This window comes from Syngnathus floridae, chromosome 5 (assembly GCF_059516105.1).
Source record: "Syngnathus floridae isolate MCC-2025c chromosome 5, RoL_Sflo_1.0, whole genome shotgun sequence".
In the NCBI taxonomy this organism is placed as follows: domain Eukaryota; kingdom Metazoa; phylum Chordata; class Actinopteri; order Syngnathiformes; family Syngnathidae; genus Syngnathus; species Syngnathus floridae.
The window spans coordinates 1,523,765-2,100,480 of NC_142417.1; the positions used below are offsets into that span (position 1 = coordinate 1,523,765).

The following is a 576,716-nucleotide window of genomic DNA, read 5'->3' on the forward strand; positions in this document are numbered from 1 at the left end:
GAGAGTTTGTGTGTGTGAGACAATGTGTGTGTCAATGTTTTGAGTATTCCATGCAGCAGTGCTTTTTTTTAAATAGAATTACGCATTGTGTTTTCTGTGTATATTTTCAAAAAGGCAACTATTGCTGTTGATTGCAAAACATCAGCATATCAACACATTTTGGAATGTTGCATTAGCATTAAGCTAGATATACTTTCCTAAGTCTTGTGCTTGTTTTAAATCCACGTGCCATTCTCTGTTTTATGTTTACTCAGAACACTTCAACTGGGAGGGGCATTAAATAGCTTGAAGCCTCTTTTTAATCATGAACTGATCAATATTTGCTCAATGTTAAGTGAGTTGAATTGAGATCACTGCCACTGTAAAGCCCACGTACATTTCAAATATAATCAATGGGCGTGAGCGTGTGAAACATTATCTATTGTTGCACTCAATTGTATACTTGAGTCAAAGCTCTTGTAATGAGAGCCAGACTGACCCAGTTCTACATTCTTTGAATCAATACACCATTGAATAATAGTCTTTTAGAGTCTTCCTGTTTGGTCGCTTTTGGCATCTCTGACGTGACCTTCTGCAGAGAACATTGTGTGCAGCAGCAAACTCAATAACAGAATGGTCAGGTCGGAGCCGTATTGAATCACTCAATCGGCTCATTGTGACGTCCGTTAACGAGTTGAAAACTTGCATAAAGCAGATTTGACTCGCATCCAAATTTCTAAGACAAGCATTACCTAAGCTTTTTCTTTTTTTTTAAGAATAGAGAAGATCTTGGAAATAATTTCCCAGACAGCCTTTTACATTTCTCAAAAAGTGCTGAGTTGTACGGAGGTTTTGTCAATCTGTATTACGCACATGGCGCTTGTACTCCAACTACATTCCCCATGCCGCTGACACTTTTGTCTAAAGGGCGAAAAGAAAAAAAAAAGACTGGATGCTTCATTCAGCGACCACGTTTGAATTTAATCCACATTTGCTTTTGCGCTAGGCGGCGGTAACCGGAGCCAAAAGCACACATGCACTGCCAGGTTGTCGAGCAGGGCTATCACTTTGTTTTATTCGAGGTTGCTGAAAGATGACGTGGCCTCTCGGCTCTTTAGCGTGCACTCGATCCGAAGGCCGGCGGGCCCTTTGCTGCAGCCAACGTTGCGTGACGACAATAAAAAATATATGCACCTATAAAACCAGACGTCAAGATACAATAGGAATGATTGCTTTTTATAAAATCATGCTTCGTTTAATCACTTGTGTTTAGTGGAGTTTAGAAACAACTTTGACAACATGAGAGCGAGGTGACCTTGTTGCTCCGACTGTACTGAGCACTAAAATGTGTGATGCCCGGTTGCTATGGCAAAGATAGCAACACAACATTGGTTCATTCCAGTTCAATTGTTTACAATGCAGTTGCATCTTTTGTTAACTTATGGAAAAGAAAGAAATCTCCTGGTATAGATATTTTGGCAAGGCCTGCTTGAGAAGCACGCAGACGCTGCATGTTGTCGCCTCTTTCACCTCTCACTCAACTCTGAGCTGAAACACGAGTCTGCAAAGTGAAAGGCAATGCTCTCGACCTAAGCAAACACACGCACGCACACACGGCTATATAGACGGCAGCAGCACTATACGTAGTGAGTCACGTGTGTGTTCTGTGCAAGCTCATGTGTATGTCCAAGCATATCCCGGGATGTTCTTGCTTTTCACTACGTACACATCCTAAATGCATAGCATGCGTGCATGCATGAATGCCGCCGCGTACATTGTGGACCCACAGTTACCACGGCTCGTTCCTTGCTGGTATTTTTAACCCCCTATGCAGCCTGAAATAGTTGCATTTGTGCAGATAAGCTGTTGGACCAACAACTTTTTATTTTTACCCTGCGACACAGCCTGGCTTTTTCCCGATAGACGTGCCCTTGAGCAAGGAAGGGCCGGCGTGAAGCTCATCGTCACGGTCGTTAGCGACAGACGTCACTGCGGTCTCATTTGATTTGCGTCGATCCGTGATTCTGTCTTTACAAATCGAATTAGGTCCTTACATAAGCTGTTGTTATCACACATCCAAATAACGGACAACAGCGCGTTGGAACGACGATGCGAAAGAGGGCGTCGGTTCGCCGCTGTGGCGATAAAGAGAGAGCGCCGGTGTTGAGCTCAGTGGGATGTCATGTGACCTTTCCAAAATGATGCCACGGGTGACCCCATCAGAGACGGAAAGTCACGACAGCACACAGGCTGTTTGTGTGTGAGCGCAACCACACAAAACCAGTTTCATCCTGCAGCTCTAGACGAGCTAATTATGTCAAACGATACACTAGTGGTCATTGTTTGCTAGTTTATGTTGAGAGGAACATGCGCACGACAAAGACAAAGTATTCGTGCGAGAAATTCTGAGTCACTTTTACACAATGAGGACTCGTTTTTGTAGAAGTGGAGCAGGCCGGCCTGGGTCAGAGTTAAGGTCAGCTTTGGTGGCAGTGACATTTACGAGTAAACACAAGAGAAGTGTTATGCGGCGTGCCTTTGATTTTGATTTTGCATCCTGACATCATCAAAGTCCCATCAGTGTTTGAGCATGGCTGCTTTTAACTTATTTGTGGCTTTCATTGAATTGTCACTACAAGTGATACAACAAAGACTGTTGCTAGGCAACAAGTTGTACGCAGCAACAAGCTTTGAATGCGTGCATGGATGCACTTCGTGCCTTGACACGCTTTTTGTGAGTGTTTGTTAGCCAGCTGGTCACGTCTTTGCTTTCAGCATAGCGGACAGCAGCTGTGCGGACGGAGCAGGCTCGGTGTCGGTCCGGCCCAGAGTTGCTCCTCCGAGGATGCGGCCGGCCGGCGGGGGGGGGGAATTACCCACCGGTCCAGTCCGGTTTGGACTGGTGGAAAATTGGGAAACACGAGATGCGAGCGTCTGAGCTTATCTGGCAATGAAAAGAGAAATTTGTCATCCAGTTAAGTCAGCAGTGAGGAATTATGTGGGGCTACGCTAGCAGCTAAGCTCTCATTAAAAAGACACGTATAGAATGATGTGCAGTGGATATGTGTTGATCTTCCACATGGAGAATTATTTTAGCGACATAGCTTCAACTTAACTGTTGCAGGTCTGTGTCCAATCCTGTTTCCAATTAACTTAAGATCCCAACTATGCACGGTGACTTAAAATGAATCTGCCATGAGGGCAAAACGGCGACGGTTGAACCTGCATTTTGTCACATTTGATGAGGTATGCCCAAGGCCATCATGTTATTTTGGAAGCGGGTTATCACCTTGAGGCAGTTACAGGAAATTGGGTCAGTGAGTGCCGGTCCACGTGAGGTGCTTTGGAATGTGGTGTGATGCGTTCAAAAGCCCACAGGCCTGGCATAAATATTGACGTCTTCATCTCCAGTGCACAAGTGGCTGCATGTTTGAACATCATCAGCAGGAGTAAGTCAGTGTCGTAGTCTAGGTGGAAGGAATTTGAATGGAGCAACAGTATTAAATGTGCAGACATCTGAAGGTTGGCGAGGTTTGCCCGGAGATCAGGCTTTCTGCAGACTGTTTGAAGTAGACGGCTAATGTATCAGTGAGACGTGACTGGAAAGTGCAGACCACCACAGACAGCCCAGCCTAGTCACACCTGTTGTTTTTCAGCCACACTGGGGTGAGCGTGAGGTGGGGGTTGGGGTGGTCTTTGCAGCCTGTGACTCAGTAGAATGAGGTGAGGAGGGGGGGGGAGGGCGTCGGCGAAAGGGCTGTGAGTCAGCCCGAGCTATAAAAAGGAAGCTGAGGGTAAAATAAGTTGAGTAGTGAAACAGCAACCCCCCGCCTGGCAAGCGGAGCCCTTGGAACACGACGTAAGGTGACCGAGGACTTTTGGCGACAGGACGGGATGAAGGGAGCTTGCATAAATGCTCATCAAGTGTCAACTTTCATAACCTTCCACCATTTGCCATAATTTTGCCCTTTGGTGTGCCATCCAATTCCTGTGTGACATAACCCAAAAGAATGCGGCGCTCCATTCCCGCCCTTTAGCTCCACGAATAGAATTGACATGCACTATTTGTGGTGCATGTCCATGCAGTCAAATGGTTATCACACGCCAATGCTAAATTATCATATTCGGTGGGAAGTATTTGTGATATTCAAAAAGTTCTCAGCGTTACACAAGTATGAAGTCGGAGCCGCAGAGTTATTGCACGTACAGTATGAGTCAATATCATCGTAAGTGTCTTCGAGACATGCCCGTTTTACCCTCAAAAAGTTGATATTTTCCTTTAAACTTCATTGCATTAAATAAATGTTAAATGGTTAAAAAAATAGTCAATCCCTCACTTTTTTAGATTAACTGCCAGCATACATGCATGTAGCACAATATGCTTGCTAAGTGGATGGACATTTTTGCTAATGTTAGTATTTAATGAGCACGTCGGTGGACCTTCACCTAGCAACAGGATTTAGATAACTGCATACTGATAAACGAATGGTATCAATTTAGAAACGAATGGTATCGATTGATGTTTCACTATGACAGAGTACACAACTTATGCTTCACTATATCCATTTACACTCATATGATGACAATTATGCAAGTGTAAAAGTTTACTTGGTTACTAATTACTGTTTCCGAAAACATCACAGGGTTTCTTCAAAAGACAAATATCCCATAATGACAGGGAGGACGTAAACATATATGTTAACCAGTAGAACACACAATTATTATCTTAACTTTTTTTTTTTCTTTCTATAAAATGTGCATGAAACACGATGTGCCTTTGAGGCCCTCACTTGACACACATAGTGAAAGCTCCGTTAGAGCAGAGTTTGAAGGTTGAGGTGAGACTTCAGGCCTGACGGATTGGGTTCGGTGCAATTGCGAAAGCACACTCGTGTGTGTATGTGTGCACTTATACTTCAGAGCGGCATTCTAAGCATACATGAATGCTGGTAGAATGGTGATGAGGGTCTTGGGCGATCAGCTGTCCCTCCTTACTAAAGTCAACAACCTCCAAAGCCCAACTGAGGAAATTTTCAAAGCTCTCCAATTGGCACAAATATATCAAAATATTTGACACTGATTCTGAAAAGATTGGGAAAGACGCTGGCTGAGATTCAAAGGAGGAATTTGACTTCCCTCAAAAATGAGTCAGTACTGCTTAGTCATGTCCCATTCGTGTCGAAGCCCGCTGACCATAAAAGAAGAAAAGTCCATTTGCTTATTCGTAGGAATTTTTTAAAGTCGATTTTGACCGTCAACAACTTGTGCCCGCTGGCAAGGTCAAAAAACAGCATCGCTTTCAGAAGCAGGCGTAGAAGTGCCTAGAACTGGAATGAAGCAGCTGCTTGGAGAGAGAGAGAGAGAGAGAGAGAGAGGAGGGGGGGGGAGCACCCCGCACTCCTCTGCCTCTTCTCCATCCATCTGCAGCCCCTTTTTTTTTTCTTTGTGTCCGTTAAAGAATGCTGGCTTTGTAACACAGTACTGAAGCTGCTGTGTGTGCGTGTAGTACTTCATGTGTACGTGTTGGGTACTTTCATGAGACACGACGAGGACAATTCAAGTGAGTTGAAGATTGAAAATGTATGCAGCAAAAATTGTGTAATTCAAGTCATGCGTGTTCATGATTATTGTAATAATAGTATCATGAAATTAAAATGAAATGTGTTGCTGTGATGTCACAACGATGACACGCTGCACGGCAACGGATTGTGGTTCGTGGGATTATCCCATGTGAGGAAACAGCTGAGGCCTGTGCAGCGTCAGCATTTATGAGCAACGCTCGTATCTACGTGCTGGACGCTGACAATGATGCCCTCCTCCTTTTCTTTTTGCCCTGCAGGGGTCAGACACCCACAAAGGCTTTCCACCTCCCACCCCACTAAAAAGTCAAAGACAGACCAAACTGCCGAGTCACCGCTAATGCAGTGAAGCTCACATCCCTCTCCAAAAATGTGTTTCTGTTCAGTCACGTAGCACGCAAGGGATCAAACATCCTGTTCCGGTTATGCAACAGCTAATATTTTTCCTTCTCTCACTTCTTTTTTTCCCCCTCTCTCCGCTCAACCTGCAAGTCGTACGGCAATCCTAAACCTGTCGGGAATGATCGAATATCATCTGAAGTAAAGTCTAGCATTGCTTGTGAAACTAAGTGTAGATGAATGGAGGCCTTTTACAACTTTTACAGTTTCACGCAAAGTTAGTCACTTGCACATGATCCAATACAAGAGAAGTATTATAGTTTTGGAACTGTATCTGCATTTGAATTTGTTAGTTTTGTTGTGATTGCTGGTCATATATGGTTTCACTGAGCACATTCGAGAGATTCTTTTTGAAGAATCTTAAGTGGTTGGCATGTTTGTCTTGGCGGAAGGGTTCTGGGTTCAAATCCCAGCTGGTGTCTGCAGGCGCTCCCGCCCACATTTCAAAAAATGTTAGCTTTATTACCTTCAGCTAACTTTTAAACATATGCAAAAACAATGAAATTCAATTTCATGTGAATGGATCATGAAAAGATTTCAAAATGGTATCATTTCAAAAGACTCATCCTGTTGATACACGTTGTTATACTCCAGACTGCCGCTAGAGGCGCTGTCACACTGATATCAGGAATGCAGTCCTGCAACATGTGCTTTCTCGACAGACACGTGGAAGCATATATAATGTGTCTGCGTGAGAAATGTGATTTGTTTCAACAAGTCTGTGCTTTGTTTATTCAAATCAGACACGTAGAATGGTCATTTAGAAGAAAATGTTTATTCAAATCAAAAAAAAGGAAGAACTAGACAAAAGATGAAATCATTCAGAACATAGCATATTCATAGAATATCCATACATCGTCACGATTAACGGAAGAAATCACAAAACATAGAAACGGAGAATGAAGAAAATTCAGTGAGTGATATTGCACTTTGTTTCTAAAATGTTTCAGACGTCATCTCCCCGATTCGGTTTTGTTTTCTGAACATTTCAGTTCCTGCCTTTTTTTTTATCAGCTTAATCTTACTTCTGGACTTACTCAAGCCGGCCCGACTCGTGCGGAATCGACCGGGCGTGGAGCAAATATGTCAGCTTATTCATCATTGTTAAACATAAAAGCGTCAAACAAATACAACAACAAAAAAAAGTGGAGAAGGCAGTTTACATCTCCCTCAGAGGAGGAGGGCTGATCAACAGCCTGAGAGACCGACCGACCGACCGACCGCGTGGGTTGTCTGCTAAACTACACCAATGCCCTCGTATAGGTGGGGGGGAAAAAAAATTAGGAGGCCTCTCTGGGCTGTCTTGTCTTGCTTCTAAAAAGGACTTGCTTTTCCCTTTTTGTCCTTTTGAATGGAATCGAAAACATACAAGCGAAAGAAAGGGTGACAAGAATTACCAAGAGGGAGGGGCGGGGGCCGGGGTCTTTACTGTGTCAAGGCCACAAAGATAAGATCACTTGAATGATCTGCAACTTGTCACTTGGTCGTCAGAAGCGTTGCGGTTGTCGACGGGATCTCCACACGTGCACACAAACACACACGCCACAGAATGTAAACTCATCATTCAAGATTAAATAATGCATCCGACGTCCTACACAACACTGCTTAGCTGAAACGTGATTAGTACCATTTTATTTATCTTTTTAAATCCAGACCTTCACCACGTAATGCTTTTTTTTGTTTGTTTAAATACAAAAGTGCTGCGCATCTTATTTCCTGACAAACCCAAAATTGCTGCAGCTGGCCGATTGTGTTGAATGAGTGAGAAAACCAATGTAGTACTCATGTCAACCTACGACTACTTGTTCCGACCAGACTGAGCAATTGGGTTTGCTTCTTCAAACTCGAAGCGGCGTCAGTGCTCGACTTTTTTTTTTTTTTTTTTTTTTGGGAAATAAAGCATTCTGGCTTCACAGGTCTGATTAAAAATGAGCAAGTGCAGCAGGACAAAAAGGGAATGTGTCTACAAAAGCTGCCTAGCTCATCTGCATGTCATTTGTCTAAATAGTTTTGCTAGCATGACACAAACAGAACTTTTCATTATTCTAAACAGTGCAATTATTTTTTTTTCTTTTCTGCTATGGTCGCACTGTTTCACACATGAAACAGTGCTGTTCGGGCAGTAAGAGAGATAAGGAAAAGAAGGGCGGCAGGCATACGTTGAGGAAGAAAAAGTCTCCCCGTTTTAGTAGCAAAATGAGGCCTGCAAAACTCCAAACTCCCCCAAAACATACACACACACAAATAATTCTATGATCGGCTCGAACAAAAGGAGGAAAGCCATACTGGATCCAAACAGAGGAGGCAACGTCTTCAAAGAGCTTCTAGGTAGACAAAAGTGTGCTGCAGTTGGTTTTGTTGGTGTTTAAAAAAAAAAAAAAAAGTCCAGTTGTCAGAAGTCATTTGGGAAATGTCAAAGAAAATAAAAACTAACAGTTTTGAAAGAAACACAAAATCAGTGCATTGTTCTTGTCTTTTTTTTTTTTCAGTCTTGCATCTCCCACAGTCTGGAAAAACAAGCGCTTAAACAGGGGCCACTCCAGTCAAGATGTGCAAAAACAAAATCCCAAAATGAGGCAGGAGGACTTCTCCCTCTCGTCGGTGGCGTCCACATCTTGGGTGATGGCCTTGTTTTTTTTTTTCTCTCTCTCTAATGCAGTCCGGACGTGACTGGTGAAGCCTGGTGTCCTTATGTGCCACGACTTTGCACTCTTCCTCGCTACAAAAGGCTCGCCATAATGTCCCTACTCTGCCCCCCCTCCCCCTCCCACCCAGCGAGGAAGCGAGCCACCAAAACGGCGACTCTCCTTTTGTGTCACTGAAGGAACACATTTGCCCAACCCCAACTCAGTCTTTTGTTGGTTGGTTGGTTGGTTGGTTGGTTGGATCCTTCGCATTTCTCTCGCTGGTCGTCGACGACGCCGTTTTAAGAGAAGAATGGACAACGTGGAGTCTTGTGCGGGTTTCTTTGGGTTCCCAAGTCAGCCAAGGGAATTTTTAGGACGACAACTCAGCGTGACGGACAGGCGTCGGGCCTGCGCACTTCTGGACGGTCGGCTTGGTCGGGGTTTGGATCCACCTGGGGAGCAGGAACAACACAATTTTTCATTTGTTTTCGTTTATTTTAATAATCTCGGTACCATCTCAAAAAATATTTAGCTTGCCAAGTATAATCAGTGTTTTATTCTCCCTAAAATGTTTGTACAAGTTATATTTGAGCTTTTGATTGGTTCAGGGTGCTCCTCCTTGGAGTTAAGGCCACTATTTGAGCAAGTCCAATATGTCATGCTTACCTCTGAGTAGAGAGGGGGCGGCTGGAATCGGAACTCGTGGATGTAGGCAAACAGAGGTCCATCCAGATCCTCGCGAGCTGCCGGCACATCCAAACTGCTCTGGCGCTGCTCTTCTGTCACAATTTCTGCATAGCTTGGAGGAGCTACGGGAGAGGAGACGCCAAATTAGCACTTGAGGAAGCTTGACTCTAACACAAACATTCTCCAAAGGAGCCGGCCGATCCGCCCTACCTTCAGGCCTCTCGGGTAGACCCATCCCCAGCCAGCTCATGCTGCACTGGCTGCTCACGCTGGATGTGCGGGAGCCAAAGGGATGCAGGGGGATGGTTCCGATGACCAGCGGCAGGTTCAGGGAAAGGTTTATAGCGCCTGGTATGTCAACATACACCTAAAGAAACACACGAGAAGACCGCATGAGATGAGTGAAAGGCCACGAGTTCTTGAAGTGAATGTGGGTCAATGTCTTCGGGTCTTATAGTAAATACGGGGAAGATCCTCGCGGCTGTTTACAGGGTAAAGAGGTAAGAAGCGTCATCGGGGCAGGTGTTGCCGCAGATTCGCTAGGCTAATGCTCTTAGCGCCTAACACCTGCTCGTTTTTTACGTTGAAATTTCAGGTCTTCTAATTCACAGATGCTTACCATGAGCGAGTATTCCACTCTGATGATGCTGCAGTCCAGGATGGAGGGCGACACGGGCGGGATCTTGAGCATTTTGCCGCTCCAGGTTTCCGTCTTGCCCGAGGACAGCGACTCGCCCCTCAGGTTGGCCACCAGTTGCTTGACCTCCTTCATCTTCCCTTTGGCATAGAAAGTCTGCGTCTGGTAAATGGCCGCCTTGGGCACCACCATGCGGGACGAGCAGTTCTCGATCTCGGCGAAGATCTGGATCGACTCTCCTGCGATGAAGAAGCGGAGCGATGTTGTCACTTAAGGTTCGTAGTAGGAATGGGCGAAGTGCATCGGCTGCATTCTTACCTGGGGTGTACCCCTTCCGCTCAATTTTGGCACTTAGGGAAATTGGACCTGAGGTGCAGAACCAACAGCAAAGTGTCTTGTCCTTTGTGCCGGCCTGTGGTGACTGAAAAAGAAAAAAAAAAATGGGTAGATTAGACATAGATTGCAAAAACTGGTCCAAGGTCAGATTATTTTATTCGTTTGGAAAGTTATTTTCTTTGAAAAGGGCATTTTGAATCATAATAAGAAATTAATTCTACTTATTTTCTATCGTGCTTGTCATGGGTGACTTCTGAGGATGAGCACTCTTAAATTGACCTGAGTTTGAGTCCCAGCAAGGAACTAAATTTATAACCTGACTTCCATCCAAAATTCTGATATTATACAACAGCACTAGGGCGGTAACTGTAAACCCCGGCCGCGGAATTGCATAAGAAGCCCAGCTGTAAAAAGTTTTGCGGTTGCGACACACTAAAGGAAAATTTGGGTTTCGGATGAGTCATTGCGGTTTTGTCACGTTTCCTCCTTACCAGCAGTAACGGAGTGTTGATGTCAATGTGCTCAAAGACCGTGAATTCCTTCTTGGTCTTGATGGGCAGCAGCCACGGCCTGTGGAGCTCAGCCTTCACCCAATAGCGCACACTGCCGTGCTTCCCTTCGAAAGAGGTAGCCAGAGGTCTGTAAAGGACACGCAAAAAAATTACCCACCAGAAGCTAAAAATGATTCCTAATTGTCTTGCAGGGTGAAAAGACTCACGTCTGTGGAAGCTCCAGGCTGAATGCATACTCGTGTCTTCCTGAATGGATAGTGGTGAGTCCTTCCTCAGAGTTGTCATCATCTGAAAAACAAGGCGGACGCTATTCCAAACACATGTATACCATACCTGGATACATTGTTCTACGAGGGCATCTGAAAGTCATACCACAGAAAAAAGTAAAAGAAAAAAACAGAGGGTAGGGGAGGAGACAAAAGAGAATAAAAATGGATTTTACTATGATATCTGTCTGTGAATGTGGAAATGCATTGCAGGGGGTGAAAGCGTATTTGACCCAGCCCACCATGCAAATGGTAAAATCATTCAGACAAAAAGAGTTAACCCACTAATGATAGTTATTCTTTTTTTTTTTTTTTTTATAAAGCTAGAGTGAGGACTTCATTAAGACTAAAATGCTCCCTCCTGAATGAAACCACCATTCCTCATAAAAGTTGGGAGTACAAGAAAAAATAAAAAAATACCAGAGTCTGCTTAGCAACAACCACACCATAATGTGCAGCTTTCGCGACTCTGGTGTGGAATAAATCTACATTTGCCATTGACGCCATAAGGAGGCAAGTCAAAAGCTGCTTCTGCCAGCTCAGCACTCCCCCCCCTCCCCTCCTGCAAGCAGCAGACGTGTGGTAAACAAGTGCAGAGCTGTCAGTCAAAGGCAGCAGCAGGAGGAGACCGGCCTAAACCGGTGCAAGCAGCTCCTCCACCCCGCTCCCCCTCCCCGACCCACTCCACCCCCACCAGCATGCACACACATACGCATGCATTCATTACACATTCACTGCAGGCTTCACAGCTCCACTCAGCTCTGGAAAATCTACTACGGCAATTTTATCCTCCGCTGTGGAACGGAAAGCCCTCTGCTACAACATTGTCTATCAATTTGTTTCGTTTAAGCATTTATTATATGCTGATGAATACAAGACAGTTTATAATAGGACTAAAGAGGGAAGACATCAGAGCAAACTAATGAGTTTTAACGATGCTATGACATCATAGCCTTTGTTTTCATGATCTCACCTATAGTTGGACCTTTGGACACATAGCTCTCGAATGTTTTTTTTCTTTCTTTCTTTAAACGCATACATTTGTATTGCTCACTGCATTGCATCTTTTACAGCACTCATCTGTGTTTAAGTCTTGTTAGACATTACACTTAAATGACTTGTTTGTATAAAGTATTTGCAACTCCTATTCGGAACAAGCTTTAGTTCCTTGTTTGAATCCAAGAAGTTAAATTCTGCATGTTTTTGTTGCAGCATAACTTTACCTGTCACATTCTTGCAGAAAAATATAATTGCAAATGATTGATGTTTGCACTGAAGTTACAGTGGGTGGTTACTGTAACAGTGCAAATACCATATATTTGCTCAATTCATATTCTAAACTGTTAACGGTAGAGCAGTTCAATTACATTATATTTACTTACATCATTTTAATAACTGATTCACATTTTCTTACATTAAAATCTCTTGAATTTGGAAATTGCATACTGACAATTAAAAACGTGCTTTCCAGTCACTATCCGCAATGGTGACGTAATTGGGCCACACATGAGCACCTCAGCCAATTACAGCAAGGCGAGGGCGGGGCTATAGCGTTAAACCCGCCCACTCTCAATCCAGTTTTCTGAACAGGATTGAACCGCTTTGAACAATGGGTGGAAACTTCAGAAAAGCCACAAAGAAACGTATTTTACCGCATGAATGTGAAATAAATATCACCAACTAAGCTGTGGAGACATTTATGCATGTTCTAACCCTCTCAGCCTGCTTTGAAATGGGCTATTATTATCGTTTTTTTTTGCACCAAATGAAGTGAAAAATACAGGTCGACTCCGGCTGTCATTCATTCGCATCCATCAGGTAACCAAGTATGCGGCTGTCATTCGAACATGACAACTATTAATTCCCCCAAAACTTGAGTCATGAAGTTTTAATGTGAATGGATGCAACAGCGAACCTGCATCATCCTGCCCCCCCATCCTCCAAAAACTTAAGGACAATCAAAAGCCAGTCTTACCTCTCTCGTGTCCAATAAGAACATCTTTATGGTTGAGATATTCCACTTCCTCCGTGTAATTCTGCGTGTAGGCGGTGTTGGAGCCGGCGTTCCGAGACTCGGTCCAGCGAACTTTGGCGAAGCCTTTGGCGTGGATCTTGAGGGACTTGACGCGGATCTCGCCCGTCACCTCGACGACCACCCTCCCTGAGACGCAGTCCCCGCTGGAGAACACGGCCACGTTGCTGTCATTGAGACAGTCGTAGCTGACCGTGAAGCTCTTTACCTTCCCGAGCACCATGGTTGGAGGCTTACAAAAAAAGTAGGCTACGCACACCTTGAAATGTTTAAGAAAAGGTGTGTCTGGTAAAGGGGGGATGAGTAAAAAAAGATTGCCTCCCTGCGAGAAGCAGTAGGCACGATCAGTGGTGTGGATGTGTGCGGTTCATTGAAATGCGTGAAGGCTGAATAACAGCAACGGATGCTGTTATCGTCCGCCTCTCAGCCGCTTGGTCGGTCTCCGGTTAAAGACGAGGCAGCTTGGCTGCTCAGCTCACTTTAAGCGACGAGAGATGTGAAAAACAAGTCCGTGCGCATGCGCAGCCTTCACTCACTGCCCCCTCCTTCCGTCTTGTGCAAAGGAGGAGAGGGCCAGATGACAAGTTTGCTCAAACATTAAAATTGAAAAAAGTTTGCTCAAACAGCTGAAAGATGGGAAACATTTCTGCTCTGGCACGAAATGCAATAGCTATGCATTTTTAAGAAAGAAAGAAAGTAAAAATGGACATTTTAGTGCATTTACCAAGTTGAGCATTATCCCGACCCTAGATATTCCTTTGTTGATCAGCTTCCAACAATGTGTGGCCATATGGGTTGCCATGTGTGTGTGCATATTGATACATCAATATGCTCAACACTCAACACACGCAGCACACTGCATCTTGCACCGATGAATCAGGCGAAAAGCTTGAGATGTTGGAAGAAATGGGTCATGAGCATTTGAATAAAAAAATATGGCCTCTTCAAAATCATACGATGTTTTTGCATCAATATGTAAAAAAAGGATCAATTCACTAATGGGGGCAGGGATCCCATTGTGTTATAACAGAAAAACAACTCTGACAAGCTCAAAACGCCATCTGCAGGCCACTGAGGTCATTGCAGTCTGATACGACGCCACCTGTTGAGTTGGACTGCAACTCCTCATTACAAAGTCATGCAAAATACGTTTAAAGCAAAATCAGATACGTTTGGAGCGTAGAAAAATGACAAGTGGTTTCATAATATAGCCTCTAACCAATGGTCCTCGGTTTGTATCCCTTCTTTGTGCTTGAGCTATGCAAAAATCTCCTGCTTCAGTCTATCACCACCAGTGCTGTGAAGGATTGGTTAAAATAAATTATTATTATTATTATTATTATTATTATTATTATTATTATTATTATTATTATTATTATTAATAAGTCTCAATGATTCAACTAGTACTGTGCATCGTATGTACTGTGCTGTCATTCTATATTGAGTTAAGATGGTTCAATGCTCCCATCTAGCGGTTTTAAGGTGTCATTACATTTACGGCGGAGTTTCGTTCCTATGGTGACAATTCAAGTCTGAATATTTATACGGCATAATAGTAGTAGTGGTAATTACAATAAATATTTGTGTAAAAAATTGTAGGCTTTAATTATAAAACTATGACTTGAAAATCAGCAAGTAAGTTGGGAAACGAAATGTAAATTGTATAAACTCAGGACAAAAAAGTTAAATCTTAAATAACTAGCATTGCTAAAACCTTTTGTGTTTTATGAGTTTAGATATTTTATCCTGTCTCATATTTTGTTTTTCTTCTCAAAGTTGCTCGTACGCATGCTCTTATTTTGTTAACTCAACCCGGATGTTGTAAATGCCAAAGACTCACTGGAAATGTATTGACGTACTTTTCTGACGCACTTTATAGCAATAGTGTTTAAATATTACCATGATCGTGATATTCGTTTTGGTGTGTCTATTTCAAATGTATACCGAAAATTTGTGTCATGACGGAACAAGACCTAACATCGTGATGGTGATGACTGATGCGTTTGTGAGTAGTCATGAAAACACGCTTAATCAACACCTGTCAGAGTCAAAACAACCTTTTTTGTCCTTTGTTGTGGTTACTTGATCTTGTTTGTGCAGGATGGGCGTTTGACATTTGACCCTGGCAGCGAAGTTGTGCAGCTTCCATATATCAACTACCTCAGAGAATTGGGGAGCACCTTCGTTAATGCTTACACCAACTCCCCAATATGCTGCCCTTCCCGTGCAGGCACGTCATCAATCTTAATTGATGTTCATAATCCAATTGTGACTTTTGAAATGATTGAAACTTGTTGCATGTGCAGCCATGTGGAGCGGCCAGTTTGTTCACCTCACCCAGGCTTGGAACAATTACAAGTGCCTTGATGCAAATGCCACCACATGGATGGATCTGCTGGAGAAGAATGGCTACCTTACAAAGATGCTCGGAAAGCTGGACTACACCTCAGGGGGACATTCTCTCAGGTGAAGTTTGTAAGGATTGGCTTTCTACGCCATAGCAGATTTCAAAAAGATAAAATTGTGATTGATGTTCATATTACAGTAATCGTGTTGAGGCCTGGACGCGGGACGTTCACTTCCTGCTCCGCCAAGAGGGTCGGCCTGTCACTCAACTGGTTGGTAACGCGTCAACAGTGAGAGTCAATACTGTGGACTGGGAGAAAACGGATTTGGCCTCAGAATGGATCCATCAGAAGGCTGCGTCCTCACACCAGCCTTTCGCCCTTTACCTCGGCCTCAATCTACCTCATACCTACAAGACTGATTCCCTTGGGCCCACTGCAGGAGGATCTACCTTTCGCTCGTCCCCCTACTGGCTGAAAAAGGTATGATTCGTCCTTCCTGTTCTTCTCTTCTTCCCCTAAGTCGCTCAATTCTGTACGCAGGTTCATTCTGAGTTTGTCTCCGTTCCAACGTGGCTCCCTTTGAATGCCACTCACCCGGTTGACTACTACTCCATTTTTACCAAAAACTGCAGTGGGGATTTTACAAAAGAGGAAGTCAAGAGAATCCGGGCCTTCTACTACGCCATGTGTGCTGAAGCAGATGCAATGTTGGGTTGGTTGACAGCATAATTCTACATTTGTCCATTTCTAGTGACTGAATAATATTTGGATAATGCTTTCTGTCCACAGGACAGATCATTTCTGCATTAAGAGACTCGGATTTGCTCAACAACACCGTGGTGATCTTTACGGCCGACCACGGAGAGTTAGCTATGGAGCACCGTCAGTTCTACAAAATGTCCATGTTTGAGGGAAGCTCACACGTTCCCTTGCTCATCATGGGGCCTGGGCTCACGTCCAGCCGGCAGGTCAACCAGCTTGTGTCGTTGGTTGATCTCTACCCTACTTTGCTGGGTGAGGAAAATGATTGAAAGCATTAAAACATCTTAAAAATGACACTTCCAAATTTTCTTGTAGATATTGCTGCAATCTCTGGAATCGGGAACCTCAGTGGTTACTCGTTGCTTCCTCTTCTATCCAAGTACAGCGTGTTTTCCAAGAAGGAACATCCAAATTGGGTTCTGAGCGAATATCATGGCTGCAATGTAAATGCCTCAACCTATATGCTGAGAAGTGACAAGTGGAAATACATCGCCTATTCTGATGGACTTAGTGTGCCTCCTCAGCTTTTTGGTAAGCACGTAACTATTTTGACCTCTTTTAAAAGTGACCTCTGGAATCACAGACAATTTTCTTTGCTCTACTGTAGACCTAACAATTGACAAGGAAGAACTTCACAACGTGGCTGTCAAATTCCCTGCTGTGCTGGCTCAGCTAGACAAACAGTTACGGCGCATCGTAGACTATCCGAAGGTTTCTGCAACTGTCCATGTCTACAACAAAAAAGAATTTGCTGCCTGGCGTAAAAGTGTAGGTAGCAACTACAGTCAGGTCATTGCTAATCTCAGGTGGCATGTTGATTGGCAAAAAGATGCCGTGACCAATGAAAGACTTATTGACAGGTGGCTTGACAATTCCTTATGATAATACCTAACAGTCATATTGTAAACAAATATTTTTACACTGTCGTGTTTAAATGTAATGAATGCTGCTCTGAACTGAATTTTTGGTTGCATGAAAATATACTACAAATATTTTTTCACAAATTTGTAGTCTCAGTCGTCATCAATTCAGCTATTCTTGGATGTTGGACGTGCAATGTTTTGTATTGCAGTTTTATATATATTTTTATATATTTTTATTCATTTGATACCTGTTGTTTTGGTCTGCTTTCTTTTTTATTAGTATCTATTATGTGTACATCTCTGCTCTTTGGTCCAGGAATGTATTTCCTCCTTGTTTACTGATGGACAGTACTGTTTTCTGATTTTGATAATAAATAAAGCAAACCAACCCGAGCACTATTAGAATTTCCAATTTGTTGTAACTGACAATATATATATATATATATATATTTTTATCAAGAAGTAAAATATGGTGAATTATGTTTACTTGCATTTATTGTACATTTTATTGTGAAGAGTTAAGCGATTGGGTTTCAGGCACTTCCGGGTCACTGGCAGTAGTTGTGCAAGTTGTCGACGTAAACAGTGGGTGTCTCGAATTTTTTATTCATTTATTCGGTCTTCATCTGCACAATAAATGAATGATTTAAAACACTTGCAGTTGACGCAAACAATCGGTGTCTAAGAGTGTCACAAAAAGCTAACTAAATGAAAATAATGCCTTTACTATGCTAGTCCACTGTTGACATTCTGACATCTCAGCTATTCGGTGCTAATTGTTGACATTTTGAACTCAAGTGCTAATAACCTCTCTAGTACGTATTAATGACTTTCTGTCAAACAAGGTAAACCAACTATTATGTCGAGCAAAGAAGTGAAAGCCGCCCTGAAGAGTGCTAAGGAGGCTATAAAAAGCAAGGAGTTCAAAGAGGCGTTGAAACATTGCAAGGTATGGTCTTCTAATTCCATGTCAAAGTTTTAGATATGATCATGTCTGACTCTACTTTCTCATGCACTGACAGACTGTTTTGAAGCTTGAAAAAAACAACTACAATGCCTGGGTGTTCATCGGCCTGGCTGCCAGCGAGCTGGATCAACCTGATCAGGCACAGACGGCCTACAAGAAGGCTGTGGAGCTGGAGCCGGAGCAGCTTTTGGCATGGCAGGTAATATGGGATCAATTCCACTGATCACATTCCACACAATCATGCTTTCTGTTTTGTTATAGGGCTTGAGCAATTTATACGAGAAGACGGATCAGTGGGATTTCAAAATTGAGCTACCTCATGTCTATCAGAAGCTCGTCGACCTGTATGCAAGGTAAAATACAAGAATGTGTTGAAGACAACATCATTGGGTGACACTTTTAATGTTTTTTGTTTTTTTTTGTTACCAGCTCAGACAAAAACAAGTGTTACGAGATGATCGGAAAGCTACAAGAAATACATCAGTCTGACAAAGAGTATTCCAAGGTTTGTTGTTTACATTTGGCACCGCTTGTAGTCACTGCTCAAATTTTATTTATTTCTGTAGATGATTTTTAAACTAATGGCTAAACACATTGAAAATCGTGTGGTTGACCATTTGTGTTTGCACGCTGACACAGTTAGCAAAGGTTTGGCTGCAATTGATTCAACTCAAAGAGGATGACGGCGCAGACAAGCAATCTTTACTACAGCTATGGCAACAGATGGCCCAGCTCCTGTCAAACTGTCTCGCTGACAATGAGCAGGACGGCGAAACTCGGAAGCATGTAAGACTCGCACTTGGACATAAAAATGACTTTGCGTATTTAATATGCTGTGCTGTGTATCAGTTAAGCACAGCTTTGGAGAAGGCCTTGCTTCTGGTTGAGCCGACGCCTGGAGAAGAACACCGTAAGCTCTCTGTGGACTTCATCAAATGTCTCTCCAAGGTAAAAATTGACATCTCGCTTGACGGGTACAATATTTAAATCTCATCTTGAATGCCTTTGCCGCAGCTGCCTGAAGAAGAGGAGAAAATGAAACACGCCTGCGAGTCAATGCTGTCTCTCTACCCAGCCCAAAGTTATCCTCTTGAAGTTCTTTGTTCCCACCACCTCGAAAAAGGTTCACAAAGTCTACATGATGACTTGTTTAAAGATATTTACAGATAAAATATGCAGAAAAGTTGTGTCATCATCGCAGGTGTCTCGAGCGAGGAGGCGGACAGCTGCTTTTCGCGGCTTCGTAATTTGGCGCCGGGTAACGCTTGGTGTGATTTGGGATTTGGCATGAAAGCTCTGCAAGAGGGCAGGTATAAAGACGCCATTAAAGACCTTGCGCAAGGTTTGTATGCACACAAGCTGGCCATTTTTTTAGGTATTTAAAAGAAATTCCAAGTAATGCACTTGTCAAAATTGACTTTTTTTCCATTTTGCTAGGATTAAAGAAAAGGAATTTTAACCCAGCGTGGTGCAGTTTGGCGGAGGCTCAGCTCAAAGTGCACAAATACTCAGATTGCTCTAAATCGTGCGCCCAAGGTAATATACACAACACGAGTGGATATTTTTGAAGTAACTACTAAGACCAGCGTCAGGATTATGTGTACGCTTGTGTTTCAATAGGTTTGACAGCGTGTGTGCCCGGAGACAAGGAACTGAGGATCCGATTGCTGAAGCTAAGGCTTGAAGCTTTGGTCAGGAGTGGAGAGGAGAAGGCTGCAGAACAAGCCTTGGAGACGTTTTCCTTGGTAAAACAAAAACCCTTGTTTTGTCATGCTGGTGAAATTGACCTGTATTTTTTTTAATGTCTAAACATGCAACAGATGACAATGACCAGTGAAAGTTTTTGGTGTACAAAATAAACATAACAGGAGGGTTCATTAACATGTGTTTTAACTGCCATCACACATTTGGAGAAACCTTTATGATTAAAAGGAAGATATTTTGATTGTATTTAAAATGAAATGATTGCGCAAAATAAAAATGTCCTTTTAAATCTTTCAACTTTAGGTCCCTGATGCTGACAAGGATCCATCACTAGTTGCTCTTAAGGGTCGTGCATACCTTAACAGAGGAAAAGTATCGGAGGCAAAAAAGGTCCGTTTGAGCACACACAAATATCAGCATCAACTTTAAAAAAAAAAAGTTCCATGCACAGTAAAAAAAAAAAAAAATCTATGTTCCACAGGTGTCATCACAGCTGGCAGCCTCGAACCCTAACCTGGCCCAGGCATCGGCGCTGACGGGACTGGCCCACTTAGCTGAGGACAACCAGCAGCTTGCAGAGCAAAGGTAAAAGTCCACAACCAGAAATATCAGTCGATACATTTATTTTTTCCCCCCCACCTCCGCTCTCCAGTTTCCTCAAGGCAGCGGCACAAAGCCCCGACTGCGCCGAGTATTTTTTCTTGCTGGGCCGACTCTACTGGACCATGGGAGAAGAGACCCGAAAAGACAGAAGCAAAGCGCAGTCACATTTTCTCAAGGTTAGTAAGAATTTTTTTTCTTTTTTAAACTTTTGCCTACTAAGCTTTACCTTGTGTGTGTCTCTCAGGCTGCAAAGTTAGACCCGCACCTCGGTTGCGCGTTCCGCTACCTTGGCCATTACTATCGGGAGGTGGCCAACGACTCCGGCCGGGCACGCGGCTGCTATAAGAAGGCCTTTGACTTGGACGAAGATGATGCAGAATCTGGCGCGGCTGCAGTTGATCTCAGCATGGCGCAAGAAGATATGGTAATGTCTGTCTTCATTTTTCTACAGTGTCATTGTTATTATTTATTAAGAAAAAATATTTGTAATGTTTTCCACCACTACAGGACACCGCCTTGGCAATGCTCCAGTCAGTCATCGAGAAGGCCACTCCAGGTTCTGCTAAATGGGCCTGGATGAGGCGAGGCCTTTATTACTTAAAAGACGGCCAGCATCAACTGGCCATTGCAGAGTAAGGACGAAATAATTTTCATTTTGTCCTAGCAATTGAAGTGTGTGATTTATTTATTTTTATTAACCGTGTATTATTCGTTTGCAGTCTCCAAGCGGCTCTGAGAGCCGATCCGGAGGACTGGGTGTGTTGGGAGTGTTTGGGTGAGGCATACCTAAACCGCCAGAGTTTCACGGCAGCGCTGAAGGCCTTCGGGAAGGCCCACCTTCTTCAGCCTACCTCCATCTACAGCGTCTACCAGGTAGCTGCTATCAAGCAGACCCTAGGCAAGTTCCAAGAGGCCGTGGCGGAGTATTTGCACATCACAACCCAGCACGACTACGTCCCGGCTCTTAAAGGTACGGCGTTGTGTGTGAGATTGATGGATTTTTTTCCCCTCACTCGCCAAGTTAAATTGGACTTGCATGGTGTGTTATTGAGGTCTTGGTGAATGCCAACTGTCCCTGGCAAAAAGTTTAATGGAGGACTGCAGAGATGGTGGAGCCATTGACATGATTGAGCAAGCCATACAAAACCTTTTCAGGTAAGTTGAAATGTGCCATTTGAAAGTTTTTCCCCCATCTCACCCCAGATGAAAATGAAACTTGTGTGCTCCTCAGAGCTGCGAAGCTACGATCTCACTTGTCCTGCTTGTGGAAGCTGCTGGGAGATGCCTGCACGGCTGTCAGCACAGTGTCCCTAAAGAGGGCTCGGGTTCAGATGCCGGCAGAGCTTTCTGGCTCCGATCCACAAGCTGAGGTCCACACGCTGAATCAGGCCCAGACGCTTAGAGTCGGCGAAAGGTTCGGACAGCTGACACTTTGACCCACGTGGTGGGATGCGTTCATATCAGTCTTTTGCATTTTTTGTATCTACAGGTGTTACACTCGTGCCTTGAAGCTCATGCCAGAAGTTGCCAGTCTGTGGTATGATCTGGGCCTTAATTTTTATCATCAGGCTCGCCTGAGCTGTGATGCAGAGGAGGAGCAATCGTCATTACTAGAGAAAGCACAACAAGTATGAAAACAGTTATTCTTGTTTTTTTTCCCTCCACCTCACCTTGTTGGCTCTTTTTTTTTAGTGTTTACGGAAGGCAATTATGATGGAGAGCGGCAACCATAATTATTGGAACGCTTTGGGCGTGATCAACACAAGCAAAGGTAAATAACAGCCATGTGTTTTGGTCGCCATTCACAATGGCTTACATGAGGGAGGAATGCATCTTCACCTTTTTTCCATGACGCCAGGTGTGGAGAATTTGGCCTTGTCTCAGCATTGCTTCATCAAGTCCATTCAAGTGGAAGCAAACGTACGTATGATGGGCTCGATCGTGATCCATGGGCTTCAAATATTTTGATATGTCTTTGCAGAATGTCGTTGCCTGGACCAACCTCGGCACCTTGTATCTGAAAAAGGACAATATCGAGGTGCGTGGTTCATATTCCACTTTGAACATCTTGATGATGTTTCATCATTGGAGATTGATCGGTGAATGTTAATTCCTCGCCTAGCTCGCACATGAGGCCTTCAAGGTTGCGCAATCATTGGAGCCGATGTATGTCAACTGCTGGATTGGACAGGTATTATGATTTTTTTCGTCGCTTTAGAATAAAGACTTGAATGTGACATTTTCCTAACCATCCAGGCCCTGATCGCAGAAAGAGTGGGAAGCTACGACACCATGGATCTTTTCCGACACACCACCGAGCTTAGCACACACGTACGTAACCGCCACACTTTTAGAATTTTAACCTGATTCACGCACAAACGCTTTGCATTGCATCTTTCTCGATCACCTTCATCCAGACGGAGGGGGTGAAAGGTTACGCCCACTGGGTGTGTTCTACCTTGTTGGATAAAAGCAATAGAGACTCTGAACTGTACCGCTACAACATCATCCAGATGAACGCCATCTCTGCGGCCCAGGTGGCACTCAGCAAGTACACCGGTACGTCATTAAAATCCACTGTTGTTGTTCGTGGCTCGTGTGAAATATGAACTTTTCTTTCCAGAAAGAATCCAGTCGGATGCGGACGCTTTCATCATGCTGGGCTTCCTGGCCGAACATCTGCAGCTGAAGAGACAAGCTGTCCAAGCTTATCACAGGTATAACTGAAAGTACATTCAAGAGGGAAGGTCTCCCTCCACAAAACAAAATGAGTACAAAAGTAGTACTAATAATATCAAATTGTGTGTGTTTTTGATTCGTCAGAGCTGTTGAGCTGCTTCAGTCCACGTCCCTCACAGAACAACTCTCATTTGCTCGGAGCAACTATGCTCGTGCTTTGTGGTGAGCGATTCCTCTCCATCCCAGATTGTTTTACAGAAAGTACCACTATTCAAAAAATCAAGTGTACCGTGTCCCTCTCAGTGCTTGTGGCCAGTGGCAGGAGGCAGTCCATGTTTTTAACTCCACTCCGCTAGAGGAGCTCAGTGATCTGTCAGGGCTGGCTCTGGCCTATTGCAAGGCGGGACTCATACCAGAGAGCATCAGCAGTAAGTACGCAACCCCCAAGCCTTTTGAGACCTGAGTAACTGTGAAATGTTTTCCGTCTAGCATACGAGCGCGCCCTGGCTGTGGCCTCCAGTGAAAAGCAGACCGCGTACGTCTTGACAGCTCTCGCTTTGCTGCAGCACCAGCAAAGCAATATAGACTCGGCTAAGGCCTTGCTGTTCAAATGGTAAGCGGCGTGTAGCGCCACTAGGTGGCACTAGGCACAGTACATCGGCTGCTCGAGTGACTGACCCCCTGTCCTCCGCAGCTCCATGTTGAAGGAACCAGTACCAGAGTCCCTTCTATGTTTATGTGCCCTCGGATTGGTCCACAACGATACAACGCTAGCCGCCGCCGCCCGAACCGAGCTGCTCAAGCAAGGCTCGTCCTGTGCAAGTGTTATCGAGCAACGCTGTCTTCTCACCTGCACTTTACTGGCGCTGCAGGGCGACTACAGTGCGGTGCAACGAGAGGCCTCCAGAGCTGTGCACAGGTGAGCTGGACTTCTTTCTCAAAAAAGTAGCACGTTGGGATTTCAATTAAATTCTCCTGGGCCCTTTGCTTCTTTCAGCTATCCAGGGAATGCATCGTTGTGGTCGCTTTTGTCCAAACTGGTACCCAAATATTACCCCAGGAAAGCAAATGTAAGCCACATGCAATCAGAAAAACACAAGTAGCCAAATTCTGTTGAAAGGTAACATAAAATTCCATGTCTTCCAGGGTGGAGCGATTGCCGGACACGTTGCTTGTCTCTCCAGTATGACCCAGGGAAAGGTAGTATTACCCTTTCTATATTTACAATGTCTCATCATAGCTGTAGGGACTAATAGGTGCAGAATTTACATGGAGGAACATTTTCAGATTACTAATTCAAACAATTTTAATGTGTAGAGAGCACTGCTGTACAGCGGCATCAACCAGTTGGCCTGTGGAAGACACTCCGGAGAGGATGCTCACAGGAACGCTCTGAAGACCATGCAGAGAGCCGTGCTGCTCTGTCCTGGTAGATTCACACACGTCTCATTCGGCATATGCTTCATTTGATCGGTCGAGTCTGTAAGATTTGTAGCCGACAAACTTTTTTTTATAACGCTGCCCTATACATTACAGTTAAGTGCTGAGTTGACTTTTTTTTTTTTGTAAGGTGCCATTTTTTGAGCAGTGATGCCTTTACTTCCAGATGATCCAGCGGCATGGGCAGGATTAATGGCTGCCTGTCACACAGAAAACACTTGCCGTTATCTCTCTGGCTCAGATGTACGTAGGCAAGGACTAGAGCAAACCCTCTTGTCGGTGGTTTCTGAAAAAGGTAGGTGTTTTATTTGTTAGCTGCGGTAAATTACACGGGGGATAAACTGGAAGCTTCCGCTCCCGGCGCAGACATTTTATTGATTTGAGGTCTGTAAAGTGACTAATCCACTATTGAGTCACTCCTTTGTTGCCCTCGTAAAATGTTTTGGGTCATTGTTGCGCAGCGATGATGTCACGGGTGCACACTCGCCAACAACATTGTGTATCGGATGTCCTATAAGTGCGAGCTTACTATCGCCACATCTAAATAAAGATTTGTGTATCCCAGTGCGTTGCATGGAGGAGATAGAGCGCCCCCTAGCCCAGTCTCTGGAAACATGGGTACTACAACAGGCAGTGAGTGGTCTCATGCTGAGCGGACAACTTGAGCAAGCAGAAGCACTCTGCTCACAGGTGATATTCTCACACAAATCTTATTTTATAATGTATTATTATTATTATATTTTTATACATTTTCTTTGCTATGCTTCATTGTAGGTGCTCAAAGTGTCTCCAGAACATCCCGCAGTGATTTTATCCCTGACACAAGTCCAGTGCCAGCGCCTCCTTCAGGCCGGCGGTGGTACTTTGCTTTCAGAATCCGCCTTGGCCCAGCTCAACAGTGCAGTGATGTTGAACCCCAACAATATTGCGGCGTGGCATGTGAGAATGAAGCTATGGCAGTCATTTTAAGCACCACTGGTCCGTCGGGCAATTCACTGGTCTCATTCATAGAGTGTAACAATCTGAGAGAAATTTCATACTTTTTGCTTGACTTGTTTTATACTGTAGTAATTGTTTGTTGAAGATGACTGATTATTCTTTGCACCAAGACCTCCATATTGTGTCCACTGAACAAATATGTAGTCCACAGCTTCTTGTGGTTTCTCCTCTCCCAGTGGTTGGCCGGCGTGTACATTAGCCAGGGTCTGCTCGTGCAGGCAGTCGTGGCTCTCAGACAGAGCTTGCAGCTCGCCTCCCAACTCGGCCTGCACAGCAGTCAAGTCGCCAGCCTGCTGCGTCTCGGCCTACTAGCCCTGAGGCCAACTATGGTGAGTTTGTGTTTGTTTTTTTAACCGGAGCAACATGACTTACACGAAGAGATGAAAGACATCCGGCTGTCGGATCAACCAAGGTCAAATGGAGAGTTAAATGAGATGAGAGGATAAGCACAGAGCAGATTTTTAGGGATGAGCAGAATAATAATAAAAAACATGTTCATCCTCACCTGTGTGCGTGCTTGGTATGTTTTTTTCAGGCAGATGTCCCCGGAAACGACTGGAAAGATCTGGTCCTACAAGCTACGACAGAAGCCTTGAAGCTGAGCTCCTCCCCTGCGGCTCTCCTCTTCCAGGCATTGCTTCAGTTTGTTACCAAGATGGCTGCCAGGTAGGCACTACTACTACTTGGAGAGAGGCCTAGAAGAACTGTAATGCGTTATTTAAGTCTCTCTGGATATTTTAAGAGCTATCAAACACCCTTTGCCCCCCTCTTCAATTCCCAAGAGACCCTTTTAACTGTACCACTCTCCCATTCGATAATAAGCATAAGTACCGTCCGTCGGGCAGTATTGCTTACCTCAGCTGTGAGTCTCCTCCAGGGAAACCCGGCGACTGTTGGAAAAGCTGGTCTACGGACCCGTTCAAGAATTCTCTGCGACTGTGCCGCAAGTGGCCAGCTGGTACCTGCTCAGACACCTGCATTTCAAAAACGACGACCAACTAATTAATGTAAAGAAAACTATCAACGCTTCACATGCTTATCTGTTAATATTTCTCACACATTTAGCCACTTTCTGCACATGAGTTAATATGTACGTATTTTCGTTTTCACCCAGGTACTTTTGGAGCGCGCCAAAATGAACGGGGATCATCGATTGCTGGACTTTCATTCACAGCTTATTTCTTTGTCTTGAGTGTCTCGAGTGTGTCTTTAAAAATGAGCTAAGGTTGCATTCAGCATGGTAGGATTTAATACCTCAAGCAACTCAGTATCATCAGTATAGTTCACTGGCGTCCACATTAAGATGAAATAAAGATGGTCAACCTCGACTTCGTATCGATTACTGTTTATGAACGAAAACTAATTAATATAACTAATAAATAGTGACTTGAAATTTGAGATTTAAAAAAGTCTACCAATAGTATACCAATAAAAACCATTAATGTAATAGTAGCGACTGCTAACTGCAGCGTTTCCTTTTGCCTCGGCAGTGGGATTTAAATATATATTATGTGTCAATCTGACGCCCCCTTGTGGCCGGTTAGCTCAGTTGGTTAGAGCGTGGTGCTAATAACGCCAAGGTCGCGGGTTCGATCCCCGTACGGGCCATTACTGTTTTACACTTTCTCCGTGCCACAGACAGGTCTATCAATATGTAATAACCCTATTTCGTCGTCACAACGTGGCCGGTTAGCTCAGTTGGTTAGAGCGTGGTGCTAATAACGCCAAGGTCGCGGGTTCGATCCCCGTACGGGCCATTAATATTTTACATCAAGTAACTTTACTGTAACACATACAGGTTTATCTATATGTAATGACGCTATTTCGGCAACCTCACGTGGCCGGTTAGCTCAGTTGGTTAGAGCGTGGTGCTAATAACGCCAAGGTCGCGGGTTCGATCCCCGTACGGGCCATGTCCAATTTTTAATTCATCCAGAAATTTTCTGCAAAGTGACTTCCTGTCATTTGAATCAGGTGTGTTGCAGCAGCGTGACCTATAAAACCTGCAGGACGCTGGCCCTCGAGAACTGGATTTGCCCACCTCTGAAGCCAGAAGAGCATTTTGTTGCACTATCGGCTGAGACAGAAGAATAAAGACAACATTTGTGGGATAAATCAATTTTCAGTGACCGAGGAAAATTGCATAATTTCCTGCTGCAAACATGAGGAAATGGATCTCCCATATCACACTAACTATCCAAGTAAAGCCTACGAACTTGACGTGAGTTGAATCCATTTGTCATTTTTAGTCTTGTTATTTACAACTGGGCAATGCAAAAGAGAGTATTATGCTTGCTAATACTTAGCAAGCACAATGCTTCCCTCTGCTTAATGAATTATGTTTCACCAACTTGTGCAAATATCTGTACTGCTCGATAGTGCATCCACTTTGAAGTAAACAGTGCCTGAATATGTGTTTCCCTCCAAACGCCCACATATTGGAGTATTTACAACCAATATCAATTATGCATCAGCAGCGCTCTTCATCTCATCCCTTACATTTAAAACACAATGATGGGTGGGTGCTCTGTGCTGTAACTTTTGGAGCAATTAAGCAATGGAGGCTTTTGTGTCTTTTCCAGCTGTCTGCACTTTTATATGAGCTGCAGACAGGAAATGGCGAGGAGGTGGGGGGGGGGGGCATGCAGACAGGGCCTCATGGGAAATGCGCTGGCCGTGGCTGCGGTGGCGATGTGCTCACGCGTCGACGACACGTATCCAGGTTTATTCTCCGATGACAGGGTGTCAGCGTCACTTGTCAGCCACCTTTTGAGGTGGATTCGTTTAACCAGCTGCTCCTCCTAATGAAGGCTCCTCTTCATTTGTGTATCCAATTTGCGGTTTTGTCTGACTTTTTGACTGCTCGTTTGGCTTTCTACCTTGAGCTAAGCAAAATGTATTATCTGCTCCACCAGCAGCCTCAACTTGTGTTTGGTTCCGTCATTTCACAGCTGTGCTACTACGTGTGAAGAATACTACTCCTTTGCTAAGATATTTTTCTGATATTCTCCCAGTCCATGCAGCTTGGGCGTCATTCTGCTTAGTACGATTTTGTGAAGATTGCCAAGCATGTGAGAAGTGAAGCATGAAAGACCAGATGTTGAGCAGTGTTATGTATTTATGAGCAGAGCTTTACAACCCCCTCGTGATTTCATTTCACAACTCCTCCAGCCATTGTATTTAATAAGGTGCCGTTCACTCAGACGCTGTAAATTAAATATCACCTTCCGCCACGGAAACCTTCAGCTAGATTTTGCGTTTACGCATCTAAGCATTTGATTTAAAAAAAAATAATACACTTGATACACAGTAGTCTACTAGCGGGTTAGTAATTTTTCTCATGCTAAATTACTGAAACCCAACCAATGCCTATGAGAAAATGCCATCCCAAAAATGTGATGACGGAGGATTGGACTGTCTAAAATCTACGTACAACTAAAAATGTCATCACTGGCAGTTTACTTTGAGGTCTCCCCTACTGTGTCAGCACTCACGCGGCGGCAATCACGCTCTCGAAGCGTCATATTTACAGCCGAGCTGTGTCATTTTCTGCTGTCTCTCACGTCCTCGCTCTCCTCGCCGCTGCTGCCATCGCACCTGAGATGAGGTTAGAGGAAAGGAGGGATTGATGGTGACAGGATAGAATGAAAGTCTTCCAGTGGGAAAGCCTGGAAGGAGAGGTGTGAGACCATGCAGAGGAACAAATAAGTGTACGGCCATATGAGATACCAAAAAGAATTTTCCAAAAATTGTCACAACGCGTCTTCTTTAATATTCTCCTTGGATGGTTTGTTCTACTCCATTTCAAGCTCTGCAGTAGTGCTGAGTGGACTGTTTGGACTGAGGCTTGCGTGTCAGTGAGGTGTTAGACAACGTGACATAGTGGATTGGAAGACGGTGCAGAGCCGCCAGGCAACATGCTGAATGTGCAGCTTGATCGTCACTCGCCATATTTGTCAACCGGTTTTTGCAGCCATTCTGTTATCGGAGCCCAGAAAGGAAAAGCTTCAGAAAATGACACTGAATATGTAATAAAAGGTCAAAATGGAATCCATTGCGAGTAAAGCAAATGTTTTCTCACTGTCTGACACAAAATTCATGACAGTGTGTTAATCTGCTTTACCGTGGCGTTGTGAATTTGAGCTGAGGAAGCAGAGGATAATTCACATCATGACCAAGCTTTGCGCTTTCAACGCAAGCAGAACTAATTAGCGGTGAGGGATTTATTTCAATGGATGACAGCCTTCAATTACACTAATTGGACAGTTAGTGTGCTGTACTGAGACCTGCTTGCTCTGATATGGAAATATGGAAATGTTTTTGAACACGCTTTTGTAGGCTTCTGTATTTTGAAGATGATGTGTCCTTTTGACAAAGCCTGACAAAATTCAGTATGGTGGCGAAATCTATGGTCGAACAAAAATCATTTTTTTCGGGTTGCTAAATGACACAACATTGATTTATGATTGTATGTGTCCCAGAAGATACAATGCAAGTTGAGGCCATGACATTATGTCCGCTGACAGACGAGCTTATCGGTTTGGGATCACCGGCAAATCTTTTTTGTCCTTCCAAAAAGATTTGGCTTTTCCATCACTCACAGCATTTATCCGAAATGCTTGAGTCTTGTCGCTATATGCTAACATCAAATTATGATACCTTCAGCTCTTGAAGTTTTTTTCTGACGCCTGATCTGGTTTGATTTTCCTAATTGCTTGTTTTTCACCCATAGACATTTTAGGACATTTTGTAACTTTATATTTAATTCTCATGGGTGTCGCCACAAACGCTTTATCATTTATAAGAAGTTACATAACTTGGTGATCTCTGGCTAAAACAAAATCTAGCAGTCTTTTTTTTTTTTGTGTGTATCAGAGAATGAAAGGAGTCAGAAAGGCTTGGCCCAGGCCTCTGCATCATCCTATCAGCTGTAATCAAATCAACTTTGAGTGTGTGGCCTTTTGAATGGGATGTGCCAGCGACTGCAGATTAAAGAAGATTAAAGTTTTAAAAGGCAAGCTGAGTATGTCGGTTAGAACTGCGAGTACTGCCTCGGTTTACTTATGAAGGTGCGTTTGGTCATGTGACTTATGCTCTTTAGTAAAGTCACATTCAATTCAGCGAGAGATGTTTTTCCAGGACATGTTAAAAGAACGTGTTATTGATGTGAACATTTATTTGTCAGCTTGTACTGCAGCAGGTCATATTTGAGCGTATCTATTCAACCAACTTGTATTTTAGTCAGCCTGAATAGATCGGCGCCATTCCATTTCATTTCAGCAAAGCTAAGCCTTCTATTTATCCTAGCCTGCGCGTCAAGTTGTCCTAGTGGAGTAAAATTGAATTAGAAGCAATTGCGGTCACTAGATGAGAACCTTTAGCGTGTGTGCTCATTTCGACACTGTCAGCGGCTGCAGCGGGATCATTAAAAAAAGCAAGCGCGCTGCAGATTCATCAGTTATTCTCATCCAATTGAACAAAAATAGTCAACAAGGAGTTGTTTGGCTCACATGTTCTACTTAACTCAAGGTGGACTTGCCTCTGGCTATCATTAAGAGGGATTTTCATTTGGTCAGGGGACCCATATAACAAAGTTTAGACGGATTATTGCCGATTGATCAGCCGTTTCAAGCAGATTATTTACATTACAAAACCCTGCACTTAAATGGAATTGCTGCTTTTGGATTGCAGAGTCTTTATGAGATTCGTTTCTTTTAACGATCCTAACTAGCTGCATCATGAGGTACACCTGCATTATTGAGATTAAATACTGTAAACGTTGTTGCTGCCTTATACTGAGGGTTAGCGCTTAATTTAGTTCAATGACAATTACTGAAAAAAAAATACAATCACAATAAAGCATTGTTCAATTATTACCCCACTGAATTGAGCACAGCTAGCTTTGAAAAGGCCCTCCAAAAATATATATCTATATATACGTACATGCATATATTGGATGCCATTGTATTATGCTGCAGTACTTTATGTTCCAAAGTTAATGGCGTTCATTCCATTTCCATCACCCCTCAGCAATGCCAAGGCCAGGGTAACGTAACCCATCATGAAAATGTGAATAGATTGCAAAACGAGTCCTTGAACGCGTTGGTCATCTCAAGACGTGCTTCAATTATTGTGCGTTTGATTGCGTAATCGCCACACTTATAAAAGCGGCTGAATTTGAACATGCAGGCGGAGCGTTAAAAGAAAAGGCCAAGTCGAAGGTCGTGATGTTTTATCGAGCACGTTGCAGCAGCGCAGCATCCAAAAAGAGAAAGCGCTGCTGCTCTTACGTGCTGCTTGCTGCGTGTGGGTGAGAATGTTCACCAAAGCTTGGCCTATTTCAAGACAATCCAGAACTGTGCAAGGAAACGTGAAACTAGAGTGTGCACTTGCAGAAAAGATGTCTCCCAAAAATCACTCTGGTAGAAAATGTGTGAAGCACCTTTTTGTTGACCCCCTGTTAAATTTACATTGCCTCTAATCATAAAACTGGATTGAATCCAGATTGGATCCACGGTAGAGCTTCTCACCCAAAAGCAAAAATTCATTCAAATGAGAGAATTTTTGGAGGATAGATTAAGTGACAGTCACATATTACGAAAAAGATTCTAGTTTCCATTTGACTTTAAAAATGGAATTTATCATAGTTTGACCAGGCATTTTTTTTTCCAAGACAGCAAAACAACTCCCAACTTACATAACAGCAACGCTCTAATAAATCTGCTGCGTTTTCTACAAAGTGCTGCTTGCAGCATGTGCAATCTACTCCAAGCCAACTTTCATCATCACCATCACCATCCTCATCCTCATCCTCATCTTCATCATCGTCCTCCTCCTCCTCGTACGTTGGTCCTAACCGGATCGCATTGAAGTGCACACACACACACAAACGCACCCACACACACACGCTTCAGGCTGGGTGGATGCTGCTCAGGCACCATGGAGCAAAAAGCATCCAAGGATGAAGGCACGTCCAGGGGACAAGAGTCCTACCAGCGGCGAATGTGGAAGACTTTCCAGGAGAAAACCAAACCGTGGCTCAGTCCCAAACTGGGCTCGGAGCGCCGCGCTAGCGGCGGAGCAGAGGGCACGAAGAAGGAGTCTGGACTGTGGATGTTTAAGAGGAAAAAGAAACACTTGGACCGAGTGTTCTCGTCCTCGCAGCCCAATCTTCGCTGCTCCTCTCCGCCGGACAAGCGCGGTGGAGGCGGACGCAGTGACGCGGCGGCCGGGACCAGCCGAGGATCAGGAGGCGACAGGCAACATCTCGGTGCGGCTTCCGGGAGCACGGGGAGCAAACCCGAGCTGACGGTTCACGGAAGCCCGAAGATCCACGTCTCGCAGCTCATCGCGTCCCAGCAGAAGAGCTCCTCGCTAGGCTCGGCGTGTTTCGAGAAGCTGGTGGTGGATCCGGCCGTGGTCCTGCAGGAGAAAGAGCAGCTGCGGGAGAAGACAAGTGATTTTGTGAGTACAACTCCATTACGGTACTTGCGCATGGTGTTTTCTGCTATCATTCATTTTGCATTTGACCTGAATATGAAATTGCATTTGATGGGGATGCGGGGTGCATAATTTACATTGCTCGTGTAGGCATGGGCCTCATGACTGCACCGTCAATGACATACCCACGTAATAGTGTTCACTATAGTATGCCATATTATTAGGGACACCTCTGCGCATCTTTCCTTTTATACCAGGAAATACATGTCAATTCTGGCGGATGCGGTAGCTGAGCTCAAAAATAATATGGTGTTGATTCATAAATCTTAAGTGCATATCATAGCAAATCCTGAGATGGAACAGATAGAATATAACCTGTTATTTTAAAAGACTACTGTCAAGTCGGGGGTGGAGTTAAGATTTGGCTAACAGGAAATTGCTTGGGGCAAAATTTCTTCTATTCCCTAATCGTGTTGATGAAACTTCTGCTTCTAACTCTTAGACTAGCTGGGGCTCCTCAGATTGCTTACTAGTTCAGCATACATCAAGAATTTCCTGTTTACAGCACCGGAATTAAGTCACAATAACAAATCAGAGTTTTTCTCTTCGCCCACAATGTGATGTTGGATTCTTGAGGTAAGCCGTTTTAAACTCAAAAGAAAATTGCTACTGTAATTAGAAACAGAAACTGGTTCGTCAGCGCCATTCCAGATTCATGATGCATTTGTTTGACCTGTACCCCCATAATCAAGTCTTCCTGTATCAAGCAAGAACCACGGCCTGTTTTATTTTAGCAAACGTCCAGAAGCCCTAGTAACATGCGGAAGAAGCATAAACAGCCACAACAGCCTGGCACCTTCTCATGTTGGTCACCAGCCTGGTCACACGTTGCTGTGGGGAAGGCGTTCCACGTTCTTACTTCGGTTACATCATCACAGAAATAGAAATCTGATCCTTCAAGTCTTAAGCTTGAAAAGTAAAAATAGTGAAAAATATTGCATGGTCACAAGTATTCTAACCTGAGTTCCCCCGATTAACTCCACATTTCAATTTTTGCCTTAAGCTCATGAAAAATGTGAGGAAACAAAATTGTCGCGTTGGTATTTTTTGCTGCCTTTTTTATTTGCACCTTTTTGGCGCCACTCAAAGTGTCTAGCATCATCCAGACAGCTGTCCAAAAGTGATTTAACAATTAAGTACACTAGCTGCTAGCCATTAAATCTCTCTTAGCCGCATGCACTCAACTGAAGAGGGCTTCACTCGCATTGATCTCGTGCCGTCATTGCTGCGCATGTCGGTTGAGTTAAATAATACATAATGCTCACACTGGCCCGTGTCTTTCTTTTTAATGATATTGCATTAATATTGAAGAAGTTAGCAACGTGTAGAGTGATGTGTTTGTGGTCAACGGTAAAAAAAGTTTTCCCATTTTATCCTCCAGTTATTTGCGGGGGGTAATTTCATCACAATATAACTTTCAAAGCAAAATAGTGGCAGCAACGGAAAAAAAGAGGAACAAATGTATGTCGTAATGGAGTCAAAGTATTTTGAGCTCTGAGATTTGTTTTGGGTCCACCCGTTACGATTAAATCGGAAATATTCAGCTCGCACTGTATGAAGCAGCAAAGTGGGTTTTTGTGTCAAGATTTTTCTTTTTTTCTGAGTAGCTATTGCCTCATGATGAAGTACTGCGATGCCTGGCAAACAGAAATGAGGGTTCAGGACTTCCTAATTGATTTTCCTTTTGATCGATATAATCAATTCACCCCCGCCCCCACCCAGATTAAATAATGCAGGACAAACCGTGTCCATGAAGTTTGTACCGACATAAAATATGCATGGAAAGTATCCATTGGAAAATGTTTGTCTGACATGCATGGATGGCATTTTGGCATGTGTGGCTTGAGGAAAGTGAGCAGCTTGTGTAAATCCTCTAAACTTGAACGGCTGCCAGAAGCATGCGGCCTCCTTCTAGAAATGTCACCGTGGTGTTTCTAGAATTAAGATTCAATGCAGCACTGACACGTACATGCCGTTATATTGTTTTTTTCACCTTAAATTCTAATTGACCTAAACTTTGCTGTCAGACATACAAACAAAAACTTTTTTCCACCCTCCGCTTGTCTGACTTTGATTCAACTTGTCTCCTCGAGTCAAAGCTGTTTGTCTTCATTCCGTGAGGGACATTTAGGAGATCTCGTCCTTGCCCTCGGCTAGCCTAAGAATATATTACCCCTTTGTCCACCAATTACCTTGAGAGATAATCTTCATTTTATTGTCTTCATGATTGACCTCCTGTGATCTGATAGAGACACTCAAACATCCTGAGGAGAAATATAAAATTCACCTCAATGTATACACGCACTAAAACGTGAACTTCTGTTTGACCTATTTTATCGTCGTTCGTATCACAAACAATCCGATTTTCAATAAATGATTGCCCGCAAGGGTATTATTGAACCTTCCTTATCACGCAACTGTCAAAGGGAGACAATACACCGCTGGGTAGGCTGAAACCTTGGGCAGACATGCCAGTCGGAGTAATGAGAGAACAGATAGAGATCAATGAGAGACGAGGAGAAGCCGCCCTTCTACGGGGAGCCATTATTTTAGATCATAGCAGATATTGAAAGATTTGCTCAAATAAAAGAAAAACAGTGACAAAACAAAAACAGAGAGCCCGAGAGCATGCGAAGCTCACCATTCTCACTACCCAAGCTACACGCCACAATTGCAATACAGAAGTAACTCGCATTTTATTTATCGTTGAATTTATGAGTTGATTTCTGGTTGACCACTCAATCAATTTTTTGGAGAAAAGAAAAGAATAATAAAGAAATATCATCAAGCAGTGAGTGAATAGTGAAAAGCAGCCATATGCTATAAAATCAAGAGAATAAACTATTGGGAATTAATATTTAGGTCGAAAAAGAAGGTCAATGCTTCTCATAGAGGGTTAGGCCAGCAAAAGGCCTTGGAGACCCTCACCATCAAAAATATACAAGTGCTCTGTAACTTGCCAAACAGAATTTGTCTTTTTGAATTGCGCCCTCTGCTGGCTAGCCCTCATTCCCCCTCCTGTGCTTCCAAGATGTAATGAAACCTGCTTGATCAAATTCCTCATTGATTTGCCCGGCCTCCGCCCTCAACCCGATTGAAAGTGAGCTCCGCATGGAAGCTTTTCCAGTTGCGAGTTGAAAGGCAGAGCAGGTCCATGCAGACCATAATGTGGAGTTGAAGGCTAGTGACCAAAGGCTGCATGCTAATCTGGTGTCATTTGCAACTCAATGTGGACCTCTCCTGTGCGGTGACTGGATATTGAATATTTGCAAATGAGCTTTGCTGCAGCCTCCATGAAGCAACAATAAAGCTGAGCCCATAAAATCCATTCTTTGTTAGCTTTACACAACTAATGAATGCATCTTTTCCTTTTCTCCTAGTAGACTACTTATAATAACATCTGTTCATTTTCAGTGGCATTAGGATGGTGCATATCCCAGCTCATTTAGGTGGAAGCTCTGAATTGGTTGCCAGCCAAGCGGCTATAATAATAATAAATTAATTTTTTAAATATTATTTTTACATGAAATTATTTGAATAATTAAAAAACTAATAGAAATAACATAATATAAAAAATATTATTTATTATTGATAATAATAACAATTATAATAATAATGCACACATTTCATGTTTGATTACATCGAAAAAATGCTAATAGGATAGAAACCCAAAAGGTTTTCTCTCTGAGGTCATTTGGGGGCGCCCAGAGCTCAAAGCAAACATGCTGAAGCAGCATTTAAAAGTTGTGCAGCACGCAAAACGACTAAGTTGCCAGCAGAAATTAAATCGGCCAAGTGTAAGTCCAGTATTATCTTTTCCCCCTATAATTATGTGAATCACGCTATCTTGAGAACTAAATAATCATATCAATAAAGCTGCCTTGCCATCACTTGTTCTTAATAATGTGACTGGTGAGAGTATATTGGAGCCATACGGGTCATATAGTAATCCATCTCAAACTCGGCACTCGCTTGAAGTGAAACCGAGCCAACAGTAATGAATGAATTGGCTTTTGATGTGTGCTATTTTATCTCATGCGGGTGAGTCAGTAAGTGATGGTTGCAATTCTGTCACATTACAAAGGGGCACATTTTCAAGCCCCCTGAGAGATAAACTTGCTGCTCCCTTTTTCCCCCAGTGTGTCCTTTCACAACAGGTGGTAGCTATTTCTAAATCATCATTATCACTTGTTGCGGGCCAATCTATAAAAAGATTGAGGATATGTTCAACTTTTAATTTGACTCATGATTTTGTTTTTGTTTTTGTGTGACATCCTTGGTGTTCACTTCCTGTCTTGTCTTAATCTCAAGGCCACTTGGAGGAGTTGATATATGTGACTTGACAAATTCTCCACGAAGGGGAAGTGTTATTCCTGTCCGTGGCTTGATGATTGGCCGACCCGGCGTGGGTGTGTGCATGACCATTATGGACAGACATCGTGACTTTAGATGAAGGACTCCTGCTCCGTTAGTTTAAATGTCATCACGCTATCTGGCTGCAAAGATACTCGGAGGCGCCGAGACTCTGTTAATATGCTGGCGTGGCTCAAAATAATTTTCTATTATTCTCAGCAGAAAGATCCATGGATTCAGTGGTGAGCTTCGCCTGCATCTCATTTCTGGTATTTTCATTGAAAAATATTCAGAGGAAGTTTTTTTCTAGACATGCTGTATAATGTATGAATTCCATTTCACTTCAGTTTTTGCTTCATTACTGAAATACAAGCGTTTTGTTTTGATTGACAGACCCCTTGAGACTTTGTTTTTATTATCGTGGCTGAAGATAATGTCAAGTTTTCAGGAGCCAATTATCTTCACGAGTGTTGACGTGGGCGCAACTACAAAATAATGAATGATGACTCATGGGCTTTGTCACTACTACGTTGATGTTTAGAGCTTCCACGTCTGGAGTGTGGGATGCTGAGGTGACGCATTGTGTGTGTGTGTGTGCAGACTAGAGAGAGTTTTCCTTTGAAAAGTTGCCTTTTTCCATCTCTCCGAAAATGATCTACCTGTGCTTAGTATGGAAATGTCTGTCTGACGATGAATGGCAAGTTCCACGTATTGCCGCTCGTGTCGTCAATTTACCAGTAAATGAGAAATATTTGAAGTTGTGTCATTTATGTAGATTTATTCAGATGTGAATTGGGGAAATGAAGAGATTAAGCTATTCCGGTGTAAACAATCAAATGGAAGACGCCAGAGCGGAATTGGATGAGAGGCGAGAGCAAAGAAGAGGAATAATCAGACAAAGTGGTGCGACTATTTAATGCGCGGCACTTTTTGCCAATCTCCAAATGTAAAGTTGCTCCATTCATCACGCTCAATATATATTGAGCCTTTTTCCCCGTGGCCTCTTTACATTTGCTTGATTGAATAATTGATTGGAAGTGTAGAATATATTATGCAAGTTATTGGTGGGGAAAAAAAAAACAGATCTTGTCATTAATGCTGAAGTTCACCTTGTCCTTTGAGGTCCCATTTGTCCATCTGTTTTGTTGCCCTGCTTCCTCTCATGCTGATGAATCCTGCGTCCTCCTTCAGTCCGCTGCAGTGACAACGCTGTACTAGAAAAATGATGGCAGGCTTGCAAAGCCTTTATGAGCTCCGCTTTTGAATTGCGAATGTTATTGTGCACTGATTTGATGTTAACCTGTGCAAGCAAATGTGTGCATGCAGCACGTGTAATGTGGAACACGTCACGACCAAGCAGATGTAGTGAGCTGACACTTGCAGCATTTCTGTTAACCACTAGGGGCAGCATTTCAAATAATGCTCAATATCATTGCAACAGTCGAGACAAAGATTTTTTTTAAACAGGAGAAAATTTATTGTCAATACCAACATTTATTTCCCCTCCATGTGTACAAATGTACACAAGATTTATGGAAAGTAAAGCGTGAATAAATCTGTGCCACATATAAATCCAGTCCAGGAGAATTCTGCAGACAGCTGCATAAATCAGTTAACTGCTATTTGAACTTTCAGACAAACAAAATAATCAACATCTTTGGAGTTCTGGTTTGCCAAAATATATTCTACCCGCAGTTGGCTGGCAACCACTCCACCTCTCACCCAAAGTGAATTAGGATGTTCTCCAGCTCACAAGTGCCATAGAAAATGGATGAAGAACAAAAATTATGAATGGTTTTCTTACTGCCAACCTGTCAATTTATCCATCAGATTTGTGAGTTGAAAGTGAGCATGTCTTTTACATTGTGGAATGTCAGGGGGAGAGAAAGAGAGCGACAGAGCGGCAGCAAGAGAGAGAGAAAGAGAGAGAGAAAGAAAGAGCAACCGAGTGCCGGTGGTGCTTTCAAGAACGTCGCATCTGGTTGGCCTTTGCTGTGTTGGTGAGCGAGGGAAAGGCAAGCGGCAGGTTAGGAGCGTGTTCAGAGTGTCTGGATGTTAACATGGCCCCTTTCAACTGTAGGACAAAGCCACACGGTAGGTGTTTGCATTTTTGGCATCAGAGAATATCAATTGTTTCAGGGCGGGGGGATGTCTGGGATCAAAATGTTTCCAGCACTTTAGCACGTTCTCATATTTGCATGCAGAAATGATTTTCATACAAACTGAATTTTCCATACACCCAGATAGCTGCTTTGCTTATGCGGTCAGTTGCACTCATAGAAAACAGTGACTGGCGAGATGTGTACTTTTGTTTACAATGACAGGTGGGGTGGGGGGGGGGGGGGGGGGGGGGGGGGAATGGGCGTGTTGTATCCGATTTCTAATAGCGTGCAACCAAAGCAGGGTGCTAGTGTGACAGGGCTTGAGAAAGAATTAAATCAGCTTGAAGAGACTTGATCAAGTCCGACAGAGCAATTCATGATTGTGTTTACTCCGCCGCCTCGGCCAGACGCTTTTGGGAAGATGGAGTTAATTTATGAGAGAACATCCGTCCAAGTCCTGCTGGATGCGGAACGTGATAGGAATGAGAGCACCGTAGCAAGCAAAAAAGCATGTAGATCACAGATGTCAAACTTAAGGCCCGGGGGCCTGATAGGGCCCACCACATAATTTTTTGTGGCCCGCCAAGACAAATTCATGTCATTACTAAAATTGCAAATTCTCTTCACTTTTTAAAAATCTTTTTTTTCAATTTTTACTTATCTGATTTGAAAATGAGTTATTTGTCAGTTTGATTTGTAGCTTATACTGTATATAATATGAGGCGTTCATACATTTATTTGGGTTGACAGTCATAATGGCTCTCTGAAGGAAACTACAAAAATTTTGTTTGACACCCTTGATGTAGATGTTCCAAGGGAGAAGATAAGCTCAAGACCAAAAAGGACGGTGTAGAAAAATCAAATGAGCCTTTTATTGTGCAGAATAAACTCTACATTAATAAACACTTTCTGCTATCTCATTTCAATTTCATCCTTCAGTTCACAGTTGCAAAACATTGCTTTTCATGGCACTCAGCTAATTTCGAGTTGTCATTGTTTTCGCCGAGTGCATAATTAATAAGCACTCCAGCTGTTTTGCAACCGCTGAGGGCTTCTGCGGCCGGATTGAAACATTCATTCCATCCCTCTGGGTTGTCAACACAATCAAACAAATCACTTGTTCACCATGAGGTTACGTAAAGGTTGATTTTTTTTTTTTTTTTTTTTCCCCCTACTCTAGAGTCTTTTCATGCCGATCGGTGGTAACTGGACGATGTTAAAGCGCATTATTGCAAATTGGACTTCATTGTGATGCACTGGCCAGGATGCAAAGTCAATGAGTGCCCCTGAGAGTGCTGGAGAGATTCCCACTCCCATAAAAAAAAAAAAAAAAAAAAAATCAGTTAGCTTTCTGTACGTTCTTTTATTTGTATTTTTTTTTTTTATGAATGAACGAGCCGGACCATTTATGTGTCTCCTCCCATTCCATTAACATAACACTCCACTCTTTACTGCTTGGACTTTGCTATCTTTAGCAAAGGTGCCAGCATGAGACATATGCACTGCTGTCATCCTGTGTAGGCTGGTGTCTTGGGAGTGCAGAGGCGGTGCCACTTTCATCTGTGTAGGAAGAACGCGCAAGGCTCACTGCTGCATGACTATTTAGTGTTCCCCCACTATGTGAAGGTAGCTACACTAGACCAAGCTTTGTTGCAAATAGCAAAATACAGAAGTCTCCAAAATGACAGCAAAGCACTACTTTTATCTACGGCCTCTTTGTGTGTTTACCACCATTTTCTAATTGCTGTTAGCTTTTGATACAATTGGGAGGGAAATTGGGTTGTAATATGATATGGAGGTCAAAGGTCAGACTTGAAAGCCCCCACAAAATAAAGATATAGCATAGGGTCAATCAGCTGTGATGTCACTGAGCTGTTTTTGAAATAATAATACGCCGATTTTCTGCGGCACTATTTTCTAAGCAATGTTACAGGGTTGCTCACACTTCAGATTTGCAGCTTGTACTTTTTTTTTTTCCCTCCAGAGATTTACTCTGCCAATTTGGACGTTTTGGTCCCTTGCATCCCGAGCCTCCTTTCTGGCAGTTCTGAGAAGTCTGCTCCCTAACATGTCTCAATAGGGACCAATTCCTGTCTCTTATTGGTCTCCTGGTGCTTCTCAGAGATTTTATTCAATCTTTTTTGTCTTGTATTGCTATTTTTAACTTTAGCGCTACACATGATAGCCCACATGCTGTCTGATGAATAGGAAGAAAAGACATAAGGAGAATAGCTTGACTCATCTTGCGGCTTGTTAAAAGCTCCAAGGGGAACCGTGTTGAGAGTCGGCTGGGGGTTCCCCCACAAAGTTAAAGCGAGAAGATCCTCCAAAGGACAATTATCTACCTCTAATGTTCTGTGAAGAGAATTAAAAATGCAAAGGAAGTTTGACAAACTATACAGTATGTGACTTTAAACTTCATCTTGTCTCCACAGGGCACCAGTATCGTGGATCCTTGTAATGCAGAGCCTGCGCCTCCCAGTCCAGCCATGTACCAGCTGGATATTGTCTTAAAAAAAGGCAACAACCTGGCCATCCGAGATCGAACAGGTGGGGAGATTAGAAGTTTATTTCTACCATTTGTCTTTATTTAAATCGTTCTGCCAATCAATATGGTGTTGTGTACAAAGTGAGATATGTGGCATGGTTTTATAGATGTAAACAATCTTCTGCATGTTGTCCATTTCTACTTCCCAATTGTCAAAGAAGTTGCAGCTCTCACACCCTTATTTTAAAGGGAACGAGAGTAGCGGCTTCTATTAGCCGGGAAGCTAACCGGGTGTGTTCACACTCACAACGGCGCAAACGCCCCTTTCCAAGTTTGCTCAATTGCAAAAATACCAAAACAAAGAAAAATCCACCCATGTGGACAATTCGATGAACTGTGCACTGGGCCTGAAAATGTTTTCACTCTATAGGCGTCACCATGACAACAGGCACAAATGAACTCCCCTGTATGAAGTTTGCCGGACCACCTTTGAGGTCCAGTGCTCCTGAGTCCTTTGGGGCAGTCAATATTATTTTAATAGAGCTGACCACAACAAATGTATGTTGCACACTAATGAACGTTAATGATCCGGCATTTTTTTAAACTAAGCCAAGCGCGTGACTGACTGTACCTTAATCGTATTGGATCTGTCGGTACTGGACCATGGAATGACTTGTATTTCAGCCCTGACCAATATGTCCTACTGCACCTCTTGCATTGTGGGTAATAAGATACCCCGAGTGCTGCAGCCATCTGTCAGGCCTGACATGGCGCACACGCGCACACACACCACAATAGACGAGTGACACGTTTGCAATGCAAGATGCAAAGATGTATGCAAGAGAAATAGATTGTTCGAGTCATTCTTTGGCGTATTTACATCTTCTACAAAAATTCAAATCTCATTCTCGTAAATTTAACTTATGATATATTCATTTCCCCTCAGGAAGGAATGAAGCTTATTTTAGTCCATGATGATTACATCTTTATATCTCGTCTGTTAATATTTTAAGACTGCTTGTCTGCCTTGTGCTGGCAAAGAGAGCTATTGATCACGAGAATGTAATTGGAATTACAGATTGATGATGAAAATGAAAAAGATGAATAATTAATCCACGGAATCATGGTCATAGACTCGCTTTGCAGGACTTTTTCTGTAATTTCGGTTTTGTCGTCGTCTCAGAGGTAATGAGCTGAACTCTCTCCCGGCTGCTGGTCTTAAAGTATTTCGGGAGCAATAAATAGTTTAGCTTTATGTGTGTTTTCAACAGCTGTCAAGAAGAAGAATCCCACGGGACTTTGGCCACAAGTCAAGCAAATGTAACTGCTCAGTAAAGTTCCAAGCTAGCTCCCATTTATTTTATTTCCTCACGTTTATTTCCCTTGTCAGCTGTTTTGATGGCGGGTTTAAATAGCATGTCCTTGTGACATTCAAAGTGTGAAAATAATTCATTATTTTTTTTAAATTGTATCCAAACCGAGGTAGACTTTTAGATCCACTGTACTTCTCGGAATACACTGGGCAATCTTTTTCCTTCTCTGTGATTCTCAATCTGTTGCGCTGAACCAACCAACAGCTTCCACATCAGACTTTTCCATTTCAAGCACCTCAGCCAGCATCGCAACTTCCACTCATACTCTCGAAACTGCAATCTCGCAGGACCCGAAGAGGGAAAGGACGTGACAATAACTAAATCTTCAGAAAAGCCCAGCAGAGGATGTACTTTCTGTGCCAAATCACACCGTTGAGACACTTTTGTGTGCAGCGACTTTATCACTGTCTGCTATAATGCATTCTGTCTGCCACAAAAAAAGGATGAAAGCCATGGGCAATATGGACTGCAGAGAAAATCATCCCTATTTAGGACACTGTTTGAGAACTTTTTTTAAATACATGTACTTAAGTGACTGCTATGTGAAAAGAATGACTCAACTCACGAAACAAAACTATATTGTTAGCTGTTTTTATATAAATCAGCCATTCTTAATTTAGTCCATGCTGGGTCAGATCCTGAGGTTTCCGTACTCACGAGAGGCTGTCGATACCAGCCACCGATACTTATGGCAAAAAAAAAAAATAAAATCCTCGGCAGCAGTTGATTTTGCATTTGTATATCAAAAGTACTCATGGTATTGGTACTCAGTGAATATTACTCATATCAGTCTGGGGAAAAAGTGTTATATAGAAATTCATTCATTCATTCATTCATTCATTCATTCGTTTATTCCTGCATGTATTTACTTATCTATTTATTTTTGTTTATTTGTTCACTATCGCCCCCTATTGGCCAGCCCGCACTGAAGCAAGCCTGGCATGTGTACGTGCCTAAAATACTCGAGCAGCAATAACATGCCACTAAAATATGACCCAGTCATAAAATGGCTTGCCCATTTGAAGGGATTTTACAAGTGTGTGCCTTTTGGGTGTTTGAGATAAACAGGAGCATCATGTTTTGCATCTTGTTCTCTTTGTGGTGCCCATCAAGTCAATCGAGCAAAATAAAAGGGATTTTGTTAATTGCTTCTATTTAATTCGATCCCCCCCCTATTATGAAAATGCTGTCGTTTTATTTAATTGCCTACTCGTGCCAAATTGAATAGCACTCCAGGAATGTACGGTTTTGGTGACTCAATCCACTTTAATGTTGTGGAAAAAAAAAAAGACTCGCGCTCCATTTTTACACAGCATATGATTTTATGACTTTTAAGATGTAACCAAGTAGCTCTCCAGCCACACAGCAGATGGGCATGAATATAAGGAGTCATGTTTTTCTATTTGCTGCTGCTTTTGCCTTGAAGAAGCTGAGTGCAAGGAAAACACCAGAGTGGGAATGCTTCGATAATAGGATTCATTTCCTCCCCTCACTATTTCTCTGGTAATCACTTTTGTCACAGCGGATAATGGCAGTGAAAACAAACGGCATGCTTCTTTCCCACTTAACTTACTGCTTAGTATTCTAAAACACAACCAAAGGGAGCATTTATATCTGCCGGATAGATTCAATCTGTCTGTCAATCATCTGGGGAATCGTTTTTTTGTTATTTGAATAAGATTAGTGCAACTGTGCATATTGCAACCGGGCTGGTCCTTCAAAAATGCGCTTACGAAACCTTACAAACTACCTTGACGCAATTATTTGTATTTCCTGTGAAACAGTTTTTCTGATCCTGTGCAAATTTTCTCTCCCAGGTACCAGTGACCCATATGTCAAGTTCAAGATTCAAGGGAAGGAGGTGTTCAGGAGTAAAACCATCCATAAGAACCTCAATCCCGTGTGGGATGAAAGAGCAAGTCTCCTGGTGGAAAGCCTGAGGGACCCGCTGTACGTCAAGGTACCGCTTATTTGTCAAGCATCAAATGTACATGACAGGCTTCGCTAGAAAAATGTCGCTTGAGCTTTCCTTTGCTTACTGTTGCACTTTGTGTAGGTTTTCGACTATGACTTTGGACTCCAGGATGACTTCATGGGCTCGGCGTATCTCTACTTGGAGTCTCTGGAACATCAGAGGTCTGCTTTTTTTGGTTTTCAAATTTAAGCTACATTCTATAATTTGAATTTGGGGCCACAATTTTTGCATGTGCTGTCACGTTCACCGATGAAACGTGACCGTTGTGATGTTTGGTTCCATTTATATACTCAAATTTGCATATTCTTATCTTTGGAAATATAACCGGAAGTCACTTACTTATTCTCCATATTGTTGTTTACGTGCATGTATCATTTCCTTTAATTAAAAGGCCTCCATGTACACAGAGGTCCACTTAACTCGACTGTGGTTAAAAACAATCCTTTGCTTCCCTCTTGTGGTAACATTTGGAACCACATGCTCCGACCGTTTATTTATTTCTTCTTTACATAACATTACGCTTCGTGGAAACACTGCTATAAATAATTCATATTGTCTTGCCAAATTTTAGAAAATGTTTTTTATTTTATTTATGAATTGTGTATTTTATACACTGACAATATTACTTGAATCAATATGAAGAAGACAGTATGAACCTTCACAAATGATGTTTTGTCTGTGCATGCATATGTTAATCATTATTTGCACTGTTAATCATACAAATTATATAAAAAAATATAAATCAAAAATATTTCTATGCTCCCTTGTAGGACGCTGGAAGTTACCCTGGACCTAAAGGACCCGCATTATCCAGACCACAATCTAGGCAGCTTGGACCTTTCCGTCACTTTATCACCGCGTGAGGGCGACATGAGAGATGCGGTAAGAATGCCGTGATTGTTCCTCGCTCTGGTTCTTGACCTGAAAGTTTTCGCTTGATTCGAGCTCAATTACTGGAAACGACTCAAATCTGCAAGCGCATATGCCAGTGTAATTAAGGCGTGGGTGTAAAAGTTTCTCGTTCAAAGAGGACCGGATGTTTGCTCATGCGCTAGATGCTTCCGACTTGCATTTATTTCTGTTCAATTATTTGTCTGCCTAATTGGACCCCCGCATGGTCGACCCAGAACAAGGCGGGATTCATGGGGGAAATACTTTATTCTGTTTGATCTGATGTCTTGATTTTGCTGCTTATTTAGTTCTGCAGTTCAGAGAGTCCACACTTGACAGAACAAATAAACTCGATTTAGGTTAAGCACCATTTTGGATCCTTCCGACTGCGAAGAAAATGAGTACAAGGGTTTACCCGCCTGCGCTATCTGTTGTTATGGATGAGGCTTCATGGCCGAGCCAGAGATGACTCAAATTAAATTTTATTTGGATAAATATCACTAAATATAATAGATTTTATTTTTTTGTATGACATAATTATCGCTATAAAAACCTGACGTGCTAGAGAAAACACATTTGGAATCGGCACAATAAAAGTAATTCATGTGATTAAAAAATGTAGTAAGAATGTGTTGACCATAATAATCAAATTAAAATAAACATTTCTGTGTGTGCATGTTTGTGTTTGACAACACAAGGCAAATGGCTCCTGCCTTATTCCCATGCATGATTGACAAATGCCTCACTCTGCTAATCTACCCCCCACGCCCTCACCACCTCCCACGCTGTCACTCAGACCACGACTAGCATCACAACACCTCACAGCAGCTAACCTGTGCCCCTGCAGCTTCAATTTGGAAACAGTGGGGGGTGCTGTAACGGCTTTGTCTCATTCACAGACCATGCTTTTGAGAAGGAACTGGAAACGATCTAGTAAGGTAAACTAAAAACGCATGCCACCCCTTCTAACCTGTGCACTTTTCACTGGTCTCCTCCTGGTACATGGATGGATTGTCTCCTTTCCTCTATCTTCTCATCCCTCTGTGCTCTTGTCATTTTTTCTTCCATGGTTGCACCGTCATCACTTTATTTTCCACAAGCTGCAATATACTAACACAATCACACAAAAGATATTGTACTTCTGAAATGATTAGTAAGTTATAAAATACATTTTGATGGCTTTTAAACCCCCTTGGTTTGTTTATTGCAGCTGCTGTGCCAGAAAATAAAGCCGTTTTACTTTCAGGGAGCTTAGGGAAATCATTTTATAAGCATGCTGATTGACGATGCAGGATCGTCATTTACGTCTCCTTCCTTGTGGTCGTGAGGTGAACATCGAGAAGCACGTTTTTCCTTTTCTGCTTCTGCATATCGACTCACGCATGCCATAAATCTTGTTTTGCATCGTATACACAAAGTCCAGTTTCTCACTTGTTGTTATCGGGCGGATTTGGTTTAAAATGGCCGTGTCAAGATGGTAAAAGTGATTTCCTGCAAGATTTCAGAAAAGCTTCACTCCTTTTGGTCTTGACTCCTAATTTTGAGACCCATTTGGAGCGTGCCTGGTTGAAGCCGGGCCGACGTCCTGCTGTATTGCTCCTTTGAAGTCTGCAAAATGGGCCACCCCGCCTGCGAGCCGGGAATACGCGCAAACACTAACGAACTTGCAACCCCTCCCGGAAAAGGCGATGCTCTTGACTCCCCCCTTCGCCTCCCTCTTGCCTCCTCTGCATGGCTGCACACGGTTTTATTTTTACACCAACACTTTTTTAATGAAGCCATGAACATACATTAGAAGATGCAAACTCGTCAAGAAATAGTTTGCAATAATAATTATGAGTCAGAGGCAAGATTAAATCCAGGTCTCTATGTTCACCACTAGGCAATTTCTTTTTTTGGCACTTCAAACATAGTTCTCCTCCGAAGGGCTTCGAAAAGTTGAACTGTGTACGGATATTATAAAAGTAGATTTGTTTTCGACAATTCCAGCCCCCTGAACATCATCGGGCGTCCTGCTGTGCTCTGGCGCAGACATTCCCAAAGTAAACAGCACTTTTTTGTTTTTTCTCCTCCAGCAACCAGAAGTATGTAGTTACAAAACAATAAAGCGATGAGATGATTGCTCGAGTACACCATCACGGCGACCTCCAATCATTAGCATACACGGCCACATAGCATAAATTCACTTGTAGAAATCGGCAGACGTGGAAGTCGCTGCACGGGAGGTTAGATGAACGGCGAGGAGCCATTCGCCGCGTTTAATGTCTGGAGAATAGAAATTAAGAAGCTCCGTCTCCAGATCAAAGGGCTGCGCTTGTGCGGCAGGGTTTGTTGGGAGTTTAATGAAATTCATCTGCAAAACAAAAGCTATGCTAATAAATTCGCCCTAACAAGGAAAGAAGATGGATGAAAAGAGGGGGGAGGGAGGAATTTGTTGCGGTGAAGGATATTGTAATGATTCAAAGAGAGGTTAAATAGGCCTGTAAGTGGTGAGAAAACTGATTTAAATAGGCTGGCTCGTCATTTTAGAAAAGCTAAAATTAGAAACGTCTTTGTGCTATTCTGGATTAGACGAGCCAAATGAATGATTTTTATTTTTCATAGCTATTTGAAATTTGATTTCGTCCCTTTGTGTTTTCATGTGTTTCATGTTCATTATTATTTGCAGTTTCCCTGTCAATAAAATGCCTTAAGTCTGTGTTAATTAGGGGAGGGGTGAGTACTCATGCCAGATTTCGGTATCGGGCCAATAGCGGCCTTATTTTAAAGTATCGAGTACTCAGGAAGCTGCCGATACCAGCCACCGATACCGAAGGCAAAAGAAAAAATCAGATTTTTCACAAGTCCTTGGTGGTACCGAATATCAATGTCAAGTTAAGTCAATTTTATTTCATTAAATTCGATTTCTTTCTAATATATGTGTGGATGTATTTGCCCACGACAGTGTCAGAGTATGCGGCTGTCGGATGTACACAGAAAAGCTCAACTGTGGCGGGGCATCGTCAGCATCAGTCTGATCGAAGGTCGCGGCCTCCAGCCCATGGACGACAACGGCCGAAGTGACCCTTATGTTAAATTCAGGATGGGCCACCAAAAGTACAAGAGCAAGGTAAGCAAACAGCTCGCTAACTTTGATTGCAATTGACACAATTGATTGCATTGCGCTTTTGTTTGCGGACCCCCAGACGATTCCCAAAACGCTGAATCCTCAATGGAGAGAGCAGTTTGACTTCCACATGTATGAGGAGCAAGGAGGCTACGTGGACATTACTGTCTGGGACAAAGATGCTGGCAAGAAAGACGACTTCATGGGAAAGTACAAGGATCTCTTATGTTCTTTGAGACAGTACAGATAAAAAGTGCTGTCCAAGCACTGGCGGAGCTAAAGGGGGGCTCGCATGGGCACTGGCCACCCCTGAAATATGCAAGATGCCAGATAATTGACTTTCTGGAATTTTCTTTCACATTTCCCTCTGTCCCCCGAAGGGATAATATGGTGAATGTTTATGAAAAATTTCCAAATAATGCATTGTTAGAGCTACAATACATTTTGATCATATGTAATTCATAAACGACTCAGTTTGCCGAGATGATTTCACCACGACTTTCATGTGTGCCCTTCAGGTGTACAATCGACTTGTCCCTCCTCAGTAAAGAACACACACACAAGCTGGAGTTGCTACTTGAGGAAGGCGAAGGCGTGCTGGTAATGCTGGTGACGCTCACGGCCTCCGCTGCCGTCTCCATCTCCGACATGTCGGTCAACGTGCTGGACGACCCGCATGAGCGACTGCAGATCAAGCAGAGATATGTAAGTTGTTCTAAAAATACTTTATTTGGTATAAGTCAATCATTTTTTCCAGACCACTAACATGGAATTGAAAAATTTCATTCATTCCACTTTTTTTTTTTTTTTTTTGTGTGTTTGTGTTCTGAATGTTCCTCAACCTTCTTAATTGTGTATTATTGGCCGCGGGAAGCAGACCACTGGCCTCCTAAGTGCAGTGATGGCATGTGGTCAGAGGGGGGAGCTCTATGACCGAGAAAGCCACTGCGTCCCTCCACGCTCACAAAAAAAGAGGGTGTGGAATGTGTGTGTAATAGGGGGCGAGAGGTAAAGGCTGAGGGTGGCACTGGAAGGGAAGGCGTGTAAAATGAAAAGAAAAAGCTATTTCACCTCTCTCACAACTCGTAGCGCCGCCGCTTTTCTGCTCGGCTGAAGGCCCAATTTTCTTGCCTTGGTCCCCCCCCCCCCCTTTCACCATCACCTGCTTTCTACCATCCTTCCCATCACAGTGGCTCACTCAGCATCATCATCTCTTTGTCCAATGTGACCCTCCTGTTACATGACCAAAAAGGGACTGAAAGCTATCCACCTGTTAAAATAATAATAATTCTTTTTCCCCACAAAAAAAAAAACCAAAAACGTCAAATTGAGCAATTGAAGTACCACCGCTAATATCAAATAATTCTGTCCAAAAAAATGCTAATCTGCTTTGTCCAAATCTGTCTTTCGGATAAAACACACGCATTCATAATGTGTTTTTTACTTATTTTGTGTAGATAATTCAATTTTGACAAAAAAAAAAAAGGCATTGATCTAATATGATTGTTCCGATGAACTTTTTTAAATGGTGCTGAACTTCATCATACAGTACCTACAGTGAGTGTAAGTAAGAAGCGGCAACTACTTAAAATGCAGCCGCATGTTTCTATGCAATCCAGCCACTTGGTGACAATTGCCTTGGATGTGCTATTGCTCAGCGTAACCTTTCCTTCATCGCTAATTACTGCTTCCCAGACGTGCAGCGAGACAGCCCCGACGAGAGAGCGAGAGATTTATGTATTATGATGGCAAAGGAGCACACACACTAATGGCTCTTAATGGGCCTGGGGTGGCCACGAGAAGAGTGGATGGGGGGGAGAGGAGGACGCGGTGACCTCCGCTGAAGAGCGCCGCCACCTCTGCACACGCACACCAGCAGACAGACGGTCAGATAACAAGCTGAAAGACGGACGTAGATTAAGTGAAAACCTCTCAGCGTGTATCCAACTCCATGATGGGTATTACGTAATTTGCCCGATATCAATGAAATGACGACGAATACGGGGCGTAGAACTGCTAATATATACAGGGCAACATTTTAGGATATTAACATTCACATATTTGAGGTAAATCATGAGGCAGGGTCAGCCAATCACAAGGCTCATATGGACAACCATGAATTGACACTTGAATGAGGCTGAAATGAAATGCAGCAATGCAAAAAAAAATTAATTTATTTTCGTTAAATGCCAAAGCATTCCTTTTGTCTTAAAGGCAGCATTTTAAATAGAGTTTTTGCATGAGATTGACCATTGGTTTACATGAGTAGTTTTCAAGGGTCAACATTTCAAACCTTTAATAACGTGTTAGAAAAAGATATGGCAGAAACAAGTCGGAGTGAAAGTGTGTTACTATGTGAAGTCAAATCCGATTGGAAGAATTTATTATTATTATTTTTTTTTTTTACGCCAATCAATGATCATTATCGAACCCAAATTATCCCTGCCGGGTTGCCCATATGGTGCAACAAAGGGTTGATTTTGCTAGTGTGGTTTGCAAACTAAAAATACCTCGGCGGGCTCACAGATTGGATCGGTTCTTTTTTTTTTCCACATTGTGTTGTTTACTTTTTGTGTGGATAGGTGTCAATTCTCCCAGAGTTTTGGTACCAAATCAAAACACGTTTTTCATCCGTTACTAATTTTGTTAACTGTTAAAAAAAAATCTTTACCTCGAATTATTATTATTTTTTTAATAATTACCGTTGCTGCCTTAGTTAACTTTCTCAGTCAATGCTTTCTTCATTCTCTTGTGATCCACATGACCCAGGTTGTGTACTAACAGTATCCAGGTCACGGCACCAAATGAAAGTTTCCGGGGGGAACCTTCTCTCGGTCCTATTATCGTTAATGCTCGTCAGCCCTAAGTTTTCCTCCTCCATGGCCTCCCTTTGACTTGTTTTCTCTTTATCTCCTCTCCCAACAAGCATTTGTATATTTGCGTGCCCTAAAACAAAGAGTTACCCCTGCCTGTTTAAACACTCTCTACTTCTCCCTCGCTCTCTCCTTCCCCACCTCCCTGCCTCCCTCCTTTCCTCCCTACTCCCTCCTCATTCTCTCCCCTCTCATCTCCTTTACAGAGCTTTTGGACAATGATATCGCCAGAAACAGGCAGAGTCTGACAGAGTTGGTAATAATGAATTAAGTCTGTAGCCTGGCCTGACTCTGAGATTTAAATTATAATTACTCCTGTGGGGATGGACAGGGTTATTGCCAGCGAGAGAGAGAAATAAATTGAAGTGAAGTGCATTTCCACTTGCTTTTAAGACGCGCCGACATGCTCCTCAATTTGGCCTCGGTGTACCTGAGTGTTTGGGCATGAACAAAAGCACCTGTGTGTGTGTGTACTTTTGAATTAAACCGGATTTGAACAAATATCTCTTTCCTGTTCAATCTGCTTCTTACATGCCCCTTTCATTTACATACGGTGAATAGAAAAAGTTTACACACCCCTGTTCAAATGCCAGCTTTATATGGCCTGAATAGTTGTGTTATAAATACAAGAAAACTTTTTCACCATTAATGTGATATAACTTAACCCCATTGATTTCTTTCAAAATTTTGAGCGGGGAACTGAAATAAAATGTTTCTAACCCATCACATTCAAACTTCATGCGGTTCACTTTTACTGGGCCTCTCAGACAGGAAAAAAAAACAATTAAATAGTACGTGTTTTTATAAACAATAATATAAAAATATTTTTAAATGATTCACATTTTTTCAAATCCTAAATTTTTTCCCCAGGGGTGTGTAAACTTTTTTTTTATATCAACAACACTCTTATATTGTGCTGAAGCCAGTTGTCAGATGTCCGCCTAATTGGAAGCAACTTCAAATGACCGTTTCAAAGTGTTCATTTTTCATAGTAATTAAAAAAAAAAAAAAACTCAATCTTAAAGCTGTGGTGCACAGACAGATGCTTGTGATATAATAGCAACCTATCAGGAAAGACTTTGCACTGAACGTGTGAGTAAACTTTTGAGTCCTCCTGTTCGAGAGTGTCACTTGTTTCTTTTCTCCACTGGAGTGCTTCTGGCGTCAAGCCAGACTAAAGTGCTGGTGTGTTTCTATGTGTAAATATCCAAACCTTGCTATTCACGCCTTAGCGAATGTGTGTCCTCACGTGAATCTCACTATTATTAGTGTTCCTGCCTGAGCTTCTTCCGGTTATTGTCAGGCTAACTCACAAGTTAACCCGGTGAAAGCAATTTATTTGCATGACCCTTTTCACATATATCAAATAAATTCTACTTAAAAGTACAAAACTAAAAAAGTGTATCAAACGAGATGGCCTAGCTACTGCTGGAACGGAATCTGCTCATTTGTCCTCCCTTTTGAGCGAGCTATAAATGCCAGCTCTATATTTTCAAATAAGGGCTGCTAAAGGACATTTTCTACCCTTTTCCTCCCTTAATGAAATGTCAGGCTATTGACCCATCTTTCTCTTAAATGCTAATTTGCTGGCCTCTCTGACCTTTCACCCCTTGTCCTCGTGCCGTTTCAGAGCTTGTGGAGGTCGTTGCGCAACCTGAAAGACGTCGGTGTGGTGCAAGTAAAAGTCATCCGGGCTGAGGGCTTGATGGCTGCAGATGTCACAGGTAGGAAGGCAATGTTGCAACCCAGCAGCGGGATTTGGGAGGAAATGATTTGCACTTTAGCCAAAATGTCAAAATTAATCGAAGTTATCGATTATCAAATCAGTCATATTTATTTCTTATCTTGGAATTGTCTAAATCCTGTAATATCAGATACTTCGAAGTAACTATTCATTATTTATTTAAATCATTTATGAAAACCAAACAGATTATTAGTGTTGACTCAAAACATTTGTAAACATTTTCTTTTACTTTGCAAAATAATAACCGCAGCAGTAACACATTAGCAGTACATTAATCCCTCTTGTCTGTTATTGTTTAATTGTTATTTAGTTATTTTTAATCACTTAATAATACCAAATAAAATATTTTGTAATACACGTTCATGCAAAATTTTAATTATTTTTTTATTTCAAAATTTATTTAGTTAATGGATAGATTAATCAATCGTAAAAATACTCGATAAAGACAGCCCTGCTTCATTTTTGTTTATTACTTCCTGAATACTTTCTGGGTGCACAACATCTTTATTTTCATTTTCCTATCCTCTCTTAGACTGCCAGTAAATTCAGCATTTGACTGATTGCATTTAATCATGTGCACAATGTTTGTGGCACATAATGCAGCAGCATGAATTCCGCCAGAGATAAAGTGTAATTTGGGGTTTGAGGGATTACGCTATGTTCACAGAGTGAGTTTAAGTCTTCTTTATAGTGGATTTATGCCGGACGCTAAATTTGTCTCTGTGTTTTTCGGGGGGGAAAAAGATGCAGGGTGCTCATTTGAATAATAGAGAAAAAGTGTGCATTTGAACCAACAAACGCGCCCCTCCTCCCTTTTTTTTCCTCCACTTGCTCCCTCCGAATTCTCCATTCTCCATTAATTCTTACTTTTAATTAGGTCTGCAGTGGACAGGCCTAGTTTTTCACTTGGTATTATCTAGTTGAGAGTAGGGAAAGTGTGTATGTGTGTGTGTGTGTGTGTTTCTCAATTGGAAGCAGCCACAGTCTGTTCGCCAATACAAAGTGGAACTACTTGATTTGGGTTATTGAGACCGGGGCAGCCAGAGAGCAGCGGCTAATGGCTCTTGTATTTCACTTGGAACTTAAATTTACTCCGTGACCTTGTTTCACAGCTCATCATTCAGTCTGCGCTTCATGGCTAACTTTCCGAAAAATGAACGCTGTTGCAAAGTTGTTTATTTATTTACTTTTTACTCTCCAGCCTTGTTTTTATCTCGGACTCTCCAAAATAAAACAAGAAGTTTAAGCGCGTGTTTGTATGCAGGTGAATGTGTCATATTGATGGTTTCGTGTTTTTCCTCATTTTTCATTTCACATGCTGGACTAAAATTATGGAAGTGATAATCATCTCTTCTAGTTGCTCCATGAAAAAATGTAATGAAAAAATAACCTTCTATAATATTGCTCTTCACGTGTACATGTGTTGCTCCACCGTTTGTGTTCCAAATTTATGGTTGATTAAAGGGTTATAAAACGAATACCAATGCTATTGTTAGCTTGCCAAGGTGTTTTTTTCAGTCTGCGTTAGCTTGAAGGCTCTTTTCTGAAGAATTACTGCTAATTATGAAGCGAGTTGAGTTTGCTGTCACCATACAACGCTTGTACTGTATCTAAAATTTCCGCTTGCAAGTCAAAGCAAAAAATGGATTTGATTCAAGCGCCAGCGCCAGTGCGTGTGTGACGGGCAGATCCAACAGCTCTGTAAGAGCGCCATGAGAGCCCTCAGCGCATGAACACCCTATTTTATCAGTTGAGCCCAGGAGAGGGTCAGGAGCGAGGCGAGAGACAAACAGACGGACAGACAGAGAGTGAGAGGGGAGGTCACGCGGAGAAAAATAGTTCACTCGCTCTTCTCTCGTCCCCATTCATGCTGCCTGTCCGTCTCCTCTCTTGTCTCCGCTCTCCTTTTCTTTCTCACATCACACTCGCGCCATCTCTTACTCTAATTGAAGTGCTTTTGTGGCGTGGAATGAGAAGGATATCTGAAAACAGTCTGCAAAGCCAACAGTGTCCCTGGTCTTGCTCCTTGAGTAGATGCTTTACTTTGAGACATTTCAATAGTCTTGCATTATCCGCATTTTCACATCCCGCTGGAGTACCACGGCATTCTTCTTTTGCATATGAGTGATTTTTTTTTTTCTTTTTTGTAGTCCTTTTTAAGTAGCTTTCATATATTATGGTCGGATCCATTCGATAAATAATAAAATAATGTTATTGATATTGTTGTTTCTAATCTGATTATACGTAGTTGTAATCAAGGCCGTCGTACAATTTGAGTAGTAAATATATTTATTTAGCTTATTTTATACATTATAAGCATTAAGACTAGCTTGAAAAACATACACAAAACATTTTCTGGTGGCTTATTTTACAAATGGTTCATTCACAAACTTTCTTCAATTCCACTGAGTGACGATATTAAAAATTTTGTAAAAGCCTTGGCGCCCGCCGTCGCACAAAAATGTTCAGGTCAAGAGCACAGCCTGTCAAAAGTGATGAAATGCACGAAAAATGCAAATTGGGAAACTCTTGAATTATAATTAATTGTGATGAGCACCTCAAACTCCCAAGCAACTTTAAGCTTTCCTGCGAGGCAATTACAGCCGCTTCCTCATCCGTGCCGCATTCATCCTCCACACTTATCTTAGGGCGCCCAGAAATGAGTTTGCACCCGCTCCCCTCCGGAGGCACCGTGGAGACGTGACCCGATGTGGGAGGAGCTTTACCTGGACGCTCGCTCAAATGTGAGCGTGTAATGGTTAAGACAGCTGCCTCTGGCGCTAGCGGCCAATAGGGTGAAAGTTCATCGCCGGTGACGTCTGAATCTGCAGCGCCGCAACCTGTCAATCCATTAAAAAACGGAATATCAGGCCGAAAAAGCGGGGCTCGGACTTCTGTAATTTTCCATCCCTTCATTTCATTGATTGCAGTTAATTTGAATCGGTCTTGATTTTTTTTTTTTTTCAATGCTTTTATAAGTTCCAGGATGATTTCATATCTATTTATGACTCAAACCCTTTATGGGCAGTGATTACCAAAATAAATTCAAATGTTCGCTGACGTGAAATAGATTTATTTTTAGTTATGTGGCTTTTTGCGTTATTGTTAATATCATGAATAATATGACTTGATTTTAAATTTGTTATGACCATGATCTGTCTTTGTTGGTTGAATGGATTTAGTTGCCAAATATGGTTCCTTGCCAAACAGGATTGACACTTTTAACATTAATGGCATAAGAACAGACAGTAATAATCACCAATCACCCAAAATGACTAAAATTCAGAAAATGATTCATCCTGAAAGATGTGCGGCCTGTAATCTTTTTAAAAAATGTTTTAATTTTTTTTTTAAAGAGGGTGTATTTATTTTTGGAGCTGACCGTATTAAGAATAACAACCCAGCAAAACAAATCCAATCCCACACAAATGCACGGAGAAGTCTATCCCGCTATTTGAACGGATCATGTTTTCTATTGTCTGAGTCATAGCTGTCGATATCCCCTTCAAACATGCTCACATCAATAAGCCCCCCAACAAGTGATATGAGAGGCAACACCTACAGCACCCACCGCATTGATCAGGGTGACATTTGCTTTGCACACCTACTAAATGTCCCGCCCTTGTCACAACGTTTGGAGAAAATCACACAGATCGATGACACTCGCACGCTGACAAATCCGTGCGCACATGCAAGCGCACAAACATAACACACAAATGCCACCGGGGGATTGAACTCAATTCCAACTTCATTGAGTGTTCTTGGTCATAGCTAATGAGATGATTTGGAGTTCTTTTAATATTTTTCCCGAGACACGTGACATATTTTGTTTAAATGTTTTTGGCCCAGCCTTTTCACATTTTAACATTTACTTTTATATTTATTTTATTTATACTTTATATTTATATTTTATTTATATATATATATATGTTTTTCTTGTCCTGTCTAGGTAAGAGTGACCCATTCTGTGTCGTGGAGCTGAGTAACGATCGACTGCAGACTCACACCGTTTACAAAAACCTTAACCCGGAGTGGAACAAGGTCTTCACTTTGTGAGTATAGTTGTTTAAAACTGCTCTAATATTAAAACCAATATATGCTTTAAACTATAATGTTTGTATATACTGGAGAAGAGTGACTCTATCGAAGTTTTTTCAGCTCCATCAGTATTGAGTCCAAAGTTGTGGAATTCCCAGTGATGGGACATTTAATCATTCTTTGAGTGCACATAGCCTCTTTTCTATACATAACATGGGCCAACTTGCTAGCCTACTTTTACAAATATGACACCACTCTACTTATACTTGGACTTGATACAAATGTAGTACACTGACACATAATGGGCTTTGATATATTCCAAAATGTATGCAAAGCAATTGTAAAGGCTTCAACTTGTCTTCCCAAAGAATGAAAGCGAGCTTTTGTGCTGAGGCCTGGCTTTTTCAACTGTTTGTTGTTGTCATCCAGTAACGTGAAGGACATCCACACAGTGCTTGAGGTCACCGTCTACGACGAGGACCGAGACAGAAGCGCAGACTTCCTGGGGAAAGTGGCCATTCCTTTACTCAATGTGAGTCCAACTTTTCTTTTTTTTCTTAAATCATTGAAGTTATAAAAAGCATAGGTTATTTTTGCACACGCACCGACGAGTCTGTTTGCTTTTGAGATGACAGACAGGAAGGTGATGCGACGAGATAGACTGATGGGTCCAAAAAAAAAAAAAAAAAGACTGATGTGTGAGAAGAAAGGAAGCACGTTATGAAAATGACACTGATCAAGGGATGAAATGACACCATTCGCCGTCTCTTGTAGGAAATATTTCTATACGCGTGTCGTGTGACTGAAGCGTGTCGTATATATCCGAGCCGGGCCGAGCCGGGCCGGGCCGTGTGATTCCCCAGGATAGCTAATTTCTGTTTGACAGAGGCGAGCTGCTGTGGGTAATGAACAGGTACTTGTCAGAGTTGCCACAGTTGTTTTGGGTTCCCTGTCAACGCCGGCAGCCGGGGTTCAAAGGTGGCCCGGGGAGCCGATTCAGTCGGGTATTGCCAGACAGACGCCTGTCATGTCCCTCTCCCACAGATCCAAAATGGAGAACGCAAAGCCTACGCCTTGAAAAGCAAGGAGCTGACAGGGCCAACCAAAGGGGTCATCTTTCTTGAAATAGACGTCATTTTTAACGCTGTAAGTTTTTTTTTTCTTTCGTCCCTCTTTAGATTCTTCTCCCGTATTTAAAAAAAAAAAAATGTTTGTCTCCCATCCTCTTGCTCACCCCATTCTGTCCCCCGCCTTCCCTCGTTCACATCTCATTCTTCGTCCGGTGTGCCCTCATCCTCGTTTTGGCTCTAATTATGGAAGGCTCCTTCTCAGCATCCTTTGTTCCCTCTCACTGTGTGTGTGTGTTCTGTAGCCGCCATCTTATTACTCACCCCCCCCTCACCCGCTTGCTCCAACCTCACGCGAGTGTGTGTGGGCTATGCATGTGTTGCAATCTGGGGAGATATTTAGCGGTCATCACTTTAATTTGGGTAAATAATTCACTTGGTTGTTCTCTGTTGTCTTCCAGGTGAAGGCTGGTCTCAGGACGTTGATCCCCATTGAGCAGAAGTATATTGAGGAGGAGCCCAGAGTGTCCAAACAGGTCAATAGCTCTCTAAATTCTTTATACAGAAAATATTAGAAAAATGTGTGAATTTTTGTTGGTGCACTTTGATTGAACTGCTTGAAATGTTCACTTATTTTACAACAAAGTAGATGTTTGACTACTTGTTGGAAGAAATTTTCATGGTCACTCAAAATCAAAAATCGTGTCTCCCAAAATCAAACGAAAATAAAATGTGTTACAGACACACATTTAAATATTCACCAAATTTTAAAATACGTTTTTGCTGGATAATGCATCACATGTACATGAAGTAAAAATAAAAATTTTCATGAAAGTATTTTTAAATATACTAAATTTATTGTAAAATCTACATATAATATATATTTTTTTGATAAAAATAAAAATGCAACCATAGGAAATTAAATATATAAATGTGCAATAAAATAATTACAAAATATATTTTGGTGATCCAAGAGCTATTGGAAGAAATCCTGGATTCCAAATATTTTTTTTACAGTCATTTGTTTATCTTTAAAATTATATTTTGGTTGAATCATTGTAATGTGTCAGGATTCCATCATCATAAATACCATGTGGCTATATTTCATGTGTTTGCTAATCTTATGCTAAAGATTTCCCCCATTTCAATACAATAAAACAATGGCATAAAAAAAAAAGTTACCTGAAATGAGCCAGCACACATTTCTATGATCACAAATACACCACGTCTACCCCGGCCGGGCGTGTCGCCTGTCGTAAGCGCTAACCGGCGAGCCGGGCATCGAGCGGCATCTCGTCAAGCCCAACGACTGTGCGGGCAAGATAAAACAAGGTGATTGAAGAGGGAAAACAGCGTTTCATTTTTGTTTCTTCTCTCCTCTCTCCCTTCTCTCATCTGTCAGCCGCCTCGCATCCACCCCGGCTGGGTGAATAGAAATGTCAAGCTGTCAACTGCGGGGTGCATAAGTAGATTGGCCGTCCTTATAGATGGCCCTTTTTTTGCCACTGCTGCTTTGCACTTCATTGTCACGCCGCTCAGTGTGGCAGCAGCACAAAGGGCTGAATGGCTGGGGCCGGCCCACATCACACATGTCATATGAGGGACCGTTTGGGCGCACTAGTCAATGCTGCGCCATGCCCTGCCACACACATCACTAGCCAACACAGCGCGACACACACAAACATCTCCCATACTGCCCTCGTTTCAAACCTCGACCCCCCCCAAGTGGCAGAATCTCAATCTCACCTCTGACTCATAGAGATGACCCATGTCAGCGTCTCACAATGATGTCGTCACTGGCTGCTTTGGAAGGCTGGCCCCTGGAGGCCGCGAGGGCTGTTGTGTGCTATCACCCCCCCCCTACTGTTGCTTGCTGATTAGTTGGAAGAAAAGTATCTGCCAAAGACGTTCTACTTGAAGACCTGACCACTTAGGAAGGTCTTTTTCTACAAACGACTAAGGCACTTGTGAAGGAAATACAATAATGTTCCACCCTTCATCAACTGGTACAGCACAATTTTTCCTTTGGTCAACTATGGAAATAAATAAATAAATCCATCCATCCATCCATCCATCCATCCATCCATCCATCCATCCATCCATCCATCCATCCATCCATCCATCCATCCATCCATCCATCCATCCATCCATCCATCCATCCATCCATCCATCCATCCATCCATCCATCCATCCATCCATCCATCCATCCATCCATCCATCCATCCATCCATCCATCCATCCATCCATCCATCCATCCATCCATCCATCCATCCATCCATCCATCCATCCATCCATCCATCCATCCATCCATCCATCCATCCATCCATCCATCCATCCATCCATCCATCCATCCATCCATCCATCCATCCATCCATCCCAACTGAAGTCGTATGATCTAAATCTTTTAATGACTTTTTCTGGTCTTTTTGCTTCTCCTCCATACCGAGCTCAGTCCTTATTAGGCTGTCCAAACAAGCGCAGTTATGATATTCCCATGGAGCCCCCAGAGCTTTATTTTTGAAGTGAGGTCAAAGCTACAAATCTTCAGCTAAAGTGACGCGATACTTAATTTTGCAAAGTGACAGCAAAATGAGATACGGCGAGGTTTAAATTTCTCTTATTAGGAGATGAGGAGACTTTATCACGCCGACTCCAACTGATGCATAAAAACAAAAAAGTCTCGGAGCTGCACGTCTTGACAACGTCAACATTTTCACATGGTCGCTGACGTCAATGATATGGCGCATAATAAGCCCTTCGTTTATCCTCAGTTCCTAATGGCGTCTTAAATCCTTCTTCTCTCCTGTCTACTTTGCAGCTGCTGTTGCGCAACTTCAACAGAGTGCGGCGCTGCATCATGTTCATCATCAACACCGGTTATTACATCAACAGCTGCTTCGAATGGGAATCTCCCCAGAGGAGCATCTGTGCCTTTGTGGTGAGTAGACGTTGCCTCGCATGCTATTCGTCGCAGAAGTTGGGCCTTCTGGCTCAATACAGCACTGTATTTTATTTTATTTTTATCTATAAGTTCGAAGGTGCACATTAAGGGAAACAAACCAGTGCCGCAAGTAAGTCAAACTTAATTTAATTTGACATCCATACATAAGGCGCGTTGTCTGTTTTGAAAAATTCAAAATGAAAGCACTTTAAGTGTGCCTTATAGTATGAAAAAATTCAGCATTAATTGAATGAATACAATAAAATATAATATATATAAATAATAAAATAAATTAAATAAATTAAATGCCTCATTTGATAACTGCTGGGAAGTAGCCAGTCTTGATCAAGCTATTTAGAAAAAAATCTGGGAAGCAATCCCACTTCATCTGCACCTGGAATTAAGAGGTGAATTGTGATTGGACGGCAGATTACATGCAGGACAAAATGTTTCAAAGAGCAAGCGGACTCGTCTTGCTCAGGGTTGAACGATCGGCGTCGTTTGGCTGACCTAGTTTGGTGCGGACTTGCGTGCGTTTATTTGTGTGCAGGCAGTGCGGCTCAAGCTGCCATCACACAGGTCGGACATATTGATCAGTTAACATTTTCCCAACTGTGTGTGCGTGCCTTCAAGTGGCACATTTTCGCTCCGGTAGCGCCGCACTTGCCATTAAGGAATTGAAAGGGAAGTGCCAAAAATGGGACTGACACAAAGTATCCATCGAGTTCATCCGGTTCTGAGTAACTGTGTATTATTGTACGTACTTAAATCGAGTATTTCAAGGCAGTAAAACGGGAATGTAGGCCAAGGACGACGTGTTTTATAGTTTATTGAAAGGCTGAAATTCAAGCATCATTTTTGCTTTTCCTCACGAGCCCCTCCCACTCGTGCGAGTGTGTTGGCGTAGGAGTGTGCACTTAGCTAAAAGCATCAGTGTTCAGGACCTCTCCTTTACACAGGTACCCCCACCCCCCATTTCTTCATCACTCTCTCTCACTTCCAGAGGCCTCTTAATCACTTTGCTCATCTCTTTAAGTGGCTTTTTATGGGTGGGGGGGCATCTGGCCAAGGTGGTGCGTTTCTGAAGGTGTGTGTGATTATGGGCACGTGTGTGTGTGTGTTATCCGTCTTCCCGGACAGATGTTGCACTTAACTTTTCAGAATGGCCCTCTCTGGCTTGCAGAGGTGGCGTAGCGGCGACTTTTAAATGTTCTAAGTGTGCGCTATCATTCTGCAAAGCGGGCTTTGCTTTGGTTTATTTTCAGTTTTGGAAATAGTGAAAATGCTGCAGCATGGCATTCACGTCTTGCCCGCCAGATTTGGCATTTCCATTGGCATGTGCACAGCTGCGATGGCGTGGTCTCACATGCAGCGTTGCTCACTCACGCCCACGCTTGCGTCTCCCACCCATCCCGATGGTGGAAAAAGAGCCACGGCGAGGAATTGGCGCCGCAGAGCGGTCCGCCGTCACCTCCTGTCCCGCACGATGGCAGGTGGCGCTATGACTCTCCTTCTTTTCCACTTTCCGCACCTGCAAGGTGTGTCTTCCTATCGAGTACCTCTTTATCTGGCGTCCCTGGAAAGCCGGGTTGGGTTCACGTGCCGGGTTCACGTGCCGCCTCCAACCAGACGAGGCCGTTATTGCCCCGGAGACCACCGGCCTCACGGCTTTTCCTCCAAACAAATTCGCTGTAACTTTATCTGCAATTGGGCCTGGGATCGGAGGCAAATAGAGGCGGCTTTGTGAGGCTCGGGGAAGGGCGAGGGCAGCCAGCCGGGGGTTGTCGGTGGGGAGGCAGGGGAAATGATACTGGGCGCTTTTATGTCAGGCAAAGTAGGACTCTTATCAGGAAGAGAGCCCAGACAAGGGAGCTACTTCGAGAGGAAACTGGAGCACCTATCACCTGCTTTGCATTTAGATAAAAATTCAGCCTGGTGAAATAAAAAAAAAAAAAAGGCAAAAAGCAAAGACAGGTACAGAAGCATCTTTTGGTGTGTGTGTATTCACATGTCGTGTAGTGTCACACACACACACACTCGAGGAGTCAGTGGTATACGGCACACCACTCCAGGTCTCTTTAAATTGCTCCTTTGACTCCTCTTCAAAGAGACTGTCTTAACTTTAAAAACTTCTCCAGTCGTGGCTTCGTCTTTGCCCACAGCAAGGGACAACTTTGAACAATTTACTTGAACATTTTACCGCTTTTTTTGTTGAAATGTAGCGTCAAGACTAACACAGAATACCAAGTCGCAGTTTAATCACCAGAGATAACGACTCGTGAATGAGAAAAATGTCGCAGAATTATGCCAGTTAAGCTGTACAAATGTCATCGGAGTTCACTTAAACGCCATCAAACTAAATCATAAGCAGTTCACAGCTTCTACTTTGCTTTTTGGATGACGAGCGCAGCAAAGGCTGCTGTGTTCTGCAGGCGTCCAGCAGGGGACAGTCTAGTACCACTGAATGATGCTTTGAGGGAGGCCCGGTCCAAAGCAGGACCGCAGTCTCTTCCCATCTCTCTTTCTCTCTCGCTCTCTCTCTCGAGTTACATCAAACTTAACAGGACTTCTGCTTCGCTATCTGGCAACACTTAGTGCCAGCATGGAAAATGATGTAAGCGAGATAAAGGCGACCTCTGAAATCCAAACTTCGCTTTCACTCCACTGAGACAGAACAGGGGAAAAGTTTGCCTGGTGTGCGGTTAATGTAAGCCAAAGTACTGAATATTACCCTCCCACAGTGGCGCGGCGAGGACGCGGGCTGTGTTTTGAAACAAATAACGCCGGCTCCAGCTCTCCATGAGCGCTGACTGCTTGAATAAAACATTTGGACTTTTGCGTGTTGTTGACATCCTTTTTTGTTCAGGGGATTTCTTAATATTGAACCAGGCATCAAAGAATTACGCAATCCAACTGCAGGGATTGTCAAAAACAATTAGGTTATTGATTTTGGCTACTTGTTATTCCAGCTAAAAGGATCGCCGTAATGATTTGGCTTTTATGTTTGGTCCATTTTGGTCTTATTCCAAAGACACCTCAGTAAATTCATTAATTGTAACCCACAGTTTATTTGAAATGGCTTCCCATTTAACTAATATTGTCTTAAGTGCGTCTTTAAAAAAAAAAGTCAGGATGGACCTCAGTGGGCTGAATTATTAATCAGATAAAGTGCAATTTGTCATTATTCTCACTTTATTATATTTTCTTTATTTACAATACTGATAGTCCAGGTAATGCCTTTTATTATTAAAATATAATTGAATTAAAAATGTAAGATGCTTTTTTTTTTTGGTGAGCACCAGGAAATTCTGCATTATGTTCATCAATTAAATATTTTGTGTAAAGAGTACGTAGGCTCAAACAGACAAGCTACAGTCAATTTATATTCACTGTACAGTTGAATACAAAATGATTTCTCACGATAAACCATCACAGATGGCTCCAAAATGTCCACGGCCACAAAGTATGATCGGAAGCTAGATATGGACAGCTTCACTACCTTTTCTGCTATGAGCGTTCCGTTTGTTCTGTTGTTGTTTTCCCTCTGCCTTTTTGTGGTCACTGACATCCACAGCGGGCTCCTTCCCACTCCCTCATCCCCAGGCGAAGAGCTTGCAATGTAGCGTCGGGAACGATGGGGGGTGGCCGCCGTGATGGACCGGTCTTGCTGGATCCGTCCAGGCACCGCGGGGCCATTGCTAACCAGCCTGGGGGGAGGTGGGGGGCACGAAGATGGGGCAGGGCCGTCCGCTTCTGAGCTGGTGGTTGTTCCAGCTGCCTGTCACAACGTGGCCCTCAGCTACCGCAGCCCAATGGAAGAGAAATGAAAGGGCGAGCACAGGTTAACGGCCTTAAGGGAACTTTTTTTTTTGTTTTGTTTTTTTTAATATATGAAAGCTTTCAAGATTTGAAGCAAACATCAGGGCAGTAAGGTGCAGCTTGTGTGATTTCAACATGCACAGAATGTAATTCTGTTCATGCAATGTTGTGCCCATACTAATATTTATGATTGTGTATTTAGAACACAAACAGAGAAATGGCTGTAATTGTTTATTTATAACTTCAAGAGCCCCTTTGTACATTTTAGTACAGTCGCGTGTCGGCACCTCATTTGCACAGCGTTTGATTAGACGTGTTTTAATTAACGTTACTGATCTTGCACGTTTGGAGTCTTGATGGTTTGGAGGAGGTTGGATATTTTTAGAATGTTAGAATTTGGCGGTGCATTGCTGTTAGTGAGGAGTGATGGGAAGTGGTCTTTTTAGCTTTAAATGATATTCAAAATGATTTTTTAGTTTTGTTTTTTGGAATGATCCGATCCCATGGTTTTTGGTACGCACTCTCAAAGTCGGTTCCTTTTGGGACACTATTTATTTATTGGTTTTATTTATTTACATGAAAAATACATTCCTCATTGTGACCATTATCTTTAATTCATGCTTGGTTTGTTTGTGCTTAATTTCAAATTCAGTTTAAGGTCTTTTTTTTTTTCTTTATCAAAAACTTATTATGAGTTTCCAAACTTTTCTGTGATAAAGGAGACAAAACAAGTATTTTTTTTGTTTCGATGCCGAGTTGCATGTGTTCATGTGTGGGTGGGTGTAAAGAAATTTCTATACTGATGGCTGAGCGATGAATGTGCCCACTCTTATGTTTCAACAGAAGTACATGCGCACGCTCTCCTTTTGAGAAGAGAATACGCCTTTATTAGGCCAACAATGGAGAAACTTTTTTTTTTCAGCAGCAAAGTGGTAAAGTACTATTAAAAAAAAAAAAAAGTACGAGTGGCATCTCTGCCAACTGTACGATTAATATCTAACATTCCATTATTGGCATATTGATCATCTGCTGTTCACTGAAAATATCCTAATCTAGTACTTTAAAAATACATGAATAATATTTTCACATTTTCAGCGTTTGTATTTATTTAAATCTTTATTAATTTCACAAAATATCTCTAACATGATCCGAAATGATGAATACAATGCCAGCAGCCTGCATCATTAGCAATTTCTCACAGAGACTAAAAAGGCTTGTCAAGGGCCGAATGCTGTTTTTTTTTTTTTTCTTTCATCAAAGGTTAATTTTCAGACGGTGCCTTACTTGTTTGCTGATGAGAGGGGAAGCGCAGAGGTTATGGTTTTGGCAGCTGGGTGCAGAGGCGAGCCATACGAGTCTTCGAAGGGGTATTGCGGCTTGGAGTGACAGGGTTAGGGACTCGGGGTGTGGTCGGTGTGAGCTAGGTCAGATGCTGGGCTTGAGTGGCGAAGGGTCAGAAAGCATCAATGACCTCAGCCCCCGCCCGGGATGATTGGCATGAGGGACGGCATGTGCTCATCCTTCCTCTCCTCTACTCAAGGCCCGACGGAGCCTCGAGGGTCAAGGTGTTGAACCTGGGCCGGGGTGCTGGAAGGCCCGCACTTTTGTTAACAACACCGTCATATTTTCACGCCGAGGTTATGATTCCGCATACGAATGCATTCTCACCAGGATAGAACATAAACAATCCTCGCCATAGTCATGGAGTAATACTTTTCCCTTTTTCCCCTTTCTAGCTCTTTGTCGTCCTGGTGTGGAACTTTGAACTCTATATGATTCCGCTGGCTTTGTTGCTGCCCTTGGCCTGGAACTACATTCTCATCACGTCGGGCAAGGATACGAGGCAAGATGTGGTGAGTGCGGCCTCTGTAAGCTGGCCGATATCCCTCCGCCTTTCTTTCATTCCACTGTAAAAGCCTCTTTGCAGGGGCACACAATGCGCCGTTAAAACTGTGGCGCCATTATTTGATGGGGACGTGGCGCTCTTGTCTCTTCCACAATATTAGCACATTTAAGTATAATTCCACAAGATGAGACGTACTTTAACATACTTAGGCGTTGCGCAACTGACTAGAACCAGTCTCGACCCAAAAGGCGGCATTTGAATAGAAACAATGGCAAGGAACATGCTACATAGGCTTTTAAAACCTAATTTTTGGGATTAGAATGCAGCTATAAAATATATGCAAATGTAGCGATAAACCTGCGTATTATTTTTGGCTGTGAAAAAAAATCCATCTGTGCAATCTCAGATTTTGCCATCTTGGAGGAAAAGAAAGGGAAGAAATAATAGGCGGTCACATTCAGCTACGGTTACCTGGTGCTTTACTTATTTCATTATTTATTTCATTTTTTTAAAATCTCTTCTATCTATTATATCATGTCAAAGCAATGTCATGTTTTAATCTTGGTCAGGCACATTTCGGGAGAGCAGAGAGTGAAAGCGAGAGCAGCACGGCGGAGTGAGCGTGAACAATCAAGTGATTAATTTTAATAAGTGTCTTCTCGAAGTCCAACTTGGAAATAAGCAGCTAACAGAGCGGACATTCTGTCTCGCCTGGTTTCACAGGTGTATATTTATTTCCTTTTAAAGATGGTTTTGGGTGGACGGGATTCAAAACTAATTTTACTCATTTTGTGATGAACAAACTCTCGTCGCATGACTCCATCGTAATAAAGCCAGTTATGATAAATATACAAAACACACACACCATGTTGTTTCAGCACTAATCTCATATTCTTATTTATATTTTGTATTCTATATATGAAAAGAAAAACCGAATGAATATACAAACGAATATTTTATGCTACAAAAATAAGTGTGCAACCTCCAGCTTGTTTAACAAAACTAGCTTTTGAAATTGAGACACTTTTATTTTACAACATAATTTCTACTTGCCTGTAGATGGCGACATTGCTTGACAAAAAACAACATTCCCCTCACATACCTCAAGCCAAAAAAAACCTGCATGATGATTTGTCCTCTCTTACCTGCTAGCCATTCGTGCCACTCTAACGATAGTCCTCTTCCTAATTAAAAGAGGTTATACATTCTTGTGCCTTTCCACTTACTCGACGTACGAGTACGTGCACGCAACTCGCACTTGATGCCGAATGGCTTTTCTCTCCTCTTTGAAAAGGGGACTATTAAGTGTCACAGCAATTGGTTGGAAAATTAAAACATGTTGATACTGTTGTAGTGACGCGAGCGGCTGCAATTAATTGCTGTGCACTTTTAAAATGATTTGGAATGTCTTTTATTTTTTTTAAGCTTTCATTGAACTCACCGATTGGTATATTAAAAGTATGTTATAATACAGCCAGAGTAGATGACATGCAGGCATGCTTTCCCTTCCAGAGAAAGGATGCAAATAGAAAAGAAAACAAGGGGAAGAAGCTTTTTTTTTTTTAATGACTTGAAACAACAAACGCGAGTGATTGTGCTCGGGTCAGCATCCGGAGCGTTGTGGTTTTCCACAAGTCCGGGGTGAAGGTAATGTGTGTTAAACTCGCAGAGAGCGAGAGCACACCAAAAAAAATACACACTTGTGTCCAGACTTCCTAATCAGCCGAAAGGCCTTGATTCATCCAACGGGTTCAATGTGAGCGCCCCTCTCCTCTCCTATTTTACACCACAACAGATAAACAAACGCGGCGGCGTTCACTCAGGGTCAGCGCCTGATGTGTGCTTACACGCTGCCTCGCAAACAGATCTGGGATCAGCGCTCTTTCCCCTCGCCCCAACCTTGACCAGTAGCTGCTAAGCAGTTGCAGCGCCCTCCGAACAGCCATTAAAAAAGCGGTGACGCACCAGCAAGGTCGTTGACCTCTTCTCTTATCATGTAGCACTCTGACCTTAAAATCCAGACTCTTCAACAGCGTTACCTGACTTGCATGTCTTACCTCTCAAACAAACATTTTTTGCCTCTCTATGCGCATGACCCCCTGTAGCTGGAAAATGGAATAGCCTCTTAATTAATGACCTACTCCTCCCATCCATTTCAGAATTGATATTCCGTCCCTGTTATTTATGTAATACCACAAACTGCCAGTAGGCTGGGCTTGCGCAACAAAAAGAGTCTGAGTATCACACTATATTATAGCATTATAGTGGATAGTAGCAGCAAACAAGAATAATAAAATCCCAAATAATTTTTGGAAATATTTACAACTTTAGACAAATGAAGCTTCAAATTTGCTTCATGAACCACTTGTGCTTTTTGACTCCTCCTGATGCCACAAGCTGTGGACTGGAAGCACAGCAACTTGCCATTTCTTAAATCCTTTCCTTCAAACAAAAAGTGCCATCTGGAAGAGTCAAAAAACATAACTGGTTCATGAAGCACATTCGAAGCTTCGCTAGCACTAGCTGAACCCATACTTGATCATGCCGTATTTACGCCCGACCATTCAGCCGACACTCTTCCCAGCAGAACTCCCTCTTAGACCTCCCATTAACCGAGAGAAGCCCGTCGCAGATGTTGTAAATGTGTTAATTGCTGTGCAGACATTCATGGAGGGCCCATACCCAACACACTGATGTCTCTTTCCACCGCAAGATGACGGGCAATTAGGTCTCGTCACACCAGAGGACCTTCCGCTTTATCCCAGGTTACAGACCATTGCTTGGATTCAACCATTGAATCTGGCAACCCATTACAGAAGAGAAGATCTAAATGACCTAAATTGAAACTCAGCTCCAATAATCCTAATTAAAAGTGCATAACAGATTGTGTTGAACTTTCCACTGAAACTGCAGCCTTGCTTGCAAAAGTTTAGCATTCGCTTTTTTTTTGACTGTGAAGAAGTCAGTGTGACAGCACCGTATCGCTCATTTGGAAGTCAGTAATAATGTATAGCTTTGTATCATTCGAGAACAAGACTTCATAGCCATTTTTATCTCGTCTATTTTCACCCCGAGCTATCATCTCTGGGAAAAAAAGAAAAAAAAAATCTGCGTCTTTAAACACACTCTGCCGTGACATCTGCCCTCATTAAGAGCCCCGCACAACACAGGTACAGAAAGTAAATATTATAAGAAAGCTGGGAGGGGAAAAAGAGGAAACAGCCTATTAGACCGCCAAAAAGTCACATCGCCACTTTTCCCGGATAGAAACGGCAACTCTGGAAAGTAAATGATTGTCGAAAACGAGGATGGAGTGGGAGCGGGAGACAGCAAAAGAAGCATTGGGAGCGATGGGGGAAGAGGAGGAGGATGGCAGGCGCTCCTCAGCGCAGAGTCAGACATGGCATTTGGTGACAGGTGACAAAATCAAAAGGTCATGTCACTTTTAACTGGGAGCGCCTGCGCCCCACTGATTTCCCTGGTGCCAGCCCGGCACGGCACGGCACGGCACCGCTCATCCGGCTGCCTCGCTCTCGCTCGCCTCAACTGGCAGAGAGGATGGCAGGCAGAAAGACAGGCGACGAGCCGAGTTTGAAGCGGGACGGGAGCACCGGGAGCGTGGGGAACGCCGCTGCCGAATCCTCCCAGCCTGCCGTTTCATCACGCCTGCGTGTTGCTTTCTCTTCATTTCCACCCATTTGTCTGACTCCCTTCATCACCTTTGTGACGATCTGTGCTCTTCCCGGTGTCTGCCTCGCTTCTCGTTGTTGTTTTGACGATGGCGGCGGGCCTGTTGTAGACTTTCTCCTTTAGACGTTGGGCTGAAAGCCGACAAAAAGTTGTTGCAGGCTGTTTAGTTTGCCCTTGATTCCACCATTGACAAAACGTATCTAGAGAGACTCGTCAAGAAAAGCCAAGCTTTATTGCATACATGAGGAAATGATGATTTGCTCGTGATGGGAAAATGAAGTTTCAAATTTCCTTCATGAACCAGTTGTTTTTTTTTTTTACTTCTCTAGATAGCACATTTGGCTGAAAACACCCCAACTTGCTATTATACAAAGTATCAATACTTGATCAAATCATCGACTGTCTTGCAATTGTGATAGTTAATTAATCAATTAATCAAATATTGTGCTCTCCCACTTTTTGGGTAACAAATTGTCATTGCTGACGTCGCAACATCAATAGGCATGATGAAATGTGGTTGGCAGTTAAAAATAGTTTGGCGCAAAAGTAGTCATTCTTAAGATAAACATTTTACCTTGTCAATCGGAAAAAAATGATCAACTGTTCTGACACCAGGCGATGAGGTTCTATAATACTCATTACGTTGTCAGCAATGATAAGCAAATATGTCAGCAAATAAGCAATGAGGAAAGATGCCTTACATTGTGATTCTTCATTGGAATAATAAAGGCGGATCTTCATTAATATGGAAGCATCCTTCACACCCCGCCCCCCATCTTCCAGTCCCAGCGGTACAGGGGCCTCACCCCAATCTCGCTCCCCGCTGGGTAACCCTGGCTGGGGCAGCGCAGATGGAAGGGGGCCCCCCTCCGAGGGCCGTGCCTCTGACAGCTTGTGAAGGGCCCGCGTGGGTCAGCCAAGCTCAGCTAGCAGCCCCTTATCACACTCACAGCCCTCCAAAGTGTGGCGTAGGCATTACGCACACACAGACACACGCACATGCCCGTACGCTCGTGAACGGTGCATACCAAGTAGGGCCTTGAGATCCCCCAGCCAGCAAGTCGGACCAACCTCGGCAGCTGCAGAGGTTAAAACCCCCCTCCCCTATCAAAGAAAAAGATGGAGGGAGAGAGGGAGGCATTGGAGGAAAAAGAGGAGAAAGTATATCTTCATGTTCACTGGAATGTCTGCCCAGGCATCAATTCCCCCCGCGGCTGTCATTGGCAAGGTTAGGCTGGCAGATAGTGGAACTCTGCCTGCTTAGACTTGGGAGGTTTTTTTTTTTTTCTTTCCCAAGCAAGAGAGGAAATTCACTTGCCAGTCATCACATCCAGATAAAGTTTACAATATATATATTTTTGCATTTAATTTTCATTTTTATCAAATCATGTAATTTATTTTATTTTAACTCGTTTTCAAATTAGACTCGTAAAAGCTTTTAAAATATTTTAAAAAGATGATTTTTAAAGACGATTTGCAATTTTGGTAATTTGATGCGCAATATGTTTCACGGGCCACATAAAATGATGTGGCGGGCCGTATCTGACTCCCGGGCCTTGGGTTTGACACCTGTGCATTCGAGGCTCTATTGAATGGTCTAATGAAAAGCTAAGAATATACTTTTTATTTTAGCGCCAACGCTGATAGGACCCATTTAATGTCTTACTATTTTTCTGACCACTCGTAGTTTATGCTACTTCATATGTCAATGTGTTCAATTTGTACGATACGGAGCACTCGCTTGATGGCTAACTGCTCGCCACTTGCCGCTCCCGCCGCATTCAACAAAATCAGCATCTATTTTTTTTCCATCTACTGCACACTAAATAAAGGGGTTCAAAATCCTCAGGGATCAATCATTGTTTTTAGACATATTCCAATACTTCTCCAGCCATTTTCAACTCTCAATGTCATTGTGCTTGTTTGTACTCTTCCTTGCGCTATATTATCACCGTGTTTGTATGAATTTATGGGCGACGGTGTAATCTGTGTGAGCACCCTGCATCATCTCTGTATTATTTGAACGGCTTTGAATATGTTAATCTCCAACTCTGTCTATATTGAATTCACCGGAGCGGCTCCGCAGGCGATGTTCGCTCCGTCGACGGCTTTGGCTTTGAGGCCTCCGCTGTTGTAATGATAGTAATTCAAACAACATGATAATGGCGGCATAGGAAACCAAAACACATCATATGGCATACAGGTTTGAGAAGACAGAGGAAGATGTTTGGAATTCAAAGGTAATTTATATCCCCCCCTTTTAGTGAGACAGTAGCTTCAGCGTGTGCGTTTAGCCGTGGCAATCTTCAGGGCAGATGACATGTTGGCGAGCTTTTTATTTATTAATTTTACAGCAGGAAACACGACGTCTCTGTGTAACCGGAGGCGATGGAAGAGCGAGCGCCGGAGCGGAGAGCGGGAGGAGACAAACGACTCTATCATTCCCGGCTGTCTCTCTAGGTCATGCTTCTCCAGCTCGCTCATGCTCAGTCGCTTTGTTTAAAGTTCCGAGTGTGTGCCAGGCGTGCCCCTTCTAAAGCCTCCGTGCGGAGGAATCCATTCTGTTTGTGTTTTGGCACGGATCAAAAGATTTGGGTGGAACCGTGATGACTTTATAAACAGTTATAGCTCATTTGTTTGAGCAGCCGGAAGGCTTTCATATTACAATAACTCTTCGACAAATTTTGCCGAGAACAAGACCCCCCCCCCCCTCTCTTCCCGCCCTCCTCTCCGCTACTTATATAACATAGTCGTGAATTTATTCTGCGAGCAGTCAAGCTCATTTGTCGCGAGGGTGACGGCATCTCTGTGAAGTGGGAATTACCCGCCGCTATACGGTTTCAATGAGCGCCATTCATACACACGGCTCACTTGCCCCGCTGACTGCGAGTTATTGATAGAGCACGCACACACACACACACACACACACACACACACACACACACACACACACACGCGTACGGCAATACACGGCGCACTATTGACTCTACCCGCTGCTGTTCTGAACTCCTCTTTGTTTGTGTGGGAAGCCGCATTTACATAAGAGGCTTATGACAGCCGCCACATAGTTTTGCTCACTTAGTTTCAGTGAGAAACAAAAAAGGACAAAAGCTATTGTCCCTTTAAGTCATGATTTTTGGATGTCTCCAAGCTGGTGGGGGGGGGGGCGACGAGGCCAGTCACAAGGTTTGATGGCTTTTGCAACACTGAAAACAGAACAATGAGGTGAGAGGGGGTGGCAGCTCATGTGCTTGTTTGTTTACTAAATTGGGGGCAATTATACAAGTTTGGATTCGGGATGTGTGATTGATGAATTGTTGACAGCAGGGGTGGAGAACAAATGGAACGCTCATTCATCCTGAGGGATTGTTTGGAATATTTCGATTTTATGTTGGGCGCAAGTTTTGTGGTTGCTCTGGTAACTTGGAGATCATTCTCTTGAGGCACACTCAAATTATATTTTTAAATAAATTAGTTGGCATCTTAACCCTTATCCTACGTCTTGCCTATGTGACAAAACGCAAACCTTAATCACGATTAGCTAACATTACGTAACGTGAAAAACACATTGCATCGTATCTTCTCCAGCTCAGCAGCAACGTGAATTCGAATACCCCCGAATCGAATCGTTCCTCGATTAGTATCGCACCCCATGTATCGGATCTTTTTTATTGAAGAGATACACAACTAGAGATAAACATTTACTGAAAATTGACTTGTCGGTTACCACGTCTGCCCGACTGATGTTTCTACACATTTAAATCACACATCAAAATAAGGAGGTGGAGTTTACCGATTGAAATGCATACTGCTGAAAGGTTGTGGCTGCTATTGTGCAATGCCATTTAAATGGATTAAGAAATAAGTTAATCCTCACCACATTGAAATTCTAGAGCATTCACACAAGTGTTGACATATCTCAACAATAGAGTGTTTCTAAAATGAAATATTAACTGTAACACACGACGTCCATTTGCTCTTCATATTCATTAAAGACAAAAGCAACGCCGCTTTATCCCTCCGCTATTTAATGTTCATCTCTCGCTGCAATGTAAATGTTTCATCCCTCTGATTTTGTTTTGTTTTATTCCCTCCTAGCAAGCAATGGAGGATCTGATGGAGGACGAGGATGAGGATTTTGACAAAGATGACAGGGTAATTATCCCGTGTCAAGGATACACACGCACGCACACACAAACAACACACACAAGCTGCCTGAGGGTGGCTTCGGGTTGCCTTGTAGTCAGGGAATCCAGAACGATGTGAGAAATCCTCCCCGCCCCTTCCGTTCCTCTGCTCGGGGCTCCAACATATCCAAACATTGTAGCGCCTTTTAACCTTTTTGACAGTACATTTCTCAACTTTTATCCGCATGTGGTGTTTTCTGCTTCACTCTCACAACACATCATGCTTGGGCTCTGTTTCCTGAGAACACGCACCCCGTATAAAGTGCTTAGTTGGCTATTTAGATTCATTCGCCGGCTCTTTATGTCGCAATAAAACAGCATCTGGCCTTGTCCAGACACTATCAGGTAACAACAGGTGGTTGCTTTACTGCCTCCGCTCGTTTGCACTGTCGGACCGGCTACCGAAACAAACGCCACCGGATAGATTTTGCCACTTGGTAATTGGAAATTGAAATGTTGGAGCAGCTGGGTTTTCACCTATCGTGTTGTGCTGGAGATACCATTTGGGTGATACCGCAGGGGTGACTAAATTGGGAAGTCCAACCCTGGCGGAAATGTATTGTTAGAGTGACCAAAAGCTGGGAAGTGAAATTGGACGAGCTGTTAGTTGATACCTTGAAGGCACACTCCAGCAATATGAAGATGTGCTTGGTCTGATTTGGTCGTCTATTTGAACAGAAGGGGGGGAAACTCCGGAGGTATTTTGTGGTAATTGTAAATTGATATCTGGAAATTATTTCACCCCGAGTATAGTCTGTATTGACTTTGTTAGATTTCCATCCTTATACTCAGCTTATTTGGGGTTGTAAGTTCATAATGTCAGCAAAATGTTGAAAAAAAAAGGAGAAGAAGAAGATGCTCGCGCTCACGGCGGGCAGATGGTCAAATCGTCATCCCGGCAATAAGTCAGGCAATCAGTCAGCCAGCATGCCAGTTGGCTGACAAGGATACGTGAGCGTCACATCCCCGCCACGCTTGTGAACTGCAAAGGTGGCGGGCGCTGATTGAAGAAAAGCAACCTTCCATCTTTCTTCCCTCACCGAATTTTCTTCCTGTCTGTGTACCATCACTACATTCCCTCTCCCTTTAAGGAAAAAAAAAATACAAATATAAAGCAGACGATTCTACATTCTGAAATATATTGGATACTTTCATATTGAAATGAGGTCCGGCAGAAGCTCGTCCGGCCTCGTTCATGTTTTGCTGCCAAACTGATTATCCATCCCACTGGCCGTGCGTTCTTTGCTCTCTCTCGCTCTCTCTCTCTCTCTGGGATGGCTGGATAGCGCAGCGGCCACAAAGGCTACAATTTACCAACTCTGGCTTCATCCATTTTGATCCATCGCTCCCTTCAACTGTTAGCATTTCATTTGAGCCGTAAGGAAGTTTCAAGGAGGGGAGGGGCCTTTTCCTCCTTCCTCCTACCACTCTCCATCGATTGATGCTTCTCCTGCATGTTTTTGCCTTCATCGTGACAAATAGTCACTCTTGCCGCTTCACTATCAGCTGGTTAAGTGCAGAACAAATTCCTAGCCCAAACAAATTTGTCATTTTTTTTTCTTCTCCTCCCCATTGTGCACTGGATCCAGCTTCAGACTGAGTGACGAGCTTTGAGAAACATGTCAATGAGGCCTCCTTATTATGTGCGCACAGACGAGGGAAAGGAAGAGAGTGAAAAAAGATTGATAAATGTGCCAGAGTCTCTCTTTTAATTGAACTTGAAGCACATGTTGCAAGTATTCCAAATCCATCCCAGATGTTGACGCTAGCCATGTGCGCCACAAGGCAGCTATTAGCTGGATAACCTTTGCTCCAAAGGCTAAATAGGGTATTACGTGGGTAAAAACTGGAGCACCTGTTTTTCATTGTGCTGAAGACCCCTTGCAGGCTTTTTTTTTTTTTTTCCCCTAAATCCCCAGATGTGTTTTGACTGAACAGAATCATGTAAAGTGACTTTTGTGAGCGAGGACTGATATTGGTCACACCATCAAATTTATGAAGGACACTCATTTATTAGGCTACTAAACTGGATCTAAAAAGTCTACACACCCCTTGTTATTGAATCTATATCCACATTGTCCAAAATGAGTTATTCTTTTTACTGAGAAGTCCAGCACTGTGCGGAAAAAGATCCATTTCTGCAAACACCGTCACCATGAATAATGGAAACGGTAACATCCTGACATGACACCCAATGTCAAAGGGCCGATCTTTATCTGTTAGCGCTTCCTTTGGGGGACACCAAAAAATCTTCCTCCCTCAGCATCTCGAATGTCAAGGATGGTCAGGATGCCTTTTGAGTTGACCCTCACTCAATTCATCCTTGTTTCTTTGCATATTTCCGAGTATGACTCGACCATGTACCGGATAGCAGAAACATGCAGCTGGTTGCTCCAAAACATTTGTCTGCAGGCCCTACAGAGTGCAGGAATGTTTCTACCTGAGGGCTCTGTCACCTGCAGCTTCGGCACAGGCTGGGGCATTTGTGTTCATGTGCTCAAGAGCGATGTACATGCGTGTGTGGTGAAACAGTTGTCTCCCAGATGAGGTGGGGGGTGGAGATTATGCTCGCACGGTTGACTGGTCACTGAAGCGCCTCAGCTAGGCTCCACTAGCCTCAGGAGGACTAGACACAGATAAGATACACACCGCAATCATGTCCTGCTCACGGGCTTACTGCTCGCTGCTCTCCATGGCTGGCACACACCACATTTTGGAGAAAATGAATCACTCTGTTCGGACAGACTGATGCATCTTGATCTAAATGGGGATTGATTGTTTTATTTTTTTGTTTTGGGTGTTTTGCAGCGCTCAGTCACGCCACTACGCGATGGTTCAGATAGCAACACGACATAATGTAGTCGCACTAAAGGGAGCATTGGGAATTATATTGCACTTGTTTGAGAGAGAGAAAAAAAAGTCAAATGTTCTTGGGAGGCTATTGAGCTCGCAGGGTTGTCCTTGGGTATCTCGGGGGTCTCTGCCGGCATAATGGCAGCCTGCGTTCTTTTCTTCTCACCGCCAGCCAAGGATGAAAAGCATTCCGCTGTAAAAGATGCTATTGACTTTTCCGCTTCGTTTTTCCCGTCACATCTCTGGTTTTTTTTCTTTGACGTTCTACAGAGAGGCTGGTTGGAACGGCATTTTAATCATGTTTGGCTAATGGAGGAAGAAGGAGGGGAAGGAGGGAGGAAGGCGAAAGGTGTGAAGGCGCATTGTCTTTCTATGCAAACTCTTGGGCTTTGTTTGTTTGCTTGTTTCTTTGCTTTGCCACACACAAACATGAAGTGGATCATCTCGATTCCCTCCAGACGCAGATGCGGCTTTGTCTTTTTTCTCTCATTTTCATAATCTGTTAACTATTAGTTTGTCGACTTGGTAAACTATGAACATTTTATATTTCACTTTTTGCGTTTATGATTCATGCTTCCACCTGTAATGTGCAGCACCGCATCTCCAATGAAATGCTTTTCATTTCATATTCATAAAAGTAGATGCATGCTTTTCCATTTTTTTTTTTTTTTTTTAATTAACTGCAACTCGACGACATAGTGGACATTTTCTTTTTTACTAATATTAACATTAGCAACATGATTCAGTTATCAAGTTGACTGTTTACTGTTTATTTCTCTAGTGTAAAAAGCAAAGAAACGACAGACCAGATTTTTTTTTTTTTTTGGAATAGTAAAGACAAATGTGACTGTAATCTATCCACAAGGAAACTAAAGCAGAGGCCGGGGACGACAGCCATGATAAATACCGTACCCTCGAGGATTTGTTGTCTTCCTGGCACTTTGAGTGGATGCTAGTAATGGTGGTAAGTGAGCATGGTGTGTGTCGCTGTCTTCTTCGTTGCTTCCTTTAATCTCGTCTTCCTGTCTTGTCGGGTGTACCTGTCTCCTGTCCGCGTCATGGTTGACCACACTTGCACGTTCTGCACTTAACCCAGTCCTACCTCGGGGGGCTCTTCTTTAGTCTGATGGAAGGAGGGCACTAATGGGGCCTGGAGCATGGCGGTCTGTTCCTGTCTTTTTATATTACTTCCCTGTAGTGCTGCAAGGTGACAGCTGTAGATTGAAGTGTGACAGTGTGTTAACTATCCTCTGCCAGTGGGAATGTGTGCTGTGAGGTATTTAAGAGTGACTTTGGGAGTAACTCAAGCTAACATCTGTAATTTCTGCCTTTGTAGAGGACACAGCGCACCATTTATTGATTCACGCCAGTCGCGTCAAGTTCCATGGATGAAAATCGGTTATGGTTTTGCATTTTTGAAACTTCAGAATAGATTTCTGTACTGAACCAAATGAACAGTGGAACCAATTCCTGTTTTCCAATCAGCTTAACACAAATCAATGCACTGAACTAAAAAAAATGGTGATTTTTCCTATTAGCAAAAAGTATAACTTCAATTTATGCTGTGTATATTTTTGAAAAAAGTCTGACAAACGGGAACAGGTGGCTGAAAGTTAATTAAGAACCCACAAGCTAAACTTTTATACTCCCCTTAGTACCCGAAGCAGATGTAGACAGGTGTTGAGGCATTTTGGTGATTTAATCGTGCTCATGAGCAATTTTTCGTTTAAAAAAAAAAAAAAGTTGCTGAAAATTCATACACATATTGCGCGGAAAATCCCAACGCTCGTTCAGTCTTGTGTTTTACTCCGCAGCTGTTATTGTTCTCAATCACATCCGAGCGCGGCTGCACCAACTGCGCTTTTTCACTGATGAACTATGCATCAAAGCGCCAGAAAAGACATTTGCTGCACTGTAGGTGAGGAGTTCCCGTGTGCTCGCATGCACCCAAAGTAACTTCTGGAGAGCGGCGCCACCGAAGAGAATGTTGCCGCCGCCGCCGCCACACGTTCACTCTCGGCCGTCTCTCATTGGACAGAATGTGGAGCACAACACTTGACAGCGGTGTCGTCTGGATTTGAAAGTCAGACAGGGTAGAAGGCAGCCGCCACCTTTTCTTTTAACAAGAGTCATAAATCTGTAATGAGCACAGAAGATGCATATTTTATTTACTTTTTTGAAGATGTGATCCCTTCACTTCACACCAGTGCACTTTCACTGCACCTTTTTTTTTTTACCCAAACGAAATGTAAAAAAAAAAAGCAAATGTTAAAAGTTTTTTTTGTTGTTGATTTAGAAGAAAACTAAAATCTGCCACTTGACAAAAGACTGATAATATCGACTTCGAATATATTTGGTTTTGCTGGTTTGTTTGCTAGTGTTTTAAAATAATCATCCATTGTAATTTTAACATTTGTTCTATGGCAACAAATGACTGTAGTGACTCATCAAATATTTATATTCTGACATTATAGAGCTATAAAGTACCTTGATACAGATTCTGAAGTGAAACAAAATCCTGAAAAAAACAGAATCATAAATAGCAAAATAGGGATTCTCATATTCTTTCTATTCCTACTAATTAAATAAAATATTTGGCAACATTAGCTAACCTTATATGTATGACTTCATCTTAAAATAAGAAAAAAAAATTACCCAACACTTCATCCAGTTAAAGTAAAATAATAATTTTTATGTGTCAGCTTACAGTAAAATTCAACTGCACAAATAATGTTACCGAACAAAAAAGTGGTATCACGTTTGACAGACAAATGTCGTAGTCAGTACCGAGACATTGTTTAATGCTACAACAGATTCATTCCAACTTTTGATTTAATGTATTAAAGCCCTGGCAGAGATCTAAAGATGGCTCCGCAGTTGTGGATGGACAAAGAAGGATGGTGTGGAACAGCAAAACCAGGCCAACAGAGGACAAGAGTAATGTTGTCCCATCCATCACACTCAGCCAGGCTGCATGCGGGGAAGGACAGGCAAAGGAGACCACAGTAGCAAGGGAGCAGAGGTGAGGCGGGGGGGGCGGGGGTAATATCGGGCAAGGTGGCTCGCACTTTAGGTTGGGGTCTGTGGGAGGTGAGAAAAGGGGAACACGCAAGGAGGTCGTGGGGTGTTTGTCATGAGGTGCGGGTGTGCCGACCTTGAAAATGATGGAGTGCTTGCAGTGCTGGTGGTGATGAGACTCATTTAAAAAATATTCGTTTTTGTGGGGTAGGAGGCTACAATCACATGCCACTGTTTTGATGATTCCGTGACGTTTTGCACAATTCCTTGTTTGTGTTCCTTTTCCCAAAGCGCTTCCTGATTGGCTAAAATAGCTGCTCGAGGTTACAGCGCCTCTTGTTGCTTTGGCATGCACTTGACAGCCATGTCACATGTCCTGATCTATTTTTTTCCGAGATTTGGGACTCTTGAGAAGGGGAAATTGTTTCTAAAAATACATATATGTGAGGACGTAACCCTGAAAAAAAAAATGTCTTTAGGAGAGGTCAGACTCTAAATAAGTTGCCACTCTCCCTTGGCTCCTGACTTTAACTTTGGTGTATATTTTATCCCTGCTGTGGGCAGCAAGGAGGTGAAGAGACTAATTACTTGGCCTGCCCGGTCCACCTCCAGCAGGCCGTCCTAACTGTAGTTTGACTTTGACTCTTTTGGATTAACCATTGAGCATATTAGTAGGCAGCTTTCTTTTTAATTAATTTAATTTAAAAGAATTTTTTAATTTTAATTTTTTTAATTAACATCATCTTTGTCTTCCCGTGTGTATGATGTCCTTTGTGACAGCCAGAAAGCATTTTACACTAAGTTTAAAAATCTGCATATAAGTAGGGAAACAGAGATGTCTTTAAAATTGTTTAAAACAAAATCAAAGGCTGAGGAAAAAAAAATTAACATCTGTTCCATTCATGCAATGCTGGCCCGGTGCCAGCTTGCATGGTGGTAGAGCTGAGCCCGGCCGAAGGGCTTTTGTCTTGACTTGTCATTTCCTGACAGAGGTGTGATATTATTGAAGCGAGTAGGCCAGTTGGGAGGATCACTATTTAGAACACGTGTTCATATATCGTGTTTATGTAGCTGTTGAAAAAGTCCAACAATGTAAATGACCTTTATATCATCACAGATGTAAAGTTTGGTGCAAAGCCAAAACAGAAACTTAAGTTCTTTATTTAAAAAAAAAAACAGTCTAACTCATATTTGTCCATGTGAATACGTCCTAGAAATAATGAAAACATCATGATAGAAAATGTGTTCACCAATACTGTAGAAATATGCAAAATCACTGTTATTATTCATGGACTAAATTTGGAAATCACTTGCTTCACTCACCAAACGCACATGCAAAAAGTCCTTTTTTTTTTTTCTTTCTTTACCCCACGGTGGAAATCATGTCTGCGCTCTCTACAAAATCAACAAGGATGCCTTGCGTTGCCCTGTGGGAGCCCCGTATTAGCATTCTGTCACGTCTCATTTGACATTTCAATTTTTACAGTACGAGTGGAAAGAGAAACAATAAGAAACAGGTGCAATTTTAGCACAGCAGTCACGTTTGATTCCAACTAGGCCACTGGCGGAGCTAGAAGAGGGCTGCGGGGGCACTGCCTCCCCCCTCCCGAAATATGACCTTTGGGTATTTTCTGTTATTTACAGCATTTCTTTTCTCATATTCACCTCTTTTCCTGTAGGGAACACATAATCGGCGTTTTATGCAGAATTGTTGGGGTTTGTAAATTTAAAAATATGTTTTGGAAAACCCCCTTGTTTCGCAGCCTCCATAGAAAAAATGCTAGTGCAATTCTAGTGTCAATGGGCAATATATGGCGTTACATTACAGAAGATCTCCGCCTTGTCATATTTATTAAGTAAGGCAAAGAGAGAAGGATGTGATTTTAGGTTAAAGCAACTCTCAAAATGGCTCTGTGCTTTCAGCAATAGATATAGGACAGATATTTGAGTCCATTGTAATTGACTTTGTCCTCAGTGTCCGCTCTTGGTTGGCTCCAGGCTTTAGGTCAGGGAAGAACAAAATGTCCTTGCAAAGTTTTTTTCTATGGACGCGCCATCATGGAAGAGAGGCATGTGACGGCATTGCACATGTTTTTTTTCCATTGGTAAATATTTAATCGGGCATTTGAGCGAGTTTCCCACAAGTTAGCGCGGAGCTGGTTAGCCTGTTTGTGCGTACGCCTTAATGCATCGGCATCACTTTTAACAAGCGCTGCCTCCCCTGTCCTCCTTGATGAGAGCACTCCCGCGGTGAACTTAGAACAACACACTTGGAAAGCAAACGGCTTCAGTCTTAAAGTAATTCCTTCGAATTCATGTCACACTTTCAAACATATGACGCAAACCTCGGACACAAACGAGATCCCTTGATTTTTCTCTCGCTTGCCCGATGAGAGTTAATTGATGTCAAGGAGTTGGAGATGCCCAAAGGAAATCATGTCAGTTTAACTTAGAGTCGTTTAGTATCTTAATATTTTAGAGATTCTCCATCGACCTTTGATATACACTGCACAACATTATATTATATTTTTAGCATGTGCCAAAATATGAGTGAGGTGCTTGCGAGTAACATTTGATTTAATACACTGAAGAAAAATATTTAAAAAAAAAAAAATATATATATATATATATGTGTGTGTCTAGAGTATATCTGTTAGAACTGAACTTATTTCGACCTCTGATAATATTAAAGTCAGTGGTTTGTTTGCTATTATTATTCAGAATCTGTATAAATTTTAAATGTAAAAAAAAAAAAAGCCTACAGTTGCTTTTATTATGAACATCAGTACTCTACTGTACTATTATATAGCGTCTGCCCATAGCAGCCATACTTTAGCACATCTTACTTCCAATAGAGCAAATAACTAAGATTGAATGTCCTTTTATTTGACTGCAGTCACAAATCTGGAGCTCCCCCGACTGAGCGGGTAGTTACTATAACATATCGCCACAACACATTGCGCACTTGCAGTCCATTAAAATGCACGATGCCTCACTCGTTAGGCGGGCTTATTACACGATCTGTCGGAATGATTCAAGTCGTGCGCTCTCGTCTCAGGTGCTGGGATTTGTCATACCCGTCGAGCAGGGGCTGCTGCACCTTTACCAAGCGGAGTTCATTTGATTAGCTTTGGAAAAATAAAACAGGATGAGACAGATGGACTGACAGGTCTTTTTTGTTTTTTGAGTGGGCCTCTTTGGAGAGTCATCTCAGCGACACGAGTTTGGGCTACGATGTCAAACTGGCTTGCATCAATATCCGGCGAGAAGGGACGCAAACCGAGTCAAAGAGGAGCCCATAGTTTTGCTTTGTGTCGGCGTATACGTAATCATGTTTTGAGAATTACTCAGCAAGACCAGGTGTGCAAATCAAGCTTATCTAATAGCTGTGGGGCTTGCGAGTGCGTGTGTGTATTGGGTTCCATTATAGGAACAGGTTGCCGGTCTCCATATGTGCACGGCGAGTGGGGAAGCTGGGAAAACAAGGATCTCCGTGGCTCTTTGTGTTATTACTACCTCCCGCCTCAGCCATTCTCGTTTGAAGACAGGAAATAGGAGTCCGAGGGGCATGTGGCAGCGGTTTATACTTCACTGACCTCTGACCTATCCTATCCACCCCGCTCGCTCTCTCACACCTCTCCCCCGTGTACCTCGGAGGTAAAAAAAAACGTCCCGGTCCGGGATGGGATGGGCCCGGCCAGGGCAACCGCAACAGACTGGATGCGCTGAGATTTTTGTTTGAGCGAGCAATGAAAAGCAGATGGAATGATGGGAAGCTGGGAAAGAAAAATAACTCCTTTGCTTTGGACCAATTATATCTGTTTGTCTTGGGTGGTCTGTCCCACGGTTCATTATTATTATTATTATTTTTACATTATCAGGTCATAGAGAGCAGAATTGCGTCGTCAATGATCATGATGTCACCGTGACATCATCACAGCGTGCCGGGCAGTTGCACAATCGGGCTCACCCCGATTTTGGCAGCACCGAGAGAGAGGGAGCCGTGAAGAAAAAAAAAAAAAAGCTCAAAGATTGATGTTTCCATTTGGCTTTCTGCTCAATTCTGCCATTCTATTAACATATTCAAATTGTCTGCCGGAGCTTTTGAAAGCATTTTGATTTGTTCTGCCGACTTTGTATCTCTATTACGGCCTGGAAGGAACACAGTCAATCGGAGCAGGATATCCGGCGATTTGGCTCGCTATTCACCGCGTATTGTTTGCACTAAAGATGCCTTTGCCCAGCCTCTCTCCTTTTCTCTTTGCTCCCTGCTCCCTTCCATCTCTTCCCCGCCGCACACTGCCCGCTTCTTCCTCCCTTGCCCACAAGCCTATCTGTGCCTTTGCAGGACTCGGAGAGAAAGGGCTTCATGAACAAGATTTATGCCATTCAGGACGTGTGTATCAGCGTGCAGAATGCGCTGGATGAAGTGGCCTCCTATGGCGAGAGGATAAAGAAGTGAGTCGTAAGCCTGCTCCTCGGCGCCCGGCCCGCTGCGCTTTGTGCTGCGCTCCACACGTCCCGGTGTTTTCCGCCAGTGCCAGGTCGCCCCACTTTGCCTTGCCAGCCCGATTAGAACGTACGCCTCGGAAACGGCGCCAGCGTGAAAAAACAGATGATCCTCCGTACTCTTGAATCATATACTGCTTGAACACACCAACCTCCCCCCCCGTCAATATTTTCTCACGACCCTTTTCCTCTCTTTCCAGCACTTTTAATTGGACTGTGCCTTTCCTAAGCTGGCTGGCCATCGTCGCTCTTGGAATGGCCACCGTTATTGTTTACTTCATCCCGCTCAGATACATTGTGCTAGCCTGGGGTAAGCTACATTCACAAGCGGCCTTCGTATGCAAGGAATGTATAAATGTCTCTGAGAACACAAACGGTGAAGCAACACATGTAGAGCGATCATATCGATATCTTCTGTGTAGAACTATGAATAAAATGTGTCTCTTCCCATACAGGAGTGAATAAATTCACCAAGAAACTGCGAGACCCTTACACCATTGACAACAACGAGATCTTGGACTTTTTGTCCCGAGTGCCCTCTGATGTCCAAGTGGTGGGTCAATCTTTGCTCTCTTATTGAACGTTAGCTGCCATTTTTTTTAAATTCACTTTTTTTTTTTTGTAAGGGTGTAATCAAATAGGATTTAGTTTCAGTACCATAACAAGGCTGATTGGTTTAAAATGATACACTCACAAAGCTTGTTAGTGAGTTGCTGTTTGTAATTTTTTTTTTTTTTTAGTCTTTTGGTCTCTGAAGTATAAATCAACATGTTTTTTCCACATAAACTTAGAGCTCAGATTTCCTTGTCGCTAAAAACTACAAATGTGTTTTAGGGACGTCACAAAATGCAGTTTAAAGTGCAATTAAGCAGCAGCTTGTGAAAGTGCAACAGAATGCGTCGTATCCGCTGTGCCCCGCTGTGCCCCGCTGTGCCCTGCTGTGCCCGCGTGCACAAACACACACATTTTGTGACCTCAGGTCTGATGACCAATCAATCCCCTTGCCACATCAGCACGGCCAACTTCCTCTTTGATCGCTTGCCGTCTTTCATCTTTACAAGGTCATATTCCTCGCTCCTCTGCAAGACCCCCTGCGCTTTCCGCAATTCGTCCCTTGCGCGACTTTACGGTGCTGCGTGTAAACTTTTTTTTTTTTGGTCACGGGGAGCTGTTGCAGTTATTTGCACGAGGCAGGTAGCCGTCACATTAAATTAGCCCAAGCTGTCCCCTCTGGTGAAGTGCAACCACCTGACACACCTGGAGCCTAAAGGGAGAGGGATGTAAAGGGGCACAAGCCCAGCAGGTACCAGGCCTTTACAAGGACCCTAATGAGGGCCTGCTGGATGGGGGCTCTGGGGGCCATTTGGTCTGCTTGGTGCACATGGCGTTATAGTTGTGTCAGCTGTTATCATTTCAGTGTCACAGAAATTCCTTATTTGGAATGTGTTATGTGAAAAAAAACACTGCCGACTACTGATGAGGAAATGAAGCTTCAAATTTGCTTCATGAACCATTTTTTTTTTACTCTACGAGGTTTGCTCTTTTCTGGCGTCACAAATGACTGACTCCAGCAAACACTCATATCAGTGGAGATCTCTTATGAGAGCAACAGACGGGCTGACATTCTTTTATCACCTTTCCCTAAAGTTTCTCTGTGGCTAGCAAGACCGGCTTATGTCGCTAATACATTTTAGAGCCGCCGCGTCTACCGAAGAAATTGATTTAGATACGGTACGAGCATATGCCGTCTTTACGGACATGATCCGGGAGTTCGTGTCCTCTCAAACGTGGCCGAAGCGAGCACCTTTATGGACTTCCGTCTTCTCTACCTGACGTTTGGGAGGTGTCGGTGCAGTATTATGCTTTACGACGCCATTAGCCGCGTGAGCTGGGGAGTGCCCAATGCAATTAGCATGCCAAGTGGCCATTTATGATTGGTGTAAAGGTGCTCCATCAGGCCCCAGTACAAAAATAAGCACGGGTTCCAATTTAGCGCCTAATGAACAGCAGGGAGTTAGGTTAATATTTTTAGACAACATTTATAGACGGGATTAAACCCTCAGCGTGTATAAACGGGTCAAAGGCGGGATAGTTAACGTGGATGACGTGTTGCCAGATGCTAGGTGCTAAGTCCACGAGGGGGGCTCGTTCACCTTTGCTTTGTCCTTATTTGATCATTTCAAACTTTTTTTTGTGTGGCGTGAAGCTAATTGTACTGTCTTGAATCTGAATTATTTTTATTATTATTATTTCATTTAGCTTTATTTGAGTGTAGACCGAAACCCATAAAACTCTTAATATAGATCAATAAATTGCTTATGTTTTTTAAAAAATATATGAGAAAAAAATTGATATAATAAATTAAATTTAATTAATTAATAATATAGATCAATATATTGCTTATGTTTGTTAAAAAATATATGAGAAATTTTTTTGATACAGAGTCATTCAAATGTGTTTCCCAACATCACTTCATTCACCCACTTGCATTTGAGTTTTGGTATTTTCGTTCTCTCACCGCCAAGCACCTACCTGACTTTTTACCTCGTCCTGCCCACACTGGCATCATGAAAACACTGGCAAAGGTTCAACGTGAGAGACAATGGGTGAGGTTGCGGGACGCTTTGCGGGTAACACCGTTAAGCGCGGCGGGCGGCACAGTACACGGCGCCCCTTCAGCCGAGCGCACTTGAAAGACTGTTTTGCACTTGTACTGTCAACATCGGGGAGAGAGAGGAGCGAGGGTGGGGCGGCCTTTGAGCACTGCTGGCTCTTTACTCTTGTTGTCTGTGTTCCCCTTCAAGCTTCCCTCTCACGCTACCAAATTGCTCGTATGTGCTCGCCGCATTTTACTTTCACCCAATTGCGATTTGCTTTTGTTTTGCTAACGCCCCACTTTCTGCCTTTTCTTCAGTTTTTCCACTTTAACTAGCGCTTGTTGTCGGCATTATTTTGCCGTTTGTGTTGTCGTAGGTGAGGCTGAGCCCAGGGTATATAGCGTCAGGCAGGCCTGTCACCTCACAGGTGGAATTCAACCTGTGACGCACCAGCGTTGTTCTTTTCTTTCCCGGCTGGCAGCTCTTCACAGAGAGGAAAAGATTGTTTGATTGAGATATTGTTTTGTTTTTTTTCTTTTCTCCCCGCCTCACCTTTTTTTTTTGTTTTTGTCAATCCCCTTCGCTTCTTTTTACCGACAAGGAAACTTTTCTTTGTTTGTATGTGCACGCAAAGTTTTTGTGTTTGGACAGGAATGTCAGCGTGTGGATTTAAATTGCCACTTTTTTTGTTTTTTTGCTGTTGTAGGCGTTTGGCCGTATAATGGGGCCGCTAACAGCCTGCGATTCTGTACAATAGCTGTCCCAGTTTTGTAGCTTTCCTGAAGCATGTTAACAAATGTGGAAATTAGCTGTAAACTATTGGAGTGGTTTGATTTGGATTTTTTTTTTTGGTCAATATGCTGCAATACAGAAAATAATTTTTTGGGCAGCTCAGGCATGTCACACACCAAACTCTCTGCCGCAAGTTTTGCTGCAATTTTAATCAACTAGATCTTAATGGTAAATCGGCCCCAGATTATCTCAGTGACATATAGGGTGAAAAATAAATCAAAATGTGCCACTGGCACTTTGCCAGGATTGTTATAGCCCAACAACACATCCACATCACACTCATCCACAGGGTCATATACTCAGTCCTCTGGGTTTTTGCTCCGTCGTCTGCTTGAGTTGGCAGCGCTATAAAAGGATCCACACCCACATGAGGACAGTATCAGCCGGGTGTCCATACCTCTGTCCGTTTCTTCTATTCTTTGCTTCCCGCCCATCCATTGTTGCTCACTCAGTTGTCTGCCCCTCCCTCCTCCTATCTTTCTGTCCATCACACTTCTCTTGTTTCTTCCACCTGAGTGTCATTGTGGACGATCCATCGATTTTATGGCCGTCTTCATATTCGGGCGCACACACTTGTGTATCCTTGTGCAATGGAGAGCGATAGAGCTTCCCTCAACCAGCAGAAGAAGATGAAGGCTTGTTCAGCCATCACTCACTGGCGATGACGCTCGCTTGTCCACCACAAGCGAGAACACAGCGAGCATCCAGATGTAAACTTGTTGTCTGTGCGGAGAATCAGAGAGGACGTCAGTCAGTCAGTCAGTCAGTCCGTCAGTGAGACAGACAAGCGGAGTAGCCGACAGTACATCCGCCTCACAGGAATCTCACAGACGGGCTGTGCTGATGTGCTTGTTCACTGGGTGGCGAGCTCTGATCAGTGATCTGCCGGGATTGTCATGTATGCGTCCGCCGTGAGCCGCTGCGTGGAAGTGCCAAGTACTGTCGAAATGTCCATCACTTAAGACAGCCGTGGCCAAACTTTTTGTATATCCGAGAACAGCATTCAGGAAAAAAATGAAGGATGTGCTTTAATTTGGGAGTGTATGTAAAGATATATTTTTGGGTGCACTGTGCTGTAATTTCACTTTAAACCACTAGATGGTGGCGCACTTAGTTTTCTACAACCAGATTTTCTGTATTAGCACAGACTAGTTTTTTTTTTTTTCTTAGGGGGGGGTCCAAATGCAATCCTGCTTTGTAAGCCTGCACAAATTGCCAGCATGATTATTGATGTAGCATTTTTCTCTTTTAGATTTCACCCCCCCCACAATGGAGGACGGTTTACTGTACATAAATGACATTCTAATGCTTTTTACATGTGCAACATTGCTAATGAATTCGGCAAAGTTAGTCAGCGTGCACTTAGCAGCAAAAGTGAAAGAAAATCCAAACGGTCATTCAAAGGCTTCCAATATGTTTTTGTGCTTTCCCCGTTCATGATGAGTCTGTTGTCTCTTTCAGGCTTTCTCATGAGCCCTTGCCCTGTCCTCTGTTTGATTGTGTGATCGCTTCCCTTAGGCCACTGTTTCACATCTGTGGAAGCATGTGTTTATGGATATTCCGAGGCCCGAGTGTGTGTGTGTGTGTGTTGTAATCAGTGTGTAATCCCTTCCTTGAGGCCACTGTTCCACACAGCTGGAGTCAGAGAGCCTCTGGAGGCTTTGTGTGCTATTCAAGCATCCTTTGCTCGCTTCACCTGACCGGGTGGCGTGCACGTGTGTGTGTCTTGTGTACTTAGGCGTGTGTGTTTTAACAGGTGCAGTACCGAGAGCTGAAACTAGATCCCAATCCCAGTCCAAATAAGAGGAAGAAAAACAACCCAGGGTAGAAGTCTTGCCTTGCGTCCATTTCCTGTGTGCTGCTCCATGACTGGACTCTAAGAAGAGCGAGGTGGGAGCCGCTCGGAACCCAACGTGGCCATTACAGGCGCCTAATGTTTAATTTTTGAAACAAAAAAGAAATTCTTATCCCTATTTGGCTAAAAACAAAAGATGGTAGAGGATGGATCTGTAAGTACATCATTTCCAGGTCCTCCTCCTATCACACTAATTCTACATTTCATGCACCGAAAAAAAAAAAAAACTTGCATTGTTGAAGTGCCACTCAAATAATTCATGTTGTCTTCCTGCGATACCGATGGCAGCCATTTGGATCGAACGATCCAGAACGCTACCACGTTGTTTTTCTACACAAACGCACACAGAACGTGTTTTTAAATGCTTTTAAATGCAGTTTGACTTCAAAACGCAGCAATGTCGCAAATGTTTTCGTGATGTATTTATTTATTTATTTTTATTGATGACACATTACTGAGGGGTCCTGGCTCACAATCTTTTTATCAAATTCATCCAAGCACTGGGCAGCAGAAGAAAGGACATTCACCAAAGTTGGAAGCAGATAGTTGCCTGAAATGTCTTGAATGGTTATGATTGAAGGATTGTAAGCTGGTTCACAAAAACAGTCACGCAGAGAAAGACAGACTGTGCGTGATGCCGTGCCCCAGGCCGCCCTCGCCATCCGCCCCGTCTCAAACGCTGATCTGAGAAGCGTGTGTGAGCCAGGGTTTTGTGTGTTTACGGAATCAAAGCCAAGGTGGCTTTTTCACCGCTCTTGTCGTGTTTCCATTTGATGTCCCCCCTGCAGCTGCGTAGCTGTTGCTGTCTCCATCATGATTCCATGGTGCCGTTTGGAGGAATTAAAAAAAAAAACAAAAAAAAACAAAAGAAGGAATTGTGAGCCGGGCCCTTTCGTAAATATGTTCCGAATGCGCGTGCCCACTCATTTCTGGATTTAGTTTACGACGGTTTTTGAACATTTGCAAGCAAACCAAAGTGTTTGTCATTAGCATTTCGAAGCTATAAATCAGGGGTGTCCTAACTTTGACGCGGGGGCCATTTGTGTCCCGCTAAAAAAATGTGCAGTTTTGGAAGAGATTGCTTGTGAATACTGAAAATTTTAACGCAAATGAAATGAAGAGGGAGAATTCAATTGAATTTTTTTTTTTTTTTTTTTTAAAAGAACACAAGAATACATCATATCGATAACTTGTTCATGGAGATATTAAAAACATACAAATTCAAATTAGCAATTCAAACTAGGGTCATCCCCACATCTTTCCATGTTTGCAGCTTTTGGAAGGAAATGCTTGGACACCCCTGCTATAAATGAATGTATCAGACTGTAAAGAGGAAAAGTTGTTTGCACCCACTTGAATTGAGACTATTTATTTTTTAACTCTGTGTACATAGCTTAGTCCTTAATAAATGATGGTTGTATTTTATACCGTATGCTTGTTGATGGTTTGCCGTTGGCGCTGTAAAGTATCTGTATGCCTGCCTCATTTTCTAAGATGTCTTTTCTCGTGTGCGTCTGCCTGCAATGTTTGTGCCTGCCTGCGACATCACTGTCATGTGTTCAACCTGTGACATCATGTGACCAACTGCAGAAGCTCAGGTAGATTGGCTCACATCCTGTCGCGCCCAAATGAAATGCAACTGATGTATGTTGAAGAAAACAAAAATACGACAATAAAATGGTTTATATCTTTACGAGGCTGAAATGTCTTTCCCGGGAATTGCATCAGGCTAGAAAGCAACTGTGTAATCTAATGAGATCCAGTAGAGGAAGTGAATGAAAAGACAAATTCAGACAAATAAGAGCACAATAATACTGTAAAATGAAGCATTTTTTTCAAAACTGAACAATTTTATATTTATTTGTATTGAGATTCAACAAAACATCTCAATGCAAAGGTCACAAAAGTAGCTTGAGCACTCAGAATATTTTTTAAACTGAATGTTTATGGGATAAAAAAAACATATTCTGGGCTGCTGCCAAATATATATTTCTTATAAATTCATAATAAATTGCACAAGAGTATTAAATGTATGCAAAAAAAAAAAAGCACCTCAATATACCAGAACAGGATCACGTGTTGGTACGTTTTCACTTTTCTGCCCCTTAATGGCTTTTTACTTCAGCCAGGAGGATTTCTCCTTCAGACTGCAGAATCTCCAGCATCTGCAAGAGGAGCACCGTATTCTCCCCTTTGCACGACTTGACCGCTTCGCACACTTTTCCCCGGTGCTTCCCTCTGGCCATCTCCAGCAGAGTGTTGGTGTCGCCCGCGAGCCTTATCGCTCGCTGATCCTTCCAGCCTTGTGTCACTCTTTGAAACGAGTGCGCCTCCAGGGCACGTGCCAGCGCGGGAGGCGCGCAGCCGCTCGGCCTTTTCTCTCGCTTGTAGCATACGATGAGGTGTGCCAGCAAACAGGAGCCCGCCTCCAGGAGGTCGTGGTTCAACACCTTCGAGGAGTTCAGGCTAGCGTCGCCCACTTCTGCGCTGTGGATAAGCTCCGCCTTCCAATGTGGGTCGGTGACCATGTCCAACGGGGTGCGGCCTTTATCGTCCGTCTGCTGGAGGAGCTCGGAACCTGGAAGAGATGATTTTCTTCCTCGTTATTGCTATTTGCGATTTAATATGCAGTCTTTTAAATGGACTTGTTTCTTCACTTATCTGGAAGACACAATTGTAAAAAGGCTAAAATGCATCCGATTAATTGAATCAGACAGACGATTAATCGGGTGCATTTTGGGAATGTGCGACAAAACCGGAGTACTTGCACGCATGGAGAAAACATACACAGCAATGCTGGAGCTGTCAATTCTAACCCAGAACCTCAGAAGTGAGCGGCAGACATGCTAACCACTAGACCTCTTTGCTGGATTCTGGATTGCTCGACTTTAAAACGATTCCACCAGCTGATTAGTCCATTCTCGTGGAGTCAAGTGCGGGCCGGGCCCTTTTGTTTGCGTTTGGATTGAAGCTTTTTAGCAGCCACCTGCTCTCAAGGCCACTTGACCGCTCAGCCTCGTCGCTCGAGAGCCAACGAGCGGCTCCGTGTGTGACACACAAACAGGTGAAGAGCTGTCAAAAGCCATTTTGGGAGTCGTTGGCGATGGACGCGGACGCATTTGCGGTGGGAAACGTACAAGGCTGCAAAAGTCACTTGCTTCGAAAATGACACTTGAAAAACTGGACAGGGACTAATGGCGTGTGAGGTGGCTGCGGGCCGCCAAGGTCAGTGCTCATCGAGCTTTTAGGGATAGAAAAAATGCCATCGTGCAAAATTGGAATTCATCTACATAAACCTTTTGCAGAAGTGGGCACGTTGTTAAATGCACCGGTCAAACAACAGGGGTGGCTACAAGGGACATTTGTCCACTTGATTTCAGTATGTTACCACCAAAACAGTCCAATAGTACAGGGGTCCCCAACCCCCGGTCCGCGGACTGGTACCGGTCCGTGGGTCACTTGGTACCGAGCTACCAAAAATGGGTAAGAATTTATTCTTAAAAATGTAAAAAAATGTGACGATTCTCTCCCAATTACATCTGTCGGTGCAGCTGTGTCTCTTGACAGGTCAAAGAAGCTCGTCCCCCCCAGTTGAGCCCGCGAAGCTAGCAAAAATGAGCAAGAAACAGAGATGTTTGGAAAAAAGCCCAATGAGGAGACGGAAGGAGAAGAGGCTACGACTTCTAAGAAAAGGCAAGCTGCATTTAAAAGAAAGTCCTACTTCAAATATGGATTTATCGCCACAGGTGACTGACGCGCCAAGCAAGCCCACTCTGCATAATATGTGGCGGCGACAGGCTAGCTAACGAGGCAATGAAGCCTTCAAAAGTGCTTGGGCACGTGGAGCCCAAGTCTCCGATTACGCCGGCTGGTTTCTGAGAAACAAGCTCAGTGCTCCCATTAATTCAACGGAATGGTGAGTTTTATTTTCACGTCGTTTATACTTGTTTTTATGCCAGTCGTATCATTTCATTCCATTGTATTTAGATATATTTATGATAAATGTATTATTTATTTATATAAAGGCCGGTCCGCATAAAATAGCCATGTAGGAACAACTTATCTTTTAGCTGGGTGTTTAAATATGGCAGATGTGAATGCTTGTCCAGGCCATGTAACCAATTTTGAATCAGAAATGGCTTCGTGTCGCCTAACAAAATTTCGACAGTCTTTAGTTTTTCGTGGGATTGTCCCCATAATGTGAATCCAGCAACGGATGCCTCTCTCACTGCGGCCCATCATGAACGGCAAATCACTTGGCCGAAATGATGCTACAAATGTCTAACCGTATAAAGATGTCATTACTCACGCTAACTCGTGTCAAATGACTTCGATATTGACAGGCATCACACGCACAGCAACACAATACACAAAGTTCTGAGATGGCAGCTTCAGGTACTGTGGTGGGGGATAAATGCAGCACCTGGGGGATTACACCGGTGCACAGGGTAATTGCACCATCCGGTGTGTGTGAGTCATCTCCAGCTATGGCTGCGGTATTTACATGCCGCGCCAAGGCCAAGCAGCCAGATGCAATCCACTCGTGCACACATCGAGTGCAAAGCCCTTTGGCCTTTAGAGGGCAGGCGAAGACAAGGAATATAAAAGCAGGAGTGGAGGAGGGGGTAAAAGTGGCGTTAAAAAAAAAAAAAGAAGGCAGAGAGAGAGAGGCAAAGAAGATGCAATGCCGCCTCTTTGTGTGTCTGCTGAGGAGACGTTGCATCCGCTTCTCTTCTCTCCTCACTGCCTGCAAACAGAGGCGGGATGAGTGAGTCAAGCTCAGCCAGGGGCATGACATCACTGTCCACTGGCAGATGCTAGTTAGCATTGAGCGTGCTACATACAGCATGCGAGAAGGAACATCTCCTTTAAGACCTGCTAGATATTTATTTGCATCTCGCTTCAGGACAAAATGCCACAGCTAGCTTTAACTACGTTTACATTTAACAGGAACTTGCATCCTATTTATCAGAATACTCTTTGCTGATGAAAATATATATTTCTATTTTGAAATATAAGCACGTAAACTCCACAGACACGAGGTCATGTGGCGTGGCTTTGGGCGATTGAATAACGAAGGGAGTGTGAGACTTAGCCTTGCCCTCAATCGCGGCATCCTTTCCCTGCCAGCTCGACGAGCCTGGAGGGACCCACCCCACCCCGCCGCAAAGGCACACACACAGGCCAAGGCCTCCGAGCAGACAAGCTTACAAAAGGGTGAGATCACTCGGAAAAAAAAAGTCTTTGTTGGCGTGCCAGTGTCAGTGTTGCCCTCTCTGGCCCAAGCTAAACCTTGCCAGTTTGGCTCAGCCTGTCTGCTGGAAACAAGGACGACAGAACGAACGATGTGCCGGTGAAAACAACAACTACAGTAATTCCAGGAGGCACCCGGAAGAAGAAGGAGAACATAGACAAGTCTCGTTTTTATCAGTGTGTGTCTCCATGGCAAATTGTTCAAAAGGAGTCTTTGTGAAACAAAACAACGGTTATGTTACGTGGGGCCCCTCAAGCCAAAACTTAAAGATCAAAGATGGCCATGCAAACAAGAAGGAGTTTAGCAAAAAAGCCCACTGGAGACGTTAGAGCCCGGAGTCGAGAGCCGCCGCCGCCTCAAAAGCCGCGAGACAAGAAGGCCATCAAGTGTGAGGGAAGCGTAGACAGTCGGGAGACCAGTTGAATGGAGAAGCCTGCAGCTCGTTTTCCAATTGAAGCTCTTCTCCTCATCGCTTCTTTTTCATCGCTTTTTAAGGCTGCGTTGGTCCCTGCGAGGAGACCTGACCTACAACAGGCCAGACACGTCTGCTGCACAAGTGCGCACACACATCCACTTCATCTGTAGCTCTAATTTTACACATAGCAGCCGCTGCTTCTTCCTCTGACCTCTTTTAATTCTCTCAACCTCGGCGTTTCGCAGGAAGCGTGTGAAAACAAAGTAAGAGAGAGGCCTCTGTTTCCCCTCCGGGAGCAAATAATCCCAGTCTAATTTATTTTTGGAGGACAGAATATGTACTTCTGTGGATGGGGGAAAGTCACATTAAATTAAGTGTAATTAGTCAATAATGAAGATCCTGAGGTGAGTGTCATCCGAAATGAAAGCACAGTTCAATCTTTCAATTCAAATTAAATCGATCAATCCTTGGTTGGCTTTTCCCCAAAAAAGTCAATATTGGCTTACAAAATAATTATTTCGCAATGTTGGTTAGGTCGGATAATGTTAAAACTCTTGAAAGGCAGATTTCAAAATTTTTGTATGCTTAATTAGGGACTTTTTTTTTTTTTTTTTTAAACTGAAAGACATTTTAGGTGCATGTTAGTAAGTCTTTAAAACATGTCATGCTGCCTGACTTGATTTCCCATGTGAGGAATTTATATCTTTGAAAGAAAAAGTGTGGTGGAATCCAAAATCCAGGTTATAAAAGTGAACATCACCGATGCCAAATTCATTACCTCGCTCCCCTTTTTGCCAGTGCTAGTTGAGTCGAGGTTTTCTCGCCATTGTCCGCTTTGGCTTAGCCACTTTCAATTTGGCTTAAGAAGGGCAGCTAGCCATTTACGATCGAATCGGCCTCACCGATAACTTCAGCATTTCATCCGCCAACAAGCTCAGCTGTGTTTGTTGGCCACAACACTCGAAAGGCTTCTTTTACTTACAGCGGCCAACTGCCGCAGTAAATCATTAACAAAATGGCCAATTCCAAACCTTTGGCAGTTGATCTCAACATGATACGATTCCATTCGATTTGATGAAATTCATGTTTAGACCGCATGTGCTTTGGGATATTTAAAGCTGCTGCAAGGAGCTTTTTGTGACCCACCTGCAGCCTCCAGAAGCATTTTGGCGATGTTCAAGTGTCCGTTGAACAGGGCGTCGAGCAGAGGGCTGACCCCCTCCACCACGCATTTCATGTCAGGGGCGGGCCGGTGACGCAGCAAAGCCTCCACGCACGCCGCGCTGCCGTTGCAACATGCTTCGTGCAGAGGTGTCCAACCCACGTAGTCTAAAAAATAGATAGATAAAAACGGTTGAATTTTTACTCCTTAACTCATATTCCACAAACGTAATATTAATCGTAACACTGTGTTTAGACACATGTAAAGAAAATTGGCTTGACTTCCCCTTTAAAAATACGAGTTCCATAATATCTGTTTGTTGCCATGGCGCCAACTCAAAAAAGGCTTTGCGAATGATGTGTAAAATGTGTTTGCAGGGGAACACATAGGTTGAAAAGCATTTTCCGCAAATTTGAACCATTTTGCTATAAATGCATTAATGGCCTTCAATTGTGAAGTAAGCGCTAAAGCAAAACCTATCCCTTGGTTGCGATGGGCCTCTTTTGGGCAGATGTTGGAAAATGGAGCTTACTTCTTCCATAATTTCCCCCCCTACTGAGAGCCAAGTTCAATTTTACTGTTAAGTGTGATTACATCAAAATAGCAGAAACCTTTCAAAACAGCGCAACATTTCCATAAATGGGGATGAAAAGTAATTATGTTTGACTTACCCACACAGAAAGAAAGTCATTACTAAATGTGGTAATAGAAGACAGCAGAATCTGTGAACGTGACACACCCTTTACATTTCAGCAAAAGGTTAACTTCAGCGATGACACGTTTGTACGTTTAATTCCGAATATTTTTGCATCCCCTACTGTGTTAATACGTCTCGGTGTGGTGCTGAGACCGAGGTGGATGCCAGAAAGCAACTCTTACCTTTCGCATTGACGTCGGTGCCAGGGCACGCCAGAATGTAAAGCACAGTTTCCACTTGGTTGGTCTTGCACGCTCTGTGGAGGCGGGTCTCGCCTTCCATCAAGACGAACGCACCCAAAAAGACAAAAATCCAAAATTATCACATGCCCATATGATAAATTAAATGTTCCTGACCCTAAAAAAACCCACGATGCTTTACCCACTGAAGTGAAAGCTGCCAATGAGGGTGCAAATTGAGAAGCATGATTAGGGAAAAAAAGAAGATCGCTTCCAAGGCGGAAAAAAAGAAAATAACAATTTCAAACAGGGCTGGACAGACTCCCACTGTGCTTTTTTTTTTTAACGAATTTCGAGTAACAACGTTATTAACGGATCGGAATGCGTGCAAATAGTTATTTATATATATACTTATATATGTGTGTGTATATACACACACACACACATATATATATTATATATACATATAGTATGTCCCCTCTTTGCATGTATGGCTGAACTTCAAAGGAAAGTTGGAGGCCAAGCATGAGTGGTTTTGTGCTTGGCAGTTTAATATAGCGCAGCAAAGACTCGAGTAAATGCTTTACTTGCGCTCCCCAGGACGCCACGCCTGTACAGGGGCTCCACTCCAGTGCGCACGGGGAAAAAGACAAGAAGGTTCCGGATGGGTGGGAGTTGGGGGGGGAAACAGGTGGAAAGTACATGCTTCTCAAAGAAAGAGGCTTGGAAAAGTTGGATCACTTTATGCGGACGTACTGCTTGAACTCCGGACTGTATCTAAAACTCCAAACACACATTTGCTCATTACGTAGAGCTGCAAAAAATATAGTAAATTCTTGTCTATGATTTTAAAAAATCGATTTCCAACGTACTACAACTATTGCTGTAGAAGTTAGAAACTCTGGAGAAGTTGGACCAGCTCTCCCTCACCCAACTCCATTTGATGGGGTTTGAAGTCCAATTTTTTTTCCTCTCCGTTTACAAGACTGTTTAAATCTTTAACAACGTTCCATTTTTTTTTTTTCTACATGGACGAATCCAAACGTTTGTCGCTTATCAGCTCTGACAATGATGTACATTGTAAGACATTTCCAAAGCCAGACGGGTTGTGGAACCCGGCCGGCCCAAACCTGCAGGCTTTTTAATGAGTAAGCGAGCCAAGCGGCAGTGCGAGTTCTATGGCGAGTCGTGCGCCATTACTGAGCTCTAAAACGCTGTGATTAAACACCCATTCCACTACACCGCATGTGTACACATTCCCGCAAATGCCAGGGCCAATCCACGCTCTGTTAAATCACTTTAATGGCTCCAATTTGGACACAACGCTTCTATTATTGGGGTAATTGCATACTCAGCATTTACAAGCACGGAAAGGATAAATTCGCCTGTCCTTTCTATAAATTCCCCGTTTCGCACTTTAATAGAAATGTTCAAAGGGTGTGTTGCTCTTTACATCCCACAGCCTGAAATACTGCACTGCTGTTTCACTTGGCCCAGCAATCCTTAAACCATTTTTTTTTTTTTTTTATTATCAAGTGTTATTGGCCAGGTACTGTATTTAAATGAGAAAACCGGGATGAGAAACTCTTCAACGGGCGGTCCTGATGACTAGTTATGTCGGGAGACTCGGGAACTTTCTTCTCCATCAAGTTGAATGAATATTGATTTTTTTTTTTTGCATGCCACTGAATACACTCATCAAACGATCCCGACTATGTGTGTCAAGCGTGCCGCAGCACAGCATAGAGTTTCTTGTGTGAGCGCACCTTGAATGTAATCACTATGTACTTTTGCAAACTCAACTGATGGCATATCATTGAGTAAAGCGTTTTATATGAAATAAAATGTTTTATCCGCTGCGCCAATTTCAACTCATGTTTTGCTTGCGGTACAACTTGAAGCTATTCGGCGAAACATTTTGCAGCTCAAATCTCTGTTGAGCATCCAGAAGCAGAGAACTTCCTGGCGCCAAAAAAAAATAAATCCAACTACCCTTATGTGCTCCTTTGACAAAGATACAGGGGTTCCAACGTGGTAGATACGTACAAGCCAAGCAAGTTTATACATGTGGCTGTAAGCAGCTAGGAGAGAAAAGAGGCAAAAGGCGCAAAGGGTGGGGTGGGGGGGGATGAGAGGCCGAGAGGGGAGAATGCTGCGCCGATGGTTCATCAAAAATTAATGCCCGCCGCATTGGTATAGACATCACGTAGCGGAAAAACAACACACGGCAAAAGCCTCGGTGCTCCCTCCCTGCCCCGCCCCCCCACTGCTCTCCTTCACCTCCTCCCCTCCAGCATGGGGCCTTTCTGATCAGGTGAAGCAGGGGAGATATGAGCTCTGACACCTTGGAGAGTTCACGCCGAGTGCCACGGCTTTAATTGCAGGAAGTTGCACTGCCGCAGCCGCTGTATATCTGCGGCGCTGCCCTAATTGCTGCATTTAATGTCCCAATAAAGGAGATGTGAGGGGAAACAGTAAACGCTAATATGCAGTATTGTTTCCTGCGTGAAACATATTCCCCGCCTTTGCCATTTATTTGCTCATCTATTAATGCAATCTTAAAGTCGGAACGTCGTCGGCCCTTTTCAAACATGAGGCCCGGGGGCAAAATCCGGCCCACGTCAATTTACGCGGCCAACAAAAAGAAATCACGTGGCTAGTTTCCTGCAACACTTTTGATACCATTGCAATATTGTGAGCAATCGATGAACTTGGTTAATTTGTTGGCTACGTGTATTAGGCCCTTTAATACAATGTGGCCAGCAACAACAACAAAATAACATAAGTGAGTTTTAAAGTATTTTGTTGTTTTGTAATGCCACCGCAAAAGAGGCCAAATTGTACATCACAGCCGTCCTTGAAATCGACTCGAAGCGAGCAATGTCTATTTCCAAACGTTATGTGCTCTTCATTAAATGATGACACCACCGTCATGGCTCTCACTATATCGATGACCCAGTGGCAGTGCACCAGTCCATTAAAAGCTCGCTTCTTGCAAATGTGTAGCTACATTGGCAACTGTGTGTGTGCAAGAGCTCTACCTGCTGCATTAACTTTGTCGAGGCCTCTTGGGATGTAGTTTCCGCCCGATTCATTGTCCACCGGAGTTCTGGACAGGGCACAAAGGACACCGTCGAATGTTTTTTTTATGGAAATAGACGTGAACACAGCAGGAGTAATTCAATGAGAACTTCTCCATGAGTCACATTAACAAGTCGAAAAGTTTCAATGGCCGGCCGTTTCACGTCATCGAGGAACATCCATCAATTGCCATTAGCAAATGAATTCCTCGTAGCGCTGTAGAAAATCTTTCGCACCTTTCCTGTTGGAGACACACATGCGCACAAACGCACACAAAAACACGGGCATTTTTCTTTTCCAAAGCACTTTTCCTCCTACTTAACGCCTCAAACTCAGACACGGAGAATTCTCGCGGAGCGGGCACATTAAGAGGAATAACTCATGAAAGAAAGTGAAGCCTCTTCAAAGTCGTGGCGTGCTAATAGCTGTGGGCTGTCACTAGTCCTGCGAGCAGGTACGTGGGATCTGCCCGCATGGAGTCTGACAGGTGTGCGCGTGTGTATTGCGCCCCAGCCAAATGCTATCAGTATTACAGGGAGGCGGCTTGTTCGCTGGTAATTGGCTTGTTTCAGAAGGCGGGAAGGAGCTCCCGGCAGCCAGGAGGAAAGGAAACACACGCCCTGTCACGTTGCTCGTTATTAGCGGGGACAGGGCTGAGGAGACACCGGCGGGCTCGGTGTGTGCGGGGCCGCTTATGTCTTTGAGAAAGAGTCCAAGAGTGAGCGAGTGTCACCCGGACTAGCTGATGAGGAGGCTGACACGATGCGGGTTCCTGGTGTACTTTTTCGTTCCATTGGAAAGCGGCGTGCATCGTTGCCGTTCGTCTGCTTGATTATATTTCGACTAAATCAAATGAATTGTCCCAGTCAGCATTTCACTATTTCGATGCATTTTTGATGTGGGTCCAGTTCACCGAGGTCAGACCCTTGAGCTCGTTTGAAGCATCTAACATGTCTCCAGAGTTTCATCTTCTGCTCTAAAGATAGTTTGAGAAGAACATCAAATCGACGGCGTTTAGCGTGACAAGCTGCAGTCACATTTGGCCTATTTATATTCTGACGTTTGCTAAATGCCTTTTGTGACGATCGCTCCAACAATAGAAAGAGGATCATTTACATAACAGGTTCCTAAAATACACCGAGTCATAGTAGCGAGTGCGATTGAGTCATGTGTCGAGATTTCTAGACAAAAGATGTGTTCATTGATTAGGAGAGTCGATGTTCTTGAAATTTGTATAGCCAAGCTTCAGCCATGAAATGGAGGAAACAAGATTTCCTTTTGCTTTCTGTTCTCCATTCATCACACACTTTGTCATTTTAATTTCCTTCTTTCTTTCAGGGTCAAATGATTGCGCGTGGCCCTGGGCACTTCTTTATCTCCAGCGCGCACATTGCCTTTGCTCGTTTGTGCGAACGAATCAAACGCAAGCTTTGGATTGGCAGCAGAGCGGCGGCGGCGGCGGCAAGCGATGATGTAAAGCAAAGAGGAAGGGAGGGACGGAGGGAGGTAGAACGTGGCCAAAGCATGAACTGCTAGCCTTTACGTGAACCGGCTCCCCGATGACTCCTGCCCTTCTCCGGGCCAACTACCTGCTGGTGGAACAGCAGATGTCTGCTATGGGGCATAAAGACAAAGTGCGCGCGTAATTATATTCAAGATGGCCGAGAAAGATTCAGTATGCGAGGGAGGATTACGAGAGGTGGGGATGGGGCTGAAAGCTGAGTCGGCGGTCGTACCAGAGGACCCTTGGAGAATTTTTGTGTGTGTGTGCGTAACCTCTCTTTGTAGCGCTCCTGTCAGCAAGCATGCGCAGATAAGATCAGACCCGGGCATGACCCATCACATGGCAACCCCTCACGCTCTGCCTGACCTCCATTTGCTTCTCTGGCTCTGCCCTTCCATGCATCCCTGCTCTTCACCCCCCACCTGCAAACGCACAACTCTCTCCAGGTGTTCTTTTGTTCCATCACACTCTCGTTGCCGCCTGCACTTTTTCATTTTCCCGTATTTACCGTGAGCCCGCTGAAAGGCAAAACCGCCGACGGGGGCAAATATTGAAAGTTGCTTTGTTAGTTTTGCATCCCACGGTGTTATGATTTGATGTCATCTTTTTTTTTTTTAAATCCGCTGGTTGACTTGTGCCGTTATCTTCTTCTTTTTTTTTTCCCCCCCCAATCAGAGTGTGAGTGATGCAGACAGGTAGCCTACCTGCTGTTGGTGGTGTGTGGTGTCCAGCTGTGACTCTGGGATAAACGTTCCAACGCAGGCAGGTAGGACAGCACCTGTCAAACGACATACAGGCAGGGGCGTAGTCAGTCGTGTATATATATTTATATATAAAAAATAGTGTCTGGACAATATTTCCTGTCAAAAGACTCCCAACAAATTCAATGTGAAGTGTCAAAGAAAAAACATCCAAACAAGCACATACCAGTTTCTTGAGAGACAAAGCTTCACTGCCCACTGTGATTTCAGTATTGCAGCAGATATTCCGGAATATTGCGTCCGCCAACGCTAGCTTAAACCTGGTTGAGGAAATACTGGCCACCATCTCAGTGAGGACGACTGTCGAAAGATCTGCATGATAAAAAAAAAACCCATCAGATTCCCGTGCCCACACAATTACGCAACAGTATGTGAATTTAGTTTTATGCATTTAAAAAAATGGACTTTTAACCCAATTTTACTAAATATATGCAATAGCTTTTGCTATCATGTCTATCTCCCCTCTTACATTGGCTCTGGATGGCAAAGTGCTCTGCAAGGTCTTGTAGTCCACGTTCCACAAGCGCCGGGTTCAGTTTGAAATGCTTTGTGCACCAAAACTCCACCAACAGTGACAGGAGGTCCAGCAGGACAGCCAGTAGATTTGATTTGTGCTTCTCGTCGCGGTCCATGTTGTCCTTCGGGGGAAATGAACCGCACCTCAGGTTGGCAAACGAGCAGTAAATGGTCACGGCCAATCTGACCCACACTCTAAAATGTTTACCCCAGAGGCAGCCTGAACCGTGAGCTGGACCAGTTTTTTTACAGCATGTGACAAAAGACGCGAGCGTTCCCACACGGTCCAGAAGGTTTGGTACATCAAAGAACCGGATGAACCGGAGACCTGGCAGACTCGCGGTTCTCGAAGCTGCCTAAAACCAAAAAGACAAGTGAGTGAACTTTAATTCTATTTTTTCCAGACAAAACAAGATCTTAATTGGAAGGACTTTGAATGCATTTAAGGAAGACAGAAGCCTTGTGGACAGATTTGATGCAATAGATGGGTTCTGTACCCCGTGGTGATGGAGTAGAGTTCCCCTTGAAATAGCTGGAGAAAAAATGCCAGGATGTCACTGTAGAAGTGTAAGAGAGTTGGCAGTCCAGGATGAGGGAGCTGGTGACAAGTGGCCTCACTTGACAGGCAGTAACTAGAGGGACAGACACAAATGGGAAACAACAAAGTTGGATCTGGGGCACTTGTACAAGATCCGTTTTCTACACCAAGTTAGAATCTGTTTTCAGTAAAAACAACGTTATTAAAGGATGGCATTCGCGTGTAGACGGAATTGTCAAAAAGCAAGTGTACCTGATGGCTGACTCTAGAAAAGACCACTGGCCCATCTTGCAGCGAGGGCACTGCAACACCTGACTGTAAAAATTTACGTTGGTGGGAGCCAGCCAAGGAGGGTTGCTAACTAGCAACCGATGCATTATTTGTTGGAAGCTCCTCAGGAAGACAGTTGTGGCCATACCCTGTGATGGAAAGTACTGCCATGACTTCAGCAAAATTGCAATAATGATAAATCACTATTGTGAACCAACTCCAGAACTTGGAGTTCTGGAACAGGCCGGGGAATGTTTTCTACCCTGAGGCTACTGCAGCAGCTTGGAATGTACACTGTCTGGTTGTCCTGGCCCTACCTGCTGTGCGTAGTCCACCAGAGACACCAGGTACGGTGCCGGCGGCAGAATCCCCGGGCACATTTCACTTCGGATGGCCGCCATGGCTTCGATGAAGAGGCCGGAATCGATCATGGCGCCGATGTAGCTCAAGTCTGTTTCGTTTCCCTGAAAGAACATGAAGAACAGTGATATCATGAAGAGTCAAATGTAAAAGAACAGGGAAAATGGTTGAGGGCAGAAGGGTAATGGAAATTGGATGCGATGGGCCATCTTAAGTTCCTGGGGTTCATCCCCAACTGTCAGGTCTTTTCAAACAGCATATGGACTGAGGGTAGAGAATGGAAATACACAAGTACTAATAATAGCAATGTGATAGCTATCGGCTTGGGATGGCTTCAGACGGAACAGTCATGTTAATAGGTATGCCAATCAAAAGGTCCAGATCAGCTGACGGGTGACCTGAGGACAAGGCGCCCTTGCTCTCCGTGGCATTTGAGATGTATGACATGAAGGAAATAGAATGACCTGATCTTCTTAATGAAACACGTGGTTATGTCAGAACCCGTATAGCATCATGGAGATTCCAAAGACAGCTGGTGCAAATGTGTACCTCGGACAGAGGACGATGGGGGTCGTGGTTATCAAGGAAATCGAGGAAGAGCAGTCGTGGATGGCCCTGAAGAATAGATTGTAAGATCAGGCATGCTGAAAGGCTATTTGTAATAAAAATGCGCTTCGCTTCTCTTCAGCAGCCACACCTCGTGTTTGATGGCCAGGTCCCTGAGGTCAGCTTCAAGTTGAGAAAAGTCCACTTCCGCAGGATTGGCTTCCATTGCGTCATTATCATCTGTTATGTTAAACTTCATGTCAACTAAGTTGCTCTGCCAAAGGGGGAAAAAAAAAAAACACATTTTCAAATAATCACATGGGTAAATCCACTTCAAAATGTGTAGTACAATGAATGACTTAATAAAATAGCTCAGTTCCAAACAATCTTACTTTATCCCACATTTTGGGATTAGAATCAATAATTCAGAAAGTACAACAATAATATGAAAAAAGAACTCTTGGCTTTGGCTATTCTGATTGCCACGATTTGCCTTCAAATTTGAATGTACCTGCAGTGTCTCGGGACTGGCAGCGCGGGATGAGGGCAGTGACGCAAAGTCAAACTCCATCTTTGTCTAATCAACTGCTTGCTCTCACTTACTTTATTCACAGCAGAAGTGGTCTGCTATACTAGCACACACAAATGTGGCAAAACTTAAAAGAAAAAAACGCTGCTTTATGATACGTGCTTTCAGAGCGGGATGCTTATCCACAAAAAGACATGAAAGTGCGAGAGTCCATCATTGCATTGTGTTCAAGGCAGGGAGGGCTTTTATGGAGCTCATGTGACTTACCCCAAAGAGGTACTGGATGATGTGGTTTACAGGGAAGCAAGGTGCATTGTGGGAATTGGCGTCCTGCGTGACGGGCTTGGCTATGACATGAGTGATGGAGGCGTGAGCAGGAGGAGGATAGCTGTAGACTGTGGCGGTACCAGCTTCCAGGAGCCTTGTGAATCGATTCAAAATGGAACTTGATGACTAGATTCGATTCATTAATGATTTTAATGAAATAGTATTTGGATGGCGTCCAACCAACCGTTTGAACATGACTGAACGGGAAGAATCTTGGACCATGAGAAGAACCCTCCAACCTTGGAAGGCCCCTGTTATTGCTCCACTGGTCACCTTCTCCCTCCATCGTCTAATAGGATGGAAGGCCGCAGATGAGGTATCTGCGGAAGTGCCCACCTCATAGGGCCCCTCCGGGAGCCAGGAACCATTCTGAACACTGTCCAGAACGTACTTTGGAGTCACAGCCCACTTTCCTGGTACGAGAGAAGCAGAAACAATAGAGAATACAAATAAAAAAAAAGAATACAGTTCTGTCAATTACCACACTTTACAATTCATCAGAATGAATTCAATAAGTGAATAATCATATTTATCTATAGTGAGTTCAATATCAATCAAAATGATTGCCCAGCTCAAATGAATGTTTACAAAAGTATGTGTGCAGCATGTTTACACAGGTCCGAGGGGGAGAAGAGGCCTAGCAAAATAAATTTGTTACATTCATCTTCAATTCTTGGATGGATGAAACAATTTATTCTTATGCTCGCCACAAGAATCAACATTGTTGTTTTCTGTGATCATCATGTAATGCATGACTTGCTTACATCAATTTATTTACAATCATGTTGACCAACCTGCAGCACAAGAAGCCAAACATTTCTCACTGGCCAAAACTTTTGGGATTATTAGATGGGTACAATCGCTCTGGTAAACCTGGGGAAAAAGTGTAGCATTAATGTCCAACTTGTTTTATAAGGATGTGGATCTGTTTATTGCTACTTACGGAACCACCAAGATATTTTCCATTCAGCTGCTTGATTCCCTGGAGCAAAACTCTCTTCTTGTCACAATTTTTGATCCCAGAAATTTGGAACACGGGAGGGCAGCTCTCCATCACCAATAACAAAACTTAGATTTGATCTGTCAACATCAACATTGTCACTTTGCAAGCATCTTCCTCGGTAACTACTGCATAACAACAGTTTTGCAATACAAATGCATGCAGAACAAGTTACATTTTTGGTAGCTCTCATTTGACACTTGTCTCATACATGCATGATCTCAATAAAATAAACAATATTTAACTTGGCTTGATTAGTTTAAACAAATGAACTCAGTCATTCACAACTGATAATTGACAGTTCATTCCGACTTTTTTTTTTTACATGCTCAGACATTTACTGACATTGAAGTAGTCATCTTACGTGTATCGTTCTCCTTTTTCGATGAAAGTTTATGAATGTAAACATATCGTTATACCGTCAAAAAACAGAAGAATGGGTTTTGATTACGCTCGAGTTTGCCTCTTCTTATGTTATTGGTGTGACCAAGTAGATCCACTGTGCATGGATTTGCAGGGATGTTTATCTAAAATTAATATCGGTTATCATCAATTTCTGAATGCATTGGAAATTTTGTTTCCCTCCCTAAATATATAATATTATCAGTTTATAAATTTGAACACTATACATTTGATTCCACAGTTTAATATTAAAATTCTGTCGTAATGGGGAATCCGTTCTCCCCTTTCATTCAAAATGAGCGGTTCCATTGAGCGGAAGTGTTCAAATAAGTATTTCCGGGTTGTTGTCATGGACGCTTAAGATGTCTGAAATAACAAAAACAAATGGACGGAACCGAATACTCTGATAAACAAGGGTCCTGCATCTAGCGACTTATTTGTAATGTATTTTTCGGGTGCAATTCACGAAGCGATCAGGTTTTTGTTTCAATCTATGATTTGGAGTCGTTGTTGTCTGGGCGGATTTTTGCAAAACACAATCGCGTAACGGTGTCAGCCTTTCTTATTATTATGTCAATTCGACAATGTACAGCGATTCTCACAAATGCGTGTCATTAAAATAGTCTTCTTGCGTTGACGATGAAGTTTTTTGCTTGTCGCTGTGGTGCTGCATATTTCATCAGGAGGAGACCTTAAAATAGGTTTGAATTTGGAAGGTAAGAATTAACTTGATTATAAGTTATTATTATTGACATAAGCAGTGACATCCAGGAGTTGTCAAACTTTACAAATCAATGAATCTCAGGTGTATTGCTCAATATACAGTCAATACTAATATGTGTCAGACATATATCTTCAAATAATATTTGTCAGAAATATACTGAAATACTATTTCACACTCATTGTTTTGTTAACAGTATGATGATCAGTTACAATCTATTCATGTAATATTGACATGAATTAACCCTAAATCGTCTAGTGTCATAATTTATTTTATTAAAATTGGGCAATTGGTGTACTGTTGGCTTTTTTAGGGGGGGGGCTTGACTGTCATCCTCATGTAGAGAGAAAAGTGTCAAATTATGCATGTGGTGATGGAAAATCAATACAACAGCTTTTGTGGATACCTTGCCTGGGTGAAACAATGACAGTGAAACCATAATCCCCTCTGAGCAAGCATAATAGGTTCAAATATTGTATACAGCACACCTGTTTAATTTACACTTTCCTTATAGCTCTTTTAGGGACAACAATGTTGACATTGGCTTGCCATATTCTAACGGCTTTAAAGTGGCAGCCTGGGGGATGTGCTGACTACAAACTCATTGCTACAAATGTGTTAGCCTATTTGTGCTGCAGAAAAGAGTGATGGCATTGTGTACGTGCGTGTGTTTGTGTGCATGGCACATACTGGCATACTCTAATCGCTGTTGAGTGTCAAGCAGGCAAGTGTCTGCTCCAGCAGTCCCAGTAGCAGCATTGGGAAGCACACTGGGGTGCCTTCAGCATCTGCCTTTAAAGAGCTAATGACACCTAGGAAGACGGCTGCATGTTTTCAAGTGCTCTACTAATAAGACCATGTGTGTTGTCTTCGCCAACAGGTCACTCCATTAGGTACGTTTTGTGCATAATGTAAGAAATAGGCTGCTTGCAGATGTCGTCTCAGGCGCCGGCGTGATGATGACAGAGGGAGGCAAGAGAAGGCAAAACAATAAAGGACAAGCTTAACTGCTGGTGCTGTCAGTATGGGGGGGGAATAATATTTGTCCACTTGGACAGGCCTCCCTTTGTGCAGGCTAAATGAATGTTGAGCTTCCTGTCCGCCCTGTCAAGGAGAGTGGCATCAAGTGTGTGCAGCAGCGAGGAAGCGACGAGCAGTACGGCGAGCTGTTTGCCGTTTGACAGAGATTATTAAAATCAGAGCACATGACGACGGACCGAGCGGCAGGCGGAGTGCGAGGAAGCCAAATTGACACAGACACTCTCCATTACCTTCCACTTGACTCTGCTTAATGACAATGTTGATGTGAGACCCAGTGATGCCACACAGGTGGGGGATTGGCTTTTAGCGGGAACGTTAAGCACCGCGGGGATGAGGAGGCTCTTGGCCCCTCAGCTCTGGCACAGCCATAAGGAGACGGGCTGTTTATTTAAAGGTTCAACTGAAGAGCGTCTCATTATTTTGGGTGGTGGATTTTTTTTCTTTCTTTGCGCTTAACTCGCTGTGATGTCAGGAGGTGTGATTGGTTAGAGGGAATGAATTCTACTCAGGGGTCATCACGGCGGAAATGATCTTGAGAGCGCGGAGGCCGCCGAGTGTCTTTGTCAGCGCTAACCTCGTATTTGTTTCAGTTGCCATTGATTTTGCAAGCCCTAATAAGACAGGTGTCTGCGGATGGGTGGGATGATTGGCGACCACTCGAGCGAGTGTTTGCTTCTCGACAGGCGGCCACGACGATACCGCACTCCAGGGCTCGTCAATCTGCATAGTTGATTTAATCCTGACAATCCCTCGCACCTGTCTGACCACATTTTGTGCCTTGAGATGGAGCATGTCATGCGTTTGATGATTTATTGTCTCTCTCCGTAGAACGGCATGGAGTGGCCCGAAGATTTTCCCGAAGACCAAGCCTTTGTTGAGCTGGTGGGCTCTTCGCTCTCCTGCGACCTCGACTTTGAGCAGCTCGTCAAAGACACAGAAGAGAAACTCAAGCTCAATGCCAACAGGTCGGTTAGAAAATGTTACACTGTTGCCTTGAGATATGAGTATAATTATTTCCATGAACATGCCTATGCTCAGAGTTCGTATCTCAAATCACATTCCCTCTTTGAAATGGATGGGAATGCCATTAATCTGTTTCGTGTTTTTTTTTTTAAGGAGTAACAAATGCAACTTGTGGAGTTGATCCTCACTTAACTTAGTAGTTGCAAAATAAGATTTTGCCTGAAGAGATGCATATCAGATTGGATAGTGGATTTCAGATGACATTATCTATTTCTCTACAAACAGTTCCAATTTTAGAGCTTCCATTGTACTACATTTATTTTGATCAATGCTTAAATTCGTGTAAAACTCATCCTAGCTATTACGGTGTTATCTGCTCCTGTTTTACAAAAGTCCCGGATAATTTGCAGACAAGTAGGTGTCAAAAGATGTTAAAATGATTACAATGCTAAAGCATCGTACGTGTTGGCCTTGTTAGATTTGTTGAATACCTCCCCGTATTGGTGTTCCAGAAGGCCGAAAACAAAAATAGTCTTTTGTGGTTAATGTTTATTATTATCTCACGCTCACAAGACAGAAAATATCTCTCTGGGACCAAAATACTGGGCTGTTTAACATTGAAATGGTTCTCGCTGACACAATGACACCATTGTATTGAATTGTTCACAATAAGGGCACATAGAAACAGCTATTCATCACCGCAAATATGGAAAACAGTTAGCGGTATGTATAAATCCATACAGTACATTGTTTTATTGCTATATTTGGAATTTTGTATGTACAGTCATAATGCAGACTGGAAAAAAAAAATACTTCTCAAACATACCATTCAATCCTACTTCAAAAACAGTTTGTGTTCTTAACTCATGCATTCAATGACTGAACTCGTATTAAGTAGAAAAAAAAAACTTTGAACAATTAAGCTCGAATTGAATGTCAGAGACTGGAAAGAAAGAAATCTCGGTCAGCGATTGCACAAATGGATTGATCAAAAGCAAGAAGAAAAAGAGAAATCTATATTCCCGCTCTTTTATCGTTTGAGGCGTTGTGCGCGTGAGGGCAGATGATGAAGGACAGGCTAAATGTAGCAAGTGAACAAAGGCTCACTCTTGCACCGTTAATGTCCGCGACTCTCTCTGTCTCTCTTTTTCTCACCCGCCCTCCCTCTTTCTTTCCTTCCTCCTTCTAAATGGGAACATAATAATTGAAGATTCCACATCTTGAAACGAAAACCCTTGGGTAGGTAATTCAAGGCTTATTACTGAAGGCCGGGCCATTTTTCTGCTTTCTAAGCATTAAAGGGTTATTTTGTGTTCCTGCAGATGGGAGAGGGATAACCATTATGAGAACAAAGCGTCTAGATAATGGAGAATGGGCCTAAAAATAAGGCAATCCTTGGCTCACTATGGGGGTTCACCGGTCAGCATCTCTGCTGCCTCCCCGCTTCACGCTGGACCCTTTCACGGAAAAACCTAGCAAAAATTTTTTTTTCCTTCTTCAACTCGGGTGGGCTTCACATCTACCGCCACCTAATTGACTTATCGGTACTTGGGTTGAATTACGGAAGCGTAGGAGAGGAAAAGGATATCTGAAAGGAAGCGGAAACGGTGCGAGCTTGTCAACGTGAAGGCCTCCAACCTGATTGCTAGTGACCGTCTTGCTCCCACTTCTCGAATAACCCAAATCTGGCCCGGAGTTGCTCCCTAATTGAAGGAGATTAAGATAGGCTGACAACAGAGCTGCTCTCCTCAAATTGAAATGCTGTAATCCATTAGTTTTCATCAGATGGGACTCAGCGTGGCCTCGGGTGGCTCGTGGCTGCGCGTGACCCACCGGGGACAGAACCCCCCTAATGAAGTCTCCGCGTCGACTCGGAGGATTCCTGACCCCGTCTGGTCGCCTCCAATTACAAGAGCGTGTCGGCAGGTATCAGGTACTGGTGATAAGCGGTATTTTGCCAAGAATTTGGTTTCAGCCTTATGGGTTCCTCTGGTAGCAGGTGAGGGCACTAAGTGGGCCCAAGCCGGGTCAGCTTTCAGTGTGTTCGTTCAACCTGGGTTGCTCCCATTCCCGTGACAGAATGGGCTACTTTGATGAAGGCCATATTTTTGGGCTTGATTTGAAAAGGGTCTTTCTCTTTCCCCTACTCCTCTCCCCTCTTGTAGGCAAGCAGTGGGGAGCGGAGCGCGACAGACAGCCCCCCCACAGCAGCCCACCCACACTAAATTAATTCCGACAAGGAACTTAAGATAACGTCAAAGCGCTGACTAATCGTGGGATTGGGTTTCTGTAAGTCAGGGAGCTGTGAAATGTGCCATCATATCTAATAAAAGACCTCCTGGCTGCCTTTCTATTGCAGTGATGTTGAAGGTTGGGGTGGGGGAAGGTGACAGGGGGAGGTGGAGGGGGATGACTGTCTAGCTAGGCCGATGTGAAAAACAATTAGATGGCTCTTAAACAGCGCCAGTGCGACCGACGTGTTCGTCAAGGGGGCCAAAAGAATCAATTTTCCCTTTGCTCGTGGGCTCTTTTGTTACCCTGGGCTTCCACTTCTTTGCCATCACGTGTTATTGTCATCCTTACCGGAACAGTTGAATGGTTTTATTTACTGTTGTTACTTTTTTTTTTCCCCCTTCTCCCTCCAACACATTTTCCCTTCCTCTTTCTCACTCACATTCCCTTTTATGTGTCTTTGGCCAGTGTCTGAGCTGCCGCCAGGGGAAGTTGCGGGATGAGAGCTAATCCCGCCAAGTTGATTAGGCCGCGGCTAGCTTTTACGCCAGCGAGCCAAAGGTCACAACATTGTGGGGAGAGCGATGGAGCTTCCTGACACAGGCCATCCAACGTTGACTCGATCACTTTCAGCACATGTCTGTTAGGAGGGCTAATCGAAAGGTGCGAGTGGAGAGAGGAAATGAGGAAAGTGCTAGTCAAGAAAAGAGTCGCTCTAAAATGCAGTCAAACTTTTCCGCGCTTTATCACCCCAATTGCAAACTATTATACCCGTAAACATACAAAAATGTACAACAGGCACGTTGGCCTTTAGATATTTCCTTTGACTTTCATTGGTCTATAGTTTGCGCAATGACAAGACTTTATTCATAGCGTATAATATAAGTCTGTGACTCATTTCATCATCTAACTTCTCCCCGAATCCCCGACTAACAAGCTCGACGTCCGGCAGTTAAAAGTGACCTCGGTTCTGTTGTAAAACGCCGATCGGAATTGTGCTTCATTTATGCGTTGTGCTTTTAATGAACTTGAGCGAGCGAGTGAAAAGTACGCTACAGATGGAGGCCCATTTCAAACCTGCTGTCTGTTTCAAGCGCTGGTGTGGAGCCCAGAACCCGGATGATAAACAGACATTATCTTCTTTTCTTTGAGACATCTGACAACGACATAGCCACTTGCTTCGCTAACATGGGAATTTATTATTTTAATTAAAAAAAATCATTTGTTTTTTCAATATTAGTTGAAATAAAAGAAATAAAACCTGGGCGTTTGAACATGCAGCAGCATTTGTTTGTGTTCCAATAAAACAAAATACACTTTCACAAACTGAAACGTGCTCGGCAATAAATAGGATAGCGATAAAAAACAAAACAAAAACATAACACCGAGTCCGCTCCAAACAGCTATTTACACGGGACACACAATCAGGCCTGTTTTGAAGATGGCACAGGAGGGGAGGACAAAGCGGGTTGTTAAAATCAGCAGTGTTGATTCTAGAGCACAGACGTTTGGACCAGTCTATAACATTTTATCCCCTTGCGATTTTTCCCCTCTGAAATGAAAGTATGTCAGATTGAACGCTTATTTAATGTGTTGCCATTGTAAGACATCTGGATGTGTTAATGGCTCAGGAGCAGGCAGGAGGCAGTTTATGGAGTTGGGGGATGAGCGGCTGGTCTGATCGAGGGGGGGGGAGCCCGTACCGTCATGCACACACATGCATACGCATCGCTACATTAAAAGGATTGATGTTTTTACGCAAACGCATTATCACCATATACACTCCTTATTTATTAGACTTTTAGTGTTAATTATTCTGCATATAAAAGAAAAAAAAAATGAAAAAAACTCTCCTTGGTCATGACAAAGACAAATATTATGATTGTATTGTGATTGTATAAATCTTTCCCTAAATGTTTTGAGTCACAACTGTGTGTTGTTAGCCATGGGAAATAGCTGTGCACACACACACACTGATATATCACTGTGCGGCCTACATCTGCCTTCTATCTTCTCAAGATAGACAAACCATGTGAGGAGCAACTGTGATGCGGATTCTTGGTCCTCCAATTGCATGTTTAAGATGGTGGCCATGTGTTTGGGTTACTTTCAAGTATGCGTGTGTGTGTGTATGTACAGTCTTGCGGCAAAAAATCTCCCAGTAGTTGTTTTACGGATACCCAGCCGTAAATCTTTGCACACACTTGCTGGCAAGTTGAGTGTTACAAAGATTTATTGGCAATATAAAAGCAACGTGCATCAAATGCATAGCTAGCTTATCGCTAAAGTTTAGTAGAATATGTGCTCTTTTTACCACATTGGATGGATTTATTGTCTGTAATAGCTGTCTCGGCTTTTCCACTTATGCAATGTACTTGTGTCCCTTCAGTATTGAACAGCATCTGGCGGAGCTGCAGGCCAAAATGGGAGACTCGCGTAGCGCCGAACGTCCGCCCAGCCCGACCGAATGCCTGCAGTGGTTCGATGTTAAAACGCTCAGCAACGTCAGCACGGGACATCGGGAACTCATGGATTTCTTCACTTGCTTGGTGATCATAACACTGGCCAAGTTTAGAGCATGTCCATGTTGTGCTTTTATGACAACCCGTTTATCGTTTGTCTTTTAAAGCAAGACTACCTGAGGTCAAAAGAGGAAGGAAGAGAAGACGCCACGCTGCAGCTCTTACTCAACCTCTCATCCCAGAGAGGTGTCTGCTTCCCTTGCATCCCATCTTCATCCTTGTCTTTCGCTCATCAACTCCTCGCCCCTCCCTTTCCCTCGATACATACAATCAAAGATGACTCGCCGTCCGAGGTAGTACATTTTCTCGCCACCATGAGTTGATTTGTAAATTGATTTCAATATTTTCTTTGTTCGGCTAAGATCCAAGTAGCGTGGGAAGATGTCCGCCTTCAGCTCCGCTGCTATCTGTTGGAGCGGCTGTCTACGGAAAGCGCAGCGACTCGCCGAGTACCTTCCTTGTCCATCGCGCAACGAGTCCACCGCCTGGAGCAGTTGTGCTTTCTGTACCCCGAGTGTGAAGTTCTCACTCATTACCAGGTATCGGCTATTTCTGACCTTTGCTTTGGAATCCTTATCACGTGATTATTTGCCCGCCAGGAGTCTTTAAATAATAATGAAATTAAAATTAACTCGGTGTAAATGTATCTCGAGCAGCGTATTGTAGTTTGTTTTGTCTTTATCCATCCAGGGACTAAGAGGCCAAGCCATGCTGGCTCTTCTCCACTCCGCCATGTCCTCCAGTCCAGCCGGTGTAACCGGCTTCGACCGAGTGACCGCGGCCTTCCGCTCGGTGGTCCCGGCTCTCACGCAGGCCCTCACCGAAGACCTCCATGTCCTTCCGAGAATCGTGGCGCCGCAAGCCATCTTGGGCTTCCTAAATGCATCCTATCTCCGGCCCGTGGCGAGTGAATTGTCCTCCCTGCTTGAGAGAGAGTGCGATACAGCGTTGAGGGACAACACAATGCTCGGCAGCAAGATCAAAAGATCCAAGTCTCGAGCAACGGTTGGTAAGTCCTGTCTCTTGATTAATGAATTTGTTTCTATCTCCATTGTTTGCTTCCTGTTTTGAGATATTTATTTGAATGTGCTGCTGCACATTTTTTTACCGCCATTGTTAAGGTTTCGAAATGTATTTTCTTCATCTTCACTTTTCCATTACATTCCAGCCAAGAACCTTGAAGGTGATTGTCAGTAACTATTCCCATTGTAATTGATTTCCTCCTTCCTATTTGACTCAGTCTGCTCTCTTCGCCAAGAAAGAGTGGTGCAGCACCTCTCGGGGTCAAGGCTCCGGTAGTACACAAATGAGAAAATAACCCCGAACCATTTTCCCCCCTTTCCGAGTAGTGTTACAGGACAGAAAGAGCGGGAACAAAGAGTTGCTGCGTTAGTTCTCGTCACCGATTTTTGCGCGGGAGAAAAATCAGACTGTCACTGTGACATTGACACTGATGTCGTAGCCCGAGACGAAAGAAAAGTGTACTTTTAATAGTTAATCCCCCCCTGCATATTCCTTTTGTTTGTTTCATATTGACTTATTTAGGACTTGCTGACGCTACGGCTACGCCACGAAAAAAAAAAGAAAAAAACGTGAGCCATTGTTTACTTTTTCAAAAATTGTGCACATGTCAGTTTCCCTGTGGAACAGCGCGAAAAGCGTCTTTACATCTGCCATTCTTGGATAAACACGCCGGCAGCCTCGCCTCGCCTTTTCCCTCTCTCTTTGGTTCTCGCCTTCTCCTCTGCTTAAACGTGAGATGAGAGGAGGCAGCCGAGATAATTGGCCATGCGTCAGTCGGCCCGTTTGATCACGTAACGTAGCCCAGGCTACACACCTACGTGCCGCTCAACAAACCGTCAAATGTAGCACCGGAGGCAGAACACGGCTCCAAAGGGAACCAGAGACCTGTGTTGTGCAGTTTTGCTTGTGCTCAGTTGAGGTGTTTGTCTGCGACATAGCTTTGAGGGCTACAGCTGGGATTACATTTTGTGTAATCACCCCCCCTCCCAAAAAAAAAAATCCTGATAACCCCCCCGTGTCACCACCCAAACGCCCGTGGCTCTTATTGAGCCCCAGTTTAGAACAGCAATGCGTAATCTGCTTTCACACTTTACTGTTTATACTGTATGCTACGCCCATAATTGTCAAGACAATTACGGTGAGGGTAACACAAAATGATTCTATTTTCATAAGCATCCGGTGACTCTTTAGATCTCATTGTCCTCCCCCTGCTGCGTTATTGTCGGTTCCTGCCGGGGAGGCAGGCGGTAGGTATATTTTGATAAGAGCCATGCCTGGGAGACTCTTGCGCTTCCCGGGGGAGCGGCGTTGTCTGTAGCATCAGCCACTGTCAAACCACCCAACCATTTAATAGCATTCAACAGCAAGATCTGCCATCTCTTTTTAACCCGACTGCCTCAAAGGCAGACGCTGACATTGTACCGAGACAGATGTGAAGACGGGCTGCTCGGGCTTTAAGTTTTACTTGCACACTTCCCCGAGTCTGCCTATGCCCTTTCATGAGTAGAAAAATGAAAATCGTCCATATTCTGGAGTGATATTTATGATAAATATGTCCGGAGTTAGTCTATTTTGTCACAGGTGTGCATCTGAATCCGAAACTCTTTGTTTGTGTGTTAAATTTTCAGTTTTGTTTCAACAAAATGTGTGCAAGGTTAATATTTTACTGAATTTTTTAATCAGAGATGCAAAGAAAATGTTCCTGATGTTTTTTTGCTCTGATTCTGAATCTACTCTATTTTTTTCTCTAGCACATCAGTTTTAAAAAAATAAAATAATAATAATACATTGTAATTTATTATATCAGTTTAAAGAATGAAGTATAGAAAATAATTCTTAAAAATGGTATTCATACTGTAGATATAAGAATGAGGACTTAAATGACACTATACAAAATAAATAAAATTTAAAAAAATATTGTGATCATAGATTTTCCTGTACAAAGGGATAAATAAAATGACTTTATTTGTCCATCCCTGAGAGCAGTGGCATGCTCAAAAGCTATTTATGGTGTCTCTGGACAAAATTTGATTATATAGGTGGACAAGTATAAGTGCAGGTAGGCATCCGGTCACCAAATGCAGCTTCTTGCTGTGTTGGCTTATTTAGAAAATTGCCCAATTGAAAACCATTTTATATCTTTAAAAAATATATACAGTCATTCAATTCCCAATTGGCATTCCACTATGCATGAACATCAAACATTTTCTGTGCAACTTCTCCTCATGCACACATCTCATTTATTCCTTAACAATGGTCCACCGGGGGAGAGGAGCAACTTTTAAAATTCTGTTCAAACGCTTTCCAACCCCATTTTGATAGCACTGATTTAAATTCCACTTTCACTAATTTCCCTCTATGACGATGTTAGCAGCTCCCTATAGAAAAAAAACGAATCGAGTTTGAACCTGTACAACGAGCGCATTCATCCCCAGCATATAGTCCCCCACCTGCCTTGCCCTTTGTCGCTCTTTGAACTCTTTCTCAGCAGCCTATTCAGTGGGGAAAGAGGTTGCGTCGTGACGTGAGGAAGCTCGGCGGAGCCGCTGCCTGGTGCTTGTGGGGATTGAGGCTACTTGGGAATGGCGTTTGTTAATATTTAATAAGAGCAGCTCCTCACTAGATCATATCTCCGCCTGAGTTTATACACACTGTCAGCCGGGGGGGACGTGCAACCGCATCCTGCCATGTAATTACGGGCGAGGAAAAAGGTGGCGGTTGTGTTGACGGAGGGCAATTTCTAGGCGCACCTGAGCATGTGTGTGCGCGTTATAGATGTTTGTCTATCCTGGTAGGCCGGTTTTGCAAAGTTGAGTGAAATCAAAGAAAATGATCTTTCTCAACCTGTATTATGTCTGCCATTTATTTTTTGCACTCCATGTGGTCACAATGGGCTTTTATGCATTACTTTTGAAAACCCTCAAGGATATGAGCACTTTCCTCGGTACCCTCTATTGAGAGAGCAATGACAAAAATGACTAGCTTATCAAGAGCGGCCCACACGTTGTGATAAAGAGTCTATCTGGTGCACAGAAGACTTGAAAATAATAATGCAAGCAAGGGCACAAAGCAACTACTTTTAAATAAAATGCTCCTCTAGCGGAAAAGTGCAAATCCTCCGCGTGCTGCTTGCTTAAGTCGAGTAGGAGTCATTGACGATCCCATCTCACCACAAAGAGAAACAAGGGCAGGAAAAAAAAGCCGATACCATTCACAAATATTCCCCTGTCGCTCTAAACCATTATAACAATTTCTCCCCCACACACAAGGCGACTTAATATAAATATCAAATATTGTACCCTTCTTTGAAGGACAGGTAGCTCCCTGCTGCGGCCTCGGTGGCCAGAGCCCCAAGGACGGACCACCAGGGCTTGGGATGCTGTGTTTACGTGCCAGCATCCTTATTTGGGAATCACAGTAGGACGCCTCCCATAATAAGGCTGTCTGAGAGAGCAGTGGGCCGAAACTGACAGAGAGGAGCGCGGCTGTCACAGGGCCTAGCGGGCCGCATCGTACTCAAACACCTCCGCTTGGGACCTTGTAATATGATTGCGCAAGGTTGGCTACTCAGCAGGACACCACAAAGGTGCCAAAAGCCAAACATGGATTTTGTAGCCACTTTTAGTCTTCCAATATGCCTATCCAACCAAACTCAGCCATAACACGCATGTGCGCCGTTGTGGGAGTGAGCACAACCAGCTTCAATTTGGAAGGTTGGACTTTATTGTAGTGTATTCATCAAATATACACCAAAACTTTGTGTTATCAATTTATTTACGTACCCTCTGCAGTACAGCTTGCATCTGTGAAGAAATTTATGTTATACGTAATGCACCTTGACCTTTTATTGTGCATGATGGGATAAAATTCACTGGCCTTTTGAGGTTCTTCTGCCTCATTGAATTAAACCTGCCCTAGAAATCACCTGTAAAGTGTTTGCGTCACACGCCCATTTGCCCAATGTGCTGGATATATAAAAGCTAGCGGATAAGAGCAGGGCTTCACACCAAAGTCCCGGTGGTCCGATTTACGCATCCAAAAGGCAGAATGGGAGGAAGCAAAAAAAAAAAAAAAATGGGGAAGCGATAGTGAGACGCTATAGCTGGAGAGAAATTAAATCAGTGGCCAAATTATTGCACGATTGCCCATTCCCCAAAGACTTGGGTATCATTTGGTTGAAAGTGTCTCATAATTGGTTTTCGGCCATGTCAGACACTCGCAATTCCCTTACTAATGGCTGTGTTAGGAACAACTGGGCCTCCTGGGTCAGAGCAGGACAGAAAAGAAGCAGACGGCAAAAAAGCATACCCGCCTCCTTTCTCCCCCTCGGATAAATGGGAGCGAAAAGAGGGATGCGGGGATGGAGAGCGACGCCAAGAAGGAGAGTGTGTTGTGAGCTAAGAGGAAATGAAGTGGCAATAAGTGCAGCCAAAGGGGAAATGCTCTTCATCGTGAGTTTAATACATCAGTCTGGGGATTTGGCAGCCCGCCACACAGCAATTGTTTACCTTTTTGCTCACTGGTTGCATCTGCTCTGTTTTGTAAACGGCATTAAACTATTCGCCCGTAAACACCGGAATCAATAACAACTGCTAAGGGAATTCCCTTTTTCCCTGCTTCTCTCCTTCCTTCTCTTTCCGTCTTTCCACCACCTGCCCCACACTCTCTCTCTCTCTCTCTCTCCATTCCGTCTGTGCTCGCTGCCAGTCAAGAGCAGTTTGTGTGTTTGTGTGATCGTGTGTGTGCCCGTGGTGCACGCTATGGAGCTACCCACAGGAGAGGCAGACGGGAGGAAGACTGATGGCTGGCCAAAAATACCTGCTCTGTTTGTTTGTTTGTTCCGTTTGCGTTACATCGTTGTCATTGTTAAAAGCTACAAACCGAGACCGGACGCGCACAAACGCACACACGCTCTCACCTCAGCACATACTGACTATTATACGTCAGCTTCTCTTGTGATATATCGGATAATACGAGCTAACATTGATTTTTGTCTGGAAGAACATCATCGCATGGTACGGATGATCTGTTTTATTTCAAAATATTTTTTTTTTTGCCGGCTTTCAGCACCGGCCGTCCCTCATTGATTGTTGCCGCCCTGACCTTTAGCTGAACCCTTCAACCCGCTCGTGCCCCGAGTCATTCGGCGACTCGCCGTGTCGTATGACACACCTGGGTGCTTTTAAGCACACCCTCTCCATCAAGCCGCTTTGAGAGCTTCCATTTGCCCTCACTGTTGTGACAAAGGTATAATGAGCTTTAGATGGCGGTGTACTAGACGGCTATGGCTGTAGGGCTATTTGGCTGGCAAGACAACAATAAATACTGATACAGCTGGAGGAGAGGAGGGGAAAGGGGCCCTGTTAAACATCAAGGTCATGGCCAAGTGGAGTATTATGTGAGGATGCTAAATGGACTCCGATGCTGGCAACCAAAATGATGCCCTAGAAAAGGTGATGACCAGCATAAGGATGAAGTGCTGGTTGAAAAAGACGCTACGCTCTGATTAGCGGTCGGGCTTGGGAAGTCATTTCGGAGAATCCGACCACTCCATCCGCAACGTGTCCCTGCCTCATCCATTTTGGAGTGTTTACACCGAAGCTCCGAGGTGGCGTGTCGGTGTCTTCGCAAATAGACACGGTCGGTGTTGCGTGCATGATTGTGCGAGATGGAACCGTGAGTGTCAGCCGGGTCACGCGGCATTGTCCCACCGGACCCCATTACGGAAGAGTTGCCGAGCGGCATGCAGTTTAATTGCACGTACACACCAATGCGACCGCGCACCAAATAATCATTCCGGTATTCACGCACCATTTCGTACATGCCTGCACACACACGTGCACATAAATAGATATGTACGCTAACAATTTGCAGAAACAGCAACAAACTCGAGGTCAGGCTATATTCCATGGCGGCCACAGTCTGGTTCCAGTATGGCAATTATAATCCAAGAGTGACATGTGCAAATGTGTGCCAAAGTGTCCTCTCTAAATTAAGTTATTCAAAATGACCAGCTTTACACAGTGTGCCCACAAACCCTCACAAACATAATCTCATAATCACCCAGACATCGAGAGCGGGTCAAACCTCAAACGTGATTAAGAGACGATTCCCTGCGGACACTGTGTTGTCAGATTTTGTTTAACAATATGGCAAAATGACATTAAAATCCAGGGGCTATGATGTCACAATTATCACCCCCCCTCCCTTCCTCTCAATCATCACAGCATGTTTACGAGTCAAGGCTAACGCTGAGCTCCTCCATTCCCAGATGCCTTTGCAATGGAGCTCATTTAGGCAAACACAAAGTATTTGTGCATGTGTCGGGAGTATGGCAACACATTTCCCCGCCACCCATTCTCCCCGCTTAATGCGGAACATCCCCCGGGTGATGTGTTTGGCAGCCTCCAAAATGGGAAATCCATATTTGCCAAAAGGGGTCATTTTCGGGTTAGGGAGAAAAAAAGTTTTGTACCAAGAGAGATGGATGCGCACGTGTGACTTGTAGGGGGTGCCGAGTTTTGCATATTCTCACTGTCTCTTTGTTTATGCGGTGCATTGGGAAAACATGAATGGGTCGATATTTATAAGAGGTGTCGTGCTAGGCGAGGCTGCGGGTTGTGGGTGTTTTCTGATGAGCGCATGTCAGAAACCTACTTTCATGAAATTGTTTATTCTTGACTGAACTGTAAACTTTAGCGCGGCTCTCAACTTCGCCGTATCTGTGTCACTCAAACATCCACAAACATTTCATTCTCTCCACAGCGCCGATGGAAGTTCCGGTGAAAAGTCGGAGCTTCAGTTTGACCGCCCACCAGTTGAAGGCCTTAACCCGGCTGGCCTGCACGCTGCTGGCCTACGAGAGCAACGTCAAAGAGATGGTCAACAACGTGATTTTCGTGAATTGCACAGGGGAGGCTCCCTGTGTCAAAGGTAATGTTACATATCATTTATGATAAGAGGAAAAGTTTGCATAATTCCAAAGGAAATGTGTTCAATGTTAGCCACTGATCACAAGTGTAGAAATGCCGCCATTTTATAAAAACATTTCTGTTGCACGCCGCCATGACGGTAAAGACCCCCACCTGCCCCCATTTTCAGACTAGCAGTTTTGGCTCATTAGTGGTCCTCAAAACATTTGAAATGTAATTTAAAGGGCCAACACAATAGGACCATATCCACCTTCCAATGAAAAACAAAATTAAATAACTCAACCTTTGCATGTAATGTTTCGATTCAAATTATTGGCATTTAATGAGTTGATATCGATACCAAAAATATATTTTCAATTCAAAAGTTAACCCTACAATTTGAAAAAGAAGTCAGTCATAAAAAAAAAACATACTTTTTTTCCCCTCCAAATAATATCTTTCTCATTTGTCTGGCTCATGACAACTAGCATGAATGAACATTATCGGACCCCTACAGAATCGGAGTAGAACATTATCGACCACAATAAGACTCTTTTTATTTATAGCCGTAGAATTGTAAAATGACTCTCCCTATTATTGACATTAAAGCTGGAGCAAGTTCATTCATCAGCCTTGGCAGAGGTCCGTCCGGGCTCTACCGAGTGCCATTCTAGCTGTCGAGAAAGAATTTACTTTAGCTTCAAGTTTCCCCTTTATTATCCTTTCTCCGTTGAACTCTCCGATCATAGAAATAACGGAGAGCTTTTTGGTGCGTGTCATAATTTCCATAAAGGTTACATTTATAAAAACAAGACTTGCAGAAAGGCTCAATTTACTGAGAGGTAAACAGCCTTTAAAGGCCAGTTATCCAAGTCATTAATTCCAGGCAATCAAATGGCTTAATTACCAGAAATTCATTAAACGGGCTTAAAGGTCAAAAAGTGATGTGCTGGCTGCTTCCTCCTTCTTCCGTTCCGTGCACTCGTGTTCGCTTAAATTGCCTCGCCTGGGGTCTCACTCTTTGCCTACTGATTAGGATCCTCTGGCCTTGATGTGCATGCTTTTTAATTGCAAGCCAACCCAACCCAACCCAGCATCTTGTACTCTTGTCTCACGTCACCCCCCCCCATAATATCCCCTCCCGGAATTACCCCTTCCAGACTGCAGTTTATGCCATCTGGGTTGAATCGGTTTCTAAACCCTGAAAATTAGACTTGTAACGGCATCACCATTAGCCTTTACCACCTGTTCCCCCCCCCACTCCTCCCCACCTCCTCCTATTCACTGATACTCTCATCTTATTTTGACTAGTAGGTCAACAGCAGAGAATTGTGAAATTACAGAATTACAGTTGCTTTCATGTTCCACCATGGGAATAAGTCATAACGATCATGCAGTAGATCATTAGTAGAGCACAGACTTCTTTAAATGGGTCATCCGATGATGGCATCATATGGACTCTGACTTTTTTTTCATTTTTATTCCATATAGGCATCTTGAAAAAAGCTAAAGAGGAGTCAGATGTGACAGGATTAAGCAGGACATTCACAACACCAACAATTCACACATCAGAGGTGAGCTCCGTTCTCCTTAGAACCTAAAAGGACTCATCACTAAAACCACTCGGAAGCGGGAAGATGACAGATTTGCTCTTTTGAAGGTTCTGGAGTTTGATTGGAGGTCAGCCTTTAGCGGACTGGTCCCTCATATGGCTCACTGTGTCAAAGTGGTGCTGGATGATGTTTGTAGCAAGAGTCTTCAGCAGGAGGAAGCCCTTCATTCCTTGCCTCACTACTCAGTCTCGCTGGAAAGTTTAAGTGGACGCAGGAGCATCCACGACAGCAACATAAATGTCACTGATGACGACTACTCACCGAGAGACACTCCGTGCATGGTAGCTAAGGTATGCCAGAAAAATTGGAACAGCTCTCATTGTGAGTGTCAAAATTTGTCCGGGCAACTTCATTACATGTAGGTCAACGTTTTATAGATTAGAGATGTTCAGGACAAAGGTTATACATGCATGCATTTGCATTCAAAAACACAGACGGACAGGCAGCTGAGACCACTCTGGTTGCGATGGTATACTGGCTCATAAATAATGAATTTATAATTAATAAACATTTCAAGGCTCAAACCATGCAAATCACCTTCAGTTTTGGAATAATTATAACATTCATTTTGATAAAGGACTCCCCCAAAAAAATCTCACTTTTTTTTTTAGTTTGGGCCTCTTTAGAACAAATTCATAATCTTGACTTCTTTTCTTTGTGGCTCCTTGGAATTTGCCTGCTAATGGCAAAAGGAAGCACATTAGATAGTATTTAATTCCCTGCAATAAAAGAGAGGATTGCGTAATAGTTAAAAAAAAAAGGAAGATATGTCTTCATTTGGCAAATAGTTGGCGCCGCAGGACTGCAACATTCAAAATAATGATAGTTGAATTGTTTCATTCTAATCCTGCCGATAAAAGCAGCTTTGTATCAAGTGTATTAACTTTGTTCCAAACGTTTCTTTTTTTCTCAGTGAATGGCATGATTTTTTTTATTTTTTTTTATTGAGGATCCCTTGATCCATTTCAATAATGTATCATAAACCTGAATTAAAAAAGACCCGACTAATCCGTTCTACCTCGATTGTTAGCATGCACTTAATTGTTTTTGTAACGCAAGGCTGAAAAGTAGACGGTCACATTCTTTAATTTGTGAGTTTGACGTTCAATCTCTTCAACTCAAGTGTCCTCGCACTGAGTGCAATTGTGTGACTCGCATCATTGTAAAAGTGCTTTTAAGTACACCCGAAGATAGCAATCTCCTCAAAATGCAGCTTTTATTTATTTTTTTTGCTTCCCCAAATGTTTGTGGTTTAACCGTCATTGCCTTCACTTTCCCTTCAGTTTTGTATTCCAGTGGTGGACGAGCTGGATGCCTTGCTACCGCTAGCAACCGCCTGCAAGGACAGCTCTCTCCTGGAGGTTCCATCAAGCTTCGTGGAGGCATGCAGCCGGGCAGCGTTAGCCGTGCTGGAACGTTTAGAGCAGAGAGCCCTGGAAGTCCCGTCTTCTCTCCCACTCAAGAACCTGCCTGCTCTGTTAGCCACTTGTATTTACGTACTCCATCGATTGGAAGGCTACCACGCGCGGCTGAAGGACTCAACTTCTACTTTAGCCAAAGTGTAAGTCGGCGTGCATCTACCGCGGGGTTTGAAAGAAAATGAGTGACAAGTGGTAATGACGCCCATATTGCGTCTACATCTGGTGACTTTTTATGCCTCATAATAGCTCCTTAACCTCCGCCCTCCATATATCCCCTCCAAAGGCATCATGCTTGCCCTCCACGCTCTTGTTTTTCCACCTCTGGCCCCATACACCCCTCCTCCGACACTTGGCCTGTTCCCCTTCTGGGTCGTAAAATACTTTTCCTCTCCTCACCAGTCGTTCCCTTTTTCCAAGCTTCCTGCACCCCCCGCCGTTAAACTCTCACCTCTTTCTGGAAAGTATCAAGGCAGGCAGATTTAAAGGAGACAATATGTCAGAGTGAACTTTAAGAATAAATCACGTTTTTCATGATTGTTCAAGTGCCGCAGTTTACACGAGTGTTTTTGTCGTCTTTTCCTTTCTACCCCAGCCACTTGAGTTTGCTGCCTGTCCAGAAGTACCAGCAAAGCGTCGAGGCCTTGAAGGACCAACTGAGCAGCTATTGTATCCAAGTTTGTTCCACCTGTGTGCTTCAGGATGCCGAGAGCCACCACTGGGCTGACCCCAAACCGTTTTATGAGGTAAACTCAACACAGGAAAAATACACGATGCAAAAATTAGAGAAGCTGTGATTGAATAAATGTTTGAAGATAAAAACAAATGTTTGTAAAGTGTGCAAAATAAATAGAGTTAACAATTCTTAAAAAAGTACGTTCAAATAGATCTGCGAGTAGTATCCTAATTATTTATTATTTACTTATTGTTTGGCCTCATTCAGAATCTGGCAAGTTTCAATTTAAAGGATGCCGCAAAAAAAAAGTGAAATAAAATTGCTAAATATTTGAAGCTGAATTTATATTTACTCGTCTTGCATTAAAACAGAAAAAAATGAATTTTCATTTTTTTTTGTAACTTTATGTTCCACTCTTTCTTTTATTCATATCAATGTTAAAAGTAAAGTCGTCTGTACGTTGCCGTGCGACTCGTAGGATTTTCGGAACCCTCTGGAGCTTTCCCGCGTCTTCTTTTCATTTTCCCGTTCATTCCCGGCTCCCCTTTCTGAGCGAACCTCCTACTATGAACTTCCTGAGAACATCTGTGGCTTCCATGCTACCCCAGGGGCTCCGGGGGCTCAGCTGTCTGAAGTCTGCAGTCTACAGTGGGACTGTCTGGAAAGTAGCAAAAGGGCCCCTGTGACTTGGCCTCCTACCTTCATGCCCTCAAACCAATGGAGAGCTGGCTCGCCTCTTTGCTTCTATCCGCTGCTTTTGCCTCTTTGTTCCCGCCCGCCTCTCCGGGTCAACGGTGTCGGGCAGACCTGCTGTGCGCAGGTGTGCGTTTTTGTTCAAGCACCCCTGCGCCTATTTGTGCAGATGAGGCCATATGTGTGTGTGCGAAGATGGATGCATCAAATTTCTCTCTCCGTGCCTTGGCTCTTTCTCCAACTCCCACACTTTTTCTTGTCCTAGAGAAACTTATCGACATGTGGATGAATAATCGGCGAGAAAATATTTCATGTGATATATTAACAGCATGTGTACAGAAAAATACCGGGGGGGGGTTAAGTGGAGCCAGAATGCAAAACTTCTACATCTACATTCACATATGCTTCTCGATCCTGGCGTCTGGATTTGTTCTCTCAAGTCCACAGGCATAGGATGGCCGCTTAATCCCGGACGTTGAGTCCGGTCACGCTCCCATCAAACGCAGATCCCTAAATGACTCGCTCCTGGGAGGAAAAAGAGAGAGAAGACGTAAAATATGAGATCGATGAAGTGAAGTGGGAAGAAAATGAGCAAGGTACTAACCTGAGGAAGTGGAGCGCTTTTGACAGTTTGTCAGTATGGTGAGCCATGTGTCATACAATGGCTTATTGTTGGACCATAAAGATGAGGAGGCTCCTCTTTGGCCTTGCTCTCAGAGAAGGTTTCAATCCCCCCCCCCTCCTTCCAACACATGAGTGTAATGTGTTCTCCAGTTCTGGACTAAAGCCCCAATGGGACAAGAAACCAGGTGGCCCGACCACTAAGACGTTCACCTTTCTTCTGCTTTCCCTCACTCTTACTTCACCTTTTTGTTTTTTTTTGTGGGTGTCACTCACTGTCCGTGAACATTTTGACAAAATAGCTTCATCTCGTAACCTCCTTTTACCTCCCACAGGGTGAACGCTGCTCCTTCTCAGTGCAGATGTGGTTCTACTTCCTGTGTGGTCTCCGTAGTGATCTGTGGGCCGTCCTCCCGCCACGGTTAGCCAAAGAGTTGCTGGGACAGGTTCTGTCGGAAACACTACGGGTGCTGGTGCAGAGATACGCCAGGGCCCGACCTTCATATAAGAGACACCTGCAGATAAGGTACTTCTAGACAGAATGATATATCTGGACCGTCCTTTACACATTCCTTTCCTACAAGATGTGACATCACAGCAGTGCTGCTGTTTGTGGAGCATCTATTGTGGAGCGTGTGCGAAGGTCCCGAGTCCTTGCTTCGCCGCGACCCGTCATCGGCAGTCACCATAATAGCGGGTGGATCCGACTGGCCCTACCAGATCCATAGCTTGTGCGAACAACTCCTGACGGTCCTCGTCATCGGCACGGCGCCGCTAACGTTGTTGTACAGGTTTGCGCGTCGCTTAACGTTAGCTGTCGAAACGATGTTGTTCACAGTTAATGTTCGAACTTTGTCTTTTTCAGAACATTTATGGATAACGATGAGTCGCAGCAGTTGAACAAGCCTGTGCTCCATTGGCTAAATGCTCTGGAACCAAACATCTACACAGAACAAGTCATACAGTATGTATTGAATGCAACGCCGTAATCAATCGTAATCCGACAAGAACAATTCACAACCCCGTTTCTTGTATGTGTACATGTGATCATCCCTACACGTGTGTCTGGTTACTTGTGTGACCTCCAAGGTGCAGTCAATCACTCACCCTTGACTCCCCCCCTCCTCCCCTGTAATCTCCCTCACAGCCAGAGGTGATGTCACTGCTCGCTGATGGCGCACAAATCAAACGAACCCCCGCACTTGTGCTCCAATGTACTGGCGAGCGGGAATTAGTTTACTTTTATGACCTCTTTATTTTTTTGCTCCCACCTCTTTGCTTTGCATGCAACGGCGCCAGTGGGGCCTGGTGGTGGCTTGAAGCCAGACCTACAACATACTGGATCGGGGCTTGGAGGCCAAATATTACCTTAGCCCATAAAATAGAATAAAGAAAAACACTGTAATGATTATTAAATGAAACGATCATAAAATCACAAAGCACACGAACAAACCATCCAGACCGACATGCTTTAAACAAATCGCAGTAGTGAAAGTTTAATTCTTTTGTTGACCACACTCGAAACTCAAAACACAAATTATTTCCAGCCCCATCAAAACAACCTAACAAAAGGTTTAGTTAAAACGCACTCTAAAATACTGTTCTGTAAAAATAAAAAAAGCATCACAACAATATGATTAAATACAAAATAGTAAACATTTTTGTATTACAATTAATTTGTTGTGATGCCGTTCAGAAATGTGTGACCTGGCCACTTAGGGCAGTATGATAGGGTCATGCAGACACAAGTAAAAAGAACTTCACAAATAATTTTAAGTGACTCAACACTTTCAGTAATCCAAGGTGTTTTTTCATCAAGGATAAAAAAAAAAATATTGATTGGTGTCTGTCTACTTGTTTTCCTGCACAGCTTGTGTTCCAATGTCTTGCTAACTTTGGCAACATCTCCTGTCCATCTGTCCGTCTCTCTCATTCACTCTAAGCGTGTGCGCGTGTGCATGTGTGTGAGATTCCACAATCCGACCAGATTTATCAGTGCAGTTAAAAGAGGATTTCTTCTGGATTTGCGGCCGCACTGACATCATAAATTGCTCTGTCAGACGGAGGCATAGTTTGCCTCCGTCAAGCAGCGGGGTGCACCGCGCCGTAGCTTTCCCCCTCTCAAATAGAATGCTTAATTTCTGTGTAGACGTCCCCCGTGAAGCCTCCCGCCTCCTTGCGCCTCAGACAAACTCCGTCCATGCCTTCCATTAGGTTTTATTGAGATGTATAAAGTAGCATGGCGGCGCACGCACATTCACACACGTCCTCGCACTAGCGCGCATACACACTGAGTGGTGTACACACACACACACATGCACGTTTGCACACGCCGAGGATACGGCTCATTACCCACAGCTGGCTGCAGCCTCTTGGTTATACAAAAGATGTAGGAGGGGGGTGTATATTCATGTATTTGGCTGTCTCCCAAATGTTAATTTGCTTTTAGCCGGCCACGATTAGAGCTAATTCCTTCCCGGTGCACATTGTGAATACAAGCGAGAGTGAAGACATTTGCTGAGTCGACAGAGGGACACTGAAGGATCTTAACCTTGTTGCGGGGATTTAAATCACGGCCGTACCTTGAAAGTTGAAAGCAATTGGGTTCAGAACTTTGGGTGTTTGGGTTCTGAAGCAACTTTTTATCACGTATTATAAAACAAAAATAGTTTATTATTTAAAGTTATTGATATATTCTTGAGATATATATATATATATATATATATATATATATATATATATATATATATATATATATATATATATATATATATATAAAAATAATGAATTTATTTACTTTAAAATATCATTGAGTAAACAGTCCTCCAGTCAATTACTTAAGGTAGTAGAAAAAAAAAATCTAATAATTGAGTGACATATAAATTGGTCATTCAAGCACGTCTTCTATTGTAACTCGGAGGAATTTAATTTCACATACAATGGCCGCCTGGTCTATATGAAGCTATGAAACTACTTTCTTCCATTCAAGCACATATTTGATTTCTGTCTGTCTCATCCACCATATTGAAGCATATTCCCTCCTTTGTTGTTTCTTACCTGACACTGCAGAACTGTCAACTTGTTTTTCCATCCCTCCCCTCTCAGAGACGGCCTTGTGGGCCAGGAAGCCTCTGAATGTCAGCTCCGGCTGCTGACCTCTGACCCTGGAAGCAATCCCAGGTTGCTACTGCGAATGCTACTTCACAGAGACTGCCACCTGCCCCGTACGCTCCTGCAAAACTCTTGTAAGTCATGTCCACGTGACCTTTTACAGACATTGCTATGCACACACACAACTTTGAAACAATATGTTTTAAGATTTAAGATTCTTTCATCTCCCCCTCGCCTCCAAATTCATTTTTCTCAACAGAATCTAAATCATTTGGTGCATGTTACCTAACTCCGTAACGAAGCTCTTAACTTTTACAGACATTAAACGATCTCCCTCTCATTTTATTAGGTCATCATTATCATCATCCTTGCCATCATCATCATCATCCTCACCTCGGTCATCAGCGCCACTAAATCAATAGAGTGCAGTAATAAACACTCAACAGACCCAAGCAGTGCACATATGCTGACCTTTAAAGATTTTGCATTCCTCCTCCTCTCCCTTTGTACCGGCAACAGTCTAACCTTTAAAGACTGTTGTGCGCTCGCACATTAATTCCCATTATCGTGACCTCATTAATAACAACTCTCGCCGCGCCGTTCTCCGGGCCGACCCGGCGAGTCTGGCTCCGAGGCGCTGGGATGCCTCGGCGCCGTATATCAACGCTAGAAGCGCTGACTCTTGCATGTTATCGCAGTGACGGCCTAATTAAGCGAGAAGCGGGAAGACGGCGCCTTGACTGAAAGCTTGCACTCTCGTAAGCATCTGCGGTAGCTTTGCGCGGGGATACAAATTGGAGACAAATGAGGAGAAAAATCAGCAGAAGGTGTCATCCAAGTGTTAGGTCAACACACCCTGTCAGCGTCTTCATTGTGTGCTCTCTTGACACTTGTATTCAGTTTGTTTCTTTAAAAGTCTTACTTATCTTTTTGTATGGGGACACAGGGGATCATGTTTGAGTAATTGGTTGTATTCATGCTATTTATTTTTTCCGTTACTGCAGTTTGCAATGAGCACTGCTTTTACCTGCTTCAAGACGGAATAGGAAAGTCCTCGGTGACAAGTCGAATAAATAAAATAAAATGAAATAACTTTTTTTTTAAATAATTTAAAATGTAATTAGATAAATATAATAAAATGAAACAACTTTTTTATTTAAACAATAATTTAAAGTGTAATTAAATAAAATAAATATAATACAATACAATTAAATTAAAACTTTCCCCCTAAAATTATCTGCTGTGCCCCGCTTTGTTCTCAATCCCGTTTCCTCGGACCGTCACGGTCACAAGACTGATACCCGGAACGTTTTCTCCTTGAGGCCCAATTACCAGACAGGCAGAGAACAAGATAGTGGCACAAACCACCTAATAGACTGATTATAGGTCGGCTCGGTTCAACACTTAAGAAGTGTGTTAGATGTATGATTGTGGAAGAGAGGGGAACAAGTGAGTGACATCGCAGAGAAGAAATCATTTCTCATTTAGATCTTCCGTGGTGATGTTAATGTTACATTTTCGTTCAAAATCATTTCAAATTCATCCAAAGTAAGCCACATTACAGCACACTTGTTCACCGTAACCATGGCAACATTGTTTGGCGTCAACCGCCACACACTCCAGCTCACCTTTGACCCTAATAAGGACCAGTGTGATAGAAATGAATGGCCGCCTATCATTTGAAATCAAAAAGTTCACCGGTATTCAACTAATTGCAGCGCTTTACTTTTTTATGCGCGATCTCCCGAGGCTCCCGACGGCAGTGTTTCACACCCTATTCAAATAGCTGTCAACTCTGACAGACCGCTGGATATCTGCCACCTCTGGAGCAACGGGCCTCTGCTCAGCAACCCCTGTCAACTTAGCACACACACACACGATATCGGCAGCGCGTATAGACATGGATAGTCGTTGGACACACACCTCCGTCAGCCTCGTGCTTCGACAGCTAGCCCAGAAGGACACCCTGTCAAAACCTCTTCCCTTTCACTTCCCGTCTCCATGTGCTGTATATCCCACAGCCGGGGGGCTTTGAAATCTGCTTCTCTTTTTTTTTTTTTTTGTACCCTCACAACCATCGAACACAGATGTGAGTTTTTCCCTTCCCTTTCTAATCCACAATACCTTTTGTTCGTCCATTCTGTTAACACATGTCAGAGTGAGCCTTGAAATTTTGCAATGTTTTTATTTTCTCGTGGAAGGAAAACAAAATTGAAATGATCTGAATGATGTGTAGCATACACTGCCTGCTACAATGAGCTGTTTTTGTCTGGATATTTTTCCTTTCAAAATATGAATAGAATAAAACAAACCGTCGTCCTTGTATCAGTTGTTGTCATTTTTAATAGCTGTCGTCTATGCTATGTTTACATTGTGTATGAACTACAAAATTAAGCAATAATATTATATTTTCTATGGCTGGCTGTTAATTACCATCAGTATAAAACAATTTCATTTGTATTTTATATTGTATCTTAGAGTCTTCATATAGTCGTTCCAGAATTTAAAAAAAAAAAGAGAATAATCTCTTTGAGTCAATTGATTTTCAATGGATTATAAATCTCCCCTTATTCTCTCCTCTCCTGATTTACTATCATTTCTTTTCTTTCCAGATTTTTGCCAAGAAAGTCAACCAGACATACCCGCACAGGAACGCAAAGCCGGCGATGCCTTTGTCGTTGCGCTTTTCAACATTTGTACCTGGCTGAGTGACACCCCCAAGGCCTTAACTCAGATCCTTCAACCATACCTGGAGAGTTTGCATGTATGGCAACATCTCTACACTCTGGCAGGTAAAGTAGCCTCCAGCCATTGAATAAAATGAATGACTTTCTTCCACAAGGTCTTGTCTTTATTATCGCCATGTGAATGCTTCTATATGTCATTTCTAAAGGCTCCCGCTGTAGTTCTGCGCTCTCCGTCAAAGCTGCATTTCACTCTCCAGCCCGTATAAAAAGACACCGAAGGCCGAGACTTGACCGCATCATTTTAAATGTCAAACACTTTAAAGCTTTGCTGTCTGTTAGGAATATTTAGATATTATATATAAGTGCGATTGTCAAGATAGAAAATGATTTTTAATCTGAACTATATTTTATATAATAAATACATTTTTTTAAGTGCGATTGTCAAGGTAGAAAATGCTTTTTATTATGAAACCAAAATGAGTGATTTGTTTCTTTTTGGAGATTTTTGGTCTGACAGTGGGAATAAATTAAAACCAGATTTGCTCAATGTCCTCATTTATTCCCACAGGCTGGTTAGTTTAATTGTTGGATTGTACCAAATCTTTCATATACCAGCTAGTCAGGAAGGGAAGGTTCGTAAATCAGACAGAGAAGTTTCACTACTTCTCCACTTATATCACACATCACGCGTCGTAGTAGCGAGCGGTTTCAAATCGATACCCGAGTCGATACAATAACGCTGGGTGCAAAGTGGCAAAACCAAGTGACTTTGAAAAATAGGTCTAGGTCTCACCTGCCTGGGCGTAGTGCCTCGTCAAACAGCTATATCATTTTGTGTTCCGCTCCAGTCTTTTTCTGTGGGTCTGAGGTCGCACATTTGTTAGACGTCCCATAAGATTTCACAGCGCTTCCAATACCGCCAGCATACTTTATCTGTCCCGTAGCCTTTGCTTCTACGGCGGCAGCTACGGGAAATTTATGGCCGCCATACAACTTCATGCGGTGGCTTCGCAAGCCATCAATACGAGCCGGATATGAAAGGGCAGAGCGACGGAAGACGGACTGTACGGCACCTTGAGAGGGTACTAAGACTTTCACCGTCGGCCCAATGAAATTGATTGAAAACATCTGAATGGGGCCGGTTATTACTTGCTTTATTACAGACATTTTAGCTGAATATATCAGCAATCTAATCCCTATATTTGACATTTATGTCAAAAGTAAAGTTGTGACATGATAAGAAAGTGGACTGTCCCAATGGACTCACAAGACTTGTCTGTAATGTCAGCATAGCATGAGTCCAAGGTGGAATTCACCCCGGGCGTCAAATTTTGGGTGGGGGTGCTAAATTTCAAGAGAGGAAAGAAGAAAGCTATCGTTATAGAAGTTGTAGTGGTCGTAAATATTCCAAATCTGCAGCAGCATTTCATTTTTTATGCATGTTTTTGAAATGCGGGAGGAAGCCGGAGTACCCGGAGAAAACCCACCCAGGCACCTTCATATTCTGTATTTTTAAAATTTTATTTATTTACCGGCCACATGTACCTTTAAATAATGTCATTTTCTTCTTTTGCCAGACACAACTCAGAAAGTGCCGGTCGTGGTGGATCGTATCAGACTAATAGTCACCAAGTCTACCAACACCATTCTGACTCACCTGGTTACCATGGTAACAGACTGGCATGCCACAGAGGAGAGAAGTGAAGCCTCGAAAATTGTTCCGGAAAGTGTCTTGGCTAAAGTGCCCAAAAGCTGGAACTATGTACCAGTGGAAGTACGAGCAAAGGAGACTGGGAAGGGAGACGCTTCGTCGAAGAGTAAGCAAATCAAACGGTTTTATTTCCGCATTTGTGCATTTATGAGTGCCACACATGTATGATTAACACCATGCTTATAATATATATATATTTCTTGCAGCTGTCACATCCCTCATCATTCAAGCCATGTCCTTCATCTTCACCAACCTGCCGCTGGCTGTAGCGTCCTTGCCCCTCCCCATCCGCTATCTCTTCCAAACGGCAGAGAAACATCTTTCCGAGCATGCCCGGCAACTACGCTCAGTGGGCCTGTTGCTCTGGTCCTTGTTGAACTGCCTGATTCACAATCTCTGGGACTCGCACACACTTGAGGAAATCAGTGGGCTAGCCTTGAACTGTCAGGTCAAGGATCGCCTGGGCCTGTTGGCTGAGTGTCTGCAAGCTTCAATCGGGATTCAACAGAAGGTAAAGAATAAGATCAGAATAGACATAATGAAGGTCCAGAGTGGATAAATATATTATGACTTTGCTGAGGTTGTTCAGGGCAACCTGACCTCCGTTGAGATTGAGCCACGTGTACTTTGTGTGTGTTCCGTCCGTACGGCAGGGTGTACCCAAAAGCACGGTGCATAAGGTGCTGCAGGCTCTGGAGGAAAAAAGACCAAAGTGGATCAACGTGCAGCTGCAGAAGGCCCGCAAACTCTGCATAAACAGGTGAGGGGTCAACTTGGAGGTATTTAAACAGAGGTCAAGGTCAAAATGGCGTTAGCGTTCTCTAATGCGAACGTGTTCATACATCCCAGACAGTGCAATCCATCACTCGGCTTGGAGATGTTGAATATTCAATGGGGGTTGCATTGTATTCATATAATTTGATTGAATACATGATTTTTCTACAAGATGTTGGATGTCTGATGTATTAAAACTAAAATTGTTGTTGAGGCCTGGTAGTCAATGAAAGGGGCGGGCCAACAGACATATTTGACATTTAGGGAATTCAGCGGGAACTTCAAGGTCGGTCGTAATCCTGACTGCTGTTCATTCTAAAGCGCAGTCAATGTTAGCACAAAAAAAAAATTATGTTCCCGCTAGAAAGCATTTGAAAGGTCAGAAAAAGCCTACAAAAACATCTGAACTTTCTTTGGGTTAAAAAGTGGCTGGTTTATTTTGAACACAGCCACCTTAAGTTTGAAAAACCTTTTGTGTCGGTTTTTTATTTTGACTTCCACTCTTTGTTTTCAATTGATTTGTACAGGTTAGAGATGGAATGGTGGAAAACGTTTTGAAATGATTTGGGTTGATCAAATTTGTTCATACTACCAAAACCTTGCATTTGAACTTTTTATACTCACCACTGTCCTTTTAGAACAAGCCTCGTGTGGTTCTTGGGGGCACCAAATTGGTGCACCTTAACTTTTTACCTCTACACATTCTAGCCAAAATGATTTTATTTATGTTCATTTTGTTTGTTTTGGTTTGGTTTGGTTCATTCTGAACTAACAAATTATATCCACCACATGCAAAAAAAATAAAAATAATGTGTGCACGCATGTGTGCATTATGTGCCATAATTAATATGAATTAATTACACATTATTATTATTATTGCATTAACAAAAAAAGAGGAACAAATAAATAAAAATAATATGTGCACACGTGTGTGTGCGTACATGCATGTGTTGCTGTGTGAAGAGGAAGAGTGATTATGCGTCACTTGGCCTGTCTGAGGCATTCAGTAAGATCATTACTATTCATTAAACTAACCTTCACAGGGAAGTGACGCCCGCCTTGTAAACACTTGCAATACAATGTCCGAATAAGAGACATCCTGTGCGTGTGGCGACTTGACTCCTCACGTCGGAAACCGCACTCACACATAAACACACTCGTTTAAAACGGCCTTTCAAAAAAACTGATGCCCTCCCAACCCTTTGCCCGCGTTTCCTTTACTGTCTTAACCCCGCCCCCTCCCGTAGACATCCACCTTGTCTTTGCAAAGTAATTTGTAGAGGAGAAGATTATTGTTCTCCATCATGGTGACCCTGGCTGGGCTGACGGGATGCATACACAGATGAAGATGAATGCAGTTATTCCTTGGCGGAGGTCTGCCTCTTTCAGGGCACATTGGCCCTAATGACATGATTGATAGGCTGTCCCAAATCCGGAGGGGCCCTCATTAATCACCCCGCTGACTGAATCCAATCATCTGCTTCACCTGCACAGTGATGGACAGGAAAGGATACACAGCGCAGGTGCTGACACGGATGCACGGCCACCGTCCCAGACAACGCCACCGCCGAAAGAAAGAATGAGGAGGCGTACGGACGGGACGACCCCCCCCCCCCCATCCCCTCCCGCCCGTTTCCTCCGCCGCCCTCAATGTCAAGTAGCCAATGACTGGCTGACAGGCTGCACTATTCCTGCCTCCTTATAATTACAAAGCGGGGAGAGAACAATGACAGCAAGTGTATGCGAAGGAGAAGGTGTGATGGACGGTAGCGGGACATCCATCTGTATAAGAAGGCTAGGAAAATGATGGGGGCATTTGTCAGGGCTGGAGGACTGTACATGCGTGAGGACCTTGACACACATGCACACACAGGCAGGACATGCTGAAGACGCACAAATCACTTTTAGTGCGCCAACATCCTTCTCGCAAAATTCCTGGCAGGGCTTTGACAAAAAGTTGGGAAGGGAGTGCAAGGCGATCTGTTATCAAGTTTGGTTGGATTCAATATTTTTGCATTGGGGACGATTTGATTTTGCATTAGTATTTGGGGGGGTTACATAAGTTTTATGTACAATACATTTTAAATGAATCATTTCATTTCATCAGTTCATTTTCCTGTGTTATAGTTTAAACTTTGCATAAATTGACAGTGGATTATAATAATCCTTCAATTCACACAACCCTATCCCAGCTATAAAGTATAATTTGGTGATATTTTGTGTAAACTTTGAGAACCACTATTAGTCATGCTAACATCTCAACTATTGCCCTTATTTAGCAAAAACGTTGAGCCAAAATATTAGCTACAGAGTACATTTGTACGATTAAAGTAAAACCACACAAATAAACTTTAAAAACTGCAAAATAATCACATTAATTTTCCTGTGTATGAGCAGATGACCACAATTTTCCTGTTGCTCTTCCTCCCAGACTATTCATCCCACTCAAGTTTTTGCTTATTCGTCACTTTACCCACGCAACTTGTTTTCCCTCTCCCAGCGTCCATGAGCGAGGAGGCAAGGAAAGTGCAATGGCTGCGGCCGAACTGACCGAGCAGAAAATGGACCTGATGCTGCTGGAGGTCTGCCACAAAGCAGGGGGCAGCCACTACCTGAGGCACATCCATCACATCATCCAAGGCAATGAGGTAGGGAAGCACTCCCTCTCGCCAGCACGTTAGGTGGCCGCTGGCCCGAGGCCGCCGTCTGGGGAGAAGTTTTAGGCCAGGAGGATAAATTAAGTAACTTATATAAGTACATGGCAGAAACAAACAATTAAATTTTGCGAATTTTTGCAAACCTAGTGAATGTTGATTATTATTTTTTTAATATGGATAACCTGGATTTTCATCTTTATTGGTGACATTTGTAAACTACAATTTTTGTGACGTTTGTGTGTGTGCTTTATTATTTATTTTTTATTTATATTTCATTATTATTAATTTGATTTTTTGGGTGTATTTTGTGTGAACCATTCGTTTCAAACTTGAATTAGAAATTAGTTTTGAATACAAAATCTGCTTTGTTATTTGTTATTGTGGCAGCCTCAGAAGAAACTATGAATAACTTTTGTTGCTGGTGAGCTCCATCACCTAGCTCATATATTTTTTATATGTTTGTCCACAGATATAGTCTAACAACATGTGACATTCCATTGACTTGGTCTGTTCTATTCCCCGACTTTTTATTTTGGTCAACTCATAACTAAAGTGACTTACGGCAAAGACAAATATCAATTTAGTCCTTGGACAGTTATATGAAGTCAGCGGCCTTCAATGACCGCCAGGCGCATAGTTACACTTCCCATCTATTTTACAATAGATTGTCTATAAGGATGCAGCTTGGAATAGCAACAACATGTGCGGCATGTTTATTATTTGATGGATTCCATAAACAGCAATGACTCTGATGGAATGCGAATAGGTTACCTAAGCAGGCTGGAGCTTTGGAGCTCCACCCCTGCCAAGGCTGAGACAAGAGCATTCAGGTCAGGGACACTTTGAGCTGGCGGTGAGATGGAGGGAGAGGAGGTTCGCGAGCCATGTCCGAGTGACGGATGGCCGTGCCGAGTTTGCAACAGGACGTTCACAACACGCAAAATGACTTTCACATTTTTCTTTGTGTTCTTGTACACCACTGAAGCTGCCAAATGATAACCTACTGCCAAAATGCTTTCAGTGGAATTGATTTTTCCATAACACTGTTTCTCATCGGGTTTACTTCTGTCTGGTTCGCAGGATTTGCTGATGTCCAAATTGAGCGGTAACGCGGACTTGCCATGTGATCCACCTCGTCTGGTGAGCTTTGACGTCAGTGATCGTTCAGGCATCACCAAATTCAACCCCCTTCAACAGTTTGACCGAATCGGCAAAAAGAAGCTGGATCAGGTTAGTCAGCTTTTTAAAATTTCTTGCTAGTGACCTCTTATCTATTTATTAATTTAATTTGCCAAGTCGTTTTCAGAATTGGCTGTCTAATCTTAGTTTGTAGCATTTTTAGAATTTCTGTTTTTTTTCCTTTCAGCACTTTCATGCTGTAACTTGCACACACTCGATACCTCACGCAGTGCACACTTATAACTATTTCTTCCCGATTGTAGTTTTTCCAATTTCCGCACAGCTGTTTGTATTTCGCAACACATTGTCCTGTTTTCAACCTATTACAGGAAGCTGAATAGCTTTGCATAGAAACACCTTATTAGGAGAATGATTAACACGACTTCTCCACTTTCGACGCCTATGCAGTTTGTCAAATAGAGTGGAGCCAGGAGGAGGCGAAGTTCCATCCATCAATCTCCTGTGAAGAATGATCAGAGAGAGGATGGATGGATGAATGGAGGGAGTTCTCCTCCTTTTGTCAATAAAGCTCAGTCTGCAGTTAGGAGTGACATTTTGGCAATCGAAACACTCCGATTTTTTTTATCTGCTTCGCCAATCTGGCGCCGGTGCCAAGTGTGTTAATGTTGTGTTGAGGAGAAGAAGCAAGAGAGACACTAAAGACCCCCTCCCCAAAATGGATTTATCCTTCTATAAATAATCAAAACATCCCCTCAAATGGATTTATAAATTAATTGCTGTCTGATTGGAATAAAAAAAAAAAAAATCTTTTGCAGAGATGATAAATGGCCTAGTGTTGGTGGCCAGCACTTCTTTTTTGTACGTGAATCCCAATTGTAGCAGTAATGCCCTTTAACCCTGATTTATATCTAACAGCATTTATCTACAGGTTGCTATGGTTGAATGGGCGTGGGAGTGGACAAGGCTGCTGCCAGCGTATAAGGACATGTGCCAAATCACCTTCAAAAATCTGCTGGCCAACAGGTAAAACGCTGATTTTGTATTTTGCATCAACACCAAGACTCAAAGTGTATGGAATGTCCTTAGATACTAAGTCATGTGTGTGATGGCCAAATAGTAAATTATTGGTAGGTGTGTTGCCCCCAAAAGACGTGAATAAGATTGAATAAGCACATATAGTGTGTTATTTCTTGCATATCTTCACTTATTTTCATATTGCACCATATTTTCAGCAATTAAAATTAGAAATACAAAATATAGATATAACAATTTAGAACGGATGAATTAAATGTCCATTCATTTTAATGACAGATGTTATGTCCATTTTACGTTACAAATGGTGTCATCAAACAAACGTAACTTTCCGTCCCACTCTGTGTTTGATGGCGATCCAATTTCCCCTTGACATTTGCGACACCAGGTAACATTTCTAATACCTGGTCAGGCGGGGTTCTAAGGATGTCGGGTCAATCCCGCAAATTTGTCGAGAGGATGTTAACAAAGCTCGACTCTCGGCATCGTCTGATGGACTTCACCCAAAGTCCACTCGTGATGTCCCATCTTCCTCACCCGGCTTGTCCTCTCCCGTTCTCGCTCTGAAACGGGCATAAATATTTATGCAGGTATATGTGACACATATTAGATGGCAATACTTCAGGTTGTTCCCCGCGCTCCATTCCCAGCTGTCACGCTGCCAGCGATCAGGGAGCCATGGGGCGACTGCACCTTGTCTCCACGCCTACGCTCAATCCATTCTAAATCACCGCCATTGTAAAACACACGCACACACCTTGCTAACAAAGGGCAAGCCCTGCATCTGCCAAGGACGAAGGTCTAATAAGGGTGAAGTGTGCAGCTCTGTGCTGTGTTGTGATGAGCTTTGTCTTCTCGAGGCCCTTTTTCACACACACCATGACATTCTACCTTGCCACGCAGTCACGCCATTTGTTCACCTGAACCAAATAGCATTCATAAACACAGGCTCTCATTTATAGTGGATCGACGTGGATGAAGCAATATGATGAGGCGTAGGTGGAGGAGGGGTTAAAGGTTATATAACTCACCCTAATCTCACTGTGTCAAAAGTGTCTGCATTGCTGTCATTTGCCTCATTAGTCTGCCTTTGTTGGGCCAGAGGAGCAGATTTCATGGAGGATTAGAAGTTTGTTTTCATGGCTGCTGGCATCATGTCAGCGGTCCAAGAGTGCTCGAAAGGAAAAGGACATTTGTGGGTTGATGCGTTGATGAGTCACAGTTTATTGCCACAGATAATAATAACGCTTACTAATAACACTTCACAGCAAATGCTATTTTATCCAACCGGTTCGACCTCACGTCCAAAAAGTTTTTATATCGACGTTATACTTTTGAAAAGGGCTATTTTACCAACCTTTACCAAGTCTGACATTATTATCTAAAGTTGTCCTTCCTGGAAAAATAATATGCGTTTCAAGTTGTACTCTTAGGAATTCAGCGGAAATATTCAGAGGCGGAATATCCGCTGCGTATAACATCATAACATTGTCTTTGTATCCCACGAGAGGTCAGCTCAATGAGCATCGAATATAAATATATATATATATCATAAAATAGAAGTAAAATATAAAAAAAAAAACTATATATATATATAGACACATATACACACACACACATATATATAGATATAGATATACATTGAGTTCCTGTGAGAAGAGACCTCCTCCTGCTGCTTGATATAATCCATTTTCCAAGTTTTATTCACCTTGAATGACTTCCCTTTCTTATCCAGAGCTAATAATTTGCTCCCCAGACTGTGTAAGTTAGCAGTGCGGCCCATTGGCCGGTGGCCTTCTATATATTGTTACAGTGGCAGGACAGTTATTGTGCCCAGGGTTTATATCACATTCTAATAGAGCAAGGCTATGAGTTAAGGGCGCTGGGCTTTTACACCGGGGCCGTTAAATCACTGTTCAGATGACTTCATTAGCAGAGCAGGACACATGCTGAGACACTTATCCCTCCACGTACACACACAGACACACACATGCTTTCACCCTGCTACCTTGACGGTGTAGCGTTGGGGTTAGACAGGATGGAGGAGTGGATTTATTCAGGTGTGTGTGTCCTTCTTTGTCACCCGTCACTTCAGTTCCCTCAGCATGATGGCTCATCCATCATCTGCAGATTGAGCTTTTCAGCAGAAACCAGACTGATTAATACCACCCCAGGACCCCCGGGGTTGCCCGGCTGACTGGGCTGACCTGGCTTCCTGCTACAACGCTGCAGTGCAGTGCGGTGCGGTGCGTGAGTGTGTAGACAGATAGCTTGTGGGTGGGTGGACTAACTTTCTTAGATGACTTGTTCCCCGACAAAATGGTTGACTGCCTTTAGCTGGGTGGCTTCGTGAGTAACGCTGAATATAATTAAATATGATTGGAGTAAAGCCCTGAGAACCCTTCACTTAGCATGGAATGAATAGCAGCGAGATTGTAAGTTTAGCCAAAAGCATCTGCTCTGGACATTCCACAAAATATTGATTTTAAATTAAATCAACTTTGTATTGAAGAATGATATTTGGGAGAAAAACGTATATCATTTTGGAAGCCGCTAACACAAAGATGTTAGAAGGCCGTCATCTTTGATTGCATGCCAAATATTCACTTTGGCTGGGTACAAGAGGCTTTCAAAATGACAAGGTGACTTTAACTACTTGGCTGTGTGTGTTAAAGGGTTAAGGTTGTGGTTGGTTGAAAAGAATTAGCCAACAATGAGAGATGAAGCGACGTGTGTCAAAGGGCAGCTCTTCCACTCCATCATAAGCACTTCATATTATCCAAGGACATTCGTGCTTAACCTTTCCAACACCTCTCTGCAACTAAATCCCATGCATGCTTGAACCGTTTTTTTGTCATTATAATGTTTACAGTACAGGGAATGATTTTTATCGGCATCATTTTACTCTGTACCTTGACAGCTGTATCCAGCGAACATTAAGTCGGCATTGTTTTAACCTCAGCGTTGTCGCAGCTCCATAACAATAGCCGTTTTGTGGAAAAATGCCAATCTGCGGCGTTCTTGTGTTTCAGCAAGCTCCTTAAATTGCCACGATAGACGCTCGTGCTTTGAGGAAGTGGGCAACCGCCATCTGTTCCGGGGCGCTGCCATATGGCAAGGCCTTTTTCTCAGGGAACAAAATAAAAACAAATATGTCAAAGTGTTTGTCTTTCTCGGCGGATGCTGATCAACCTGGGGAGACGCTGCGTGTCTGCTTTAACGGGCTTGCTTTACGCTTCACAGGATGGGAGCGAGAGAGAGAGAGTGCGTGCGCTAGCTAATTTGCATCTTGGCATCATTTGTAAAATGCAGCTTTTAAATCCGCAGTTACTGTATTTTCCTGAAAATGATTAAATTTTCTGAAAATTAAATAATTGCATGTTTAATTGTATAGAATTATTTAATTTTCAGAAAAAAATCTGACTGTGCACATAATCTAGTGCGCCTTATATTTGGATGTGGTACGTGATCGTCAATTCATATTTACTATTTGGCATTTATGCCAATAAGGCCACATTGCAGAATTTTTTTTTTTTTTAGATATTGTCCCTGGGCTAACTCATCACATGTGATGCACAACTTAGCATTCGTAACAGTTGGTTAGCTACATGTTAAATGCAAAGAGCTTCAAGGTTAGCCAGAGACATTTTCTGACTGCCAAAGAAACAAGGAGCCACGATCTGCCTCTCAATCTTGCTAGGGCAGAAATTCAATAGACGTTTCACTTTAGAAAATCAGAAGATGTGTCATTGAGGATTCTGAAGAAGGCCTTCTTTTTTTGTCTCGTCCGTCCCCGTCATTGAGTGACGCTTCGGGATGGGACTTTTTCTTGACAAAGACAGAATACACTTTTCGCCCGCTTGCTTATACATGGCGTGTTTTGTATTCACCCGCCCCGGACAACGCTGTCACATTGAGGTATTCATTAGAAGTAAGCAGTTACTGGCGAGCTCGACAAGCGCGTACACGTCGCCGACTCGTGTTCACGTCACGGCGAGCGTACAATGTGTCTGTGGAGGTTCACTCTTATATTTGGAGGTTTGCTTCAAAGGCGAATAAATCAAGCATGTCTGGGATAAGGCCATGGCCTGCTTCAGACTGCACAGACAGTCTGAGAGGCTCATTAATCATACGGCCAGTCACAGATGTGATGGCTTCCACACAAACCACCAGCAGGCTGTGAAAGTCACATCGAGCAGGCAGGCAGGCAGGTAGAGGCCACACTTTGTCGCCCTCCACACCCAACTCCCTCATATTTCTTTCACAACCTCCTTTGCCCCTCTCACCTCTGGCAGCAGGCCTCAGTTGGATACTTTTTTTTGAAATATTTGCGTTGACCTTCGAAAAACGAGCTGGCGGGTCAGAGCAAATCTGTCTTCTCGCAGAAGTGATCATGATCAGACCGTTACGGAGACGGGAAGTTATTTGTCACGAGTGCTCACCGTTTAGTTGACTTTGCTCACAATTTTGTTTTTCACGTAACATTCTCGCCTTTCAAAAGATCCTTGTAAGTGTCGTGGGATTATCATACAAGTTTCCCCGACCATGTATACGTCGTCCTTTGCTGTAAATTTTTTTTTTTTCGGAGTTTTCGCAGCATGAACGGCCACCTCTGGGGCAGTTCCACTTCCTGGATGAATTGCTGGGGAGAGACTGTGTACTATCAGAGCTAAATGAAAATGCCATTTAATCTACTGCAAAGCCCTCAAAGGATGAATAGAAGTGGCGGATGGAACAGGGACAAGACAAAGGCACCCGTTTTTTGATTAAAAATGGCAAGTCCCAAGGCGCCGCCGAATACACTGTGGGGGGTTTGAATTACAAAGATAAAGAAAGTGTTCTGCACAGTAGAACAAACTATAACCTCTCGCAAGTATTTGACTGTGGTGGAGGGAAAGGATCTTTGTTAGCAGGATGGTGAAGTTCATATGAAAAGCGGAGAGCTTGAGGAACCTTATGTTCCTTATGTACCTTATGTTCATTTTTCTGTCTTTTTGCCATGAGATTCTGGAAAAAACAAAGTTCTCGTTTGCTTCTTTCCAGCAGTTATTTGAGATGAATAATTCCATATTTTGCTTTTACAGCCAGTTGGCAGTTTTGACTGATTCTACATAGACTGGGAGGTGATTCAAGAGAGACATGGTCTGATTTTGTTGCCATCTTTCCGGTTGATTTACTGAGTTGACTTTTTAGCTGACTGCAGCACACTATTGTCAAGAGCAAGTCTTCTACCTTCTGTTCCAATCCATCATTGTTTTTTTTTCTATTACACCTTATTCACTGTAGCTCAAGTTGAGCTCTTGCCATTCAGAATATTTTTATTTTATTTGTTTTGCGAGCGAAATCTTTAGGTACGGTTGCTGTGAACTCACGTCACAACAAGCGATTATTTGACAATTCTTCAAAAAAGACGCCTAATGCCGTTTAATGCCACTCCGAGGTGAAATTTGCTGTCAAACTAAAAACAAATTACACGAAGAGTATTAAAAAAAAAAAAAAGTTCACACGCTTAATACTAACAAACAACTTCTCGTCAGTTGTCTGCCCCTGGTGGTCTTACTCACCCAAAGGAGATGCAATTAATTAATGTCTTTAATTTTTTTCGATTCACCAATACGTTTGAACGTACTTGTAGACTAGATGCTAAAAACGTAGCATTTTTTTTTTCCATGTTTGTGTGTGTGTGTGAGGCCATATGATGGCGAAGCTCTGTTTTGGTGGTACATCATGAGGTTGTATCCTGCCGTCACGCTCATTAGAGTGTCTGCGGTGCCCAGTCCAATCACACGGCTCTATTCGTCTTTCCCATTTGCATGTGGTCCAGGAAGAGATAATTAGAGGGATCTCTGCCTGTCACTGTTAATCTGGGACTTAGTGAAGAGCTGTGACGCCGACATGCTGATGGACTGACACGCTTGTCTGCACACTCGCACACATTTGATACAAACACTCTGGCTAAGTCATTTACCATTTTGACCTAAGACCAGTGCAATTATGATGTGAAAATTCCTTTGTCTCTAATGCCACATGATACAACAGAGACTCTCTGCAGTCATATATGAACTAAAGCATGTTGACTCTGGCTGTTTACATCCTTTGTAGGATGCTGTTGACACAGGTTTTTGATTCCCAAACAGGCAGAATGCTCAGTAAGCCTCTTGAACAAGCCCAGCTGTCAGCCCAATAGTCAGACACACGCATTTGGGTTTGTGTGCTCATGCACTGGCACAAACCAAAAGCACACGCTCGCACAATGCTGATTGGCAGCTCTCCTGTTTTCCCATAATTCTGGCTGATTTATCCAATCAATCTCACTTGTGGGGGCTGGCAGGGTAATATTAAGAACAAAACTGTGGCTATCAATTAAAATTCACTTTAAACAGTCAAACATTTGAAATAGCTATTGCCAATATGTGCATCCCTTATGTTTGAAGGTTATTGCTTAAAATGTGTCCAAAGATTTAGAACTATATATATTTATCAAATGTACCAGCAGTCTTACTCTATTTTCACTAATTCCGTTTTCAAATTTTTTTTTCCCTTCATGTGGCTAACATGGCACAGCTTGACATTTTTCTGAATCAGACTCGAGTCACTTCCCGCGACTTATATCATAAAACGAGCCCCCTCGTTTGCATCAGTGGTTACCCGGTGCAGCTCCTGATTTGTAGCTAGCTAGCTAACTCTCCTCTGTGACATCACAAATCATATTTACAAGATATTTATATTCAATTCACAGAGTCTTAAATTCCTTTGCATGACAACATTGACTGTTTAAGCATAAAGTAACATATGTGGACAATGGCAAGTGCTCTGTAAAGAGCCTTGTACAAGCGCTTGTCTCCAAATGACAGCCATTCCTTTTTGCACCATGTGGGACTGTTTAATGGTGCATGTAGAGACAGAGGGTGACCTCGGCTGTCTTGCTCTGTGACCCCGTGTCGCCGCTGATGGCACATAATAGTTGACACTTGACTTAAGGGGCTTTTTAAGTGCCCGGAGTGCCCGAGGTCCTGGATTCGTATTCTAATGTGGTCATCTTTATACTGGAAGACATTTCTTTTGTTCGCAAGCTCCCGCTACACTTGTTTTCCCCCTTTTTCCCCTTCCACCTTCCTTCATCATCTTTTTTTTTTTTTCCCCTCTCACACATGCAATCACTTGTGACACTCAGACCTACTCAGAGCTTCCCCACCTTAAAGTGAAATAGCTTGTGCCGCTGTACGGCCCCCTCGTGCCATTACAGGTAAGCGCAGGGGTGCACTTGTCTTGGCACTTGTCTTGACAAATACAGAAAGTCGGAAACTGCAGCTTCTCACTGCAGCTTTTGAATGGAAAAAAAACCCACTGCAATCCTCTTTCACTCCTTTCTTTTATAGATGTTCCTTTTTGCCTATTTGAAATATTTGCGCCATCTCCAAATCTGTTTTTCCCATTAACTGGCAACCCGATTAATATCTTTGACGTCTATAAGCATCACTGGCACTGAACGAGTTAATATATTGCGATTGAATTTCCTCAAAAATTCATATTGCATGTGAATTTGGCTGTTGGGATATAATAAACTGAATGTGTGTTGAAAAATGGTCCAGTTTTGATGTCACATGGCAGTTTGAACTATCACTTCTAAGCTAGCAAGATGTTGTCTTGCACTGACAGGTAAGTATGTGGCAAGTGTGCATTTGCACTCTGCTCTTCTCCTTCTCTGCCTCCCTTACCGTTGCACTTGTCTATTTCTGCTCTTACTCGTATTATTTATCTGCTCTTGCCACTCTTGTGTCTCCCTCGGAAAAAAAACCCCATCATGCTTTGGTCATATTTTTTCCGAGTCTTTGATCACAGGCTTTACTTTGTTGACTATAAGGCCTCTCACCTCCTCAGTGCTTGTTTCAAAAGTGGGAATGTCCTTAGCAGGCTCACCTGTGTGATGTTGATGGCTAAGAGCATTTGAGAGTGTGTTTTTGTCTCCACTCTGAAGGAACATCAACGTATGTCGAGGTTAAGGTTACAATTGCCATAAAGTTCACTTTTTAAAATTCTGTAGCTAAATTGTAGACTAATGGAAATCAGTATTTGTAAAGATTTCAAAGATGGTCAAGGCAATTCTGAGTAGTACAGTCAATTTGATTTTGCAGGAATACATTTGTTTTCTTCATCTTTTGTGTCTTCTCTTTGCATGGACGGCTAAGAATTTTTTTTTCTGATTCAATTTGCCACTATTCCACTTTTTGATATATTTCTTTCTATTTTTAATGCATAGGCCGGTTTGACTGGAAACATCTTTTGAAGTTGTTGTCTGTCTTTTGTGCCGTTACGGAAACTGCTCTACCCTTCACATTGTTTGACTTGCATTACTGCCCATCTTTATGAACGCCACGGACAATCAGAAGTAAGGACATTGACAAGACTGTTGACACTGCCTTTTACTGTCTCTTCCTATTTGGACTCGTGACACTCGCTTGGATCTTCTTGACTTTCAATTGCAAAAATGGAATGTGGTCACTCCTCATTTCCGCTATCCTTCACATCCATCTCGCTGGTGACTATCCAGTCACGTCTATAACTCTGACTCATAGAAGAGGTTGCAAGATGCTCGTTTCGCCCTCCCTCTAGCTCTTGGTCTCAAGGTCGGCGTTTGTCAGTGCTCTTGATATTCATCCTGTTGGCTCTCTCTCCTCGATACAATCCACACTTGTACACAGATGGCCAAACAGTGGAAGTGTTGAACGGCCATCATACCTTTTAAAGTGATTCTCTTCCTGCTCGCTTATCTTGTTGACACACTCTCGTAAATGTCCCTATTTGGGCATGTACGGAGAAAAAATGTTGGCTCTATAAAAAGTGTATTTTTTCTTGAAGGGGTTACAAACCTCCTTGAAGGGCATTGTTGGGGTCTGCTGTTTGATGGTTTGTTCCAAAAGCCTGAAGCAATCAGAAAACGAACCCAGCGTGGTTTACAATGCAGGCTAACGCATGTCGCGGCTTCCATTTTCTATTACCTGGTCAGACTGATAACAAATGGTTCAGACTTGTCGTTTCTTTAACGAACTGTAAATACCTTCGAGGTGAACGCGTTTACACCTCATTCACCCGATGATTAATGGAATACCGTGTTGATCCAACAGCTCTGTCACACGTTGACACGGCACCGGGAGCAGTTAGGAAAAAACGGGAAGAAAAAAAAATACATTTGACGCTTGGAATATTCAATGAAAATGAATCTCAACATTCAATCTGCATTGTGAACTAGCTGTTTTGTTATATTGTTTCAAACGTCACTAAAGAAACATGCAAAAGATGTTGTGTGTGTATAAATATTCCGTGTAGGGCCCAGTGTGGGCTGATATCTGTCCGCGTGGATCTGTGTCACCCGACGCAGATCCGGCTGATATCGCTGTCATCTCAGCATTCACATCTGACAGAAGCGATCATAATCAGCCTCCCTCTGGCTTTCCTTTCCTTCCCCGCTATCTGTTTTCACAACCTAGCATGCTAGTTGAAATTTCCACCTCTGCCTTCATGTCTTCTTTTCCATACAGCAATGTGGCACTTTGGGAATAGAACAGTATGGATAGTTACTGTTTGTTGCTGTTCCTGTTATTTCTGTTTGCAGGTTATGAGTTGTGTTTATTTGTGTGTGGGTAGGTGGTTGTGTGTGTCATAGAACATTTTACAAAGGGATCAAGCCCGGGGGTGTTGATGCATCACTGCAGTGAAGCAGGGGGAGAGGGTGGAGGCGAACAAGTTCAGAGCAGATGTAGCAAACAGCCTCGCTCGGCTGTACATATTTATTTGAATTTTTTCTGAGGGAGGGCCAAATCTGCGCTCGGTGGCGTTTGGTATCAGTGACGGGGAAAGATCAAGTCGCGACACCACAAATGAAGCTGTCAAAGTGGCTCGACAGCTGGGTCCCGAGGCGAACATCCCTCGTGCGCGCATTTTATTATCATCGCAGTGAAACCTCACAGCAAGAAGGAAAGACATCAGGTTTCTCTCAGCTGGAGAGAAGAAGGCAAGGGAGACAAAATGAGCGGTGATCCACCACGGAATGAATTAAGAATGTGTAGAACGGGTCACTGGGATCTTTGCAGCAACTAATTGGTATGTGAAGTGGGAAGTTTTCTTTCTTGTTATGTCTTGTTCGCTCAATCTGTTTTTGGATCTACCTGCTGCCCACTTCCTTATCTCTCTCTACCAATCAGCTCTCTCAGCCACTCGTGTCTTGTCCGGGTGTGCCTCGTTGTCTCCTCGGATTGCTTTCTGTTTTCTGTTGGTCCGTGTCGGTTCATTATTTGTTTCTGTCTTCGTCAGTCACGTCTCGCTGAGTCTTACCTTATATCCAAGTGTGATAAGTTTATTCCCATATATATTACTTTCAGTCTCGTTTGGGGACAGGTTAAGTTGAGCATACATCCAGTGCTTGTATCTCAAATATTTTGCTCTGCAGTCAAAGCAAAAAGAAAAGTGAACTCAATTTTTAATTTAGTATTGACACATGAAGTCGATGCACAATTTGTCTTCGCGGGCCACGTTAAATGATGTGGCGGGCCGTATCTGGGCCCCCGAGTCTTAGGTTTGATAGTAATTCCTTAGACGATGGACTGTATTTAATAACTCGGTCTTGTCGCTCATATCTGAAGGCACCACTGTACATGAAAAAATGCTTTCCTAATATCCAGTATAATAATTGCTCCGCTTTGTCATCAGAGGTCATCCTATGCATTTTTGTGGTGTTGCGCTAGCATCTTTTTGATCTGACACCGGTATATAATTGTGTCATGTTGAAAAGGTAGTCATATCATTTTTCTCCACATAATTGTCCAATCTATTTTGTATAGGAGATACAATTCACATCAGCTAATTAGTATCCACACACAGAGAGACATGGGGGAAGGGAAACAGGGACAAGCAGACGGGGGAAAGAAAAAAAAAAGAGGGTGAGAAGAAGCAGAGGAGAGGGTAAGGGAGGATAATTAGACAGAATTAAGCCATCTCTCTAATCTAGCCCCTGAAAGAAAAGAGAGGGAGATGGAATGAGGATGGGGGGTGCTCGGGGGTGAGGTCTTCACATTCACCCCTCTCTGCCTTCCCTCTCTCTCCCGGTTTGGCAGAGGGTGTGAATGTGTGGGAAAAGTGGGGCCTGGTGCCTGAGACCGGGCAGAATGGATCAGCTTGGGATTCGGAGGCAAGAGAAGTGTCCCATTGTCATGATGTCAACGCAACTCAAGAAGGTTGACCTCTGACTCCTATGGATTCATGCTAGCCCAATGCAAAGCCCCACCCCGCAGCACCCTTCCGATGCCAGAGGTACCAGATCGCCGCCGGGCGCCCACTAGGGGGTACCCGAGCCTTTTGCTGCGGGAAATCCACGCGCTTTCGCCTTTTACGCCGCATTACTCTCTGATGCATATACCGACGATTCCTGGCCGTTTTTTTTTTTTCTTCCTTCCACGCCTCCCTTCAGTCACTCTCTCGTCTCACGTTTTGTTCCCCCTCTTGCTCTCGTCCCGCTTGGCATCGGCGTGAATATAGCGAATGCCGCCAGATGTCGCAAATACATCATCTGAGGGATGCGGTGCTGATGGGGGGGGGGGAAAGTCAAGGCACGTACACACAGGGGGGAGGGGGGGAGCAGACTGTGCGTGTACGCCTGCATTCATCTGTGCATGTCTCTGTTTTCCATTCGGTGTGTGTGTGTGTGTGCGTGGGTCGGTCTCTTGTGTGCAGACGCTTGCGTGGAGGTCACCGCAGGTCAGCATATTGTCCCTCAGATGTTTGATATTTTATGTATAAGAGGCCGGCCGGCCGGCCAGAGCGAGAGGATGAGCACGTTCCTGACAGAGGCATCGCTCCGCCGACAATTCGCCACCTCAGCAATGTCGAGCCGGGCGTCACATCATCAACAATGGAGAGCAGCGGCGTTTTTACCCGCGCAAGGATGATAGGAGCGAGAGATAAAACCCAGAGATAACCAGGACTGTCGGGGCACGGCATCGTTGCAATAAAATGATTACCATCGTGCAGAATATGGAACCTCCAAGGTTGAACACGACCGGCCCCCATCATTCATTTGTTTCAGTTCAGCTAAGCTTCTCTGGGAACTCGTATCGCAAATGTCTGGCCAAACTTAATCGTGGAGATGGACTTTGATTCCTTTTTTGAATATGCGTTGTCGGATCAAATGAGAAGTCACAAAGTTCTAAATTGGTCCTCAGGAAATATTTCTTTAGTAACGTTATGAGCTCATGCCATTATGGAACAGTGTTAGCAGTGATGTTGCTACACTGGCAAGACGAGTGGCTCAACTTTCATTTGCTGAATGGTGTCGTTGAGGTTAAGGGCCCAGCTATTCATTTAGTTGACTAGCTAATGATAAAAAAAGAAATATAAATAGAGAATTATAAAAAAAGATCTCATTGGAAAAATGTAACTGCTATAAAGAACTTAACAAAAATACAACATATATTTGCAGTCTACTTGGAGGCGAAGGAAACTTGCATTAAAGTGGAAATCCAGTCAAATTTTATTTTCTAATAATTTGTTCTAATCTGCCCCACTGGTCTAGCCACGGCATTATGATCCATGTTACGTTTGCGGAGTATGAATGAATCAGCAAAATCCACCATTTTTAGCCACCTCAGCGGGTCCCACACTGACACTTTTGCAGTTGCAGGTGTTCTTGGGAGTTAGTCCTGGGCCAAAGAAGGGAGGGAGGGAGGCAGGGAGGGAGGGGGAGAGGCCGTAGCGGGCAGGGATGGCGTTGGCTTCCTCAGATCACACAGTGTCGTGGAGGAGATTCCCCCAGAGAAACGTAATCCCAACCCATGCTCCTCTTTCCCTCCTCCAGGGGGAAGTTTACCGCCAGCTTGCTTTTGTAGTCGGCCTCAAAAGATTTGCAGCAGTCAGCATTAAAAGGTGCAGATCTAAGAAGACGCCTCCAACTGAAATACCGACAGAAGAAGGAGGCGAGCGGGAATAAAAATAAAGCAGGAATGAGCGGGAGGCAAGATGATAGAAGCGTTAAAGAGACGCTAAATACTGCTCTTTATATTTTCTTTATGCCCCAACAACGCTTCCAGACATTATCGTTGAAAGGTTCTATTCTGTAGTCTCTCGGATAGCAGACAAATGGCCACTCGTGAAAACTACTCGCCAGAGGTTTGCACGACTGAGAAAACATTCCGACTAGCACGGCCAGAAGCAAAGCGGCGCAACGAGACGCGACGAACCATTCACCACCCGCGTGGTTCTTCAATATCAACCAACCCCCCCCTCCTCCCCCAATTTCCTTTCTCCCCCCTTTTCGCTCTTCCTCCATCAGAAGAGGTGGCGCTTTTGTCACCGAGGAGCACGGAGACCTCACGAAGCGAGGCAAAATGTCATAACAAACAAAAACAACATAGTCAACCCCCGAAATCTAATCAGGAGCCATTGATTCATGCTCTGAATGGAGACTTATCCAATACGGCCGTAGACGACATGACGGACGGACGGACGGACAGACGGGGGCCTTAACAATTCAGACGTGTAGTTCCCATCGTCACCTCGTTCTCACCTTTCCACTCTGAAAAGATGATCCAATCATCACTCCCAGTGCGTTATTTGATGTCTTCATTTGTGTAACTCAATTATTGATTTTATTTTTCTCACTAAATTGCTGTGCAGTGCAGGTTTGCTTTTTCTTTAGGCTTGCATTTTGAATACTGCAAAATACGATTCTTTGTACCTCATTTTGTAGGATGCTATGATCTAAAATCTAATTTTAATTCCCCCGTGTTATTTGAGATTTTTGTTAATACATTTATAACGTTTGGAAATGATAGGGACGAAGCTTATATATGCATATATATATTTTAATTTATATATATATATATATTAGAGTTGTCAAAACATTGCAACTGCTCTGTTTAATACACTACTACACTTTTAATACACTTTTACATGGATAATAATGTCCAACCTATTTCAAACTAAGGACGACATTCAGACAATACAGCAGTCAATAATCAGAATGCAATCATGTTCAAATCATTTCATTCCCCGTGATCATTGTTGCTTTGTTGACCCATGGCCACGGCAACCAACACGTAGAAGCAATACATAAAGCAGACACATTAACAACGTAACACTATTAACCCTCATGGGAATTTGTGACATTTGAAACACGCTTATTTAATCCATGATATGTGCATCTTGCTGTTGTTTTTATGACTAAAACAATCTAATAGCCAATATAATGCAACAACTTTGCACTTATGATTGGTAATAATACTTTGGCATTGTAGGGTAGTGCTATTGATTTTTGTACGGCAATGCATTTATTGTGAAGGTAAATGTTATTATTTTAATATTGGAATTCATGCTAATTTAATAGAGCGTAACATAAACATCAGGGTGAGAGCCTGGGGGGTTCTTCTCTCCATCTTTCGTCCCACATCGACACCTTTAAACGATATACACTCTTCTTTCGTTACTATGTTGCATTAATAAATACAGCGGATATGGTTGTATGTGAAATAGTTTTAATTTTAAGTTTTTAAATAGCACGTTGGGCTATTGATTTGCTCGTCTTGATTTTTTAGTTCGAATGATGAGTTTGAATGGCAACAGGTGGATACACATTTTTATTATAACTTCTTCCATGTCAATATAATGTGTTTATGTAAAATGTGAGCTGCATCCATTTTTTTTTTGTGCTACTCTACTGTACTATTATGATTCAAGGAATTTTATTTCCAAACCAGTTATATAACGTGAAATTTGACACCCAGATTAGCCTAAAAACCAAAATTCTGCTGAGCTTGCATTTCATTCCATATCATATTTAGTTGGTGAACACCTTCCCATGATGCCACTCTTGTTTTTCATTTCTCATACAGCACTGTCGCTCCAGCCTCGTCCCCTGCTTCCTGTTCTCATCATCTCGCTGCTACGTATTAATATTTAATCCAATATTGAAAAATTGAAGCGGGTGCACCATCAGCAGGGCTACCTTGGCTGTTCAGCATATACCATCCACCTTAACCCCCACACTTGGACCTACAGTGAGGATGTTGGGGCTAGCTGTCAAATAGAGCAACGGTAGTGAGGAGTAAAAAAATTCCTTGAAACAAATGCTAATCACGGGGTTGTTGCAAACCGTTTGGATTTGTTTTCCGAATCACTTGATTCGTGGCATTCCTATTGAACCGTCGTTTTCATATACTCCCCGTTTTTTTTTTTTTAGCATTGTGTTTCTCTAAACTTCCCTTTTCGTATGACAAAAATTCTTCTCGCCGTGGAGCATTTTTCAGTCCATCTCAGTCTTTTAGCCCTCACTACTGTTCAGTTCAATGCGCCTCACTTTTCTTAATAGACCGGGAGACCCTGGCCTCTCGGTTGTTACCATGGCAACTGACCTATTTGCTTGCTGCATGTGAAAGTGAGAGTGAAAGAGCTCAAGAGAAACATAGATCGGGTCACGCGGACGGATAGACGGGTCTCGTCGTTACACTTTTTTGCTCGCTTCAATTGGACCAGTAAGAACTGAGAAACTTAAAATAAAATCGACCGCATTATTGCAGTGGCAGGTATGTGAGGTGTCTCCAAACTGGCATTTTCATGTGCCACGGACTTCGGTCCTTGTTTTCTTTAATCAGTTGACGTCAAGTTTTTCTGAATCAAACTTATCCAACCATTCCTTTATGGCTCTAAATCAGATTGGAGCTGTCCCCAAATTGTTTCCACCATTTTGGAGGTGTGTTTACAATTCAGTGTACTCACACCCACACACACGCATGAAAAAAAAAAAAAAGAAATCTAATGAGAGCGGGAAGCCATGTATACAGACTAAATGGCAATTAGTTCCTAAATTGCGTGATTAAAAATGCACCAAGTGACATTTCAGGTGTATGTTCTTGACAGCAAAGTATTTGCAAGAGAAGCCTCCTTATGCAAAATGGTGAACTCTTAGTCGGTACTGCTTCCTCACACGGTCCAGTTTTGAATCTCCACCCGTGTGTTAAGTGTGAACATGTGAGCCATTTTCATATTTTAATCGGCACCAAATTGCACCAGGAGACAATTTTGCCCTGTATAAACCTTGACATTGGAACACATTAAGAAAGCTTTTCACATTGAAATGTCAAGACAAGCGGCAGATAAGGATGAAAGCACTTTGCCATTCAAAGGAGGAGAATTGTTCAAGTAAGAAATAAAACGGCACGACTCCCTGGCTTCTTGTTCTTATTATCCTGTTTTGATGCGTTTGGGGAGACAAATGAAGTTCAGGTGCCTTGAAATCTCTTAATGAACTCTTTCTTACCCCTCAGCCCATCGTGCCCACATGAAACTGGCACAGCGGTGCTCGCTTTACTTCTCTTTGACTGACTGCAGGGAACCAAGCGCTCGCTTCCAACTGCACAGCGAGTGGGTAGTATTGTTAGAGGTTACAATTGTTTTGGGGATTGAAATATGATTTGATATACTTGGTCATATTCATAGTCTGATTGAGCCATTGTTGGTCTGGTACACACTTGCAGTGAGGTTCAAGGTACAGCATGGGTTTGGGGGCAGGGAGAAGATCAGCAAGGCGAGGTCCTTCTGTCTGGCTGTCATCTCACAGGGCCATCGGGGGTTGAGGGTGCCAGAGTTTTCTCGCATTGCGCCCGTGTGAGTGATGCGGGTGGGCGCGCAGCCGAACGAGCACTTGACTGGCGCTGTGCACTTAGCTAGCGAGGAGCGGCTGCTCTGGCGCCGCTCCAGGCTAACTCCGCGCGCTGAGTTTTTTTTTTTGTAGCCGTGAGCGTCGGGCGATGTGGCACCAGATGCCACTCCATGTGCCCAAATCTGGTTGACATTTGGAGCGTGGGCAAACGGGCGCATGGGAAGAGGAGGGAAATTTGATTAGGGTACAACAGCAGCCTCACACGTTGTCGTGAAGTTGCGGAAACCGCTCCGTCGCTGCCGGAGGGTGGACTTCAGCCCGACGGGCCAATTGATGATTGAGAAATCCACGGCTGAGCGGAGTAATTCGATTAAGCAGGCTGGCAGGAAGAGGAAGCGGGAACGGTCGGGTGACGGGTTCATGCCAACTCCCGCTGGCACAGCCTTCACCCTCACGCCTGACTGAGAGAAGATGGAGTTTGGTGGGGGTGGGGTGGAGTGGTTGAGAGCGGGCTGTATTTGGCGGGAAAACGTGGTGATGAGCAGAATGAGAAAGGTGGTGAGTAGGTGGTGACGTGTGGAGGGTGGCAGGAAGTGGAAGTGTAGGAGGTGTCATGCGAAGGGCATATTGATGCCACTCTGTCTGAGAAGCGCTCTCACATTTGAATACCGAGGCCTCCATTCGCTAAATTTCCCCGTTCTTATGATGGGAAACGGACTTTTCCGGTCCTTGCTTGTTGAGTCATGATGGTTTACAAATGAAGGCATACTCATATTTATTGGATTAATAAACCCCATGTTTTGATTCATCAGCTTGAGGGTTTTTTTATTTACATGATTAAAATTACAAAACAAACACATTCATCAGCAGCATAACAGCCAAACTCTGCTCCACCATGTTTGCTTAGGAATCTACTCCACTAATTGAGCTGAGTCTAAAAACCTGGCTGCCCTACTGAGTCTATATTCATCTTACATTGAAGGTTTTCAAGTCCCAATATAATCGCTCACGAGTCCCGCAGCAATCCACGCAAGCTAACAGACGGTCTCATTTACAGGCATTAGGTTGAGACTGACATCTAACATCAGCTCTCTCACAATAATTATTTCAAACATGGAGTACTGCTCCTGGCAGGTATTTATTATTTCTCATCTCACCACAGATTATTATTAAAATTCACCCTCACATGCATAACCTTTTAGATATTTAAACACTGCAGGATTGGGCTTGCTATATGTATGCATACATGTAAAAAAAAATCATCAAGCGCTTTCTTTCCTTCAAAAGAAATGTATATATTTCAACACCCCCCCCCCTAATCTTTAGCGAGGTCATATTTCTGCTGCTTAAATATGCATTTATGTGCATGTGTAGACTGCCACTGCCTATCTATATACAATACACAAGTAGTTATTTACATCGGATATTCCCCGCAGATACAATCACAACACTACGTGCCCCATTCGTCACATATAAAATGTTGCCGGTCACTAAAAACAATCCTTTTGTTTATTTTTTATCAAATCTCTGTGAACATTTGTCTATTCATAATCCAAATGACTCCTGTCATTGATTTTATATATAGCATGTTAGCTCGGGCGTCAACAAGTGTTTCGGTTTCTCACGAGGCCCGTTTAGTTATTGCTCATTCCTGGTCTGTAAATTCATTACCGTCCCATCCTGAGCCTGACTATTCCTCTCTCCAATCCATCCCTCGATTTCTCTCCCCTCTTTAACCCACATGTGAACCTGTCAGCCCTGTGTTGCGCTGAATTTTCCAGCAGCATCTCATTCTCAAGCAGCCTGTCAAAGACCGCTGAGGGCAGAGAGTGAAAGGAAATAGCGGTGGGCTGGGGGTTGTGCTGAGGAATCCTCTCACTGAGCTGAGTTCACCTCTCAGGTAATCCTATAAAAAAGTCAAGGTGAGATGCTCCTGTGGTTCTCCCTCATTATGGCATCTTTACCCTGCACAACGGCAAGCTGTTGTTGGTGCTGAGGGTGTGTGCGAGCTGGTCAGGTGGGCCCAGATGAGGGAAAAAAAAAAAAGCAATGAAGACCTTCTGGACGTGCGCACCAACCACATCTGTTAGACTTTTTATCCTTCGCCTTCAACTTCACTCTCTCCCTTTTTTCCCCCTCTCAATGTCCCTCCCCTCCCCTCTCAGTTCCTTTTTTAATCTTTTATTCATAGCTTAGCAGGTGATGAAAAATGTATGCCCCGAGTCTAGCATTGAAATAAATGCAAAACGAAAACAGAAGCAGTTTATACTGACAGTCTGAATATCTCTATCTAGAACAAGGCGGCTCTCCACCAATCGGGGGAGCTGGTATGCTCTCTTGTTAGCGGTGCTGTGTAAGTGACGCTTTTGGGCTTCTTGTGATACTTAGCAGATTAGTGTGGCTTTTTTTTTCTCTCTCCTCCTGTCATCTTCACAAAAGGGGAGGAACGTGAACATTATTTTGTATCCTAATTGCCCTTTCAAAAAAACTCACCTGCCCGATCACCTGCTCAGTTTCCTTGACACATTCAATAAATGCGGTAACGGTGATGGGAAAATGAAGCTTCAAATTTGCTCCATGAAGCACTCTCTGTTCCACATTGGGCCGGAAGTACACTGGCATTTCTTAAACCCCGTTATTGAACCCAACAGTACCATCTAAAGGAGTGCGACAATACAACTGCTTCATGAAGCAATTTCGAAGCTTCATTTTCCTATCGCTTCTAACAATGTCGAAAAATAATATAAAAGTCACACTCCATTACAATTGTACCTTTTTATGTTCTATTAAAAAAAAAAGACTAATTACTTTCCATTTTAATCATTCATTTGCATCCTTATTGTTTTTCAAAGGACAGCTTCATTTATTCACACTGTATTCGTCTGAAGGTTGTACGAGTCTTTTTATAGCAATATTGTCACTACATATACACCGACCTCAGTCGTTTTTTTTTTTTTTTTTTACACTGTATGTGTGTGGGTTCTGTCAACTTTAATGATGTGTTATGTTAGGTTACTGAGAGGAAGGAGGCCAGCTTGGCCCGGGCCATGGATCTAACTACTGATCTTATGCACTCTGACAGAGAGCGGGAGGGAGGGAGGGAGGGAGGGAGGGCGGTAGACAGAGAAGAGAAGAGAGCGAGGTGTTAGATGAGAGAATTGGGACCGAGGTGGGAAAGTGGGAAGTTTGGCCCACAAGAGAGGAAAAACAGTCAATGAAGATGAAGTCGGATTGAAAAGTGGCAGTCCTACGCGCAGATCAGTGCCGATTTATTAGGTACTCGCTGATAAAGCGTGACGACCTTTCATTGGAGTTAACTTTGGAAGCTTTTATTGATGAGCTGTTTGAATGGATGAACATTAAGTATTCTTTCCTGGTACAGTCCACGATGACTTCATTAGGTACATCTGCACAATGAGCTCCATTTCAATGTTATTTATTTGATTATGATGCGCAGTTCCCCGCAAACTGTATCCACCGTTCTATAAGGGCCATACGTCGTTCCTAATAAAGCGAAAAGTACACACTTCACTGCACTCATTGTTATTTTGGGTGACGATATCAAAGCGGCAAATAAATAAATAAAAATGTAACGCTCCCCTACTGTTGGGTTTAAAATAGTGCGGCTCCAGCAAGGCATCTTTCTTTGGGAATTATCATCAAGGCACCTCTTGCTGTAGTGTGTCTTTTGCTATATGTGTGTGAATGTGACTGCGTGTGCGCACGTGTCCCCAGACCATCTCCAGTGCCGCCGTGTGTGCGTGTTCACCCTGCAATTAAATAAAGATCTCTAATTGGCTAACTCGTATTAGGGTCAGCAGCTGGAAGGAGAAGACACGTTTGTCGCTTACACTTTCACACACTTATGATGAATGTATGTGTGCGTGCACACGCGCGCACGCTCGCGCCCGTACGCTCACGAACACGCGCACCGGCGCGGCTCCTGAACAAAAATTCAATTATTAATGGACTGATTGCTCAAGTGGAGCTTCTCTGGGAATCTGAACCTGCCACACTGAATAAAATAAAACCACTGCTTTACATTTTCATTATACCAAACCGTGTTTTAAATTGCAAATGCGCCTCAAAACCCACCGTTGCCCCCCCCCCTTCATCCTCGCTCCTCCCTTCCCTCTATTCCCCCTTCTCCTTGCTGTCTCACCACAGCAGCCCTTCTCCTTGTCCCCATCCGTGCACACGCACGCATTCAAATTCTACCGTTGTGGCGTGTACAGTCACCATTAAGCAGTCTTATTAAAGAGAGAGGTTGCATGTGTGTGTGTTGGCGAGACTTGTGTGCACAGGGAAGTGCTTCTGGGCCGCAGTGGAGCGCCTTCGCTTATTTGCAATCAGGTCAGACAGGCAGCACAGCCACATACACTACTGTCACCTCCCTGCAGACCTCGTCTTCTCCATTTCGCTCGCTCTCTCTCCTCCCTTTCGCTGCTTGGTCGGTGAAATAGCGGCGGATATCTCAATTATCTCCTTCATTGTTTCAACAACGCTCACGCTCTTTTCTCGTTTTATTCGTTCCTCTGCAAGTTTAAAAATGGATGTCCTCCTGAGCACTAGTGTGATCCTGTCATGGAAGTTGAACTTGGCAACAAGGGGCCCTATTTACATAGACAGGAGCACGAAACGTAAAATGCGAAAAATGCTGCGTCTTCATTTTCGTGCCTGGGCAAGTCGAGTTTATCTTGTTTGGACATTTGGCAGACTGGAGACTGCGCTACGCCCGCAGCCCACTTGACAATTTGGTGACAGAAAGTAGATTCGACTTTTTAGACCAGCTGAAACTAGGTCTAAGTTGTGGCGGAGGTGATTTTGGCAGACTGATTATTTGTTGGATTTTATTCATAAACATGACATCAGCGTGTATTGAACCCACCTTAGAACTCAATTCATTATTCATATTACCTGTTTACATTTGTTTCATAAAACACTTCAAATCATCGCTTCATGAAACAATTTTTTTTGCAGCCTGCGATGTCGATTCGAATTAATTGTTCAGTCCTAGCACGGACTAGCATTAGGGGTATATTATTAATCTCACAGCAAGAGATGACCAAGCTTATTGTTCTATTTGTGAGCTATCTATGCCACATTTCTATGCATATATTTGCCCTGCATCCTTCTTTTTCATGTGTGTGTGTGTATGAGAGAGAGAATGTAATGATGGAGGGGGCAGAGAGGCCCGTGGGAGTTGCGCTAAGGGCCATAGTATAACTCTTGTGTATCTCAGGGCACATTGTTTATGCATGGGGCCACATTTGCAGCAAGCATCCACACTGACACTGGGTGAGGACACAGGAGGTGTTTTCAAGTGCTCGCGTGCGGGCTATTTTTTTTTTTCTTGGGAGGTGTGTGTGTGCTTGTAAGAAAGGCTTTTGTCGCCTCGCCCACAGGCGATATCATGTAGTCTCTGCCGTCCGTGTCAAGCCCCCCCCCCCCTTCTCACGCCCGCCAGGTTGTTCACCTTCACAATGTTTCTGCAGTCAGCTTGCCGGAAACCTGTTAGCGCACAAATTGGCAACATTTTTGCATATGTATGTGCTTGTACATGTGCATGTGTTCTGGGTTGATTTAGTGTGTGTGTGCGTGCCAGTCAGAAGTGGAAGGTCAAGTGCTTCCCTCCCTCCTTGCTGCATTTTGTCAAGGAAGGTGCACCTCGGTGTCCTGCTAACAATGGTCCTTGCCGTGTTGTCCTCTGTTAATTAAGTTCTCTCGCTAGTGAAACTGGGACAAGGATCCTGCTGCTGCCTTATACACTACCTTTATCCTCACAAGTTGGTTTTATAGTCGTATTTTTTTTGGGGGGATAAGTGGATAATTATATTCTCTGCTATTGCGGTGGTTTTTCTAATGATATTGTCTATTCGTGATTTTATATAGAATGAAAATATTATTTTCTAGCTCCATTCATGCCTTCTTAATCCAAATAAAAACCCGTCAGGTGAAGAAGCCATGACACAGTCTGTCTGAGCTTCGACACACGCTCGACATCATGTCATAATGTGCCTGCCCTCTAGCCAATCCGCCGCCTCCCTTTTCATCTTAATACGTATCCCAGACACCATCTTTGTATGCTCTGCATTGATGTCGCGACGCATCACCCCAGTGATGTCTCTCCTCTCCGAGCATCTGTCAGAGGCACCTTTGAAAGAAATCTGTCATTGCCGTCTTGACAACAAGGTGGCACTCTGCGCTAAGGAAAATCCCCCCCCCCCCCCCCCCCCCCCCCCAGGCCTTGCTGTAATACCCCAGAGGACACCTTTACCTAGTGGGGAAGGTGAGCTCGGAGAGATGGAGCTCCAGGGGGAAAGAGAGACGACTCACCTCTGCTCCTCTGGTGTTGATTAGCATTTGTGTCCTACTGCACTTCTTAAAATACTATTTAAATACAAATAATAATGTTTCATTTAACATTACTTTTGCTGCAGTTTGCAGTGATGATAATTGCCATCAAAAAGTATAAATTATATTTTAAATTACCATAAATTAATTATAAATGAAGTATGAGCAGGTGTTCACAATGTTATTGGCTCTGCAAATAAAATAAATATATAACTCAATAAATACAGAAATGCTATTTTCATACTGAGTTGAAAATGATACTTTGTTGCACACCAAACTAATTTTAGATATGAGAGGCAATACGGTATGTGTTTGAGATTAAAAAAAAATATTAAAGGGTTAGTTTGAGTGTTGTGTTCCATGCATGTGTGTGTGTGCGTGCGCAAATCTCGAGTGACCTTGCCCATGAGCGAATATCCAGCAGACTACTTTCCTTCTTGTAAACACAGTTTTGCAAACTTTTTCGAACTGGAACGAGATCACTGGCAAGTCCAGCCAAAGCCATCTGCAGCACAACTCAGATTGCAACATCTGTGACACAAACAAACACAAAGACCGTGACGTTGTTGTCATATGCCAAACATATGGCGCCAATGCTCCCCCCCCCTCAAGAAAAAAAATTGTAATGCTCACAACGTCACAGATGACAAGCGATGTAGAATTAGCCGCAATGTTTTCAAATGACAAAGGGCACTTATTCACATTATGCTGAGGTCACTCGCATAGCAACTGTCAAATTAGGCCCGCGTTTTCATTTGATTGGCCAACTACGTGCGGGGAGAGACAATGATGAGGGAATGTTCATCGTGCGCTTTGAACGAAGCCTGATTTCTAACGGCTTTGCGTCATAGTCTCGGTTTTATCATGCGGAGACGTTCTTGATGTACTTTGTGGTCGTGTGGAATAGCACTGAATCATACTAAAAGATGATTCTCATTTTATTCGAGTCTCTTAACTACATGACAGATGCCATAAAGCACAAACAGTTAATACTAGTCAATTAAATTCAATTTAATCCCTAATCCAGTCTGGCATCGTATTTGTCAGACAAATCGCAAAATCCCAGTTTTCCCGTCTGAGACTTTGCCGTTCCCCACCTTGTGAGTTTGATGCTCCAATCTTTTCTCTGTGTTTGCCACTTCATCTCCCCCTTTTTCTCCGCCTCCTCCTCTCCACCCTTCTTTTTTTCACCCCCACCCCCAATCCCGTAAAAGTGTAAGTGCTGATTGCTTTAAAAGACCATACAGACACGTTGGCAGCCATTATGTATGGTTAGAGTGGACCAAGTAGAGAGCCAGGTCCTTTTATCCTCCCAACTTTACTCCATCCCTCCCTCCAACCCTCCTGCTGGTTTGTGTATGTCAGAGCTGCGTAATTTGGCCCAATGTATGGCCCAGCGTGCCACAGTTAATGAGGGGCTGTTTGGGAGTTAAACGCACATGAATAATCATCGGGGAGCTGCAGTGACACAGCACAAGAAAGAGATTTGGAGATCAGCACATGTAGAGCGCCACCACAAGCTCTGTGATCAGAGCTAGCGTTTTTGCCGTCGCTGGGCGACAAGCCACTTCATAATATAACACGTCAATAAGATGTACAGTTTGCCCTGTAAGGTCCCTTCAAATGGACGCTAATGACTCTTTTCTTAAACTGTGAAAATTAGAATCATTGGGAAGTTGTTGCAGCATCGAATTCAGAGTGCTCGCTCGCTGAATACGCGTCGCGTCCGACCATGCTAATTAGACCACAGAGCAAGGGATGTTTAAACATGCATGATACACAAAGAGCCTCACTAGCCGGCACCAGCTTTTCAGGGAGAAGGAGCCTAATGGTAGAAGTCAAAACAGGGCCATTCATTTGCTCCGCTGAGCCCAAGTGTGTTCTTGGCTCACAGTCGGGGGGCCATGGCGAAAGCCAGAAGGGTCCATTTGTGGAGGCAAAATGTCACTGTGTCACTTTGCAAGCATCCCTCTCGGGTGACTTCCATTTTTCAGTTTCTTCCTTCACTATGTTTTAAAGCCACGTTGCACTTGTCCATTATAGAATCGCACACTGGTTTATCCATTTTAAGACTTTTTTTTAGCCTCTTGTCTGGCCATGGCTGTTTGCTGGTATGTTCATAAAACAACCCGGGTCAGCCCAAATGATCTCGGCCAGCTTCTTTAAGCGTAGATGAATTGCAATTAATAATCAAGCACATCGTACTGCAATTTGAGCTATAGACTAGAAACAACCTTAATCCTGTGACTTCCTCATTTGTGTCTCATGTATATGCCTGTTTACGTTGCAACCGGAGCGTGCTCGGTGGCTGGCGTGTCAGCGCTCCATCACGAAACCAAACATTGTGAGTGTGCTCTCGGCCCGGCAAAACGGTTTATAAGGCGGTAAACACGTGTGTGGACCTGCCAAGATAATGAATAGGCGAAGCAGCTCATGCATACTAATGTTATGTTGCAAGCAGTTTTGTTGACAAGTGCTAATACTTCTTTCATACCGCCATCAAAAGCAGCTAACACAACAGCCATTACTCGGCAGCAATCCAAGCAAGACATGATGGATTGTGACCTTAATATAGGTTAGCCGAGTTTTGAAAGTTAAACAACCTGCAATAAATCATGGAATTATTACAATGTGCTCTAATTGGTTAAGGACTGTTTATTTCCTAAAGAGGTAGGAAAAATGGAGTTTCTCCACTTTTTAATTTGCAAAGTGCATTTTCATTACAAATGGCAGTTTAATGTTAGCCTCCTTTGTCATGCAAAATGCTCAACACACTGGCAATCTATTAATTGGACACAAAACGCAGCGCCAGCGTAAATCCTCCATTCCTCTCTCTCACGGCGTTGGTTGTACCCCTCGAGCTCCACCCTTCGCCCCTCAGGTGGTAAGTGGCGCTAACATCTATCAGGCCCAGAAATCAGCGAGACAACTCAAACATTGGATCCCGCTCGGTGCCAGTCCTTGTACGCTGATGAAAGCGCAACCAAATAAGCTCAAAATAAACATGTCGGCCTATTGTGCGCTCCATGCCAGCAGCCTATTAAAAATAGTAAATATGAGGGACATGCTCGGCAATTATGCCGGCCCCCCTGTTGAGTTTGGATTTGAGCTCATCTTCGTTGCATCCTGCATCATTTATCGAGAGGACCGTGTCGCTAAGGCTACTCCACCCCCCCCTCATTTTAAAGACAATGCGCCTTACTTTACATTCCATGTAAAAATGTCCTGCCCACCTGTATTTTCTGCAGCCAAACATTGCGCAATCATTTCTCATTATTTGATAGCCAACATCTAAAGACACGCTGCCCTATTTTCACTTGTTTAACATGCTTACACACATTGAAAGCTTCATAGCCCACAAATGATGTTTCTGTCCCACTTAGTGTACCCAAAAATGTCATCATTGAATATTCAAATATGCATATTACATCTTTTTTTGACCCACCGACGACGGGACAGCGACCTACTACTTAAGAAGAACGACACTGCATAATAACATCCGTGGTAAAACAAATGATTGCGTAGAAAATGACCGTACGGTGTCATATTAAAAATCGACATCTGCTTTAAAAAGATGCCAATGTTGAAAAGGGACACCGGAGTGGCGTCCGCCTCCCTTGTGGCAACATCACAAGACATTGCCAGCTGCCTCTGACAGGGTGCCATGCAGACAAGTCACCGTGCTGTCCTGTGTTCCCAAGACCAGTCAACACACACACACAGAGTGTAACCCCTCGAGGCCGTCACTCACCAGTCACTCTTGGATGCTTCCTAGACCAATCAAGCGCCGTCTCCCGAGACACCGTGTCACACATTTAAGGATGCATGACAAAGTGCTGTTTAATTTCCCAGTGGCCGCTGTCTGCAGCCTGCTCTTAAACGTATGTATGTACACACGTAAAATAAAACAAAAGTGTCCATATGCCAAGAGATATGTCAAAGCGCGTCAGGTGAGCTGCAAATGTCTCGAGGCCATTTACAGCTGGTCATGGTAATTAGGGAAAAGCTCAATCGTTTTATGAGGAATATGTTGATTTTATTTTGGGTCGTAACCACTCTGTCCGAAATCTATGAAGGAGAGAAGCCAAGAAAAATATTCTGCCTGTACCTGCAGCAGGCCAGGCTAAATCTCGTTGAGCTAGTTTTAAAATAGACAAATTATTAATGGCAGGAGTTTGTTTTTTAAAACAGCAATAAAATACAAAGTGATGCTGTTTTAAGAAATTGTGATGCATAAAGTTTTGTAAAATACCAAATACTTCATATAGATAGATGAAATACGTGCGCGCTGCTAAGAGGGTCGTGTTTACGTAATACGTCGTTGACAATTGGATCGGGGGAGGAGGGATGTTAAAGCTTGGAGCTTTGGAGTGCACAACACACTTAAAATGTGACAATGAAGACGGGATAATGTTCACAAAGCGGCGTACGTTCATGAATTATGCACCTTCCGTCACGTTTGTGTTGGGTATAGCGCAGACACACAACGTGTTGGGGGAAACAAATCTCTTTCTTGCCCGTGATCTTTATTGTTACTTTGGATTTTGACAAAGCCTTCGCTTAGGAAATACATAAATACCTCTGTCTATTTAATTTATGTGAGCTGAGTTGGCAAATATTCAATTTAGCCGAATTTATAATCTCAGTTTGCTATTCAATTTGGATTTATTGTGGTAATGGAGTAATCCTTATTGATAGAAGAGACTCTTTTGATTTGTCGAGGATTTCCCAAATTCCATGGATGACATCCTGAAGTGGAAATGCAGGTTTGGAGGTCTTTTATTTCCACAAGAAGCAGAAAATTGCAAACCTTGTTGAACCTTGTCACTCTAGAGTCGATGTGATGAGCTCCTAAATAATATTTCAATTTTTATCCATGCTCCTTTTACTCTTCTCCCTTAATAGCCTGTATAAGCCTGTACACTCCATCAAGTACAATGAGATACTTCCTGCCACTCTTAACGTGATTGATCCTCAATATTCCTAATTAGACCGAAGGGTGAAAAGTTGAAATGCTTCACAGCTATGTCTTCCCACAACAGGAGTCATCACCTCTTAGTGATCCCAGTTACTTGTCTTTATCTTCCCTCATTTCTCCCTCTGTGCATGGCTTGACCTTGCCACATCATCCCTTCAGCGCTGGATCCACATCCAAGGGTGGGGGGGAGGAGGTGGCGGTAGGGGGGGTCAGTCGTAGCTCAGGTATGCGACAGACAAAGGCGAGCTAGTGTGTGAGTGAAGCCTCTGTGACGACATCTTTTCATCGCCAGACACCCGTGGATAAAACACTGGTGGTTTGAAAGTGAAATTACCTGCAGCCTCAAGCCCTGGCTTGAGATAGGCCTGTCATCAAGTGTCACTCGCTTAGGAAAAACAATTGGCTAAAATCAGGATAGCGAAGAAAATAGGGGTAGTTGAACTCTTCGAGTGGGTTCATCTTTCTGTTTGCCATCTCAAAGCTACCTTTACAACCCTGCACTATTTTCCAAGTGGTAACTTTGTTGCCCCTTTCATGTGGAGTACCCCAAGGGTCAATTCTTGCTCCTTTACTTTTTTTCCCCACGTCCGCTCCAGCCCGCCGATTACCCCGAACAGAATAAGCGGTCGAAAATAGATGAGGGCGCCGGTAGACATATGCAAAAGAAGAATTTTCCAAAATGTGCGGAGGAGCGAATTCAGTTTGACAGCAGAGTCGGTCTTTTGACACGCTTCACACCCGGCCAAAATCCTTACCCTGAGGATTTATACATCTTAATAGGCGTCCCTTCCAGTGCCCTGGATGAGATGTCAGAATTGATGGCATGCACACTTTTATTACCTGGTGTGGTGTGTGTAATTAGGTTAAATAGATGGGGTTGGACACGCATGGTAAAGGCTACATTTCTCACCCCGGCTGGATTTATTGGCCACGCTCCACTCTTCTTGCTCCGCTCTAATGCACTCATTTGCATGGGGACACATGTAGCTGATGTGTGTGTTACCGTTACGTCGAGCGCTGAGCACAATGACCGGGGCCCGGCTTATGAATAGCTCGGTTCAGTGGCTGGCGACGGCCCGGCCCGAGCCGAGCCGCCAACTGCCTATTAGCTATGATATGAAAGCTGCCTGGCAAGTGTTGGATTGATACTTGACATGTCGAACAAAGCTCATTGTCATTGTAATTGCCATACGTTTAGTGGTAATTTCACGGCCGTCCATATTGCAAACGTGATAGGGCTGCCTGTTCCTTACATCTTCAGTAACAGCTGTCTGTTCAACCCGGGTATCCAGCCGCCTTTTCTCGAGTTCAACCTTCTTAGAAATAACGACTTCATAATGACTGTAATCACTTCAAATGTCATTACCACGCGTTATACCATCGCTACAATTAAACGGCATTTTCTGGCCAACCGTAACACAGTTTTTTTATCCTCCAGATGTCCAATCGTGCGTAAATGACAGATGATATAATAGCGGAGGACGATATGTGTTGACCTATTCACTGAGGAGCCTTTCCAAAGAATCACTTCATACCGGCTACTCTGTCATTTTGCTGGAGGGTCCATCCCATCTGTCTAAAGACACGCTGATAATGAAGTGTATGTGATGAAGCAAGTTGTGATAATGAGGCTACCAATAATAGCAGCCCAAGAGCTGCTATAGCCAATGTTCAGACCCTCCCTGACCTTCACTGATTGTCAACAGAGTACACGGTACTCTCTTCTCTGTGATGTACATTTGTATGTGTACATCTTCCGATTATTTTTTCCATAGCTCCCATTTGAAGACAACAGCACATGTTCACTTTCTCTCTGTGAAGTAACCCCACCCACCCAACATCCTCCCTCTGCTCTGGGTTGGGAGACACCATGGAGGGTGTCTGCAGAAGACAAGGCCCATTGACAGGCTCGAGTGGCAGTAACTTATTGTCCATTGATGGAGTGTGACAAATCATGTGGGAACGCAGGGATGCGTGGCAGCCAGAGCCTGGCTCCTTAGTGTGTGAGCGTGCCTGCATCCCAGAGTAGAAACGTGTGAGTATGCCCGCATGTGCTTGTGCCTATTTTTTTTTTTGGGTTCTATGTATGTGTGTGTTTGTGCGTGACGTCTCAGTGTGGGGCAGGCGGGCATAGCCGGGACCCTTCACAGCTCATTTAGCCCCAATGGGGCCACCTGGGTGGTGAGGGAGCTCAGCGGGTCGGCCCCGGCTCTGTGGAGCCCCCGCTGACAGCCTCCTAATATAGGGGCGCCATCTACCTATTAATCAACACAGCCTCGCTGACAAATCACCACAACTATGACCTAATGAGAGTGGGGAGAGAGGAGTGAAGGAAGGGAAGGAGGCAGGCACATAATGGAGGAGGCGTTGATGGAAGTGGAAGGTCCGTTAGTGCGGAGGTTACCAATGGACACGGAGAGCACAGGATTCATGAAAAGGAAATGAAAGAAATGGGACTGCATCACTGCGACTGGTGGGAAGGGCCAAAGAGGAATGCTCGCAAAAGTTGTCAACACTGGCTGGTCACTCGGGTCCTTTAAAACAATGGCTGTCTGATTGTGTAGCTCACCTTAATGCAAAAGTCACACTGAGCTGATCAGGTCATCGCTAATAATATACCAGAATAGCTCACGGTTAAGTCTAGTCTTACAATCCTAATTTGCCTAATTGCCTGGTCAAGCTGGGACATAAGAAGGTCACAATAATAATATAATATAATATAATATAATATAATATAATATAATATAATATAATATAATATAATATAATATAATATAATATAATATAAAATAATATAATAAATATAACATAATAGAATTAATATAATAAAATATAAGACCACAGAATCTTGTGTAAAATGCAAAGGCATCTTCACAAACTGATAATTTGATATATTGAAAAGAAGCGCAATGCAATGTTGCTAACAGACAGCCGCGCAAACATAATTATTCTGTCGGCAGCAATTAGCCAGCAAGTGTGTTCAAGAGTACACCCAAGCTTTTTTTTTTTGCGGACGCTCTGGAGCAAATGAGATGTTAGAGAACGATGAGTTTAAAAGCAAGCAACAGTGATGTATGTCTGCTTGTCTGGTTCCCACCCTGAGGTGAGCCAGCATCTAATCTCTCCACTACTAGTTTCAGGTCCAAATCACATTAGCTGGGATCAGAGGTGAAACTGGAGCTTTTCAACAGCAGCCTGTTCTCACTAATGAACCCCCATGGCCATCCACTGCATATTACAGCCACACTGAGTGACGGCAAGAAAGTTTTGCAATAATCATTATGTAACTGGGCAACGCCTGGCTTTCCTGTGCCCTGACATTTCAAACATTCGATCGTAATATCTTGATGTTTCTCTATTGGGAATATGTTTTGAATTGCCCTACTGTGTATGATTGATGGTTTTCTGAGGCCAAGCAATCTACTTTCTAGTAATTATGGACTATACAATGTGATATTACAGTCACGGGCCCCACTTTATTATGAACATGAAACAGCTTGTAATTTATCAAGCAATCTTATTGCAAAAGAAAATCCTATTTCAACAAGTCAAAAGGAGCTTGTGAAGCCCAATTATGACAAAAAATGAGATTTTTCTTTTTTAAATCGTGTTGTTGATGTTGCAAGACTGAGATTTTAAGGTTCAACGGCATCTTGGGGGCTTACCCGCAAAACAATTTGTTTCTGAAAAAAATATCTTCAATCAACCTTTATTAAAGCTAGCTCATAGTCACCCACTTAAACCCCAGTCAACAAGTACATGCAAACTTTGCCGAGTGTTTCCGTTTTAATTAATCAAGTCTTTGAGTTCAAAGAATGATTTTTCCACATTCAATTAATATGCAGCCGGCCACCAAACACTGGAGTGAATATTCAAAAGCACCCTCTTCCTATTGACGCATATCCTCCCGTGAGATCTATGTGATAAACTAAGCCCAGGCCTGTCCGTGCCATCGACCAGCGCAGGATGGAAGGCCCAAAGAGAAGATGCACAACTGCATGTTCCTCCCATCCATTACCTTCTTAAGGTAACAGCGGCGTTTGTGTCACAGAAAATCGCACACCTTCATAAGTCATCCTAATCCTAACTGTCCGAGATGTCTTCCCTCACATTTAATGACCCAAAATGTGAAAACTTAAGTCACCGGCAACCTCATTCAAATTTTGTCACATTTGTCTCTGAGCTTGCTGAGAACGACAGAGTGGACATGTTTGGTTAATGTTAATTAACATTTTTTTGAGCTCATGGTGGACCTTCACTTAACATGTTCATTCAACCGAAATGTTATCACAACAATGATGCAATCACAGTATCAATCGAAACAATCTGATTAGTTTTGTAACTCTTCTCGTGTATTATATCGTATTAGATTTTATTGGGATATGAAATCCCTTGTCGGCAGGTGAGCATTTTCTGCAGACATACGTTTCTAATATATTCACACACGTTTGACAAAACTGCAACAGTTTGGCCACCAAAACTAGCTCATTACTTGTTCCCGGTTGATATAAATGTTAATGAGTCCGAATCAACAGATTATACAAAATTACAGCCGATCTGTCGTCTGATACAGTGTAATGGCAGACAATTACGTTATCAGCCCTCTCGGGAGCTGCAGCTGCGTGCTACGTGATGCTGTCTGAATGTAAAGAGATCGCAAGGGTGAATTTGTGACAATGACACGAGCGCTCTGTTGCGTTGCCTTTGTGTGTAGTCGATTATCCCGTGTGCTTTTATTTACTCCGAGTTAATATGTGCCACAAAACTAATTGCCATAAAATAGAGTTGAAACCTTGAAGGTGAAGCTAAACTAATTGTTAGCTTATTTGAAAAGTCTCGGCCTTGTCATTTCTATTGACAACAAGCCACTCAAATGCTAATATCACTTCACCGCTCAACCTTTTGACAATGTGTAACTATCGAGAGAAGACGACCGATGTGCTTTGACATTTAATGTTGCCGATCGCAGGCCCGGCATGTAAAGCAGTCAGCCTTTCCCTGCCTTCTTTACGACCCACACCTCGCCGCGACATTAATGTCACTGATGTGCCGAGTTCTCTCCGACACTTCAGTGTGCAAATTCAAATCCGCTATGAAAAGCTCTTGACACGCCGTGTACTTTGCACACAGCGCACCTTATGGACCCACTTTATGCCTCGTTTTCTCGCTGCGTGCTCATCAATGGTGATGTCACGTTGCTCAAAGAGCTACACAATGCTTGTACGCAGCATCGCCCGAGGTTTGTTGCGAGCGTGTTTTCCTGAGCTGACAACACGCCATCAAATCCTTACAAGGTGAAGCTCAACTTAAAATGTCTTTTCACCGCCTCGCTTATCTCTGTCACACTGCTGTTGGCGGCAAAGAAAGGGAACGAAAGAATGCGCGAGAGGGAGCGTTGTGACTTTGTTATTATAAGCAAAGCGCGGCGAAAGTCGAGATGTGATAGAATCTGCAGATTAGGATGGAGCAGAACAATAAATTATGCAAAGTGTTTGAAAACACGTACAGCTATAATTAAGTGGCATTTGATATTAAATAAGGTGACAGCGAGGTTTTATTTATCTCCTTAACCCTTTAAAACCGCCATTAGCTTGGCGGAAAATTAACCGTTTGAAATATTGTGAGAATGAGGCCCTGATCTGATACACAATAGCATTGACACACACACACACGCACACAACAAGGTGAGATCAATGTCTGAATGGACTAATCAGTACAGTGCAGGCCCACACAAACCACAGGAGCCCACTGCTAATAATGTCATTATGAAAGGAGGCTAACTACAGCCACATATACAATAGATGCTTCACCCAATTATTGACCCTCGTTTCACATCAATATTTGACCACTTAGAGCTATTTTCAACCAACATACTGAGAACAGCATTGCAGTCATGCATTGGCGCCACTAAGATGATTTTTTCCTTGGGTTGGGCAAAGATATCTCTTGGGGGCTACAAACATTTATTTTAACAAACCCCCCAAACTCATCAAGCTGATAAACATTTAGTCTTCGAGGGGACTAAATGCATAAAAAAATACCCCAAAGTGAATTATCTGGCTCTTAACGATGATTCGATAATTAAAACAAAAGCCAGATTCATTCGCTAATTGATTAGTTGTCAATGAATCAATTCAGACACCTCTATGCCCGAGTACACTCCGAAAGTAAAGTTCAACATTGTGCAATATGCAATATATTCATAGTGGCTATGGAAATATGTGGCGAGCTTTGAACAGAAGTTTTGCCGGATCAATGTTCGAGAGCGAGGCCTTTGTCTGAGAGCAAGTCGCAGTTTCTCAGCCCTCAGCGCTCCTTAGTAGATTTGACACTTCATATATGCACAAATAACAAAGGCAAGGTGCTGAATAAGTAATATGCTATTTCCTGGTAGAACACTGGGGTGAAATCACAATGAACATTTTTTCTCCCCTCTGTACACGGTTCAGTGGGGAGATTGTACGAGTGCTTGTTCTCACTGTTTGTGCTTGTATAGTGTGCGCGGAGGGCAAAAATCTCAAAAGTTAGACTGTTTATCTGTATCATCTTTGTTCATTAATTCATGCCTGATATTTTATGCATTTGGTGACAAAGTTTAAAGGAGTAGACCCAAATGCAGACACGCGCGACACGGGGGGAGATAAGATGTTAAAGGGAGCTCTAATTAACTGTCTCCAAAATAGTTTGGGGACCTGCAGATCTTGTGCAAACACAAGATTGTTGGACTGGAGGGTTGAAGGCACGTGTTGAGTGCATGGAAAGGCAACAACCACAAAAAGTTTTCATTTGAGAAACTTTGAAATGTTTTTATTCTTGTCTAGTTTTGAATTCTACGGGGGAGGTTGCGTTTATATTACGTTCGGGCCGCTGTGGATTAAACGGGACGGTCAAATAAATGGATCCTGAAAAATCTGAGTCATCATGCAGATAAGAAACCTTAGAGGCAAACGTATATAAAAAAAAAAATGTCTATAAATTAACTCATTCACTACCATTGACGGCTAGAGATGTCAAATAGCCATTTGAGTGAAATAACTGTCTGACTATTTACACACACACAGTATGTGGAAAGCAAGGGGCCAAGGTGTTTTCACTTCCTCCTTTTCGACGACAACAAGCGCCCTCCCCCATTTTTCCCCCCCTCCCCTCCCCTCCCAGAGCTATATTTGATAGAGCTCATCCACAGAGCCATAGCCAGCCCATTCGAGGAGCATATCAAAGTGTGTCCAATCGCCGAGCGCTCACAGTCACACAGGGGTGGACAAGCAACCTAATGATGTCTGAAATACCGCCGCAACTGCCTTGATGCGCTGCGATAATTGCTACCCTCCCGTCCGCAGCACAAACACATGTGGAATGGGTCGACAAACACATTAATATGGAAATGTCTACATTAATTTGCAGCATGGTCTAAATTATTCAGTAATTAAGCCCCTGCAAATTTACACAAACTTCCCTCTGGATGACTGGGGAGAATAGACAAGGAGCTGCAAGCATGCAGACCGAGCGAGCGAGCGAGGGCTTTGAATTGTGTGCTCATAATACACATGACACTAAATAATAGACTGGAATCTCGCATGTGAAATTTGGAGGCGCCGTACACGCGCAGCAATTCAAATATGCACTAATTTCCCTCCGAATTAGGAATTTGTTACATTATTTATAATTGTTAGCTGCCTGTGTTGAGGCGTCTAGCTTCTTAACAATCCTCCACATCACCATCGGATACCAAAATCCATTCATGTCATCCGTCGGGTTACAGGGATGTTGGAGAATGAACAAAACCTCATAGATGCAAGTGCTTTTACATTTGAAAACAAATTCCATCCAGGTGTAATAACTCTAAAGCAAATATAGAATAACTGGAAATTATACTTAAAAAAATGTCCAATCTTTTACCACTTGGTTGACAATAAAGATGCAATTTGAAAAAAAAACGGCCAACTGGAATTTGGTTTCCCAATGAATGTCATTGCTAATGTTCTTATGTCAAAATGACTGATGTCATTAAGACGAGAAAATGAATTCCTATTTTAATGTAAATACCTATCCAAGTCCTATTCCTCTAGATTTCCACAAACCCAAACTTTCCAATATTATTTACATCTCATCTCATTTCATCCGGTTTGATATTTGAAATGATCTTTGACAAGTCAATACTGTCTGTCACCAAAGGTTTACAGTCACGACAACAGAAAAGTCCAAATCTGACTTAGTTCAGATGATCAAACCCAAGAATATTTCTTTTTCTTTTAACCCTCCTTGGAAATAGATTTGCCGGTGAAGCCGCAGACTGTTGTCCATGTCGATTGGCTCCGTGTCTCGTCGCTTTTGAGCGGCCATCAGTTTGCATTGGAGAAGGATCCCAGGTGGGCTCTAATGCTGAGTGGCATCGGTGCATGGATATACTGTAGACCTGACAGTGACTTGATCTGACAATACAATGGATCAGTGCACTGGCTACTAAGTCAGAAGGTAGAGCATAATCCCTTCTGTCAAGTCTCTGTCTCGTCAATATTCAAATCCAGCCGGCTGTCCAATGGCTGTCACTTACAATCTGCCTCCGTCTCATAGCTTGGCACAGGCGCAGATCTAAATTGAATTAGATGTTTGCTCTCCAATAGAAATCCAGTCAAAGAGGTGTTCCTTTACCCTTTATTGTGAACTTGTCGTTGAGTCCAAAGTGAACTGGAATCCGGTTTACAGAATCCATTTACAAACAAAAGCTAATTGTTTTACTTGATGGCGTTTCATCCTTCTGCTCGTTTTTTGGTGAATTGATATCTGAGAAAATCAGGAGCTTTCTCTTTGAATTCTTTTATTGTAAGGTCGCGCAGATATAGATATCAAAACAACCTTGCATAAATTATAGGACTAATGCCAAATAAGCAATTAAAGGTGAGGCGAGGCGGTTGTATTTATTTCATACACAACTCAATGTGCTTCACAAAACCAAAAGCGCAACACCTAAACACATTCACTAATCAAATTTAAAAACATTCAAAGGCAAAGCATAGACAACAAAAGTAGCTTACTAAAAAAAATACCAAAAGAACATACATTGACAGCATTTCAATGCATTTACTAATAAAATATTTAAAGTAGAGAAAAGTGGCTTTAATATTTTCCTCCGGGTCGTCGTGGCGCTTTCCATGTCATAGCTAGTTTGCTAACTTTTGTTGTAGTGCTAGAAATGGGCCAAGTAGTTAAGCCAAAAATCGGAAAAACTGCTAGACAAAACAAACGTGACCAAACTGCATCATAACTAAGTATGATTCGGTTCGACACGTCACGCAACTTTCTATCCCGCCCAAGTGGATGCATGTAAAAGACTATCGAGGTCCCAACCTTTGGGACCTCACGGTTGGCTATTCTGTCAACTCCAACTCGTCCCCAGCCATGATTTATTCCCATGCGCTCCACTTTTGGACACCTGGGTGCAAAAGTGCACAGCGGGCCGCGACTACTCTTCAATGTTGCCTGTGGAAGTGTTACACCAAAGGCCAAGTGCAAGAGCGTGAAATGAGATAGTATGGACTTAACACGGTCACGCTCAGCCTGAAGAAGATGCACACACGCGGGCTCAACTGCACAAGTCATTGTAACACCTACTCTGTGAACTTTCCACTAAAATTAGTTGCTCGTATTTGTCACGCTCCCGTTGGGTTGTTAAAATTCATTAATGGTGGATTAAGCTTTGCCTGACCAGACTGGAACTACGAGTAGGAAAATTCTATATACATGCTGGGAGTGACTGAAAGACACGCCATACCTTTTAAGACCCAGATTACAAGTTCCATTAAGGACGAATTTGTTTCTATATATGAAGTGTGTCAGGGAAAAGACTTGTATCACGATTCGATTTCAGAAGAAGTAATTTTGTTGTCCAAAAAGGACTCTACCACTAATTGGCATAATTGTCCGGCCTTGGTTTGTCTTCTTCTGAGTATCATTTTCGTTTTTAAATAGAAATACTTGTCAAATTAATCCGTCACGCTCATCCCAAACTGTAACCCTAAATGAGATGTTTAACGTCGTGACCACCAGTTAAAATATCCATTTGCTAAAAGTAACCCAAGGCAAGGGTTAAAAATGTGAGAAAAAGGACATTTAATCATATTGTGTCTCGCTCTCAGTGGCTTGCTTTCGCCTCGTCCTACCGCCGTGACACATGCCGCCCTGGCATGCGTGGAAAAGCCTGTGACCTTTGGAAAGTTTAGCACTTTAAATATTTAGGCTTGGGTTATGATGGATCTTCCAGGCCCTGTGGCAATGTGCGAAGCCTCTGATTAGGGCTGCTGTCAGAGTCATTTAGCCCCGTGTCTGGCTGTCGCTAGCGCTCTCTGTTTGACAGGCCAGCCTTTTATACAAACAGCCACCCCGGTGGCAGTCGGGCAGGGCATCCAGCTCAGCGCAAACATATCCAAGTCACATTGGTCGAAATGGAGAAGTCCCTCCGAGGCTTGTGACAGCTGCAGGGGGAAACCGCTGGCTGCCGCCTCTCTTGATCGTTCAAGCGCTTTGTCTTCTCGCTCGCTCAGTTTACCGACATACTTTTTTGTCTGTTCTGTTTTTAGACTGCTTTCGTTTTGAAGCATTGTCTCTTGGAGTTGCTGGATTTCAACGTTGACCATAATTTATCGTAGGACATTTCCAATGATTCTTTGGCACAAAACTTGTTAGCACAAAGACGTCCTGGGAAGTAAAAATGGTCTCATTTCTTTCATAGCACTTTCTTTTCTGCTTCTATGTTGTGAAATGATTAAAGTTGTGCATTATTTTCTGTTTATTCTCATTTTATCTCAGTTAAGGACATCACGTCCAATGATTAGCTCAAATCAACCTCAGTGTGGCGTGATGGCATTGTCATGGTGACACACTGCAGGACGTGTGTGTGGCAGCATATTCCTCACACTCAATCTCCCATGACATCAATTCCGTAAAAAAATCGAGACTTAATATGTGTGTCCTATTCTGTATTCAGAGGAATCGCCAAGTCAGCAGCTCTGGTATTAATGCATGAAAAATGAGGAGAGCCCCTAAGAATTAGAGAGTGAGACTCTCCTTATTAAGATGTAAATTCCAGCGGGAAACTTTGGCAAATGAAGTCAACTTTAGTCTGTTTATGCATTTCTAACAGCCTCCGTTGTGTTGTACTTGTTGAAATTCGATACACTGGTCAATGTACCTATTTTCTGATTATTTTTCTCTCCGTTTCAGTCCACAAGCCATACTTAAGGGAACAATTTACACTTTGGGCAACATTATCTTGCGACAGTGTACATGGCAACTATCATGGTAATTCACTCTGTATCTGTGGGTGCCGTTTCTTTTTTCTCGCTCCCCACCTTTGCCTCTCGCTCATTTCAAATTTGCACTTAACACCCTCCTGGGGAAAGGCTTCTCATTCATCAACAGTGTTTGTCCCGGTGACAAGCAGGGCGCCTCCTGCATATCAATATCAGCTAAGACAATGCTGAGCCTGTAACCTTCAGCTAAATGTCATTCTGCTTAATCCTATTTGAAAATTAAACATTGAAAAAGCTATAGCCTACCTTCTTGTCTTCCTTCCACTCCAGCTCACTCCTTTCTGTGCTCCAACGAACCTCTGCTATCTTTCTACTTTTTGTTCTTTTATTTGTGAATATATTTTTTAACCACATTTTTCCAGCCTGTCATGCCTTTCCTCCCCTTAGCATCCTTTCAGTTTTGTCTCCATTTGTTTCCTCTGAAAAAAAAAAAAAAAAAACAGAAGAGGAATTAGAGCCACTTGTTCAGGGAGGAGACGAAACATATCGTAAATTTACATAAACAGACCCTCCCCCTTTACAGGTGGCAATTACAACCGTGACAGTGGCAAGGAGAATGCCTCTTATGGCGGCAGAGGCTGAGTCTACCGCTCAAGTGTTTTGCATGTGCGTGATGTCGTCGCGTACGGGGTCACCCCTTCCTCCCTCGCGCACGATATCAAACATGTTTGAAGACGCAATGAGGAATGGGAGAAGGAGGCAGGGCGGGATAAAAGGAGACGGTGAGATTGCAATGAAAATGCAATCATTTGCAGACAGCCCAGCATAATTCCGCCGCTGTGGATGGAGCGCCGTGCGGAAGCTCAAAGGCACCCAATATGGATTTGATTGACCGCACTCACCAGTCAAGTGACTCCATTGAACTACAACGAGTAGATTACCAGCAACATGACTAGTTGAAGCCCCTCCACCCTTTATGGATATGGAAATGTGTTGGAGAAGCTGTACAGGCACTTACAGGACTAAACAGCAAAGCAAGAACACACACCAATGACAAGCCAACTTTAGCTCCTCCCCTTTCAGAGATCTTCAAACCCCGTCGTACTTCCACGATATCCATCACTGCTCACTTTCAACAGCAAAATTCTTGAAGAGCCCTTCTCATGTCTCTGCAAGGAAGTGCAAATACTAATAGAAATGAATCCTCTGTTTCTTTTGATCATGAACACTTAGACCTACTAGTCTACTGTACCTTAATGTTAACATGTCATGTTGATATTAGAAGAGCTAAAAATAGCTGTCATAAAAACTGCAGCCTCCCTTTCTAATATATAGGAATGCTCATTTGTGGAGTCCTTCAAACCTGGAGGTCATAAGATGTCCCGGCTGGCCATAACCCTTCGCACCCCCTCATCTTTATGATTCCAGGTGGGAGATGCGGGAAGGTGCTGAGCTGGAAGACGAGGAGAAAATGATGGTTGAGGAACTCCAAAGAGCCTATTTTGTTTGCCACTGCGACGCGGGACTGCAGGAGTCTCGTGAAGCAGATGAAACGACGGCTGAGGGGACCCAAGGGGGACCGCAAGCATCCGATAAAAGCGCTGCCCAATAACAGTCCGAGCAGTTGGAATTTTTATCGTGTTGTAAATGTTTAGTTGTAATACGCACTTGCGGCTCTCAAGGTATTAGAGTGTGTGTTGTGTCATGCTGGTGTCGGCTCGTACAGTACATTTTGCTTCAGACTAAATGTGTCGCTTCTTCTTCTCACATTTCATCTTTTTGGAGCACATCCGTTCTGGGAAATGGAGAAGGCACATTTGTTTGCCCGGGACAAGATGGGACTGTGTGATCATTGGAGATTTTTATTATTTTAGGCAACTTGTGTAAAGATGTTGGCGTCAGCATACTTTTTTCTTGCTTTCTGTAAAAAAAATAACAGCGATGATGTTTGTTTTGATTGCAGCCCGTTCCAAAATCTACCTCACGCTATAATGTCTGTCAGTATTGTGCAACCCTAGAAGTATTTTTCATGTAATGAGATTGCTAAATGTAAAACACATTTGACATATTTTTCATACATGGGTGCCAGTGAGAAAGAAAGTAATAGAAATAAAGTGTAATTTCATTAGAAAACCTATTTTTGTCACTTGTAGTCATTAAGCCGACGTCAGCAATAATTTGCAATGTTTTTTGGCTATGTACTCTCTTTTTTTTATTTTTCTAAAAGGTTTTAACGAATGGTTAAAACCCAAATCATGAAAAAAAATGCAATTCCACTGTCTTGTATGTTCAAATTAGCAGATTCGTGTTTTTTTTTAATTTTTTTTTTAAAGGGTTCTGTTCAATTCCCATGTCAGAAAGCCAGCATTCTCTTCCAAAGATGAATGCATGGCTTCTCATGCAAATGAAGCAACACTACAAATACCAAACCACTTAAACGATACAAAAGACAATAAAATGTTCAGCAAGTCAATTCTGTCTCTTGCAGCACACGAGCAAAAACGCCAACAACAGCAGCATTAATCTTTGCAAATGTACGGTTATTAACATAAAAAAAACCTTTTAGCTTGGTGATGCAATGTTTGAGTTGCTTAACTGTTCTTTTAAGATAACTGCTTCCTCCTATGTACTTCTTCTTTATCACTTGCCCTGGAATAAACCCAGTCTTTGTTCCCCACTGTTTCATTTGCAGACAGATGCTTGGTTCAGCTGACACCTGTCAATATGATCCACAACAATTTGTTACAAAGAATGGCGAATACATTGAATATTCTATTATACCAGACTCATCTGGGGATTATTAGGCCTGTGTAAACATTTCATATTATCATAAACCACCACAGATTATTGAGGCTGGTCCCCATTTCTGTTTGTGTAGAATATTCACAAAAATGCACACTTATCACATAGAGAGAATAGATTAGAAGTTGAAAAATAATAATGAAAGAGATTTTTTTTATTATTTGGTTTAATCAGTACTTCTTGACTGAATAAAGTTGAGGAAACTCAACAGCCGCAGTTTGAGCATCTGTGCCGCTGTCCCTTTAAGAATCATTCGGCTTCCACTCCGTTGCCCCGGTAACCCGGAAGCCTCCACGCGCATCTGTTTGGGAGTACTTCCTGTTTGGGAGACTGTCCAGGAAGCAGCAGTGTCGTGTCGCATGTTTTCAACGCGTGAGTCAAAACATCAGCAATATGCTTGTTTTTTTTCTGTCCCACTAGTTTACTTTTCAAAGCATATAGAGCGAAAAGCAAGACTTAGTCGTGACTCGCCTCCTTTGCAGTGGCTCCACATGAAGGCGGGGTACACTCTCAACTGGCTTCTTTTAAATGGGGGTGATCATGGGGTCAAAGAATAAACAAACATTTGCAGCCTTTTGTTAATTTTTGCAGCATTAACGTTGTGCAAAGTGGAGCTAGCACAAGTGGAAATAGTAGTCATGAACAAAAACGTGTATTTTCCGTTTTATTTATTACCAATCATCTTTGGAAGCCACTGAGAGTGTGGTGTTGTATTATTAGCACTGTCACATCTGTTTTATCAAATAGAAGCGTGCATTGCAACAAAGAGATCCTTATTATTCTTATTTGTAATCTGTCACAGGGGACACCTGGGTGATTTTCCAGACCTGATCCGATGCTGAGTGCTGCTAAACCAGCGGTGTGCATCTTGTTGATCACCATGGCCCAGGTGGCCGGCCAGGAGGATGGAGAGAAAACCACAGCGCTCAAAGGTGATCGTGCACAAACATCGGTTGCTGTAGCTCGGTGACAAGGCGTGCATTTGGCCGCCGGGTCTGCAATTGGGATTATAGTCAATTTAACCCACCTCTTAATACTTCAACTATCACATTCCTAATACTGAAACTATGACAATATTCCAAAATACGACAACACAGCACACAACTGTGCCACATACGTGTGGAGAATTTCACAATAAGTATATTGAATAACAAAGTATTTCAATAAAAGTCCTGTTGATTAATCTGTCTTTAAGAATCTGACACGACCTTCTGTTCCTTCTCAGACTTGCTGTCAAGAATTGATTTAGATGAACTGATGAAGAAAGATGAGCCCCCTTTCGCATTCCCCAAAACCCTGGAGGACTTTGAATATGCCTTCAATGAACGTAAGTCGTCCACATTTAAAGTCATATTTACAGTGAAACAGCAGTCTGATGATGTCATCAACCACTATGGTATTTTATTTGTTATATATTTTGTGAAATCAACAAGAAAGCATTCTATAAATGAGCTTAATTTTTGAGTCTTTTTAGAATTCACTCGGTTGCTCTTAGCATTCCGCTCCTGCATCTTGGTCCCGCTGTTCTCTGTCAGTATCTCTGTTTGCTGTCTGTCTGGCTGGCTGGCTGGCGGAGTGCGGGACATGTTATATACTCACCGGCCCGTCAGAAACCTACTCAGCCTTGCCTTCCGCCTGCCAGATCATTTGCATAATCTCACTGTGCCTAAGAACAGAGATGGAGAGGAACATCGCCATCCGCCACGCCCCCTTTAGCGCCGTTCCCCTCTCTCAGTTCCCGGCTTGCTGTCCCATGAAGAGATGAACACTATTTCCTCACCTTTATGCCTTCACTGGCCTTTTCTTGATTGTTCTTTTTCCTCATATCCGCTCCCATCCATCCATGCACACACAAACTCTTTTTTTTTTTTTTTCTTTTTTGAAGGAGGTCCTCCACAGTTACCGCCGGACTACCTCGACCCCAGACAGGTGGAACAAAAATGTTAATTTGACCACGTAATGACGCGAATGCCGACAATAGTTTGCAGGTGTCTTAATCACTGAAGATGATGGCTTCATTTCACGAGCCCTCCGGTTTTTCCATTACTGGAAATCCAAGGTTATGTACACCTAATTAAGCGGCCAAATTGAGAACAGAATGCTAATTATGACAGAAAAAGAGGAGAAAAGTTGAGAAAATCGTATTCCTCTGAGACGATGGGTTGGGGGAGGCGGCGGTGGTGCTGCACATGCCCTCACGTAGGCACACACACACACACACACACACACACACACACACACACACACACACACACACACACACACACACACACACACACACACATTTTTTCTATTGTAGGATTTCATTACAGCTCCTTGTGCTTCTCTTAGGCGGTGCTGTTTAGATCCTCTCTTCTCCATGAATGCATAATTGATTTTCTTCAAGGTACTTTATCCTAACTTCGCAACCCTCGTCTCTTCTTCCTCACAGGCACAAGTCTGTTTTTAATGCAACAACGAGATGACAAACCACGATTAGGATTAGGCGGCGTTGTTGAACAACTAACTGCTGGTGCGACTCGCTCTGCATTTGCTCCGTAATGTTTATCCCGGCGAAAATGGTGGCAATTTAGCAGCCGATGAGAGGGAGCTTATATATTTGTTTTCCGCAATAAAGTACGAGGGCCCTCTGGCTATTTGGGTTACATATGCATACTTTTTTAGTGGTTCAGCTTGTACAACTTTTGCACTCATAAAGGTCAAAATTAAATTTAGCAATGCTTACTCTTTTATTGCGTTGCTGTGGCAGGCAAGGAGACTCTCAAGCGATATAAAAGCAAAAGAGTGAATTTGTACGGGGGGGCTGTCTGTCTTGTTCATATTAAATAAATGTGTATGTTTTACTTAAATGAATGATTAGCGATAACCATTGTGTTCCAAACCCCTGACTGTCATTCACCTCTGGCTCTCATAGACGGTCAACTCCGACACACCAAGACAGGAGAAGCGTTTATCTTCAACGCGAGAGAGGATCTCCACCGCTGGAACCAAAAACGTTACGAAGCTCTCGGAGAGGTAAGCAGTCATTTGTGGATTTTTTAAGGTCGTTTACAAGCTAGCCCTGGTCATGTCACCATGTTTTATAAAGTAGCCATTTCAAAGGACTTTTGCTGCGGTCAGACCGAAACTGAGCATCACGGTTTGCGCATGATTCGATTATATACTAACATTACATTCAGTTATGCTATTTAATGTATACTTCAACTTCATTCAAAATGGCTTGCATGCCTAAAGTACCCCAACTAATGTACAGTGAGTTTAATATTGCATTACAATAATGAGACATCTATATTTATATATATATTTTTTTTCCAATTGAGTCTTCCCACACATCTTTAATTGTTTTGTGCATTCTTTGAAGTTCAAAGCGAAAGGATGGAGGCGTTTGTGGAATTACGTTTTTTTTTTTTTTTAAACCATTCACAGGTTATAAAGCGGCTCCTTTGAGAGTCAGCCTTCTGTGAAGGATTCTCTACCTCCCCTTTTGTCTGCTCATCTCGGAGTATCTATAAGGGAGCTTGATACGAATACGTGCTTGCAGACTAGCAGAGGCTCTGAGAACAGCTACATGCGTTTGAATGTAAACTCTGACACGGGTGGGTGGCCAAACATCCGAGCATTACATTTGCAAATGTTTATTCATCACATGATTTCAAACATTGTCTGGTGAATGAGGTGCAGATTTTAGGTGCACTGCAGGAGACTGAAAATATAGGAACACCGCTTGAATGAATAAGTAGTAGTATCCATCAAGGCCATGTGTTCATGCTATTTTTACTGAAATGAATTAAAACACAGCTTTGGGAAACGTCTTTGGAGCCTATGTTGAAACCAAGTGAACAGTGGTAGGCTTCTCAATCGCTGGACAATGGCGAGCACGTTGGGATGAGAAGCCTTTGGTTCACATGGCCGTCCTTCCCTTCCTCCATGCTTTTCTTTGGCTGTTTTTAAATCTTCACGGTGGTGTGCGTGGCAGCCCGACCGTATTGTCGGACACATCACAGCACCAGATGTCCAATTTGCACTTCAACCTTGTCTGAATGGAGGCATCCAAAGCAAGCGTGTGGCTCAAGATGCAATTTCCTAAAAAAAAAAACAAAATGCATCTGGATTTTATTTCACTTCTGTTTTTATTAGTAGATGCGATATTTGTATTTCTAATACTTGATAGACAACAGCTCCGCGACTGCTCGGTGCGACGGGGTCACCTCCGCCCGTGTCGGTGTCGGTCGGAGTCTAATTCTTGCAATTCGGTGATGAATGTCTGTGATGGAACACGAGCATAGGGCCCGGCCCAGATGGAGCTCTATTAAGCTGTTAATAAACGGGGATTCTTCTCTGCTCTGCCGGCATCTGTGACATGGAAGGCACTTACGAATTTGCAAACACACACACACATACGCACACTCGCAGAGCCAAAATATTATAATGAAGTAAAGCAAGCCAGATGGCTGAATTAGAAAGCAGTCTCGTTTTCGCTTTATCTCTTCCTCGCTCTGGTTTTCTTTCTGCCCGACTCTTCTACCCTCTGCTTCCTCTCTCTCATCCTTTGCATCTGTCCCACACTGTCGCCACACGAAGGCTAATATAGGTGTGACCACCATACTTGGTTTTAGGACAATGCTAAAGTTTTGCAAAAGTTTTGACAATGCTAAATTAAAATGTTTTAACCGTATATTTCAGTATTTGCACATTTTTAGCAATCATCAAAGATATTGCAAAAACTAATTCTGAATTCACTTTAGCAGGTCTTTAATCAAAACACAGATTGACTCATACTTTGTAGAAAAATGGATGTCGAAAAATAAAAACTTCACCCGATTTATTTTTTTTAAATACGCATAGATACCTCCATCCTAAACTTTAATCACCAAAAGACCCTAGACTAGTCCTGGAACAGGAAAAGCTACCAAAATCCTCCAGAAGAAGAACTATAAATGGCATCTGTCTGCACTTCCTGACTCGCCATCATCACCATGATCATCATCTTCCAGCTGCACTTTGAAAAAACTGGCAAAGGGAAGCAGCCACCAAAATGGTTGCAGGGCGAGGTGAATTAGATTGGAAAGAGAAGGGAATCCTACAAAGGCTGTGTGGAATCGAGGTGTCAGCGCCCATCGCGGCGGCGCTGGCATCTGCCGCCGCCGTCGCCCACGGTGCTATTCTCTACTTTACTTTGAATTAGCCCGCTGCTGGCTTCTCAGTTAACACCTGAGGAGGACATTACGAGACTATTAGGGGAAGAGGAGTGGGAGCCAGAAAGAGGAATATCTTATCCCACCTAGTGTAAACAGTCTGTCAGTCGGAGAACTTTTACTCTCCCTGGAGATTCCTCAGAGTGACAGAAACGTCATGGGAATCATGCCTGGGCTTTTGGAGCTCCCTTTTTCTTTGTTTGCCCGCCTGGACTGACAGATCACAAATTCACAAGCCCCATTTTAATACGGCTTTCTGTTGGTACACAAGGCTGACTTAAAATAAACAACCTTTTTGGATTGCCTAATGCTCGCTCGCGTTCTTCCCGCGAGTTTGCTTTGTTGTGTTGCGTGCATTGTTTGGAGGGATTTTTTTCCTCTCCTCTAGTACAAATGCTTTTCTGGGTGTAGACATTGATACAGCGTAGAGCACCTCTGCGGATTCCATTATATAAATGGCTCCTTTTGCCTTTTCTTGCTCACCAGTTTGTTTGGCTAAGTGGCATTTTAAGAGCGCTGGACAAACGAGACAAGATTTGTTCCTGCTGCCAAGTTTCAACGGTCGATGTTCTGTTTTTGTCGCTGGCTTGCAACTTCTCTGTCGATCCCATCGAAAGCTCTTTTTTTTTGTTAAACAGATATTTTCCTCTGAACATCATCATACCACAAAAACAAAGGAACCGACCTTGCCGTTCCAATACTTTTGCAGCGTGCTGCATGTGTAACCGCATTTCACTCGTGTGTGTAAGACATAATCCTGAATTATGTCCCAGACGGCTCCTTGGAAGACTCACCTCGTTTTCGCCCGAGGTGCAGTCAGACAAGCCAGGCGTGACTGTTGTAATCACTTGGAAGATACACACATTGTCGGACACACAATAAGTGACACGAAGTCTTTTCTCCATCTCTGGTGTGGAGTTTAACAATGTAACCACTTGCAGTCTCCATCAGCATTCCTCATTAAGCCTTCAGCCTGGTGTTTTATGGAGGGATTGTTACGTGGATGAAGAGTTTATATCGCCGCCTGCCCGCCCGCCCGGCCACTTCAAGGACTTTTATCAAGGCCTTGAACTGTACAATGGCCACCCCCCCTCCTCTTCTTCATCTGCTCCTCCTGTCAGCTGGCACCAGATTCTTCCTTCTGGGGATTCCCGCCACATCGCTCCTCTTTTGTCTTCTCCTGTTCCTTTCACTGAGCTCTCCCTTCCTTCTTGATCCCTCTGTTTTTGTTTTCGTTGCCCCGATGCTTCCCTTACACAAATAAGCCGCAGACACGGAGATGACCTCAGCCGCTAGCTAACCACGAGATCCGAAATAACGTGATAATGTGTACCATTGGGAAGTTTGTCTCTTGACTAAGATCATGTTTGACGGCATTTATATCAGTGATGGATTGCGATGTACATATTATTGATCGTGCCTCTAAATTTCATCGTTTTTCCGATTATAAAATGCACAAACTAAACATATATCATTGCAAACAGCCTTTATTTCATCTTAAACTTTGGATCATGTTTGTTCTACATCTATAGGCTCGCATATGTTTGTACTGATTTTTTTTTCTTCTCAATCTATTTCTTCTCTATGAGAGGGTGCTCAGCCACCTGAGGCACTGAACAAATAATGTAACGTATAGTGCAGATGAAATTTCCTGCCATGCTTATTGATGTTATTATAAAATAGCATACCAAAGCCTGGAATCATTTAAGTCTTCATCAGTCCAGCTGACATTTTAGTGAATTAGCTGATGGAGACTGGGTGGGTTGGGGCTATGAGGTGCGCTTGTTTTGCTTCTGCTAGCTGCTTTTTCCACGATAGGGTCAAATAGTAGATCGATCGGCTCATTCGGTCCGACGGGTGGCCTTTGATTGGCTATCATGAGGCTAATATGTGTCTGGAGCAGATATTATTTGTGCATGCGCTTCATAAGCGGTAAATCAAGTTAGCATTGAGCATGAACGAGAACAGCGCTTTTGGGATTCGGAAGCATAATCAAAGCTATTATTTCTACCCTCCCCATTTAATGTCATTATTAATTATGCTTGCATTTTAGAACATAGTATTGGGTCAAAAGTGACCCAAATCACAACAATCGAGAGGCTGGGGAATATTAGAGTATGCAGAATGAAGAGTTAAAGCACAGCAGCAGAAGTTAACATTAGCATGTGTTTGTTTATATTTCAAGCCGTGTATTCTTCAACGTTACAGTAAAACTTCAATTTCAAATCGGATTGACCAGAGCAGTTTATGACACCCGTAAGGATTAGAGGTGTAACAATTAATCGTATCATCGACAACTAATCGATTATAAATTCTTATAAAAACTGTTATAAATCTGTATTTTTTTTACACTTGAACTTAAAATGGTCAATTTCTGGTTGAGTATCAATTTATTGAAAAAAAATCATTAGATTAATTTATAATTAATTGACAAAATGTTAGTTGCAGCCCCACATTGGATTCACTTGGAAAGTCGATTGACCAGAAATAGTTCCTGATAAGACCTGCTTTGCCAAATAACACACAATGACAAAATGTCATCATAGTTTGGAAAATTGAATCCAAAGATCTTTGTGTTCTCTTGTAAGACAAACATCTGATTCATCTTTTTTTTTTTTTTGGCTCCGTTGCTAGTCGCTAGCAAGCGTGACTTAAAATCGGACACGCTTTGTACCTGCCGCACCAGGTTGCTACAAAACCAAGCAAAGCAAGATGGGAAAAAAACCCCTAGACAAATTGAATAGAAAGTTGTTAACGTCACCGAAGCATGAAAGCCTTGTCCCGGGGTCGGAATGACTCGTATACAAGGTTCTTTAGTGCTGTGGCTGCAGGGATAAACATAACTTACGTCAGCCCATTCTCCTGTACTGGAGATTTCCTCTCCCGGCACTTACATCCTCGACACTTTCCAGCACATAAACGATATTGGAAACATGGCTTTTCAGTTTAGCATTTTTACCCTTTTATTATTTTCGATGGAATGATACCGTCAAACTAATGTCACATCCTTTTGTGCATTTTCCCTCCCTCTCTAGATTGTCACTCAGTATGTTTATGAGCTGTTGGAGAAAAAGTGCAACATGACAAAAGCAATCCTACCAGTAAGTACTCTTAAGTGAAACTAATCTTTTATATATGGCCTTGAAGAGCAAATATTAAAAAAATGACATGAATGCATCTGCGTCGTTGTGCGATGATGATACTGAGTGCCTCGTTTAAATCGAATGTTAGGAACAATGGAGGAAATAGGAGATCTTTTTTATCTTGCTTCCTCACCCCCTCCCCTCCAGTATGCCCAAAATCCTTTGTGTAAAAGTGTCTCCTCAACAAATGAACTGTTTTGTGACGCGTCATTTCAAAGGCTTGGCGCCGCCGCATGTTGATGCTTAATCTGTTTTGCATTCATGTTCTCTAAAGGGGGACTTCCTACTGCTGCCGCGGTGGAGATATTCTTTGACCAGATCATCCGGGCTCAGCGCACTCGCTTGATCCCTTTTATTTCTTGTCGAAAGCATGTTTGCCTCTTTTTGCCCCCATATCTGGCCCTCCCCTATCTCTCGCCTTCTTTTCTCTGTCTATAAAAGTTGCGATCATTTTTCAGGCAGCATTTATAGGAATGTTAGCCCGAGCAGAGTTAGCAGCAGCACTAACAGGGTCCATAAATCAAGGGATTCAGCGGCGACCCCCCCATCCCCCCATTACACATTTACTAGTTTATCTGCTCGGACTATTTATATCATTATTCTCTTGCAAAATGGCTCTGTTCTGCTTTTTTTTTGGTGTGGCCCACCAGCCTGAGTGAATACGGCGTATGCATTTGTATGTTAGCGGTGGGTCCGTCCACCTGCGTTGCATTGAACTTGTGACCACCGATTTTAAGAAGATTAACTGAAGCCAAGTATAGTGAGAGGGAATGAGGGAGTAGCAGAGAATGAAAGGGCAAGATTTTCTCCCCCACTCAGTTGTCTTTGTCTGCTTGGATTAAGTTCTTGCAGCTGCCACCCATGGCTTTTATGGATAGTGTTTGTCTCCTTGTCTCCTAGGGAGTGCATGCACACAGTCACTTATCCCCTTTTTTTGTCTGTATCACTTTCCGTCGGAGTTTTAATCACTCGGAGGCGGTGAGCGCGATGACGCACGTTTTAATGCGTAAAATCCGTCAAGGTGAAGGCTGTTGCTTTGTAAACTTATGTGATCAACGAGATTGCGCAACCAAGTCTCTTAAAGCATCTATTGAAGCTTTGAATGTAAAATCTCAACTTGACCTTCTTAAATGGAGTGAAACGCTATAATATTTGAAAGAGTGGTACAGCTCAAAAATAAAAGCAATATCGGTAAATGGAGAAGTCGAGATGTTTCCTGACATGAGAGCTTTTTTGGCTGCGATTCAAACAGCAATGTTACTCATAATGTTTTCATGTTTTCAGGTAGACGCCACTGTGGATGAGGCCACTAGTTTTATCTACCTAAGCCCCAACGCCTTGTCTAATCCGTCCAAGCTACTGGTGCTGATCCAGGGCAGCGGCGTGGTGCGGGCCGGTCAGTGGGCCCGCAGACTCATCATCAACCAGGACTTGGATTCTGGGACTCAAATACCTTTCATCACCAGAGCAATGGAGGTAGGGGATTTTTCTATTATTATTATTATTACTGCTGTGTATTGTATTGTATTGTATACTTTGTATATTATTATTATTATATTATAATTATAATTATTGCTATGTATTTTATTGTAAATTTTTTATTATTGTATATTATTTCATATTTATTATTATTATTATTATTATTATTTTTACTGCTATGTATTGTGTATTTATTTTCTGCAATGTCAGCATTGCACATACCCGGAGTGCTGTCAAGGTAAGGCCACCTTAAATAGTTAGAAATTAGAAACCCTGTCGAAATGAGAAACCAAGCCATTCTCAGGTCCAATGGTGGGGTGTCCCAATACTTTTTTCTGTCTACTGTATCTAGGATGTTATCATTTCAGCATCGTGCTCATTTTCTTCGGTGTAAAAGCAAGCAAAAGGGGGACTTTTTCCCTCTCGTATTATTTTCATCTCAACCCCCGTGCTCATTTGTCAAGCCCGGCGGTCACCTCTACCTGTTTAATTTCATCGGCCTGCTGTTCAAATTGACTTAGGTGGGGCGATCCCGTTCCCCCGCTCCCCCTCCGAAGAGTCCATCTGAATGACTGCTGTGAAAAGCCCTTTTTCCCGCTGTGTACAACTCGACGAGATGTTTGTATTACACGTTATGCTAAGCGATGATTCAGCGATCCGGAGACCGTCTTTGAAACGTATTTACCCGAGCCGGGATTGCGACGCGGCGCTGCCGAGAGCCAAAGTGACAGGCTAGATATAGAGAACACGGTAGCGCGAGTCTCGCTCGTTCATCATAGCAAACAAGGAACGGTGTTGCTACTCTGACAAATCATCGTCATCCTCAACTGAGCCACACCGGCGTACATTTGTAGTCAATTCGTGCTGTCTGCATCTATTAGGGGCCATGTTTGTGGCTCAGTCTGTCACAGCGTGAAATTTGTGCCATTTGAAGCCAGCGTGCGAGAAGCGCTGACATTCCGTAGCACTCGAGGAAAATATCCAGCGTTGTGGATTTTCGAGGGGAGTAGGAGGCTGAGACTGATGCCTGTTGACATTAGGCGGGAGACACGGGAGGATATAATTGGGACAGCCGTCCAGTCTGTCACCGGCTGACGTGTGGTGACAGCCAATCACACTTAAGACCATCTAAGAGTCACCAATTGACCTGAGCTGTGTGTGTGTTTTTTTTCTCTTCCTGTTTCAACTGCTAAACTTGATTAGACTTTTACAGTCTGTTCAGGGTTGCTATGGCAACCCTGTTTGGCAAAAATGGTTAGGTTTTGGCCACATATTACGATATATTGTCAACAAATAATTGGCTTGTTGGCTAATTTTATGTATTTTGTAATCAGACCTGCTTTGCATTTGTTGCTTTTGCTGTGTCTTTTCTTCGATGCAAAGCATTTTGTGACAAATTCAGCAAATACTCGTAAAGTCTTCAATAATTGAACAGTTAAAGAAACTTAACTTTGTACTTCGTTAAATCGAACATCATGTTATTAGGGTCGGTAAGCAGCGATTATCATCGCACATGATTTTTTTAAGCAACCTTTTTTTTTTATATTTAGATTATGTTGGTTTTCCAAACATTTGGCACCCAGAAAATATTGCCGCCGGTGCAGCTTTTTGCCAACTTACTCCTGGGAAGTTGATTGGAAATTCAAAGCCTGCAGCAAAGGGGTCACTGGGAGTGCACAGAGTGGGCTACGTGGGGAATGCTTTTTTTATTTTATTTTTCCCCAAAATGCACATACACGGAATTAAGAGCCCTGCTTTGCATGCGCAGATTTAGATGGCTTGTGTCCGTTTAAAAAATCGTAACTGCGTTTCTGGAGAGAGCCAACCAACCGTTCTTCTCCTGATGAGCTGGTCGGCATGCATATGGGAAGAAAACGCTGATCGTGCAAATTAGCAGAGCCTCTCCCACTACACACATGCACTGTAAAATAAGCTGATTTGGAGCTTGATTGATCCATGATCACTTGTGTTATGTCAAGTCAGGTTCCATGCATTTTGTCTTCTTGCCCTGGTGTGAACATGGAAGTGATGCTACTTTTTTAAATGACAGCTAAGAGTAGCTTACTCCACTGAGTGTCAGGAAAGAGGTAGAAAAAGAGAAATCTGATATGAGGGGGAAGGAACTTGGTGAGGATGCAGCTTTTATGATTGGTTTGAAGACAGCAGTGAAGGGGAAAAAGTGAGGTGCGCCGAGATTGAAGCAAGAAGAGGAAGGCGGGACAGGCAGAGGCTAGATGCTAGTTTTTAGAGAGAGAGCGAGTAAGCAGAAGGTGAGCTTGTGACAGCTCCACGACTGGGAGAAGGGCCTTTTAATGACAGCTTATTCCTTCATGATTTCAATTCTAGACAGTCGACAGGTTGGCTTGTTGCACCCTGGCAGCTGTATCATTACCTTCTGGCCCTGACGCTGCTCTGCATCCTGAGATGCTGGAGGCTGGGCGCTGCAAAGAAAAGCAGTCAGATAGAAGAAGTATGGAGAGATGGGTTGTTAGTTAAATTCTTCGTAGGTTGGAATTCCAGCCAAATTTACTTTTGATGGCTTACTTAGAATAATTCAATGGTGATTCTGACAACTAGACATTTGCTCATGATGTTCATGATGGAGATAATACTCTCTGACCAAAGCCACGCCCCTTTTTCTGACAATGTAAATAAGCTAATTTTGGTCACGGCTGCTACGTTTGTATGAGGGATGTTCGCCGCCACCTTTTTTTGAGACCGACACTAGTACTCAACTCTTGAGTAGTTATCGATACTAAAACCCGATACCACTTGTAATTGTTTTTCTTCAAATTGCATGGAATTTCAATTTTCATATACAGAAATTGCATCTTTATGGGCATCTGTCATTCACTTACTGTCAGGTCATGTTGACAATTTTAACAATGTTAACGAAAAGTATACGCAACAGTGTAATTGGTTCACTTCTGTTTTTAAGGGTGCAAAAACACCACAAACGACCCAAAAAGTCCAGCTGTCCTCAATTCAACCTTTTTTTCGACTACATTGTGAATCCGATGTGTGGCATTGCTGTGCCTGCAACCATCTCAGCCCACTCACTCCCTCTCTCACTGGAGACCCCTTTGCAAAGTGAGAGGGGGTGTGGTGTTTTCAGAAGGGTGTCAAAAGCCTTTGGATTTCTATCTGCTCTTTTTCAATTGAAGTCTGAATGGGGGCAGTGAGGCAGACCAACTCAAACACTCATGAAAAAAAAAAACTCTGTCATGTGACCTCCCTCCCACCACCCACCTCTGATGTCTTTTTCATCACCGCACCTTTCTCTCGGACCTGCATCGTATCACGGCCTTTTGCTCACCTCTCCATCCGATCGCTATTCCTCCCTCCCTCTTCTTCGACTCTCATTAGTTGCTCCATTTCCCCCCGAGCTGCGCTTTTGTGCGTGTGAGGCCATGTGATAACATTGAGTGTACGCTGGATGGGTGGGTGCGACCTATCTCGGGGCATCAGGTGGCTACGCAGGCCAGCGGCTATCATTCTATCCAATCGGCTAGCTTTAGCCAGAGGACAATTTCACTGTTTGTATGTGCGTGTGGAGGTCAAAAGCTGTTCTGACTCGCTCTGGCCTTGTAACACACCTACACACACACGCACGCAAACGTCCAGGTTGAGAGGTCCCAGCACATCCTGCAGCTCAGATCAATGCACTTGACACCTTCAAAGGCGGGTGCGAGGCCCGGACTTGCTCTGGGGTTAAAACCTCTTTTAAATAGCCTCCCGCGGGAAGGCAGCTGTCAATAACTCGCCATAATTACCGGGGCCAGGCCCGCCAAGGGCTCGGCTGCACGGGCCAAATTAAAAATTGATCAGTGGGAGAGAAAACATTATTTTGTGCTGGTGCTCCCTGTCCTAACAGCGCCACGGCTTGGTATGTGAAATCTCATCAGCTGGGATCCGAGCTGTACATCTAGAGACCCATTTATCTATCTTCCAACCCGCCCCCTCCCCTCCTCATGTCCAAATGAATACAACACAATGCTGTCTCAGTTGTAAAAAAAAAATATTTGCATATTAAGTGTTTTTCAGATGTGTTGCTGTGCAAAACGGCATGAGCATGCAAGCTGATTGCGTGCTTTAGTTTTTACACGTCGTCCCCCTGTTTATGTGTGGGTGTGCGTTTATATGTACACATCGTAGCGCTTTATTGATCGTGTGAGTTTTTCTTGGCACAGAGCCTTTGTTTGACAGTCAGAGGACGATATTAAGAAAGGTACATCCTCAGGCGAGCTTCCTCGTGCACGCTAATGTTTCACACAGCGCGGATGAAAGAGAGCATCATAGCAATTTTAGCTAGATGTATTTTTTGTGTTTTATAAGCAGTAGTAGTTGTTTCTGTGTGTCTTGATTGGCCTCACCGGGAATAGTTTACTCTTGGATTTTTCTCAAATATCTGGATTTTTTTCATTTTTTAATTAATTTATTTTTATTTTTTTGTATTTATTTTTGAAAATTTATTTTTGTGTGAAAAGCTCCTTTAGAGTCTAAGATTTAAAACTATTGTTTATTTTCAAGATAATTTTGACAGATTTTAGTGGCACCTTATATTCCAGTAAATACACTGCGAGGTAAGCCGTATGGAAATATTACAACACGCCTTTTAAGCGATTCCCTCAAGTTAGCTCAGTGTAGGAGCGATTTAAGAAGCTTCAGAATGACCAAGTGGAAATGCAACAAAAGCTTCAGAGTTTGTGCTGTTCAGGCTGCTCAAGTATGTAGCCCAAGGGAGGAGGATGCAGCTAACCAGCACTCAAAGAGAAGATAATTTGATCTAATCGTGGAACATAATAAGAGGACTACATGTTGATTAACCCACATGATACTTTTTTTCCCTCTTGAAATGAAAATAAAATGTATCATGATGTGTGAGGTGGGTACTAGTAGGTCATTTGCAGCTGCAGGCAGTGTGTGTGTGTCCCAATGGGAAGGTCTTGTTTAGTCTTTTCTCCAGAGAGCCCCGGGCTGTGTGTGCTGGATGCCTCTTCACTCTCTCCTTGGGAACGCTTGTCTACGGCCAACATGCTAAAAAAAAAAAGTCCTGGCACATGAAAAATCCACCGCAATCTTTCCCCCAATTTGTCAGCTTGTGCAGCGACATGCTGGATTCCCTTGTAAAGTTGACACGTACCTTCCATCACGCCAGCTTGGTGGAGGTTAAAAGTGCTTAGCTGTGGATGTTCCGGGGGGAAATTGAGTTTTGTGAGGAGCTCGTAGTGAGCAGATAGGTTACCCCCCTTGTGCATTTACACTCCAGCACACACACATAGGCAAGCTTACACAATCAGCGCCGAGCATCTCTGGGGTCAAAGTTGAGCCCCGCCGTACACTGGTGCTCTCGGACCGTGCGTGGCACACTTTGATCGATGAGCGGAAACTCTGTGCTTAAATAGGGGTTAGCCAGGTCCTGCAGGGGCATGCGGGCTTTAGAGGCAAACAACACAACAAATCTTTCTCTTAATAGTTTTAGTGTCAGCTCTTTGGTCAGAAATGGAAACGAAAGCTTCAAGCGGTCTTTGCATTTCCCAGGAAATTTGAAGAACTGCGTTAAGGCAGGTTTCAATGCTGGAAGCAATTGCCAGTCATTTTGCACTCTGGATTTTTTTTGTTACCTATCGCAAAAAAATATCTAAATGGTTGTCACAGTCGGACACCAATGTTACTATTCGTTAGCCTGTTTATGGGCTTTTACATTGTTTGTATTGTTTATATTTTTTATAATAATTATAATTTTAGTGATTATATTTATATTCAATTATATTACTCTATTTTTAAGGAGGATGAGGTTACCCATCGTGAAATACAAAATGCATATTTCGCCTTTTTAAAAAAAAAGTCTACTTTTATTTATTGTTTATTTTGCGGAGTGAAATACAGACAAGAGTTTGACAATCTTCTGGTTGCCAACACGTTTCTCGTGTCATCTCATCATTACCTGATTCAGCAGCACCAAGCTCCGTCTCCTTCCCCCTTTTATCAGGTATTATGATGCCGGCGATAGGTGTTATTTTCCTGCCGTATGCTGACAGCCGATGCCTTAACCCTCTCAGGAGCACACTACGCCATGCTTGGCTGACTTGTTTGCGCTGATGTCAAGTTTTAGCAGTTAGCAGGCAGTTACCATATGCCACTGTGCTGCCGTCGCCCCCGATGTCAGTCAAACGAATGTCATCGGGAGCTCTCGACACACACGAGACACAAGTACAGTGGCAAAACACACACATTCGCACACTACCTTGCAAAAAACATACCCTACATAATAAAACACACAAACCAAAGTATGAATACAGCATTTAGATTGATATATTTATATATATTTATACATCTTTATTTAGGGATTTCATTTTGGTCAACATTGTTTTCTTCCATCCTTTTTTTCTTCTCCCATAAGTTACACATTTCCCGTATAGTAGGATAAGAAATGAGACACGGTTCAAGCGAGAAGAGGAGGGAGGGGGGGGGTGAAGGAGTGAAGAGCAATGTCTCAGACCCAATGCTGTGCTCTGGATGACTGCAGTGGCTTGTGGTGACCTACTTGCAACCTCTTTGAAGTCCACAAGCTGATCTATCTCTCTCTCTACAGGCTGCAGAGAAGATCTGCTGCATGCAGCTTTATAATAGCAGCAATGGGGGGGGGGAGAAAAAAAAAAAGAGAACAGATGAATCAAATTCTGGGGTCTTGAACGTGCCCTAAGCCTCCTTGGCCACCGCTGCATCGGAGTGTTTTGTGCCAGTGTTCACATGCTGCCAAGCATATTATTATGAGATATAAGATACTCTGTGTTTAGTATTGTGTGTGTGTGTGTGTGTGTCTGGAACACGTAACCGTAATGTCAGGCCAAAACACAGCCTTTATCCTTTAGCCCGCCACACGAGACAGTGGTGCATTGTCAGGAGACCTGGCCTAGAAAAACCCGATCACTCCACATCCAGCCCCCCGTTTGCCCTCAGCGTGCTGCCAATGCCGCAGTTTTGACGTGTGTGTGTGTGTACGCGTGACCCATTTCAGTCACTGGTGTCGCCAGCGTGCCCCTGGAGAGGGCATGCGTGTTAGGGCATAAAACCCTCACGTGTGTCCTCTGTTTGCTAACACGAGTGGCTGTGAACTGTTAAAAAATGCTCCAATAGTCATTTTGGTGAGAAATATTTCCCGCAATCAGACATGGCCGCTTTGTGCATCTTCCCACCTGCTCCCTATTGACAAGGTGTGTGTGTGTGTGTGCAGAGACACTCAGCTGGGGGCCAGCTTGACCTTTTCCCTCACCGCGCCTAGCGCACGCCGACGCACGCGCTCCTCTCCAAATTTGTCTTCAATTAAATAGAAAATCCACTTGACTATTTTCCTTGCCGATTCACCTTTTTGCCTCTTTTCATTTGCTTCTTTTTGAAGTTAGCCCGAGGCCTGGTGGAGCCTCATCAACCTTTTTGCCTCGGTGAGATTGCATACAGGTACCCTCTGTGGCTATTTCAAATGACTTAATTAGCTTCTGAAGACAAGCCTCCCCTCCTCCCCTCCTTCCCCCTCACTTCCATCCTCTCCTTGTCTCCTTTTCTTTTTCTTCACAGAGAGGGAGAGGAAATGATTGAGCCCATGTGACGCATTTAGTCCCTTGACGTGTGGTTTCACTTTCTAGGTCGTGCTCTGGCTGTGAAGCTGACTGCCTATTACCTCATAGAATACGATAACACACACACACACACACACACACATGGAGTGACAGGGAGGAAGACCCTCTGCCCCCCCCCCTCCGTGCAAACACACACGCCTCATTGTGTTAACTTTGATTGTCACATGTGCAATCTTTCGCTTCAGGCTACTTACGCCACCCGTCATTCATAATTGATCCCCTTGTCATTGATGCAATATTTATTAATTACACAGCCAAACAGATTGTTAGCAGACGAGCGGATATTTGCTAGCTTGTTTTGCTTGCTCGGTGCCGTGTTTTCTTCTTTTGGATCCCGAGGTGTGTATTCCCATATTAAGCGGCGATCAAGGCTTTTTTTTTTTTTTTTTTGCTAGTTCTGAGATTTTATCAGCGATGACAAAAAGTTGTAAGCGCAGATGCCACGGATTTACCACATGGGGATGCACTGGGTACATCTTCAGAAATATGTCGAGCAGTCACTTCCAAAAAGCGTTTCGTCAGTGACAGCCCAACGACGGCCCGCCCGTACCTGTGTTTTGACGGTCGTCATTTGTCAAGGTCTTGAAAGTTGAGCGGAAAAAGTTTTGGGCTCCATAAAGCTTTACTGTAATGAAGTGCCTGAAGGAGTGATATGACCACACGGATGTGATCAGCGGTGGTCATCAATGACTAAATGAGTTCTTGTGCCCTTCAGGGTGAGCAAGAAGATCTCAGGGGGATTTGGAGACCAATGAGCCTGTAAATTTCCGTCCCTTTGGTCCAGTTGGAAGTCGCCGACTGGCTTCAGGCTTGTGTTAAAAAGCCGGACCTGCTAAATTAAGTTTGTCTGCCTGTGGCTTGACACACACACACATACACACGCACACGATGAAGCGCAATTACAGCCTCTTGAAGTCGGGAATTCAGCTTTCTGACTTTCACTCTGCCAATATTCAGTCCTAATTGGCTTTACCTTGACCCTTTTCTCTCCTATCTCTTGCGTCAGCCTGCAGGCCTGTTGGTATGCTACTTGTATTGGAAATTGAGGAAAGGGAAGGGAGGGGCAGATAAAGCCCATGTTTGTCCCCTTTGTAATTCTTTAAACGTAAAGTTTTTATACTTTAGCTCCAACAACAAATATTTCTTGATTATTATTTATTAAATTGATTTATAAATTACATTTATCATGCAATATTTTTTTGGGTATAGATTCTATACAGTAAATATTTTGATAAAGTTCCTATCCGCATGAATCCAGGTCTTTTTTTTTAAGGGTTTCAAACAAGGATCCAAGAAGTTGTCAATCAGCTTGACCTACGTGTACCTGTTCCTGCTGTATCTAGACTCTTATGGATCCAAACATCCTACCAATCGATCAGCGAAGTGTGTGTGTGTGTGTGTGTTTTTGCATTTTGTTGATTCAGCTCGGCAGTGACACATTTAAGTAGGTTTTGGTGGGAGTCCCTGGTTTCCCTTACGCCATCTGTTTGCTAATCTACCAGTTTGTGTTTGCACTCGAACTATTTATTGACTGATTTTCTTTTCTTTACACACCAGCAAACACATTGCTGAAACGATCTTCATTCCTGCAATGACGCAAAAACGGAAGAAATTATTTGCCGTTTCTGCATGTAACACCCAAAGAAGACAATCAGCAATTGCTCGGTTGCATAAAATAACGGGAAGGACGAGAATATGGAAGCATAGATTGACTTTCTGGGATCAAATTATTTTGAAGCAGAATAACAGATATTGATTTTTTCCACCATCTCCAAAGGTTCTAACTTTAACAACATACAGCCAACTCCATTTCAATCTACTTGGAATATAATATACCTCTGCGTTGTTAAATAATAATTATCTTTTCCACACAGCGTCACCTCTCCAATAACTTCTTGAAACTGTGTGCTCATTATGCAGACGGGGTTATGGTTTTATAATGCCAATCCCGATCGGGTCTGTGTGTGATGGTATGAATTGATAGTTTACATACCCAATGCCAAGGGCACCACCAAGGGCTCATGAATGAGAGATGAAAAGAAATAGAAGTGGAGCAGAGGAGGAAGAGAGAGAGAGAGCGGGAGAGAGAGGGAGAGAGGGAGAACCCCCCCCCCCCCCTCCACTTCCATGCAACCGGCTAATTAGTCCTCGGCACTAGCATGTCTTAGCTGCAGGGACAGAGTTCAATAGTTCAGGCACCTACCACTGTGCTATGACCACGGTAAAGCGGGATTACCTGCCATACTGCCTAGCAAAGCCTACTTTTACAAGCATGGCTCTTGTTCAGCACCCTGGAAATAAGAGTCAGTCCAAAGAGCTGGCAGAGAAAGTTTCCGGCTTTCCATTTAAGTTTGTTTAACATATGTTAAGACCATGTGCAGAAAGAAATATCTTATTTTTATCCATAGGTCAATTACATGTCATTTTCTGTTCCTAGATCTGAGAAAAGTTGTTGCTCCACGCCGTACTTGTTTTCCTTTATTATCTTCACGTCCACACCATAACTTTTCGGCAGCCACCACGTTACGACAACTCAGAAGTAGAATGTGGCCCAAATACTTCAATACAAAATAATATAGGCCAAAATTAAAATCATTGAAATGGAGCACGAATAAATGGATGTTAATATTTATTTACATGATGTAATCATAGAGAAAAACCTTCATTTCTTCTTACAACATGGCTACAGATTGCGTTTCCCGTCTGCTTGTGTCGTCTCCCGCTCATCCTCGCACTCCAGCGTGCGCGCCGTTGCGCCGGCGCTAGCCTTCTGCGACTAGCGGAGGCGCGCAGCATCGCTTGATAATGAAGTTGTCAGAGGCGTGTTGCGGCGAGGCTGATGGGAGGGCCTGCCAGGCAGCCAATAGTGAAGCCTCGTCTGTGATCAGCCGAGCATGATGGGAGACCACCCTGCGCAGCGAGTGCCGAGGCCCGGCGCAACCCCCAGATCAAAGACCTGGCCCTCGAATGCACCAGCAATTAGACAGATGCGCCGTCCTAACACGTTTGTGCACGCTCATAATATCATCTAAAGCATCATTCAAAAATGGCATACACCCGGAAGTCAAGCTAAAGAGAAAATTGGGGGGTTAAAAATTTATGAATACTTTGTTGCTCTACTTTAGTTGCGTATCTCATTAGAACAGCCTCGCTTACATGGCTTCTCTAAAGTGTTCCAAGAGGACAAGTTTGTATTTCTTGATATCAAATCGTGGTCTCAATTTCATTGGTCCATTTGGAATGATTTATCCTACCTCCAGCGTGCCATGTTTCTTATTCTGCAACATCCCACTCCCCGTTCCCCTGTAGATTTGTGCGTACAAGTGCGCGATGCCTGAGGCACAACTCTTCTATACCCCGCTGACTTCCTGGTGAACTCCTCTGCTGCAGATTAGAATAAAGACAAGTGGAGGAGGCCAGTGGAGATCTTTTTTTTTTTGTTCGTGTAAAAATAGGCTTTGTTTCCTAGAAAGTCTAATAACAGATGCATGAAGGCGTGCGTCGCTTGCTCATGCTTTTACTGCCGTCCCAAGTCTGTGGCGGTCACTGCATTTGGAGGATGTAGAAGAATTTCCACCAAATAGTTTAGGTCACACTTTTTACTATGTATTTTTTTTTTTTATAAATATACATTATTATAATTATATAAATACATATAAAAATACACCTATATATTATATTTATTATTTTTTCATTTATTATATATCGAAACACAAGCCAAGCCATTGTGGGCCGGTCTCTTAGGGTCACATGTAGGAAAATATTTCAAATAGCACCATATCGACCCGTAAAGATGACGGTCCATCGGGCATCCGTATGCCAGATGGCAAGTCCAGCTCACTTTCTCACTTTTAGTTGAGAGTCTTCACTGAACTGAGGAGGGCAAAGTCAATAATTAACCATTTTGTATATGTTATGTCTAATTAGTGAGATGGCGTAAAGTGAAAGGCGGTATGCTTTTTGTTCACCTGAGAACGCGTATTTGCTTGGGATGGATCGACAGACGAGGTCAAGACATAGATTTAAATGCGGGGGCTTTTACTCGGAGGGAGTTTTAGTTGCATGTAAAAAAGAGACACAGTGAAGGAGAAGGCAGATGTTGTATTGATGGCACACGGTGCTCCTCTTCCCGGTCCTGAATAATCATGATCCTGAGCTGATGGGATGCTGCTTCAAACAGATGAGGTTAAGCTTGAACTGCAGATGAACTGGAACCTGCATATGAACCAAGGCTGCCGCCGGTTGCCCAGCCCAGGAGCCATCCCGTTTCCCCTAGCCGGGGAATTCCGAAAGCGGATTGATGCAGAAATAAAAGCGGGGGGTGGGTTAGCATTTTTGCATCTCCTCACGCGTGCACATGTTACCAAATTGTTCGGTTTGATGTTGAGAATAATTTGCTTATGTGTGTCTTTAGCTGTTTTCATGTGTGTGTGAGATGGAAGACAAGAGAATGGCTTTGGCTGGACTGGCAGGCTTGTGGGGCTGACACACTACCTTTTCATCCCCCCATCCCCTCCACATCTCTAAAACTGTCAACTGTCTTCATGTAATCTCTTTGGGGCTTTTATCGTCATTTTCCCCCGTCTCTGATCTCAACTCCTCTAAACTTGGGCAACAGATTCTGGGACAGATGTGTAAGCAGCAGGGACTGTCGTGCCACATAACAGAGATAGGTGGCAGTATACGGTCAGGATACGGCTCCTTATCCAAACTCTCTCCTTAGGTTTTCTATCTATCTATCTATCTATCTATCTATCTATCTATCTATCTATCTATCTATCTATCTATCTATCTATCTATCTATCTATCTATCTATCTATCTATCTATCTATCTATCTATCTATCTATCTATCTATCTATCTATCTATCTATCTATCTATCTATCTATCTATCTATCTATCTATCTATCTATCTATCTATCTATCTATCTATCTATCTATCTATCTATCTATCTATCTATCTATCTATCTATCTATCTATCTATCTATCTATCTATCTATCTATCTCTATCTATCTATCTAAATGGTTTTCTCTTTCTCTTTCCCTCTCTTTTTCTCTCTCTTTCTTTCTCTTTCTCTCTCTCTCTCCATCTCTCTCTCTATCCCTTCATCCCTCCATCGTATACTATATATTTGATCCAACCCTTGAATCTTCATGGTCAATGTTCTCATCATGTCTCCCACCTCCTAATCTTCTTCCAGGCTACCCCCCCTATCTCCCTTGGAACACATGCCCACTTAAATGGTAAAATTCAGCAAGGTTAGCGATCATTAGAGTTAGACGGCGTTCTTCATTCTCCCGTGCGGTATTCGGGCTCCACGGCAAAACGAGCGGACGGGTAAGAAATTGTTGCACCGCATACCAGCTGGGACTCGGCAGCATCAACTCGCAAACCACGTGAAGAGATAAATGCAAAAACGCGCACACATACACACGCTATTTGCCCAGATCAAGGCCGTGGCTCCGAGGGAGCAGAAGAGATCAGGCCTATGGAAATAGAAGGCTTTGTCATCGAAACACCCACCTTTCCTTAGATAGTATCCTCTCCGAGCGATTTTTCCCCTCCTTCTTTCATCCCCCTGTTTCTTAACTGGCATCTTGCACACACAGCTTGTGTCCACGTTTTCTTTGTGGAATTCATCGTGCTGAGCTGAATTTGTCAACACTTTCAAGCGGCGCTTTTTGTCACAACTGAATTGAGTTTACGTTCGAAAGTCATGCTAACCTCCTTAGCTACCAAGTATGAATCAAAAAAAATTGGTATGAACCGAACCACCTGATGATAATCTAACCTCTTAAAAAAATGGAGTTGGGCCAACCTCCGTGTCCTATCCCGTTTCATCTTTCTCCATCCACCGCTTCCCAGCCCACACCTGACAGTTGGCCACGTGTTTTACTGAGGTCAGCCAGAGTTGCTGGGTGAGATCCAGCCCGCCGAGTGCCAGTGACGGGTCAGCCCGGAGTCGGTGTGACCAGCAACACGACCCGCAGTGTCGGTCCATGTCAGATGGTTGGAGATGCGGCGCGGCGCTGGTATCCTGCAGATTAGAACGTTGTGGCGTCTCCTTACACAGGATGGGCTTTTCAACATGCCACTGGCCTGTCCGTGACTTTGTGACCTCGGGAAGTCTGTCTGTGCTGTGTGTGCATGTGTGTGTGTCTAAAAACACGTGAAAAAAGGTGGGTTTTTTTCTCTTGGGTAATTGCGGCGTAAACTTTTCACCCCACTTTCTCATGTGATGTGATTAACACAGAGTTCCACGGGAAACGCATGCGCCTTTCACCTGCACTCTGTGTGTGTGTTTGTACGTGTGTGTGTGTCTTTCTCAGCTAATAGCCATAAAAGCGGTGGGCTGTGGATTACATCTTGTTCAGATAATTATCTTTCCACCAGTCACTTCAAGGTCAGTCTTACAAAACCATTTACTGGGCAGCAAATAACATTTCTGTCACGTGAGTTTCAAACAGTTCATTTAAAAGTGTAATTGTTTTTTTTTTTTTTTTGTGGGAATCGTAATTTTTTTTTCTGCTCTAGTTCTTCTAACGGCTTTCATAATATTGATACACTCACGCGGCAGCGACAGGTGTGTTTCTCTTTTTAATTTTCTCTCTTCTCCTTCAGTCAAGCGAAACCTTTGAATGAATTTTTCTCAAATTTGACACATAAAACTAATTGCAAAACGTCTGCAGATTCGAGATTAACTGTGGAGGAATACAAAATGTCTGTATCATATTTATTATATTTATTATATTTATTATATTATATATTCTATACTACTACAATTATATACTATATATTCACAAATCCATAAACAAAATAAAGTTGTATGGAAAAGTCACCATTTCATTATTTGAATGCACTGTTAAGGAATTAACTTGTTTTCTGCACCACAAGTGGATCAAACCTCAAGCTCCAGATTTAGTGTGAGTTCTTTCTTTTTAACAGCTGCAGCGTGCACCTCCTGTTGTTGTTTCATTCTTTTATGGCTCCATCTGAAGACTGGCAAGATAATGATGTCTGATGTTTGGAACTTTACTGAACAAGGCGGTTATGCGTGCGTCTTTCTGCACTTGGGTTCTCAGTCTTTAGCGGTGTGCCACATCTCAAGCCCTTCATTCTTAGATAATTGTGCAACTAGTCCTCAGCCTTCCCTTTAACCTGAAAACCAAGCTCATTGCGGACCCTGGAGAAAGACATCCACCCCCTCCCCCTGCCTGCCCCAAAGGTAGAAAAAAAAAAAAAAGCCCAAGTTGTCCTTGTGCATAAAAGTGGATTCTACTCTCTAACACCTTTTCAAATTAATATTTGTTATGTGCGCCATTCTGCCAAGCCCAGTTTCTGTTCCCCGCTTTTGTTCCTGCGTTTGATGTAACGGAGGCAAGGACAAAGAGGAGAGCGAGCAGAGTGTGTGAAAATGGTAGTTAAGTGGGCTTAAGGGCTCCTTCAGTAGCTTCTGAAAGGCCCGGACCTTGAATGGGACCCTCGCACGGCTAAGCTGTAGTGCAGTAAACAAGACAGGTCCAGCACAAAGGTGCGTCTTAAATGAGCACAGACACCCTCCTCCTCTTTTTTTTTTTTTTTGACTCACCGCAGTCTCCCACCCAACGTTGACATCTGTCCAATCCCAAGATCTTCATCCAACTCAACTCCCTTTTGTTTTCCCCTCGCCTTGGTTCTCGGGCGACCCCTCCGGTGCGTGTTTGTGTTGGTAGCGATGGGCCGGGTGGAGACGGCGGGGAAGCTCTGGCCTAGCCCGCCCGCCTTGTCCCCCCAGTGCCTGGGCGGTTCGGATCTTTTGTTGAGTTAATTGCAATGAGTATAATGTACTAGTCTCTCTTAGGTCCACAAAAGACAATTAGACAATCCCAAGAATTTAATGAGACACCAGCAGGCCCAATCAATCCCCTGCACTGGCCTGTTCTCTGTGGGCACCCACTCTGAGGACGGGGAGGGGGGGGGGTTCATGTCTGTATCTGTTCTGGTGTGTTGACCAGATTGTTGCTTTGCCCATCAGAGGAATCACCAAACAATATCGTAATGACACACACACACACACACGTAAATTAAAAATGTTCTCTAGACGTTTGTATTGGTCTGGCTGGTTTCCAACATTGGGATTCTCCTCGGAGGAGACGCTCTTCCAGGATAGGACAGGACTTCCTGGGAATATCCATGTAATTATGAAGAGTGATTATCCTGCCCTCTTCGTGAAAGGACAGAGTACTTGACGGTGTCATCTCTAAAAAAGAAGAAGGATGGCGAGAGGGGCCCGGCTGATAGACCAAACCCTGGGTGGCCCTTTTAAGGATTTCACCCCGCTCTTTTCTTCTGCTTTTTATCCCCCCCCCACCCCAATTTCTATTATGTCCACCTCGGTGTTGCCTCGTTCTGTCCTATTTTCCGCCATCATTTCCGTCCTCACCTCGCTGCGAGACCTCTCGCAGGATCACGTCAAGATAAAGCAGCTTTTAAACGCGAGGAATTATTCATAAATGATTCATTATGTCTTACTTAACCTTTCAGGGAGATTAATTAATAACCATATCAATATGCCATTGTTAAGTGACTGTAATTCACAGCCTTAAACAATCGTAAAAGCCATATTCATCTTATTCTCCTCCCCCACGATCTCGTCTCTCCACTTTTGCCTCCCCCCCCTTCCAACCTGACGTTCCTTTACCGTTTTCTTCCCCGGCTAATCACGGCGTTACAACAAAAGCCAGCGCTCCATTATTGCATGTGCGCGGCGGCGTCCCACAAGAAAGGAAATGAGAACGGGACAGAGGGTGGCCGTGGCCTGACACCGCACTATTAATCTTCCAGTAAAGCCTTGTCAGGCAGAAACGGACACAAATGGATCACTCCCATTAACTGGGGGAGTGTAGGTAAGGGCTTTAACAAGCGTTTACCAGAGTCCATTTTCTCGCTAATGAAGAGGGGGAATACGCAAGCGCCCAGCCAAACCTGCCAGACCTCACTTTAGGTTTAGATGGAAGGGGTGGGGGGATATGTGGGGGCATGCCGAAGAAGCCTTTGCTTGCACCGCAGATATATTTTATCTGACAATGTAAAAAAGGCTTTCAGGGTTTCTCACTGGGCAAGCCCAAAGTCTATTGTGGTCCTGCGGACGAAAAAAGAAAAAAGAAGGACAAGATGGTTAGCGCCGGTTCTTAGTATGTTTTAAAGCAGGGGCAACAAATTCATTTTCGTCGCGGGCCGCATCGTAGTTATAGTTTCCTTGCTACGCAACAAATTGATGAATAACGAGTTTTGGAATCAAACTGTTGATGAATGGGTATAGAAATTGCCAGCAATATCGTTATTTTTTTAAAGTACAGATAATATGTAATTTTAGTATTGACACAAGTTGATGCACTGTTTGTCTTTGCGGGCTACATAAAATGATGTGGCGGGCCGTATCTGGGCCCCCGGGCCTTGTGTTTGACACCTATGATTTAAAGGAAAATAAAAATCTGCTGCTAGTGTGCTACAGATTTCTCACACCTGAGTTGCCAGAGTTCTTCATTAGTTGGGTTTTATGTTCCTCACATAACCCTGATGCAGTTGGGTTGGTCCTTTAAAAATAAAAATGTCTGATGTTGGTCAGATGGCACTGACCACATTTCAGCAAAGAGGGTGTTTACTTGAAGTGAAGAATTCTGTTATGACTCTTTGTAGACTCCCAAAGGAAGCTAAGCGAGGAGAGGAAGATTTCACCTTCCTCACCACTCACACATACATCTCCACACAGAAAACATTTTTAATTATATCTCCTCCCAAGTAGTGCGTCTCAGTAACCAAGGAGCTGACAGTGATGCATGTGCTGATAAATCCGCAAACACTGGAAACAAGATTAACAAAGATTTTGAGGAGAGGGTGACAGCTAATTTTGCGCAATGGTCGGCGCTGCGTTCAAGAGTGATGTTTTTGATAGAGCCAGCCACGCCTGAGAATTCAAGGCAGGAAGACGGGTGGGGTGGGGGGGCGATGAAGGTAGCGCCAGCACTTTAGCGCATTTGCACTTTTTAAATTGTTCTCGTCTTTTTTTCCCCCACTCAGTCTTTTTCTCCTATCGGCTAATTTGTCTGTCGACTCCACCGCTCGTTTCCTTTTTTTCCAGAAAGTATTGGCCCTAGTAGAAAAACACCTTGTATGATATGAAGTGGCTAATATGATAGTCGGTTTAAAAAATCTATTTTGAACTTTACAGAAAAATATTGAATATTGACTACTCTTTACGTACCGTATTTTCCAGACTATAAAGTGCACTGAGGATCCTTTCATTTTCCCAAAATTGACAATGCACCTAAACTTTGACTTATTTTCTGTACTGGTTTGTTTCCCAATATCTTAACATATACGGAAATTTCCCAAACATCAACCTGTTTATTGAGACTCCGCCTTATAATCAATCGGGTGTACCTTACGAAAAATCCGCTAGTTGTACCTCATGTTGTGGCTCTAAACTCCCTCTACCTACCTGTGGGAATTTTTTCCCGCCACGTCTTTGTATTCAGGCCCAATCGCTGTGATCTAATCAGCAATATGTACGGTGGAGTCTGTGACATGCCACTCTCGACCCGTGGCCCTGGTGTCTCTGAACCGGTTGTCTACCCACTGAGACACAGATACCCACTCATGAGAGAAAGTTATCAGTCTGCCTCATCGCACACACTCGCTCGCACACACACATACGCCAGGACAGAAGAAGAAGATAACAATCATCCTTCCACAGCTGATTTCCTATTTTCTCCTCAAAGTATCCTCCTGCCTTCTTTTCTCCTCACTGCTGCCAATTTCAGGTCCATACAGTAGAAACAGCTTGTAGATTTCTTTTGTTCTCCCCCCCCCACCTGCTTACAGTGACGTCTCACTAGTCGGAATTGATTGCACCCCCCGTTTCTTTATTTGCCGGCGTCTTGACAGCTTCTTTCACGTTTCCCTTTGTCCATTCCTCCCTTCTCCTTCTCCTTCACTCTGTGTGTGTCTCTTTTGGCCCCCATCTGCTTTCGCTTGGGTTTGCTCCTATCCCAACTTGATAATGAGGAATGCGGTGTGACCCTGACCTCCGTTGGCCCCGCAACCACCTCCGACCCCTCGCAGGTGACCCCCGGGTCCCTGTTTTGACAGCTTGATTAATTACCTACGGTTATGATTTATGGGAAAAGCCGTATGTAAAAATAATAGACAACAGGTGGTCTTTTAAAAAAAAAAAAAAGTGGATTTGAAAGAACCGTCTAGTGAGGAGTGTGGTAATGGCGAGGTTGAAGGGACCGTGTGTGTAAGAGAAAGCGACAATGTGTTTTACAGCTGCTGTTCATGCTTAATTGCTTTCAACTGTTTTTGAAGCCCCAGTTGGGTTAATAGGAAAATGTCTTTTGGTCCAAGCTTTTTTTTTTCCCCCTAACTTACCATAGCATGGATTTGTCCATTTGGCCGTGTGTGTGGGGAAAGGATGAAGGGGATTCCAGCATACATGCGTAGCTCCATGTGTGTGCTGTGAAGCGTAAACCCAGGCATGTGGTAATGACACTTTTGAAAATGTGCTTCACCACACACACACGTGCTCAGATATTCTGCAGTACTCTTTTTGTAGGTTGCATCCTGTGAAAATAAGCAGAGTAAATGACAGGATAGAGCAGCCTGGGTGTTTACCCTTCACACTTCAAACACAGCTTGTGATTGGCTGTGGCAACCTCAAGGACCTGTGGTGCAGCTCCACTTAGAAAGAGGTCACTCTCTCTTGGACTTTGTGTGTGGGTAGTGGGGGGGGCGGAGGCAGTGGACTCGCACTCAATGTAAAATTTCCCCTCAAACATGAATCCATGTTTACAGTGATCAAAGCAATTGCCTAAGGATGAAGTTGATATTCGACGGTGGTGGTTGTGAGCAGGACCACCGGTTTCCTCTGTCTTAGGTTACAATAACAGGGCAAGGGTGAAGGGATTCCTTCTGGACCTTTGCCCCGTGGAGGTCAAAGCGTTCCTGTGATGTTCACCGAGATTAATGCAGAGGACACGACAGCATCATTCGACATGAAAACTATTTGGATGACCGGCGCTTTATTTCTTGTGAATATAATTGCATACTTGCTCAATATGATTTTTCAAGAGCTCATGGAGTCAGCAATTTTTTCATCATTCAGAAAACTGCCTTGGTGTAATTTGGCTATATATAATAATATAAAATAAAATGATAATAATAATTAATAATAATATAATGTGCTTGATGCCTTTGTCATATTTTACACTGTAAATTATAGTTGATATTGAAAATGCAACAATCTAACAAAAATTGACATTTCATGAGAAGCGTCTCTCTTTTAACATCCCCTCATATATGTTTAATCAGTGGTAGCCTTTAGCTGGGTTATTCCTATTTTGCTCCATTGTTCCCCCCTTTTTTGTAGCCTTTTTGCCTCCCCTTTTCTTCTGCCCTCTTTTCTTGATTTATACATGAAATAGTTAGGCAGGAGGGCTGGGACACACCTATCACTCCATGATCTATATCTCGCTGTGCCCTCATTAAAAATACATGTGTATGCTTAGGGGAGACAATATAGAATTTATAAATCAAAATGCTAACGGCGTTAGAATAAGCCTCCTGTCTTTATTTCCCCACAGCTTTCCAGCGTTGGGCTCGCTCGTCTTTCTGCGTAGCATATTGTGGCAATCATATGTTTTATACTCTTTTATTGGACTCTTCTGGAAATGTGTGTTAACTTTGCCTTCCATAATTAATGTCATCGTTTTTGCTCAAGAAGCAGGACAGTTGTCAGAAGCTTTTGAATGCTTTTGGTTTAGCGGACAACTTTTGAAAAAAAACATCTGTTGACAGGACTTTTTATTTGCTACAACTATGATGAAAAGTTCCAAAATATTATTAGCCTGGTTTGTGTCGTGTAAGACAACTGCAGTCTTGTTTTGTTGAATTTGCTGCTGTTTTCACTAAAATAATGACAAATGACTCCGGCTAACGATTCAATAAAGTGACCGAGGTGACTATTTTCCTTGGTGAAAAACGTACCTCTAAATTTCTGTGTAGTGAGTTTACATTCAGTGTCGTGTCTTTGCTGAAGCCGAGCAAAAAAAAAAAAAAAGAAAGGTTGACAAATGACTCTGGTAACATTTACTTGCACAATCGATAGCTCTGACAATTTCCACCTGGACGGTGATTAATGCTACATCCAGCCCCACAGGCCTCGCAAGCACCCCCCCAACCCCCACCTTGCACCTCCCCAATGCATGGTGCTGAGAGCAGATGAAGCAGCCACCACAACTTACTAGCGTCCCGAAATGACAAACCCAAACCGGGCCGGGCGCTCGTAAGTCGTGATCTACTCAAGCACTTTTCCGCGTGTCATTTCTACTTCTGTTTCCTTTCACCGAGGTGCTGAAAATAGAAAGGTCGGGAGGAGCGAGACAGGAAAGCGCAAGAAAGAAATGTAAATGCGTGCATGAAAAGAAGCTGATGCATCAGGGATCAGAAGCTGTGCTATTCTCTTCACTTCCTCCACCCCACTGCTCCACTTTGAACTCATTTATAAATATTCAACTCCACATATAAACACATTTCTAAATGAGCCCAGGCATCCGTGCCAAGGTTAAAAACCCCGCTTCTTATTACCGACACCACGACTCGACGCTTAGCGTCTCATTCTAACCTAAACTATTTGCGCTCATTAAGATCAAGGGAAAGTTTTCTTATTAAGTTCCACGTGAGAGCAAACAATGCCTGTAGCCCTTTGAACTAGAATTTAAAGATAATTCAATTGGAGTTAAATGTAGGAGATGCAAAAATTGGAGGACGGATGACTAATGAGGATAAGCAGCAGTACAGAAAATGGATGTTGAGAAGGCGCCTTTTTTTTTTTTTTAATTTTTCATGTACTGGAGATCTCAACATCTATTTTGGAGCTGATTTGTAAAAATAAATAAATACAATTTTATTTAAAATTATATATATATATGTATGTATATAATATACATATATTTATAATATAAAAACTTAATAAATACAATTTAATTTTAAATAGTATATGTAGTATCAGCTCCTTGTGTTTTCTCCTGTCAGCTTTTTTGCTTTGCCTTTTTATATAAAACTGTGAGATAATAATATTGAGTGGAGTTTAGGTGCCCTTTGACAGTCCCCCTCCGGGCATTCATATTTATCAAGAGGATGATGGATTTTGTCCTGACAGGCTGATGACAGTCCCAGCTCATATCCTCTCACATCACCCCTAAGATCCACACGTCTTTTCTTTGCCCCTGTGGTACAGTAAAGTACTCTGGTGCCCCTCCTTTCTTTGAGAAACATAGAAGGGTCTTGGGTTAGTGGGGTGCTGCGTTGTGGGGCACCATGACTAAATGTGGCAGTACTGTGCGATCTGTGTGGTATGTCAGTTCAAAAAAGAAGAGCGGTGGAAAAGAGGGGGATTGACTTGATGGGGGAAAAAAGAAAAAAAAAACTTGTAGACAGTCAAGGTCACACAAAGCAGGGTGGCCCTGTTGCAGAGCAAAAGCTTATACACTACTTATTGCTTCTTAGCTTCTTCGCTGCTATTTAACTGTCCTTCCTATTTAAGTTTCAGCTGTCATATAATATGACAATCCGGGCCCCCCCATCCCCAATTGTCTTTTTGTCATTCATTGTGTCTCGTTCAGGTCTCAATCCCTCCCCTCCGCCTTATCCTATTGGGTATGCCATGCTGAGTGACCCCTTCGCTATTGTCAGTCAAGTCTCAGCAGCCAATCAGGACCTTGCATATTGCCGAATCGAGGAAGTGAAAGCTGCCCCAGAAAAGGGAGTGCCCCCTTGCCCTGATCCAAACACAACCGCCTTTTGACAAAACATAGAATAGTGCACGCCTTCAATTTCAATCCCGCCGTGTTAGATGTTGCCTTGCATTTCTCGCCTCAATATTCACACGACCGCACCGTCCACCGTCGTCGTCCGTGACACCTATCAGCCGTGCTTTGTACCTGTCAAGCGCTGTCCTTCCACCACCCCCCCTCGCCCCCCCTAGCTCACTGCATGAGAGCCCTCACATCAAAGCGGCGCTAAGCTCCGCTCGCACAGATGAAACACCCTCTCGCTCCGGCCGCCTCGCTCGCTCGCTCGCCACTCCTGCATATTAGGCACATTTTGTTTTCAGCGCCGTTGGTAAAACTAGGTGCTGCTGTCTTAAAAGAGGGTGTGGGGGGGGTGTCTTATTTTCTCGCCATTGTGTAGGCGGTATCACGCACATACAGACTCTCTCACACACAGCTAATAATTCAACAAGAGGAGAAAATAATGATGTGTGGCCATCATGGCAGTAGTGGGCGAAAAGCATCCAATTGAACCATAAAGGGAGCTCGTAAGGGTCTCCATATTGTACTTAAAACAGCCTTGTCTTATTTATAATCCCAAACAGTGCTATTTTCTGCCATATTTTTGAGCAAGAATTCCAATATGGTGTTTTTGTAATATTTTCAACACCTCTTTTAGTTCTTTTTGAAGACTACCAATGAGATAAGACGGCACGATGACGGAAAGGAACGGCCTCTCCCCGATGATGATAGAAGCCGGTTTCCGTAGCAGCGGCAGCCTTTGTTTTGCTCTCTGATGCGGGACAGGCCGACAAAAGAGCGCTAAGGAGCGTCCAGGGCAGGGTGATGGAGGTCGGGTTCCCTCCCATAGCGGGGTCGGGCTAACCTTCTTGACCGCTGGCCCCGGCCGGGGCAGGGACTCAGTGTGGCGGTGGCATCGGGGCACTCGCAGGGCATGGGAAGAGGATCAGCCGGCGCAGAAAAGACAAGACCCAGCCAACGCTCGAGGACTCTGTGTGTGTTTTCTTTAGGACAGTGCCCGTGTGTGTTTAGCACAAAGGCGACGCGACCTCAAACGTTCAAAACGTGCGAGGGAGGTTCAGCGCGAGAAGAATCGGGGGTGACCCGAGGTTTGCGTCGCGCGTTTGTTTGAGATTCAGACGTTGACAGCACAAAGATCAGATTTAGACGCAAGACTTAACAGTTTGCACAAAAACACAAAAGGACCGACTGACCTCGCTTTAGAACAGTTTCAGAGGATTTAACTGTCACCAAGCAAGGATTGAACTCTTAGTTAGCCTTGTGGGAGAAATCGTGTGGGATGTGCGCCATGTTTTTATTCCCAGTTCCATGCAATCATCGTATCGTTTAAGATTTAGACTCAATTTGTTGGCGAGATGCTAAGCGGCTAGCAAACCCGACACCAACGTAAACATCCCTGTGTGGTTTGATAATAGTCTCTGACAGAAGCAAACACGATCCTCCAGGCGCCGACGACACCGGCTGCCTTTACAGCGATGTCCTTCTGGGTGATTGCACCACTGAAAGGGTGACTATTAGCTCACTTAGGTGCGTTAGTCCGTCCAAAGCAAAGGCTAGAGGCCGAGACCGACTGTCGGCATTAAGCGGAAGTTACAAGCTCCTCGGCCCACTTGAGGTTAGCATCAGAATGCTGAAGGGCGGAAAGGGTTATTGATGAGTGACGGGCGCTTGTAGGCCACTGGGGGTTAGCCGGAGAACATGTGGACCTGTGTGCTTGGACCATTAACTTTTGCCCTGGGAAAAGCAGGATTAGTGAAAAACAGGAACACAGACATGTGATGGTGTTTGATGTCTGTCCCTCGCTCAATACGGACATTTCTGGTGTCCTCTTTTTTATTCGCTTTCGGCCTGATCGAATGGAACACATCGGCAGATATTTTGCTTTTCTTTTTTTGCAAGGTCGATGAATGATGCCCCCATTTGTGTTTGGAGGGAGAATTTTTAGGATTGAATTTGTGTTTTTCCCAATGCATTCCACTTCCACTCAAGCTATCAAAAGAATTATTTCAGCACGGCATACTGTAAAAACCGGGCAGTGTCACCTTGCGTGTATGAGTACAAATACACTAACCCGCACATCTGCGACACAGTCGGAAAACATACTTCATTTATCTTCATGACTTCCTATTATACATTTTACAAAATAAATAATTTGCACGTGTCCATTTAAAGCATACTAAGTGTCCCAACTCTGTCTTATTTCTTTCTATTGTGCGTGTGTTAAGTCCCGAAGTGATCCCTTCGGCTATGTTATCATGCTGCCACCAGTGGGCAGTGCCACAGAGCTGCTGTGGCTCCCCTTCAGCTGCATGCATGTCTCTGTCTCTCCTTCTCTCGCTCAAGCCGGATCCCATTTTCATCTGGTCATCCATCTGTCGGCATGCACGCTCGGGTCTCTTCGACGCCGTCTGTGTGAAAATATCTCGGTAATATCGCTGGCCCAAATTTAATCCACCCTAATAGATCCTCCGCTATTATCACTTACTTGACTCGGCTCTAATCAGTTTATCGGTGGAAGTATGACTGCTAAAAATGATCATTCTATTTGTTTTCAAGTCAAATGTATTTTAGCATCATGTCGATAAACGCTCAAATCATTTGTTGCATTTCAAATCACAATAATGTCAAAATTCCAATATTAAAAAGCTGAATATGAAGATGTCTTATTGAAAATGTATGTCCAGTAAATGGATTTGCCAAAAGAGTGCGAATCAGTCTAATTTCATAATCCGCCTAAGTGGGAACGTGTCATTGTGCGCTTGTCAACAGACGGCAGGTGCTAAGGGAGAGGGAGGGAGGGATGGAGGGATGGAGGGTGTGTGGCAGGTTTGACGGCGCCGGGCACAGAAGGGACACACGGGGAGGACACGCACATTGCGTTGACACTTATTAAGGGAGAGAAGATGTGTGTGATGCCTTGAGAAGGCAGTGAGGAAGCGATGCCACCTCTCTTAATTCCCTCGCACATCCCCCCCCAAAGGTATTTTGTGTCTCCCATACTGCTCGGAATGTGCTATTAGCGTGTGTGTGTTGTGTGTGTGTATTCACAATCGCAGTTGTGTGTGAACGTCCAATGTGAAACAAGATCTATTTCCTGCTGTAATCTCAGAGTGCTCGGAACAATAAACACAGTTAATTAAAAATGTTAGCAAAGTTGAAGAAGTCACGCAGGAGGAAAAAAAAAAAAAAAAAAGACCCCCCTCTTCCTCCACTTATTTAATTTCCCATTTCCGTGTTTTTATATGTGGTTTATTTTGGACGAGTCGTCACCCGTTAGTGTGTATGCGGTTGTAGCGGCACAAAGTGTCGGGCTGCTGAATGATGCTGGGATGGATTGAGTTTGATTTGAAGTGGCCTTTGGAGCCACTAAGTGCTGTCCACTGACTCAAAGCGCTCTTGTGGAATTCCAATGGTGCGCTTCCTCACTAGAAATTTCCGTCTGTTCTTGGGTATTTATGTCTGAGAGAAATGTGTTGTTTTATTCACATGCCTTTTTTCTATTGCATAAAGACTTATCATTTAACAGTGAAAAAATAATTTTGTCGAGTAAAATGTGGCAAGGAAAATACTATTAATACAATTATATTGTTTCTTTACACTCTAATACTAATCCATATTTGTTTTGTTCTTAACATTAAATATAGTGATTTCATTATTTAAAATTTTATATTTATTGCCTCTCCATTTATTTTATATTAGTATATTATTATTTATTTTATTATTATAAGTACATGAATGAAAACACAATTTTACTTTTCAAAGAAAATGTATATCATCGTGTGTCCAAGATGAATTTAAAAAAAATTCAAGATGAGAAAAGTAAAATATGTCCGCCATGATGTGTATTTAATAAAACAAAAAAATCCTCTCTGTTTTAGGAGGGCTACAGCGTGATGGTACTCAACCCAAATGAGAACTACCTGGAGGTGGAGAAATCGTCTTCCGCTCCGACCGAACCGTCGGGCGAACCCGTGGAAAAAAAGGAGCGCAAAGATGACCAGGAGGGCAAGAAAAGGAGAGAATTTTACGAAAAGTACCGCAACCCACAGAAGGAGACGGAGACGGACCGGATCCCCGTACGGGTATGTCGTTTGGGAGGAGAGACGAGTGAGTGTTTAGAGTGACACAGTGGCAGGAAGAGAGGGATAGATGCGCATCACGCGCTGAGATGATAGGTGATGCTTTGAGGTCGCGCACGAAGGTGGGAAAACCGTCCCCCGACAAAACACAGTGGGGGAGTGGGAGGTGTCCATCAAAAGAGACAAGGGAGGAAATGTGAAGTAAGTCGGGAGGATGAGAAGCAGGAGGAGAAAGAGAGGCTCTTGTGTGGTCAGCCTGTGTGTGAAGAGCTTGGCCGGGCTCCAGTCGCCTCTCAGTGAGCAAGTGTTAACCACATGGCTACCTCCCTCTCGCCCTCTTTTGCCTCCCTCCTTCCCTCTCGCGCTCTTCCTCTCCACCACCACGGCGGGCCCGGTCAGTCTTTGCTGACCGCTGGGATTATTATCTCCACAACACACACGCACGGACGGCCAAGCCGCAACAACATTCTTCTTATCGTGTCGCAGCGACTGCACGCGGACACACATTCACCGATGTGCACACACACGCGTGTGTGGAGCACTTAATGAGTGTATTTCCATTGTGCGGAATAACTAAGGCCAGACTGGAGGGAAAATAAAGCAATAATGTTCCACTCCGTAGCCAAAATTATTATTTGATGGCTCGTAAAGACCAGGGCAAACTTGTTTTTATTCTGGGTATGATTTAGTGGCAAGGTCAATAAAGTAAGTAAATAAGTCAAGTAAATAATTGATATTTTTCTGCATTGTTTGTATTTAATTCTTGGATGAAAATGCCGTAAATCCAATTAAGAATTTGACAGATTTTGTTGAGTAACTTTTTTTATAAAAATTTGTTACCTTCAAATCTTACGTTCACCCATTTTTTTTTTACACAGTGTATTGTGTCCCATAAGAATCGAATCTAATTAAAACATTTTTTTTTTACTTCGTGGAAATCAAATCACCAGGCCATTTTAAAAGCTAAAAAAAAAAACCGGAGTAAATGAGAAATGTAGAACAAAACAATGAAATGACAGAGCATGTCAATTATCGAGTTAAAATAACATGAACAGTTTTCTGTCCAGATTTAATTTCAGCGTTGGTTTGAGCAGATTTTAGGCGTTCATGATGTGTGGTTCGCAGATGAGGAGAATACAAATAGAATGCTGCTTCACTTTTTTTGGTTCTGGTTCTGGAAAGACTGAGTCCAATAATTGAGAGTATCTGAAATTCTTATTAAGGTCCAAGAAGACGAAGATTTTAACTTTCTTGCAAAGATCAACAGGAGTTTTGTCAAACTTGCCAAACTAAAATGTCCATCGCCCCGGATAAAGATAAATGACCGAACAGGTTGGCTCTTTGTTGGTGACCCTTGAATTATGACCTTTGACCCAAAAGTCAGCGAGATGTGAGTTTGTTTGACCTTGCCTCCTCCGAGCACGCCCCCTCCCGCACCGCTTCGCTCGCCACTGCTCTGCCTCACTCCGCCCTGGAGTAAGCTGTCACACATAGGCACTTATACACACAACACACACACACACACTCATCAAAAATCTTAGTTCTTTTCCTTCCTTCAATCTTTTGTTTGCATGTGTGTGTGTGCCTCTTTTTACCTCTGTTAGTCAGGGTGGGTGGTGGATCAAATCAAACCTCTTTAGCCGGCCTGTTTTCATCTTTTTGAACAGAACCCACCCGAGGCACGTGCATTCACACGCATACAAACCTTTTTGTTCTCCACACCTCACACTCTTAACTCCCGCTGAGCTCCAAGACCACCTGCACACAGCCATTCAACAGTGCACTCACTCTAATTTATATATATATATATATATATATATATATATATATATATATATATATATATATATATATATATATATAGCACCGAGTTTATAAAAGAGTATGATCAGAAAATGGCTTTCTAGTTTCTACAATGAGCACGGCTAATAACGCTGAAGTGATTCATATGCTTCCTTACACCCATTAATAAGTTCTTTACTGCTTTTAAGGTTCCTACTCTTTAGCCTTAGGGTCCATAGTTTGCAACCCCTCAACCTTATCTAATCCCTCTTCTCTCCTCCTGCGTCAGATCACACACTAGCAGCCCATGTTTAGGGGGCACGTTTGATGGCGTAAGGAGGGATGGGAGGATATAGAAAGTGGGATGCTGATGAGGAGAGGGAGGGGCAGGCGGGCAAGGGAGGGAGGGAGGGAGGTGGCTGGCGCTTTCTTAGCACATATAGAAGTTTGGGAGTTCACTTTACTCTGAATTTTAGCAGTAATCCAGTTAGCTATTTTCTGTCAGCCAAGCGGAGGAATGGCAGGAACAAAAGGCACATTCATAGGCTTAAGAAGCTTCCAAAGAGTTCACCCAAGGCTGGCTGGCTGGGATTAGGCCAATAGGCCCTGGAAAAGTAGAAGGGGCGGGGGGAAAGAGCAAAGGGGACCCAAAAAAACAGCCTCATCTGTCTTACCACTTATATACATTTTTTATATACATATACATATGAAAGAAAAAAGATATATCATGTATTTATATGTGGATTCTGTTGAGTTAAATTCTATTTTGCTCAACATTTTGGCCCCTCCCATCTTGTACGACCCCCTCTCGCTTCCACAAAATCTTTCTTCTTTTAAAATACCTCTCCAGACTTCCACCTAACCCAGGTTAGACCTCTGTCTTGTCCCTGGTTTAGCATCTGAACTCTAATTTCTTCACTACACACTTGACAATTCCCTAATGCATTCACACAAAGACGTGAACACACTTGTCACAACATCATGTGAGCACTACAGGATTTTTTTTTTTTTGTAGTATATAGATTTTTGACCCAGTTCTCTCTCATCAGCAAACACCAACCCGTTGCCCCAAAGTCATTAAACCGACGGGATTTATTTGAGCTTTGACCTGTGATCATGCCAAGAGGTAAGGCCGAGCACACCCAAGGACAGGTAGGGACTTGATTAACCTCTGGAAGGGGTCAAAGGAAAGGTCAACGGCCAAAGCTGGAGGGCAGCCTACCCGCTCGCTCGGAGGAACAAATTGGCTGTATGCCATGCGTGTAGCCGCTGTGTGTTTTTCTGTGATTATCGAGTCACAGCTTTGACCTTTGTTTGTCTGCATCGGGCTCTTTGTGGTGCCAGTGTTGTTGCGAGGGAGCCGTTTTTTTTTTTAACCACACTTTAATTATCCACTGTTGGAGCTCTTTTAGCTTGTACAAAAGCACATCTAAAGGCATTTTTCTACCAAGTGGTTCATTCAGTCCCGACCCACTTGAATACAGGTAAAACTCTTCCCCCCCCCCCCCCCCCTCTTTGTCTGTGGCGTTACCCTTCAGAACTTTTGCAGATGGGAATGTGAAAAATGGCTACTTTACTGAGCTAAGACAAATTATACTGCTTGGTGGAAATGAGGCTTAAGTATTTGTGTTAGTACCTGTGTGTGTGTGTGTGCGTGTGTTTGCTCAAGGCAGAAACAGTCTAGCTGGTCTCACTTGCCTGCTCCCAATCTTCTAGTTAGGTCAACCATCAAACACATCCATCCTGCCCTCCCTGGCTGCCCCCCTCCCTCCCTCCCTCTTTCCCCCCCACCCACTGAGCTCTCTCTGTCTCGACACACACTCACGTTGTGGATACGGGCTGACCTGGAAAAGAGAAAGGAAAAAAAAAACACACATACACTGCACACCTCAGGGTCATCCTGGAACAAACAGCGCCATGTCTGCCTGCCCTCTCTCCTTTTGCCTGATGTCAATTAATGGCTGGCGGTAATTTCACCTGACAAGCCGAGCGGCGGCGCGAAGCTCGCCGAGATGTCACGGCGATGACCTTTCTGGCCCGCAGCCCCTCTTTTCTAATAAAGAATCCCACAAACCCGCAGCAACTTCCTTTGTACTTTGTTAATGAGTTATTGATTTGAAACAATGTGCTGGCAAATATTGTCAGAGCACAATGACCCCGTCAAGGTCATGTTGTTTTATTGTATAGTCCGAGCACGCTAATCTGCTCGTTGTAGTTTTTACCCTTCCTTCACCTCCTCGCTCATTCTTCCTCCTCTTATACTGATCCATATATGATGTCAAGTATAGAATAATAGCCCACCTACAGACACACTTTTCCCTTTTCTTATTAGTCCACCGCATTACCCAACACACACACATACACCGTTCTATTCCCAATTGGCCACAGCTACAATACATGTTAATTACCCACAATGCCGCCATCATTTTCACATCTCTACCGCTAATTTGCTTCTACCTTTCTTCCTCTCTTGCAAAGCCCTGCCATCCACTCGCAACGTGTAAAGTAAATAAGAACAAAACAGAGACCAGAAGAAAGTTAAAACAGGCTAGACGTCAACGATTTTCCTTTTTCCTTCACGGATAACATCTTTGCTCTTAGCCAATCGCAATTATGCACTTTACTCATTTATAATCATGTGCTGATGTCTTCAAGACGGATAAAAAGATTGAAGGCCAGGTGCTTCTGATAGACTTTCTCTGTAGGTGGCCTGATGGAGGCAGAACCTTGGATGGATCCACGGAACTTCCATCAATCCTGAAGGAATTCCCACCTCCTGCTATTTTCTTAGTCAAATGTCTTTCCTGACTACAAAGTTTCTGAACGCAACAAATTTGAGCAAGTCTGATCCTTCTGGAACACAAGGCAAGATGTGTGCCTCCTCAGTTTGGGTTTTGCTGGCGGAAGAGGAGGAGGTGGAAAGAGTAGCACGGAGGTCTGAAGTGTTTGTTTGTGAGTGTGTTGCGTGTTGTTGTTAGACTCATTGTTTCCTGTGTTGCTTCGACTCCGGGTTTGTGTTGGCGTTTGGGGGGCTGTTAGTCCGGCGGCGGTACCTTCCTCTTTCTTATTGTCCCTGCTTCTCATTACAGAGAGTAAACACGGCACATTTACCGGACCGGGTTAGCTTGCGAGAAACTGTGTTCGTGAGCTCATCTGCCGGATGGGATTGGCTAAGAACTGGAAAGAGATTCTTTCATTTCATGACATGTTTATTTGAGTGAGGACAGATGCCGCAGCATAGTTGAATCAAAAACAATATTAGAAGATATGATCGAGGCACATGCAGTGCTGATCTTTTAATAACAAACTGAAATCAAAAACCTCCATAGACGACCACAGACGATTTTTTGTTGACAGATGATGATTTACAGTCACCAGCTTTTATTTTGAAAACAACTTTATCTCGATCATGTCGTGGTTTGTAACAGTGCTGGAAAACTCAACATGGGCTGCAAAACTATTTCTTAAATGTGTGTTATCGTTGCAGCCTGATTGTTTTGTCAAACAACAATTTGCAGATTTCCACTACGTAGGGTGGAATTGAAAACTTGGATCCTAGTTGTCCGCTCCTACCTAATATTGTGACTAGTCAGTTTAGAACTTCACTTTGAAACACATATAGAGTTGTTTTTATCTCCATCTAGTAGTTCTTAATACCATCTCTGTTCATATTACTGCAGTAGAGGCTATCTTGGGAGCAGAATTGTATTTTTATATCATGGGAGGGGACAGTATGGATGACTGTGCGCTCTGTAAACACACAAGCAGCACACTTCCTTCTTCACTCTCCCTTGACAGTCATGGCTGAAGGATGCTGCCAACAGGTGTGCAGTTGGGACACTTTTCTGACAGCCCTGGCACACACACACAATTTTAACTTATTTATGTGTGCATAAGCGAGTCGATGACAGGAGGCCGGTCTCGCAGGGCGGTGCGCTCCACTGCAGCTAATTAACCCCAGGAAATAATTGCAATATGCAAATGTTGTTTAGATCATTCACTATACGCTTCCATGCCAGGTAGTCGTCAGTCACTCTGTTGCGTGCCGCTGAGGGTGAAGAGAAAAAAATGCGTCGGGCGATGGAAACGGAAGCATTCCAGCTGCTATTACGAAGCTTTTATATGATTTACGTATGAATAAAATAAACACACAATGCCTCCATCTTTCCGAATGAGGATGAATTTGCCGTGCGACCGGCTTGGCTGGTGTCAGGCGCAATTACAAAGGAGGTGGTGAAGAACAAGAGGTAGCAGAAGCTAGAAGGAGTTCATAAAACGGTCTGATGAAGGGCGACGTGGCGGAGGGGAAAGTGGCGAGGCTTCAAAAGACTTTGATGTCACAGCCTTTCAGACAGATATCTCTGTCGCCGCCTGCACATATCAACACACACTCACAGCCCTGATGGCAGAAGGGCAGGCCGGAGCATTCGTTGCCTGCTCTTGCATCACACCCGCCGAGTCGAGGCGGGTGTTGACACGATGGCCTCCCTCGTGCTAATCTAGTGGCAAACGCAAACACACTGACAGGTTCATTTACCTCCAGACAATCGCAGTAGCAAAAACACATCTAATGGTGTGCACAAAGTTTTGCACAAAGAGAAATTACACTGAGGGAAAAGGGCTTTTTCCTCGTAGAGAAATTAATGGGATTTTGTGATGAGCCGTAATTAGTAGAAAATGTACACTTGGGTGTTTCGCTTTTGATGTGAATATTGTATGCCCTTTACAGCAAAGAAGTCCACTTGGTTGACTTGGACTACTTTCCTAATGTACGCTTGTGTGAAAATGGAATTTAATTGCATGGAACTAAATTTAAAATAAATATATAAAAATAAATATTTTAAAAAATTTAAATAAAATATAAAAATAAAATAATATGACAGTTGGACATCCTTGAATTTTCCTCAAGGCAGTTTGACCTCTGACATTTCCCTTACTGAGAAATAACGCAACGTTAACTCAATCCTAGGTAAAATGAATCTTTGCCGTCCATATCCAATGGCAGTGAATGAGTTAGTGTCTTCTGCTATAAGCTCATAATAAAATCATTGCTTTAGGTCTCTGGGTCAAATTGCTCCCAAAAATTACAAAGTTGCTCCTCAAATGAAGTCATTGATTAGCAAAATTGCTTCTCAAAGAAATAGTTATTTTCAAGCCTTGAGCTCTGTAACTAATTAAAGGAAATATATGTTCGCTCATATTCAGTCCATTCCAGCGGCCGTCCAGGTTACTCCCGTGATTTAAGCATACATATTTTCCCTTGTGTGTGTTGTGCAGGAATGTGTGGTTTACTTTTATTGCCAGGCAGACACTTTGATAGGAAATCAAAGTCTCGAATCAATGTCCCAAGTTCATTAATGGATGCCCTTTTCACTCGTCTCCTTTTACTATTATTCGTCGCTTGCGGCCCCCCGGATAAGTGTTTACATCTCTTTTTAATTAAACATACCCACTTGCTCGCAATATACGTGCTGGCCAAGGTAAAATGTGCGCGGCCATTTTGAGTGTGATGACTCATGTTTTATTTCTTGACATGTATGTGGCGTCCATTGTTTTTCGTTTGACCTTCCCAAGCGTCTTCCCGTGTGGTCGCCACTGGCGTCGAGATAGGCCATTGATTGAGCAACCCGTTACAAATTAAGATTTAAACGTTACCTCTCTAAGCTTATTGAGTTTTACATTTAGGGCATTTGCAATATGCAAGACTTATTGATTGACTAAAGAGTGGCTCTTTATAGATATCTCCTCAGGCTAGCACCACTTTTCTATTGCTCTTCTGTTGTCTTTTACTGTAGCATAACATTTGGATTGCTGTTCGGCTCACGAGTCACCCGCTTTGTCAAAGCTTGTAAAAAGTCTGTTTGCGTTTTTGCAGGAGAACGCTTCCTCCGAGGAACACGTGCTGTACGTGTGGGATCACTTTGTGGCCAAAGCTGCAGCCAAGCATGTCTTCATCGTGGCCCACAGCTATGGAGGGCTGTCTTTTGTAGAGCTGGTCAGTGGTTTTTTTTATTTATTTTGTGCTCCTGCTTCACATTCTTAATCGCTCACTAAAAAGTTATTTCAACATATGAATATCTACACAACATGATCATCACATTTTACAGCACACGACAACTTTAATTGTACGATGGTGTTTAAGTGACGGGACTCAAAACGTCTGGATAAAAAATAACCTTGGAGGGGAAAAAAACCTGCAAATTAAGTAGCGACAGTAATCGCATAATATAACCATTAATAGCCATACCAACTGCAGACACTTGAGGCAGTCACGTAGTGGAGCACTTGTTCAATTAGTAATTTGTTTTGTCCTGTCCTTGGGCTCCATTCAACCACTAGATCAAGAATTGATCGCCTCCAATAAATTCTGTCAGGATGGCAAAAGACTGCTACTGTTACTGACATCCTGATTCCTCAGCCTTGAGGTGTATTGAAAAATGTTAGGAGAAGACGTGATCGAGTCATTTACATGGCTGACATGTTTCACTAGTCAGCCGTGACGGGCTCCATCTCCCGACATGGAGTAGGAATAATATGCTGAATGTTTCTGCTAAGTTCTTGATCAACTCACTGGTCTATGTGGTGTGTCGGAAAAGTTCCTGGAATGAAGTTCTTGATGAACTCACTGGTCTATGTTGGCTTAGGTGTGTCAAAAAAGTTCCAGGATTGGTGTCACCAAAGATAGATGTATTTTGAACCAAAACTATGAACTGCATGTTCTTCTCTGCAATGTGAGCCAGATAATCAGTCGGGGACTGAAGGTGGTTACTTGTCCCACTGGTGATTTCAGAAATATTTCATCCCTTATCTTTTTACCTGGCCTATTCTTTTCTCCCTAGTATTTTGTCATTTTAATTTGGCTGCTAAATATTCATGCCTTGTTTTGTCGGCGACAATCTCTTGGGCTTTTTGGACTGTGCGGCGACCAATCGCTGTTCTTTCCCTTTGTATCCCTTCCCACATTCAGCATCTCGGGGTGTTTAAAGGATTTTGCGAGGTTCTTGCTGGATTCTTTTAAGTAATGTCCTTGTCAAGCGAGAACCCTGTTAAATCAGCCACACGCAGGCCGGCCGGCCGGCACACGCGTGTATATAAATACATTACATACAGCTCCTGCGGTATGGGGATGATAACATCAAGACAAAGAGCTGAAAGATATCCTTTGTTCATTTTAAGTGACAGTGTTGGTAAATGCCAGCGCCAGGTTTCCCTGGAGCCCTTACCACCTTCTGTTGTCTATTATTGTTGCCATTCCTTCCAACCTGAAACTAATTGGGAAAGCGGATACACGGTGGCAGCTCTCCCCGATCTCTTTGACATTTTTAGCCAAATGCGCTCCAGCCTTGCTGGGCGGAAAGATCACATGCACGAAATACGCAAGATTTCAAGCAACTCGTTTTCTACATCATGCACTTATAAGCGCACACTAGCACACATACACCAGCTACTTAATTGAGGAGAAATTGGTCCAGCGGGATGGGATGGGAAGAGTGTGTGTATGTGTGTGTGAGTGCAGAGCCTTGCGGGATGAACCGTTCGACACATGAGAAGACCCAGAGAAAACAAGCTGTCTTCGGGTTAATTACTGCTCCCCTTTGCAGTTAATAAATACATTTCTGATCAAGCCTATCAAAAGGGCCCGCTGTTAATTTCTCCCGCTCGCCCCCTCCCCCCCATGCTCCGGAGCATGTTAACCCCTGTGTGGCGCGCTCAAGTGTTTCATTGCAATTTGATTTTGTTTTAAAAACACTGCGTACGGACTAATTATGGAAACATCAAAGAGGAGCTAACTGCCTTTGACTGCTAGTGCAGGAAGAGAAGCTACGGGGCAAAAGGCTGCTTGCTCTTTCTGCGAACCCCCCCCTCACCACCACCCGCCATCGTTCATTCACCCTTTTACCCTTGCGCGTTTTCCTTCTTTCCATTTCGGTTAGCTGTTGCAGCTCTTCTTTTTTCCTTTCATGATTGTCATGAGGATTTAGTACAAAATCTCACACAAAAATATAATTAATAATATTTATTATTAAAAATATAAAAATCTATTTCATTAATACTATTTTTTATGGAATATACGCAAAGCGTTAGCCGTGTTTCGTGTTAATGTGAGATTCTGTAACGTGTGATTGGTTTTCTGGTTCTATATTTGATTGACTGGCGGCTATTCCAGAGAAGCCAGAGTTGGCTTCACCTAAAAATGTGTTTGTTTAGCTCCATTTTCTGATGAGTTTCACATAAAAAAATAAATAAATAGCGATCTCGGCGACAGAACCACAGAAACCGAGGAGTCCGCCATCTGTATCTTGTCTTTTCATCCATCCTCATCGCCAGGAGTGAGCTTAGACGTGTTGGCGGCGGTCGTGTTCCGGAAGAGTTGCCTGTCCCACTCTAACCTATGTGCTCTGCTCAAAAAAAAAAAAAAAGCGAGCAGTCTTATTGGAAAGGATGTGGTAGCCTTATATAAGATGTTATATAAGAAGGCATCTGTCTCTTTGCACACAAGTGTGTGGGTGCCAACTAGTCAGCAGCTGCAAGTATTGAAATGAGCGTACCTCGTACAAGTCCGACAAAACCGGCCAAATCTCTTGGTGCCACCATCCATCCATTTTTTTTAAATGATTCATCCGCACTTGATGCGTACAAAGTGAACAAGTGTCGATGTTTTGTAGAGAACGCCGTTAGCAAAACAGTTAGACAACTTGGTTGTACTTAGCAACACTGTTTTCTTTCCTCTTGTCGCCCTCTCCCCTTTTTTTTTTTTCTTTTTTGTTTGCATTTCTTTTGTCCTTCCGGAGCCTCCTTCACCCAGTCGGGGTGACCCTCGGGGCAGCAGCCGGGCCAACTCTGCCCTCCGTGCAGGACTCTCGCTTCATGACCGGCATGGTAACAGCGGGCAGTGAAAACACTCGCGCTTCTATTCCCCTTCCTGCCTTTGTTTAATTGCGACAGGGATTTCATTTGTAATCATTTATTGATTACGATTTTTGGACTTTTTGGACCCCTACAACATCTTCATTTCCTTACGTAATTATCAAAGTATGTCTTTATCTAATCAGGACATCGAAAATTAATTGAGTCATGGAAGACACAAAGCTTAACAATGAAGTCTTTCAACAAAGTCCAGATTAATGAACTTGTCGTGAAAATTTCCGGGAAACACTCAAAATATTAAATTAAGCCTTTTTTTCCCCTCCTGAATGTCTTTTTGTCGGAAGTTGCCCATTTCCAAGCTTCTTCCTGTGTTTTTTGCACCACCTGGTACTAAGCTGGCCACTCAATGCACAGTCATGAAAGTGATGTTTTATTTTTTTAAAACACGATACAGATCCCAGTCAGACTGCAAATAGGTTTATTCCTCACAAGGTGAATGTACCGAACGAAAGAAAACACAGAATAATTCCCAATGTCTAAAGGTAGCTTTTCCTTTTAAATCTCGACCGCAATAGGCCGTCAATAAACTTTTTCATTCCATTTTTTTCCTCTCTTACTGCTAATAAAAATATATTTTTGTACCATTTTGTTTCCTTAAGTATACATATCAGAACTACTGTATACGTTTCTAAACAATTTAACACATTGTTAAATCCAGCCAAAATTGAATATTGGTTGTATGAAAATCTTTTAATTCCATTTTAAAGAACCATGTTATGCCACTGAAAAAAAAAAAAGCAAACTGAAATAAGATACAGTACTTGGACTAATAGAAAATCTCTTCATTTTGTGTTTATATGCACATCTCAACCACCCTCTAAACTCTAGAGTGCTATCATGTCCATTGCTTCAGGAAAGGGCTAAAGAGATGTCTTGTTCCTTTTTTTTTTTTTTTGAATCTCAATAGCTTGTGGCATTGTGTCGTTTCCGTGTGTTCTGATGCGTCTGTGTGTCCGTCTTGTTCTAGTCTGCGGGCTTACGTACGTGCGCCCGTGTTTGCATTTCCACGCATGTAAATGGTCGCCCGGAGAAGCCTGAATCATCCTAAACACAACAGCTTGGTGGTTAGCAGCTCTCACAACCACATTAGGGAAGGAAGAAAAAGAGGAGGAGAGGGTGAGAGGCGATGATAAATGACTGGGGCGCACTAGCAGAAATTAGTGGAGCCATATGCAAAGCTGTGGCGTTTTGTTTGATGTGAAACAAAAGGACCACCATGACAAAAGTGGCTGCCGGCCCTCGCAGCGGGACAGCAGCCCTCAGGACAGACACCGAGAACAACTGTGTGTGTCGCCCGAGCCTGAATACGTTCCAGTCTCGTCTATATTATGTATATTCTCCCCTCAGTTTTTTTTTTTTTTTTTGTGCGTCGCTCATAATGACATACACGCCGAGCCCTTTGTACGCCGCGAAAAAAGACGCGGTTTCTTCCTCGCCGCCGCCACCGCCGCCGCTCCGGCATATTTGCTCTATTAACCGCGTGAAATATAGACGTCTAATTTCCCGGCGAATGAATAGGCATCTTGGAGAGCGGCTCTCCTCTTAACATAAGGATGTAAATTGAACTGTTTAAATGTCACGGCTTGCAAGCTGATTTGATTTGAATTGATTTGCTTGTTTCTGGAGAAAAGAGCTCCCTCGCCAAAGCTCGCCAATGCCGCCTGCCACAGATAGACCAAGGTCTTTCTTTTTACCTCAACAACACATTGTAGGGCTTGTGAATTCTTCTATCTGCTGTGATTATGTACAAATGGCCTTCATTTGCCATCCATTTCAAAGCTGTAGTGCTGCATTGTGACTAGAGGCAGATGACGCAGAGCAAATTACAGCGGGTTTGCCGCCTGAAAAGGATACTCGCACAATAGGCTTTGTGAAGTATTCCCTTCAATACAACGCCATTATGCTCACCTTTGTTGGTGTTTCTCTCTATGTTTTGGGAGCTTCCTTGCTTTCTAGATTACATTTGGAGCGCCGAGCCCGGGCGAGAAATGTGTGGAGAGGGGGGTTGCGCTCATTTCTTTCAATATTGTCGCCGATTGCGCATTGGGTGTTTTGTGTTGAATTTGTTTTTTTAATTGAGCCTATTTTGTGACATGTGTGCTTACAAGAAAATCAAGGTTCATTAAAAAGTATCAATGCGCGTCGTTAGCGTGCACGTGATTTTGAATGCTGTCCATATTTGAATTATTTGAGTCAATAATAACATAGATGTTGGTCCTTTCTTTTCTTTTACTCTGTATGTATTTCCTGAAGTAGTGGCTGGGAGCATTTGTTTGTTTAGAATCCATTCTGTCAACTTTTCCGCAGAAACTAGAAGTCTTACAAATTGTTTGTACGTATTTATATTCATCGTTGTTGTTATTTTACATTGAGTTTAGTTTTCTTCATTTTGGCTTTCATAGATCGTCTGACACTTCCAACCATCAAGGGCAATTCCAAACTCAATGCCATCTCTTTAATTGCATTCACAGTGTTTATAAACTCGCCAACTTGATGCCAGTTCACAGTTTGTTGTGTTTTGATGCAGCTTTTTGACTTGGGTTCATTTCCTAGAGGCAGACATGGCCTCGCTGCTCTTCACTAGAAGCTAGCAACGGTCAATACGCCTCGGGAATCACTTCCATGTTTTGTTTCCATTGTCTCTATCTGTTTTTTAAAATGTATTTATATGTCTCCAACTTCTTGGATAGCACTGAATTTATGACCTAGTGTCTCTTTTTGGACTTAGTTTGTGTTACCAAAAGTCTCATGCACAGTTCCTACTCGAAGGGAAACTAACTGAAATCATTGGCACCGCCATTATTAATCAAATATATGCAATGTGCTTTATTATGGAGGAAAAAGATCATTTGTAATATCTGAGCATCTTGGCTATGTAGTCCAAGCACTCTCCTTAGTTTGTTTGTCAAAACACACTCTTGTTACCATGGCGATGTAATAGAAACTCATCCCGACAAGTATTATTGAGAGGACCATTCATAAGCCTCTCTCTTGTTGTCGTCTTATTTTTCTTTGTCGACAAGAGGAAGTGAAATAGCAATCTCTTCTCAAGGCTCAAAGGATTGTTCTTGACCGTCCCAATCCCTGTCATATCTAATTCTTTTCAGCATTAGTAATCTTTTTTTTTTTTTTTTGGCACCACTTTGTAATGTAAGAAGCTATGCTCGTTCGTACGAGTTCATTGAAATCTTAAGGGATTCATCATTACATATTTACTGGCTTGGACCAATCTCGCTGTAAGGTCCTACCCTCGTCCCATTGATCTAGTGCGCATGTTCACTCCCGAGGTTACGGGACGTGCTTCCATTTGCATAAGGCTCTGGGCAAGGTTCTTTCCACCATTGATTGGCCTGTCCATGAGCGCCTCGTGCCTTCTCACATTGATCACTTTTTTTTTTTGTTGTTTTCCTGGAGACAGTGCTACCCAGAGTTCAGCTGCAGCTCTAGTTCAGCAAACCTGGCGGAAGAAGAGAGAGGGATGCGGAAAGAGGAAGGGATGATAAAAAAGAATGTCATGTCAAAGAGGATGGATGGAAAAATTTACCTTAAACATTTTTCGTACATTTCCTGCGGACAGTTCTCCAAAATAATCAGCATAATTTCTGATTATCCGATTTTTAATCTTTATAAAAGTCTTTAAAAAGATAAATATATGTATTTTTTATATATATATATTTTATTTTTATATTTATATTTTTTTTGGGCGGGTGTTAATGGTTAATTGTGTTACTATATATATGATCAAATAGTGTTTCAATGTACGTTGTTTGCTACTCCGCCATGGCAGCACAGGGCTCAAAGCCCCACAATGCACCTCTTCTCTTTGTTCCAGCGTGCCGCTTTGTCTGCCGCTCTCCAGCTTCCCCTCGGCTCGTAGCCTCCGAGGCAAGGTCCCGCTCTCTTCCCTCTTCTCTCCTTCTGACCTCCTTCACGCCGTCATTCATTTCAAACAAGCCTTCGACGCCGCCGTTGATTTCGGCGACATGTCTCTGTGGCGTCAGTTTGCGTTTTCAGTGAGGTCGCAATTGAGCTTCTGGTCGACGCTCTTGGTTTTTGATCACCTCTTTGTCCCATAAATATTTTTAATAGTTCGTATTAGTCTCCCCCCTTCGTTATCCAAACATCAGTTAGTTCAGCTTCAGCCAATATATTAGCCTGTTGTCCAATTGCGATACTTTTTTGCAAACTCTCAACAAGATCTTTGCGTATTATATGACAGCTTATTTGAATTCAACTCGGAAAATGCAAATGACATATTGTGCCGTAAAAAAAGAAAAAAGTATTGTTGCTTTTTTACCCTCCCCTCTGTTGTGTTATTTGCATTTTCATCCTTTTTTTTCTGGAGCCGGCTTTCCATTCTTCTCATTGTGGCATTTCCAGGCGTTCACCTGCTGTGTCTGGGTGAGTCAGATGGTTATGACCCAGGTCACCTTCACCAGCGAGGGAATACGCTCGCTTGACGCCAGCTTTGAATGTGCCACAGATGACATGTTGACAGCTCCAATGAATCGCTTGTCACTTGTCATTTTTCCCTCCCCCTCCTTGCTAATTTTTCCTTAAGAACACTTTGGATACACAAGAGGAATGCTTTGGGCACATGCATTTGCAAATTGCCGCGTGGGCAAGGCTTGAATTCCTCACGTTCGAGCTCCCTTACGATTGTGACCGGTTTCACTCTGAGCTGAAAGTAGAAGACGTCTTAAGACTTTTTGTGAAAGGCTGTGAGGAACAGCGAGGTGCAAATGTCAATGAACTCGGTGACTTCAGGGTTGAAGTTGAAACCGTCTTAGTGCTCTTTTGCTATTCCGCTTACATCTGCTTTGTCATATTCAGCGCTTGCCTGAACTCTGATCCCTCGGCATCAATGCGCGACCTCAATTTGCGTGCGCTCATGGATTTGTTTGTATATACGTTTCAGTGGCGTTCTTTTTTTGTTTAATTTGAAAAGTGATTGACAGCAAAGGAAAAAAAAAGGTCCCTCAATCACTTTTGGCTGCTTGCAATTCCCGACTTTGTCTCTGAGCTGATCTATATCCTCCATTACTTATGGCAAGCCTTTGTTTAAATTCTTTATGGCACTTTTCCCCCCCTCTTCCGTAGGGCGTTTTAGTTATGTACTTGCGGTAAAACATATTTAATTTTTTAAGCCCAGAAAGCTGAGAGTGAAAGGAGATGAACTGTTTTATGCGCCATTTTAGGGCTTTATGTGGTGTGAAATACGATGAGGGTTGTAAAAGAGTCAAAAGGAAGGTAGAGAGAGGGAGGATCGTACAGATCGAGCCACGGAGAAGCTAAATATGCTCCAAATTTGCTGGAATTGAAGAAACAAATAATAATCACGTCTATTTTTCATATTAAAATAGTAGTAATGATAATATTCACTAATTTTATACTTTAGTATTTGTTGAACTAACAATACTGAACTTTAATTATAACTTAAAAGAACAACCAGAAATGTAATTTGTTTCAAGTAAATTAAAAATGTGTTAGGTTTAATAAAAGTAAACCTGCTGTTGCGTCTGTGGCCTCTTCGGGGTAGAAATAGAGGTACACGTACTCATTTTTCACAGGCTAGGAAGAATATATGCCTGTGAGCATTGTGTTTGCTTTCTAATGCTAGTTTATTCGAGCCGCTCAATAGGGTTTTCCATTCATTGTTAGCATTAAGCTCACGGTGTCAATGTGTCCACTTGTTTTTGTCGGGTGTTTAATTGTGCAAAAACTCCAATTAGGGTGTCATAAATGCACATCCAGGGAAGGCAAAGGAACACGTCCTGAGCTTGCAGTACCTTTGAAGAACATGCTTGGAGAACATATTGGATACACCAACTCCTGAACTTATGTCCCTCCCTTCCCAATTCCCCGGCGCTTCCGCTATCGCTCATGCGATGCCACTTGTGTTCTGACCTCCTCGCCACTCGCTACCTTCCCTCCTTAAGTGTCGCTTTGCGTCCAGTGTCTTGACGCGTCGAGTTGCGGCCAGTTTGTTTGGTCTGGTTTCTGTCAAACACTAGGGGGCACTGCCTGTCCTTTGCTACCCGTCTCCTCTCCGGCATCCAAAACGAGTCTGTTTGTAAAAATGTGTGTCTTGCGTGTTGTTCGAAAAAAACAGTCCTCCAGTCTGTAATGGATGACACGGACTTGCTTTCAGACAGGCAGGCAGCACGTCTCCGGTGGCCACCGGGGCCTGCGCTCTGCTCCGAGCCCCCCCTCCCCGTCTCCCTTCCTCCCGCCTTCGCAGCCGCCATTTCTTCTAGCTGAACGCAGGTCCGCAGGCTAATGAAAAGGGCTGGAGAGGAGCGACAAGTCGTCTTCCAGACACTTGCGCTCACCCTTAACCCGCAGAGACCGACTGACTCTCTGTGACAGCCAAGTAGCCCCTCCTCGTCTCGCTGCCCAGGTTGGCCCTCGGTCCCTTGGGTCACGCGGCAGTGTCTGGCTTGCCCGCTTGACGCCAAACACTGCTCACCGAGCATGACGTTAAACAAAGGTAGGAAGGAACGAGTGGACGGGAGCGACTGCATTGTTTAGTCAAAAAAAAAAAGACTGATATAGAACTTGACACTTTGGGGATTTGCAAAGTAAGCATCCTTCCCTCTTCTAGTGCTTTTATACAACTTTTGTGACTCTGCACGCGTGCGCCGTTTCCTCATGGCCACTGCATAATGCGATTCCCCCCTATTATTATTATTTTTATTCTTGGTGAGCAGACAGATGATGTGGGGTGTTTTGATAGTGCTAATTGGCAGCTCCCATCCAGGCAGCGTGCGGATGGGGTTGGACGACTTGAAGTGGCGCTTTTGTTTTGAGGTGTCAAAGCCAACACAGAACAAAGACGACGGGAGAAATGTGCCATCGGCGTCGTGCACACACATTCGCACTAACGCGCATCCATACATATACAAATAAATACATTTATGCCGTATATATGTATGCATTCCCATTTGATCATATGCACAGAAAATATCAAGTTGCCGGGAATCGTCCATGGCTCTCACACACACACATGCTCACTCACACTTAGACAAACAACGATAAAATGACAAGATAATCACCGCATTCCTTCTGCCTAAATGCATTTGTGTGAGATAAACTAATAAATATACTGTTTTCCTTTCAAATGTCCTCCATCGGAAGCTGGAATTACCATACGCCGACAAAGACCTGACAGAGGTGTAATAGTTAAAAAGGTAATTTGACTACAAGTTGGAGTTTGGGTGAGGAAAGGGGTCAGCTTGCTTTCCTCCAACAGCCCCCCCCCCTCCTCCCCTGATGCGCCTCCCTCGCTTTAATGGTTTATTCACGCTTTTCGAGGACTTTTTGCATGATTGACTGACAAGGTCTTTTTCAGAAATAGCATCTTCAGTAATGAGAAATAATTGACTCCCTAATCAAAAAGGGGGTTGATGGAATCCACAAACCTAGCTGTAATCTTCTGTGGCATTTCCAGCAGAAATGACAGTCCTCATAGCTTCAGGCGCTATACCACTTTGATTTAATTGCTTTTTTTTAAGATTAATAATATACTTTATAGTGAAATATGTATGGCAGTAGATACTGTGTATGAGTGTCCCTCGCACTACTCTCAAGCAACTTTACTACTCACAAGCAAATTTTAATCAGCAATACACACATAAATTATATATATATATATATATATATATATCCAATATCAACAGAAATGGTAAAATAAAACTATAAAATGAAATTATTAGTAAAAAAAAAAGTTACATAATTAAAATCAAATCCACATATTATTTTTGTCCCCTTTGGGTTTCACTTGACAAATTCATTTTGAATACTTAACAGCATCCAAGTAATTTGCTCCATTTTATCTTTGAATCAGTCATCCGATTGTTTATAAAAGTAAATGCCTTTAGAACTGCAAAGTGTTCGCTTGATATGGCAAATTACCTTGGTAGCCTCTCAGTCGCTCCAATTTGTAACATGTCTTCAAGTCTCTTTCTTCCAGAAAGGCTGTTTAAAATCATGGCTAGTGGCAATGAAAAGTTAATTTCAGATGGTTATATATTTCCATTAATTTCCTTCAGCCTCCTGTATTTTTGCCTCTCTTATGTCCTTGTTCCCTTGAGTACATGTGGATGACACAACCTGTTTCTTTAATAATGTCTTCTCCCCCCCTGTGGCACAGTAGAAAGCAAATATTAAGGACCATTAAAAAAAAAAAAAACATAAAAGCAAAGAAGAACTTTTTTCCTCACTTTTACCCCGTAACTTTCTTCCATTCTGTTTTCCATCTTTGGCATGGTAGCTTCTCATTCAGGGACGGTTGGAGTGGCTCTAGAAGTTAATCCTTCAGATCCTCCTCCTGCAGCCTTGATGACCCCTCTCACACACACACGCACACACACCTAAACCTGTTTTGCCGTTAATGTGTGGCAGCAGGCACCTCCACATTTGTTATTTTCTCATTTGCTTCTTCCTCCCTCTTCATTCACAGCCAAGGTGAAAATTTATCCAACTTGAGATGTTGCTACCACTATTTTATCCGTTACACCTTTTTTTTTAACAATAGCTACTAATGAACTCAACTTTTACATGCTCACAATCTCTCAAATAGTTCCGGTCTAAGGATGTGAGTGAAACTTTTGCAAATATTCTCACAGCGCATCGCACTTGAGAAATGCCGAGCCGCATGCCAACTCTGGGTAGTTAGTGAAGAAAATCAGTGTGTTACTGTCTTGGATGTGTGTATGCTAGATATGGACAGCAACACCCAGACTGTAACACACATTGTTGCTGCTTTGGTGGAGTGTGAAAAAAAACACTGATTTCTTAAGTGGCAATTTCATCATCCTTGCCATTGGAAAAGCAGCGGAGAGTAAACATCTGTGCATGTGTGTGTGTGTGATGTGTGCGTAATTCTAAGCACCCAAGACTACCAGGGGCCCTAGAAAACAGTTTTCAAATTGACCAAGGATGAATATGCTTGTGGTTTGATAACAATTGACTACACTGTAAATAAAAATGATGGCAGCAGTTAGCACAACAAAGCAAACAAATTGTTTTCTCTGAAACAAGTTGTTGTTACTTTTTTTAAGTTGGACGAATGCAAGGAAGCCAATTTTCACATTGGCAAAACTAAAACAAGATTTTGTTGAATTGCCCAACTTAAAATGTTATCAGTTTGTTGCCTTGCAATTTTGAGTTCACTCAACTTGAGCCACATACTAGGTAAGCGTTTTCAATTAAAGTAGCGGAACACATTGGCTTTGTTAACCAAGCCAACAACAAACTAGAAGACTGCACACACAGCACTGTTGCCTAGTTGCGCCATATTTACAATGCTGTATTATGTCGAGGTTTTTGTGGGGAACAACAACAAAAATTACAGTCATTCATCACCCCGCTAAACAGGACCATTCATAAAGTCCGATATCTGGAGCACACTTATTCACGCTTTATAAATTTGAATAACAAGTGTCTTATAGTTGTGTATATGTAAAAAAACATGATAAAGTATGTTGATATAGTTATTTATTTGTTCACATTTATATATTTATTACATTTATTGATGCTTTGTCCCACTAAGACAAACTACCATAAAATCACAATTCATCAAATTTAGTCCACAGTAGTTCACTCTGACAAATTTAGTCTCATTTTTTTTTTAAATCGTGAAATCACTTAAATCACTTAAAATCACTTAAAATCGCCTGTGTCCTTTTATCGTTTCCTCTGCGGTTCTGGCATGATTTTCCTCCAGTAACTTTTTCAGATTTTGTGCACAGCAACATCTGCGTGTGCTTTTGTTGGTCCGTCGTCAGCTGTCTCCTCTTTTGCCAGAGTTCAGAGAGGCCTCACTTTCAGCACTTTCCTCGACACACCCCTTATTAGGCCCGCTCCAACTCTCCCTCCCTCCCTATTCCTCTCGTCATCATGGTTCCCCCTCGCCACCCATCCGAAACCGTTAAAACAGGGTCATCGCCTTGCGTCCACTTGTAGGCTGTCCCTTTAACCTGCTCTCAAATACTTTGGGCTATTATTATAGCTTATAAATCATTAAGAAACTTTAATTATACGGAATTTTCATGGTGGAAATGTGCAAGCTGACACATGGGAAGGAGAATTTAATGGGCCAGCAAGTCCCAGCACCGTGAGGGAAAATATTGAGGTTAGCTTTCTATTTTACAGCATTGCCGTAGGCTTGGGAAGACAAGGAAGAGGAGAAGGAGAAAGGGAGAGGAAGATGAGGCCCATCTGATGGTTTCCAATGCACAAAAGCAAATTTAATGTGGCCTGTTGATTGGGGAATGATGAGACGCTGGCTGCTGTACATCGCACTGATTTTCTTAAGTCCGATTTATTCCAATTAACGCAGGACGCTAATTAAAAGCAGCATTGCTAATCTACTTTTTTTTAAGGGAGGCTGTCTAATTAGAAATGTCCATTTGGCAAATTTCACTAATTATTGTCATTCAACAATATATGATGCTCTTAATTTTATTCAACTGTCTCCTCTGTTAACTGTGTCAATATCAATTCAATGTGACTTTTTAGGAGTCTTTTGTTGTGCGAGGTTTATAAGATGTTGCTGTTCTTTCAGTTCTTAGAAATTATTTGAAATTTGTTGTGGTAACCATCACAATCCTACTTTTGATGCAAGTAAACTTTTCTAGATATATTTTTTTGCGCTGGTTCAGAATCTGCCCTTGTTTCTTCTTCAGGTTTTCATAATGATCATAATAATATAGGAGCAATTATCTAATATATAATATAAGACGATATTTATTATTATTTAATTGTAAATTTTAGGTTCAGCAACAGGTTATATATTATAAATATAAATATATTAGAAAAAAGTCAAGCCATTTTTCTTAATCAGCATCAGAAATATGTCCTTATTTTTATACTGGATCTCATTCGATATTATTGCGTCCACAAATATAGAATCAAAGATTTCCCAGTATGTTGAAAATAATTGTGATGTCGACGAATCACTCGGCACTACCCGTGTGGACGTAATGCAGGAAGAAAGAAAAAAAAACATTGCACGTACCATTATGCATGACCCAATGCTCTAGCACATAAAAACTCTCACTCAAATTAATCATCAAGAAACTAAATCCATTTTCTTGAGTGTACAGCAATTGCTCTCCGCCGGGCTGTTATTGTTTATGAGCACTCATTACCCACAACCCCATTTTTGCCCCCCCTCCCCTTGCCTTTTCTTTCCCCCTCCCTCCCTCCCCTTCCCCATCTTCCTCTTGTTTCCATACGGGCACAAGCGAGGCGCAGCGCCCGCAGCCGGTAGGTTTCCTGGCACGCTGCTTCTCATCCTCTGCCTTTTGTTTCCACCAGTGGACAACCATTCTTCACTTGTGCTGTGTCAGTAAATATTTATTGCCCTTCCTTTTCCTTTCCACTCCCGCTCAAGTGTGTGCGTTTACACGCATGTTGAACATACTCAGTCGTGAGCCGCCACCTCCCGCTGCCCTCATCGACTTTGACAATGTCACTCAGCTAATTCCCCACCTCGCCCTATCAGTCCAGGTTCACTTCCTCACACTCTCCCTCATGGTCCCTCCATGGTGCATGTGCCGATAAGTGGTGAAAGGAAAGCCAGGAGGAAGTTGTTGCCGGTCCCTCCTGCACTTTCCCTCCCTTTTACAGCCACTGCCAGAGTTCACGCCAGCGACTCAATGCATGTGACCTTAGCGCAGCCCCTCGACACACACACACAAACACGCTCGGCGGAGCTCCCGAGGGCCCCCGTGGCATCGTGCTGCAGAGGGTTTCCTTCCTGCGGTTAAGACAAAGGAAGCTGAGGACTGACAGGGGACCTGGCTTTGCAGCATCAAAGCCACAGGAAGCGCTGGTGTTGTCTCTTCCCGTGGAGGGTGTTGGAGCACGGGGAGTGGGGGGGCTGTGTTTTCACAGCCAGAGATGAGTGTGTTTACGTGTGTAAGTGGATGACACTCGCGACGTCGGCGTGCTTGAGTACACCGCACCCACAGCACTGCCCACCTCCCTGCGACCTCACGTCAAAAGTCGTAATTCATCACAAATGAAGCGGCCCGGTCAACTTTGGCCCGTGTTCATGAAAGGCTTAATGTGCCAAATGCCCCCAATAAATGGAAATGACCAAATGTAGACCTGTTCATCAGCCTTATAGTTGGAAAAATACGATAACTGTAGAATGAATTTAATTCTCCAAATGTTGATGGTTTAGCTGTGTTTTTTGAAACTAGCTCAAAACTAAATCAATTAAAAGTGTGGCATGTCATTCATTGCCACTGCTGGTCACACTCAAATAGTTGAACTTAGTCCCATTCCCCGCAAAATTCCCGAGAACTCATTGCACCGTCACCATTTCCAGGAGTCTGTTATCTTCTATTGATTTATGGTGACAACATCTTTAGCATCAGTCATCGTGCTCGATGTTTATTTTTCCAGCTTGTGCCACTTATTGTATCTTTGTAGAGTTTGCGGTGCTTTCCAGTAAGTGTTTGTGTTCTCTTGTTTCATTTTTTTTTTTGTGTTAAGATTTATGGGAATGTGTTGTCTAAATTCCGGTGTTTGTTTGTTTGGTGTGTTTGCTCTCGCCGCTCGCTTGGTACTCTCTGGCGGCAACGGGACAGTTAATCAATCAAATATTTAAGCAGTGCTCTTCCGCTCAGTGGGTAGTCTGACATTATCTGTGTGCAGTCCAGGCACGTTTTGAGTTGAGCCGAGTGGACGGTTATGAAGCTCTTCCCTTTCCTATCTTCACGCTCTGGACTCTTCTTCCCTTCTGTCACTTGTTTACCGCTTGTTATTTTTCTGCTTTCTGTTTGCACTTGCGCTCTGTTTATAATTGTGGCTTTTCACATTGGTTTTCTGACAGTAAACGAGCTCCCATCTTGATGTCCTTCTTTTCTACCCGTCTGCGTTCTTTCTAGGGATGAGTCTGCCTATCTCCCCAAGGGGATCTCCATTGTGAATTACCATTATTTTTTTTTTCCCCCTGTCTAATTATCGAGTGGCTCTCACTGCCTTTGACACATAATTATCAAAGGCCTAAATAATTCTTAGAATAAAAAAGTCTTTTAGTGTTACGGGTATTTGGATGTAACGTCAGGGAACGAAGGGAAAAAAATGTTAAATATATTTTTGTTTGAAAAGATTAGCTTTGTAAATGGCTAAACAATGCCATGTGGTCAAAGGCCAGACAAACGAGTGTGTGCCTGTGTGTGTGTGTGTATCGTTTTCTTGCAGGAGTTGGCTATTTCATAGAATCTGTGAAAAGCTGGATTTAGCAGAATTTTGCCAACCAGGGGGTCAAAGATCTGTGATGTTTCGATCTCTATAGCAACCGGGCTCACTTCAGAGACCTCAGAAAAAGAACTGCTTTTTACGGGGGAGCAGCAGAGGGAAAAAGGATTTTATAGTTCATCCAGAGTTTGAGTGGATACGAGGCAAGGCTGATGTTGAGTCATGGTCATCAGGTGACTCAGCTGTGTTTTGCAATTGCACTTAAATTGGTGTCACAATGAGGGGAGTAACCCGACAAAAATATTTACTTTGTGCCACGCTGAAACATTAAGTAGTCGATCAGAGCTGTTCATTATTCGATATATCAGTTTTGGCTCAGACCCACCATGGCCAACCCCCACCTGAACTTTCCTCTGCATATCCAGCTGCTTCCACATTACAGGGAGAAAGAAAAAAAAAAAAGACAGCAGAGAAATCCCTCAACATCTGCATGTTGGTTTTAGCTCAACAAGTTCTATCCACATGTTTCTGTTCCATTTGCCCGTTCGATACGAAACACAACAGCTGTCCAACATTGCGGATAACCTGCAGGCCACTTGCAAGAATGTGCCGGCATTGTTACCTCCGCCAAGGAGATCTTCTTTAATGTTTATTTTGTCGGTAGGATTATTTGAAATACCTTAATCGGGTCCCGCGGAACTTTGTTGAGAGTTGAGAGCGTGAATCATGAATCTTAATGACAAATTTATATTTGTCATCTAACACAAGCAATCAAGTCATCTGCATTACAATAAACAATATCAGATTTATTATGAATACAGTAAATGTTTTTGCTCTTACGCTTCAATGTATTCATTTTAAATTGGTTATTCTCCAGAACTTAGATCTCCTTAATGGTGCGCTGAATGTAGCTGAGCCAAATTACGGTTTGAGTCCGCACCATTGTCGTTGGAAGTGAACGCCAGAGATTTCTTACCAACCGCAGTTATCATTGTGGCTGGAAGAGCGAAAAACTCTTCCAGCAATTTACAGCCACATTGCTTTGAGAGCCTATTTGTCAACCTATTAACTCAAATGTTCCAACAGCCTACCATATGTGTGCAATGAGAGCTGTCAGAGGGGGCTGATTGATCGAGCCTGAGCTGAGCTGGAGGCTGGAGTTATTCAAGAAGCCGTGTTTTGGGGGAGCGCCACGTGTATTTTTCTTGCTAATTTTAGCAAAAGCGATGACATGGCTTAAGTGTCTTTGAATTGGGATGGATCTCTGAATGGGGAATCATGGTGAAACGTGAGAACGTTTAGAGAGGAGAAGCAACAATGTGGTCTATTGTTGTATTTCAAAGCAATTACATTTTGCAAAGAAGATTGTTTTTTACTGCCTTGTTGTGACTAAGAACACAATATGAGGCAGCCTGTCTTCAGATGATTAATATTGCTTTGTCCAGATCTGAAAGTCAGGTATTTAACTACATCATCTCAGTAATTCTATTTTTTTTATTTTTTGTCACACCATAAAATGGATGTTTGGTTGGGTTTTTAGTTAGCTACAACTAATTAACTCTAAATTAACCTTGATTTTCTTTCTAGTGTAGTCTCAGGTCTATTTATGTCACCATTGTTAATCAATGCTTTTAGTCTACAATGGCTGTTGGTAGTTTGTCTTTTGTTTATAGAGACCAATTCCCAAAGCCATTCAGATTTTTCTTAGGCGACTAAAATAACTGCACATAAAGACTCATCCATCAACCGGAACAATGAAAATAAGTTTGGACTAATAAATCCTTTGATGGATTTTATAAGTAGAGTTTTCCTGGCCTCTGCTTATGGCCCACTTTGACACGGGGACTCGTCTGTCTAGCTCGGGCCAGAAAACAGGACCTTGGCTGACGCTTCAAGTTTGAAAGGGTTGACTTTGCGACTCCCACAGGCCCTGTTATGCCAATGGAAAGTTCTTCAACCATGCATGGATGGGAATGCGCAGCAGATGATTTGGTGTGTGCATGACTGTAAGAGTTTGTGTAATGGAACAGACATGAGCGTAGATATTGTCTTTTGTGGTATGGTGAATATTGTCCAGTATCTTGTATGTCATAACAAAAAATTTAGGATTATATTATATTATATTATATTTTATTATATTATATTATATTATATTATATTATATTATATTATATTATATTATATTATATTATATTTTGGCATGTAAAAATTTGCCATAAATCAAATCAAATTCCGTCCTAACTCGCCTTACTAAATGTACAGAGCAAGAGATTGTTAACCTATTGTTGTAAGCCCTGTTCTCTTTTCTTCACTATTTTATCTTAATGTGAAGCGCATTGAAAAGGCTCACTCCCAAGGTCTGGCTCCAGTACTCCTTGGGGTGGCTCCAACGGTGTGGGAAGTCTATTGTCATACGGTAACAAGTCCTTTGTGTGACATTTTCCTTGGCGTTGACATTCAGAGGGGAATAGCAAGATGGTCCTGCAGACGCCACTTTCTGTGACATGTGAAGGGAAAAGGTATTAAGAATGGGAGCCAAGGTATTTGAACGTGCACAAGGAAGGACATTTGCACAGTACGTGACAAGGACACGCTATAGTGGAGAGGCTCTTTCATATTTCACTATAGTATTATGCTATAACCACAGGTAGCATAATAATCATTTGTAGAAGTAGCATCGTTGCTAAAATCAAACGGAACATATCCGTCATATATTGGCTTTGTCGATGCGTCGTTTGGCAAGCGGTAAACATCGTATACTAACTGCACGGTTTTTTTTGTTCTTCATCGTAGATGAATCACAGGGAAGCCGAGGTAAGGAACAAAGTGTGTGCTGTGGCTCTGACGGATTCGGCTCACAGCATGTGGCTGCAGGAGACCAGTAAAAGCACACAGGACTGGATGCAGCAGGTAAAACACACACCAGTCATTACATTAGGAACACCTTCGCGTTATCATCAGATAAAAAATAATGTTAATTTCATTTTATGTCCAATATGAGCCTCCCACTTTTAGATCCCTCGCTGTGTGTGTTGGTTTGACTCGTTGGAATTCAAGGTTGCACTGTCCCGCTTGTCTTGCATTTCCTATTTTTGATCCATCCAAGGGATGCGCGGGACGGAGTGTAATTGAGACGTTAAACGATTTTCTATTTGTGTTGATTACCCAGAACAGCAGAACTAAAATCGTCGTCTTTTGTCCACTAGGAGGAATGAGACTGACAAAAATAATTTTCTTGTCCTCATTAACCTAGTAATTGATAATATACGTTTTTTTTCTGCATTGCAACTTTTGTTTTTTTCCATGCTTAAAACCAACAGGATAGAAGTTGCACTTATGATTTTAAAGCCACATCACACCAAATATCTTACATCTTAGCACGCCAAATAGCTTACATCTTAGTTTATAGTGCATTATAAATCCGTCCTCAAATTTCCCCCGAACGACCTTACTTTTTCTGAATAGCGTAATCTTCATCTATGTTCCATTCCACCGCAGGGTCACAGCGGTTCTGGTCCGAGGTGGTTTTACCATCATTCCATTTAATCTCATAGGCACAAACAACCACACACAGAGACGCCAAAAGTGACCCACCCCTCTCAGGTGCATTGCATTAACAAGCCCATCACAGTGTTGGCATTGCTCACTGTGATCAGACACACACACACACACACTGGTAGTGCAGCACAGATGGTGCTTCACACCACAGAGTGAAGCTAGCAGTGACCCTTGCTAATGCTCGAGGTGCTGTATAAATATGGGTGCCCACAGCAGTGGGTGCATGTGAGGTCGGGGCACCCCAGCAGTACACTGCTCTGTTCTCCTCGGACAGAGATAATTCCCTCCCTCTGAGGTCAGAGAGGTCGCCGGATGGTGAGGAGGAGAGGGGAGTAGAAAAAGGAGGCGATGGGATTTAGAGATCAGCGCCCGCTGGGTTGGGTTGTATGGACCAAATGGTTCAGATGAGGGGCAAATGACGTCACCGCCAACACATTTTTAAGAAGGGTGAATAGCATGGAGAAAGTACAAACAAAGGTTGAAGATCTCGAGACGATTGACAGCGACGGAAAAAAAATCCTTAAAGAGTGGAAAGAAGAAAGGATGAATATCTGACCGCTAGGATGCAGATGGAGTAGAGGAGATGAAGAGATGTATGTGGAGAAAGATGAGTAGTTCAGTGAACATTGCTGTGTGCATGTGTGTGCGTGTGTGTGAGAGAGGGAAATGTGAATGATGGCGTACAGCTGGCAGCCTGTCACAGTCTCCAAGGTGTCTCCTGTCACAGTGCTGGCCTGCTGTCACACTCTAGTGGCCTGCCTAGAGCTTATACAAACACACACACACACACACAGTACACTACTGTATCATCATGAATAAACCATCCTAATCCATAGAAAGCGAGTGGAGAAGATGAGAACGGCTTGGACAAGAGAGCAAGACGGGCAACTTTCTGGGAAGTTAAGTTGGTGGCTGACAGCTGTTTTATGGCTTTGGAGACTTTTTGTACAGTTTGTGCACACTTTCCAGCTTGCCAAGAGACTGAATCGATAAAATAGTGGCAGGTGTATTCACACACGCAATTGTATACAAGCTACACTGGTTTGTTTATCTTGAGGTTGGGATCAATACAACAGCACGCTGTGATGTGATTCATTAGCGAGATCATTATGTGACTTAATTGTTTGGTCACTTCGGCGCAAAGGGAAACCTGTGTTGACGCATTGTACGAGAATAAAGCACAAAGTGTTGATTAAGAGCAATCGTGTTTGTCAATCAAATGGTCTTGTTATGAACAGATCAGGAACAAACAACTGCTGGTCTTTTATTAGTCTGGCTATTTATAGAAGAACAGTATGTCTAGGTTGAGGCAACTCATCCTTTCTACTCCGATCATAACATTGCATCAGAGGGGAACCGTCATGGCCAATGCACACGCTCTCCGCGTACACATCTGATAGTTCCAGGCTGTCTGATTGGGCGCTATTGATTGGTGGGTTGGCGTGACTTGAAGCGACGATCGTTTCGGAAGCATGCGATGTTATGTGCCATCCTTTTGTCACGGCTCTCAAATCCGAGCCGGCAGGATTTGCTTTTATGTGGCGCATGGTCTCCTGCAGCACATTTGCAGCTGACAAATCTATTTTGACCTGGTGGTAATGGTCAAGGTGAAGGGAGAAGGAGTCGAGGAGCCTCGCTGCTTTCCCTTCCCTCCGATTCCAATCGGGGTCTTTTTCCCCCGCCCACATTTAGTTTAAATTCATGTTTATTTCCCTGCTACAAATCTCACATGAGCCTATTGCTTTTATCTTAATAACAGTCATTTCTGTACACACACGTCCCGATGGAATTTTCGCATGTCTTGTTGATATTTGCAGAGGATTTGTATACACGGGGCAGATGTTTCATCATAATCACCTCCGTCACCGGTTTCTATATTTGTCGCTAAGCTTGAATTAAATATATCGTCGGTGGGACAAAAGAGAAAGACAGGCCGTAACAGAAAATATTTGTTTTGATGGAGCTCCCATCAACAACAGATGGGTTAAATTAGCCTTCAGCTATCATTTGTGTTTTAATATCGGTACAGAAAAATGAAAACATATGAATAAGAAAATACGATGCAATTTTACAGGCGCACATGTAGTGTTTGTCCTGTTTGGGTGTTCGGGGTGGAGCCGAAGTGAGAGATGGCTCATAAATGTGTCAGTCGGAGCCTTGGGAGTCAAGGTCGCCGAGTGCAAAAATGCAAACTAGCCTGGATGCTTTTGGAGACCCCCCACCATTCAACGGGGGTGACCCTCACTCGCAGCAGCAGACACACAAAGTTGTTGCGCAACGTTGTAATGGGCCAGGGTGAAAGTAAACAAGAGCAGATAAGCAGTGATTCAGAAGGACGCCAGCTGCATGTTGTAATCTCTTTACATGTTGGCTTTCTTCTATTCAACTTTTATCTTATCAGGCCAATGTCTTCTCCAAGCATTCCTTCGCGGCCGCCCTTTTTCCCGGCTTGAGCGCTCACACGAACACATGCTCTCCGACAAGGGAAAACACACTTTGATATGTTGCCATCTCCCCAAAAATAAAAACTCCCAAGCAGCTGAGTAAAGACTTGTTCAGCGTGACATTAGTGAAGCTAATCCAACCTAGCCAGTTTACTCCCTCCCCGATAAATCGTACTTATGACAGTTTTAATACCATCTACGGATATTTTAAAACAAACCTCCCTCTGTTTTGTTTTCTCTTTTGCGTACTCCTTCTCCAATTTTGGCCGCTTCACTCGTTCCGTTCCTGGCTTTAGCGTTCAACTTTTGTAAATTCTTGTTTAGCTGCTCGAAAAGGACATTTGAACATGTAAGCATCTGCAATAATCAATAATAATTGATTATTTGTTCAGAAAAATATGTGACCAAACATCATTTTGTGTTTCAGATGTGGGTTTTTTTTTTTATGTTTGACTTTATTGAAAATGTTGCAAGAGGCATCTGGAAGATGAAGTGAGCAAAAGTAGATAAAGAGCTCCACTCCTGTTTCTGACAATCGTGCTGTCAAACACTTTGGGGGGTTTGAGAGGCCTGCGTGTGTTTGCGGGGGGTTATGGGTCAGCAAACTGGGCAGACTCCCTCCCCCAGTGTACTCACTGATCCACCATGGCACTGGGCCTCATCCCCCCCCCCCCACACACACACAAACAAACAGCAAGATGTCTAAGCAACATGTCACAGAGCTTTTAATTGCTTGTTCCTGTCTCTTTCTCCCCCCCTCCCCTTTCCTTCACTCACACACTCTTCTCTCTCACCCCCCCTTCCAGCTTGTCTTTGTTTTCTCGCATCTCCATTTTCTCCTCCATCTCCTTTTTTTTGCTCCATGTCTTTTTTTTGTGTCATATCTCAATTTGCATCAAAGTGTTTTTCTTCTTTGAGACGACACTCACTGGCCACTTCATTAGGTACACCTGATCCATAATATTTATTGAATTTTCTCAAGATGATGTGGACAGTTCTTTGGGATCGCACAATGATTAACAATGCTGATATGCTATGCTACACTTTTTTTCTTCCTTGGATTCATTACATTTTACAGTTATACCTAATGTGTGTATGTGTGTGTCCTTGTAGCATTGTTGCAACTGGGTCTCAAGTCCAGAGCCTTTGGACACACCGCTGGACTCCATGCTGCCAGACTGCCCACGCGTCTCTGCAGGTACCCAATCAAAATAAACCCACACAGAACAATACTGGGTATTTTTAATTGAGGGATTGCTTTCGGCATTGGAATGTAAGATAATATTTCATATTGACTTCACCCAAAGTGGATTTATCTTGGGTGTACAAAATGCATAAGGCACTTTTGAGGTCCGCTTCGGTTATTTACATTCCAGCTAATGTGCAATCAAACGCTTTATGTTGATCATAGCTCTCCTATTAGAGGACTGACTGATTTGGATCTTTACCAGAGAAACTCAAGCTGTGCCATAATATCTAAGAAAGCAAATCCACGGTGTATTTCACTTCTGTTGGATTTTGTTTCTATTTCTATCCGCACGCTGGCTTCCTCTTTCTTTTTCATCATCCGCTCTCTCGGCGACAACGCTTAATCCGCCCCCGTGGTGTTTGGCTTCCTGTCCTCGTGCCCTCTCTGCGGCGAGCTGGCCTTGGTGATGTCACAGCCATCATGAGAATGCATCCTTAATGTAGGATTAGAGACGAAAGCTGTAATCCTCGACATGACCATTGATAAGAGATGATGATTGCAAGTGTTGTTGGAAGACTGACATACATCGTAGAATTCGTGCAAAGGAGCTCAAGAGGCCATTCACAGAGACTGAGAAGTCAGGAAACATAACTCTCAGTTGTTGTTATTTTTGTTGCCAACCTCACAGAGAATATAAAATGTTCAAACTTTTTCAGTACATTCCATTGGGCCTTAATTTATTTTCCCCACATGTGTCTGGGATCAAATCATTTGGGGTCAATCAAAATCCCTTTCCATCATGGCAGGTTTGCGTTGACTCCCATTTATGAGCGGGTGTGCACACCTATGCAACTGCTATCTCATTTTTCTTTTTAGTCGAGAGACCGTTTTTGATTATTTATCTTGATGTCATATTTTTATATTGTAAAACCTGACATTTAACAGGGGTGTGTAGACTTCTTGTTTGAACCCCACAGGTGCCTTGTCCGACATCTTTTGTCCCTGAATTAGGACATTGTGATTTAGTCCCTCCATATCTCTTGTGCGTCATGCTCGTGAAAGTATAGGTCATTTTTCCACACGCTCAACATGTCACTGGGTTCCTCCGGAACGGCGGCTATCTCATCTGGACCACTAAAGCGCCGTGTTCCACATGGTGCTGCGTGGGTGGTACGTCTCCACATCTAACGGTGAATCAGCAACTTCAAATGTCAGCTAGCCTTCGATTTATGGAACCCATCCAGTATTTCATGTTCAAATGTCACTTTAGCTCTGGGGTTTAATGCGTCTTGAAAGAGCAGCCGCCTTCGGAGTCCATATATGTCGGCCCCCACTTTTCCAAACATGGCATGAACGGCGGTACGGTCTAAACCATTTGACACCACGACCATCTGTATGTGTACGCTATTGACTCGAGCTCTATTGACTTTAAGCGAGCTGAAAGGAATCCCGGCTCAGGCCTGTTAACAAAGCTGCCAACTCAGCTTGTCTCTGGTCTTTTGCTAGCAGCTTCGGATGTCAAAGGTTGACTCGGTGGTCTTTGTGTCCTTGGCAGCCCGGCAGGTTCGCAGGCGGCGGCAATTGTAGCGAGAGTCGCGGTAGAGCGGCAGAGGTGACGAGGTTGAGGGAAGGCTGTCAGGACGCCGTGGCCCGCCACTTCAATCAACAAACGCGCCGTCACCTCGTCGGCTGCCGTGAATTGTCCAGTTGGGGTTGCTATGCAAAGAGCATGCGGTGAGCTTGTGTGGAAGAAGTGGGGGTTGTCACTGTTGGCGAAATATAGTTTCTTAGCGACCGAAAACGGCACTCAATCGCTACTGCCGCACACTGTTCCCACTGGCAGTCAGTCGGTTGGAAAAAGTTGGATACTGTCGAAATAATCGCATGACACCATAAAGACAGCTTTACAAAAACAAAATCAATGTTAAAAAGTAGAAATGTCATAAGACGCGGCTGCGTCTAGAAAGTAGGCCGGTTTGGTCGGGATTTAATGCCAAACTTTTTTTTAAAACATCCTGCAAAGTAAATGTCTGCACCGTCTACGGTGGTAGGACTGCTTAGACAGGGAAAAGGAAGACAAGTCTTTGCTGCTTCTGCATGGGTTCTTCTCTTCCTCACTGGCTTCTTATGCCATCTCTCCTCCTCCACATACATCCTGTGCAGCACCGATGATATGATAACTGTGGGGAACGTAGTTTGTCTATTGTGTTGCTACCTTGACATGGCTTAGAATTTCCTGGAGAGGGACGGCTGAAGCATTTCTAACAGCAGTGTCCATTTCTACCCATTAAAACCTGGAGCAGACTACCTCCTTCTTAAATGAAAGTATTCCCAGTTCATTATCATTTTTTTCTGAATTGCAAAGCAATTTGTTCCCCATTAAGTTGTCTCGAGGAGATCGCCCGACCGAAATGTTTGCATATTTCCGTCATGCAAATGAAGTGGTATTACTATCGTTGCTGCTAAGCTGACATTAAAGTCAGTTGGAAAATGGGATGGCGTGAGGTAAGCTCCTCCAGAACTGTCATTTTGAGACAGGAAAGAGATTCAGGCATGCAAAGGAAAGGGGGCGGGGGGGGGACGTTGGCGATGATATACGCTAAGTGTGGCTTGATGGATGAATAGCGATATATACTATGTAATATATTTATATATACGCCGATCCATTCACAACACACTTCCTGTGTCAGGTGATTACTCATTGTCCAAGCCGATTATCAATTACAAAGGCTTAGCTCTCTGTAGGTAAACACTGATTAATGGCTAACAAAAGTAAGTTAATATCTTACCTTTTGTAATTAACAAATATGTGCCATTACAGGCAACCTAACACAAGGCAGTCATTAAACTAAATGAGCCTTGGAGAGGTCATGTTTATTTTTTTTTTACAGGACATGATTTCAGATTTCTTTCCTATTTCTCCTATAGAAAAAAAAAATAAAATTAAAACGGAGTGGTTACCTGTTTTGGGCCACTTGACTACCGCTACTCTATACACACAAATACCGTAAATCTGTGTTGCCCTTGAGGTTTGACGATAACCCTCACCTCCCTGATCCATGCACTATTGACCGTGAAACATCTTTTCGCTGTCGGCATCCCTTCCATACAATCACACACACACAGCGAGTGATGTTTGTGTGATGACTGACTCCAAGAGGAAACTCAAGCTCACTCAAATTAACCCCATCCACCTTCAACATCTGTGTTTTTTCAGCTTGCTAATGTGGAAATCCGCTCAATGCCCTTGGTAGGCCATCTCATTTTTTTACAAATGCCTTTCAGTGTTTTCGTAGCGCAAAACCACGACACATTGCTGTGTCCGGCAGGAAATAGACAGGTAAACTCTGGTGAACCGTACTTTGGCTCAGATTCACTGAGACAGGTTCAATTTGGGATGACGTAATAGTTTTAGAGATGCACCGGGTCCATTTTCAGGTCAGGCTCTTATTCCATCCGTGGTGACGCGGCAATCTGATCCATCATGTATGTTGCCTTTCTCATGGGAGGGTTTCCTTTGAATCAAACACTTGTCCTCTTTGACGGCCTTCTTTGAATCCATTCTAGCCAACTGTCCCTGTTTATTGATCAAGTTGAGGGCTTTGATACGCGGCCGACTCGTATCATCAGGATTATCAAAGATATGCCACCACGGTCAATAGACGAGCCCTCGCGACATGGTCCGAGACAAAGGTGCTGCCATTTATTTGTCTTAGCAGACAAACGAGGAAGAAGAAGGTGATCGATATGTCGAGTTAATTATTGTTCAGGCATTTCAAGGCTGGATTTGAAATTCATTTTCAATTCATGCGGTATTCTAATCTCCCCTAAGAGATCTATATGTCACCCATTTTCTGAATAGATAAAGCACACGTACAATGTCATATATTATGTCGAGCGCACTTTGTTTTTTTTTTCTTTGTGAGTTATGCCTTAACCTCCACAAAAGTACTCAAAAAAATAAATCTCATCAGAGGCACACGAGCTATCACAAGGTTGGCCATATATTCAGTAATTGTACGTGTCCTAGCTTTATGTTGCACGTGGCCATAAGAAGGACATCGCAGTACAAGAGCATCGTCTGTTGTGATTATGCTAAATACGAGGATGTCTGCAAAGCTCAATCTGCGCTCTTTACTTCAACTCTGCATTCCATAAATTATCCAGGAGGTTTTTTATCCTATCGTTCTTTTACCGTAAACGTCATTGAGCAGGGGGAAGAAAGCAATGGGGCTACCAAATAGGAAAATGCCTGCTGTGCCTAAATGAAAGTTCAACAAGGTTCAATGAAACACTTATACAATTTGCTGCAATATCGTGAGGTCTTATAATCTCATTATCATCTTAGTGCCAGATTTGCCCCTGAGGACTGTTCTGTATTCACTTTTATTAGCTCCTTAAGATTTGTCCATTCGTCCTTCGAGTAGCCTCCCCTCCACCAATGGCAGGGGCACAATCTCCAGTAATTAACCCTTCTCCATCTTGTTTTCTTCCCTCTCTTTTATATTCTTTTACTCCTTCAGTTTTCCACCAAAGAGCCAAGAGAATTTACTCAAGTCACCGTATTCCCACGTAATTCAGGAAATATAATTTAACCAGTTGTCATAGTCACACAAGACTTCATTTATTTCCGATGGTCTATCTTCTGGCCTTCTCGGGAAAGCTAAAGTCAGGTGGGGAAGCTAGCCTACTGGATACAGTAAAGCAGGTCACAAATCCCCAAGCCTCTTAGCTGCTGCGAGTAGTGTCCATCCCTGGTCACACAGAGGGCATCCCCAGATTAGTGCTTCACGGACATGGATCTCATTTGCCCATATGGCCTCTTCTCATTGAGTTGATATAGGCCGTAATCCGTCCAGCCTTTAGCCCTGACCTAAACATGCCGCAAACCACTTACGAGAAGAAAACACAAACCTTCCAACACATTGGAGTAAAGTAGATGAATGTGGGGAGATCTGTTTGTCTTGCTCGTATTTGAGTTCTTGTCTGTATGTGGATGTGAAGTCAGTCAAGAAATGTCCTAATGACATCGTCAATTCGGTTGACTTAAGACTGTTTTAAAGTTCAATCCACGGGGTGAAATTAATCCAATAAACCCCCAGTGGGCCACAGCAAATCCTAATCACGGCGAGCATTCAACTTTGAAAAATCACCCTTATCCTAAAATCTCAAAGCCCTCATTAACAAGGTTGACAACAAGTTTCACAGTGCAACTCGTTCTCTGGAGATTTTATTCGGATAAAAAAACAAACATTAAGAGTCATAAATTTCAAGCGTCTAAAATCTTGACCCTTTGGTGTTTATAATCGTACAGGATACCTTTCGACGATGTATTTACCTTTACGATAAAAAAACGATATTTGACCGACTAATCGATTTGATGCAGGTGTGACTAGTGAAAAAGTGCATAATCCTATTTTAGCCTATGTAAAGTGTTCCCCGTAGGTACAAACATAAGTTGAATTTAGTTAATGGGATCAAATAGATTAGTGTAGAAGAGGCTAATCTATTGACACGACAGTGTCACTGTTAATGCCCGTAACTTGCTGGCACCACGGCACTACGTCACTCTTTACCTTGTAACTTGCAGAGCAAAAACGGAAGACCAGAATATTCCCACTTTAGCGGCACAAAAAAAAATCTGGAAATATTTCTCTCTGTAGCTTTTGAGTGTTACTCGCAATTAACAATTGCTTTTTTGCAAAATTCAAATTTGTTTTAAAGAAGCCTGCTAAATTGACGTGAATTTAATGCAGCGTCATTTGTATGGTTATGAGGTCATTACACAATAATTAGCTGCTCATTAGCTCATCCACACACACATTATATAGCCAACTGTTGTGACGATCCCTCGCTGTGATGTAACATCTGGAAAACAGTCAATTTGTGTGTGTTTGTGTGTATCTTTGGAGCTTAAAACCTCATTGCCTCTTAAAATAAGCTTCTGTAAACTTCTCCATGTTCACAAATAAGGTTGTACTAAAATATACGGTCAGCATATTTCTAAGTGTACAAGACAAAAATCATGCAGCTAGTGCCAACATTTTTGTACCATTCTTACCACTAGACTAAGACATCCACGAGTCCTCCTAATTAGCCTTAAATTATAATTGTTTTCTTGGAGAGAAGTTCATCTTACTTTGAAATGCATTGCTAAAAGTTTGAGTATATTTCAGCGGTGGTTTTGAGTCAGCAGCTGTGACCTCGCCGTATCCCGTGTGCCGCTTATTGACAGATATACTCTTTATTAACCAACCATCTCCTTGACAGGAGACAAACAGCCTGCGAAAAGCAACTCGTGCTAGTATTCGAAAAACATTGCAATTAGAGGATGATTTCTCCTCTTTTCCCCCCTCACCTCCCCTCCCCTCCCCTCCACCGAATGCAACGCATAGTAGAGAGAGGCAAAGCAATAACATTGCTTGTTTGCGGTCTTGGAAGCAGCAATTATAAAGTGCTTGGAGAGTTGTTGTGCTTGTTGTGACTGTGAGTAATGAGCGAGGCTGCCCTGGCGTCTCGCCGAAATCTACGGCTCCTAATCCTCGACACTTGTCTCTGCCTTCTCCCCGTGTGTTTATCCACCGGCATCCCTCTGACCATCATCGACCTGTCACCAGCTTTAGACGGCCCGTGGTGACCTGTGACCTCTATCAGCTGACTTCACTGGAAATAGTCCACTGAGTCTTGAGCAATTTGCCTCGAAATGGGTAGTTTGCAACAAATGACTCATGTTATTGCGCTAACATCGTGTTTTCTCTCACTCAAATGTTGCCATTACAGTCTCTAAATAAGGTCACCAAAACAATTTAATAAAATAAAATAAGTAAATTAAAAAAAATAATAATAAAATAAAATAAAATAATAAAATATATATATATAAAATACACATACACAGGGCTCGTTTTATTTTTTGTTTTGCCGTGGTTACAAAGTGTGCTATCTGGTTATCTTGCAGCTCAGCCCCCTTCTTCCCCTCCTCCTTCATGTTGTTCAGCCAGTATGTCGCCGATGGCAGGGCTCACATGTCAACGTGTACTCCCACACAAACGGCATGTGCGCACATATCTGCATGTGCATGGGTATGCTCAGCGACAGGCCCTCCACATGTAGACGCACTTACAGATACGTCCTCCCTGATACGGGCGCGCTCACACGTTGGTCAACAGAAGTTTGGACCGAGTGGCAGAAGATGCGAGTTGGCCCTCCGTAGTAAAAGTTGACTTGTGAATAGAGTGAATAATTACTTTTTGTTTTTAAAAGAGGTCAAGTGTATGTATCCAATTTGATTCACCTACTAAGCATATTGTTCTTTGTTTACAAGCCAAGTTCAGGCGAGGTTACTATGAAGGATTTCCTTTAGCGACACTGCTCTCCAAGCAAGAAGAAAACCCAAAATAAAACCTCAAATAAAAGAGACAAAATTGCCAGGAAAGAAGCAAGGTAAAAGCGTGTGGCTTGCGCTTTGTCTTACAAATGCTAAGTGAGCTTGGCACCGGTTGTTGGAGCAGCGTCTCGGAGAACTGAAGGGAAATGAATTGTGTTTGGCACCAGGCACCTATCAGGCTGCAATTAGTATAGCTAACATCCCAGATGAACGAGTCAAGTCTAGGTCAGGGTAAAAAACTTCAAGGGTCTTAACGGGTAAAGGTCGGAGGCCGTGCCGTGCTCCCTCCCCTCGCTGAATATAAGCTCATGCCGTGCATGCTTAGATTTGCTGAAATCTGTTTTGAACTTTGAACTCGAGGTGTCGCAGTCAGTCACATGTCAGGCCGGCTCCTGCAGATCGCCTTAGATAGGTTCACGTTAGATTTTCCGACTCGGTCCTGCTCCTGACCTGCCCTACCCAACGAAGAGATTTCACCGTCTTTGAGGCTTCTGACATTACATGCTTGGAATTCGATGTTTTCCAGTCCGCCCCTTCCCCCTAATCGATGGAATAGAATTTTGGCAAACCTCACCGTAATCCTTTTGGTACACGGCATATACGGTTGTTGTGATTGATCTTGATGGATATAGGAGCCATGTGTGTCGTTCCTGGTTCCTCAAAAGACCTCTAATCCTCTAATACTACCATAATCTCTTTTAATACATTCGATATTAGTTGACAAATCACATGATAATAAAGTGATGTAAACATGTTGCTTCCGAATGACGAGGATTTAAGCAGGAGGTTTAATCACACTTGACATTGGACGTGTTTTCTTAACCCTGGCCAAAGGTTTACGTCCGTCCCTGGTCTAGAACGCATGAAAATTGCCAGCGGAAAATCTCATCAGTCTCTCGGCACAAACACGCATCCTTATTTATTTCGTATTACAGCTTCAATATTGACATATCACGGGTGGAATTGATTTTGTTTGTATTATACAGTAGAGTGGAAGCTCTTCATTCGTTTCATCGAGGTCATGCAATTTGGGAATCAACCAATATTTTTTGGAGAAAGAAAGCATCTCATAAAACTGAAGTTCAAACCTCGGCCATTGGCGGACAAAAACGTTGAAATAAGAAGGAGAACCTGACAAGAAAAATATACACTATTTTTACTATTTCCTATGGGATCCTTAATTTAAAAAAAAAAATCACATTATGGCAAATTTAATATCAGTTTGGAAGAAATAAATAAGAGTTTCCGCCCTCAAACTTTGATGCATTTCATTTGTCCTCAATTTTATTTGTGGTCCTTTTCACATCTGGCCTATTTTCGGTATCTTTTCTTTACGTAGAAACAAAGCCCGGTTGACAAAATTAGATCATTGCTTTCTAGGTTTGAACTTTTCACCAACTAAGCCTCTATCTGCCCCCGCCCTGTTTCCTAGTAAACCTCTCAATTAGCCTACACCTGCCCGCCCTTCTTCCTGCCCCGCTCCCTTCCCACCCATCGCCTCCAAGAAATGATATGATGGTGTTTGGATCATCCTCCATCCTCCATACCGTAATCCTATTTGCTCTGTCATGTGTTGGTGTTCACAGATGGTGTGTGTGTGTCTGTGTACAGAGATGGTGGTCCAACATAAACGCACACTAATAACAAAGGTGGCGGAGTATAACATTTGGTTCACCCCACTGTCCTTCACTTTGATCTCCTTTCCCCCCGCCCTGCCGTCCTTGTTCTGGCCATAATGAAAATGTTAAACTCTCTGACTGAGTGATTGACTGAAAAGTTTGGGTACAGGTGGGGTGGGCTCTCATTTATTGTTGAATCGGGAGCAGAAAGGGGAGCGAGAGAAAGCCCAGCAGGTTTTTTGGACGGGGCTCAATAGTTGGCGTCTCGGCGTCCACGTTTAGTTCCAGCTGAGTGGCCACAGTGGGCATTGCCGCACTGCCTTCATTGTGACCTCTCAGGCGAGGAGCACTGGCTGCCTGTTTGCAACACCCCTTTTCATTTATCCTTTTCTTCTCCATCCAGCCCCTTGCTCTTTGTATTCGGCAAATGGCTTCATAAGAGCGAAAACAGAGATGTTTTGGAATTGATCTGTCACAGCAATGGCCCGCTGATGCTTTTTCGGCCTTTGTGCGCGACATAATTACGGCATTTTCTTCTGAGATTATTGGAATTACTTGGAGAGATTTGTGTTTTTAGCTTCTGTTTTAAGAATCGGGGTCCGACGTTCATGAGTTTGTACTTTTATTTGAATTTTTGAGCATTGCCAGATGTGAGCCACTTGAAGGCAAAATTAGCAAGAGCAGACACATCTCATCATAGGGGTGTGCAATTAATCAAAATTCAATTACGATTATTACCCGCATGATTACAAAATTTGACTAATTGTGAAAAAAAAAGTAATATTACTATGCATAAACGTACAATGCATTTTGTTTGTTTATACAAGGAAAACATACTTTAATTCATACATGAACACCTTTTTTAACTAATTATAATTTTTGTTTGGTCCTAAAGGATATTTGTCTTCATATTTTTTACAGTTAAACATTTCCTTGTTTTTTACCGAAAAATAATCATTTGATTAATCGTGATTTCAATTACTACCAAAATAATCGGGATTGATATTTTTTTCATAATCGAGCATGATAAATATCATTAAGATTAATTTTGGGAAAATATTGTTTTTTGGTGTGATTGTCCAAAGGCAGTGCAGAGTTTTTCGGACAGGCAGATAGCGAGATCAAGATTAAGTATTGACGAGCTTGGGGTCGGGCCAAGGATCTACACGAGCTTGAAATAAACAGTGTGAGGTGCTTGGCCAGTCATTACAGCGCAGCCGCCCCGAACCAGTCGATAAGCTATTATAACCATGCAAATTGTGGCCAAATCACGATGATATCACAGCCCTTGTCCAGCCACCGTTGTTGGGAGCCAGCACCGATGTGTAGAATCATGAGGAGAATCACAACTTTGTGCAGCATTAGTCGTGGTAGATTTATACGAAAGCTAGTTTTGATCAAGCAATTGATTTTGACAACGGTATATGTTATTTCTGTTTTGTGAATACACTTTACTACTGTTGTTTTTTTTATTTGTCTTTGTCTAACCTATCTGATTTTGATATTGCCACTATTTATGAAATTATTCAGCTGTTTCATGAGTTCATCAGAGCTTCAGCGCCCAAATGAAAGTAGGTGTCTTGTCGACGACAGTGATGTCGAGATTTTAGAACACAGTCACACATTTGTCGCTCAAACTCGCATGTTCATTGACTCGTAGATGGGCAGCGATTAATCAGAGAACTGTGAAGAAGTTTATGATTAGCCCGGAAAGCTCTGAGGCATGCTAATTGAATCAGAAAATTAGCTACAGAACTATACGGAGCTAGCTGTTGCTCGTAGCAGGTGCCAGCCCACTCAACTGTGGAATACGGTATTTAAGTCGCATTAGCAACAGTAAAAAAAAAGAAAAATTCCTTGATATGGAACAGTTAGATTTTCTGCCTATTTTCACATCCCCAGCCTGGAACGCCGCCACCTTAGCAAACGCTGCTTGCTTGCAGCACAAAGACAATAATCCTGTCGCTGTAAAATATCAGCGAGTGTAAAAGAGGGATTTATTATCGGAGTGAATGTCTTTCCGCGTGTTGTTATTTTGTGATGGACGTCCTATCTGTTCACTACCTGGAGAGCAAACCCAACTGTGACTGTGTCAACTAGATTTGTCATCCTGACATCTGTGAGCTACTAAACTAGTCGGGACAGTGCAGCTTGACTAATGTATATTCATTGAAAAACATAAAAAAAAAAATCCCCGTCAGGTATTTAGTCGGGCTTCTTCGTCGCAAATTAATCCTCTGTCAATGCAGCATTATCAACACATTCCCTCTCTCTTCCTCGACTTTGTCTCATCCCCGCTGAGAGGAAAAAAGTGCACTCCCCCTCTTCAACGGTGAAGCATTCAAATTGAGGCAAGTGTAAAGTTTGCTTGATCAGCTTTTAAATACGAAGACTCTGCCACCCGCTGCGTAATGAGCCTTCAGACACTTTGACAAAGTCTAACTTAACTTTCAGTGTTTACCAGGTCATCTTAAGTCTGAATATGTTATCAGTTTGAGCGTACAATAACAAAACAGAGCCATATGGTGCGTTCCCAGAATTGATTTGTTTCTTTTTTCTTTGATGCGTTGAGCATAATTTCCGCCCGCGCAGATCTCTGAGAATCGGATCAAGTCTTTTGTCACGGCTTAAACTTTGGAATGACAAAAGTCAAAATATTTCCAACAATGTTTTTCCTCCCTGATGTCGTTAAGTCGGCCCTGCATCTTATTAAACATCTCAAGGCCAACTTTTCAAGCTACGCTGGAGACCTTTAGCTAGACTTGACCTCAGTCTGTTTTGATAAGCTACGGAGGATTGTACGGACAGTTTAAACACTCCGTGTAATCTCGATGATGTCTAATACAAATTCCCCACACAGCAACAAGGTGACCAGGAGAGAAACCTGTAGCAAGGTGTCACTCAAGCAACCCTCATGGTACTCACCAAGTCCATCTACCATCCAATAATTCATAAATGTGGAATACGAAGAATTGATTTTCAGATCTATTTTCCATGAGTCAGTGGCTAATGACTGAAGACCTGGCCAAAATAATTATTTTAAACCTCGGCCTCACTTTACTCTCACGCTCCCTAATGCATTTCCCCTGTATCAGGATTTACATTAATGAGATTGAGATTTTTAACCGCTCATGGCTCGCTCCGTTCCCGTTCCTGCCCGACACCAACCTTTACTTTCCACCTCACACCCTTCACTGTAAGTCTGAGCCCAAACCTGCCCGGGGGGTTACCCGGAGTGCCAAAGGTGCATTGAGTGACGTGGTACTCTGGCTGACCCCCGGTAGCTTGGCAGGGCTGCCTCCCTAATGAGATTAACTGGGTAATGCCGACTCTGTGTCTGTTTCTCCTGCCGCCCTGTCCGGCCCACCCCGGGGTTCTTTATTTAGCCAGCTGCAGGGCAGGGTGCGCCAGCATTCACAGGTCGAGGGCAGGACGCACGGCCAAAGCCCGACATTATCCCACAATCCTGTCCATCTCAACCCGGTGGATGTTATCATTAGCCATTTTAGCAAGTGGCAATGAAACGCCCACCTCCTTTGTCACAGTGTTTTCAAGAGAGCCTTCCACATGCAGGGTGGGGGTTCTCCCGTAGCACAGGTGTGTGGCCCTCAACGTGAGGGTCACTTTTATCCGACAGTGCGTGACAGCACCTGTGAGTCTGACAGTGCTGCCGAGGCCAGCTCATGTATCCAGTTGTTCTTGCTTTATGTGTGGAAATGTCGATGTGTCGGGAACACCTGTTTGGATGGAGCTGGAGGGCACAGACGGACGGGTTCAGATTCCACCCAAACAAACACACGTTACCAATCGTCTCTCCTGGCCGCATGCCAGTGTATGTCTCCGTGTTCTGTACCTGCGTTGTGGGATTGTGTTCCAGGGTCTGCTTTTATGGAGTTGTCATGTCTTTCTTGGCTTTGCGACTGCTCCTGATCTCAATGGCATCGGGTTCTCGATTCAACTCGACTGTGTGCGTAGGGTGCTTTAAAACGATCACGTACGCTGGGACGAGACCATTTAAAGATTTGAAAACTTTTTTTTTTTTTTTTTTCAATTTGGCTTTTGTTTAGTGGTCATTTTGACATGATATAGAACTGGAAAAGCAAACGAGTACGTAGGTTGAGGAATGTTGCGTGTTGCCATCGAATATCAGAGGAAAAAGTGAGACAGAGCACATGAGGTGAAAAGTGTCACGGGGGAGGAGTGTGATAATCTGATTAAGAAAGTATGTATGAAAGAATGGGGTAACATCAAGAGGGAAGAAAATATAAAGGCATGCTTGCTCGAGTATGTAGAAAAAAAGAGAGAAAGTTGGAGGGAGCATCCTGTGAATGTGAGTGGATTGTAACATCATACTGTGGATTCCCTCGTGAGACGGTTGGAGATGCAGCGCGCTCTCCTGCCGCGTGCAGCGAGAGGCGGCTTTGCCGGCGCGTCGACGTACAAGAAAAAAAAAATAAAAGAGCAAAGCCGAGAAAAACGCAGTTCCCGCCCCAGGAGACACAGTGGGAATTTGGTACGTGCACAAATACTACAGTATGAGGCCCGCAAGTTGCGATTGCAGATAGCTGAGGAAGAAGGTAGAAGGTGCAAAGAAAAAAAAAACAAAACAAGAATTGATCCGAAACTGGAGTTTACTGTGTCACTCAATCAGCCATTTTAAACCTAAGCGGCCATATTAATTCAATTCAATTAGAGCCTGGGCTTGATTTGTTTAAAAGTCCAGGGAAGAAAGTCGGAGTAGGCACATCCATAACTTGCTCATTTGAATCGTTTCATCGGAGATTCACGCATCCTTTGCCTTTTTCACCTTCACACGCGCCATATCCACACACACACACACACCTCTGTCATTCATTCATAGAGACACACGTACGCTAAGTTAAAACAGTCACCCTCGAGGCCTTATGTGGAAGGAGCACTGCCTGGGAAAGTGATAGCGAGAGAAAAGAGGCTCTGGAGAGAGAGAGAGTTATCTCTTTGGATGTCATTGAAGGGGCGCCTCTTTTCTCTCTGCCGCTCCTTTCCCTCGTCCGCAACTTCCCGCTCTCTTGTTCCACGTTGGCTGGCTCCCATCGCGCTCGCCTCCTCCAGCGCTAGGCAGACAGTCCAAGGACAAAGTGGAGATATGCTGGGAGCGGTCGTCTGTCCGTCACTGAGTCTTTGAGGCTGTTCTCCCTTCGTCCTGACAGTTTTGGAGATGAGTCCGTTTAACCCCCTGATGCTTACATCACACACCGAGTACTTATCGTGACATACGCGAGAGCACAACGTGAGATTTAAGATGCAACGAAAGCGCGGTACAACTCGGCTCGAATGTAGAGGTCGCGCCCTTGTGTTTTAAGATTGTTGCAGTACTTTTGCAAACTCCTCGAAATGACAGCCGTAATGTTAAAACTAGGGTCAGGGTTTTAAACTAGGGTTTCAAACTAAGGTTTAAAACTAGGATTTAAAACTAAGGTCAAGGTTTCAAACCCGGGTTAGGGTTTCAAACTAGAGTTAGGGTTTCAAGGTAAGGTTTAAAACTAGGATTAGGGTTTCATACTAGGATTAAGGTTTCACACTAGGGTTTCAAACTAGGGTTCGTTTTTCAAACTAGTGTTTCAAACTAGGGCTAGCGTTTTAACCCTTAGAAGCACAAGGCCATCAATTCTTCTTAGGTGACATTTTCCCTTTCTTTTCCAGACCTCGAGCACACACAAACACAAAACTTCCCCACACATACAAAAAAAACCGCTCCGATTTCTGACCTCTCTCCTCACACCACACAACATGGGAGGCGGACTTCTCCCTCGACGTGCCTACGTGTGTGAGCGCATGTGTGTGTGTGTCAGACAAAACTACTCCTTCTCTCAGACAAACAAGGGAAATCCTCCTTGTCTTGCCTTGTCCATCACAGGCCATCTCACTGTTCCAAGGCACGTGGGCGCCAGCAAAGCTTCCCTCAACCTCCCGGGCCGGGCTCCAATCTCTCGACCCACCACACACACACACACACGCAGAAACGTATCGTAGGCAGGCCCCTTGGCTCCAGCCGGGTTCCCCTGATGCAAGGACACACGCAGACAGGAAGTTGGAGGGGAGCTTTGTGTCCATTTGGAAGGCTTGGGGTCGCACCCGCTCTCCAGCCTCCGACTTCCTCCCACTCCATCATTCCATAAACATCCCCGCCACCAAAGGCGCTCCAACACTAATAACATCACTCATGTTTTGATTCGGCGCTGCACATCTACGTGAGTTTGACTCCTGTTTATGTTTGCGTTATATCACCTTCGCCGTCATCTTGTGTGTGTCCTTAAAGCACACAAACCACATTCACACACACGTACACTAAATCGGAGTCATCCACTGATCTTGTTGAGTGTGTGTCAACTCCATTAGCACATTCCCCCGATAGGGCCAGAGCACTCTTATCTACGGCGACCCATTAATTACACTTTGTTCCCTTAAGTGATCTATTTCAGACCTGTCCCGCCCTCAACACCCACTCCCTGCTATCTCCAGCCCTGCCCCCGTTCCTCCCCCCCCCACCTGACCTCGCTCTTCTTCTCCCTACTTCATCTGCTGTCCTCTCTCTGGCTCACCGCCCCGACTCTCGGCCTTCGTTCCCGCCGTACGTAAACACATGTAAATGGTGATCGGGCGGGATCGCAAGGTCGTGTGACGAGTAGTTGGAAATGTGAATAGCGGGTGCCCGTTTGAGACAAAAAGCCACTCGAGGCTCACGTGGTGCTCTCCTCGTCTATTCTCGTGTTAAATGTGCAGTGTGTGAAAATCATGACGACGTTTGATTGTCACTTTTGGTATTTTGCGCCACCCCCCTCCTCGTTAATCAGGGGATACATGGAAATGGATCTTTGGTAGTTTTTTCTTCACGTTCAAAAGTTTAGTGTGACGCAAGTGATGTCATTGCTATGACTATCTTCTCCTTGCCACACTTTTATATCTTGTGTAAAAAAAAAAAAAAGGTATATCAGCATGGAAAAAAAAAATCTTTTCAAATCTGACTGCATGTTCCTTGACGTTAATACCTTCAGGTATGAAATATTACCTTGCATTGGACAATCATTGGTGTATTGAACTTCCCAACCTGGCTCTTGAAAGCGGGCTCTATGCAAGGTGTGTGTGATCACCATGGCGGCTGTGTGCGTGCACCAGGGTGGGGGTTCTCCCTCTCAAGGCTGTCTGTCTATTCACTGAGCAGCCTGTCGTTCTTACAGGTGCAGGGGGGCCCTCTCGTAGCTCCCCCACCCACCTCCCCTCCTCCTCCACCGCCTCTTTTGTCACTCAATGATGTGTGCACGTCTCAAATGGTGCATATTTGTGTGAAAGTGCGTGTGTTCCTCTTCGCCCGCCTTTTGTCCTAAAGGTGCCAAGGAGAGTCCAAAACCGCATGCGTGTCTGTGTGTTTGGGACCTCATTGTGTTGAAGTGGTGTTGAGGTTGTGCGCTTGTGTGAGCGTGGTATTGTGAAGTGGTGCCTTTCGATGTTATATGTTTGAATGTGCACATGCGTGGATCATATATGTACATGTATGTGTTTGCTAAGAGCCTTTTTTTTTTTCCCCGGGGCCTCCTTTGCTGCTTTTTTGAGATGCATGGTGGCTCAATAGGCCCAAAAAAAAAAAAACGTTGCGAGGCGAGCGAGCAGATGCATTGAATGAACTATTTTTATTTATTCAGAAGCCACTGGAGGACGGTTGGATTTTTGGATTGTCATTTTTGGGCTCTCAAACTCCTAGACTGTACTTTCTGAAAATTCATATTTGTGTATAGATTGGCACGTATTAATATTGTATTATTTTTGGTGTGCCACATACACCAGCTTCCTGTTTTGAAAGTGTTGCACTTCCCCGTCATAAAACGGACATGAATACCTGTTGGGTGACATGACGTCACACACACACGTAAATCCTGTTTGGAGAAGTTGTCACACTTTTGTCTCTTATCTGCTCAGTGCACATTCCAAATTGTATTATTTTTGTGTTGTAAACAATCCAACTTCCTGCATACGTTTGCCGTACTTTTGTGATTGTATTTGGCCGTGTTGAATGCAAATCAGCGAGTATTTTGTCTTCTTTCTCATTTATGGATTTATATTAATTGATGATTATTTGAAATCACCATTTACTTTTCAAGTTGGATGTCACAGAATTGTACACAAAACTCCAAACACCAAGGTCAGAACCGAAATTTGAACCTCAATATGCTAACTATTCATCGTGCCGCCTAGCACATCACTTTATTCTGAAATATAATATGTCACTTAAGTGCGAGCCATTCAATTTTACTAATAGCACTTCTTGCTTTTAGTTTCAAGTGTGTGATCCCATCGGCGTGGAGAAGAATAAAGCAATTAACAGCGAGCCATGCTACTAAGGCCAAAACGTGCACAACCTTTTGTGTTCCACCCAAGAGACGAAGGCGGCCAGAGTTTGACACTGCTATCCAATAGCTCGCTCTGTCCTTGGGTTGCGGTTATCTTGTAGCTACTTTGCTTTGAGTCTATAAAAGCGAGGGTCCTTTATCAAATCCAAGGCCACTTATTCACATCAATATAAAAAAAAAAAAAAAAAAACACTTTGGTAGGAGGTGTGAAGGAGCAAAGACTTAGTGACGAGATTGATGAAGAAATTACACTACAGCACTTTTTAGTGAATTACTTTGATGCTTTTTACCTACAAGGACAATTTTTCCTGCAACTTTTTTGTTTCAACTTGGATGCATTTCTATTTATTTCTCCTGAAAATGGAATCTAAACCCGCTTATGATTTCTGTGACATTGTGCTTTCTAGCAACTGTTTTTGAATTCCAAGCGAGTTGCCACGCCGGCCCCCGTAGCGAGCGTTTCAGGTTCCTCATCTCCAGGCGTTTAATGAGTTCTGCCTTGTTTTTGTTCAACAACAATAATAAGACAAGTAATTAAAAGCGCTACAAAGGGGAAACGCAGATCCCACTTAACTGACTAGCATTAAAAAACATTTGCATTCCAGAGGAAGGAGCCGTCGTGCAACAGCAAGTTCTGTTTTGATAGATGTCTATTTGTTTTGTTTTTTTGTCTTTCATTGTATTCAACCTTAGCGGTGTGTTGATTTTTATTAAAAATTAGATGCAGGGTATGGCGTAAACAAATCCTGATTAAGAGCCCGTCAGTTGCGGATGTCTTCACCCTGAGTGGAAATTGTGTCGCGGGAGGGAGAGAGGGAGGGGGAGGGGCATAGATTTGGATTTAATTAGCTTTTGGAGTGAAGACAAGGAGGGGGGGAGTGCGTTTCTGTGACAGTGCGACTGAGCAACTGTCACCTGCCCAGGCTCCCTTTGACCTCATCTTCAGCGGCAACACACGGGCCTCACACGGGCCAAACGACATTCTTGACCTTTCTGCAAGACGAAAAACACGCACCGCACATACGAGAGAACGTTTAATATCAGAGAGCGTCAGCGGCGGAAATCCGAGCGTCTGACAAGCAGGATATAGATAGCGATCCGTGCAACAGATAGTTTGCACAAACAGCGGCCCGGCTTCGGTTACATCCCAAATGCGCTGCCCGGCCCCACATCGAGATAAAACAAAAGCTTAGGTTACCGTCGTTAGGAAATCGATAAGAAAATGCTTTGTTTGTGCGCCATTTGGATCCGAAAGGAAATGAGAAAATGTTCGCTTCTGCGTCTTTTAATATCATCTGCCCTTTTTTGCTCTGCCATTTTTTCTCGTTTCTACTGTTATTTAATCATCCAGCGACTATTTTGACTTTCATCAAATTGTTTCAAGAATTGTAATTCACCTTGTGAAAAAAACATCATCACTTTACATTCCCCATGTCCTAAAGTAAGTCCTCTCAATAAATGTTTTCCGTAGATACAGCCCCTCTTTGCATCAGTGTAATTACGAAGCACCGAGGGGAAAAAAAAAAAAACAAGTTTGATTCAAATAAAATGGGCCATTTGTATACAAGCAATTAACTGTTACAACTTTAAATAATGTCGCCCAGATGGAACCTAATTATAGTCGGCACGCTTTGATTCAGGCTTTCTGTCGGAGTATCACTCGGGGCGTCACTTTGGCTTTTCAGTCACCTAGCGTTTGTTTTGAAATTGGTGACAATCAGAGCAGATTACCATTTGTAACAGCGTGCGGCATTTGGCGCGCCGGGGAAGAAAGCGTTGCCCATAGCTATGGAGGACTTTCTGTGTTTCCTTTTTAACCGCTCTCCTCCTCTCTTGTTCCCTTTCCCCACTGCACACAAACGATAACAACTGCGTTTGTAGGGAGAGGAGGGAAGGTGTGTGTGTGTGCGAGTGTGTGTGCGCCGTGCATGTGGAAATGCTTGCAAGTGGCAAATGGCTGTATAGCGGTGTAGACACAGGGGATCAAACAGTCAGTCAATTACCCTGAGAGGTCTTCAGTGGCTGTGACAGAGGACGAGGCTAAATATCAGGGATCAGATACGCGGTGTGGCTGTAACAAAAGTGATACAGTTTACACACACACATGCACACACACACGTCAACAGCCAATTGCAGGGCAGAAATAGTTCACTAAAAATGCTACGTACAAAGTTTTAGGTTTATTGGTTTTATTGAACATGCAAACATTACATAAAATGTTCCAATTTTTGAAAAAGGAGAGAAAAAACACTAATATATATATATAAAATAGTTCACAGAAATAGTTCACTAAAAATGCTATGTACAAAGTTTTCGTTTTATTGGTTTTATTGACATACAAACATTACATAAAATGTTACAATTTTTGGAAAAGCAGAGAAAGAATACACACACACATATATATATAAAATAAGACATGGACTTAAAATACACAAGCAGTTTTTATTTCCCATAACATCAATGCAAACTCCCCCAAAATATTTCAATGACAGATTTGCCTTTGCAACGTTTTAGTTGAATTGCTCATAAATACATCCACTTATCTCTTGATAAACATTTTCATTCCGTGGCTAAAATGTACTCCTGTCTTGTTTATGGGGTCACTTTCCACTCACAGCGTATAACTGAATGACACCTCATTGATCCCCACATCTTTTAAAGATATTAATTTGATTTGTGCCGTGGATGAGGTAATCCCTCACCGCCCACCTCGCCGCCACCGCCGCTACCACCCTTTCAGTCTTTAGTGTCTGGCCGTTGGGGTTCCACCTGTAAATCAGCCATCCCATCACAACATCCATTAGGTGTGACACACTCGGCCAATTAATTGAAGGCTGCGCTTACGCTGTTAAAGGCCTATTTAGTGTGTCAGCCCTCAATTCGGGGTGGGGCATGGGCTCATTGGGGTCGGGACGCCCCCCTGGTGACCCCCAACCGACAGTATAGCGATGGAAAGCTTGGCGGTGTTTGTTGGGAGTTCACCGCCAGTTCAGGATAAACGTTGGCGCATTGATCGCTTGTGTCAGGGGAGTAAAACGGACAAAACGCAAGTAGTGCGAGAGGAACATTTTGCCTCAAATTGGATATAAATGATAGATAAGCGGTGTGAGAAGGTTGTGTCGGACTTTTCCGGAGGCGCGTGTTCAAGCGAGCCCCACTCTCGTCGAGAATGTCTGATTGTCAGACGGCTAGACTTGACCCAAGGTGCTGACTTCGATCCACAAAGAGCCTCCTTCTCAAACTCTCCCACACAACACCGTAAAAAAAAAAAAAAAAAAAAAGTTTACGCCCGAGCTCTCGGCACTTGTACACACACAAACACACACTCGTGTCTGTTAATGCATCCAGGCAGAGGTCAATCTAATAAACATGGGGTCGGCGCAGTGGTCATCAGAGGCCCGTCGACGGTGAGAGAGCCTTTAAGGTGGCGCCTAATTGTATCCCCGCGGCCTTCTAGTCTATCTTTTTATAGCCAATCTCCTCTACGCGCCCGAGGAAGGAGAAAGCAAGAAAGCAAGGTTGCAGTTTTCCACATTTTTCTGCTCACTGCGTGAACTGATTTTAGATACCAAGCTTATCCTTTTTTAATCCTCCGTAGAAAATTAGGGGAGCCTATTTTAATATTCTTATCGTGGCAAACAAATACAGGTAGCGACAAAAAAGAAGTCTTAAGTATGCAGATAAAAAAAAAAAAAAAAAGATTCTAAACACAAAACGCATTACTTCCAGGGATGTGTTCACTCATTCCTCTGTCTGTAAACACAAAAGTCTAAATATCTGCTCTCTGAAAAATTTAATCTCCCACTGGGAGGTTGGGAAAAAAAAGAAAGAAAAGAACTCTTCTCAAGTTCAGTTGCAGGTAGTCGCAAAGCAGCTTCAGTTTCTAGCCTGAAGGTTATTCTATGTTTGTGTGTCAATATAGTAGCTAAGAATACCAAAAAAAAAACATTTGATCAAATTTGTGAGCCAAAATTGGCAAAAAGTAAGCATCACGTGTGTTGAACGAAATCGAAAAAAATAAAGCACTCAAACATTTACTAAACAAATCAAATACAAAATGAAAATGGAAGGCATTTATTACTTTTTCACTTTTTATTTTAATGTTTAAATCTATTTATACTTGATATTACAGTGCGTTGATCAAACATACTTATATTGTCTATCTTCATGGTTTGCTCCACCATTTGTGTTCAAAACACAGCAACACTTATGTTATTTGTTAGTCACAAAACATCTTCAACTTGATGGGTAGCCATTGCAAGATTTCCTCATGGCACCGCCAAACCGAGGTTCTCTGTCGCCTCAATCGCTAGCTTAGACGAAACATAAGAACCTGAGGTGCGTGTACCAGATTTCAAAATGCAGCGTGACCCCAACTTGGGAACCGGCTAACCTGGAAGAGAGCATGGGGAAACCCAGCACGAGTAGACGACAAGCCCACCCGATATAGTTCCCGCTTTTACCTCAATCGACTCTTTAGAAGGAAGTCCCGCCGCTCCACTGGTTTCGCTTAGTGCATCCTTTGTGCAGAACGGCGGTTTTGTTTGGAAGGTCTGAAATGGAAAGAAGACCGAGCAATGGTGTTGATTATCAACTATCTGCTTGGATAACATGAAGTCTGTCCCATTGGCCCAGCGGGTCAGAGGCTGCACTGACTCTCATGAGTCGGGCCTGAGAAGTCCGCCGAGGGAGTAGATAGAGAGTCTTAAAGTCTGAGCTTTTTTTTTTTTTTTTTGCTTTCATCATTCTTTTGATATCAGATTTATTTCTACTCAGCTAGTGCAAAGCCTTCCAGTTTTGGTGTGGATCAGGGAACCAATTATGTTGCGTTGTAGTTTCCTGACACAAAGGTGAGTTTTAATGATGTCATCATTAACATTGTACATAAATTTTGAGTTTAAAAGTTTGTGTATGCATTTTTGTGTGTCATTTGTGTAGGCACGGAACGGCACGAGTTGACCTCCTGGATGAGTTTTGATTCCATCTTCAGGTACTTCGGCAAGGTCGTGGAGACGAAACAGGACGAGAAGGCAGAGGAGATCTCCAATACTGTTACCACGCGTAGCAGCGCACTCAAAAGTAAACACCAAGATTTGTAAATTGGCGCAATGTTTTTCTAGTTTTGTGTGACCGCCTTGTGTCGCTCCTTGTTTCCCTTCCAGCTTGACACACAAGCTTGTTTGTTGTTGGTGTTTTTGTAAGAGACAAGAGTTCGATTCAGTGTTTTGGACATCACAATAACGTTTTGTTTTGCTTTCTAAATGTCAAAGCAATATTTGTGCTTCCCGAGGGTTTTATAGCCAAAATGGACACGGGATGGGTACAGTGCCCTGTGGCACGCCACACATCAACCGTCCTGCAGTCGAGTTGTTAGAATTTTTATTTTCTTGCTTTGTTTTTCATTTTGCTCGTGGTTATTGTATGTCAATATCATAAAAACAACACAACAATGGTAACATTGTTGTGTTGTTTTTATGATTTATTTGTGGAACACCTCCACACACAACTTTTTAAACTCATTTCCCAAGTTTAACTTTGAGACATTCTGTTTGCTTGTACAAAATTTTCTTGGCTTCAGACAGTGTTGTGAAAAACTATTTGCTCTCTTTTCATAGTTTCCACATTTCAAGCTCATCGAACAAATGTAAATGACCATTGAAGTGGGTACATTTGAGAAGAGGGCAAAAACTTTTTGTATGTTTCGAAAGATGCAAAGATAGAACCAAAACCAATCCAATCTGCGCTGATTACCTCAAATGCAACTCACCGAGCACATTTAAAATCACTTAAAGTCGAGCATCAAATGGATTTAAGGGATATCGCATTTGAACAGAAGCCGTAAATCAGCTCTCAACACTCAATAGATGACACATGTCGGAAAATCCAAGATCTCAATATTATTCTAAGCCTGAATGATGTTAGAGGAATATATAACATCTATTTTTTTCCCCTCCATTAAAGTCCTTTTCTTGTGTTCTTAGATGTGACAAGCGGCTGTTCAGTCGTACCTAATCTTGAGTATGTGACATAAACATGATAACATTTTTTTAAGTTTCATAAACCACTCAAGGCTTAACGGAAGACGCTTCTAATGGGCGGCGACATTCGCCAAATCTCAAAGCTAATGCTAAATCTCATGATACCTCAGACACTTTCTTAAATATGTACTTTACCCTTATTCCCTCTTCACTTCACATGGTGACTATTGTTTAACTTTTAGCTGTGAAATCCTATTTCTCCCCCACGCCCATTCTGTGCGTGTGTGTAAATGTGTGTGCGGCTTAATGCTTTTGAGGATTATCTTTGTGCTGTAATGAGACAACTGTGCCTGATGGTTTCAAGGCCTAATTTCCTTTTAATTTGATTGCCAACTCTCCTGGTTTCAGCACAAAAAAAAAATGATTTGCTTATTATTTGATTTGATGATTTTGGTTTCCAGATAACGTTGCTCGTCTTTCTGTTTTTGAGGGGGAAAATCTGCTCATTTTTCCTTCTCTCCATAATTGTATATTGTTGCCTTGAGGGAACAAACAAGGCTCAGTGCTTCTTAATAACAAGCCAAAGGAAGATCGAACCGGAGATGAAAGAGCTGCCGAAAATCCAAAGCACCGCCTGCAAAGAAATAAAAGGGGATTTATTTTGCCAATTTCTCCTCAAGACGTTATTTTTCATACTCGATTCTTCTTTGTATTCGTTTAATAAAATACCTGCATTCATGTTTAGATTTCATGAAAGGGCTGTGTGGTCAGTTTTTTATTTTAATTTCTTTTCTTAACAGTTGAAATGTTCTTTAAAGGTTTGCATTTGTACTATACACTGGTTCAGTTATTGAAAATAACAATTAAAAACAACTTTCAAATGCAAATTAAGTTATGCATTTTGGTTATGAATTTATCTTGCCATAGTAAATCCATTGAACATTTTTAATTTGTTTTTTTTACTTGTTTAAAGTTGATTTTCTTTTTCATCCATAAATGTATTTGTGCTATTATAGAAAAGCGGGTATGATGACCTTATTCGCTGCTGTGATTCTTTTTTAAACGCAGTTTCCCTAACTCCAACAAATTATAACACTAGGAAAGTTTGATTCTTTCATTTGTATGTGAGAAAATAGATGTAGCCGGTGAGAAAATGACATTTATTTAAAACTTGCTTTTAAAATAATGTCCTATTGACACTCATTTTGTCTGCCAGGCAGAATTATTTGTTGTCTCGCATATTAGGCCTTTCAATTTCTATTAATTACAGTACAACAAGTGAAAGTCCTCACCCCTCCTTACACACACACTTTATTCTCACCACATATGACAAGTAAAAAAAAAAAAAACGCGCAGTTTGGCTCGATTTATTACCACGTCAACTTGTCAGGTCTTAATCCTTGCATTGAAACGACGCCTCATTTAATCCTCATGTGACTCCTTTAAGTGCATCATCTCTCTTTTTTTTTTTCCACCCCCTACGTCTGTGTTTAATTCACAATGTGAACCCGTGGAGGACTCCTTGACATGGAAAACTTTTCTACTTGTTTGATATTTCAATTGTTTCATCCCGTTGAGAGAGTTGTTGTCACGCTTGCCTGCACTGGCCCTCTGTGCAAGTGTGTGTGTGTGCGTGTGTGTGATGTGCTCACCAGCCCCTCTCGAGATGAACTCCCGCCAAAGGAGCCAGGCAGTTGGAATGTCACCCCTCTGACACACACACACACACACACACACTGGTGGGGATCACTGTCACGTCACTATTTGCATAATGATATGCTCAGCTCCGAGGAGGAAAGTAACCCCCAAATTTTACGGGTCAACTAACTGCAACAATCAATGTTTTATCGGCCCTACGAAGGGAAAAATATCTTGAACAAGCAGCCGTGCAGGAACGCTCTTTCTTCTCCCACCTCCTCCCTGGCCCACTCATCCGCTATCAATTCAATCCACTGCCCATCAGCAGCAGCAGCAATATTTCCAAGGCAATTCAAATCTGGAAATACGTCATCAGCATTAGTACTGAACTCAGACTGCAGCCTTGAATTTCTTTTCCTCCAAATTTTGCATTTTGCGCCTCATGCAAGAGCCATCCTATGTATATATTTATCTTATGTCTATTTCCAAATGTAAAATGCATGGTGGGTTTCCTTGCAACTCATTACATATTCATTGACCGGCACAAGAAGCTATTTAATCCAATGGAAACACGAAACAGCCCTTCTATATAGGGTTAGGGTCTAATAGGGAATCACCACTGCCACAATCAGCTTGATAAGGAAAAGAAAACTGGCAGGTGTGGCTCCAAGTGGCTTTTGGCTGCACCTTTTATTTGTATAAAGTCCATTTTTAGAAGGAAGGAAACGTTTGGTTACAGGTTTTGGTCCATAGACTAATAACCATGATGAATTTTCCCTTAAGTGTAAAGGACCTAAGATAGTGCCGTGCAGGACTTTGAAGCGACGTTTGTGCGCGTGCGCGAGCGAGCGAGCGCGTGCATTTGGGCCAGCTGTGGGCAGTGTCGTTTGTAACGCTGTTGTTGAGTCCATTTGGCTTTAATAGCAGCTTTCAGGCGCTCTCCCCTCACCGCCCCCTCAATTACACCTCCTCTGATTCTCTGCCGGCCGGCCGGTCGGTCGGCCTCAGCTCACCCGCGCGCATGCAGCAAAATGAAGAAATGCATTTGAAATCTGACTTTTTAAGATTTAGACTGTCGTTGTCCACCTCTAATTGATCTGTTTGTGATTTGGAAGACATTGGCTATGGCGTGCATGCAGATTTATGATGCTTATTTTTTTTAATGCCTGACTAGAAATATATGTGCACGTTACTATGCAACATTTTATCATTACACTTTTATTCACAGTCTTTATGTTTTCATATTTTTGACAACATCATTTTCAACTAAAACCATTCCATGCGTTGATTTAAGTACAATTCAATTATATAAACCCAAATTAAAAAACCCAAAGGGCTACATGATTGTGGCTGCTTCAGCCACCCTCATTTAGTGGAACGCAATAAATTATAAATTAAAGCATATACACGAGACAATGTTGTTTTTTCTGGCCTGTAAAAATAATCACACAAAAATGTATGCTTTGTTTAATATTTAAACCAAACCATCTTCAAACATCTTCAGGGGTAATTTACATTTTAAAAGCCCAAAAACACAATTTAACGAATGTACACAATTTGTTATATTTTCAGTCAATGAGATCCTTCCCTATATACATAGTTTCATTATAATACTATTGCAGAGATTATGAAATATACTACATCTATATTTAATATAACATAACAGATTTGCAATATTTTTTTAGTTCAATAATAACTTAACATAACTTTTGTCATTATCATTATCAATACAACTAATGTGACAAAAACACGAATTAAGATCTTGCCACCATTGGTTGATGTATCCTAAAGCATGTTTTATTTGTTCTCAAACCAACGAAATAATTTGTCATTTAATCCCAGTCAACAATATAAAATCAATATATTTTCTTCATGGTCGTGATGGCGTATTGATTTATAGGTTATCTGCACACAAAAATAAAATTCAAGTTTGCTCGATCCATTCCACTAGAAAATCACATCAGAATGTTGCTGGTTATATCACATCTGCAAATAAAATATGATTTAACAGTTAAATATGTTAAATAGCACTTGAATTTTAATCCAAACAAAAATAGTAGGCATTGATTTTACAATTAAATACACGGCCTAACTTTATTTTATTGATTACCGAAGCACTCTGCACACTTTCGAGTAAAAAAAAAAATAAAAGAAAGGAAGGAAAGAGAGTTCAAGGCAATATGAAATCACCACATTATAGGTGGGTTTCATCATGTGTGCGCGCATCCCTCCGAGGATAAACACGCCGTGCGTGGGCTGCGTGGGCTCCCAAGAAGAACTTGTTATTGAAGCAGCGAGGGAGGGAGAGAGAGGGGAACGCGCAACCCCTTTGCACCCAGCCGCAGATGAGACTCAAAATGAACTTAATGCCATTCAGTCGATTGACAGATGTGTGCGCGCGCGCGCGTGTGTGTGTGGCTGCTGCGGGCATTGTGGGTGGGGCTGTGGGCAGGGCAGATGTGCGTGTGCGCGTTTTGGATGCACATTTCACGCTTTCTCCCTTGCATGCTTTCTCGGAATCTCCGTGGTTAAGCGAGTTAATATACGTGTGTTATTAAAGGGCCTGCAGCCCTGCACTGGCTGCCTCACCCCACAGTGTCACCCCGCTCCCCCGCCCTCCTGACGGCGGCTTAGACTTTGCGCCCATCCCTTCCTCTATCAGCCATTCTAATGTCCCTCATTGTGTTTGTCACCTGAGTCAGCAGAGAAGATGAAAGGGGAGGAAGAGGAGAGTCTGGTGGGGTGGCAGGGGGGGTTCTGTGTGTGTGCTTGTGGTGATGGTGGTCCAGCCAACTCTACTTTATTGCTGTTTATCCCCGCAGCAAAAGCTGTCAGGCGGTGACAGATTGGCAGAATGTTTAATCAACTTATTTCCTTGCTCTTGCTCCGTAAATGAATGCAAAGTTGAATGCCTCTGCATTTTTTTTCTCAGCAGGCTAGTAAAACAATTGGTAAGAATTGTAACCACGCATAATAGCCTATCGCGGGGGAGTATTTTGTTAGTATTATTAGTTTAAAAAAAAACTGTAATGCATTATAATGGGGAGATGTTTCCATATTTTGGTTTTTTATACAGACTTTTTTTTAATAGAGACACAAAGAAGTTCTCTGCAATAATATTTCAATTAAATGATCTCTTTCACATGCAGTTAGTCAAAAGTGAGACTTATACGTTTTCAAGAATAGAACATTTGATAGAGCTAGTGCAAGTGTACCAGCATATTTTGTTCAAAGAAAATATATACAAAATAATTTAAAAATTGAGAAGGGGATTGCATTTCATTTATCATGGGGATTTTTCTTTGGAAAAAAAAAACATGATAAGAAATACTCCAAGTTGAAAACATAATGATAGTACAACAAAAGGCACTCTCTGCATTTCGTTAGCCTACTAAAATAATTGTCCGAGTGATTTTTATTTTATTTTTTTGCTCCTGTATTCATAAAAATCATATTCAGCAAACCGCAAGAAGTTTCAATTCAGGCAACTACTGTGTATATTCTTTTGTTCTCAAATAAAATAATTAAATCAATTATGCTGGCCTAACAATAGTTCAAAACTACATTTCAGAAATCGCTCAAATAAAAAGCAGCTTGTGATAATAAAAAGAAGCTCACCATTGTGATTGTTTTGTGAGAGAAAAGCTATCCGGGGAATCAAATTGCTCTTAAAGCATATCTGAATCCATTTCAAAATATGACACACACACACACACACACACACACACATGCGTGTGCTTGAAGGAGTCGCGGATGTGTAAGTGTGTTAAGTAGTGTGTGAAGGCGCTGCCCTGTTCGGGCCCAACTCCACTGTATCGATTTCCAACTTGTCCTGTCGAATGTGACGAGGACAGCGGTGGCTGGTGGCCGCAGCACCATGGACAGCGCCCCCCACCACCACCCTCCCATCCCCTCCCCTCCTTGTTGACCTCGCCTTGCTTGTCACATTTCCCCCGCGTGGGACGCGACATGACCAAGTGCGGACACGGACAGAGAGAAAGAGAGAGAGAGAGGCAAGCTTTTTTTCCCCTTTCCTCTTGTGAACGAGCAACGCGGTTCAGTCCATTTGCTGTCGTCTAAATGATGTTGTAAATTGAAAATGTTCTCAAATAATAACTGCACCTCATGATTACGCACATTAAAGGTAAACTTGTATTGTTATTGGTTTAAATAGCAGATGGAAGCAATATGCACTGGCTCCATTCACTTGCATGACTTAAAGTGACATTAAATGATCCAATTACGCGCGAGAACGTATGTGCGCATTTTACGCACAAAAGAAAGCAGCATGATTTGGACTCGCATCCAAAATATCATTCTGCTTTATTTGTTGAACTTTTTTTTTTTTTTAACTCCAAAATCCAAAACACGCGGTGTGCTCGTGGGGTGCTGCATTTGTTCGGTTTGGGCGTGGGGGTGCTGTTTGATGGAGCTGTGCTGAAGCTTTGAGACAGCTTGTTAATTAAAAGCCCAAGAGATGAGGCTGTGCAGCCAGCGTCCATATCAGTGCGACGCTAAGCACACTGACAGACAGCAAGTTACTTCAACACCAATCCTCCTCTACCTTTTTTTTTTTTTTTTATCACAGCAAAGCAGTGAGATATTTTAATGCGTTCAAATCCCACTGTGGCTGAGCAATATCTTGTTTTCTACTTAAGGAATGACGACAAAACTCAGTATTTCCTGTCACTCCGCGAGGATATATAGAGCCCAAATGGCTGCTTTATGAGCTCCCAAATCCAGGCGGCAGCCAGCTTAAATGTGGCAAATTCGATTAAGAGGAGGGTAAGAAAGGAATGTCAAAATGGATTGAATTAGAGACGATTGGTATTAAATACTTTAATAAGCTTCAGTATGACATTGATGGCATAGAAGCACACAAAGAGCAGCATTAAAACAAAAGACGTCCTTTTTTCTCCCCTGTTCTTTAGTCTGCAACTGTGGTCATCTCACATGTATTATTCCGCCTTAATTGAACCCAAAGTCCGCCCTTTGCCTGGAGGGCATTTTACGCAAGTGTCACATTGAAGGCTGGTTAAGGAGGAAAAACAAAAATACCACGAGGTATGCAATACCAATGAGAAAACATGTTTGTTATGAAAAAGAAGATAAATAATGAAAGCGTAAAAGATGCTTCCGGGAGAGTTGAGGGTTGGGTCTTTTGGGGGCGGGGGGTGCAGGTGGTTCAGCTACAAGGCAACCTGCTGGACCACAGTAAAACCGGAGGTGGGGGGGGGGGCTCTGACTTAAAAGGAAGTATAATCATGAAACTTTGTCTGCCTCAAAACACAATCTTTGACTAATGATCGTGTGTATATATATATTTTTTTAATTAATAATAAGAATTGTGATTTTTGCAAGTGGAACGTCTTTAGCCGCTGACACCACCGAGAGGAAGAAAAAAAAATTCACATGGAAAAGGGAGAATAAGATGGAAGAGCTGATGATGACTTCCAGTTGGGAATCATTAGACGACTTCTTCTGAAGCGTCAAGACAATATCAGCCTCGTAAATTGCGTTCTCCTCCTGATGACCACATTGCGCAAGAATGCACACGTGTGCAACGGAACGCCCGCTGGACACTTTATTAGGTACACATTCTGAGTTGCTTTAAGACCAAGATCAAGTGTATAGCTCAAATCGAATTAAAATAATTTAGAAGCGAGCGCGCATTATTGATTTTTTTAAACGTATTTTTAAAATCTAGTTCTGTTTGTGTGGGTGTGTCAAATACGGCCACAGATATCCTATAACAAAAAAAGACATAACATTTTGATTTCATCTGTTCACCAACATGTGAGTTTCTTAATTAAATCTTGATCTGCTCCTGCAACTCATTTGTTTTGTTTTTGTGATTTATTTATTTTGTAAGTGAGCTGCAGCAGGCTCTCCAAGTGTCTACCACATCCATCAACGTCACACAAGTTGCTATTTAGTCAGTGGATCTGTTGCAGTTTATTTTTATTTTCTCTTGGGAGAAAACAAACAAGAATTATGAACATTTCCTCGACGTGATGAAAGATATTAAACAGAATGAGCTCGTATATTCGTTGAATCTCCACCTGAAAAAAAAACACAATTTAATAATTATTCAGTCAAGTGAACACCATCCCCGATTGTGCTTGAACAAACATGACAAATATTTAGAAATATTGTAATATTAATTATCCTTCCACTTGAAGTTCACTTTTTTTTCTAAATCACGTTCGAATTAAATGTCTTAAAAATAAGAAATTCAAACGATCTATTTATATAGTGATTTTTTTCCATTACTGTTTTTATTCTTTAAATTCAAACATTTACAAATGTTCACATTAAAAATAGATGACGTTGGCATCCAAAAAAATTACTTTGTGAGTTATATTTTGTTTTGTTTTTAGGCAAGAAGAAGGAGGGGAGAAGGTTCACGCAGAGATGAGAGCCGAGCAGAGCGGCTGCGGTGTCAGAGGGTCCCCCTAAGGCAGGGCGCCATCTAGCAAACAAAGGTAGCAACAATAACAGCCTCCGAGGAGGGCCTCACACGCACACAAACCAGGAAGGAAAGAGAAAGGCTGAAAAAAAGAAAAAGAGAGAGGAAAGAGAAGATGTCTACTATTGCGTTGCCGCTTAAAGCTGACCCAGCCACACAGGAGAAGAAACTTCAGAACTTTACAGTCTCCAAACTCTCTCCTTCGAGCGCGGGTGCTAACTACGACGTCAAGGAGAATTTATTAGATTTATTTTAGTCAGGGTTTCCTTGGAAATGAATATAAAATCATTGACGTGCATCTTAGGAAAACTCCACTGATCACATTAGAAATGGCATTTGGAATAATGTGTTCGCATGAGAGCGGATTAATTGAGTGATTAAAAGCGACTCACAGACCCTTAAAACGTTCATTTTTATTTCAAAAGGAATCATTTTTGTTTTTTTACATTAAAAGTAAACAAAAAACGTTTTAGTATTATGCAATGAAGTTATGGGTCCTACATTTAGTTCAAATGCACAGAAGACTGTTTAAATGGAATTGCAAAAAAAAACTTAATCCGGGTGCTATTAAATGTAAATAATGAATGAAACCTTGTAATAGTCCTAATTTTGACTAACATGATAAATAAATAAATAAATAAATAAATAAATAAATAAATAAATAAATAAATAAATAAATAAATAAATAAATAAATAAATAAATACCCAATCACAGGTTGTGCAAGCAGAAACACTGGACTCAAAGCAATTCTTTTTACTGACTTTCTGTGATGGAGTTCTTTTGGGGTGAATATGACAGCTATTCAAAAAAAAAAAAAATACCCCTCCAACGCCTCTTTCACCATTAAATGAATGGACGCCTGACCTTTTAGGACCGGACCGTGTCCACTCTGGCACCCGTCTATCCAAATAACCCCCCCAACAAACTGCATCACACAGTGCTAGCTATTCATTACTGATATAATCAGTGGATGCAAATGAATTTGGACGAGGTCCTTGTGTGTGTCTGGGAGGGGGGGGGAGCAACTATAACCATAGCTGCACCGAGATGGAGACCATTGAATGCCCACCTGAATCCAATATTGCCACATATGTGGGTGTGGGGGGTTCATACCGGCGAGCAGTCTCTATTCAAATGAGATGCGCATGCGCGGATCTGTGCGTGGCCTTTGAAGAGAAGAGAGGGGTCGTGTCACTCAGCAGAGGGAGAGGGCCACTCCGTTCTACCACCCTCCTCCTCCTCTTCATCTTCCTTTCTACTCCCCCCCTCCTCCCGACCCCCACTCGCTCTTCTTCTTCTTCACACAACACATGTGCATTTTCACTATTGGGCTCAGATTAGAATCCTTTAAGGCAGTGTTTCCCAACCTTTTTTCATTCACGGCACACCTTTTCATTGGAAAAAATCTCAAGGCACACCACCAACAAAAATCTGTTAAGTGTTACAACAGCTTCTATATTAAAAATCAGTTATATTACAACAAAAGACGTAAAGATCTAGTCCTATATATGTATGGAGAGTCAAATAATTGAATAAAAATAAATACTAAATATTCTTTAAATTGTATTTCTTTTGTAATTGATAGTGACAGTTTTTGAATTAAGGTTTTAGACAGTGTAAGGAATAAACTATTGAAAGTGATTGTGATCAAAATCCAAAAGAATCAATATGGCTTTGTTTACTGTTTTAGACTAGCTCTATAAAATATTGCGACATTAAGAATAAAGTCACTTTTAAAGACGCTCTGCTGTTCTGACAGCGGCTATCACAGTCGAGGTGTCTCGACTTGAACTGTGTATTTTACGTTGGTGAAATATCCAAGCCATTTGGGCTCCTAAACTGATTCGTTCTTTGTCCAGTTCATATGACTTCTACCAGTAGGTGTCGGTAATGCGCATTGAAGCTGGTGCCACCACGCCGCAAATGAAAACGAAGAAGAAAATGACATCACTTCCCGTTCACGAACGAGTCATGAATTGCATTTCCCGTTCACCAACTGAACGGAGTGAACGAGTCAGTGATTTGCATTTCCAGTTCATCGCGTAAACGGATCAGTGAGGGAACCAATCCTGACTTTCCCGTTCGCGAACGATTTAATGGGTGAACTGCCTTCCCGTGCATCAACGGATCAGTCAGTGCATGTGTTGCGTCTCCTGGCGTGAACTATGTAAGCCAGAATGTCGATTTACGATTTGCCAAGGAAAGAAAGAACCACTCACTGAAACACCACTTCTTTTATGCAGGTTTTCTCCAAATTAACGGCTAACTTTATTGCATGAAGGGATGCGCCGTTATGCAACAACGCGGAGATTATGCTTCTCTTTGGGTAATCTTGATTTTATAACATTTGTAGTAGTTTTTAAATAACGTGTATGCATATATACGCCAAAATATTGTTATGCAATATATCTACTGAAATTTCACATTGGATTGCTGGTTTGAAATTTACTTTTATTATTATTATTTTAATAAACATTTATGTTAAAACTTGTCTGGTGTTTTATTCCTTGTTTTTATAATCGCCAATTAAAACATAAAAATCTGACATTTGGTTAACTGCTTTATATGACAACATGTGTAGCTACACCTCATGGACACTTCAATAGGTACACTACACGAGGTAAAAAAAAAAAAAAAAAAGAATGAATAAATAAAGGGTTACTTGCACAATGACAGCACTTCTAGCATTTGCCCGCACCTGGGATCGAACCAAAACCGTTCCGAACCAGAGCCCGAGTCACTAACCAGCCGACTGTTTTGATATGACAGGTTGAAGTGGAATGCAGTGTTTTGTACTACTGATGTGCATCACAGGCCAATAGGGAAAAAGTTTAAATGAAAGTGAGAAGTGCCACAACCACCCTTACCCCCACCTCCTGATTGGCTGTTTGAACTGTGACGTCACTTGGACACTCCATTAGGTACACCGCCATTTTCAAGTGTACCTTATAACAGGCCACTTTATTAGGGAAATATCATGGTCACAGGTGTCAAGCTCTAGTCCTCAGGGCCGCATTCCAACATGTTTCCCAACATTCACCTCGTGTATTTCCTTAATAAAGTGGCCTGTTATTAGGTACACTTGCAAATGGCGGTGTACCTAATGGAGTGTCCGTGTGATTCCCTCGTTAAGCGCACCTGCGGGAAAAGTTTTTGGTCACTTTCACGTTCCGCAGGAGCTAAAACTTTTCACGCAGGTGCACTTAACGAGGGAAGCACACGGACACTCCATTAGGTACACCGCCATTTTCAAGTGTACCTAATAACAGGCCACTTTATTAGGGAAATATGGTCAAAGGTCACAGGTGTCAACCCCTAGTCCTCTGGGCCGCGTTCCAACATGTTTTCCAAGTGACCCTCGTTAAGCGCAGGTGCGTGAAAACTTTTAGCCACTTTCACGTTCAAAAAGAGCTAAAAGTTTTCACGCACCTGCACTTAACGAGGGAATCACACGGACACTCCATTAGGTACACCGCCATTTTCAAGTGTACCTCATAACAGGCCACTTTATTAGGGAAATATCATGGTCAAAGGTCACAGGTGTCAAGCTCTAGTCCTCTGGGCCGCGTTCCAACATGTTTTCCAAGTGACCCTCGTTAAGCGCAGGTGCGTGAAAACTTTTAGCCACTTTCACGTTCAAAAGGAGCTAAAAGTTTTCACGCACCTGCACTTAACGAGGGAATCACACGGACACTCCATTAGGTACACCGCCATTTTCAAGTGTACCTACTAAAGGGCCACTTTATTAGGGAAATATCATGGTCAAAGGTCACAGGTGTCAAGCTCTAGTCCTCTGGGCCGCGTTCCAACATGTTTTCCAAGTGACCCTCGTTAAGCGCAGGTGCGTGAAAACTTTTAGCCACTTTCCCGTTCAAAAGGAGCTAAAAGTTTTCACGCACCTGCACTTAACGAGGGAATCACACGGACACTCCATTAGGTACACCGCCATTTTCAAGTGTACCTCATAACAGGCCACTTTATTAGGGAAATATCATGGTCAAAGGTCACAGGTGTCAAGCTCTAGTCCTCTGGGCCGCGTTCCAACATGTTTTCCAAGTGACCCTCGTTAAGCGCAGGTGCGTGAAAACTTTTAGCCACTTTCACGTTCAAAAGGAGCTAAAAGTTTTCACGCACCTGCACTTAACGAGGGAATCACACGGACACTCCATTAGGTACACCGCCATTTTCAAGTGTACCTAATAACAGGCCACTTTATTAGGGCATTATCATGGTCACAGGTCACAGGAGTCAAGCTCTAGTACTCTGGGCCGCGTTCCAACATGTTTTCCAAGTGACCCTCGTTAAGCGCAGGTGCGTGAAAACTTTTAGCCACTTTCAAGTTCAAAAGGAGCTAAAAGTTTTCACGCACCTGCACTTAACGAGGGAATCACACGGACACTCCATTAGGTACACCGCCATTTTCAAGTGTACCTCATAACAGGCCACTTTATTAGGGAAATACACAAGGTGAATCTTGGAAAACATGTTGGAATGCGGCCCCGAGGACTAGAGCTTGATACCTGTGACCTTTGACCATGATCTTTCCCTACTAAAGTGGCCTGTTATTAGTTACACTTGAAAATGGCGCTGTACCTAATGGAGTGTCTGTGTGCTTCCCTCGTTAAGTGCACCTGCGTGAAAAGTTTTAGCTCCTGCGGAACGTGAAAGTGACCAAAAACTTTTCACGCAGGTGCGCTTAACGAGGGAATCACACAGACACTCCATTAGGTACACCGCCATTTGCAAGTGTACCTAATAACAGGCCACTTTATTGTCTAGGAAAACATGTTGGAATGCGGCCCCAAGGACTAGAGCTTGACACCTGTGACCTTTGACCATGATATTTCCCTAATAAAGTGGCCTGTTCTGAGGTACACTTGAAAATGGCGGTGTACCTAATGGAGTGTCCGTGTGATTCCCTCGTTAAGTGCAGGTGCGTGAAAACTTTTAGCTCCTTTTGAACGTGAAAGTGGCTAAAAGTTTTCACGCACCTGCGCTTAACGAGGGTCACTTGGAAAACATGTTGGAACGCGGCCCAGAGGACTAGAGCTTGACACCTGTAACCTCTGACCATGATATTTCCCTAATAAAGTGGGCTGTTATGAGGTACACTTGAAAATGGCGGTGTACCTAATGGAGTGTCCATGTGATTCCCTCGTTAAGTGCACCTGCGTGAAAAGTTTTAGCTCCTTTTGAACGTGAAAGTGGCTAAAAGTTTTCACGCACCTGCGCTTAACGAGGGTCACTTGGAAAACATGTTGGAACGCGACCCAGAGGACTAGAGCTTGACACCTGTGACCTTTGACCATGATATTTCCCTAATAAAGTGGCCTGTTATGAGGTACACTTGAAAATGGCGGTGTACCTAATGGAGTGTCCGTGTGATTCCCTCGTTAAGTGCAGGTGCGTGAAAACTTTTAGCTCTTTTTGAACGTGAAAGTGGCTAAAAGTTTTCACGCACCTGCGCTTAACGAGGGTCACTTGGAAAACATGTTGGAACGCGGCCCAGAGGACTAGAGCTTGACACCTGTGACCTTTGACCATGATATTTCCCTAATAAAGTGGCCTGTTAGTAGGTACACTTGAAAATGGCGGCGTACCTAATGGAGTGTCCGTGTGATTCCCTCGTTAAGTGCAGGTGCGTGAAAACTTTTAGCTCCTTTTGAACGTGAAAATGGCTAAAAGTTTTCACGCACCTGCGCTTAACGAGGGTCACTTGGAAAACATGTTGGAACGCGGCCCAGAGGACTAGAGCTTGACACCTGTGACCTTTGACCATGATATTTCCCTAATAAAGTGGCCTGTGATGAAGTACACTTGAAAATGGCGGTGTACCTAATGGAGTGTCCGTGTGATTCCCTCGTTAAGTGCAGGTGCGTGAAAACTTTTAGCTCTTTTTGAACGTGAAAGTGGCTAAAAGTTTTCACGCACCTGCGCTTAACGAGGGTCACTTGGAAAACATGTTGGAACGCGGCCCAGAGGACTAGAGCTTGACACCTGTGACCTTTGACCATGATATTTCCCTAATAAAGTGGCCTGTTAGTAGGTACACTTGAAAATGGCGGTGTACCTAATGGAGTGTCCGTGTGATTCCCTCGTTAAGTGCAGGTGCGTGAAAACTTTTAGCTCCTTTTGAACGTGAAAGTGGCTAAAAGTTTTCACGCACCTGCGCTTAACGAGGGTCACTTGGAAAACATGTTGGAACACGGCCCAGAGGACTAGAGGTTGACACCTGTGACCTTTGACTATATTTCCCTAATAAAGTGGCCTGTTATTAGGTACACTTGAAAATGGCGGTGTACCTAATGGAGTGTCCGTGTGCTTCCCTCGTTAAGTGCACCTGCGTGAAAAGTTTTAGCTCCTGCGGAACATGAAAGTGACCAAAAACTTTTCACGCAGGTGCGCTTAACGAGGGAATCACACGGACACTCCATTAGGTACACCGCCATTTGCAAGTGTACCTAATAACAGGCCACTTTATTAAGGAAATACATGAGGTGAATGTTGGGAAACATGTTGGAATGCGGCCCTGAGGACTAGAGCTTGACACCTGTGACCATGATATTTCCCTAATAAAGTGGCCTGTTATAAGGTACACTTGAAAATGGCGGTGTACCTAATGGAGTGTCCAAATGACGTCACAGCTCAAACAGCCAATCAGGAGGTGGGGGTAAGCGTAGGTGTGGCACTTCTCACTTTCACTTAAACTTTTTCCCGATTGGACTGTGATGCACATCAATAGTAGCAAACAGTGCATTGAAGCGTGTAACATCATGTAGAAACAGTCGACTGGTTAGTGACACGGGCTCATGCTCGGCAAGATTTTGGTTCGATCCCAGGTGCGGGCAAATGCTTGAATGTGCTTTTATTGTGCAAATAACCCTTTATTTATTCATTCATTTTTTTTTTTTTTTTTTACGTCGTTTAGTGTACCTATTGAAGCGTCCGTGACTAACCCTAACCCTAACCCTACACATGTTGTCATATAAAGCAGTTAACCAAATGTCTGATTTTTATGTTTTAATTGGCAAATACAAAATAAAGGAATAAAACATCAGACAAGTTTTAACATAAATGTTTATTAAAATAATAATAAAAGTAAATTTCAAACCAGCAATCCAATGTGAAATTGCAGTAGATATATTGGATAACAATATTTAGGCGTATATATGCATACACGTTATTTAAAAACTACTACAAGTGTTATAAAATCAAGATTACCCAGAGAAGCATAATCTCCCCGTTGTTGCATAACGGCGCATCCCTTCATGCAATAAAATTAGCCGTTAGCTTGGAGAAAACGCGCATAAAAGAAGTGGTGTTTCAGCGAGTGGTTCTTTCTTTCCTTGGCAAATCGTAAATTGACATTCACGACTCGTTCTTGAACGGGAAGTTACGTCATTGTCTTCTTCGTTTTGTTTTACGGCGAGGTGGCACCAGCTTCAATGCGCATTACCGGCACCTACTGGTTGAAGTCATATCAACTGAAAAATGAACGAATCAATTCACTCTCGTTCACTGAAAACAAAATCGTTCTTTTGAACGAATCGTTCACTCACGAGCCAACACTAACAGCAACACACACATAAACTGAGTATATGCCGATGCCACAACATGAAATCTCAAGATTCTCCGATTTGCCACGCATGCACGATTAGCAAGTGACTGACCAGGCCTTGCGCTAACTGACCTGTGGTTTGGCGATCCTGTTTACAATGCGCTCGGTATTTAATGTTGGACAATTTCCCACGCCACAGCTGAACATCTCTCACGGCACACCAGTGAAACACTGCTTTAAGGGAAATGAGGAGTGGAGGGGGGTGTCAGCGAGTGTGTGTGTGCGCACGCGCGCGCGCACGTGCGTGTGTGCACGCGCGTGCGTGTGTGCAGACAGCTCCACTGTGGAGCGTTCCATGCAGCAAAGTGCGTGGAAAAGGGATGTAAAATATCATAAACAAAAGAACACTTCACCCATAGTTCACTGACACATTAACCAATTTGAGTAGATAGTACCGACGACTCTGACTAAAAGATGGGAAATGACAAGAATTTATTAATGAGGTGGAGGACACAATGGGAATATTTTACGCTGACAGCACAGATGGATGGATAGATGGACGGATGGATGGATGGTTTTCCTCATGATCTTGCTCCTGCCAGCGCACAATTACAGCTCAGCCCATGAAGACATGCTCAGGTGCATTTGGCATTGAAGAATTTGACCTCAAGTCCACAAAACAGCTCTGGGGGGGACTATAAGAAACATTGTGAAATCTCCAAGACCACAAATGTTCCTCTGGGTGAATGGGTGCAACAATTCCAACTGTAAAATCTCATAAAAAGTCTAACCAGATGAACTGTTCCAGCTGCGCATGTTCCTTCTTTTCCCAAACAGGTGTCCCAAAACTTTTGTCCATTCAGTGTCATCTACACGTCAACAAACAACGCATTAACCGTGACGCAATTCTGCGTGTGTTCTCTTCAAGGTTGAAGAGCACAAGAATGAGGCCGGGCCGTTCTGAGCAGAGGATAAGCAGCGTACAAAGAGGAAATAAGGCTGAGTGCAGGATTATATCTTTACATGCATTCTTCTGCCTGACTGAATGACTGAAACAAGCTTCACAGGCTGGCACAAAGTTGAATGAATCCTGTGTGTGTGTGGTGTGAATGTGCGTGTTTTTTTTTTTTTTTTATGGTTTCACCAATACCGTCAATTAAAATCTGTACTTTGAATTTTTTTTTACAACTTTCACTATATCGTTTTTGTTCCTACAATGTTTCAAAACTAAATGATAAAAAATTAATATAAGTGTATATTTTGACGTAATCATTTTCAACCAATGTTGAACGGTAGTATTTAAATGTTGCGTGTGACGTCGTCATATATCAACGCGTTACAAGCGTCACAGAATTATACTCGAATTTTTACTTTCACTTTAACAGCTTCAAATTTACTTTGAGCCATGTGCGTCTTTTGCGATGACGTCAACGCTGCAAACAATATTACGTCACATTTTTAACCCGTGACGTTTTCTCTCGTTTCAAACTTTCAAATAACAATCACCAATACGCACAGACGTTTGTCATTATTTTCTATACAATTTGGACAGCAATTATTTGGTTTTCACCTTTCTCTCCACGTCACGCACGAAATTACACTGAGCAGTCACGCGCACGCACGCACACGGGAAAAGAGAAGAAAGTAAAAAACAAGTCTTACTTAATGAACGTTCCATGAATGTTCCTTCATTGTATTTTTTCTTTTAATCCATTTTTTGAAATATATATATTTGGGGCAGGGTCCCACATCCACAAGTGTTAGTTCTCAAACAAGAAGAAAAGTGCAGATTGAGACATTTTGTTTGAGCTCGCTTGGGGGGGGAAAGCGCAGGAGTGTGCGGGGTGTAGAGTGGGGGAGGTCATTTCATCATGTGGGAGGTTGGGACACAAAGTTTGGACCCGTGACTGGCATTCCGGAGAGACATGCATATTTTAAAACAACAATGCAGTGCACACACTGCAGGAGGAGAAAAAAAAAAGGGGGGGGGGGGGCAAAGGTGGGAGGGCTGAAACTTTGGACAGAAGAAGAAGTTAGCATCCTCACTGGAACAGCTGTCACTGTGGATCAAATTTTAAATTTGATATATATCAAAAATATATACATATATATATACATATATATATGTATATATATATGTCAATAATGGTCAATAATGACCATAAAATTATTTTTATGGAGTGACAGCTACTTCATGCAGCTATTTCTTCGCACATTGAATATTAATTTCTCTAACACAAAGTTTTCCTACTTTCTTGTTCTGCAACACACGAAATATTCCCCATGCAATCAGGCATTATTAAACCAATCTGATTCTCCACCGCGGGGAAAATACGGAAAAAGACAGACGACCCTGAAGTAAACAGAGCGGTTCAAATGTCCTTCTTTTTTTTTTTAGTTTAAAATAACCCACAATGGCAGTTTCAATTCAAAACGTCTCCCGCCTTCTATTTTGTCAAGTCACACACAATTGTATCTGTCCTGGCTAAATCCGCTGCGCTTAGCGCTGTCACTTCTGCACAGCTTTTACAACATCACCCCTCCTTCTCGTTCCTCTTCCTCCTCGTTTTTTTCTGGGAGGTTTCTGGCTCTTGTGCAAAAGAGAGGGGAGAAGAGAAGAGAGAGAGAGAGAGAGAGCGGACAGGGGAGAAGGGTGGAAGAAAAGAAGGAGTGTTGGCTGCGATGAGAGAACGAAATGAAGGGCCAGGAGGAGAGAGGACAAAGGCGAGTGCATGCAGCGGTGTGGAGCTGGATATCTCTGTTAGTTGTCAGCGTTTAGTCCATGGCTGTGGAATGCTAATGAGTGGGCTCCCCCCTCTCGCTCTCCCAGGTTCACCCTCTCTCTCTTCCTTTCTCCCCCACCCTCCTCCCTCCTCCTCCTTCCCTGTCTCGGGGAGAGAAAGCGGATCGATAACTGACCCGATGGTTTTGGCCAATGCTTTATTTATCTGGCCAGGCAATGATATTATCAGCCTTGAACGTTATATACAGCAAACGTCTTCCTAAATCAACACAAAAGGATCCGCTTACGCAGCAATCTGCTCTCTTGTGCGCGCGCGCACATCCACACATGCGCGCGCCCGCCCTGGTGGATGTGCGCTTGTGCGCTTTTACGCACAAGCGTCGAGAAATCCTTTGGAAATGAAACATGACTAGAGCTGACACATTGCTATGACAACCTGCACAAACATTAACACACGCACGCGCACGCGGGCACGAGGAGGTGGCCCTTTGTGTTGCGTTCAGGGACATTCTAAAAAGCAGCAGGGGCTCCAAATTGGCTGGAGGTTGTTTGATATTAGAAGACACGTTTGTCCTCATCGACGGCGGGCAACGTCAATACGCGCGTAAATAAACATCTTGCGAGAAAATTTTAAAGTCGTCTAGGTCTTTTTGTTCCAACCAAAAGGTGCCAACAGGCTAAGTGACATTTTTTACGCGTATATTTGAAGAGTAGCCTCCACGAAAAATACACAAACAGCACAGAAACGTCCTAAAAGTGAACTACAAATTGAGGCCCATGAACACAAATTGCGCCCCGACTGAACAAAGCGGCCGTCCTGCACACACTGAGAAGCAGAAGACGACCTGGGCCCACTGACATATTGGGATAATAAATGTTCCTCTTTCAGACAGACACCTCAAACGTGAAATCGCACCCAGCTGCTTGCGTAAAAGGCAAACTAATAGTGGCTCGTGTTGGGAGTCCTCCACTTGTATGAGCTTTGATGAATGAAAGCAGACAAAGCTAAGGGCTTGTTTAACTCTCGTTTACGGCTATCCTAACCGGAGTTTTCCTAAATGTTGCAGGAGCAAAAGTGCAGTTCTCATTGAACTTGTTTTTATGCGTCTATTTTATATTATTAATTTGAAGATCGGAAATATTTGGAATATAACGGGTTGATATGGATGACGTCAAAGATGCTTTTCCTCGAGTCCTGGGTTGTGTGTGTTCTCGTATTTGCCCGTACACAAATGTTAATTAGGAACACATGCCACTATTTCATCTGCCGCTCTCTTTATATAGCCCGTAGTGTAACAATTGTACAACAAAATGCTCTCAGCCAGAGGATAAAAGATGGTTATACTCTGGAGGGATTTAGAATACATTATGTTGGAGACAAGCAGCTGTACGCTGCGTTTAATAACCCAGCAAACCATTTAGTCCACAGCAACATAAAACGACAACGACCTGCCTGCCTGCATGGGCTTTTTGTCATGCTCCTTTTGAAGACAAACAAACATCGCAGTCCCGCATGCAATCAAGCAGAGGAAACAGTAGGGGGGGGGGGGGGGGGGGCATAGTATTTCCTCTATATCATGATCATTTCTACACGTATACGCTCAAAAGCAGAATCCCACGCACAAGCCATTAAACAATAAGCATCCAGTTTGTGGAAGTGCCACAAAAAAAAAAAGCTTGACCCGAGTCACACATTTGTCATTACGCGAGGGAGCACGCGAGGACAAGCTTTCTAACAACAAGCAATATATACATTATAGCAAAGCAGGCAGAGAAAGGGAGGACCCCCCCCCCCCCCCTTCTGTACGGCGACAAGCGCACAAGACGACGTGATGCGTTTACTTGTCTTTCTGTCATCACAGTGCCAAATTATGGGCCACTAGGCAGACCGCAAGCAACACATCTGATGATTAAGAATGAGCTAGTGCTGATGCTGCTGCTAACAGTCGAATGTATTAAATGTCACACCCAAACGTCGCTCTTTGTGTGAAAATCAAAATGTTTCATTTTTGCCCCACCAAGAGAATGCGAACTAACTTTGACTCCTGTGCGTCACACACACGGGCGCGCGCGCGCACACACACGGTTGCTGTAAAATTTATCTTCCATTTTGATCACGTCTATTACAGTACAACCGCTTTGCAGGGGGGAGTAAATGATTTTTTTTTATTTCTACATTTTGTATTATTTGTTATTTTGTCAAGTGACGCCCACGTTACGCGCGATAAAGTTTTATTCAAGGGGAATTTGGGAGAGGGGGCAACGGAGTTTCAAGATTGAGGTGTTTCTACTGTGATTTTTAAAAATCATTGTTCTTGTCTGATGTGGTAAACTCATACTGTTTTAACAGGTGCAAATAGCGAATTTTACTTTCAGGCTGCATTCAAGAGTGAAAATGTTTTAAACAAAAGTGAATGCAATGGAGGAAAATGCTTGGGGACAGACATCGTTGCCTATTTGTCTTTTAATAATACAGTCACCATCACAACTTCATCAACCGAGCCTTTCTGCAAAAAAGCTGCATCATGGAGTAAGCAAATTGAAGGCAACAACCAATAAAATTCAAGAAACAATGATTTTTTTTCCCCAAAGACGAAACAAACAAAAAATGTATTTGAACTGATATATTAAAAGTGCTTTTTGATTTTTCATGTCTCTCCTCTGACTGATGATCGCACTCATGGCCGCCGGGGGAGGGGAAGGTGGGGGGTGCAAGGTGGGTGTGGGGGTGAGGAGGGGGGGGTCCCCCATATGTCTTATCAATAAAAATGTCTTGGGGGCGGGGAACGGGGGGGGGGGGGGTGCTGGGGGGTACGGGGTCGGTTTGTTGTTGCAGGTCCATCGTGTTGAAAAAAAAAAGTTCAACCATCAGTGGTGATATTGTCATAGCGATTAGACTTGTTTCTTATTGTCTAAATTTCTTTATTTTTTTTCCTGCTTTTTTTTAAAATTCTCACTTCAATTTTAATTCTTGGAGAACATAGCCTTGACAACATATACCGCACTCATTATAAGAAGCAAAAGGTTATATCAAAAATTATTAGTATAGAATCACAGAAAGCCTGGTTTAGAACCAGAAAAAAATACAAAACAGAGAGAGAGGTACATAGACACAGGACAAATTCTTATAATTGCTTGGAAACATTATTTTCCCGCTAAGTCTTGATTCTTTTTTTTTCTTACTGCGCATATGATGTTTTTCCTTTTGTTTGTACTTTTTCTTACAAAAAAAGAAAATAAAGACTAGTATTTTACAAAATGACGAGTATTGTTCTTGAAGATGAGAGCGGGTTTACACAGGTGTAAAGTCCAGTTCCAATATTTTTCTGTACATATTCCATCTCAGTCCCAGAAGACATGGGGGGGAGGGGAGCAGGGGAGGGCAAAAGTCTTCCAAAGTTGTCAGAAAAAAAAGTCTCATATATAGTCTTCTTAGAGGATGGCTGCTGAATTTTGGTCCGTGTCCTCTCTTTTTTTTTCTTTTTTTTTTTTTTTTTTGTATGTGTCATAAGGATCATTGGATGGACATGTAAGGCCAGTTGAAGCTGCTCCCGGATAATAGCATATCCCTGATGAGCGTTTCAATAGGAGTTTTACCTACCAAGCGGACGAAGAAGAGCTGCTCGATTACAGAAGAGGACACGGTGCGGAGGGAGGGCAGCCGCAGAAGGAGCTTGCCGAAGCGGCTGGGCTGGTTGGGGTACTGGCTCCGCACGTACTCCTCCAGGGCGCACTGGGATTTCTCCTGCAGGCTCTCGATGTGTGCGGCGTCCGACAAGCCGCAGGCGTCTGCGGGAGGGACAGTGGTCAGCGCTAAATATTCATTTTTAATAACGATCGCGTAATTTGCAGCAACTACCGAGTCGAAATGAAGTCCGGTGCGTCGCTTGATAGGATAAACGCGCATTTAGGCTAAAGCTAATGGCAAGCTGGTGAAAAAAAAAAAGAAAAAAAAAAAACCCCACTTGGCAATACGTTGTGTGCCTGCTTAACGCATTTTCACTCTGCGACCCAATAAAAAGAAAGCCTTATTTTAGAGATGACGTTCAACTAAATAGAAATACTCCTCCCTTTTATTTTTTTAGTCATTACGTGGAGTCTTCGCCTAAATCCAGCATTGTGAATTATAAATGACTAAAAATGTATTTCTACTGTGAACTGTAAATATATTTTATTTGACAATTCGTTGTCATATTTATATAGACAACAACTGTATTTTTTTTAAACAACAACTCTGGTATTTTTTTTTGTCTCAAGTGGCATAAAAAGCTTTGGCATAGTCCTTAAAAAAAGAAAAACTCATTCAGCATGACTCCATCTTGACTTGAAGGAGTGCAATGCACAAATATGCTGCATCACACTGAGCCAGTATCATTCATGCGGAATAAACAAGAATGTAACACAGGCACAGTAATAAATAACAATAGTGTAAAAGTCAAGTGCGCGGTAGCATTTGATATTTTTCGGGGGGTAAATTTTATAGTAAGGTGAGCATGTGAGGGCCCAATAGCCGGCGTGTGCTCTTGATGTCTGCACTCTGGAGATTCAAGTTTTAAGGAAACCCAAACGGCCCTGATGAATGTGAAATTACTCTGCTTGTAATGTGACCTAATTACTCCGCAGTAAGCTGTTAAGTCATTCCGCCTCTTCTCTCCATAGACCACTAAGGCCTGTTTTTTCTCCCTCCTCCACCCCCCCACCCCCCTCTCGGGAGCCTATAGCATTGCATGGCCGCTAGAAGCAATCACATTTATTATAAGAGAAAGAGGGGAGGGTAAAGTCAATAGTCACTTAGAGAGAACATAAAATGTGCAAGAATGAGCTGCTGAAATGTCTGTGTTGTGTTTCATGTTTAAGCAAGCAAGCAAGCAAGCAAGCTCCAATTGGAGCAGGAAGCAGCAGTTTGCATGAACCTGTTTTGTGCACTCCACGTCATTTCGGGCAAGGATGCTGGGGGTGTGCTTTTGAGCCTATTGGTGAGTTGCGAGCTATAACTCAATGTGGCCCAGACACAATAACCTTGTGAACCCGAGGGCAACCCTGAGATCTCGGGGTGATTTAGTGTGACCTCAGAGAGGCCGCTCAAAGAAGCATGTATGCAAATCCCTTTGGATTAAGGCTGAGTGTCCCTTTAAAGCCAAAGCAGCCAATATGCTTTAACTCCATCCAATCGAGATTTTCGCCCTTTACAATAAAATGCAGGTAAGATTAAACAAAAAAAAAGAAAAGAAAGAAAGGGACAATAATGGATACAGCTGAATGTGTCTGCATGGAAAGCTGCACACGCAAGTAAAATCTCGATCAGGCCTATGTGTGTGTGGTGTGCACCCCTTAGCCCAACAATACACCCTGACATGGGAGCACATACACCAACACACACTTGCAAAGCACCATTTATGCAGCTTAGCGAAGACCCGGCGTACATGTCAATAAGAGGCTGATGTCAGTCAACTGTGTTGAAACACGACCACCATTATTTATGCATCAAATAGTGACAGCACCGAGGTTATTTATTTAAGGCAAATAATCCACGGTGCTCCTGGCAAAGCGCCACGCAGGAGCAACCTGCTTTCGGTGACCTCCCCTCCAACACACATACACGTAGAAGTCCATCAAGCAAACGTAGAGAGCCGCCAGAAAACATGACGACGTTACGACCCTTCATGTGGGGTTAATTTAAGTTGAAAATTGTAAGCCGTAAACAAGATAAGTATGGCAAATATGCATGAATGATACGTTATGCCTGTGGTAACTGTCTACTATATTTATTCTATTTAACAGGACTGATGTGTGGACATGCTACTTTCTGCATGAATGGGAAAAATACATGTTTGTGGTGATTTAGTTGCTTTAAATACAGTGTACTACTTTCTATTCACAGCTCTGGGAGTTTATTAATATAACATAATGTAAAATAATATGATATAATATAATATAATTTAACATAATATAATATAATATAATATTAGTAGAATATAATATTTTGTGCTGAAACCACAACCATAGCCAGTTAATTCACTCTCGAGTGCTTTCTTATTGTATATAAAACTAAAAAAGTGAATTGCGTAATATGGAATTAATTATTCAATAAGTGATTTATAAATTCTGTCTCATAGAAAACGTACAAAAGAAATAATGCATACTAAAAGGCGAATTGTGAAAACTGTATACACTTTCAATAGTCCTTATAAAAGTGTGGCACTTAAGTGTAAACTTGTGGCTGAGTTGAAGAAGTTTGCGGCCTATTTGTTGGCTTCAACTTTTTGCTTTCCCTTTTTAAGGACATTTTGCAGTAGTCAGCCATCAATTCTACTGAAAATAAAAATATTTTAGGGCTGAAATTACAAAAGAGTGCTATTTAAAAAAAAATAAAATAAATAAAATACACAGCTATCGCTGACTGCACGGTGTGATGGGTTCAATGGCATCCTGAAATATTAGCCTCGTGAAATGTTACTCCATCTTTTCCCCTCTAATGGATTGTTTTTGTGTCGTGTTTGTGGTTACAAACGTGCCAGCTGTCACGCACTGATGGACTCTTTCACCTTTTAGGCACATTTGTTTGACATGTGTACTGAACATTTACGGCCGCTCATCTATCATCTTCAACCCCCCCCAAAAATGCTTAAAGTGCGGGCTATGAGATTTGACGTACGCGCACGAGCGTGGAATCGCTTTCCAAATGTTATTTGGGTTTGTTTGCGCTTCTTTTTTTTTTTTTCTGCACTACGACCTGGTCCGACGGAAGAACAAGTGGCCACTGTTGACATGACATATTTATCCCATGCACAAGCCAAACCTCTTGTCAAGTTCCATTTGTGGCTCCCATTTTGTTTTTTGTTTACAAGTTGACAAGCGGCCACCACCGGCCTTGCGCGTGCGTACGCGGACGCAATACCCACCTGACGTGAAAAGCACGATGGCCTTGAGGCAGCTATACTCTGCCGAGTCTACGTGCAGTGTCTTGAGCTTCTCCACTTGCTCCTGGAAAATCCGGATGTGGTCCATGAAAGCCACGACACGGTCCGCGGACATGGGCGAGGCGTGCAGGCCCGCTGCGGCCAGTAAAGGGGCCACGTGAAGGGGCATGGAGCACTGGGCGGCATTAAGCACAAACAACTCGCTCCACGTCAGCCTGAGAAGGGACACCTGGTCGGTGATCTGCAGGTCGGGAAAGAAAGGGATGTTTCTGGCCCACTCCACGGCGCTGAAGAGCAACCGAGCCGCCAGCTCGCAGATGTTCTCGATGCCCATGATATTGTTGGGCTGCATGCACTGGCTCCCGTACCGGGACGTGGGGTAAGGCTCAGCCCGCAGCAATAACGAGATGTATCCGGACAGATAGCAATGGCCGTTGAGGGGATCCCCGTTGGTCAGCGCGTACTGGCCTGGGTTGGGCTGTGTTGGAGGCATTCGTCCTCGCTGAACCGCTGACAAAAAGAAAGAGAAGAAGAGGAAATGTGCATCCAGGACTGACAAACATTGTTCACCGGCAACGTGGACAAGCTTTTCTTCTTTGTGCGTGTGTGAGTGAGCGTGTTTTTGGAGGAAAGCTCTGCTTTAAACTTCAAACTAAAGCACAACCGGTGCCTATTTGTAACATCATTATAAAAAAAATGCTTACATGTTTACCATGTTACACACATGTTTCCAAGCATCCTACAGGAAATATTCTACATTTACAGCATTTATTGACATTTTTTTAACCTTAATTGCACAATGCACAATGCGAAGTTACGCCGTTTATCACATTTATATTGACGTGGTCTTTTTCTGCGTAGCAACAATGATTATAGCAGTCAAACAAATTTTACCCGAGACTGATAATTCTCGCTCTAAATTATGCAGTTTTTGAATTTTATGCACATCAAAGCATCACTTTGAAATAAAAGGATTCCTACCATCGCTTTTGAATATTAATAACTCGCCTGTGCCATAACATGAGATAGAGCTCATTTTGTGTAAACCGAGATTACAACATTTCACACGAACGACGAGGCTTATTGTGAATTAAAGCAAAAAAGATTTTAAGTGTTCAAGTTGTGCGGTGGAGGCAAACAACGATCCGAGGGGTCAAGTTGAGCGCCACGATTGAGCGTGTGTGAGCCGTCTGGTAGCTGAGACGTGCCGGCTGTGTGTACGTTCCATCCACACGCAATTTAAAAGCCGCACTAGGATTGATGGCAGCATTGTGCGTTTGGAAACAAACATAAGAGTGGGGTCAATCGTGCACATGCAATTTAGATGGACAAACTACAAGCCTGCTGGCTCTAACGCGGTTGGACTATACAGACGGAGTGCTTTGTTCGAACCCCCGAGTGGTTCCGTCCGCTGAGAAGCATGCACCGCGGATGGCGAGCGCACACCGGAGCCCGGCTGCAGCAAGTGTGGTAAAGGTTTCAAAATAAATATTCACCTTCCCGCCGCATGCCCACTTTTAAGCACTTCTTGAGGCGGCAGTACTGGCACTGGTTCCGGTGGTGCTGGTCGATGGGACAGTTCCTATTGGCGCGACACGAGTACGTTAAGTTCCTGCGTACACTCCGCTTGAAGAAACTTTTGCAGCCCTCGCAGGTGAACTGGCCATAGTGCTTGCCGCTCGATTTGTCCCCGCACACCACGCATTCGATGTGCTGCTGGCTTTGCCCCGAGTTCTGGCTGCCCTTGTCCGCGGCCGTGCCCGGCGTGGAGGGGGGTCCCGGCTGGCTCGGGGTCTGCGGGGTGTGCGGCGCCGCCGACGCCGCCTGCTGCTGCTCCCTCGACGGCTGCGCTGCTGGGTTGGGGCCGCTCGGAGGTCCTCCGGCCACGTCTTCTTGCGGATCTCGCCACACGCTAACTACCATTGCCATATCTCGGCCCCGGAAAGTGCTATAGAGCGAAATGGTCGCTGCTTGTTCTGGAGCGTGGAAAGGAGAAAAAAAAATCTGGAGCTTTTCTGCGAGACGGCTGCAAAGTCAAATCGGTGCACGGAATCTCATAGAGGAGGAGGAGGAGGAGGAGGCGGCGGTGGTGGTGGTGGCGGAGGGGATCAATACATTCAAAATAGCGGCGGACGGCTGGAGGGGACGACCCGATCACGATATGCAAGTATCGGGAGGCCAGTTCCAAGGTAAATTGCACTGAGCCATTCAGCAATCCCCAATTTTGTAGGAAAAGGCGAGTCCAGACGTGTTGGGGGTTCCAAAAAACAGTTTGATAGAAAACAGCCACAAAGGGTAAGCAATTCACATGAGCGACTGTTTCAATAAATAATGTAAAAAAAAAAAAACCTTCTTGTGGTGGAAAGACGCTCGATCCAAAGTGCTGCGGTGAATAAATTCCTTTCTCCTTTTCCACCAGTCTGTCTTCGCCGTGTGCGCAGCGCAGCGAACGCACGCACACACACAAAACTGCAGATTTGCCGCGTCTATATTCTTAAATAAAGCTCATCATCTTCATCATCTTCTCCAGCCGCCGAATAGAGTCCACGCCGTGTAAGACTTTCACCTCTCGTCCAGCTGGAGCCACGGAGAAAAGATATCACAGAAGGGGAAAAGGCAGCAGCAGCAGCAGCAGGAGGAAAAAAAAAACCCCAACACAACTAGTAGAATATGCAAGAAGAAAAAGAAGAGAGCCTCCAAAAATGCTTTAAAGGAAGAGGAGCTGCAGAGCAATGTTTCCGAAACGGGGGGATCTGCGCGAATGTCTGTATATAGTGAACTTTGACACTACTATTGAAACTGACACGTTTCTATGGAGATCGCTGCGCCTTATATGGTGCTCATGTCAAGGAGCCAAGAGAGGGGCTGCTGGAGACTGATAATCAAAGGCGACTGACTGGCCAGAGCCCCGCATAGAGGAGGAGGAGGAGGAGGAAGAGGAGGGGGAGAGGTGAGAGAGCGAGAGGGAGAGAGAGAGAGGAATGGGAGGCTGAGGTTATAGCCAAGCCCTCTCTCGCTCTCCATTGGTTGGAGTCTCCCTCTGGCTCTGTGCGCTGCAAAAAGTGTCTATCTTTATAGATGGGCTTGCTTAAATCACGTTTTCTTTCTGGGGGGGGGGGGGGGGTGTTTCCAGTTATTTCTAATATAAGGATGTTTATTTTCAATACGCTTAGATGACACCATTCATTTGTTTATTTTATTGTATCAACACAAATTTTCCTTCTAAAGGACGTCCCAGTCTCATTTTATTTATTTATGTATTTATTAGTATTATTTTTTACTCATCTATGGGACAAATTCATCACTTCCACCGAAGCGTCTCAATCGTCCGTGATTGTGGACATTTTTTGCAGCGTTGCCATCTCACCACTGGGGGCTCTCTTTTTCTTCTTTTTTATTTTCTGTGTTTTTGACAGCCACAATTTACATGGACCTCGCTCACTCCTTCGCCGCTATTTACTTTGAAACCTGATTAGTATGGCTCGTCCATTGTGGCCAAAAGGGAGACAGACGTAGGAAGAACCCCCGGATAGAAAACGTGCAGGAAAAAAAAAAAAAAAAAAGGGTGGGGGGGTGACAAAGCTTTTACGCACGCCAAATAATCCACTCAAATTGCGGGACGGAAGTGGTGGTCTTGCACTGGTGTCTTTATTCCAAAATGTGTCATGCTTAGGATGGAAGCTCGTGCATGTGTGGGAGCTTCGGCATGCATGCGCATTGCGGTACGCGCGCTGGAGAAACGCTCCGGTGTAGCTGATTGAAACTTACATTGTGCCGTGAAAGAAACACGTGAGGATGCAATTAGAAGAATTCTGCATTCAAACAACGCGTGTTAACAAAAATGGCATGCAAAGATGTCATCATAAAGAGAAAAAAATGGGTGGTGGTGGGGGGAGAATACAGCAATTAGCCGGGTCCCTTCTTGTGACTAATGACATAGCCGGTGTCACATAATGTCTTCATAATGACGCTCATTGACAATCATGTGAACTTATTTGGGGAATTTGCATGGGGATTCCGGCTTTTTGTGTGAGGATTTCTGCAGGCTTTCTCCCCCTGTGAGAAGGAAAAAAATGGATCGCGCTGCCATCTAGCGTACATTGTACAATTACAACCTCCATAGGAGCCAATGCACGAGTATGAAAGAGTGATTTTTAAGAGCAGATTTTAATGTTGTGCTTTTTAAAGCTCTCACGAATAATAAACATCTAATTGTCTGTAACTTTAATAGTATGAATTGCGTAATTGTAGTAAAGATGAGTCAAAACAACACGCAAGAATATATGAATACTAATATTTGTGTCTTTGACATGGAAAGAGAAAATCATATTTAATACAACTGCACAGCGCAGCAGAATCCTATCAGTTATTATAATCAGTTTTCATTGAAAATAAATAAATGAACTCTTAAATGGAAGTCCTCGCACAGAATTCTTTAGCACGCGGGCATATTTGTATATAAATGGAGCTTAAATATGCAAGTGACCCTCTTTGGAAGCTCACAGGAGGGATGGCGTGTTTTTTCCCCTTTCTTTAAAGTATTCAACAAGAGAGCTCCCTCTCCTTGTCTCCTTCTCGGACAACTCCAATGAAAACTCCCCGGCCATGTCTGCAGCTCATTCAAAAGGTGAAACCAATACGATTAAATCGGCCAATGTTTTTTTTTTTTACTCCATGCGAGTGTATCACTCAGATTTTACTCCACAAATCGGGGTGTTTTTTTTTTTTGTTTTGAAAAAAGGGGTACCGCGCGCAGGACGGGAGGCGAGCACACACGGAGGGGCAGCGAATGGGGAGCAGAGCTGGGGGAAAGAAAAAAGGGAGAAAGTGGACCACAGTGGGGTATTAGGGGGAGAAGCACCGTCGATGGCGGGCTGCGTGGAGCACCGGCTTCCCGGCACAAGCAAAAAAAAAGGCAAGTCATCCCTCCAGTTTTCTTATTTCCACTGAATGTTGAATTTCAATGTCAAGTTAATTCAATAGGCGTCAGGAGCGTCAATCTTGCACGCACTCCGACTCCTTCCATAACTTTGTACACGGTGGACATGCAAGCGCGTCAACCGGGACCGGAGCTCCGTTGTCGGTCGTCCATCCGAATAAAGACAAGCAGATCAGACGCTTATTAGACACCGTGGAACTCCTGCGGAACGTGGTGCGCCTCACCTGCACGCGAAGTTATTTGTTATTTACGAGATCGATAGCACGCCGAGATAGCGTCAAAGCATTAAAAGGCTGATCAAGAAGGACAAGCATGCGCTATTTTAACAAAGTGCCGCTTCAATTGCCCATTTTTCAAGTTTGTACCACAACCACGGATGATGGCGAAATTCCACTTCAGCACCGGCTTTTGGTAATTCATCAGCGATGCATTATTAATCAAGAAAGGATAAGGAAACTCTTTCAATTAAGGTCAGGTAAGCTTGCACTTTAGATAGACTATAATTTATTTAATTTGAGAAAATGGACAACAAAGCGACAGATTTACTATACATCTATTGTAAACAATTAAAGCAATTTAATTACCTTTCGCAACCAGACAAAAAACACAGCCGAGCATTTTAATATCACTAAGACGCGGATCTATTTTATTAAATATAATGTTTTGATTTGTGACGTTTTCTTGTTTTGGATGTGAGTAAAAAGTAAAGGTTTTGTGTGTGCGGATAAGAGTGTGTTATGGTCACATCTAAGATGACGTATTGATGCTCAGACTCAGTACTGCGTTTAATATGGTTAAAAGACAACAACGTTACGTTACGTTACGTTTAGGTCACGATCGAGTGCACCCAAGCCACCATTCACACTCCATCATAAAGAGCATATATTTTGGACTTTTGAACATACACAAATCTTCTTCATGATCACATTTGCTGTATTATTTTCTATTGGTCAAGTGTTAATGTTATAAGGAGTCAATAATTTGCACTATATATACGCACACAAAAGTGCGTGCGTGTGTGTGTGTGTGCGTGTACACGATGCTTCGTTAGGACCACATTTGACCCCCGTCACTATACCAGCTGCCAGCGTATCAAATAAGTGCACTATGATTGGAACTCAGGAAGAGCATCGAGTAGTTTAGAGTCCCATAACGCACACTTGTTGCTGCGCATTATTATGTTACGTCACTTTTTCCCATGTTTCAACTTTTGGCAACTGAATTCACGTTTTGGAACTAATTTATGTCATATAGGCTACATTTGAATTTTTTTGAAATATCTACCCTGACCTGATTTGGTAAATGTTAAATTAATTTTTTAATGATTAAAATGGTGGATATAGGCTACAATTAATGTCAGAGTTTAGAAATGCTTAAATATCATTTATTATTCTTATTTTCAACTTGCAGTGGGGCTAATTTTTATTTTATACTTATGTATTATAACTAACGACGGTGTTTAAATAACATTCCTAACCCCAAGTTCAATTAGATGCAATGTGTATAGAATATAAATTAATATTGCACATTTTAAATGGAGTAATTGCATATGTAATTTAAGAGGTGGTTTGCAGAAAAGAGAAAGTTTCTTTTCACTTAAATCTCATCCTCCAACTGCTTGCTCATTATGGTGTGAAAGGGACGAGGGGAGGGGGGTGACTTCAAATCGCCTTTTATCCGCTACCTTTTTCCCTTCTCTGTTTCTTCCTGTAAGGATCAGCAAGTTTCAAAAGGCATCATCCAATCGACTGAGTGGAAACTGACCACTGGTCAGAAATAGTGCAGCACGGACATTTAACACCACATGCAGCATTTAATAGGCGTCGCCAACACCGGGGGTTGCCTATTAGGAGTGCAACTATCTGTAATAAGCCCAAATACAAATAAATTATGCAAGACTCACGACCCGATCAGTGCATGTCATATCCTTTTTAATCTCATATAAAACGAGTTTGTCTCGAGGCATGACGTTTTTTTTAATTCTCTATATAGCATCCCTAACTGAAGCGGGGGATGGGGGTAGGGGAATGTAATTGAGGACAATTATAACAACGCTTCTATCAATTAGGTTTGAGGTTGGCTGTAAGTTAGTGGGACAGTCCGTTTACGCTGAGGCCAATCGCTTGATTGTGCACTAACCCTCATATCTTTACAGCCATGCGTGCTAATTACTTCCCAGACTGCCCATGTCCGCTTGTGCGCATGCACGTCACAGCGGTTTGTGCAAACCCCGCAAAAGGAAAACACAAACTTTGTCCCACTGACACATAAATTGACACGTCAAGGTGGGAAAACAAGTCTAACGTGCAAAAGAACCTAGAAGGGAAAACGTAGTCGTAATTAATTTGACTCCGTTTATCCTGATCATTCTCGCAGACACCTAAAAAAAAAAAAAAAAAAGGCAAATGCGGGGGTGCGTGCCGTGAAGGCATCTCGCCCTTCAAGTAATTTATTTTAAGGGAAGCGGGAGGGCAAAGGTGGAATTCTTAAGAAATTCAACAAGGATAAGGGAGCTTTAGGAATTCTGCACGCAGATTACCTTTCATCCCATCCACATATTAGCCGACAACACACAGTAGAAATATAGCTCCACAAAAAAGGTCCAGATTAGTCCCATGCGTGCACACTGAGGAAGAGCGTCATCATTTGAAGGAGAAAATGGAACATTAGGTTATTTGGGAAGTAGGGGGGCGGGGGGGATTGTCCGGAGAACACCTAAATGGCAAATAAATGCATGACAACCTAAAACATCCATTTGAATTGGTGATTGAGTTTAACAATGGGGATGAGCCTTCATCAACAATCCTAGTTTTTGCATTGCTGTTGAAATTTTTGCTTACTAACGACATCAAGCTCCCCCCTCTCATTTACCCACCAAAACCAACACACAGCAGGAGCTTAATTAGAAATGTAGTGTAGCTCAACCATGAGTGTGATGGAGCTCAGACTGATGACAAGTCTTGTTCACGGCCCAGAGAAATTGATTTTGTTTTTTAAACCACAGTAGACAATTACTAACAAAGCAATTGCAGAATATGTGCGCATATACATACATGATATCAATACATGTACCAATATTAGCTTACAGTTAAACACTAATGAACTGTCAACATTCATAATAATAATTATAAATAATAATATACTGACAATGATGATCTGGCCCCATATTTATTTATTTATTTATTATATCCAGACCTCCTTAAAAAGTCACCAAGATATTAGAAACAGCTCTAAGCAGTTTTACTCTAAGCAATATATTTATGATAATTAATTTAATATGTCAGTGTACAGCCTTATTATTATTGTCAAGGATGAATTTTGGACTGCATTAGTCCTATGCTTCAGTATTACTTCGACATTTGAGGCAATCAGTGTGTAAAGTTTTCATAAGCAGTTCAAAATTGACGAGATTAGCATTTGAACAAAGAGATGACTGTCCTCCATCTTGTGTCATGCAAGATGACAAAGGTGTCCCGGGTGATTTTGTGTGTAGCCTCGGAAAGGTGTGCGGAGGCACGTGTGACGTGAAGGTGGTCTGCCTGTGTTTAGTGTCCAAAGCTGGCAGATTGTGACCTTATCAATGTGAAACTCTTAAAATAAATTATTCATAGCACCTGTTTGATGTGTCTGGCCAAAGAATGACAATTTCAAATGCAACTCAACACAAGGAGCTGCTTTATATTTTTTGTGGAGCCAACCAGGTGGGAAGCTGCTGTCAGAATAAACGTTTAATTAAAAACGTGTCTATTTTACAGGCTACGTGTATCGAAAGGATGTGCCGGTGTTTCGCAGTAAGTAAGTTGAGTTACTTTGTGTGTGACCATTTTCGGCTAGCCACGCTCCATCAACCTGCTCAGCTCGCCCTTTAGTTGTGACTGTGTGTTGTGTCTGCTCGCAGGCGGTGAGCAACATGGCTGCCCGGTGTTCTGAAGCACGGCGGGATGTGTCAGTGTGGTGCAAGGACTGACACAGGGGCGAGATGCACTTTATGGCTACCAAGTTAAGCGCTAGTGGCAAAGTGGGTCTGTATTTACACAGCCACCACATATCACATTTTTTGCATTGCATTAAGATGATAAAGCTCATCTTTGATTGACAGTCAAAGAGGTTGTCATTTAATGAAATGTTTCTTATTGGGCTTGTTTTGACATAGCTGTTTATAATATGTTTTTTGTTAGTTCACAACAATGCAAGTACTGATACTACAAGTACTAGTAAAAACAAGGACCGATTCAAGAAAATTATATATCCCTAAAGAGTAATTTTCTATTCTTCTAATTTCTGGTTCCTTTTTATAAAAATGGCCACAAGAGTATTGGCCAATGTCGCGAATACCGATATGATCAAATAAACTGGTATCGGTACTGATACCTAGTATCGGTACTCACACAATTGCTGGTAATAATGGTGGGCATAGTCGGGCTCAGACAACACATTGCACTAGTTTGAGTAACAATATCACAAATTTGTTGGAGCAGAATATATTATCTTGCTAAACTAATGAGATGTGCACTTGAGACCGAATCTTGTGAGATTGATGAAGGTGAAACATTCTCACAGCAATACATGTATGTTTACTTTATCTCTCTCTCTCTCTCTCACTCTATTTCTCTATGTCGTCAGCTTTTCTCAGATGTTCCCCGCGACCTTCGACCTCAGAGTCGAGGGGGTCAAGCCCTGACAAATGGGATGGCCGAGTTCTGACCAGAACTGCCAACATTCCACAACAATCTCGCGTCCTCCTCCACTCGCCTCATATCCGTGATGTGTCACCGGGCACCCCCCCGCCCTTTTAGACTCAACGTCTGCCATGACTTGGGTAAAGTTCTCATTAGACAAACATAGTTTATTGAGTGTGCTGTGGGAATGTTTAAACACATACATTTGGAATTAAGAATTACAACATGAGCTAAAATTTAATTTCCCATAAACATTCCGCTTGTTTAGACAAGGGAAGGAAACAAAAACCATCTAGCGAATATTACGACCTCGTGTGTGTGAGAGAGAAAAGCTTGTCAGTGATGTCAAGGATGAGAAACGTTGCAGTGTGCTTTTTACACACACTGCTGGCTCTAGCATTTCCGGCAACATTTCTCACTCTGCCTCCCTCACACCATCCACTCTGCTGCAATATCCCCACATTTTTCTATCCTTTCACATCACCCCCCCTTCCTCTCCACCCTCCTCCACTTCCCTCCCCCCTCTCTTTCTTTCTTCTGGCCATTCTGTCTCCTTTTACTACTCATGTCTGCTGCCCCATCCTCACCCAATGTCAACCTCTCTTTTATTCTACCTCTCATTCAGTCACTTCTCCTCTCTCCCTCTGGTCATCTTCCTCCTCGTTATATTCTCGGATTTTCTAACATCGCAAAGCGCGCAAACACCTGCAACTGTTTAAAAGGGTAAAAGGAATGTCGTTCCGTACGAGGAAGCTAGTTAAGGTAAGTGGCACATCCTAATGATGGGGCAAATAATGATTGTATTTGTTTATGAACGTTCCTTATAGTATGACCCCGGCTTCCTAAATGTCAACCGTCTTCCCCTCTGAGCTCAGCGCACAGCTATAAAAACAAAAAAAGTCATTGTGGATGCGAGTCAGTAAAAGAAGCTTCTGTAATAATATACAGTGGTTGCACCACAAGCCAAATAAAAATATCAATCTCATAATGTGAGTTTGTTCTTTTTCCACTGTCTGAATTGTGCGATGGTATTCTATCTGCTGCTCCGAGGATCTCGGCCTGGTCGGGAATGTTTCTTCAAAGGCTTCCTGATGGATGCGAGATCTAATGTGGCGAGCAACGGTGCAGGGTATGGGTAGTCGACTCTCTATTAAAATGATAGATGTCTGAAGAATTTTTTGGCCGTCTCTGTTGTGAGATCCTTGTAACATCTGGATATTGCTGTAAATCAGGAATGCAAAAGACTCCATATTTGAAATGACTTGCACTTAGTAGTGGATGTCGCGCACAGGGGCTTGTGAATTTTTTTCAGCGGTCCATCTTAAGCGCAGGTTTCCCCAATGCAGGAGGGATTTTCTGTGAAAATCTGTGAAGGGATACAAAATAACCGATTAGGTTTTTACTGATCTGATTTATACAATGTAGATACCGTATTTTCTGGTATAAAAACTATATCGTATTTTTCGGAGTATAAAGTGCATTTAAAGTTTTTTAATTTCCTCCAAAATGGTTACGTATGAATTAAAGTTGAAAGTCTGACTCATATGCTGAACGAGTTAGTTTCTCTTAATGGACAAAATTGCACTTTACAAACTCGTGCGTCTTAGAAAACCCAGTGTGCCCTATAGTACATGGAAAATTCCAAAAATAGACTTGCTAATTCCACCTGCGTCTTTTAATCCAGTATGCCTTATCATTCAAAAATACAATCATCTTAACTGTGTGACTAGAACTTTACTCAAATTAAGATGAATTTACAGTTGAAAGAAAAATGCAGCTCAGAACCAAAATATTAGTACTCCATTGTCATCCTCCATTAACTTGTTCCTCTTATTAAACATTCCTCCTGGTATGATGTCATACTATTTACATAGCTGATGCAGCTACTGGGACAAAGTTGTGGGAACACAAACTAGATCAAGGTTTACCATTCCAAACAGTGCGGTACCATGAAATGAATGCCACACCGCTCGGTCTATGATTTGCACTGTTGGCCATTTGCGGTCACTTTCCTGCACGCATGTCCAATGTAAATAAATGACTTGGCTCTGACAGCTCAAAGTTAAAGCCGGAAGTGAGCGGCAGACAAACGAGGAGATAGGCGTGAAGGCAAATGTCCAAGTTATAGCCGTGACGCCATTAGCAGATTCGGTTTCTGTCCCTCCCTCCCTCCCTCCCTCCGCCTCCAGCTCTCCGTGTCCGCAGGCAGCTGAAAGATGTTTAAAAAAAACTCCTCAAAGCTCCTTGATTCCTTGCCACCACCCACGGTTACGGCTATGTTTTGGAGTGTGGATGTCTGCCCTCGTCCCGCAGGGCATCGGCCCCACTTCACTCCACCCCGAGTACCCTCCCCCCCTCCCCCTTCTTTTCCCGACCCCCGGTGCCTCCATCCTTCTGCCTCACTCACTGATTCAGTGCGTAAAAGCGCCCCCTGAATGATGGATTACTGTGTCACCGCAGCCTGCGAAGGATTAATTTGTTTCATTGATTTCTCTTTAGGCAGAATGCCAGCGTCTGCCGTTTCCCACCTTTTCCTCCAAGACTCGCAGCTGTAATAGACGGTAATGGCCTAAGACAAATCAACCCATTTTTTGTAAAAATAGCAGCGAATAACCCTCCCCGCCAACCAGGCTGTACTCTACTCACGCACACGCAAGGCGTGGCGGGATGGCGCTCCGAAGGTTCTGTCGACCACCCCATCTGGCGATGATTGCGCACTGCTGCCGAATCAGAGGAGACCTTCCTGCCATAAGTCTGCCGTACTTACACATTGCTCTCAGGTCTCACAATGGATTGGTAATGACAGCACTGTCTGGGAGGGGCAGGAAAAGCTAACTGTTAACCACCGTGATCTACGGTAAGGCCTAAAAACCGGTGCTTTGACGCTGAAGGATATTTTTTTCCCCTGGCTTGTTGCTTCATGTTAGTTCTACGTGTTAAGCAGCAAGTCATTTCTAAACAAATAAGTGATGTCACGGCTCACGACAAAGCAAGCTTACAATTTCCTGACATCTGCTGATTTAACGCAGCCATAAGATGTTGCTACATCTTTACTAGCCTGTCAAGACTTTAAACGATGGGAAACCCAAACTGCCGGTTACATTAAGCACACCACTACAGGCTAACTGTCCTCAAATGCTTTCCAATCCCAAGGAGATTTATGAGCAAGACCAGATCCATTAATCCATTGTCGATTTGCTGGGGCTTCCCTACGGGGCATTTTGGTATCAGATATCATAGCAGATGATTGTAAAGCAGGGTACAATGGGAACACCGTGACTCTTGTTGGATGGATACTGTGGAAGTACAACATGTAGCAATTAAAATTGTTGCGTGGCTGTCAAATATAATATATCATATATCCCGTGACAACAGCAACAAATATTCTCTGTTAAAAAACATTCTCACAGATATTAGGAGTTAATGTCCGACTTCACCTGGGAATGATTTAACGTGAATGCTGATCTCCAAATTTTTGCCATGACATCGTTCAACATGATGACCTCTACTGCAGGACAATCTCACCAGTTCCTTGCAATCAATGGCAGCAGTGTCTACAAAGCTTTAGCTTGGGGACAGACAACTGGTCACCTGGTGCTCCACTAGATCCCCGTGCTAAGCTGGCTCCTCACGGGTAAAAACTCCATAAAGCCTCCTCATGTCTGACACCAACAGGTCTTACAAATTCCGCTCTGAGAAGGTGGATTAAGTGATCTCCCCGTCATACTTTTTCTCAAGTTCTCATTCTGTGCACCTCTCGACTCGCTTCATATCTTCAAACCTTGGCTTGCTCTCCTCGCCCTCTTGAAGTGCTTGTTCAACCAAGGGTGCGTCAATCCTCAGAGGTCCTTAGGTTCTTAAGTAGCTCCAGAAAAGGTTAGTTGGCAGATAATTGTCCAGCTGTGGTTGGGCCTTATCTTAATTGTGGGCGCTTCAGTGCATGCTTTACTCCCTCTGATGAGGAGAAGTAATAATACTGTGCGCCAAACGGTCTGTAAAATAAAATACACAAGACGTCAGTGTGTTCTTCAGAATTGTACTTCAAACGTGATTTCAGATGTCAGCATCAAGGCACCACCACCACCCAAATATTAACAACGTTCCCGTATTGGTCATTCCTCCAGGCTGCAGTATTGGTACAGGTATCGGATATAAAATAATAACATTGAGCCTTCCCTGCTTTTTACAAAATGTCTTTCCATGTATCAGTGTTTCGCTCAATATGTGTTGTACCTATTGATCCTACGCATGCAAAGTGCAAAAAGCAACGGTGACCCCGCAGTGTTCAAAACCAAATGGTCATTCTGAATCTATACTTCAATTAGCCATCTGATCACATATATATATCCACGTCAATAGGAGGCTTTAGGGGAGTTAGTGTTTGCATTGCCCCAGTCAAAGGTTGTGACTGACCAATAAAATATTTCCAGACCGCCATCGATAATGCTGACATGCAGACTAATACAGTATGGGATTGCAGGTGGGGGGAGGAAGTCTGTTGTGTGGCTGCGAGCAGAATGGATGAACATAAGGCCAGGAGGTTACCGGGCAGACTTCAACCCCCCCCCTGCAACCTCTCCCCGCTCGTATGTGCGTTTGATAGCGACGGGGGCAATTATAAAGGTATATTTCAGACGGGTCAAATGGGAGAGGGCAAAGTGCAGAACCTTTCAAGCACTGGCTGGAGTCAAAGGTTAGCCAGGACACGGGGCAACATGGAGCGCCGCTGGCCTGGAGGTAATGGAATCACAACAATAAAGACATAGACTAATGAGACATGGAGAAAGGAAATTGTCTCGTTATTTATTTGATATTTCTAATGACATGGTGCGTCAGATCCGAATCTCCAATTACGGATTAATTTGTGTTCGGAATCGTTTTGCGTTGTAAGCATTTTGCTTCACAGACTTTAAATATGAATCGCCCAAGGTCAAGGAAGGTCAGGGTATGCATTTAGCACCAGTGACCAATGCCAAATGTAAAGGTCAAAGTGGAATTACCTGACTCTGAGCCATCCAACATTTGCTCATCCACATTTTGTATGCATCCCGTTGGCAGTGATTTATGGAGGGAGATAAGCGTAGGGATGGGAAGAAAACACTGTCCTGCTCCTATGCCGTCAGCCTCGGTAAATACCCTCCTCACTCATATCAATCACCGTGTCACAGCGAATCGCCAGCGTAGGCTTCCTGTTCAGATTAAAAACGTTTCTTTTTTTTTTTTTCTTGCTCTGCTTCCTCGCTCAAGCTCAGGGGAGCACACTGGCTGTATTGTTCCATATTAGCATTTCAAACAGCTGCGCTACAAAAGTAGTTATATGTTGAAAGTCAGCAGTCTGCTTTTAGTAATGTGCCATGCACCATGAATGGATTCCATACTCTATCAATCATGTGCTATCCGAGCCAGCATTCAATTAATCATGAAAATACTGAGGATAAAAAAAAAAAAAGATAGTGGAGTGGAATTAAACTCAAAATTAAACGACTGAATTCAGTATATGAATTTTGTATCTGTATTGATTCTGATGTATACTGAGAATTGACGTTTGAAGAAAGCAACACTGTTTATTCCATCATAGTACATCAAATGCTCGTTTCTTCGCACTAGCAGATCTCAACAGTTTTCTAACTTGACCCTCAGTTCAGAAAAGATTTTCTGATCAAACAAATCGCTCCCGATTACAATCAATTTCTTTACCGAGTTGAAGCCAGACAGGCCGTCCAGCATTTTTGCATAAGTAGCCTCTCTTTGGGGGTCTTGATGGGGCCAGCGATTTAACTGTATGTTCCGGCTTTTAGAGTTTCGCAGGCCCCTTGAACATGAATGTTTCCCATGTCCCTTTGACCAACTCAAATGTGAAAAACAGCCGTCAGTGGCGCACCATAGGCTTTTTTACCCCCAAGTGGTTCTGAATCGAGCCGAAAACCCCGAAAAGAAAACATTCTCTTGCAACGCTTGCCAAAATGGAAACACGGTCTAATCTACTGCTTTTTAACCCAAAGCATATCGGGCCTGTTTTCCTTACCTTCAACAGTAATAAATTCTTTCTCCTCGCATGGTATGTTTTCCCACTGCGAGATCAAAAGGTGATAATGCACCGCAACAAGGAACTAGTATACGAACATTTGCCGATGATTTCCTTTTGGTATGTATTTCAAGAGCAACCGAGGCGGCCGAAACTTTGCGTGTTTCTTCAGGAAATGTTTGTCGATTGTTACAAGACTAGGAATGACATTTATAGAAACATTGAAAATACATTAGAATTATGAAAATCCTTACTAATAAAACCAAAATGTTGAAACTACAATAAAAACAGTGTTTGCAATTTTGTGCCCGAAAGAAGGCATATCGCAATACATCAGAATATATCGCAATACATCGGAATATATCGGAGTACGTCGGAATACGATTCCATGCAAATATATTACCACTACCGGGCAGAACGAAAGTCCAAATCAAATCACATGTTTATTTTGTTAAAATTAATCTCTGTCTTTTCACCACACTGAAAGTTTCAGCGTTGATCATCCGGTGAGCCGAGCCGTTCGGCTCCCTGGGCTGCAACACATGAAAAACACGCTTCACATAGAGCAAAGCTTCCATTCCTACGTCTCACATTCGTCTCTATTTGGCCTTCACTACGGGGCATTTGAACCACATCAGAATCTATTACCAGCATGCAGATCCGGCACTGCCTGACAATACAAATCACGATAAGATGGTCACTGACTCCATAAACAGCCAAGCTTATATATCACAACGTATGAGCTGAGCCGGGAAGCACTTGTCATCCCTTGCGATCATCTATTTATATGGCTGGAGCACAGATATGAATATGATTATACTTCTGTCTGTCTTTAACCTGTGACTAATACCGCCGTGTTCAAGCAACAGATAGAAATGATAGAAGTGCTTGTGCGTGTTTATCAGCGGAGGGTATCAATCACTTTGCGGTCGGAGTTCCAACACAGCTGCTTGCGAGGGGAGATTTATGCTGCCATACATCAAATCATCAGACCTATCCAATAAAATATGATTTCATCAATAGGCTTGATCAATAGCAAGAATGTGTAATTATTACAGAGATCCGTATCAATAAAAATGGCACGCCAAAGGCTTTGTGGGTGGAGGTGGGAGGTTTTCGTGGCGGAGAATTGGACCCAGCATGTCGGGTCAAGATTTTGAAGAGGAAAAAGCAACTTTTGCCTGTCAGAGAAAGTCGCTGACATATTTTTGGCACAGGTCTTCCACATCCTGACGCAAGCCAATCCTTCCTGTGGGCGGGCTGAGTACCAGAATCTGAGCCCAGATGCCCAATGTCACAGGTTCTACCCACTCAGCCATCAATGCTTTCTAAAAATGTTCCATTAAATTCAGTTCCGCTTCAAAATTGTGACCAGTTTCAGCCAAAATAATCAACCCAACCTCAAATAAAAGTGCTTAATATCCGAAGCGATCGATAAGGAAAACAACCAAGCGTACATTTATTGTGAATTTAGCGGGAAACATAAATTTGAAAAAGTTGTCCGATTTACAAATAGCCATCCATTTTAACGGCCAATTACAAGTGCAGCGTGTGTGTAAAGATCATCATCCTCACTCAATTGTATTTTCTTGCACCTCTGCAGACATTACAGATTATAAATGATTGAGGCGTGGATGGCTTGTCTCTACTCCGGTGAGGATCATTTGTCCCGAAGCAAAGCAATCCCACAATGGAGAGAAGAATGTCAAAAAAAAAAAAATTGCATTTGACTCTCGTGCAGTCACTCACATGTACAGTAGAGCAGAGCGTACGAACGGGAGAGAGAGAGAGACCAATGAGGCAGTTTATATCGGGATTTTGTCTCACAGCCGCGGCCTCCTGGGAGAGAGGGGTCTGCCAATAACACTTAAGAGACAGAGCAGGAAAAGTAAGTGCTTTTATTACAGCTCATCACTCATGTAATTTCTGGCAGCATTTGTGATTACAGATCAAGTGATTGACTAACTACACATTTGGCAGCTGAGTTATGAAGCGGCTTGCCTACCGTTGCAGCCCAGGCAGACTGTGCGCGTCAGCTGTAACTCATCCCGCATCCCGGGGTGCTAAATCAAAGCACCGCGGCCGGAAGAGTTAAATAATAACTCGGACTTTATTGTACATCTGTCAGAAATTAAACCTGCATGAACATCGGCTTGGGCCTCATGTTGTACGGTAGGGGGTGAAAAATGTCGGCTGGAGGGAGAGAGGGAGGGAGGGGGATCAATAGGGGCTGCCGCCGTGGAGGTATTGATGGATGACAGGTAAGTGTGTGTGTGCGCGCAAGGGGTTGGTTGGAATCACCCCGAGGTTAAGTTTAGAGCACAGCTCAGGGTGTTTAATCGACAGTTCTCACCTTGAATCGATTGGCAAGGAGGCTGCAACCTATACTGACTCGCACACACCAAAACAAACTGGGAGACAATGAGGGAAATTGCCTCAGAATTATGTACTCTTGACAACTCGGACCAGCTAGAGCGCTTATTGTAATCGTTCACAAAGAATAAACCATTTGACTTCATAAAATTTGTAACCTGACAACATCAATAGATTGAGTATAGCAGAAATGCGCGTATAAATGATGCCCACTGAAATGCATTTTGAGGAAAAAAACACACAAAAAATATATATATACTATATACTATATATATATATTTATATTATATATTATATTATATATATTTATATATATATTATTTTCCCCCAAACTGTGGGGAAACAGAGGACATTTTTTTCTAATTGAAAAATTGTAAATGATTGAATGATTCATCAAACGAGTGAATAAAACTGACAACAGACTTGTGAAGAACAAGTTGGAAGATATGACAAACTTCTTTGTTGCACTAAAGTTAATAAAGCGACAGATTTAAGACTTTGAACAACAATAAACTATTTGTAAAATGGCACTTGTGGGAACCATACAATGTTCATTCTCCGTCATATTCAGCTTTGAGCAGAATATGGAGTGCATGCTCAGATAAAAGACTATCAGAGACAAATTATATACACCTACATAGGTAAAATTAAATGAATTGAGAGACGGTTTTAATGAACATAATTAAAAAAAGACATCAGTCTGAGTCGAGCAACCCTAATGAAAACTTCATTTTCAATGCTGCACAATTCCAAGGATTTTTTCTTTTTTTTGTAATGATCCAACATCCTCATCACATTGAGTCTTATCCCTGAAACAAATCAATTTCCTGACAGTGAGCAGAGCTGTAGTAGCATGAACATGTGATTCCTGCCACGGAGATGCGTAGCCTTGAAAGCACTCCACCGTGAAATGTCTTACAACGGGCCAAGATCTGGAGGGGGTCTGGGATTGGGCCGCCTTGCTTATGTTTTTAATAAACAACATACTGGAAGCGTTATGTTGTCATCAGCGCGGGACGAAATCAGTCATCTGGAGTGTGGTCAGTTTAACACTCGCCGGCTTTGGGATGAGGTCAAAGGTCATGAGTGATGACTGGGACGGTGGTCATAAGCATTTGCCACATCAGCGGGAAGTGGGCTGGAGTGTTTTATGGTGTGACTGTCCTCATTTTGAGCCCAATTAGCACATCATCTGAGAGTTGCTTCTGTATTGGCGGCGCTGTTTTTTTTTTTTTTTTTTTTTTGGAACGTATATCTCGATTTCAAGTCGCACATGCAATTTGACATACTGTGAAGCTTCAAAGTTAAAAGATGATATTTTTTCCAGATTCACTACTGGATGGCTGCCCACGCTGAATCTGGTTCTGTTCAGGTTTTTTTTTTTCTTTGTTAGAAGAGGTTGTCCTCGCCACAGTGGATCAATGATTGCCCACGGGGGGAAAGGTTTTTGTAAAAAAAAAAAAAAGTCAGCTCTCCACAATAAGTGCCCTTCGTTATGTTTTGACAATGTTCGAAAATTCAACTAAAACAGACTCACCGATTTCTTTGAGCCGTAGCAAGAATGAGTTACGTGAAATGGGCGGAGCTTGAGGTAGAGCTGGCAAAACAAAGTCCAATTGGAATCACGATGCTATAAACTGGAAATTTCAAACCGGGCCGTAATCTCAGACGTGGACCGTGACAAGAGGACACGTTCCCATCTGCAGAACCCGCACGTCTCCCAGGAGGTCTCCGTTTGCATCGGAGCATGGGACTCATGACAACTTGGGACAAATTTGGGTTATAGCTTCCAGATTTTTCCTGAAGAGACAAAGACATACAGTACGGAGAGAATGAATAAATCAACATGACAGCAGACTTCATAGCTCAGTTGAATTTTCTGGATTTAGATGAAAACAGTCACATACTATACTAGCGAACATTCTAACAATCTCACTGGGATATCTTTACGATGATACTGTAAATAATCTTGATCTGCAAAACCGACTGTGGCCGGATTTGGGCTATTATGTCTTCTCGTGTTACTTTGAGCTCCTCAAATCTTCTTGTGGCGGCGTAGTGAAGTCATACCTTAAGCCTGCCAAATAGTTCATAGATTGCTGCTTATTTAATCCTATCAAAGTGATTGAATACTGCCTCTAGGTGCACACAATCACTTTTAAAAAGACGAGAGGGGAAGGGTGATTCCCGTTTCTTTTAAGTGTCACAGTTTGAGAAGTTATCTATTTAGTAGAATCTCGCTAAGTGGGGTGTTGAAGAAATACTGCTATTTAAGATGCCTTCATTACTGCACAGTAAAATTCTAATTGGTCTTATTAAGGAGCTTAACTCTAATAGCAGCTGTCGGCAATGTGAGTGTCGAAGTTTTTTTTTTTCTCCTCCCCCCGTTTGTGACTCATCAGCTTTCTTACAGAACATATGAATAATGTCAATGAGGGAGAAGCACTGACATCAGTTTGTTTTCGAAAGAACACCGAATTTTGTGCGTCGGTGGAGCATCCAAAAATTGAAGCGGCAACAGTACAGACTTGACACAAAAGAAAAAAAGTTCACGGAATGGCGTAGCAATAATTGACCCCATTTAAAAAATCTTGATACTCATTAGCGGGCTTTGGGCGTAAATAATTTAAGCACTGTCTCTGGAACACACAAATAATGTTATCATCGCGCACATGAATTTGCATATTCGTGCACGAGCACCATCTCAATCAATAAGCATGCATGCTCGAGCTGTTCTGGAAACAGACTTGGTAATAAAGCCGCTGCCGCCGCCGCCGTGTGAAAGTAGAACAGAAATACAGACTGGCCCATTTCTGCCTTTGCTCCTCCCTCTCCTCCCCTCCACTCATCCCCTCACTTGTTCTTCACCTTCTCCAAATCATTTGTTTTATTAATGCTTCCTTGTCTTTCTCTTTTGTCTCAATGAGTTAAATCACAACCTCTAATTTACAGCTACAGGCAAACACTCGCGCCGCAGACGAGCCCGCTGATGAGGATGACTGAAAACATACGCGGGGAGCGGCGTGTGTAAAATTTTAAATGTCTGTTAAGTGTCCTTTTTTTTTTTTATTCGTGGTTATTTACATAAGAAAATGACAACGTGTGCATAAGAATGAGAAAGGAGAAAAAAAAAAGGATGCGCAGTGGAGCAGAGGCGAAGCGAGACAGAAGGAGACGGGCGGAGAGCGTAAATCCAGTGACACTGAAGAGGGGAGCACTCAGGTGTGGTGAGAGGATTATACAAAACCCTGAGTATAAATGACAGTAAACACCTGAATGACAGAGAGACGAGGGGGGCGGGAGCTTGGGTGAGCACTGCAGTTTAGAGGTCCTTGAAGAGAACATCAGCAACACTTTGATGCATTAAAGGTTAGACTGGAGTGTCAGAAAAGTTCCAGGGCTAGCATGGCCATCTTTATATCATTCACATTTTTGAAACGGGTCCTTGATGGACCTCGAGTTTGGGGAAAGAGGAAAAAATTAAATGAGACAAGTCATGCTCTAGCATGATGATGTTATTTTTGGCCAGGAACTGTCAGATGCTCAGAGTATGGTGAAGCAGCTGCAAGTTGGCGTTCCACAACTGTCGCTTCTTCTCATGCAATGGGTGAAGCAAAGCCCGCAGATGGCACATATCGAAGGAAAGTTGACTTTTTTCTTTTTCTATGTTTGGTGTTATTTATGCATGGATGGTCACTAATATGAATTGGGAAGATCTTTACCTATCTCTCAAACTAAATCTGAATCATACCTCTACAGGACTAAAGAAAGACCAACCAACCGATAGAAAATGTGATTATTTTGAATCTTTCGTATCGTAATGTACAGTACTTGGAAAAAGAGATATCGGCATAGGAGTTAATTCCCATCCCTCAAGGGGAAATTTTTCCACGCAGTAAAAAGGGCACTCATAATAGTGGAATGCGAGTATTTTTGTGAGGGAATAGAGCATTCAGAGACAGTTCTTGAGCAAATGTGAGGCATAGCAAAGTGTATTTCATGCCGCATTGTCAACACGATCCAGCTATTCCTTGCATGGTAATTTTTTTGTGCACCATTAGCGGCGCTGCCAACACATTTGCCTCTGACGGGACGCTCAAACGCGCTTTTAACCTTTTGGCTTGGGGTTAAATTCCAAAGAGAGCGGAGCGTGTTGCATCCGAAATCTGCTCTTAGTTAAATCCCTCACCTCTGGAGCCATATCACTGTACATCGCTGACTCTACATGAAGCATGACCCTGTTTCCCCTCCAACCGCGACCCCCCTCTCTCACAGCCTTGGAAGATCGAGGAGCACAGGGGGAAAGGCATGCCAAGGCAGAAGACACTTTTAAGCAAAGATTAAAGGTTTTCCTTTTTAATCAGTCATTTGGCAGCAATGTTAGCATTTCACCCTAGCGTGGCTACGGATCAATTTTTAATGCCGCGGTGCAGCGAGCAGACAGGGTGATTGGCAGAGTGAGGAGCTATTTACAAAGGCTCTATTTACAATTTTTCCATAGAAATACACTGAGGGCACAATTGACATCTCTCACAGAATATCAAATGAGCTCCTTCCCCGTACTCCCGTCGTCGCGAGGCATGACCTCAGCCGTTCCCCCGATGATCACCGCTTCATGCGCAGGCGTGCGTGTTTACTCGCATGTCTCATAAGGCGGAATAATAAAGGCTCGACACCTCTCTTCACTTGCATTGTGTTATACTTTAGTGTTGCATTGCCAAGAGCTGGGTAACTAGGTCAATCAAGTCTGGCATAAACAAATAAGGAGAATATACCCAGTGGGGTCTGCTAATGACAAAGATGTTTGGATTTTATCACTCTATTAATGTTTCCATGGTATGAAAGGTCAACATGGTACTATAAATATTCCCTTTAAATTAATATATCTTGAAAGCTCAGGAAATCGGGAGAGAAGTCAGAATTCAGCAAGGCGTGCTTCAAAACAAGGTCTAAAACAATGGTGAATAGGAATTCAAAGTTTAGAAAGAAAACAAGTTATGGTTAACTGTTTGACTCCATATTGAAATGAGGTATGTTTAATTACAACATAGCCAGTACATTGAAACAGATTTGTGAACGCAATTTGAGGAAATTGGGCTTTTTTTTTTATTATCTCTGGGTTCAGCCAAAACAAGTGTTGCTTTTAAATTTTTATTCAGTGTACCGTCCATTACCACCGCACCATCGTGTTTCCGTCCATTTACTCCAAGCCAATTTAACCAATATTTTGAGGTGAAAATGATAACCTTGATAAATGTGCTCTGCATTCTGTAGTGAAAGCTGGCTCAATAAGCCATAGATTGTTTTATGACATAGAATATTGACTTTGTGCTTCCTGAGGCAAACTCCAAACATCCGTTTCAAGGGTAGAACATTTTACACACAAAAAAGTCCAGATGATTGAGACCTTCAGCACCTCACAAGTTCATGTTTGTATAGACCCGACACTGATTTTCCTTCCCCATCGTCCACAAATCCAACCTTGGACTCCTCCGTCTCTCTGTCAATCCATCCAGCCATTCATCAATCCATTCACTCACACAGTCAACCAGCCCTCGAGCTGAACGACACACACAACATTGATCCAGTGATTGACCCCGCGCTGGCGGATCAATACGCTCTTAAATGGCATCATTGTAAGCGCTTAGGCACAATAGGCAGACGTTGTTTGCGCAGTTCATTTCCAAGGAAGAAAGGTTGTTTCGGGCTCTCACTCGAGTCAGCGCTGGATTGTACTTGTACATGACTGCACTGGTTAAAAAAAAAAAAGTATTTGAGCTCAAGGTTTTCTGTGCAGTGCTTGCTAGCGATTTGTACAAACTACAGTAATTTCTGGACTATAAGCCGCAGCAGCTAAAATTCGGGGAAAATTTGTTCATATATAAGCCGCACTGGACTATAAATCGCAGGTGTTTAAATGTTTAATTTTAATATATGAGAGAATAAGCACAAATCATACAATAGAAGCCACACTGGACTATAAACTGCAGGGTTCAAACCTTGTGCAAAAAGTAGCGGCTTATATTCAGGAGAACGCGATACGTTCTAGTACACTAAAAATAGCACGGCAGATATTTCACAGAAATTATTCCAATCATTTTTGGAAATGCATATTATACTAAAATAATTAACTTGAAGGAAAAGTAGTCTTGCAGAGGCTAATGTTCAGTGGCACCATTTTTGTCTGTGTGCATATAGAACCCTTTTTGGGTAGAAGCTGAGTCCAACATATTGGCATTAAATGACTGGAACTGTGACAAGCCTCGGAGCTCTGTCACTGCGGTTCACAGGTCTTGTTAGCCAAGGTGTCGGCATGGTGGAAATGATGGTGCCTGTGTGTGTGTTGGGCGGGAAGGTTTGAGGGGTGACTTTAGACAGCAGTCCTACCTCCACCTCCTCACCTGACACCTGTAATAAAACTAAACAGGGCCAAGGTGCTATGCTGTATATGTGTGTATTGTGCGAATGTGTGCACCCCCCCCCCAAAAAAGGAGCACAGGTGCTCCCACTCTTGTTGCTGCTGTCACCAATTTGTCGGAGCCTCCAGACAGAAGTAGGAGTAAGGTGACGGAGCTAGGGCTTGATAAACACAGAAGCCCGGCTTCGATTTCCCATCCAGTCCACTTTGGAAATGCATGGCTCTTCCTGGACACTCTTGGCCAGATGAAAGAGGAGGAGGAGGTTGGGGTGAGAGGGAGGGAGGGAGGGGCAGCCACAACAGAGACTGGTGGTGTGATGGGCTAAATAAAATAATAGCCATGAGGGAGAAGGTAAAGAGAATGTGATGAGTGGAGGACAGGGCGGGGAATTTGGGAAAGAGATGAGCACTGATGGTGCGGTGATGTGGGATGGACAGGAGATGGATAGGATGATGCAGATGAAGGATAGGTAGGATGAATTGAAAAATCGGTCGATAATTATAGGATGAATGGATAAATGGTTGGATAGGTCTCCAACATGGCTGACAGAATGCCTATTTCTCTCCTCGCCACAGTATCGCCTTCCCTCCATTCCTCGGAAACAACTCGCAACGTTACGCCTTTCAGCTGATATCAAAAGTTTCCAGTCGGGTGTCAGCGAAAGGAGGTGGGGCACGGAACTACCCTCTGCCCCCCTGGAGAGTTAAGGAGATCACATTTGAACCCCCAGCTCCCAAACTAAACTCCACCCTACCGTTCCCCTCCCTCCTGCCTTAACAGCAACATAAGAGGACAAGTGTGGGCTCTAAGCACCAGTGATCAAACACGAGCGGCTGCTGGGTGCGTTCGGCTCAGGACGGTTGGCCTAATAGGATTGGAAGCCCCCAGGTGAGCCAAAGGACACCTCCAATCAGCCTGATTAGCCAAAAGGCAGAGCCGCATTTGGTGCTGATGCAGTAGCGAGTGATGCACGCTCCTAAAAGGATCACGGGGGCTGTGGAGAATATCAGAAAAGTTGTGAAGCCGTGGATGGCAGCTCGTGTCAACTTTGGTGCAAGAATTAAGAAATTATTTAAGTGGCAAAGTGCCTATTTTTAACATGGTTAATAATCATACCTTACTTGTATACTGACAGCACTTGCAACAGTTTTTAAACTCACAAAAACAATTCAGACTAAGCAAAAGTCATCCAGCATGTAAAACACGCAACAAACTTAAACAACAGAGACTCTCCCCGCTTCGCTTTTTCATCATCATGAAAATATCTTTTTATATCACACAGTAGATACTCAATGCTTCTAACCGGAAACATAGTTTTGATGGGAAAATTCAATTTTTGACTCCTCGCATGGCTCTCGAAAGCAAATATTTTCCCGTTTGTCCAGGGAATACAACATAGTTTTACTCTTCTACGGTTCGGAACACTCAATGCCGCTTTGTGTTCTTCTCCCCCGCAAAAGCTTCCTGCAGTGTGGAAATGGACTTGAAGCATTTCCACTTGACTGTTGTATGTCACGCATGTACCTTGCTGCCAGACATTTTGGACAAGCTGCGGAATCCAAATCCTTTTGTGACCAGGTTTCTCACGGAGCAGTAGACCCAAGGGGATTTGACCCCAGAGAAGCTTTCCACTTGCTGACAATATGAACAAATATTCTCCCACCCACACACACACTCTATGTCATCTTGCCACAGGCCATTCGTGTCATGTTACCTCCTCGCCTCATCAGTGTCCCCAGGTTGATTGTCGCTCTACTTCTACAAGCCACACAATTACTTGTACAGTAGAAATAGCAGAGTTGAAGCCCTACAGGGATTCTCATTCCTGATCTTTATAACTTGTGATTTCTTCCCAATCGGAGTAGAAACACTGACCTTGAATAGAGGCGGTGAAATGGAACAGAGAATTACACCGTCAGCTTGGTTTGCTTTAAAAGAGGGACTTAATGCTCTTCTCCCATGAGACACACACATGCACACGCACACGCCCGCGCTATGTAATCTACGTTATCAACAAAAACTCAAGCATGCCATCACTCATCTCAGCGCGCCTATTTATGCCTTCCACTAATAAATTTTTATTTAGGACCTACATTGAGGACCTTTAAATTATAGTGTACAATAAACCTGGCACACGCTCCTTCAAAGCTCTTTCAGGGAATGTTAACGCAATATCGTAAGCAATTTTCCAAAGTGGATTACAAATTTCTCATTCAGGTTTTATAGCACATTACAATAACTTCACCACATCTAAATGTTACGCATAAATTAGGAAATATGGGCTGCCTAATATGCTATTTTTCTTTATCTGTCTTTTTTTTTCTTCTTATGCAAAGCCTGCCATGCCAGGGAGCATGCTGGTTTGTGTGGTGAGAGAGTCAATAATCTTTATGAGGTGGGTTTTAATTACAAGGAAATAACAGAGTATCCTCCTCAAGGCAAGTCTCCATCAATCTCGATTCCGCATCGAGCCGTACGTAGCTTCGGCGGCCGCGCGCGCCCATGCACACATTTTATCTTTTAATCTCCGAGAAGCCACCCTCGCAAAGACACGTGAGGCAAACTGTTGCTGGATGCCGCCTCCGCCTCCCCACACACAAATGTCCACTTAAACAAGCAACACATGCTTGCGCACACATTTACTGAGCGAGGGATGCGCAAACACACCTGCGAGCTGGCAGGCTAATCCACCGAAAAAGGTTGAGGCTGATGTCTTCCCAGATGATGACAATCTAAGAGGTCACATCAGTCATGTGCTAAGGTCAACCTTCCCGTAAAGGTCTTTTGTTAAATAATACCTCGCCTAAAGTCACATGTCCACAATTCCAACCTTTACAAAGTGAATTTCGACTTAAATGCGTTCATTTTAATTTCCCTAATTCAGTTTTTTAGTTGAAAACAAATTAAGAAAAATCTTTTAACCGACTGAATAATTGATTGTTCTTGTTGTTTCAATTAAGTCTTTCATCATTGGCTCTATTAATAATGTGCAGCGAAAAAGGTAAACAAAGACATTGGTTGTGAGCATTTCTATTATTTTCTGTTTTTCCCCATGAATTGGCAAAAATTAAAGGGACAGTGGATGTAATGTTTTCATTTTTCAATGTTCATTTAAAAAAAAATCACTGTTAATTTCAACAAAAAAATGTTCTATCACAACTTATATATATATTTTAAAATAGAATTGTTGGTCTAGTAATCACTGCCAAGTCTCATTGCATGCTATGTGCTGTCATATACCTTCAGCCATTTAAAAAAAAAAAACAAAAAAAATATCATTACTCAAACCATTATGGCGAAGCCTCGGAAATCGAACAGCACACTTTCTTCCAATTGTTTTACTCCCTGCAGAGATAAAGGGCTTTCCCACATGGAGCTCACATGCATGTCGGCCCGCTCGGGCATATGTTTGCAAGTGAGCGCAATATGTGTTGGTTTACACGTGAATCTGCGTGTTGCTTGTTTCCAAATGCGTGCCGCAGTGAGTGAAGCTCTGCAGATGCTCTGCAGCATATGCTCCTGCTGGGAGTGTGCTGGATGTGGATGAATGTCACTAATATGCCGTCCCATCAGTGTTTACATGCATTTATGGAAGTGAGCTGTGCTGTCCATACCTGAGGTCCAACTTGTAAGTTTGTGTAGTATTTGTGTTTATGCTTGCTGATGTGATCCCGCTGTGTGTATGTGTGTGTGTGTGAAGGGGCGCTGTCAGGTGCTGCTCCACGCTGCGCCATCTGCATCTGGAGCCATCTGCGTGGAGGCTCAGTGGGAGTCGAGCGGATGACTTTAATGTACTTGAACCCCAGACAGACCTTTCCCAGAGAGTCGTCAGTGTGAATGCAAGACAACTGGGCCTAGTGGAGCTGAACCGACGGATCTGGGTGGTGAGCAGGAGACAGACGCTTTGGTTACACTGTAACCTCCAGTCAGGCTCACTGGGGAACTTCTGGCAGCCAGATAGACAAAACATGGGAATCTGTTCCAATGATGCTATAATGCTCTTTTGTTGTTTGATGTCAGAGGACACTCTTTCTGAAATGTTTCTCTCCTCTGACAAGTTTACTTTGACTTGAGTTTTATTGTTTAAAAAAATAACCGCACGCTTGTGTACATTTGTGGGCTATTCTATCCATGCCTGCTTGAGGAAAAGTAGGAGTATTTCTTTGTTGGGATTTATGTATTTTGGATTTCATCAATAACCATCACATGGAGAAAACATGAAAACAATTTCAAACCATGTCTTTATACTCAAAGGCAAAACGAGAAGGGGAGTCGTCATCATAAGCCTTGAAAAAATTTAATGTAAAGGTGATCAAGTTTAGTCAAAACTAATATATTTTATTAATACATTTATATTTTATTTAATTAATATACGGTATCTACTGTAAGTAAATAAATGAATATATTTTTATCTATTTATTTTATTAAATTAATATGCAGTATCTAGTGGATGTAAATAAATAGTATTTGGTTTTGGTAAAACAAACAACCCAATTAAATATGAACCTCTGCTCTGGTTATCTTACATGAAAACAATTTCCCTGGTTATTTTCCACATTACTTTTGCTGCTTGTCATTCACAAAAAGAAATGTTTGAGTCAAAAGAGTTTTTCTTTTTCTACAAAAGCATCAAAGATTACATCATAGATGGAAACTGTCCAACCTTATTCTGCTCACAAGGAGCACAGTTGCCAATATATAGCTATGCTATGCTGTCAAGTATTAATCCTCCATGTATTTATTCAGTCAACATTTCAGGTTAGTAATTGCATCCGTGCACATTCAAATTTCCAAATAAATTGCGCTAGCAAACAGTAACAGCCGTTTATTAGCGCCACAAAGCAGCGGCTCAGTAATGATCTTGCAAAAACAATATGATTAGTGAAGCACAAAATCAATTAATGCAGCAGTGGAATCAATAGGTGTCTCTCAGCATATATGTCCTGCAGTTAATTAATAAACAATAAAGACATTAAGCAACAGAGCATCAGACTGTGGCAACGACTGTCATCAGTCATGACGTGTGTACTGATGGCATCAGCAGGAAAGCGACGGCAAAACACTGACAGATATAAATGAGGGCCGAGTGAAATACTGAATACACCCACAGGCTAAGATGGTGCGACAATGTACACGCACATCCAAGGGCGTGAGTGTGCATAAACTTACAAAAGCGTTCATGCATGATCTTTCCAATGCTTGGAAAACACAAACAGGAAAATACTTTCAACCCCTCCCCTCCCTTTTTTAGGGCCAAGCGTCTAAAATATAATATTGCTAATTTAAACATTTGCAAGAGATTTGGACTTGATATTGTTAATTTGGAACAAGCCCGGGTTTGATGAGGCTCAAACTAAGCTTTTGTATTTGAAATCTAGCTAAAAAAAATTGGAAGACTAAATATATATTTCAGAAAGTACATTTTTTATTATTATATTATATTTATTGGCTTTATAAGAGGATGTTAAAAATGATAAATAAAATAAATAGACCATTTTTCAAGTAACATCTTTCCTACAGTGCCATTTCAAGCTTAAAAGGGGTCTTTGTAAAAGCAAAAACTTTTGATAAAGCTCTTCCACTTGATTTTATCAGTGCAAATGTACCTAATGAAGTGTCTGGTGAATTTATCGTGCTTGCAAGCACTCGTTTAACAAATGTGTTTATGGTCCCAAGTGTATGCGTCTGGATTGCACACTCACTCATCACTGACAATAAGACAAATAACACTTTTACCTTCTCATTTAACCGTATAATCAAACTGAACACTTTTTTGATGTCCTTCTCCATACAACATGTGATTTTGTCCTTGTTGTCCTCATTATCGTATTTAAAGCTCGAATCCTTTAAACGTCTTTTCAGGTCTCGGCTGTGACATAACTTCAAGCAGACAGCTGACCTGCTTGTCACATAGCTGACATTCAAAACTTTTTATTTGTGTTAGCTTTATGGCATGTGTAACATCGCTTTATTCAATAACCCACGACGACGGCGATAAATGCCAGACACATTTTTCTTTTTACATTGTAATCTGATTGGTGGCACATGGGAGTTTAAAAGATTCCTCCCTTCACCTTTTGCTGCGACATCGCTACCTTATTTGTTCTGGCTGTGGTGCACGCTCGTGACATCATTCAAATTCCTTCTCACCTCAATCATGTGATACAGCGCCGGCCGACCGACCGTCTTTTCGTCTCAATGGTCGGTGAAACAATGAGATTTCTATCTGTAACACTATTACCGGCCATAATAGAGTTGCCTCGGTGTATGTGGGTAAGGTAGTGAAGAACTTTATTACGTTTATGACCTTTTGCTTTTCTACCTTATTCTACGACGACTGATACAAGAAGGCCGACAAGCCTTCAAGCCCCAGAGAGAGGAAGGCTGAGAAAAGAAAGTTCAAGACGGCCCAGTCGTCCAAGTTCCGCTTCAGCTCCAAACAAAGTGTTATCTTTCACGACGTGGGACATTTGCTATTTATTTCTTTTTTCAAATGTTGACTAGAGTGGTTTTCAGCGTGGCACCGTGCAGCTGATTACAGGGAGAGTCTTAATCAGGTGGCGCAGTCTGCTCGGGGGCCCCTGGGGCTCGCCGTGTGCTACATCCTGTCAGACTGCACGGAGAAACAATCAATCATCAGGAGAGCTCTGAGACAGAGGAGCTTGGGAGGATGGGAGAGATGAAGAGAAAGGTGCTTAGAAAGGGGGGCAAAGGAGCACGGGAAGAGGAAGAGAGGGAGGAAATGGGGATTTAAGGTAAGCAGATGAGGCTGAAACGAACTCGGAGTTGTTATAAAGCCGCCGGAGAGACTATTAACAATCCCGACGGTCAAACTCGACAACAAACGGCGGCCGTTTCAAAGCCCATAATAAGTAACTACAACACTTTTCATTGCTAACCTTCACCTAAATGTTCCTTTTACCGTCCCGGCAAGATATCTTCCTCACGGTCGCGTTGTAAAAGAAATCTCGACCCCGCGGATAAACAGGAGGAAAAAGAATCGAGAGCAGGGGAGCGGAGGGATTGGGGTGGCCCGGCGTTTTACACCGTCTGGGCTCTGTCTGAGGCCTGTGTAATGATGCGGCTCTTTAGAGAACGTGGAAAATGAAAGGCCAGAACAATCCTCTGTGACAGGTGGGATCCTTTACATCTAACAGAGGAGAGACAGTGCAGAGCCAACACACATGCACGCACAGGAGTAGACTTCTGGCTATTTGCATTGAAAAGGGCCATGCACCAAAACGACAGCGAATTCCACGAGGAGAATTGGCCATGTGAAGAAAAGGAGTTAAAATGGACAAAGAGCAGATCCCATAAAGTTGATTTATAGAATTTAAAAAGATGTGCTTTCTTGGCACGCCATGAGGGATATTAAGTGCTCGGAGGGAGGGGACGCACACAGATCCCCCGCAAAAACCTTTTAATCTTGATTCTGGAAAAATAGATCTTCTCCAACTCCTCAAGAAACGGCTGTGGATATTTATGTGTGAGCGCAAGAGACTGCTGTGATGATATGAAAAGAAAACTGGAATCTGACGCAGTACTGGAAGGGCCAAAAGTGGAGAGGGTTTGTCTTACCTCTTGGGCCATCCCCCAAGCGGAGACATTCCCAACATTTGAGAAAAAACAACAGTCCACTAAAAGTGTAAAAAACAATTTAAGAGAAGTGACACAAACAAGGATCGGACTAAAAAGTGAAGGGAGGGGGAAAGGAAATCCACATCTGACAAAAGAGGCCCAAGCATCATACATCAAGCACTTGTTACCTCTCCCGGTGCTTGTGATTGCACATGACTGCAAACAAGTCAGTGATAAAAATCTGAAGAAAGATGAGAGCGATCAGGGCGACTTTAAAGACCATCAATCACGGCCCTGTAAGCTCCAATATTATTAGTTCAAGTAAAGCTGCACTCTTCCATTTTATGGACATCATAAAGGACTTTGGTGTAGGCGGGCGGAGGGGGGGGCTACGAGGGAAGGCGATCCCCCAGTGTTTTAACTAGGACTGGGATGGATGTGTTTGGAAAAGCAGAATGGATGGATGGACAGCGCTAATGTAGTAACCCGAAATGAACACACTTTTGCGGGGGAAGGAATGTGTGACGGGAGTGGAAGGTCCCACTTACAAGATGGAAGCAAAATTGGTGCCGGGTGATATTTCAATGTCTGCTAAGCAGGTAAGGAGGTTTGGCAACATGTAAAGACCTTGGGGCAAAACAAGAAGTTTGTGTACTGGGATTATAATGCTATTTCAGGGATGCTTAAAAAAAAAGTTACATTCTGATGAACATGGGGAAAGATTTGATAATTGAAGACAAATGTTGACGATTTATTGGATGACCTCGCCGTTGTTCTTGCTTAAATGTAGCAAGAGAGCCGTATCATTTTGAATCGAATCTGAATCAAACCAAATCGTTACACTTCAAAATCGAACCGACCTTGAATCGACTTATCTTTTATCGTTGTTGCAGCCCAAATCCAAAACATGCATTTTTATGAATGCATTATTTGAATGTGTAGCGCTTGACATGAACACCCTCCCTAAACAAAATGACCGCATTAAATTATCGGCCAAAATGCCTCGTTCTTTTCCCCTTTCAACCGTTGAAAACTGTCATATAAAGATCCTCACTAATGTCCGTCGTGACATCGATCAATTGAATTAACACTTGTTGTTACTTCTCAAAAGAAATTCTGACCGTTTTCTGATTCATGTCTCCCCCACAACTTTCTCTCCGCCTGCCCGCCACAGAGGACATAAAGGCGAGCGCAAAGTCCATCACTGGCTGCTGAATAGCTGCCCTTTGTGCCTCTGAATGTCATTCACCAGCTGAAAGGACCTCAAGTGCTGCCATAGCACCGCTGTACGCTGCCTGTTTTAAAAGAGCGCCTATGCCCACACTCTGATGTGGCTGAGAACCGAGTTCTATCAAAAAAAAAAAGCTATATACAACAACCGTATCCGCCATTTGGCCCAACGTGACAATTGCCACGCTTTTATTTGACCTTTTCTAAATTTTCACCGGTGACGGGACGGCTGTCGCCAACACGGCCATCCTTCACCTTGTGCTTCTCTATCAAGTCCCTTAGCTTGGTTCGTTGGCCCTGACAGTGGCACACGGGCGAACAAAAGGACCGCAGGGTTTAAGGGCTGCCCTGGAATGTCAGCGGGTTCACATTTCACATGCAGATGCGTGACCCCGGAGCCCTTTAGAGGGAAGGTGTGCTTTAACCTCGCCCGAGAAGGAGGAAGGGGGATCAAGAGGCACTTTAAGGGGAGCCTGAAATGAGGGGGAGGGGTGAAAAGTAAGTTTGCACTGCTTGCTTTTACTCCTCCGATGCTAAAGTTTCTCGGCGTGTCTCTGTAGCTCTCCCAAAGCTCTGCTGAATGGCGTTAAAGCTCACTTAAAGAACAGCGTAATTGTCGATATCCAGAAAAAGCCGTCAGAGCGAGCTCCTTTATGTGTGGTCTGTGATGCGCCCCCTCTCTTCCCCTACTTCCAAATACATAAAAGCATTAACTTTTTAAGTGCACACTTAGGGTTTTTCCCAAATGGTTGAAAAGGCACAACGGGGAGGGGTTACGTAAGGCAAAAGAACTGCGAGCGCCACAAAAGAAACCAACGTTACTGTCATATGCTCTCTGTAGGCCAAGCCAGGCACAGTTTCAACTCAAGGGCTTCACACTCCTTTAACATATTCTCCTTCCCTCGCTCGCTCGCTCGCTCTTCTCCGAGCGTGCTCTAGCCTTGTTCTCTGGCTCCCACTTTACTTTGTTTCTGATAACTGCGGCATGAAAGGAAACAAGACCTTCTGCCAAACTCCATGCGCATTTGTTTGTTTTGACCTCCAAGGCCTTTTGTAAAACTATGGAGCTCTGTCAAATATGCAAGAGGATAGAAAGCAATTCTTGTGTGGGCTTCTTTTTTGTTTTGGTTATTCAATATATTGAATCATTGACTAGGTGGGTAAAAAAAATTGTATTTATTAATCACAAATGTCCCTAGTACTTTTCATGTTTTTTGTTTGCTAATGAGACTAACATGTAATCGCACATCCACAACAGTAGGTGGCAGTCGGCTGCTCCTTGTCGTATTGTGCTAAGAGAGTATAAACTAAATTATTCAGCAGCTTTAGAGAAGAGGTGAACGATATCCTCCTCTTTTATATTGCCCAAAGAATGTATTGACATTAAAACACAAATCAATAGCACAACATGATCCATTCGGAACATACAATAATAAATGCCTTTATATTTACTTAGTGAGACATTCCAGTCTGCTGAGCTCCATTTACTGTATATTTATTGCAAATATACTTAAATTGTGCGAGCTGTCAGCACTGTGCGTGAACATACTCTGCGTTTAGCAATTCTGCCATCTAATAGTTGAGACATCTATAGCATCCACAGGAAGGCCAGGGGAGCAAGGGAGCAATCCTGCGTAGCCATGGCAACTAAACAAGGAATAGGCTAGATGTCAGGCCAGCATGGCTAAATTACCCATTAGAGAAAGCAGGGAGGGGAGAAAGGGAATACTGGTCAGGGCACAAGAGGCTAATGGGGAGATAAGATGGCCAACATATAGATGACACGCACACACACGCTCACACACACAAATGTGCACTGCCGGATTCATACAAAGAAGAAACAAAATAAAACAGGTGCTCTTAGCACCCTCAGCATCTGCTGATAAGCAATACGATGAATCAAAATGTGCACAGAAGAATACAAAGGACGTAAAGCGAAGACAAAATGGTTTTAATAAAGACCCTCTCTTGGAGGATTTGCTCTTGAACGTGAGGAGGATATATTTATAGGAAACCTCCCGCGAGATCGTCTCTGCTCATAGTCATGAGTCTGTATGTGTGCATATGGTAGAAATATTATTACGTTATTGCCTCATTCCTATTTCATGCTGCACAAGAGGAGACTTGGTGCAGGTATGAAAAGGTAAAAAAGAAAATCCGACTTTTAAGCTACAGTACATATAAGTTCATGCTCCAAGTGGGCTCCAAGCCACGTGCAGGAACGCAGCAAGCAGCCTGGCACAATCCGAGTCAAGCAGTCAGGCTCCTCCTGACTTTAATGCTGCGCATTCATTTGCATGCGCCATAATTAGCGTCAGGCACACAGAGGCTGGTCCTGCGGGAGCGCTGTGATAACCGCTTCCCCTTCTATTAGGCCACTCATTCCAAGAGTGTCACACATTGCACATCTTCATTGTGGGGGCCTGCAGCACGGCAGCCAATGTGGAAGACTCAATAGGAAGAAAGAAAAGACAAATAAAAGAGGAGGGGGAGACAAAGAGATGGCAAAGGTGGTTGTGCGGCGGCAGATGGAAAGAAGGACAGGCCGGATGGACGGACGGAGGGAAGGAGGGAGGGAGGTAATGAATGCGCTTATTAAATTGTTTTAGCTGCAAAGAGGTCTATTCTTACGCTATTATAAAGGAAACAATTTATCCCTACTGATCAGGCCTGTCTCCTTTCTCCTCGCTCTCTTTGATCTGCCAGCATATTGCCTTGATGTGTCCCATTCAATAGCGAATCTGGGGCAATTTTAATGCTTTTGTACCTCGCCACCGCTCCACTTCTCCCTCCCTGTTTAAAAATAGCTGTTAATTATAAGTGCAGTTTAAATGTCTCCAGTGACCCAGAAATGCAGGTTGGAGCCAGAAGAAGGGCCCGAGCGGCTCCAAGTTTCCAAAGTCGCAGATTTTTTTTTTCAGCCTTTGCCATGCGTTCTTCAAGCTCGCCGTTCACCCCCACCACCATCGCACTAAAATCCTTTGTCCCCCCCCCCCCTTCCATGATTCTCCATCGCCTTAGTCTTCCCGCACTTTTCTTTATCTCCATCTCTTCCCGCTCTGTGCCGTTTGTCGAGCTAGTTGAGAGTGAGCCGGGCTGGATGATGAGGGATTTGCCACATTCTCTCCAACACACCAGAGAACCTACAGGAAGACTTGGGAGACCATGCCTGTGAAAGCGCTGCAGTCTGCACATTGCGTACGCGTCTTTGTATCTCTCTCCTCAACTTCCTCCTCTCATGGAGCCACACGAGTGGGATGTTGAAAGGAAAGGCGTGTGAAGGTGTGCTAGGTAGCGTGCTGCGATGCAGAGGCGCCGCCATACCTTAGGGGAAGAGGAAGGACTGTGCGGGGGACCCGAGGTGTGCACCTGGGGGTGGGTGGTTGAGTTGGGTTGAGGGGGGGGGCAGTGTTATAAATAAAGCATTAGCCTCTTGAAGATGAACAAAGATGTGAGGGGCTGTCTCTGCAGCTCTCTTTCTCTCCACTAACTCTAACTAACAGTTAACCCGCAGGCGTGTACATGTACTGCTTTCATCGCTGAGGGGGTACATGTAACACTACAAAAAAAAAAAAAGAGGAAAACTATGCGACTTTCTTTTGTCAAAATCGAGACGTTTTCTCGTGACTTGCTGTGATGCCGAATGATATGCTGTCCGGAGCAAAATTCTCCTAATTGTTTTTTTTTTTTATCCGCCGGCGAATAAACAAATCAGCCATAACGCCGCGTGGCCGCTCATGCAAAATATGGCAATGGCTGCTGTTGTGGCTTGGCAATAAAAATGCGCACAATGAGATGTGCTGACACAGCGCTGAGTGAGGGTCGACTCGCTGTTGACAACCGAGCAAGGTGCATAAATGACGACATATTGGTTAGTTCATGGCTATGGCCGAATTGACAGAGCTCATAAAACAAGCGCTAATGCTATTCTCAGAAAGAGAGAGAGAGATTGTAAATAAAGCAGCAATTTGGGATCCATTTTTAGCCATCACTATTAACTGAAGGATTCACACAGTATCTTAAAAGGCTCATATAAGTGAAATATCAAACTGCATTTGCTTTGTCAGAAAGGTTTCAGGACTGATGGCACAAAACACAAATCGATAATACGCCCACCCTCTTTTCCATGTACGTAATCTTCCTGGGGTCTAACGGACTTTCCCAGGCTTCCCCGCCACATCTTTTTGACTGGCCCAGAAACTGACCAGCCATTTGGGACTTTTCCCGATGGCCACCACGCCATTGATTGGATCACTCTGATTGGCTGTTTGCAGTTCGATTCACTACTGACTCATTAAACTGATTTTTTAAAAAATTGCTAATACAGGTAGAAAAGACTAGACATCTTTTGCATTTCATGTATATATTGATTGTCCAACGAGACGATCACAAATTTATCAACAACTTTACTACCAAATTGGCTTGCCAGTCAAGTTTTGTTGACCTCAAAGAGAAACTAATGGCAAATGTGATGACTGCGACGATGTGGGTGTGAGATAAGAGTTAATGACCTTGATAAGGGACCAGGGACATGGACGGCCTATAGAAGAAGACGTGAAGACGTGACAGCAAGTGCTGGTGACAAGAAGCGATGAAGAGGCCGCACTTCTCGGCTGGTCTTGCACATTAGCATTGTTTTTTGCCATGGGACTCGAGGGCTGGCATGTGTGTATGTGAGCGAGGTACCAAGGCGCCCCAGCTGAGGCCGTGCACGGTGACAGCGGCAGATAGGCATCTAATGAGATAAGGAACGTATGCAAATGAACCTGGCCACAGTTCACCCTAATCAGCTTAACGCCAAGATAGATATCAGCTTTCTGTCACACGCGTAGTTTCACACACAGAATTTAAAACAATCAGCGCTGGATTTTCCATGCCGCGTATGAATACAAAGCACACCAACAGAATTATTCCTCAACATAGATTACTGTATGAAATCCAAATATTAGACGCGGTGTACATTTTCATCATCATTCCATGTGCAAAGCTATCGACATGCATGTTAATGAGCAGTTAACATATTAGACATTTCCAACATGTTGTCTGAAGACATTGGATTGAAACAGAGAGCACCTTGCTCAAACTATTTTGGTTGATTGTTGGCGCCAATCTTTCTTGGCTCACGTCCCACATAGCATTCATCTAATGAAAACCTGGCTGACTGGCATACTGGCTGTCTCAGCGTAGATCATTGCCAAAGGTTCCTCTTCCCCTGCATCAAAGTCACTCTGCTCTAATGTAGCTTTTATCAATGGCCAAAAGAAAGCAAATAGCTTCACTTAAAATTAGAAAGAATACACAAGATGAAAAGATGAAGCGAGGATGATTAGACTTTAGGGAACATAATATGGTAACTACCTGACAAAGTATTATTATTGCTGCTATTTTTGAGTCGAAATATCCCCCCCCCCCCCTCTCTGTCTGTCAGCACAGTTCCACAATGACTCTTGCCCAGTTCCAGCCTCACCCTCTTTGGCTCTCACCCCCGTCTCACCCCTCTCAATCTCCTCTCTCCCTCTCATTTCGCTCCCTCAGCCAGCCTCTCATCACTTGTTCATAACTTCGCAGCAGTTGGAGGCAGAGTCACAGTTCCCATCAAAGAGACCAAGACTTGATATTTTTAGGCGAGGACTCGCTTTGAGCTGTCTCTCCGCTGAGAATAAACCCTGTCCAAACATGAATGCCTTGTTACACACAAGAGTGCACGAGATAAACCTCCCCCCCCTCAAGGGGTTAGCTGCTCCAGTAAAAGTGTACGCAGGGTGGAGACGGCGACACCTTCACTGCCCCCTTGCTGTCCTCTGGATGTGTGTCAACACACTGAGCAGATTGGGCATGGGCACATGCCAGGCTATTCCGGGAAAGGCTCCAAAGAACATATTTGTTGAATAGGGAGGAGAGCGGAAATGGCCCGGAGTGGACGGGGAGCCACGGCTATAAACGTCGGGTGATGCGAGGGTGACACATGAGGTGGTGAGTCCAGTCGCCGGGTGAAGCTGAGGTTGGGGGATAGGAGGTCGACTCCCGTGTCAGGTCTGACTCATCACTTTGGAAAAGTGGAGACCGTCCCACCTGATTAGTATGAGTTACCACGCCCGTGTCTGGAACTCAGACAGCCCCGCTGCAAAGATCTTTAACCTTGGAGGTTGACGGGATGAGGTTATGAGCACATGGTGCCAAGGAAGATTTGTAAGGCAAGCTCTTTTTTACGCTCTCTGGATCAATTTAGAGAGTGGAGTTTAGTAAAGTCAAACATCAGGATGGAAAAACACAATTTTGAAAAAAGGCTCATCCGCCAGCTCTGATACAATGTCACGCAATCGAAATTGAAAACGAGTGACAGGTTTGGAGATGAACTGAAAGTTGTGCTATTTTTGATAATCTGTTAGCATAGCGTGGTGTTTCTATAGAGGTCGGTTTGTTCTAGGTTATGGGCTCGACCTGTGACATGCCATCGTCCGATGTCAGGGGTTTTCGATATTTCGCACACCTTGTGGAAAATGACGAGCTCTGGAACGAAACGCTACATTTTAGAGGCTTATCTTAAATGTAAGTGAAATAATTTGGAAGTGTAAAATCAACTTTTAATTGAAAGTTTGTTTTTATATTATTGACAGAAGTGTCAAGTCACATTGCAGTCACTTGGAAGTGGAGCAAATTTCTTCCATAGCCCGAACTGTGACCTCTGGCCGGGAAAAACGAACCTACTTGACAAATACCATCATGTGAAAAGCATGCGTTGGCGCTCTGCTTTCTCATGGTGCTGTTGTTAAATTCTAAAAGCGAGGTGCATTCTTACAAACACCTTGCAAGGTCAGAGAAGCATCATCAAACAACCTAAAGGATCACGCTTTTGTTTTTTTTGGCTGTGCTTTGTCCTTTTCTGTCACACTCACACGTGTGCTTCTTTAACAAAACAGAAGCCATAAAAAACATTGGAAAAATGGCACGGGTTGGCTCACGGCCGCTTTAAAAACACACGAGTCAACTGGAAGCGGCACCTTCATGTAAATTCTTCCCTCTTGACAAGTGAGCTTTCTTCTAAGCTCCAGTAGTCAGCTGGTTAGCGCATTCTCCAAGGGCCCGGCGTGACATTATGTTCATTTACGTGGGGACTCCGAAGTGTGTGCTCTGATTTTGTGTCAATGTGTGATGCGTGTGTTTTAAAGGAAATGATGTATATCAATGGGGCGAGAAAAAGAAAAGCATTTTCAGTCCATATCGTAAAATACATTTAAGTGCCCGAATGGCGCTGAAACTTTATTTGCACGTGTTTTCCTTGCTAATGTGTCTTTTATCCATCTGCATGAGTTTCCTCCCCAATGAGAAACTACAAATAGACGTGCAAAAGAGACCCAATCCCTGCTGCATGCTTGTCTCTGGAGGTGGATTACAAGAAAATGGACAGCTTCATACCCACAGGGCTGGTCTTGATACCACTATAAGCTCGGTATTTCCTGCCCAATGGGAGTAATAATTAAGAGGGTGCTCGGCCGCCTCGGAGCCTGACTCCCCGAGACCTTTTGGTCAACTTGGAAACAAAACAAAAAGGAAAACAAGGACAGCAGCTCGCATGGAAGGCAGCAGAATTCAACAACCTGACATGTTCAATATAAAACAAAACAACCAACATAACATATATATATTTTAAAAAATGCATTATAATCATGGATAGTGTGTTTTCTAAGCCTTGAAGGTTACTTCAATATAGAGCAGCACAGGGGAGGGCAACAATTAGCGTGTTAGTAAACAAGTCCATCAGTTCCATATCCCGCCTCAACCTCCCAGCCCAGGAGGGGGTACTTTGTAATGGAAGGTGCAGATTTGTTAGACCACTTGAGCACCACTTGAGAGCTGAAAGACTCCTTTGGAGGAACTTTTTGTTTTTGTGTGTTACTGTACTGTCAGAATTTCAAGCCAATCATTTAAAATGTTGATTTTTAAGCCGGTTTCAATTGAGAAAATAAGCAGAATGAAACCAATACATGCTAACAAGTCATTTACAGAATTTAGGTGAAGGTGAGCCAAAGAGCCCCTTCCAACAGTGGTCTTTTCATCACTGTCTTTGTGTGGCTGTCAACCTGGCATTGGACATGTGTGTCCATCCATGTGTGTGTGTGGTGCTAAAGAGAGGGGATAGGGCAGGGGGTTCAGGGCAATGTAAGGTAATCCTTTAAGTGGGAGTCTTTAACTCTTTGAGAAAGTAAACAGCCGAGCAGTTGAGGGAGTATTGTCATTGGGTAGTGTTACAGAACAGCAAGAGCACCCTGGGGCACTGTGAGTGCCTGACTTAGGATAGCCATTTGTGTGCTCTTGTCTTGCCGTCTTTGAGTGGCACAACCCTTGACATCCCACCTTTCATTGTGGAGACGTTTCTCTTTGCCAGGGTGAGCTCCTTTCACCCCTTTACACCAAGCGCGTATCTGAATCCACGGTCAATGTTGAGCACAGATGTCTCTTCACTGGGCCACCAAATAGAAAATATCACTGATTATGTCCCAATTCACTTGGAGGCCACTAAGTGATGCATAAGGCAATCTGTTTATATGTGCATGATTGGGCATGTGTCCTTGAGTACGTGGAAAAAATGTGTGTGTTGTGTGTGTGCAGGCATGCGTAGCTGGCGTGTTAGTGGTTTGGGGTTAAGGGGGGGAAAAGGATGACCCTGCACAGCTGACGGTCAGCCATGCAGGACAGAACAACACAATAACACTCTTGTTAACCGGGACATGGCATACCTCCCACCTGTTACCCTCTGAGCCACACACAGGCAGACGTGAGGAGACACCGACCGGGAATGTACTTTTTTTTAGTACATGCGTCCACCCCGTACCAGGTGCTTCCCCGTGATGGCTCATTTGTGTCCACTTCTTCCATCATTTAGCAGCAACGTCATCTATCTCCGAGGCTGTCAGAGAGGTTCTCATCGCTTAGCTTACTTCCTGTCTGCCTAAACAGGCCTCTCAAGCTAACATGTTTAGTCTGGAGAGCAGCGGAGAAGATGCAAATGGCATCTCGACGCCCCCTCCCGAAAAGTGGCCATCGATGACTACTACACGGCGCTCTGGAGCGCTCTCAAGCTGTAACTCGGCAGCTTTTGAAGGAAAATAAGCAAAGGCCTCCATTATAGATGCAGCTTTTGCGACCCGTTTACAATCATCATTCGACAATCCCAGCGCACTATTTATGTGTCTTTTATTATTGTATATTCTTTGCTTACTGTGTTTAGACAGCAAAGGCATGGGAAACACAGTGTAAACTAAATCTATAAAAAAAATGGAGACTTTGCTCCTCAGCGAGGGAAAACACAAGTGAATGGACCGGTGAGATATTCAGTCAAATAAAAAACAGGAACAAATATTGGTTGAGTGACCACCAATTAAAAGTTTCTACTGGCCGCTAGAGTCATGTGAATTTCATTTGTTGACAAGAATACAGCCAAACTGTTCAAAGTAAAACAAAAATAAAAACTGTACATGGATATATTTACCAACATAGGTTAGCAATTCAAGTTTTGTGAGCGCGAGTGTGTAAGCGGTGAAAAACATCAGCGTGCGGGAGGTAGTGTGTTTGTGTGTGGCGATCATGGGAGCAAAGGGGCACAAAATGGGGAGCGAGCAAAAACAAATTCACAATGCCGTCCCGAGTTCTAAAAGTGTGAAAATCTCTATAAACCAATCAGCTCCAATAACAGGCAAGACTGAATAGATGAGAAACAGAGGGGGCGGAGTAAGAGGCTGTGCGGGGGCCACAGAATGAACTGGCCTCCCCCATTCACTTTTAAATTTCCTCCACAGTCCCTTGCACACTGTTAATTACTGGCCAGGCATTCCCCTGCCACCTTTTCACACATAACAAGCGCCTCATCCAGACCCACCGCTGGAATATGCCCGAAGCCCAAGGATCAAGACCAATTATGGCCCTGAGCTGGACCCATTTCTTGCTAGCCTGCGGGGTGCGTGGAGGGTGTTAAAGCGGGGAGAGGTGGGGAGCAGAGGTGGTGGAAGTGTTATTTTTCCCACAACATAAACGTGCCTGTTTATTTCTGGATCGCATGCTGGGTTTACATCGAAGAGTACACAACTAAAAAATAAAAAAGCTTGGCAATGCAACGGTCAATAAAACACAACTTTGCTACACGACATGCGGTAAGGCGCAAACCTCGGAGCAAGGACTCCTGATTGGTATTTATCCAGAACATCTTGTACTAAGACCTACAGTGATGATGGATAATCAATGAACAAACCAAGGTATGACAAATGGATTCACACAGAGAATGCGGTGGAAAAAATGAGCAGGGGGTCAGAAAATGGGAAGTGGGGTGTTGTGATGGGGAAAACAATACTCATGCCTTCATCAAAATGTTGATTTTGTCTGCCTGGATAGTAACCTACACACACCCACACACAATCGGGATTGAGAATTTACACCAACATACAATAAATGGACCGACTGCAGGCCTATAAGGTGTCTAAGTACACACACACAAATTACACCTCTGAGGAGCCATTAGTTTCCTATATAAGGAGGCTTGCTGATGAAAGGTCATAAATGCAGCTATGTAAATAAAACAAATGAAAAGCCAGAGATGGGAGGTGATGTGAGGTGATGCTGAGGAAGAACAAAAGGGACCATCAGCTTTTTTATTATTTGTACTGCTCTCTTTGCTTTCACCAAAGTGGGAGTGCAGGAATTACATAACCTTTGCACATAATAATAACTAGCAGCAGTCCAATAGCTCAGAAAGGAGGTAAATTAGGCATTTAAATATGCAACACATTTCAGACAAAGTCATTTTTCCGGCATTTGAAAGTAGTGATATAGCCAATATGTCACAGGTAGCCTCATATGATCATCTCGAGTGTATTTTTATTTGTTTACTTCTTGTGAAAAATACAGTGAGTGAAGTGTTGCATACCAATATTAAGTTGCTATCATGTTTTTGCATCTCGTCTTATTGTAGTCATATTTAAATGGGTGATGAATGACTGAAAAGATGAGATGAGTGAGTCCAAGAGTTGGGCTGTGGTCTGACAGGCAAGCCGAGCTTTTCCAGTGAGAAGAATGGCCTGGTCTACTTCCTATGACATGGAGCCATTTCCCATGGTGGGGCATTTAGCATAAACAGATGAGCTAATCTGAACACCTGCCTCATTCCAGTAAATAAATAAGAGCTGTACCTCCCCAAGCCCCCTCCACAATCTATGTGTCTGTTCTGGTGCACGTCCATTCCTCCATCCCCTGCTGTGCCAATGCTCTCCATTTATTTCCCCTTCTCTCCATCAGTCGGTTGGAGTAAAAGTGGAAAAAACAGAAAGGGGCTCATATCATCGGCGGGCCAAAGGTGAGTCGCCTGGGGAGGCGGCAGGAATGAAATTCTCCCAGTCCCATTTTAGCAGCCATTCAAAGCGCATTACTCTGGAGAAGGAGAAACTTATAAAGCCTCCTGCACTTGAACACATTTCTGAGTGTTTACGGCACACAGAGAAAGGGCTGCCGTTCCCGTAGCTCAGTAATAGATTCCCAATTTGGGTCCTCCCCTTTACTCCATTTTGCTTTATCACTCCATCACCTCTTTACTTAATTCCTATTTTCACTTTCTCTATCCATTTCTTTGTGAGCACCACTGCTCCTCCTCCAATGGTGGCAGAAGACCCACACAGTCTCACCACATAACATATTTGGATCAGCTGTAGTATATTTTTTTAACTGTGAAAAGCATCTCCAAATCTTTCTGATATCATCTCCAAATCTTTCCGATATCAGCAAAGTAATTTGAGTTGGCTGTCGGCAAAGCTGCAACCGGTCCGGATTTCTTTTTCTATCCACATTTAAATGATACTTAGTGTGTGGCGAAATAGGGCACTTCATCACAATGGTACACGATAAGAAATTGGGATCAAATACTATTCTGGAGACGTATGCAAAGATATAAAAAGATACTGCATATCTGGTAATTTTAGAAGTCCTACTTTTTTCCCCCCTCCATTAGTCACACCGTTAATATAACAATGAGAGAATAAAAGCATTTTGTAGGTAACCCAATTGAGTTGAGTCAAAAGGTACGCTAACGAAAGTAAATCACGCTCTTAGGCGATAAAGGTGTGACTTTGCCACCACCACAGTAATTATAGAAACACTCGCGAGGTGGAAGGGCGACTTTGAAATAATGGTTGTTAAATTAGCTGATGTGTCAGGCACAACGATGATCAAACACCTCCCGGTAATAAGAAGCCTTGGTGTGTTCTTGCTACCGATATTTTTTTTTATTTTTTTTCCCCTTGTGTGATACTTTGGATAAGACACACATAAGTTTTGAGTCAAAGTGAATCATTATCATATTAGGGTTCTATTACATGAAGCTGCTCACAGGCTATGATTAACCTATGCACTGCTTCTAATTTCACAAGCAAGCGGCCATTGAATATGGTCTCAAACACTTTTAATTGGGTTACTTTTTCTGTATTCCTCTCGGCTACTATACCATGAATGTCCATTTCCTAGCGATACAATTCCTTTTGCGCTAATTCTATATAACGGATTTACAGAGGTCGTGACATGAAAATGAACACGTCTGTGCGTAGTCTCACTCTGACTGTCGTTTTAAATTCTGTCTGAGCAGTTTTTTTTTTACAATGGTTTTCTAGGATGTCATACAAAATGTAACAAAATACATAAGTGACGTATCTGGGTCATTCCTAAAAAAAAAGAAAAAAAGGGATACTGATGAATGAAGCGGAGCTTTGAAAGCATTGAAATGTAGAATTTCAGTGCAGCCTGAATGTTCCAAAATATTTAATTAATTGTCCTGCATTTCTTTATATTTGTAATGCAAACAGTGTGATCATATGTATTCATTATCACAAACTTACATTTCCGACTTATTTGCATGGGAACACATTACCGCGCCACTTCTTCTCTTCTTAAACAAATAGAGCGACATGGAGGCAACACAAATCTCCGCAGTTAACAAAATTCTCAATGCCTTGTCAGAAGCTATTGGAGGGAGCAGAGCGCAAACACCACTGAGTGTTTTTGGAAGCCCACTGTTTAGACTGGATGGCAAGCTGCCCATCAGTGACAGGCCCCGAGCCAGTGGACAAGTGGACGGGGCGATAGGATCTGGCAGGTGAGAACTGGCCTGGAGTCAGATCATGGTGGTCCAGCTGGGGCTAAGCTGCGGCCCAGCAAACAGGAGGACAGTGCAGGTGTGCCGACGCGGACGTTGATGTGAACTGCCATTGATGGACTCGGATTGAATTTGCCTTGATTCAAATCAGCTTTTATTTGTGTTATGGCCATAGTGACAACTTCACAGATCTTCCATTCATGTTCTCTTTTCTCAATTTCCCAAAATAGAGGACACAAAAGGGACTTCCAACGCCCCCCCCACCCTTCCTCTTTTTGAGACTATGGGGAGGGGGGTACTTTAATCAAGATTGTGTGCAAATGAAATGTCACGCCCTTTAATGTGAGAGCACTGTGGGAAATGTCGAAAGAAATGTCAAGTGGTTGCGGGGATGGGGGACCAGAGGGACTGATATCAGCCATGGTACAGTAGGCTGAGGGGCCACTGGGCATTCCCAACCTTAACAGTAAGGACAAGAAACGTGAAAATGGAGTGGTTTGAACCTCAACAACAAGTGCCTGGACTCATTTACAAATTAACAAAATGACGCAACACAATTTGGCGATACATTCGTAGCTCGGGGGGAAGTTCTCCATGTTCGCTTGGATGTGAAATTTATGGGACCTGACTAAACTCTTCAAGAAAATTGCAAAAACTCACAGGAAGGTAGTTTGGGGGACAGTTGAGACCATTATTGGATCAGCAAACATCTTTTACGGATAATAATAATTTTTATTTATTTTTTATACTTTTAGCAATCACATGCCTTTACTTACAGTCAAAAGGATTACCACAACACCTATTTATTTTAAGATCTTCACTTTGAAAGAGCAATCAGCTTTCATTAACCGACGCGGGCAGATTTACCTAAGAGGTCTTTCGCAGTCGTCAACCAAAATGGTAGAAATTTGACATTATTTTTAAAGAAGAGAGGGATTATCCCCCCCCACTGATATAATGGTCTACCTGTCATGAGGAGTTAAAGAGAGTGAGAGATGATGCCCCATCACCGACAGGTACGTCATCACCCTAACCGATATTACGCAGGGGGAGAATGAAACTATAGGGAAAATAAGGACAGAATGGTGAGACATGGCCGCTCATATCTCGCTGATGAAATAATTCCACCACTTGGGAGAAGGGTAAGGAAGAATGGGAGAGAAAGAAGGAAATGCTGCCTAGGCAGACAGATAGTGCCGACTTTAAATGGAGCAGGCTGTGGTGGAAAGGGAAAGTGTGCTCACACTCAAATAAAGTATGTGGCAAACTGGACTGTCAGCCGCAATTACACTTCCCGGAGCATTCAGGTAATTCATTTCCTATCTCCACCCTCCATTGCTTCCTCACCATTCCTGCTCCATCAATGGTTCCTCATTTAAAAAAAAATGTAAACAGGCCGTGGTGAGCTCAACATTTGAAATGAGGCGAGGCTCTCGCTAGCAGTCGGAAACTCGGAACTACCTTTAGCGTTCATCACTAAATTGAAACCTAATGGCTTTTAATTGCGTCTAATAAAATGTGAGCTTTTAGTCTGATTTGTATGCACACATTCATATGCACGTTACGTTTATACAGTGCACGCCTGTAGTGGATAGTAAACACACAAATGTGCTTTCAGTGCATACTTGTAGAGAGGCGATTTAAGGCCAAGACAACCCTACAGGCCCACATCCACCTTCTGCAACACGGTTGTAGTCACAATTCTTTGACGGCAAGTTTCCCCCCGGGGACGAAAGCAACATTTAGCCGCGATGAAAAATCAAGTAAGAAAAGCCAGCGCTTGGCTAAAGTGCATTTCCGCATATTAACACAGGCTGCTCTTTATCCAGTCGTATCATATCATCCCGGGGAGAATGCGGCAGTCTGGGCAATCCAGCCATGCAGTCACACAATTATTCAACGATGTGAATTAGCTTTGGGCTGGTGGCCAGATGTAGCAAGTCGGTGTAATCGTCCTCATGTCTTTCACTTCCCCTGAGAGACGGCAGTCTCTGAATCGGGACGGTTCAAAAAAGTGCAGTGACACGGCTTTCTTTTTATATTCATGCATAATAGAATCTACAGCTCCAAAAAGAGCAGTCCAAAGGATAATATGCTCAAATGATATTGTCAAGGTGATTTCAATTGGAAAGTGGATCTTTAAAGACAAAAAAAAATGACAATAGTGAGTCAGGGAGAAAGACAAAGGAGAGGAAGAAAGGAACAGATAGGAGAGCGGCGGCTGGATTCTATTTCTAGCCGAGTGTCAAAATGAATTTCACATCTTAATATGAAGAAAGTGCTTACTCTCCAAAATATGAAAAAAAGGCTACTGTGGTGGCCGTAGTGAAGAAAAAAGAGAAGATGGGCAGCAGAAGAAAGGATAACAATGAGAAGGCTGATGATAAAATAAAGACAAGTGAGAACTCAATTAAAGGCAGGAAGCTGTCAGGGAGGGGCGGGCTGGCTCCGAGGTGCATAGCGGGAGGCACGGATAGTTGGGGACTCTCCTGCCTTAATGAGCTTAGCCCCCGGGCCCACTAACTGGCTGGCTAGCTTAGAAACGATGGACCAAGCGGCCACTAGGATCACTGTAGCGCCGTTATTCGCGCAAAGAAACGACCTGCTCAGCGGATATCAATTATGAATCCAAATATGAAGACACCTGATGTCTTTCCAATATTCATGAATGTGCAAAGCATGACATCAGCAATAAATTGCTGCAAATGTGGGAAGAATTCTGAGAATAGCAGGTTACAGGGGAATAATAAGCCTGTTTGGGGCACAAATTTATCTCTGTGTTCCTAAAACAAACATAATATCATTTTGTAAGCCTTTTCGTATTTAGATTATCGCTAACCCCTTGGGCAAGGGAGGTTAATTTTAGCCTATTTTCATTTCTATTCCTGCATGGGAACCACTTTTTTCTTTTGTTTTATTTTATTCTGAAATCAGTCGTCATCCGTTCCGACAGGGTGGAACTCCCCCCCCGCCCGCCCCCGCCCACGATACTTCCATGAAACATGAAGCACTTTGCTTTATAAGCAGGAAAACTCTCCGCTCGTGATCCTGTATGCATTTTCTTTTCTCTTTATCATCGCTTGAACAGCATGAGTAAAAGGAAAGACAAGCAGGAAAAAAAAAAAAAGAATCTTCCAAGACTGCCAAGTGGCAAAGTTGAGCTAAAGCTGGAGCGTGGAATCACATGAAGCAAAGCCCCTGGAGGGAGCGAGTGAAGGAGAAAGAGAAAAGAGAGCGAGAGGAGATAGAGACAGTGTGATGGGCCGCTGCTGTTCAGTGTTGGGGATGATAAAACAGTGGGGGTGAATAAGGGCCTTGAGCTATGATAAACACACACACGCACACATACGCACACACACACGAGGGTCTTCACACTAAAGCACCTGCCTCTCCATGGATGGGGTTGATTGCACAGTCCTGACTCATCCGTGGCTCCGTGTCAAACCCCGGGGAGGCTCCGATTGGCACGGAGATACTAATGGAGTGGAGCAGGAGAGCTGCTGGGAATGGCAAATCTCCGGCTGTGGGATGCGGCGGAAGTCGACGCGGGATCAGGCTCTCGCCCGTCAGCCCTGAGTTTTGATCTACGGTGAGGCGCGGCTTTTGATGTCTTAATCATCTCCCTCCATCGAGCTCGGGGAGGTTTGGGGATAGGAGAGCGGGGTGAGGTGAGGGTGAGACGGGGAAAGGCTATGCGGCGAGGCATCGGGGCCTAGCCTGAGGATGTGAGCCCCGTGTGGGTAGGCAGCCGATTTGTCTCTGATTACAAGCTCTGGTCTGCCTTTTCCATCTAACCCACTTTGGATTTGTCAAAAACTTTACAGATAATTGTTCAACTCATCTGTACGGAATACCTGAAAAACCCCAAAGAAGATGCGGCGCGCTCTGCTACAAAGATGAACTTCACAGGAAATGCGAGTCAAAGAGGCTCTGCCATGATCATAAGCATCACAACTGGGAAGCAGAGTTCAGTACGATCCAATTAAGTCAACAAGCAGTGTCTTGAGCGAGGAGCAGAGGGCAGAACCGACGAGACGGAAGGAGCTTCAGAGACGGCGAGCCGAGGAGAACGGCGAACTACGTGGAGACTCAAGATTAAACAGTCAGATAAAAGAAGTTCATCAAAAAAAAAGTTCCAGACCCCCCACCCGTGGCTTCTCCTCAGGGCTAAGTGTTCCGCGGAGAAGCCTGAAGAACGGAATCCACTGATGAGAGCTGAGGTTGGGAAAGGGGAGGCGCCCGCCCCGCGCCGGCGCCGTCATCAAGAGAGCGTCTCGGCACGTCGCGGCAGTCACAAAGATAGAGGCAATTAATAAGTTAACAAATCAGGGACTCTCCAGCACGGTGCCACTGAACAAACTGATAGAATAAACATGCCAATGGAACAGATAACCTCCAAAACGCAGCGGGGCAACCATCTTTTACACCGAGCCCTTTAATGAAAATTTAACCGCTATGGTGGGCTCGGAACACAGTGTGGGAGGTTATTAACAACTCAAAGTCGGCGCACGGTCCACCGGGGTGTTACACTGGAGCGGATTTTAGCTGTGACGATTCAAGTGTACCGATTTTGCTCTCGACATGGGTTGTTTGTTTACAAAATGAAAAAACAAAAGGCATTTTCCTCTTGTCATTTTTTTTTTTTTTGGTTGACTTGCGGGGAAAGTCATATTGGAATAAAGAAATGCTGAAAATTTGGTAGAGTTGAAATTTGATTCTATTAAACTACATACATTCTTGTACTCCCAATCGAAAAACAGTTGGATCAAAAATAATCCAAACTGAGTCAAAAAGGGTCCGGCAACCTTTTAGATTATTCATTTATGTTGTGTCAAAATAAATACCCCCTCTCAAATTGTTGTTTTGTGGTTTATTAATTTGACCTCTTTTTGGGTGGTTAAATATGTAATATATAAGTTGAGTTGGTCTCTTTTTGACCCAATTAGGGTTATTTTTGAGCCAACATTTTTTAGAGTGTAAAATTATGCTGCAGAAGGTATGCAAAACTTATTCTCTTAAAAAAAATGTATATATGAATGAGTGTACATCAATGACGACACATTTTTGATAAAAATGAAGCCCTTTAAACGGACTATCAACATTCAACACAAATGATCAACAACCAGATTTTAACACTAACAAATTTATAAGGTTATTTAAGATAAATTCAGGACGCACTTAAGACATCATTATGCTAATGTGAAATGTCAAACACATTTCAGAGCAGTTGAGAAACATAAAAACACACACACACTATTGTCCATTCTTTCTTCTCTAAATGATTGTGCACATTAACTCCAAACCCCTAACCACTGAATTTAATCCATCAATTACCCAGAAAGCTGCTGCAAATTCTTCACATGGCTTGCAAATTGCGGCTGTCCTCACTCTCCCTCTTCCTCGCTCATTGAGTCTCACGGCAGATTTGCTGCTTGCTATATTTATCTGGTACCGATGCATATTTATTTCTAATTCTTACATGGCTGCAGGCTGTGCCGTGATTCGCCATCCTCAACCGGTATTAGTGGCCCTATAATAGGGCTTAGAATTACATGTGGAACCCTGTTGGAGTCTCATGGCTGGATTTAAGGTAGGATTTATCATGTTCAGAATTATTCACTGCGGAAGCGCCTATCCGGGCTCTATGAAGAAAAGCGTCTGGGCTGTGAGACCCCCAGAAAAGGGCCAATATGGAAAATGGGGCGGGCGGAAAGGCAATAATAGGATGGAATGGAAAGAAGGGGAGGAGTGGAGGTTGAGGCAAAAGTAGAGTAGGATAGCGAATTGGATGGAGAGAAGAAAAACAGGGATTTTAGGAAAACCTCATTTTTGCTGAGCGGACAAAATATCCTGGATTGAAGATGACTTCCTTGTTATTAAGTTTCTCTTTCAAGCAATGTGGCTTCTGACAGCTTCAATCGTACCTGCTAAATTCTTCTATCATGCACACCAAAATGCATTTTTTTTTTTTAAGAGATTGAATAAAATATTACGTGAGCCAATAAAAAATCTTAAACAACCGCAGAAGCTTACAATGGAAAATAAACAGCCATTGTTTGGCTACAGCTCACACCATCTATCCCATATGGAGCTACGATCATGAAACATGGATCTGGAACGACTCTCAGGTAACAACAACAAAGAGCGCCGAGCAGCTTGACCTTTGCAACTGTTGGCAGCAAACCAATCATGAGAACCCGTATCGGAACATGTGCCCCGGGCAAAACTCACTGCTCACAGCGAGAAGGAGGAGGAGAGCGAATGGAATTTGGCTCGGCCTCATGATGCCAGAGGACTTGCACCCCGAACACCTCTGCACTCATCCCACAAATCCTTCCTCGTGATTGACTAATCTAACGCGTTACTTTTCTCAGTAATCTGACTTCAGTTAGGAGAATAAAAATAGTAAATCATAAAATACAGAGAGGGTGACTTTACGTCACATTACATTTCGACCACATAAAAAATAACAATCGAGGAAGGAGAGACATTTTCAAGCAGTCACTATTTTGAGTTTGTGCCCACGAAAGAAAATATTAAGCTCTGTTGCACACTCCGGTGCTGCTGACAAAGTGTTATCAAGCTTCAAAAACATATCCAGTGCGGGAATTTAAAAAGTAGATCGCAGCATATTAAAATATATTTTCCTGAACCTGAATACAGTAAATACTTGTCAGCATAATTCGTCAACTTCTCTAAGTGAAACCTGTCCTGTATGTTTTTGGCCACAATGCTCTCGTTTTCAGTTTCAGGGTACCGGCAATCTTCTTGCAGCCTTCACAAACTGTCATGTGGAGCAACAATACCCCCCCAACCAGATTCTCAGAGTTGTTGGCATGAAGTGCCACGTTGAACTTCCAGTGACCTGTATGAGAGAATGTGAGAGTGATAAAAGCAAATTCAACAAACCTGCTCCCCTTGTAACACTAACAGGCCACATGACACCAGGGGGAGAAAACGGCCCGATTTGGATGTTTTCACTTTGGGTTGGACTCACTTTAGTTGCCAGCGGTTTAGCCTTAAATAGTGTAGTGAGTTATTTTCAGTGGAGAGTAAATTTGTTTTATACATGCTGACTACCGTATTTTCCGGACTATAAGCCGCTACATTTTGCACAAGTTTTGGACCCTGCGGTTTATAGTCCAGTGTGGCTTATCATTTGATTTTTGTGCATATTTTCTTGTACATGGAAATACTTCTAGTCCTGTTCAACTTACAAGTGAACAAAACAAGATTTTACCCAAATTTTAACTGGTGCGGCTTATATTGGGGTGAGGTTTATAGTCCAGAAATCATCTAACTATTTATTCGGTATACAATAAAAAAAAATGACAATGTGAGGTGTGTCTTCTCATTTGTGAGATGTCGTGCATACAAACAATAACGTCCTTGGTGTAGGTAATCCTCATATTCAAGTTCAAGGGAAATGTAATACACGATACTATCACGTATGGGAATGTGTTGGGCTTATGTAGGGCCAAATAAGCTTTGGCCTAGACTTTGGACCTAGGTGAAAGGTAATAAGCGCAAGTAAATAAGTGAGTCGTGGTGACATAAGTAGGCCAGCTGTTCAGTAAGCAAGCACTATCGGAATAACAGGCCCACGGCCAGCTCGCTGCAACTTGACCCTAATCTCATCGCTAATAAAATCAGCTCCTCTGTCACTGTGCCTGTTGATTCCCAAACCGGCCGTTGATACAAAAATCCCACGCGTGCTTGTACACAATCACACAAATACTCAAGATCTTTGGAAATGAAAATGTGAAACGTCGCAAGACCTCAGCCCGAGCTCTGAAAAATTGAAATCGAAATCAAATGGAACTTTATTTCACTAGACACGCAACAGTAATCCCGGCGGTAGATAATACAATTTCCACAGATCACAAAATTGACCCACTGCGGTCAACATGAGGTTATGTTTGTTTTTTTCCTTTTGTTTCCTGGGTTATATTTAAGAGAATTAGAGTATGGTGGGTGAGTTTGATAAACAAGAAGAAGCCGCAGACTGCTGGTGAATCACTTTGGCAAAGGCAACATTCATTCTGCACACTTGTTTAGCGACTCGCAGGATTCTATCGTTGTCTGTGCCATTTAATCATTTATAGTGCACGAGATGGATGGCATCTCTCCCTCTCGGCGTCCCTCACCCCTTCCTTGAAAGTAATCAGTTTAGCTGTGACATTCTGTTTTTCTGTGGTTTCGCTGGATTAGCTGTCAATATTTAATTAATTTGCTCAATGCAGAGAGGGTAAAGATTAAAGAAATGTATATTGGATTATCAAAAGCAGAGAGAGACGGGCAGACACAGAGGTTGACTCACAGAAAAAAATCCAACCAATTACAGTGGATTACGCCACTTGTTTGGCTCTAGCGACCATGCTACATCCCATGTTATTATTACATATATTATGAGACACTTATGAAAATTAACATTATGTACGCTGGGGGTGCCGTTGCGGGGAAATGTTTAATAGACTGTGAATGATGCTAATCCAAGAAAATCCAGTCAAATTTGGAACAAAACGACACGTTCATGTGAAATTACACAAACATGAAAATGCCGACATGAGACTGCTGGGAATTTGATTTAAAGATATTATTTTTACATTTTGGGGTATGTCCCTCAAACTGCAAATACAATCCTTGTGACAGTCCTCTTTTTTATACGGAGATACAGTTTGACAAAAATGCAACAGGAGTTCCGACTATGTTGTGAAGTAACCTAAAATTTAAGCTAAATGTTACGCAAGCAAGGGTGTGTGTGTGTGTGTGTGCATGTGTGTATATACCCGACCATGTGCGCACAGGGGTTTGTATCCAATTAATTGGCTACTTTGACCCCACTTCCGTCTCTTCCAATTTACCAAATCCACCAGACAAACTATTAATGTGCACAGTGCCAATGTAAAAATTTCTTTAACCCCCATTAAATTCAACCAAGGTCATAGCAAGTGTATGCATATGCTGGCATGGACTCAAACAAGCCCTATTAAATGTGATTTGGGGCAGGAGGGGAGGAGGGGGGGGGGGGGGGGTCTGAGATGGCAAGAAAGTGGCTGCTATGGCAGGGATCTTGTGTAAACAGCCTGTATAAGGGAATTAGATTCTAAATCCTACTTAGTGAAATTTTAAAGGTAACATTGAAAAGAATTATGGTACTACTGGGGCTTTTATTGGGGAGGTCAAAAGTTCAGTTAGGTACTTGTGTCTCAAAGTCATGTTGTATATTGACAAAAGTCTTTTAACATGTCAGACGAGAGCAATAAGTTTTATTTTGTGGTTAAGTATAGTTGAAAGCATTGTGACTTTTTTTTGGTAGGACGCCAGGATTGTGACCTAAAATCTGCACGACCAAAAATGTACAGGGAAAAAAAACTTTTGCTCATTGTCATGTTTGCTAACGGTTTAAAAGGTTACCGACAGTGCAGTGATGTAAACTGGCTTCTGCTGTAGTATTTTGCGGGATTATGGAAAGTGTTGTTTTTGGACAGCACCAATAATCTACTAACGATTTGTGAGAGGGGAGAAAAAAAAAAAAAGGATTTGTGCAACTTGCGCTCTCTTTTGGGCTGCTTCCACTTGCTATTCAAAGCTTTCATCCAAAGTTGGCACAGCAGGGGCAACTGACTCTCACAGTTCTCCACATTTTCTGGCTGATTCCCAACAGGATTCACCTATTTGTTTGACTCAATGTTTTGGACTCAAAAACACTTTTGTTGTTGATGTTTTCTTTTTACACAACTAGAGGGCTGTTTTTCTAAAAAACACAATTTGTGGAATCAGATTATTTAGTTTTTATTACTATTGTAACAGTAGTAAATAGAACCAAGTGATTTATAATGTGTGTCTATCAGTGACCGCTTAGATCAGAATATACTGCTCTAAATTAACGGTCCCTTTAATGTGCTACATTGGTGCGTATTAGTTTGCCTTTGGTTTGGTTGATGCGCTTGGATTAAATTAGAGCTATTATACTGACCCGTTGAGTTGTAGTTAAACAGACCGAAAAGCCGACATTAAAAGTCACGGCCTTGTGAGATAAATAAGAACGTTGGAATTGCGGACAATCTCGGAGGCACTCATCAGAAGTTAAGGAAAGTTACATTGGACTGTTTTATACTAAAGCGGAAAGCTGTACAGCAGGCAGGCAGCGGGAATGATCCATGCTACAAAGTGACTATCCGCTCACTCCCCCACAAGTGCTAAGAATCCCGTCAGGTTTTAAAATACTGTCGAACGCCCCGGCAACTTCAAACCCAGAGGTGAAACTGCAGCCATGCATAAAGTCATGAAAGACCTCATGGTGAGACATCTGCAAATCTTGCGAGACTTCACTTCAGTGACAATCCAAATGATTAATTTCACAATTATGTTTGGCACTCTCCTGGCTGGTGCGATACAATGTAGCAAAAGAGTCAATTGGTAAAGGTTAAGAACACTGGAAAAAAGGTTTTTTTGAATTTAATCAGCTTTATTTTGTCAGGTGGTTGCACAATATGATGTTTAGCCAGAATAAAAAATGTTTATTTTATGCTATGTTTATATATATGTATAATTTTTTTAAAAATATATCTTTTAATTTAAAACTTTAAATTCTTTTAAATTTAGACATTTGGAAATAAATGTTCAGTGCATTTTGCAATGCACTTAACAGCTTCCAATGAGCTTTTCTTTTGTCCGATATATAATCACTGCATTGGTGTGGCTCCAATTGTAAATAATTGTTATTGCTGTCTGATTAGTTCCGTAAATTTCCACAACAAACGCAGGAGGGCATATTTTTAATTTATACCAAAATGAAAAGTTCACAACAGAATAAACCTTCTCCCCACAGGAAAGCAAATAAGCTTCAGTGACAACCCGAAAATAAGGACAGATTATGACTCAGAGGCAAAGTGGGAGAACTCTGAGTAGAACAAAAGGAAGAGAGAGAGAGAGGGGGAGATGGAGTGGGCATGATGGGAGAGTTAGTCACTCGCTGCACGGAACATTGTGGTTCAAGGCTGTCAATCAAGTGTGCACCCCCAACATCCACACGCACACATCATTTCTAAGTCCAGATGCACCTGGAGGAATCCAAGCAACCAAAGCACAGTCATGTGTGTGTGTGAGAAGAAAGAACCCAGATGTTTCCTCACCCTTGCCTCTCCCGGCCCGCCTGGTGGGGTGTCTGAGGGCTGTGGACGTGTGCACTCTGTTGTGACTAGTACCAGATGTGCTCCAATGACCCAAATCACCAAGGCAGTAGACATGCCACATCGGCCCGAATCTTCCAAGACCCACCGCACAATCACACAATATCACACACACACACCTGTTTCCATTCATGAGCCGTATTAAGAGAAGTGCATCCTGGGTAAATGCTGTCATTTCTTTCCCCCCCGAACAGCCTTTTGTGCTTTTTGTGTACATACAGGTATTTTTTTTATTTATTTATCAGCTTGAATTTCCAAATAGTAGTAAAATTAAACATAGTAGATGTTTTTTTCCATTTTTTTTTTTTTTTAAATTGCTGCGGAATTATCTTAAGTAAATACACCTGCATGACCTCAGAGTACTCCAAAGGTCAAAGTCATTCAAACATTTAAAGAAAGATAATTGAATTACCCTTGGTGCCGAATAACTTTAATTTGGTAGCTGCACAAATTGCTTCCAGCTTTCCTAATCTGCACCTCCTTTAGTTGTACGTTCACATTTTATCAGGCAGGACTTCTAAAACAAGCAGTCATTTTGTAAAAGACATGCAATCAAAGATGATTCTAGTCCTGGAAATGTGCTCTCCGTTTTGTTATTTCCCCCAGTAGGTAAATCACATACGGAAACCTACTTGGGAAATTTACGACAGACGCTAAAGCTAACATAAGCTTTTCATCAAATGACCTTCATCCCATTGGCCTGATTTATGACGTTAAATTAAAGTATGTATGCTATTACTGAATTTTTCAGTGTGGGCGAGGAGGGACTCGGGGGCCCCATATTAGAGGTCCCTTCGGGAAGAATGGGGGTGGGTGGGGCTATCGTTGGCCGAGGTGGGGCCCCATAATGCGGTTGGACTGAGGTCCGCATGAAGAGCAATTCACAATGCTCTACAAGAAGCGCTCATTTTGATCCTGGTCCATTGCCAGCACATCTACTACCTGAGTCTCTTTGAAGAGCGACACATTGGCCGGGATATTTAACCATGCCGTTTGAGGTCCTACAGCCGGGAGCACAGAGAGGGGAATGAGAGTGAGGCTGCGAGAGATGGAGAGAAAGATGTAAAGGGGAGGACAGAAAGTGATAAAGACTGCACTGGCACAGGCAATAGAAGCTTGAACTCTGATGAAATAATCCAGTTTGGAAAGTGACAGAAGACAGTCAGACAGAGGGCGAGGTGAAGCGCAAAGCCCAAGTGACCTCAAGTTGTTTCACGCAATCTATTAATGCTTCCCATTATCCGGTTAACCTCTGTTGCATTTCATTTATCAGTCTCATCTGCAAAATATTTTATGTGGCCCAACACTTGTTTATTATTATTTTGAATCAAAACACGAACTTGGATATTTTGGTAAATTATAATCTTATTTGTTTACAATGCTACAACTGCAAGGAGCTTCGCCGTAACATCCACTTGGCGACGAATCCAAATGGCGGAGATATGAAAAAGGATGACAGCCGACGATATTCGAAATCAGAGAGACGAACAAACTAACGGCTGTTAGAAATAAACAGTGACGTCACACGCGATGCAATGGCGGGATTACAATTTCACCATGCACTGTGTCACCATGGGAAATACATTTGAAGAACATAATTATATTATACAAATATAAGACGGAAATAACGGCCTCAATTCCCAATGGCAAGGCTAATACTTGCTAGCAAGAGAAGAGCTGTGAAAGGCCTCTGCTGTATGGAGGGCTTGGCTTTGATATCGTTTCTGGGCTGCAACTTTGGCAGCATGTTAAATATTAATAACGATTAACCCAGTTCAAGCTCTGCAGCTGAGCGTACAGACAGAGTTCAAAGAGTCTTGCGCTCAATGCGGGCACTCTCTGCTCTCCAGCAGTTTAGCCCTGCTATGGAGAGGCGGCTGCAAACCGCCGCAGACCCGACTGGCCTTTCTCACTTCATCTTAAATCTATACAGCAAGCATGATCGAGCACACATAACATGTGTGAACTGAGTTCTCACAGGCTTTAAAGACATAATTAGCCAATAATTTAAAGGCTGCCTGGTTCAACTCTGTATCTCGCTCTCTCTCTCTCTCTCTTCCCAGCTGCCCCACAAACCCCCACCTCCTCCATGAACTCCTGATAAACTCAACCTTTCAGAGCTACAACATTCCTCAGCTTGGCACATTCACCCCCTACTAAATGGGTTCGGACACCTCGGAGATCAAACACAATCTCCATTGTGCTGCAATTACGCAGACCTCTGTCTCAGTTCCCCCTGCCCTTCACCCCCACCTAAGCACTTTCCTTCTCGTTCCTTCTCTCCACCCACTCCTCCATCTCTGGTCCGCTTCCTTCTTGCCCTATGCAGTTGACGCTTGTGACGCAACGAGGCCCCAACAAAAGCACGCTTTGTTTTCATAAAGTGTCTTTGGAGAGGAGTCCGGGGTAACAGACGGGAAGTGCTGGCGGGAAGAAACCAAGCATGTGTACATTCGTTAACGCCTGATCCTCTGACCCTTTCTGCTCAACTGCATTAATTTGGAACACTTAACTCTTCATGGTGCAGGTCAGAGGAGACTCAAGTCTTTGATACAATACGGAATATTCATGGAGAACTGATATGTTTAATTGAATCTAAAATAATCTCATTGACATTAACGCTATTGTGAACAACACATTATTCTAGCAATCCCAGATGTATTCATGATTAAATCTTTCGTTTAAGAAGACATTATATTCGACATGTTCGATTTATAGTTAAAGATTAAATCCTTCATTCAAATGAATAAGAAGGCAGAACAGTGACAAAATAATTTTGTGTGAATTTTGGGATGCAGACATTCATAACTTTACCAGCCTGGAGACCATCACTTCAATTTTAAAAAATATATATGAAAAAGTTAGAAACTGCCGCTTGAAATAAAAGTGAAAATGAGTGAATTATCACTTCAAGCAGTGTAAATAAACTGTAGGTTTGCGCAATCCATTCACAGTCAAGATGAATTAATTAAAACAAGAAAAAAAATACCCATACTGTGAGTAATTTTGGAAGAGTCTGGGGGTGAGTAGCAAAAATTCCTGGTGTTTAAGCCTTTTCCGCCCGATCACGCTTGAAATCAGAAGCACTTGGATGGGAAAAGCAAGGTCACATTGCTTGCTTTTGTGTCACCCATGATGCATTTGTTGGGGAGTGCGGCCCCACTGTTAGCCATTATGTACCTATTAGCCTTAATTATCTTCTGATAGAAAAGTACCGCTTGGTTTCACTCCGTCTGACAGTTGCAGCACTTTGTTCAACCCCTGCCATGCCCTGTCCAGAAGGACAAACAAAGCTAAACCAAAAAATTACAAAAGTTTCTTATCTTCGGTCACACATTTGTTTATGAACCACGGCCAAATGACACAACGTGAACTTGCTCCGACATGCCCCGAGAGTCTTCACAGATCTGCATGTCAGACATATTCAATTTGCAGCTATTTCTGCTCCCCCATCTGCAGACACCAGGAGTTATCAGAGACAGAAAAAAAAGCGAGCGCGTTGGGACGGAGAAAATGCGGCCGGGATAACGCCGAGTCGTGCGGCGCTCCGTTTCGGCGTCCCTGCCTTGTGTTAATCTCTCTGAAGAGACAGAGGTGGCCATGTTGGGTCAAAGCCACTACATCAAGAGCCGTGGGCCCGGACAGCTGACCTTGGTCTGGGAGATGGGAGGTGACGAGAGTGGAGGGAGTTGTCTGTGTGTATGTTGGGTTACAGAGGGCAAGGGCAGGGGGAAATGTCCCTCAGTGCGTTTGTGGGCAAAGAGATGTTTTCAAGTGTGGACCTTTCACAATATATCTGTTTTTAAATGCAGCTTTGCGCCATGGTACCGAGGAGTCATGCTAAGAGGTGTCAAGCTTGTGTGCCCGTTACACACGTGTGTGTTCTTGCGGTATGTTGACACTTGAAAAGTCCAGGGGAGAAGCATGGACCCCCCATATAGCGGCAGACTGAGAGCAGAAGAATGAAAAATGAAAAGCAGTTGGTTGTTCATTATTAAGTAGATGTCTTCTGTATTAAACTTTGTTTTGTAGGAATTGTCACCTGTAGGTCATCGTGGTTTTTGATCTGACTCATCTTTGCTCACGTTAATCTGAGGGTGGCTATCAAAGGTGTCCTCCAAAGGTGCAGAGGAAGGCGCCCGAGAATTAAGCATCCGTCTTGAAAGAGACAGCTGGGTAGAGACACGTTTCTATTAATAATATACGACACACACACATGTACGCACGCACAAAGATAACAAAACTCTAAATGGACAAACAGCTGCCTATCTTTGTTAATCCCTCACTTTGCTTAGGTTAACCATGTGTGTGTGTGAGGGAGACCTGATAGGATGTTAGACTGGGGTTGTGAACTTTGAACTCACATTTTTTTCAGTGACAAGTTTACAAAAGGCCAGCTCAAACAATCGCCTATGTGCAAAACTTCCCTCAATATTCCCGTTTGTTATTCAGACTTAATTTAACTTCCACCATTTTTTTCTGCTAAAATCAAGTATCCCTTCCAGCTACTTTATGCAATACGGATAATGTTACGTAATGACTTCAACATATTAACACACACTGAAGCGGTATGTTACAAGAAAATGATTTTTGACCACAGAGAAATGGCAGCTGCCGGAGTCACTGAGTCAAAATGAATCCAACGTGGTGAAGGTCAGAGCCCTTCCACCTCGGAGGTAACCTCAGTGATCTTGTGAATCAAATCAAATGGAGGCTAGCAATGATGTGAAGCATCAACGTTGACCTGATAATCTCCAAGCACAATGAAGCACAGCTGACAAGTGCCCTGACATGGCCCGTGAACTCATCTCACATCACATTCACCTCATTAAAGAGTGTCAGGTGTATTAAGGAAGAGATACAGACACACTTCATTGGAACACCTTTCTTTCTTTCTTTCTTTCTTTCTTTCTTTCAGGTGGCAATGCTCCATCACATGCATTGTTTCAAGAAAATTCATTACCAGCCACAAATTTGTCTCTGTCCCTCATTAGCTGAGGTTATGTCTCTTAACCCCGATTACAAGACCAAGTCAATTATTCTATTAGTCTTCACAATTACTGCAAACAACTCTCAGTCAAGAGTGATGAGATGCTGCAGTATGGAGAGGGATTGATGATCTATCATTGGGGTTTTGTCTCGTTTTAGGATTTTATTTTTAGGCTCCCCAGTTTTATATATATATATATATATATAAAATGTATCATAAAAATAATAATATATATATATATATATATACATATATATATAGCACCCCATTAACTTATAATACCCCAAAAGTATGTTTATTAATATTTTTATATTTTCACCCCATTAATTTACATTACCAAAAAAAAACCCCAAAAACAAGTATGTTTATTAATATTTTTCTATCGGATAATGATGAAACACTCCATCAGTAATGCATTGATTAACTAACAAAAAATCATGGTGTTCTTCTTATCAGAGCGCAAATGTTCATGTACAACATACTGCAAAATTTTGGCTAGGATGCTCGACTGGCACATTACACGTTATGGAAGCATCAGCATCCGATGAAGCAAAACAAACAAAAATGCCATTAAAATCCCAAACGTACAGTATGCCTTCTCACATACGGCAGCATCTTTTGTGTCCCTTCATTCCGGCTGATCATTGCCCCACCCAGGAGGCCGATAAGTAGATTAGGCCTGATTAAAGTCGTATCAGTGGAATTCGAACAAGGCACCGGCACGGACAGAAATACCGAGCGCTTCACCTAAACCCAACCTGCTGTTTGTTTACGACCCAGTCTGGCATCCATCCAGATGCCGTCAGCTGTCGTTCATCACTTACGTCCTTAACGTACATTGTTACAATACAAGCAAGCAGACGTATACAAACGCTTACAGCGAGAGCGTCGTTTGACTCCAGGGACTCGCACAACTCAGCTGTGATTTCTTTGGAGTCTCCGGCATAAAACAAGACAACACGACAATAATTATGCTCACTTTCTCACAAGTTCAACATGCCCGGGGGAATCAATACACCCACTCCGTATACATGCATTCACACACAATACGCTGTGAGAGGCTTCCTGAAGATCGAGGTTGGACTCACTGTTCCAATTTTGTGCTTGTATTCATGATTATTTGTTCTCATTCGATTTCGTGTATCTGCAGGTAACAGTGTCAACTTCCTGCAGCAATAATATGATCAGCACACAATAATCAATACAAATGTTACATTTGACTAGAGGTTTCCTTGGCCGTTACCCTGATTGCTTTTAAAAACCTCAGCATTTATCCACTGGTTGATTTTAGCAATCCTTTACACTGCCTTGACCCATAACAAAATTGAACCACATGGGGAGAAAAAAAAAAATCCCATTTGTGTCATGTCACCAGAACCATACAGTGTAAATCTAGCTCCAGTAACACTTTCACTTTTTCAGCTCACTTGGAGTACAAAAGGGGGGAGTGTCTGGGAGGGTGGTAACGGGCGGATGACAAGTAGACAATAAACAAATTAGCAAATGTTCATTTATACTCCTTTTTTTGGCCTCATTCAAAATGCAACATTGACCTTGTAAACAGGGGCGGCGGTGGTAAATCATTTCCCGAATGACCCCAAATAATCCATTTTCGAAGTAAAACAAGCTGAAGTATATCGTGTTCAGTCGTGTAACGGTGTCTATATTCTCCGTTAGGTCAGTTGGTGACCATCATAAAAGAAGGCATGCCCGCTCTTTCTTTTTTCTTCGACGAGGGGTGGAGACATCTCATTGTGCCAGGCCATGAGAGCTTTTCAAGGATGCTGTTCCCATATCTTCAAGCACATGCTCTCTGCACAGTGACAGTCATCCACACAACAGTGCAGTAAAACCCTGGGGGTGAATTCTTAAGTACCGCTGGACCATCTGTGGAGGTGGGCTCGGAGCTTTTTAGACTGACAGAGTTTGGCCACGGGGGTTTTCACTGACAGGCGTATTAGCACAATGTGCTTCTCGGCGTATCGCTCGCTCTGCGTGGGTTGGAAATTAAGGGTAAGAGCGAGCCAGATCAGACTAGAGTGGGCCAGATCTGACAGAAACCGCCATCATTTCCGAGACGTATAAAGAACCCCCCTCTTGTGTTTGTCTAACCTCGGCAGCCACCTTCTGTTGGCCTAGCCGTTCGCTTTATAAACTCGGAAACATATATTTTAAAAAGCCGCCGAGCGAGCCGACACACACACACACACGTGCGTTACGCCAATGTCTCTGGTCCATTTCTCATCTGCTGTGTAAGCCCTGGAGCCTGTTAACCCGACTCCAGGAGAGAAAGGGTCATGTTTGGGGCCAGGAAAGGTGTTTCTGATGAACTGGGTGCTTGGCTTACACAGACACTGAGTGATGTTCATTTGTTGGCCTCATGAAGGATGAGGTTGAGGAAATGAAGGGAATGTGCTTGCGCGAGTGAAAAGGATATTTTCAAACTACTCGGGCCCAAGTAAAACTGATCGGTGTGATGATTGTTGTGGCTCACGTTAGATAGCTAGTATGGTAGCTGGAAGTACTGGAATAAGTGAGGAAAAACTTTGCAACAGTTGATGGTTGATTTCATTTTGATTTTCTTGAGTCTGTCATGGTGAGCATTAATTAGGAGCCAGATGCAACATTTCTGCACGCCCGCCCGCTAGCACATTCTCACACACACTTAGGCAGCAGGCTTTCCAGTTGAGCCACTGACCTGCAGTTGACCATTCGAACCCTTGTCTTCAGGTCAGGTTAACTCCCACACTCCGGGGTCAGGGAATGGTTACTTTGCACGCTTGGAACACTTACACTCACAAAAACAATTATGGTTTTAAACTCGGAATAAAAAAAACTTATCTATCGTCTAGTCATTCATTTTACAGCCTGATTTGCACTGTTTGAAATGTGCTAATGCGGATAAATTATATTTTACGTACTATCATTGAAAGTGCTTCTATAAAAAAAAAAAGTTTTAATTCCTTTTTGTAGTCTTTAAGGAGGATCGCGTTCAGCGTTGCAATCATCCACATAAAAGTGGCTTAGAATACAAGCAAGGTCAATATTATTGAACAGCAGTTATACAGAAAGTATCATTGCTCTGTTTTCCTTTCAGTAAGTGGGCTAAAATCCCGACGTCTCGTTCAAGTCCAAGTAAGAAAAATAAAGTCTCAAAGGCAAACGGAAGTCGACGTTTTTCTACAAATTTAACCATTGCATGCTTCCTCTAATAGCTTTAGCTTAGCTCATTTCCTGTGGCAAATGTAGTGGATGTTATGAAATTGTGTTTTGTATTACATAATTGTCAATTTCAGAATGAGGGTTAAGATACACAATTGCAAACCAAAAACAACTCATGAGATTATATGTGAATGTGCACACAGATGCCTGATTGTGCTTTAGGAGGGTGACCCGCTAACATCCTCTAATCCAAAGGCCACGGCCGATCTCGATAGCATCTTCATGTGTACCGAGCGCAGCCCGCTCTTATTACCTCGGATATAATCATTTCCCATCGTTTTTGTCTCTGCCGCTGGCTACACACGGGAGCAGCTGTCAATCAAAGTGACCACTAATTCGCTCCATATGAGAGCCGACATGCGGGAAACTCTGGAAATCCCATATTCTGCCCTTTTATTTACCCTCCTAGTAGGTGGACAAATTTCCTTATTGACACGAGAAATGCGGCGATCCCCGACAGAGGAAGGAGCTGATCAGTTTCTTCTTTTTTTTCACACGTTCAACGTTGCTTATTTTTAGTAGCGCTGATGGGGGCGATAGATAGAAGGAGGGGTATGATGTAACGGATCTGCGGGGTCTGCCCGAGTGCTCTTGTTTTGAAATAATTAAATGTGATCTCTTGCGCCCTTGATCCTGGGGGGTAAAGGACCACGAGCAGGTGAAATGAAGCACATAATTGAAAAATCCAGAGCGCAATCCAAAACTAAGTGGTCTTCTGAAACCATAGCACGGTGGGCACAACAAATTTAATAAATAACTGCTGGGCACTCTAGGGGGTTTGGGAGAGGGGCTGTCAAAGGGGTTCAATGTTTCCAGGTTGGCTGATCGTCCGCCGGGAGCGGAGGTGACACCCAATGTGTTGTCAAGCGTAAATCCCGATGCAGAAGGCCCTCGCAAGATGGGTGTCCATATATCAAAGGTCTCACTGACTCGGGCTGCCATTTGATCTCCGCTCAGGAAATTCAAAATTCCAGGCAGATGAGGGGTGAAACCGAGAGGCCCTTAAGCCCAGCTTGTGCTGGTGATTAGAGGCAGCTGTTTCGATTCACATTTCGAAGGACTTGAACCCTGCGAGCGGCCGCCGTTTTTTACATGGTGCCGGTGCCGGCCGGAGGTGTGAACGCCATCCAAATACATGTTGTTCTCAATTTGTACTGCAACAAAACAACATTCGGGCTTCTCCTTTGTAACGGCGCGCTAAAAATTACCGCAGCGGTAATGATGACTTTAGCGGTCTTTTGTCATTTGTGAAAGAACATGTAAAGTGAAGGGTGAAATAGGTGAGGCACACAAAGGAGAGAGACGGAACGAGTGGAGTGATAAAAGGCGAGACAGTGAATTAAAGAGATAGGGAGAGGTGTGTGACAGACACCCAGAGAATGAGAGAACAGGCGCAGAGTGGTGCAGGCACATAAACGATTAGTCGCCAACACGAGCTGACAGCTGGATGCATGACCTTGGCTGCATTTGAGCACAACAACCCACCGTGTTCATTTGCATCCTTTCCATGCCAAGTGATTTAGATACAATTCTCATTCCAGCGAACAGGAGGAGGAGGAGGAGGAGGAGGAAGACACGGGAGCCCAAAAGACCTTCACCGAGTTTAGAGGCGGGGCTTGAAATGATGTGGCATTACATGCAACCTTCACACAACTCAAAGTCCTTTTCACATGCAGAGTCATATTACTAAACGTCAACGACGGGATGCTTAGAGGTGTTAGCGTGGAGGGTCTAGCGCTGCTATTTATACCGTAAGTTGGGGATATGCCCCTCTTATTAGAAAAACGATCTCTCTGCTCTTAAACAGACTCGGAGGTCATAGATGTGTTGTGATCTAGGTCAGAGGTGAGCAGCTGACACGTCGAATGACCACACCGATACTTATACGTCGATACTGACCTTTTCTTATTCACGCCGACCAAATATTTGTTGACAAATACTTCGAATATAGACAAGTACGACCGGAAAGCGGGACTCGCAGTCTTGACTGTCGTCAAAATCCAAAAGATGTGACCTATCGCCCCGATTTAACCTTTTGAACTCGCTATTTTGCACTTACCTGTAGATAATCCCAAAGTAATGACTCCCTTATCAGGAGGCAACACGAGTGGCCCGTGACCCCCCCTGACCTTTCTCTGATACCTAATACGTGATTATTTGAGGACACTTGAAGAAGAATAGATACTTGCTCGGGATGTCATGAGGGCAAAGCTAGCCAGAGGACACATGCTATTATAATCAGTCGGGAGAAAATCATTTCATAATTGATCTAAAGCCATCGCTGGTGAAATGGGGCGCAATCACACAAGGCCCATTATCTGTAATTGTCAACGTGAATATAAAGACACCGGAAGAATGCTATGGAAATGACAGAGGCATTTCTGACCCCTGCTTTGCAAATCACTCAAGTTGAAGGCAGAACCTTGAGCCAGGTCCTTTTGCCACCCGTACGTGCTGTGGGCCATGCCCCGGATTCATGGCACATTTCACACTCCACTACCATGCATGACAAGTGAGTGATCTGGACCTCGCACTGGAGCGATAATTGGTCAACTGCTGCCAAAAAGCAAGACAAAAAATCTCATGACTGTCTGGCCCTCTGAAGAGGTATTTTTTTGGAGCGCATTGCTGGAGGAACACACAACTGAGGAGTGATTGCTCAACTACTAAGAAATTAATAGAATTTCTCATGTTATCATTTACATCCATTGGACTCATTCACGTGTTAATAAGCATTTTTTTCACAAACAGAATTTTTCGATAGAAAGATCGGCAATGACAAGCATGTTAATATTGCTACACAATATTTAAAATTTTAACTAAGGACCGAATTGTGTGATTTATCTATACCCATTTATGAGTTCTCACAAAGTTTACTATGTTCAGGATAAGAGTCTGAATTCTCAACTAATGAGAATCAATATTCTTCCATAGCTTAAGCCACATAAAGTTCTAAAACACTGGACTTTTCCCGCAAGATTTGTTATTTATATCATAGGTATTTTCTTGTCAGGGAAAAAAAAAGTATTATGGACGTATTTTAGACACCAGAACAAGCAGTCATTAGACACGATTGGATGGACGTGCAACTTGGTCAACCAACAGACATTCAGCCGTAGTCCAGTCTAGTAGCTGTGAATTTCTTCTACCTTTACTACGTTGGGGCTAATTATATTTAATGTGTTGTGTTGTAAAGCATTTATTTCAGGAATCCCTTACTCTAATCACCCACGGGCTCCTGCTAAATTGGTTAACAACACCGAGTCTCCTCATTTGGTGTTGGTTTGGTCAAAGGGTGTCTGCGTGCTTACAGATGGCCAGTAAATCAAGCTGGCCGTGGCAGGAACGAGCCACACTTGACTTCAAAAGGCCTTGTCGCTAACGTTGATTTTACAATTACCAAACGTCCATTACACGGGTACCTGACAAAGCTACATTTTAAGACGTTCCAAACGAGCAACACATGTTCCGTTTGTTTCCATTTGTACGCTTTCAATAAACAGGGAGCGTGTTGAGTGCAGACGCGAGACAGACGACAATCGGATCTAAAAATGAACGCTTTTGTCTCGTTGGGCCAGACCCGCTGCTGCTCCGTTGACGTCAACTGCGACAAAAAGAGCTATTGATATAATCTTTGACCATGACAGGCATTAAAGGGTCCTAAATCTGCCCGCTTCTGTATTAAGCAACCCTAAAGCTGATTTCAATTGCCAGCTCCCCAGTAGGGGGGCAGCGAGGAAACAGACAGACGAGAGAGGAAGGAGAGAAGCTAGTAAAAAATCTTACTGGCAGGCAAGAGTGGAGCACCAACCCTCAACCCGTAGCCCGTTTACTTAGATTAGGGGGCGGATCAAAGACTGGATTTAATCTGGGCCATTGGGCAAGGGTGGGGATTACGGCACAGTGGCACTGTGTGGTACTTTGCCTTCGCGAGACGTACTTCGGTGCGTGCGGTGGAGTATGGAAATGCTCACGCTGAGCCAATTTGTAGCGCACAAAACACCCAGACGTTTATGCAACTATGGATTATGGCAACGTGAAATCTAAAGACCAATCCATTTTTGCTGAGATTAGCCAGTGGCAATAAAAAGCACCTTGGGGAATGTGGGAAAAAAAAAAAGCATCTTGTGAAAAGGGCTCTTAAATTAACATGAAGGGGCTACAAAAGAGGAAAATGATCTGTTCATTGCCACTCAACACATCCAAAAAGCAAAACAGCAAACATTTATTTTTCCAGTCAACTTCATAAAATCACTCAGACTTGGCTTTAGGAACAATTACAGGATCAGTTCAGACGTTTTCACAGATCAAGTAGGAATCACCCACCTGCTCGACAGCAACTCCATCTGAGTCACCCCCCAATTAAAATGTTTTTTTTTCTTTCTCGTCTCACTTAAGACCTCCCCTTGGTGGAGGTGAGCTTCACAAGTTGTTTTGATCACTGACTCAGTTTGTAAAGTGCCTTTGGGGTAGATGTGAGTTCAGCCTACCCCCAAATCTACCCACGTACCCCTAAGGCAAAGCTCTTTAAAGGAGTAATGGGGAGACGTGCCAGAGAAATGCAAGACGTTGACTTTTCTTTAGTCCTCTTCAACTTCTCAGACTTTTTACTCATGCTTGACGCTAATACTTGCTTGGTACATGCGGAAGCTTCTTTGTTTTACTCAATTAAAGTCCGGCATAGGGGTCACAAAGCACTATCTGTGGGGTCGGCGCTCCCCTCAAAGACGCTCTTGTCAGAAAGAGTGCTGCTTGGGGGAGCAGCGACCAGTCGGGTCATTTATCATGATCGACGGAATGAAAGAACACAAATAGCTTGGGCTTCCATCTCTCCATCTTTATTTCTCGTCCCTCTCCTTCCTTCATTGCCTTTGTGCAAATCAGGTGGGAATTTGCACTTTACTCATGTTGCTTGTATCAGGATGGAGATTGGAAGTTTGGGACCCTGAGAGACCCTTCCATTTTTTTCTTACATTGTGGGATGATTTGTCAGGTCGTGGTGGGAGAAGTCGAGCCCCCTCGGGGTGAAAGGCTACGACCCCAGGAGTGCTGCATGTGCAAGTATCACAAAGGCCTCATTTGCATACTTCAGGTAGAACTTCAATGTTACTGGAGCTGACATGGTTGTGACAGGCTCCGAGGGGAGGGGGGAGGGGGGGGGGGGTTTCTCAGTGTGGGTTGCCCAATGTGGCGGAGAAGAGCTCCGGCCCCTTATGGGAGTGTTTACTACTTGCCGCCGCTTTTCCTGTCTCCGCCTGAGAAAAATCAATGACAATTAATCCTTGCCGACATAATAAAAAAACAAAACGGCAAACAACGGGCTTTATTTACCCATCTGTGTGCATGCCCCCTATGCACTTTTGTCCGAGCTGATGGCCTGCATACAAACAGGGCAGAGGGCGAACACCCACACACACATGGACACACACATGGACACACACACACTGACAGCTGACACATTGGCTAGTTCCTAGCCGCGCTTCCCTGCGTTTCTCTCACAGTCTCTCTCCCTTTGTCATTAAAGAAGGAAACGTGTTCTCGCTCGGTTTGTTTGTTTACTGGTTTGCACTGCTCCTCGGGGGAGTTAGGAACAAAACACAAAATTTGTTCTCAGCTGGCCGCCTGCCTCGTCCCCGAACACTTCTCCTTCCTTGCTTCTCCGCCTCTCTGTTTCTCACCATGGATGAGCAGATTACATATGCTTCTTTTCTGAATGACTTCACTTGTAAATAATGGATTGATTTATTGTCTGTTTGTGTGACTTTTTTTTTTTTTTCTTTTCCTGCATCAGAGTCACAGTAGGGGCTTTACTTTGTCTCAGCGGGACGGTGGAGGTATGATCGGATATACGTGTACTGTCGTGAAAGCATATCGGCGTGCGGGAATGACGGGGAATTAGTTGACTCAGAAATATAGAGTTGATCCTTTTTATCTTGTTTAAGAATTTGGATCGATGAAGTGGAGAAAAAAAATACTCACATACCGCAGTACTCCGACAAATGCGCAATCTGGGATGCACCGTGGTAACAGCTGTTTTTATTTATCATGCATTTTGTAATCACAAGTCCAAATGTTCATTTAGAACGGCCATAATTTAATTAAGATTTTTTATGGGGGGGGGGGGATCATCCCTGCATCAACAATACAGAAAGAGGCGGGAAGGTTAAATTGGGCAGATTTGTTTATTGTTCGCATTTTGAGGGTCAAGTCTAAGGTCACACGCACTTCTTGTGACAAAGTTTGGATGCAGCAGCCAAGGCTAAAGTTGTTTATGATTACTTTAATCATCTGTGGCATTGTTTGATTAGGGAAAAAAGGATGGGGGCCTGAAATTACATAAAAAAAAAAAAAGAAGAGGGTTAAGAATAAGCCGGGATGAACTGACGGGGTGACGAAGGACTGGGACAGAACTGTGACCGGCTCCCCGACACGCACGTTCGTGTATTGGTAACTAGGCAGAGAAAGACTGATACAAGCCAGAAAGATCTAAAAAGCGGGGGAAGGGAGGTTAATGGAAGATGAATGGCCTCTAAGATAAATGCACGCGGGCCAGAGCGCTGCGACCCCCCACTCTATTGCGGCCCACTACCATGACATCAAAACAGAAGGGGAAAACATCTCCTCTTTGTGGAAGAACCTAATTGAATTTGTACCTTCCAAAGAGGGGTAAATATGTTTGAACTGTCTGGCTGAGCCCGCCACGGCCCGACGGGGTTCTCACGGGAAACTGCCGCTCGCAGGATACCAAGCCTGCCGCATCACAACTTCACTTTCCAAACTAATCTAATTTCTGGGCTCTTCTTTTCTTTCACTGCCCTCCCTCGCTCCATCTGTTCCTCCGCCGCTTGTCTCGCGAGGCCGTCACTCCCTGCTGTCCGTGCTTCGTGTCATTCCGGCTCCCGGCGTTCCCCGGGGATGATCCCTATGACCTTCTCGCTGTCTTACTGGAATTTGACGTCAAAGGTCTTGTAGCTGAGAATGGAGTTTTGTTTAGTAACAAGAATGACCCTTTGACTTTCCCGCTAGTCAGTGACTCACTCACGCACGCACGCTCCCTCTCACACTCCTTCTCATTTGCCGGGCCGCCTTCCTTCCGTCCACCCGTTGGGCGCTCTCCCCTCGGCCTCACACGACTGGATCTTGGTTTCTCTGCCCCCTCGCTCTCGCCTCGGGTCTCCCTTCCCGGCTATCTCATGTATTATTTCAGTCTACGGGGGCTCAGGGTGGAAATGAAATATGGCGGCGAAGGCTCAATGGGCATGCTCATATTCTGTGTAATTACCTCGGGCAGGGGCTCGGCTCGGTATCTATAAATCTGTGCCTCTCGCTGGCCCCAGCCGCCTTTTGAAACTCTACCCTGCCGACGCTCGGCGGTGAGACTCTGACCCATGACCTTTCACACCGCCAGGGCTGCTGGGAGTGACCTGTGACCCCGCGTTGGGCTCTCTCAGAGGCTGCTCAGTCTGACCCTTCTGAGCCTCGTGACCTGCTAAGTCACAGCTGTGCCTGATCTGTCCTTTGGGGCTCGAGGGGAACACGTCAAATGGGGTGGGGGGGTTGTGGGAGTTGCGAGTGAGTTGATTTGTACGACCGTGAGCGCGATGACTGACTATATCTCTTGACATGTACTTACAGTAGGTGGGTTACCCAAACTATGTGTGTTTTACTGGCAGGGTTACAACATGTAGACAGGGTCAGACAAGCTATCAATCAAGTGCACAAAAGGTCACGGGCCCCCTAATGCTTGTGTGTCTGTATGCAATGCTAATGTCATCTGTTAAATAAAACTATGGAGGGATGATTTATCACACAGTATTGATCTTGAAGACACATCCAATCCACAATGAAGTAAAAAGTCTGAAATGTCTGATGCTATGGAGATTTAATGAGACGCATGAGCACTCGGGTCACTTTGTGTCTGCTGTTATTATTAATGGCTATGTTTTGATCCTGACCTCTAGATGCTGCTTTCGCTTAACGGTATCTGATGTTCTCGGTCGTCTTATCTCCGCTCAAAAGGTGCAATACTTGTCTCGTACTTTGGCCGTGTTTCTTTACCGGTTAGAGTAAATGCAAACTCCCCTGGGGAAATAAAAAGGCAATAAGTGAGTGAAATTAGTCAACTTCACATCCAATTATGGAAACTTCTCACTACCCTTGCGTCAGTCTCAACAAGAGGGGAGGGGGCACGTGCTGGAGCAAAGCGGAAGATCCTCTTTTAACTTTTCCACTTCAGTTCTCTGGTCGCTGAGCAAAGAGTCTTGACCTTTCGTCCTACCGTCCTTTTTCATTCCCTCTCTGTGTATGTGTATTAGGTCCGCTCCCCCCCTTCGGCCTCCCCATCCCCATGTCGGACCGGAGCGAGGCCTCTGTGACCTGCAGCTGTGTTTACTGTCAACACAGACTAGTGTTAGGACAGCTGGGAGAACAAGAGAAGGCCAGACAGTAGAGCGCATGAGCGCACATAGCCAGGGCAGCATATGCTAAACACGCTCATGCGTACAAGTGTTTCAAAAAAAAAAAAAATCCAACATCAAAATGAGCTCGCACGATGAATTAATCCAAATATGATATCAAATGTTATGACGTCTCAGAGCCATCCGAAGGTTTTCCGTTTATATGGGCCCAAAACGGTGTTGCGTCACTGCCACCTTTTTTTGTGTTGCTGTTTTAAGAAGAGGTGTTGAAGGCATCAGAGCTCGGGTGGCACACCTTAGGAAGGTCGTGCCCTGCTTCATTACACTCCACTCAGCAGACCAAATGTCAGATAACACTTGTATTTATTTGCACAAGTGCCGGTAAGAATGTGAGAACATCACTTCACTTGGGATGTTTCATTCGAAAACATCTCGTCTCTTCCTCGACACATCGGACAAAAGTCTGGGACGGATTCTGATTCACACACTCTGCATCCTGCCTTCCGTGACCGGCCACACACACACTTTGAGCTCTTAATGTGTTTCGTGGGAGATTACAAAGTTGTGGTATGGCTCTCCACATGTGTCATGTCAAGCTTGTGAGAGAGGAAGCTCCACTTCGGGGGGGGGAATTCCCGTCTCATGCATGCCTTATCGTCAGATCATAAACAATGTGGCCGGTGGCTGTTGACCATTCTATTGATGCTGGAGAAAGATATTGACATCAGCATCACGCAGAGGCAGCTGGCTTTTAATAGGCAATCAGATATTCTCATCATTATCGTCAATCCGCAGATCTGTTTTTTTTTTTTTAATGTATTTAAAAAATAAATACTAAGCCACGTTCAAGAACAACAACAAAAAAAAACGAGGACAGCACTATGTTACCTGGCCTTATAGGGACGAGAAATTAAATGGGGGAAATGAATAATACCGACAATTACAAATCAAGGACAATTTGGAAAAGTTACCAAATTAAGTCAATTGTTGTGGGTTGAGTGGGTCGAGGTGATAAAAAAAAAAACATGCAAATGGTTAGCTAATCCTTTTTGAGCATCCCATTCGTTGAAAAAGACAAAATGTTCGCCCAAAAACAATTCACTCAAAACCTAAATTACATTTATGCCAACTTGTTTCAGCAAACTAATTTCCATTAGTTTATATTATGTCATCAACATGACCTAATTTTTGTGCGTGTGTGAGCAGCGCCGTATAAAAATAAATTTGAGCCCATGTCTAAGTGGCCACTCTTTGGGAATCCATTCAACGAGAGTGAGCTGGTCAACCCTTTAAAAAGGTATTGACACTCCCTCATTGCTATTGACACAAGGTATCAGGCGCCGAGGAGAGCCGTCCTGAGAGGATATCGACATCCTGTTTTTCATGCCATTGATGCACACGCCGACATGTCCACAAAAGCCGCTCAACCCACATACCTCTCCGTCACCTGTGACAGAAAGCTCCTGTGTTCTCCTTCAGTCTGTTTCCACACTCACTTTCACTATGGTATGGTTTCCATGGAAACAGAGCTTGTATGTGTTCGCTCGGGAACGTATGTGCTGGGAATACTCTAACAAGTGTGAGTTATTAGCTTTTTTTTTTTTTTTGTCACAATTTATCTCACACTTGCGCTCGTGTTTCTGTCTCTTGCTCTCCGGCCCTCCATCACTGAAAGTCAACCGGTGTGTGAAGCAATCAATATCATTAATCAACACAACTCAACAGCACTCAGCTCTGCAGGGAGAGATGAAGAGGCACGGGGGAATGTCAACATGCCGGCCTGGAGTCGTCTTAAGCAATGATACATATCACACATCACAGGGATGAGGGCAGAGACAAAGAATGGGAGACGGAGCGGGCCCGGAGAGGCAGACTGAGCGAGACAGATCGCGGCGGGATAGAAAGATGCATTGTGGGAAGCGGCGGCAAACAAGCCAGCGCCAGTAGAAGAAAAAAAGAAAATAACTTGAGCTGGAGAGATATAGGAGTTATTACTCGGTTGTCACCTACAGTATAAAATCCCATATGACATCAGAAGTGGAGTAGTGACGCTCATTTGTCTGACTCACTGTGAGATAGCGGTACAGTCAATAGGCAGTGCGCAGTCCCTATGACACCATCTACTGGAGAGATGAAACCACATGTACCTTCTCATTAATGCATGCTGACCATCATCCAGACAGATGACATTCACAGTACAGCATGACGAAGAAAATGGAAAATATCCCGGCGCTGTCAATCTGTCAGTGAGCATGTATGTAAAAAATATTCACCTACAGCAAACAGTCATATCATGTCACAATAAGATTTAAAAAAAACATTTTGTTGATATGGTTTGAGGTATGACAAAGTCATTTGGCTTGATCTATCATGTTGGCAATTGTTGCTATAAAATGTCACGGATAGTTTCGTGCAACGGTGTCAAACTCAAGGCCGGAGGGCCAGATACGGCCCACCACATCCTTTTATGAGGCCCGTGACGAGAAATTGTGCATCATATTTATGTCTCATTACAAAAATTGCAAATTGTCTTCACTTTTAAAAATCATCTTTTTAAAATATTTGAAAAGATTCCATCTGATTTGAAAAAGAATTTTTTTTCAGTTTGTTTATAAAATGAGGCGTTCATATATTTATTTGGGTTGACAGTCATAATAATAAAAAATTAAATACATGCAACGCAAATATATAAAAAAAAAAATCTGAGCAAACACTGAGGCAGATTAGGACGCAAAGCTGAGTTGTTGAAAACATCGTAAACATTCATGTAAGTGTCACCCAACGCAAAAAAAACTAAATATGATTTCTTGGCTTTTGGCTTACTTGCTGTAAAAAAAAATAAAAACATTGAAAGGATTAACGGATTAACAAGTGTCTCGCTGTAGTCGTTTAGCGCTGAAGAACACTCCTTTGACACGTCTCACTCCCACTTCTTGACATAACAGCACTTGGCAAAAAAGGAACAGAATACCACAAATTAGAGCGGAGGGGAGTCGAAAGGAAACACGGAACAAGCTAAACCGTAGTAACAAAACATAAGTTCCGCTTTTTAAAGTTCTGTGAAACGCTTTTGGAAGGCAAGAAATAAATGAATCAAATAGTGACAGTAAAACTCAAGACCAAGATCTAATATATATATGCCAAAATAAAAGCTATGCCTACACGATGACCCACTAATAACTAATGGGATTATCTTTTTTAGTTTTTCAAGAGCAGGGGTGTCCAGACTTGGTCCTCGAGGGCCGCTGTCCTGCATGTTTCAGATGCTCCATCATATCTGATTCAAATGGTCGGCAGGATTGTTATCATGCGACGTCAAACCTCGCTGGTAAAATTGAATCAGGTACGTTGGACAGGGGAAACATCTAACATATCATGGATTGCGGGCCTCGAGGACCAGCGTCTCTGCTCGATAAATTTCAACAGTGGAAATATGACATGTTCTACTCGTCCTTACAAATCAAATTTTGTTTCTTCCCGATTTACAAATCTGCTGCACCATTTTACATTTCTGCTGATCTCACCTGAAGCACATAAAATCGGTGTGGAGATGACAGCGCTTGTGGTCCAAGGCTCTAAGTTTAGATGGGAACGTGTGGGGGGGGGGGTGAGCATGTCAGTTTATGTCACTGGTGTGGGATCAGTTCCATTTTGCCCAAAATCAGATCAAGGGATCGTCCAACCTTGGCAGAGATCTGATTGAGATTTTGCTTTCTATTGTCTGATGACTCTTTAACCCCAAAAGTTCATATCTGCACCATTGGTCCACACGTTCTCAGAGAGCGAGTAGAACGCTCTGTGACAGATTTAGAGACTTGTTTGTTTATTTCCACTAAAGTGCGCAAGACCAAACGCTTTGTCGCATTAATATGCAGCATCAACGCGGGAGGAGGGAGAGGCGGGGAGCCGGAGCAGGAGAAAAGGCAGAGATGGAAGTACGGAGACAGACCTTCTTGCGCTGCTGCTCGGCTCGGCAGATTATTTTAAGACTGATTGAGACGCCAACGTCAGACGGATTGGGAGCGTGAAGGCAATCAGCAGAAAGATAAGGTGCTGTTACCTGAAGACGCAGCACTGTGCTGGCTGTTTGGGTAGTCCTCCCTGCACGGTCTGATAACAGCTTACTTTTAATGACCAGTGAAAGCTGGCAGGAGATGGACACTAAACAGATCAACCTCTCCTCCCCTCCGGCTGCGCCTGGCTCTGCTCACCAGATATACACCCCCCACCACCACCACTCCTCTTCTCATTCCTTCCATCCATCCATTTCTCTTATACCATATCTCTCCATCCTACTATCCACCGATCCCTTAAGCAAGACTAAAAGCAAGTGTGCCAACATCTGCTCCAGTCAAGTGCCATAACATGTATCAGAATCCAAACAATTCTCGTATATTTTCCTCGGAGATGCTTCTTCTGCAACCGTTAGGCGTGCCAACAAGAGTCATAAACACGGGCACACAAAAAGCATGTAAGTCCTTCACGTTAAAAAGGTAGCCACTCGTCTTGGTGGATTACAATTATACGGGGATTCTTCTGCAGGCTAATGTGTGGTATTCGGATACATGGAAATTTAATGTAATTACAATACGGGAGCTCTCGGTGGCTTCGTCAGCCGCAGATTAACGCGGCTCTCGGCCGATGCTTGCTCTCACCTTTGGCTTTTTTTTCTGCTCCCCTCAAACCGTACAAAACGTTCTTACTAATTTTCCCTCCTCTCCATCGCTTAGCGAGCTGTCGTCCACTGGCATAACTCTCAGCAACACCTCGCAGCCTGCAGGCCGAGTAAGCTGATAGGCTGTCAGGGGTCATCTGCCAGTGAGTGATTGGCTTAATGGTTGAGGCCAAGGCCTGGGTTGAAGAGCCAATGAAGAAAAGCAGTCGGGTCTATGCCCTCTCGTGGACACATTTCTCCAGGGATCGAACTTATATTGCGTTTTGTTATTTTGATTTGGATTTGATTAGCTCAGTCAAAAAAAAAAGGAAAAAGTCCATTGAAAAGGTGTCAGGTGAAGCTAGAACTTAATAAAAATAAGGCCCCCATTTTTTCTAAACAAAGCAAACATACTTTAACAAAGAAAACCATCAAAGTGCCAACAAACAGTAAAATTATTACTATTTATTATTATTATTTCCAGCCAAGCCAGAAAAAAATGTACAATACTTCTAAACTTAAATTTATGGTTCATGTATTCATTTAGTGCTTGAAGCAAACAATTCTTTTTGATGACATAATTGAACCACAAATGTTCAGAATATTTTCAAAATTATTCCACAAATGTACACTTTAAATCGAGACATTTCTGAACAAAAATGATGAAAATATAACTACAGGAGGTAACAAAGCTGACACTTGGAGATTCTCCATCTGGCTGCCTGAAGATTCTTAACATCTCTATCATCTTTCCTCCTTCCTTCCATCTCATTCTTTCTATGCCCACAACCCCCTCGCCCTAACCCCGTCTTTGTAAAACACATTTCTGACATCAAAGAAGCAGAATTATTAATCCTACCAGAGGTATCTGCTCCGAGTGTAGGGATCAAGAACCAGGTCATGATAGATGGAGGTGGAAAGACAGAAGAAGGAAAATGGATGGGGGATGTTAATGACAACATTAAGAAGCTTGAGTGGAGAGCTCCAGTCGTCGACTCATCTTAAAGAATAAAACAGGTCTCGCACACAATGGCCTTATAGCACATATCGCTGCCATGTAAATGTGTTTTAACACGTGAGTTTGAACATAACGATCCTGGGGAAGACACTGTAACACTATAGAAACAATACAAACAGCACATGTATGAGATAATGAGTCACAAAAACAGACGGCTAGTGGCGACACCTGTGCCTATGCAATCACACGTAGCATTTAGCCAATGAATCATCCCACCCACTCAAACGACCACGCCGTACTTTGCCAGATTTTCCATATGTGGAGTCAAGGTGTAGGCGTTAATGAGCTGAGTAACACATGGAATCACGTTGCTGTATGGCTCCATAAGCGGCTACTTGTCTATAATAATCGGCGGTGGTGGATCATCAGGTAAATATCGTGATGTCAAAGAGAAAAAAATAAAAAATGGAGGGAGTAGTGACTGATCAATCAAATGATAATCATATAAAATAAAATGATAAAAATAACAAATATTAAAAATATAAAGGTTGGCATTGGTTGTGTCATATAAGCAGCATTTTTTAATCCAGAAAATCGTATTTAATACAAACAAAGAGAGAAAATTAGCTGTTTTCGTTGGAATCGCATCAAGATTCGCGAGACCGACAATGTTGTGTTGCGAGTACGACATAACGACATCAGTCTACGGACAAAACTTGTAGACTGACCTCATGAATTCCTGCTTTGACAAGGCCGTAATGCCTGGGAATACAACCCCTAGCCTAGCAAGAAATCTGACACAACAGGAAATCGTTTTACAGATTTCTTCCTTCGGGGCTTGAGAGGCAAATAACTGTCACTTTCGTTTAGGCCTGCCTTCGCCCCCCGGTGCCTGGTCAACAATTTGTAGAAGGGGACCTCTCTTCTAAAAATTGTTTTTAATATGGGACCGAGTGTAATGGAGCAAGGATACATGCGCGTTTGGGAGTATAAGGTATCGTCACAAAAATCGCTCCAGGTTGACTTTGTGTGAGTCTAATGCTCCTAAGCTCTTTCTAGCCCCTTTTTACTGGTTTTGGCATTTATTAGATTTTATGCTGTGCACTTAATCTTTATTGGGCTTTACACAACGAACTGACCGCGACTGACTAGCAACCCGGGGAAACTAAAGATTGGCCTCTTGCTCTTTCACTGCTACCAAACCCCTGTCTTGCTCTTTATTAAAATAATACAGTGTCACATGTACATGTGAATTAAAATGATACGGTCAAAGCACACATTCAAGCAATGTCTAAATGCAGTTACATTAAAATGTTCCGTTCTGTTTTTTTGTATATCCACTTTAAATCTCCTGCAATTTGAAATAATTTTGCAATTATTGTATTTTTTTGTGATTTCTTTTCAAAATGTAAAGTAATATAAAGTATTTTGGGGTACATTTCACTGAAATCTGAAAGTTTAAATTTGTAGTATGGTCACACTGACTTTTTGGGGATCTCTTGGTTTTGGGTTTGACTCTGAAACGACAAATGATTGGAAATATTCTTTTTTTTTCCTAGGAAAAAACATGTATGTACGATTAAGAAAGGCTCCTCAAAAGGTACACACAAATGCCGCCACCATTTTTCTTTGTCTGGCATTTGTAATTCACTTTGTGTATAAATGTATGAAAAGCATACGAGAGAGCTGAGTGAAGGGAAAAACTAACACTGAGGATGAGATGCAGCCGGAAGCCTGTAAAGCCCGGTGACCGAGGTCAACGCTCTCAGATCCACGTCACTAAGAGGAGCTATAAAAGTTCAAGAGGAGGTGTCTTTGTCAGCCGAGAGGAAATAAACTCCAGCTTTACTATACAAGGACATCAGCATCGAACGTACGGGAGCCGGCCGGCCGGCCGGCCAGCCGGGGCTGCGTAACAACAACAAGCAACAAGGACAAAAAAAAAAAACCTACATCAATCATTCAAGGACACATGCGCCACATCTTCCAACAATTTGTCCAAGAAGCTTTTGCATCCAAGCACACGCTCACATAATCACTTCCACTCTCAACGCTAACCGGAGAAAGGATGTTTGTGGTGGGATTTCACACCATGACGTGTCCGCATCCAACAACATGTTCCAGAGAGCTGAACCATAATGAGAGGTTAACAAGAAATGACTTCTCTTCTACTCTCCGGGGAGATTCGATCGAACGCTTTCACACACAAGTCCGAAAATTTCACACGAGCGCATCCTTGGGAGAAACCTCTCCCCGTGCGGCCGGCGTAAACAAGCCACGACGCGGGGGCTGTTCATCATGGCTTATTGGTGTATGTACATGGCGAAGGTTTGCTGGAACATGATTGGTTAGTGCATTCATCAATCTGATAGCGATCAGTCCCATTTCGAGGAGATAAATCATTAGCTCCGCAGGGGCAAATGCTTGGCACGCCAGATAGTGATTATTGATGGGTTAATCCCAACTTCATGGCTTTGCATTCAGGCAATGGCCTAAAGGTCTATCATGCAAAATGTTATTGTCGCCTTTGTATTAAGACTTTTTAGCAAACCAGTGTAATTATATTAATTATATTCTAGCAGTGACCTGACAATATTTTTGATCGTGCAGGTTTTATCGAGATTTTGTCCTGCATTATATTTTGAGTGTTGCATTCCAAATCCTATCACAGTCTTCTGTGTTATTTTTTTCCCCCTCATTGAATCGCTTGTGTGTAGCCACCCATTGGCCTCGTTCTCCCCCTCTCGTCGTCCAAGTGATGTTTTGCAGAAGTGCTTTTAAAAGCCCCAGAGGGTAAATAGTGCTTGGAAAGTAAACAGAAATGAGCTGACCTTGCCAGAGTTTTTGGCTCTTGACAGGGGAACGGCTTTAAGACTTCAAGCGGCAAGGGTCACATCTATAAACACATTCATTCCAATGCCAACAATTCATAGAGAAAGCAAACAAGTTCCTGGCAGAGGAGAAATAATGAAAACTCCAGAGAGAATGGGAAAGAATCAAAATGAACGGCCAGAGTGGGAAACGTTACAAGGGGTGCTTGATTCAAGCCATGAAGATGAAATAGTAAGCACCTGCACTCCACAATAATCTATTTAACGCAGAATATAAATCGCCTGGATTCTGTTTTTGGTTTAGCCCAACGAGAGTTCAACCGTCTATAAAACACAAATGGAACGACGCCACACCCCTAAAGACAATACAGTGAGAAATCTTCTCACACGTTGCATAAATATATACGAGCTTTCTTCCGGGTGGTCTTGAGGACACCCTTCGAGCAGACAACCGAGAAGTCTTAAGTTGTGGTCTGAACTTGACCATGTGGGCAGCAAGCAGGGGCCTCCAAAATGTTGTCCTCTAAACTTCTCGCGAGCTCGTTCCCTCCGCCTTAAAAAAAAAAAAAAGCTGATGGGTTCAGCCGGGGATGGCAACAGCTCCCGCGGCTGTGTTTATTCAGCTTTAAGAGAAGGCAGTTTAGCAGGTGCATGCCGCTGTAAGTACAACCGCAATCCAGCGCTAAGAGGATTAAAAGCTAGGATGATATCTTTCTAGTAAATAACGCTTCACTGGAAAGAAAATACAGCAATAATGGAGCTCTTCTCATTCCCTCAGCTTCATCCTCTTTGCATTGGAAGACAAAAAGTAAGTGAGAAGGAGGGAGAGAATGAGTTTATATGAACTGGGGAAAAAAAACACAGGTGTTAAGCTTCTCCAAACTAGCCTGAGTAATGGGGTTCTGTTTGGAGGGTGTGGAGCCGGCGGATAAACACCATGCTGGTCGATAGATTTGCCTCCTCCTACTCTCTAATCCCAACAGCGTTTGCAAAAGAGTATGCAATATAAGCATGAGAAGCGGCTCAAACGTATACTAACTTCTCACATGGAACTCCATTCAGGGACAAGCTAAGCTTTGGCGCGCTATCGCTTTCCAAACTGGCAGGGATACTCATAGCTAAGTGGAGATGAATCATTGAGGGCTTCATTTCCATCATCTGAATGGGCCCAAGAATCACAGTAGGGGGATGCCAAGGCAAGAAAATGCCTTATATTTATTCCCTATCCCCCACTTGATGTTAAGTAACAGCGAGACGATATTGGACTTAGTGTGGAAATGATCTGTATGAAGCAATAGAACAGCAGGAAATCCATGCGTAACTGTCCCTTTCTTCTTACTATGACTTATTTCCTGTATTTAAGGGTTGACCAAACTGTGGCCCCGGGGGCCATTTGCGGCCCACAGTCCCTTTTCTCCTTCATCCCTATTTACTGTCAAGTTTTCGCAACATGCCAAGATGCTGATAACTAAAATAGTAACAAATGTTCTCTTTTAACAGAATAAACATATATGATAATAAATTGAGGCAACAATATTTTCTGCCACCTTCTGCTCCGCGTGAAGGTCCAATTTGTGTCTTCATTACTGATTGGTTGCTTGGCCAACCACACACAAAGTGCAGATTTAACAGAACGCTGGGACATAAGCAGAATTTCAAAAGTAAGCGCAACATATAAACAATATATAAGTGCTGGACTTTTAAAATATTTCCGTCTGCGAGGAAAACTATTTGGACACCTCTGCTGCATAAGTATTATCTTCTATAGGTTCTTTGCATGTAATGATATTTTTTGCAAAAAAAAAAAATCCTCCTTCCAATATATCAGTTACAGCAGAATTGCAATCGTATTGTTTTTCTTCTTCAATCCCATCATGACTCTGACTCCTCTTCCTCATCCCGTTCCCCAGCCCACTCATGAAGTGCTGGATGTTTACACCTGCTCGGCCTCACTCAAAGGCGAGGGGTGGTGAGTGACCTGCCTCCTCTCTCCTCCCCACTCCTCCCTCTCCTAAAGGAAACAATCGGGCTGTTAAGAAGGCATCAATGGCTCTCACAGCTGGAGGTGTATGTGTGTGTGCATGTGCCCAGCCGATGTTGTGATGAGCCCTGCTCACAACACACTCCAAGACCTAAGTGGGTGGGTGGGGCATTGGACGGTTCTCCACCTCATATCGCACAATGCAGCCAATTCTGTAGCCTGCTCAAGTGGAGCAAGAAGGAGGATAGTGTTGGCCTTCAGTGGGTATAAACCTCCAGATCAGTGACCTGGTGGGACAATGGGCTCTCACATAAGCACACCCCCTTTGCTAACCCTCAAACAGCACTAAGCTAATCCCCTGAGCTGCCAGTCGTACCCTTAAAAGTGAAGTACGGAGTAAGCCTAATTACATACGAGGAGCATTGGCTGCTGCTCTTCAGTTACTCCTCATTCCGAATGTATTTAATATTGACGGATATTATGGAAAATGCGTAAAGAGTTCTGTCCAGATATTATGAACTAGAAGGAATAGTCAATGAAGATTACAAGAGTAATTTAAAGACACGCGACAGAGAAGACTGTCAACAACCTTAAAAATAGTGAAAAAAAAACCTCTTGCTCCTTCTGAAATAAATGGATCACCACATCATTTACAGCAAGGGTAGGCTTTTATCTATTTGCTTATTTGAATGATTTCAAATCAAATATTAACATCAAATATTTATAAATATCATCTCTATATTCTACCCCCTCAGGAGTGCTTATTTCAGATTATCCTTGTGAAATGGCACTACAAAGTGCGCCCTTTTCTTCCCCTCTGCTGCAACCTCTTAGCCCTCCTCCCACCATCGCCTTTAGCTTCCAAGCTGACACTACGCAGCTCTTTCATCCCAAAGGTTTCAAAGGTTCTCCTCTCCTTGAATACAAAACACTGCCGGCTCCTGAACTTTTGATGGTGGCTGAAAAGCAAAAGAAAGTCAGAAAGGCCTCTCTATAAAGACATCACAGGCAAGGTTCAGGTGTAGTTCACCTACCTGATATCTAATCCATATTCAATAGTGGTGAGCCATGAATCCTACAAGATAGCTTTTTGGGGCCTATATCTTGGTGCTGAGGAAAGACATTTTGAACAGGATAAGCCCGTCCAAAGAGCAATAGAAAGATGGAATACAGTAAACAACCAAAGACTTTGAATTAAACGTATTGCCTCCTTTAATTGTCAATGTGACCATGTAATACCCGGGTAGGCAACTCCGTCCTGGAGGGTTAGGGTTAGGTTGAGGGTTAGGGTCTTACATGTTTTCTATGTCTCCCTGTTGTAACACTAGGTCTGCAGAAGCATACCTGATTCAAATGGCCAGATCATTACCAAGGTTCTGCAGAAGCTGGATAACAATCCCGATGATCAGAAAACACGTCGGACACCGGCCCACCAGGAGCGGAGTTGCCGACCCATGATCGAAGAGATTGAGATATGCTAGATGTTCTCCCCTTCCGTTTGTCAGTGAGAAGCAAAGGCTCCGAGGTTGAGATAGTGTTCAAGAGTCTGGGGATAAGCCATTGATTACAGAGTACTTTTATCAGTCGTAATGACGGTCTCGCACCGCTAAAGAAGGACACCCTATTGTCTTCAAGATAGAAAACATACAGTTTAGGGGGTCCATATGCCACGCTAATTGTTTATTGACTGTTCACAGCAAGGAGGAAGATAATTAGGGTCATTAAGTAGTGTAACTAAGCAGACACAAGTTGTCAATTCCAGATCCCACCAGGCTCGTTCACGCGATTGTAACAAGCTGTGTCGGGTAACCAGTCCATGGGAAAACAGCTGGAGAAGTGTGGAAAGACTTCGGTTCTGTTTTTATTAGTCCTCCGCCTCATCCGTTCTTTCTCCTCTAGTTATTTTTCTAACCATAAAAAAAAATAATACGGTGTCCTCTGTCCTTTGAATGTTGACACAAAGGAAAATATCCTTGCAAAGAGACTGTTATTGCATTGTCGGTGAGATTCGAAGGAGGCTGCGAAGGACTGACGTGTACGCAGGTAAGGAAAGGGAAATGCTTCAAGAAGGTTACATAATACGACTTGAGTGTTAAGAGAAACACTTTCAACTTGAAGTGTCCGCACTTGTACCCTCTGAATCATTTATTTAACAATATGCGTGCATTCTTGTCAATGAGGATTTTTTTCCTTAAGTGGAGGCAAGCTTGAAATCACGAGAAATTCTCTGCTCAGTTTCATATGACTTCGAAAAACCTGGAATTGTCTGCTCTCGCAACTATTTTACTTCACCGAAGGCCTCTTTTCTCTCAATAAATCCTTATTCTAACAGTTTTTATTCCAGAAGGCTACTTTTATTCCCACAATCACACATATATATATATATATATTTTGTATTTATAAGTAATGCTCTCAGTTGGAAGTTCTCTCCAAGTATCAGAATAAAGTTCTACACACAACTTTCCTCATCCAAAACAGTGACTGCGGTTTCAGCGGTGGAATTTGTATTAAGCAGGTGTCGAAGAGGTGTTGAAAGGGTCTGAGGCTGACGAGAATTTAGACGGACGCCCACAGGGTCCTTAGTCTCTGGGGCTTGTGGACAAAAACCATCACTTAGTCCCAGATGTGATCGGGTCGGCAGAACAGCTCTGCTTGGTCTCCCCGGAGACTTACAAATACACAGCTGCAGATAATATGAGGCTACATGCTGTGATCCATAACCAGAGGCAATAGGCAAAAGGGGATATTCAACAGTTTCAAGAGTGAGCATTGGGATGTATCAAAACTGCATGTCAGATGATTTCATGTCAGGAACCACCTTGAGGTCATTTCTGTAGAGGAGCCCAAATTTTATACATCAGTCTGAGTTTTAAAAAAAAATGCTTGTAAGGTGGATATTCATTTCAGACTCTTTTAGGCCCCTCCCCTCCAAAAAATTTAATTTTTATTAACTCATTCACGCCCAATGACAGCTATAGACGTCAAATATCCATTTGAACTGCGCTGGTAGTTCAAGAAAAATCCAACACGGTTAGCTTTAAGCAGACGAGTTTCAATGAGGCAGCTGGCAAATGTTTATGTTTACAAAAAGTGTGCCTCTATGCACATTTTCATCCCCTTACTAATTCTTTAATAATGCTGCTCATTTAAAAGTTGCCCTTTTCATCCATTATGGATCAATACCATATTTGAGTTTGTTTGTTGTGTGCCAAGTGTCAATGTGCACAAGTCAAAGGGAAGCAGCCCTTTGTTTCATCCTGTTAATAAACACCAAGGCATTGAATATTTCATCTTCTCCCACACAGACCCTCAGAGATGTCTTTGTGTTTAACACCCGGTGTCGGAGAACCTCACAACACGTTCTCTCTATCTCCAGTTTTGGTCCCCCCCACTCAAATCTTTTGGGTTTGTTTGCAACTCAAATGCCTGTGCGGGACTGTGTTGTGTAACTTATTTAACAAGCGTTCATTCTCTTGGAAGCAGTTCTACCCGTAGGACCCGGCGAAGCTTTGACTTGACTTTGTGCGCGTGGATTAATAAATTAACCATTCTGTCACAATCTGAAGTCAAGTTTTAATTATTAACAAAAGTCAATGCATAATTTCATTAATCATGTTTCAAGCAGGGCTATGACTCCCGTTTTTTTTTTGTTGCTGTTTCTCTTTGACTGATTAAAGCTGTAAATCTCTGGAAGCAATGAAATGGTCGTCATCTACTCAACGGTCTGTTGTAGTAATAATAAAAAATAGTTCTTTTTTCATGAGATAGAAATATAAATACTAGAATAGAGAGAGACATTTTTTACAAGAATAGGGTCATCATATGTCTGTCTGTCGATGTCTGACGTGATTGGTTAACGACACCCTCTCATTGCTAATATACTTTAAGTGTTATTTTTTTTCTGTTCACATGCATGTGGTGTTCAAGGTAACACTCATAATCACAGTATAAACCATTCACTTATTAGAAATATCAGCTCTGGAGGACTATAAAAAGACAGAGGAAGACATGCACAATTATTGAAAGCATTGTTATTGTAGGTGTGGGTGTGAGAAGATTGCTCCCTCCCCATGAGTACTCAGTATGCTCTCACAGCTCGGTTGCCATAAGTCTCAGCCGAGACAAAAGTGCCTCATTGGGGCTTTTTGTTTTTTTCCCCCCGCCTCGCCTCCTCACTGTGTTTTCCCTCCACTCACACGGTTTGCCTCTGGTCGCTGAGCTAACCCAATTAACAGGAAGTCAATGGCTCCCTCAGGTCAGATAAAGACACTGCTTCCCAACACACACACACTCACGCACATGGATGCACACACACACGCACAACTCAAAGTGCTCTCTGCTGCCCCTGCTGACCTCGCTGAACCCAAAGAAAAAAACAGCTGCTCACCATCGACTTATATCAATATGAACAATGACAACAGTGTCGGTGGTAGTTACCAGGCGTTGCCGTTCATATGAAAATAATAACGTGATTAGTCAATTAAAACAAGAGCAAATGTATCCTCTTTTATTCTTTCAAAAATATCACTGGTAGTCAAAAAGTCTAAAGTGTTTTTTTTTTTAAATCAATACGGTATATAAAAACTGAAATGGCCTTGTTCTCATCTGAAGTTTCAGGTAACACACAAAATCATTCTGGTCTAAAGGTACAGGTGGTTTGTGTCCAATTTATCGATATGAGCCAATTTTTAGGTTAAAAAAGGCATTTAAAAAAAAAAAAACATCCATGTACATGTGTCTTCCCCCCATGCCTCTTGACCACCGGTGTGACCAATAGATGATGTCACAGCTGACCCTGAGAGAAAGCTCGAGCACAGAGGCCACAAAAACAGGATGACTTGTAGAGCCACAAACACATCAATCAAGCCTTGGCCTATCCACCCCCATAACGCTCTCCGTCTCACACACACACAAGCGTACACAGGCACGTCCAACCCGGCTGTCTCAATTAACCCACGCTTAATCTCGGACCTCCCGTAGCAACTTCTAAAAGCGATCCGGGTAGAACGGGAGATGCTATCTGCCAGGAAGATTACAGCGCGACAGGCAGATCAAAGAGGGGCCGGACTTTGGGCCCCAGCGATTAGCGGTAATTAAATAAAGTATGTCTGTTTAAACTTCATTAGCAGCTGGGCGTTTGCTCCACCAGAGTGGGCACAACTCAACCGTCCTTAATTAAAAGATAATCCACAGGATGGCCCCCTAATCTCCTTCCAAAATATGCCCCCCCCCTCCCCTCATGCAACACGCAAGTTTTTACTTCACGGCTACTGGAGAGACAGACCGGTGGGTGGAGGTGAGTATTAAAGCTGCCAAAAGCCTGAATAGCGGCAGCGAGGCGAGTGGGTGACTCTCCTCTCGCCCCCTCTTCACCACCCCCCCGACCTAAAGAGGAGCCGAGAGGGGAGGGGGGTAAAGGAAAAACTGCCCCCGATAACATCAATTTAGCATGCCATTATCTCCAATGCTGGAAAACTACACTCCGGCAAAGTCTGACATAAATCTTGGAGAGCTGGGGGGACATTGAATATGCATGAGCTGAAACAGATATGACACTGCTGGCACATTAATATTCTCGTCACTGGAGGTTTTCAAACTTTCAAGTCGATGACTTGAGCGAATCCAGTCTGGAGTTTCCATAAAACAGGGGCAAAAGACTATTATACATAATTAAAGAGCGACAAGCTTCTGAACTCTGAGGGTGAAAAATAAAAAAAATAAATAAAAGGAGGCGGGCAAATAAAAAAGAAAAATGTTTCTGCCTGTTTCATAGAATCTACAGTTTGGAGAAGGGTTTGCATCCAATTGATTTGATGACTCGGCGTTATTGGTGAACAAACACCGCTTTTCGGGTTTCATGCAATTCGCTCCACAGCAATATATTAAACAAAAAAAATCTTTCCAAAATTCTGACGAATTAATTTTTCAAATTTTACGCAAAAATCTTATGTAATATTTCCGTCTTTCGTTCCCGCTTGTAAGATTTCAAGTGTGCTTACCTCCAAGCAGTTGCTCGCTGTGGCTCGCTGTTCAATCATGTCAAAAGGCGTCTTAATAAGTGTCAGCTGCCATTGGCTTGATCATGTTATGCGGAATTGAATCCAAAGCAATAGCCTGCCATATGAAAAGCAAAGACACAAATAGCCTGTACATCAATTATGCCATCCACGCAACAACAAGCGGCGTGCATAAATACAATGCTGAGCAGTCTTGATACAGTAGCAAATTAGTTTAAAAGGTGGTGATCAATCACAAAGCAGGAGGAATATAATGGATAAGCCAATGATGTACAATTGGAATATACACCACTTGCAATTGATTTACAAAAGATCTCTCTGCCGCGTACGCTATTAAACAATAAATAACAAGCACGGGCAAACACACTTCAACCGGCGATACGGCCATCAGAGCTGACAGAGGCTCCACTGCCAGAAAATCACATTTGTCACGTTTATTTCTTCCCAGAAAAATGACGGTGACCCGCCATCGTCCTCCAGCCGTGTTGCGACAGCGGTATCAACAAAGGTGAGGTTACCATGGTCACCGCGGAGGTGTCGGCCGAAGATGAGAATGTGTGGCGGGAGGGAGAGTCGTAGACAGATGACATCAACATTGTTAACGGACATATTTGGAGGATTGATCCGACCCACAATAACAAAGCTGGGAAGCAGACACACAACCTGACCTTGACCATCCCTCCAAAGCAGAGGCACGATAAATAAATACAAAGTTGTCCCTTTGACAAGAGCAATCTGTAACCATGGGCTCCCTCTTCTCAACAACACCCCCACCGCTTCCTCCCATCACCTCACTTCACACTTCATCGTCTGTGTGGAGTATCCCTACACCTTCAGGTTATTCATCATTCGACAATATATATATCTCGACTCCTCATCCGCTATTTTTATTTATTTATTTTTTACCTCCAACAAATTGATTTTGCCCTTGTCAGGACTCAGCCTATGTTGTGACATCCTACGTAGGGCCAACTTCAATGACACTCGGAGATGGACGTTTTAAAAGCTGCCTGGACAAAGGTTTCGCCGGTTTGTTATAAAGTGAGGCAAGAGTCGAGGTGAGACGGAGGGGAGTCAAGAGGTAATCAAGGACACCTCAACCCCGTCACACGTTTTAAACCTGCTATGCCGATAGCACTGTTGTCCCCGCGTAGGTGTTATTTTCAGCAAAGCCTCGGGGCGAGGTTCTTCGGTCCGGATCTCTAAACACAAGGAGATATTTCGCCGGGCTCTCATTTCCCACCACTTGTTACCTTAATTTGTCGACAAGGCCGGGATCCTGTCGGTGTCAGCAAGCCGGATGAATGGGCAAATGTCATGGAGTTATAATAGTGCCGAGGAATTGTCAAGCATCTTGTATCATATATGGCAGCTGCACAGCAAGATAATAGATTTATTTCAGGAGTGTCTGAGCCCTTCACCATAATATTGCTTTTTTTTATTTCCACACATCCAGTGTCACCGCACATATTTAGTGTACATTTTGGAATAACATGCTTTCCTGCTGACACAATATAGATAGGTGATCCTCTTTCTGAATTTGCCATGTATTTTTTTTCATGCAATAGGTTAAGGTACACTGAATTCAGATTTAGATGTTAAGATAAGGAAACAAAAGATTAAGCGGATTTTGATTAAACTACAGTTCTTATTAGCAAGATGGTTATTCTCACAATTTCTTAGGACTATATTAAAAAAAGATGCAACCTCTATAGAGTAAAAAGAAATGCTGAGTTGGATAATATTTTCTGTCTATTCCCCAAGAGAGACGCGTCTCACACGGACAACAAGACGCATGAGACGACGGACTGCTCGGCAATCACCGAGACTTTATATGAACATATGCTCCCATCAAGAATTACCAGAGCAGAGCATATCTTGTCTGGTACATGTGCGTGTAGAGAGTAGACAGCAATTAGGCAGCCTGACAGCCCTGCTGCATTATAATCCGTGCATTTGCTAAGATATGTGAGAGGAATAGCAATGCGCATGTGTAACAATTCACATAAATGTGATCTTCACAATCATCTCAGCTCAAAAGATGCTGCAGTCCACTTTTAAAATTCAGGGCGATCGACAACAATAGTATTTTCCCATGCCATGATTTTGTTGTCTTTACACAAGGACAAAACAATGGCTCCTGTTTCTAATTAAGACCTACTAATAAAATGTTCGGCATTATTGTGAAGGCCCTCTCCAATCTTCTCACAATGTTCTGCATAGTTACTGATAGGAGTACACTCCAAGGATTCCAGGCCGCCCGCTCGGACATTCCATGTTAGCCAAACAGATATCGGTATCTATAATGTCGCCGACCTACACAATGGGAGACGGAGGAGCTTGGGAATGTTATGTGTGTGTGTTAGTCAAAAAAATTCTCAACATGTGGTCATGAAGTGACACACATATGTATGTCCTAAACTGTCAGTCCAGAAGAAACCCACACTAATGACGCTTGGATGTATGAGAAAGCCAGTCCAAGATGGTGGAATTGGGTGTTCGCAAGCCTTTGCTGAATGCTAACAAGCAAGAAGATAGCGGGCTCGCCTTTAAGGCCGCAAGGGCCTTCACAGGGGGGGCACAATGCAGCTGACACAGAACCAGGAAAATGAGCAAGACAAAAGTCTATTCAGGTCTTGGCACCGGCGAAAGACTCACCCATCCCCCAAGATGCAAAAAAAAAAAGGGGCAAGAAAAGCAGAATGAAATTGAGTGAAATGAATGGAAGAAAAGCCATGTATCGGTCTCCATTGCGTCCATCAAATGGGACGTCTGACAGCTGGCCTTAATGAGAGTTGTGTCCTTTCGCTTTTGTCGTTTCGAAAGTGACGCGCACACTAAAGGACCCACACACAAAGATTTTACCGAATTTTAGGTTTTGAAATGTAACACTATGCTGTCGTACATATAAGGCTGCTTTATGTTATCAGAATTGAAGGTGCACTAAGATTAGATATATTTATTAGAGTTTATTTATTATTCATATTTATTTATTCTTATTATATTGTCTAAATTTCATGAACTTTGAACCACAAGTTACTTACACATTCTCCTTGTCCTTTCTTTTTTGGAAACTGCCTCCTTCCACTTTCACAAACAGGAAAGATACCTGAGAAGACACAACAAAAAAAAAATCTCATGAAGACTCCAACAAAATGACTGCAGTGAAAATTTGGAAATGACACTGGAAGCACATCATCCACTAATTACGGCATTTTAAAGGATTGCTCACATATTCTTTTTTTAACCCCTTCTTCATTTCCCCCTTTCACGCTTCCATTTTGTTTAGCAAATAGCTTCCCCTAATCCTCATTGAATCAATTTCCAGTGTCAAAATGAATAAATTAACTTGCTTTATTTAGGAATAAACCCTTAATACAGGAATGGTTGGTAATTAATTTCTTGTAATTGCCCACCAGGATTGGTGTCACGAATATCGTTCAATGCAAGCATGCTACATTTACATAAATATGCAACTAGATTGTGATGCAGTCACGTAATTTCGAAAACGGGTCGTTTTTGTGGAAACTGGTCAGTATAAGTATTTATAGGAAATATGTGGTGAGCAGAAAACAATTTCTTCACTGGTCTGAGTTCTCTTGCACATATTGAAAGATGTGATATTGGCTCCTTAACAAAACATATGATGGCAGCACTACAAGGTAACCCCCAACCCGACTGAGGTCGTAATTTTAAATCTTAAAAGGTGATTTACCCCCCCGTCAGGTTTAACATGTACCCTCAATTTACATCTTGGTTGCCATGTTGGGCAAGGTGGCAGAATGCCGCCTGCTAAGTATGTCAACCCCAACTGAGGTTGGGGCACAACGGGAGCATCCCCCACCCCCACCCGCTCTTCTTTTCTCCCACTACAACATCACACGTGAAATGAGGGCATGCCCCCAGTGAACATCGAGCAGCCGTTAGTGGGCCTGGAAGGGCTTGACTTAAAAAGAAAATCTCAGCAATAGTCGTAAGACATCAAGGGCTGCAGTAAGCCAGAAACTTTCACTGGTGCGCCTAATTTTTCTGTTAAAGACGATGTGATGTGATACTGGGAGGTGGCTGAGGCTCATACCAAATATCAGACAGATTCTTTCCCCAAGCTAGAAAAAGCCAGGATGTGAATACGACTTTGACATTCACAATGTCAACCAAAAAATTGTGATTGGATGCTGCAATGTCAACGTATGTCCTTCAGTATTTGGACATTGAGTTTTCCAAAGCAAAGCCAGCTGAAAATATCTTCTTCCTGAATGTGTATCACCGCCTCCCTCCCTACGATTGATGTGAAGATTACCTATGTCAGACTATTGTGGCTTAAGTGTGCTTTCAAACACCTAAATAGAGACACTCCATCAGGATCAAGGTTTGAAGTTGAGAAATAAAGTGAGGTCCAAAGTGAATCGATACGTTGGCTGTAGACGGGTGGCCACCTGCCAAACAAACTGGCACATCCAATGCTTCTTCGTGTTTCTTCAAGGATGAGGAGTGAGTCGTTTAAGCTGTGGACTGCTCATTGTAAATGTCCTACTCTGGGCGCTGTGACCCTGACCTTCCTTTTTACACATAAAAGTGTGTATTACCCCCCCCCAAAAAAACAAACATTTAGTTCGGTGTTGCTTTTCTCAACCCCGAACCACACCGGTGAGAAAATAACAAATAAATTTCACATATATGGTTAGCTATCAAGTGTCTCGTGTTTAGATGATCGTTAATCTGCGCTCAGAATGACCTCAGAGCAATCTTGGGAACCCTCCAAAAAAGTCGGAGACAAATAAATCCAGTATGACAGAAATGGAGATAAGGATATGGTGAAAGATAGCAAGAACAGCAACGTGAGATCTCCGAAGCGACGTTAGTGCGTCGGGGTAGGGCACTGTCATGGCTGGATGTCTGAAAGGGCTTCAGCCTTTTGCTCTCTGGGCATTTTTAACACACCATAAATCACTCTCCCCGCCCAACCTCGCATTACGTGAATGATATATTTTATTTACACTACAGAAGAAAACACATGGTTCTTATAAATCATCTCCCACCTTTAATAATGTCTCAACTTCCACTCATTCATCACCACTTCCAAAGCCTTGCCTGCTGTGAACCACGTAGAGAAGGAGGGAGGGAGAAAGGCAAACAAACATTGTTTGCTAACAAGGAAAGTGTCCGAGTAGGGCCTTGTAAAAAAAAAAAAAAATGCTTCGGCGGCAATCGTTCCATTTTTTAAATGTATAAGAAGCAAATTGTGTCAAAGACATTTTAGCCCAGAGGGATTTGCGCTATTAAGTTTGTCACTCTTGAAGAATAACCCAGCAAGACGAGACAAGAACTTTTCTGCTCTTTGACATGTTTATACAAGCTAAGTTGAGCACCATTAGTCATTCACACTTGTCTCTCTCTGAAGTCTTCGCTAATGATCGAGCAGAAGCAGAACCCACAGCCCCCGTGACATGCGTGTCACTGAAATCTGCTACGTTATCCAACGTGGCTGCATTACTGTCAAAAGTCATCAAAACGAGACATTCAAAACCCCAAAACATTTCCCCGCCCTTTTCGCCCACTGAAAAAAAAAAACGATAGCCGCTTTTCCGCCGTCTCCGTACTTAAAATAGATATTGCTTGGCTATCAGAATTCAAGAGGGATTGGGCAGACATTTTGGATGTGACTCTTCGTGTTTGAAATGAATTAGAAAGCAATCCGTCTTAACAACAGTCTCAAAAAGTGGTACTTTAAGATGTTCAGGGTCTTTGGAATTAGCCCAAATCACACAAGAAAGGCTAAGAAAGCTGTTGAACACATCTTCTCGGTGGGAAATATAATATGACACTGAGATAATAAGAGGTGGTAGACAACTGTAACGAAATACTTTGATGACAGAACATAACGGCAAAGGCTAGCGAGCAGCTGAAGAACTGCAAAAGTACATCGTGGAGGTTGCGGCTGCAGGATTAAAGTTTGCTGGCATCAAATGACTTGTGGAATATATTTAAAGACAAAAAATATATGCAGACTTGCACGAATGGTCATTACATAGAAAAGTTGACAATACAAAATGGGTTGATGCAAAACAGGGATATTTTTGAAAAATCGTTATAGCTTTCATTAAGCGAGTGAGTAAGCCATAGAATAAAGATTTAACGTTCAGTGCCGCCAAAGAGGTTAACTGCTGTGTATAGTAATAAGCAAATGCTGCTCCTCCGATTAAAGATGGTGCCCCGGTTTATTGTCTAGCTTGAGTGAATTGTCGCAGCCTGGCAGCTGTTATATAGTATCCATAAACACAATTTTATGAAGCAACATATAATCAGTGGCATGTTTATGTTGACTTTTTTTGCTCCGTTCATTAAAAGACATAATATACAATTGAAAAGAAAAGCATCTAAATATAATGGCAGAGATGCTCTGTATTGCTTTGTGTCAGCTTATTACATTGCCAAGGTAAGCAAAACAAAAAGACCAAATGATTCTATTATTCCACCAAAAGCGAGTACTGTAAATAACATTTTCTTTTCTGTCTTCAACATTAATATTTCCATCCAGTCTCTTTAGTTTATTGAAAAGCCTGTAATTCTATTAAAATGATTCTCTTGTCCGTGTTACATTTATTTCCCCACTTATCTCCTCTACGCTTACTTTTTCTGCTCAATTTCTCCCTCTCTCACACTCATTATCTGTGGTATGTCCCTTGACTGACCCCTTGTGAAGATTTCCCCCTTCTAACACTTGCAAGAATATTCCATCCATCCTTTCATCCGTCCGTCCATCCATCCATCCATGCGTTTATTTTTATTACAAATCAGTTATGCTTCTGTACAATGATGAAATCATCAAAATTCTGTCAATGTTCTCATAATTCTGTCGCTAACCGTACATACAAAAGTGAATTTCTTTTGTGGACACCAATGTTGGTTAAGAGTCCCAGAGGCTGCATAAATGACCAATGTTCTTGTGTGAACCTCACAGAGCAGCAACATTCATTTCCATATATTAACGAGCCAGGGATTCGTCTTAATTGAAGGAAACATTCAGAGCTGGTGAACACTCCCGTGAATGCTTGTGTGTGGTTAACGTGAAGCAAGAGTTTAGTTTATGTGGGGCTCACGTAATGTGTTGTGACTGATGAATCATCTCCCAGTGGTTTACATGTTTTTTTAAACCTGGAGTTATAGACTGAGGTCTGGAGCTTTATGTCCAGATCCATTTGAGCCTCAAAAATTGATGCATTCAGCCGCATTTCCTAAAATGGTCTTCAATCAAATCTAAAATTCGACTCTTCAATCTCCTCTTGATACTTTTATTTGAAATCCACTGTGGTGGTGTAAAGAAAAAAGTGCTGCCATTATCCAAAGTTTGCTTTTGTGAATCAGTCTCATCTTGTTCAGCATATCGAAAATGAACAACTCATTTTTGAGAATGAGTACAGTGTCTCCATTGCACATAATTGACTCGTTGTGATATTCATGAGAAGCGAGTCGTCATCCAACAGAAGCCACAAAGGGGGATCGAGATGCTTTACATGAAAATCTAATCGGCAATTTACATTTAAATTTCCACTGTCTCCGTTACGGGCGGATTTAAAAGAGCAAGGGGCCTGCTTTTAATGCCTTCATGCTGTCTCCATGCACCCTCCTTATCTTTTCCTCCTCTACAACACCATTTTCAAGCCCCCTGTATCTCCCACAAGGCCTTTCATCCTCACCTTTAAGGGTACCCGATTGGCCATGGGTTCTCCATAGGCCCTATGGAGATTGCACAAAAGTCGAGCTGAAGCCCCAAACAAAGGCTATTCATTAAAATGTATCCAGCAGTAAGCGCAAAGGTTCAAACTCCCGCACTCGGCCCCTCTGCCAACACAGCAGAGATCAAACCGTAGGTATTCAACACAGGGAAGATGTGCTCCTTAATTCCAACAATGGGAAACACCCAGACGGCCTACATTAAGCAGTCAGACAGAGTGCTCTCGTGGGTCAACCACTAAATGAAGTTGTCCGGTTGTCTACTGAAGTATGCTGGAAACTCTCAAGTGGAAACAATCCATTCAAAGATGCAGTTTGACTTTAAGTTTGTCATCTTTCTCTTAAATAAGGCCGAAATAATCGTCCCAGGGTGAAAGTCGTCATAAGACCTTGAGTGATTTACAATCTAGGTCACGTTTTGTCACCCTTCATACAATAATGTCATGTAATTCTAAACATTTTTTTCATTTTTTAAATAGTACATTCCCAAAATATAAAATTTAAACTGATATCATTTAGTATAATAGCAACACACATAAGTCATACTCCGATTGCTCGTTTCCAGCGTGAATGCTAGCTTGGCTTTTGTTTCGGATATGCGTTCGCTGTGACGATCACACACAAGAGTGATAGTGACTTGAGCAAAGAGAAAGTTATGGAAAATAACTTTCAGCCAAGGACACGGCGCCAGATGTGCGAAGACTTATGGGAGCAATCATAGGTGGCCAAGACTCTGGTGTGGGTCTTATTAAGTTAGGCTGCAACCCAGCACCTTCAACTTATTAAGCTGTCAAGAGTTGCAATGATTAAAACCAAAGAAAGGTCAGTCGCAGACCTTCAGCATTGTACAGACCCTGATATTTGCTTTTAGGCCCCCAGACCTAATGAAGACGTTTTACTTGATACATGCAAGGGGAGACGGAAAGAAACGGTTCTTTTGTGGCACCTTTTTTTTTTTAAAGTCCGCATATTCATCCTGGATGGCTAGTAAAAGTGTCAAATACTTTTTTTTCACTTTCCCCCCATACATTCTTTTCTTGTCTGTCCCATTTCTGTTCTCCCAGGCTCGTTTGAAATTAATTTAATCCGCGACAAAGAAGAAGATAAATAGAGAGAGATAGTGTGAAAGGGAAAATCAGAACCATAGGCTAACTGCTTGCTGTTTTGCACAATCCCCGTCTCGCCATTCAGCACTTTTGCATAACATCAGCATGTGTGGGGATCAAAGGGAACAGGTTAATGGGAAAGGGGCAAGGGGATAATTACAGGGAGGGGACGGGTCGGTCCAGGTAGGCCTAGCCTTGCTACTATGCTCCTGTTATGCTGACAGCAAGATTCCACTGTCTGAAGATGAGGATTAAAATAGGGGAAGGGAGGGAGGGAGAGGAGAGGAAAAAAAAAACAATCTCATGGGGTATATTGAAAGCTGTCATGAAGTTCCGTGGATGCTCAATGACGGCCGCAGCTCGCGGATTTATTCTCTTGTCATAGCTGATGATGCCATTCAGACGGAGACAAGGCGGAGTGACAAAAAGAAGCGCAGGTCCAGCAGAGAGGAAGGGTTCAGGGATTACAACCCCGGGGCAGAGAATCAATCACGGACGAGTCAGGTGGGCTGATTTGGGATGCAGCGGGTGGTAGGAATGAGGAGCCGAGAGTGATGCCATCCTTAAAAAGTGCCACTCACTCACAGTATTTCAATTTCGGCCATCGTGGAGCGATTTTGTGGATATGCTTGTGTCATTCTCAACCCTCCACCATGTTTGCTTATCGTTTTGAAACAATATAGTTGCTGTCAGTGTAACAAGCAAACACATGCTCAATATAAATACGACCATGTTAGCAAAATGAATTCAAATTGAAGGTCAAATGCAAAAGATCAGATGCAAAATTTGGACAGAAAAATCTAAAAACTGCAATAGCTACTTTTTGCCACAATCCAATCAAATTGTCTTGTTATATCTACGGGACACTTCCTTTCTTGGTCTCACACAACGGTGACATTGAGGTCCAGATGTGGTTTAGTGAAATAACGCACAAAATTATTGTTTGCACCTGCCGCAAGTATATCAAAACATCATCACCGCAATAAAACTCAAAAACACAACTGGACACATCGGAAAATTTAGGAAAACCATAAAAGCATTTAATGGGTGAATTGTTATTCTTCATTTACACGCCACACTTAATTGCAGTGTGCTCTGGGATTTCCATAGACAATATTTTGTCAAGTCTCTCAAACGCAATGGCGTATTTTAATTATTTATTATCTGATGGTGTGGCTTTGAGCTGTCTTCTTACGTGCCAAATTAATTAATTATTAATTAAATGGCTTTGTAGTTAAGGCATAGCGTTTGCGACAGAGGTCAACTTCATTTCAGCAATCACATTTCCACATCCATTAGCTAATTTATGCACACGATATCTTTGCGATCCAGGTCAGAGAACAAGTAGTCAAATGGAATGTCTTGGTTGGAAATAATAATAAATATGAAAGGACTTCAAGGACATTGGAATAACAGACCTTAAACATGCTCTTGGGACTCGATCCCTGAGTCTTTTCTTCCATTAACTCGGACATATTTTGTTTAAACTTGCGTCCGAGCTGCAAACCTGCCCACATGGACCCACGTCGGTTTGAGTCACATGTCAGTCAGCCTAAACTCATTAGCATATGTCCTCTAAAGCGGAGCCATCGCTGTGACTCTCAGTCGACTACAAGACTGGAGGCTACGCGAGCGCTGTCTGCGAGAGAAACACCTGTTCCAACCTCTTGTCTCTCTGCCGCCCTCCATGGAATCCATGCCCTAAATAGTCATGTTTTACCTGGGGCCTCTTTCCTCATTCTTCTACCACTGCATCCGATGGGAAACGGAATGTGCTTATAAAAAAATAAAACAGCTAAGTGAAGGAGTAAGGACTAACTAGCATATAGAATAAATCGTTATTGACAAATTGTTATCGACCTTCGATTTTTTGTAGATGGTATCGCCACTATTTGTTTCAATAAATGCAAACAACAAATGAACAAGCTTGCAATGACTTGAGTGTGCTTCTGACCCGCGACGACTGCAGGAAAGTGAAAAACAAAAAAAACAAAAAAAAAATGGTCATTATGGTGGGACCTCATTTCACCAACAAATTGGATTACAAAAAATTATTTGGACAAATATTGCTCAAGTTCATGCTATACTTCCTCGCATCCAAGTTTCTTCTGATGCAGTGTAAACATCATTCATTACACGTGTCACTTAATTTCGCTATGTTTGTTTTGTTTTTGTAAATTATCCCTCAGTAGGGCTCCCAAGCATGATGTGAAAAATGCTATTAAGAAATTCTGGATGCTATTAAGAACCCCGAGAAAGTCAATCAAGCCAATTATAGTCATTTATATTTTATAACCCAAGTGTGGACAACCTTGGACGAGGAATTTGAGACATGTCCGACAAGGCAGGTTAAAATCGGATAGCTAAATTTACTATGACTCACAATGATGTAAAGGTTTGAGGGATTTTTTTTGGGATAAACTAAAAGAAACATTAATTACTTCAAAATATGCCGCTGTCATATACAAAACACAATGGTATTTATTATAGAACATTAAACGTACAATTAGTGGTTGTGCCATGTGTTTATATGAAATTGATTGGTGCAAAAAATCCTTTTTGTTGACTACGGTTTTAATTGCCTCACAAAGTATGCTTGCCTGTGACTACTCCAAGATTTCTGCATTTAAAAACAGCCTGTAGCTATCCCAACGGAGGCAGAAAACGAATGACGCGGCACTGCTACGAGTCAAGACAGCTTCTCGTGGATCCCGCTGGCTAGCATTGTGTTTGGCTCCCCGGCTCTCTCTCTCCTGTGTAACACCTCCCCTCCAGTCTTATCAGTCTATCTTTGCGATCAGTTACACGCTCATTATGTCGGATCCATCAACATTGTGAAAAGCTTGAACGCTCTCCTTTTTCCCCCTCTAATAGTTCCCAGGATACACTCAACTGCAGTTGAAAGCTCCAGTTACCTGAAACAAATTGCCTCAAGAAATCTAAACCACTACAAGTCTGCAAATGTAAAGAGAGAGATATACACAAGCTTCAAAACATTAAAAGGCGCAATACTCCTGAGTTTTCACTTTTTTTCTTTCAAATTGTCCGCTTTAAAAAAAAAAAGAAGAAATCAACCGAGCAGTGTGTGTCGACTTTGCGCTTTGGGCAAAACATTGTGTTTCTCTCCTCCACATTCGCTCAATATAAAAAGAGCTTTGACGCAGCGGTAAGATAGAGTTTCACAGTGTGTTGGAGTGAATGTAATATGTTAAGATGTTAGCAACATGGTTTCCATTACAGTAGAATAACACATTCACATTTTGTGGGAGATAAGCGCTGAGGGGGCGTTCAGAGCATAGCCTGCTGTGACATACTGACTATTCCTGTCAACTAGGAAAAATAAAAATGGATCTTAGTGCGATATATATGAGGATCCAGAAATAAGTCGTGACAAAGAAAAGGTGGCTTTCAGAGTCTATGTACTGTATTAGCACACGTTGAATTGACTAAATCCCACGTTTTATTCCCGAGGCAAGAAGAAGACAAACGCAAACAGACCACCCTGTTATGCCCACTGAACGAGATATTTTTATCTTCTATTCTCTCTCACGTGAGCCCCGCAGCCTCGGGTTTGCGTGCCTACTGCTTTTCTCTGGAGTAAAAAGAAGGCTTCGGACCAAAATGCTGAATACAGAAACAATAACATGTCAGGTTTTTTGGATACTGAAATGAACACAAATGTTTTGGAACCTGACTGCTTGGTTTGCCGACAGTGGTATCGCGGCTTATTAAAAATACCAGCCGTCGCTCAAGTGATTCTTTTGAATTGAGTTAATAATAATAATGTGGAGAGCATCTTAGTTACTGAAAAAACATTATCAAAAATGTTTTGCTTCATAATAATACTGACATGTTAACAAATGATTTAAAAGTCTGATCCAGGGTCACCATGGTAACAGTAGAGCCATTGTACAAGCCAAATGATTAAATTGTTTTTGTCAATAAAATTGAAAGTAACTTCACGATGTATTGTCAGCACAGATCAGGAGGAGAGAAGACACCCCGAAAACGACCTTATATTCCACAAACCATCTTTCCTATCGTTCCGTAAATTTACTCACTGCTAAAATGATGCGCTGCCAGCAATCAGCCGGCAACCAAATCAGCTTTGAACCGGTCAGGGCAGACTTATCACACGGCGGCCAGCCCCCCGGCAGGCCTTACCAAGTGCGTTGGCAGGTGAGACCTGCATTACGGCTTGCATAATTCCCCAGATGGGTGTGATGAGTTCAGAGCGGCTAAAGCAGGAACTAAATTGCACGGATTGCTGACATATAATCGTTTTAGAGGGCTGACTGTGTATGTATGTGTGTTTCGGCGAGCATAGATATGGTGAGAGTAGAGAAAAACTGAATGCAGTTCTCACACACACAGGTGACTCATATATTTCATATGCACACTCTCACACATGGAAGGATAATTTTGACAAATATACACCGGCATATGCTCGGACACGCACAATGGCGCACACGCGAGATACACAAAGGTGAGAAAGACAGAATGAGGTCAAACGCAGTGGCAATAACCGCTGAGGTGTCCGACCGCTGATGTCTTCCGAAGTTCATGGCTTTAAACGGGCTGAAACAGCAGGAGAGGGATCCGCTGCCGGGCAGGGACCTCCCCAATTAGGATGAGTCATGTGCTGTACAATGGCAGGGCCATACACACACACACACCTTCACGTTGAGAGACAGTCCTGCGTGAGCCAGAAAGCCTCGAGTGTTCAAATGAGGAAAGTTTAGAGTCAGGAGACGTTTCTCGATTCGCAAGACCTACACGGTCGATGAAGGTGAGGCGTTGAAGAGTCACCTACGTGGGTTGGCTCGTGTCACGTGGTGGAGTGCTTGCGTTGGACGTTTTTATTGGACTATAAGGGACTCTTAAAAAATCTTAAATCTTCTCAATTATTATATTGAGGTGCACCATAAGTATAATTGTCAGCTTTTCAGTTTGTCATCTTTAATTCAAATTCCTTCCAATTGATGTTCTCTTGAAATGCAATATTTTAAATCTACCTATAAATGATTACATATTAGCAAAAATACCAGGATAGGGCTAAATCTAGACTTGACTTAAATTAAGTTTGACTTATTTTTTGTATTGGTATGTTTCCCTTTAAGTTCACTAATGAGCCTTATAAAAGAGTGTATATGAAAATTTGCTGCACCTTATGGTCCAGGAAAAAAAAAAATAAAAATGTGACATTTACTCTCATTTGTGTAACATGTGGCTACATTTTGTGGAAGAAATGGTAATAGCCCACCCACACACGTTGTTATGTTTACTTGCCATGCTTTAGATTTGAGGATTGAAAAGTGCAAAACATCTTCTGGACAGAAAGACACACGAGGGGCTATAAATCAAGCGACATGAAGCCCGAAAAAGTAATCTCGAATAAAGTACTTGAATGGATCAAAGCTTGCTGAATGTGTAGGAAACACTTTCCACTCCATCCGCTCTCCTTGAATTTGGCCTCTCCGTTGCTTAATGCCCTGTGTCACATCCGACTTTGAGTGTGCGAGTCTTGTTTTGGCCTGCTGTCAGAATGCGTCTCACATTGAATCAACATATTCGCCGTGGCATATTGTTAGGCCCGGGGCGCTCTTGGAGTGGAGGAAGTCCCTTTCAGTATTTAACCACTATTTTCACATCAAATGCCAACCGCCTCTCCTTCCTGCACACACGCACACCGTCATGGCGCACACACCTGATCCTGACAATCACCGTGCCACCACGGATCTGCACTCGGGTGAGGTCACGGTGGAATGACAGCTGTCCCAGTGTCCCCCATTACACCCTGCCCCCCCCTCAAACCTAACAGCAGGGAATTAAAGACAAACAAACTTGAGGGAAGAGGAGGTGAAATTGTGTTTGTGTGTGTGTCCTGGTGCCATTGCAATTGAGCTCGAGTGTAGTTGGCCATCATTCTCGTATGTTTGAAGGGAGTAATAAGGGCACAACTGTGCAGTTTTCCCATTTCCACTCATGTCTTTCTTATCTAGCTAGCAGCGACCCCGTGGTAAAGATACTGAGCCTTGTACAAGAAATTGTGTCAGTAAATGGCAATATGTGCAGGCTGGTACAAAAGTTCCACATCAAGTCAAAAGGTTTGATTCAACCAAACGTACCAGAAGAAGACAAAAAAAAAATGCTTCTAGCATATCTCGGATGGATCATCTTATAGAAGATGAGACAGTCGCCCATTTGATGAAGGGGCAAAATCAGGACAAAAGTAGCCCCCATTGTCTTGTCACCTAAACATTGCAATTCCCCAATTAAACTGATATTTACACCAAAAGGGCAGGACTATCTTTCCATTTGTAAGTCATTGCTAAGAGCAAAGCCTCTCTGTAGTTTACATGTGTTATGCATGGTTAAGCAGGCAGAGGTGCTACGTTGGCTTTTAACCCCTGCAGGGGGTTAGCTTGGTCTGTGCGCCCCTCGAGGGAGAGCACGGCTATAACAGTGATTTAAGTGTAAAATCTGGTCCCTTGGAAAAAGGTCATTGAATCTGCATAAGCCCCTTGAGCCAGGCTTAGGACTGTGTTGGCCTTCAAGAAGACAGATTCAAATAGAGATTTGCTCGGATCCTAATTCCCTTCCATCTACCATCATGCACTACAAGCCGATTCCATTTTCAGCCTGTGTTCATGTGAGGTTCTTGGCTCTTCAGTGCCACTTGGGTGCATCGCCATTTTGGTAGCCTAATAGCATAATTGCAGAAAAGTCAACAAACAAAAGTCCAGCTGGCTTGCTCAACCCTTTCAGATGACTACAACAGATGATTAACAATCTCCCTGGAAATAAAGAATAAAATTGGAAAAGCTTTGTTATTTTTTATTGATATTTGTGATATTATTGTTATTATTACCGTATTTTCCACACTATAAGGCGCACCTAAAAACCTCCAATTTTCTCAAAAGCAGACAGTGCGCCTTATAATCCGGTGCGCCTTATAGTGCGCAAAATACGGTATTATGATTTATTTTAAATCAGTCGTTTTTTTTCATGCAAAGGTTAACCTTAGACGTTGTTCAATTTGGCTTACTTACTAAAATAACAAACCCTGTGACATGTCTACTTAGTGAGAACCAAAAAGTAAGCGAGACGCTCACAAAAGACAGAGGAAGTGACTATAAAATGTGGGTTGCTGTAACAGGAGAAAAGTTCACCAAAAATCTCCACCAGTTTTCACTTTCCATGCATGCAACACGTTAAAGAACCATCATAATGGTCCAGGCAGGGCGAGTCGGGACGGTGTTTTTAAAATCAAAATAGTGTCAGGCTTCATTTCCTTCTCGCCCGCCACTTAAACAAAGGGGCATTTTTGAAGGAGTACAGGAGGCCATGATGACAGTATGTCCCTGGAGCGTTTCCACCATGTTTGAAAACATATGGTAATGCTTTCTCTCAAATACATAAAAGGACGGAAAGTATACGGCTAGTCTAAAGGGAAACAGCGCCGCTTTGGCACAGTGTTAATTTTAACAGCTTCTTCCTTCTTTATTTGAAACAGCATTAACCTTGAGGCCGCCAGACCTCTTTTGAAGTGGTCTCGGCCTAGCATGAGAGTATCCACGGTGAGTGAGGTCAGCCTGTCTGTCATTGAGAGCTATTAATGAAGGGTGGCTTTGACTTATTAGCATTTCCAAACTTAAATATGGGGGTAGATATCCTTTAAGTAATTACAGGAAACACAGGAGGGATTTTTGTTGCTAGATGTGTAAAAATGCAATCACCTTGGGTTAAACTAGGAGAGATGGAAGCCTTGGGGCACTACACTAAAAGTCAAAATGTGTAACAGTCAACCTGGTTTTGATACTTAAAGAGAAATAACGACAAAGCAAATACATGAACCGTGATGAATTGAGAAGAATACAATATTTTGTACCTCCCAGAAATGGAGTGGAAAGCAACCATGTTGCGTGAAATCAACATGACACCCCCCCCTACCTTCCAAATAATTGATTGGTGTGTTATTGTCCTTCCCAATTAAACGTGCCTTGCCACAACAACATCCCGGCATGCAGTAATCTTATCGTGAGGAAAAAAAAATCCTAAGGCAAATCAATGGAGGCGGAATGGCCCCCACCTCTTCTCAGCATTACCCTCTCGTATGTCTGCTCTTGTATGTCTGCTCTGATTCTTGTTGGCTTGACCCATGCTCTCGACCCCTGACCCTCGACCCCGAGACATCTGACCAGTCACCACTCTGGGGGAACTAAATTAATAGAAGCGCTGCTCGTTAATTGCATGAGGGGCCGGCTAAGAGATTCATCACCTCAGTCATTGCCATTGCTTTACTTTGACTCGTCCGAGTCCCAGAGGCCATTTGGGGGCAGGCCCAGCTGTGGTTTTCCTATAACCCCTTCCCGTGTTTGCTGTGTAATTATTCAGCATCAGCCCTTATTAATCAAGTCGATGCCCTTACATTTTAAATGGAAATTGCTGGGATTAATACAAGCATTCATTTTGTCTAGGAAATCTTGATGGCTTTAGTCCACTAATCGAATCGGCATAAAGAGGCTACGGCAGTGGGAGGGGCTTGATTAAATTATAGGATGGGCATTAGAATGTGTCCGACTACAGCGGGGTCCATCGCTTAACATACGGTACACAAAAACAGGACATGGATAAGTGCGTCGCAAATATTCCGCTATTACAAAATAATAACGTTCAGCTTTGACTGATGTCAGTGGTCATTACTAACTCGTCTGCTGGATATCACAAATTCTTTCACTGCCAGTGACGAGATGTTAAACATCACCATACTAGGCTGGTAGTGAATGAATAAATTTTTGCTCCAAACAACGTGGCTGGTTGGACGATTTTAAGCAAGTAATCAATATGCATCAACTTCTGTTTATCCTTGCAATACAAAACTAGGACCCAGTTCACATATGGCGAGTGTGCTTGTATTTTCACCCAGAGTCTGAATTTAAACGCACGCACTCTCCGACGCCTACACGCCATAACATAAACATCACCATATTCACATTTCCACTCGTGGAATAAATAAATGGCATTCCTGTTATTATATTTCCACTCACTGCTTTTTTTTTTTTTGCTATTTTTTTTCCCCCCTCAGGTCAGCTGAAAACACCAAGAGAGGACATGATGCCAATTATCTACAGGCTTCACCTCTGGGTACATGGCATTCAAATAACAACACAGCGCCTATACAAGTACATGTAGTGGGAAACAGAGTGGCCTATACGAACAGATGCACAAATTTTTTACCATATGAGAATGTAATGAGGGGAGAAGGAAAATGTGGTTCCGAATCATTAAAAGCACTATATGTGCGGTTTGGACTGCAAAAACAAGATGCTAAGGCTATATTGTAAACAACGTCATGTGAAACCTTGAATCTAAATATGTACAACATATGCAAAAAAAAAAAAAAAGGGCTTAAAACTTTTCTGTTTAGAAAGGCTTTCCCTGGCTCCTCATAGGTCTTTTATTGCCTCTGTGCTTTTATGCTTTTATTCTAGTTTCTTGTGTTTTTATTTCTAGTCTTGTTTCTGTAGCACTTTGAGATTTTTTTATGAAACGCGCTTTACAAATAAAATGTATTATTATTATTATTATCATTATTATGTGCAAGATGCTAAGGCTATATTGTAAACGATATTATGTGACACCTTGAACCTAAATATGCACAACATTTCAAAGCTGTCATCATATATGATCAAATTTTGCCCAGTAAGTACTTTTTTCTCCAAAGCATGTTCTGGTCATGTCAAATAAAACATATCCAAGTATCTAGCAACATATAAAACGATCTTTTCCTCTTCCCACACCACCTTTCCATCATTTTATCTTCCCCACAGCCTACAAGCCTGATTGACAGCGATTAGATGAGACAGTCGACGGTGAGCGCAATCAGACGCTGTAGTTTGCTTGTGTAAAAGGGCCTGGTTCTTGCTCCTGCCTCACTTTCTCACCTTCTTCTATCAGAGATGCCACTAGCAACAATCTGGTATGGCGATCATCCCCGGTGGAGGTGTTCCAACATGTCATCCGTCTGTCATTTGTTTATCAACTGACAACAGCTCCGTGTCTCCCCGCTGCATTTGTGTACATGCGTGAATAGTGGAAATGCATTGTTGAAGATTTTCTTCCCCCCTTACTCCACCCCGCAGCACCTCTTCTATGGGTATCATCGCCTCCATTTGATATGGCAGTGACATTTTTTGACAGCATGTAGATAGATAAGATTTGTTGCGCCCGTGAGCCATCTAGGGATTAGAAACACTTTTTTTTTTTGGCAGGCGCTCTCTAGATAGCTTTCTGTCGGCAATGTGAGATTCAAGCAAACGGCTCTTGTGATTGTGATCTATGCACTGCCGCTTTGCTTTGCATTGACTGTGACAGCACAAAAGACACGCATCACTCATGCTTCAAAAAATTGTACAGTTTTCCAATTAGAGGGACAGGAGTGAGGAAGCTTTATTTTTGGAGAGTACGGAACATTTGCACTTATTATTAAGTCGGCGTTAGAAGTTAAGTAATTGGCTAAATATTTGGTCGGAAGGCAAATTAACTTGTTACATGTTGTTTTCTGTAAATAAATTTTCAGTGTACCACAATTAGTACAAGCTGATTCCGTTTCTATCAAATTTGGTACTTTTCTGAACACGGTGTCCAAAAAAAGAACATTCTCTAAAGTCCAAGCTAATTGAGATGGAATTTCACCAAGTGACCCTTTGAAACATCTGTCACCCCCTTTTCTTTTTATCCAAATATACAGATGGGCAAGCAGTGTTGTCTTGGCCCTGGATTTGAGTTTGTTCTATTCAGTGTGTACAGGGGCGATGAACTTATCTCCCAGCCTCTGTCAAATCACTCATGTCCAATTTGTTTATACGGCGGCCCAGAAAAGACTTCGTGGGAGCGTACTATCGCAGTGAGGGATGTGCAGCAAAGACACTGAGAGCTGCTTATCAGTTGTGTTTGGCCGTTTGATGCTTGCCGATGTACAGAAGGTACCAACGTGGCCAGGACTGACAATTTAATTTTTTTTATAATTATATTTCAAAATCAAGTGCTAATTTTCCTTATTGAAACATTATTAAAATGTGTGGGCGGTTTTGGGGCGCAGGAACAGATTAACGGCATTTCTATTCATTGCAATGGGGAACGTTGATTTGGTATGACTGCGATTTCCGTCATGGAAAAAATTGAACTCCTGAGTCAAGGTACCACTGTATTTCCGATCAAAGACTGATAACTTCATTCTTGTTAGACTTGAGTTACAATGGAAGGGTCTAGTTAACCTCACACAATATGAAGGTGAAGTTTCGAAACAACAATAATCTTTCAAGTGTTAGCAAAAATCCCAATTTTGCTTGACCTTATTCATGTTTCTATTAATGTCAACATTGTCAGACAACCGTCCCAGTAAAAAAATAAAATAAAAAAACATCAATTTAATAAAACTCAAGGACATTCTGTTCAATTTTTGGATAGAAAGGCATTCATCACATTTGCTATCGACCCCTCCCACCGACCTCTTTGGGTGCTGGGCCGGTGGTTACAAAAAAAAGTGGGCTGAGCTAACACAGATATAGGGAGCTTATGTGAGAGGTTATACCAATCGGAGTGTAACCAACAGTGGATTAATTCAACACTAAAGGGATTACAGTGGAGCAGTTTACACAGATAAACACCGGGTCATAGGTAGAGGACTTCATTTTTACATGCATTAACTCCTTCGTTTTTGTACACCGTGTCGGTCAAAGAAAACAAACGTGTGTTTAGAACGTAACCGGATAGGAGCCCTTGACAGTTTCTAGTAGCACTCTATAATATAATAAAGAGAAGTGAAATTCTAAATATAGACATGGTTTACATTTCCCAAAGTAAAACATCTGTTAAAGTGACAAGCAAAGGGTCGCTGTGAGGAGGATTCCAGAGACGATGGGAAAAGCACTTGGCCCCATTACCAACTTTAATCTCCCGCCTAAAAGCTTCCATCATGTGTAAACAAATCCCAAAGAGTCCGCAAAGCCTTTCCTCCTTCCCCACATCACCGGCTTGGCCACCCAGCCTGCATGACCGGACGATATCCGCAGAGGTCAAAGTTTAAGAGGATGGTTGAAGATGGAAATGATGCGAATTGAAAAGGTACACAAACAAATTAGCTAAAGAGGGGAGAAGAAAACATGGCTGCTTGGTTCTGAAGGTGGCGTGTTAACTGCCAGTCTAAACAGATATCACAGTTGATACCTGAGATGACTTCTTTCTGTTCTCACCTTATCTAATCGAAACATAGCTTCTATTCTAACAAGTGTGTTATTCTAGCTTGTCTGTCACTTTGTCACGGCTAAAGAGGACAAGGTGTGATTTTAATCACGATATGTTTGGGTGATTTTCTACCCAAACACATGATGACGTAACGTGGACTGTCCAATTGTCAACTTTCCATGAACGATTATCGCTTGTAGTCAAATAATCGCAAGCTTTTGACATCTTTAAGTCAATCAATTCATGGACGCAAAGGTCTGCTGCGTGTAACTGACTAAAAACTTGGTTGTTGTTTGAAATCGGTCCATAGTGCATAAAAACAAGGTTGGGGATCGCTGTAAGATAACAAAAAAATATTTAACGTCATTGATTGACTTGGACATTCATCGCACTACGGTCAACTACAAAACAATTTTGAGATGCTCAACAACACTGAGCAGGTAAGAAATCTTAAAATCAACAGGACGTTATATGTAGTATGTACATCTGATTCAAACAATTGCTCCTATTCTGGTCTCATTTGCGAAATTGCAATATAATTAGATTGCATTTAATCTCACACCTCATCGTATCCATCAGACGTGAACATGATCGTCACTTGAAAGGCGGAATTTTATGGCAGAGCTTGTTGTCTTGGATCTCATTAGATTGTACAAGTGGACCTAATGAAGTGGCTGATAACATCATGACACCATTAGTACATTGCTGGGTTATTTCCCCAGTGCATTTCTCATTATAAACATCGTGCTCCCATATCCTAAGCATGCAATTGTTGATATGAAGTTACAAAATGACGCCATTACTCAGAGGCCCCATTTTTTTTATGTAAAACTCTGATCCACGTATGTTTAGATCTATCCCTTATTTAACCAGCCCCATATGTGACATTGATCCCCTCACTAAAGGTTCTGATTGAGTTCATTTTCAGGCTCACGGGGAAGTAGAAAATGGCAGCGAGGAAAAAAAAAGTGTGAAAGAAAACAAACAGAATGTAGGATTATACAGAACAATTCAAACCATATGTTTTTTTTTTTTTGCATCAAACCATAGACTGAGGGGGTGAATAAGTCAACTCCTGTGAGAAATGCACATTGGCAACATATGCTGTGTCGGCTAGAAATCATGATCCGATCCCAGTGGTCTATCGCAGGTCAACATTGCTAAAAATAGCAGAGAGGAAATGTTGAAATGGTCAGCAACTTCATACAACAAAGCCCGAAATACGTAAAAGGCCTGGCCGTGTTTCAGTAAAAGCTGCGTACACGGCAATGTGATGGCATAAATCTCGAGATCAACCACTATTGATAGGGCTTTGGCTAGTGATTTGCTAACACGTGTGCATATCCATTTCCCTGACAGAGACATATTGCAGACGACTGGGGAGGTAATAGAATTGTCTTTAAAAGGCTGGACGTCATTTATTAGAAGCAGAAGGTAGGTTACACCTGCAGTGTGTCCCATTACTCCAAATATCATTGCTTCTTTCCTCAAGAACATCCTCCTCTCTGGGGGGACTAATGGCAATATCGGAGAAGAGGTCAAATATCTCCCGGTTTAATAAAACAGCGGGATCGGGTGTACATTTTAAGTGCGAGCGTACACAATGGGAGATCCAACATGTCGGAAAATGAATGCGGGGTCTGTACTTAAATGTCAACACGGTACTAACAATAGATGGATGACGTACAGGAATGAAATAATGACATATTTAATCTTCATGACTGCACAGGAAGCTGATAAGTCACTCATTAACTCGGTTAGTTTCAAGCACTGACTATAATGTTATATTGTGTTTACTATTGTTCTTATTGTCGATTTTAACTCAATCATATTGGCTAATAGTGGTTAACTTATTAGATTTTTTTTTTATGACAATTAATAACTTATGTGTTTGTCCAATTCAAGACCAAAAGTGGAATCCGGAGGAAAAAGTGAGTTGGACTACCACACACAAAACAGTTTAAAGACTTCACCCAGTCATGAAAGGTGCTTTTTCAGCTTTCTTGTACACCTCACACAGACTAGTTCATGACCCTCAAATCTAAATTTCACTTGGTATTTGTCTATCTGACTGAGAAGGATTCCAAATGTAGAGAAGAAAGGCTGAACTTGACTTTGGCCCATAAATGTGTTTGAAATGTGCTCAGTAAGACTCCACTGGAAAGGAATACAAATCATATTGTACTTGCGCTCTAATCTTCATTCACCCAAATTCCCAGATTTATACTGATTTGTATCGAATCGTAATTTCTGAAGTGCTCGGCTTCCTCTATTCCCCGTCTTTCATTATTGCCTCAGAGTTCCTTACTGAGGGGAAAGCAGGAGTGCTAGTCTCGGGCATCCCCCCAGGGAACTTATTATCCAGAGAGAAAGAGCAGCACAATGCACTCTGCATTCTGTCTACCTGTTTGCTCGCCCGCCGTTGATGTGCCAGGCAGGTGTCAATATCGAGTGGAAAGAAAGGAGGCAAGAGATCATTACTGACAAGAATTTGGTGCCGCATCGACGCCGTGCAACATGTGACGATACAATTGAAACATTATTCAGCTCCCTGTCTGGCGTTCACCTTTTGACAAATACGAGCCTTTTAAGATGTCGGAGATAAAAGATACTCTGAGTATTACAAACCATTCACATCACTCCCTAGACAGAGCAGCAATACTATCAAAGGTCTAAAACATAATTCGGAGCTTTGTACGGAGATAAGACCATGCAATTTTCGTTAAAACTACGGCCATTTTTATTGGTTTGCCGATTATCCGAATATAATGCTCCGAGTTATTTTACAGATCATCAGGCAAAGGGTGATCCCGTGTCTCTCGTGCCCCGGTATCCCACAACCCTAAAGAGGATAATAAGTGTGGATGAAGGGATGGATATTCCTACTCTGATGAGGGAAATACACTTCCTTGATCCAAAAGGGGAAAAATCAAGCGAGCAGGATTATCTACCTGCAGGAAGAATGACAGGCCAAGAGAACACGGCATGTGGCAGGAGAGAAAGGTAAGGCTGATTGATGCCGTCTCCTCACCGCTCAACAATGACTCTGGAGGAAGACGGAAGACTTGTACGAACCCCTCACTTGCATAAATGCCTTTGAAAGACGGGAGGAAAAAATGTACACACAAACCACACACACCTGTTTTGTAGTTGGAGAATAGAGACACGCTTTTAAAACACACTCGCTTTCAGACAGTACTTTCTGCTTTCCAAATCGGAAGGATATGCAAAACGAGAGGAGAAAGCTGAATTGAGTTTCAGTCCAAGGTCAGCGCGTAGCTCTCTGAACAAAAAGTCGTAGATCTCGCCAAAATAATATCTATCAAGTTGAGGAGAAGGCGCCCTTGTCCCGACCCCTGTGGGGTTGCTGGAAAGATGGTTTCCTGTAAAAAGTTTATCTGAGTGTACGGAAGATTAACGAGGGAGTTTTCATTGGCTGCTCTAAAGACGACTCGCAGTATTTAGAGACGATAAGATCGGAATATTTATCGTGCCTCTTCTTCAGGTCATTTGCTATGTTAATTTTATGAGCTTGATGTCGCCTTTGTTTAGCGGTTATGTGTTATTCCTCTCCGAGCCTGGAGCAAGGAGAAGAAAGGGGGATTTGTATACTTAACATGCAGTGTCTTCAAATTAGTCACCCGTGCATAATTATTTATGTTGCGCAAGGGGATGCGGTGGAAAAACTCATTCGGCTTGCTCCGTGTGAAAATTTAATTCCATTATTTTTCAATCTGATCAGCTTTTTGTTTCCACACCTTGCTTTTTTGTGGGGGATAACCATGCATTGTTGGAGGCGAATATGGCCCGTTACTGATTTGTCATGGAGAAGATTTCAGCTTGCTTATAGATGGAAAGATTTGAATTATTTCTTCCCTTATGTTCATCTAAATTCGCAAATATATTTGGACGTACTTGTAGGCTAAATGCTACAAACGTAGCCTTTTTTTTCCTTATAATGCTTCAGGCTATTGACTTACGTGAGTTAAAAGAATGTTGTAGCACACAATACGTTTGAAAATTAAGTAAATAATGTTTATTCGTAATTAGTTTTTTGTTAGGTCTGAAATGCATTTTTTTTCCCAGAATACCACAGGGTACGCGCATGCACAAGTCAATAGCCCCTGGCTTAATTAATGTGTACACATTCACATAGTTTACTCAACTACAATATAGCTTTTTTTCTTAAACTCACTGAGACTGACATATTGATCAAATTCTATATAAAAATTCAAAAATCTATTTGTTCAGTAATCAACTGTGCCAATCCCTCATCTTAATAAAATGTGGTTACTTTTGATTCTATTAACTGTTGTAATTCTTTGGCGACCCACTCAAATCTTTCCATTAATAGAGATGAATAAAGTTGATTGGGTATTTATAGATGAAGCTATATCCTTTCCAGACCACTGTCAAGTTCATTAAGTGATTGAAGCCGATGGATTGGAGCCCATCAACTTGTTGGCAGACTCTTGTGATCGTGAATCAAAGGGAGAGGGGGTCAGGACATTGCGACGGGCGAGCATCATCAAGCCCGAGCATCTCAACTATGACCTCATCGCACGGCCCTATGAAACATCCATTCGCAACATTTAGCCAAAGACGAGACGATAAGATGATGTGAAACTGGACAAAAAGTATGCAACTAGATTGAATTCCTATTTCATGACATCAGAGGGTTATTCATGTGGAATTAGATAAATTCTTCAAACTCTTTAACCCCTCCCCATCTCCCCATCTCGATTCTCAAGCACTCACCATTAATGCCATCAACCGCAGGAGCCAATTGTTAAAGAGAGGTTCTAAGTGCACGGCCAGATCGATATTGATAACGCTGGAAATGTGCAAGGAAAGAGAGTGAGAGCGGGGGAGACGGCCACATAAATCTGGACCTGGTGAATAGGGGAGAGCAGCTGCGGTGGCCTCTGAGTTGTCCCCCTTCACCTCTTTGGAAACATCATCAGCACTAATCAGGGCCCCGCTAAAGAAAATGCCCCAGCTTGATTTACACTTACTACCTTCTGCTGTTTAGCAGGAGAGAGAGAGAGGGGGGTGAATAAAAGAGCATTGGAAAGCATGAGGAGGGAGGAAAATGAAAGAAAAAGATGATAATAACAGCAGAGCACGAAAAGCAGGGCGGCACATTTCTTCAAGGTCAACTTCAGGTGACGCAAGAAAGGTTGTCTAAAGGTCAAGCGGGATGATGGTGGCGGCGTAGGACTCGGTGACAGACAATAACACCTCCCAGTCTGCTGCAGACATGTGGGGGTCGCCCTTGCTCTCACATCAATTCGCCAGGCATGGACCGCGGCAATAAAAGAGATGGAGGGAGGACTTAGCCACGAGAGAAAGGGTGAGAGAAAAAAAAAAGGAGAAAATGTACAGGCAGATTGTGAAACAGCTCGCCTTTCAACTACTAACTGCTTTTCATGTAAATGTCTTGGACTGACACTTCTTACACATCCCAGCCCCAAATCTGCTGCCCCCCCTCCCCTCCCCCTTTCCCCCTCCCACCACCACACACAACTCCCTCGCTTTTACTCGAGTGTACTCTGTCAGCAGAAGAATAAAAGCGATGGGAACGCCGAGGTAGGGGCATGAGGAGAGACGGGAGTGAAGGAGGAGGGAGGAGCCGAAAAAAAAAAACTGATACGGGAGAAATCGGACTCTCGCCGGGGTTGGCGAAAGGTCAGCGGTGACAGGCTCTGAGGTTAAACTGCCGAGTTAAAATACTGTTCATTATCCTCTGCAGCCTCTTCCCAAATTCCCTTCTTTTGTGTCACAGTCAGTGCCCGGCATCAATGTTCTCCACCCCAGGATTTATTAGACATTGTTGGGCAGCGAGAAAGGGGACCTTTCTCCAAAATAGTCTCGCTGATCCTATGGCAAGGACAATACTGCTGCCAACACAATTACAGAGCTTGGCTTGAGTTATAAGGGGCTTAGCACTGACCCAGCACTGTGTATCTGGTGTGTGCTTTTTTTTTTTTTCCTCCAAACTGACTTCAACTGAGAATTAATACCAAAATCATTTTCATAATTTCTGCACATTGAAAGAAAGCTTCTTATTAAATTAGCACACACGAGGAGGAGTATCCATAACACGAATGAGGCTGAATCACATCATCCATTTTACTCAGGAGAGAGCAATGAGATGTGGCGCATAGAAATAGAAGCGGACAAATTAAAAACACGGCTAATTCGCGCTATGCAAAACATGTTGTTAGTGTATTACCTGATTTATGTGGCCTCCGGTTTATAAGGCCACAATGAGTCGGCCATTCATCCTCCACTGGAGAGTTTAAATGACTTCATCAAAAAAATAAATCTGCTCACACCTAATTTCCCTAATGATATTAGAAATGACTAACTGTACAAAATGCCCAAAACAGAAACAACAATTAACCTGCAGCCCCGATGCCTTCCACTCGTTTCAAATCAATTTTGATTTGTGGGGAAAAAAATAAAACTGTATATTTAACTCCTGGCATGAAAAACAATATGCTTAATAAAAACAAACAAAAGAGGTTGACGTCAGTGATACGTCAAAGAACACAACTTGGGTGTTTACTCAGACAAAGCACCACCAAAAGGCTGCTCCCGACCCCCCGCAAACTTTCTTCTAAATCTTTCTTCTCCACTGCTGCTCTCTGCATCACCCCCAGCACTGTCTGAATTGTATATTTCTATTTAAGGAGAAACATTGTTTTCATCTTTTGGCCCTCGACTCCCATGAGGAATGAAGGAAATAAGAAGAAAAAAAAGCTAAGACTTTAAATAACAAGAGAGTGCTATCCGTTCCCCTGCTAGTCAGCACATTAGCTTCGCCTGTGATGGAGCGTCTGACACCTACTAAAATGTTTCAGCGCATAAGAGCATAAATAATTCAAAATTAATCCCTGCTGAGGGGGACTACGGGAATCGTAAATTATCAGAATGTGGTGTCTGTTGCGGGAGCAGGATTGAAATACCCACGGTAACAATCAAGCTCATTACACCTTGTGAGACGATTGCTTCAACTTCTGTTATTAACTTGGAATATTTAACAAACATATGGAGTCTCACATAACACACTTTACTTTATACAAGCATAGACATTTAATACTAGCAATGTCGTAATGGGAAAATGAAGCTTCGTATTTGCTTCATGAACCAGTTTTTTGGCTAATCTAAATGCACTGAGGGCTTGAAAAAAGGAGTTTGAGAAATGGCAAGTCAATTTACTTGCAGAGGTGTTGTTGATTCAGTCTTTACTCCTTCATTCATATGAAATACACATAGCCTCGTATGTGTAGACACCAGACTGTCTGTCTGTCAAAGAAATAAACATCCAGTATTAAAAAGGTACACAGAACTTTCCTTCATAAATAAAAAGAAACAGTTTAGTTCAGCTGCCTACGAAATGGCAACGAAATACAAACATGAAAAATGCCAGTCTACGGAATATCAAAGCTCCGGTACACGTGTCAACTCTGGCGTAGCAAAACGATGTTTAAAAAAAAAAAAAACACAAACTGATCCTCGGTAAGAAGGACTACGGTAGCGGGTGGCAGTGGTGGAGTGCGTGGAATAAAAATATCCGATTTGAGAGTGGTTGGAAATATACATATCAAAGGAGAGACATGGAGATTTCCTTCGCCTGTGCATCCTATCAATGTACCCCCCCCCCCCCTCTCTCATTCCTTGAGTGAGACGAGAGGGGTCTCACATAAATTCCCAGGTAAGAGAGCCAGAAACCTACTTAGGGTGTGATGCCATTGCTAATCCATACGTTCTATCAGCAGATTACCAGAAATAAAGTGTTGGGAAAGACGTAAAGTAGGACTCGGCGCAGCGGCTGAGACAATACGGGTTTCACTCTTGTATAATCAACAGCTTGTTTTGACTAAAAAATGTGGAGGAGGAACAGTTTGCTGGAGTGTCTATGTACGACGTGTGTCATGCAAATTCTAACTGCTGTCATAAAAGATAGATTTCAAAGCCAGACGACAAATTGTGAGATTTCGTATTCAATGTGGACCAGACAAGAAACCAGAGAGTCTACAAAGAGATCTGCATTGGCTTTTTTCAGTGCATGTCACAATACACTGAGCATCTGACAGTTCCCGGCGGAGAAGAACATTGCTGTGTTGAAGCAATCTCCCGACTTCACTTCCAAGCTCAAGGGGGTCATCAAGATGGTCACGATGGAGATTTGTGTAATATCATCAACATTTGGGAAAACTATGACAGCTGACTAATTGTATATCATCACAAATAACATCTCCATCACATGTGATCCTTAGCTTTTAGCAACCGCTAATTTCCAGACTCGAGGGCACCCACGAGATGCGTGGAGGGCAATTCATTCGTCACGCCGCTTTATCGGACTGGAAAATACTTCACCTTTTGATTTTGAGTAGGAGTAGAGGATTTGTCAGCGGAACTGGAAGGTGCTTTATTGCTGCAAATTTCATCACAATACAGGCTTATGGGTAAGGTGGCATAATCGTTGCCCTATAAATGTCTCAGTGTAAATTACATGCTTCTTGGTCCACTAATCCCTGTAATTGATGAACTTTTATGCAAACGATTTTTTTTAAGGGGGGTATATTATTTTGTAATTTGTTTATTAATTAAGATAACACTCATTTTGGGAGCTGGACCAAATAAACACGATTATGTGCTCTGACGTTTTCCAAAGCAGAGAGCTGGCTGCACGGCAGGCTGCTGCTTGCCACTGCCAGGAAATGTCTTATAGCCTTCCATGGAGAAGTTTAATTCATTTTCCATAAAGCTTAAAATAAACACGGCCACACTTAATTGGGCAAGTGAATGTAAGCATTATGGATGTTGTTGTAAAAAGCAAAGATTGGGCGAAATATGTTCAGCACGGTTTAAATGGTATAAAAAGAAGGACTACTGATTCATTTTCAGAATTTTTAGAATAAGCAATATTGATATTAACTCCAGTTTGACCGGTTCTAGATGAGATTCTTGCTCTCGTAACTACCTTTAATGAGAACATTCTGTTCAAACATTGCTGAATTTATCAAAGTTGGATTACAAGAGATTTATGAGATACTTTTGAGTGTTTTCTGTCTGGCAAGGGTTCTCTCGGGGTTACTGTCCTTGGATAAAACAGTTGTGCATCCTTCAAGTTTATGACGCAAAGGAACTTTGAGTCAGGACGGGGAGAGCGGGGGGCATGGGATGTGAGGAGGGAGGAAATCAAAAGATTTCCATAAAAAAAGTGGAATAAATAAGTGCCAGCGATACAACAATTTGGATTTACATACATTAGCCCTTTCTGTCTCTTTGGGATATGTTGCACTGCTGATGTGCGAGGCGAGCTAAGAGATAAACTAAATATGACCTATGCTCTGCAGGCTGCGCCAAACAGAACGAAAGCCTGTAAGAATACTCAAAGAGAAGAGAAATGGTTGACGACCAAAAGTTCAGACAGAGAGAGAAAAAAAACGACAATAAGAGGCAGCAGCCATGAGATGAGTGATGTTGCGTTGTGTTTGAAGATCAGGGACGGCCTTGTGCTACGAAGCTCAAAGGTCACTGGGTGTGTTTGTCCCTCTGCGTATGTGCGTGTTTTTTTTCCAGGCTTGTGAGGGCAAGCAAATACTCCCAAATCATGTGGAAGTGAATTTTCACTATTGTTTTGACGTATTAATGAATGTATTTATATTTGTTTATATTTATTATCTGTGGTGGTTTGCGACTTTTGACCCTCATTTTAAATAAAAGAATATTAAGCCTTTACTTGGATCAAATATTTTCATTCCAAAAATTCCAATTAAATTCCAATTACATTTAATTAATTTTAAATTAAATTATATGACATATCCAAATAGAAAAAGATTGACATAATTTGAAAGGATTTCCACCCTAGACAGATAAGTTTCGTTATTTTGAGAAAGTCTGCATCTGTGGATGGAGTTCCTTGCGACCTTGAACATGGTATATGTATGAAAAGATTTTTGAAAAATGAAACTATCATGGGTTATTGGAAAAAGCATTTAAGTGATGGTATAGAAATTGGAAGAGGTCATGTTTAAGTAAAGGATATGCAAATTAAGCAAAGATGCACAGACAATACACACAAATCCATCCTGCCTACTCTCTGTTTTGAAGGCCAGCCAGCCAGCCAGCCAGCTTGTGCCAAAGCCCAATAACCCAGAGTTGCCATTGAGTGCTGGCGTATTGGCAGCATGCAAGCTCGCAGCCTGGAGCTTTCAGTGCAACACATTCACACAAGCACAAGCCTCCGCACTAAAGACCTCCTTTCAGCTCGCGTCGAGGCAAGTGGGCCGGGGAGGTCCTTTGATGTGGGAACACCGAGGTCAGAGAGAACAGTCTGTGTGCAGCGCTAAATTCCATCCCCCACAAAGGTTCCTTTTCACGTTATTACTGGCTGCAGTTTGGGAAAAAGAATTTAGCACGGTCTGAATATGGAGGAGTGCAGGATGCATGGATACGTGCCATTTTCATGGTATATACTGTATTGCCTTAAAAGTCTGGAGCGAGAGAACCACACATGTATTGGCCTTTTTGATTCAGAAAATATGATGGAGAAAAAAAAACATTATTTGTGCAGAACAAGTTATTATTTCCATACTAAAGAAAACGTTTGGCTGACTGTGCAGAGTCGATCATTTGTCAAATATTCATGATAATTCATTAAATAGCTCTTTAGACATTTAACAGCTACAGGGGTTGGAGAGGGGTGAAAAGGATTGAGGAGTAATCCCACTCTTGATATTACACTCCCTCCAGAGGCCTTTTAAGGGCTCCATATCATAGTGAGCAACACCCCCAAACTTCTCGGTACCTACTTAGCAACTCAGCCGCCTGACCCCAACACCCCAAACAACCCCCCCTGCCCTTCCCCCTAAACAAAATTTACTCAGATCACAAACCTATATTGGGCATATCTCCCTTTTTTTATTTTAACATTTCTATCGTCAATCAAATATATGGATTTTACCCCTCTTGTCCTCTGACACACACACACACTATGCAAAAATATGCCCACTTTCTCGTTCAAGGGAGAATGTCAATAAAAAGGCCCGTCGCTCTTCTTGACCCTTGACCTCTGATCTCTAGAGGTCTACTGCTGGCTGTGATGGTGGTGTGGGAGAAGGGGCGGCTGTGGAGGGGGGCCTTGATGGGTGGAGGGGTGAATGGATTTGGAGGGGCCCTGAGAACAGCTCCCTCTATCAGGGCGGCGAGAAGGCTGCATCACGGCTAAGCTCCCCCTCTAGTGTTCACTGGCCACTCTGATCATTTGTCTTCACGTGGCAAACACAAAAGTTAGGATTTGTGTGTAATGCAAATTCAAAAACAATGCAGTAGGAATAACAGATATTAAGGCAACCAGGTGAGCACTTTAAATTAATTAATTATACTGATCAACAAATGCTTACTATGTTTTTTCATCAGGGATGCAAATATACTCTTCTAGAAGAATTGTTTTTATTTTTTTCTCTCGCACATTAAGTTTAATGTAACAGTAATATTTATTGAGGTTTGCAACAGGTGATTTTTTTTTTCACGCATGGTGAAATCCGTATTTGTAGAGATCAAAAATCAAAACAAAAAATTAAACTCATAAGCCTGATGTGCTAGAAAAAAAATCAGCATCAAAAATAAATTTAGGGCCGCATAAAGCTATCTGATTAAAATGTGCTGTATGTTGCCATATGTATACAAAAATCTGCAAAATGGCATTTGACACCAGACTCCTAATAATTAGCATCACGTTACAATTACATTTGCCAGTATGGTGACGTCGCTCGGCCCTCTGCATCGAGCCCGTTGACAGCATCTGGTGCCGATTGCCTCTGAAATCCAGCATGGTGTTCCCATTCAAACGCGGGCTATACACTAGTGCCTCCTATTCTGTCCTAGCCACGCCTGAGGGGATGCTAATTACCTTCTCACTCTCCCCAACTTTCACTGGGACTCTGCGGCCACATTCAGCGTGGCGTTGATAGCAGACGGAGAGGAGGGAATGAGTGCCGGAGAGGGAGGGACAAGAGGGAGGAGCGGCGGCGGCGGGCGCAAATAGAAACAAACCAATAATCTTGGTCTCGGCGAGCCGCTCCGTCCCCGATGTAGACAAGTCATTTTGTACAAGCCGTTTAAGCCCAGTGGGCCTGGCTTCCATGCGGCGCGGGGCCTGCCTTTTTCGCCGATCTTTTGCAATCACTAACACAATGGCCCCCCTTCATTTTATGCTGCTACATCATAAAAGTGCTCCTTTTGTTACATTTCCATCCCTAAAAGAGTCTTAATCCCCATCCTTTCAGGCCGGTCTATGGCAAATTCCACAGGGACATCCCATTCGCTGCAAGGACTGGAGTGACCCACTCAGAAAGCAGCATGCGGGGGGCTTTGAGCTTTTCTTCTGCTGCCACTCTCTGGAGAACATTAAATCGTACTTTTCATCCCCCTCGCCATAGGGGGAAGCCCCTTAATGATGACAGAGAAAAAGAAATTCCTTCACTTGGTCCTATGACACCATTCTGCTGTCAAGCGAGCGTCTCGGCGGACAGAGAATCAAACATGGCTTCCTGCAGGTGGAACGCCAATGAAGGTCACGCTGCGGTCCAAAGAGAGGCGAAGAGGAGGAGAAGAAGAAAGCAAAAGAGAGAGTGAGGAAGCTCTTCAGAGGGAGCCCAGCTTTTCCTGTGCAAATTAAGTCATCCAATGGGAAAGGGGGTGGGGGGGTAGCTTTCATTCCTTCATACTTCATGGCTTACTCAGATGTTTCTAGATGTCTCTTTAGCCCTGCTTCACTTAATGCTTATTCCCCATCCAACTTCTAAAAAGATGTATAGATCCTCTACAGTTCAATATGCCCGGCTGGCTTTCTTTTTTTTTTTTTTTTCTAGCCCTGAATTGTTGGTTTGTGTTACGACATCTTATTCTTTTTGTCTCCGAGCTTCTGGCTGGTCGGGCTTGCCTTTTGTGAAGCCATCTCACCGAGAGGGTGGATTTAATCAGGTTGAAACCTCTGCCATGCAACCCCCCCTACCCGACTTCACAACAGGCTCAATGAGAACATTGTACCAAAATAAATCACCTGTCAATCAAGAGATAAATATTCAATTTAGCCAACCAAGCTGTATACGAAGCTAGGTTGGAGCCAATGGGCGGCCTCCTCAAGGCACACCTGAGCACCCCCTTTAAAAAAAAAATTGTGACAACATTAGCGGCACTTCATTACCAAGGCGTCAACTACACTTGACGGCTTGGTAATGAAGTGCTGACAGTTTAGATTATAGAACTCCAAAAATAGTTGTACGTGTTATAGTTAACATGGAGCTAAAAATCGCTATGGTCTACAAACATGACAGAGAGTGATTTGGAAAAAGCACAATGTACTTGATACTACTCCATGATGAACTCCTGGACGTTGACGTCAGTCTGATGCCAATTTAGACAACTCAATTCATCAAATGTTGTTACTTTATCTTAAGTCTAACTAATAAATAAAAACGGAGTGATGACCTCCTTGGCAAAGTCAAATAATCATTCTATTTCAAACCTCAATCCACACAGGTTGTAATCTTTTCGCATTGTGGTGCAGGTCTCCGACTTGAGCCCCTTTTTTTTGTGACTGCAGGTCAAGCAGTCGAGAGGCTAATGCTGTCGGATTTGACCCGGTGAAGATGTCAATGATAGTTCCCGGTTTGCCACTAACAACGACGGCAATAATCCATAATCCTCCGGCTACAAGTATTACCCGTCTGTAATGGCTTTTTGGAGCGCACGGCTTAGGCCAACACAAAAGCAACGGGATGGAAAAATGCGTGTGGAGGACACAAAGATCCAGCAGCACTACTTCTGCTTCTTTGTGGTGCTTTCCACTTTAGCTCCGGAGATATTAATCATAGTGAGAGGTCATTACAGTGCTCTTTGTTTTACCCTTTCTCACAGAGAAAATGATTATAAACGCCACAATACATGCATGTGTACTCGCAAGGCAAGCGAAATGCAGACGAAGCCATCAACAGCTGTAATTGCATGCAGAATCGTTGTTTGGGGGGGGGGGGTTCGGGTACTATGAACCGATAATCAAAACCAGCGCAGGAGCTAAAATCTGATTAAATTACTAATGACCTGTCACTCAAAAGTGGGGCAGATGTTTATAGATGCCCAGTACCAACCGCATAGCTCATCAGTCAGAGTCACAGCCTTGGCAGCCATGTCAACCACCACACCCACTCACTTCGCATGGCCACAGTGCAGCTTTGCGGAGTCGTGATGGTCGACAAGCTTCCACCCGATAAACAAGGAATTAAAAGAATTGTAATTTGTCATTTGAAAGTTGAAAAAAAAAAAGTCTCGCCACTGGTAACTCTACCAGAGCCATTGCCCTCGTCTGTTCTTCCATTTGTGTTGTGGAAGTAGCCATTTTCTTGCAGCGACTTCCTCAGCTTTCATCCTGACGTGTGACATTCATGACAAATTGGGTGTGGAAGTGAAGGTGATGGCCTGTGAAAGCAATGTCCCTGCCCCCACGGTACACACACCGAGGCGCACACAGCATATATTGCGTTTGTGCGAGTCGTGTAGTCGGTGCCCCCGTTCGGGTCTTCTCAAAAATAAGGTAATGTTACAAAGCGTGTAACGGCGTGGGGGTAAAAAGTATACAAGAAAGGGATATTTTGATTTTGTTCAACTTTGCAGCAATCACTGGGGTTTTGTTTTATGAGCCACGTACTGTATGTGTATATTATGTGTTGAAATAATTATTCTTACTCACGGGGAACTCCCATGCATCCATTTTCTATTTCGCTTATCCTCGCGAGGGTCACAATGGGCAGCAGTCGGTCCCAAGATACATCCGGACTCATTCTGTATAGAAGAAACACAATAGAGGCACAATAATTAATCGTTTAATCGACAACTATCAAATGTATATATAATATATATTTGAATATTTGGAATTAAATTGTCAATCAATCAATAGTCTATATACATACGTATATGCATGTGTGTATGTATGCAAAAAAAAGAATATATATATATATATATATATATATATATATATATATATATATATATATATATATATATATACAAACTCACTATAACCATCTAAATTCTCATGATAATTTATAAACCATAATAAGAAGACAATTATTATGCTGAACTGTTCAGCAGTTATCACACATTACACTAATTCCCATCGAGGTATTCAAATTATATGGCTGGTTGATTGCGTGATGAGTTTAATAGCCATTTTTCCTTCCTACCAAGCTCATCTAACAGTGATGGCCTTCAGGGCTAGAAGGTACAAAGCAGGGAGGAGAAGATAGAATTCAGTACATACGTAGAACAACTCGAAGGCAATTCTAAAACTATAAACACGATTCAACCTGTGTCATCGATTCCAAGCGAGCGACAGACTGACCAAAATGTAATCAATCGACTTGACACGATTAGCGCTGGCGATGAATAATACACTGTATTGTATTAATACAGAAGAAGAAGTGGTTGTGCTTCTCCAGAATATTACATGATGAAGCTGAAAGGGACATTGCTAAGCTCAGCAGAAATGAAAAGACTCTGATTATACTATAATTTTATAATAACAATCCAATTTTTAATCACATTGGCCATTATCCTTCAAACACGTCATTATAAGTGAAATACTTTCTTAGCTAAGATGAATAGACGACGAGCAAGGTCTCCAGCGCCGCTTCTGAAAAAAACATAAATGTACCGCACATTACGGCTGGAGGCTCCCATTGTCAAAGTAATATCAAGCAATCGACGAGGCTTCTGTAATTAGGGATGCTGTTGACAGACTATGAAGAAATCGGAGCCACACAATGCACAGCAGGCTAAGTATTCACGCACGACCCCTACAGGCATCGGCGAAGAGCCTTGATGCCTTTGATGGCCCGACTCCATTGTTTAGAGAGGTTGCGGAGGTCCCCAAACCCCCTTATACTGAGACTAACTTCAATTACGCTGCCAAAATGCAAGCGAGACGAGAGTCAGAATGTGCTTGCACAAAATGGGAGGCTCTTATTAAAATAGTTAAGCAACATTTGGATACCTTTGAATCGTTCCGTGTTCTGGTAGGAAGCAAGTTTCACAAGTGTCAAATTTTAATTCAAATTAAATTTTGTAAAAAAAAATTCCAAAACAAAGAGTTAGGGTTTAATTTGAATTCAAGTCTACAAAAAAAAAAAAATCTGGCTTTTTCATGGTGCTTTTGTAAACTAAATTTTAAAAAAATTAATTGCTCATCAATATCCAGTAAATAAAAAGAAAACAGAAAACTCATGAAATAAAACATGGGTTACCATAATAATAATGTCAATATTGCCTTGAAAGATATTATACAAATATTATAAAAATGCATAAAAATAGATGAGTCAATTAATTTGCCGCATGTTTAATTTACTTATATATAAGACAGCAGCCACAGAGCTGTGCACGGTGGTCATTGTGTGCGTATCAGGCGAGGAGCTTTTTGTGCCTTTGTGTTCACTGACAGGCTGAATGAGAGGGAGTGTTTCTCAAGCCGGGTTATTCGGGAGACACCTGCTAGGCCGAGCTGCATCAGCCTGCTCTGCATTTCAGCATTGATTTACGGGATCCGACTGAAAATCATCACTTGTTAAAAACTTGACATTGGGGGGATTATCACTCTGCGGCTTCCGGGATGAATAAAATATCCAAAAAGAATGTCATTTGATCATCAACTGTCATAAATATATGGAAATATAAATGAAAATGTATTTCGTACATGCTGGCAAAACGAATCACACAATCTCCTCGGTTAATGAAGCATCTCCACCTTGTTGTTTTCATCAGTACGATTTCTCACCGGTTAACACTTGACTGCTCAGATTTTGGTGGCAAACATTCCATAGTAACATGAGAATAAGATCGAGATTATTTGACTGGGGGGGCGGGGTCATCGCTGTGGTGCAAATAATAGGGATGCTGAAAGCACGGATCGATTGACATCTGCGCAAATGTTTATTGATAAAAGGAAGAAACAAGAGAGGGTGTCTGTAGTGCGGAAAAAAACATTATTGCTCTCATCACCTTATGATTTTCTGCAGGCAATTTTCAAGGCGCACACACGCTGACCTTTGCCTGCATAATTTCGATGCAGTAAAGACCCGGCGAGATGATCAGCCAGGCACATAATTACACCCTCATCGATACATGGATCTATGGGATGGGCTGTGAAGGCGACCCAGGGATGAAAGGACAATACACATTTCCCCTCAAAGTACCCGGACCCGACATGCTCACACTTGCAAGAAAGCACGTGCCCGCACACACTATAATTAAAGTAGTAGCACATATTTCTTTCTGGATGCAAAGTCAATGTGAAATGCACGGTGGGTAATGATGATGTGAAGGTTCCAAGTTGCGAGCCGGATGGGGGAGCCCCATATGGCTCTCTCCGTCCGTGTCATTACCTTGTTACGCCTCCGACTTTTATTCCGAGGGGGGACGAGAGTGAAAGGAAAGACGGAGACAAAGCCGGAGTGAGCTAGGCTCACCCAAGACCGCGGCGCAACTGAAATTGTCTGGGGTCAACAGTGCCATAATTACTTTGAAATGTCAGCCGGCAATAAAATACAACAGTTCATCTGGCAGAAAGCAAATTAGCTTTGACCATGTCATAATTACCCTTTCCTGCAGAACCATTAGAAGAGATCAAGTCTTCACATTCTCTGTTTGAGGAAAGGCCATCAGAGTGCACTCCACCTGACAAGGATGCACACTTGCCATTTTGCAGGGGTAATTAATTGTCCTTATAATAGAAATTTTATATTGGACTTTGGAATGGAAGGGAAAAAAAGTGTAATAACCTGCCAGTCGTGTCTTAACCATTGGCTAACATCCCACGCCTCTCAGTCGCACTTGTTGAAGTGACATTTAAGCTAAAGAAGGACGACGAAGCTACTTGGACTTATGGACACAGTGGAAATGGTCAGCTAGAGTAAATATGGATGCTTGCCATAATTGTGCATATTGGGCAAGCAAATATGGATAAAAATGGATGCCTCACTTTAACGTAGTACAAGGGGGTTCTTTGGCAGGAAAGAAACGGTCTATACTGCACGCAATTGCAGACCAAAAAATCTTCTACGTAATCATATCAAAGGTCAAGTCTAGAGTCTTTGGCTCTAAAGTCCAAATAAAAAAATATCAAAACAGGAATCAAACCAATTCAAGGCGGGGCAGTGCCCCCAGTGGCCCCCCTTTAGCTCCGCCAGTGCTCCTGATCATTTTAAAGGAAATCACACTCACACCGACACTGTGTGAGAACAAAAATCACGCTGGTAAATAAACCATTACATCATCAGAGACACTAATGTGTATCACCCATTTCATACAATGACCTTTGTTTTTTCTCAAAACTCTTGAAAAAAAGACTCTGCTGACCCTCCGTTTTACTTTCATAACAAAATGAAAATGGCTTCCAAACCCCAAAATATTTTCTACAATTCACAAGACCTATAATACTGAAAATAATATAATTCAAGTTGATTTCTGCATTTCAAAACTTGACGAGCGAATGCGACAAAGCCAGACTATATATCCTTAGCTGCCAAGTCATCTCAACAGAAATTGGGTGTGGAATAGGGCCACATGCAATCGATGGTGGCCCGTGGTAATCAAACGCAAGTGGGTAGACGAACGCTGCCGAGCCGCTACCTCTGCTGAATGTGAATCTCAGCTCAAGAGTACAGTAACCTTATCAAATTAGCTTTGGGCCCAGTCTGTCAGCCAGTGCTTCTAGGTTGGCAGTCTCCACCATGATTAGTCATATTGAATTATACATTGGGAGCATGTGCGCCACCTTCCCTATCAACACAACACACTGGGAGACTCACACACGGGAAACGGAGACATACAGTCGTCATTCACACACACGCGCTCACACCGTGATGAAAACAGACAGAAATGTATGCACCCGCATGCACGCACACTGTGCCAGTCGTAGAAAATCGAATCAAAATACACACAGATGTACACACAAATTGTGATTTCCGTACGGGGTGATGTGGATGTGCGTAAACAGGATTAAGAGAGACGGGTTTCACTGTCACACAGAACCCCCAGATTGAAATTCTCATGCTTTTCTGACAGCTTGGCACTAAGTCACCTAACGCTTGCCTCGACATGAAATGAGGACCCGGGCACGGATGAGGTTATCAACGGGGGTAGATGAGTGGGAGGACACGCGTCGAGAACTATTGGGGGGGTGGACCTCCACTTGACTGAGGGGGCAGCAGGAGAACGGCGTCGGATGAGACAATATCTGTCATTAACTGCCACCGGAGCAGAGCTGCCACTTCTCCTCACGTAACATATCCGAAAGTAGCTGCTATGATTAGAATCCTCTTCATTAAATTTATCTCCTATGACATAAACTTTTAATATGCACTGTGTATGGGACTACCAGTTGAAATCACTGCAACCTGTAATTACTGTGCCAGCACTTGATTAGAATAATCTGATTGCAATTATTCAGTGACTTTAAAATACAAGCCCGGAGCTACAGAACAATAATTCAAGGGCAGTGATTGGGAACGTGTTTCTTTTTGGGCTGTAAAATGACGTTTTAATCGACAGCGACTAAAAGAGGCTCCCCGCTAAGGAATGGGCTCTCTCAATTAAAGCCCGTTTATGCAGTAGAGGAGAAGAAGTGCTGTGATGTGAAGTTAATCACCAGACATTTAAAGGGTGCTCATGAATCTAGGAACTAACCCCTCATTTGGGTAAACACAAATGGGAAGGCTTTGCGGTCGGCGCTCGCCGTGCCTACATCCCTCAAACGAGGGGAATGGAGATTTTTACAGTATATCGACATTTAAATCTTAAATGATTTTGTAGTCATTAGCAACATGAGGCAGGGATTCCAATTAGCGGCAATCTTTTCTCGCAACAAAGCCAGATAAGCGATTGCATTTAATAGACAACTAATACATCTCGTCACTCTAAAGAGGCTATGCTAAATTAATATTAGATAATACAACATGAGGGAGAAGCAGACTTTGTTTCCATGGCCAACTTGAGGGACAAACAAAGCAATTATAATATTTATATACGTACCCAAGGAGAAAACATTCATAGTGGGGGCAAAAAAATATCCATAAAATGGCCTATAAAAGGAAAACCACTCTAACTATTCGATTGACATACATTGTCAACATAAGTTAATTTACTTTTGGAAAAGGTCGGCAATTGTTGTCCACGTGAATGATTATTCCGACTCGTAATTAAGTCTCGACGATGAGGTACCGAGAAGACATTAAACTGGATTACTCTGACTTAACCCCAATACGTGGCACAATAAGTGACATGCCCTTTCTAATCATCTTCATTGTGTTGCCTCTAACTATATCACAGAGAGTTCAAAGACCACACACTACACATGATTGCTGAAACCATCTTTAATCAGCGTCGGTGGTCTTTGTTAGACCGCCGTGGTCCGGGTCGTAATGAAAACGCCGGCTACCTCCGATAGCGGCCTAATTGGGAGATAATGAGCCAATAACATCGATGGCTAATGACACGGCGAGTCTAAGTCACACAGCCCCCCTCAGGCCACGTGGAGAGTCATTCGCCACTGATGGAGTGCGTGGTTGCAAAGTCTGACAGAGCACGGACAGTCTCTGTACAAACAGGCTGTCGTGATGGCTTCATTAAGCTAATGAGAGCGAGAGGCGTTGGAACACTGGCTGACACCTGATCTCTTATCAAATAAATATAAATTTTAAAAAAAGAAATGAGTTGTGGCCGTGATTTATAATGCACACGAAAAAACATGATTTTATAGCGTGCCACGTTTGAATATTAGAACTACTTTTTGGCGCAGGGATGAGTGTTGACAGTTTAAGCGGAGTACGGGTGTGTGGGCGTAGTAGGGCTGAACTTTTGTCAGGTCTCCACAATGAGCCAGCTAACCGTAAACAAGCTTGATGATGCATAATCACATTAAGAAAAGGCACCGTGCACGGAGGAGCGACCCGACTAATCCGCACTGTGCTAGCTCCGTAACCTGCACGTAATCCTCCAGCAAGAGAGGTTAAGTGACGAAGAGGTAGGAGGAAAAAAAATCAGGAGGAGGCCCATTGGAGGAATTGAATTAGTGTATGTAGGAGCTTTAGGCCAATTAGTCGGCTCTTTGGAATACCTGTGTTGTCGAAAATACAGTTTGCATTGTTATTCAGAAGATAACACAATAAATGTCGATAAATAACATCAGTGACAGAACAAGGTGAAAGTTTGGAATCGAGTCAGAGCAGCTGTATGAGTAATCATGCAGCAACATTTTGAAAATAGTTTGTAGCAAGCCGGTGCAGTATGCTGAGTATGGGGGAAAAAGAAAAAAGTCCACTGCAGTAGTCAATAGGACAGGAGATTAAGGAAAAACATCTCCACATTTGCAGAAGAAATTATGAAGCGTTCAAATGTTTGGCTCAGGGGTCTGAGGAAGTGGTGCCCTGCAGAGAGTTTCACAGTGGTTGCACGGCGGGGACATACATGAATGGATATGATCCATGACAATACTAACATATGCTGGGAAGACACGAGAAAAGGATTCAAGAAAAGCAGTATGTTCAGCAGCCCATGCGGGAAAAAACAACCCCGCTTGAAGTAACCGCTGCTCATATTCTAGCTCATTGACCTTATCATAAACCATTCACAGTATTTCCATTCAAAAAACTTTACATGGAAGAAATCTGACATGACCTGTCACTTTAAAAGCGGAGTGATAAAAATTAAAAAAACAGGTTAAAAAGTCATGCGGTACCAAAAGAAACATACAACAAATGAGGGGGAAAAAAATCCTGTTGAACTTAGTCCTAATTCCGTAACTATCTTCACTTTCAAAACTTGGCTGCTCAAACTTTTTCTGCCAAATCCTGGTGAGCTGAGGGAAATTCATCATTATCAGCCAGTAGATCAAAAATGGAAAGTAAAAAAAGAAAAAAATGACAGCAAAAGTAAAGGATGGAACGGTGGGTGGAGATGATGTGGGGAATGAGGATACGGAACGATTGGAGCTAGACAATGAGCAACGGTGGTGTGTGCAGGAGAAGGTTGGGCTCAAAGTATGCATGCATTAAAAAAAAAATAAAAAAAAAAATCTTTCGCTCAGGTCCTGGGAACCCGGGTCCGGCTGTACTTTTCCTTCAACAATATCTTTCACTCATATTCCCAGTCTATGTCATTTTGTAGGTCATGACCTTAAAGTCATTTTATAAAAAGCTATTACACACATGTTGAAGATTACGGAAGATTCCAGCCGCATGCTATGGATTTGATATTTGAAATGCCAACAAAACACTCCGATATAAATCCAAGTAATTATCTGTAGGAGAACATTACATATGAAATAGTTGCTCGGATGCGTTGGTCAATAGGACCGCAATCCCATTACATGCACCGAAAGGATCATGAGAAGGACATAACGAGAAAAGTTGAGAAATTAGAAAGGATCTTTTTATGTCGTTGGGGTAAAAAGAACAATAATAAGGGTTGCGGTCCAAATGATGGAGAGCAATTTCCAAAACACGATTATCCGCACGTTCACATTGTAGTGCTGCGCTGAATTCTGAAAACTTATAATTCACAAAATGCAATGTTTGACTTGGCATTAAAGTTGCGTAATAGGGCTCAAAGATTAGCAAGGGAGTCTTACAAGAACGTTGCCAAGGTAGCTGCAGTCAACATTCTTCATCTTCGCTAGATAGTGACCTCGAACTTTGTGGGTGGTTCAATCAGGGAGGAAAACAAAAAAGCTCAAAATATGAGAAATGTCCATGACCTCTGCTAAAGAATTTCAGTCAACAAACCTTGGTGATGTCATACACAAAGTTCATATAGCCTGCCCTTGTTCAGGGATCTATCAATCCTGTGATGAGGTCCGATAAAAGTGTCTATCAAAAAAAAAAAAAAAATGCTTTCATAAGATATTCAAACAATCACCACATCAGCTAAACAAAACATTTAATCATGACTTCACAATTTCAGATATGTGCACATCCTCTTGATGATCTAAGCATTAATCTTGCATACTCTCTTTTTTTTCGATGCCGTGCGTTTCATCACTTGCATGAAATATACAGTAGGACATAGCATAGTTCAGTTGGAGGTTAGCGCTACCCAAAAAAAAAAAAAAAGCCTCACTATAAACTCTGCAATTAAACTTGATGTTGCATTTAACTAGCTCTGTGTCAGCAGTGTTTGCCAGGAATTTATGCCACTGTATTTAAACGCTCCACACAGGGCTGCGGCAAAACCCAAGATGCAACCCAAAAAGCTTCTTTTCCCCTTAATGATTGAGAAATAAAACAAAAGAGGGCGGAGATGAGTGTGAAGAATTGGATCGCGGTTCATTTTGAGGTTGGAATTTGAGAAATTCCTATCTGGCAACATGTGAGGAGGTCAATTCTCCCAAGCAGCATTTTGGCAATGAGAGCGGATTGCTTTACATGGTACATCAGTCTACGGGGACTCACTTGTTTCCTCTTTCCCACTGTTGTAGTCACTACAACTTCAGTATCAGTTGATCTTTGATCGAAAAAAAAAATATTGCTGTACTGACAAGTTGTGTAAACAACATAATTTGAAGCAGGGGCCTCGACTTCCTGCAGTTATACGTACAGTATGATTATGATGATGATGACGCTCAAAGGGGAATAAGTAATCACGGCATCGGGAGATGGAGGCTGCTTTCCCAACAAGGACAAAAAGTTACTCTTTTCAACTCAATTCAATTTAAATACAGAAAATATGCTAAACATATTTACACGTCTAAAGCAGGCAAACGGTGTTGATCAATCTAATTTGCCTATTTAAACGTTAAATAAAAAAAAATACCGTAATGCCTGCAAAGTGAGAGTGATGTCATCCAAACGAATATAATCACTAAAGCTAATCTGGAAGGGATTTGTGTCCCTATTCTGTTCAGGATGAAACACAAGACTTGAAATCTGGAAGTTGTGAAGTGATAATAGCTGAATATTCATTTTGGTGCGAGCGGAAGACAAACATTCCCGTTCTTAATGACATCTCCTGGGAGGAAGTTCATTACACAAGTTTGTTACCCAACAAAAACCTTGTCGCTTGGAGAGGTCAGGGGGGGTTCACACTGCTAGCGTTCGCAAAAAAACCAAACGGCATCTGGGTTATGTGAATTTGGAAGTGTGCGAGAGAGAAAACAGATCTGGGAAACAGATTTTTATCAATTCTTCAGATGGACATGATGAGACGGCATTAATTCAGTCGGTGGTGAGTAAGGCACCATCAGGACAACAAATGTGAGGCTCCTTTGACTAGAACATGCATTAGTGTGTCTTGTATGGGAATATTCCTCAAAGCCATATTTTTGATTTGTGACAGTGGGTCCTTCTAAAAAACTTGATGCACGAACTTGCCGATATGTTTCTCATCACAAACCGCAAAAATTCATCGACTGGGATTTTTTTTTTTTTTACTTTGGTACCACTGTAAAATTCCCATCAGTTATTACGACGTTCGCCTTGTCCCGTCATCTTAATAAAAAATAAAAAAAATCTGTTTATTGCCACACTAAACACAAAACAAAGAGAATTAATTATGTTGTTTGTTTAAAACGACCGCAAAACTGCCTTGGGAAAGTTTACCAGCCTTGCACACAAGGAAAAATGCCACGGAAGAGCTAACTGGGTTTGCAGTTTTTGTTAGAAAGGAACCAATATTTGGACACAAACGGTCCCGCAACACACGTAGACAGACATTAAGACAACACAAAGAGGCATATATTCTTTATCTTCTGACTATACATCAATAGTGAGCATCTGTATTATACTGACCCCTGGTAGCCGAGGAGTATAATATGTAGCTGGACTGAATCAAAAGAATTTCATTTACGATACGTGTTAGAGTCCAGACATAAAAATGTAGTTAAATGTAAAATGACTAACAACTATCAAAAGTTGCACACAAACAATTGTAGACATTCATCCCAAATTGCTTTTGTTCTAGAGGGAGTTTGTCTCGGCGAAAACACCATGAGCTGAGGTGGCACCGCATGGCAGGCCGACATTTTTCCACTAGATTACACTCACGAGCGAAGACGAGATGTGGAAGTCTCGGCTCCAAACAATAGCATTACTCTTTTGCAGCGCATACACATGCATTGTTGGAGCTCCACACATACACACACAGACAGACCGACTCACTTCCCCACCTCCAGCACTTGAAGATCTACCTGCCAGCTGCTGCCAGTCGCCAGGAAAGATGGGCTTTGTTGGTTTTGTGAAGCCCACCGACAAGACCCCCCTGGAGACTGCGGGTCTCCTGTAGCACAAGCCTCAGTCTTATCCACTCGGCTGCACAGGCAATCTGTTTTCTATATTACCAGCCTGTATCGCTGTACTATGCACTATAGCGCAGCAATTGAGCAGGAAATTAAGTTAAGGGATCGCTATTTGGTGGAGGAGAACAAGCTGGCTCCCTTTCCACATACAAGGATCATTAAATATCACACCCGTTTCTGGATGAATTCTCTCGCTCGCTTTCTGCAGTTGCCATCAGCTCCTCTCTTTCATCTCTCCTTCCTCAGCTTTTGCTTTTCGTGCTCCTGCTTTTTTTTTTTGCCTCGTCTTCCTGGATTGGTAGCGCGTAGAGAGTGAAACAACCTAATGGAAGTTTGAAGAGCTTGATGTGTTTTAAGTTAGGGACTCTGTATATGTCCTGTTTTGTATATAAAATAAAACAAACAAGCAAGTTTATGTTCCAATTAGTTTGCACAAAATATTATTTGAGCATACCAACTTTCGAAATTGTGCAAAACCTTCTGAGTTATGTCAGTTTCATAAATTTAGGTTGGAAAAAAAAATTGTTGTAATCAAATTCAATGACGAGCATAATGGACCTGATAGATTCATATTGAAAAGGAAACGAATGATAAGAAAACAAAATCTTTCCGGTTAATCGTTATTGATCGTAGTATGGCCGTGTTGGCGGAAGGCCGTGAAGAGAGATAAGATGCCAAAACAAGTGTAAATCCCTCCTGAAGCAGTCATGATGGACAGACAGGCCACCATTAACAACACGGCTGATGGAAAGATACCCTGGCATTTGCCGTGTTACCAAGTGGCCCTTAAAGATTTCACACTTCCAATTCCTTTGAGTTATCGGCCATCTCAAACCTGTCGCTTGGTCTGACAAGCTCCCATTGTTGTTCAGTGAGGCGCCATGGTGGATATTGACAAAGCAAGCCCGGCCGACGTGATATAGCGACGCATGACGAGACAATAGACGAATTCACAGTACGGCTCAAGATGTGTACTGTTAACGATGTTGATTTAAAGACGACGTTGTTGTCCAAACCCCCAAAAAACTTTGCTTTAGTTGTTTACATGCACTGCTTGGAATTTTATGACTTAATTCTCAGATAGATATCTTAGGTAGCTAGAAAGATGGCTTGATGGTTAGATAGATACGATAGAGCCGATAGATACAGTACGATATACATGATACGATAGACGATACGATAGACACGATACAATACGTTAAATACGATAGACACGATACAATACGATAGATATGATACGATAGACACAATAAAATAGACACGATAGATTATATAGACACGATAGATTATATAGACCCGATAGATCCGATAGATACAGTACGCTATACACGATACGATAGACACAATACGATACGATACGATAGACACGATACAATACGTTAAATAAGATAGACACGATACAATACGATAGATCTGATACGATAGACACGAAAATAGACACGCTAGACACGATCGATTATATAGACACGATCGATTATATAGACCAGATAGACCAGACAGACAGACAGACAAACAGACACAGACAGACAGATATAAGAGAGATTAGAGCGACAGACAAACTTAAATATATGAAGTTTAACGTCAAGCACTTCTTAATCGTGAAAAACACAAGATTAATATCGAGGCACTGTCAATCTATAGCACCGTGAAAGCACTGTCTGCACTTTGCGTTCCATAAAGTGAACATAGAAGGGGGAAAAAAAAATACAGTGTGCTCCTAAGTGCACATTTATCTTCAGCTTTGCACAGTTTGGAGCAAGCTAATAGTGACAACAAAGAGGAGCACCTCCTCTGTGTATCACCACTTTGTTGCTGGCATACAAAGTCAAATTGATTTGTCAAGTTCCACGTGAAGAAACGACGGCAGTCGGCGGTGCTGTGACACTGAAATGACTGCTTATCGGATCTTTGATTGGCTCACTGCTCCAGACGGGCCCAAATAGAAATATCACAACACCTCCATTGCCCTCGCCGTTCGGCACATGGTGCACGAGGCTGCGCTTGCTTTGAATTATTAAAAGCGACAGATTACGGTGCAAAGCTGGATGACTGGAGGCATGATAGCGACTACGCTGTGCAAAAAAACTGGGGTTGATATACAGTCCTGTGCAAAAAGCCACTAAAAGCTTTGAGGTTAATTAATAACAGGAAATTATTATAGTAGCAATTGTTGACACTGACTAATTATTTTTACAAAAAAGTATTTAACGGAAGTAAAATGCAGTGGAAAATCAGATTTATTTTTAAATGTTTATTTTCAAATAAAAGATAAAATAAACAAAAAAAATGTACCAAAGAAGAAAAAAAAATTTGGGTAAAGATTATTTGCAAATTGTTTGTGAATGGAATATTTGTGGACAATCCAGTGGTTCCTCCATGATCTACCATAACCTAGGCCTTTGAATAATGTCTTAGGACTTGAGCACAGTCGATCAGAGCCGATGGTGGGTGTGCGAACGAGCAAGCAGGCGGGCGGGGTGTGAGACTGTGAATGTTTTGCAGGGAGGGTGAAGGGCATAGTGTCAGGGCTTGTCTGACATGTGGCCTAGTGGGCTTGCTGGCGGGCTGGATGCTTGCATGCAGTCTCGATGGCTGCTTGGGTGCGTCCCAGCTCCAGCCTGGCAAGTGTCTCCTACCCTCCCTCGCTCGCTCGCTCCCCCCTCCCTCCCTGGAGTGACGGGCTGAGACATTAAGACAGGCGTTTTAATTAACTGTGCCACTCTTCCACCTGCTGCCCTCAATATGCTCCGGCCCAGGCAAGCTGTCTCTCACAGCACTCTTGCGCATGTTCTCTTTTTGCTCCATCTCCTATTCATTTCACTCTTTTTTTTTCCCGACCAATTTTTAAATCTGTCCCTTTATCGCTAACCTTTTTTTCTGTCCCATGTGCCCAGTTTGACCTCTATAAATGAAATTCATACCAGAATGATAAGAAAGGCGATTACACCAGAACCTGTGACAGAATTCGATAATTCCTTTTTTTTGTCTATCTTTTAAATTCAGACAGAGCGAATTCCTACATGTGCTCGAATGACCCTCCTAACAAGCCGTCACGCACGAACATGGACGCTTACCCGCGCTCTTCAAATTTAACCGGTAATTCAGTTCTGGCCGACACTCATCGGGCTATTCATTAGGTCCTTATTAAAGATGGCTATTTCCCTTCCCTCGCGGCTGGATGGAGCTGGGCTTGTGACAAGATTCAAAGAGCAAATGTAATACAACCCGCACAGTTTCTGTCCACGTGTTCACCAATGTCTGTATTAATATAATCCATAATAAAAAAAAAAGATCAATCCGTGCGGTTATTCATATTTTACCTTTTAGTATGTTTAAAAACATAAGCAAGACGATTCTACAAATTGTTGTATTCAATAAGATTCATGTCCTCCACTTCAAGTCCTGATGGTCGCGCTGAAACTAACAAATGGCCACGCTTCGGCTCTGTGATGGCTCCTCATTCGAACGGCTAGAGTTACACGACGGCGGCCATATATCAGCCATGCAGATGGCGAGCTGAGAGGTGACTTTGAAGTCCTCTGCAGCGAGGTGGAAAGAGCAGAGGTGTCCTCGGCCGCAGTGTTTATATATGGCCTCCCTCGCCTTTGGGGGCGCTCTTAATGAATGATGTGAATAGATGTCCGCCGCAGATAAAAGCAACACATCGGTATGAGGGCCGAGGCGCTCCGAGGATTTATGCAAACTTTATGCAACGTGTCAGCATATATGTTTGAGTCTATGTATGGAGCAAAGGCAGTGCTGATTTTACTTTGCACAGGGGGAAAAGTCAAAGTGTTAAATTGAAGTTTAGCCGCGTACTGACCTGTTTGAAGAAGACTGTGCCAGCATCCTGCAGCCGCTTTTTTTTTTACTTGTGAACTCTGTAGCCTTGCTTCTAGTGGATGGAGTTTTTTTTTTCTTCTCCACATTACCACTGGAAGAACTGCCCATCACCTACAAGTCAAAACAAAAACAGAGCAGCTTTCAAAACAGGTGACACAGAAAGCGTGAAAGGCAACAGCACCCTTAAAAAAAATAATGCAAGCACTTTATTAATTAATATTTATGTGCATTCTCCCTATTTAAATAAATAAATAAATAAATATTATGTGGCATTTGCTTTACTAACAATGCTTCAAAAAAAGGTGCATTCTGTAAAGATAAAACTTTTGGCCACAGTGTCGCCTCTCTCTGTACTTTGCAGGAGTACCTAATGAAGTGCCCGTTGTGCACATCTGAAAATGAACCCTCTGCAAGGGAAGGAAAAACCCTTCTTGGTTAGCCTAGCAGGCAAGGGATGTAACCCTCTGCAGCTCATCTTGAACACTCGGCTCCCTCCAGCACACCTCCAGGAGCATGTTGTCCTTGTTATGTTGCTAGCGCGGGGGCCCTCCGGTGATAAATTATGGATGCAACTCAAAAGCTGTAAAATTTGTTGTATCTTCTATTATCTTCATGTTAAAGGCCACAAAAGCTCTTCAGTGAAGTCAGCCATTAAGAAATGACAGGTATGGCTATCAGGCTTCTTTATAGCCTATTACCTGCGATGACAGCAGCTGCTGCTGCACCACTGTACCAGCCTATCACATTATTTGCAGCTAAAGTCAGCTACTGTGTCATTTCGCCTCATTTTCTTGACAGTGCTATCATAAATCCATTGGGCTGCGGGGGAAACTGTCGACTACCTCGATTATCTTCATAGCCTGAATGAATTCTGAAATGTATGTAACAGGCAATGACTGTTATGGATCAGGAGCCAGGGCCATATTCTCTCACTTTTCTCCCACCCCCCCGCCCGCCCCTTCTTCCTTGACTCTGGTGCGTGATGTGTCGATTGAGGGCTGGGGGCCTCTGACACTCACAGTAAATGGAGTGAAAGAGGCGCACTTTGGAGTGAAAGATTCAAGATGAAACCATTGTGAGGAATTAGAGTCAGGCTGATATTCGAAGAGCCTTGCTCAAAAAACCTTTTTGGGACATGGATGTTGTGGAATGAATAAGACGTGCGTGGATTTCAGTCGTACATCAACCAAGTCATCCATCCATCCATCCATCCATCCATCCATCCATCCATCCATCCATCCATCCATCCATCCATCCATCCAGATTGTACTTTTAGTGTGCTCATCTATTTTCCAATTTACTTAATTTTATAGTCATGTGGAAATTTGGGACTTTTGTGTTTTTGTTTGCAATAAAAAAAAAATTGAAAAAAAGCTAGACTATCAAAATTATCCTCACAATTCCCTATTATGATCCATATTAAACTACCCTATCCCAAAAAATTAACCTAAAACCAAATCCCTTTACCCGATTAGCAAAAACAGAAATCTCTGCTTTTCCTCAGACAGTTGAAAAAATGCTGATATTTTCACATTGCATTTAATCACTAATCAATACATTGCACACTCCATGACTGCACCTGTCAATGCAAGTCTGTGGTTGGCCCCACAGGTGACCTCAAGCACGTGGTCCAAACCTTCACAAAGCTAAGAACGCTCACATCCTCATCGAAAAAAAAAAAAAAAATGCTGCCAATTTGTCCGTAATCATCATTCCTGTGGGGCGAAGACATTATTAAAAACCATAATTAATTACCTGAGGGTGTCATCTTCTTCCAGTTTCATCATATTTTATAATATAAACAAGAGAGTTTGTGAGCATTAAAATATTGCGCATGCTTCATTTTCTATAGGGTAATGAAAATAGGCAAATTAATTAAAGTGTCGCCGTGATCGGGGTCCACCGGGGAATGCGGACATCCGTGTGTTCCAACGCGTCCCCCTTTGTGACAATAACCACAATAACGAGGCCCTATCAGAGGAGAAACACCTCGCTAACTAATTAGACTCTCAGGGTGCATTCTGACAACATAAAGAGAGAAAAGTGCTTGAAGGAAGACTCGGTCTCGGGCAATTTGCATCTGCCACTTTTTTTACTGCATCTGTTCCAAGTGCCATTCAGAGCTCTCGTCCTCCTTTTGTTGGGAAGTGTTGAGGCCCAACTATTTTAGCTCACCTCCTACCTACCCGGAGCTTTGTTCCGGCTCCTCTGCAGGCCAGTAATGAGCCAACTGCCACAAAACGGCTTAGAAATTAATGAGTCATTACGCGCGGGCCCTGGACCGCTCGGCAGCCTCTCCTCCTCCCTCCCTCCCCCCCGTCCTACCACACATGCGTGCATCTAATCTCGCTCTCGAGCCCATACAGAAAGACCCCGACACCTCCCTATAAATTAGAGCCTATTACAAGGCTCCCATGTTAGCGGGGCAAAGAAAGAGGGTCTTCACAGCTCAAGAGTGTGTGTAGGAGAGATTGAGGGAGTTGAATGTGGAGCCTTAAGGTGCTCTTTTCACACTCTCACCCTTATCCATTATGCCAGTGTGTAGAGCCCCCTCAGAGAAATGTGCAGGTCCAAAAAGACTCGAGGTTGGAAATAAGTCACGGGAGGGATTCTCGGTCACACCTTTTCCCTCCTCCTCCTACTTCAGTGTCAGATTATATCATGGATGGTGCTCCAGACGGCAACATGGTCACGGCGTTCTTCTTTTTCTGTCGAGGGCTGAATGACATAGATCGGAGTTTTACGAATTTAAGGAAGGTACTGACATTTTGCATTGGGTTGGAGATGTGTGGGTTTTTTTTATGGATCGTCAAGCCGGCACACAATTTGTATTTTTGAATTAATCGCATTTTTTATATAATTTAGCTGGGGCTATGACATTCAGGTGGGATGGTATTGATTAAAATTAGAGCAGCTAAAATCCCCGTTGCCTAATTTTGTTCTGTGCATCCCCAGCCGGTTTGTTCCCATTGGCGGTAATGCACCAAAAAGTATTTGACATGTGCCAAATAACAGTGGGGGGGAAAAAAGAAAAAAATATAAAGACAAAAAAGGGAAAAAAATCAAAAGAAAGAAAAAGCTGCGTTCAAATTTACAAGGCTGCATTTTCAGCCACATGAAGTCACTTCCAGTGCGTTTTCCTCATACTAACCTACTGTTTTATTTCCTCACCCAATTTTAAAAGGGGTTGGTTACAAAGCAGCAAAGGCAACAAAAAATGGTGAACATACCCCTTGAAATGTAAATGAATGCCGTTACCATTTTCTTCAAGCTTTACCCTTCTCATTACTTCACTCAAGACCCTCCTCATTATTCATGCCAATGTTTATCTTTCATCAGAGCCAAAGACGTAGCTGTAAATCGCCGAATATTTTAGAATCTATATTTTGTTGGATATGTATCAGGTTTCCGTCGGAGCAATCTTTGGCTCATTGGCTTTTGAAGATACGGAGCATTTTAAAGCAATCCCTCTGAGAATGAACGAGTGAGATCACATGAGCTTGAGGTGCTTTAGAATGGCAAATCCCGCCCAAAGTGTCATTTCCACTCGGAGACATCCATTTGGTGTGTGAAACGAGTCCCCGGGAGAATCCAATAGCCTTAGAGATTCCTGAAAAGAGCAAAGGACCTGGGGATCAACTCCGACTCACCTGGATAAGACGGGAATTTTACAAAGCCCTCCAAATACACATACCAAAGTGAGAAGACAGGAGAAGGAAACATGATAGACAACTTAGACAAAAGTGCTGAGCGAACTTAAATGGAAAGGTGCGATTTTTTTTTTTTCTTCCAGTTACGGTGCGGCAAAAAACATTGAAGGCTTTTTATTTCATTTTCTGGCCTTAAAAGGTATTTCCCTAAACAATGTTTACGTATGGACGCCATAAACGTTTTCAGAAAAGATACATTTTTCTATCTCATCAATGTCCCCCATCTGAAACTCATAATTATGGTTGATAGGTAGATATTAAAACACAGAAAAAAATTCTAAATCATCAGAACGATCTCTGCCGGCCAAACATTTCCGCAACAGTAAAAACAGTGAATATAAGCACGAGGGACGATAGATATAAAGCCTCAATTAACGTAAGTGAGAGCAAAATGGCTGATAATTATTACGCTAGCTCATTAGACTTGTTTTGACACTTGAAGCACTTAAATCACTACGTAGCCATATGCACAAAACCCTACACGCGTGCAGATGTTATTCCCGACATACCGAAGCAGGCACAGGTTGGGTTTCACTTGTTGACATAGAAAAAAGAAAAAAAAAGTAAAATTGCTGTAAAGGAAAATAAGCACTGCAGCAATTGAAATAAAAAGTTTCGCGAGCATTCAATGTCTTTTGAAGGTCTCAAGAAGCAAATACGTAAATCAAAGCAGTTGACGATTCATTTTGTCAAAACGAAAGGGTTGAGCCGTTCATTTTGTCTAATAACTTCCAAGGGATAAAAATCCTCCGGACGGCCATGAACGTTTAAGCCTCAATGCGGTAAAATACAACATGCTGTAAAATATTAATGCACGTGGTAAAATTATGCTGGTAGTAATACTTTGGATTGCGGCTGTCTGTAAAAGAGGCATATCTGTATTTATTTATAAGCGGACCGAGTATATGGGGGGGCTTTGTTTGAAGCCATGTTTATGAATATCGACTCAGGCTCCAAGGTAAGTGGTCATAAATCTACGAGAGGATCTTTGCAAAGTTCCCTTGGAGGACATAACTTCAGGTCTAACTGCCTCCTTCCTTCACTTGACTTTTAAACATTTAGATGTAGCCCGGCCAACAGCTTCTAAATTATGACGACTTCCCTTTTGAGTGTCGGCGTTAACCAATCAAAGTTGATGAACTGTGACATTTTGCTAGGTGTGTTTTGTCCTTGATCTGGATTGCTTATGACAATACTACTAAAATGTAAACCGTGTTCCAAGACTTTGACCGGGATATAGTTTAGTAAACAATGTCCTTACACTCTATTAGCAAACAGTTTGAGAAAAAATATGGACCATTTGGCTTCAATCTGCCCTTGTTGCTTTCATACGCAGCTGCAATTAAATGATGCCATAACAATGATGATTTGATGTCCATATTAGATGACAACAGTTTTGTTGCATGGCGCTTACTTGAATCCCCATCAAGGCCAGCTGGAAGAGTTAGTTCCACAGATGACCCTTTTCGTGGATGACTTATTCACACTCCCTTTTTTTTTTTTTCCAGCAATATCTTTGACATTTCTATTTATTTGTGTTCAAGGCTGTGAACATCAGATCACAGGGGTGATTGCATTTGTAATGCTGCTACAGTTGGTTGACTGGATATGATGGATACACAGGACCGTATCCTCTGGCAAGGATGATCCCATAAGAGCAGAGGGTCCGGGATTACCAGAACCCATTTCTTGAGTTCAATCAAAAGGGTTTCACTGCTTAACTCCAGCTTTTCACTTTGAATGCATGTGTGTGTGTGCGTGCGTGCATGCATGTGTGTGTGTGTATAAATATATACAAATAAATATATATGTGTGTGTCTGTATATAAATATATATGTATACAGTATATTTTTTTAATTTGAAATACTTTAAAGAAATTATTGGAATTATTATTGGAAAAATTTACAATATAATATAATATAATAATGATAATTTCCAATAAAAAATTGGAAATTTCATTTTACTCGTTCATGCTGGTAGCCCAATTTCTTGTCCGTTCAACTACTTTCTCCCCAGTGTGTCTTAACATCCTGTAGGCTAATCCTTAACGCTTCATTGCTTATGTATACCTCTGCTATCTGTCTTGTGCCATTCTGCCCCTGACACTGACTGACATCGGGTATCAGTTCACACCCGCAGCACACACAGAAAGACGTGCTAAACGAGGATATTGGGAAATGTCACAGTCCACTTAAAGAGCTTCTCGGTGACACGAGAAGTACCTCGTGGAGACCGCATTTACTGGAAATGTGGTAACAGTGTGCTCGGGAGGTGCGATGCAGTTAAGTGATGCTAAGTGCCTAATCAGCCTGATGAATTCGGTAAATGAGCAACTGCTGAACGTATAGATTAGAGGAGTGCATTTGAAATCAAAGACCAATGATAGGCAAAATTGAATTTAAAAAAAATCTTAAAACTGATCCTGTCTGATAATGACGCTTGTGGATTTTAACAACAAACTGGAATTGATAGCATCGTGGTTTGTGTGGTTGATTTTAATGTAGCAAGTGCAAGCTTGAACTTTCTTTTATTGGACATCTTTGAAGAGGCTGGCGCATTTGCAGTAGTACTGGCAAGTTCATTCAAGTGTAAGTAAAATGATGATCATTGCATCATACTTTCGCAAATTAATTACTGACTCCAATTGAAACCGTCCTTGAATCGATTCCATCCTCCTGTGTCGAAAACTGTTTTGAATCGTCTTTTGTGTGTTTGGATTAGAATTCAAATGCATCTAGGATGGTGATCTCGTATATATAGCAACTGAAAACAAAATACGTAAATAATCTCGCTCAAAAGTTCAATGGCGATGCCATCCTAGGTGTCACTTCCTGTTTTGTGACCAAAAATCAAGCAGTATTTACCGCTAGGATACGGCTGTTGTGTTTCCAAGAGACGAGCTGTGCTCTTGCCTTCTTTCTTCAGTTAGCTGCAAGGCAGAGCGCGATAAGACACAACGACGACTTCCCCTCATACCGAGACGCATGCCAAGTCTGACATAATCCAATCGAGTCCATTTTCATCAGCTTTTGTCTCCCGTTTTTTGCTTCTCTTTTGGACTTTCCTTTGCTTCCAACGATAGCTCAAAAACCTGAAATGACACAATTCGGTCGCACTTGTATAGCGACGAGGGCGACGATCCAAAACGGCTTTTCTGCGAAAAAAATCCTTGAAGACCCACACACATTTAAATCTGGCCCTGGGGGCAACAGACTCTAAACCACTGAGATAAAAAGACATCCAGGCCAAAATAGGCAAAAATATATATTTGAAGGGAGGCAATAAAAAGGCATGTCAAACTTGTGGAAAGGAGGCATTCCGACGGAGGAATAAACATAGAGCGGCGTGCCCCAAGGAAAGCCTCGGAAAAGCTCCGCGCATATTAAAGGGCCCAGCCTCACACGTGTATACAACTAAGGGCGAGACAATGGCAGTAATAACAGGCGAGGCGTCAGGCTTCGGAAAAGACGGTTAAACGGTCATTTGCGCGAGAAACAAAAAAACGGAAGACTAATAAAAGCTGCGCCGTGAGCAGAAGCCTGAGATGAAAATAGCATTCAAATGGTGGAATCCTAACAATGTTGACTGAGAATCCGAAATTGCTGCAACAGTTTCTTAAAGTCTGTCATATTTTTGGAAATTATGACAATTCAACTTTTCAATAGCAATAAAACAAGTCGGCGCCACAGCCGCCTCACACGATAATATTTAAAACGCCTTTGTGACAATTCGCTAACAAGCCTGACACGTCTTCTGCTGAACACTTCTCTGCCTCATTGTGCGTTCTTTGCGCCGATTGCTTGTGCGTCACCCAACAAAGCAAAAGAAAAGAGAAAAGGTGGGAGTCTCATAAATAACAACATTGCTACAGGTCTTTTTTGCTCGCGTAAACGCACGCCAAGAATGCTTTACGTATACACTTGAAGTGTAATCAGCTTGGTGCAGAAACAAAGAAGGAGCATTTCTCTTATGATGGAGAACGTAACAAGCTCTCGTGAAGCCATCGATTGTTCTCGAATTGTAGATCTTTGTGAGAGTGCCTGTAAAGTAGTAAGTCTCATTATGCTTTTGATTTTCTCTCAGCATCGCTCTTTAACCAGGTAGCGTATTTACAAATGCATGTGGGCATGAAGATGGATTGTATATATGGGGTGTCGCCGTTTCGTTACTCCATCTTACAATGTTATGAGATACCGTAGGACTCTTCAGAAGACTTTCCTGCACACTGGGTTTAGTCGATACAACACTCAAACGCTATTTAAGCGTGAACTGTACAAGCTTTTAGGATTACGCAACACAAAGAAAGTCCTTAATTTCCTGCCTATATACGTATCAATGCAAATATGTGATGCAAATTTCAAAAGAAATTTTCAACCGTGTATAAAATGTGATTGAAAAGGTGGCATTGAAACCGAAGCTCGTTACATACGAGAATGTAATAATCACAACAACGGGGAATGAAAGGCGGAATTGGAACGGGCTTAATCAAGCAAATTTCAATGAACTAAACGCGTCTGGCGTAAACTGTTACGAAACATTCGGCCATCGTTGTTGTCTATTGTCAGTCAGTCACGCGCTCAGCTCTGCGGCCCGGTCACGGCCTCAATGTCCCCTCTAAGTACCCCCGATAAATTCAAACTTAATACTCCTAAATGAGATCGCTTACGTTGGACCGTATGTGTCATCCGACACGTTGGCCTTCATTACGAAATTGCGCTCAAGGAAGTGGCGCTGGGTGATCCCTCACCAAGGGGCGGGTAAGGGGCTCGCCTGTCATACAAGGGAACGAGGAGGGTTGAACGCCTCCATTAAAATAAACGCACATAAAAGCATACGGGGCGACCTAACAGTCGACTACTTAAGGCTATTTGTAGCGACTAATCATTTTCTGCTGTCCCCATGAATAAGACTAAAGAATAAAGCAGATGTCTGTAATATGTCCACATTCCTATCTCAAGGTTAAACATATCTCTTGTTGGAAATGAAAATTTGGCTTTTATCTATCACAGATAAATTAAAGCTAAGAAAAGATAGGCCCGCTTTAATTTCCTTTAAAAACAGCTTCATTATAATAATGTATTTTGATTAATGATGTTTACTGCAGTGCTGGTAGTGGAAATTGCCTTCCCATAAATTAAACTAATAAAAGTTAGGTGATGAATATATTTTCAAAATAAAAAAAACGCCAGTCTGATCATCTCACAATGCAAAATCTACATACAGGGAAAAATTAACATAGGTAATTAACCACTTTGGATAACTAAAAGTAGCCTACAATAACTTGATTATATTGTTCATATCATCATGGATTATATTTAATGTTCACTCAACTATTTACTGTAAATCAAAAGTGTTGCGCTGTGAGAATTGAGAACCTATCAAAAATTTAAAGGCCAATTTAATTACAATATAAATTACACACCGAGAGTCATCCAATCCTTTTTAAACACGTTACAAAATGTGATTGCAGTAGTGTAATTAATTTACAGGGCCTTTATATTATAAACGTGTATTTCTCCAGTGTAAATAATATAATTACTACACTTCTGTTATTTACAGTTTAATTCATGAAATCATTCTGCACAAAGAGACAAACAGTTGAACACAATGCATTTATAGAATTGGCACATTTTGGAATTTAGTAAATTGGCACAGCAGGACATTCCCGCTATTAAATTAATAATCTGGACTATTATATTATATCGCCACATTTTGGACAGCAAGTACGTGTGTTACAAAATGTCTCACTCTGATTTTCTCTATGAATTTGGGATTGGATCAAATACGTCCATACATTCCAGTGTGATAATTCATTGTTAATTTCAAATGTGCTCTGCCTGGCTCTTGTATTCCGAGCAAAAGGCTGCGTTCCCTCAAGGTAAATTGACTATCTCGCCAAATAAAAAGAGGCAGCAAAACGGAGAAGCTTTGTGGGACAAGTCTAACATTTTAACATCTCTGTGTTTCATCTAAATCACTGACAACAAAATAGCCTCTAGCATGATTTTGCTCGCTCGCTCTTTCTCTCTTCCTCCCTCAAAGTTCACTCTGACATCTGGCATGGGCTGTGAAAACCATGACAACAGACACCACGACTGCAAATCCCACAGCAGCATACAACAAGAAAGGTGAAGGCAGACGGCGTGCTAATAGGGCAGAATGTACAAATGCACAGATCACAAATTACAACTCTTGATAACAAGTGAATTATGGTCAGCAAGAGTCATGGACCACTGTGTGGAAATATACAGTTTAGGGAGAATGAAGAAGTGCTAATATTATTCTGATGACTCATTTAAAGAATAGCGTTCATGCATCATGATAGGGAGGCTAAAACTAACGAGTGACGGAAATCCGTCCTCACCAGGTGTGCTGGAGGTGGGGGACACCTGGAATTGGTTGCCAGGTAAATTCACACTCACAAGGACAATTTGGAGTGTTAATAATCTAGGAGGAAACTGGGAGAACGTGTAAACTCCACACAGGAAGGCCAGAGCCTGGAATCAAACCCACGACCTCCACACTGCGAAGCGGATGTGCGACCGCCCGAGTGACGGAAATGACAGAGCAAATTTATCTGGGAAACCTCGGCGGGCTTTATACGGTGGAGTCGGCCACCCACTTTTCCCAATTGGCCAGAAATTATAATCTTAATAGACATTCATGAAGATTCATTATTTCACTTTTTTTTTTCTCATATCGGTCAAGACCCCTCTCCATTCACTTTTTATCTCTGAGACACATTTTTGTTCATGGGGGGAAAGATAGATTGACAATGCAAGGGAAGTCATTTTTGCTTGATGTCCCTGACAGCTTAGCATGTAATTACTGTCACAGCAGCACAATAGCAGCACTTGAAAAAGTGCAAGGACAATCAATTTAACTTTTCAGGATGGCAACTTAAGACTAAATACATAAACTTTTTTTTTTTTAAATGCCAAAGAGTGAAGGTTGTTGAACCGTGCATATCTAATAGTATGTGGCTTTTGGGAGTTTTCTTCCCATTATCACACTAAGACTTTAAAATGGACTGTAGAGCAGCACCCTCTTGCGGATCCCAAGTGAAATGCAGCCTACATTCAGGATTGCAGCTTTTATACTTGTTTCTGCATCCGATTGCTGCATCGCTTTCTCAATGTTTCCTTTCCCTCTTGTCCAGAATGCCCACTAGATTCATTTTTATGTTTCAGAGCAATGAGAGCAAGTCAAATATGTTCAATTCCAGCCCTGCATAAAATAAAACAAAATAAAATAAAATAAAGCTCATTGCTGTGTGGAGCTGAGGTGAGGGGTGGAGGAGGCAAAAAAGGGGGTCTGATGAAAATGTATGCACAACCGTAGAGTGGCTATACATATGCATATGGGTAGAGCTGGATTACACAGAAGGATGAGCAGAGACACTGAGAGGGTTTAAAAAGAGGGTGAGCGCTTGAAACACAATGAGGCATTTATGTTTACCAACCGAGGGGATGGGTGGAGGAAGTCAAAAAGGGGGAAGGCGGCGAGAATAGGGGCTGAATGTATTTAGTACATCATTTGGTCTCCTGTACTAAAGAGAGTGACCTCTACTTAGGGCCTCGGGGTGAGAGGCTGCATTGAGGAATGCGTAGTAGTTAGTGTGGCCTCATCTTTCCTTCTGGGAGCGATACTGCACCAAATAGGCTGGACGAACCAGGGCATTAATATCCCCCCCTCCTCCTCCTCCTTCTTGACAATATCCCATTAAGTATGTACGGCCCTGTATATTACACACCTTGAACTAGAAACAATTGCAGCCTTTCTTTCGCCCCCTTCAGCACTTGAACCGCTGCCAAGAAATGCAGGGAGCAAATTTCATGATAGTGTATATATATATTTTTTTTTTCCAATGGGCAAAAAAAATAATCCTCCACACACAATAGCAAAGTCCACCACTGCTCTTCATATAATGGCTTACATTGTGACACTTACTGTACCTGCTTGCCTTTTATTCTGTTGTTTTCCCCTCTATCGCTCCCTTCCAGCCACGTCTATCATCTATAATTACAATTCACACTGATTCGGGCCCACCCCGCTAAACCCAGCCTACAGTGGAAAATAAGAAAGCCGCTTGTAAGGTGCGAGAGGGAGTAGAGGGAAGTGGGGAGGAAAAAAAAAAACTAAACACAAGCTGTGGCTGTGGGGTAACAGCATCAGCACAGCATTATTATGTTTCTAAATGGGAAGCGTGTCTCATGACGCGAGTCCCTGTCCAGGTATTGATTGCTCCTGTGGCTGCAACACTAACAGCCGTGGAGAAGCATTGAACTTTAAAGCAAATAGTCCTTCTCCCCCACTCAGTCTCCGCTCACAAGCGATCAATACAGGTCAGCCCAGCATGGATAACACCTCTATCTTGAATAATGGCCTTCTTCCAATACCCGCTGACCAGGTAGGGAGACACGGACAAGCTGTGAGGCCGCCGAAGATAGATCAAATACGAGATCAAAACACAAAGAACAAGGCTCGGGATACCGAAGAACAGAAATCCGATTTTAATCTCACGTATGTCGGCTAAACGGTGTCATGTAAAAAAAAGGCAAGCTCAGTTTTTCATATTGGAAAGATCAAATTCATCAAGTCGCACGGTGGCAGTAATAGAAAGATTAGCAGTGAGCGGAGAAAATGATTATGAGCTATTACGAGCAGCTCGGAGAGCAGTAAAAACCCACTGGTGCTTGGACCGTCCAGCCTTTGCTCTTAAAAGTGTCTTCCATATACACGCAGGCATAATACTCGGAGGTGGGCTGGTCATCTGTTTGATTCCCATTAGCCCGACATTAGCCGCTACGACCCGAATGTTATCCACTCCATTACTCTGCTGCGAGAATAGTGGAGGGGATGATGCTTTTAGAAAAGAGGAAGGCCGCAGAGGTTCAGCATGGTTGGGCAGAGCTGGAGTGTGAACGCAGAAACGCCCATCGCCTATTCTGGATCACACAGGGACCTCGTGGGACATGCACAGCCTGTATTCATATTGGGTCGGTCCAATACACCCAAAAACATGATCGGTAACACTCATCGTGTAGAACACGGTCGGGGGGGAGGGGGTGGACTTCATTTACAGTAATTAGCATCTATAATTTACACATTTTAAATTTGTACACCTTTTATTTGTAAATCATCTTTACTAAAATGCCATTCACACAAAATAGCAAAAAAATTGCCTGTTGTATTTCGATTCTAAACTCTTGAAGGCAAAACAGGTTAAAATGGAAAATTGGCACATCAGTTGATTTAAATAATACTAGAGATGAGTTGGTCTTTGAGCTGAAGTCAATTAAGCTAGTATTAGAGCGAGACCTGATGTTCCCACCCTACTCGTCTGTTGCCATGGCCTTGAGAAAAGATGGAGTCCAGGAGGTTCAGCATGGATGGGCAGAGCTCAAGTGTGAACGGAGGAAACGCCCCTTCGCCCATTCTACTTGTCCCCAAATCCCTCCGGAGACCTCAAAACGGGCACATGCCTCTCTATTGTCAAAAACAAACCGAGTGAGGAGTTTGAGTATTTTCGCCCTCTGGCCAATTTACCGTCACGCGACTTCAGGATCAAATTCTGAAAATTTCACGTGATTCATTTTTACATATCATGTACTTCACCCATAAATTAAAACGGATAATGTTTACCTAACCGCTCCAACATGTGCTTGGTATGCTACAATTGTTGTTCCTCAGCACTCCCTTCCTGTTTTTCCTAGTAATTCCCAATGTCATTAGATCCAATTGCGCTAATTGCTACGAAGAGTGGGCCGTAGAACATCAAGGCGCGTTTTGACAGCAATGAACTGCGCATATGTGGCAAACAAGTGTCCTACAGTTGAACCCACCAACGTCTCACCTTTCATCCCGTGACCCCATTATTTCTCCTCCCATAGTAAGCTCACTAAGCAGAAGACGGTTGATTGCCCGGGCCCTCGGATCGCTCTCATAATGTTATCTTAAGAAATGTGGAAACAATTGAAGCTCCATTTGACTTTGGCAGCTAAAATGACTACCACATTGGCATCCTCCACGTGCGCATGTGTGCGTGGCGGCGTTCGTGCGGTGAGCTCGCTCCCGAGAGATTCCACGGAGGGATTTCAGGGGTTGTGTGATCCAGTGCCTCTCATCATGGCAAATTGACCATGTGCACTTGATAGCCAGTTGAGTAATCTCCTGACACGTCGGCTTGAACACACAAGTCCGCAATCACAGAAAGAAAAATAACTTTGCGGAAGAAAAGTCATAAATAACCGTGGCGGCGAGGGAGACTCGCTCTCTCCTTGCCCTTTGAACCCGCTTGAGAAAACAGTCAATAAGAGAGGAACCGCATGATTTTCGCCCGAGTTGTGAGGTTGTAATCATTAGCGGAGCCATTATATGCCCTAAAGTGCTGTGATAACTGTGAATGTTCAATACGGCGAAGAAAAACAAATCATTTGCGGCTCAAGGCAACATTCAAGGTAAAATAATACCGCTGTTATCCCGACAGGAAGTGACCCAATCTTACAAACCGCAATATATTATTGAAAGAAAACGATAGACATAATAAATCCATAAAATTACGAATATTTACTTACGACATTTTCGAACAGATTTATTGGCATAATCTAGGCCAAATGCTGATGAGAATAGCTTTTTATTTTCACTTATTTTTTTTTATTTAAGTCCATACCCTGTGGCATTATAAAAAAAAAAACTGCCGACATATTAAAACCATAAAATTCCAAATACACGTTTACTCCATTTTCGAACGTATTGATCTAATGTAAGCCAAATGCTAGAATAATGTTTTATAGTTAGTACCTGTGAGATTTGAGAAAAAAAATGCTACATTTGTAGCATTTAGCCTCCACTTCCTTTCAATTGAATTTGCAAGTTCGTATAGTGAGTACACTCACATGAATTTTTTTTTTCCAGGCTTTCGTATGGAATCAACTAAAACAACAACAAACCTTAAGAACAGTGTAATCAATTCCTGTTGATGTTAACAAGAGATGATTATGGGCTCTACAATGGACACCAAAACTCTGTCACCACCACAGCGCATCAGATAGGGCCGTCCAAATTGAAAAATTCTGCTGGCATCATCCTGGTGTGCCGCAACATATGTATGGTTCTGACTCATGACCCAGCCAGAGGCCTGTCTGGGAACGTAATTGTGCGCATGAAGCAGGATGTACTCACAAGAGAGGTTGGAAGGAGCAGAGAGAAGAGAAGAGGGGTAAGAGAGTAGTGGTGGGGGTTGAAGGGTTTAGGGGGGGGGGAAATGTGGTCATCAATTGCTGGCAGCAGATTCAGGGAGAAGATTATTGGACGCTAACCCAGTGGCAGATGTCTGATGAGTATCTATTAACCTGCTTCTTACATCTCGGCGGCCATATTACTGATGAATTCAGACCGGGAGGCCTTGTAGCGCCCAATAGGAGGGGTTGCTAATCCCTCTCCACGAAAGAGCTGCCAGCGACCTCAGGACCTGATTGGCTGTATTTGTACTGCACTGGCACAGCAAGCTCGGGAAGGATGTAACCCAGGCAATACGAGTCAGCCCCTGCTGGGTTCGCTCCGCTGCTCCTCTATCATCATATCACTCCTTTTTCATCCCCTTTTCACCTTCCCCACCTATCTCATTCAGGTGTTATGTCTATCAGACCACCCATTGGTCTATTTACTTGTCAATCCACTTAACCTTTCGTATGTCCTTGCCTCTTTCACTCAGTCGATAATATCCTATTCTCTGTCGACACGGGTGCCCAAGGTCTCGGAGGCTTGAGTACGTTGATGGGCAAAATGCAAACAGGCTTGATCTTAAGAAAGCCGTGGATGAGGTTTGAGATACTTGACCACAGGTGGTTGAGAATGAATTAGCATTTCAACACATATAGCTTAAAAACTGACACGGTTGTGTTGACGTCGGATGGGGTGAAAAAGCAAAGAGAGAGAGAGAGAGCAAGAGATCAAGGTCTTTGTTCCACATCTGTTCCTTCATTAAAGGCAGATGGGTCCAGCTTGGCCAATGACTCATGAGCAACGATGGAAGCTCCATCCTGAGCCCAATCAGTCTTGGTGGGGGGGTGACGTAATGGACCTGCCTTGGCCTCTTGTGGCCTTGAAAGCACAGCTGAACAGCAAGATCCTGCATAGCAGACCCGGAGTGTCAGGTGGCTGTCAACACCTGATCAAGGGATACAATGGACCCCATGATGAGGAAGATTGTGGAGGTCCACGGAACGAGCACAAAAACAACCTGTAGGAAGGGGGACCGACACAAAAATGTGTCGAGATGCTGTTTTGTGCTCAGACCAAATCAGTGTTGCTGCCAGTGGGACACCATTGCTTTATAATCAACATCAACAAATAGTTTAAAAAGATGAATGGTAATAAATCTTGCTAGCAATATCTCTAGTTTTAAAAAGGGAAGACAATTTGTAATTTTAGTAATGACACAAAGTCTGAGCAGAATTTGCCTTCGCGGGCCACAAAAAAATGACGTGGCGGACCGTATCTGGCCCCTAGACCTTGAGTTTGAAACATAGAGGAAGTGAAAACAAAGAAATCCAATGTTTTGGGAGGTAGTAACAGATAAGGCAGCAAAGCGAGGCCTGGATACCCGACTCGGTTGAGAGACTGTCAATTTGCGGGACTTGAGTCCGAGTTTGAGGATAAAGTCGAGTGACTGTATGGTGACCCGTGAGCTTGTCTCAGTGGATGTAATGAGGTCAGATTACAGGCGAGTCCGCAGACTGGCTGTAAAAGGTTTGCCCGTAATCCCGCAATCATTAAAGGAATGCTTTGTTAGAAGAGGATGGAGGAGAGGGGAAAAAGACAGAGAGGGTGAAGAGGTAGGGGGAGACTCGAAGAGGTGTGTGTGGGGGGGGGGACTCAATAACACTTGATTCGATATGAAAAGCCTCTTGTTGCCACCCAGGAGAAGCCGGGCTAGGAAGGATGTGAGGGAAGCCGGCCGAGATACTCCAACAAACAGGAACAAGACGTGCCTTGTTCCGGGTTTAAGGAGCAAACAGATTAAGATGAATTGATGCAAGCTTAGTGACTTTGGAGAATGGGGCCGGGGGAAAGGGAAAAAAAAAAAAAAAACGCCCACGGATCAATAAGGCTTAGAAAGCAAGCAACCAAAGCCAGACTCTCCGCTCACAGGAGAACACTCAATGGGAAAAAAAAAGGTTTCTCTTTTTTGTGTATATCTGTCAAGGTCAAGATTATTTCATTTTACATATTAATGGCTCATTAAGAATTTGGTCGATTGTGTACAAGTTGATGAATTGGAAATTGGAGAAAGGTCTGCAGTGAAAGTGAAGATAACGCCAAGTCATATTGGGTTGTAAGGCACACACAACCAGTGTGACAGATCCACGCATAAGCCAGCCTGGCGCGGCCTGTGCCCCGATGTTTGCACAGATCAGAGAGAATCATTTAGGTTAACATGGTATTTATACAGCAAAGCCTTTCTATCTGAGCTCGGATCTGATACTGTTATTCTCGTCTACAGCCCAAGATCTCGGGGCTCCTGACAGAAGCTATTTTCTAGAGCTAATTCCTCAAGAGGTCTTGTGGCAATGAAAATGAGCATGCGGCGAGCTCATGCATTGGATTACACAAACATATGAGACAGAGGTCCTACCGAGATACAACTGATATCTACTGTGTCAATATTAGCACATTTGACAAGAATGTAAAAAAAAAAAATAGTCTCCGTGTGCTGAATTAATATGATTTAAAAATATAGTTGTTCAGGTCAGCTGACTGACTTTAAATTTAATTAATATGACGCTCGTGGCGATTAAGTGCTTCGGAAGATGAATGAATAATACAAAGAAAAACGTTTCACTGCATTTCATAACATGCTGACCTCCAAATATTATCTTTTACGGACCTGAAAATGTTTCTAATAAACAGTAGCTGACCCTTGCGAGCATTTAACTATTGCTGCGGCAATCCTCGCTGAAATTCAATTCATTTTCAATTTAAAAATAATTAGCAGCTTGCCTTAAATTACACAGTGCCTCATAATATTATCAGTGCATATGTTTCGGCTAGACAAAAAATGGGCTGCTGTTGTTATTGTGTATCGTTTCGGTGACCCCGATGTCATTAGCCCTTCCAGACGTGGTTTGTAAACTGCAGCATGCCTGGTGGAAAAAATGTGCAGAGAAATAGACGGAGAGAGAGAGAGAGAGAGTGAAAAGGGAAAGAAGGCTGCGGGGCCAATTACGGAGCAGCGAAAACAAAGGGCTATATTTCAATGATTCCTCCAGCTGTGCTGTTTATGAGCTGTGTGCTTAGTCGCTCTGTGACCTTCACCTCTACACTTGGCCTCTCTGAGGGAAAACAAGCTAAATGTTCAATCTTTCATTTCCCCTTGTTTTGCCACCATCCCCTTTTTTTTTTTTTAATTGAAAACATCTGATTTGGGTCCTCCTTTACCATTTATACGATTAATATTTGTGATTGGACATCTGTGACCTTGGCATCGTATCACATGTGCTAAACGGCCTCATATGTAAAAGTTAAAAAAAAATGGCAGATTGTTCTCGGGTTTAATAGCGAGGTGTATGTCATATGTAACCCTTATAACCCTCCTGTCAGTCAGTACCTCCTGTCGACACCTACACGCACATGCGCGCCTATTATGGAGCTCATAAGCAGAGCCTGAATATCAGTCACCGTGGCCCGGTGACAGGTCTAACCTTCCCAAGCGGCAGGAGACGTCGTCTTCACGGCGCTCCTATTGACCGGAGCAATAAGCCATCCTATATGGTGAATTAAAAGTCATTTTCCACATGCTAGCTCAGCACGATCAATTGTTCATGCAAGCTCCTGCTGACCATGAAGAGCGTGGGCGGCCAAAACGACCCTCGTGTCGTCCAAAAGCCAAATTGCGACGCTTACATCATTTAAGAGCCTTCTTCCGAGGGAAGAGGAGCGTTTTCGTTCCCCACTTGTGATATAAAAGGTCATTATCACTTGTACAGCAATTTTGGAGAGCTTGCTTCCTTTTTCTGCCTTGTTAAAATTGTTAATAGAAATAAAGGGGAAAGGTTTTGTCGGCAAAAGCCACGACGTAATATGTGTGGTGTCTGCTCTCCCTTGTTTCTTGTGTCAGAGGTTGTGTTGGAACCACCGTGTACCTCATTTTGGTCTCTGCTGAAATCAGCTCCGGTCCGGGACCGAGTGACAAATGATTCCAATCTAGCCTGAGTGCCCTTGACTTGACCCTGACCACTGTAGACAATAAGGGCAAGCTCAGTCACTGGAAAAGATGTTCCGTGCTAATAAAGCAGAGAGCCGAGCAGGGGAAACGGCGAACAGAGGCACAGCTGGGGAGGGGTTGGACGGGGGCAGGGGGGGGTGAGGTTCTGACCTCTCAGGTGCAGGTTGATAATGAGTGTCCCTGTTTGCTCTGTGAAAATGACCACGGAGAGATGAAAGGAGTCGGGACACAACAAAGAGCCCCATTCTCCGCTCTTCTGAAATGTGATCATTCCTAAGGATCGCCTTATGAAAGCAGCCCGTATGCTGTCCAAAAAGGACAATTAAGCCCAAATACAAACGTGCGGTCCGACTCCAGTTGCCAACAAATATCAAGCACACCTCCGTTACAGACCCCACACATGCAAAGTGAACAAAGAAATCAAAGCAGATGTTTACTTTCACACACACACACACCAAACAGCAACATACAAAGACATGCAAAGACAATATCCCAAATCCTGCATTCTGCTTATAGCTCCCCTTGTCTTCTTCTTAATAAACACTATAAAACGCTCTTGCCAAGCTCGGTGCCATAAACATGCCACTCCAGAAAGGTTCTGGGCATCCAGCTAGTTATGCTAATGAAGTCCCCACCCTCTGTTTTCCACTCTCTCTTATCCTGCTGGCACAGCCTTCAGTCTTTCGCGCTACACCACTCCATTGTCATCCCCTGCCCCTGTTCAGCTGGCATCAGACTAGATAATACACAGCAAAACGAAGATCCAAGAACCCGTGTAAAAAAACATGGCACGGGAATGTGGTTCGAATTTCTTTGAACTCAAAAGCAGGCCATTGTTCTTTATGTTTGTGTCCCAATTTGTAGCGAAATGTGGAACAAAATATAATTACCTTCAAATGGTGTGTATGAAGCTAATCGTGACTATATAAACACCTCGGGAGTAAATAATTGAGAAGAAACAAGGCGAGATGATAACTTATTGAACGGACTAACCTTCACTTGTGTCTCCTGAGCTTTTGAGCTGTGAAAGTTGTGTTGAGGCAGGAAGTGATGACTTGAGCATGAGCGAGCTCTTTGTTACGGTGACTTAGAAGAATTTAGCGTTGGGAGAAGAAAGTGCTGGGTGGCGTAGTCTGCTGAACTCCGCTGAGTGTCAGTGCAGTCGCCCGGATTAGACCCTCCATCCTTTGGCTGCTTAACACGTAAACCACTTGTCCACCCAAAGCCCAAAGTTTTGTTTGTATGAGTCAACACAAGTACGGGGAGAATACGGAATCATCTCATCGATGATCCGTTGAGAAGATTCGAACCGGGAACTTTTCACTGCAAACGTAAGACAAAGCAGACATAAAATCATACAATATAAGTGGAATGAGTATTTTAATCCCCAAGCAAAAAATTTGACGGTGAGAGAAACCCTTGTAGGCAAGCACAGCCATTTCTCGTCGAATAATAAGAATAATAAAACCGTCCTCCAGCCACCGTAAAACGATACAATACCAAAAAGAAAGTGGTACAGCGCTACTATAAACACAATTGAATGGTCGACCGCCGAGATGAAAGACATGATAAACGCAGTGTGTTTATAGCCGCAGTCGGTCATCCAACTACCACAAATTTCACTTCTCCGGATCAACCCACCGGCAAAAGCAAGCGAGGGTTTAATGGTTTATTCCGTATTATGAAGGGAACGCGGGAACGGCTGAGACGCTCGGTTCCTTCCGTTCCGTCCGGCCATTAGATGGAAATGATTTCTGATCAGTAGCGCGCAGGCCCTGAATCGAATGAGTGACCTCAAGGTGAACATGGAGCTATATGGCCCCATTGCAGGCTCACTCAGCCATCCGTCCGCAGTAGACATCATTACTTCCATATTTTACAGGTGTCAAAAAGATATAGCTGGAAATGTGTGCAAGCTGGAGAGACGACGGGGAGAGATGATGAGCAGTAAAACCAGTGAAGCCAACGTGCTGTGTTGTGTTTAGAAAATACGAGTACTACGCATTATGTGGAGTCCAAATATTAGCAAAACCAGACTGGACTGTTTGATTAGTTGGTGAGGATTCAAATTGTCTACCGGAAAGTATTCACCGTGCTTTAGTATGTAAATGTACCGTATTTTCCAGACTATAAAGAGCACCGGACTGTAAGGTGCACCTTCAATGAATGGCCCATTTTAAAACTGTGTCCTTGTATAAGGCGCACCGGACTATAAGGCGCACCATTCATGCATCATGTCAGATTTTTAATCCAAATCAAATCATTCTCCATTTTATCTTTTTTATTTCAACTTCATACGCAACAAATTACTTTATAATCACAAAATAATGATCTATCGTCTTTTTGATTCATGATTCATAGTCTTCAGCGGGCCGCTTTTGATTGATTTCATGACACAATGCTTCGGGCCAGTTTAAATTTAGGAATTTGGTCCATATATAAGGCGCAGTGTCGGCTTTTGAGAAAATTTCAGGTTTTTAGGTGCGCCTTATCGTCCGTAAAACACAGTATTTACAATAAAATGAATGGTCACTGCAAGAACAACTTTAATCTTGGAAAGAGTAAAAACTTTCAGAATGACATCCGTCTAAAAATCTTCAAATAAGAAAAATATCAGGTAAGTTCCAGGATGAGTCAAAAAAGATCTCCACATCATAGAACAACCAAACTTTGTTTACAGGACTAGCGACCAAAATCCATCGGCCAGCTCCTTTCTTGGACGTTCTTCTTTCGTTCCCAGATTCTTTAGGACACGTCTAATGAATCCAGATAACTGGAAAACATTTTAGAGGTATGATATGAAGTCATACTGTACAGAGATCAGTAAGAATCATCCACATAGGACGGCGAGGGGAAGTCTCGGTATTCCCTGCTGCACAGTCATACTGCAGCAATTATTCCAAATGTTTGATCATCCTCACAGAGGCAATCATGGCTGAAAATCAATTTCAGGGACATCAGGCAAAATCAAAAAGCTAGAACCATGCCAACAAGGCCAAGGGCCTGTGTGAGAAGAGAGGATCTCCACCCCGCCCCACCACCACCCATCATCATCCCTTTTCCATTGCAAGAAGGTAATCAGCCAGAAACACCAAAGAGCCTGCTGTTAGCCAGAGCCAGATCCTGATCCCATTCAGAGCTGCTAGTGATGTGGAGCCAGGTAGCATCCAATTAGTGCTTAGTCTAACTTAATGCAAAGTGCTGAATCCAAGTCGTCATAGTCATGCCATTTCCACGCTTCTGCTGTCAAATTTGGGAACATTTGATTTGGTTTTCACAAAGCACCATGAAGTTGAAGATGCATCTCCAGCAATGCTTGCGGACATTTTCTGGTAAAGCCAATTGCCCGGATTACTGATGAGACGATAACGTTTGCTTGATGATTTGGACAACTGTGTTTGAAGACACATGATCCAAAATGGACGGTAATCCAAAAATTTATATTTATAAACGTAAAACTATTACAAACAAAAATGGCGTCTAATCTGTTAGTAATTTCACACTTGGGTTAAGTTACTTAGCTTTTTTTAACTTGTGTATTTTTGATTGACTGTTTACCGGCAATTATAATTTTCATTTGCTGCAAAATCAATGGCTCTTTAATTTAATGACAAGACCAGTTTGAGGATAATTAAGGTCTTCACTTGGAAAATCAAAATTAAGATTCACTTGGTCCCATCTCAGGTATTTCCTTTTTCTCCATTTCTGTCCACTCACTTTCCTGCAAGAGTGTAGACAGCTGTGAAGAGTGTCTCCACAGACTGTGGTCTCTGGCAGAGGGCAGACAATTGAGTTTTGGAAGCTGCACGGAACGAGACAAAGGGTGCCTGAGGTGGCTTCCTCCCCCTGTTTCTTTCTTTCTTTCTTTCTTTCTCCATCAGGACTCCACGGGCTGCTTGCCCACTCTTCCATAACAGCATTAGCAGACATCAATTCAGCAACAGTGGAAAATCCACTCCACCATGTTTCCTCATCAGAGATGTCTTCTGGGTGACCTCTGCCTCAGGTTTAGTGACTCGCATATGAGAGATGAATACGTGCCAGCCTCTGAGGTCGAGCCAAATTCAACAACAGCTTGTCAAGCATGAAATCATCTTTGCAGAGATAGTGTGGACAAATTTGGCTTTCTTACAGGCGCTTTGTCGGTGGGAAAATTCCTGACCTTTTCTTTATGTTCAAGGCCATAAAGATCGAGTTAGATTCTATCAAAATAAATCACAGGGAGGAAACTACGGTCTATCTTTTATAATGCATCTCTGCACATATATCTGAATCTTACTTTTTTGCCCTTTGCTTGGTAATATTTCCAGTGATATATTGAGTCGAGCTCCTTGGAAAAACAACACACACTGCTTTATGCCCTCTGAGGACTAACAAAAAGATTAAATACCAATTAGGTTTGACCAAAGCTGAGGATGTCAAGAAGGCCTCTGGATAATATGACCTCGAAAACTAGCAAACGTCGAGGTCCTCCTTTGGACCTCACAAGTATGAATAGCTCTTTGAGAGTTAAGACCTCAGTTGACAATTTGTTTGATGTCAAAGTTATGATCGGGACTTCTATAGCAGGATGCGTTGAAAAAAAAACATAAATGTGTGTGCATTTAATGGCCATCAGGTACATACATTAAGCGAGAGTATGTTTATGTAAGAGGATCATCAATAGCGGAGACAAATCCCCCCACGGACAAATTCCAACTTCAAACACATGCTCCACATCTGGATATTTTATCAAACAGAGTGCTCAAATGCCCTCTGTTCTCATCTCTCGGAAAAAAAGAAAAAAAAAAGCGGAGTTCCTGTCGACATTTGTTTTCGATTGCCTCATAGCGAGAGACGCGCTTGATTGGTTCTGCCAAAAGTAGCGTTCTGTCACTGTTGATGCAGATGATCAATTACAATCATTAAAAAATCTAATTAAAAAAGAAGAGATTTTTTTTTGCCAACCCTTGATAATTACAGCACGTTTCTTTTATCTTTAATACCCTCAAGTTAAGTTACAGATCGTGTTTATTATTTATCGAAGGTCAGGCTGTGGTGACAGCGGAATAGAGAAGTTCACCCACTCAGACACTCCAGATCCTCCAGCTGCCACTTGAAAAAGACCAAAACACTTCAAATGGAATGTGCTCAGTCGTGTAAAAGTAGCGCTTACCGGAATGGCTTTCGGTAGTGCACAAACCAAGGCCGAGCGACTTTGAATAATTCCGCCGGAATTATTTGATCCACAAATCCAAAACAGCTCGTGTAGGTTTTGGAAATAGCAATTGGTGGTCACTGCCACCCAATTCCATGTGCGGGTAACATGTAATCAATATGATTTATTTCACAATTTACGAAAAAAACGGTCTACCTCTGCAACCTAAAGCCGGGAATCCAACTTTTACCGTTGATGTATCGTACCGAAGTTCCTAGTTTGAGTCCCTTTCTTCATAACATCTTTGGTCAGATGGCTGTCTGAAGTATAACTCAATATTACTATAGTGAAAATAAAACCGCAATACATGAGAAAGAATATGAAGAAATGCTCCAAGGGCAGCCCTCTGAGAAATATCCCTTGTCATAAGGGAATCTCCAGACGGTGTGTCATGACGGGCTGCTGTTATCTGCCGTTTCGGAGTCGTAACCTTTACTGTTCCTTTGCTGTGTACCAAAGCGATGCACATAGTTTGATAAATGCTCCGTCTGACCTTGTACATTTGTTTTCTTTTCTTTTCGCAGTAATTTTTCTTTTTTTTATTTCCCTTGGACGAGTCCGTCTAAATATGTCTTTTAGTGTCTGCGTTTATATGATAAGCCAAGGTTTAAACATAAGACCTTACCATACATCATATCATAATACTGCCTTCTGTTTAATACATATATGGTTAAGAAGCAACGAGAAAAGAAAAAAAAAAAAACACAATCTGAAAATCATAGAAATACAAGGATTTGAACACGGGCCAAGTACATGAGTCTGCTCCAGTTTGGCAATGGTTAAAGTCGCCACAGGCCAGAGCAGAGTCAACACAGGACACAGCTTGGCTGGCCTCCACGTCCAGATCAATATCTGCAAATAATAAATTAGCTCCCCAGAGAGGTCACGCTACACTTACAGCGGCAAGCTGCCCAGGAAAAGTCCACAATTGGTGTGTGAGACTCAATAAGCAAGGTGAATGACTGTGCAGGGGCACATCTTTAGCACTCTATAATAGAAAATTAATGGTGCTCAAATCAGTGCTGAGGGCACCCTGAGGGTTGCCTAATAGGCCTTGTTAGAACTGTCATCCCTCACACCGTCTTCTAAAAGATCACATGCAAACAAAGCCAAGATGGGAGGAAAAGAATTGGAGCGTGCTTACATCCGAGGGAGAGGAATTGGGGGCAATGGGATCAAATAAGTTCCAAATGAAAAAGAATATGACATACTGTACTACGAAAGATTTGAGATTGTCTGGGTATTAAAAGAGCAACAAAGTGCTCCTGAAAGTTTGTTTTTGATTTAAATGTGAGGCACTTTGTTACGGCTCAAGCTGTTATAAATGACCAATATAAATATAAATAAATTTGTTAAATAAAGTATATAAATAAATACCTTCAAAAGAAAAATTCTCCCGATTTGAAACATATTTTTTTTGTTTTTGCAGCAATCCAGTAATTTTTTGTTCTGATTGGAAATATCTCTGATCTATGTCATCAACACGTTCCTCAAAGGCAGATCACATATTTCATTTACGTTGTTCGCTCGCCGTACAAACAACATTTGGAGTCGATGAACACACTTTGTATTGATCCCCGCCTTTCAGCAGCACAGTGTGAATGAATATTTACCGTTCTTATGTGCGTGTCAAATATTTCATTTCATTAAATGGAGCATCCAAGGTACAATAAAATTCATTCCACAAAAAAACTTTACCTCCTCACTTTAATTTACCTATGCAGTAATATCAGGGGTGTAACAATGTGAGTGGGGAGGAGTTTCTCCACTCATCTCCTCACCCGCCCCGATCACATCGCGACTTCTCCAAACAGATACTGAACTCACCCACAAGCCGCCACTCCGCCGAGTCGCTCTCCACAGGCCATCAAAGATGATGGGAGCTTTCGGAAACCTTCGTGGTGCCAGCTGGAAATAAAAAATAAAAAAAAAAAGTTTCCATCAAGGTAAAAGCAGTATGTCGAAGAAGCTAAGTTGGTGTACTCCTTGCAGCTAGCAGATCCTCCAAGCTGAAGACGGAACAACGTTGACAACAGAGGCAACAAGAAAGAAACAGCATAGCCCTTCATTGCGCCGAGCTGTGTAGATCTGATGCTTTTTTTTTTTGCAATTCTCTGAGAGTACGTCCGTCTGTCTGTCTCTGTTTTCATGCCAGTGCCACAAAGGGAAAAAAAAAAAATGAAACAGCCTATGAGAAGAAAAGAAAACCTGGTTCCTCATCATGCGCTTGTTAGCTCGTCCAATCTATGGCAATCAGCACAGTCCCGGGGGTTGAAAGACACAAGAAGCTGGGGGAAAGGAAGCCGAGTCTGAGCAAAAGATCAATACTGCGCTGTGAAACAAGAAGTGTGGGCTATTTACTCTCCATTGATCTGATGAGGCTGGAGAAACACCTCACTCCACGATTAAATTGAGGGTATAACTCTACTGTGGAAGTCTCTCTCTCGTTTTTCTTCCTCTTTCTTCACCTCAAGGTCAAGATAAAGCCACATCATCCACAAACAAACAAAAATGGATTGCCTCAGCCTGGGAAAGTCATTAATCAGCATTAAAATGCCCAAAGCACTAACAGCTTACTCGAAGACCCATGATCGACTAATATAGACTATAGCAGACTAGCTTTTTATCTTCACTTATGCTTAAAAAGACCTGATCATTACTTAAAATCAATCACTTAGTTCTTTTTCTGTCAATACATATTGACTTTATAAAATGTGACTCAACTGTCAACTTGAAAATTTAAGATGAACATACATTTTCAATCAACCAAAATTAGCAGAGCAACCTTATAACTAGGGCTGGGTAAAGAAATCGATTTTATCGATTTTGAATCGATTCATAGGACATTAAATAAAAAAGATAAATAAAGTCATGTGTATTTGTCAACAGAGGTGAGCTATTCTCATCATTTAAGTGCAGATTGAATCGAGTTGACCCGAATCGAATCAAATCAAATCGCAATTAATCGATTTAGAACCTTCCGAATCGAAATCGCATCGATTTTAGAAAAAGCTCAGCTCGTATATAGCTTTTGTTACCATGGCAACCATGGAAGGGCTTGGGGCTTGCCAAGTACTAAGCTGCTACTGCAAGCACATAATTCTAAGAAAAAAAAGTTTTCACTCATGGAAGCCGAACTTCAAGATCAAGCCGACATTACACTCATAGGTGTATCATCTCGGGTTCCGAACGAGTCGTAGCTTCTAACATCTATTTTTTTCCCCCCACATTCTCTCCATTCAGCTCATCCGTTGCCTTTCTCGCACTTCTCCGAGGAGTAGCCTTATTGACTGTGTGGCTGTATTACAACAAGCAGCTTCTAATGACTCCCTGAAGACCTCTCTATCCCGACTGCCCGCCTTCTTCTGCCCGCCACCCCCCCACCCACTTCAGTGCCTGCTCTTCAGGAGCCAGTTCAGCAGCTAATTAACCCTCTCTAATAGCATAGATTACATTAGCTTTGAGCCGCTCGCACCCTCCACCGGACTGGGCCCGGCCACACAATGAAGGCAGCCTTGCTTTACAAATCTCTTCCTTCACAAGAGCACAATTATGAATTCAAACAAGTTCTTATCCACACTCACTCACCCGGGGACAGAAGATCCCCGGGGCCACCCTACTCCTCCCCTGCCACCCACCCACCGTAAAGGCCTTCACGCTGAGAGGAATGAGAGAACAGAAGAGACCAACGAGACCACACAACAAGAAGGTTGATGAGGCGGAGATGTGAAGGGGAGTGGGCCACCCTGATTTTGGGTGAATCAGAGAGGTCACTATAGGTGTGTCATTTGGGTGAGCCGAGAGGGGCCCGGGTGATAACCCTCAATCTTAGCATTCCTATTCACAGTTTAATGAAATCTTAAATGGGGTTGAAGGAAGGACTTGAGCTCTGAGCAGGCCATGTATATCATTTGATTTAAACAAATAAAAAATAGTTGAAATAGAATAATGACTAATAGAATACATATTAGGTTGTAAAATATAATATTTGAGTTCAGTATCATTTATAATCTATAATATACCATATTTTCCGCACTAATAGGCGCACCTAAAAACCTCCAATTTTCTCAAAAGCCAACAGTGCGCCTTATAATCAGGTGCGCCATATATATGGATTTGTGGATGAGGACTAACTTATTAAAGTAAGCTTTACGTGTTTATTTTGTGTGTTGTGTGATATTTTATACATGGACAAAGTTTTAAAATGGGCCATTCATTGAAGGTGCGCCTTATAATCCGGTGCACTTTATAGTGCGGAAAATACGGTAACCTAAGATTCAGTTTTCAACGTAAAAGCCTGTCCTAAACGTTTGTAGCTCTCTGCATTGAGTTGGCCACTATATTATAAAAACAGATCCACAAATTATGAGTAATGTCCTAAGCTTCATTTCCAATCAATGCCCCCTTTTAAAACAAAAGCTAAAATAAAGTGAGGAACATCCATGTCTTCAAATTGTGTATTAAGACTCTGATACATTTTAGTCTCCTCTAAGGTTTGCCAAAGCAGCACTTTCAGCAAAACACTACACTCTACTTTCTATTTCTTTTCAATAGGACAGCTCATTTGCTACACTCCTAGCTCAAACTGCTGACAGAGTTTTCCAAGGCTGAGCGTGTGTGCGTGCGACACAACCGCATAAACGAATCGTCAAAATGAAGTCAAAGAGTCGGGGACCAACATATCCTATCATTAAGCTACTCAGCCATCATTAGAGGTACTGTATACGGGCAACGCTATGCAAGGTCAAGGCTGCTGTGTTTTTCGAAGTCAGCAGAGGAGCAGTAAAAGCAGGATAATAAGCCGCTTCCTTCTCATCTCCGTCTCAAATCCACTGGTTTTCTCTTCCAACTGCAGCCAGGTTTATCCATGTACCATATGTCCTGTATTTACCTAAATTGAAGATGACAGAGCAAATCGCAGGAAAGACACGCAAAGTCTCATTTTGGAGGTCAAATTGTTGGCTATCGGTCCAGCACCTAACAAGGCGGGATTTTTGATTAAAGACACTCGTTGTGCATTGCAACCTAACCCGATACTGTAGTATATGTGCATATTACGTGGATATGGCAGTAAATATCCCTTGATCAAAATCAAACAGGCAGCCAAAATCCGTAGCAAAACGCCGGGCAGAGAATTAAACCTTGTTTCATAGTATTGGCAAGAATATTATTGTCGAACATTTTTGTTCTCTTTGTAAATGCTTGGCAGCACATTAAGTTGACTTGTATGTGAAATGGGCTTTATATTGTAAATAAACTTCCCTTGCCTGCCATGAGTAACTTTGTATTTTATTTCATCACGCAAACTGGAAAAAAAATACATATATATATATTTTTTTTTATTTATTTATGAGACATTTAAATGTAACATTTTTACACCAATAAATATGCGACGTGTATTTGTAAAATAAATATAAAGCGGTGTCACAATGTCGTTTACTGAAGGACAAACAGGATCTCACCGTGGATGGCAAGGTGGGAAACGTTCATCAAGATAATAATGGATCGCTTTAAAACTGAGCCCTGGCTTTACTGAGATGAATACCCTGCTCGCTGTCTTACTCAGCACTTTGGCCTTTAGCCATTCAATGAGCCCTTCATCACACAAACAACCTCACTCGACCTACGTTGGATATCAGCAAAGGCCGTCTCCGACTGAAGCCTCGCCACTCATTTGGTTAATTTTACCTCTTAATGTTTTTTACGAGTACATCACCTCACATGTCAAGGCTTTTGGCAAATTTAGTGTGAACTTAAATTCCATTACCTGCCGGGCATTAATTGCTAAGTGAGTAAAATCATTCTCCCCTCGGGGGCTATCCAATCCCACCCCCCTTCGTCATGTGGCTAACTATTCTGTCTAGACTAACTTAGCGCTCCATAATCCACCACGGGGATCAATAAACTGCTCGTAATTCAGTCGCAATAATGAGATTTCACTTCAACACAAGCGCCGTCGCACTTCCCGAGGAAAAGGCAGGGGTGTAAAGTGATCATGTAATTATTAAAAGGACAGACAAAATGAGTAAGTACTTCACATGGGGGGGGTGAGCGGTGCCTCAATTAGATCCACTTAAAGCTATCATTGTTATTTGAGACAAAGCTAATCAAGGAGGAGATAGTACTCGGGCATCAATTTCAGGAGGTGATAGAATGACGCCGACCGGCCGGCTCAAAGGATCTCCCGTTTCTCCGAGCTTACAATGTCATGGAGGTCATTTTGTGGTCAAGTGTTGGGAGGTGATAGATTCAGCCACTGATTGAGAAGCGCAGTGGATTAGAATTAAGAAATTATTCTTTTATTAGCAGCGGTAGAATAAAAAATGTGCAATACTTGTGTATGGCAAATAAATCTTATCGGTGAAGAATACACAAATCTCGAAAAAATCCATAAGCAAGAATGGCTTTTGTTTCTTATCCTCTGCTTTGGTATTTGACTTCATTTGTATTTATTTTCTACCAATTTGCTGCCAATTTTGACTACCCAGATTGAATAAAAGGCTCTCTTAAGGTTATTCGTACAGTTTATTTGCCGCTGACATTTGCAGTGCATCCTCAGTAATTACCACACTAAACAAGAATCAATGTTGGCAGTATTCCTGTGCTACAAAGGTGGCAAGACTCAAGGCAACAAAGCGCTTCTGTTTACTTTCATTATCTTATATTCAACGTTTTTTTTCATCCATAAACAAATCACTCAATTATATTCAAAATATCTGCATACCATTGGCATTAATTTTTTTTCCGAATATGCAATTTTACAAACTGTCACGGACTTACTGCAAAGATGAAAATGACAAAGGGATACTCGGTCGGCGATGAGTAGTAACACGTGGCTTTTCACGACGCAAAATCGGCAATCACAACTAGCCCATCTGCAACACGCCGCATTACCATAATTGGTGTACATTACACGCTTTACCGAGAGCATTCCGACTCCCGATTCTTCACTCTTAACAAGACGAGCTGGTGAGATTAGACGCAGATAGTGGGCGCACTCAGCAGGAGTTGGAGACTTGTGGGAAATAAATGAATTGACAATTAGAGCGTAGTGAACGAGCAGGTGTGTGGGCCAGAGTGCAAGTAGGCCAGTGGCGTTCTCCGCACCTGCAACGGCGGCGGAGGTGATTGACGGCGCCGACCGTCTCAGACAGCTCGCAGACAGTCGGCAAGAACCGCTTTGACCTCTTCCAGCTGCTCGAGCTGAATAAATTCAACTTGATGGGAATTAATCTCGTGTAACCATTTGCAATTTGCAAATCCGCCCAAAAATATGCAAGAGAATCTGCTGAGCTTGGAGTGGCGAGCAAAGTTTTCACTCAATCTGGTTTTGCATTGTTTTCGTTTTCTTGGAGTGGCGAACAAACTTTTTACTTGATCTGGTTTTGCATTGTTTTTGTTTTCTTGCGAGACACTTGAAAAGACTCTTTGGAAAAAGTCTTAAATGCATCCCGGAGTCAGCAGTGCTGTGAATATCAAGTATTTTTAGAATCGATTATTGTATTGATTATTAATCGAATAATCGGATGTTTTTCCCCACTTATTGTTTCTTAGCCAATTATTCAGGACAACATTCGTAGCAAGAGTTTGTGACTTCGATGTAAACGCTCCAACCACAGTCAGGAAGGCAAACATGATATAGTAAGCGTAATCCAAATTCTATGACCTCATTCAGGATTGTTACATCATATGTACGATATACTAATATAATAGATAATTGTCATAATCCAGTCAGTCTCCATTTCCACCACGGAGCGATGACATATGCACACGGGCCTTCTTTTAAACACGTATCTAATTGTCTCACATCACCGATCCGAGCCAGGGCATCGTTGCTTGAAGAATAAATTGGGTAATTCAATTAAAGCACTTTCCTATAAGACACATCATAAGTGATGGAGGACGAGTCTAACGCGGGCTTGCCTGAACTCCCCCCCCCAAGCCGATCACTGGGCTTGCCTGACAAATGGCTAGCAGAGTATAATTGAAACACATTGCTGCCAGCGTAGGTCAATAACATCACTCTCGCTGCTCACCAGCACCAGATTAACAGACTATTTTATCTTCCTGCAGCCTGTCCCAGCTTGACAGAAGGGAAAGCATCAGCTGCTTATCCACAAAAGAGGGCGCTTATCTGGAAAATAAACAAATACATTAAGTGCAACTGCCAGCTGTCTGTCCAAACAGTTAAGGGCTACTTAGTTGAAGGCAAACATGTGGGCGGTGTTTTATTTAACACAATCATGCCGGATGGAGTACTGCTGTCACTTCAAAAAAGTCGACACGGATCCGGTCCCAATGTCAGAGGAGCCTACTTCGGGAGTTAATGCGTTTAAAAAAAAAAGATTCATCGCGTCCAGATTTTGCAATGTCAACGTCAAAGTCATTCGGTGACGACCTGCAAAGCGTCATCCCGGAAGATATACGAGTCAATCGGTATTGTTTGTGTTTGACAAACATTGAGGATTAATTAGCTTAAGCGCAAGTGTAATATGAAGCTAAAAAGATGATTATATGTATTTAAGAATATCAAATCTGTCAGCTCATTTGATAAACAAACTAGAGTTTATTTATGGTCAAGGGTAAATGCTTAGTCCCAATCGAATTCAGGCCATGTTTATTTATGTGAGCATAAAAAAATGGAGTTGAATATTCAAACAGCAAGGAACACACGTATGTTTTTGTCGAGGCTTGTAGCATTCTGTCTCTGCGTGTTCCCACACAGCGCACAACAAATTAGCTACGGGTGGATATTCAATTAAATCCTTTGTCAGGGGGGGTCTTTGTAGGAGCAGGACAGGAGGCTGTGTACAGTAATCCACGATGCAGAACAAGGTGGCGCTTCTATTGTCAGTCTGACGAATGGAAATTATTTGCAGTCGTGTAAAACCAACAGATTAGGCCACAGTCGGGCTGCTGGATATTGTAAGATGTCAGCGACTAACCAAAGCCGGCCGGGAACCTCATCTCCGCTTTTAATCCGCTCCCTTTATACACAATCAAGCCGTTTGACATGACTTCTCTACAACCTACGCACTCAAGTCTTTCCTTGGACTGATAAGGGGAAGGCGAAAAAGCAAAGGGGGGGCATTCAATGTGCATTCCTTTGGATATTATCACCCAAGTTCAGATTCCACGGATGAAAATATGCTCACTGTACTTTTCTGAGCTTTACATTTTTGTTCAATTTGTCATTTCCCGGCAAGGAAAGTTTGATGTCGTAAGAGACTATTCATTGTGGCCGTCTGCTTCTCGGCTGCTAGCAAGGCTTTGTCCTTCTTGTGCGTACGACACTATTTCATTTTATTGTTGAATCACGGCCTTGGCACGACGGCTTTCGCTTGATGAAATCATAAGTCGCACAGGGGCGACGTTAAAAGGAGACGACTTGACGAGCGTCCCTAAAACAATAGCTGAAAAGTCGGATCCTTTACGAGTTCTTGTTACGAGCAGAGCTGGATTGACTCGGCCTTTAACTAAAGTTTTGATCCATTGACTGCACTCCAGTACAAAGATTCACACCTCAGCGAAGGCCGGCTTATGTGAGACTTGCTGACAACAAACTCAATTCACTGAAAGTTCTCAAGGGCCATTACATCCAAATAGAAGGCATGTTTTCTAACCGCCAAAATGTCAAGTACCAGGACAGATTCAGGTATTTCATTTGTGCTCCAAAGAGGAAGAAGCTTTGGAGTGGAGACTGAGGCCACGCAAAATACTTGAAATTTTAGCCTCGATGAGGCTTTTTGAACCTACTGTTGGTCTTGTAAATTTTGGCTCGTAACGAGAAAGCGTGAATGACTGCATAGATGAAACGACGAACAAGGAGGTCAGATATTAGCACCTCGAACCTCTTATGTTAGAAATAACCTCTTGAGAGCCAACAATTCAGTTTTTTGCTATGAATAAAATAAAACACGTTAAAAAAAAACACTGGAAAAACAGGTTTGTATTGTAAAATTCGACAGAATGATAAGCAGGGAACTCCAGAATCTGGACTGGACAACCTTGAAAGCCAAGACTGAAGTGAAAAATGTTGTGGAACCTTAAATGTATTCCAGTTGCTTTAGCAATGGAGATTGCTTGAACCTGACCCCAATTCACCGCACGAAAAACATTAACGTGGGACCTTCAGTTTGCAAAATATAGCCTTGTACGACAAACACTCATGGGGCCAAGTCATTCTCATAGCACCTCACTCTAATTTCCACATGCGTAGGCCCTTCTCAGCAACTATTCCTAACCTGGGTCATTGGTTGACCTCTGACCCTACCCTCAGATGGCCCGAATAGAAAGTCCTTCTTCTGCTGAGCTAGCTCAAACAGTCATTGTAAGTAGAAGACCCAAAGATAAAACTAGAGAAGAAATATCACCTCTGAAAATGATTATAATTATTCAACCACTTACGTTTAGACTTCAACAATAGGCTGTGACTATTTCTCGCTATAAAATGACAAAAATGTTGGGGGAAAAAAAAAATCTGTGCATCCATCAGTATGATGCTAAGGATCAGAATAGCTCTTGATAGTGAGAAGTGTGGTTTGTTCCACTGACTCGGGCCTCTTGGTCCACTCCACATAACTGACCATAATTCAACCAATTTGGCAGTTTGAGGTCTCGGATGCCTGCGGAGAAAAAGTCTGAAGTGGCCTAATGACAGACGGAAGGGCCAGATGAGGGCACTTCTTCGTCAAGCTCTACAGGAAAACATTTCCAAAGCAGCTCCTGGAAACCGCAAACATCCATTCGCTGCAGTGAAGTACAAAACTGAATTTTAAAAGATTCAAGTCTTCTGGATCAAATACATATTTAAATATGTATTAAATATTATTAGATTATTATTAAATAAATTATTAAATATAAATATTGCTGTGTTTTTATTGGTAGACTCCATAACTACATTTGTAGGGTGCTACGCCACCAAAAGGGTATTAATTGAGAAATGGAAAAAAAAGAATGGCATGGGACTGAAAGAGGGGGGCACAGTGTGTGCTTGATGGAGAAAAATCTTTTTTTAGTAAAATGCAGTCTGGGCATGTTCGCGAGATGTGCTTGTGATGGAGTGAAAAGATTGTGTGAGATGTGAGGGGTGTCTTTGTGTTGTTGATGGGCCTCTTTGTAAATGAGGGAGAGAGCCTCTGACCTCGACTTGGAGTGTTCTCGCTACACAATTAAATGGTGTTGACGCATGAAAATGAATAATCAATCTGCTTTATTATCACTGATGTGAAAATTACTGATAGTGGTGCAAATGGATAAGAGAAGATTGGAATATTTCCACATGCTCATAGAAGCTATTATGGTAAATCTCATTTATTTTTCATTTTATGAATTTGAACTTGGAGAGGAATAACAGCAACTCCATATTCACATCATGGATTTTTTTTTCTTGATTATCATTATAAAATATCAAAGTGGAAGCATGTGGGGAGTTTTTTTTTTTTTTAATCCCGCAGATTTCGTGTGCTGGTTTTGTGATATGCATCTGATGTGAAGGTTATTTATTGGCTACACTTTTGTCGCAACTGCGCTGTGGTGCAATCAGCACTGTAAGAAAATAAATGGGTCAAAATGCCAGACCTTGATTAAAATCATAGTAATTATAGAGCCGCTTCAGCTCCAATTTGCTGGCTTTCCCAACATCTGTTCTCGTCAAGAGGAACAAATACGAATGAAAACAGACACGAGGCTGCTGAGATTTTTGACGAGCCAGCGAGTGTGTTTTGCATTTTTAATATCTTGTATCGACAAACAGCCGCAGCTGGAAATACTGAAGGAGGACATGGATAGATTTGCTCTGCCCTTTTGCAGCTTTAACAGCTTTGTTGGTGAGATAACAACAAAAACATCTCAAACGTATTTGCTGGGGTTCTTCGAGTATTGTTATCGCGTACTGTCTACATGTGCTGCACCGCCATTTATGTTCAATTTGTGCATCGCAAATACTAAAAAGGTATTTGAAAAAAATGTTGAAGCCTTATGTATTTTAATTTGGCGGAAATTTGATTGTGAAACAAATTAATTGCTTTGACAATCACATGCTATGACAGATTACATTTCCAGGCATAAAAAAAAACCCACAAAAAAATAAGACCGGTTAAACTCATAAAACCGACTTTGCTCCTTCTGAAATATCTGCTAATATGTGTAATACCTGCACAAGCAATAGACTTTCTTGATCAGGGGGCGAGCAAAGGATGGGCAAAACAATATCCAAGCCATTTAAACAGACACATGAGATCAATATGTTGTAAAATGGCAAAAAAAAAAACCTCATTTAAAGCGGTTTATTGACTTGTTAAAGTAATTTCGACTTGCTAGTACAAGACAGATCGGAGCAATATTTATATGGCAAGCTGGCGGTCAGAAATGATACAGCAGCTGTTGCCAGATGCCGGCGTTATAATGGGCATCCATCATGCTATCATTCTAATACTCCCTTCTTCCTCCTCATCTATATCGCTGTAGTCGTCCTTCACTTTCTTAAAAATGGCCTGCCTTGGTTTTCGCCGCAACCTGACAGTCTTAACACAACAGCACGGGCTAATTACGGCTGCATCTGTCTTGCGGGTTATTTGTGGATTTTAGGTAGGGAGTCGCCCACTGTGGATGACACAAGGATGATGCATGGGTGGACAATATTTGAGTAACTTGCGGTCTGCTGAAAATGGAACAAACAAGGATGAATAAAGGGGCATTAAAGAGATATGTATTATGAGGTCAAAAATTATGAGTGGATGATGTGGAGAAAAATGTTGAATGTTATTTTATACCTATACCTTTTTTTTGGCAGATTTTTTTTTTACTATTTCATCAACTAACTTTCCAGTTAAATCGTCCAGGCCATTAATGAGCTGGACCCTAGTAATCGTTCCTCTCTAACCAAACTGAAGTTTTAGAACCTGATTTTTGTTGGTTTGTAATTAAAAAATATAATTAAAAAATACATAGTCATTGTCAAAATATATTGCTTTATAATTAAAAAATACATGATGGTGACAGTTTGGCTATGAAACTATTATTTTATACAAAACTCAAATTCTGCGCTTGATTAAATAAAACTATCATTCATAGCTAGATCTTCAAAATAGTCTACTGACAAAGTCCCACCTGCCAAACCAAAAAAAAATCTCAAATTTACCCTCAACAATCTTGTCTCCCACTTTCCATTTCTATTAGAAAAATAACGTTGATGAAAGATGCCTTTTAATTTTCAGCTCAGCATCATTCTGACATGTGCTGTTGATGAATCACCACAGGATGTAATACATCATTTGCAGATTTCCTACTGTTTTTGATGAAGTTGGGATGACCGGGCTTAGTCAGACTCATTACTTTTTGGGGAGCCGATTGAAAGCACGCCCAGACACGCTCTCTGTTATTGTCATTAGAAACACCCGAGCACCAGCTTCTGCGCCGCTGCAAAATTATCACCTCCAAATTCACACACTGGGACGTCAGTCTTCACACACACGAGGAACTCTCATACATCTTGTTTATATTTTAAAGTCAAGCGTAACGCTGAGGTCACCCATTTCCTGCTCTCGGCCTGATTTTAGAAATAAAAAACAACCTGACCTTGAACTATAAATTATGGCACCGAACCTGTACAACAATATAAGCACCTCCTAGTGGCTTTAAGGTATATTACAAGAATGCTGTCCTGAATATCTAAAGTAAAAGTAATTCTGTTGAGCTTTTCCTTATATTATATTATTGGCGGACGTATGAGTGGATTAAGTGCGTGTTTGTAATAAGGGGACAGCGATGTGCTTGAGGAGATAGTGAAGGTTCACTCACAGTAGCACAAACCACCACCCACACCAAGCCTTTTTCTCCTGCCGGGCTTGCCACTAAGGAGCTGCCAGGTCCAGAGAGAGAACGATGAAGAGAGGAAGATTGGGGGAGACTGTGAAAAGAGAGGGGGGGGAGTGGGGGGGTCTCTGTATTCACATATTGAGGTTTGCATATTGCTTCCTTTGCCACAAGCTCCTCAAAGGCAACGCCTTGCCTGCAACACATCTGGGAATGAGAGGAAAAAGTTGAAGAGTTCCTCTTTTGCTTTCAAATCCTCCAAACCAATTTTTGTGTCGAGCAGTCGAGTCAACTTTTTTGTCAACTCTTCCTTCTTACATCAAAATGTTGTGTTGAGTTGTATTTTTTGTGATAAGTTGCAAGATGTGAACAGACGTGATCAGCCGGGCTCTAAATGATTACTTGATTAATAAAAAAAAAGTGATAATCGATTAATTGCCGATTATTTGATTCATTTTGACACTTCCAAAGCAAAGCAGTGTTTTTGGCAATACAATGATGAAACTCAAATCACTGTCTAAATAGGAGACGGTCAGAATGAAGCTAAATCACACAATCATGGATTTTTTTTAAATTCAATTGCATTTCCAGAAAGTGAAGTTGAGTAGCTGAAGAGACGTTAGCAGGTTAAGAGGATCCTGATTTTCTCAATATTTTTCTGTTGTAGTGACAGCTGTGCCTTCTTTCCAATTTTCATTTTTCTTCTTCAGCTCTCTCTTTTTTTTTTTTTTGCTGTTTATCCCTGAGGTGTCCTCCGGGGATACCTACAGGATAAGCCTTTTGAAATGCATTTCCCTAAAAGAGCCTTCCATTCCATCTTTGAACTGCTGCTATCACTCCAAAATGGCCTCAAGAAAAAGAGTAAAATGCAGTACAGAGTGGTGGCAAACATAGCCGTGTTTTACCTTAGAGTGAAGTTTAGTCGTTTTAGAAAAGAAGCTCAGCCCGAGCGCTGTGATACATATTTGCGGCACTGTGATGTGTGCTGGCAGGTAGAGAAAAACTCGAAAGGATTCAATCACGGCGGCGAGTTGGGCTCTTCTTAATGGAAGCAGGTGGACCAGCTAAGAAAAGCTTCTGACAAGAATTTCCCCAAATATTTTTTGCACTACTTTGAAATATCATATTTATTTATGTATTCATGTATTTAATATCATATTTATTTCCTATTTCCAGATTTTGAAATATATTTATTTATTATTATTTACAAATGTATTTATTTATTCATTTATATTATATTTATTTCATATTTACACATTTTGAATAATCATATTTATTTATTTATTTATTAAATATCATATTTACATATTTAGAACTATCTAAAAGCCCAATCTTTTGACCTAAAGCCATGTTGGTGCAGTTCTTCTAAAGTGCATCACTGTGGCACATCATGGCCTGCTCCCTGCTCCGTCAACCAATTATGCCAATTATAAGCAGAACCCCCTGTGGTGTTTTGATAAGAGCGTCCACATTTTCCTCCAATGAAGTAATTTGTTCCAGTATTTGTTTACAGAGCGAGGCTGTGACTCGCAGCGAAAATAATATTTGCTATCTGATTTTGCCATCAGAGCACAGAGAATCCACCACTGGCTAATCTTAACCTGGCTTTCTCCCTCACGTTTAATCTGGTCACGGCTTCTTAGCATCCACGGGAACTGTGTGTGTGTACGTGATTAAGTGCGTCAATTCGAAGCACAGGAAAAAGAGACAGACAAGCCGAGCGGTTCTCATGCCCCCTCTTCTTCTCCGTTGGTGTCAGGAAGCAATCACGTGTGAAAACTTGCCTCAAGTTCGCTCGCCTGCGCGTCGCCGGCGAAACTTTGACAGATCTGTGCACCGCCGAGGCGTCTCTCCTCCATTTGGCATGCCATGCGCGTCTGGTGCGTTGGAGACTGCCTGTCAAACGCCGAGGAGTCGATGGCGCAGTCAGGGACCCTATGGAGCACCAGATGGGCCATTAAGGTAGTATTAATGTAGATGCCATGTTTTTTTTTCCCTCTGACTGGGACATGCTCTCTCGAACTGAGAGCAGCTGCTGCCGTTTACTAAGACAGCATCCTGCTAACTTCAGCCAACTCACCGCTGACTAGCAGTCAAGTACGGCTCTCGTCTTCATGTGTGTTTATTTTCCTTGGGGTGTCTCCAGATGTTTGGATGAAATATGGTAGAATCACCAATGCAGCCAACTTCCAGTAGCTAATATTACATTTGTTTCTCCATAAATGGTGAATTACAGTGATGCCGTGACCACGCTCTCAAATCGAAATCAATGTTCCTAATTGAAATGAATGGAAATGTCATCAATCCGTCCCAGCCTCTCCAAAAAAAAAAAAAGACACTTTTGTTTTTAATGACTATAATTTTGATGTTAAGAAGTTTTTGATAAAATGTTTTGATTGATTTTTTTGCACTTAGCAGCCGGACACTTTCCAAATTGCCTCTTTGGCATCAATTATGGCATCACAAAAGCAAACGGAAAAGCAAACACTTTTGGAAGCAATTCTTTAAATGCACAAGATTTGCTGAGGTCTTGCACGATATCAACATCATCAGTTTTGCTGCATTTTTCTCTGTAAATCTTAGTTGAACTCCAAATTTGACAACTTGCTGGTCGAATAAGTTGTTATTTCATTTCCTGCACAAGCAGGTGGTGAATGCCTCTCATCTTGTCACCCCCCCCCCCAAAAAAAAAAACATTAGCACCCTAATATGAGTATAGAAAGAGAATCCATCTGTGCAGCCACACTTTAAGCTCATAATCAAGGCATGATATTCAGTTGCATACAGTTATTTCTGTTTATGCCCTCGTGAGTGCTAATATCATGCTTTAATTGAGAGAAAATTGGCTGTTGGCAAGAAAGTGAAAAGAAGGTTACCGAAAGCCCTACCATGAATAAGTGTTGCAATCAGTAATATTCTATTTAGTTAAGTAGCCTAAAATTGGATGTTTTGAGATCATTATTCAAATCACATTGACAAAATCCTATTATGAGAATTTGTTTTCCGGGGGAAGGAAATGTAGAGAATTATTAATGTCTTTTAAATGCGTTTTCAGTTTTACGTACACCGGGGACATATTAGGGAACAGTTAGGCTTCAATTGAAACAAGGTCACAAAAACCATATTCTCTCATTTACATCAGGGGGATAAAATACATCATCAACTGCAAACGATAAAAAGCGTCCGCCGAGAGTTCCGGAGTACCGTCAACAATCGTGTCACATATTTAGAGACGAGGTCTCCGAAAGGAGGCATGTTAGGCTTCCTACACAAGTGAGCTGAGACTACCTCGTTACTTCACCTCTCTTGGAAGAGCCCAAGGCCTGAGAGAAGGAGCAGAACAAGCGTCTTTTTGAAGTCCCCCTGAGGGATATGGATATAGAAGTTTAGGTCGCAGTACTCCCACACTGTCTTCTCACATCGCCTCCAACTTGTGCGTTAACAATGGGGAAGTTCCAAAAAGTGCACACTGGACTTACTTTGCCAGCATCTCACACACTTCCGCCTCCTATCCCTCAGTCTGGGCGGCGTGGGGGAGGAGAGTCTCAGGAGACAGATCGAATGAGGACTGCGGTGTTGGCATCAACGGTGGTCAGCGTGGAAATTAAACGCACCGCTAGCCAAGCGCGGCAAACACTTATGCTCCCGCGTTAGTGTGCGTACGCCGTCAAACTGACACCTTCTCCCTTGGCTGCTCCTGACAAGGAATTTCCTTGTCGGAAAATTTGCCAGTTCCGAGACAAGACTGCTGTGGCAATTTGTACGGTTATGAATAGATTTCTGAGTAGATGAGATAATACGTTTATCGAGTCGTGGAGCAATTTGGGGAGGGGGGGGGGGGGCAATGCACACGGCGGCACTCAGGCTCTATAGTTTGTGATTAAAACCACTTTTGTTTCTTGTTAATCATAAGATGGGATTCTAACTAGCTTTCCATTAACTTGCGCTTGTTCCATCAACTCATCCTTGTTCTGTAATCTGAAGAGCCTTGCTTATTTCTGAATACAAATCAGTTTGTCCATAATTGAAGAGCTACTCAATGAATAGGGCCAGACTTCTAACGAGAAATCGGACGAATGCAAAAAAGTAATATTCTGCGTGTCTAACAAAATATAGAAATAGACATACAAGCGAGGGGGGGTTGAGTACTTGTCTCTGCTTATCCAAACAAGATGATGCGGTGCTTTATCCTGGAAATCCAACAGGATCCTTCATCTACAAACTTGAGATTTATTCCATTGCCAGGCAAATTCTTTTCAACAAGCGCCGCCGTGATGCCATCCTGCTATTGTGGAGGAATGAGCGCTGCACCGGGACACGCAAGCCAGGCTTTAGATGGTGGCGGAATAATGGTGTGAAAGAAAGAGAGAAGCAATGTGGGGGTGTTCAACAAATAGGTTATTTGGAATGTTGTTGGGTTTTTTTTTTTGGGGTAGAAGAAAAGAGGTATTAGAGGGTCTATGGCAAACCAAGGTAGACTTTAAAGCAAGGCGATTAACGTGAAAGGGAAATATCTAATGTTATTTTGCCATTGCTGTGAGCAGAGTGGCAGAGAAAAGCCTGTAATCACATTATTATTTGTGCGGGAGATGAAGATCAATCAGGGTTCAAGCGTGTCATGATGTTTAACAACAACGGATTATTGTGCGTGCGGCAAAACCGGAGGTGGGATCAGGTGCTGCGCCTCGGCGGCTGAATGGAGGAGCAAACAAAGAAGGACGCCTCAATCCCTTTTGTTACCAAAATGTATATTTCATACTATTTGGTTTTGGTAAATTCCGCATAAATAGCACGATTGTGATTTGTGACAAATAATATTCAGGATGGGTGAGGCACTATTTGAAAAAAAAAAAAAAGGGGGTTCCTCGGAGGCCTGTACTGGAAACGAGGCCCGGGGAGGAACGGGAAAACATTCAGTGGCGCAAAGTGCAACTCTTCTTTACACTCCACAACAAACGTTTAAAATATGAATGAAGCGAAGAAGAGCCTTACAGATGCAATCACAAGGCTGCATACAAAAATATGGCTTTCATGCTCCCGCTAGCAAATAGGTGCAACAAAGTGATCTTTCCCTGTCTGGCAAGTCCCGCAATTTATTTTCCTGGCGAGCCAGCGAGCGAGAGGTTGCGAGGGAGTTTGGAACTTAATGAATGCTTTGACAGCTTGTGTGGCGAAGGCAGAGGAAGACAGCCAGTGATTAACGGAACACTTCAGAGTACAAGGCACAGCGGTGCTCAAAGAAAACAGTGATGATCTCCACTTAATCGTGGAGAAGCCCGGAGCATCTGCCGCCGGAGCAGGGCAGCGGCACCGGCGAGCTCCCGCTCCGCTAGGCTGTCGTCTCAAGAGAACCGCGGCCATATGCTCGGCTCCGCCGCAAACTCGCAGGAAGTCGATTTCCTGACAAAACACGGGAATAAATATGACGTTCAAACAAGTTGGGCTCAGCCAGGCTGAACGTGGACGCCGTGCCGAGCGTCAAGCGTGGAGCGGCGCGTGTCGCACTAAGGAGTTCATCTCTGAGCTCACGTCGATTGCTTTTGCATTTTCACGTTAAGTTCGACGTTACAGAACAGGAACGAAAATGGCATGTGGCAAAAGAGACTGCATTTCATTCCTGATCGGGCATATAACGTCCCACGGCGTGACATTAAAATAAAGCCGTCAAACCACTGAGCGAGCGCCCTGTCTGTTTTTCAAAATGTCATTGCAAGCCTGAACAAAGAAAGCACAGGTGTGACCAAAATGTCAACCAGAATAGACGTACAGTTTAGTTACATGCGTTAACACACTCGCAATCCAAAACATCTTTTCCCATTGGAATGAATAAAAAGGCCATTAATCCGTTCTAGCCTTCCCAGCAAAAAAATGTATAATTTGGATTTTCGATTCAGCATTAATTGATGAGAATGGTGACATGATAGATGAGCATACGAGCGATAAAAAATTTGAATAAAAATAAATATTTACGTCCTAGCAATCCTGTGGAGAAGACAAAGAGTCTTTTATTTCTATATCTAAAAGTCGTATTTTATTGGAGACAATCATGCCCATGAAAAAGATACACAACGAAACAAAATTTGCGAGCGTACTTCACGTCGGTCTTAGCCGGGAGTTTAGATATTGGCCTCCAGGTCCCTAGTGTCGGTGAACAAGAGTCCTTTTTAAGATGAGCTGGTCAAACACGGTCCCATCGCCCTGGTGACCCCGCCTGCTCCCTCCAGCTTCAAACTGAGCTGTGCTGTTTGTTTCATGATAAAGCGTTCCCTTTTGTATTTGTTTCCCTGAGCCAGCTTCATAACCCGCAATGCCCTGGCCATATCTGCTAGTTTGCCACATGTCTGGGAAAAATAACAAACAGTCTTCTCCATTATTTCCACAAACGGGGGAACGAAAGGTCCTCGCCTGCCGTCCCCCGCGAGAGCCTGTATTGATTACAACAATGCTTCAACTCGAGACAAGACCACTCTGGGGTCAGTGCTATTTCCATCAGAAAGTTTGCCAGTTTAAATTTACTCGCCTTCCACCCATCCATTGCCTCCAGTGAGACACGCGGGAAAACGGCAGACTTTTTAGATATCTGCGTGCCAGTTGTGCAACAGTAATGCTCGCCCTTTGCTCCGTAAGTGGGTGTTGCGGAGCGCCAACTATAGGTTCCTCAAACTATAAGCACTCACTGGTGAGCCACAACAACCTGCTTGGAGAGGTCAAAGCGTTACCGCAGCGCCGTATAACGAGGAGGTGACAATGTGCGGTGTCGGGGGGTTTTTTTTGGCACGTTTCGCAGAGGTCTTTTGTTTGACGACTTGCTGAAATTTTAATGAAAGGCAGATCGTAAGAGAAGTGGAAATAAGGGGTTTTAAAACAAAAAAAGTTGGTGTCGAACTTGCACCTTTACAATGTGCTATAGCAAAGCTACTGGAACGCAAAATGCTCATAAGCCAAAAAATAAAAATGCTTAATATATTTAAGTCATTAACTGCCATTGACGGCCACAGATGTCAAATATCCACTTTAACTGTGCTAAGTAAATAAAATTACTTACAATAATAATATTTCCTCCCAAAAAGACAATGACAGATCGTTTTAAAGAAAACCCCATATTAAATATAGCTTTTTTTTTCTTAAAATTACATGAAATTAACGGAAATTTCCTTTTCTTCTATTCTATTTCTTCCTAATGTGTAACTAATTTCATTTGAGAATGCATTAAAAAAGGTTGTTGCACATAATATCAGGAAAAAGAGGAAGTAATTTAAAAAATAGCAGTGTTGACACTATTTGTTCATTTTTTTTCTTCAGATGTGTTCAACTTTATCTGCAACAGCAACAAACACTTTACGATTCAACCTTTTCTCGCAAACACCACCGGCTCGTCGTACGAGCGGGCGAACCTGTGAAGTTTGATTAATACAACCTCGACACAAGAGTCCAGAGAGTGAGGCCAACGCTCACAGCCGCTGCCTGAAAATAATGAGCCTTCAGCATGAAGGAATACTATGCATAGGAGAAGAGGGACACTTAAGAATCCAAGATGAATATATTCCAATGAAATGAGACGAGACCTTTCTAACTGATTAGGCTTGCCTCCGAGAGAGAGAACGGGGGAGAAATATGTTTCCGCTCCTACGTCCATGTGTTTAACTGTCACCTCTCCGCTCTAACAGTCCAACGTGGCAGCGAAGCATTTGCATACGCCGGCTATAAATACCTGGACCTCTACCTGTAATACCGCTCGTGTTGGAGTACAGACGAGCCTTATTGGTCTTATGGGAACCCAAAAGCCACATGGGAAAGAGCCAATAGCAACACAGCGTACTCATCAAGCCGGCCGAGTTCTCATACATTATAGAGTAGGCTTTATGATTTACCTAAGCTTGTCAAAGGAGAAAAATTATCAGGCAAATGCGGGGTAATAAATTGTAATCCATGCTGCATATGCTTGACTCGCGACCCTTGGCATTTTAGAGGTTGCGTGGAGGAGTTGGAGCATACTGGAAGAGGGTGAAAGATTGTAAAGAAACTTTGAAGACACTGTGCTATAGACCTGCTCGGAATTGTTGTTTCAATTTAGAATGACAACAAATGTGTCATCATGCAAGTATGTTAATTGTGTGCACATAGCGTGTAGTTTGTGTGCACCTTGATGTGTTAAAATTTAAATTATGTACTACTTTATTAAAGGAAGAATTTAAAAGCAAAAAATAATGATTATAAAACACAGTAACAGTGTGCAATGCATGGTACCACAATTGTGCCACATAAATATACAAAAAAAAAAAAGGTAAGGCCGGCCTTTAAGTTTATTCTTAGGAGGGTCCTTGCTGAAATTTTTGAAGGAAAGATGAAGATGAATATCCAGAGGGAATAAAAAGAGTGGCATTTCCAATGTCTTGTTTTCTTGGTTTTTTTTGCCTTCTTTTGTTTTCTGTTGTTATTGTGCTCTTTTGTTTTTGGAATCTTTGGTGCCACTCAAGAGAATTGTGGAGCGGGATTAAGATGAATAGCAATGCTTCGAAAGTATACAGACCAAAACAAAAATAATGGATGCCGCAAGTTTGCTGCAAAGTTTTTTTTTTTGTCTGGTCGAGTGAAGGGAATGTTGTGTTTATTCCAAAAACAAACATTTTTTCTTATGTACTTTCATGAAAGTATTTAGATGCATCACTTTCTTCCCTCACCTTGTATCTTTGTGTTCTCTGTTATGGTGGCAGATGTTTGCTCCCCCCCCAAGCCTCTCACTCGTCTCCTTCTGTGGCAAGGGCAGCGGCTGGCACGGGGGCACGGAGGCCACCAGCAGTGCATCAGCCTGACATACAAAACTGATGGGCAGGCTGGGATGGCAGGTTGAGCGTTCAGCCTACTTGGCCAGCCCCCCTGCTCGACCCAAGCACAAGCATCCCGGCGCCTGGTGGCCTCTTGCTTTGCACCCCCATAAAAATAGTCCATGCCATTATTCTTCTGCCTCCCTAGAGGGGCACAAGGTCTCCAGCATCATTACCAAGACTAAGGATCAGGCTCTGCCACCACAATGTGGCAAGCAGCCCCTCCCCTAACTCCATCACCCTAATTATAGGTCAAGCACTCTGACTTTGTAAATTACAAAACCTTTGTTCTTATCAGGAAAAGTAAATGCAAAGTAGTGACGTGGTGTGAGGAATAAAAGGGAACAAGATGAAGAAAAGGAGAATGGTGTAAAAATTAGATAGGCGAGGGGGGGGGGGGGGATTTTCAATTATAAAACCAAGCTAATTTGGTATGACCAGTGACTGTCATGCATGGTGACGGAGCGCTATTATGCAGTCATTTGAGCTCTTTCAAATTAGTTATGTTAATGTCCTGCATGTGAATGTAACACTTGGATGGGACAAGATTTCAGCAATTAATTTCTACAGTCAGTGGAGAGACAAGCAAATTTATTTTCCTGCTCTCAGGGAATTGGTGGAGGAGGGAGCGAGGAGGGGAGAGAGCATTCTGGAGCAGGGAACAAGCTAAACACAAGACCTAAATAAAGCCCCAACAATGGGAGCCAATGCCTCCTCATTCATTCAATTGACAATGTTTTGCAGCTTAAACCTGTTTTATTAATTATGTTTGACATTTCCTTAATTAGTTTCATTTACACCAAATCAATCCCTGCTGCCGTACAGCGTCATTTATCATTGGAAAAAAAAATTTGCATAGCCACTGCTGACTTTTTCTACTTAATTATACATTAAAAGTGTCAGCCACGCTTGCTGCCTGGCATTATCTGAGGCAGAAAGGTTTGTGGCTGGACAGGGGCGGCATTAATCATCAGGGCAGGCGCGGGCAAGGGGCGCTCCCACATGCAAGCGGGGAAGCCAAGCGGGGCTTCTCCTTTTCAAAGCTTCTGAGGGCCACAGCGACCTCAATGACCTACAGGCAGAGGGAGACAAAGTGGCGACCTCCAGCCCGAAAATATCTCCAGCCAGTTCAGAGAGGAACCAGGGAAAGAACGTGGAACAAGCTAGAGGTCAGCCAGGATTAAGTAAACTATTTTATTTTTTTAAAATATCGCAAACATTGTGTGCAGTGGTTCCTATTAAAAAGAAAGAAAATCATTCAAGGTATAATACTAGCTTGCCTCTTTCCATATAAATCAATACTTACAACCATTTCACTATACGCACAAAAACAACTCCGAGTCAATTTGCTGAGCTCGGCCGTTCCGTTCCCTTCGGCGACTTTGTGAACACGGCGCGAACTGACAGCTCAAACACCTGGCAAGCTTGCTCCTGAGTAAATCTTCACAGTGTTGAGGTGAACATGGCTTTACAAATCACCCATTCAGGAGGCGAGACAGAAATTGGCAGGTAGGCTGAGCCGTGGTGTCAGGAGTGAAAATTACTCGGAAATGAGGAGTCTTGCTACGGGTAAGATACAGATGGGAAATCAGTTTTTATCTTCTCCATTGTTTAGCAATCAGATGGAAAACATGGGTTAATTTCACTTTAATGACTAGTTTCTTGTAAAAAAGCAGAGAAAACAAGCTTTTAGTGCTCAATCAATCTTAAAATGTTGTCCTCAATCCCAGCTTCAAAACTCCAATGACTTTAATTTCTCAAAGTGTATATAAAGACGTCAACAGTGCGCCAGATCCACACATTTGCATGCAACGTCCTTAAAAGGGCAACACAAAAACATCAGGCGACAAAGTCAAGTAGATCACGCCAGACAGGAGCAGCAAGGGGGGGCAGCAGGACAAGTGCCCCACACCAAGACTCAAATAACCTCCCAGGGTTAAGAAATACAGACGCAGGCAGTAACCGAAACTGGTGGATCAATTTTAGAAAAGGGAAACAACTTAATAGTCAAGGGACTGCATAAGAATTCATTCCTAACGTGACGGAATAGAAGATTCTCACACTCAAGCATTCTTAAGGCGGAAAGTCTCCATTCAGCATATTAATGTTGGCACATTAGCAGCAAAGTTTGGACTATTTCAAAGGAGAATACTTTAAATATTCTAGTGCCGTCATGAAAATATTATAATATATACAAGTGATCACTCTAAAATGAACTTTTCCTTCTCTTTTGGCAAACCTCCCCCGCTCCCCATCCAAACATCATTTCCCCCGACCAAAAGCAGTCCTTTAAATGCAAAACATTTCCACTATCAAGGATTAGGCTTTCCTTTCAGGATATATGAAAACCCCTTTGTGGAAAATGTGATGATGAATTCACAGGCCTAAAACTCAGGGGTAGTTTTTACACCGGGAGGGGAGGATTGGAGGAAAAAAAAAAGAAAAAAAATCACCTATTTGGCTAGCATATATTACCATTAGTCTTGTATTGTATCTCCACTTTTTTTCTAATGACGGCGATAAGTGTCCTGCTCTCAAAGCGTATCCGCTGACAATGGCGGCAGACATTACTTGGTTAAAAGCTCCAGCTCCTGTGGGTAAAGCGGCCCCAAAAATAAAGTATATCCGTCACTGGCTAACGAGCTATAAGGGTAGCGCATTGCCTTTATAAATCACACGATCTTGCTGTTTATTTAAATTCATTGGTGCCTCATTATAAGTGAGCTATGCACCTTTAGGTCTGACTTGATTAGCGGCACCATAGCTCAAAATGGCTTTTAATTCGGTGAAACGTGGCTCTGACCTTGGTGCCGTAACCCTGACTAAAACACGCCGAGACTCCCACATTAATAATGATGCTACCTTTACTGGGCCATGGAGCCGTGCCGCTGCTACTTAAAATATGTATTATTAGTTAGCAAGCAAGGCACATTTATCACAGCAAATTACCCTTCGGTGCAAAACTGCTTAATTCTGGGTCCCTGTACCCCTCTGCACTATTACCTGCTCTTTAGAAAGGCCTGAAATTAAATGTAGGGATGAAATGTCAGGCTAATGGGGAAGGGGATGTGGGTCGATGAGATGCACACTTGATCATTCCCCGGTGGCTTTTACTCCATGTCGGCTATATGCCGAGCGTGTCTTTCTCATAACGTAAAGTCTATTTGCGCCCTGTATTGCAAACTATTAAGATGTAAATGGTAGCAGCTTTTTTTTTTTTTATATATGTGCTCACATCCCTTGATTTAAATCACGGGTGTCAAACACGAGGCCCGGGGGCCCGCCACATCATTTTATGTGGCCTGCAAAGACAAATTTCGACAAGAAAATTGCACGTCGTCTTCACTTTTAAAAAACATTTTAAAATAGTACAACAGTTTTTACTCGTCTCTGATTTGAAAACTAGTTATTCATCTTTTGAAGCTTATAGTGAATATGACTACAAGATGCAGTTAAAATCCTTTAATTTTCTCAAAAATCGACAGTGGGCCTTGTATGGATGCCGAATTACTAAACTTAAATAAAGTTTGACTTGTTTGTAAGTTTGTTTCCCTTCATGTGCAGTACTGCACCTCATACTATAAAAAATACGGTGATCTCTATCTCACTTAATATTTAGTCTGAAAGTGAAAGTTTTGCTGAGCAAGGAAAAAAGTTACTTTTAATTCCACAAAACATTTTAGCAAACAGACACTCCAGTGACTTGAAATACGAAGCTAGATCAACCACTCCTCTGAGTTTTCTTCGGCATATATCCAGACAATTCAAAACCGAGCCTGGTAAACACGTTATCGACATCTCATGTGGCTTCCAATACACCAACAATCATCCAATCACGTCGTTCCTCTCCAGTGGACTCCACCTCCAATGTTCAGATGTTTCGCAATTCTTCCCAATACAACAAAAGAAGAAAATGGCCCAAACGAGAAGACAGCAGGAGTGTAGATACGAAACGATGGGGAGCCGTCTAAACTTCAATAGATGAAACGGAGGCATCCCCACTAAAGCGCCTCAGGAATCAATTTTGTTTATGTGGTGCGACATCGCAAAATCATGTAAAGACAATCGGAAGTGATCTAACAGATACATCAATAAGAGTGTGTTGAATCTTAGCCATGTAGTTTAAAAGCCATTGTCATGAAGCCAATGGGAATACATCGGCGTACGGAATTTGTTTTCTCCAAGGGTAACGGCAAACAATAATAATTTAGAGTGCCAGGGATCCAAACTCAACGTGGGCTTTACAAAGGAACATTTCTGGCATCAACATATTTCTCCTATCAAACACTGCCATATACTACATAAATATATGCACAACACATTAATGGTTGCCGCTCATCTGAGCAAGTGGCAAGGCTGGAGCAGCAAGAGACATTACACACGTTCCATCAGATGTCGAATCAATTAATCACGACCATCTTGTGCAGTCAGAAATAACCACTCGTCCTCTAGTCTCCAAGGAGCCCGCAAAAGGCCCTGGCAACAGAGGAGAGATGGGAAAGAATCCCCAGACCCAAAGGGAGGGGGGGGGGTAAAAAAGAGAAAACGAGAGAAAAGGCGAGAAATAAATAATGCTTTCTCTTTGAGAGCGTCTCCATTTTTCCTGCGTTTCCACACGGGCGATTCTACAGAGTCAGCAGAAGTGTTTTGCAGATCAGAGGGCGTTCATTTCCGCACTGCAAACACAATGGTCATTAATATGCAATGACATTATCTCCCTAATCACACTTCAGAGAGTCGACTTTATAATGTACACAACCGCAGCACTGTCTCAAACCTTTTTTTTTGACAGTATCAGCCTTTTCAATGGCCTCGTGTTGGCAATGGCTACCGTGTCTTCTTTCTCCCCCCCCTTAGCGTAAAGCCTTTAATCTCTTAATCTTAAGAATAAAGCGAGTGTAAACAGCCCAGAGATCATGTGACCACTTTGCAAAAAAGGTAAAAAGACACGCTTATTGCTGTGCAAAGGCAGACACAATGGTGATCCTTTCCCCGAAGGCTAAAAATAATCTAATCTGTCATGAAGGACAACAACAGCCTTACACCTGAATAGCAAGCAATGTTAGTGGGGCGAGAAAAGCTAAAGTAATGGCCCAGATTCTCAACTCTTTTTGGTAATTGGGCTGAACTAAGAGATTACAGTGATTTGTATTCCATGCAGATAAAATTGAGGAAATAAAATCACACTGAAATGCAAGCAACAAATGAGTGGTGACTGTATAAAGTGGATTTAGGGAAAAATCAAAACGACAGAGATTTTTTTTGTCTCAGGTGTGGCCACGGGAATTACAGGATAGAGAAACTCAAAAGTCTTCAGTTCCCGCTCTTATTCCGTCACATTAGTTGGCTTATGTTTGTGCCCCGGGGATCAGAGCAACTCAGCCTGTGTTTAGAATACTTTGTCACATGACTCAGTGTGTGTGTGATTTATGAGCTCTGGAAAGGTTGCATTTCCAGCACGCGTGGACGTCCGCATGGTAAATGGAGAAATTCTGAATTTATTAACATACAATGAATGATGATTAATGTTTCGTTGTAGATCATGCTCTCCTTTAGATGACTTAGTGTGAGCCTGATATGTGCGGCGATAAAATGATATGTATATACTCAAAAGCACATTGAATGTGCGTGTTGAGTCCGAGACTCCATTGATGGAGTGCTTTTATATTTTATATATTCATTTGTGATTTTATATTTAAAAAAATGTATATAAAAAATATATATAATTTTTTATAACATTGTATAGAATAATTTTTTATATATATATTTATATATGCTTTTTCTTTTTCCCTGCATATATTATCTTTCACATAAAGTGGGCTTTTCTATTTACAGCACTCATTGAGGTAGGAAGGCATAAATTAAATCACAGAAAGTGGTACCTCAGGATGCAATTTAGAACGACATCAGAATATATTTAGAGATCCATTCATCAAAATCCACAGCATTATTAACTTTTGAATCCTACGACATCTTGTGTCTCCCTCGTCAGCGTTTTCAATATCTTCTCAAATATATTATTGCCAGTGTGGAGCGGCTATGTTCAACCTTGGCCAATTACTGCAGTGAACCATAAAGGTAAGCCCCATGGTGAGAAGTTTTTTAATCGCCTATATTTGCCCGTGTGTCACATTGAGAGCCCACAATGGGAGGTGGAAAAAACCAGTCGGAATCCCACACACCGGTATTCAATATGCAGCCACATGTTTCGGACAGATTTTTTTTGGACAACATTGATATGGGTGAAAGTAAGCCTCGCCACATTTGCATCTCAAAATAGTATATCAAGGCTGACTTGTACTTCTACCATGACCTTATCAATTCACCTTGGGAATAAGGTGGAATATTGCTTTGTGCTTGGGGTGGTCCATTCAACTCTGTTGTCTAGCTAAAAAGGAATAAAATTGTGCACATGCATATCTTGAACTGCTGAGCAGTTTATGTACCTGGATGTGTACATGTGTGAGTATTCATGTGTGTGATTTTAGGAGATGTCTGCAGCTCCTACAAGCTGCCTGGTGATGAAGGATGAAGAGAATCAGAAACACATTGGGCCGGGAATGGGGTGTGAGCCGCAGGGTCGCCCTGGCACAAAACACAAGTGCCTCGCACATCATTACCCTCATCCCCCTTAATGTGCTCAACACTTAGAGCGGCCCACAGCCACCAGTTCAGGACACACGGCAAAAAAAAAAAGTTTATGTAATTTCATTTTTATTTTATTACTGTATTCTTAAGTGTGTGTATTTTTATATATTTTTTTAATTTATATTTACATTTTTATATTCATATCACACACACATTGCTGTCGGTCTATTGAATTAAAAAAAAAAAAAAAAAAAAGGATGATTGCAACGAAATGGTTAAAGTCTATTATTCAACCGCAGGACCCTCCATAAAAATCACCACACTTTCAAACTGTTACATTGCCGCCCCCCTTTCCCGCGTGCAGGATGAGAGATTTTTAAGAATGGTGTAATAGGGAGAGCAGTAGGGCGAAAAGGCAAAAAGAAAAGACGAAGAAGGTACGATGCAGAAGAGTGGAAGAGAGGGGGTAAGCCAAGCATAAAATAACTTCAATCTAACATCCTCTCAGCGGGGCGGTCGGAGGCAAATAGCAATCCCGCCGATGTGGCGTACTCAAGGGGGTTTTCCCCCCCACCTCTCACTGACCCGTAGAGAAGAGGATGATAGGAGAGCCGGGATGAGACAAACCCACTTCAATTAAGGCACGGCATCGTCTCGTCAGCACACCGGATGAGGTGTCAAAGAGTTCAGGCGTGGATGGATCGCATGGCCAAAAATGCTCCTGGGTCAGCACAATTAGGACTTTTCTCTTTGTCCACCATCTGTTTTCAAACCTTGCTTTCTTCACATTTCTTTGACTGCTCAGCAGATATTTTTGAATATTTTTAGGGGTGTTCAGCAAGTTTGGTGTGTTGGGAATCCACTTGGGTCACTTATTGCAGGACATTGGAATATAATGACATTCATTTTGCTTTCTTTTAACATTTCATCATTATATCTTCTCTTGAGAAAACAATGATGTCCTACCAAACCCGGATTGCATCATCTGTACATACCGGTGAATTCCCGCCAGGCTAGAGCCCAACAGCTAATCCAGCCTGCCCATTGGTTCCTTCAGGCCTGCCAATGCATTGTCCAATCAATGTCTGCATTCCACTTGAATCTGACTTTCTCGTCGCAAAAATAACAGTTTAGGTATTGACCGTTAGTATATTATATTTCTCACTCACTGCCTACTATTGCTACCAAATCACAATAATGTTACACCAACAGTAGCCAAAATTTAGACTAGAAAGACTTTATTTTATGTTGTTGCCAAATTTGTAAAAGATTAGTGCAAGGTTAATCTGCTAGTCAAGGCTATCAACTGAGGTAAACCAATGAAACTCATCTCTAATTTGTGAGACACTCAGGCTGCCTCCAAAAATCGAGAAAGTCTATTGAGTGAAAAACCTCCGAGAGGGTGGTTAGGTGGGGGGACCCTAGGTCTCTCCTACGGATTTTACGGAGATATCGCTTTCAGTGATTAGACCGACATTACCATAATATCAGCTTTGTCAGCCAACAGGCCAATCGCGAAGGAGAGTGCCATCCTTTCCTCCTTTGCCATCAAACAGGCAGGCAGGAAAACATTCCAAGGTATTGGAGACACTTTCTCCCCTCGTTTAACCCCGCAAGCCCCCCATACCACCACCCTTCCTGTGAAGCTTCGCTTTGGAGATACAAGCAGGATTTGGCTCAGATCCTTGCCTCTTCCCCAACACTGCTTCACGAGCGCCAACTCTCCCAGCCCAGCTGCACCGATTAGCTCAAAAAGATTATTAGCCAGACGTGGCATACTTCTTATTTTACCCATTTTTTTTATTCCTCCCCATTTCAATGACTGAGCACAATTTGTTAGCAGTTCTTTGCGGCTTGCTCGTCAAACTGTGAGAAGAGCTCTCATTTTTTTCCCATTGGTCGAGCTAGCGGCTGTCCCGCTGCCAATATTTCACCTCTTAAATCTCAGCAAGTGGGCATCCTGCACTGAAACTTGCTAGCTTATCTTTAGGGCACACGCAAACATCCAGCAACTGAGGCTTCCTCCTCGCCCTGTGCCAGAAACAGGCTTGCATCCTCACACTGCATTCTCCATTCCCTCCCTCTCTCTCTCTCTGTCTGTCTCTCTCGCCCATCCTCTCTCGAGCTTTGCATTTGAAATTGAACAGACACACAGCCAATTTATCATGTGCTGACACATGTCATGTCCAAGGCCTAACCACAGGGACTTACAGTAGGCATTTCATTTATCCCCTTTGTTGTCAGCAAGGACCAAGACAATAGCAGGAGTTATTAAAAAAAAAAAAAAAAAAAAAAGCGATAGAGGTGGAGAAAGTGCGAATGAACCGCTGAACGTAAGCGAGCTTCGCATACCTGGGTTAGAGACCTTTGGAAAGTTGAAACCAACACATTTTCCTGACCGGTAATCCGATTACTGGGGGAAAAAAAGTTCACACTTACAATATGAGATCGGAAAATTGTTCCTTGGCTCAAACTGATTTTATCAGTCTGCAACATCCCCAAATTGGAAGTTGAAAAAAATAAATAAATATTAAATAGAGGTCTAGCATAGCTTTAATTAATGGCGGAAAAAGTGAGTCGATGACTAATGTCAGTCCCGACATCTATTAAGCCTCGTTCATGTTTTCACAAGATGTTTTCATAAGACACAACGAAAACGTTAGTGACTTTTTTAAAGCTAATCATTCTCGAGACTTGAACGAGGTGGGGGCGGGACAAACTGTTAATGCGTATCATATAAAAAGCGCTGATGTTTAATCGTTTTATCACTGTATGATGGCTCGTCTCGTTTAACAAGCTCTTTAAAATAACACACGTCTTTATTGTCGTACGATGTGAAGGAAGCAGGAGAGATGACCCTTGCCTGATAATACTGTCACGTCAAAGAATGGATGTGTAGACTCGGGGAAAAGATGAAGAGAACGGGTACAGAGGCTAATGGTGTGCGTAGTTAACTTGTGAACGCCGCGGTTATTAATTGGCACCTCTCACATCCATAGACTTTCTTTTATTCCACTTTGACGGTCGGCTGCCCCGAGGGAAGTCGGATTCCAGCCCCCGGCTTCAACTGGCAGAGGGGGTTCACAAAAATAAGCTAAATCAAGCTCCCTCTTTCTCATCTCACCCACAAAAGCATCATCGGCATAACTTGGTCGTTCAGCTTTGGCCGTTGGCGTAATGCTAGAACAGCATACGATCAAACTTGAGCGCCTCGGAGACTGTTCATTACCCAGTAGCGAGTGACCTTTTACAAAGTAGCCATTTTGGCTCTTCCAGTAATTAACAAGTGGTTATGCATAGGAGACAATTAACGGAAGGTCAAGCGTTTGACCCGCTACCCTTTTAGGGATGTTATTAGGTCGAACGGGAAGTTCAGGGCCCATCAGCTTCACATCTGGGGAAAAATTCATCTTTAGTAAGGTTTATTTTCTAGACTTGAAGAAAAGCGGCTGAATATGTGATACCAATCCGAAAATCGCTCGGAGGAGAAAAGATGGTTGAGTAATCGCAATGTATACACCGAGGGTTCACTTTTTTTAGGCACGGCGTGAGTAACAAGCGCAATAACGGCGAGCGAGGTCCTATTAGATTTGGTGGCAAACATGTCCCCACTTACATATCGTGACTTATGCCACTACACAGTGGAATTATTCCACTCTCAAAGCGACGTGTTTACCCTATTTTTACTTTCAAAAGCCCGGAGGCTGATGTTGACTGCTATTAAATTTCCCCCGAGGGCACACTCCTTCAGTCACATGCTCCTATCAAATGAGCCAACAAAGCATATCAGGGTGTCGTGTTTGTAAAACACAGCATCACCTTTGTTCACCCTTCATCAACCCTCCGCCCCCATGCTATTACCCCGCCACTATTCCCTATTCCCTGCTTAACCCCTCCATTCCAGGACCGGTGTCACACGGAGCGCCACTCTACCGCTCTCCACATTGCTCACCTCGGCTGACATCCCACGTTGGCTTGTCACCCCGCAAGTGCGTGCATGCATACAAAGGCACCCGAGTGCACAGTGGCAAACACCAGGAGGAAAAGGTGCCGCATGCAAACACATACGACAGTTTAATAGGAAATGTGCCTGTGGATGATTAGCCCGAGGAGGGTTTGATTTCTCCAGATCTTTGCCCTTTGTAGCAGAGCCGCTTCTCGTGGGAATTTAGTTGCCATAAAACATGTAATGAGCTTTAATTAGCGGCAAAGTTTTTTTTTTTTTTCCCCCCCACAAGAGACAGCATTGGTTAAAACTGCAAACATAAAAACGCAAATCACACCCTAACTGGTTTAGTTTACAATACTATATAAGATGGTACCAAGAGTTTCAGGATAAGTAGTATATTATATGCCCTTAAAGGGGAAGTGTTATTCTGATCACTATTGTGTTTCCGAAATTATGAATTAAGCAGCAAAATCATTTCAGGGTGCAGCCATTTTGAAGTGGACGAATGGATGGACAAACGGACATCATTTTCAATTATTTCCTTAAAGTCTCAATGTAATAAAGACCTAAAAGCACTTATAATGGCAATCATAACCAGAAACTAGTTGCTTTAAGTTTGACTTGATGGATCTTCCTTTTAAAATCAGGGTTTGGAGGAGAGTGAGTCCAAGAATGTAAAAATGGGCAAAATCTTCAAAAATAAAGTTGTGACAATTCCCACTTCCCCTTATTCTCCACCTTCTAAAACATATGGCCCATATAGTGGAGTACATTATGAAAGAAAGTGGAGCAATGCAGCCATTTGAAGTTGTGGGCCGTTGGTTGTCTATGCGTTTTCTGGTGCCACAACACCTGCTGGGCAAATCCAATCACAGTGATCGTTTAAGATGGGATACAAATTTGTCAACAAAAAACAATCCGCTTGTTTTTCTATTTAGTCTTTAATTAAACAGAGTATTTGTTCAATCACAGGTTTTCAATTTGCATTGCAAGTAACACTGTCCCCTGCTGTAAGCAGCTGTTACTGCATTTGACAGTCAAGCAGCATTGAGTCTTGCTGAGCAAGTTGGGACTAATTTGCGACATATGTTGAGCTTGGAGAAAGAGGTTGAGGGGATGGATGCAGGATGGGTCAATCTAGTCCAACTCTCCATCTCGCTGTGATTTACTGTGTGCATATCGACCATCTTATTGTACGGCAGCATGTATGGCAAAAAGCCCAAGGCCAAGTTAGACTTCTAGCATAGTACATACTGATAAACAAAAAAGCATTCTCTCACTGTTTGGCCTATTTGACATTCCTGACGCACTTCGGTCCTTTACTGCCCATGCAAAGTTTCTTGTTACTTTTGCTTGTTATTTTTTTACTCCTATTGGAAAAGTAAAGTCACTGTTAGAAGGCTAGTTATTATTCTCAGCTTCGGGCGCACATACGGAAAGACCACAAAAATCAAAAAATTTACCAGTGCTACCATCTTAGGATAAATAAAGGACTCCCTACAATATAGATTCAAATAATATTTTTAGTAATTAAATTATCTCAACAACTCTACAGGTTTCTATATGACAGGCTGATGAGTTACAAAATGATCAGTATCATTTTCATCCCTAACTTTCTGCAAATATCTTTAATCACTATTTGCCGCACAATTGTTCAGCAGTCGAAACTAATACAGCAACACAAAAGGTTCTCGGCAGACAAAAGGCGGCCGTAAGGTTGTGGCATGTAAATGATTGGCTTTATAAACCCAGTTGCCGCTTCCCGGCGAGTGGCTGTCACGGCCAGATGATAGGGACACAGCACCACGTAAACATCTATACGAAAAAAAGCCCTTGATTATTATTTTTTAAATCCAATTTGAGGATCTTTAAAGGATCTGCATAGTTGGACCAAATATACTTTTCCAGACGCACATTATATTATGAAAGAATCACAAAGACGACGCTTCACAAACTAATTTACTGTACATTCACATCACGATGTGATTATTCAGCCTACTATTCAGTTCAGGGACAAAAAGAGGGGGAGGGCGGCTTTCCCTGGCCTCACACTGTAAACCAATCAACATCCACAGGGTGTGGCTTATGATGGCCCATGACCTCAGCCCCTGAGGGAACATCACAACACACACACACACACACACTCACGTCGACGTCGACCAAAATGCATTTTGCCATTTCTTTTCGACTCTGCAAATTAAAACTATCATAAAGTTATCGAAGAGAAGCGATAATCAGGAAGGCGAAAAATACACAAGTCAGGTGTGTGTGTGTTTTAAATAAGGTCTGGGAGTGTGTGAAGGTGTTTAAGTGCGTCACTGGCTATAATGTTTCTAATGTGGTAAAGGTGACAACACAGTGATCAGGCCCACTGAGCTCCGATTATTCAAGATGTTAGACATGTATGACTATGTGCACACTGAGACGACAAGGCGATTTATGGCTTCTCCTTTACAGCTCGGGGCGTTTGCCATTAATTTGGACAAAAAAAAAAAAATCATGAAATCCCTTGAGTCATTTTGCAGGAGCAAAAATATAATAAATTAATGAAAGTACAATGACATTGAAAAGACGTGTTAAAATATTTTAGCCACTACTGTATAGATATTATGCGTAATGATAAATCTACCATTTTGGGGAAAAAAAATCTAAACTTGTTCTGATTAATTTTTACTTTACTTAAATATTATTGGAAAAGAATTGAAAAAACACATTTTAATCGACAATATTTAAATAAATCCCCAATTTCAACATCAAAATATATATATATATTTAGTTAACTGAGCACACATAACAGAGGATTGTTTTTATTCACGCTTCTTTGTGTAACGTGACCCCAACTTTTATACTAGTCGGCATCTTCTGAAAAGAAAATTATTCCCTTGCACCACTGTCAAATGAAAATTATTCAGAATGTCAGCGTGAGTTTGATTTTCCTAAAAGGCTTGTCAAAATGAATTAAAATATTTGCAGGGCTACTTTGTAATTCCTTTTTACTCGACAACGTGTTTTGTGCTGCCAAAAGCTCAGCCTCTGTGTCCTTTCTTTAGGTCTCTCCCAATTGGGAAAGGCTTATTGTACAATAATGTGTGGAACACTGGTGCCACCGAGTGGACGACAAGCGCTGGATCAGTTACTGTTCCAATTTCGATATTTTGTGGATGTAAATATGGAATATGCATTGTTATAAGAAAATAGCTGTGTTACTATACTACTCGGTTTTTGTAGCCTAAATTGTAGAAATTTATAAACAAATCTACATTTTAAATAAATATCTAATCAAGCTTCATCAACTGAATTTGGACTTTCGGGCACGTATTGTCAAATTGAAAGCTATGCATTGGTTGGTTCTTGCAAAAATGTTTTTATTTTCGGTTACAGCGTATGCTCATGAATATTTTGGTTACCATGATTAATTATCTGAGAGAATCCAATACATTATGTATAACGACTCTCAGTATGATAATGTACACCACAATTAATACCGCCATAACATCATTAAATGAAATTTAAGAGAATGACAAATAAATCATTATTAGTAGGTCGTTTTATGCTTTGTTGACTCAACCCAAGTATGTTCATTCACCTCAGAGTCATTGGGTAGTTGCAAAAAATTTAACCTCCCCGGAGCCCCCCCAAAAATGTCCTCCTGTCTGCAGTGTCATATTTTAAAATAGCCAGATGCCTGCACACATATTTTTCACATCTTAAACCATTTTCCCCCCATAGTTTTGGTCCGCAATTAATGGAAAGCAAATGTGCGGTCACGCAGATATGACAAGCGTGTGAAGAAGATAATTGTCACCATTTTGTGGCCTCTTCTCCACATGGACGTTGTGCAGAATATCATTTTATTTTCCTTTTGCTTATAAGAGAGACTTTTAACATGAACTCGGAGCCTCTTATGTTGAAATGAAGTTATTCTCGTTTGGCAGTTTTCGCTCCCCTTCAATCCTCTTGATCACAAAGAAGCCGTCAAACGGTAAGATAGGAAAGCAGCCCACAACAAGCTAACCCAAGCCGCCCGCCAATAAGCATGCCATGTTTCGTATGCAAATAGCCGAAAGAGAAGCGCTTACAAGCGGAGTTTTCAAAAGTGAGGAGACTGCGTCAATGTGGCTAATTTGTATGGGTCATCTGTGAAGGGAATAGAGCTGCCAATCATTTTCACATGTAACAAAAAATTTTCTCAAATCCACATCGTTTGCCGTTACTATGGAGACTAATCCCCTGCTACACACTCCATTTTCATATTCTGTGAATTGACACTGTCACAGTTCTTGAAAGTACAGTGGAATGTCTAACCAAAAGTTTGCAAAGTTTTTGTTCAGTTAATATTTTTTGCTTTTATTATGACCACTTTGGACATCCTTGACAGGAACTATACGTTTACAAGTGTGTTCATGTTTTTTTTTTTACAAAAAGTGTGATGATAACCATAGAACCAAATACGAATGATCGAAAAAGCTCCGATATCATTGAGCAGTACAATGAATGTTGAAATGTTACTTCAAATGCAGAGGTTTTACGAGAGGTTTTGTGATGGTAACTGGGGCCTGATTGATTTAAATAAAAGTTTTTGTTTTTCCATCAATGTATTGACAATTGACCGCCTGCTATTCAAAGGAACAGTGACAATCTGCATATAATTGACAGCTACTGAAAAAATGCATTTCAAATATATTGCATTATGATTTATTGAATAGCGGCCCGATTAATCGGTATTTTTTGTCAGCATTGGCCTCAAAATATCCAAATTGGTCAGGCCCCAATAGCAACAGTGAGTTTTCCTTACACAGTTTTGATTCAGTCTTGAAAACTAAAAAAATAAATACATATTTGCGTGACGTAAAAGCTAAGTGTCCAGACATCCAAGAGGAATCTGCTCATTTGTCTGTTTAAAATGCTGTGCATAGATGCTTTACCTTCTCCCTGCAAATCAAATATTCATGTACTACCTTGTTGTCTCTAGTCCTGAGGGTAGAGCTGGAATTACATATGCCTCACACGCATCTTCATGAATCATATATCACTGTATACCTACACACACTCGGAGACGCCATTATGGGGTCCTCATGTACACAACACACACACACACAACAAGAAAAAGGTATGTAGGAATGCATAAATACGTGAGAGCACGTTTATTTGGTGATCCTGGTGTGATATATGAAACTTTGGCGTGGCAAAGAGGCCAATAAAGAGAAGATGAATGAGTGGAAAAAGTGCAAGAAGAGTAAGCTGAGGTTTCGCGTCACATTCTCGGGGCACCGGCCTTTCGGTGGGGGCCGGCGTAGGCTCGGCAGCCCCCTTCAATTAAAGTGGAGAATTGATGTGTATCATTAATTATGTCACTACGATCATAAATCATCACAAGGCACAGTAATTAATAAATTTCAGCCGGTGTGAAGAACATGACAGAGTGGAGATAAATAAAGGGGAGAGGAGGCTGGAGTTGGGGAGTGGTCCGTCAGTGATTTGAGAAGGGTGGGGGGTGCACTCACACGCTCTATTTACTGGACCATTGGGATGTGACGTGAATGTGACAGCACCCCGCCAAGGCCCCTCCCACACCGAGCTCACTTACCAGCCGTCTCCTGGTTTTGGCACGACAATTAAGCCAGAACCAGGCACGTACCGAAGGAGAGGATCGAGTTCACGGTCCGGGCTGGGTCTGAGGGTGCACGGTGGAAAGGGAACAAATACCCTCGTTCTACTGGATTTATTATGAACAGATATTTGATATGATTAAAAATTGCATGATTATTCTTTTTGGATTAAGCACGTATGAAACAATGTGAAAGGGAAAATGTATATTTGTATCCCAAAATATACACCGTATGTGTGACCTATGTTTTTAAACTTTAATATCGAAGCAACGACAAAACAATTAATCACTTAATCGAGACAATTACTCGATTATCAAATTTATTTATTTATTTTGATGTATTTAATTATTTATATATTTATTAATTCATTCAGTATTTTTGACTTTAGATAAATTCTCAGAATGTTAGCCTCTTAAATATAAAATATATGTAAACACCTGCTATTACTTTGTTAAACAATGATCAACAATATTAAAAAAAAATTCATTTAATGTGCATTTTTACATTGTCAATTTGAATTACCGTCCTGTTTTGCATGTAGGTTAAACTTACTTTAAAAAAATTGATGATTAAAAATAGTTTCTAAAACAGTTTAGTTGCAGCTTTATATTAAATTTAAAATAGAGTCTTTTGTACACTGTCACCCCATGTCTAAAACGTGCAAGAAAAAGAAGCCAGAGTTCTCACGAGGAGATTTCCACTCAATTGGCTTGAGCTGCGCAAGCATAAGTTGTTGTTGACGGAGTCCGACGCCGGTATGGACCTTTGTGGATGCACGGTATCGATCGGGAAGATGGCCAGGAGATAACGGGGAGGGCAACCTGCGCCGACAAAAAGTAAACACCGCTCTAGATGACAAAACACCGATCACCCCGGAGACCTTCACCTTCCCCACGCTAGCTGTGACCTCAAGCCACGGCGATCGTAACACAGTCTGCTCGGGAGGTAACTGTGAAGACTTAAACATTTGTTACACTTGTGCGAGTGAGACGCAATCTGCAAGCAAGTGGGGGGGGGGGACATACGCATCTAAGCGAGTGTTTAATATCAAGTGTGCCTGACGGACTTTAATCAATACGAGGCCTCTTTTGTTCCCTGCCTGCTGAGGAGATCGGCCATTCACGCCGCAAAGGTTAACACTCGGGGTCAAGTGATTTCACACCCACACCGGGCTCCGCCGTGTCACCACGGCGACCACGCCTACAGTCGCCATGACAGCAGCATCCTGATTTATGGGTTGTGAGGGGGGTGATGGGAGGGAGGGGGAGTGAGGCAGTGTTACCTTATGATAATGGTGAGTGTGAGACGTGAGGCCTCATACTCCCGTGGTTTCTTGGGAAGGGGGGGGTTGTATTTTTTTTTTTTATTCTAATTTAAGTGCTGCTTCACAAAACCTGAATTTTTTCGGTAATTGCTCTAAATGTGCATGTCCACTTTGTAACAATGCTCGGCGGAATCGAATATCAATAAGACCATTAGAGGAAGATTGCAAAATCGGTGCAAACTGTATACGTTGCCTATCAAGCACTCCGATTCCATTTTTGGCATGAGATTTGAAATGAATAATTGAAAATGCAGGCTGTGAATGTCCCAATTGACTCCTCGCAGTACTGATGGTTTGGTTAAGAAGATGCCCAAAGAGAAAGAGGAATTAACATGAGGACTTATCTCACGCAGGCCATTATTTAAAGGCTGGCTTTTCTACCCCCCCTCCATGAGGAGGACGATAAATAATCTTTCCAAATAAAATGTATTCCCTGCAAACTCTCCAGGATGCAGCCCATCATTATCAGTAGGAGGGGACGGACAGCAATTAATAACACAGCCAGCCATCTCCGAGAGAGCATCCATCTTGTTTTCATTAGGTCTATTGCTGCTTACGCACGAGGCTGTAACATCCATGTAACGTTTAACGATTCCACTCTCAGCCAGTTGAGCTGTTATTGTCTGATCCTGCCTTTAATTTTTCTTCTAATACCTTATTAACACTCAATCCAGAAGCTTCTTTGATGCGGTTCCTCATGTTTGGAGGCAGTATTCTCTCCAAAAGAGCAATGGCACGAGGGTCTCTAGGGTTGACAATAGCAATTAGCTTCAATGACGGAGCGATATGAGAAGCTGCTGATTGACAGTTGCCCCCAGAGAAGGGGCTGACTGAGGTGACAGCTGGGTCCTCAACTCTCCCTGGCTGCCCCAGGCTCTGGCCCCGTGTCATCCTACGCGCCAGCTAGCGCCGTCCTCGCGTGCATGCATACGTACAGTCGCGTGCAGGGTTTCATTTTGTGATGCGGCCAAAAGCCTTCACCATCACTCAAGCTCATTCATTGTTATATCCCGCGTGTCAGCTCAAGCCTGCCCGATTGCTCCATGCCTGCTTCTTGTTATTCAAACACAACTCCGTGCGATACGCCACGCTAACCTTGACCTTTCACCCCCATATAGGCTCCGACAAGGGGTCGTCATCATAGTCGGAGTGCGGATTCACAGAAAGCAGCTGGATCAGTGAATAGGAAAAGTAACACAATGAATCAATGTTTCATTTTAAATTTGGACAGCAGATTACAGAAGAAAGGTGGGTAGTTTGCAAATCCACCTCTTCTTAGGCTGAAGGTTCAAATCAGGGTAACAATAATTTGGCGAGTGCCGTCATAGTTAGTTTGTATTATAATTGTTTTTTATTATATTTTTTTTATAATTATTTTTTATTATAATTATTTATTATTATAATTATATATATATAATTATAATCTATTATTATCAATATTATTATTATTAGTAATAGTAACAATACAAAACTGGAAAACAAGCTTATTGCACAATCCTCGCGTTGATGCTTTATGGTCAGTCGATAAATCAGTGCATCACCTTCATCCCTATTGTGCATAATATCCACTACACACGTCCGTATATGTTTTTCCCCATCGAGTCTCCTAGCATTACAGTTTGCTAGCTGCTCTGCGTCAAAAAAAAAAAAAAAAAAAAAAACAATCGCGGCAGGCCCGACCGACGCATCAGTGAGTGGTTCTTCAGTAAAAGCCCGAGGAAATGAAGCTCTGCGCGTCTATTGATCCCCCTCCACTCCGCTGCGCATCGGGGAGACTTTGTTTTCACGGCCTAACAGAAAGACGGCTCCATCAATACTCTGCTCGGCGCAAACTCCTTCCTTCCTTCCCTCACTCACGCGGGAGCGTCCCGGGGGGCTTGTGATAGACTCCGCTAACTAGACACAAAAGTGTACAGAGAGAGAATACAATATGTTTGTGTGTGTTGTGATGCATTTGTCAAAGGGGGGGGGGGGGGGGGGGGGGGGCTCTGGGATGGCAACAGCAATTTAAGGAGCATAAAAGACGAATTGGCAACAATGCTTTGTGAATGATACATTATGTAATCTGCCCCAGGAGTGCACGTCTTCTACTCCATCTCTTCTGCTTTTTCCTCCCCTACCTTCCTTCATTGCTATTTTATCCATTTTTATCTCCCTCGTTCTGTGAAGTGTACGAGTGTCACCGGCAGCGCTTTAAAGGCTCACTTACACTTGCGTCAAAAGGAAGTGGCAATAAACAAATCGCATCAAGGTCGCATCGCTCAGACACATACGACACTGACTGGCTTCACCTCCGTTTATTAGGGACAAACTGTAATTGGTGTGTGTGTGTGTGCGTGTGTGTGTCTTTCTAACGGGGATATATTGCAAAACACATTAGGCTGTCACCTCACCGTTTTGTGAAGGAACAACATGGCGTCCGACAAAATTGTCAGAACCGCTTAAATGCCAGACAAAGCATATCGTAAGGAAAGGACTAAACGGTGATGTTTAGACGGTTGCTACGGCGATCACAAAGGGGGGGGGAATAACGATGCACATAAAACGGTTGGCCGATTAATTCATTATTCAATTCAATTGTGTAGGATAATTGATTACGTACGTACAATGAACTTACATGATAAAAGAAATCTCGGTTAACGCCCTCCGACAATTTCCTTGCAAACGGGAAAATGTCTTATTCGCAGCTGTGGCAAAATTGACTATTACTTTGCGTCCCCAAAATTAAGTGTGCTCCATGTTTGAGCTTTACCTCAGAAGCACCTCACTAACTCCCCCCGCCGGCTCCAGCCGTGTCCCACTTCTGGACAACAACACTATTAAATCAGAGCAGCGAGGCTATCAATTTAATAAGCGCTGAAGCAGATCATTTGAATAAGGACGATATTAGTATTCTGCCAGTGTTCAACTAAGAGCAGCTGACCTTTTTAACCGCCGAGAAGATCCTTGAACACATCCGGCAGAATCAGAGAAGGCCATAATAAGGCCGTCAATGTTTAACAGTGTCAAGAAGAGGGATTTCTTCTTTAGCCTGACAATAATTATTATGGTCCATCAAGCTAACTAGCACTTTCGATATGCTTAAATAGATGAATTGTTGGGATGGGCATTGGACAATAATTGAAGTATTGATTGAGGACGAGATAACTGCTGAAGATATGAGATCAGTTTTGAAAATGTTCTTTGTGACTTGAAACTAAGCAGGCTGGCTTCAAGGTGATTGTGATGCAACAAGCAAGTCGGAAATCGATAAAGGGCTGTGAGCTCAATGGAAATGGAAAACAAGGTGTACCGCTGGTCATACAAGCGGCGCCATTTGGGTTTCATCCAGCCGTACGATAAATAAACAACACGGCATCCCATTCAATTACCACACGGCACTTAAATAGCAAGGACAAGGAAGAGTAATAAATAATGGGCAAGTTCCACGATGGATATACGCTTGCCCTGGGAAATGGCCGGCACTTTTACAGGGGGGCCGCTCGCAATGTTGATGAATATTTGCCGGTTTGGAATCATAGCTTAATGTCAGACTGTAATTTGTTACAATTAGCCAGGTGATTTATAGGCGTGCCACGGTTGAGTATATGGTTACGATTAACATGGCTTTCTCAAGGCTTTTTTTTTTATTGTTATTATTATTATTATTAATGGAGTGTCACATGAAGGTAAGGCGTCCACCAAGTAGCCACATTTGCAAGGCTCTTCGTGGGCGGCAGAAGAAAAACAAAGTAGTGAAATAAAAATCAGATATCAAGTATGTGCCTTGTTTTTGCATATCATACAAATGACTTTTTTTTAATTTTATGTAATTCTCTCCTTAAATTCATTTGAGTCTCTAAGCAAATGTTAGGTTGTATCAATATTGACATTTCAAAGAGAGTTCTACATTTATTTTTAGTAGCAGCATTTGGCTTTTAAAAGCAACAGTTAAAAAGGAGCCAAACATCTGTTCTGTCTGGCAATAACAGGGTTCAAGTGGAGCAATGTGCCCCTAAACGGCTAATAAATGGCACAAAATGGGCCTGCAATTAAATTTATACACTTGATTGCACTGCTGTCATGTCCACTACAGGCTTATCGAACACCTGGGATCTATTTCCTAATAGAACCTTGGGGAGAGTGGGGAAGAGAGAAAGCCAGGGCAAGAAATGAACAAAGGCTTTTTTTTTTCTTTTTTTCTCTCTCACTGGTATTTTGGGGCTGCCGCTTGAATTGTTTGTAGATGATCCTCGGGAGTTTGAGATTTTAGAGAGGGAAGAGAAATGAAGTCTGGCTTGTTAAAAAGCAAATTGTCACAGACAGTGGTCTTTTGTATTCACTCGTTAAAAAAAAAAGAAAAAATCATCCTGTTTGCATCTCACTGGCTTCCATTTAACGTCAATGCGCAATTATGAACATTGTTGGCGATCAAAGAAAATGACTGAATCCATAAGCGCTGACGTGGACTGCAAAAGCTCTCAGCCCACTCAACGCTCCATTTCATCATGGAGAAGAAGAAGAAAAGGTGTCAGCACAGCAAATTATAATCATTAATAAACCTTTACTGAAAGGTGTTTGACAAAACCGCGAAAATACTCTTACACATTAATCACTCTGAATACATAAATAAGCACTTTTTTTTTCCTGACATTCCGATCGATGCACACCCAAAACTACAGACTTTGATTTACCGCATAAAAAGATTTTTAATTGGCTGAGAAAGAGTAGAAACCTGATCTATTTTTACTTTGACAATTAGGGAAAATAATACAAGATTATATAAGAACATTGATGGCATGTCTTCATTTGCTTGCTAAATTACTAATTACACCCTGCAATTTCATCGACGAGTCAACGTTTTAGGGACTCTCACATCCGCCGCCGAGTTATGTGGCAAGAGGCCAACAATACTTTTGCTAACCCTTTCTTAATTGTGAGAGGGTCACTCACTATGCCCAGCAGAAAGCATTAAGCCGCTGAACTGCAACTGACAAGGGCAGGTTCCCTACCAGCAGAGGCACCTTGCAAGCAAAGAATAAATGCAGACCTCTTTTTTTTCTTTTTTTAAATCAAGTATATAAATATATATATTATTTTATTACCTTTAATGTAAATTGTCATGCAATTATCAGTCCAGTAAAATCCTACGAGTGTATAAATGCTAATAGAGGCAAGACCATTTTCTTCAATATTTTTTTTTTCAAGAATGCAGAATTTGAAAGAGATCATTTCATTTCCTTCCTCTTTCCCTGTGCCTCAAATTATCATTGGACAAGTGACACACCATCATCATTAAAGCAGTTACCTGCGAGAACGGCCATAAATCTTGTTAAAGTAAGCAAAAGCGTCTCTTGCGTCGTTTCCCCTCAACAAGAGGCAACCTGTCTGTAAGCACACGCCATCTGCACATAGTTAGCGCCTTTTGCACGCAGATGGCGGCCGAGCGCTGGCGAAGTTGCACCGTCCGCGCGTCTAACCTTACAAAACAAACTAATTAACAGTTAAAAAAAAAAAAAGAGTGCGGCGCCGTTTGAAAGAATTTGTGATGACTCTAATGAGGAGAGAGAGACAGAGCAGTCATCAATATGGTAGTGCAAGTGGAATAGAGAGGGGGACGTACTAAGTTTAGTGGACTCTTTAAGAGCTTCAATGAATGCAGACTACTTAGTGCCAAGCCTCTGTCCAAAAACACAAGGCTTTAACAGCAGGACGCTGGGCAAAGGGCATGCATCTTAAAGCCTCGCTGGGGTGGGGGCCATATAGCTGGAGGCTCCCTCAGTCTCATAATTAGCCTAAATGAAGGAAACAAAGCCCATCACATAAATGTGGAAAGTAAATTAAAGTTAGACGAAGTAGGTTTTGCTCAAGGCCCGCAAAACAACCTTCATTTTGAATTCACCTATTGTGGCGCAATTAATTAAACTTTTAAAGCTTAACCCTTAAAGATTGTCAGAAAAAAAATGAAAAATATGACTAATATGGTGTACATAAAAATTGAAAAAAATATATATATGACTGATATGGTGTGCATAAAAATTGAAAAAAAGTTATGCATTTCATATTAATATAACTAAATAATATTTTTTCAGTCATGTAGCCATTAGCGGGGGAGCCCGCCAAATGGAGCTAACCGCCACATCAAAATAAAAGTGAAACAAGAAATATTAGAAGATCAATGCCTAGTAACTACTAAATGAATTAATAATAATAATAATAAATAATTAACTAGTAAATTGACTTGTGTGCTGCTCCGGTTACTGTGTGTTCACAAGACTATGTGGACTGTAAGCACACTTTCAATGGCTCACCATTTCAAGCTGAAGAAAGTCAGTCGGTCGAAAAGGAGGACAATTCCTTAGAAAGTTAATTAGTGGGGAAACAAGCAAATAGGAGAAAAAAAAGTAGAAAATGGGGAAACGACCCAGCTGCCAAAAAGTACTAAAACACGGTTTCGTTATTTATTTCATTATTCATTTATGGGTGTGTTCAGATGGAATTAATAATAGAAATCCCGGAGAGAAAATATTGCTGTGGAACCCCATAATGAGCCGGCCAAGTCCAGTGGCACACTTAGTTAACACGCACCAACGTACGGCCCACGACAAATAACACATCAAGTGGATATTTTCTCTTTCTTCCTCTCAATCCTATTTCCCTCGCTCCAACCTCGGTGATTAGCTATTAGCTCACCAATTAATAACGGTTATTAATTAGATTTATGTTGAGCTGTCCGATCAGCGGACAACAATGCAGAATCAATTATAGATCCCTTCGGAGGGTGAAATTTGTGCCGCATTTCATCTTTTCAAGTCCTCGGCTTTTTATTCCCTGAACTGGCCCGTGTTTGCATTTGCTCACTGTTTACTGCAACACTTCCAGGCCAACTCACATTTGATTTTCCCTGCTGACATCAACCCAGAACTCACTTCCAATACACGCTCAGGAGAAAATGAGGCCAGAAAAAGAAAGCCAGTGTTGGGCGAATCATTCAAGGCTGTCCAAAAGATCTCAATTACAAGAACACATTTTATATTTGCTTCCAACACGGCGAGGCAAAGGCAACTGGGATGACTGTTTTTTCTCTGGGCTTATTATTTTTCATTTATCTAATGTGCTTCCCATACCGACTTCCCAACCGCAACCTGCCCACCCAATTCCTGGCTTTGTCATATTAGGAAAAAAAATGGGAACGGATGGCGTGTAGCTCATTAAATGTTGGGTGAGAGTAAATTAATATAAATAAGCTGAGCATTTTTATATTTTAAATGTACACACACACTTTTTTTGTAGCTTTAAAATGCCAGGAGCATGTGTGAACAATCACAGGGGAGGGCCTCAGGGTGGTGCACATTGAAGGGGTCTTGGGATCGGGGGACACCATGAAAGCTAACACGTTTAGGTTTTGAAAATCCTCAAGTTTGTCTCATTAGCCGCTAATAGGCAAGAACACCCCCCCCCATCTCGTCTCTTTTATTCTGAATAACTTTTTGTCTCATCAGCTGTGGGCGGGTGAGTGTTTTGGAGAGAGGTGGCGGAAGGGAGGGAGGGAAGGAGGGAAGGAGGGAGGAACGTGGTCAGGTGGATGGCAAATTGCATTTTTCAAGTACTCTGCTGAGGGTGTTAAAGCCTTATTGTGGCAACAAACACATCTGCCCAACTATTAACCTGAAAAAGCAACCGAGTGCAAAACTGAACTCTCAACCCGTTCGCACCGAGATCAAGGGGAGAGTCAAATAGGAAGCGAGAGCTATTTTCCCCCTGTTGCTGCTCCTTCACCTTTCCCGAGCAGGAAATCACAGGTAAAAAATAATAATAATAACAGTTAAAGTGAAAATTATTAGCAAGCATTGCTCTCTGTTGTGGTTTCAGGCAGACATACTTGAGTTGCCGTGTAAAAGTAACGGCTGGTAATTTTTTTACAATTGCAGCATACTTTTATAAACATTGGAGGAGACGATAAAACATGAATGCAAATGTGCTTCGGGCGACAAGAAAACCTTGAAAGACAGGTGGGGAAAAAAGATAAAAATAGAAAAGGGGCCAAACTAGTAACTTATAATTTATACATATATAATAATATAATTTATAATAAATTTTAATTCATTTAGGTCAATTGTTTTAACCTTTTTATCAATTAATTGGTCAAATGAATCAACAGATTGCGCAATTATCCAAATAATCATTAGTTGCAGCCCTAGACATTATATTTACAAAAAAGCCAATTACTAGCAAACATCTGATCCCGAGGCCTGGGTAAGTTTCTAAACTTAAGATAAAGAGCAAGCTATTTTCCAAATAAAATTCCCACTAGCAGAATCATTATAGCTAATCTACAAAGTTTCCAGAGCAAGGGAAAAAAAAAAAAAAAAAAGTAGGTCATTAACAGCCAACATAGTTTTGTGCTTTATCCAGGAGATCAAGGGCCTTGAACTAAAGCACAATTGACACTGACCTCGCAGAGACCCGGCAAGTGAGAGCCCTCTAACAAGGCATTAGCAGGCACCTCGCTCGGCTATAGCTCCCAACTCCCTTCCCGGCTCTAAACACAGCTGCACGGGGATGTTTTTCAGGGTGCCGTGCAAATCCGCAAGCAAGGTCCTCGGCTGAGCTCGAGGGTGCAGCTGGGAGGTCAAGAATTCAAAGGGGGCAAAGTTTACGGAGATTAAATTTATTGGCGAAAGATATCGCAGAGTCAGCGGAATACCACGGATATCAGCAACAATCCGTCTTTTTTATATGAATTCCAAATGTGTAAGTCAATGTGTCCTTTAAATGTGGCCATCTAAGGGAGAGAGAAATCCCTATTTGTTAACCGGCCCACCGCATGAAGCAGAAAGACAAGGTGTCAACATTCTCGACAGTGATGGATGCCGGAGATTTCGACGCTAACTTGGCCAATTGAACACATTAACAACAGCCACTTGTTTTCAATCTATTAAAAGATAACAGCAATGGCAGCCCGTTGCCACTATGAGGAAATTACAGCTCTGTCTGTGACTGAGCCCACAGCAAACCCCCTTAAGGTTTATATTCTTATAGGTAGTCTCACAGCGCCACCCAGTGGCTGATATTCGAAATGTAGACGTCAATCCCAAGCTAAAGGGCCATGATGAATGAAAGTAATAATTGACCAGGCCTTGCCTGAGAAAACAAATGCTGAATATAAATGTGTATTCAGCACCAATTAAAAAAATAATTAAAAAATAAATAAAAATTGATCACTGTGACATAACTTTAAATACAAAGAATCAAGATTTTTTTTTTCATTTTCTGAGCTCGAAGGCTTGTTTTGGGAGACAATCGTATCCGACAAAGCCATTACGACCTAGTCGAGACCTCTTCTATTAAAACATTAACAACGGACAGCCGCTTTCAACACGACACCATTACGACACGTCTTGAGCACATAAATAATCTGCGGGTAAATATTTCTACGCATTGGCGAGACCAGTAAATACTTTTACAGCAGGCAATTTGTCGCATTGTGTAAACGTCTCCATTTCCAAACTGAACTGCTGTAAAATTTACAATCACCCGGTAAGTCGGGATGTACAAAAAAAAAAGGGCCACTTTTTACACTCTCTCATCTCCAGCAGACCACTAAAAGCTTCTCATAAATCCAGTCCACCCCACCCCCAGAAATCTGCCGTTGTCAGATATCGTACCTCGACAGTGCCATTGTCTTGACAGAAATATGATACGCGAAACTGCAATGTCACATCACTTAACATGATTTAGTCGGAGCTGGAGCGCACCATTTTAATCAATCAAACGTGTCACCTTTCTCCTGTAATGATAGTCGAGGTATGGGGTGATCTACTAAGACTCATCCTGGCGACTGATTTATGTCTTTTGTTGGAAAATGTACTGAAAGAGTCTTTCTTTGGGGTTTCTATCAATTTTCTATCACCAAAAAAAAAAAAGATACAACGCATCAATAAAACAAGTAAATACCTGGAACTGCAACGCCATTTGGTTCACTCTGACCAGTCTGACCTCTGACCTTGCCCACATGGGTCTTCAAGGCTGACGTCAACCATATCTGCTCACTCGGAGAAGATTCTTTGTTTTTTCTTCAGCATGCTCTTTGAAACCTGGATAATTTCAAGACATTACAGTTAGAGTTCTTTTATTTGATGTCTCAATTAATCAATACAGCAACAGTTCATATACATCATTCTAAATGTTCTTATCATTAATATTGAAGATGAAAGACACTCAAATTCTTCCAAACACATTTAAAATCAAATCTGTCCTCTGCTCTAATTAGAATGCACACGTATACAAACATATACAGAAACTGTGAGAGGGCACAAACACACACATACAAAGACACACACTCACACACAGCCAACAGCAATATAACCAGCACAATTCCATCCGACGGATATTGGAATTTGACGAAAGAGCAAACCGATAGATAAGCCATTACAAAACTATAAGAGATCAATAGCTAATTTCTTGGAATTGATTACCCCTTGGACATTTAACATTCACTCTGCGGCCAAGACGTGTGTTCCGCAAGCTTTCCGCCATTGGCTCTTGCGGGTATTAAAATTATCGATTCCGACAGAGGACTAAAAATGTCAAGCTGTTCGTTAATCTTAATAAAGACTACACTTGACCACAGCCCCCCCCCCCATTTTGTGTCATCACAGAGATACAACATTCCTACCTGTCTGTGGGCTAATGAGCTTGTGCTGTGGATCGGGATTTTGATTTTCCCTATAAAGGGATTTACTGAAGAGGTGCGAATCTTTTTAAATGTACCTCGTGCAATACTAAATACACTTCATATTGATCGTCTTACAGTAGAGTTTACAAGGAACAAGAAAAGGCAGTTTGTGTTAAACGTGTTGTCGATGCTAGTCACAGCCAGGACACGGCATTTTATGTTTACGAAAATGCGAGGCAGCACTTAGTTTAATGACTAGGCATGAATCTGAGACTTGGTTTTTTTAGTCTTTTCCTTTTTATTGTAATATAGCTTGCTCAGACCAAAAGCTTTCTCCTCCACTCTTCCATATTAGAATCAATGTGTTTTTAATGTCATATTTGTAATTCATTTCTATGATATTTAGGTATTATAGCAACAACAATGATTTAATGTTTGAAATATCTTTATTTTAAACTTTTATTTTCTTTGAAAAAGACTATTACCTAGAACAGTCATAGAAAAATGTAAACATTGTGAACATCCATTGTGTGTGAAAAACATGTTTTTTGAGGAATACCGGGAATATGAAAAGTTTACATTTTTATTATGAAGATATTTTTAAAAACAAAAACAACCTCACCAGGTCATTTTTGATCCACCTATGCTGACTAGGGTCAGGGTTTCAAACTGGGGTTTCAAACTCGGGTTAGGGTTTCAAAGTAGTACTAGAAATTTGGGTAAAATTCCACAATGGTGGCCTGTTTAGTTTTATTCAATGCCTTTTCCATGAAGTCATTTATCTAGTAAAAATCTGAATTACTCAATGATTCAAAATTACAGCTAACATAACGAAGAAAGATTTATTTTGTGGGTTGTTTGCCAAGCATCACAATAGAGGAAAAACATCACGTGACCACGCTGGCCTCCAGGACTGTCCCATTTCTCAGCATAATGAGTGGGCAATCCTATTCAACTTGGAACAATGTTTTCTTCCATTAACAGATTTATGCCCTTTAAAACTATTTGCAACTGTTGCTCATTTGCATGGATTCGATCACCGACAGCAGTGGGAAGAAAAGTAAAAACAACTTTTATGCTTAAAGGAATTACAGAAGCATGCAAACAACAGGGGGTGAAGAATCTACGATTGTTCAAATTTCCATTGATTGGTTTAAAAAAAAAAAATCTACATTTTGATGCATTAATAAACCAGCAATTGCCAACACGTTTGTTTGTGCTTCTTAAATGGAACGTGATATGGGGAGTTATGGCAGTCCCTAGGAGTTTAGGAAAGGAATGCCACCCCGCCCCACCTCACCCCTGCTTCCATTCATCCACTCACTGCAGTAATTCATGCAAGAGCGGAGAGAGGCAGCATGAAGTCCACTTCCAGCTACTTGCACTTGTTCTGTCTAACCGGCCCACTGAAGTGTTTGCAGCCATGGGGAGAACTCTGAAGTCTGTTTACCTCCTTCCACTCCTCATTTTCACTGGTGAGAACTGTTTGTTTACTCAAATGGTGACAGTTTATTTTTCATCTCGCTACTCTTATCAACTTTTTCTGTTAGTATCAATGTTCCACAAACTTATTTGTGTATGTTCCACAGCTCAATATCACAAACAAAACGTTTTCTTGATGGCTAAGCAAACATTGGTACGGTTTGTTCAAATGTTTACTTATTTGCACTTTGATTCTAACTTCAAAATATTTATTGTGTAAATGCAGAGAGACAAGCAATCACTCCAAAGTAGTAGTGCTTGGTGATCCTAATTATGTTTTGGAATAAAAGCTGAGATTTACCTATTTCAAGGATTTGCATTTGGCTCAAAAGCATTCTTTCGCTTGCATTCATGCACTGCCAACAAAACAGAACATCAAAAAAGCAGATGAAAATCTATTATCAATGAATTAAACCGAACAACAAGACCAAAAATCCAACAGTTGGCGAAGAAGTAATACTGTAAACTACGAGGGGGGACGATGAAAACAGGTTTAACATCCCTGACTGGCTATTTTTGAAATAATTATGAAAAGTAATGTATTGTGCAATTGTCAATGCTGACTATTATTTTTCTCCCTCCCCCCTGTACAGACGTATCTGGCTTAAACATCCGAAACAAGCTGCTGGGCACATGCCTTCAAGTGGAGGACAGTTTCCCTGGAGGGAGGGTCTCGCTGGGACAATGCGAGCCACATTCAGCCTTCCAAGAATGGCTGTGGCTGCCTGAGAGCCAGGCCCTTAGCAACCAGTACACCGGGGAGTGTCTGACTGCTCCCCAGGAGCAGTTTGAGGGTGTCCACCTGCAACCCTGCCACCTTCAAAACGGAGAGGCCCGGGGCCAGTTCACGGACACGTCAGAGGTGGACAGCGATGCAGGTAGCCAGCAATGGTCCTGTTCCAAAAAAGGCCACCTGACTTTGCTCGGTAAGGCGCTGCACCTCAGTGCGACGCAAGATTCCACATTGGTCTTCCTATCGCAGGAACATAAACAGGTAAAGATTTACTCGATTCTTTATCAATTATTTATTTTTTTTCAAAGGTAAAAACTATGTTTGTGCCATTCTATTTGGATTCACAAGCAGGGCAGCAGGTGGAAGACGCTGGACAACCAGACACTGTGTGATGGGAGGGACACCAAACACCATCAGCACCAAAACCACCAACCACACCACCATCCTCCATTGAAATCAATGGAACCGATCCTGTCTGATATGGACAGACAAGCATGTAAGAATTGTTGATTTGTAATCCAAGTCATTTTGTCCAAATCTATGTCCAATTTAATATGATCTATTTCTCTTCTTCCTCCCTGACAGATGAAGCTACATTTAATGATGGAGTCACAGAAAATATTTCAGTAAAAGACGTATCAGATATTTTTTCCCAAAGCACAAAACCCCCTGAGGATCCTACCATGGTTTTCTTCACTATGGACTATGGTATAGTATTAAACGCTTCAGTTGATTCCCCCTTGCACAGTCTGAAGAGGGCAAAGATTAATTGCAATTTGCCTAATAAACTAAATGTTTCTTTCCTACCACTAGATGGGGCTACAGTACAACAATAAGATGGAATGTTTTGCCCAGACTGGGATATGATATTAATTTTATATTTTTTTGCTTCCATCGGTACAGTGAAGCAAGCCATTACTAATATGATTCATTTATTTATAGTACAAAGAAGTTTAGAAAAGATGCAGTAACATTAATGTATCTGAATTTTAAACTTTATTTTCTACTCTTCCCTACTACACCACTGTACTTTAATGTTGGTCTTGACGGTGGTACTTTTTTAGATGGTGCTTGGTTTAAAGGGTCCAAGAACCACCGGTGTAAATATACTGCACCTAGTGCAAGCCCACAAAAACATGTGGAAATGTTTAAACGACTTAATGAGTAGTTGTATCAAAGTAATGATGTGTTGCTTATGTACCTTTACAGGCATGAGCTGGAAAATAACCATGTTGGTTTTAAGCTCCTTGGCTCTGGTGCTTGGGACTATCATTCTTATTTTCAACGTTTATTCCAATAGGTGAGTGTAAACACACCAAAGTAAACTTTTGAGGTCAATTGTGTCATACTGTCTCAAATGTTTTGTCTGAGTGAACCAGAAGGAAGAAGGTGGTGTGTGTTTTGAAGTCGTACGCTCCAAGACCGGAGGCGGGCATTCCGGGGTCCCCCGTGCCCTGCGAGAGAGCCCTGTTAACAGAGCACGCCATGCGCCACCCGCTCTCCTCCCCTACTATGCAGAGAGGAGAAATCCTGATTGAATGGAAAGATGGCACGGTCACTCCATTGTATGAAGCCTGAAGTGCAGTCATCACAGTGGAAAACAGTGAACTGGCAACAGAGGCTGTGGAAATGTTATTTTGGGCAAATTGTAGTTCAGCATTAACATTTTTTATCTTTTTTTTTTTTTTTTCTACATAGCTCATGCATTTTTACTGCACTTTTTTACAATCTGTAAACACGTTTGTTATGCAAATGAAGTTTGTACAGTTCTAAGATTTCATGTCAATTGTGTAGAAAAATAATTCTAAAGTATAGCCTAAATAAAGGAGTTTTTGTTCGTTCAGATTTAACATGTTTAGTTAAGGATTTTTTGGGGGGCTCAAAAATAAAAGTCCTGTAACTTCAAAAAGAAAATAGAACATTACCTGAACCTATTAAAACCACTGACTTTGCATGTTATATTTTGTACATTTATTAAAGATTGGTTTGCAGATGAATGGCCAAATATTGTGTGTGCGTGTGTATGTGTAAGACAAAGCACAATTCAAGTTAGAACACAAAGCCATAAATGTTTGCCCATGCCTGCTCCAGTTAGTAAAGGAATAGCATGAAATATCTGAAGAGCACAACATCAGCCTGTAGCATGGAAAATTCACAGCAGGTTTTATTTTTCCCTTCAGTTTTGGAGGTTGGAGTGCTGCTGGGAGTGTTAAATCCCTTGCATTTCAACAACAATCAGCAGATGTGCGTTTGGAAAAGCCAAAGCAGCACTGCTTTTTTGCTCATTTGTTCAAATCAACCTTGAGGGCTTACTTTTAATATCATTTCTTGGCGTTAGGATACAAATAGTGCATGCAGTCTTTAAACTAATGACAGGGAGCCAAATTGAATAAATTGCAAACTGCACCGCCGCATGCCACGCCGACGCAAACCACTTCTGCAAGTTTGGGAAAAACAAGTTTTTCTTGTGCATAGTGTCATTTCTTCATTCAATCATCCGAACCGCATTTACTGAATGGATCAAGTGAGATAATGTTTCATTGCCTTAAAAGATCTCAAAAAGTTTGTTACCTGCTCAGCTGTCTTCATATCCGTCACATTGACGTGCGTTCAGTTTCCTGAAGGATCTTCCTGTCATGACGTCAGAAGTCTAAATGCATTTTTTTGCAAGAATTATTTGCAATGCCTATTTCCCACGGCTGTGTCCAAATAGTCACTTTAAAGTCCCCCATAAATCAGTTGCGTGTCATGACGAAGCGGCGCATTAAGATCTCGACTATTTAGTTCCTGCTATAATAAACTTTTGAGTGAACGTCCATGGTCAATAGAAGCGCATTGTGGGTAATTTTAAGTGCCCTACATATAAGGCACGGGTGTCAAACTCAAGGCCCGGGGTCCAGATATGGCCCGTCACATTATTTTATGTGGTCCGTGAAGACAAATCGTGCATCAAATTCGTGTCATTACTAGAATTGCAAATTGTCTTCACTTTGAATATCTTTTTTTTTTAAATATTTGACCGCTTTTTACTTGTCTGATTTGAAAATGAGGTATTTGTTTTGTAGCTTTTACTGTATATAATATGAGGTGCTCATACATTTATTTATCATAATGGCCCTCCGAAAGAAGCTATGACTACAATGCGGCCCGTTAAAAAAAATGAGTTTGACACCCCTGATATAAGGTCTCTGGAAATTCGGACACCCCTTAAAACCCGAATGTGTCACCACACAAGGATGAAAAATTCCAGTTTCCCACATGTCTGTCCTTTTTTTTTTTTTTTTTTTTTTTCCTTACACATATTGAAATCCAGCCAGGTGCAAATGTTTGGGCTGAGACTTTGGTATGTACAACCTGGCCCAGAGGGTTGTAATACAGCCTTTAAAGCCATGCTCCATGACAAATGTTGTCAAATGAAATAAACTTGGTATGTACGATGCCATATTGAGGGAATTAGTCAAAGGATGAAAGCATTCTGTGTTTGAAAGTAAGGATGAATGGGCTTTTTTGCAGCAGACCTACATTTCCTATTTCTGCGACATCTCGGTCTAGAACTTAAACCTCATGAATGTAGACTCAGGACATTTTGCCCCCCCAAGCATGAAATGCAAAACACAGAACAAGCACTTGTGGAAAACATGCAGCAAAATGTGACTTTTAATAATAAACTCATATAATATATAATAAAAAATTCATAATAATTTCTAAATATTGTTTAAAATACGTAATAGTAGCAGGATTGTTTACTACTTGTTTTCCTAGAAAACAATAAACCATTAAGATGGGTAGGACACATGCAGAATATATCTAAAAATATTGGTAGTATGATGCTGGAAATGGACCCGCCAGGTCGTAAAATAAAAATTTATGGATGTGATTAAGGAAGATGGGCAGACGGCTGGAGTTAGAGATGATGCAGACCAAAGGGAGATGAACACAGTGAGTCACCGCTGTGGCAAAACTAGACTCGAGTTAAGCCAAAAAAAGAAAATATTGTGGACTTTTGACTGCAACAAATAAGAAAGGAAAGAAATGGCAAATGTGGTCAAAGGAAATGAGCATTCGAAAAGTCAAGCCCCATATTTGAATTTTCGTCATAGTAAAAATAGAGCCAAAATGTCAGTGGTGTATGAGATACAGCTGTGTGTGAGGCAGTCACTAAATTTGATGAAGAAAAAGTTTTCAGGATTTTTAAACATCTACATTAGCTTGAGAAAGTATCATCATCCACATGCAAAGGATAAAAAACCTTTATTGTATTGATACAAAAGCTTCACCCACCAACCTACATACAAAAAGGCTCAAATTCCAGTCCAGCACCAAAATACGAGTCACAAAAGGTGCAGCTGTGAATCAGCAAACATTGTGTAATTCAGAACTTGTGAGGGCAACGGGGTGAATTGTGAAATAAGAAATATAAAACAATAAAAATACATGATTGAACAGATTTTGAAAGAACTGTTTCCCCACAGTAAAATATATATTTTTTTAAAATTGAAATTTGAATTTAAATATTGAAATTGTCCGGACTGACGGATATTAACTTGCAGCCACGCCCACCTAAGTGCTTATTTGGACATTTAAGATATAAATCTCTTCATAAAACGGTTTTTAAAACTATATCGGTACAAAATACAAAACACTGTTATAACTTGAAGACTGTGGAACACAATGTCAACATTTTCATCTCTTCTTAAAAAAAAAAAATTGTGTTATGTTTCACCCCTCTACAGTCTTTCCACTACAAACGTGACGCAATCTAACAAACACAAAGAACGGAAATTAGCTTCATTTCAACATCCCGCCAATCTGGCAGTTTAACCATGGTCGGAAAAAAATTCAACAAAATACGCAAAAGCTGTTCAATGCACTTGTTTGGTGGCCTCTGTCGATTTGTCGTTGGCGGCGACGTTGGTGAGTCGCAGGTTCTCCTCAGCCTCTGCGTTCCTCCTGTCGCGTACTTCTCCCTCCTCGTGGAAGCCAACCATCATTTGGTAGATGATGACGCCGATGATGGTGCCCAGAAAGGGGGCAAAAACAGGCACCAGGAACCAACCGTTTCGGACACTGAAAAACATTATGGGGAATATCGTCAACGAACGCTCCAAAAGTTCATCATGAAAATGAAAATGCTTACGTGAAGACTTCGACACCCCAGCCGGCCATTGCGGTAAAAAGACGAGGTCCGAGGTCTCTGGCGGGATTGACGGCGTAGCCAGAGTTGAATCCCATAGACAGGCCAATGACCAGAACCACAAAGCCCACAGTGAAGGCCTCCAGTCCTTGTGGGATGGGATTATTGTAGGGATCCACAATGGCCAGGATGCAAACAATAAGTGCTGCCGTGCCAATAATCTACACAAAGCCAAAAATAACAACTGGGAGGTCAAGGAATGATGATTTTTTTTTTTTTTCTTGCCAGCCGTTGCTCAAAATCTTGCCTGATCAAAGAAGCCGTTGACAAGGGTGAGATGTTTTCCGGGATAGGTGGCAAAGATTCCAGCTGTGGCATTTGGGCCAGTGACATTGAACGCACCAGGACGGTCCCACAGGGCATCTGAAATAAAATAACACCATTGTTTCTCCAAGTTAGGATTGTTGTGGTTCATTGTGCAATGTCATTTTTTTTTTTTTGTGAGCTTGGAATACCAAAACAAAATTCTTCCAGGCCTGGAGCATATTGGCTGAGGATGGAAGGATTTTATCTATTGAATCATTTTTATTTGAGGATTTTGCCATTTCTTTTGAGTGGTTTTATGTATGCGTATTTGTTATAGCTTGCAGAGTAGTAAAAAGATGTGCAATTGCAAATACTACAATGTGCCAGACCCAATTTAAAGTTAGCGTTATTTCTTTCGTGTTCAATCATGACTCAACTCCGTAAACAGACATTTAATGTTATCTATATATCTTTACATGTTAAAACAACACCCCAACAACAAAACTCATTTAGCTCACAAAATAGAGTTCACATGTTAAACAGTAAGGAACGCAAATAGCATGCTTTTCTCGATACAGTGCCCCCTTGTGGCTATTAAGTATATCAATTAATTGTGTCAATTAATGGTGTTGAAATATGGAACAAAAAAGAAACATAAATGTATATGCTAACTTGATATTCAAATATTCCGTTTTGGAAAGGCCTAATCTATTGAAAAGCAAATTGAGATTCCTTCTTACCATAATACATTCCAAAAATGATGGCCGCACCCAAGAAACCGCCGATTGTCTGAAAAAGGAAGAACATTGGAAACTTTCTCCAGCGTTCTCTCCCAAGCAGGCAGAGGGCAAAGGTCACTGCGGGGTTCAAATGTCCTCCTGTGATGAGTACATAGACAGTGAACAGCGTTGCAACATGTAACACTTAACTAAGTGAAAAGATAATCACGCACCTGATATTTGGCCACAGACCAGGATTCCCAAGGTGGCCGCAAAGCCGAAGGCAAAGTTCACCGTCAAGAACAGACCATGAGAACCACTACTCAACACCAATTGGGCCACGGCACCGCAGCCAAACATCTGCAAAACAAGATGATGTGATCAATTAAACACATCAAAACATTTTTGATGTTGTAGGAAGAAAATTCCTGAAAATTTTAAAAATACCCAAAAGTCATTATCTGCTCTGACACCTGGGAAGGGTCCGAGCATTTTCATGAGGGGGGAGGCAGTGCCCCCGTACCCCCCCACACCCATCTAGCTCCGCCACTGACTACACTGAGTTCTCCAAAATTCATTCAACATTAAAATAATCAGGAGGTCAATCAACATTCCCGAATGACCTTCAGAGGTTCCACTGTATGTTCCGGTAATTTAAGTGTTGTAATTATGTGATTTGTTAGCCAGTCAAGTTCAAGCCAAGGTAGAATGATCATTATCACTGGAGCAACAAAAGCCCATTCAAAAGAGTCAGCTCAGAATTTTATAGAAGCTCTTTTGTGTCCATATCATCAAGTCACCCAAAAATTTCATGAATGTGTGTCTCCAGCAGATCATTTTCTCCAAACTAGTGATTTACTCCACATGAGGAAAACATTAAAGCTTACAGCAAACATTGCTTACTGTGAGCGTTTTTTTAATTTTTTTTATTGGTAGGTTAAAGTAATGTGCGGCTTTAAAGCTCTTAATTTTCCAATAAGACGACAGGAAGCAAAGCATCCAGATTCAAAGCATCTGGATTCTATCCTCTAAACACCCAGAGGGTAATGCTCATTAAAATCCAGCAAAAATGCTGACTTTTGTGTCTGTTGCTTTTTTTTTTAAGAGATTTTTAAAAGATTTAGGATGTTTTAATAATTTTGAGAATTCTATATTATTCCACTGTGTGAGTAATGCTGAACTTTTTTTTATTTTGTTTTCAAAATGTGGTGTCCGCTCAGAGCAACCAACCAAAAAGTGACTGATTCAGCAAGTTGTGGAACAGTGCGGCTAAGGACAGCGCTCTGAACACGCTTATTAAAAACAACTTACAGTGTACCAAAACAAACATCTGGTCTTTTTTTGTCCCTTTAGGTCAGCAAGTTAAAATTGAAACGTGTCTATGCTTGACTCTATCATCTTTATATCTATTGATACAGCCAGTGTCCGTTTAAATTCCTTTTATTCTGAGACATGTTTGGAAAAACTGGCTTTGAAAAGGTTCTGCAAATAAACAGTGCGCTCACACCTACAAACATCTTCCACACCCTCGCTTGTCCCCGACGTTTGCTTTGTCACCAGCAGAAACTCAAATTTCATCATCGGAAGTCAAATTATATCACGAATATGATTGTTCTGCCTCCACACCTTGCACTTGTCTTCCATACCTAACATTGTATTGTGTTTATTCATGCTTGCCTTATCTTTTTTTTTTTTTTAATTGTCAATTGGATCCTGGGTTTAAGTTTGCTGTGCATTGTTGATCCCCTCAGGTCAAAAGTACACGCAAAGCTAACATTTACATTGCAACAATTCAAAGAATGCTTGCTTTGTTGTGGTCTATACATAACTTGGAGTTGACTTAACAAATATTGTCACAGAAAATTGATTAGAAGATGTGATGGAATGTGGCGCTTAACTGATTACACTCAAGCATAATAGAAAGTGTGAAAAATGACTCTTGATACAAAACCCATTCATTCTTGATTTAAATAACCTAACCTTCGAAATGAATAGTGACTATTTTCAAAGTGACAATTTAAATTCCAATCTCAGAATGAAACAATTATCCATCAATAAGTCCTTACCACAAGGATGAGGGTGCCCAGACATTCTGCCAAAGCCTGGCGAAGCAGTAGGTTGCGGATCTGGAAGGTCTTGGACAATTTCTCCAAATAGATCTTTTGTCTACCCATGGCCAGCGGAAAGCGATCAGCGAGTTTCGCCGAGCAGATGTGAAGCTGGAAGGATCGGACTGGTGTTATAAAGAGCAGAGTTTTTGGACTGGGCCTCTGCCAATCCTGAGGGCAGCCCCACCCTCTGCCACACACGCCTACATGTGGCGCGTCACTGTGATTCACAGACAGGTTTGGAGAACATGCTTTCACTGACGGGCCTTTCCTATAGATGACAGATTGATTTGTTACATACATATGTGCTTTATGATGGCGCACGACAGTAATTATTAGTTAGACAGAGGAAGCAATGTAAAAAAAATGCAAAAGTCAAGCTGGCAAAAAAAATGAATGAATGAAAATACTTTTGTTTAGACTGACAGGTGTACCTAATGTTGTGGCCAAGCATTACTCTGGAGACTTGGTCTGACCTGTTTCCCTTTTGAAACTTTATTCTTCTTCCATCTCTGGTTTCAACGGAGCGGTGAGAACATGCCAGCCATTACAAGTCCAGTTTTGTTCAGGTTTAAATCAGCTGTAAATCAACTTGGCTGTGGCTATTTAATGGCCCAACACATAAGGTGGATTAGGAGAGGATTAAATTGAAGTTTTGAATAGAGCTGTTTGCGTCATGTAAAAAAAATGCAATGCCGTGCATCACCACCAGCAAGCCCAGCAGGTAAATGCATGAATCATCTCAGTTCAAGTGTACCTGCGTCCGGAATTTTGCTTGCGTCTGGCTGGTTAAGATGAACTAACAGTGGTAGTAGAATATTCTCTCCCCGTCTAAAATAAAACAATGAGAAACGCATAAAGTGAGGAAGTTCTGCGCAGGTGTGAAACCTGGCCTTACGTTTATCAAGTAATCAGGTCAGGTACATCCGAGACATGGTATTGTGTAGCCAGAAGATGTACTCGAGTCACTTTATAATTTAAGTTAAATGGAGTCTACCTAATAAATCTTACGATATTTATTCGGTACTTTCGTAACAGGTGAATAATTTTTGGTTCATTTTAATCAGTTTGAATAATAAATAGTCCAAAACATAAAATAGAAATGTGAGATATTGTCCGACTTAATCACCAAATATTAAACAATAAATTAAATTGTTATAGAATAACATATTGAGAAAAATTGAGAAATGTGTAATTCAAAGTCAAATTATAAGTTTTGTGTCACACTGGATGTTTTCCACCATGTTTCACGTAAATTAAAACTTTACTTGTGGGTGCTATCGTGCTGGAAGAAACCTGTTATTCTACATTTATTTATAAATTATTTTCGTAAGCAAATAATGGAGGACAGGTACAAGGAATCGTTGTATATTAATTCCTCATGTTTTGGTTGCATCATTATTTCCCCCAGGTAATTTGGACTGAACGTGGAGCATTTTGAATGCTGATTTCAACAAATACTCAACTTTTAATTTCAAATGTATTATAAGCAGGAAAACCAGATGTTCTTTTACAGGGAAAAAAAATGGCTCAACCAGTGCAAGAGAACGTTGAAGTGAAAACAATACTCCCCAACCACAACTATGAAAAGCAGAAAAATACAGAACAATGTCTGCTTAGGTGTTGTTTGTTTTGCTCTGAAAACAGTTTCAAATGTTTGATGAGCATAGCATGAAGCATCTGCCAACCAGATGTGTTTATCGGTGTAGAGGTTACAAGATGTTTTCCATTGTCATAAAAAAGTCAAATTGGCACACTGCTTGGGGAAAGGTAGACAGATTGTGCAACACATTTTAATGGCAACAAAGTACGTAAAAAGGGAACGTAACTTTTCGTGACTAATGGTATCAGCAGACAGCAATGACCACAATTAGTGGCGTCTTCTCATTCCCATGACACGTCATCTGCTTCCCGGTATAAAATGAGTTTTAACGCTCACTCCAGGAAGTTTTTTTCACGTGAATACGAACTCATTCTGCATTGATGCCGAAGATAAAAAGAAGAAACGTGTAATTCAACTATCGTTTATAACATTGTTGATGTTTACATGATGCGCCACTTTCCCTATAATTAAGCAGGGCTGCTTGAGTCAAAACACATTTTGCCCTTGAACAGCTGTCCATGTTTTCACACCTTATGACATCCCAATGTGTCAGCATGACGAGAAATGCTGCTTTTCGTGCTGTTGCGCAATCGAGCTGCCAATCTGTCTGCCTGTCATGTCAGAAATACACCAAAGCATTCAGTATTTGAAATGTCAAGGAACATCTAGTGCGGTTAATAAATTTGTTGCATGTGAGTGAAGCGAATCGACGGCCAATATTTTAAAATGTTTTACAAATGTGGTGGGGACAAAAAATCAAACCACTTACCCTTTTGAAGATCTGACAACCACAGAATAGCAAGAACGCGGAGGCGTTTTTAGAGTAGCAATAAAACTGCAGATCCGGGTCATGATCTTTCACTTGATATTCATAGCTGTTAACATGAACCCTCAGCATCTAAAATTGAGTTGCCCTTTCACCAGCATGGAAAAACTTTCAGGTGAAATTGGACGCCAAAATGTTCAACATTGTGCCAACCAGCTGGAGAAAACTTGGATTCATTGAGTTGTCCTCAACTGTAACTGAGTGAGAACTGAACCCACGCGGAAGGTTGGTTGAATGACCCACTGTGGCTTTTGATCTATAAAATTGATGACATCAATTTCTCCATTTGATACAAAAGGTGTTGCATCACATTGCTGAGATTCCAGCGTTGAGAAATATCACAACCACAATTTTTTTCGGACTAAATTCTTGTGGAAACAAGTCAAGAATAACCGATGGTGAAGACAAGAAGAGTAGAAATAAACAGAAATAAAGTCTTTATATTTATTAGACGTGCTTCAACATGATTATAATTTTTATGCCTCAAAACACTAGAAATAACATTTTGCAAATGTATAGAAAATTGTGAAAACATATATCAGCCTAAAATGACCACCTTTCAGTCCTGGCCTCTACAGATCTGACCAAATCCTTTCCAATGATGCTGAAGTCCTCCAGTATAGCTTCTACATTTGGAATCGTCTTTGCTTCTTCGCCGTTTACCTCCACACTCCTAGCAGAGATCTGGGACGTCTACAGGAAGAAGACAGAAGAAACATTTGAGTATTTTATTCATACAGCAATTCCAAACTGGGCTTAAGTGCAAAATTCCGCCTTCATCTGTTTTACCTTGAAGGGCAGAGGGGCGAAGGCCTTTGGCTTCCATAAAACGGCGATCAAAGATCCTCCATAGGGGTCACAAAAGAAAAGGGCTAGGTCTCCGAATGCGTCCTAAACATGGAATGCCAAAGTCCAAATTTCAGTCATTATACTTTTCTGATCAATTAAATTGAAATGAGATATGTGATGTGGAAATCATCATCATGGTTTGAATATGATGTGGTTAACGTGCAGAAAATGTATCAAGACAGCACAACGTGGCCTCGTAATTATTTCCATAATAATTCAAGACAACTCTCACCCGCAGCTCTGCCAGGTAGAGCGCGACAGGGTTGTAGTCCGTGACGGGCACCCTCCCCCCTGAGGCGGCTACGTGGCCGGGGACCGTCCCCCTGCTGAAGTTGACGGTGGGAGGGTCCACTGCTTGACCGAGCAGTGGAACATGCTTGAGGTTCAGGTGGATCAATACGTCGTAAGCTTCCAGAGGAGGACGCATGACCACCTGGGGATGGAAACGCATGGATTCAAACGGGATCTCTTCAATGAGTGTGTCCCCCGGACCTCAACTAACCCTAACATCTTGGATCTGACTGCCATCCATAAGCTGGTGTTCGAGAACTTTGAGACTCTCAGCAGCCAGCATCACCGCCCGCTGCAGAATCTGAGGAAACAAACATACAAAATAGTTTTGAGGGATGGCAGTCGTAATGTATTCACATCTGAATATTTAAGATGAGACACACAAATGACTCCTAAAATATTAAATGAACTCTGACAAACAGGTGCCTAATTTGTTTCAACTTGTCGGTGAAAGGAAACGCGTAAGCGTTTTACAAAATGACTCAATTGGTGCTTGGGGCAAAACTGACAATAGAGCACAGTGTCAAGTCAAAAGCCCCTTACATCATTCAAATTGATCAAACTTTTATGGTACGATATTAAAATAAAGAAAACTCAGCTGAGTGTAAAAAAATAAATAAATAAAAGAAAAGGTCGACTGTTAATCTATTCATTTAAATTCAGCATTTCTTCAGCCTTAAATAATAATAAAAATAATGGCCAAGGAATTTTTGTTTCCCTTCTCACGATGCTGACCACCTCTGCTAAAACAATTTGCCACTATTGAGTTTATTTGTCTTTTTTTTTTCTAAGTTGTGAATGGGTGAAATCTAATGCTGACAACCCCCAAAACGGCACCTCAGACAAAAACGTGACCAAAGTTCCTGCCCTCCGGCTCCCTTATAAGGGGAGGCTACTTGGAGGCTCCTTGTAATGTTGTGGGGGAAGAGTGAGGTGGAGCACGTCAAGTTTATCTGGGTCAGCGACGCATCATGACAAGCTGCTGTGTGTACCTTCTCTGCACATTGGTGTGCATCACCAAAAGCTTTTACGCCCAGGCTGAGATCCACACGGAGGAATACCAAGCTAGCCATTTCCGATATTTTATGAACACGGATGGCAACGAAAAGCAGTTGGTGAGCACAAAGCTTAAGCGCTCGAATCCTGCACAAAATATGACCGCCGTTTAATTATTCATGCTTCTGTTTCCAGATCAATGATTTGCATGAAGTGTTGGATAGACTTCAGAAAAATCAACTTTCAAATCTGAGAAAAAAACACGGCCACCTGCCTATGGTATGCGATACGACGAAGCCTGTTTGAGAAGAGTTGTAAGTAACACAATACTTTATTGTGTTGTTTTTTTTTTTTTTTACAGTGTGATCCAGGAGAACAGTGTGCACTGAGGAGAGGCTCCAGGATCGGGAAGCTGTGTGATTGTTCCCCGCCAAGAACGTGCAATTCTTTCTTACATCGATGTTTATGATACAATCTAACCTCAAAAAAAAAAAAAAAAAACATCTCAAGCTAACTTATGTATTCAATTGACCTTTTGATATTGGTGCTATAAACCTGTAAACATTTTCTAAATCCTTTTATAGTGTGAAAATATTGATTTTATAACGTGGATACATTGATGCTTCTTTTAATAAATGATGTAAACGGATAAAGCGGTGGTTCCATTTGTATTTGTCGGTCCACTGACCTGGACAGTGGGGGCTCGTTTGGTCCACATCGAAACATTTTTGTCTTTAGGCGTTGCTATAAACATGACTGGTAGGGATTCCCTGGAGGCCATGAAGTCATTCTTGATCTCTGTGTAGTCGGCCGCTACACGTGAGGAGAGACGCACAACAATCACAACGTGGCGACGAGCGAGCGGGATGTTAAAGTATGTCAGATGTGTAAATAGAAAGAGGTCAGCGACTGTTTGTTTTGCACGGCTATGTGTGAGAGTGCCTGCCTGTGAGCTGCTTGTTGAGGTTGACGACCAGCGGGTTGTTCCTCCAGTCAAAGGAGGAGAGCAGATGAAGGAAGCGGAGGAAGCCCACCTGAGGAGAACTGAGGACAGGCAAAACATGTTCACATGACCGACATAGCAAGGAAAAAAAACAAAACAAAAACAAGACTCATGGCGTCTTACCCGGGAGGGGTGAATGGCGCGGGCTGCAGGAAGAGGTAAGCCACCAGAAGGTCCGCAGCGTCCTCTGTGATATCGTCACTGAAGAGCTGGGCCCCGAGCCAACGTTTGGCCAGGCGACAAACGGCCCCGAAACACGGGTGTTGCTGCTGGAGACTGACAAAGAAAATGTAAACATTCGTCTTCTCAACCGCCTGAAGGCCTAAAATGTACCCGAGTATATATTGTTTTACCCGTGCAGCGTGCTGGTTAGAAGAGGCTTGTGTAGAGTCCTCATCTCCAAGCTCTGAGCCTCCTCGTTGTCCCGGATCATCAGCAGTCCCTCGGGACTCACTCGCTCCCTCAGCACTTGGGGCTCTCGGTGATACGCCACTTGGATGCGAAACACAAAGCCGTCCTGGGAAAGACAAAAAATATATTTTTATTAAAAAAAAAAACCCACAGAGATGCCTGTTCCTGACTAACAAATCAAACGTACCTTCCAGACGTCCAAGTGTGTGACACAGGGTATACACGTGTAACCATGCTGCATATTGAGTAACTCTCCCAGGCGAATGTGGAAAGCAGCTCGGATGTGGCGGATGGCGAGGCGATCGTGAGGCCATTTTCCGCTGCCCTCCATGTGACAGATCACTGCGGGATACCAAAGCATCAATCGGACATTGTTGACGTACCGGTAAGCGGCAGCAAATGTCACTTTCAACCCTAATATGGTTGGATTACATACTAACCTGTGATGGGCTCCACATAAGCCGGGCAAGGTTTACCCTCCTTGGGTAACAGAATTTGGAAAGGCCTTCCTTTTTCAAAGAAGGAGTAGTCGAATTTCAGTGGCAGAGGAGGAAACACCTGGAGAGCACGGGTTGGGAATTTAAGATGGAAAACCAGACGAAAAACGATCGTCCACTTAAAACAAGCTCACCTGTGTGTATCTGAGTGATGGATGGGCACCTTGCACCGACGTAATGGACAGTGGAAGACCCTCTAGCTTCCAAAGTTTTCTGCTCAGGTCATCATATGATTGAACCACACGCAAACTTTCCTCCTCTCCAGTACTCGGCACCTAAAGGCAATGTAAGAGGAAAAAATTTCCAATTGTCCTTTCAGAATGTCATATTTATTAGCATATTTAAAAATGTAATGCTGAAAATTAACTGGTGAGTGTGATTGATTTATTTTACCTTTCTTCCCATTTTGATGACATCATCAATCTTTGCCCCGACGTGTTGCACGCAAGACTCAGGGATGTCTGCATGGCTGTTTGGAAAATGGAATGCGGTACAATTTCAAACTATCTGACGCAAAGTCATACTTTGGGGAAAAATACCAGTACGTACAGTTGTAGTAGGTGTGTGATGATCTGTTGCGGTACCAGCCGCTTCTGGCACATGCTTTGTCCTTCCCACAGGACAGCCTCAGTGATGCCGCCGTCTTGAAAACGACGGAGCTCCGAGCGAGCGCCCCAAAGCTGTCGGAACTCGGCAGCCTGACAGAAGAAGTTTTGTTTTTATTTGATCAAATGTTATTATTATTAGGAGTGTTTCTTCAATATGTCCCTAATGATTTATTAAAGAGGGCAAAGTCACCTTCGGGCTGTCTGCTGGAGGTCCTCGTTCCAAGACAGACGTGGCCAGCTCAGGCCGCAACACCAAACCAAAAGTGAGAGGCGGCTGGGCCTTGTACTTAGGGGGTTCGCTATCCAGCAACCACTACCACAAAAATATGAACATATTCACAATTTATCATTCACCCATCTATTTTCTGTACAATCGGAAACTCCCAACCACACCGATTGTGTAAACTATAATGTTCCCGATTATTTCGATTGTTACTCTCCTTAATAAAAACAATTATCTGCTGATTTCGAAACGAAGCCAGCATGCCTGGATAATGACTCACCTCAGGCTCAGGGGAAAGTGAGTGGGTGAGAAGGCTGATCCTTTGGCCGAGTCCTTTCTGAAGCAGCGACAGTATAAACGGGAGCGCCGTGTGCACGTAGTTTCCGCTATGGTCCATCAGCTCACTGAGGAAGTTCAGCTTCTTACAGCTGAACTGCAGCTTGACAAGGTCACACAATCTAGGAAAGGTATGAAAAGCATCAACACGGGAGGGCTCAAATAGAGACGATCAACTGGTATTTCAAAAGCCATACTGGAAGATGTGGTCACTGGTCCTTGTCATAGGCTTGGGGGTCATGAGGAGGCTGTGGAAACCATCCACAGTGGGGTCGTCCCAGAACTGCAGTGACATGGACGCCTCCTGCTGCACCTGGGAGATTTGTTCCGAGTGGTTAAAACATAGACCCGTTGAGCAGAGATTATTTCAAGGTGTACCTGCTTGTAAGTGCAAGCCGTCATATCGGCACACATGTTGAGATGTCCGGACGGGTCGATGAACACGACCTGGAATGCATCGTGAAAGTCTGCCATTGAAGGCTGTGGGACAAAGAGATGACGAAAGGACATTTTTCGTAAGTCTGAAGAGAAAGTTGTGAAAGGTTCACATCTTTTTAGGTTCACTCACTGCTGTCGAGTCGGGTTCTTTGGCCAGAGTGATTCCGTTCATTGTCAGGTCTGTGTTTGCTGGGAGTTATGCGAACAGAAATTGAAGCAGATTCAAAATGAAGCTCTGATTGCAACTTTGCGTTAAAAAGCTTTTCATCGACGTACCCAGAAAGTTCAAAGTGTTTCGCAGCAGCTGATAGGCAGTCATGGTGTTGCTGATTCTGTGCGTGGTCAGAAGGTACGCCAAGAGCATGGAGGCCAGAAAGCCGTTGAAGCACCCGGTGCCCTTAAATAGAAGCAAAAGATTAGCACATATTTCAAGCCATCTATTTACATTTTGAATCATCAGTAGGGTGAGGTTTAGCTGGAACTTTTCGCTCTGACATGCCCGAGAGGTGGGTACACCCTGAGAAAGCCGTACAAATACAATACCGTACATACAGCCTGATCTGCGGAGGAGGACACATACCTGGTCCAGCTCTCGCTGACGTAGCCAGACTTTAAACAAAGCCACCCCGTTAGGAAAAGCCGAGCATTGAGCGCTCACAGCAGACAGGAACTGGACGTGAGGCCTGACCAGCAGATCACCAAGAAGGGCGCTATTGTAATGTGGAGTTGGAGGCTCACTGGCCTCTGCAGGGAATTAAAAAAAAAATAAAAGGAGACAAAAGTTATTTTGTATCTTTCTATGGCTGTGACAACAACATCCAGTATAAAGTCATTCATCTCACCGGACTGCGTGTTATTTTCCCCTGTGTACCAGCCTGTCCTGATGTTATTCATTTGAGGGTGGAAGCGTCTGGGTTTGAAGAATCCAGGAGGTGGACAAGCATGAAGGCGGACTGTCATGGTGGATGACTCTTTACCTAAAACATATCACAAAATAAATAAAGGTTAATAAAGGATAATATGATGTGCTGAGCATAGTTTTGACTTTTAATAGCTCACCTGGAGGTTTCAGCAGCAGAACTGGTCGAAGCCGATTACCATGAAGGCAAGAGTACGACATGGATCCTATGTCGGAGGAGGTTGACAGATACTGAGCCAGACCTGCCAGGTAGATGGCTCTTTTCCTGGGATACCTCTGGTTCAAGAAGTCTTTAGGGTGGAGGATATCCTATAAAAAACACATCAGACCCATACTTAGACATTTCAAACTGGCTGTACTGTTCCACTCAGAAAAGCGGGACTTACAGCGGGCATTGTGACAGTCAGGTCTACTAGGACGCGTGGCTTGGTGCAAGTTCCCAACGGGTAACTTCCAATCAGATCAATAGAAGCTGGAGGCGCCATGTGGAATTTGCCCTTTTGTGTTTTTGGTAACAGGAGGATAGGAACCTTCACATCACTGGACAACCATGACAGGTTGTGCATCTGTGACCAAAAAATGTCCCTTGTGAAGTTTCCAACTTTGAAAATTCCTGGAATTTTGCAATCTTATACTTTACGCACAGAACCACAGTAGGAAAAATACTACGCACCTCCACCTCAGGTGAGAGTGGTACGCTCCTCAGGAGTTTGGTGACCGTCTCAATAAAAGCATTGATTTGTCGTTTCCTGCGTTCACTGAGGGACACTTCTTTCAGCAGCTCCTCCATCTGTGATCGGGTGGAAAAGAAAATTTTGTGGAGGTCTTTCTCACCACATTCAAGTTGTTGAGATTGAAGTCTTACCTGCATTTTGAGCAAGCTGCAGTGAAATAAACTTTCTGCCTCTTTCAGCTGGTTGAGTTCCTCCACTGTTGGGGGTTTGTACAGGTCGCTTCTGGACATCTTCACCGGGCGGTATGCCAGCTCCCCAGAGTTGCTCTTTTTTACTTTAATAGGAGGTTCATTTTCCTCCTTCTCCTTCATGTTGTTGGTTAATTCTGTTGGAATCATCTAGTGACACAAACAACAAAGTTTCACACATTTTGAAGACATATTTAAACCTGAATTATTCAAGTAGTCCAAACAAGGTGTTTGAGGCTATTTACTGTTCTTAAATTGTACGCTGAGGAGAGATACAATAAGAAATTTTGAAGTCAGCTAGACGTGTGACTACTGCATACTTTTTAATTTTTCTAAGTTTGCAGAGCTGCATGTCTGCATACCCAAAACACAATTCGAGGTGTCGAGGGGCTCATATTGACATTAAGGAATGAAAATGAAATGTACGCTTACCTTGACTGACGCAGCATTTACCCGCTTCTTCTTCATGTCTAATCCACCCGAGAAAGTGAGGTTAAATTTTTGTTTTTTTCAGGTTTTAGCGACACTGTAATAGACACTGTAGCGTTGTCTCACATGTGCAAGGGTCATAGAAACATGCTTACTAGCAAAACATTATCCGATTGGTTCATCGTGTAAATGTGAATCGGGATTGGTCTGGCGCTGATATGCTTCCGGGTGGCTTTTTCAAGTTAGGTTGAAACGTCACACCAAAATATTGCAAAAGATATGATAAAAATACACAAAAAACACAATTAAATTTATAATTTTATTCGTAACGTTCAATCTAATTATAATCACGTGAAGTCAGTTGAGTCATATTCATAGCAGAATACTTCAAATAATTAATATAATTACAGCCATATGCTACATTTAATTTTTAAAAAACTTTTATTTCGGTTTTTTTTCTGTGCCCCACCACAAAAAAACGATTTCCCTATTCTCAAATGATAAGTATACAATTTATGATTTTCTTTTATCAAAAATTTGACTTAAATCCCCCCCCCCCCCCCCCCCACACACACACACATTGCTTTTAAATGAAGGTGAATCCATTAAAAATTTGAGCAAATAATTTTTATTTCTTTTCAATCAAAATTTAAATTTGTCAGACGGCGACAACTGGGTAACCTGAGGTGGACGTTTTGTTGTCAACTGATCAACAGGAAAATTTGTTTCCACAGACTCACTGTTTATCGGCCTCAGCTTGGCAGCGTGAGCTTGTGATTTCAATGGGAGTGGGCCCGTTTTTGTTTTATGGGGCTCCATAAGAGATACACCTTTAGCCAAATTGATGGTGTCCATCCTCAACGCTCTGGCCATCATCTTCTCATCCTTTACGGAAGACAACCTCTCAGACTGATCTCGGGTCACAGGATTCGGCGACGTTCCTACTAAACCAGTCTGCTGACTACTAGGCACAGGTTTGGAATGTTCACTTGAATTTTTGATGCTGGATTTTGTGCATTTGTCTATCTCATAGTGAGGAGTGATCCAATGTCGAGGCAAGGAAGAATGTTTGAGCTTACTTATCGTTTGATTCGCCTTTGAAGGTTGTGATGCTGTATGTTTCGAACCAGAAGGGACTTTATTATCACCAATGGTTTCCATTTTTTCTGCTGCACATGATACAGTACTTCTGGCTTTCTGTTTTTTCTTGGTGGAGGTTTTTGGTTTGGGGCAAGGACTTGGTTCTTGGCAATTCTCATCACCGACATGCCCGCTGGGGCTTATTTTCCCTTCAGGTGGCTCAGGACTTGCTTCTTGGCAAATCTCGTCACCAACCAGCCTGCTGGGGCTTATTTTCCCTTCCAATTGCTCAGGAGTGATGCTGGTTTGTGGCATGGAAACATCTTGCTGATTTTCTTCAGAATATGCCAGTTCTAGGTCCTCGCAAATACTCGCTTCCTGGTTGATGTGAGTACACAAAGTGAAATCTTAATCAATAGAGTCAAACACAGACACAATTCATTGGCACAAGTAATTAAAGAATTAAGAAATAATGTGAGGTGAATTAAGTTCTTCCATGCCTAGGCTGTCATTATAATAATAAAAAAGATGAGACTTTTAGAAGCGACAGTTAAAAGATACCTGTGGTGGTGACGCAGGCTCAGATGGAGGTGTTCCGTGGACAACAGGAAAACAACCTTCCGCCCATACATCTGGAGTGACTGGTATTGGTTCTAAGTCTTCTGTTCCGGACAATTCCATTGCATCTTCCCATATATCTCGACACATGAGTTTCTGCTCCACAGTCTCTATGAAGTGATCCATGGCCCAGTATGCAGTGAAAGATGATAACTGGGAAAAAGAATATTCACTTTAGTTGCTTATCTCTGATGCTCATGCAATAGATGTGTTTTACCTGTCTTTCAATATGGACATTGTAACAGCCTTCCATAACATTGGTCATCAGATCAGCCATTATTTCCCCTATGACATCATCCACCTCTTCTTGGGCTAACATTCCCATCCATTGGCTCTGGGTAAGACATCCGGGGATAATGTCTTCCTCTACTGGATCTTGGGAGGGTGGTGGGGAAATTCGAGCAGGCGTCTTACCCTTGTCAGCTTGGGCTTTAGATGTAGAGCGCGACATCTTGGCAATATTAGGTTACTTTATTTTAGCTGCATAAGAAGGGAAAATACAAGAAACACTGATTACCGTAAAGTCTTGAAGGTTTGTCACGAAAAAATGTGTACTGTTTGTACACATGTAGTTCATTTGAACACTGTCCATGTAAATATGACAAAGCATTTTCAATCAAAAAATAAATTATGTATACTGCAAGTATTATATAATAAGGCAAACAGTAGCGCACTCTCGTGGCGGTTTTTAAAATTGCAAAGACTCGTGCAACACTTTTTAATGCACTTTGATTTTTCAGGTCTATCAAGTCATCGTTTATCAATTTGCCACATATATTAACAGATGAAGTACATAACAGCTTTTTGTGTTAAGATGCACAATGGTGTAAAATATACACTATATTTTCTGTTGATTCAGTCTGTGAGTCATTTGTGTCTTATTTGAATATAACTATTTGTACTTCATGATGGCTTTTCTTTACAGAGCCATTTAACAATTGTGGATAGAAAAACTAAAAACCGAGCGCAAAATTCTGAAAAGGAATTCGAAGTGCGATTTGTTAACAGTGTGCCAAGGTTTGCATTATTCTCACTTGCGACACATCTTTACCGTGTTGTCATTCATTACATTTATTTAAAATGCACTAATATACAAACGTACCTCGAATTACTCGGCTGACATCTGTTTTGTGTTGCTGTTTTTATAATCATTTAAGCCTTTTTGACTTCGTTGTGTTTACTTCCGGGTGCGGACATCTGTTGCTTAGCAACTGAACACATGGGTCTGACGTCACATTTGTTTCTATGGCTGCGGTAGACGCCGAGGAAATCCGATCGAGATAAGAGCTTGCTTCACTATTAGTAATCACGCACACCGATAATCGTTCTATAGTTAGCAACCGATCGTATGGAAGTTTTACAGTACAACATTGACAGTTTTATTTTTTCCGCGTTTTTTACGGCGTTGTTGCTAGTGGCTTGCTAGCAGCTACTGAGTTAGCCTAGTTGCTAGTGGCACTGAATCGATCCTTCCGATGTATCAAAAAGAGAAGAGCTTTCAGATTAAGAACAGCGCCTCAGCGTTGTACAACAACCTGTGCGTGCTGCGTATCGCTCCGCGGCGCCTCACCTACTTCACGGTGGTCCACGCCAATGTGGTCAACATGGTCAGCGTGTCGTGGGACGGCCTCAATTCTTCCCACCGTCAGCTGCAGTCCAAGGAGCCCAACGTTGCAACAAGTCCATCGCTCATCATGCAGGTTAGGTTGTGCATCACTACAGTTCAATTTAAAAGTGTTTTATGATTTTGGTTATGGTTGTTTTTACTCATTCGATTTGTGATTTGTTTTCTTGCAATAGGCTGCATTTTGTGTTTTGCCCTCTCGTGATCTTCTGGTAGTCACTTCACAGAAAGGCATCCAGGTAAACAAATGTTCACCTGGTCATAAATCAAAGCTTTATCCTGCTTCTAACTCCAGAATCTTTGTCTTTTCTTTCAAGATGTATGAATCAGATGGCTCCATCATGGTATATTGGCATGCATTGGATACTCCTGAAACACCAACAGGTAACATTCGCTCTAGAAAAATCAATTTCACTGATGATATATTTTATTAAGTTATTATTTTGCCTCTCATCCTGTCATAAATGTGTTTTTTATCCCCAGCTCAGGCAGTGTTTGCTCGGGGGATTGCTGCTGTGTGGGAGAATTACATATGTGTGGGTAAGTAGGGAGCAAAACACATTTCACTTGATCTTAGAAGAATATTTGAGATGACATAATCCATTTGTCTCTTCCTGTCATTCCAGGTCTGTCCTCTTGTGGAATCCTGGTGTTTGATATTCCCAATAAAGGCAGTAACATCACCCTGTCTGAGGTTCTGGAGGAGCACAAGGAGCCCATCACTGACTTGGCCCCAGAGTGCTCAGGCAGCCAGGTGTTGTTATAAAATACGATATTGCTCATTGAATTTGTATAATAATATCTGTCTTCCCCGCAGGAGTGCATTGCCGACCTGGTCAGTGCCGATGACGGCGGCACCTTGTGCGTGTGGAAGGCTGGGGAAGAGTTTCAGCTCCTCAACAAGATTGGTGGATTTGAGTAAGAATGAAATGTCCTTTTTTTGTTTAGTCGCTAGTTGTCACACCATTTGGAGCAGTGCGAAAATCATTATGAATATATTGTGGGAACGCACCTAAGTTGAATGGAGGCAACCAGACTCTTCTTGGTTGTTTGTTCCTCTGCTCAATCTTATCTTCCTAATGACTCGCTCCTCTAATGTAATTGCCGCTTTTTGTTTCCTCAATCTTCTGCCAGTATGAGCTGCTCATCTGTAAAGCTGTGGAAAGGTACCGTGGTGGCAGGTTACGGAACAGGCCAGATCCGTCTCTACGAGGCTGTGACGGGAATTTTGCACGCCGAGGTCAACGCCCACGCCCGGTGGATCTACTCGCTGGATATTGCTCCTTTTTCTGGGCTGGTGAGTTGAGGAAAGCGATACGACATGTTGGCAGGCTATGAGTAAAAATGCTCATTGGGCTCCGCAGCTCCTGTCGGCTGCCGAAGACTCTTTTGTCAGGGTGTGGCATCTGACGGTAACCCCAGAAAGCAACAGTGTGGAGGTAAGACATTATTATTTAGAGTAATTTACTGTAAAACTTTCAATTTTTTTTCCATTTCCTCATAGGTTGCCCATCTACACAACGAGTGTGTGACAGACACACAAATCTGCGGCGCCAAGTTCTGCGATGGCGACGGTTACGCCTTTGCCGTGACAGGATATGACCTCAATGAAATTATACGCTACTCGCGGACATAGGATGTCACCTTTACCATCGTTGAGTACACGGATATCAAACACGTGTCATACGATATTTCCGCAATTGATCCAGAAGGTCACAGATCCCGGAAGGGCCTTGGGGTTGAATTTTTAATACTTTTCGGATATGCTTATGGAAGATGAATCAAATGTTTAAATGAAGATATTTTTCAGAGGAAATCTTTACTTGCTTATAAATTAAGTTCAATAATTAAATAGCTCTAATACACAAAAATGCCACTAGAGGACAGTGTCATTTTGATAATGGACTGCAAACGTCCATCTGAAAGTTGGAGAATAATATTTTTTCAGATGTTCTGATTTCAAAACGTTCCTGTGGTTTTGTAGTTTTGTCAGGCTCAAAATTAGAGAAGCAATTTAAATGCTGTCGGGGAGCCATATTTGGTCACCAGTGCTATTCAGGTCATAGTAGGACAAAAATGCTATTTTAAATATGGACCAAAAACCTGCATGCAGTCCATGCAAAATACAGATTTCATTTTCCAATACATGTGTCCAAATTGTTAACCCAACAACAAATGATGTGAAGCAAATGAAGAAACAACCCCACAGTGAATTGCTCTTATCATGTGGCGAGGTATCACAAATAAACCTTGACGAGATAAGAAGAATCAGGTCAGTGAGGAATTGCACGCTGTTGTCAGTCTGCGGCTAAACTAAATCCCAGAATTGTACCCGTGTTTTTTTTTTTTTTCTGGTTTGCAGTCAACACTGATCACATAACATCAAGTGACAAGACTTGTTTTGATGCCACACACCCATGTCATGTTATGCAATTTAAATTTGAAAGGTGCCAACTGACCGTAAGGGTCGATGCTGATGCCCGGGTCACACCGAGCCGCACAAACGTCACACGTTCTTAATGGAGTCGATACTTTTTAGTAGGTCACGTTGTGTCACATCTCGCGCTCGACTGGCTCAGCGGTAGACCTGATGGCTAAAATGAGGTCTCCAATAACACAGACGCTGTTACGTAACTTTTCTGGAACAGTATGATACACATCGGAAGAGATTGCTGAAAAGCAATTGAATAAAAACAAAATGCATGATGGAGCAGGGAGGGATTGTCATACAAAGGATTTGAAATAGGGGACGATGATGTCACTTTACTCTCAAACGCAGAGACAAACATTAATTTAGTCTATATTGGATCAGTCGATAACAGCGCGGTATTTTTCTCAAGCCCAGGGCCACTTCTGCAATACTTGTTGACTCTTGCCTGTTCCAGCTGAGCACACAAAAAGGAAAGACAAGAACATGAGGAGCACTTTGCCAATATGTGCATGTTCCACTTTCAAATGGATAAGACTAGTAAGGCTTCTTTATTTTTGAGTCAATAGATGATTGGCCTTAAATGTTAATAGAAAAAAAATGTGGAGCAAACTTATTTTACCCAATGCAGCATCAAATACGCCGAAGTATGATGATGTGCTCAATTTCATTACCGTGCCGAAGAGTGAGCAGTTTATCCCGCGCCCGGCCGTCCACGTTCGTGGCAGCTGCTGGTTCTGTGTGACTAAGCCAGCCGGGATAGAGCCTAAAGCTCCTCCAGTCTGCTGCCATGGATGGACCGACTCACTGATAAAAACAAACAGCTGAGCAGCTCCCCAATACGCTGCTGGTACCTTCACTTCACCCTGAATGAATCTCACTCCTTTGCGTTCAGAAGCTCATCAATTTCAAATTGACATTGTCCAAATACTCTCAGACCTGACTCCATAATGTATTCCCTAATGTGTCATCAAGGCGGCTTGGTTAGGAAATGGGATTTAAGTGCATTAGAAGAAAGCAAACTAAACATCAGAGCCTGCCATCTGGGATGGCATCGTTGCCTAGCACTGGGCACTGTTTGACGTTAGCGTGCTGACGTTAGCCAGGATGCAGGTTGCGTGGATGTGGATAGATAGGCACCACAGAAATGTTGATGGATTCATGTTCCGGTACGAGTACTCCAAATCAAGTCAGCTTCAATTCTCCGAGTGATATGACTCGGCCTCTTTACGGCGCTACAGGAAGTCTGAATACGTCTCTGGGAACAAATTTAATTGCGCTTTGTGGATCTTTTTGGAGGTGTTTTGATGTCTCATGGTGACATTCATGTCCACACGCACGTCATGACTGCAGAGACATCACACCAATATTCGAGAACACAATAGCAGAGTGGCAAGGGACAACGTAGTATGTGACGGAATCATCCCAGGAGAAAGAAAACTACTCGCTCTCATCTGTAGTAAAAAATAAATGGAATATTCCTCAATTGACTCATTCAGTGCCTTAGACGGTTATAGACGTCACTCATTTTAACTGGGCTGGCACTGAAGTGAAGAAAACATTGACAGATGGTCTCTGTTGCACCCTTAGTGCATATCAGGGCATGCTTTTGTCAGCATGGGAGTGATGGCGGAATGTAGTCAGCGTTCAAACGTAATTGATAGCGGTACGCATTTCAAAGCAATTTATCAAAAGAATATGTATTTTGACAAGTGCTGAATCTGCCATGAACTCAAAGCCATTCATAAATAAGATCTATCACCATTAATAAATAAGATCTATCTTTTTTGTGGGATTGGAAGCCTAATTATAATGATTTCCAGAAATCTAATCATCAAGCATAAATCTCACAAGAACAATTTCTTATTGTATGTTGTCAAACATATGAGGCTGGAAATGCATACAAGCAGTTCTTATTGTATTGACCAAGTGCAGTTTGGTGGAGCGTCAAATATATTTGTAGTTTGGCCCTAATGACCCTATTTGCCCGAGACATTCCCCAGCTGCTCTGTCACTCCTACGCACAGACAAATGCATCAAATGTGCTCCCAGCATACACAACCCTGCTCACATCTTCACTTTATGCAGACGAGCTAGCAAAATAATTGCGGCGTGCTGTTACTTTTCATGTAACTGTCTTCGGTAACAGCCGAGGAACTGTAACCTGTTTTAAGCCTCCTGCATTGAGGCGGCACCATAAAATGCTGAGCTTTCAAAAAAAACACATCAATATTTTTTGTAAACACGAAGCTGGAAAGATTTACAAAAGTACCTCTAAAACTCTTGATGTTTATCAGTCCATGGCTATAAATGGACAAAGTGCAGCACTGTTGTTCCTCTCCCTAGAAACGGCCACCTCATCATGATGGATGTTCAGTCAGCTGAAGGAAAATTCTAGAGTGTTGACTTAGACGCAGATGCTAACATTTCTGTTGTCAAATCTACAATAAATAACATACGAATGCTTTTAAGTAAAATTGGGTCTGCTCTGCTACCTCAGGGCCTGGACGCATTGAAAAAAACGTTTTCTACATTGGCCGTATGCTTTTAGGTGACGAGTGAGAGTAGAAAGAAGGCCGAAGAGTACCGTCGGCTTTTTTGTTTCATTTTGTCAACCTCCTACCTGACATGCCATATGGCTTCCTGCCTGACCATCGGTGCAGAGTAAATTCAACCTGATCAGACACAAAGTAGTACATGGAGCAGAAATACAAACACTGCAATCTGCTCATTTTGTCCTGTGAGGAGCTTTTGTCAATTAGGCGCTGACCCGCAACACCTCTCCATTAGGAGAGAAAGTCGAGGTAGAGGAGATTTGGAAGAAGACACATTTGTACATTACTTGAAGTGACTGCATCGGAGAAAGGCGAAATAAATATGAGGAGATAGAAAGAAGACCCGAGTTATCTTGAGAACAACTAATGATGTCAGGGCAGGGGTAGCTGTGCTCATTCTTGTTTCCATGGCAACACCAATGTGCTGCCAGGGAAGCAACACCAGTCACAAGTACTGCGCTGTGGTCGTGCTGACATGAGACACACGTGCCAATGCCCGGCTGACAGCGTTGACGCTACGCCAGCGTCTGGTCCTCGCACCTCACTGACGCCATACAGGGACCCGCTAGTGGGCCAAAGAAGCCAAAAATCTTTTTTGACTCATCGTTACACCGAGACAAGTTTGCTGTTAGCAAAATATATCACTGAACAAAAAAAATCCGGTGCTTCCATTGGATTTGCTCAAATCAGACATTAGTTGTGCATAAATTAAAACATGTTAAACTTGTGTTAAATATATTGTATTGTTTTTGAGGAAAAAAGGAGAAAATTAAAGTTCTTTTATTTTCCTTGATACTCATTTTAAACAAAAAATCTCTTCAGTTTTTATATCCTGCTTGTCCTCATTATTCTCATTATTATTTTTAATATTTTTTAATATATATAATGTATTATTTTTGAGGAAACAAGGAGAAAATTAAAGTTCTTTTCATTGATACTCATTTTAAACAAAAGAAATTTCTTCAGTTTTTATATCCTGCTTGTCCTCATTATTATCATGATTATTTTAAATATTTTTTAATATATCTAATTCTTATTTGAAATAATTGACAGCAGATCCCAGCTATCTCCTCCCACCCTTCCCAAAAGTGACCATCATGACACAGTGTTGGCAAAGAGGTCCACAGACACCCAAGTCATTGGCTCCTTTGTGAGCGATTGTTCAAGCTCAATTGGAACTTTTGTCACGTGCTTAGTTCCAGCGATCATCAGAAAGAATAACACAGGCTCCAGAGCAAATAGAGGCTCATTGTGGCCGCTCAGCTCCCGAACGTGTGTCATTGTGGCGGCTCAATGGCTGGTGTCAAACACCGCTTTGGCTCCTCCCGTGCACAAGTGAAAGTGATCCAAACTGGACCGAGATGGCTCCTTTGTGTGTGTCAATATTGTGTTGTGTCTGTGGTAAAGGCGCTGTGCACTGTTTGTTTTTCCATCATTGTGCTGATCCAAGCCTTTTCCACCACACATGGGATCAGCAGTTTGCCCACTTAGGAGAGAGATGCATCCAGAAGCTGGTTTATGTTTACGTGTGTGTGGACGCCCTCCATTATGGACCTATTGTGCCCCATATTGCTAGATCCATAGCGGCGTGGCGTAGAAAAGTGCTGTCACAGACATGGGACAGCTTGCCAGGCAAGATTGAGTGCTTAGATGAACAGAAGTCTTAGACATGTTGACTTTGGTTGAACTGATGTCACTGGACGGGTTTTTATGATATCACGAAGAATTTCTCTTTTAAAAGTAAACCAACACAAATCACTGTTTCGGAACATTTTTCCTTTTCAAGATGAAAAGAAGATCTGGCAGCTTTTTTTCACTGATCCACCTCAAGTTATCGCTAAGAAACATGACTTAAATACATTTATCACTTTTATTTTGTATCTTTAGACTTGATAACCAGAATTAGGCTGAATAACCAATCCCAGCTTTTCACATTGGAGTTCGGAGTGGTGACGACTCCTACATAGATGATGCAATTGTCTGCAACTTTAAAAAAGATGTTCCTAACACTAAGCGTCATGAAAAATTCACAGATGTAATGTTTGATGGCAATAATGACAGATTGTGTACAATTTTGAGAGAGAAGCTGCAAGAAATATTCATGCATTGTCTAAATCATTGTAAAGGCAGCTTTTCTTATCTCTGGTTCTTGATCACTGTGGCTTGTGCCGAAAATCTTAATAATATTATTATTATGCATACAGTATATGATGCAATTGGGTTGTCAGCTGCTGTACGTGCACATGGCCATGCACAAGCGCACTCTCCACTTTATGAATGGATGGGTGTGGCTCTGAGCAATCGACAGATGAGGCTGACGTCGGGGCGCTCTGCTGCTGCTGCTACTGAAGGCTGGCCCGGAGTGGAACATCAACATAAGTGGGCGCGACCACCGTGAAGAGAGGCCACGGAAGATCGGGAGAGGAGGGAGATACGCTCCCTTGCAGCAAGGACTTTAACTCGGTGAGGAGAAAGAAATATGAAATTGACTTTGCTGCAGCTTGTGATCGGATGCGTTCAGGGTGACTGGGAATTTTTTTTTATTTTTACAAACAGCGTGAATTTTCATAAATAAATAACTAATAAAGTAGCGGCGCGTGTGTTGGATTCCCGGCGTGTCTGCTTTGTAGATGAGACACAATAATTTAAAAACTCGAAAGCATCAGGGTCCAGAACAACCTTGACGGAGTTCCACGCGTGCACAATCTGTTCAACTAGGCGGGGTGATGTTTGTCTGGAAACAAAACAAAATAGCATCTTTTTGCAACATGAAGAAACATGGTTCACTATAGAGCTCCTCTTGGTCGACCGGTCCGAATCGTACCAAGGGCAAAAAGCTCCTGATTAGATGTCATCATCTTAATCATCATCATTGCATGCGCGTATGGCTTGCAGGGAGAGACAGACAGAAGAGCAGCCGGACCGGGACGTGTAAGTGGACGTGGAGGAGAAAGAGACGCGAACTGATTCATCCGGGAGGTGGATGTCAAAGTAAAGGTAGGAATTACTTGGTCCATTAAAAAAAAAAAAAAGACAACTTATTATTTAGATTGTGCATGCTGCAGAACTGGCGCAACGGTTCGGCTGGTGTGGACTGCATGATAAAAAAAAGTTGTACACTTATCAGAAGAAGTTGTACTTTATCTTAACTAAACATTTGTTAACGTGTTTGGATAACTAAAAGAAAATACATTTGATCAAACTTGAGTGGGTGTGTCGCTTTAAGCGACTGATTAAATATCATGTGTCTGCCCGTGAGGCGTTTGTCTGGAAGAGCGCAGCCACAAAGATGTCTTTACTTTAGATATTTAATCATCTTGTAAATTTTTTTGGGTGTACTTGCGCCAATTGATGAGTACTTTGGGTTTTTGAGTTACGCAAACTCTTATGTAATGCAGATGAAATGAGCAGTCAGGGGGGAAAAGTAGAGAAGACCAAAAAAAAAAAGTATCATTCTGCTTTTAATGTTGAGAATAATCCATTTTGGTTGTTTGATTGTAATAAGAGGTGAACCACTCAGCAAACAACAATTGAAAAAGATATTTTATGTATATTTAGTTTGGATGAAGTGACACTATGCAAATTGCTTTTTTGGAATTCTGCTTTCTTTGCCTTTGTTTGACCTCAGGCGGGTTCATTATGAGAGGTTTTACTGAATCTGATGAAGGAAAGGGATGGTTGGTGATCAGTTCCTCCGTTCCGCGTCTCGCTCTTGTGTTTTTTTCTATCAGCTGTGGAATTTGAACCATTCTCCCTTGAGGGCGAGGCCGTTCCTCTGTCTGCCAATGTGCGGTAGGTGTGATAGGTTCACCAGAACTGTGTGCGCCAATGCACGTATGCAAGGCCAAACTCATCAAAAAGTCAAAAGCACGGTCCTTGGACATTTGCACATTTAAAAAAAAAAAAAAAAAGCAAGAAATAACAAAGACGTTACACAGCGTGAGCTCCTCTTCCTGGAACCGCATGATGTTTGGCTTCTTGGGAAAGTTTTGCAGAGGGAGAACACCAAGTGGGCGAACAGAGAGAGAGTGAAAGAGCGAGCGAGATGTTGTTGTGCATGGGCGATGGCGTCTTCTACTCACTCGCTGCATAGTTTTTAAATAAGCATAGATTCAGCGTTGCAGCATGTTAAAGAGATGGGGGGGGGGAATAGAGGAGGAGGGGTTGGGTGTCTTCTACTACAGATTACACCCGGCCATAAACATACCTGGCGTTAAAACAGATGTGGGACTTTTACACAAGTTAGTCAAGAAACATGCACCTATTGATCTTTGGCGGGATCTCCATCTTTGTCCATCTTTGAGGAGCGAGTTGATGGAACTGTTTTTGTTCCCAGCATATTTGTTTAGGTTGCTGGAGAAACATGATGGCTTCTAGACTCCTTTTGTGCCTACTTTTATAGGCCTCTGCTGGTCAGAATTGTGCTTACTTGTTCAGATCACTCCATTAACAGCTCATAAAGCATCAACGTGTGTTGTGTGTGTTTGTGTGTGTCAAGAGAGGTGGATAAGAAGGTGTTGCCAGTGAAGACAGGAAAGGGCAGGGCTGAAGGGGCAAGAGGAGATAAGAGAAGCCCACAGGAATAGTGAACAGCATGTCTGTTTAGCCGGTGCCAAAGCGAGGGAGAGACGGAGCGAGAGAAAGAGAGAGAGAGGGGGGGGGGGTAGTGATAGCGGACATTACACAACTTCATTGTTGATAGAATGTGGTAAAAGAGGACAAGGTTCCAGGGCCTGAGGTTTGCCACAGCTGGCTAAATCCACTTTCTACAAAATTTTAAGCTTACTATTTAAACCGGTCTTTTAGTCAGACAGGAAAGATTATTTTATTGTTACATTAATATTTTCTTTATGTTTGTTATTATTTATTATTTAAAATCATTTGGTTGGGAAAGCTTTTACCGAGTGTCTGTGAATATTATAGCATACTCATAATTCTCATGATGTTGCTGAAAGTTACACATTGCTTTAATATGACCACATTTTTGGCACACTATTAAAAACAACTTTAACTAATCAACAAATGGAGGCTAACACTTTGTAGCCACATACATTTATCAATTATTATCACAAGGGAACACCCCCTCCCTTCTCTTTTTCAATGCGTCATATATGAACTCCTGACCTTGCATGTGCAAACATTTGAATCAGGCAAGCATATTGACATGCGACACATATCTGGCTCGGTAAGAGTTGTTGGCTTTAACTCTAATCTGAAGTGAGAGAAACGCCCAAATTCCTGCTAATCAGGGGCAGACTACTTTCCTAGATGGACGGACATAAACGCTCAAGGTGTTTCTCACCTCGTAATCTGCTTTCATACACAACAACACATTGTTGTCGGGGTGAAAGATTGCTGCTTTGCAGTTTTCGGAGGCTGACGCAAGCTGGCTGACACACTCGCTGTCTCGCCAACACACGCACGAGCTCGCTCTCATGCACGGAAGAATCTGATATCGCAGGTCTGCCTTGTAGTGTGGCAAGTTCAAGTGAGATCTGTCATGATCTTAGTCACTGTTTTTCTCTGTGGTTCCCATCCCACATGGAAATGTGAAACTGACTCACTGCCGGTTCGGTTCGCCACTTGCAGCCCATTTGAACCCATTTTTAGTCACTACACAAATATTGCAGTGAGCTCAACTTTCACCTTCACACTTTAAAGTGGCCTTTATATTCATGTTTCTGGAATGCAGGCAGAAGCACACTGGGGAAAACATGTGACCTTTGACCCTAAGTCCTCATCGCAAGTAGCATTTAAATGACCATGGAATTGTCCGGCTGTCCAGCCCTCGCTCTCATTTGAACATTAATAATTAATATCATCAACAGTATTGCAGGTTCTCGTGACTACTTAATGCTAATGCATTTGCACAACTTTGGCCATAGGTGTCCAACTTGAGGCCCGGGGGCCAAATACGGCCCACCACCTCATTTTATGTGGCATATTATGCATCGACTTCATATGTCAATACTAAAATTACAAATCGTCTTCATTTTTAAAAAAATAGAGATATTGCTAGCAATTTTTATTACCATTCAGTTTTTACTTGTCTCTGATTTCAAAACTAGTTATTCACTGGCGGATTAGCTCAGCTCATGCACCATTCCAGAGAGCCTCTACCCACTTGACCGTTGACCTTGACTTTGATACTTTAAGCCTTACGTGGTGCAGCCGGGGCCAGTGACATGTGGTCCGAGTGACCGTTGGCTGACTGTTGTTTGAACAGGCCAGCGTGCAGGCCATGCGGCAGTCGAGCGGATATAACCGGACACCACTATCGATTTTTCCATCACTATTTATGGACACCTACTATGCATAGATATGCATGTGTGTTTCATCATATTCCTGCAAGTCTTATTTTGGGCAGTTTTCATATCATTGTGTTGACCCCCCACCGCCAAGCTTTAAAAAAAAAACCTTCTAGAAATTCCGATGTTAGGCATACCCTCACATTAAAAGAGCATTCATCATTGTGATATTGTCATCTTGTTTATTTGATTGAAAAATACGAGGAACAAACAGCACAAGTGGAACAACATGCGACGAGGCTATTTGAAGTAAACACAAAGCGGTGACTTCCTGCAAAGCCTCAGCTCACCATAATGTGATTTATTTGTCCATCTGCGTCTCACTTGCAATGACTTTTTTTTTATGTTGCTTTTGCACTCATGATCGTTCCCTCCCTTCCTTTTCTCCTTGCTATTTCTGTATGTGTGAGCAATGTCTAAATAGAGGCAGACACACACTGCCCGACGAATGATAGATTTCAACACAAGGGAATCGAAGTGGCAATCGCAAATCATCCACATGGAATGGTTGCACTATAGTTTGGAAAGAATCCTCTCAAAGTATATTTTATTCCTGAAAGACGGCATTTGCCATAATTTGTAGGGTTTATTCTAGGATAGTTTATGTTGCAATTAGAGGTTGCTCTGTATGGAAATATGTTTAGATTATAATGGCAATATAATCTCAGCTGGTGTGTGAAGTCTAGTCTTTCCATAATTATAGCTGCTCCTATGTATAACAGTTATCCTTAAAGAGAGCGTTTGCAGTTAAAAATTTCACACATACACACATTTCTTAAAACTATGTGCCTCTAATTTTGTTTGCAAGGAACCACCGTGCCCGAAGAAAAACAACCAATCGAACACGCACATGTAAATCCAGAGTAGAAATGTGTGCTAGGTATGATGTAGCGCTAATATACGAACTGAACGGCTTGTCTGAAGCAGGCTGAAGTCCAGAGGTGTTTGACTTGGCGTTCCTCTTTGTTTGATCAGGCGCTGCACTGAGGACACTTAAACCTTACGCCTTACTACAAGCAGCACTATTATATAGCGTGTATATTATGCAATGCTGTTTGTACAGTGTTAGACCAACACCCAAGCTAAGATTTAGTTTTGATTTTGTCCATATGTGGAAACTCTTTTCAGCATTTGTAGTTCAGATCAGTGATAGTCTTGCGTTCGGCCACAAAGAAGTATCATTGTTGGTAAACATTATTAAAAGGTCTCCAGTGGGGAAACGGAAAACACTCAAGTGTAATTGTGTACTGAAATAATTATCTTTGACCTCTCAGACAGCAGGCAGTTAAACAGAGATACAATACCAACTTCTACTTCACATCCCGACCTTGCTCTTTCACTCCTTCAGCCCATCTTTGCCCCCCAGGAACCACTTAACATTCCTGACATTTCCTTTCCATCACGGCCAGTCATCACCAAGATTGTCCATCCTCGTGTGGTCGGTTCCCACGAGTGCTTGGAATTCTTGGAAATGCTAACATTTTTATGTTCACTTTTTCCCATGATGAAGTGAAGCAGTGCATATTATTATTATTATTATTTGGGTTTGTGAAAAAAAAAAATGTCCCCATCTTAAGGAAAAAATTCTCACGTGCTTTATGAATCATGCATATCGTCATTTAATCTGTGCAGTCGAGTCAGATACTTTTTGACTGCTCATAAGAAGTGGATTTAAAAGAAAAACACATGCAGGAAGTGTTTTCCAGTGCCACACTTTACTCATGGACCTGCTTTGTCATAAATAATGTGTTTGTCGCAAGGAGGAAACAAGCCCTTTCCACAAAGAATTAAATCCAAACAAATAGCCCATTCAGGAGCTCTCTGACACGTACCCCACTCTGTTTTTTTTTTTTGTTCGGGAAAAACAAAGTGATATATCTTCATTAAGTTATAATGAGGAAACAACATCTGGCTACAAATGAGATAAGACAATCTACAGATAACATACCAAGTCAACAATATGTTCTCCTCCGCGACAGGCCTTTCCGAGCCTTCAATGTTTTTCCACTTCAACTCATCACCAATTGCCAAATGGGCCGGCCGTTACAAAACACGCTCTGCCTCATGCCAGCGTGGCGGCGCTGACATGTAGCTCTCTCTCAGTATGTGTTTGTGTGTGAGAAAAGATTAAAAAGGATAGCAAGAGATTGAGACGTTGCAAAAGAATATTTTAGGAATTCTGCTCAAATAGTTTCCCACAGAATCATTTTTTTATGTTACCCTTCAGTCATTCCTTGAACTTTGACCCACTTAGGGGAGGACATTGAAATTCCAGCGTTGTCTGCCAAACAAGAAAACAAAAACATGAGCCAAACTTCTCTTGCATAACAAAAAATGATCTTAAATTGTAATTATAATCAACAACATGCCGAATGTTTTGTAGTTTGTGTGATTGTGTGTATTAGAATTTAATCCTTGGGACTGTTATCACTAACATGGTGCTGGAACTGTTTTGAAGACCCACTGCAGCTCTGACCCACTTGTGTCAGCGCACGGGGTATACACACGCACATTTCTCTTCTGCTCATTGAGTGTGTGTGTGTGTGAAGAGTGTGTATGTTTGTTAGTGCACTCAATGGTGTGGGTTGAAGACAAATTCTCCGCGGACACGTGCAGTGTGAGAATTCAGATGTTTGGACAGCTTTAGGACCGTTGCAAGCTAGTTTGATGAAAAATCAATGGCGGCAATGGCATGGCTTAGAGATGAGAGTGTTTTCTTCACAAATTTGAGCAAGATATGTGGAGTGTCATCCCGCTCCAAAAAAGTGCTGACATCAGCAATAAATATCAACCGTTTATATGGCCAGGGTTTTTTCTCAGGGGGTATGTGGGGGGCAAGGATATCTCAGTGGGCCTACAAAACAAAGTAAATCAATTTCACAAGGTCCTAAAATTCTTCAGAAAACTCTAATTAAGATTCACTAAATATTGCATATAGATTTAGGCTGGAAATGTTGAAACAAAATGTTGGAATAATCCAAAAGTCAATTACCGGGGGGTGTCAAAGCATATATCTACCTCCTTTGATTGTGTTTACTCAATGTTAAAGACTCCAGCGGAACGGGAGCAAACTTCCCACACGGAGGATGAACGAGCGAGAAAGTTCAAAATCACAAGTGCACATTCCGTTGTTTTTGTAGCGCCGTGGCTGAAAAGGCCAGATGTCCCATCAGCCTGTGCTGCTTGATAGTTCTCTCACAAGGGTCCAAACAAAGGGGCAGACTCTGCATTTCTAAGACCTCGCAGTGCCAGTGCTCTTGAAGCCCTACTTTATCCCACGGCATTCCACACCATCTTTCATGAGGCTTCTTTCTGCCCATGCCAGCCGGGTCAGGGGGCAGTGTTTTCTCAGGGTGCAAAAGACCAAACTGGTCACAGCTAGAAAAAAAACAAACAAAACCGCACCAAAGTACATAAACAGGCAATTTGACTTTGATTGGTCAGTGATGTTGACATGCTGTTAGAGCCTCACAAATGGGATTCTTTAAATATTTAATATTGCCCTTTTTCTCAGTCAGTAGACATCTTTATGGCACAGTTTGGCTTTCTTGTTGCTGTGGCCTTGAACGTCTGCATTAACATCATTGAAATGTTGAGAGCTTTTACTGCCTTTGTTTTCAGCGTTCAGTACCAGTACCTGCCAGTAGATGTCTGTCTTCAGTCTTCCACAAACACAAAGGAGATGTATGATATGTCATTAGATGAGCTTGCCGGGGGAGACTGCACAAAGTCCCGGTTGCACAACTCGGTCAAATACATTGCAGTACAAATTTCACGGGGGAAAAGGTGAGCAGAAGTAATGGCCTCACTTGGAAAGAAACACCATACTATTGTATAATTCAAATGTTTTCTTGCAACAGCAATATTCTGAAATTCCAGGAATTCATTCTTAGACTCACAAGGCTGAATATTTTCTATCGCTACGTTTTCTCTCTTTTGGTCTGTTGCATTGCATTGACTTTTTTGGCAAAGTGAATTGCAGGATTAGACTGGGAAAATTCTAATCTGTGTTTTGCAACTAATTTGGAAGTAGGGATGGCTCATTTTCAATTCACTCATACAAATAAATATAAAGAAGAGCGGAGATTTGAACTGAATCATTATTTAAGTATAGTTTGTTTCCCTAAATTTAAGCCTAACTATTGTTAATGCTCAAATTGTGCATACTGTTGCAGTGTCTTACGATAATATTAATATTTCGTGAGAATGACGTTTTTGTCTTGCGAGTATTTTGTACGTGACGGAGGAACACGTCCACTGCACAGTGTATGCTTTTTCCGACATTACGTGAACGCCGCAAGGCAGGACTTGGGTGAGTAGTGTGGTGACGTCACGGCGCGGGGGCGTGTCCTTTGAAGAAATCAGCTGGGGAAACAACAACAGAAAAGGAGGTGGCTCAGACTGCAACCGAGTGTCTGGGCCAGTAATGTGCACCTTTTAAGCTATAAAAGTAATCTTTTGAGCTCCGATTGTCAACAGTGGATGATTGCAAGTGAACCGAGGCTCGTGCAGCTTTGACAAGGCAGCCACAGGAAGCAGGAAAAGAGGGCAGAGGTGCTTTTTGTCCCCTTGCAAGCTATTACTATACATGCTCTTTGTGTCAAGTGGACCTGAACACGATCATCTATTTGTTCTCCCCCGTGTGCCGGTTTGCAAGACCGGCCGGCACCCCACCAGAGTGGCATGTGGGTCAATTCTGGAAGCGTCGGAAGGTAGGGACCCCCCTTTACCTCCACAAAGGAAAGAGAAAACGAGCACATGCTCCTATCATGACATCTCATCAACCAGCGGATTTGCTTCTAAAAGTTAGCGCTGTTCTCTTCGTGTCATGCTGGAGCCCTTTTTTATTTATGTGTGTGCACTTAATGTGGCTTTAATCTCCTTTCGTCACTAATACCACCCATGCAATGATGCATGGCGTTTTATTGCAAGCAGATATTGGGATTATTGATGCCCTGCCTGCTTTTTCTGAGGTGTTACGTGTCTTAGTGCAGCGGATGGGCTTGGCGTGTTATGCAAGACTTATCAGCTGCATCTTTTAGGCATGTGGGAAGATGACATCTTCCTTTTGCTGCTTAAATATGTTGAGTATTTTTTTTTTATCGTGCTTTTTTTCTGTTTGCATCCCAGGATGCATTTACCTTGGTGTGCACGTTCGGTTTCCCCAAAATTATGAATGAGTCAGGTGTTTATGAATGGGAGGGGGTGCTTCATTGATAAGTGTGATCTCATTCACGGGACAAGCTAATAAATGGAGTTAGTGTGCGTGGCCGTCCTGGATGGGATGTGACGATGCCAGGCAGCCCATTACCTGAAAGAAAAATGTTAGTTTGACAGCATACGCACAGGGGTGATACTGAGCCTGTGGCTATGACGTCAGCAGAGGGTTTGCGTTACGCAGGTGGCAGGGAGAGTGACAAAGCGTGCATGCTAAGTGGAATAAAATCTGTTTTCGAGAAGGACTATGAGTAGTCCATCATATTCATCATAGAGGGTTTTCATGGAATTAACATTTTTATATTTTGCCATGTAGAGGTTTATGAACCACAACATCAACTACATCTGAATAAGCTAATGTTATGAATTCCAATTAATGCAAATTGATATTGGGAAACTTTCCAGTGCCAAAATGATTACTTTACTATGAATAATTTGTCGTCTGTTAACATGGGTAATCTAGGCAGAATAATGAAATGCTGAGAGTTAATGCAAATTTGTATGAAACTTATTTTGTATTGGTTGCAGGTGGGCCATATTTGCTTTTAAAAAGATGAGTCAAGTTCCACATTCTGCTTAGTTCAACATTGACAGCCTGCATTATGTGACTGATGTGGATGTTCCCAATGCCCTCATGTCAGGTCGAGGAGGAAGATAAACTCAGGTAATAGAGCGCATATTTTATTATTTGGTGATTTAAGAAGAAAAAAAAAATCCACGTTTTTATCCATCTCAGGGGGCGGCCATTTTGATTTGTACTGCCACTTGTCAACTGAAAATGACATCACCAATGGCTTTGCTTACAAACATCACATAACCGAATCCAGAAAACAGATGAGCCCCGAGGATCGCTCTCTGAGAAGCGGACAGAGAGTCAGCGAAGGAGGAGTGTAGGATGAGAAAGAAGGTCATGAAGATGTTTGTATTGTTGCGTTGAGAGGTTGGCACCGCCGTTCACTGTCAAGCGACTTGCGTGACAGCGCCGTGTCTATGAGGTCTACAGTCAGCCATCGGGGGAGCCAAGCAGAGGCTACAGACTCCATTATGTAAGCAGTCTGTGCCAGCTGCGCCTCTGGCACTCGCCGTCTCCTAACACCTCGATAACACAAACAAAGGCTAGTAAAACACTTGTCACCAAATTAAGAATAGGCATGGAACACCGTTTGACCTATTTCCTCCAACAATGCTTCTCAATAGGGGTCACGTCTTGCCAGGCTTATGTGAACAGGATGAACTCTAGACCACCCCAAAAAAAAAAGCACTCAAAAAGGGGTGTGAGTGTTTGCTTCCGGTGGATTCTGAATGGTGTTACATAACAGAAAGAACATGGGTTGGGGGGTGATCGGCTTAATGCTGCTTCTTGACCGTCGTTCGGTTAAAGTGGGACGTCCGGAGATAGATTTATAAGTCTGCAGATGGATGTGAGTGAGCATTACAGTGATAAAATATCATAAAGAAAAGGAGGAGGAGTGGTTGAGTGGGCACAGCTGCATGAGAAGTAGCTCCACAAAGCGCTCGGCAGCAGAGAGATGAATGAAATGACTTAACAAGGAAGTTGAAGCACGGGACCAAAAAAAGATGCACAGCTGTGTAACCAAAGATAAAAAAAAAAAAGCTCAGAAGTCAACATTTTTTGCATTACTTAAAAATCAAAACGATCCCTCTTTGTTGTTCTTTTTCCCCGCATAGGTTCAGGCAGACATCTGCAAAGGTGGTGACTAGCAAAGTAGATCAAGTCTAGACAGCCGTGTGCAGTTCACAAGAGGTCACTAGCTGAAAATGAAACTTAATCTTTGCGGCTTCTCTTTCCGTTCTTCTGAGCTGCAGCACCCTTAGCTTGCATAACCTCGTGACAAGTCAAACACAGACCAGATAGCAGGTGCTTAACATGTCGGGAGCGTGCGAGGGAATAATTAGCTTCTGGGTGTTGACCGACACATGACCGGGGCAGATGTAGGATCGTAAATCTGGGTTCCTCGGGATCCCCTTGAGTGTCTGTCCACATCAGCAGCTGCTTCCATCACTGTTTACTAACCAGTAGGCATGAAACATGCAGAAACAAGGCAAGCTTCTTCTCTTCCAACCATGCATCACTCCTTCCTCTCTCCAGGCACTTGGATAAGGACTGAATTATTAGCAACATATTTGGTTGGTGTTGGTTTGCACTTTTGATCCCCGTGGCACGACTTGGCATGACTGTAATACCGGGTGACGGACTCTTCTCCCTAGGACTCAAATAATCCCTCCCTGGCTTGTCTCTGTGGAAATCCCAGTCGCACATCTGATTCGTCGGATCCCCTGAGAGCTGTAACGCCGTAACCCCAGGCTTGAACATGTTTTTTTTTTGCTGTCTTTCTGAAATGATGTTGGAGGTGTTACATCATCAAAATCCATAGAGTCCAAATCCTTTTGGCTTTTTACTACGCTTTCATCATCTGGTTTATATTTCGATATAGACGTCAACACGATGGATTTTTGACGTCTATAGTCATCAATGGTAGTGAACGAGTTAATACAAAAAAGACTAGCACTAGTCACGGTCCTTGTGAAATAGGGACACGCATAAATCACTCATCCTTGAACCAAACTGCTCTTGAAATAATTCAACATGTTGTGAAACTCCACCGCAGGACGTTCGAACAAGATCGACGAGGGTTTGCAATTTCAGATTGTATCTGCGCAAAAAAGCATCTGCAGTAATACCGATAGAAATGTAGCCAGCCCCCTTTTTTTATGTTATCTAATATCTCTGCATTTAGTTCCAGGGATGAATAAGTGATTATTAAAAAGAGAAATTATTGGACTAAGTTGTCCCTCCACCCACTGCATCTAGCAAGATTCTTTGTGAACAAAACATGAGTCATAGTGTTGAAAGCGTGGTTTTGGTCGGACTTACATTTAACCATTTTATTTTCCCTACGCTATTATTGGATCTAATTTGTTTTACTGGACAACTTTTGTAGTCCTTATAATGAACACCCGTAAATATATATATAAAAAAAAGATGGCCGCCATTGTTGTGATTTAGAATGTGATGAATAACTGGAACTAATTTTGGCTCAGTTGGTTGAGAAGCAGGTTGGAAATGTGACGCCACAAAGTGCGGGTCAGGGCTCACGCTAATGAATGGAGGTTGCCATTTTTAAAGCCAACCCGCGTCAATGGAATACCAAGCAGGGGGCCTTTTATGAATGTTTCATAGGTTCTATTTGTGAGTCAAGCGAGAGGTTGTTTGAAAAACTTTCAGGGATTATTGGATCGGTAAAAGTGTGTGCGGAGGACGGTTATGCAACCGAGAAGATTGGACAAGAGCTGTGTGTAAACACTTGGCATTCACATATTTGCTTTGTGGTTTGGCAAATGAAAAATGAGAGTGCTGTCTTCAGTCATATTATTTTCGAAGTTAGTCTTTACCTGAGCTCACCTGAGCTCTTTTGTTTGTTGCCAGGACGTTAAGTACATATTAGGTCCCTAACTCAGTGTTCCATCACCTTTTCTGCCCCATAATATTAGAAAGACCAATTAGAAACAGCACAAACTAAAACCCTAATTTTAAACAATTATTATCATCTCGTGCTGCTGTTTGCACATCTTAAATATGACCTACAATGTTCTCCTTGTGCAATTGTGAGACGTGCTGTCCGGCATACGCAAGGTGACTAGCAATGAGGTTAGATATGCAAGGTGATAAAAGGACGGTGCGCTCAAACGACGTCATCTCTCCTTTTCTGTGTCCTTCTCTGACTACTGTTACCAAAATAGCTCTGCAGTCCCTCCATGTGTTCTGGAGAGGAGTTGGCAAAGTCCTTCAAATACTGGTCAGTGACGCTCGGAGCCTTGACAAATCCTCCCTTAGCCTGGCTCGCATTGAGAAGTCACTGCGGCCTATATGCCCGGAGCCTCGACTGTCCCAATGATGACTCACTCCCCTTGGAAAGCTTTATCAGTCCAATTTTATATATTTATTTAGATATTTATTTATATGTATTTTTTTATATATAAACACATATGTCTATCTCTCTCTCTCTCTCTATATATACATATATATATATTTTTTTTGTTTATATATAATATATCTAAATATATGTATTTATATATATTTATATATATACTATATATAATATATATAAATATTTTTATATATAAATATATATAGGAATATTTATATATGATGAATATAAATAAATAAATAAAAAAAAATATACATGTGTATATACAATATGAATATAAATATATATATATATTCATATATATACATATATATGATATGAATATAAATAAACGGACCAGTTCCTATTCTTTGCTCTTCTTCCCAGGGCCCTCTCCATGGATATAGACACAGACTATGAGCGACCCAATGTGGAAACCATTAAATGTGTGGTGGTAGGGGATAATGCAGTGGGCAAGACCAGGCTCATATGTGCCCGGGCTTGCAATGCCACCCTCACACAGTATCAGCTGCTCGCCACCCACGTGCCAACCGTTTGGGCCATCGACCAGTATCGTGTATGCCAGGAGGTGGGCACGCGAGACACTAAAGTGTGGAGGAATGAATACAAGGAAAGTTGCACTGAATAAAGTCGTGTGTTTTGTTTCTACAGGTGCTAGAGAGGTCACGTGACGTTGTGGACGAGGTCAGTGTGTCCCTTAGGCTCTGGGACACATTCGGGGACCATCACAAGGACAGACGATTCGCTTATGGCAGGTGAGAACGCACACACACAGCAGATATTTTCAAGCCTTGAACATAAAAAGTGAAAAGAAAAATCACACTTGTGGTGCTGACATGATTGTGACATAACAGTCAATCCAGAGAATTCATAATTTATTTATTTTTTTCTGCGTGACCTATCCATCAGCGTTTTTCAGCTGAACCTTGCCCTCAGGCTGCTGTTACATCCTTACTCCAGCAGACATGATTGGATCACGGCTTGATCCTCTTACTCGGCATGCTTGGCTCAAAGCTGCTTTTATTGGCATGAAATGCAAAAGTAATTAAAGCAAAACCAGTAAAGAGAATGTGGAGATCAACTTCAATTTGATACATTCTGTTGTTTTTTTTACCCCCCATGTTAATAAGCAACAAGTTTGGTTTAGGTAATCATACAAAACATCACATTTTTGTTATGCATTACATAATTTGGTCAGTTTATATTATTATCATTAGATTGCATAATTTTAATACAATTTTGATCAAGTTACCATGTAAATGCGAGACGAGCTCGTTAATATGATAATGAACAAACAGAAGTCTGTTCCGGTGCCAGTCTCATATTTTGACTCAGTTCTCCTGCTTAATAGCGAGAAGGACGTTACCAAATATGGCCACCAGCCTAAAGGCTTAGAAACAAGACGGCTTTTAAAAGTAAAAATATGCCGTAGTTTCCAACTAATCCCAGCGCATTAACTCTATTTTTGTGCCAAATCCGATTCAATTCACAAGAAAACAGACTTGAGATATGCAGAAATAGAACATTGCACAGTCATCCATGTACAGTGGATATAGAGAAAGTCTACACACCCTTGCCCAAATGCCCAAAGTAATGAAACCCAAATAAGTCAGAAAAAAAAAAATTCCACTAATATTGTGACCTACATATATCTGACCTGCTGAACTCAATTGAGGTTTTGGGGTTTGTGGTGCCTCTGTTGTTCTTTCATTCTTCTTGAGTATGTTGTCCGTCCCTGTTTGTGTATGTTTCCACACCATCCCTAACGTTCCGAATGCTTTGTCAGCCTGCAGTCAGCTGATAAAGACGCAGCACCAGCTCAGCTGTTTTTTGCTTGCCTGACGTCTGCACAGGCAGCCATCAAGCTCTCCTCCTCCTCCTTCTTCTCCTCCACTTGCACTCTCTGTCCATTCCTCATGATTGCATGACTAGCTCACGGCACACGTTATCTCGCAGCTCTTTGTTGATACCAAAACTCAAAACATGACATCAAGCATTGTCACATGCCTTGTTAGGAGTGGAAAAGTCAGGTTGGCACGATCATATTATGAAAATAAGCCAGTTATAATCTTTGAGGTCTATAACCGTCAACGGCACTGAATGAGTTAATTGTTTTAAAAGAATACCACTTCTGTGGCTCATATACACATTTCTATTTAAAAAAATCGGAATTATTATTGCATGTGTCTCTTGCGCTTGTGTTTGTGTGTCTCCACTTACATAATCGGGAAACTGGTGACCTTTGTAGTTTGGATGCACCACATAGACCACATGCAACAGTGACAAGCCAGTTTATGTCACATAAGAGCCGGCGGGCGGGCGGTCAATCAGTAGCCCTAACACAATCTTTAAATCCGTTCACATCATTCCTGAAAAGTCACCACCCAGTCACACCGTGCAAAACATTCAAAAGCAAAGATTAAGCTGACTTTATTCAATAAATGTTTTTTATTGGAGCCACAACTGGCAGCAATGCAATAAAATACCTGGCCTGAAACACACCACACTGTGCAAAATAAAAAAAAATAAATCACAGTTCAGTTCAAGCAAACGAATGTTTATCTTCCTTCCTGATCTCCAGGTCGGATGTGGTGGTGCTTTGCTTCTCTCTGGCTAATCCCAATTCCCTGCGCCACGTCCGCACCATGTGGTTTCCGGAGATCAAGCACTTCTGTCCACGGACACCCATCATCCTGGTGGGATGCCAGCTGGATCTCCGCTACGCTGACCTGGATGCGGTTAATCGTGCACGTCGACCCCTTGCCAAGTGAGAAACCTTCCATATCCGTTCCCTAATGGACAGATTTGGATCGGAATTTCACTTTTCATAACTTTTTAGTGCTTTTAGGGGAGTAATCCTCTCCCACCCCCATCATCAGCAGCAGCCTTAATACCATCATGATCTTTTCCAACCCACAGACCCATCAAACCGACGGACATCCTCCCTCCCGAGAGAGGTCACGAGGTGGCGAAGGAGCTCGGGATACCCTATTACGAAACCAGCATCGTCGCCCAGTTTGGAGTCAAGGACGTTTTTGACAATGCCATCAGAGCTGCCCTCATCTCCCGCCGTCACCTGCAGTTCTGGAAATCTCACCTGAAAAAAGTCCAACGGCCTCTCCTCCAGGCACCCTTCCTTCCTCCTCGCCCGCCGCGCCCCATTGTGGGAATTCCGGACCCCCCGCCCACCAATGGCGAGGGCCCCGACTCCCTCTTCTGCCACCCGCTCTGCGCGGATGTGGTTTTCCTCCTGCAGGGCGGCTCTACTCGCGTTTTTGCGCATAAAGTTTACCTGGCAACTTCCTGCTCCAAATTCTATGACCTCTTCACCCTTGAACTGGGGGCATCCTGCACGGCGCCACAAGGGGAGCAGGACCAAAGCAAGGAAAGCTCGGACAGCGGCGAGGAAGACGAGCTGAGCAGAAGAGGAGCCAAGGAGCAAGCCGGGCGCACCAAGAGCCTGGACATTGATAAAGATGGGGTCGATGGCGCCGTGCGGGGCCTGAATCGACCCCCGCTGCTCCAGCGCGGCTCTTTACGGACTTCCCAGAGTGATAATGCGCTCCCTTCTCGAGCGCAGTACTCTCTGGGAACTCCCGTGAATTGCCGGGCCCTTTCGGGATGGGGAAGAGGGTTCTTGAGTGTTTGTCTGGAGCACGTTGATGACCCCATGACTGGACGACCACGACTAATGACTGTGGTAGTCATGGATGTGCTCATTCAAGAGGAACCATTCAAGGTGATTGACTTCATTTTCTGGGCATTGAACTACTCTACACACAAAATATGTAGTCCACGCTCAGTTGGTTTACGTAACTAGGTCATTTCTGCCGTCTAGTGGTGAATGTTGTTATCACAAGTCAAATCTTAATGCACGTCTGGCACAATTTGCATGTTTGCTGATTTTTATTTATATTCTTTTATTTTTTATTTCGCTCCAGGCCGTGCTGCAGTACTTATACACCGGCAACCTGGATGAAGGTCGAGGAGACCTGATGCAGGTGGCCACCATCGCTGAGCTACTGGAGGTGTTCGACCTGCGGATGATGGTGGCCAATGTCCTCAACAGGGAGAGTTTTATGAACCAGGAGATAACCAAGGCCTTCCACGTCCGCAGAGCCAACCGCATCAAGGAGTGCCTTAACAAAGGCACCTTTGCCGGTAATCTTCTGCGCTCGCTAACCCTCGACAAGCACGTTGCAGATGTTTTCCATCCGTTCATGTTTGCGAGTGGAACATCCAAGCATTCTCTTTCAAGAAAATGTGTATTATGGCGGTTTCCTTGTAATAGTGTGCAAGTCATCCAATGACTTGATGACTGACTGACACTTGCTTGGTTGCCTTGTGTGAGTCCTGCCGTGCCTTCTTTGTCTTTGTGTCGTGTTGTGTGTCCCCCCCCTCCCCCCAAGCTGTCACGTTTGCATGCTCTCACAGCTAGCGCCATCCATCTGCTCGTCTTCCCATTCACCCCTTTGTGTCGATGCCGAGTCATCGTTATCGTCGGAACGTTCTCGTAACGAGTTTGTCTCAATGAATAGTCGGTTATTCGGTGAGACGCCGTTCCCGTCATAATTCAGCGACGACGCCATCGCGGTTATTTTGATTGATATCAACACATTACGTCTTTTCTCCTTCCCTTACTCTCAAGAGCTGTTTTGTCCCTCTGTCAATTTACCTCTCTGTTTGTCTACGTGTCTCTGTGTCCGTCTTGTCTCTACCTTTGTCTACCTGGTCTGTCTTTCCCCCCCTTCTGTAGCTCGGGCTTCTGTGGCATTCCACGAGATGAATGCTCTTTTCCCACCCCGGTTTTAGATGTGGTGTTCCGGCTGGACGACGGCTTCCTCCCGGCCCACAAGCCGCTGCTCATCTCCAGCTGTGACTGGATGGCGGCCATGTTCCGCGGCTCCTTCATGGAAAGCTACGTCGAGGAGGTGAGGGCTTTCTTATATTTTTCTCTCTTTATATTTTTTTCCTACATTATATGCATGAGTTTGATTTCATTTATTTCCTGCAATATGAGCTGTTGTAAAAATTAGTTTTGAGGAAAACCTGCCATTGCGATGTTAGTGCATCCAAAGTAGGTGACATGACATCAAATTTCATTCCAATTGGAGATTGTAGTGGAGCATCCCCTGAGGAAAAACTCCTCAAACTGTGAAAGTAGCATGTGATCAGCTAGCGTTGTTCTATTTTCATGCTCATGTCACACTTGCTGCTCTGTATTTTTAGCTTTCGCCGTGTGATATCATGACTTCACACCATCTGTGCTCAACAGTCTTAAGAATGGATTTAAATTCCCAGCTAATTATTTCTTGACAATTATCTCTAGAAATATGCCGTCAGTTCTAATTGTTCTGTCATTTACACTGTGTTGTTAAAGTCTGCACGCCCCTATCCAGGTGTTTTATGGTATTGCGACCAAGAAGAATAATTCAAAAAGTTTTTAAATTATTAAAATATGCTTCAAAAGTCAAAATTAATTAGTTTTATGTGTGTCATCAGAGAATATTGATTCTTAAATCTATTGGCGTGTTTCCACACACTGCTCTCAACTCAGCCATCATGCCTCCAACCGAGCTGGGATGAAAGAGAATAGGGAAATTGGAACAGAACCAGAACAGGATGTCCTCTACCCTTTACCTCCCGCCACCGCTTTGTTTATATTGATAGTCAAGTCTTCTTCACCGTGGCCTGCACACAAACAACCTTGCTAAGTTTGAGTGACATTTTGCTCCATTGATGCCTCCAACTCACCTGTGGGTTTCTCCTCATTATGCAGGTGCCCATCCCGTCCACCAGTACGGCATGTATGCGAGGCGTGCTGGAGTTCCTGTACTGTGCCATGCTGACCCCTTGTCCTGACCTGGAGGCCATTGAATTAATCGTGGTGGCCAACCGTCTTTGTTTACCACGCCTGGTCGCCCTCACCGGTGAAGATGACCTCCAGCGATCATTTTCATGTTAGGAGAGACGGCAAATAATAACATGCTTCTCTGCGTGTGCGCGTTCTCAGAGCAGCACGCTGTCGATGAGCTTCTGCAGTTGGCAGTGAAAGGAGTTGACATCGACGGGCACGTCTTGGCCTATTTGGAGCTCGCCCAGGTCGGTTGAATGGAATATTGGAGCGCCTTTGTGAAGTTGTTCCATTTTCTAACAATGTTTCTCTTCTTTCAGTTCCACAATGCCAAGCAACTATCAGCCTGGTGTCTCCATCACATCTGCACAAACTATAACAGCATCTGTCGCAAGTTTCCAAAAGACATGAAGGCCATGTCTCCAGGTAAAGTGAGAGTGTGGCACCAATTGTCAGCAAATCAAAAATGAAAACAAATAATTTAAAAAATCGGACAGGCACGTTTTTGATTGTTTTGCATCAGTGGAGGTGTTAAGTTTTTTTTTTTTTTCAAATCCAAAAATGAGTGGTGTAAAACAAAATATATAAGATTATTATTATTATAATATTTTTTTGTAGCTGATTATTATGTGTATATTTTTGGCATGGGTCAATATTCAGCAATATATAGCTTAACAGTTCCAACTGCTCGTGTGACACTCTGCAGATAACCAGAGGCATTTTGAAAAGCAGCGCTGGCCTCCCGTTTGGTTCCTGAAGGAGGAGGACCGCTATTTGCGCTCGCAGAAAGAGCGTGAGCACGAGGAGGAGATCTTGCGCAAGCAGCACACCAAGCGAGGCTGGTGCTTCTGGAGACATCCGTCCTCTTCACCGCACGTCTCCTAGACTTCAACGGCCCGCTTGACCCATCTGCCCCCAGATCTCGATGCAGACCTGACTCAGTGTTAAGAGGGAATGCCGGCGCGAGTGCAGTTCTGACTTCATAATGGTGTCACTAGAGCAAAGTGCCCCCCCCACCCCGCGCCGCTTCATCCCGTCCATTGTGTGATTGGACCGGGAGCAAGGGCTGTCAATTTCTCCTCGTCGCCAGTGTCTGTCTTGATCAGCTCCACTTCTGCTTTAATTTAACTTGGGGAGTTTTTGTAAAGGGGCTCACGTCTGCCTTCACTTCTACACAGACTGTTAGCCTGCACACACAGACCCTACCTTTCTACAACCAGCACTGGATATCCAGGAAGTGACACGATGTAACTCATTTTGATACAAGTTGTGTTTTTTTGTTTTTTTTTTGTAACCCCCTTGCACCTTTTTACACGACTATCATCGAAGACCTTCTCCGAGGAAGGCTCCATGATTGTCTGGACTGCCGAATTGGAGCACATTTTTTCATTTGCCCCCGCACCCCTCTAAAAACAAACACACATACAAACAAAAAAAAAAAAAAAACAAGTTCACTTTGACGGCTCGCCAAACTGCACTTCTGAGACTTTCCAAGTGACAACCGAATAGCGTTGACGGGGATCCGGAGCCTTACTTGACGCCTCTTTTTGGAGGAATGACGGATACAGTATTAAACAAAAGCATCTGTAACGTCCATCACCGCCACTAGATAAAAAGCGCCTCAGCAAGCCTGCCTTTACACCACTGCACCACTGGGGGCAGCATTGCTCAGGGCCCCGCCACTACAGTCACACTTTATTAATGCCTGTGACTTAGACATTGTTGTCGCTAGTAGTATGTACAAGGAGTATGAGGGCCGCACTGAACAAATACGTTTTTCCAGACTAAAGTATTGAGTAAAATTGCTATACAGTATTTACACGCAATTGCAACAACTTGCCGTTGTATAGCCGTCTGATTGACGCTGCCTCCAAAGGTTTCTAATTGTCTATATGCTGCAAAATGGTCGTAAATAAACTAAAAAGATTAAATTAATATTACAATAATGGACAAATGTGAATATCGGCAGCCTCACTATTGCATAATTTTTTTTAATTCTCTATTGTAAGACTTTGCAATTGAGACGGCTTTATTTCTGCCACATTACGCACTCGGATAAAAATAACTATCCTCATAAGAATCTCTTAATAGCACTTTCTTTGCACAGAATAACATTTAGACTTTCTAATGTTCTCAAAATATTTTTTTTCCTCATATTAATTTACTCTTGCGAACTGTTTCTTTTTTTTACTTTATTCTCGCAACATTGCACTTTTTATACATTATTTAATTCCTCCCCCTGGTAATTATTTCTTTTGTTTTCAATTTGGCCCGAGTACTCCTTTCGTTGGTAGGCACAGTATTGTGATGAGTGTTAAAAAGCAGCAAGAGCACATGCAACATGTTATTGAGTGCATTTATGAACTCTGTCCACCTCACTCGGAATACCAAAGCTGTGATTCTCTTTCTTCCCCACTTTGCTTCATTTCTGCTTCCCTTGCTTGCATCCTTGTTGCAAAGAGTATTATGAGGCACGGTGTTTCAATTCCTCTTCAGGAGGGTAAAAAAAAAAAAAAGATTCACTTTGCCTTCCGTTCCTTTCGCTGGAATCCAAAATGGTGCTCGAGACACAATACAACACACACATTAGTTCTCAGTTTCCAGTATGTGTCCAGTGTTTCAATGAAAAGTTCAGCAAGTTTCCAAGAAGGTCGTTCAGTTGAACATGTGCTTTTTTTGTGTTTAAAAAAAAAGAAAAGAAAAAAAAAAACAGGTCATCGGTTTTTAGAATGTGTAGCATTTGGATTTGACACACATAGTGCTTTTGGGGGACTGGGAGGTTTTTTTTTTGTATTCACCACCAAAGTGTTCACCACAAAATTGAGCTGAGTGCTCTTTTTTTTTTTCTCCCCACTGATCACACTCTTTAGCTCGAAAAGCGATGGAGATGAGATGGCTTTGAGTCACCTGGGTTGCATGTCCCTGTTCTCTGGAGAAAGATGTGATAAAGTCCTGAAATAGACTTCCAATTGGATCTCGTGAGAGCCAAGTGAGAACCAAGCCAATTTTCCAGTTCAAACATTGCCTGGTATTGCTCCCTCTTATCCAACTTCAGGGCTTTTGAAAGGTGATTTGGATATTGAAGAACAGATTTCGATGGCTACTGTCTTATTAATTATTGGTATGGCCCAATTAGCCTCTTCTCTCAGTCCATGTGCCTTATAACGGACAAAATAAGTCAACGTTTGGGTTGCAGGCTGGTTCTGTAAAATAGGTTGTGCTTTACACACCGCAATCTGAACTTCCTTTTCCAAGCAGATGACCTTGACTTAATCTCTGCCCCCCCAGATTATTGTTTTTATGTGGATTATTTTTTGGACGGAGGAATGGAGAAAAACGTCATGGACAGAAGGCCGTCGTGATTTCAAATTGGAAAAAAAAAAAAGTGCCAGATTGATTCCTGAAGTGACTATAAAGTAGTTAACACTGTTATTGGTAGGGGGCAGATGTTAGACAAAAATATTTTGTTTAGGAAAGCATTTTCTGTTGAAGTTGTCATGTTTTTGTTTGATTTCTGCACTTAGCCTGTCTCGAATGATTGTAGCACACTTTTTGATTGACCTAAAATAACCCCCTTTTTTACAAGCTCTGACTTTTGTACACTGATCACTCGGCGCATTTAAATACCTATTTAACTTTGTCAGAAAAATAATGAGAATAATATGCAGGGACATTTATAAAGTTAAAAATAACTAAGAGGCAATCATCAGACTTTGTATTGTAATACAAGATATAATATACTTGGGGTTTATACGTTATTAATACAGGGTGTTTTTCAAAGTAACACTGCAGGTGATTTATGTTCTTAAAATGCATATGAGGCCCATGAGAGCATTTGATCTGGTTCATCATGCAATTCTTAAGAAAGAAAAGAAAAATGGCTTCAATTGGATTTGCATGCAATTAATTGCGGGAAAACATGCACGTTGCTGGGTCTCCTCTTAGTATACCGGAGCATACTAATTTTCATCATGGCCGAACGGAATGACTATTGAAATGGAGGAGTGATAATATTGAATTACAGGACAATAAAATGAAATTATTTTGAGTCAGTCAGCTACTGTTGCTATGGTGTCCTCACAGGCCAAAGTCAAACTATATTCACTGATGTCATGTTTGTCTTCATCACATCACGTTGGAGTCTGAACGCAAAACACGTTGTGTGTCTCCGTTCATGTGCCTTGAGTGAAATGTTCACACTTGTAGCCCTGTACAGGCTGACCACTACTACCATGCGCCGCTTCAAGTCAACTAAGCCAAAAAATAACATAAAAAAGTAACGCTAGGCAGCTTGTAATTTTTTTTTTTTTTTTTTGCAACAGTGATGACACGAGTTTTTGTTGTTGTTGTATTATCTGCTCAAGTTACGCAACAGTTGAATTGTGAAACAACCTTGCACACCAGCAGTTCTCAAATGAGGTCTCTGCACTCTCTGTTAGGTGCCTGCACTTTCTATTATGTAGCCTATAATGAAACCTTCTGTGATCAATACTCTGAACTTGCTCAAGTTTTCATATAACAAGCTTTGGATTCATCTTAGGTTTCACTTTGTCATCGTTACTCCACATTCAGTGTTCCACTGTTCAGATGCAAACATTTGCTGTGTTTAATATGATGCTTTAATCAATTCCGTCAACTGTTATCCACAAGTCAAGTATTTAGGATTGTAATGTTGCGGAGGGTCGCGTGGACTGAATAGTATAGTTGTGCACTTTTGTTTCCATGTGACTTTTTTTAACCTCCACGGCTCATGTGTAGTACCATAACAACAAAGAGCACACCTTCACCTATGACTGTTAAGGGCTTTCAAAAAGAAAACAAAAAAAAAGAAAAAACTAAACAATCAGAATGTTTGCTACTGTTTGCAAAGATGTTTTGAAACGGTTTGTAATATTTTTTGAACCGCTATGATTTGTACAAAATGACCTTTTTCTTTTTTGCCATTGCAGTATTTTGATGTTTGACATGGATTTTATTAAAACGGTTTAATCTTTTGAACTCGTCTCTTGTGTTATTGTTGTGTTGTATTGCATAATCCAACGGACCATATATTTTACATCCCGCAATTTAATATGTTTAGGATTGTTCTTGCCCTTATTTCTGGTTATAAAATTGTGATGCAGCAGTGCCCTCTAGTGGATAAATGAAGTCGTCAAAACTTTATCCTGGAGGCTGTATTTTTCACTGGTGTTTTTATTTTGTAACAATTTACATTATTGCACTAATTTCTTTGCTACTACTCGTTAGCCAAAATATTAGGTACACTTTTCATTTTAGAGCACTTTTAACAAAAAAATGGACCATAATAAGATGACAAAAAAATCATATATCAGCTCTAATATTGTAAAAGTGTCCATCAAAAGTTAAAAGTCATCAACCAAATTTTTATGACTGTGACTGAGTCAGCAAAAAAAGCGACTCCCCGAAGTGATGACTCATCTCGGCGAGCGCACGGTGAGCTGGAACTTTTAATCAAGGCGCTCTGCAGAAGAAGCCACACGGGGATAGCGTCGCCATGGTGCCGTCTGTGATGTGGTTAATGGTCATCATCTTGAAACGGGTGACGGTAGTAGTTGCGGGATGTGGAGTCCTTGCTGATATATTCCATCTGCAGAGTTCTCGCCAGTTTTCTGAAGCTGAGCCGTGATTGGTTGTGACGTGTCACTGTGATGTCATTTTCAGGCGACGGTAAGCGGCAAAATGGCCGCCCAGCGTGATGGACAAACCCAGGTGAATTTTTCTGCTCAACTCTTATTCCACATACGCAATATTATCCAGAATGCTGTTTTTAGACTAGTAGGGGCACATAGAACATGTTATTGTCAAGAAAACGTTGGAATTGACTTCTTAAGTCCAATATATTTGCCACCTTTGCATGAAAAGTTTAAATCAATTATAAACTTGTCATCTTTCACATGTCTCTGTTATGAACATGAACGGACTGCCTCGTGCATGACAATGTCAGCAGCCTCGTTTTCAAACATCTCGCACACATGTGCGGCTGTGACATCATCACATCTGGCTTTTATTACCAGTGGTTGACTCAGCAGGAGATGAAAAACTTTTGACTTTGAGGGCGAAGAACCAAAGAAGGAAAATGCTTGAATTGAACAAGTACATAAGTATTCACAATAGAGACGCACCTACTAATTATTTTAATTTTCTCCTGAAAATGAACCACCTTCATCTTACTAAGACTTTTTGTACATTCTATACTTTTCTGTAGGCACAGCTTGGCATGCTTGGAACTGTTTGGTGGAAGAACCGAAAAGAACTTGAGACTGTGAACAAAGAGCTTCTTCTGAATAAATGCATGAAAGAATGTTATTCACAAAGTCATGCAATTACAACCAACCTGCAACAGAGGGCGCTCTACAAAATGCCTGAACTTGGTGAGTCCATTTCCTTCAGCAGACCTCGTATAATGCAAATGGAACTGAGCGTGAACACCCCAAATTCTTTGTTACTGCAGTTGCCATGGAAATGTTCATCTGACGAGTGACGGGATTGATTTCAAGGCTGTTTGCTTGGTTCATTAATCCGGTTTCATTGATCTTGTCTGCACAATGGCGCATGATAGACAATACAAATACGTTGGATTGTGTTACTCGACTATGTCGTTTTCTGCATGTGTGTATCAAATAAGCATACACACACACTCACACACGCATGGCCCAAGGGGAAGATATCTCAAGGTTGCTGTCAAGGCACATAGTTGAACACTCACCTCATCTGGAGGCCTGCTGCGAGTACACACACACACACACACACACATTCGCAAGCGTTGACCCCACTCACCTGCACACACACACACGGCACGTTGACATAAACACGCGTAATATTTTCTCATGCATGTAACATTTCATCATTTCGCGAATGAGCTGTCGGCATGATGATGACATATAGTCCAGAAATGACTTCCACTGTCAGGTGTTTACATTCTTTTCTTACCGCATGTGACTAATAGCATAGAGGAAGACAAGTCACTGAACGATCTAAGAGACTTATTGGCGAACGGACAGTGAATTAAATGTACTCTAAGAGGCTAGGAGAGGATTTTGGGGAGCTCTCCACAAGCTGTCAAGCACAGGCTGTTAGTCTAGACTCTCAGGAAGGCAGGGGGCTGGCTGGACAAAGAGCTTGTGGCAATTAGCAAAGGACGCAAAACGCTGGTTTTCGAGACACACATGCACAAACATGTGTACAAAGCCCCCACTGGACGTCCTAGCACATTCCCACATTTAGACCCGATGGCCAATAACCGCCGCACCCTCGCAAAGGAAATGCCAGAGTCCTCTAAAGTGGAGTCTAACAGTGCGGCAGTTCACATGTCCAGATATGGACCAAGGGCCTTGGGGGGGTGGCAAGAGAGCCTCTAATAACAGGAAGTTGAAAGAATAATAGCAGCATGAGGATGTCACGGAAGCCCCCCGGCCCTCCGACAACCCCCCGCTAGCGTGATTCAGTGCCGCGTTAAGTATCACACAGCTACGTTTGGTTACATTTACACGGGATGCATTTATTTGAATTGTTCAGGTGTTTCTCATTGTCTCTTCACTTTGTTTATATTTCGTTGCCGGTTTTTGTTTGGTCCTTGTTGAATCATAGTCACTACTTTACCAATGTTTTTATGTTACTTTGACTTTTATTGGGACTTTGTTGGTTTTTGTACTTTGAACTTACCCCAGTAACCTTACTATTGATTTGTGGTAACAAATTTTGTGAAGTCCGCATTTATCTTCTCAATTCTACCACAAACCAGAAACAAACAAAGTGGATGAATGGATCAACATTTAATTTCCCGTATCTCAGTGAGCAAGGCTTCGCCGCTCACATTAAGACTCTATTATTGTGACCGACGTAAACCCTGCACGCTGCGTAACTTTGCAAGGAGGCAGGTTACAAATTCACAAATGATGGAAGGCTAGCAGCTACAAAAGAGGGAGGGCTGCGCCGCTGTGGGAGTGGCCCCAGCGATATAAAAACAACTACTATATAAAAAAAAAATGTTACTATACCTGTTTCACAGTTTGAAAACACATGCTCAGGGTCACGGTTGAGTTGTAGCCTATCCCATCTGACTTTGGACAAGAGGCAGGGTGCGCCATTGACTGGTTGCCAATCACAGCGCATGCACTGCAAATAAGTCTTCAAGCAGAAGAGCAAAATGTAAACAACTGTCACTTTCTAACAGCGTTTAGTTCCTCCCTTGCTTAGCAACCTCAAATTTCCCATCACGATTGAACGGCATGGAAAAAATGCGGGTGCTTCATCGGCCCGTGCAGGCCCATTCACTGATTCCTACAGTAGTGTGAGTGATTTTGTGTTTGCTTTGTCATACAAGTTGAGTTTGCTCATGTTTGAGCATCAGTTCACCGCAATGTTTGAGATTGTGCAACCAGTTTTTCTTTGAATGCGTCACAATCAGAGCGCCACACAAGCTCCCCTTGAGCTTTGTATGGTGCCACACACACAGGCTCCTTCATACTCGGTTCCCATGAAATTGCTTCTTCTTTTGCAGTCAATGGCTTCATTTCAGCTTGTGTGTGTGGTGACTGGTGGTTGGGGGTGATGAAAAAGACAAAGATTGGCAAATATTTGATTTAGTTGATTTTTTTTTACTTCCCCCAATTTGGATTGAAGCCTAATACTCCCACATATTTATTACAACAGAATATAAAAATGTGTCACGTGATATTTTTCTAATGTGGAAGAAATACGTATTAAGTAATGTGATGAAAAACACAAAGATTGGAAATATTTGATTTGGTTGATTTTTTTTTTCCAATTTGGATTGAAGCCTAATACTCCCACATATTTATTACAACAGAATATAAAAATGTATCACGTGATATTTTTCTAATGTGGAAGAAATACGTATTAAGTAAAACTAATGTATTACTATAACTAATGAATGTGAACATTTATCACGTGATATTTTTTTCTAATGTGGAATAAATAAATAAAATGTTATTTTTATATATTATTTCCTATTTAACTTTGGTTGCGAATGAGTTCAGTCATGCAAGTGCATGCTGACAGGGTGTTAAGGTTGGCTGCGTGTGCACGGTGCGACTCAGTCATTACGCTTTCCACTCACTCAACAGGAGGTGGGGCTTTTTTTGTGCTGAAAACTTATTCCGCTGCCCCCTCTCTGCACAAAGCCCAGTGTGCACACTAACTTAACGGTCTCATCCACGCAGGGAGTGCGCAGCGCCTGCACGACGGATCGTTCCACTTTGAAACTCGACTCCACGTTGCGTGCAACCTGCGTGTAAGCCTTCCGTGGACTTTTTATTTTTATTTTTTTATTCTCCACCGAATACGGCGAAGTTGTTTTTCTCCCGCTGTGGCTCATCCGAGCAAATAGTCGCTCCCCGAGCACAAGTAGGGGGGACCAGTGAAGAGACGAGCCTGCGGGAAGAGGTCTGGACACTTCATAGCACCATGAGCATGAAAACGGTGAACCTTGATACCTACAGCCTGTCACTGCTCACGGCCAAGGAGGATATCCTCAACCATCGCTCCTCCACCAACTGGTAACACTTTGAGTTTAATTAAATCCATAACACTCCCGTTGCGTGTATAAATGCACCACCGCGAGTAGCTGTTGCGTCATTGGAGACTTTATTTCATTAATCCAATGAGCAAAGTGTGCTGCAAGACGGTGCACGCATCTTGTGCTATTTTTTTTTTTTTTTTACAACGCCATTGTCTTATACTCATAGTGGTACACTTTTAAGTATACCAGAGCTTCTCACCTCCCCCTTGAGAATGTTTTGAGGGGAGGTGATGTTCGTTCATTACGCACGCAAAAAGCGCAGCCACTGCATGACTCACTGCCCCCAATATATATAAGTTTCCTTCGCCCAAAGGTAACGTGAGGCTTGTGTTCTTTTCTACCAACGATCAGGTTTCTTCTCGCTCTCTTTCACGAAGGCACGCTTTAATTAACATAGTAGATCCATTAGAAATCCAGTAGTTCCTATGTTTTTTTTTTAATACTGTTGTTCTGTCCAATACAACTCCAAGTATCACCATCATGACCTGCTTTAAAATAGAGTAGTGCATTA

The 576,716-nt window shown here is 42.7% G+C and overlaps 17 protein-coding genes, 4 long non-coding RNA genes, 3 other non-coding genes and 1 pseudogene across 59 annotated transcripts in view; 16 read left to right on the forward strand and 9 right to left on the reverse strand.

The window, feature by feature from the left end:
- Nucleotides 1–6,712: 6,712 nt before the first annotated feature.
- Nucleotides 6,713–14,078, reverse strand: arrdc3a (arrestin domain containing 3a). Its single transcript, XM_088376180.1, has 8 exons — nucleotides 12,998–14,078; nucleotides 10,963–11,044; nucleotides 10,736–10,883; nucleotides 10,227–10,329; nucleotides 9,891–10,147; nucleotides 9,482–9,638; nucleotides 9,251–9,393; nucleotides 6,713–9,036 (listed from the first exon to the last, which is right to left on the reverse strand). The coding sequence occupies exons 1-8, from the start codon at nucleotides 13,275–13,277 to the stop codon at nucleotides 8,968–8,970; spliced, it is 1,239 nt and encodes a 412-aa protein (XP_088232306.1). The 5' UTR covers nucleotides 13,278–14,078; the 3' UTR covers nucleotides 6,713–8,967.
- Nucleotides 8,180–11,337, forward strand: LOC148397362 (uncharacterized). Its single transcript, XR_015858608.1, has 3 exons — nucleotides 8,180–9,771; nucleotides 9,867–10,183; nucleotides 10,948–11,337. It is a non-coding gene; the product is annotated as an uncharacterized LOC148397362 (long non-coding RNA).
- Nucleotides 14,079–14,293: 215 nt separating the features above from the next.
- Nucleotides 14,294–17,420, forward strand: arsk (arylsulfatase family, member K). The gene is made up of 8 exons (XM_088376179.1): nucleotides 14,294–15,059; nucleotides 15,155–15,284; nucleotides 15,361–15,520; nucleotides 15,600–15,882; nucleotides 15,943–16,114; nucleotides 16,192–16,416; nucleotides 16,480–16,695; nucleotides 16,772–17,420. The coding sequence occupies exons 1-8, from the start codon at nucleotides 14,955–14,957 to the stop codon at nucleotides 17,044–17,046; spliced, it is 1,566 nt and encodes a 521-aa protein (XP_088232305.1). The 5' UTR covers nucleotides 14,294–14,954; the 3' UTR covers nucleotides 17,047–17,420.
- A 149-nt stretch (nucleotides 17,421–17,569) lies between these two features.
- skic3 (SKI3 subunit of superkiller complex) lies at nucleotides 17,570–26,747 on the forward strand. 3 transcript variants are annotated; one of them, XM_088376948.1, is made up of 41 exons: nucleotides 17,570–17,612; nucleotides 17,873–17,976; nucleotides 18,050–18,193; nucleotides 18,256–18,347; nucleotides 18,424–18,499; nucleotides 18,634–18,780; nucleotides 18,844–18,942; nucleotides 19,009–19,117; nucleotides 19,196–19,336; nucleotides 19,432–19,530; nucleotides 19,615–19,739; nucleotides 20,002–20,088; nucleotides 20,180–20,283; nucleotides 20,351–20,477; nucleotides 20,546–20,725; nucleotides 20,809–20,933; nucleotides 21,021–21,271; nucleotides 21,354–21,456; nucleotides 21,533–21,715; nucleotides 21,791–21,929; nucleotides 21,994–22,072; nucleotides 22,160–22,221; nucleotides 22,283–22,339; nucleotides 22,424–22,492; nucleotides 22,558–22,632; nucleotides 22,719–22,860; nucleotides 22,925–23,018; nucleotides 23,125–23,202; nucleotides 23,284–23,408; nucleotides 23,470–23,593; nucleotides 23,675–23,899; nucleotides 23,978–24,050; nucleotides 24,127–24,180; nucleotides 24,298–24,409; nucleotides 24,587–24,715; nucleotides 24,986–25,110; nucleotides 25,195–25,359; nucleotides 25,596–25,748; nucleotides 25,955–26,085; nucleotides 26,297–26,426; nucleotides 26,534–26,747. In XM_088376948.1, exons 2-41 carry the CDS (start codon nucleotides 17,887–17,889, stop codon nucleotides 26,609–26,611), a joined length of 4,701 nt encoding a protein of 1,566 aa, XP_088233074.1. In that variant the 5' UTR covers nucleotides 17,570–17,612; nucleotides 17,873–17,886; the 3' UTR covers nucleotides 26,612–26,747. The 3 variants fall into 3 exon arrangements, with proteins under 3 accessions (XP_088233074.1, XP_088233073.1, XP_088233075.1); XM_088376949.1 differs by having other exon boundaries at nucleotides 17,589–17,614; nucleotides 17,876–17,976; XM_088376947.1 differs by having other exon boundaries at nucleotides 17,578–17,976.
- Nucleotides 26,748–26,953: 206 nt separating this feature from the next.
- Nucleotides 26,954–27,027, forward strand: trnai-aau (transfer RNA isoleucine (anticodon AAU)). Its single transcript has one exon. It is a non-coding gene; the product is annotated as a tRNA-Ile (tRNA).
- Nucleotides 27,028–27,102: 75 nt separating this feature from the next.
- trnai-aau (transfer RNA isoleucine (anticodon AAU)) lies at nucleotides 27,103–27,176 on the forward strand. The gene has a single exon. It is a non-coding gene; the product is annotated as a tRNA-Ile (tRNA).
- An 82-nt stretch (nucleotides 27,177–27,258) lies between these two features.
- Nucleotides 27,259–27,332, forward strand: trnai-aau (transfer RNA isoleucine (anticodon AAU)). The gene has a single exon. It is a non-coding gene; the product is annotated as a tRNA-Ile (tRNA).
- Nucleotides 27,333–27,424: 92 nt separating this feature from the next.
- LOC148397368 (multiple C2 and transmembrane domain-containing protein 1-like) lies at nucleotides 27,425–92,729 on the forward strand. Of its 16 annotated transcripts, none has more exons than XM_088375501.1 (23): nucleotides 27,425–27,640; nucleotides 32,093–32,883; nucleotides 41,810–41,924; nucleotides 45,053–45,195; nucleotides 45,292–45,371; nucleotides 45,981–46,092; nucleotides 47,001–47,039; nucleotides 49,046–49,210; nucleotides 49,287–49,417; nucleotides 49,726–49,912; nucleotides 53,711–53,804; nucleotides 57,774–57,876; nucleotides 58,292–58,394; nucleotides 58,907–59,008; nucleotides 59,391–59,465; nucleotides 61,748–61,867; nucleotides 67,426–67,542; nucleotides 75,324–75,380; nucleotides 79,131–79,229; nucleotides 85,632–85,741; nucleotides 85,993–86,102; nucleotides 86,248–86,345; nucleotides 90,938–92,729. In XM_088375501.1, exons 2-23 carry the CDS (start codon nucleotides 32,359–32,361, stop codon nucleotides 91,007–91,009), a joined length of 2,757 nt encoding a protein of 918 aa, XP_088231627.1. In that variant the 5' UTR covers nucleotides 27,425–27,640; nucleotides 32,093–32,358; the 3' UTR covers nucleotides 91,010–92,729. The 16 variants fall into 16 exon arrangements, 13 of the variants coding, with proteins under 13 accessions (XP_088231627.1, XP_088231633.1, XP_088231630.1 ...); XM_088375500.1 differs by having other exon boundaries at nucleotides 27,598–27,640; nucleotides 32,097–32,883; XM_088375507.1 differs by lacking the exon at nucleotides 32,093–32,883 and having other exon boundaries at nucleotides 27,436–27,640.
- Nucleotides 92,730–92,865: 136 nt separating this feature from the next.
- slf1 (SMC5/6 complex localization factor 1) lies at nucleotides 92,866–108,684 on the reverse strand. Its single transcript, XM_088375513.1, has 18 exons — nucleotides 108,540–108,684; nucleotides 108,119–108,255; nucleotides 107,970–108,048; nucleotides 107,360–107,588; nucleotides 107,116–107,269; nucleotides 106,471–106,593; nucleotides 106,323–106,388; nucleotides 105,731–105,877; nucleotides 105,396–105,562; nucleotides 105,103–105,237; nucleotides 104,814–104,961; nucleotides 104,559–104,727; nucleotides 104,256–104,401; nucleotides 104,033–104,106; nucleotides 101,785–101,852; nucleotides 98,747–98,839; nucleotides 97,852–98,034; nucleotides 92,866–93,614 (listed from the first exon to the last, which is right to left on the reverse strand). The coding sequence occupies exons 2-18, from the start codon at nucleotides 108,227–108,229 to the stop codon at nucleotides 93,142–93,144; spliced, it is 2,565 nt and encodes an 854-aa protein (XP_088231639.1). The 5' UTR covers nucleotides 108,230–108,255; nucleotides 108,540–108,684; the 3' UTR covers nucleotides 92,866–93,141.
- A 218-nt stretch (nucleotides 108,685–108,902) lies between these two features.
- kiaa0825 (KIAA0825 ortholog) lies at nucleotides 108,903–183,484 on the forward strand. 3 transcript variants are annotated; one of them, XM_088375497.1, is made up of 23 exons: nucleotides 108,903–109,293; nucleotides 111,168–111,304; nucleotides 115,924–116,083; nucleotides 116,164–116,349; nucleotides 116,419–116,595; nucleotides 116,747–117,065; nucleotides 123,845–124,012; nucleotides 125,482–125,564; nucleotides 125,651–125,893; nucleotides 126,887–127,164; nucleotides 127,617–127,767; nucleotides 129,347–129,537; nucleotides 129,596–129,802; nucleotides 129,877–129,975; nucleotides 132,117–132,256; nucleotides 134,735–134,914; nucleotides 136,387–136,626; nucleotides 136,727–137,031; nucleotides 137,174–137,280; nucleotides 139,795–139,942; nucleotides 141,032–141,181; nucleotides 142,020–142,114; nucleotides 182,778–183,484. In XM_088375497.1, the coding sequence occupies exons 2-23, from the start codon at nucleotides 111,174–111,176 to the stop codon at nucleotides 182,959–182,961; spliced, it is 3,942 nt and encodes a 1,313-aa protein (XP_088231623.1). In that variant the 5' UTR covers nucleotides 108,903–109,293; nucleotides 111,168–111,173; the 3' UTR covers nucleotides 182,962–183,484. The 3 variants fall into 3 exon arrangements, with proteins under 3 accessions (XP_088231623.1, XP_088231625.1, XP_088231624.1); XM_088375499.1 differs by lacking the exon at nucleotides 182,778–183,484 and adding an exon at nucleotides 180,678–180,800; XM_088375498.1 differs by lacking the exon at nucleotides 182,778–183,484 and adding an exon at nucleotides 153,851–154,096.
- A 950-nt stretch (nucleotides 183,485–184,434) lies between these two features.
- On the forward strand, nucleotides 184,435–275,912 carry arb2a (ARB2 cotranscriptional regulator A). Its single transcript, XM_088376773.1, has 11 exons — nucleotides 184,435–184,523; nucleotides 184,954–185,083; nucleotides 185,377–185,478; nucleotides 187,066–187,166; nucleotides 192,382–192,447; nucleotides 193,774–193,965; nucleotides 220,340–220,543; nucleotides 228,198–228,317; nucleotides 247,259–247,375; nucleotides 251,581–251,665; nucleotides 273,982–275,912. The coding sequence occupies exons 2-11, from the start codon at nucleotides 184,987–184,989 to the stop codon at nucleotides 274,140–274,142; spliced, it is 1,245 nt and encodes a 414-aa protein (XP_088232899.1). The 5' UTR covers nucleotides 184,435–184,523; nucleotides 184,954–184,986; the 3' UTR covers nucleotides 274,143–275,912.
- Nucleotides 187,822–190,350, reverse strand: LOC148397372 (uncharacterized). Of its 2 annotated transcripts, none has more exons than XR_015858742.1 (3): nucleotides 190,141–190,350; nucleotides 188,316–188,504; nucleotides 187,822–188,234 (listed from the first exon to the last, which is right to left on the reverse strand). It is a non-coding gene; the product is annotated as an uncharacterized LOC148397372 (long non-coding RNA). The 2 variants fall into 2 exon arrangements; XR_015858743.1 differs by having other exon boundaries at nucleotides 190,032–190,350.
- On the reverse strand, nucleotides 234,336–239,569 carry LOC148397373 (uncharacterized). Of its 2 annotated transcripts, none has more exons than XR_015858785.1 (3): nucleotides 239,479–239,569; nucleotides 239,165–239,391; nucleotides 234,336–234,707 (listed from the first exon to the last, which is right to left on the reverse strand). It is a non-coding gene; the product is annotated as an uncharacterized LOC148397373 (long non-coding RNA). The 2 variants fall into 2 exon arrangements; XR_015858784.1 differs by having other exon boundaries at nucleotides 239,473–239,569.
- Nucleotides 275,913–295,876: 19,964 nt separating the features above from the next.
- Nucleotides 295,877–303,352, reverse strand: nr2f1a (nuclear receptor subfamily 2, group F, member 1a). The gene is made up of 3 exons (XM_088377367.1): nucleotides 301,847–303,352; nucleotides 300,333–300,860; nucleotides 295,877–297,219 (listed from the first exon to the last, which is right to left on the reverse strand). Exons 1-3 carry the CDS (start codon nucleotides 302,277–302,279, stop codon nucleotides 296,945–296,947), a joined length of 1,236 nt encoding a protein of 411 aa, XP_088233493.1. The 5' UTR covers nucleotides 302,280–303,352; the 3' UTR covers nucleotides 295,877–296,944.
- A 135-nt stretch (nucleotides 303,353–303,487) lies between these two features.
- LOC148397375 (uncharacterized) lies at nucleotides 303,488–310,956 on the forward strand (annotated as a pseudogene). The gene is made up of 3 exons (XR_015858813.1): nucleotides 303,488–305,265; nucleotides 309,045–309,080; nucleotides 309,159–310,956. The product of XR_015858813.1 is annotated as an uncharacterized LOC148397375 (transcript).
- Nucleotides 310,957–312,196: 1,240 nt separating this feature from the next.
- Nucleotides 312,197–314,493, forward strand: LOC148397376 (uncharacterized). The gene is made up of 3 exons (XR_015858814.1): nucleotides 312,197–312,382; nucleotides 312,468–312,529; nucleotides 312,599–314,493. It is a non-coding gene; the product is annotated as an uncharacterized LOC148397376 (long non-coding RNA).
- On the reverse strand, nucleotides 313,166–521,203 carry LOC148397377 (uncharacterized). 3 transcript variants are annotated; one of them, XM_088377375.1, is made up of 9 exons: nucleotides 482,704–482,773; nucleotides 481,009–481,159; nucleotides 467,237–467,317; nucleotides 441,254–441,384; nucleotides 426,841–426,932; nucleotides 394,032–394,096; nucleotides 390,970–391,084; nucleotides 319,904–320,166; nucleotides 313,168–313,960 (listed from the first exon to the last, which is right to left on the reverse strand). In XM_088377375.1, the coding sequence occupies exons 1-7, from the start codon at nucleotides 482,712–482,714 to the stop codon at nucleotides 391,022–391,024; spliced, it is 594 nt and encodes a 197-aa protein (XP_088233501.1). In that variant the 5' UTR covers nucleotides 482,715–482,773; the 3' UTR covers nucleotides 313,168–313,960; nucleotides 319,904–320,166; nucleotides 390,970–391,021. The 3 variants fall into 3 exon arrangements, with proteins under 3 accessions (XP_088233500.1, XP_088233501.1, XP_088233499.1); XM_088377373.1 differs by lacking the exons at nucleotides 390,970–391,084; nucleotides 482,704–482,773 and adding exons at nucleotides 515,456–515,595; nucleotides 520,963–521,203 and having other exon boundaries at nucleotides 313,172–313,960; XM_088377374.1 differs by lacking the exons at nucleotides 390,970–391,084; nucleotides 481,009–481,159; nucleotides 482,704–482,773 and adding exons at nucleotides 515,456–515,595; nucleotides 520,963–521,203 and having other exon boundaries at nucleotides 313,166–313,960.
- Nucleotides 517,517–520,345, forward strand: LOC148397378 (uncharacterized). 2 transcript variants are annotated; one of them, XM_088377372.1, is made up of 6 exons: nucleotides 517,517–517,651; nucleotides 518,252–518,652; nucleotides 518,743–518,887; nucleotides 518,977–519,099; nucleotides 519,601–519,691; nucleotides 519,771–520,345. In XM_088377372.1, the coding sequence occupies exons 1-6, from the start codon at nucleotides 517,600–517,602 to the stop codon at nucleotides 519,967–519,969; spliced, it is 1,011 nt and encodes a 336-aa protein (XP_088233498.1). In that variant the 5' UTR covers nucleotides 517,517–517,599; the 3' UTR covers nucleotides 519,970–520,345. The 2 variants fall into 2 exon arrangements, with proteins under 2 accessions (XP_088233498.1, XP_088233497.1); XM_088377371.1 differs by having other exon boundaries at nucleotides 517,585–517,651; nucleotides 518,740–518,887.
- A 1,420-nt stretch (nucleotides 521,204–522,623) lies between the features above and the next one.
- On the reverse strand, nucleotides 522,624–529,397 carry aqp3a (aquaporin 3a). 2 transcript variants are annotated; one of them, XM_088377369.1, is made up of 8 exons: nucleotides 529,031–529,397; nucleotides 527,416–527,489; nucleotides 526,617–526,769; nucleotides 524,784–524,910; nucleotides 524,572–524,709; nucleotides 523,833–523,948; nucleotides 523,529–523,746; nucleotides 522,624–523,458 (listed from the first exon to the last, which is right to left on the reverse strand). In XM_088377369.1, exons 3-8 carry the CDS (start codon nucleotides 526,722–526,724, stop codon nucleotides 523,254–523,256), a joined length of 912 nt encoding a protein of 303 aa, XP_088233495.1. In that variant the 5' UTR covers nucleotides 526,725–526,769; nucleotides 527,416–527,489; nucleotides 529,031–529,397; the 3' UTR covers nucleotides 522,624–523,253. The 2 variants fall into 2 exon arrangements, with proteins under 2 accessions (XP_088233495.1, XP_088233494.1); XM_088377368.1 differs by lacking the exons at nucleotides 527,416–527,489; nucleotides 529,031–529,397 and having other exon boundaries at nucleotides 526,617–527,399.
- Nucleotides 529,398–529,517: 120 nt separating this feature from the next.
- nol6 (nucleolar protein 6 (RNA-associated)) lies at nucleotides 529,518–537,175 on the reverse strand. The gene is made up of 26 exons (XM_088377366.1): nucleotides 537,013–537,175; nucleotides 536,524–536,730; nucleotides 536,332–536,448; nucleotides 536,045–536,224; nucleotides 535,799–535,967; nucleotides 535,582–535,716; nucleotides 535,320–535,483; nucleotides 535,016–535,136; nucleotides 534,870–534,928; nucleotides 534,680–534,781; nucleotides 534,499–534,614; nucleotides 534,246–534,423; nucleotides 533,933–534,055; nucleotides 533,684–533,832; nucleotides 533,528–533,603; nucleotides 533,269–533,409; nucleotides 533,078–533,195; nucleotides 532,825–532,979; nucleotides 532,580–532,743; nucleotides 532,350–532,502; nucleotides 532,170–532,267; nucleotides 531,912–532,036; nucleotides 530,439–530,528; nucleotides 530,169–530,369; nucleotides 529,877–529,978; nucleotides 529,518–529,780 (listed from the first exon to the last, which is right to left on the reverse strand). The coding sequence occupies exons 1-26, from the start codon at nucleotides 537,046–537,048 to the stop codon at nucleotides 529,631–529,633; spliced, it is 3,429 nt and encodes a 1,142-aa protein (XP_088233492.1). The 5' UTR covers nucleotides 537,049–537,175; the 3' UTR covers nucleotides 529,518–529,630.
- Nucleotides 531,156–531,857, forward strand: LOC148397381 (cocaine- and amphetamine-regulated transcript protein-like). The gene is made up of 3 exons (XM_088377376.1): nucleotides 531,156–531,342; nucleotides 531,419–531,502; nucleotides 531,585–531,857. Exons 1-3 carry the CDS (start codon nucleotides 531,199–531,201, stop codon nucleotides 531,690–531,692), a joined length of 336 nt encoding a protein of 111 aa, XP_088233502.1. The 5' UTR covers nucleotides 531,156–531,198; the 3' UTR covers nucleotides 531,693–531,857.
- Nucleotides 537,176–537,614: 439 nt separating the features above from the next.
- Nucleotides 537,615–539,920, reverse strand: c20h2orf81 (chromosome 20 C2orf81 homolog). 2 transcript variants are annotated; one of them, XM_088377082.1, is made up of 5 exons: nucleotides 539,810–539,880; nucleotides 539,122–539,187; nucleotides 538,925–539,041; nucleotides 538,651–538,860; nucleotides 537,615–538,467 (listed from the first exon to the last, which is right to left on the reverse strand). In XM_088377082.1, the coding sequence occupies exons 3-5, from the start codon at nucleotides 539,030–539,032 to the stop codon at nucleotides 537,652–537,654; spliced, it is 1,134 nt and encodes a 377-aa protein (XP_088233208.1). In that variant the 5' UTR covers nucleotides 539,033–539,041; nucleotides 539,122–539,187; nucleotides 539,810–539,880; the 3' UTR covers nucleotides 537,615–537,651. The 2 variants fall into 2 exon arrangements, with proteins under 2 accessions (XP_088233208.1, XP_088233207.1); XM_088377081.1 differs by having other exon boundaries at nucleotides 538,925–539,187; nucleotides 539,810–539,920.
- Nucleotides 539,915–542,474, forward strand: wdr54 (WD repeat domain 54). Its single transcript, XM_088377083.1, has 9 exons — nucleotides 539,915–540,407; nucleotides 540,508–540,570; nucleotides 540,649–540,715; nucleotides 540,815–540,871; nucleotides 540,958–541,085; nucleotides 541,149–541,249; nucleotides 541,466–541,628; nucleotides 541,696–541,770; nucleotides 541,836–542,474. Exons 1-9 carry the CDS (start codon nucleotides 540,183–540,185, stop codon nucleotides 541,965–541,967), a joined length of 1,011 nt encoding a protein of 336 aa, XP_088233209.1. The 5' UTR covers nucleotides 539,915–540,182; the 3' UTR covers nucleotides 541,968–542,474.
- A 5,148-nt stretch (nucleotides 542,475–547,622) lies between these two features.
- Nucleotides 547,623–571,641, forward strand: rhobtb4 (Rho related BTB domain containing 4). 6 transcript variants are annotated; one of them, XM_088375444.1, is made up of 14 exons: nucleotides 547,623–547,777; nucleotides 548,210–548,311; nucleotides 557,368–557,503; nucleotides 557,576–557,885; nucleotides 561,156–561,357; nucleotides 561,441–561,544; nucleotides 563,371–563,556; nucleotides 563,709–564,528; nucleotides 564,731–564,950; nucleotides 565,602–565,720; nucleotides 566,569–566,719; nucleotides 566,803–566,891; nucleotides 566,964–567,069; nucleotides 567,350–571,641. In XM_088375444.1, exons 4-14 carry the CDS (start codon nucleotides 557,830–557,832, stop codon nucleotides 567,526–567,528), a joined length of 2,232 nt encoding a protein of 743 aa, XP_088231570.1. In that variant the 5' UTR covers nucleotides 547,623–547,777; nucleotides 548,210–548,311; nucleotides 557,368–557,503; nucleotides 557,576–557,829; the 3' UTR covers nucleotides 567,529–571,641. The 6 variants fall into 6 exon arrangements, with proteins under 6 accessions (XP_088231570.1, XP_088231573.1, XP_088231576.1 ...); XM_088375447.1 differs by lacking the exon at nucleotides 557,576–557,885; XM_088375445.1 differs by lacking the exons at nucleotides 547,623–547,777; nucleotides 548,210–548,311 and adding an exon at nucleotides 555,965–556,334.
- A 629-nt stretch (nucleotides 571,642–572,270) lies between these two features.
- The window catches only part of LOC148397385 (uncharacterized), a 21,616-nt gene continuing 17,170 nt past the window's right edge, over nucleotides 572,271–576,716 (forward strand). Inside the window, exons 1-4 of one of the 4 annotated variants that reach the window (XM_088375441.1) lie at nucleotides 572,271–572,373; nucleotides 572,609–572,757; nucleotides 572,870–573,035; nucleotides 575,847–576,182. In XM_088375441.1, coding sequence (XP_088231567.1) covers nucleotides 576,091–576,182 — 92 coding nt within the window. In that variant the 5' untranslated portion in view covers nucleotides 572,271–572,373; nucleotides 572,609–572,757; nucleotides 572,870–573,035; nucleotides 575,847–576,090. Of the gene's footprint in view, nucleotides 572,374–572,601; nucleotides 572,758–572,869; nucleotides 573,036–575,792; nucleotides 576,183–576,716 lie in introns of those variants that run through there. The other 3 variants (XM_088375442.1, XM_088375443.1, XM_088375440.1) reach the window with 3 other exon arrangements.

Excerpts from the sequence above, each read along its gene's own strand:
- aqp3a (XM_088377368.1), bottom strand. The coding sequence starts at position 526,961 with ATGTATGTAACAAATCAATCTGTCATCTATAGGAAAGGCCCGTCAGTG. Across the intron at positions 524,911-526,616 it reads TGGGCACCCTCATCCTTGTG|ATGTTTGGCTGCGGTGCCGT; the intron begins GTAAGGACTTAT and ends CTTGTTTTGCAG. Across the intron at positions 523,459-523,528 it reads TGGGGTGTCGAAGTCTTCAC|TGTCCGAAACGGTTGGTTCC; the intron begins GTAAGCATTTTC and ends AATGTTTTTCAG.
- LOC148397368 (XM_088375501.1), top strand. The coding sequence starts at position 32,359 with ATGGAGCAAAAAGCATCCAAGGATGAAGGCACGTCCAGGGGACAAGAG. Across the intron at positions 41,925-45,052 it reads GGCCATCCGAGATCGAACAG|GTACCAGTGACCCATATGTC; the intron begins GTGGGGAGATTA and ends TTTCTCTCCCAG. Across the intron at positions 59,009-59,390 it reads TAGACGTCATTTTTAACGCT|GTGAAGGCTGGTCTCAGGAC; the intron begins GTAAGTTTTTTT and ends GTTGTCTTCCAG.
- arrdc3a (XM_088376180.1), bottom strand. The coding sequence starts at position 13,277 with ATGGTGCTCGGGAAGGTAAAGAGCTTCACGGTCAGCTACGACTGTCTC. Across the intron at positions 11,045-12,997 it reads TCTTATTGGACACGAGAGAG|ATGATGACAACTCTGAGGAA; the intron begins GTAAGACTGGCT and ends CTTGTTTTTCAG. Across the intron at positions 10,148-10,226 it reads GCGGAAGGGGTACACCCCAG|GAGAGTCGATCCAGATCTTC; the intron begins GTAAGAATGCAG and ends TCTTCATCGCAG.
- slf1 (XM_088375513.1), bottom strand. The coding sequence starts at position 108,229 with ATGGAGAGCTGCCCTCCCGTGTTCCAAATTTCTGGGATCAAAAATTGT. Across the intron at positions 107,589-107,969 it reads TTTGGCTTCTTGTGCTGCAG|GAAAGTGGGCTGTGACTCCA; the intron begins GTTGGTCAACAT and ends CTCTCGTACCAG. Across the intron at positions 104,728-104,813 it reads CGGTTCAGGCTGCCTCTGGG|GACAACATGGACCGCGACGA; the intron begins GTAAACATTTTA and ends TTTCCCCCGAAG.
- rhobtb4 (XM_088375444.1), top strand. The coding sequence starts at position 557,830 with ATGAGGTCTACAGTCAGCCATCGGGGGAGCCAAGCAGAGGCTACAGAC. Across the intron at positions 557,886-561,155 it reads GAGGCTACAGACTCCATTAT|GGCCCTCTCCATGGATATAG; the intron begins GTAAGCAGTCTG and ends TCTTCTTCCCAG. Across the intron at positions 566,720-566,802 it reads ACGCCTGGTCGCCCTCACCG|AGCAGCACGCTGTCGATGAG; the intron begins GTGAAGATGACC and ends GCGCGTTCTCAG.
- arsk (XM_088376179.1), top strand. The coding sequence starts at position 14,955 with ATGATCGTGATATTCGTTTTGGTGTGTCTATTTCAAATGTATACCGAA. Across the intron at positions 15,060-15,154 it reads TGGTGATGACTGATGCGTTT|GATGGGCGTTTGACATTTGA; the intron begins GTGAGTAGTCAT and ends TTGTTTGTGCAG. Across the intron at positions 16,696-16,771 it reads TGTGCCTCCTCAGCTTTTTG|ACCTAACAATTGACAAGGAA; the intron begins GTAAGCACGTAA and ends GCTCTACTGTAG.
- arb2a (XM_088376773.1), top strand. The coding sequence starts at position 184,987 with ATGCTGAGTGCTGCTAAACCAGCGGTGTGCATCTTGTTGATCACCATG. Across the intron at positions 192,448-193,773 it reads TGACAAAAGCAATCCTACCA|GTAGACGCCACTGTGGATGA; the intron begins GTAAGTACTCTT and ends TCATGTTTTCAG. Across the intron at positions 220,544-228,197 it reads CGGACCGGATCCCCGTACGG|GAGAACGCTTCCTCCGAGGA; the intron begins GTATGTCGTTTG and ends GCGTTTTTGCAG.
- LOC148397381 (XM_088377376.1), top strand. The coding sequence starts at position 531,199 with ATGACAAGCTGCTGTGTGTACCTTCTCTGCACATTGGTGTGCATCACC. Across the intron at positions 531,343-531,418 it reads ATGGCAACGAAAAGCAGTTG|ATCAATGATTTGCATGAAGT; the intron begins GTGAGCACAAAG and ends TTCTGTTTCCAG. Across the intron at positions 531,503-531,584 it reads AACACGGCCACCTGCCTATG|TGTGATCCAGGAGAACAGTG; the intron begins GTATGCGATACG and ends TTTTTTTTACAG.
- wdr54 (XM_088377083.1), top strand. The coding sequence starts at position 540,183 with ATGTATCAAAAAGAGAAGAGCTTTCAGATTAAGAACAGCGCCTCAGCG. Across the intron at positions 540,571-540,648 it reads CTTCACAGAAAGGCATCCAG|ATGTATGAATCAGATGGCTC; the intron begins GTAAACAAATGT and ends TTTTCTTTCAAG. Across the intron at positions 541,250-541,465 it reads AACAAGATTGGTGGATTTGA|TATGAGCTGCTCATCTGTAA; the intron begins GTAAGAATGAAA and ends ATCTTCTGCCAG.
- LOC148397377 (XM_088377373.1), bottom strand. The coding sequence starts at position 481,095 with ATGGCATGCCAAATGGAGGAGAGACGCCTCGGCGGTGCACAGATCTGT. Across the intron at positions 441,385-467,236 it reads GGCGGAGTGGCGGCTTGTGG|GTGATGGGCAGTTCTTCCAG; the intron begins GTGAGTTCAGTA and ends TTTGACTTGTAG. Across the intron at positions 320,167-394,031 it reads AGAAAGGACAAGGAGAATGT|GAAAAATCTGGAAGCTATAA; the intron begins GTAAGTAACTTG and ends TTGTCTCTTCAG.
- nol6 (XM_088377366.1), bottom strand. The coding sequence starts at position 537,048 with ATGAAGAAGAAGCGGGTAAATGCTGCGTCAGTCAAG. Across the intron at positions 533,833-533,932 it reads CTCCAGCAGACAGCCCGAAG|GCTGCCGAGTTCCGACAGCT; the intron begins GTGACTTTGCCC and ends TTCTTCTGTCAG. Across the intron at positions 533,604-533,683 it reads ATCACACACCTACTACAACT|CCATGCAGACATCCCTGAGT; the intron begins GTACGTACTGGT and ends TTTTCCAAACAG.
- LOC148397378 (XM_088377371.1), top strand. The coding sequence starts at position 517,600 with ATGGGGAGAACTCTGAAGTCTGTTTACCTCCTTCCACTCCTCATTTTC. Across the intron at positions 517,652-518,251 it reads TCCACTCCTCATTTTCACTG|ACGTATCTGGCTTAAACATC; the intron begins GTGAGAACTGTT and ends CCCCCTGTACAG. Across the intron at positions 519,100-519,600 it reads TTTCTTCACTATGGACTATG|GCATGAGCTGGAAAATAACC; the intron begins GTATAGTATTAA and ends GTACCTTTACAG.
- nr2f1a (XM_088377367.1), bottom strand. The coding sequence starts at position 302,279 with ATGGCAATGGTAGTTAGCGTGTGGCGAGATCCGCAAGAAGACGTGGCC. Across the intron at positions 300,861-301,846 it reads AGTGGGCATGCGGCGGGAAG|CGGTTCAGCGAGGACGAATG; the intron begins GTGAATATTTAT and ends TCTTTTTGTCAG. Across the intron at positions 297,220-300,332 it reads CATCGTGCTTTTCACGTCAG|ACGCCTGCGGCTTGTCGGAC; the intron begins GTGGGTATTGCG and ends TCCCTCCCGCAG.
- kiaa0825 (XM_088375497.1), top strand. The coding sequence starts at position 111,174 with ATGGAGTGGCCCGAAGATTTTCCCGAAGACCAAGCCTTTGTTGAGCTG. Across the intron at positions 116,596-116,746 it reads AAGTTCTCACTCATTACCAG|GGACTAAGAGGCCAAGCCAT; the intron begins GTATCGGCTATT and ends TTATCCATCCAG. Across the intron at positions 129,538-129,595 it reads AAGAGACACCTGCAGATAAG|ATGTGACATCACAGCAGTGC; the intron begins GTACTTCTAGAC and ends CTTTCCTACAAG.
- c20h2orf81 (XM_088377081.1), bottom strand. The coding sequence starts at position 539,158 with ATGTCGCGCTCTACATCTAAAGCCCAAGCTGACAAGGGTAAGACGCCT. Across the intron at positions 538,861-538,924 it reads ATGTCCATATTGAAAGACAG|TTATCATCTTTCACTGCATA; the intron begins GTAAAACACATC and ends TCTTTTTCCCAG. Across the intron at positions 538,468-538,650 it reads AGCCTGCGTCACCACCACAG|GAAGCGAGTATTTGCGAGGA; the intron begins GTATCTTTTAAC and ends CACATCAACCAG.
- skic3 (XM_088376948.1), top strand. The coding sequence starts at position 17,887 with ATGTCGAGCAAAGAAGTGAAAGCCGCCCTGAAGAGTGCTAAGGAGGCT. Across the intron at positions 23,409-23,469 it reads CATACCAGAGAGCATCAGCA|CATACGAGCGCGCCCTGGCT; the intron begins GTAAGTACGCAA and ends TTTTCCGTCTAG. Across the intron at positions 25,749-25,954 it reads TAGCCCTGAGGCCAACTATG|GCAGATGTCCCCGGAAACGA; the intron begins GTGAGTTTGTGT and ends TGTTTTTTTCAG.